Here is a 576716-nt window from a genome sequence, read left to right on the forward strand (position 1 = left end):
CAACAGTAAGCCAACACAGCACCACCCCCAGGAGAAACAGCAAGTGTTTGAGTGGGTTCAAAAGAGAGTTGGGGAACTAGGGGGATTGGGGCTGCATGTGACAGGGAGAAGAGGGTGTGGGATAACATGGGTTGGCCTTGGTTGATAGGCTATATCCAGTCTCTGCTGCCTCTGTCTCTCCTTCCTCCTCCTTACCTCACTCTTGAGCCCCCCACCTTTCTCTGTCTCCCTATCTGAAACACGTACCCTGCTCTTAATTGGGAAACTAGTAAACATTTCTGCTGATTTTAATCCTGAAACATCATTGAGACCATATGAAATGAGTCTCGAGGATCAGAACAATATGAAGGGAAGGCCTATCGGCTAACAGTCGGCGCACCTGTGCTGTCTTCTGGACTTCCACCACCAACAGTCTCCAGGACCTGTTTCAAGTTGCTTCACCTCTTTGAACCGACTTCATCTATTAACTGAGTGGTTGAACTAGATGGCTCTTTCTGGCTTAAAAATTCTATGATTTCATTTCTGGAGGAATTTCAAGCACTGGTAGAGAGAGAAGAAACTGAGAGGCAAGAGGTATGGTTTGGACTCATCAAATTAAATCACAGGTGACTTTCCAGTCCCCCCACCACCCCGATCTGTAAGGCTGCCTTTGGGTGTGTGGCCTTCCTGCAAAATGGCAAACACTTGAAAAAGCTTCCACGCTGAAACCCAAACCAGACCATATTTAGGATGCCCCATAAGGTGGCATTTTTTACTAAGATGATAAAGGATAAACATTGGCAGAGTCAGAGAGGCTGCTCCCAAATACAGTTCTCCCCATCAGCAACACTGCATTAGCCTGCACCTATCGTCCAGAGTATGAAAAAGACTTTTGCCAAAGACGGATTTTGGGGATTTATCATTATTACATGTTAAGAGCCTGTTCTCCATGTCCTCACTTTCCTACCTTGCTAATCTTCCCCATTTCCATCTTTCGGCCCAGTGTGAGATCTCACCATCTCCTTTTCCCAGCTTCTTTCCTCCATACCCTTGGTTTCCTAGCAGGTCAATGTCCCTGCCCCTTCACTGGAATCCATCCACCCTGGTTATTCTTTTCTTTGTGAACCTGCTGGACCACATCTCAAAGTTACCCAAAAGAGGGATACAAAATAAAATCGGAACTAATGCTGACCCTTACCGGCCTGCAGTTAAGAGTGTGTGGAACTAGGGTGGCTGCAGGCAAAGAGATCGGGAGAAGGGCTGCCTCATGCCATGGGCAGGACAGTAAACGGTGCAAATTTTCTGGAAAGCATCTTAGCAATATAGGTGAAGAGCCTTTACAATGTGTTTGTCCTATGACCTACCCTTATTTCTTTTATTCTAAAGGAATAAGAAGATATTTAAGCAAAGCATGAGTGAAAAGGCAATCCAAACACAGGAAAAGGGGCTGTTATGATGTCTGTGGTTCTAAGAAATAGAAAACAACAACTTGGCTTAAATAATAAGCACATAACCAAAGAAATCTAGAAGCAGGATGCCCTTAAGGGTTGAGAGATTTAGCAGCTCAAAAATGTGACCTGACATACGAGTTCTTTCTATGCTTTTGTTCTTTCTCCTCCAACACTGATTTCACACTATTTGTTCTTCCTCCTCCAACACTGGTTTCACACTATTTGTTCTTCCCCCTCCAACACTGGTTTCACACTAAACTTGGCTCCCCAGTGGCCAATAGCACCAAACAGCACGTATGGCATCCTTGTTGGTATCCAAAAGAGATGGAGAAAGCCTGATTTCACATGGCTCTTCCTTAAAAGCAACAAAGGACTTTTCCTGGAAGCCTTCAGCAAACCTCGTCAGATTTGAATCGCGTGCCAATTCCTAAATCAGTCACCGGCAGGGAAGTGGGGAAAAGGGGAGGAGGTGTTTACCCTTAACCAATATACCTACCCCTGCCCACTGAGATCAATTCCATAAAAGTATTGCTTCAGTTCTTTGAAGGGAAGTACAATGTTTGTGAGTCACTCCCCACATTTACCCACCAAGAGCTAAGGGATAACTGAGTAAAATGGTAGAGCTGGTAGGAAAATGGTGAGTAGTCCCATCCTTCTGTGCCATAATTGACTTGTACACAAAGAGATTTGGAAATTTAAACATAAGAACTCTCTCTTCCCAAGCCCAGGGCTTTGGGCACTTCAAATCTCGTCCTTGCCTGGGCACAGTGGCTCACGCCTGTAATCTCAGCAATTTGGGAAGCCAAGGAGGGTGGATCACCTGAGGTGATGAGTTTGAGACCAGCCTGGCCAACATGGCGAAACCCCAACTCTACTAAAAAATACAAAAATTAGCTGGATGTGGTGGCACACGCCTGTAATCCCAGCTACTCAGGAGGCTGAGGCAGGAAAATTGCTTGAATCCAGGAGGCAAAGTTTGCAGTGAGCTGAGATTGTACCACTGCACTCCAGCCTGGGAGACAGAGCAAGACTCCATCCCACCCCCCCCAAAAAAAAAAAAAAATCTGGTCTTCACATGTGAAAAGATAAAAGCTAATTTTTAAAAACTAAATAATAAAGAGCGTTAGGTGATAAGTTATACGATAGAGATAATGTGCGCTTTAAAACTTTACAGAAAGAAGAAACCACACAGCATAAAGCAGACGAAAAACACCTCATGGAGAAGGGAGAGCTTGAATTGGTGTTTGATTGAAGGACAAGAAAAATCTGTTGGTAACTTCCCTCCGGCTCAGACCTCTGATGCAGTTAAAGTAAAGCAACTTAGAATCATGATCTAGGGAAGATATTCAGAGAGAAATGAATTTATGATGTCTTCAATTTGAAGATGCTATGATTTTAGACTATTCTAGAATACAATGATTTTTGGTTGCTTCACACTTGTAACAAATGTTCCACTACTGAAAATTTGCAACACTTAAAAAATTCCTACACAAAATCACAGCCCACCTTCCTGTTCTTTGCTAAATAAACAAAATATTTTTTCTCAATTATGTTGCTCTCCTTAATTACACGCAATTTTAAAACTAGCTATAACTGACAGCCCTTTCCTCACATTTACTGCCAATGTATTTAGGTCAATCCCACCTCCAATTAGAGAAACTTAGAAAAAGGAAATCCTACGGTGAAATGCCATATGCCTTACAATTTTCAGTAACTAATCCTCAAGGATGACAACTTGGCAAAAAAGAGAACTGGACCAGCTCCCTGAAAGGTCCATCACTTCGGCCCAGGTGAATTGATTGCCTTAAAATCACAGTGCTTCCAGGTTGTAGAGACACACTCAAAACGGACTATTGCCCTCACATTAAAGGGGATAGGTTTTCTTTTCCCTTTTCCCATCCCTGCTTCTCTCAAAGCTGCACAGAGGTATATGAGGTTTGAGGAATATTTGCAGCACATGTTGGCTGGCAAGAATGTGGGTGAACTCCTGTCAAGGTGCGCAGACGCTCCCTCTTCTATGACCTTTCCTTTCCACCCAGAACAACTGGAGTATCATGATAAGAGGAAGGGCTTTGTGTTTGAGATAAGCAGCTCCTATACCTGTCAGCTTTCTCTGATAAGAAAGCTCTTTCCTGCCACCATATAGGTCACCTTCTTATTGGTAAAGCATGATGAAGTTTGGAAACTGTTGTCCTTGTTTTGTTGAAAGAAGCCAAGTTCCAGGAAATCTCCAGAGGCATTCCTACAATCCCTCAGCCATGGCAGCATGAATCCTGAAGGGGCAGTGAGTGCTGGTTTCTACTCTCTCTGCACAGCTAAGCCTAGGGGAGATAATCTTTTCATACAAGATGCATTTTGCTTTTGTGGGCCTCTTGCAGCCCTCAAGCCCCCATCTGATCTGTACACAATGATCCAGTGGGCCAGAGGAGCCCAAAGCCATGAGCGGCCTATCCCTCCAAGAACTATTTCTGACTGTCCAGTATCATGGAGCAAGTGGAAAGAAGAAAAAAAAAAAACCCCAATTACTTTTCAAAGAGCAAGATGAATGCTGTAGAAGGAGAAGGAAGGGGAGGGAGATGGATGGGTGCCGATTCCAGAATCTTCAGACCTGCTTGGATGAATCATTACCTATGATTTGCGGGACAAGAATCTGATTTTACTCATCAACCAATAGAAACTTTTCTTACTGCCTCCCAACATCTGAAATCCAACAAACAAACATGTGCCTTAGGAACATACCGGTCATCTTTTAGAGGCATTTGATACACATATTGAGTAACTAGAAAACACTCTTTCCGTAATACACACACACACACACACACACACACACACACACCATCTTGTCATACAACACTCCCACGCAAGAAAAGCGAAACTGCTGTTTGATGAACGTAAACACTTGGCTGTTTGCAGCAGTCGGGAATCCTGCCAGGTTTAAGTGCTAAGATGGGAGGTGAACCCCAGGGGTTTCCCCCTGCCCGTGCTGAGATCCTTATTTGGTCAAGCTTCTACCTATGCCCTGGCCTCGGAGCCAGCCCGATAGCTCTGGACCACAGCAGAGGGAGCGAGGCTGCTGACGTCCCATCCCGAAGAGATGAATGGAATTCCAGGCAGCTGGAGTCATGCTGGCTTGGGACAGTGGCTTGGAGACCAGACTTCAATGACAGAAGCACTAGGCAGCGGCACTCATGGCAATGTATGCACCCACAGAAATGTAACCCACACCTCGGGTTCAGGAGCCGAAAAATGAAAAGAACGTTTAAGGAGGAAAAAGGGAAATACAATAATAGGCAGAGAGTAATTTATTACTCTATGGGTCTGCTCTGTAAATAGTTGAAGACTCTGGAGCCAGATGGTTCTGCAAATTCTCCAAACAGGAGTCACGTTAAGAGGCACGAGTGGGCACAAAAGCTGTTTTTCAAGACACAATTTCAATTTGGCTTGAGGAAACTGGATACGAGTAAGTTTCCTTAAAATTGGAGTAGAAAGCAGCTGTCCTCCCCGGGCTCCTTGATGAGAATACGCACACCGCCCCCAAGCGGCCGGCCGAGGGAGCGCCGCGGCAGCGAGAGAGGCGCCTCTGTGGGCCTCCTGGCAGCGGCGGCAGGAAAGCGCCCGAAGGCAGCGAAGGCGAGCGCGGCGCACCAACCCGCCGGCCCCGCCGACGCCGCGCTCACCTCCCGCCGGGGCGGGCGTGGGGCCAGCTCAGGACAGGCGCTCGGGGGACGCGTGTCCTCACCCCACCGGGACGGTGGAGGAGAGTCAGCGAGGGCCCGAGGGGCAGGTACTTTAACGAATGGCTGTCTTGGTGTCCCCTGCGCCCCGTCGGCCCGTTTTTCTTTTTACTAAACGGGCCCAGTCTCTACTGTCCACCTCTCGCCATCAACCAGGCATTCCGGGAGATCAGCTCGCCCGAAAGCCCCTGCCCCACCCCGCGGGCCCTCCTAGGTGGTCTCCCCAGCCCCGTCCCTGCTCGGGATGCTCGCTGATCACCCCGAGCCCGCGTGGCGCAAGAGCACGAGCGCCGAACCCGTGCGCGCCAAGGCTGCGTGGGCGGGCACCGACTTTTCTGAGAAGTTCTAGTGCTCCCAAGCCCCGACCCCCGCCCCCTTCACTTTGTAGCTGGAAAGTTGCGCGCCAGGCAGCGGGGGGCGGAGAGAGGAGCCCAGACTGGCCCCCCTCCCGCTTCCTGCCCGGCCGCCGCCCATTGGCCGGAGGAATCCCCAGGAATGCGAGCGCCCCTTTAAAAGCGCGCGGCTCCTCCGCCTTGCCAGCCACTGCGCCCGAGCTGGCCTGCGAGTTCAGGGCTCCTGCAGCTCTCCAGGAGCAATCTCTACTCCGGACGCACAGGCGGTCCCCGCGCCCCTCCAGCCCTCGCCGCCCTCGCCACCGCTCCCGGCCGCCGCGCTCCGGTACACACAGGTAAGTCGCCCCCGGCGGCTGCCGACGACCAAAGCTCACCTGGAGCGCTGAGGCTTCAGTCCCCTCTGGTGGACCCCGGAACCTACACTCTCCCCGCTCGCCTACCCCAGCCCGCCCCTCTCAGCCGCTGGAGGACTCTTCAGGGCAAGGCTCCAGAGCCATCCTCTCCAGCCTTGAGGTTCACAAACCAACTCATCAGGACACCTCAAGATTTCCTTACTCTCTGAAGTCCTCCTTAAGCCTTTGTATCAGCACTCCAGGGAAGAGTCTGTACTTCCCCGTGCCCTCCCTGCAACCCCAAACTACAGTTCCTGATCTTGTTCACCTTCGACTTCCCAAAAGCCCCCAAATTGTTGGTCTTGCGCCCCCCACACTTTAAAACCAGCATCTCTTTCCTCCACCTCTCTCTCTCTCTCTCTCATATGCTCTCTGGAAAGTAATCCTGTTGTCCTTCATTTCAGCAAACGCGGGGTCTAAGAGGGATGGTCCCGGCCCTGTCCCCATGCCCAGCCCCGTTTCTGCGCACCCTCCCTCCCTGCCTAGCTGATCTCTGACCCTGGCGCTTGTGCTTCCTGCTACAGGATCCCTGCTGGGCACCAACAGCTCCACCATGGGGCTGGCCTGGGGACTAGGCATCCTGTTCCTGATGCATGTGTGTGGCACCAACCGCATTCCAGGTGAGTTTGTGTGGCACCTTTAGGGGAAAGAGGGACGAGGAAGAGGTGCTGGCTGCCCCAGGTGTGCCCCCTCACGTGCTGTCCTCTCCCAGCTCCTTTGCTCTTGAGCCTGACTGGACATCAGGACGCAGCTTCACTCTGAACCTGGTGTTTATTCACCTCTTTCAGTGGTTGCCAGGAGTTTTCACCCCAGCCCTTTGTCTCCACCCCTAAGGACTCAGCCCCCTACCGCTGGTCCCAGCCTAGAAAGCTCACTATGTGTTCTCTCCTGTCTAACAGAGTCTGGGGGAGACAACAGCGTGTTTGACATCTTTGAACTCACCGGGGCCGCCCGCAAGGGGTCTGGGCGCCGACTGGTGAAGGGCCCTGACCCTTCCAGCCCAGCTTTCCGCATCGAGGATGCCAACCTGATCCCCCCTGTGCCTGATGACAAGTTCCAAGACCTGGTGGATGCTGTGCGGGCAGAAAAGGGTTTCCTCCTTCTGGCCTCCCTGAGGCAGATGAAGAAGACCCGGGGCACGCTGCTGGCCCTGGAGCGGAAAGACCACTCTGGCCAGGTCTTCAGCGTGGTGTCCAATGGCAAGGCAGGCACCCTGGACCTCAGCCTGACCGTCCAAGGAAAGCAGCACGTGGTGTCTGTGGAAGAAGCTCTCCTGGCAACCGGCCAGTGGAAGAGCATCACCCTGTTTGTGCAGGAAGACAGGGCCCAGCTGTACATCGACTGTGAAAAGATGGAGAATGCTGAGTTGGACGTCCCCATCCAAAGCGTCTTCACCAGAGACCTGGCCAGCATCGCCAGACTCCGCATCGCAAAGGGGGGCGTCAATGACAATTTCCAGGTGAGGCTTCTTCTCTGAGCCCTGCTCCGTGGGATCATCTGCTAGACAGGTGACCTGCCAGGAGGGCTACAGGAAATCCTGTCTGTACACTAAAGCAGCAGTTCTCAGATTTTAGGCAGCATGAGCATCACCTGGAGGGCTTGTGAAAGCTCACCCTGCTGCACCCCAGCCCCAGAGTCTGGGATTCTGTAAAACTGCAACTCTAACAAGTACCAGGTGATGCTGATGCTGGTGGTCTGGGAAGCACACTTTGAAAACTACTCAAGGAAACAAGAAATGGTTTTCCTTTAGCAGTCAGCCTGTTCAAGCCTTAGATACTCCTTAGGCTCTTAAGAAAAGAGCTTATTTCAAATGCATTCCCCCAATTTTAGTCTTGTTTGAAATGGATACTTTCTATGGGCAGAATCAGTACCACTTTGCTATTGGATTCCTCATGGGGATGCAGCCGGTCTCACATAAAAGGTTAAAATAGCAGTTAGTTGTTGCTGTTTCAGCTTCATCTGTGCCTTCTAGATCTTTGCAACGGTGGCTTTGAACTCCCACATTTAACTCTTTGACACTGGAAAGTGTCATTATATCCTCTGGGCTTAGGATCAGATTCCATTTCCTGTGTACCCAAGTAGGCTGATAACTGAATTCTTTGTAAAATACTCAAGACTTGGCAGAAGTCACAATTAAGATTTTGAAGTTGTTTGGCGATTTATGTTGCTGTGTTATTTTGACATAGTGATCTTAAGACAGCTCTTTGAAGCTTTTAGAACATCCATTGTATGCTTTTCCTAGCATAGAGACAGTCTCCCCCAACCCCATCCCCACCCCCCTCAGCATTCTACAAGTAATGTGTGTCCTCTGCCCACAGGGGGTGCTGCAGAATGTGAGGTTTGTCTTTGGAACCACACCAGAAGACATCCTCAGGAACAAAGGCTGCTCCAGCTGTGAGTACCCCTCTATTTTTAGGCACATAGGGAATCGGGGAATTCCACCAAAAACAAGCTGAAGAATTTAGCAATAGTGGTTATACATAAATTACCCCCAGTAAGATCAAGAGGCATACAGAAGTGACCCCAAGGGGTATTATACACACACGTATACACACATGTGCGCATACATGCAACCCCTCTACCTGCATCCTTCACACCAAATGAAACGTCTTCTACCACTAAGAACTCAAGAGGCTGGCTGGTAAGAGTATCTATTTGAAGCTTTCATTTTGTTTCTTGCCAGCTACCAGTGTCCTCCTCACCCTTGACAACAACGTGGTGAATGGTTCCAGCCCTGCCATCCGCACTAACTACATTGGCCACAAGACAAAGGACTTGCAAGCCATCTGCGGCATCTCCTGTGATGAGCTGTCCAGCATGGTCCTGGAACTCAGGGGCCTGCGCACCATTGTCACCACGCTGCAGGACAGCATCCGCAAAGTGGTCAGTGGCCTCTGCACCCAGCCCGTTAGCATGAACCCTAGAAGGTTTATCACAGATGGTCCCAAATGACTGAAAATGCGGGGGGACACTAATGATATTCTCTCCCATTTAGACTGAAGAGAACAAAGAGTTGGCCAATGAGCTGAGGCGGCCTCCCCTGTGCTATCACAACGGAGTTCAGTACAGAAACAACGAGGAATGGACTGTTGATAGCTGCACTGAGTGTCACTGTCAGGTAAGGGACCTTCACCAGCCAGAATAAGACTCAACGGCTTTTGTTTGAACCTACATCTTTGGGGAAATACCCTAACTGCCACAGAGATTCTTTTTATGTTTCATGGCCTGATACCAAAGTGTTTTTTTTTTCTTTAAGATGCAATTATGGCATCTATAAGTTCTTCTTTAAACTCTCAGGTGGTTTATCAAAGTATTAATTATACCCCAGGCTAAGTATCTAAGAGAATGAATCTACTAAGACATCTGAATAATTTACCTACCTTAGTTCAAAGACTAAGTGTTGAATGTCAGGTAAATAAAACCTGGTTGGAACATTCATTTTTTTTTTTCCCAACCCTGACTTATATTCAGCTTTGGCATAGGTTCTTTTAGTACAGTAACAATTGTTTTTCAAATTACTTAGTCTGACACTGTTAGGATGTTACTGTCTGCTTTGCTCAGATGGCACTGCCAGCTGTGTGTGATTCACTCTAGCATCCCCCCCCCATGCCAGTGGCCAGTTAGTTTGGAGGTTCACCTGGCTTATCTATTAATAGCAAAGTATTTGAATTTGCTTAAATACAAATCACAGATGACTGCCTTTGGGAACCAACTTCATTAAATTCCCTTTCTTTTCCAATATAAAGACAGATCACAGATCTATAGATGAGAAAAAAATGCTTATAGATCTTCCTTCCTCCTCCCAAACACATAATATAAAAATGTAAAAGTCCTGGCTGAATTTTCTGAGTTTGATTTCAGACATAGATTTGACCCATGATGTTGGTTGGTTCCTCTGCTATAAATTCTTTGTACTGTAACTTCCACCCTTGCCTGAGTAGCAATTAAAAAGAACTTTCCAAGGAATGGAGTAACACGTAAACTAGCACTAGAACTGTCTCTACGATAGTGGTAGCTGCAAATATGACAGAGACAGATCTTCTGTGAAAATCATTCCCCTAGCGCATTAACAGCCCTGACCATGTTTTGGCTTGTAAAGGAAATGTTACAGGATGTAGACTTCTGTATGCAACATGCTCAGCAGCCTGTTCCCCTCTCACTCTCTTGCCCTGCAGAACTCAGTTACCATCTGCAAAAAGGTGTCCTGCCCCATCATGCCCTGCTCCAATGCCACAGTTCCTGATGGAGAATGCTGCCCTCGCTGTTGGCGTAAGTTCCTCAAATGGCATAGCTATTCTTCAGTGACTAGGTCAGTTCTACATACATCCTAGACAGCCGAGCACAACACTGGAACCCCACCCCCATCTCCATCATGCTTTCATTCAGTTTCTTGCTGCAGCAGCTGGTGAACTGACAGCTTATCTGCTGTACAGAGCCAAAACTCCATTATGAGTACATCATAATTACCCATCTGGATTGCAGTAATGGAAGTGAAGATCTTGGTATAGCTCATTAATTCTGATTTTTTGCTTTGAGGAGAAGAGATGAAGACGTGGCAGCAACAGCTCTAAGTTGACTGCTTTTAGAATTTCACCTTAGTGGCACACAATTAAGAAAAATCTGCTCACCAGAGATATTGACAGGCTTATTGTGTGAGCACTGGCCTGATGGGGCCTGGAAGTGTTGCCCCTTTCATCTGTAGGGATAAGAAGGCCTAAGAGAATAACAGCAATCTGAGCTCCAGAGCACCAAAACAAATAAGGCACGATATTGTTCCATGGCACCTTATCCCTGGCTTTTGTTACCAGTAAAATTAATGACTTTGCTGAGACAATATTTAATGTAGCAGGTACAAGTTATAAAAGTGATTCATCACAACTAAGATAAGGAAGAAAACAGGAAAACAGCACTTGCCCTTCACACACACACACCCTTGTCACAGCTCAGAGTAACCAATTCCATCCAGGGATCATATTAGCGATATTGGCACTGTAACGATCGTTTTTACATCTATTTTCTGTTCCGCATTCACTTGACATGTGCGTTAAAAGGAACAAAGCTAGCTGGAGGTAGCAAAGATTTGAACTTGAATCAGGGATTGCTAAGAAAACTTACAACTAGCGACCAAAGAAAATAAGTTCTTTGTCTTCTGTCTGATACAGCTAGATGTGATTGTAGCCGTGGCGCCTGGGCAGATGGTAAACAAACATGCTGTCCTCTTATGACAATATGTGCAGAGAAGGCCCCAAATGCTGGGGTGAGAGGAACAACAAACTGACTAACTCATGGCCGAGTTGGAGCCAGAGCCAACAACAGCTCGGCTGCCTTCAAACTCATCTGTCAAACACATGGTGTATGGCTCCCCTGACAGAAATGACTCCTATAAGCTTCCTCATACTCGTGCATTCTTGGAAGTCTGAGACCGGAAATGCCTACCCAGATATCTTAAGTCAGTAAAGGAAAACTCATTTGCAATGCTGAGAGGAGAAAGGAAAAGCAATGAATAGGAGAGCATACACTGTGGGAAGGCTCAGCTGTACTGAGCCAGGCAAAGCATCTGATTACCCCACTGCTGTACACATCATGACCTGGGATAAACCCCTGGGCCGTTGGCCTAAGAAATATGTTGCTTTTCATCCTGTATAACTGCAACTTTGTGCCGGCTCATATTATGTTCTAGAGAGCTCATGTACACCATGGTGACCACAGTTAATAATACTGGATTGTATGCTTAAAATTTGCTAAGAGAGTAGATCTTAAGTCATCACCAAAAAAAGTAACTGTAAGATGATGGAGATGTGTTAATTAGCTTGACAGTGGTAATCACAATATATGTGTATATCAAAACATCACATTATACACCTTAAATGTATATAATATTTGTCAATTATACCTCAGTAAAGCCAAAAAGAAAGAAATATATTGCTTTTCACCCTCTGGCAAGTGGAGGGCCCTGAACAGAGCCCTCTAAAGAACAGCTTGTCCTAATCATCATGTACCTGATGAACCTCTGTTTCCCCTGCAGCCAGCGACTCTGCGGACGATGGCTGGTCTCCATGGTCTGAGTGGACCTCCTGTTCTACGAGCTGTGGCAATGGAATTCAGCAGCGCGGCCGCTCCTGCGATAGCCTCAACAACCGATGTGAGGGCTCCTCGGTCCAGACACGGACCTGCCACATTCAGGAGTGTGACAAGAGATGTAAGCATCTTAGCCTCTTAGGGACATGGAGAACTGACCTGTCCTTGTTGTCATCACCAAGGGCAGCTCCACAGCATGTATATTAAGAACACGGGTTCTAGGATCTCTGGATCCCAATCCCACTGCTTAGCTGTGCACCCTTGAGCACAACTTACCCTCTCTGAGGCTCTTTCCTCATTTGCAACTTGGAGATAATAATAGTTCTTGATAAGTTTATCTTGAGCATTTCATTTAGATACTGCATGTAAAGCAGTTAGCATTGAGTTTTGATTCATGGTAAGCACCCTGTAAATGTTAGGATATTAACAGCACCCCATAAAAACAGCAAACTTATCCGTTCTCTGGTAGAAAACATTCCATGTTGACATCTGGGCATGCGGCCAGGAGCCAATTTCTACCGTACACTGGGTTTAGTTGCCATTGACCATTTCCTGGAAATACTTCTGCGTGCTCCTGATGAGAGCCTCTATTTGGCTGTCTCTAAGCCAAAACCATTTGTGACCATCAACTTTGTACTTTAGTTAAACAGGATGGTGGCTGGAGCCACTGGTCCCCGTGGTCATCTTGTTCTGTGACATGTGGTGATGGTGTGATCACAAGGATCCGGCTCTGCAACTCTCCCAGCCCCCAGATGAACGGGAAACCCTGTGAAGGCGAAGCGCGGGAGACCAAAGCCTGCAAGAAAGATGCCTGCCCCAGTAAGTGTGAGGTCCACTGCAAGGGTGAGCATGGGCAGCAGCTCTGCCCAGCTGGTTGCCTGGCATCTGCAGCCTGCAGTTCAGCGGGTCATAGAGCAGGAAGGTTACCTACTAGAGAAACAAACAGAAGCAAAGTCCTGCAGGCTCAGCAACTTCTTTTAATGAAAAACAAACTCGCCCTCTTCCCCAGCATTCTTTCCATGTGTCAGAGAAGCAGAGGTTTCTTGAACGGGCTTAGGAGAGTCTATGACAAGGGATTTGAAAGTTGATCTTAATTGTTGCCTGTGGTTCATCTTACAGTCAATGGAGGCTGGGGTCCTTGGTCACCATGGGACATCTGTTCTGTCACCTGTGGAGGAGGGGTACAGAAACGTAGCCGTCTCTGCAACAACCCCACACCCCAGTTTGGAGGCAAGGACTGCGTTGGTGATGTGACAGAAAACCAGATCTGCAACAAGCAGGACTGTCCAATTGGTGAGCCATGCAGCCTAGGAAGAAATGACCTAGGAGCTTTGCTATTTTACTGAATGCTGCAGTCAGCTTTCGAGGAGATTTCAGCTTGCTTAGTCCTGAGTGGTTTGATTGCTCTAAGATGCAGGTGGACAACATAATCCCAACAAGTTATCGGTTCCCTATACTCTATAATATCTTACACCGTGTTAAGTGCCCAGCATGGCAGTATGGCAGCTTAGACCAACCATTTACTGTAACTGTCTCTGTCTCCTTGTCTCAGATGGATGCCTGTCCAATCCCTGCTTTGCCGGCGTGAAATGTACTAGCTACCCGGATGGCAGCTGGAAATGTGGTGCTTGTCCCGCTGGTTACAGTGGAAATGGCATCCAGTGTACAGATGTTGATGAGGTGAGGAACTGATGGGGCTCCGAGTTTCTGGATCTAGAAAAGCAGCTAACCTGTGCAGTCGCTTCCTTGTGGCAGTGACTTCTAAACATGAAGCACGCTCTTATTTCCTCCATAGTGCAAAGAAGTGCCTGATGCCTGCTTCAACCACAATGGAGAGCACAGGTGTAAGAACACGGACCCCGGCTACAACTGCCTGCCCTGCCCCCCACGCTTCACCGGCTCACAGCCCTTCGGCCAGGGTGTCGAACATGCCACGGCCAACAAACAGGTACAGTCAACTAGACGAGTAAACCAGAGGAGAGGAAAGCTGTCCTTGAGCAAAATAACTAGGAGAGGGAGGAATGTAATTTCATACCCTTCACCAAAAAAAAAAGGGCGAGGAGATGAATGTACGGTCTAGTTTTAGAAACGTGATTAGAAAATCCATGGTAAATCCTGCAGGAGAAAAACAGTCTTCCATATTTAAAAATGCTGCTCTGGAATAAGTTGTGAGCAGATGGACTTGTAAACGCCTAGGTGCTGAGCAAATTCAAGAAAAACATAAAGCAAAGTTTGCTTATAGCCTCAGGGAGAATGGGGAGGGACAGAGGTAATCCACACTCTTCCAAATGGAGCCTCTGTCTACCCAGAGATGACAAGGATCTGGATTCTTGTTTCCATGATATCTGAGGATTCTCGAAAGCTCTGTGTAACAGCAGGATGGTGTACCCTCAGGTGTGCAAGCCCCGTAACCCCTGCACGGATGGGACCCACGACTGCAACAAGAATGCCAAGTGCAACTACCTGGGCCACTATAGCGAGCCCATGTACCGCTGCGAGTGCAAGCCTGGCTACGCTGGCAATGGCATCATCTGCGGGGAGGACACAGACCTGGATGGCTGGCCCAATGAGAACCTGGTGTGCGTGGCCAATGCGACTTACCACTGCAAAAAGGTAGAGCCAGGTCTTTTGTGTGCCTCCAGAAAGGGGGCCCATCACCTTATCAAAACACAGGCTAAGGAATTTTAAATACTTAAAGTTTGGACATGAAACTAAAAGATTAAATCTCCCAAAGGGAGAGGGGCACTAATTCCTATTAAAATTAAATCACTTGGTGCCAAAAACATGAACAGGGCTAGCTCTTTGGGCAACTGTTCCATAGTCAACTCTTCTGTCCAAAAAAAGGTTCAGTACTCTATCCAAATACCAGCAGAGCATGACTTGTGTTCACAACATCTATAAAGCCTAGAGCATTTACACAAATTCTGTATGTATATCCCCCAAGAAAAGTTTTATTTTCTTGTCTTCCCATAAAAAAAAACATGCTGTTACTGAGCCAAATTCTGTTCTTTTTCTATTTGGAATTCCAAGTACACTCCCTTGTGCATGTGAGCTCAGCATGAGGAAGGCAACTGAAGCAGTGATATATATCTTCTCTTTCCTAGGATAATTGCCCCAACCTCCCCAACTCAGGACAGGAAGACTATGACAAGGATGGAATTGGTGATGCCTGTGATGATGACGATGACAATGATAAAATTCCAGATGACAGGGTAAAAACAGTTTTCCATCCCTTTTCAATTCAGCAACAGCCTGAAACACTTTAGGATTCAAGGAAATTACATGGCTATAACAAAAAATATACCAAATCAATACACAGGATAATTAGAAATTATTCATTGTGTTCCAGTAGTTTAAGGATGTAGATGTTGCCAAGAGAATTTTTAAATGAGGGTTTTGTTTTTCATCAGAACTGTTTTTCTCTGCACTTGAGAAATTATAATGCATAAACAAATATCACTTTGTTCCCTAGATTCATTTCAAATGTCACATTGAAATTACAGTAAAATTGACTTTGGGCACACTACGAACTGAGATGATGGGATTATATTCTACATCTCACTAACTTCTAACCCACAGGGATCCATTTTTTTAACTATGTCCTTTTAACTTTTGTAGTGATCGTTTTACACTGAGTGATCAATTAGCCTATCCACTAGGTAGAAAGTATTGCCGATTTTCGCAGTTTTAGACATATTATGCACATGGTTTGAGGCTTGAGCTGTTTTCAAGGACAACATTGTTAAGTGCTCCATTTCTTCTCTTTGCAGGACAACTGTCCATTCCATTACAACCCAGCTCAGTATGACTATGACAGAGATGACGTCGGAGACCGCTGTGACAACTGTCCCTACAACCACAACCCAGATCAGGCAGACACAGACAACAATGGGGAAGGAGACGCCTGTGCTGCAGACATTGATGGAGACGGTAAGGTGCCGCCTGATCAGAGGGCCTGCGGGAGACAGGGACATGCACAGCTGTCCAAACTTAACTTCTGTCTAGTCCTGGCTATTAGTATGCACTTTGATGGAAACATCCAAGGCTGGAGAGCCCAGCTCTTATTTGTCCCTTGTTCTCTTCAGGTATCCTCAATGAACGGGACAACTGCCAGTACGTCTACAATGTGGACCAGAGAGACACTGATATGGATGGGGTTGGAGATCAGTGTGACAACTGCCCCTTGGAACACAATCCGGATCAGGTAGGTGGATGGACTCCTTTCAGAGTCTTTCAGTAAACTGTTGGAATATCCCTTTCATGGCCTTTGAAAAATGAGCTTAACAAAGTTCAAATGCTTTCATTACTGTGGCTCCCTGGCTTCTCATAGCCAACTGGAATATGTTCATGTCAATAATTTGCCTGACGTGAGCTCCTTGCACAGAATCTCACAGATCTTTAGCATGAAGATCTCGTAACTTCAGTCTTACCTTCTGTAAGAAGGACTACTGGACTTGCTCAGCACGGTCTACCATTGTTAAGACAAATTATACAAAGCAGAGATCTGTGCCTGACAACTGTACAATAATATTAATCATATGTAATACTAAGAGATGGAAAAATAAATGTGCATAAGCAGAATAACCATTTTCATGGCTAATGATGTAATCTAGCTATAAGAAAATCATCAAACTAAGGATATGTCCAAAACCAAAGTAATTTATCCCTGTCATAAACATTACCCAGACAGTATACAACACAGGGACCAGTGGTCTGTTTCCATCTTTTCAGGACTTAGAGAGGTTGACATGTCAACAGTTTTACAACTGAAACCTTCTAAGGAAATTCTCTGTTAAAGTATCCAGAGAATTTCATTTAACATTAAGATGTAAACAGTTAACATTTCATTTCATCTTTAGCAATTCAATAACTCTATGTGACCTTATTTAGAAAGTTTTATATTTAAAACATTTTTAAATTATCCCTTCTCAGATTTTTATAAGAAAACAAGGATAAAGGAAAAAAACTTTTAAAATGTAATTGCTACTATTGCTATCTTTCTGCAGGAGTATGTAAATAGACATGACACCCCACTGGCTATATCAAACAATGGAGAATTTTCCATGTGGTGGGGGCATAAGTTATCTTTAACATGAATGGTTTATACTGCAATTTACCCTCCATTTCCATCTCTCTTTCAGCTGGACTCTGACTCAGACCGCATTGGAGATACCTGTGACAACAATCAGGATATTGATGAAGATGGCCACCAGAACAATCTGGACAACTGTCCCTATGTGCCCAATGCCAACCAGGCTGACCATGACAAAGATGGCAAGGGAGATGCCTGTGACCACGATGATGACAACGATGGCATTCCTGATGACAGGGACAACTGCAGACTCGTGCCCAATCCTGACCAGAAGGACTCTGACGGTGAGTCGGGGAGCCACTTTCTAAGAGAGGGACTGCTGGCACGGCTGTGTAGATTGAGGAAATGAAACCAAGTCTCAAAGCATTTGAGAGGATGAAGGGACCAAATGCCAACTTAGACAAGATAGTGACATTTCTGACACCAGTAATAATAATAGCACTTCAGAATTTTGCTGAACTCTTGCTTTTTTGACCTCAGGCGATGGTCGAGGTGATGCTTGCAAAGATGATTTTGACCATGACAGTGTTCCAGACATCGATGACATCTGTCCTGAGAATGTGGACATCAGTGAGACCGATTTCCGCCGATTCCAGATGATTCCTCTGGATCCCAAAGGGACATCCCAAAATGACCCTAACTGGGTTGTACGCCATCAGGGTAAAGAACTCGTCCAGACTGTCAACTGTGATCCTGGACTCGCTGTAGGTGAGTAGTGAGTTCTTAGATCCTAAGAGGCTGATGCATACGTGGGGAAAAACAAATATAAAACCTGGCAGTTGTACCTATCCCTGTGGGTGCTGAGGATGTCTGGGAACATGATGGAGAACCTTCTGAAGGCTACAGGTTTTAACCTGGCTCTGGGCTCTTCTTCCAGGTTATGACGAGTTTAATGCTGTGGACTTCAGTGGCACCTTCTTCATCAACACCGAAAGAGACGATGACTATGCTGGATTTGTCTTTGGCTACCAGTCCAGCAGCCGCTTTTATGTTGTGATGTGGAAGCAAGTCACCCAGTCCTACTGGGACACCAACCCCACGAGGGCTCAGGGATACTCGGGCCTTTCTGTGAAAGTTGTAAACTCCACCACAGGGCCTGGCGAGCACCTGCGGAATGCCCTGTGGCACACAGGAAACACCCCTGGCCAGGTAAGAAGCAAAGCCCTGCAACAGAGAGAGAGCTTATGGGTGCCTGACTAGCACTGGGGATGCTGTGCTTTGACCAAGACTCTGACCAGGGAGTCTTAGAAAGTTCCCAGCATCACCAGCTGCAGCATTGAACTCTGGTTTGTGAAAACATAATAGTGTTGAAAAGGGAGCTTGACCAAGAATTGCCCTGCAAATCCTAAGGTGCCTTCAGCCTTTTCAAACAAAAAAACCTCCTTTCCTCCTCTCTGTCTGCTTTATATGTGCACTCAGTGGCACACAACAAATATGAGAGGACTTGGAAAAATTCCCCATTGCAGCCCTCTAACTTAGATCAGCTCGGTACCTTTCAAGCATTGTTTCTGATGTAATGAAATAGAAGTCTTTACCTGAAGGAGCTGTGTTTCAACCTTTCCTTTTCCTTCAGGTGCGCACCCTGTGGCATGACCCTCGTCACATAGGCTGGAAAGATTTCACCGCCTACAGATGGCGTCTCAGCCACAGGCCAAAGACGGGTTTCATTAGGTACGATCATACTGATTCAATTTCACTTACAGTCACACTGATGGACAAAAAGACAAAAAGTATTAAACAGCATTGTCACTAAACAAGATTTTTTTTCCCTGCAGAGTGGTGATGTATGAAGGGAAGAAAATCATGGCTGACTCAGGACCCATCTATGATAAAACCTATGCTGGTGGTAGACTAGGGTTGTTTGTCTTCTCTCAAGAAATGGTGTTCTTCTCCGACCTGAAATACGAATGTAGAGGTAAGAGCAACATCACCATGAATGTACACTGGACATCTCTATTTCAGACTAATATCAAGGATGACAGTTATGGGGGAGTCCAATGTAAAGACTATTTTGGAGACAGGGTTATTTCTATCTTGTTTTTGAGGACACAAGGACAAAAATGGAATAATGCCTAGGCACTGTGGCTTATGAGTTCCTGAGTCCTTAGTTATAATATTAGTTTGCTTAGCAGTCTCTGTGCTCCTCATACACAGTGCAAAGGTAAGCTGCAGAAAAGCTCCTATACAATTTTGACTTCATTAATAATACTGTTCTTTACAATTATATATTTATATATCTTACTGCTTAGTGTTTTATGCATGCCATCACAGCACAAGTTAGCATTCCCAACTTTTCCCTGTATACAAAGACGGGAGAGGAATGTTGCTTTCATATTGGCATGTTAAATTAACGTTCACTATTAAACTTAGCATTTTTTTTTCTCATTCTTTTTTACTCAGTGATTACTTAAGCTCGCTGAGTCCAACACTGGCTCTACCACAAAATAATTACTTAATATATATTTACTGGGCCAAGGCCAGATACCTAAAAGATCAATGAGAGTAGAGAAAGATGGTTGATTTTACTCAAAAAAAATCTAAATTATTAATGTAATTTTTGAGTCCGAATTTTTAAAATAATAAGACTCCCTAAACTTTTAACATTGAAAGCCTTGGAAAGCATAATATATGTTCTGGAAGGTTCACGCTGTGTCGGTCTCCTAGCATCAATGTCAGCTAATAAAATTAAATGTTAATGTGCTCGAACAATCTTAAAATTAGGCTTTTGTCATTAGAAAAGTAGAGCTATTCCTATGTGGTTAACTTATTAACTGATACTAAGATGTCTATGCTTTTATGAATTAGTTTTCATTTGTATATTTATTTATATTTGTTTATTTAACAGATCCCTAATCATCAAATTGTTGATTGAAAGACTGATCATAAACCAATGCTGGTATTGCACCTTCTGGAACTATGGGCTTGAGAAAACCCCCAGGATCACTTCTCCTTGCCTTCCTTCTTTTCTCTGCTTGCATCAGTGTGGACTCCTAGAACATGCGACCTGCCTCAAGAAAATGCAGTTTTCAAAAACAGACTCAGCATTCAGCCTCCAATGAATAAGACATCTTCCAAGCATATAAACAATTGCTTTGGTTTCCTTTTGAAAAAGCATCTACTTGCTTCAGTTGGGAAGGTGCCCATTCCACTCTGCCTTTGTCACAGAGCAGGGTGCTATTGTGAGGCCATCTCTGAGCAGTGGACTCGAAAGCATTTTCAGGCATGTCAGAGAAGGGAGGACTCACTAGAATTAGCAAACAAAACCACCCTGACATCCTCCTTCAGGAACATGGGGAGCAGGGGCCAAAGCACTAAGGGGAGGGCGCATACCCAAGATGATTGTATGAAGAAAATATGGAGGAACTGTTACATGTTCGGTACTAAGTCATTTTCAGGGGATTGAAAGACTATTGCTGGATTTCATGATGCTGACTGGTGTTAGCTGATTAACCCATGTAAATAGGCACTTAAATAGAAACAGGAAAGGGAGAGAAAGACTGGCTTCTGGACTTCCTCCCTGATCCCCACCCCTTCCTTATCACCTGCAGTGGCCAGAATTAGGGAATCAGAATCAAACCAGTGTAAGGCAGTGCTGGCTGCCATTGCCTGGTCACATTGAAATTGGTGGTTTCATTCTAGATGTAGCTTGTGCAGATGTAGCAGGAAAATAGGAAAACCTACCATCTCAGTGAGCACCAGCTGCCTCCCAAAGGAGGGGCAGCCGTGCTTATATTTTTATGGTTACAATGGCACAAAATTATTATCAACCTAACTAAAACATTCCTTTTCTCTTTTTTCCTGAATTATCATGGAGTTTTCTAATTCTCTCTTTTGGAGTGTAGATTTTTTTTTAAATGCTTTACGATGTAAAATATTTATTTTTTACTTATTCTGGAAGATCTGGCTGAAGGATTATTCATGGAACAGGAAGAAGCGTAAAGACTATCCATGTCATCTTTGTTGAGAGTCTTCGTGACTGTAAGATTGTAAATACAGATTATTTATTAACTGTTCTGCCTGGAAATTTAGGCTTCATATGGAAAGTGTTTGAGAGCAAGTAGTTGACATTTATCAGCAAATCTCTTGCAAGAACAGCACAAGGAAAATCAGCCTAATGAGCTGCTCTGCCCCTTGTGCTCAGAGTGGATGTTATGAGATTCTTTTCTTCTCTGTTTTATCTTTTCAAGTGGAATTAGTTGGTTATCCATTTGCAAATGTTTTAAATTGCAAAGAAAGCCATGAGGTCTTCAATACTGTTTTACCCCATCCCTTGTGCCTACTTCCAGGGAGAAGGAAAGCATATACACTTTTTTCTTTCATTTTTCCAAAAGAGAAAAAAATGACAAAGGTGAAACTTACATACAAATATTACCTCATTTGCTGTGTGACTGAGTAAAGAATTTTTGGATCAAGCAGAAAGAGTTAAGTGTCTAACAAACTTAAAGCTACTGTAGTACCTAAAAAGTCAATGTTGTACATAGTATAAAAACTCTGCAGAGAAGTATTCCCAATAAGGAAATAGCATTGAAATGTTAAATACAATTTCTGAAAGTTATGTTTTTTTCTATCATCTTGTATACCATTGCTTTATTTTTATAAATTATTTTCTCATTGCCATTGGAATAGATATCTCAGATTGTGTAGATATGCTATTTAAATAATTTATCAAGAAATACTGCCTGTAGAGTTAGTATTTCTATTTTTATATAATGTTTGCACACTGAATTGAAGAATTGTTGGTTTTTTTCTTTTTTTGTTTTGATTTTTTTTTTTTTTTTTTTTGCTTTTGACCTCCCATTTTTACTATTTGCCAATACCTTTTTCTAGGAATGTGCTTTTTTTTGTACACATTTTTATCCATTTTACATTCTAAAGCAGTGTAAGTTGTATATTACTGTTTCTTATGTACAAGGAACAACAATAAATCATATGGAAATTTATATTTATACTTACTGTATCCATGCTTATTTGTTCTCTACTGGCTTTATGTCATAAGGTATATGCATAAATAGCATTCATAAATCAATATAGCATATACAAAAAGAAATTACAGTAAATCATATCAACATTCACAGTTTGTATGTGATTTAGAAAGACTGAGTTGCTCAGGCCTAGGCTTAGAATTTGCTGGGTTTGTGGAATAAAAGAACAAAATGATACATTAGCCTGCATATCAAAAACATATAAAAGAGAAATTATCCCTAAGTCAAGGGCCCCCATAAGAATAAAATTTCGTATTAATGTCATTAGATGTCATTGAATCCTTTTCAAAGTGCAGTATGAAAGCAAAGGGAAAAACACTGAAGCACACGCAACTCTCACAGCAACATTTTCTGACCCATGAATGATGCATTGGGTGGGCAACACGATTGCATGTTGTGGAGACACTTCGGAAGTAAATGTGGATGAGGGAGGAGCTGTCCTTGCAATGTTGAGCCAAGCATTACAGATACCTCCTCTTGAAGAAGGAATAATAAGTTTAATCAAAAAAGAAGACTAAAAAATATAAAATTTGGAAGGAATCCATAAATGCGTGTGTGTCTAAATACAAATTATCGTGTGAAGAAAAGGCCCAAGTGTACCAATAAGCAGACCTTGATTTTTGGATAGGCTAATCATGAATGTGGAATACTGACCAGTTAATTTCCAGTTTTAATGAAAACAGATCAAAGAAGAAATTTTATGAGTAGGTTAAAGGTCTGGCTTTGAGGTCTATTAAACACTAGAAAGGACTGGCTAGGTGAGATAAAATCTTCCTTGTTGATTTTTCACTCTCATTCTATAAATACTCATCTTTCTGAGTAGCAATGATCACATACAAATGTAAATTGCCAAATCATTTTATAGTACCAAGGTGAAGAAGCAGGAACTAGAAAGTGTTGATAACAGCTGTGGAGTTAGGAAAACTAATCTGAAGGAAATAATTCTTTGAAATGGCAAAGAATTAAATACCATCATTCATTCTCAGAAGAGTTCAACGTTTGAAGTGCTGGGAGATAATTCTAATTCATTCTTGGACAGTGAAGCAAAACTGATAGAAAATACCAAGATAAGACAGAAAAAGCGACTGGAAAGAGGAGCTTTTCTTCCAGGCATGTTCCAGTTTCACCCTAAGACTGACCTTCAAATAATCAGGTTGTACTGAAATAAAGGGCTTGTTAAAAATTAAAATTATGTCATCGAGATGATAGCTTTTTTCCTCCTCCAACAGTTCATTGTCATGTGTTGTGGGACAGCTCAAGTGAAGAGCAATAAACTCTAGGTCTTATAGGAATGTACAATAAAGGTGGTGCCAGTAGTTTTTTTTTTTTCTAAAGAGTCACATGTAGAAAAGCCTCCAGTATTAAGCTCCTGAATTCATTCCTTAAATTAATTAGCTCTCTCTCTCTTCTATAATTTCTTTTTCTTTTTCTTTTTGAGATGAAGCCTTGCTCTGTCACCCAGGCTGGAGTTCAGTGACACAATCTCGGCTCACTGCAACCTCTGCCTCCCAGGTTCAAGCAATTCTCCCTCCTGCCTCAGCCTCCCAAGTAGCTGGGACTACAGGCGCCTGCCACCACGCCCGGCTAATTCTGTATTTTTAGTAGAGACGGGGTTTCACCTCGTTCTGGACAAACACTAAGCCCTAAAGAGAAATCCAAAATAAAAACACTTATTTTTAATAACATTTTCTATCCAAATCAGGGTGACTTTAAAAAAAAAAAATCCAGAAGCTTTGTGTTGAATTATATTACAGACTTACTTACCAGTCCTTGTTAGAGTTATACCTTCAGTTAACACGCAATGAATGGTCTCACCTCTTTTATGGCAGAATTCGTTACTTAAAAATCACTCTATTTTCTTCCCCCTTACCTAAATAACGGAAAGGCTCACTATGTCCCAAATATCATTGGCAGAAGCAAACTATAAAGTCATAAGCCCTTTGCAGTGCAAGTCTAGAAATAATTTTACTCTGTGTTTCTTTCTCTCTCCCCCTTCCCTCCCATTTTTCCTCCCTCCCCTCCCCGCCCCTCCCTCCTCCTTCTCTCTCTCTCTCTCTGTCTCTCTCTCTCTCTTTCATACATACAAACATCAAATACCAGAAAAGCATACATTTAGAAAGCTGAACTCCTCTGAAAGGCTGACGGACAACACTGGCCCCTCTCTGCCCCACAACAAATTCTCACCCATATCACCTTTGCCCTCTGATTTTTCCCACCCAAACCCTAAAACACAGAGTGTGCCTCATGGCATTCCTATGAGAATCCAAAATCACGACTTTTAACTTATGCTTCCATCCCACAGCAAAACTCTTGGCATCAAGATAAATTATATGTAGCACATTGACATCAGCATGAACAATTGCTATTTTAAATGAACAAATAGTAAACCGAAATAGTGTCTGGAAAAAAGAAACTGCCTATCAATACCTGTGAAAATAGTAGCTATAGAATTCCTCATTTTAAAAAGTCACAGAAATTCCATATAAACAATCATTAATGTTATTCACTATCAGTGGATGAACATGTGCCAGCAAAGACAATGTTATGTATACATTACTCCAAATTTTATTAAAGGCAGCACAATAGCCTGCTCATTTTTTGATTCAGAAATAAACTGGACTTCCAATTCTAATGCCAACTCATCTTATGGAATGTCAACATAAAATTTTCTCATGAATCTAAGTTACTGATTTGTAACTAAACCATCTCTCTTAAAATAGTACCGCAGACTTTCTTTTAAAGTAGCTCATCTTTATTTGATGCAATCTAAAAGGCCCAAACTCTGAAAGAAAATAAGAAACTATTGTTAACTATTATTAACAGAGTAATATATCAATTCACTCAAACTCCTACTTAAGAAATGTGTCATCACCAATAAGACAGTAAAGGCTCTTCTAACATTGCTTTGTTGAGGCAATTCATTTCCTTTTATGGCAGGTTGTACCAGTTTCACAAGCGGGAAGAAGGAAAAGCAGGGCCACAGCAAAAATTCCCAGTGACCACCATGATCTGTCTGAATCACAGTAGAGGTGAAACATACAAAATTGAATACAGGACAATCACAGCACTTCAACGAGTTTTACCCTAACACGTATACATTAAAATGCTGGTTTTTATAATGAATCCTAATATTGAAGATTAGCAATAAATTTATAAACAATGGTCCTAGAAATTTTAATGAGCAAAAACCATTGAACAATTACACCCCAAGTCTCAAAAATATCAAGGAAATACAATCCACAAAGAGCGATTCCAAATGTCAAAATCAATAAAGAATAGTCTGCAGTGAATTCACTGAATTCAAATAATTCAATAAAAAATTTAATTTAACTTCATTACCAACTTTCTTAAAAGCACACCCAGCAAGTCCTTGATTAGGATTCTTTACATTCTTCTGCTGCATCTTTAGTCTCCTGCTCATCTGCACATAAAAACAATAACCACAGTTATTAGAGATTCAGAAATGTATGTATAATTAAGAAAAATAACTCAGCCTATAAAATATTAAATCCTTTTACACATGAGGCAATAATCACACTCTCATTTAATACTTATTCAACAGTCACCACGAGCTGCAGACAAAGTTTACAAGAAAAATAGAAAGATCAGGGCACCTACTCTCATTGAGCTTACAGCTCAGGGAGAACACTACAGGTTTTTGGAGCTAAAATGATTATGGATGTGGAGACACACACAGAAGTTAATATTTTGCTTTCTACTAAGTTTCTGGGAAGTAGAGTGAGACCAAAAGTAAATGTTATATGTAGAACAGATAAGAGCTGATTGCCTTTCATTTCTTGAAGTGAGAAAAAAAAATGTGACATTAATAGAAATGGAATGGAAATATTTTTCTACCCTTGGTAAGAAGGTTATCAGAAAATGCAGAATTGACAATAGAACTAAATTTTAAAAAGACAAAGAGAAACAGGAGAAACTGGAACCTTCATGCACGACTGGCAGGAATGGAAAATGGTGCAGTAGCTTTAGAAACAGTCTGGCAGTTCCTGAGAAGGTTACCATAGACCTGGCAATTCCACTTCTAGGTATATGACCAAGAGAAATGAAAGAATACACCCATACAAAAACTTGTACACAAGCCTTCATATCAACATTATATGTAATAGCCAAAAAGTGGAAACAACCCAAATGTCCATCAAATGATGAATGGATAAGCAAATTGTGATATATCCATATAATTGAGACTTATTCAACAATAGAAAAGAGTGGAGTATGGATACATGCTACAACATGGATGAATCTTGAAGACATAATGTAAGAAGCCAGTCACAAAAGGCCATATGCCGTATGATTCCATTTATATGAAATGTTCAGACTAGGCAAATTCACAGAGACAGAAAGACTGGTGATTGCCTAGGGCTGGGGTTGGGGAAAAATGGGAAGTGATTACTAATACCCATAATGTTGCATTGTGGGGGGTGGAAAAAATAAAAAATTGATAGTGGTGATGGAGGTACAACTCTGTAAATATACTGCAAACCATTGAACTGCACACTTTTAATGGGGTAAATTGTAGGAAGCTGGTGAACAGTGGCTCCCCAAAACTCACATCCTCATCCCTGCAACCTGTGAAAGGGGTCTTTCTAGATGCAATTAAATTAAGCATCTTGAGATAAGAAGATCATCCTGGATTCTCTGGGTGGGCCCTATATTCAATAAGACGTGTTGTTATACAAAAAAGACAGAGGGAGATGAACACACACAGATGGAGGGAGGCAATGTGAAGACAGAGGCAGAGACTGGAGTGACGTGGCCACAAAGCCAGCAATGCCCATAGCCAGGAGAAGCTGGAAGAAGCATGGAAGCGTTCTAGCATTCTCTCCTAGGGCCTCCAGGTGGCGTGTGGCCTTGGTGACACCTTGATTTCAAACTTCTGGCCTCCAAAACTGTGAGAGAATAAATTTCTGTCACGGTAATTTGTTATGACAACCATAGGAAACTAATACAAATATATGAATTATATCTCAATAAAGCTCTTATTAAAAAAAAGACTCAACCTTGTAATGAAGGGCAGATGACTTGCAGTTTCAGAGCAAAGTGATAAATGTAGTGGTACTGTCAACACATGGAGAAGAAATATTAAACAGGATGTAGAGGGAGGTGGGATGAATGAAAAGTGGATCACAATACCCCATGCATGAGGTGGGAGATGATGGGACATAATTCCACGCCTTCGTAAGTGCTATTCTCTCACTACGGAGTGTTCTTTTTGCCCACCCAGCGAATAACCATTCATCCTTGAAGGCGCAACTTAAATGCCACCTCCCATCCCTCTGTAGTGTTGTCTATGTACTTTGTCCTGAAGCTCTTACTATGTTTGTCCCACCCTACTGTAATTATCTGTTTTAAGTGTCTGTCTTTAGGCACTTAAAAATTTTCATCAATAGACCTAGATCGAGTAATAAAATTTTTCATCAATAGACCTAGAACAACGGTCCTCAACTGGGGAAATTTTGCCCCCAAAGAACATTTTTTGCAATGTCTGGAGACATGTTTGTCTGTCATAACTGCAGAGGACACTACTGACATCAAGTGAGTAAAAGCCAGGGGATTCCATTAAACACCCTACAATGCACAACACAGCCCTTCAAATGTCCAGCTCAAAATGCTAACAGTGCTGAGGCTGAAAAACTCTTGGAACTTAGAAAAGCATCTAATACACAATAGAATCTCATGAAATGCTTGTGGGGTAAATCGATGAATGAATGGATGGCAGATGGATGATGAATGAATAGCATGGAGCCCTGGGGTTTTAAAGCATGGCTGCACAGCAGAATCACCCAGACCCTGTTCTCAGAAACTGAATTAAATGACTGCTGCCAGAACCCACCCCTAGAAATTGATTTAATTCATCTGGGATGGAACCAAGCTGCTAATCTGTTTTAAATCTCACCAGGTGATTCTAACATGCAGCCAGAGGTAAGAGGCAGCACCGGCTAAGGAACAGACTCAGCATAGCTTAAATGCCAGGCCGGCTCAAGGCAGATGGAAGCAGAGACACTGGGCAATCAAAAGTATGCAAAGCATAGATAGTTCCATACTGGTTATATGTGTCTCCAAATAAAATATTAACAAGGAAAGAGTAGAGAACTCAAGGGAGGGTCCCAGGGCATGCTTGCTCTAAGAGGAAGGTTGCCCAAAAGAATGACAAGATGGATGGCTGGAGACATCACAAGACAATGTGGATGCAGCAGTATCTTCATTAAAAAGAAATTTAAGAAGAAAAAAGCAGAGATTCAGCAGATGGGAAAAAAGATACTTTCTGTACATTATTTTCACTACCACCATCTATTTTTGATACTCCTAAAGTAGAAGTAAGTAGTAAACCATTTAGTCTGGAGCTTCTCACTCTTTAACATGCACACAAATCACCTGGGGGGTATCTTAAACTTCAGGCTCTGATTCAGTAGGTCTGCAGTGGGCCTGGGACTCTACATTTCTTTTTGTTGTTGTTGTTGCCCAGGCTGGAGTGCCATGTCATGATCTCAGTTCACCGCAACCTCCACCTCCCGAGTTCAAGCGATCCTCCTGTCTCAGCCTCCCGAGTAGCTGGGATTACAGGAATGCGCCATCATACCCAGCTAATTTTGTATTTTTAGTACAGACGGGGTTTCTCCATGTTGGTCAGGCTGGTCTCAAACTCCCAACCTCTGGTGATCTGCCCGCCTGGGCCTCCCAAAGTGCTGGGATTACAGGCATGAGCCACAGTGCCCAGCTGAGACTCTACATTTCTAACAAGCTTCCAGCTGATGCTGACACAACTAGTCCATAGACCTAGTTTACAGTCACAATAGCAGATCTTCAGTAACTTTTTACTTTACCCAATTTGAATGAAGCAACAGAATCAGAAGTTTCCAATAATTGATAATGTGATAAGGACATTACAATTAAATATCAAAACTCTCAAGCATGCCTTTGTTCATTTTATACTGCTAAACAAAATGATAGAGAAAATGATCAATAGCAAATATTTATATGAAAAGTCTACCTTAAGAAGAATTAAAGCAAATTAGTTGAAAGTAAATTGAAGATGTAAATTAATCAAATATAAACCTACTATACACTAAGGTTTTATATTAAAAAATGAATTAACATTAGAAATTTCTAATATGGCATCTCTGATATTTTGGCCAAATAAACTCTGGAAGAGGGTTGGTTTGACTAGACAAAGGGAGGTTAAGTCACTAAGGGCATTGAAGAAGCAATGTGTAGCCTTGGAAAAGTAATTTAACAAATAGTAACTATGAGGTCTGAAGGCACACCCTGTTTGAGACAAACAGAAAACTATTAAGGCAATGATGAGTTAAGGACTTCCCTAAGAGCAGCCAAAATATTTTTAATGGAAAAGATCAGCTAATAGGGTCACCGCTCTCCTGCAAACCAGTAAGACTATACTATAACAAAGAAAATTTTCTGAAACAATCTAGTTCCCTTGAAACTGTTCAGGTGGTATGACTAAGGACATATACCAACAAATACCCCCTTCAAAACACTGCAACACCCTTACTAAAAGTCAATCTGCCGGCAACCAGGCCTCATCCAGCAAGTTACAATCAATGGGCAAAATTTCAACCTCAAGTATATTCAGATTATATAGTCATCATTATTAGTAGAACTTTTTTTTTATCTGAGGATCCCAATAAGATAACACAATTAGTTTTCTTTCATCTAAACTGAAATCTATAGTTCTCAAGTGTTCACAGTGAAATCCTGTCCCTAGCATTAATTTAGCAGCCTGGACATTCCATCCCAGGAACTCTGATTTCAGCAAGTCTGGATAGGTCCTTGGACACAGCTAGAAAACAAACAAGCAAAAAACTCCCCGGATCATCTTGATACTCACTGTGGTTAGGAATAATGCTCTGTGGTTTGTAACAGTGCTTCTCAAACTTTATTGCCGGGAAATATCACCAGGGAACTTATTAAAATGAAAATTCTCATGCCTTAGGTTGTGGGTGGGCCCTTAGGGACCCTGCATTTCTAACAAGCTCCCAGTGGTTGGACTGCACTATAAGCAGAGGAGACTTACAACATGGAATGGAAATTCAATGTCTCCAAAGGACCAAGCCCATGAAGTAGAGAGGGCTAGGTGGGGGCTGTGTCCTCCTGGAGAATATACACACCTTCTAAGGGGAGCATCTGCTACTCAGCTCCCGTGGGTGGTAGTAGAACTTGCTGATTTGTCAGAAATGTCAGAAATCTAGCCTTTTACGGAAAAATCTCCTGACAACGTTCAATGTTAAATGCCATGTACGCCAACCAAGTCCAGTCACAGAGGTAATCATTTTATGTGAATGTTCTCATTTGATCCTCATTACAACCGTACAGGGTATTAAGCGATCTTATATGATAGATAAGGAAACCAAGGTGTAGAGGAGAGAGAGAGAAATTAACTAACTGACCTAAGATCTCCATCTAGCAGCAGAGCAAGGATTCAAAACCAGGTCTTCCCTACCCAGAACCCATGTTTCTAACCACTAGGCCACTTCCCACTGGTGGGTGGTTGGCCACCCTCCCTCTGCTAATCTAGGTTCTAGCCTGGGATTCTGCTACTTACTTGGACTCCCTTAATTTGGTCCTTTGAGTAACTAATCTGCTCTTTGGTTTTATGTTCACAGTTTCCATTTAGAGTGACCAACCAATCCAGTTTGCTAGAGACTGAGGATTTCCTGGGACATGGGACATTAAATGGTAAAAACAGGACACTTCTGAGCAATCCAAGACAGTTGGCCACTATAGTTTTCATTTAGAGGTATTATTTTAAAAAGAAAACAAAACTTACATGACTCTTGTTGCATTTACTATAGGCTTTTAAACTGACACATAATTGTACATATCTATGGGATACACAGTGATATTTTAATACATACAATGTCTAGTGGTCAAATCAGGTAAACTGCATACCCATCACCTCATTTATCAATTCTCTGTGTTAAGAACATTCAAAATCCTCTCTTCTAGCTATCTGAAAATATATATTATTGTTGACTATGGTCACCCTACAGTGCTACAGAATATTAGAACTTATTCCTCCTATATAGCTATAATTTTGTATCCTTTAACCAATAACTCCCTATCCTTTCCTCCCTGCTAAATTATACAATTTTTCAAGAATACTGTTCACTCAATAGGTCCAACGAGAAATTCCACTTTGTTTTTCTTAAAGAATTAGTGCAGTTCTGTCCCCGTTTTTTACTGCACAACTGATTTTGTGTCCGTTTTTGCCCTATTTTACTATGTTTGTTATTTGTTAATACCATGTTCATCTTTATTTTATGAATTTCTGTTAATAAGTAGCTCAGACGCTTAGTAGGAAGGGAGAATACTATACAAGCATAGCTGGCTTTTGCTTTGATTACCTAGAAAGCAACTCAGTATTAGATAATTTGATTAAATACTAGACTAACTCACAGACCTGATGCTTTTTGCTTCGGAAGTGCCAGTACATTCAGGATTGTCTCTGAGGTTAAGTGTGACCTGACAACACTTAATCCCCACTCTCCTCATGCTCCCACAAGGAGGAACTTGCAGTGGAAGCATCCTGGCCTCACTTCACACCCTCCACACTGTCCGTGGGAAGCTAAGTTTGGGAGATGAAATGGCATGCTCAGCTCAACCCCTGCCTCCTCAGGAGTCAGCACCCAACTCCCACTTGACCCTGCTCCCCAAGGCTCCATGCTTTGCTCCTCCACCCTATTGGTTTTACATGGACAGGTCTCCACAGATGATGCCTGAGGTTTTCCATCTCTGCCAGTGACTGGGTGGGTATGTTTATTTTAAAGGCATAGCATTAGAAGCCTGTCTGGCTGCCCACCCGGATCATGACAATCCTCTACATTTCATTAGCAATAAAGCGAACCTCCTTGATCTCCATTTGTCAGAATCTATCTCTCTCTCAATTGGTTCTGACCTGGGTGGGGAAGAGAAGAGGAATATTTATTTGTCCCGTAAAATCCCAGTAACTAGTGAGTACAATGCTGAATTTACTGAACCGTGTATTCAAAAATTCAAATAATAATGGTTACCATGAAACTTAAAGCGCAAACATTGATAATGTGTTTCACATTGAAAATTTTTAATACAACTGATAGGCAAATCCTTATCTTTCAATACCACCATTTAAATTGGTCTTCAAGGTCACTGAGTTTGGTTCTTGTTTTGAAGCCTTATCTGACTCTGCCTTTTAGAAGCAGAATTGAAATAGTTGGAACAGACCTCAGCACATCAAGGAAAAGACAACTACGTACCAGTAATACTTGCTATTGAAAGAGAAAACAATAAATGGCTTTTCTTATTTTCTTCCTGTCTGCTTCCAGAAATCTAATCGGAATCACACTCTTGTGTATCTATTTCCTGAGAAAGAGGTAGAGCAGAAATGTAACAGCCAAACACGCAGCAACTCCTCATTAGTTATGTCTTCAAAGGGCTTTTTGTCAAGAAAACTGACACAGCATTCAGTTTTGATGCACACTTTTGTAGAAAGCACATAATGTACAATTTAGTATTTTAGAATAAAATTGATCAGCAAGTTATTTTAATAATTATAAATAATGAGGTTAGTAAAACTCCAACTTCAGATATTCTAACATGCTCAAAGTAATAATGTAGGGCCTATTCCTTAGAGCTTATTATATAATAAACAGAAAGTAAAATATGGTTCACATATTCACACCCATGACATCTTAATCATACTCACAGGGTTAATTGTTATAATTGCATATTAAAATTATCTGGTATAATCATAGCCATGTTCTATGTCTCCATAGCTTCTTTCCATTAAGTCACATTAAGTTCCAGTTCATTCCATTTTGTCATGCTCTACCCAGTGACAGATATGCATCCGTGTGACTCATGTTCACATAAAAATAAAGTCATATCTTAGCAAATTACTTTTCTAAACCCCCATACATATGGACTCCATGGGAATGAGATCCCATACACAAGAAATCATTGCATCCAATTTTGTAAGTTTGATTTCAGAAGTCAGAGGAGATTCAGATACTTTCTCTCTAATAAAAACCCTTTATCCAAAAGGAAGGACAATATACTGCAATTTCAGAGTAGAACAAAGTTTTCACAGTTCATTTATTAAATGAAGATATTTGGTGTGGAGAAAGCAAACCACACCCATCTAACTGAATTGCATTTGTAAGTGAACTCTGCTGCTAAATAAAAACATTATAGCTGGAAGTTCTAGTCAGCAAGATGGCAGAATGGGAGTTGCTCAGCTCCCATACCCCCAACAAAAATCCAACCAACAACTATTTACAGACAAAAATATCTTCATTAATACTCCTGAACTCCTTGAACGTGAAAGGCTGAGACACCCCCTTGGACCACATAACTGAAAAAAAGCCTCATTCAAGGGGTAAGCGGAACAGAGGAATGGTTTCACTTTGACCACATCAGCACTCCCCCAAACCCTGCCACACCTCAAGCCAGCACAGCACCACACACAGAAGATCCCCCTGGGCCCACAGTTTCTACAGTGGGAAAAGAGAGTTAGAGGCAAACATTCAGCTTCCCCAACATTCTGGGACCCTGAGCAGGAAGCCCACTCATTATTATCTCCTGGGAAACACTGGGAGTACAGGCAGGGCTAGACCACCTAGGATCAGCCAGAAACAAAGAACAAAAGTGAGACTCACAGAAACGAGCACATGGATCTTGCAGTGGCTCTGCATTCTAGCCAATGGAGGCCCTCCACCAGAGAAACTGGCCAACAGCATTAGCATTGTCCTGCAGGAAGTACAGTGAACTGATCTGCCAGGCTTCATTCCCTAGCCAGCTTCCCCACCTAGCTCTGGTGCTCTCCTTAAGCCTTCCCCAGGCCAGGCAGCAAGGGCAGGTCAGTGATTACCTAAGGAGGGTAGCAACTGGCCCCACCCAACCCCAGCAGCCAACTAGCCTAACCCTACCAAGCCTTCATGTCCTGCTTAAGGCTTCCCAGGCTGGGAAGCAAGTGCAGGTCAATGAATGAATATCTATGAAGAAAAGTACCTGGCCCCACCCAACCCCAGCAGCTGCCTGGTGACCCCACAAAGCCTCAGTGCTTTCCTTAAGGCTTCCCTGAAGGAAGCCTGCATCCATGCACTTCTCTAGACCATAGCCTGGCCCATCCTGAACAGCTGAGCACAACCGCAGAAACCTTGCCCAGTCTTTGAGCCCAGCACACAGCCCTGCCCAGCTACAGATTAAAAACAGCAGTACTTCCCAGCCAGGGAAAACAACATGCAACCCTGTGCAATCAGAGGCTATTACAGAGCCCAGCCAGTAGCTCCACCTTACCGTGGAGTCCAGCTAGTGATCTGTCTCATCAGACCACAGAGCACAGCCAGCAGTTCCACTTGACCTCAAAGCACAGGCAGCAGGCTGGCCCAACAGCAACCCAACAGCAAGGTGTACCTGTCTGGGGTTGTTACCAGCTGGCCCATCCATAATCAAATGCTAAACTAACTAGTGAAGGTTTACCACTGTGAAAGAAAACCTTCAAGGCCAAAAGAGGTGGCCATTTCCTCAAATGTGTAGACATCAAGGTTTAGAAAGAATCAGGGAAATGTGACACAACAAAAAGAAACTAATAAAGCCCCAATAATGGACCCTGAAAAAAAATGGAGAGCTATGAAAAAAGAATGAAGAAAGCCTACATAAATTATGGGACACCATCAAAAGAACTAACTTTCTTATAATAAAATTCTAAGAAAGATATGATAAAGAAAAAGGCCCAGAAAATATATTTAAGAAAATATGGCTGAAAGTTTCCAAAATTTGTGGAAATATGACAACATCCAGGTACAGAAAGCTCAGAGATCTCCAATTAAATTCAAGCCAAAGATGAGTGCACCAAGACAAATCATAATCAAACTATTAAAAAACAAAGACAGCTGGGCGCGGTGGCTCACGCCTGTAATCCCAGCACTTTGGGAGGTCAAGGCGGGCAGATTACGAGGTCAGGAGTTCAAGACCAGCCTGGCCAATATGGTGAAACTCCGTCTCTACTAAAAATACAAAAATTTGCTGGGCATGGTGGTGCGTGCCTGTAGTCTCAGCTACTCAGGGGGCTGAGGCAGAAGAATCGCTTGAACCCAGGAGGCAGAGGCTGCAGTGAGTCAAGATCATGCCACTGCACTCCAGCCTGGGCAACAGAGCAAGACTCTGCCTTAAAATAAAATAAAAATAAAAATAAAACAAAGACAAAGAATCCTGAAAGCAGTAAGAGATCAGGAACGTATCACATTCAAGGGAGTCCCAAAACAGCAATCAGCAGATTTCTCAGCAGAATCCCTGCAAGCCATAAAACGGTGGGATAATATAATCAAAGTGCAGAGGAAAAACAAAACTATCAACCAAGAATACTTAACTCAGCAAAGCTATTCCTCAGAAATAAGGGATAAATAAAAACTTTCCCAAACAAACAAAAACTAAGTAAGTTTATCACCACTAGGCCTGCCTTACAGGAAATGCTAAAGGGAGCTAAGCTGAAATAAAAGGCTCCTAATTGATACATAAAACTTATAAAAGCAAAAAGCACTAAATGGTGTAAGTAAGACATAGTCATATTCAGAATAATAATGTAAGGATGATGTGTAAAGGAATTTTCTCTGTATTATGAGAGTTAAAAAACAAAACTATTAAAAACAAATGCAGATATAATAAATTGTTAAAGGAATCCAAATTACAAAAAGATGTAAAATTTACATCTAAATCATAAAAGATGTCGGTGGGGAGGGAGTTAAAGTATTGAGATTTTATATGCGATAAAAGTTATCAGCTTAAAATAGCCTGTTATAATAAGATTTTTTGTTGTTTTTTTTTTATTTTTTAAAGAGATGGAGTCTTGCTATATTGCCCAGTCAGGGCCCAAACTCCTGGGCTGAAGTGATCCTCCCACTTCATCCTTCCAAGTAGATAGGACTACAGGTATGCACAACCATGCCCAGCCTGTACAAGATGTTTTATATAAACCTGATGGTAAACACAAACAAAAACCTGTAATAGTTGCACAAAATATAAAAGGAAAAGATTCAAAGCATACCGTCACAGAAAATTATCAAACCACAAAGGAAAGTAGCAAGAGAGGAAGAAAGAAACAACAGATCTACAAAACAACAAGAAACAAATTACAAAATGGCAGTAGCAAGTCCTTACCTATCAGCAATTACCTTGAATGTAAATGGATTAAAGTCACCAGTCAAAACACATAGAGTGGCTGAATGGGTTTAAAAAATAATAATAAAAGGCCAACTCTATGCTATCTATGAGATCACTTTACTAGTAAGAAAATACATAGACAAAGTGAAGGGATAGAAAAGTTACTCCATGCAAATGAAAACCAAAAGAGAGCAGGGGTTAGCTATACTTATATCAGACAAAAAAGACTTTAAGTCAAAAGCTACACAAAGAGACAAAGAAGGTCATTATATAATGATAAAGGGATCATTTCATTAAGAGGGCATAATTGTAAACATATACACACCCAACATTGGAACACCTAAATATATAAAGCAATTATTACATGATCTGAGAGATAGACTGCAATAGTATAAGAGTAGGGGACCTCAATACCCCACTTTCAATGATGAACAGATCATCTAGACAGAAAATCAATAAGAAAACATTGGACTTGAATTACACTTTAAATCAAATGGACCTCACATTCGTATACAAAACATCACATCCTACAGCAAGAAAATACACATTCTTCTCAAGAACACATGGGACATTCTCCAGGATAGGCCACAAAACAAGTCTTAATGAACTTAAGAGGATTTTAATCATATCAAGTATCTTTTCTGATCACAGTGGCAGGAAACTAGAAATCTATAACAAGAAATCTTGGAAAATTCACAAATATGTAGAAATTAAACAACATGCTCCTAAACCAACAATAGGTCAGAGGGGGGAAAAAGGAAATCAAACTATATTTTGAGACAAACAAAAATGGAAACACAACATATCAAAACTAATGGGATGCTGACAAGAGCAGTTCTAAGTGGGAAATATATAACAATAAATGCCTATTATCAAAGAAAAAATCTCAAACAATCTAATGTTAAACCTCAAAAAACTAGAAAAAGAAGCAACTAAGTCCAAAGTTAGCAGAAGAAAGAAAATAACAAACATTAGAGCCAAAATAAATGAAATAGAGACTAGAAACAATAGAAAAAATCAACAAAACTAAGAGTTGGCTTTTTGAAAAGATAAACAAAATTGACAAACCCTTAGCTAGACTAACTAGGAAAAGAAAGAAAGAAAACTCAAATAAATAAAATCCTCTGAACTCATCACATCACCATGTAATGGGAAGATAATGATCATGACCATATTTTTGTCTCATGATAGTTTTAGCTTATACAAAAAGTCTTAATATAAATGACCAAAAATAAAGAAATGCTTAAATTATGATACATCAATAGGATACATTGCAGCCATTATAATGAATGATTTAGAAGAATATTTAATAACAGAATGCTCAAAATATAAAAGAAAAAATAGCAGAATATATTATAAGAAGAATATGAAGACAATTTAAAATATACAACTAGAAAAAAGATGAATGTTAATATTAACAATGAATAGGTCTGGACAACGATTTTATTTTCTACACTTTTCTGTATGTTTCAAATATCCTTCAAGAAATTTACATTTGTTGTGCTATTAGAAAGCAATAACAAATACTTTTTAAAGTCTTAAAGCTAAAAACTTCTGCTTATTTAAAACAAAACAAAAATGAAATGAAAGAGGAGACATTACAACTGATACCAAAGAAATACAAAGGGTAATTGGAAACTACTATGTAAAATTATATGCCATATAATAACCTAGATATTTTATTAGATAACCTAGACGTGAACAGATTCCTAGACACATACATCCTACCAAGACTGAATCATAAAGAAACAGAAAATCTGAACAGACCACTAATGAGCAAGGAGGTTGACTCAGTAATAAAAAGCCTCCTATCAAAAAAGGCCCAGGGCCAGATGGCTTCGCTACTGAATTCTACCAAACATTTAAAGAAGAACTAATACCAGTGCTTCTCAAACTCTTCCAAAAAATTGAAGTGGAAGAAAGGCTTCTGAACTCATTTTACAAGGCCAGCATTACCCAGATACCAAAGCCAGACAAGAACACTACAAGAAAAAAAAAATTACAGGCCAATATCCCTGATAAACACAGATGTGAAAATCCTTAACAAAGTACTAGCAAACCGAATTCAAAAGCAATTAAAAAAATCATTCACATGATGAAGTGGGCTTTATCCCTGGTATGCAAGGATGGTTCAACATATGCAAATTAATAAGTGGGATATACCACATTAATAATATGAAGGATAAAAACCATATGATAATCTCAATAGATGCAGAAAAAGCATTCGACAAAATTCAACACCATTTCATGATAAAAATTCTCAACAGATTAGGTATAGAGGTAAAGTACATAATAAAGACCATATAAGATAAATCTGTAACTAACATCATACTCAACAGTGAAAAGTGGAAAACTTTTCCACAAGGATGCCCACTCTCACTACTTTTTTTCAACATAATACTTAATGTCCTGGCCAGAGTTAGGCAAGAAAAACAAATAAAAGGCATCCTAATAGGAAATGAAGAAATGAAATTATCTCTCTTTGCTGATGACATGATCTTGTATACAGAAAACACTAAAGACTCCACCAAAAAATTGTCAGAAGTGACCAAAAAAAATCAGTAAAGTTACAGGATATCAAATCAACATACAAAAATCAGGAGCATTTCTATACATTAACAACAAACTATCCAAATAGGAAATTAAGAAAACAATCCCATTAACAATTGTCTCTAATAAAAAAATTAACCAAGGAGGTGAAAGAACTATATATTGACAACTATAGAACACTGATGAAAGAAAGTGAAGAAAAAGCAAATCAATTAAAAGATGTCCCATGTTCCCAGCCTGGCCCACATGGTGAAATCTCACCTCCACTAAAGACAGAAAAAAATTAGCCAGGCATGGTGGCACGCACCTGTAATTTTGGCTACTCAGGAGGCTGAGGCAGGAGAATCGCTTGAACCTGTGAGGCAGAGGTTGCAGTGAGCCAAGATCATGCCATTGCACTCCAGCCTGGATGACAGGGCAAGCCTCCATCTCAAAAAAAAGAAAAAGAAGATGTACCATATTCATGGATTGAAAGAATTAATGGTTAAAATGTTCACACTATCCAAAGTCATCTATAGATTTAATGCAATTCCTATCAAAAATCCAATGCCATTTTCACAAAAATATAAAAGAAACAATCCTTAAATCTGTATGGAACCATAATAGACCCTGAATAGCTAAAGCAATCTCGAGCAAAAAGAACAAAGCTGGAGGTATCACACTCCCTGATTTCAAAGTATAACACAATTATAATTGCAACAACATATTACTGGCATAAAAACAGATATTTCAATCAACAGAACAGGACAGAAAGCCCAGAAATAAACTCATGCATTTATGGTCAATTGATTTTTGACAAAGATGCCAAGAATGCACAATGGGGAAACGTGTTGGGAAAACTGAATATCCATATGCAGAATAATAAAATTTGATCCTTATCTCACTCCATGTATAAAAATCAACTCAAAATGGATTAAAGACACAAATATAAGACCCAAAGCTGTAAAACTACTAGAATAAGACATAGCAGAAATGCTCCATGACATTGGTCTGAGCAGTGATTTTTTTTTAATATGACCTTGAAGGCACAGGCAAAAATAGACAAATGGGATTATATCAAACCAAAAAGTGTCTGCACAGCAAAGAAAACAATAAACAAAGTAAAGAGACAATCTGTGAAGTAGGAGAAAACATTTTCAAACTGCACATCTGATAAGGGGTTAATATCCAAAATATATAAGGAAATCAAACAACTCAATATCAAAAAAAAAAATTTAAAAATAGGCAAAAGACCTGAACAGACATTTCCCAAAAGACATAAAAATGGCCAACAGGTTCATGAAAAAATACTTAGCATCACTAATCATTAAGAAAATGTAAATTAAAATCAAAATGAGATGCTACATCACACCTGTTATAACAGCTATTATCAAAAGATGAAAGAGACTGGGTGTGGTAGCTCACGCCTGTAATCCCAGTACTTTGGGAGGCTGAGGAGGGTGTCATTTGAGGTCAGGAGTTCAAGACGAGGTTGACCAACATGGTGAGACCCTGTCTCTAATAAAAATATAAAAATTAGCCAATCATGGTGGCATATGCCAGTAATCCCAGCTACTCAGGAGGGTGAGGCAGGAGAATCACTTGAACCTGGGAGGCGGAGGTTGCAGTGAGCCAGGGTGGCGCCACTGCACACTGCACTACAGCCTGGGCAACAGAGAGAGACTCTGTCCCAAAAAAAAAAAAAAAAAAGATGAAAGATAAGTTTTTTGTTTTTGTTTTTGTTGTTTTTTTTTTTTGAGACAGAGTCTCACTCTGTCGCCCAGGCTAGAGTGCAGTGGGGTGATCTCGGCTCACTGCAAGCTCCACCTCCCGCATTCATGCCATTCTCCTGCCTCAGCCTCCCGAGTAGCTGGGACTACAGGCGCCCACCACTACTCCCAGCTGATTTTTTGTATTTTTAGTAGAGATGAGGTTTCACCATGTTAGCCAGGATGGTCTCGATCTCCTGACCTCGTGATCTGCCCACCTCGGCCTCCCAAAGTGCTGGGATTACAGGTGTGAGCCACCACGCCGGGCCAAAAGATTCGTTTTGGCAAAGCTGTGGACAAAAAGGAACCCCGGACACTGTTGGGAGAAATGTAATTAGTACAGCCATCATGGAAAACTGTTGGAGGCTCCTCAAAAAACTAAAAATAGGACTATCATATGATCTAATAATCCCACTGCTGGGTATATGTCCAAAGGAACTGAAATCAATATGTCAGAGAAATACCTGCACTTTCATATTCATTGCAGCATTACTCACAATAGCCAAGATATGGAATCAACCTAAGTGTCCATGAACGGATGAATGGATAAAGAAAATGTGGTATATAAACACAATGGAATAATATTTAGCCTTACCAAAAAAAAAGATTCTTTCATTTGTGACAACATCAATGAGCCTGGAAGACACTATGCCAAGCACAGAAGGACAAACACTGCATGATCTCACTTATATGCAGAATCTTAAAAAGTCAAACTCATAGGCCGGGTGTGGTGGCTCACGCCTGTAGTCCCAGCACTCTGGGAGGCCGAGGTGGGTGGATCACGAGGTGAGGAAATCAAGACCATCCTGGCTAACACAGTGAAACTCCATCTCTACTAAAAATACAAAAAAAAAAAATGTCAAGCTCACGGAAGTGGAGGGTAGTATGGAAGTTACCAGTGGCTGGGGGATGAAGAGGGAGAAAAAGGGAATGGAGAGTTGTTGGCTAAAGGGTACCAAGTTTCACTTAGGAAGAATAAATTTTGAGGTGAATTGCACAGCAGGGTAACTACAGTCATTAACCACATATTGTATGTTTCAAAATAACTAAGAGTAAATTTCAAGTGTCTTACCACAAAAAAATTGTAAGTGAGGTGATAGATATGTAAATCAGCTTGATTTACTCATCTCACATTGCATACATACATCAAATCATCATACTTTACCCCACAAATGTATATAATTATGATGCCAATTTAAAAAATACTAATTTAAAAATTACAGCTTGCAAAATTTCATGTAAGAAACAAAAAATCCAAATCTTTATATAGAATGTGTGACTTACATAATTCCTATGCAACATTATCTACTTTCATTGGTAATGTAAAGAATAAATGTGAACCATATTTGCAGTGTTTTATTCTAAAGCTGGTTATACATTGAAATTCTTTTATTTATTAAACAGGCACTTGGCTTAAGGCAGCACTTTAGACACCATGGAAAATGGAACAATGAATTGCAAGATAGACTCTCTGATTTAAAAACGTTATGCAGTTTTAAGGAAGAGAAGGTGAGTGTGTATGTGATCCTACAGGAAACCAAAGTGCTTAGACATTCACAGAAGACAGAAAACTTAACAGAAGGGACCAAAGAAGGCTACAATCAGAGAGGATAAGGTTGGAATTCAACTATCATTGAAGGGATACCTGAACATTTCTGGGAAGAAGAGGGCCTGAACAACAGCAGAGGCTAGGAAATCACCGGAAATCATTAGACCAGATTAGCTATACACTGAATAACATTTAGGTGACTACTTAGAGATTGATTAGGAAAAGAACTTCAGGTCAGACCATGGAGACACTGAACAGCAAGTTAAGGAATTCTGATTTTGATCAACAGGCATTGGAGAGCCATAGAAGGAAGTGTGGTTATCAAAGCTGTGCTTTAAGGAAATTCGTTTAGTGGTTGTCAACAATGATAGGAGGAGAAGAGAGACTTGAGGCAGGGAGGTCTCTGGGAGAAGGGTTACGGCACTCATCCATTTGAAGTTGTAGGAAAAGAAAGGAAGGGATGGGCATAAGAGACACCGAAGGAATAGAACAAACAACACCTGAACACTGGAAGTGGGAAGCAAGAAAGCGAAGTAATTCAGTGATGACTCAGATTTTGCACCTGGGTGACTAAGGAAATGGAAGTCAAAACCGAAATCTGACTCAGTTCAGAGTTAATGGATTATAGATTTAACAAGGAATAGATTAATAGATAGAAATGTAATAGCCAATATATTTTAGAGTAATCTACAATAGAGGTAAAAGTTGAATCTATTTAAATAGACTCACCAATTGTTACACAGATTTCTAACATAAATAATCGAATATTTGTTTGTGTCGAAAACTAGTTATAGTTGTATCCTGTACCATGGTACCATTGCAAGATGAAACACTAGATCATGACGAAACACCTGAGAACATAGGAGTGGCTCAGGAGAGGAGGTTTGCATATAGAAACTAATATAACCACAATGAATTATGGCGTTTTACATTTTAAATTCATTCCTTAGAACAAATTTTCATCACTAAAGTTTGAAAATACTAAAGTTTGAAGTTGAAATACTAAGCAAATCTATTCAAAGTATTTCTCTCCATTCAAACTAATTTCTCTTTTCCTGTGAAACCAACATTATTTTCTGGATGACGCAATTAATTACCATCAAGAATAACATATTTCATAGAGTACTAACCTCAACTTTGATTTCATAAGAGCATTGGGAAATAGGTTTTATGTTTGCATGCTCTTATTGACGCTACCTGTGACTTACAAACATACCTTCTTATCCGACTCTAATTTAAACCATAATACCTTCATATTGAGGTGCTTTTAAGAATTATTTACCAAAACACATGTTCACCAAGCCTCACCTGCTATTGTATTCTCTGGAGAACTGAGTTTCAGATGTTGGTCTTCTGATGAAAGGCTCACACTCATACCATACAGTGGATCATCCAAGAAGGAGGGCCTTTTCAGTCTCCCAATGCCAAGAGTCTTCGACATAAAATAGTCTTTTGTGTCACTAATAATATCATCCTTGGAAAATTGAAGGCATTTCACATTCTCTGCTTCAGTGACAAGAGCTTCTGACATGTTATGTCCAGTCGAGGCTTTAGTGAGATAGTAGCCTTTAGAAGCTTCACATTCTGCACTCTCAAGCATATCTGCATCTTCTACCTCAGTTTTCTGGACCTTTGTTTCTGATTCATTTAGCAATTTAGAGATGATGGACCTGGAAAGCTGGGGGAACACAGGTGTTATGTCCTCAATGTCTTCATTTTTTCTTTCTGAAGAAAGTTTAATGATGGATTTTTGTTTAAGTATGCATTCATCCAGAAGACACTTTAACTGTTCTTCAGACAGACGTGATGTGGACTCTAACTGATGAAACAAACCAAAAGTTTACATAGTCAGTTGACTGAATAAACACATTTATTTTTGGTAGGCATCCAGTAATACAATATAAATGCAAGTAACCCCTTACACAACACATAAAAATAGAAAAATAATTCATTGTAAAGTATCCAAAACTGTAGGGGAAATGTCATAATCCTGGCAAAATCTTTGATTGGTGTTTCTCTGACCCCACCCATCCCTCAGCATGAACCCCACCACCATCCAATTCCTTAACTGGGAAAAAAATTGGCATACAAGGCAGACTACCCCTACCCCTGGGGATTCAGCACTCCCATGTCTGTCCACAACTGTCAGTGGACAATACTGCTGAAGACAGAAAAGGAAGGGTGAAAGGTGGTGCATCCTGCGATGTGTCGTTGCTGCAAAGCTACAGGTCTAGGCAGAGGCCAGGGGCATTCCAGAGGCGGTGCATTTGGGGAGAATGATTTGATCATGAATATTTAATCTCTGCTTGTAAAGGTTACCAGGGCTAAGTGTTTCAACCAAGACCTTAAATATTTAAAAACATTTTTTTCTTCCAGCAATATTCTCAGGAAATAAATTTTAAAAAATCAAATGAAAGTAGAGAGCCATGTTCTACAAGACTTCAGCTGAATAGCATGACATTTGAGTTGCAACAATCTCAAAAAGGAATGAGATTAAAATATAGTGAAACACACTGAAAAAAAATGTCTACTTCCCCAAAAAATCAGTGTCTTCCATGGTTTACATGTGGATTATCTAGGAAAAGACTAATCCTCCTTCACAGGGGGATGAATTATCTGAGAACAAGAAGTCCCCGTAAGAAAACTTAATCATGAATTTCAATGACTTTAATTTCTACTTCAGCAAAGTAAAATAATGTTATTGGCCTACTCTGAAAGTACACAGTAAAAAATAACTAAATATTCTGCATATGTAAAGTACTGAAATAAAAAGCTATTACTGATACTAGTATAGTTAATTCTCCACTATTAGGTAAAGCTTCTAATGCAACTAATAAATACTAATATGTAAAACAATTTTGTGCCATGTTTAAAAAATATCGTTTAAAATTATATTTAACTTACCTATATTAAAACTAGTTTTTACAGTGGCAAATGTCACTATGAGTATGAGGATAATAAGAAATTGTCTGGAAATATATTCTTAGTAATTATTTGGAATTCAAAATTCATGTGACTGACCCTAAGGTTAATATACATGTCAAGAAATAGGATTTGAGATTTGGAATTCAAAATTCAGGTGACTGACCCTAAGGTTAATATATATGTCAAGAAATAGGATTAGAATTATGTATTAGCAAATTCTACTTTTAGTCACTAGGCATTTCAGGAATCCAGATACAGTATTTTATCCATCTGTATCCAGAATCAGGAGCATTCTCTTCACCCTACTATGGAAACCTAGTCAAGTAGAAAATGAAGGAAGTCCTTCTACGACATTAGATACCTAAAACACACTTTCAAACTTTGCTTATGTAAAATTACTTATAATGTGTAGACAATTCCCTAGGATTTAGAAAGAGCCCGCTGAGTGTCATCCTTACCAAACATCCTCATCAGAGCCTTATTATGATGAAATTTTTGGACACTAGAAAAAAAATCAGTCATATTAGAGCAGGAGGAGGTCTCTAGGGAAAAAAGGGTAGGAGGGAGGATTGGTAGATTATCCAATATGCTTGACCATTTCCAAAAGTAATATCGATATGATAGATGTTTGGCAGTTCTGATGATGTATTTGGCTAAATACACAGAAAATGAAGCAAAAGGAAAATCAAAGCAATTATGAACTCTGGGGAAAACAAAAAGTTTTACAAAAAAAGGAAAAGCAGTGACATATACATAGAAAATTAGACAAAAGAAACTAAGATAATTATGAAGTCTAGGACAAACAAAAAGTTACATGAGAAAGGATGCCATAGGCTAATAATTGCTTCTGCTGTGAATAATATTTACACAGTCAATGATAATATAAATACTGATGACTAAGGTAAGCAAAAATTGTGACAACTATTTTGGGGAAATGTGAGGAGAAACAAGGGGTGTTTGCACTTTATTAGTTAAATTATTGCCTACCATTACAGCAACCCAATATATAATGTCTAAAACTATAAGAAAGTAAGTTATTAATAAATAATATAGAGGTAAAATTAGGAAAAACATAAAAGATTTAAAAGTAGTTAACTGGAGAAAATATCAAGGGGTAGGGAAGGCTGAGGCAAGGGGCTGCCATTTTTATTTAAAACATTTTAACACAATTTTTTCTTTATTACTATAACAAAAGTTAAAATTAAATATAAAAATAAAAGTAATTTAAATGTATTCTTTTTTTTTTTTTTTGACATGGAGTCTTGCTCTGTCGCCCAGGCTAGAGTACAGTGGCGCAATGGTGGCTCACTGCAGCCTCTGCTTCCCGAGTTCAAGCGAGTCTCGTGTCTCAGCCTCCCCAGTAGCTGGAATTACAGGCACACACCACCACACCTGGCTAATATATATATATATATATTTGTATTTTTAGTGGAGACAGGGTTTTACCATGTTAGTCAGGCTGGTCTTGAACTTCTGACCTCAAGTGATCCACCCACCTTGGCCTCCCAAATTGTTAAGATTACAGGCGTGAGCCACCATGCCCAGCCCAAATTTTTTAATAAAAATGCACTTAGAAATCAAATTCAAAATATTTAAATGAAATTCCCAGGTGATTGTATGTTTGGACATCAGAAGCTGACCCATGTTTCACGGAGCCAGGAATTTATATAATCTTGGAGCAAGAGAAGGGCATTTCTTAAAAAAAAAAAAAACAAAATTACAAATTCAAAATTAGGTACAAAAGCAAGTTTCTTTTATTTTAGAATGTGAAAAAGATTACAACAAATTACTGGGGTCTTGGGGAGGGTTGAGTCCATTTCTTACAGTATCTCTTTAGGTCATTGACCAGACGTGCTTACAGAAATGTTTGCTGATTGCAACCTGGCTTCCTCTTCCCACCCCAAAGCTCCTATAAGTGAGAGGCCCTGAGCTGAATCTTCACTGGCTTCATGGTAAATTGCTTCTGGGTACTATGAGATAAAACATTACACATTTCAGCTTGTGTGTACACAGAAATAAGCTGGACTACAATTACCCTGATCCTCCTGGGGGAAGCAGCTGGATAGGAGAGAAAACACAGAAGACTAGAACCTGGGCTTCCATCCAAGCTTTGCTGCCTTGAGCATGTCACCTGAGTTCTCAGGGGCCCATCTCCTTTATCTGTAAAACGAGGAACTTTAGAAGATAATCTCTACATTAAATTCTAACTCTAAAATTGCTTTTTATGAACAACTACTCTAAAAATAAAAATAAATTTTAAAATAAACTTTTCTACTCACTTTAGAGTGTAGCCTGGGTAGAGTTATGAAAACAAAATAATAGCAAAAAGAGAACTTTTATTTATTTAGCTCCTTCACAATATCAATCCTGAACTCTTATAAAATAACTAAAAATTCTCTGGCCTCAATATATAAGTAAAAGCAAATGAAATACATGAAGCCCTCAAATTAATTTAATGATAGTGCTTCTGGGTGCAATACAGATTGGAAACTTCAACACGACCCATCTTTCTCATCTTTTGATTCCCAGCAGAGTCTTGCCCACAGTCAAAGCTCAGTAAATGACTATCATGAGAATTGAATGATTAGAGTGCTTAAACCGTTTTTTAAGGTACTATATTAATATAATTTATTTACAAATACTGAACTGAACTAAGCTAGGGCTCCATCACAAACATCCCTAACTGTCCTCAATAGTTAAGGAACCATCTAACCCACAGCCTTTTTCCAGATTGCTCTGGAAAATTCTGAGCTAATAAGCACCATAACTGAACCACTTACTGTGCAGGCACTGTCAAGTAACCATCTGTTCAAGTATTCACCTCAAAGTATTCATCTTTCGTGCCAGCTCTAATTTCCCAGTATTCCATAAACAAGTTATTATTCATACTACTCCTATCCTTCATAAAACTCAACATAGTGCATCTCAGTCTTCACTTTTCCAGGCCAGAACCCAATCTCTTTTCACTCTGTATATGAAAGCCCCTCTCTTCCCACCTTCATTTTAGTAGCTCTTTTATGAATCTTCTTTCTTGTTTCAGCCAATACACACACATTTCATAGTAAAAGAGTAAATCTATTAGATTTTTCATCAGGAAAGGAATAGAATACACATGCGGTTTTAGTTCTGCTATCCTGCTGATCTGGTTGGCACACTAGGTTATGTCTTACAGAATAATAATAAATAGGTAGCATTCACTAAGCAGACTAGACTCTGCTCTAGGCATATTACATGTATTGATTCCTTTAATCTTTGCAATAAACCTATGAGGTAGATACTATTGTTATTTCCACGTTGCAGATGAAGAAACTGAAGCACTAAGAAATTAAGTAACCTCTCCAAGGTCATATAGCTTCTAAATGGTGGACTGGAAATTTGAATCCAGGTAGTCTGGGTCCAGAACCTAAGTGTCTAGCCACGTGGCTACACTGCCACTCGCTGTAAATGAGTTCTCCCTCTGCCACCCTGCAAGTGTCCTTTTCCCAACGGCTGCTCATTTTTCTGTCCATTCTATCAGATACAGAAACTCTCCCTGCAGAACAGTTTACTTAACTTGGGACTTTATTACCCAGATTAGCTTTTGTATGCATGTTTTATGCAAATGTACACAGTGTATGTTTTATGCAAACATATATAGTGCCCTCTCTTTAGCTCATTAAAAAAAAAAAACCCCAGCCACAGCTCCATTCCCAGGATGCCCACTGTTTACACATCTCCACCCAGATAAATGCCGGTTGGATGTAGAAGCTAAATTTGATGAGGAATGCAACTTGTAATTGCTGGAGATGGAACACAGACTGTGGATTACCTCATTCTCATCCCTGCCCTACCTCCTATGCTATATATCCGGAGTTTCCCCAGCCATAAAAGTCTCCAGTTAATTGGGCAATGGATTTGTCGACAAGGCAATCAAGATTATGTCCCTGGTGCAGATAATCACAGTCTCCCCATTATAAACCAGCAGAAGCAATCTTGTCCTTTGATGTAAGCTTACTTCGGGTGTTTTTTATTTCCCCCAAACAGCATTCCTAAAGACCCACCCTATGAAACCAATACCATTATCACAAGGGAAAAAAGGGTGGAAAGCTAGAATGTTCTAAATGATTAACAAGGAGAATACGGATGTACACAGATTTTAATGACACCTAGTTCTACTTCCAAATAAGCAACTAAAAAACCTTCCACCGTTTGCTTAATGACGAAGATATAAGTTTATAGCTCTCTGTTGCAACCACTGCTGGCAACACCTCAGTAGTAGTCTATTTTAGTCAAGGTTTTTTGGCTATAAGGAACAGAAACCCTTATGTCAAAAAAAGAGGTGGTAGGGTTGAGGTTTGCTGTGAGATCAAAGAAGTCATTTCATGGACAACAAGCAGGAAATAAGAGTATAGACTGGCCTTTCGGAGTCTAGAGCTGAGAAGCCACCAGGAACCAAAGTCATGTGCCCCATCTGTCTTTCTGGGTCCATGTCATCTCTTAACTCACTGCCTGCCTGATGCATCCTCTTCTCCGCAAACCAGCTTTCTCTGCTTATTGACGGTTTCTGCTTTCTCACAACCTCAGCTTGCCTATGTAGCATGAACTGACTCTGTAAGAGTATCACACCCACCAACAACTATGTCCTTTAGCTCTCTATATTCTTTTGCTTAAATTTTCAAGCAAGATAACCTGGTTGGTCACTGGCCAGGTTGATGGACTGCCTGTGTCAGGTTCAAGTGTCCACCACTGGTCCAAACATCTGAACTGAGGGTCACATGGCAGAAACACAACCATCCAAGCCCAAGGTTTTGGCAGGGCTGTGGGTAAGGTGATTTCCCAAACAAGAAGGTATCAACAGAATAGGGATTCAAAAATATCATATTTTTGAACTATAATCACTATGAAGTAAGTAACCATCAGAAGGAACGTGCCACTTAGTTTAGTTCTATAGTCAACTACAAGATTGACGATCGAAGTGTTTCCAAACTTCACCGATCTCATTAAATCTGGGTACTCACTGAAGAGTTATTTGAGATATAAATGTAGAACTAGTTGTCAGAAAATATCTACCCGTGCATAGCAAAAATAAAGGCACTCCAGTTAGTCTACAGAACAGCACTATCGAGTCTGAATGCTTGCAATAGTCTCACATCACTTGCTATAGCTCTTTTGGATTAAACACACCTAAAAATCAAGGGGGAAAAATAATTGGTGTTCATTTTAATGTCTGTATCAATGGTGCTAAGGATTCATAGGAGAAAGGGCTTGTTCCTCCTTCCTCTGCTAGCTCCTTCCCTCCCTTTTCCATTCTCCCACCTTCCTCTCTTACACTGAGGCTACCCCAATCATATAAAGGCAAGTCTGGCAGGTAGACTGCTCTTAAGAGGCCAAACCAAGGACAAAGGGTCCTGGGGGCCAGGGACAATCTGGCATATTTTTCACCAGAATAGTCAGAAGCTGTCTGGCCAGAAGAGAATCTGAACTCTAGTCAAAAAGGAAGCAAATACCATTGCCAGAGAAACTATGGAAACCACCATCAAGAGTGAGGGCTGAGGCAAGGCTGTAAACAGGAAAGTGAGTCAGCTCCCAGGTCAGCAGCCAGGAGGCTCAGTGGACAGAATAATACTGAGTGTGAAGTAGGTCAAGGCAGACAGCTCTGAAGCGAGGTCGTGAACGTTGCGGTGGTGTGGGAAGCCCTTTTTATGTGGGGCCTGGCATGGCAAAGTCACCGTGCAGAATCAGACCCCACTCATGCCTAGGCTACCCATCTTCCCCAAACAGCTGGGTGAGGCAGGGCTTGCCTCATGGGTTTGCCTGGTGAGAGGCTGCTGCGGCCCTGGGCATTCTGTAACGGCTCTTCTCCCGTGGCCCAGGGGCCCAGGCTGGCTCCGTGGCTTCAAGGATCCAAGCTTTCTGTTTCTATGCATCAGAATGAGAGAGGTGGGCTGCCAGCGGGACCCCAGTGTGTAAGTTAGGGATGAGCATGGATCGAGGGAGCTAGAAGCAGGAGGTAGGATTCTCAAGTCCTACTATTTGAAAAAGGGCTAGAAACGTGGCTTGCTGGGGGACATAAGCAGAAAAGCATGGAGGTGCTTGGTAGGAGAGCCAGACTGTGCTTTCTAACAGGGTGACCGTGCTTTCTAACAGGGTGACTGGTGAAAAGGGACTCTTATGTTTTCATTTTGTGGGACAATTACCATTTGAGGATTGCCAACAGTAGCTGTTTTTGAGCAGTAGAGACAGCAAGTCCACTTGGATCAGATGCCCTTTGTTCTGAGCAAGTCGCCGGAATGGCCCTGTTATCACATGTCTATCACTTCCTTTCCCGAAACAAGTCTGGGGCCCAGCTCTACAGCTGGAGGGGGCCTGGCACTACAGCTGGAGGGGGCCTGCCCCGAACTCCCAGCTAAAAAATCCTGGCCAAGAGATGAGGTGCACAGATTTGCATAAAGAGCCTAAAAAAGGGCCCCTGATTGAGTAGTTCTCATGCTCCGAGGGAACTGGAACCTACTCCACCCCCTACTCCAGGAAGTAGATCCAGTTTGTTACTTTAGAGCAGCTAGCTCCCACTGCTTGGCAAGACTGTTTATTGGCTATTATTAGTTATCATTTGCATGGGTGAAGGCCTTCTGTACTCTCAGTTTGATGATGCCTATTTTTACCGTGTAGAGATAAGTTGGGTCAAGGAAGGCTGTGATGGGGTCAGTAGTCAAGAAGGCCATTAGCTATTTAAATACCTTAACATCCAATGGATCCAGATTAACCCTCACCCTCTTGCAGGAAATCAGCTGATAGATGAGTCACATTGGAGAAATCTGGTATAAATGAAACCTAAAGAACTTATGTATGCCCACAAGGGTCTCTAGAACTTTAAATACTTTGCTTGATATCATCTAAACTTCACACTTGAAGAGAAGGTATCCTCAGAACTCTGTCTCTGGGATCTTCAACATGTGTCTTCTGTGTTGAGCTGGCCTGAAGATGGAGGTGCTGTGTCTGTAAAGGATCTTCCCAAACAGGGGTTCATTTAAGGCCAGGTCAGGGGAGTGTATCCAACACTGTCCACCTTGTACTGGTGCTGAAAGAAGGTGGAGATGTGGTATGGCCTGGAAGGTAGTATCTGGCCTTGCACAGCCTGCCCATAGGTCAGTGATACGGTTTGGCTCTGTGTCCCCACCCAAATCTTATCTCAAATTGTAATCCTCATGTGCTGAGGGAGGGATCTAGTGGGAGGTGATTGGAACACAGGGGTGGTTTCCCCCATGCTGTTCTTGTGATAGTGAGAAAGTTCTCACAAGATCTGATGGTTTTAAAAGTGACAGTTTCCCCCATGTGCTCTCTCTCTTGCTTGCTGCCATGTAAGATGTGCCTCTGCCTTCTGCCATGATCCTAAGTTTCCTAAGGCCTCCCCAGCCATTCGGAACTGGGAGTCAATTAAACCTCTTTTCTTTATAAATTACCCCATCTCAGGTAGTATTTTTCCAGCAGTGTGAAAATGGATGAATACAGTCAGACAAGGCTTCAGGTACCAGGACTTCTGCTTTCCAGAGACATAAGCCCTTAATACTTGATCAGTGCCACGATCACCAGCAGCTCCTCTGCCTCTTATTGTGAGAAGCATCTCACTAGTGTAGCACTATCTGGACCCTGCCCCCTCACCCCAATCAGAGGGAACACTCAGCTAGGCCCCACCCATATAAGAGAGACCCCTCAAAAAGATGCTCAGCCCTGGGAATTGGAAAAGAAAACTGAGTATTTCCTTACATGGCCAAGAAGTTTCCCAGCACCATACACAAGTCAAAAGGCCAAGCTGCACTGACATTACACTGGTCAACATGACTGGATTCAGATTACCCATCATCCAGACCTGTGCACTTGCCTGCCGCTGGGCTGAGCACTTGCCTGCTGCCAGGCTGAGCAGATCTAACATGGCCTGTGCTGCTCTCACAGGTGTAGACCTGGATGTCACTTCTGATGCCACTGCCATGGCCCCTCAAGTCACCCATGGGCACATCAAGCCCCTCTTGGCTCCTTCCCAGGATTTCTTGTCTATTGCTGATGAGGTGTGAGTTGCTAATAAGGTGTGGGATGATCAGCTGGCCACTTCTAGGCTTGTACAAACCAGAAGTGCAAGAGAATTCATGCCCCTTGGGGCAGACTTTGACCAAGGGGAGAGGGGAGGCAGTGAAGGAGTTACTTTCCCCCAGAAGGGCTCCCTGAAATGCAGTCACCCACATGGCATCTCTCTGCATATGTCCCACAAGTCACCCACATGGCATCTCTCTGCATATGTCCCACAAGTCACCCACATGGCATCTCTCTGCATGTGTCCCACAAGTCACCTACATGGCATCTCTCTGCATATGTCCCACAAGTCACCCACATGGCATCTCTCTGCATATGTCCCACAAGATCAAACAATCAGCTGTACTTGCTAGCAAGCAGTAGTCAGGTCAATGATACAGCTCTTATATTTACTCTCTTTCTTTGCTTCACTTCTCTTGTTCCCCACTTCTGTTTCTCTGGTGATGCTTTCAGTAATGAAGCAGCAGCATATATACTTTTGCCTCAGGCCCCGCTGCTCCACACTAAGACACAATAAGCAACAGCTTCCAAGTCAGGGCTGGGCAGGGCTCTGAAGGGCAACTCGAACCGAACCAAACAGAATGGGCCTGGAAGCACAGGGTCAGCAGCTCCAACCAGCCTCTGCAGACTGTCAACAAGGCTCACATGCTGGCACTGGCTGGGTGCAGGTACTGCAGGGTTATGGCCAGCACTGTCAACGGCATAGGAGATAGAAGGCAAAGTGATGCTTCAGGATCCTTGGGGCTCATGGCTTAATAGGTGGTTTCTACTGGCATAGCTGGGACCAGAGCAGCAGAGTACTGTCCAAGAAGGCAGAGTCAAAGGAGAAAATCCTTTGGAGGCCTAGGATTTGCCCAGGGCAGACAGAGGCAGCACCACTAGAGGGAGAATATGGATTGGAGCCAGGGGGAGAAAGCCAAGGTCATGGCTTAGGTTGGAGTGCCGAGATAAACAGAAAGAATGACAAGCATGAGGTATAAAAGAGGTCGCAGCATGTTGTTCAGTGCCAAGGCATGTCCACTGCGAAGACGCAGGAGGCCTGCTTTCATTCTGGATGGGCAGAGTGTAAGAACAGGCCAGGGGGCTAAAAGGAGTGAAGCAGGAGAAGACCCTAAAAGCCACTGAGGAATCAAAATGAGGTGCGAGGTGAGCCATGCACATGTGTGACATCCCTTCACATCTTAGACGCATCTCCAGCACCCTATCTTTAAGTTATTTCCTCGTGGCATTTTATACTCCATTTGGGAAAGCCTCTCAATTAAGTGTTCCTTAAGCTTGCACACTCTCTCTCTGAAAGCAATAGAAAGCCCCAGAGGGAGAGGTAATACCCTTACCAACAGCAGAGCTTAGCAGGGGGAGGCTGACATTTCTAACTTTAGATTCCGGCTCTCTCACTCCCCAGCTGTTTGGTATTGGGCAAATCACTTAACCTTTCAAAGTCTCAGATTTCCGGTCAGTAGAGTAAAAATACTAACAACTAGCTGGCTCCAAACAACTAGTTGGGAGGAATACTAACAAGCAACAATTTGCAATAGCATGAAATACCTGTGTGAAGCTGCAAGGACCATGCCTGATGCAGACGAGGCAGGCGCTCGATCAATGCTGGAACATCAATAGCAAATCTCAGCTTCTGTCTGGAAGCTGGTAGCAGCAGCAGCAGCCAGGTGGCCTCTCTTGGAAGCTGTACACTGAAGCCTGTACTTTCCAAGTTCAACTGGCCCCTACTTTTGAAGATCTCTCTTGGATACCAGGAATGGAGCTTTATGGACGATCTCACAACTAACAATTCACAATGAGTAAGCTGTCATGTGTACTCTTGTAGATTCATGGGGCTGAGGAGGGGGTGCTACAGAGGCCATGAGATGCTGGGAGAGGGCACCCAAGAGGGAAAAGTTGGCATGTGATTCTCTATCATTGCCCTTGGAAGGTTTATACTTCAAGGCTGACAATATTAAGTCTTCAGCATCAGAAAGTACTGTATGTAGTAACCACAAAGTAAACAGAAAGGGGCTGGCTTCTAGATACTTTTACATTTGGTTAAAATAATCCCTGTCAGGGCGCCAGGTGAGTCTTTTCAAGCACAGGGCTGAAGCCAAGCCAGGTTCATCCCATGCTCCATGCACAGGGGAACATGCCCCATTAGTCAGTTTTTCTTTTACTCCTCAGGCTGCCCCTCAGCCCTCTCCGCCTGCGCACACCCTCCTCAGGAGGCAAACTCTATTTCAAATGTTTACTCATTTCCTATTGCCCTCACATCAAATCCTGAGGTGTGCTTCCTCACTACTGTCCCTGAGTCTAAGCAATCTCGGTCAATGTACAACTCTCTCAAGGAACAAATTCACATTTTATAGGAGCCTCGTTGAATCAGAATGACTTAACCTAAAGAGGTGATTCTAAGGATCCAAGCCCCATAGCTGGATGATAGAAAGACATTTGAAAGATATCACTTTGAGCACCCTCAAATCAGGCCACACTGGGCAAAGTTAGGCCTAGTCTGGTTCTACAAATGGTCAGTCCTGACAAATTTCATCAGATCTGATTTTCCTCTTGGGTATAAATCTAGTGCCATACAGTTAACTCCACATTTAACTTGTTAATCACAGAGAGCTTTTTCTGATCACAAATGGGTGACTTGTAGCATTTCCCAGGGTTGAGCAAGTGCTCCTGAAGCTCTGCCCTGTCTAGACACGTATCTGAAATATCTAATTACCCCTGTACATTCTGTAGAGCACACAAAGCCCAACGTCATTACATAAACATGAAGCTCCATATTAATATATTTGCTCAGTGAACTGTCCTTTTACATTTGCCAGTCTGAACGTGAAATCATGCTACTGCTGAGAATAAGGATAATATATTGTGAATAAGAAGTTCCAAGTTGTCCTATGATCCAAATTATGAAAGTTAAATTATCTAGAGAGCAAACCAAAAAAGCTGTGTAGTGAATTGAATCCAAATTCAGAAGAATCTAAATAGCTTGATGCATACCCTCTCTTAAATGACACATTTAAATAGCTTCCCTTTCACACAGAGCAAGAAGCTTTAAGAGAGAGATGAATCCATCCACCTCCCTCCCTGTCAGTGGGTCCCATATTAGGTGGGTGTCCAGACCAGCCCAGGTCATTAGTCAGTTGCACTGGGGGTGGGGCATGGAGTGAACAGGGCTGATAGCCCTGGACTATCTACTATGCACCACATACAGTATTTATTCCATTTACCTCTTCCAGCTACTAGTGGGGAAAATTGGAAAATCATTCTCCACATTGAACAGATAAGGAAACTAAGCCTCAGAGAAATTGAATGGTCCAGGGCCCAGAGCTAATAAAAAAAAAATGAAGCCAGACTATAAAGTTAGGGCCTTTTCATACTAATTGTCTTTAGACAGATGCTTAGAAGAGTTAGTTAAACTCCTTTTTCGAGGGGGAGCACCTGGCAGCAGCATGGTACCATAACATGCCCCCTCCACACTCTATCATGGTACCATAACATGCCCCCTCCACACTCTATCCGGCATCTGAAAATGTGATACCACAGAGCAGCCTAGTAAGGGGAGCCCCTTTCAACTCATAAATCTGAGGCAAATGTATAAACAAGAAGCCCTCACCAGTGGGTGGCGGCTGCCCTCTGTGTCTCTCAAACCTGGGGCATCAGGCTGTGCCATCCCAGTACCCTCTGCATCTACTTTCCCTGCTGGATGTAAGTTCCTCGGGCTGGGACCAGGTCCTCCTCATATCTCTGTGTTTCCATACCTAGCACAGAGCCTTGGTATAAGATGCACACATGGCAAAGCTTTGTTGACTACATGATGCTTTCTTCGGGTGCTCCTCCACCCTCTGCAGTGACATCACACCCCTAAAAACTCAGTGCTCTTAGTCTGTCCCCTTACTGACCAGTGGTCCTAGGCCATGGCCCATCCTAGGCCCAACTCCTCTTCTCTCCCTGATGTCTTGTTCCCTCCAGAGCGTGCACTCCCCACATGACTTTGGATGACAATGCTTTAATCAATTAATGAACCTTTGTTTATGATTTGGGCACAGCAGATAGCAATGCTATAACTCCTGGAGAGCTCCCCAATGTGAGAAACCTCAGATCCCAGCAAGGGCAGACAGACAGACAAACTGGTTGAAAGGAAGGATGCTGAAAGTATTCTCCATATCACCCTGTATAGGCAATGACTCACCCCACCTACGGGCAGAGGCGAAGTAACAAAGACACCTCTTCCCAGACTTCATGTCCACTCACCATGGAAAAAATGCCTACATTCTGGGCCTATTGCTGTGATATTCACTACAAGTCTGACATAGAGGTTTAATTTGGTCTGCTGTGAAAACAGAGCTGAATAATAATCACAGTCTTTGATTGTGGTTAGGTTTAATTATAGAAACCTATTCAAGTACATATATATTAATAGAAAGCCTCACAAACATGGCAGAAAACCATTTCTATTCATAAGTATTTACAGGGAAAGCTCTCCTTATTTACTTTATTTAAATAAATATTTCAAATCAGCAAACCAAAAGAGAGCCCCCACCTTTCATGTGAACGTTTTCTAATCATGTCATGTTAATATTTTCTCCTTTGATTTCCAATGAGCTAGCACAAGCTCTGGCCTCTGCACTAGATGGTGGTGCTGAGTCACTTATTTAGAATGGAATTATGGATTATATAAAGACTGACAAGTACAATAGACGTTCAATGTGGTGGTTGTCGGAAACATCACCTAATTAAATATGCTAAAATATTTTGGCTGAAAATTTGTTTTAAATCTTCAAATTTTTATACCTTCTGATTTTCTTTGTTGTTGTTGTTGTTGAGACAGGGTCTGGCTCTGCCACCCAGGCTGGAGTGCAGTGACTCAATCTTGGCTCACCACAACCTCCACCTGCTGGGTTCACGCTATTTTCCCACCTAGCCTCCCAAGTAGCTGGGACTACAGATACTCACCACCATGCCCAGCTAATTTTTTAATTTTTTTGTAGAGATGGGGTTTTGCCATGTTGCCTAAGCTGGTCTTGAACTCCTGAGCTCAAGCAATCCTCCCACCTCAGCCTCTCCAAAGTGCTGGGATTACAGGCATGAGCCACTGCGCCTGGCAACTTCTGATTTTGTAATATCGAAATAACTGTCTTGGCCGGGCGTGGTGGCTCAAGCCTGTGATCCCAGCACTTTGGGAGGCCAAGGAGGGCAGATCATGAGGTCAGGAGATCAAGACCATCCTGGTCAACATGGTGAAACCCTGTGTCTACTAAAAATACAAAAACTAGCTGGGCGTGATGACATGTGCCTGTAATCCCAGCTACTCAGGAGGCTGAGGCGGGAGAATCGCTTGAACCCGGGAGTCAGAGGCTGCAGTGAGCCGAGATCGGCCACTGCACTCCAACCTGGTGACAGAGTGAGACTCTGTCTCAAAAAATAAATAAATAAATAACTGTCTTTGGAAGTCAGACAAAATAATGAACAGCCTTTATTTCCTTTTAATCTAATTTCAAATTAATGTTTTAACTTCAAGTAGGCAGGGCAAAAACACAATTAATAAGAATTAATTGAAGGGTGATAGGTCGAAATACAAGGAGCATAAAAATGAAAACACACAGATGTGGATTCAGAATTGTGCTTCCCTTTGCTAGATATAAATTTCACTCCTATAATTATCATTTGTAATGTCCAAAATCTTCCCCACATAGGCTATACTTTTTTTTTTTTTTTTTTTTTTTTTTGAGATGTAATCTTGCTATCACCAGGCTGGAGTTGCAGTGGCGTGATCTCGGCTCACTACAACCTCCCCCTCCCGGGTTCAACCATTCTCCTGCCTCAGTCTCCCAAGCAGCTGGGACTATAGGCACGCACCACAGCATCCAGCTAATTTTTGTATTTTTAGTAGAGACAGGGTTTCACCATGTTGGCCAGGATGGTCTCGGTCTCCTGACCTTGCGATCTGCCTGTCTCTGCCTCCCAAAGTGCTGGGATTACAGGCGTGAGCCACTGCGCTCAGCCTGGCTATACTTTTTAAATGTCCAAACAATTAATTAACTTAATCTAGTTTTTTTAATTCATAAAATGCATTACTTAACTGAATTCACCAGTTAATTAAGCCAGGTGACTTCTTCATGACTTACTTGTTAAAATCAATTTTGCACTAATAAATTACCATGAACCTATCAATGCATAGTATAATTACTGTATTATAACTAACTTCTACATTAAAACTTGCAATATGGACTGTGAAGCCAGTGGAGAGGAAAATCTTTAGACATAGTTAATTGAATAAATATATAAATTTGAAGATTCATTAGGGATTTAAACATTCTGTTTCAAAACTGAAGCCATCACATACTATTATTCTAACTTATTTCAACCTACAGTTCATATTTAAGTGCTATATATTAAAATGTTGTAATAGATGCTGATTATATCATCTTCATGTAAACTGAAGCACCAGACTTTGCTGCCATACATACTGGACAATAGGTGAAAAAACTCCAACAGCAGAGTAAACCAACAACATTCCTAAAAGATCTAAAGATTCTCATAGCCTCCAAATTTGCAAATACAGATACTTACATATAGGCCCTCAGTTCTTCCACAAGCTCCACCACCCATCTACCAGCACCTGTACCAAGTGCCCCACCATCCCTCACGTCACTAGACGGACTCCCTGTGCTCCTCTTGATGGCTGGCCCCTCTACCTGCACACTAGAGACCACTTTGTCTTGCCTACTCAAGGTCATTGCTTTGGCAATCTCCCCACTCTCTTTTGCATCACCGCTTTTCCCCTCTCTACTGGATTTTTCTCATGAGCATACAAAAAGCTGCTATTCTCCAATATTAAGGAAAAGCCCTCTTTTGATCCCATTCCTCTCTCTGCCCACCACTGCATTTCTCTTACTTTCTTTATAATAAAATTTCTTAAAATAGTTGGTCTTACTATCACCAAATCCCTCTCCTTCTATTGTCTCTTAAACTCAACCCAAACAGGGTTTAGTCCATCATTCTGTTAAAACTGCTCTTGTCTATGGCACCAGTGCCCTGCACATTTCTACAGCAGCTGTTCATTCTCAGTCTCCATCTTACCGGACCTCTCAGCAGTGTATAACACAGCTGAACACTCTTCACCTGGAAACACCTGGATAGAGCATATTATACATTTCATAACTCAGCCCTATTTGTCAATGTAACTTTCTACTTTGATTTATCCAGCAATTTCATTTTTTGGCCAAGAACTGTAACTTTCTCAAACCATTTTCCCCTTTCTTCATTGTCTTCAACACACTAGCATGTGACCTGTTTAGAGCTACTTCTCAGAACAAAATAAAGTATCTAAAACACAGTGACCATTACTGTGAAAATGGTGAGGCACAGAGAATGAAGCTTCACTGTCATGCAGACGCCATGTCTCCTTTCCACTAGTACATGTGCATCTTACACCAAGACATCAGTGGCACCTACTGTATCTTACTCCCAGGATCCTATGAGCACGATGTCACAATATATCGGACTAACATGGTGCCCTGTGTGACAACCTTGCAGACAAAATGGTAACATAGAGCCAAAAAGAAGATAGAGGCCTAAAAGCAAGGCAATGAAGTTATTCTGCCGCCCTTATGAGGTACAAGCAAACTGTTTATTTTCTGCTTCTGTGCCTTTAGTGAAAAAAGTATGTGGGCTGGGCACCATGGCTCATGCCTGTAATCCCAGCACTTTGGGAAGCTGAGGCAGGCAGATCACAAGGTCAGAAAACCAAGACCATCCTGGCCAACATGGTGAAACCCCCTCTCTACTAAAAATACAAAAATTAGCTGGGGCATGGTGGTGCATGCCTGTAATCCCAGCTACTTGGGAGGCTGAGGCAGGAGAATCACTTGAACCAGGGAGTCAGAGGTTGCAGTGAGCTGAGATCATGCCACTGCACTCCATCCTGGCGACGGAGAGAGAATCTGTCTCAAAAAAAAAAAAAAAAAAAAAAAAAGCATTTGCCAGATAGATAAATGCATACCAAAGATCAAGGCATGTGTTGAGTTGCTAGAGACTCTATCCTGAACTGGATACATGTTCCAGTAATCTCTGTAAGGTCTCCATATTTCCATTTCCCCAGTTACTCTAGTAAGTACACTCAGGTCTCTTTCAAAGGGCCAGATCTAGCAAGTTCTTGACCTTGGTTCCATGTAAGGGATGTTGGGCTTATGAACTGACCTGTCTGGGAACAATAGGATGAGGGGCTATGATTTCCTATTGTAATAGCTTAAATCAAGCCTCCATTTGCCAGAAGACCCAGAGTTTTCTGCTTGTAAAAATCAGGTGGCATAGCTAAGCACCTATCCATTTCAGTCACAGGAATCCCATTATCAGTAGCCATTCCCAAAGATTCCTGGTCATCCTGATTAAATACCCATCCTGCTGCCTATTATGGAAGCCATGCTGCCTACCCACCTTGCCTTCTGATGGTAAGGTGCCGCTGCTTAAGCTCTATTACCCCAGGATCCTAATATCCCTAGTAAGATTAGGGAGTCCCATTTCAATGGTACCATACTTCACAAGCATCAGAGGTCTACAGAAAACAGCCAAATTTTTTTTTTTCCAGTGAAGCCAGTTGGTCCCTCCTCACTGTATCTGTTAGGCTCTTGTTGAAGAGCATCTCATCATGACCCTCTCAAGGAAAACAGTTGGAATACAGATCTCCATACCCATGATATATACCCTCCAACAATCTTATCTCCCTAAGTACTTGGACTTCTTGCTCCTATAGTAGTACATAGCAGCTCATTGGTGCCACAGTCCCAGTTTTGGTCAACCAGTCAAGAAAACATAAATAGATCAATGCCACCTATTTATGCTAGTGCACTGAATTCAGAACCTCTGGTTAGGTGCTCTTATAGCAATAAATTCAAGCCATCTAAAGTGGTATTTTTCTCTATTTGACCTAAAACTTTCAAAATCCATTATCATACGTATTCCCCCAGAATATTTTTCAGTATCAATTGGGAAAGTCTTGCAACTTTTTGGTACCATAAGCTATCACCTCCTACCTTTGACTTTGTCATTGGTGTTTTGAGGTATTCTGGGATCTAAGTTTAGTTACACATCTGGGAGTAGGGCAGAAGGAGAACTGACCTACCTTTGTAATGCAACTCCTTCAGATGGCAGAAAATTCCATCAAGACACGAATGGCCTCATCAGAGAAAGCCAAAGGGCTGCTCCAACTGGCAAGGGTGGGTTGATGGACTTTAGGGATTCAGGGTGCCCTGAATTCACCAAATCCTACCATATCCCCTGTTCTAGTTCTCAGAGTCCCACTCTTGCTCTAAATACCCAAACCAAATACCAAAATAAGGGACCTAGCTGTGAATTCAAATGACATCCTTAGTTGACAACTTGCATTACTGCATTTGGCTTTTGACTTTTTAACCCTGAAAGAGTTACAAAATAAATTTGTAATATTTATATATAGTACAAAAGAGATTCTTTTAGTGTACTTGTAGAAAGTCCCTATTTTTCAATCCATCCTTAGGTAAGAATATTTAGGAATTTGAGCTTATATTCCCTTTCTTTAAGCTGTCTGCCATCGAAACATGCAGCCATCACACCAGCCCAGTTTTTCAAGTCCTCATTCCTAGGCAGTTGTTGCATGGAAGTCCCTACTTGGTTCCCAAAAGGTTTTCTTTCAATTAGCAACTCATTCTAGAAGTTCACAGATGATTTATTTGCTAATTTTCCACCAAATGTTATGGGGTATCAGTCTTATCTCTTACACAGCTGGATTTTTCACTACCTTCAGCTCCAACTAACCCAGACAATCAATCCCAGCTTCCCCCAATTTTTCTGTGGTTCTATTTCCCGGAACCATTCCTGGTTTCAAACTCCCTATCAATCTAGGTTCTTACTTGCAAATAACAGAAATAACAAAACTAAGACTGGCTGCTTTAAGCAGAAATTGAATTAATTGAAACGATGGTGGATATTCCCACATAATCACGGAGAAGACTATGGAAGGTACTGGAAAACAATCAGGAACAACAGTAGGCTACCCAATCACAACCAAAATCATGCCACAGAATTTAAGGCTGCTCCTTCCACTGGACCACTCAGCTAGCTAGCTGAGCTAACTACACCAACATCAGGAGCAGAGACAGGATGCGACTGCTGGAACTGCCACCACTGCCACTTCAGTAAACTGATGTTTCTATCATCACTGCACACATTGAGTAGACCATCACCCATTCTCTGTGGTCTGTCCATTAGTACCGAGTGGGTATGCCTGATAGGCTAGGTCTAGCACATGTCCTGTAGCCAAGGTGGCTGAGATACTGAATAGTGGAACTTCCTAGATTCAATGATGAGAGGCAAGCTCTGAATCCTGCTAAGATTCACAAACTGGGGAACTTCCCAAACAAGGGAAGAGAAATCACATGTAAGGCAACCAGGAAAAAAAAAAAGACAAATGCCCCAGTAGGTATCTTCTTGGTATTTTGGGGAAGCATCATTACAGAAAAAGAAGATGGATTTTTATGTGAGCCAAAGTTGGAAAATTTTCATGCTAAGGGAAAAACAGAATGTTGCAAAAGTCTCATTTATTTGTAGTTGTTTTGCATCTATGGCAGTTAGGAATATTTTATAGTGAATAAAAAGAAAGCAAGTAAAGAGAAAAGACTCCCTTGAGTTTCACCATGCAAATTAGAGAATCTGGAAATAATACTCTTGATCCCTCATTCTTTTTTCTGCCCTCAATAAGGCTGATTCAGAAAAAGTATTTATAATATCTGTTAGGATTTCCCAAGAATATTTTAAAATTCTACAAGGACCTGCAAGAGAACATTTGCTACCAATTAGAATGGATTTGAGCATCAAAGAACAGAAAAATTCTTATAATAACCTGATTTCACACTTCCCGTTAAGCATGTTTAGAGTACATTATAGCAAAGCATGTTAAAGCAATCTTCCCTCCAAAAAGTGCAACTAACAGGAGAACCAATGGAGCAACACTGGAGAACCAGAAATTTATTCTAGGAGAACGACAGGAAATATGTGAGTGGCCAAAGGAATTAGTGAGTATTCAGTGATTTTAGATGCTTTGCCATTGCTGAGGAGCAGGGAAGTTCTTTCTCCTTGTTAAAAAAGAGGATCTGGAAGCTACAGAAACACACGGTGATTTCTCATCTTAAGCAGGTATATAGTCTTCTCTCTTGCTACAATCTTCAGAGTATTATATAAGTATTTTAATTTATCCATTTGTTAACATTTGGATACATGCATCCATTTCACTGTGTGTGTTTTGACAACATCTAGAAGACAAATGACTTAACAAAATGTGCTTAGATGGGCCATAAGGAGGAGTGAAAAAGAAGAAAGGGGAAAAGAAGGTAATAACAAGGAGGCAAAGAGGGAACCAAAGAGACTATACTATTTTCCTATCTCATGCACATGTGGATGCGTGTGTGGGTGTGTGTGTGTGCATGTGTGTGTGTAGTGGGGGGTGGTTTTGCCTAGAAAATTTGCTCCATTTCAATAGAAACTTTAAACTTCAAAATTCCTTTTTTTCTTATTTCTAAGTATAAAAGCTAATACTTATTTAAGACCCAGTGCTTTATATTAAGAAAAATATAAAGGTATACATTTAGATTTGAAATGTAGTCTATGAAATCAGAGGTATATTATGAAAGCAGAAGTAATATTAAAAACAATAAAAGAAAACAAAGAGAAAAAAGAGCAAATGGCTTTTACTTAGAGGTTAAAAATTTACTGAATTCTCTTGGTTCCCAACCAACACCAAAGACCAAAGTTCACCATTTTGCTTTTTTCTGAGGCTACAGATATAGTGGTCATTGCCAAAGCTAGAAGGCCTGTGGGGGGTCCAGAGGAATTTAAGAGAAATGACTCTGAGCACTGGATGGTGCTGAAGCAGAAACAGTATTTTCCTCGTTCCTCTGACTACCTTTTTTTTCAAGTGTTTTTAACATGGCTCTTGTAGGTCTTCTTTGCAAGCCCTCACCAGCAAGTGAAAAGCAATCTAGGAAACCACAAGCTTGGTCTGTAATTGAAACAAACAATTTTAGTTAAAGGCGATAAAAGCAGTAACAACAAAAATGGATTCGAAGTTGGTATACAAAACTCTACAATTATGTTTCTTTAAAAGGCTACAGTCAGGAACTACATACAATATATTTTGTATAGGAACTTTGCAACACAAGTGAATATGCTAGGGTTTCTCATGAGTCCTGTGACTCTCAGAAACCTTCTGTCTTCCAAATAGTTCTTTTGATTTTACCCTAAAGTATACAGCAGTATATGGAGAGCATTTTTACTGTTTAAAATCACAAATGCAAATAAGAACACACCATAAAGGGTTGAGTATCCAGTAGCACACTCTGGATACCCAAAAATGTACAACAGGGAAGAACGGGGACTATTTTTTCATATAAATTCTTAACAATCTGTAAAAAGGAAAAAAATGAAAGCCCACAAATAAGCAGAGTAACTTAGTTATAAAATTTTAGTCATTTCAAATTCATCTCAAAACAACAAATATAGTATTTTATTCCCACTAGACTGTAAGTCTCATTTGTACAAGAGCCAAATTTGTCTTTGCATTATTGTAATCCCAGCACCTAATAGGGTACCCAGCAAAGAGAAGATGCTCAGTAAATATTTGTTGATTAAATAAATAAATACTTAACGTGTAAAACAATAATTAAATGAATACTTGTGTCAACCCCATGTATGTACATAACATACACTAAAACACGCTTAGGACCCAAATAATGTCAGTTAACAAGGAGAGGTTGAAAGGTGAGAAAAGAGGAGAGATGAAAGCATAAAATAGAGAATTATCACTTAATCTCTGGAAATTCCTGTAAGCAGTTATCCATTGTCATGACACCTTGAAAATTCTCATCTTTAACCTATTAGAATTTCTTCAACTGGAATAGCCACAGCAGCCTCCAGAGAGATCATTTTTTCTGGGCATAATTAATGATCTCCTCCTTGCTCCATTATCCTAATAACATTCAATGAGGCCTCATCTGGCTGCATTATGTTTGGGACCTGTGGTAATGTCATAGAATCAGAAAGCCTTACACATGAACCATCTAATTCAACCTCCTTAATTCACTGATGAGGAATTTCCCAGAGGTTCTGAGTGCTTTGCCCCGGGTGGCAGCAGAAAGAAAACTTCTTTTGTTCCACAGAGTTCTGGGGTACGTGATAAAAGAAAAACTTCAGCTGAATTAAATTTAAAGGAGTTTGAGCAATGAATAATTCGCGAATTGGGCAGCCCCCAGAATCACAGCAGATTCACAAAGACTCCAGTGCAGCCACGTGGTAGAAGAAGATTTATAGACAAAAAAAAAAAGGGGGGGGGAAATGAAATACAGAAATTGGAAGGGAAGTATAGAACAGCCAGTTGGTTACAGGTCAGTGTATATGCCTTATTTGAATATCGTTTGAACATTGAGCAGTGTATGAAAGGTTGAAGTCTGGCCTCTGGCCACTGGGATTGGCCAAGACTTGGCTATTGTTACAGGAGCATACTACTAAATTAGGTTTTCAATCTCATCTGCCTTTAAGCTCGGTTACAGTTCACCACAAGCACTCAAATATAAAAGTACAGAGTCCTTCTCAGGCCATATTTAGTTTGCTTTAACATACGGCAAAGAATACTAAATTATACATCCCAAAAGGCTCATGGACAGAAATGATTTGTTACTGAATATAAAGATCTATTAGACACCTGGAAATCTTTGGAGACAAAGATGCTTCAAATAGCCATAGAAGGGAACGCATAAGGAAGGTAACACATTACAAATACAAAATTTTTCTATGCCTAATTCAAACTGAAAAAAAAAATGTTTTTTTAATTCCTATCATTCTCCAGAGAGAGGAAAGCAAGAATTGTTCTCTACATCTGAGCTGTGGTGTCAGCATATTACCCACCACTAGAGCACAAAAGCAAAGTTCAGGCCCTCATTTTAGAATCAACATGGGTGGCTGGTGACTGTCAATTTCACCAATGGGTAAAAACACACGACTTCCCTGGATGCCTGTCATTTGCCTCTCATCGCATAGTAACCAGCTGTATAAGTAAGCAAAAAAAATCCTCGAAACTGTTTATTGACTATAACTAGCAGGGTTTATGATATTTGAAAGCAAATAAGCACTATGACAAATATAATAAAATATGATGCATAAAAATGATGTAAAACCGACTTGATGTTCTATCTGACTTTCCAATGAAAGTCGTTTTCCTGGTTTACCTGATGAAATGTTTCAGAGGTTCATTGCATGAACTATGAGTCATAGCTTCAAGTCTCTGGTTGCCACTTTACCATTTACATGATTTAAGGCCAAAATCTGCTCTCCTTCCTATGTCATAACAAAACCGTGCAGGACTATAACGTAAGCCTCACCACCCATATCCTAGAGCTTTGCAGCAACCAGCAAATGTAAAAACGGAAAACACCAGAGCTCTAAACAGATTACCCAGCTGCTGTGTAAATTTACAGCAGTCTATAAGCCTTCATAATATTAGTAATATTTATAAAATTATTGAGCAGTCCTTGATTATAGTGTATTATAGAAATGCAAATTGCAGTCACAAGAATAGGATGTGGGTTGGGACTCTTGAAATCAACCTTCATTTTTTGACCTGACATTTGATATTTTGCTATAAAGCCTCCAATTTGAATGTTCTACTTGTCAGAGTTAATGAAACTGAAATGAGCCACAGATACTATCTATGACTCATATTATTATAATATCACAATTATATAATACTGCAAGTATTCGTGGTGCAAAAAAGAATGCCATAGGACAAAAGAACTTCCCTGTAGATCCAGTCATCGCAATGAATAAAGCCCTAAGCATGCTTGCTAATTTTAATGGGACAGAAGAGTCTTAATGCAAGTTTCCCCTCTCCCACCCCTGTTTTTTATTTAATTATTTTTAACCTGCTTCTGGTCCAAGAAACCATTTCCTAGCCTGGAGTGCTAGGCATTTACTAATGGCCTTTCCAGCAGGGCTGACATACATGAGTGGCTGTCTCCAGCTCACTCACAGACTTGGGGGCGGCTCTTAGCAGCCTGTTTCTACCTGAGGGTCTTTGTATTTAACTGAATTCTTTAGTGACAGGGATCTGCAGAATAAAGAATGCTGCATGGGGTAGGAATGCACACACGTGTTTTCAGCTGCTTCATATTCAGGCCTGCTGTGACTCAGCTTGCAAGATTAAAGTTATAAACTCATTTTTCATTTCTTAGGGGAAAATGCCTCAGTAAAAGTAAGAAAACCTGAAACCTTTTTTCAAGGAAGATATGAAACAAACTTTCAAAGTTTTTTTGTTTGTTTTGTTTTGTTTGTTTTGCTAAATAGTGATCAGTATCATGAGATGACATCCACGAAGCTCCACCAGTGACTGTAAAATTATATATAAGTTGATTCCTATGGTAAAGTGTATAAACTCACTGGTTATTGTCATCGTGTTCATCCACCTTCATTGAGCATATCTCTAAAACAATGTTGTATTATAATTTTTTCCCAGGAGTTTTAGAGAGAAAATAAAATTCCTCTAACAGAGACAGTTTCTTGACACAATTGTTCAGTCCTCGAAGCACTTCATTATTAGGTGGTAGCCATACATTTGAATCAATAAATTCATATTCAGACTCTGCCTTCGGAGAAAATCCTGTAGCAGTATAATTAATCCTTTGCACCTGAGGTTAAAAATGTGGCAGAATAATAGCACCATTTTTAGGCACTGGCAGAGCAGAATTAAGTCCAATAAAAAGTGGGAAAGTTAAAAGAAAAAAAGGAAGATCCAACATATGAAGTGGCTGCTATTTTATTTCAACATTGCTTATAAGTTTAGGAAAATATTTAAAAGATGAGTAGACAAGAATGAAATGATGTATCACAAGAAGTTTCCTTCTCACAGGTTTCAAAACTGAAATTGTTAGAGAAAATGAAAAATGAGTTTTCAAGTGTTGAGAGTAATTCTAGAAAATGTTTGTGCACACAAAGCCTGACTAGACCTATTCCAGATGATGTTCTTATCTGGAGCTTCCCAGCTAGGTTAATGCGGGCATTACCAAATCCTGAGGTACCTAAAAGGAGTTGTCATAGAAAAGTTAATACAAAAATAAAAGATGGAGAAACAAATAATATAGACTGTTTTCTGATCAGAAATAAGCCTGCCAACTACCCATTAGAGACTGGTTAATACTTGTGAGTCTCAAATTGCCTGAATTTATTCTGGAGCTTCTAGATATATCTGGGGAAATTGAGACAATGTACTTCTTTCTTTTTGTAAAAAAACAGTAGGTGTTACCCAAACAAGTGGGAACATCAAGTCTGGTCTTTATTTCTGAGGCTGCCTGCAAGTTGCTACATCCGTAACAAAAGTGCCTTTGCAGTTTACTCTTCAGCATATATTATTTCATAAGCAAGGTACTCAAATTGAATCTCAGCTTCAAAACTTAGTATCAATCACATTTTTCAACCTCCCAGTTTAGTTTTGGTATGACTGGAAAACGCTGCAATGCTAAGGAAGTGTGCCAACCATAAATTAAAATAACATCTGAATGCACCCTACATAGTTTATAAGCCTACAAAGGACCTAACGTCATGAGGTTTATGAGTAACAAACCTTGGTGACAGTAATTTTCCTTAGCTGAAACTCTCTATCACTTAAAATCGTCTGTCAGACACCCAGTTACACTTTGAGATTTCTCATCAGGCTTTTAGTATTTTAAAAACTCAATTTCTGAAATTTCGCCTATACGCTCGATCCCTCCAAACACACCTCCCTCCTGAAATTTCATGCTCCTCACAGCTGAATGCCTGCGACTGTCCCGAACACTTCCCCTCGCTACAGGAAAATGCATTAACTTCCAGCTGCCCGGCCGAGTGTGCCATGTCCGTATCAATTAGGCTTGAGCATTTAAAAAGGCTGTTCCTGAGGTGATTAATGACTGCAAATGAGAAGACCTTTCGTTTCCCGGGGACAGGTCACCCCAGACCCTGTGTTATCGCCACCAGTCAAGGCGTCCTGCTGAACCAGGCTGCCATGCATCCCCTTTCCAGCCCATTTATCAGTCAAACCTGCCAGGATGATTCTTTTCAGGTGTGCATCTGAGACACGAGGGGAGAGACCTTTGTTTTAATTGCCCATGATTTGCTTTATGGTCTCCAAGAACTCATGAGAACTTTTGCCAAAGTAGTTTCAAATTCAGAAGCTGGGACAAATGAGCATCTCCACCAGGCATGAGGAGCAATATCTAGATACACAATGTTCAAAAGCACTTTTCAGCACTGTGATTTACAGGCAAGTACTGAAAAAAAACTTAGCCAAGGGCATTTTTTGAATTTGTAACTAGAGGTAAACCTGTTTTATAGCTGGCTTCTCATTGTTCAGGAAATTCCAAGGCCAGCTGCCATCAAAGGTTAAGAAAATAAAATGATTTAATTCAAGTTTTCAAATTGCTCATGTAAAATGGTATCATTCCATTTCTCATCCAGGTATAAGTGAGCTGAACAATCATCAGGCAGTTATAGTCAAAAGAAACTTTTCAGAACAAAGCTGTCATTAGAGATATAAAAACATTTATCCAAAAAAGACATAACAATGGCCAACAGCTATGTGAAAAAGTGCTCAAAATCACTAATTATTAGGGAAATGCGAATCAAAACCACAATGAGTTATCACCTCATGCCTGTTAGTATAACTGTTATCAAAAAGACAAGAGATAACAAGTATTGATGGAGAAAAGAGAAACTTTCTACATTCTTGGTGGGAATGTAGATTGGTACAGCCATTGTGGAAAACAGTATGAAGGATCCTAAAGGAATTAAAAATAGAACTACTGATACAGTGGCTGCTGCCATCATGTCAGCTGCCGCAGGGAAACGTGGCTGGGGCTGCACACTCCATGGAGCCAGTGGGAGTCCTGCCTCTTCTGAGTTGGAAAGAGAGCTATGTGCCGCTACAGCCGCCCAAACTGCAGCTACAGACCCACGCCTCCTGCTCTAGAGAGCAAGCAAGAGCCCCGCCCTCCTGGGTGAGGCTACAGGCCACCCAAACTGCAGCTGTGAATCCAAGCCTCCCTTGTGCTCTTGGGGGAGCCAGGAACAGTCAGGATCTGCCCTCCTGGGTGCAGCTGGAGCCACGGCACTGGCGGCTGCAGATCTCGGACTCCCAGTTGGGAAGCAGGCAGGAGCCGGGGACAAGCGGGAGCCCTGCCTCTTCCGAGTTGGCCAGGCGGGAGCTCCTGGGTGCAGCTGCTGCCGCCTTCCCAGGTGCAGGGCGTCTCTGCAGCCTGCACCCTCAGGCACCCCAGGAAGGTTCCCTGCCCCTGTCCCTGAAGGCTCAGGGGTGTCTGCTCCCACTGCCTGGACTCTCTCCGCTCCCAGTCCCCAGCTCCAATCTCGGAGCGGGGTTGGGGCCGAGCCCCAGGGCCATGAATGGCAGCAGGAGGCAGACAGAGTCCGGGACGGAAGGGGGCAGGGTCCCCAGTAAGGCCCCACTTTCAGGCCGTCCCTGGCCTGAAGACTGGGGGCCGGGCTGCCAGTCCTGTGGACCGGAGTGGAGACTCATGGTGCCTCTTTGGCTTGCCCAGGGACCAACTGGCATGCACTCTGTCCTCTCTGAACTCCATAAAAGCTCTGTACTCAGCCAGAGCAGGGCAGAGGATGGCTAAGGACGCAGAGGGCAGAGAGACTGGGACCAGACCACAAGCTGCAGAGTAGAGTACCCTGTCTGCTGACAGCTGGAGACGATGGGAAGACCAGCTGCAGAGAGGAGTACCCTCTCTGCTGAGAGCTGCAGAGATGACCTGCCAGTAGAGAGGAGCTACTCACTCCTTTGAGCTCTTCTAACACTAAATAAAACTCTGCTTCTTCACCCTTCACTTGTCTGTGTACCTCATTTTTCCTGGATGCAGGACAAGAACTCGGGCAAAGGCGCTGTGGCCACAGAGGTTTCCCACCAGAAAAATCGACACCTGAGAGATCTCCTAACACTACTGGGTTGGGCTGTAATCCCAGCACTCTGAGAAGATGAGGCAGGAGGATTGCTTGAGGCCAGGAGTTCGAGACAGACCTGCGTAACATAGCGAGACCTCATCTCTACAAAAAAAAAAAAAAAAAAAAAAACAAGGCTGCATTTGGTGATGTGTGCCTGTAGTCCCAGCTACCCTGGAGACTGAGATGGGAGGATTACTTGAGCCCAGGAGTTTGAGCTTTACAGTGAGCTATGATTGCACAACTGCATTCCAGCATGGGATACAGAGTGACACTGTGACACACTGTCTCTTAAAAAAAAAAAAAAAAAAAAAAAAGACTGATGGAAATGAAATCACCACTTAACTTCATAAAGGTATCCACATTTCCTTGTTCATTGCAGCATTATTCACAATAGTCAAGATATTGAAACAACTGAAATGTCTGTTGATGGATGAATGGATACAGAAACTGTGATACACACACATACAGAGAAATATTATTTAGCCTTAAAAAAGGAGATCCTGCCATTTGCCACATGAATGAACATGGATGACATTATGCTAAGTGAAATAAACCAGACACAGAAAGAAAAATACTGCATTATTTCATTTATATATGGAATCTAAAAAAAGAAAAACAAAGTTGAATACACAAAGATAGAATAAAGTGGTTGTTACCAGGGGTGATACAATAAAGTAGTTGTTACCAGGGATGTGGTGAGACTGGTAGGAAATGGGGAGATATACGTAAAAGGATACAAAGTTGCAGACATGTAAGATGAACAAGTCTAGAAGTCTAACATACAACATGAGGACTATAGTTAGTAATACTGCCTTTTATTGAGATTCTTGCAAAAAGAGTAGATTTTACGTGTTCTTTCTACACATAAAGAGGGTAACTATGTGAAATGAATGTGTTAATTTGCTTGACTATAATAACCATTTCACAATGTATATCAAAACATCATGTTGTATACCTTAAATATATACAATTTAAAAAATGGTTTTTTTGTGGTCAAAAAAAGAGATACAAAAATAAAAGCCCTGTGGATGCATCATCTGGGGTTTATTCCACTTGACATATGAGACTCTGCCTTATGGTAGGGCTCAGGTATCCACCTCTGTCCCTTCTGGCCCTGGGCATGCCAAACCTACACCCAGAAGAGACTTGTGCTACCCCTTTCCGTATCTTTTCTACCCCATGACATCACTGGTACGTTACTCAGATTTTGGTGTTTTCTAACAGTCTCAGGACATAGGAAAATAATTTACACTTAAAACTTCAGAACAGCCATTCAAAAAATTATCACTTATAGAATGAAAACACACATGTGCCATGAATAGGAGAGAGAAGGCATTAAAAACAAAAAAAAAGACTTCTTAAAGTCAATTTTCCAAAAGATCTATGTTTAAATGTTCTAACAAAATCTACTGCATAAGGACATATAGATATTAAACTGGTACATTGGGAAAAATACTGAATGACATAGAATGTCTGAAATCCAAAAATAAATTAATATCACTATGCTTTGCCCTTTAATCAAAAGTAAGAAGTTAGTCACTGGTATTTAATGCACACAAGAATCTAGTATAAAATTGCTACCAAAAAAAAAACAAGAAATAAAAATGAGAGAAACTTGAGATTGTACTGGCAGCTTGAAATTTTCTAGAATCCTAAATTTTAATTTTAGTCTCTACCTTAATATATTTGCCAAATGTCCATAGAATTGAAGGTTTTGTACTACTCTCTAACAATATATAATGTTTGCTTAACTTGGGTTTGATGTAGACCAGTGGTTCCACAAACTAGATCATAACCTTAGAAAGTGAGACATACACATCATAAGTTCTTAAAAGTCCTCCAGGTGATTCTCATCTGCCATGGTTGGGAACCACTGACGCAGACCAATGCTTTCCAAGACCCCACCTTGTTAGGGAAAGAAAAGACAAGTATAGCAGTTAAGAACCCAGGAGTAACTCAGAAGAAGTAAGTTAAACAGATTTTTAAAATTATAGTGATGTAAATAAGATACTAACATTTGTGCCCAAAAGTAAAGGTAGGTTGGAAATGATGAAATGTGTGATGTAATCGGTGGTTTGGGGCCTATCAGGGAGACTTCTTGGGAAAGTCTTAATTATAAACTGAATTTTAAAGGTCAAGAGTCAGTAAATCACAGAATAAAGAGGCAGGCATTTTAAAGATGACCCCTTCAAATAATCTGAGCATTCAAGCCATCAAGTAATAATGGCTATAATTATCATGTGTTTTATCTTTATTTTATATCATTACTTAAAAAGGAAAGCTATTTCAGACTGGGATTTCTTGTGCAAAGTTTTTTTTTTTTAATTTGGGTTTTTTGTAACTTACGGAAAATATTTCACCCAAAAAGGAACGGAAATCTTTGTCCAGCCTAAGAGTGAGCGGAAGAGAACTAAGCAAACAGAAACAACCAATAGCTCAAAAGCTGAGTACCATAAACACCTACACATTTGACTGGACACGATTTCAGCCTTCTTTAAGAGGAGGGACTTAAGAGTCTTAAGAGTTTTCAGCTGGAATAAGATGTATAAGGATAAATTATGTTTATTCACATAAACTGTTTTGCAGTGTGAAAAGACCAAAAACACCTGTAAAGCCAGTGTGTCTCCCACTCCAGGAACTCTAGCTGGTAATGTTTCCTGACAGAGTAATTTATCCTAAATTTCACATCCTGCAAGCATAAGGGTCAAATATATTTTAGTAATAAAGACATTATAAGTTTCCGAGTAGAAATGCTTCAAGTTTTCAATCTCCAAGAACATTTGTCCCACCTGTTCTGATAATACTTTACTATCCCTTTGTTTTTCAAGATACCAGAAATGACTGAGATGGGATTTAATCTAGCTTACTTCTTATATTTAAAAAGATCTCTTGCTTTTGCGTTTATCTAGGCACATATAAAAATCAGTATGTGACCTACTACTACCCAGACAGAGGTTAGCATCATTTTCTAAGGCTCCTTGCTCTTCACTGTACTTTGGTCCTTTCCATCCCTGCCTGACTCCACACCACTCTCAGGCTATTCTTCCCAGACACTTTTTCTACTGTGCCATCCTCTGCCCAGGAACCAACAAAGCGTTCCCTGTCAGATCAAGTCCCGAACACTCAGCTTGACCCTCTCTAATCAGATGAATCTGCCTCTTCAACTTTATTTCCACGTTCCCCAACCTTTTCATTCTAATTAAGCCAATATCCCGATTGCCTTCCACAGAAATCAAGTTTTCACTCACATACTTACTCAGTAAACACTTACTGAGCACCAGCTGAGTGTCAGGTCTCGTGCTCATTTCTGGCCCCACACTTTTTTCCTGCTGGCCTGGCTCAAATGCCAAGTCCTCCACAAAGCTCTCTTCAGCTGTGCTGATCCCCCACTCAGCGTCCTTATCCTCGGGATTCCCCATATCAGCATTCGCAACCTGAACTCACACAGCACTTTTCTAGAATACTTTCAGACATTCTATTTCAAATGAATTTGGAAACTCTGGTTCAAACTCAGTTGGACAGGTTTCTCTACTATGGAATTCTCAGAGGCTTTAATAAGCTACCGTCAGTTGTGAATTCCTAAGAGGGTTATATAATATTCAGAATTTCACAAAATTCCTTGGCCATGAAAATTTTACAGTATAATTGCTGAAATCCCAGGACAATCTTATTTGGGAAATGTTGCCTACTATTATTTAAAATTAGTACCACACAATTTATCACTTAATCACATTGCTGGCTATCTGGTATTATCCTGTTACTTCTCTGCTTTCTATACATCTTTGTCCTTTTCAAATATCCAAAATACTAAGTCCTCCCTTATGACTAAAAGTAAAGAGTAAACCAAAAAATACTGTCTCAACCCTTGGGGAAAGTTTTCTAATATGTATTTGTTTACCTCCCTGCCTTAGTAAGCAGTACAATGAATGGATCTTTGATGGCTGAGACAGGTTGAAATGGCAAAAAGACAACAGCACTTTTGAAAACGACTTTATGTAGACCACCTCCCTGGCCTCAGCGTCCTCATCTGAACAACAAGGGAACTTCCCAGTTCTGACGGTCTATCGTACAGTGTCTCAGCGTTGTGATTCTTAAATAAGTATTCACTGTACAATCCGATAAAGGTAAGAGCTAAACAATCAGATATCACCCCCAGAACATTCTTCGGAAGTCTTTGTGCTCTGCTTTCTTACTAATAAAATAATAGCTTGTTATGATTTTCCTCCTTTGAATAAAAACAATTCCTATTAATTTAGGTTTCTTGTCATTTGGCTTTGAGTTAACACAGGCTTTACTTGACAGGGAAGGGAATGACTCGGCAATCACAGCAACAGCCACAGCTGCAGTGCTCCTTCGTTTTCCAAGTGCAGCCAGTAACTGGTCAGATGGAGTCCCAGAGGGCACAGGCCACAGAGAGAGGAAGTCGTCTGATGGGAGGGCGGGCATGAACCCATGGACATGAACCCATGATAAACAGCTGTCATGTGTCTCCATATCTAGTTATACTTCAGGTTCTAGTGGATGAACAACCAACCAACCAATTTGTTTTATAATGTAGGCTTTCCTAAGTTAACAAATCTGAAATTTCTTAAGCTTCCAGAGCCCACTGGAAAAAGATCATCACATTCTAAGACTCTAGAAATGATGAATGTCAAAACAATCTCTATTCCATTATTCCAACAAATTTTGTGACGTTGATGTGATTTTCACACAATGTTTAATGCAAAATGACAAGCAACTCAAATTTCCATATTATTCTTTTAACCATCTGTAAAAAACAGATAAATATGACATCTGGTCCAAGCTCTAATGAATAAAAAGTGCATTATTTCCTCCTCACAGCAGGTGTGTGACTTTGGCCAAGTTACTTCTCTAAGCCTCAGTTTTCTCATCTGTAAAATGGGGCTTATTTCATAGAGTTGTCCTGGGTGTTCAAAAAAACAATGTATTCAAAACACTTAACACATCATTGTGTGATTGTTATTGCTTTTTTGCTTATGGTTGTTGTTATTACGATTATCCTTTGACTAGTGTTATTGTTATAAAAAGGACAGTTAGAAAGAATTCTATTAAACCTCTGGAGATTACCTCACTTCGATTTGAAAGCCAATTCTTTCTGCACTGTTCTAAGTCAACCTATACAAATTGTTAGATACAAGTTGGAAAAGCCCAGAAAATCGTGCGGTCTGTTTTGCCTTTAATAGATTCCTCCTTTCAACCACTACGTATCTATCTCTCCCAATTCACATCATCAAAGAAAGCTTAATGCAATTAAATGGGGAAAGAAGATGAAATTAGACAAAGCCACATTAAAGCAGTCAGCTCAATTTTTGACACACAGATTGGCGGACAAATAAAGGGGTGAATGGAAGAGATGTTTTTCTTCCCAGGCAGGAGGCATGAGTTGCACTCCCATAAATGTCAATAACCAGCTGTGTGACTCTGAGTCGGTTGAGAAACTATTAGAATAGATGACCTCCATAGTTCCCTTCCAGCTCAGCCTCAGAGCCCACACTGTTGCTTTCTGTAAAGTCTGAAGGGGAGGATCGGGCTAAATATTACTATTTTAAAAAAGAATGCTAGTGCTATTCAAGAATGAAGTTTAATTCTCAGTCCTTTGGAATACAACTTCAACTCATTTACTTAGATAAATGCTTTCCAGTACATTTATTAAGAGAGCAAGAAGTGATGTTTTGATTAAAAGTTAATTCTAAACATTTGCTACATTCAGAGCAGCACTTTGTTAGTTACATATTTTGAACTTGCATCTGTATTTATAGAAGCAAGTTCAACTTATATATCTAGGACTAAGAGCTGTTGAAATAAAAATTTGTTGTGGATTTTGCACATTTCGGGTGATTAATCAAAAGATTTCATCTACCTAAACATTTCTTTCCATTTTTTTCTTAATCTTGGATCCGAGTTATCTAAGCAGGCTTCCTTTCTACTGGATGTAATTTCAATAACTTCAAAAGCAAACACAAAGTAATCTTATCTGTGAAATTTCTCAAACTTTTTTCTGTCTTTGTTATTTCATTTGTTATACACAAACCTAGATAGTGTAGCCTACTATACACCTAGGCTATATGGTATAGCCTATTGCTCCTAGGCTACAAACCCGTACAGCATGTTACTGCATTGATTACTGTAGGCAATTACAACAAAATGGTAAATATTTGTATATCTAAACACAGAAAAGGTACAGTCAAAAATATTTTTTTAATGGTATGCAGGCTGGATGCAGTGGCTCATGCCTGTAATCCCAGCACTTTGGGAGGTTGAGGTGGGTGGACCACTTGATCTCATGAGTTTGAGATCAGCCTAAACAACATGGCAAAACTCTGTCTCTACAAAAAATACAAAAATTACTCAGGCGTCGTGGTGTGTGCTGTAGTCCCAGCTACTTGGGAGGCTGAGGTGGAAGGATGTCTTGAACCTGGGAGGCAGAGGTTACAGTGAGTGGAGACCACGCCAGTGCACTGTAGCCTGTGTGACGGAGCCAGACTTTGTCTCAAAAAAAAAAAAAAACCCAAAAACAAAAAATGGTATGCCTGATTACCGATTAGGGCACTTACCATGAATGGAGCTTGCTCTGGGTGGGTGGTGAGCAGAAGTCAAGGCCCAGGACATTACTATATACTAATGTATATTTTATAAACACTGTACACTTAGGCCACACTAAATTTATTTTTTAAATATTTCTTTTTTCAATAGTGAATTAACCTCAGCTTAACATAACTTTTTTACCTTCTAAACTTTTCAATTTTTTAAAACTTTTTTACTGTCTTGGTAATAACATTTAGTTTAAAACACAAACACATTAGCTGTACAAAAAAACTTTCTTTCTTTATATCCTAATTCAATAAACTTTTTTCCATTTGATATGGTTTGGCTCTGTGTCCCTGCCCAAATTTCATCTTGTAGCTCCCCTCATTCCCACCTGTTGTGGGAGGGATTGGGTGGGAGATAATTGAATCATGGGGTCAGGTCTTTCCCATGATGTTCTCGTAACAGCAAATGAGTCTCAACAGACCTGATAGCTTTGAAAGGGGGAATTTCCTTGCACAAGCCCTTTCTCTTTGCCTGCTGCCGTCCACATAAGATGGGACTTGCTCCTCCTTGCTGTCTGCCACGACTGTGAGGCTTCTCCAGCCATGTGGAACTGTAAGTCCAATTAAACCTCTTTCTTTTGTAAATTGCCCAGTCTCGGGTATGCCTTTATCAGCAGCGTGAAAACAGACTAATACACTATTTTTATTTTTTTTTACTTTTAAATTGTTTTGTTAAAAACTAAATAGAAAAACACACATTAGCCTAGGCCTACACAGGGTCAGGATCACCAACATCACTGTCTTCCACTCTACATCTTGTCCCACTGGAAGGTCTTCAGGGGCAGTAACAGGCCTAGAGCTGTCATCTCCTATGACAACAATGCCTTCTTCTGGAATTCCTCCTGAAGGAACTGCTCGAGGTTGCTTTGCAGTTAATTTATTTTTTTAATAAGTGAAAGACTCTAAAATAATGATTAAAAGTATAGTATAGTAAATACATAAACCAGTAATATAGTCATTTATTATCACTATCAAGTACATACTATGCATAATTGTATGTGCCATACTTTTATATGAATGGCAGCACAGTAGGTTTGTTTACACCAGCTTCACCATAAACATGTGAGTAACCCGTTGTGCTGTGATGTTACAACAGCTACCTAGTCACTAGGTGATTGATAGAAACTTTTCATCTCCATTATAATCTTATGGGACCACCATCGTATATGCAGTGCATCAATGACCAAAACATCCTTATGTGATACATGTGTACTAAATGTTTGAAATATTGCAAGTCAGCAGAAATGTTAAATGGATCATTTATAGAAAAACTGCTAGAGCTCTTTGAGAGACAATAAATCCAATTCAGTCTGCCCAGTCAGAGCAAAGACAACCCCTTCAGAAGTTTTAAGAGGAAGCAAGAGCATATACTTGCTTCCTCTTAATATAATGAATATACTTAAACACGTATATTCATTTTTCAGCAGTCGCAGGGACTACTGGCTGGCTGGAGCTAGTTCACAAGGACAACCACATCAGTCAGGAAGACCTGTGACCCAATGGCTCTCATGTGCTCATGGACTAACCAGGAAACAAAATTCTGCGAACCCAAGTATGGTAAATGATGAATGGCAAGAAAACAACTGGCCTATCTCCTGATCATGTAAATTCCTTTCCTTTAAAGGGAGGTTTGTCTGCCCAGAGGCTTAAAGGCAAATCATGAAATCACTTGTCTTCTGGAAAAAGACACACCAGCTGATAAAAACATGGTTTATCCAATAATCAGTTAAAAACATCAAAATATTTATAATTATGTGCTGTTACTTGAGCTGGCATTCTCTATTTCTCATCACTTTCATCAACCAAAGTTTATTAGGGTATGGAAGTTGATAAAATTTAGAGAAAAATCCCAAGGAAATTCCATGTCTTTTCCCTCAAACTGAAGTTTTCCCAGTATCTGTTTTCTCCTTATTGGCAATGGTGAGAAGGAATACTATATGAAAAGAGATTTAAAATCTATCATAGACTTTGTTATATGAGAACAATCCTTTCTGGAAAAGAAATGTAAACTTACAGGGATTTCTTAAGGGGCTCCATGGATATACACCATCCCCCTCCTCCAGTAGCTGTTAGCTTTTATGTGCAAATGTACTGAACTAGAGACCTATTATATCAAAAGGACATTTTCATCCTAGAATATTTTTCAGAAAAACAAGCCTCAAAATGTAACTCTTCTGTGCAGATGCAATCACCCAATCAATTCTTCTGCTGATCCAACATTCTAATAAGACTGACAATCCATTCATTCATTCATTCATTCATTCAACCAGCAAACATTTATTGAATGCCCACTACAAAGTTCAGTGTTGTAACGACTGAGGCTCTGAAAATCATGGCTCCAAAACTCAAAACCTGTGAAACCTTGGATAAGTTTCTTAAACTCTCAAGTTTTGGTATCCTTATTTAAAATACTAGTTGCTGGTATGCAGCCACTTTTTATGAAACAACCTAGAGAAACCCCATCCTCCTTATTCAGATGCCCTACTGGGAGGAAGGTGTGTGGGTCAACCTAGAGCAAGACTATGATATATTTTGAAATGATCTTAGGATAGGACACAGAATCTCAAGCAGGTTGCTCTGGATCTTTCCACTGTTCTAAGAACAAGGATCACTCACCAAGGCACTAAATGCAACCATTTCTGTTGCATATAGACAGAGAAAATTAATAAATTTAACAAACGATTAAAAGAAGTGTTCAGGAAGAATTCAATATAGAATCACATAACTAGAATGGCAACTATCGATTAGATGAGGCTGAAAGGGCACCTGTGCGTATTTCAAAGGGCTCTGAATGCCAGATGAAAACATCTGTACACAGAGAGGGGAAGACATGAATAGGTTTGAACTCTAAAAAGATGTTTGTCGACACCAAGCACACTGGACTGGGGTAGGGAGTGGTGGAGGCTGTGAAGCCAATTAAGTTTGTGGTCACAGTTCAGATAAGAATGTAAGGAAGAAAAAGCCTTCAATAGCATAATGCTTTAATACCATGCTTCTCAGCCTTGAGTATTGCATGGGCCATTTGTAAACAATTTACAAAGTTAAGTTATTATTATCATAGTGTTACTTAAAGGTGTACAATATTCCTCATACCTAGAGCGCCAATGAAAGTAAAACCAAAACGAAGTTACAAACCTAGGTAATATTGTTCTAAATCTTGTCCTCTTTCTGGTTTTTCGACACCTCTAGGACTTCCAACCTCCTTCCTCTAAAACTAACGATTGTCTGAGAGTGTGGCACTTAAAGCAAAAGACCTGGGTTCAAACTCTGACTCTGCCACTTACTAGCTGGAAACTTAGGGAAATCGCTTGATCAATATGAGCCTCAATTTCTTCATCTATAAAGTCAGCAGAATAACCTACCCCATACAGTTTTTGTAAGAATCAAAACAGTTATGTGGAAAGCACTCTGTTACACTAACACAATCTTGTGGACTTGCATTAATATGCAAAAGATAACAGAAATTTGCTAAAGTAAGTGACATTTTTTGGAAGTGTTCTGAACTATTAATATTTTAAAAGAGAAAAATCAAAAAATGTTTATAAGAACAAGGCAATCATTTATTCTTAACTACTCAAACTCAGAGGATCATGTGCGCCTCCATTTCATGCCATCATTTGCAGAGGAGGAAAAGTAGACAGGTTGAGGGCCCGTGTGTGTTGCTGACAAAGGCAAACTGAGCCCAGGCCTTGTGGCTCCCAGACCTGTTCACCAATTAAAAGCTACAAACTTCATTGATAATGCTTATAGCCAGCTAAAACAGCACCTTCTTTGGAAAGCAGCACCTGGGACCCTTCCACAAACTCTCTGCGATGTGCTAACACAAGTCTCAAAGACTGGGCATTTCCCAGGGAAGATGGAGGACACCACACCTCAGAACCTTTGCTACCCTCTGAGACAAGGCTCACTCTCCATATGAGAGACCTCACTTAAGTGAAGACAGGGAAGCAGTAATCCAGCTCAGGATCAATAGAAAGAATCAACTAAGTCTTCCTGTGTAGATCTATTTCATACCAAGGACCTCATGTCTTCAACTTGGAAAGAAGTTCAAAGAAAAAATCAGCGACAAGATTACACAATTTACAAACTGACTTCACACACATCATATTTGATCCACATGGTCACCATGTTAAATTGATGTTATGACCCAAAAACACTCTCCAACAAAAACAACATGTTTATTTCTATTGTCTTAATCTTAAGCAAAAAATTTTACTTGATTTTTCCATTTCTTCTGTTCTTGGGGAAAAACTTGGCACGCCTTTAAAGCAGTAGTGAACTTCCCATTTTTGAGGAGGCTTAAATATAGTTTATAAAAATAGCAAATAAAATGTTACTCCACCATTCCTCCTTCTTGAAAATAATATGGTACAGTACCAAATTCCATTCATTCTTTCACTTATTCATAAAAAAACATTGGTAGCCCCCAGGATATGCCACCATTGTGTTATCCTGGAGGACATAAAAATGAAAACAACCAAAGCCTCTACACTCTAATCATAAAATCAATATTAATAAAAAATCATAGCCTGCAGATGTGGACTGAAGAATATAAGACCACGCCAAAAATCATGAATTTGGGGTAAAAAGAAAGTTTCTAAAGACTGGGATGACTGTACAAATACACAGGAAAGAAGTCATCAACAAAAAATTCTTAAAATGCCTCAAGGTTTGGGCCATTCATTCGAGAACAGCATATATAGTATGGCCTGTGATGGATGGTCAATACAAAAACGCTGTGACACTAACTTAATTTGCAACTTAACAAGAGTATTAACTGTGTACTTTCAACATAAAATAAAATGGGTGACTACCTTTCCACAATTTTTAATATTTATTCTGTGTTTTTTAGCTTGTCCTTTAAAAAAATGAGGAATCTATTAACATTAGTTTTCAGGTTACCATCTTAGGCAATTAAATATGAATAATCAATGCAAATTAACCAATATTATATGAGGAAATTTGACTTATCTTTCAACCTAAGCAGACTTTTTTTTTTTTTTTTTTTTGAGATGGAGTCTCGCTGTCACCCAGGCTGTAGTGTAGTGGCGCGATCTCAGCTCACTGCAACCGCCTCCTGGGTTCAAGTAATTCTTCTGCCTCAGCCTCCTGAGTAGCTGGGATTACAGGTGCCTGCCACTACACCAAGCTAATTTTTGTATTTTTAGCAGAGACGGGTTTTCACCACGTTGGCCAGGCTGGTCTCAAACTCCTGATCTCAGGTGATCTGCCTGCCTCAGCCTCCCAAAGTGCTGGGATTACAGGCGTAAGCCACTGCAACTGGCCTAAACAGACATGATAATCTATTTCTTTAATAAAGATAACAAGTTTGCCTAAATTCTCTATAATTACAAAATAAGAATGTTGTATTAAGATAAGATTTTTAAGATAGATATAGCAATACGTAGCTCACCCCGAATGATCTAATTCCAAAATCTTGCATATATTTGACACTTCCTATTTAGAAGTTGTATTAAAAGTCAGTGGATTCTTCAAAAAGCAAAACATTGAGTTGCCGTATGACCCAGAAACTCCACCCCTAGGTATACACCCAAGATAACTAAAAACATGTCCACATGAAAATTAGTATACAAATGTTCATAGCAGCATTATTCATAATCGCCAAAAAGTGGAAACAATCCAAATGTCCAAGTGACTAATGAGTAAACAAAATGTGGTATATCCATACAATGAAATATTATTTGGCAATAAAAAGGAATGAAGTACTAATACATGCTACAAAACTGATGAACTTTGAAAACATTATGCAAAGTGAAAGAAACTAAACACCAAAGACCACATATTGTATAATTCTATGTATATGAAATGTCCAGGCTATGAAAATCCATAGAGGCAGAAAAAAATCAGTGGTTATGCCATGAAATGGGGAGTGATTGCTAATGGATATAAGGTTTCTTTTGAGGGTAAAAAAAGTATTCCAGTATTTGATAGTGGTGAAGGATGTACCCTCTGTGAGTACAATAAAAAACACTGGGCGGGATGCGGTGGCTCACGCCTGTAATCCCAGCACTTTGGGAGGCTAAGGGTGGCAGATCAAGAGGTCAGGAGATCGAGACCATCCTGGCTAACATGGTGAAACCCCGTCTCTACTAAAAATATGAAAAATTAGCCGGGCATGGTGGCGGGCGCCTGTAGTCCCAGCTACTGGGGAGGCTGAGGCCGGAGAATGGCGTGAACACGGGAGGCGGAGCTTGCAGTGAGCCAAGATCCCGCCACTGCACTCCAGCCTGGGCAACAGAGCGAGACTCCACCTCAAAAAAAAAAAAAACACTGAATTGCACACTTTTTAAAAGGTGAACTTCACTGTATTTGAATTATATCTCAATAAAGCTGTTATTTTTTTAAAAAAAGCAATGGCTTTTCAAATGCTTCCTGAACTTCCTTGGCCTCTTTCTGCCCATTTTTATTTGTGTCTGGTTAATTTCCTCATATATAATAAATAAAAATAATTACAGGAATAAATATGAGAGCTTTGTCAGTGTGTATATTACTATAACATGTTCATTCTGGAATTTTTACTGCAATTTTGCTTCTAAAATTGGAACGTAATAATGTAGAAAATTCAGTGTCGTTGGGTACTGTTATGATAGCAAGAACTTCTGAAATGTTTTCTAAATATACAGTATCTCTAAGTCCAAGGATCATTTCAAAATATGAAATAAACACAAGACTTAATGTGACTTCTTTTTTACTTCTGTCGCTTCCCCCATCCTCACAAAACTAGTACCCATCTATGGGAAAACAGAAAAATGGCCAAACTCCAACTAACTCCAAGGGCAAGAATGACCAGCATGCCATAGGATTGAGAGAGGAAAGAGAGAAGGAGGGGCCTATATTTCTGCCTTGACAACGTAGTACGTAAAATGTAGCACACTGTTGCCCGTAGTTTCAACCAGTGGATTAGCAGCCCCACCTTCTAGGTGAGGCTAGAGAGGGTGAAGAAAGGGGCAACATGTCCTTGAGTTCTGTCCCCATGGCTAGAGAGAGGAAGAACAATCTCCTCCCAGACAGAAGCACTCAGTAAATGCAGGCAGTTTTTATATATTCTCTAGCCCACATGACATTCAAATAAGGTTCAAGAAAGGTTGGCCGAATTGAATTATCAGAAAAGGGTAGGGGGAGGAGAAATCACTGAGTATTTATGATGTTGTAACAGTTTTAATTGAATATAAGTCAATGGATCAATTCCTTGATTATAAATCTTACAATGAGATTTCTTCAATCAGCAAGTAACTTTTGGCAGATTTCAGTAACATTAATGCACTTTCTAGCCTAAATGAAAAATGGCTGATAAAAGTCCAAAAGATAAAGTACACAAGTAACAACTTACTGGGTTAAAACAAAAGATTATTTAGAGTTACATTTCATTTATTTAGAAAAAGAAAACTGGAAATTAGTATTATCTAAATTTTTAATATCTGCATGCTAAATTTTAGTGAATCTTCTTATGTGAAGTAGACACCTTAATCTTAAAGCAATAATTGGCTAGGCATGGTGGCTCACACCTGTGATTTTCCCAGCAATTTGGGAGGTTGAGGCAGGTGGATTACCTGAGGTCAGGAGTTCGAGATCAGCCTGGTCAAAATGGTGAAACCCCATCTCTACTAAAAATACAAAAATTAGTTGGGCATGGTGGCGCACGCCTGTAATCCAAGCTACTCAGGAGGCTGAGGCAGAAGAATCACTTGAACCCAGGGATGGAGGTTGCAGTGAGCCAAGATCATGCCACTGCACTCCAGCCTGAGCAACAGATAGAGACTGCATCTCCAATAAAATAAATAAATAAATGCAATAATAAGAAAATTAACCATTTGAACAGCTTTTGACTTCTCTAGTGAAAAAACACACTAGATTGTTGGTATGCAAACTAGGGACTTCAAAATATTAAGGAGCTAAATACTCCCCTGGCAATTTTTTCTCCCATTTATTTTCTTAACAAACTCTATTTCAATATATAGAACAGGGTTAACTTCTACTTATGTCACATCCGAATGATGAGATGGCTTTCTGTATAAGATAGATCTGGATAGATAATTAGGAAGCAGAGCATCTGCTACAAATTTTGACTCATCTGAGCCTAGCCTAGCTAATGTAAAAATTTACCGCTTAAATTAATCCCAGATTATTTTGTACAATCTTATTACTTGGATTATTTTTTATATTAGGACCTAATAACATGATTACCTTGAGAAAAAATATGAATTATATGAAAATTAGAAAATAATTCCAAATGGATTTGGTTCATTCACCTTGAATTCAAAGATGATCAGATATTTTTCTGGACAGTACGAGTGGAAATTCATTTTGCCCAAAATGCTGAAAATATGACAATCTAGACCCAAAGCACTATGGGTTTGGTTATAGATTACAGAACTAATTAACTTTATTACCTCATTCTTTCCCTCAAGTCATACACCAGAGTAAAACTGCCTCTATAAGAGATACAGCTTCCTAACCACACATACTAATTTTTGGGTCATATCAAGTAGAGTTCTGCCCAGCTGGAAGTCACCCTTTTTTTCCACTAAGACTGCATGGTTTTAACATTACTTGAGGATATAAAAATATTATTTAATCAGCCATTCAGGAGCCTGCTCTCCTGCATTCCATTAACACCTTCTAATACAGCATAAACATTGTAAAGGTTATATTCTTGGACAGGCCAGAATGTCTTTGAAAAAGTATTAGATCACCCCCGGAAGAGTACTATAACACAAATGAATGAGTCACAGGACTAACCAGAAGCAGGGCAGTATCTAGTTTTCAGAAATACAGTTAACTACAACATTAAAAGACTTCTTTTCTAATGTTCAACTGCTTTCACCTCTCTTTCTGGCTATAGTGGGAATGGGAGAAAGGGCTGTGAGGAGGGGAGGAAGATCATTATTCAAAGGCACTGAAGCAAAAAACTAGGCAAGTTGTATTATTTTAAATTATTAATTAATAAAGTTATACTAGTTAGCAGGAGTCTAGATGTGCCATACCTAAAATAAATGTAATCAAGCCCCCAAAAATTATAAAGTTTTAAAGTTTAGCTACAAGTATAAAGTTTAGAGAAGTTGAAAACTCAGCACCCAAAAGCGTTATTTAGAAGAGTTCTTTTATAATTCCATTATCTACCCAAAAAAGGAGGAGGAAAGACTTAGCAGGTAAGATGTTTTGAAGTAACAGACGTTCTGGAAATTAAGGATATGTAGTCACAGGCCCTGCAACTCTCAATTAATTTGCACAATGTTGCTCAATGAAAAATAATGAGGTGGATACATTAATCAGCAGTGAGGTCTTCTCCAGCCTTCCACACTCAACGGTACTGAGAAATCAAATCGACTTCCTTCTGCCTCAGCTGGTTGGGGATGATTATCTTACTATCCAACACCAGACTGTAAGGTTAAGAAAAACCCACTAAGTCATTGAAAAAAAAAAGTACTACAATTAATGCTTTGTATTAACTTTAAAAGAAAGTCCATTAATTTGGTAACAGAATACGAGTGTGAATCCTATTAAATAGCACTCGGGAAAGGCAAACAATTCACTGCTAATTGCATATCTAAACGAATACAATGTCATAAAATAAGAGACCATAAACCAAAACACAGCTAAAGCATTACTGTCCTGTATATTCTGTGCATTTTCTCACTGGCAAAAAAACTAGCAAAAACCCAAAATGACATATTTAAAGCATAATCTTAGACAGCAACCTTGCTAAACTCAAACAAGCTTTCTTGTTTAAAATTTTCTTCTGAAAAAATTAATTCTGCCCAAAATAAAAAGATTCATAATGTGCAAAATAAAAAATCCCTTACTGGTCTATTGTTGTTTATTATTGTTATCTATTATTGTTGTTTTCAAATCCTCTAAATACCATATAATAGTGACAAAATTTAATTCAACTTTTTCCTACTTGAAAACGAGTAGCGCACATTATTAAACCCACTGACACTTGTGTATATGTTTTCAACAAAACCTACAGATTCGCCAATGTTGAATTTCTAAGTACACCACAAATAATTGATATCACAAGGGAAGAAATGTACTCCCCAGAGAACATAAGATATAAATATAAATCAGTATATAAATCTTAATTGCATCTAAACAGATACAAATAACCTCGATATCTGTCTATGTGTATTCAAATCTACGGTACATATATCCAACTCAATACCCAGTCCAATTTAATTCCAACATGGAGTAAAGGGAAGGTAATAAAAATTCCCTTAGACCTCTATGGTAGCTGCAGTTATATTCAAATCAAAACAATAGGAACTGTACTTGGCACACTCATAATACAGCCTTATAATATAAGGTTAGGAATGAAAATGGACTAAACCATTTTCATTGAAGGTAACTTGGGCAGAAGTAACAATGTGCAACGTATTGAGAAAAATAAGGTGTGAAACAAAAGGGGTTGCAGAATTAATTTCCAGGATAAAATACTGTCCAAGGGGAGATAAAAAAGGAAATAGACAAAAGTCTCAAAGGGACAACTAGGTTTTTAAAATGTTTCTTACAGGCATTATTCAGTGATCCTATGCTCTATTTAAACTCTACTTCATTGGCAAGAAAAGAATTTCATGCAGATAGATATTGTGCAATGGAATGTAACAAAGCATTGTTCCAAGGTATTGTTTATTAATTTCTGTCACTGATTTTGGATCCATTCCTAATGGTAACTAAAAGCTTTTTGAATTGAAAACATTAAAGGGCTGTTAAAAGAAACAAATGCAGAGAGCAATACAGCCCGCAGCATAACCGGCCAGGGTGGGTGGGGGAAGGGTCTTCACATTTAGACAGCACTGGCAAGAAAGCAGGTTTTTTTAATACTACTAAGATTATGTTAGTCTTCAACAACTAAAAATATTCTGTAATAGCTGTTTCACCTAAGGTAATTTATTCCACTTAGAAAAGCAACTAATGAATTGATAAGTCAATTGAAAAGTGAGTGAGTCATATTTTTAATGTCAAATTGCAAAATTATTCATGCTTAAAAAGAATTAGAATTAAGAAATCTGTTAAAACTTTGGCTAAATGAGCATATTTTAAAGGGTTTTTAAAAGAAAAATTTAAGTTCCCTCAGACCTATATAAAATTGGTCTAGAATCCATCAATTCATCATATTTATTTACAGCCAATCAAAAGCTCATTCCTTTAGGACTACAGCAAAATCCAGCAATCAACCTGTAGCCAAGGAGCTGAATATTCATAGAGAAAAATCACATAAGCAAGCGAATGTATTTTATTTTAGATTCATTATCGCCACCCCAAATGGACACATAAGGCTGCTATATTTCTCATAAGCATGTATTCCCGTTTCAGACAGCTATTTCATACCTGCTCTTCTCTCCTTCAACCACCCCAACACACACACCTGACCCCAATCTCAGATGATGACCTTACATTTCACTGAGAAAACAAAACCCTTTAGGTAAGAGCACACCCAATCCCCACCATCAAGTTACAAACCTTGGAGCATCCATTTTCAGTGTCCCTTTGCCCCTCCTATTACCAGGGAGAGATGTCCCTCCCTCCAAACAATACTAAGCCCCCCTACATGGGCTGTTGACCTTCCTCAAAGCACAAAAGACCCATCCTAGGGGAGAAAGTGCAGGGATGCCTGGAAATGATCTCCCTCCTCTCTAACTGTAAAAATACTACCTAATTTTTTAATGTAGCCATTTCCTCCCACTAGAATATAAGCTCCATGAGAGCACAGACATTATCTTGTTCACCTGGCTGTCTAACACATGCAAGGGTGTCCATTTTTGGAGCTGTGCAATAAAAATTCCTTAAATATTTGTTGCAAGTCCTATCTTCTATTAAGCCTTCCCCTTCTCCCATTACTCCCACCGAAAGCTTCATTCATTAGCATGACCCCAACTGCAACCAGGGAAAATTAATTACTACATCTTTTGGGCTCCCATAACATTTGAATCCCTCCTACAACACAGAAGAGACATTTTTATATACATTCTTCCTAACTCTGATTCTCATTCCATGCTATAAAACAAGGTACTTAAGAGGAAAGACTGCCTTATTTATCAGTTATTAGATCCTAAATCAATGCCTGAAAGAGCTCAAGAGAGTTTCTTTAACTGTACTGAGGAGAAAGTCCAAACTACTTTATGAATTGATTTCTAACTCATCCCCTACTTTTTCAAAAGAAATATGTAAGATAAAATGCTTATTTAATAAATAACAAAATATTACTTTTCTTTATTTGCAGAAGTTATTTAGTCATGAAGTAGACAAGCAGGGTACCACTTAACACTAATTTAATGGAAAGACAGTCTAAGTTTGTAATGAGAAAACGGAAAATGGTTTTTCCCCAAGGTCACAGACTAAGGCAGTGGCAAAGTCAATTAACTACTCTTTATCTTACCAACACCAAAAAGAGCTTTCATTTCCCACCAACCCACAACCATAGATTTCAAGATTTTTATTATTATGGAAGTAGTTGATAATTTTGTCTATTAGTAAAAGAAGAGTAAAGTTTTAATTAATTATACTGAATAAAAGTACAGGGGTGGGTGGAGCTATTAAAAGAACAAACAGGTTTTCTTCTGGGCCATACCACAGAGAGCTAAACAAAAGCCACTTTAAGAAAACTCCCTCAGAGTACAAGAGCTGCTTTTCTCTGTAGATTCTTACAAGATAATGATCAAGCAAGAAAAACACCTAATTTCCTTTTTTTCTTGGATTCTTATATTTCCCAGAGAGATTATATTCACAATGTGGAAAATGAAACTGTTAGAAGAATCTCACTTACTTATTAACCCCAGTAAACTTAAAAATTAAATAAAATACGGCATCAGCAATTTGGAGCCTCTGGTTAATAATAAAGGGTATAAACAGTGAAGCAAGAAACTCTGCGTTAATCAACTATGTCGATCTGTCATTCTGTGTTTCCTTAAAGTGAAAATGGTGAACTATGCTGAAAAACAAAATAAGATAAACCTTTGTGTGTGACTAAAAATCTAGCCAGCCGAGTTTCTGGCTAGCAGATATGGCAGAATGGCATGTTCAAGACTTGGAAAGACTAACATTATCTATAAGTCTGCAATTTACAAGAAGTAGTTTTAATAGTGACATGAAAAAGATAAGAAAAGGTTCCAAATAAAGTTATTTTTATTATGATTTCAATATTGTTATTTGCATGAATGATTATGAACTATTTTTTCATCCATTCGTTCAGGCACTTATTTATAGTAAGCACTGCAATATCACAGAGGTAATAATTAAACTACCAATTGTTTAAATTTTTTCATAGTGAAAATAAATATTCATATGGAAAGCTTCATAAAATAAATAGTTTCAAAATACAACAGAATGACAAAATAACCAGTTAAATCACACTATCAAAGTGAAGGAACCCAAATTTTTTAATTTTTCAAACTATATAGAGTCCCTCATTTTCAGCTGCTCCACATCTAAGTGTTCTTGTGTTTTCTTAGAGGCAGCACTGAACTTCAGAGTCAATCATGTCCAATTTTTAGGATGCCTTTGGAATTGAAGTCTTAAGACCACAACTAACAAAAAGCAAGTACTTTGCTCCTTCACAGCAGGATGCAGATTCTTTTTTCTAAGCAGAATTCCAGACATTCCATGAGTTTCCTATAAAAATAGATGTCCATTTTAAAGTAGGCCAACCTGAACTCATACCAGCATAAAATAGCCAAGAAGCACACTTATGACTGGGAGGTTTACATCTGCTCTTGTAAGCAAACTCTAGAGATTTCCATTCTTCAGCTCCACCCTAAATCTGCCTCTCAGCTCTTCCTTACTATAACAAGACAGTGGGTGCTGTGAAAAGATGGCCTAGTGGTTCAAGGAAAAACCATTGATCAGGAGAGCTCTGAGGACAAACATGGACAAGTGCTTGATTTTCCCTTCCCCCTCCAAATAAACTGCTGCTTTAGAAAACTGATATTATATTTAAAGGTTATCACTTCTCATAACTCAATGACTTGATTAAAGAAAATAATTTTTTTAATAAATCAAAAGTACCATGATTTTTTTTAACGTGACACAACAGCATACACTAAAATATCATGAAGACTACAAAGCTTAAACAAAGAATTTAAGTGTAGACATCAGAGTAAAGGCCTGGTTCTTAGTCTCTGGTAGCACATGTAGAGCTTGACTTAAGTGGGATTTACACCGGTCTCTGTCTATCCTTAGATGCCCCCAGGAGTGAGATGGAAAGCATAGGCTGGTCAGAAGAGGATTGTGTGACCCTTTTAAGCCCTTTATTCAAAAAGATTTATCAGATCCCTACTCTGTGTCAGGACTGTGCTTGGCAACTGTAAGCTGAAACAGACCCAGTCACTGCCCTTCTGGAGCTGAAGCTTGCTGAGGGAAACAGACAATCACACAAAAGAACACATTATTCTCTCCCATGAGCAGTTCTAGGAGGCAGTCTTAGGGGAGAGTGAGAGAGAGAGACCCAATCTATTCTAGGGATCAGGGAAAGCTTTCCCAAAGGGAGTAATGTTTACACCAAGTAGAAGTTAACCAGGCATAAAAGGAAAGGGAAAGGACATTCCAAAATTAGAAATCAATTTAGGCAAAGGCCTGAAGCAAGAGGGGCAAAGCCTGTCAGAGGAATTCGTGAGTTTGAAAAGGCAGGTGTTGAGGGTTGGGGTCTAGTAATGTAACTAGTGAAAGTTGAGGCTGGTGGGTGCTAGGCAACAGTTCATGCCTAGTCTTTCAGGCTTTATTAAAGTCCTGAGAAGCAGAGAATAACATGACCAGAATGTCTGTAGAGTGAAGAACGGGGTTGAAAATAAACCTACAGCAGACAGGAGGAAAACAGTGGCTGGCCTATTGCAATAAACCTAGGATGATAATGGTAGCCTAAACCAAGAGTGTGGCAATGGAAAAGACAGAAGTGGGCCATTTTTAATGATCTCAGATACAGTACTTTTGATGATCTTCTAATGAACTATATCATTAAATTTCAAAAAAAAAAAAACCTGGCCCGTAATAAGCATTCCATGAATATTTGTTGATTCAGTTAATCTTTTTCATTCCATGCTTCTTCCTTCTTCCTCGCCTTTTTTGTGAAGTCCCCTCCCCAGGTCTGTCTGGAGTGGACCCACCTTGCAGAAGCAATTTCTCCAGAACAAAAATCTGTCAATTCATATCTTAATATGTCAACACTAAAGGAATAAGAGGATACAAAGGAAAAATACTAGGGAGAAAAATTATCTCTGTCTTCAAGTTCAAATTTTCATGTCTCTAACTAGCATTTTGCAGCTTGACTTCTTTTGGGTATTTAAGAAAATTAGCCTATATTGTGTTTCCTGCTACGAACACCAGGTGCCATACTATGTTTCATCTACACTATTTAAATGACATGCCAACTTCATTCCTTTTATTGCCAGATCAGCTCCCTAGAGGTCAGAGTGACTGTGTCACTTGTCTGGTCTCAGAGCCAGAGAGAACATGAACTGGGAGGTCAGGTCAGTTGGAATCTAAACCCAGCCTTTTCTTGTTTGCTTACCACACTAGTTCTCAAGTAGCTACAATTCCTTCCTCTCGCTTTTTCTTCACATATATTGGTTGGCCACCCATTTAAAAATAATAAATACGTCCACTGCAGCATGATGTTAGTTTGCTGAAAGCTAGGAATAAGACACAGGTTATTCTGTCTAGTGTGGCCCAGAATTAACCATAAGATCTTAAGCAAAGTATTCTGCTTCTATTTTTTCATTGGTCAGATGAAGATAATGATATAAGTATATGAATTATGAGTATTATTGTTAGTAATGAGAGTTCTAAGCAGTAGACACAGAGAGGTGCCACTCCATGCCCTTCAAGAAAGGCCTTTGTGCCCAGCTGTGGGATGGGTGGTCAGCAGACAGCCTTCAGGAGGCAGCAACCTTAGGGCCAGCCTCAGCTGCAGAGTGCTGCTTGCCTGAGCTCTCCCACTGTCCAAGGTGGCCCATATTCAGTCCCTGAACAAGGGTGACAGAAGGGCTGTCCACTTCAGCCTACACAGGCTGCCGCTGACTAGAAACCCTTGCTGCATTCATAAGGTTTGCCAGGCCTGCATGGCAGTTCAGCTCCTCTCTCCACCCAAAACTGCTTCGTCCCCCTTCCTTTTACAAGTAATGATTCCTAATAAACATCTTGTACCCCGAATTCTATCTTGGCAGTACTTCTAAAGAACCAAAACCATGACACTGTACTTTCTTACTTTGGAGATATTCACTAGGTCATCATAAAACTTAATTACATATTTGAAGTGCCAAGAACAGGCCTGTTGAGTAACTTGATTTGAAGTTGTTCTATTAATTAACAGAAAGATATCTTTATTTCATATTTTAAACAAATCAAGTCCTAGTTGATAGTTTTGTTTAATCTCAATTTAATTATATGCCAAGTTTGAACATTCAAGTTTTTATCCCAGATAACTTTGGAAGAAAGTTATGAGGCTAAAAATAAAAGGATAAAACTAAATTGGGACATCTAATATAATTAGAGTGTCACTTCAGGGACAACAAATACATTTCAGTCTAGTTTTTAATGTGTTACACAAAGCTGGTTCTATAAGTGCTTGGCATCAATAAATTAACAACCAGCATTTTTGCCAGCAAAGCCAGCAGCATGCATATAAAACCAACAAGGGATATTAGGCCCACTGCCAAAGCTTTATACAACTAGTGTCACTTAATTTAGTTCTCATATCAGAGTGGAATCATGCTCGTTCTGGAAAAGTATTTCTTCCAACCCTCCCGGAAACTGGAAATTAATATATTTCTCTGCTTGCTTATAGCCAACACTACAATTTTACTTTTATCTAAATCTGGAGGTAATGTTTAAAGACTGTAATTTTAAGCTATCCAAGTGAGGATAAGTTTTAAAACATTACATGGATAGTGGTGATAAGAAGTGAAATGGTCATTCTAAACCCCTAAATAATATGACCACTGAATTAGATATGCATAGAGCCCAAAAGGTCCTTTCATTCAATGTCCAGAATGTATTCATTCAAATATTATCCAGTGAGCACCAACTATGTGCCAGTCAATGTTCGAGTAGGCAGAGCTATTCCGATAGTGGTTATCTTGCTTGGTGAACAGAAACAGGAATGCAGGAAACAAACTCTGCCAAAAGATCCCTACACTTAAGAAATGGCAAAAAATATACTCCTACATATTAAAAATAAATGAAAAGAACCATATATTAGATGCAAACTAAAGATTCATGATTATTTTCTCTCTTTTGTCTTTTTCTTTTTCTTTTTTCAGAGACAGAGTCTCGCTCTGTAGCCCAGGCTGGAGTGCAGTGGTGTGATCATAGCTCACTGAAGCCTCAATATTATTTTCTTAATGGTGTCCAAAAAGAATACTGAAGAAAGGTCAACCTGGAATGTTGAACCCTACTTATTTCATAGGCAGAAACAGCTGTCAGCTTTCAGTCAACTGCTGTCTTACTAAGACTGCCAAATGGAAAGCCCAATAGGGCTGCCATGTTATACTGCATGTCACTCAAATGTTACCAATCACTTACATTCATTGTAAATACTGAGTGTTTAGGAATGCCACAGAAATTCTGGAGAGTCACAAACTTCTAAAGGTGTCATAAGCACTTACGCAACATTTTTATAAGCAAAATCTGAGAAGTATGATACTATTTTTCATTTTAGAATTCAGTCAGATTCTTCACTAAATTCAAAACCAAACCACATATATACCACTCAGGCCAGAGGGAGGCTGAAAAAATAACACTTGACAAACTGACAGAAAAATGTTACCTCCTGCAGAGAAATAGAGGTGTTAAAACAAATCAGGTTGATTCTTGTTTTGATTAATGTTTAATCATTTACAGGACATACTTCATTTGCAAAGAAAATACTTGGTCATCAAGTTGAAAGATAAATGATAATAACTTTTTGAGCATTTTATATTAACTGGATTAAGGTAGGGAACTACCAAAAGGGCAAAAGGCAAAATTTAACAATTCTTCCTAAAATTTATTTGTCAATTTTTTGGTGTTCTAGAGAAGAAAATAATTTTTTTTTCACATTTTCCATCACTCCCAAAGAATTTTAAATAGAAAATTTTATTATTTTATCCTTTAGTTCATTATGATGAATTAAATACTTGATAAAAGGAGAAAAGTAAACTATCTTTTTATGTTGATTTTTTTTTTCAAAAAACCAACTGTGTGGAATGAGGGAATCAGAGACTAATTATATGAAGACTATGTTAATGTTTAATTTGGTTATATTTTAAAGAACCTGACGGCTCCTGCAGACTGTTTTCATTCTATGCTACTACCCCACTCCTGGGCACAACCACCGAATTTTAGTGCCACCCTCATAAATGCCAAGGGAGTAAGTTTATTTTTCCCAAGGTTCAACAGAGATCTCTTGTGCTTAGTCTGAGGGCAGTGGAGTCCTGCATTAATGCATATTTTTATTAAGCTCTCACTTTAGTTCAGCATGCAACAGCTATTTTCCAAAGGTTTTTATAAACCTTCCTAGTTTTCTGACTTAAAAACCCAAAATACAGTCATGAAGCCCACGTATCTAAATATTCCTGCTCCAAAGTGAATAATGCAAAAATATCTCAAAGTTACATTCTCATCATTAAATCATTTTTGATTTAATTTTCAGTGCAAAATGACCAAATAGCCCCCAAAGTTTCCAGAACCTCTTGCCTCAGCAGGGAGCTAGCCTTCCCAAAGAGAACAGAGAATCCAACTAGAGTCACCTACCCACCAGCTCTCACCAGATACAGGTTCCACATACTTTCCTGCATCCAGAAAATATAGGAAGAGATAAAGACCTGGGGGAATAGCATTTGCATAAGCAGCGGTTATGACTGTGGGTTTTGGAGTCAAGGAGTCTAGCGACTACCACCTGATTTTGCCAATTACTAATTGTATGACACTGGGCTAGTTGCTGAATCTGTCCAAGCTCAGCTTCCCTGTGTCAAGATGAAGGTGTCAAGATGAAGATCTACTTTAGGGAATTCGGTGAGAATCCATCAAGATGCTGAGGGTAGGGCATTCAGCACAGCGGCTGCCTTAGCAGTGCTCCATGAAGAGGCGATTGCTGTGATTACTGTTGTCCTCAACATTGTGATCAGCCCAAACACCTCCATCTGTCAGCTGTGCTTAGAAAGGGCTTGGCTGTGAGCAACACGATTGCCTGTCTCTCCCTTCTCTCCAGGAATAGTACAGACAAGATAGAAGAGTCAGTGGTTGAGAACTAAGAGGTAAGAATATTTTGGCACTGCGGTTCTTTATAACACTTAGGAATTAAAGCAATTGGCACCTTGAGTACACTCAAGGGAAAATCAGATCAGTGGCTTGAAAGTGCATCCAGTATACTTGGAGATGCAAAAATTAATTATATTTGATGGCGATAGAATAATAATAGTAATAAAGATACACTTTAACACAACAACCTCAGAGATAATATCATACAGATTTTTCAGATAACTCACGGTAGTTATTAAAATTTCTGAAGACCACATAGCTGGTAAGGAGAAGAGCCAAAATTAGAATCTAAGTCTGTTTCATTCCAAATGTTCATAATCACTGTAATCTGTTCCAAGTGTCCTCCCAACAAGCTAGAAGCCTCATACAAAACCACTATATGATGGAATGAGATGGATGAGATAGGGTAGGATGGAAACTCATGGCATGCTCAATACAGAACTACGTGGCCTAAAAAACCAGAAGAAATGGTCAGGCCTTCTACAGAACATTCCGCACAAAGTGTCAATCTAAAATGAGGGCCATTAATCATCTGGTAATTTTAAGATCAAACAACTGAGACCACAGGATAATCACGGAACTTGTCAGTCCTAGAATGTATGGACTCTAACGCATATGTCAGTCATGACATCAAGTCTCACAACCAAAAACTGCCCAAAAGGTTTCTGAAAAAGAGAATCTTTAAGAATAACAATGAAGAACAAATACGGACATTTTTAAGAGTCTCTTTTTACTAACCTAGGAGTAAACGCAACACAGTCTCATAAAAGCAAATATCAAATTTCCTTTTTTAACTACAGAGTTAGATTAATCATAATCCTTAGTTTGTAACACATATGCTTTTTGTTTAAGAGCCAGGGTCTCACTTGGTCATCCAGGCTGGAATACAGTGACCCAATCATAGCTCACTGCAGCCTCGAATTCCTGGGCTCAAAGAATCCTCCTGCCTCAGCCTCCCAAGTAGCTGGGACCACAGGCACACGCTACCACACCTGGTTAATTTTTTTTATTTCTGGTAGAGACGAGGTCTCGCTTTGTTTGCCTAGCCTTGTCTCAGACTCCCGTCCTCAAGCAATCCTCCTGCCACAGCCTCCCAAAGCACTGGGATTACGAAGATGAGCCATTGAGCCTGGCTCATAACACATACCTTTATCTCTCCTTAATGGTCCATGCATGGCCTGCCTTTATATTTAATCATTTATATTTTATACATGTATTTGTATGTTTTAGATAATATGATACACCCTCATGAACCCACCACCTGACACAAGAACTAAAACATTAAAAATTTACACCTATCAAGTGTTTCTCTTCAACCCATCTGCATTAACTGCTATCATGAATAATACATTTATAATTGGCTTATTTTTCTACATATATATCATATATTTTATATATATCTTAAAAGCATTTTTTTAGTTTTATTTTTAATTTTAACATATTAGAAGTTTAAAGGAGAAAAAGGATGTCATACAAATAGATTCATAAAAGCATTTAATAAAATTTTATATAAATCCCTGATATAAACTTTAGTAAATTAAGTATAGAGAAGGGAACATCCTTAACTCGACCCGATTTAATTTTTTTTTTTTTTTTTTTTTTTGAGACGGAGTCTCGCTCTGTCGCCCAGGCTGGAGTGCAGTGGCACAATCTCAGCTCACTCCAAGCTCCGCCTCCCGGGTTCACACCATTCTCCTGCCTCAGCCTACCGAGTAGCTGGGACTACAGGCACCCGCCACCATGCCCGGATAATTTTTTGTATTTTTAGTAGAGACAGGTTTTCACCTTGTTGGCCAGGATGGTCTCAAACTCCTGACCTCGTGATCTGCCCACCTCGGCCTCCCAAAGTGCTGGGATTACAGGCATGAGCCACGGCACCCAGCCAATTTTTTAAAAATCTATAACAAGCTTCACACTTAATGGGAAAACATTAAAAGCACAGCCTTCAAACTCAAGAATTAAAAAAGAATGCCTATTATCATTACTTCTTAACATAATCATAGAGCTCCAAACAGTACAAGAAAAAAGGCAAAAGGAATGGAAAGGAGGACATAAAAATGTCAACTATGACTGCATACATAGAAAATCCAATAGAATACCAATAAGTTATTAGTTTTAAAAAGGAGAATTCAGCAAGATGGCTAGATACAAGATGAATGTACAAAGACTAATCATAGGCCAAGAGTGGTGGCTCCACCTATAATCCCAGTACTTTGGGAGGCTGAGATGGGTGGATCACCTGAGGTCAGGAGTTTGAAACCAGCCTGGCTAACACGGTGAAACCCCGTCTCTAATAAAAATACTAAAATTAGCTGGGTGTGGTGGCGGGCACCTGTAATCCCAGCTAGTTGGAAGGCTGAGGCAGGAGAATCGCTTGAACCCAGAAGGTAGAGGTTGCAGTGAGTTGAGATCACGCCATTGCACTCCAGCGTGGGTGACAAAGTGAAACTCCATCTCAAACAAACAAACAAACAAACAAACAAATCACATATCTATACTCTAGCAATAAATAGCTAGAATACATAATTTAAAGATATGACTTATAATAGCACCAAAAAGTATCAAGTAATTAGGAATAAATATTTTTTAAAAAGAGATGCAAGAGTCAAACCGGGGAATTTTAAAGACTGTATTAGGAGACATTTTAAAATAACCAAGTAAATTGAGAGATATACCACATTCATAATCAGGAAGACCTAATATCATAAAGATGACATTCTTTCCAAATTTATGCAAAAATTCAGTACAATTCTCTTTTTTTTTTTTTTTTGAGACAGAGTCTTGCTCTGTCACCCAGGATGGAGTACAGTGGCGTGATCTTGCCTCACTGCAAGCTCTGCCTCCTGGATTCAGGCCATTCTCCTGCCTCAGCCTCCCGAGTAGCTGGGACTACAGGCGCCCACCACCATGGCCGGCTAATTTTTTGTATTTTCAGTAGGGACAGGGTTTCACCATGTTAGCCAGGATGGTCTTGATCTCCTGACCTCGTGATCCGCCCGCCTCGGCCTCCCAAAGTGCTGGGATTACAGGCGTGAGCCACCACGCCCGGCCAAAATTAAGTACAATTCTAATCAAAATCGTACATGGGTTGTTCATGGAACTTGAGAAGGTGATTTTAAAATTCGCATGGTAAAACAGCCAAGATACTTCTTCTGAAAAAGAAAAGCAAGGAGGGCACCTGCACCCTATCAGGTGTCAGCATTTCTTACAAGGCTAAGACAATCTAACTCTGGACAGGGAGAGACATATTGACCTATGGAGTAGAAGAGGGCCCAGAAAAAAAAAAATCCCACACATATGCATAACTTTAATATATGACAGAGATGGTGAGTTTATGTGATAAAAATGAAAACTGAACCTCCATTTTACATTATACAAAAATTAACTCCAGATGGATTAAGGACTTAAAATATCAGAAGCATATCTTTAAAATGTTTAGTGGAAAATATGTTTTAAGGACTTCTTTCTGAATCTGATAAAAAAGTACTTTTTAAAGACACAAAAGTACCCATTATAAAACAAGATACAGTATTAGTAAATTTGACTCTTTTAAAAACAAGGACATATGACCATCAAAAGTCACCTTATAAAAGTGAAAAAAAGCTACAAACTGGGAGAGAATAGCTCCCATCTTTGTAACCACCAAAAGATTAGAATCAAGAATACACAAAGAACTTCTATAATAACAAGAAAAACTCAGACAATTCAAAAAAAAACTGGGCAAAAGACATGAATAGGCTTTTTTTTTAAAGGGGGGGTGGAATATATTAGGCATAAGTATTTGAATAAATATTTGACCTCATTAGTGATCAGGGAAATGCACATCAATTATAAACTCACATAATTGGCAAAAATTTTTAAGTCTGATAGTAGCCAGTGTTTCAAGAGAATATAGATGAACAAGACTTCTTAAATATTGCTGGTAGGAATGTAAACTGGTACAACTACTTTGGAAGGCACTATTGCATTATCTTATAACATTCAGATACTCTATAACCCAGCAACGCCATTCCTCTGTGAAGACTAGAGGAAATTTTGTACATGTAGAGCAGATAACACGTACAAGAATGTTTATCACAGTAGCATTCATAACGAAAATCTGAAAATAACCCAAATGTCTATTTGAGAAAATGCAGAAATAAATTTAGGTACATTCTCACTATGGAATGTTACACAGTCCTAAAAAAGGGTGCACCACTGTATACAAAAATATAGATAGATCTTGGCAGCATAATACAGACTGAAAAATTAACTCCTGAAAGATGATCAATACCAAGATACTCTTTTATCAAATATAAAATATAAAATGTAAGGATATATTAAACCAGGGATCAACGTAACAATCAAACTGAAATCCCTACCTCAATAAAAACTTATCTTAAAAGTACAAATCTCCAGAATTTCCATGGTGTCATATGCAGTCTACTTCACTTATTTCATGTGATAAAGTTCTGCATTTCATCAAGATGAAGTGAAATGCAAATAGATAAAACCACAACTGTACAGTAGTAGATATTACACCCTCTCTCATTATTTATTAGGAACAGTTTGCCTGCTCACTTAAGAATGAATATCCTAGCACTTTGGAAGGCTGAGGCAGGTGGACTGCCTGAGCTCAGGAGTTCGAGACCAGCCTGGGCTACACAGTGAAACCCTGTCTCTACTAAAAATACAAAAAAAAAAAAAACACAAAAAACAGCCATGCGTGGCAGTGTGTGCCTGTAGTTCCAGCTACTCGAGAGGCTGAGGCAGAAGAATGGCGTGAACCCAGAAGGCGGAGGTTGCAGTGAGCCAAAATCGCGCCACTGCACTCCAGCCTGGGTGACAGAGTGAGACTCCGTCTCAAAAAAAAAAAAAAATATCATACCTCATACACTCAGTCATAAAGAGTCTTGAGAAACTAGTGGACCAGAAAAATACTAGGTGTATTATCCTGAAAAAGCACACTCTGGAAAACAGTTCAGTCACATCATTCATCTTGCCGCAATACAGTGTCCATCTGTGACCATTTTTGAGTGAATAAGGTCATACATTTGCTTAAAGATAATTTTTGGGCCCAGTAAGGAAATCTCTTTAGCTCCTAAATTAGAAGCCAGAGGAGCCTGGCAGCCTTCACATGTGGGAAACCTATTGAGCAGTGAATAGAATAATTATTCCTGAAGACTGTGTGTTCTGGATATAGGAACGTATGCAGCTCAGTGCTCCGTGAAAGGCACATTTGCCTTCCCAACTCTCAGAATATACTAAAAATGAGTTTTTCCCCCTCCTAAATGTCATTAGCATATTCTGATAATAAACAATTGTCTTTAATAGCCAGATATTTAATATAGTAGTTACACATATATAGAGATGCAGCCACTCAGCCTATTGTCCTGAAAACTGGAAAATCTGCTTTTCCTGTCCTAAATATTAAGGAAGTATATAGCAAATGCTGGAGAATCTGTAAATTAAATAGGATTCCCATGAGTTTTCACTACTATAGGTATTTTGATTCCGTTCTTACATGACTTATCCACATTGATAAAGAATACGCATAAAATTAGGGTCTTTTCTGCCTTTGATAAAGAACAAAATAGTGGTAAGATAGTTTTAAACAATATGAGTTGAGTTCTTAATTAACTGTTGCAAGTGTCAGAGTAGTGTTCTATTTGTGAGTGGCAGAAAGTATCAAGACACTAGGAGAGGGCAGTTGAGAAAGCCCCCATAAAACTATGGAAATGAGAATATGGTACAAAGGTAGACAAATTTCTTGTTACAGAAATAAGGATATCGAAATGAATTAGGTTTTTTAGATCAATAATGTCAAAAACCATTAAGTATGTGATTCATTAAATGCAATAACCAAAATAAAAATATTTTTCTTTTCTGAAAAGTATTCCATGATGTACTGATTTCAAAAGAACAAACATACACATTCCAAAACCACTTGCATGTATTGACAATGTTGGTGACATATGAATTAATATGAGCTCTCTGGAGAGAACAGGCTTGAGCTTCACCATATATGTGTCTGTCCTCCCAACTGGGCTGTGAGTTAAGAACAGGGACTGTCTTATTCCTTGTTGTATCCCAAGGGTGTGATTCAATTTTGGTGCTTAGAAAATATTTTTTCACTGAATGAATGAACTTCGTATTATATACCAAGCGCTTTTAAAATTATTTTCACACCACTTTAAGCCAGTATTTCTACCCCCTAGGAATTTATCTGAAGGAAATAACCAGAGACACGAAGACACATATACAGGATGTTTGTTACAGTATTACATCTAATAGCACAAAATCTAAATGTTCAATCACAGAGAAATGATAAAATGTCATAAATCACACAAGGAACGTAGTACTAGGCAGTTGTTTATTTATTTATTTTTCTTTTATTTATTTATTTATTTATTTTTATTATTATTATACTTTAGGTTTTATGGTACATGTGCGTAACGTGCAGGTTAGTTACATATGTATACATGTGCCATGCTGGTGCGCTGCACCCACTAACTCGTCATCTAGCATTAGGTATATCTCCCAATGCTATCCCTCCCCCCCGCCACCCCACAACAGTCCCCGAAGTGTGATGTTCCCCTTCCTGTGTCCATGTGTTCTCATTGTTCAATTCCCACCTATGAGTGAGAATATGCGGTGTTTGGTTTTTTGTTCTTGCAATAGTTTTCTGACAATGATGACTTCCAGTTTCATCCATGTCCCTACAAAGGACATGAACTCATCATTTTTTATGGCTGCATAGTATTCCATGGTGTATATGTGCCACATTTTCTTAATCCAGTCTATCATTGTTGGACATTTGGGTTGGTTCCCAGTCTTTGCTATTGTGAATAATGCCGCAATAAACATACGTGTGCATGTGTCTTTATAGCAGCATGATTTATAGTCCTTTGGGTATATACCCAGTAATGGGATGGCTGGGTCAAATGGAATTTCTAGTTCTAGATCCCTGACAAATGGGATCTAATTAAACTAAAGAGCTTCTGCACAGCAAAGGAAACTACCATCAGAGTGAACAGGCAACCTACAAAATGGGAGAAAATTTTCACAACCTACTCATCTGACAAAGGGCTAACATCCAGAATCTACAATGAACTCCAACAAATTTACAAGAAAAAAAACAAACAAACCCATCAAAAAGTGGGCGAAGGACATGAACAGACACTTCTCAAAAGAAGACATTTATGCAGCCAAAAAACACATGAAAAAATGCTCACCATCACTGGCCATCAGAGAAATGCAAATCAAAACCACAATGAGATATCATCTCACACCAGTTAGAATGGCAATCATTAAAAAGTCAGGAAACAACAGTTGCTGGAGAGGATGTGGAGAAATAGGAACACTTTTACACTGTTGGTGGGACTGTAAACTTGTTCAACCCTTGTGGAAGTCAGTAGGCAGTTATTTAAAAGTGTGTTTACGACTGGGCATGGTGGCCCAGCACTTTGGGAGGCCGAGGGAGGCAGATCACGAGGTCAAGAGATGGAGACCATCCTGGCCAACATGGTGAAACCCCATCTCTACTAAAAATACAAAAATTGGCTGGGCGTGGTGGTGTACGCCTGTAGTCCCAGCTACTCGGGAGGCTGAGGCAGGAGACTCACTTGAACCAGGGAGTTGGAGGTTGCAATGAGCCAAGATCGCACCACTGCACTCCAGCCTGGTGACAGAGCGAGAATTCATCTCAAAAAAAAAAAAAAGTCTGTTTACGAAGTATAATTATTGACACGGAAAATTTTCATAATGTAACATAATATGTCCAGTATATTTAATACATATATACACCTAGATTCTAATGTATTATATACATATGCATGAGTATATTTATATCTGTAGGAAAAAAACTTGTGAAAATACACCAAATTGTTAACACATTTTGTGAATAAATAGAACTTAGTTGATATACTTTAAAATTTACAAAAGTAACTAAAATTATACTTAAAAATGAAATATAATTTTAGTTAATAAACATACTCCATTTGCGTATGTGCTCTATCTAGAAACTATCCAACAACCACAAAAAAGCATTTGATATTTAGTCTTATAATTCAGAAACGAGATCTTCATAAGGAAAAGGAAAATACACAAATATGGTTTAACCACCACAAGAGCAACTCCACCAAAATGAGCACATACTTTAAAAATAGTCATGCAAGTAAAATATCTCATTGGAAAGGTAAATATTAGTGAATATTTTATTGGAAATATAAAAACATTCATGTTTAGAGTAATATAATCGGGAAACATACCTTACAAAAATATTCTAAAATATTTTAAAATAATATACACTAGAAAACAAATACAGTTGTTTCCAAATTTTACTCTCTAAACATAAAATCCTACCACTAATTCTTAACAAGGGTATGGTATTTTCCTTTTTTAATGCTGTTTTATGTTATCGCTCCCTAAAGTCAATAACTGTATCAGAATTCTGGGCTCATCTGATGAAAACATTCCATCCCTATTGGAAAACAATCTGAAATCACATAGCCTGAGTCTGCTTCCCTGTATAGTCCATACAAACCAAACCACAAAAGCTACTAAAATTAAACAGTGGAGAATTGATTCACTGATAGGCCAACAAAAGGTTTTTAGGTTTTTTAATTCTTCGGGTATTGTTTTGTTACTGTTGTTATCTTTTTTCTTTAATCCAGGGAAAGTCCCTACTATAAAGGTCTCAAAGCAGAATTGAAAAGAATGGATCTTGTCTGGGTTTTCAGCTATCCATATACACAGGTTCATTCTTCAGCAGAGTCTGCTAAGCTGTTTAGTGTCTTTGAATCAGTTTTTCTCTTTGTTAATTAAAACAAGCTAAATTGCCTTTTATGAATTCTTAGGAAGTTCTATTCTCAGATAACCTATATTAAACTTTTAAGAAAGATGGAGAATGGTTCAGAATAATTATTACAGTAGCCAAAAAGTCCAAAAACACTAACAGCTAAGGAATAAGGAACCCTGAATATCTTAAAATCTAGCTTTACAAGCCAAAGAGATCGGGACAAATATTGTAAGGCCTTGTACATTTGTCTGACCTGTTGCCCCGACAAACTGACAGGGGAAGAGAATACCCAAATTCTGGTCACAGGCTCAGCTACTATTCAGCCGAGACAACCTTGGAATCTAACTTAAAAATAAGAGTTCTGGGCCAGGAATGGTGGCTCATGCCTGTCATCCCAGCGTTTTGGGAGGCTGAGGTGGGAAGATCATTTGAGCCAAGGAGCTTGAGGTTACAGTGAGCTATGATCAGGCCACTGCACTCCGGCCTGGGCAACAGAATGAAACCCTGTCTCTGAAAACAAAATAAAACAAAAAACAAAAATCCTCATGTAAAGATAACCTGATCAAACAGGAGAATTTACTACTATATGCAAGAATATTGCAGTTACTGACAGGAATATTTATGCTAAAGCATTTTAATGATTATTCAATGCAAAAAAAGTATTAATTGATTAAGGGGGGAAAAACAACATTATCACAAACAACGTCATCACAGGCATCTCCCTAGCTACATAATTTTCCACTTGTCACAGATGCAAATTTTAACATTACTATTTGAAATAGCCACAAGGTACCAAATACATTATTTATAAATTATAAACCTTCAGCTTTTTCAGGTCTGAAACTTAGCATTCATTTGAACGTTTATCATCACACAATTGAAGTCTATACAACATTAATCTGAAGTAGTGAACTCTTGAGCAAGCTCCCACAGTACTTAACGAATTTCAGTGAAGAAAGTGCACCTCTTAAAACATGCAATGATAGAACTGGGGAAATGCAAAGAATAGGCCTGAAATTCTAGACCGTGGGGAGATCTTAAAGCATAGCGAGACTCTGTCTCAAAAAATAATAATAATAATGAAAGAAAAAAAGATTTTATTAATAAACATCTAGCAATCACTATCTCAAAAACCCATAAAAGATGAGAATATAAACAAGTTTACAAAAGTATCTGATAAATGCATAGATAATAGAGCAGGAACCAGTTCTTAGAGTGTATTTATTCAGAGCATCTGACAGACAATGCTATAGATGGGGTGGCAGGGACTGTGAGTTGCCTCCCAATGTCTGTTTTCTTTTGACATGGTATCATAATTTCTAGTTGCCCATACAGTCACTTAACTCAAGACTCATTTCCCAGCCTCCCTTGCTGCCGTGTATGGTCATATGACTAAGATTTGGCCAATGGGATGTGAGTATACATATTACACACAACTACTCAGTCATGATCTTTGCCCTAGTTAGAATCTGATTGAAATGGCCAAGCCATCTTAGGCCGTGAAATAATAGATATATGAGCATCAAGGTACAAGAAGCCTGGGTCCTTGGTAACTGTAGAACCACAGTCAGGCCTGGACCTTCATTCTAGCCATGTAGATAGTAGGGAAACAAATATCTATCTTGTATGCACCATGATTACTTGGGTTTTCTCTATAAATAACAATTAATAGTCAAAATAATACAATAGCTAACATTTATTTGGCATTTACTACATACCAGACACTGTGCTAAGTGCTTTACATAAACTATCTCACTTGCTCAAGACAGTAACAGTTTCAAGCAATTATTCCTATCCTCAGAAAGCCAGGCCTTATGGAGAAAAGATAACTTTCTCAGAGTCCTTCAGCTACTAGGGCCTGAACATAGGCCTATCTGATGCTGATGCCATGGTCAGGCTGTGAGCCACAACCACATACACAATAAATCCCATTTGCCTGGGATGGAGACCAGCCACGATCCCCTCCTACAAAGCATTCCAAGAATGTTGAGTTTTATGTCCCCCAGATTTAACTGGCATATCTTCAGGATGTGAAGAAGAAAAAAAAAAATCACATCACAGCACAGAAATGAAGAAAGGGTTATATAGCCAAGATTCACAGAGGAAAAAGAAATCATTCCCACTGCCACTCCAATACAATGCAACTTAAAATCATGCCATAAAGCTATATACCAAATGGTTTATAGTTTTTTTGGCTTTGGTTTTTTGCTTTTTTTTTTTTTTTTTCAGCAGGAGGAGATTATGGAGGACCTTTATTTTCTACATTATATTTTTTATAAGGTTTGAAATTTTTATAATCATCCAGTATTACTTTTATCATCTAAAAATACAATAAGGATTTTTTAAAACATGTCACAATGGGTATCAGAAATTTTCCTGCTTGGAATTTTATTATTTATGAGAATGCTATTGTAAGTTATGATTAAAAGTGTCAAAGTGCTAGAGAAATGTAATTATAGAGATAAAATAATAAAAGAAACATACCAATTTTTAAAAATCTATTTCCAACTATATTATTCCAATATGGATTTAAAGCAGCTTATAACAACAACTACAGTATAACACAGGAGGAGAGTTAAGTGAAAAAAATTGAAAGCAAAAAGGAAAGTAAAGGTGAAAGAAATAAGATGAAAATGATTCCAGATGTACAGTCAGTGTGCAAAACACATGGGCTCAAGTTCTGTAGCCTTGTTACAGATATGCTGAATTTTTTTTCTAAGCTTCCTAGCAGACAAGGCAAAAAGGAGCTCAGAGTGTCCATCAGATAATAGGAAGTGAATGGTTCAGAAGGAAGCACAACTGATTTTGGCACCAGGACCTACTGAGATGCTTTCTCTAATGAGTCCACAGAATGAAGGTGCTTTTTCACAAAATGAATTGTGTGTCCAAACACAAACAGGATTTTTTTTAAATGTTGGGGCCCAGTTGCAAGTATAAAAGTTTAATAATTCGGGGGCCAAAATTTAACTGAAAGCTGAAAAGCATGCATATTATATAGAAATGCAAATAAAATGGTCTCAATATAGTTCCTGGACAAGTTTCCAACCACCTTCTCCTTTATATAAATGATACACTGTAATTTACTTTCCATAATTCACTTTCTTTGCAGATACTAATGTCTTAAATATTACTGACCATTTTTAAATATGCAGCACTAAAATCATTATGGTCTGACATTTTTATATGCTTATAAAACACATTTTGTTCTAACTGTTTTTATTAGAAGAAATGTGGCCTGCTGCAAACCAAAACCTACATATTTTACTTTGGAAAAAAAAAAGCAGCTGGAAATATAAAACCCTACACATTTGCTTTTAACACTGCTTGGGAACTAAAACCTATCATGTGCACTTGACCATGTTTTCACAGAAAAGCAGCACTCTCAGTGCAGGCACAGCCCATGGCATTCTCACTGCTCCCCAGGGAGGGGTGAGGGGGTGACTGTGCAAGCTGGGGCTCCCCGGATGAGGGCTCCCTTTTACAGGGATCTCTGGACCATTGTGTCTCTAGACTTAAGAATACAGAAAACAAAATTCCTTGGAATTTAGCCTCTGAGGAGGCAGGCAAATTATGTTAACCACAAGCAAACATCTACATTACTTTCTGGTTTGTTTCCATTACCTTCCAAAATAAATTGCAATTTAAAATCAGATCTTAGAGGACTACATATAACAAGACACCCATATATTTTCTTTTCTTGCCTCATGAAATGACAAAAATTGCAAAAACTTTTAATAGTATTTAAATTTTAATACTCTAATCACATGTGTTTATATTTAAATAAATGTTTGTTTCTTAAAATATGATTTATTCCCAAACTCTCTTGCTATAAATTAAAACACAAATGGAAGACGAAGATGCCCAGAGATGATTCCAGTTGATGGAAGTTCCTGATCCAGTACAGAAAGGGAAAGAGAATAACAATAAATATAAGTTAAAAGAAGCGTGGAAGCAAAATACACTGGCAGTAAAGGCATGTTGGTACCAGGTGGGTTCTTGGGAAACAGGTCAGCAGAAGTTAACAGAGTGGTCACTAACCCAGTGAGCCAACTGTTTCCAAAACATTGGTCCAAACACAAGCCTACTTGTTCTCTGCTGGCTGGTCCCTTATTAGAGATTTCCAGCTGGAACTTCAAAACTTGATACAAACCATGACCAAGTGGGTTTTGTCATGGGAATGCAAGACTGGTTGAGTATTCAAAAAACAACCGATGTAATCCACCAGATTAGCAGATTAAAACGAAAAAAAGTCATCATCAATCAATGCAGAAAAGCATTTGACAAAATTCAACATACATTCATGATTAAAAAAAAAAAAACTCAGCAAATTAGGAATAGAAGAGACCTTCTTCATTCTGATAACACCTATGTCTAACATAATACTTAATGGTGAAAGATTGAATGCTTTCCCCCTAAGACCAGAAACAAGGCAAAAATGTCCACTCCCACCTCACCTAATTGACATTGTACTAGAAGTTCTAGCCAATGCAAGAAAAAAACTCAAGGAAAAGAAATAAAACGCATGCAGATTTGAAATAAATTAAGTTGTTCCTATTCACAGACAACATGACTGGCTATGGAGAAAATCCCAAGGAATCAACGGGAAAATAATTTCTAGAACTAATAAGTCATTTTAGCAAGTTCATAGGATAAAGTTCAACACAAAAATTAACCATTTTTCTATATATACACTTCTTGTATACATAGAAACCAAAAGAAAAAACACACACATTAGAAATCAAGAAAAAATACCACTTACAGTGTTACAATTTATACTTAAGTACAGGTCTCAAAATGCACATACAGGATCTATATGCTGAAGATGACAAAATGCTGCTGAAAGAAATGAAAGAAGACCAAATAAATACAGAGGCATACCATGTTGATGAATTGGATGATTCGACATAGTAAAGCCATCTGTTCTCACCAAACTGTACTATAAATTTATGCAATCCCAATAAAAATCCTAGCATGATTTTCTGTAGGTACAGACAAGCTGATTCTAAAATTTATATGAAAAGACAGAAGAACTAGAATAACCAAAACAATTTTGATAAAGGAAAAATAAGGTTGGAAAAATCATATGAGCTTATTTTAAAATTTAATATAAAGCAACAGCAATAAAGACAGTGTGGTATTGGCAAAGGAACAGACACATGTGTGTCTGAAATTTTTCATCATAAACAGTTTTTAAAAATAAAATTTAAAATAAACCAAACATGAGGAATCTGGAAAGGTCACTGAGGTACATGGGGAACATTATTAAAAGGCTGGAGAACAGACACTACAGCTGTGATTCCTGCCTGTCTCATTCACTCACTCTAACTCAATGCTTGGCATAGAGCACATAGTCCATAAATAGCTGCTCAATGAATAAAAAGTGAATGACGCACCAAGGGAAAGCTTACTCTTTTTCCTTAACCCTATAGAAGGAAATAGCACCAAGAATCCTAATGAGTTGATCTCCTTAATTGAAAACCAAATAGAGAAAGCTGCTTTAAAAATAAATCTTATTTTAGAATGTCAAATCCTAAAATAGAATGTCTTTTCCAAAATACCCCAGCCTACACTGCTTTCTCTTTTATGAACTCCTCTAGTAAGTGGCCTTAACATTTCTTACTCAATCAAATACAGCATTAAACTGTCCTCCTGTGTGTGGTGCCTGGGCTTTACCATGTGGTGAGGATGGAAATAGATAGCTGACATGTATTGATGGAGTTCCCGCCATATATCCTGACACTGTTCTAAGTGCTTTCCACTCAACCCTGCAAAGCAAGTTATTAGTATCCCCTCTCCCAGATGAAGAAACTGGGGCATAGAGGGTCAAGTAACTTCTCCAAGGTCACACTGCTAGTCCGGGGCAGAGCAGGGACTCAAACACAAGCAATCTGGCTCCATACTTGCCTCGGTACTGCCTCTTCTGAGGACCTTAAGAACCCAGACTCCTACAAATCACATTATTTTTGTGTATTTTTCTCAGCAATGTCCACCTAGGACAAGGTATGCTATCTAAATGACTGGTGTGCTATCTGGGCTGTATTTGCAAATTCCAAGAGCATCTTTAGGGAAAGTTTTTAGCTAAAGTCTGTGTTGTTCTGAGGATCCCTCCTGAACTTTCTATAATGTTTAGTTAATTCCACCATGAGGATTTCCATGACAAAAAAAAATTGTTCATGTGTGATAAAGATAAAATGTTAGTACTTACCAGATGTTAAGTTTTTAATGTAAATGTTGCCCAAAATACATACCAAAACAACACTAGCAAAGTAAAAATCCTCCCGGGGAAAATTATTTTATATCTTAGTGAAAGTCCTTTCCTATAAATCCCCCTGCCATCCCCAACAAACACACATAGAAAGACTTTGATGGCAAAGGAAACCTCAAAGATGTCTTGCACTGAGAAGACAAAATATACAACACCCTCCAGGAATTCTGGTCCTTCTTAAGATCTCTATCACTAATTGTTTTGGAAAACCTCAATACAAGTATTTGTTTCAATTCTGGGTTACATGTGGTTTAAGGGTAAAGAAAAGAAATGACTGTAGTCAGCCATCCACGGCCATCTCTCTAATGAGGTATGTGCTTACTGAACATATCTCATCTGAAAAAAAAATTTTTATATAAAAGATGAGTTTTTCCATTGATCTTTTTTCTCTACAGCATTCTACTAAAGAGAGATTAATCCCAAAACAACAAGAAAGGCCTTTATTTAATGAAACCTCACAGCAGCTGGCCATCACCCAGGCTTTAGCTGTGTCCCACGATACACTCCAGACATTCTGCATGTTCTCTGTATACTACATGTCAGACCATTCCAATGGAATAGGAAACTATGACTACACTATAATTTTTACATTTAACCAAGTTTTTGCTGACACAATTAGCTAAAAATATTAGCAAAAAGGGTAACAAGAGCTGTCCAGTTAACAAAACTAATTTCAAATAACAAATTTGGAGGAGGAGAATTTCAGTGATCACAAAGTAAAAGTAAAAACTTTATTCTATCAAGGACAGCAATGTGCTAGCCGAATTCACCACCTATAAGGGGATTCTCTAGGAAATCCACCACGGGTACCCAATTTCTACTGGCAAGAAAGAGAACACAGACGTGATTATGTGACCACTAGGTGGCACCTTCACACTGCTTCATCTCAAGACCACATTTCCGCCTCTACTATGGCTTTCCCAAAGTATTAGCAGTATAAAATTCAAAACACAGGTGCCTCACTTTAACAAAAAATAAATTTAAAAAATCAGAAAATACATTTTTAATTAAAAACGTTTCCCATTAATTTCTACATATAAGCCTTTGGTGTATAATCACAGAAGAATATCTCACCAAACTGTCAATATAAATTGGTATTCTGAGTTTATCGCCCCTTGGCAATGCATTGTTCCAGTATTCCAATGTAGAACTGAGATAAATTTGTTTTCATTCTTTTTATCACAAATATCTTCTAAATGTACATAACAGGAGTCTATTCTGCCCCTCCCCATAGAAGGTGGTTATTTGAGAATGAAATCTTCCATACAAAGTGCCACTCTCTTCAAAATGCTTTGACAAAGGCCATTAACTGAACCAAACTTCTTTACTTATAAATACACACAAAAGGACTCACCAAAATGACTCTACAGACTGCTCATCTTATGGAACTTGATCTGGTATAGTAGCTTCAACTATATGTGCAACTGAATTAAAATAATTTCAAAAGCCCTGTGAGCAAAGGCTGTGACTAACTGAAAAAACAAATGGTGGCCTCTAATACTTCTTGAGTCCTAGCCTATGACGGCAAGTGTCCACTAATCCTGCAGACTGGGTAGAATGGATATCATTTCTTCATCCCTTTCAAATAAATATATTGAGGTTTTAAAAGATTTTTTAAAACAGGTCTAGATTATGACCTTATAGGATCTACAAACAATTAGCAAATTCCCCAAGACTTGGGTGACATTATTAGATTCAAAGGGAAAGTCTGAGTAATGGGCATTTTGCTTATTTGGAATTATGTTTTATGTTTTGTTTGTTGTTGGCAGGGACATGGGGCAGACAGTTCTGCCTACTTGTCTGTATCTATTTGCAAAATATCACCCCAGTTTCAGAGTTTCCGGTAGCTACAAATGGCTGGGTCCCAAGTAAACTTTTTAAATGTGAGGTTTCTCCTTGGCAATCTCTATCTCTCCTTTTCTCTCCAGTCTGTGTCCTTCCCTGCTTTGCAGCCTCTTACTCAATAACACTCCTGCTTTTGATACCCAATGCCCTTTCACCTTTCTTTCTTTTTCTTTTTCTCTTTTCTTTTCTTTTTTTTTTTTTTTTTTTTTTTTTTTTGAGATGGAGTTTTGCTCTTGTTGCCCAGGCTGGAGTGGGAGTGCAATGGCGCGATCTTGGCTCATTGCAAACTCCACCTCCTGGGTTCAAGCAATTCTCCTGCCTCAGCCTCCCAAGTAGCTGGGATTACAGGCATGTGCCACCACAACCAGATAATTTTGTATTTTTAGTAGAAATGGGATTGCACCATGTTGGCCAGGCTGGTCTCAGGTGATCCACCCGTCTCAGCCTCCCAAAGAGCTGGGATTACAGGCGTGAGCCACCGCACCTGGCTTTCACATTTCTAAACTGACTGAGGCAAGGGTCTAGAATCAGCCATTTCTATTCTAAGGTAAACATGTGCCAGTCGCTTGCAGAGTTGGTCCCTACCTCCTATGTGGTTCCCTGGCACTTTGTATCTGCCTCTTTTTCAGGCCTGAATACCTCACATTGTAACTCTCTGTCTATATGAGGGCCTCCTCTACCAAGCTAAAAGTTTGTCAGGAAAGAAGACCAGGTTTTAATCTGTATGCCCAAAACCTACCCATGGTGTTTGTAAACAGTAAGCCCTTCATCAATGCTTGTTTAATGAATGTATCCTCTTGCCTTGCCTGATTTACATTTTAAGCCTCTTCTCTAATTGTGAAAAGGCTTTATCTCTACCTAACACAGGAGTTCTTAATTTTAGAGTTCAAGAACACATTTTTATGTACATCCTATATGAGCATTTTTCCAGGAAAGAGGTTCACAGCCTTAATGAGATTCTTAAAGGAATCTCTAACTCCCAAAATTTGGAACCAAACCAAGCCAAAGAACTTCAAGCACTAGGAATCAGAAGAGAGGCATATTATTAGGCTAAGGGGCCTGCCAAGCACCCATGGAACTATATTGGTAGGAAGCTACCAACTCTGCTTATAGGTAATGTCTCTGAATACAAAGTAGAAGTAGACAGACTAGTCACTGCTGACAAAATCAGACCAGTCGATGCAATCGTATGCATTCACAAAATACATACCTAAAAGAAACCACAACTTCAGGGAGACGATAATGATCAGAATACAGATGCTCCTCAACTTACAATGGGCTTACATCCTGATAAACCCATTGTAAGTTGAAAATACAGTAAGCCAAAAATCCATTTATTTAATACACCTAACCTACTGAACATCATAGTTTAGTCCAGCCTACCTTAAACATGCTCAGAACACTTATATTACCCTACAGTTGGGAAAAATCATCTAACGCAAAGCCAATTTATAATAAAGTGTTGAATATCTCATGTAATTTCTTGAAAGCTGTACCTAAAGTGAAAAAAAGAATGTTGGTATACGTATTCGAGTATGGTTTCTACTGAATGCATATGGCTTTTACACCATAGTAAAGTTGAAAATTCATCAAATTGACCATCATAAGTCAGGGACCATCTGTAGTATGATTTCTAGAAAGCCACAAACTTTTAAAACTGGGTAGCAAAGGTATAGGACTGCAGAGAAAAATATCTATTTTTATTCCAGATTCTAAGTCCTGTGCAGAAGTACAGCTCTGTTCCACGTTGAGTGTTCAAATACATACAGGCCTATGCCCTCTAAAACCCTGCTTCATGTGGCTCTGACCCAGCACCCAATCTCTTTGCCTAACACCTGTGGGTGAGGTGGTGTCCTTCTCCAGTTCTGTGCCTCCTAAGTAGAGCCTACCACTGGAAAAATTTTCATAGGCTAAATTTTAGTGAATTACTAAGAACAATTTAAAAATGGGGAAGTGTATTTTCTAGACATCTGTTTCACGAAGAATTTTCAGCGGTGTTAACTAGTTTGGATGAGTTATTTCACATATGAAGATGTCAGGTAGATACATCCCAGGCCTCTCTGACCTGGACTGTCTGACTGACCAATTATAAATCAGGGGTTCCCATGATCCACTCTTCAGGTTCAACAACTAGAATGACTCCCAGAACTCAGGAAAATAGTTAACTATTACTGCTTTACTCTAAAGGATACTACTGAGGAACAGCCAAACAGAAGAGATGCATAGGGAAATGTACATGGAAGGAGCACAGAATGTCACTGTCCTCTCTGTGTACCCCACCCTCCCAGCACCTCTACATGTATACCAACCCAAAAGCTCTCCAAAACCCATGATTTAGGGGTGTTTATGAAAGCTTCATTATATAGGCATGATTGATTAATTCTTTGGTCATTGGTGATTAGCTTAATCTCCAGACCCTCTCCCCTCCCTGGACATCTAGGGTGGACTGAAAGTTCCAACCTTCTAACCATGCTTTGGTCTTTCCAGTGACCAGCCTTCATCCTGAAATTAAATAGGATCCTCCAGTCACCAGTTATCTCATTAGCAAACAAGACACTCTTTTCACTCCAGAGAGTCCAAGGGTCTTAGAAAGTCTTGTGTCAGGAACCGAAGACCAAGACCAACTATTATAACAAAAGTTGCTCCTATCACCCCTCTCACTCAGGATATTACAAAGGTTTTAGGAGCTCTGTGCCAGGAATTGGGGACAAAGACTAAATATATATTTCTTATTATATTACAATGTCATACATACTTAATCAAATTACTATATTTATAATAATAGTAAGATTAGTTATCTAAATGCCCACACAAACGGCATAAATCACTGAAGTCCTCAAAAAGAAAATGTTAGAAGCAAATGGAGACTCATTTGAGTCCATTATCATTCTATTTCTACCTTTCTTCTTCTGATATGGGTTTTCTTGAGTCATTCATTTCTCATGCTGAAAATCACTCTTTCAAAACCAGCCTTTTAGGGAGAAGGCCAGCACCCATGTATTAGGCTTTCATGTTGGGATTCAGATGATATGGAGTGGAGTTTTTCTACCATAAAGGAGAAGATATTTGAATAAGCCTTTAAGAATGAGAAAGTGAAAAACAGGGAAGAATAACATGGGCAAAGACTCAGTGGCATAAAGAAGGTTTGTATGTTAGGGAACAGCAAATCGTTCACCGTGGTGGGCATGCTGGGTGGACTGGGAGCTATGGCGAGAGATGAGGCTGAAAAGCGTACAGCCAGCCAGGAATATGGATTCATCTTAAAGGATACAGGGCCGTTAGAGGATGTTAATCAGGGGAGTGACATATCATATTTGCATTCTGGAAAGATCATTCTTGCAGCAGTGTGGAAACGGACTGAAGAGACTAGTTGCAGAAGGATCAGTTAATGTGGTAAGACAGAGATAAAGGATTTGAAAGACATTAAGGAGGAAGAATACACTGATATGACTCCCTTCATAACTGTGGGGTAAAATACAGTCCAATCTCTTCTTTTCCCAATTCACTGGTTTTGAGACCCCATTAGTCTATGTTATCAGCAGCAATTCCAGTATCTCCCTCCTGAAGCTGCTCCACAGCCCTACCCCAAATTGTTGAAAAATGCTGAAGTCTGTCCTGATTCCAAATACCAGGTCAAAACAGAATAGAAAGCCTGATCGGTCCAAGATGAGTCCACATTTCTAGCTGCTGCAGCTCCTGGTAAAACCCAGAGTTGTTACTTTTGTCCATTGCTGCCACAAACCCTGGTGTTCCAGATCCCTGCAAAGACGACAGTGAGGCCTCACACTTGGGATCCCAGGGGACTGCTGCTTTACCTTAACTCACATACACTGCCAGAGGATCAATGCTGTGCCAGAAACCCAGGCTCAGCCACGAGCCCTCCCTCATGAGCCTAGAAAGGCCCTAATGTTAGCCAGTTCAACCTTCTCCTTTCTCCATAGTGAGTTTCCCTTTGGGCCCCTTGGAGTCCTTTCTTTCCAAGGGACCTCCGCTGGGGCAACATCAATCCATCAGAGAGGTTTGAGTAAAACTGAGCCAAAAAAGAGAAAGGGGTAGAGTTGGACTCCCTTTCCTCCAGGAAGTTCCTTGGCCCCTACACAGGCAGTCAGCACTGTGAGACTTTGTCTGGCCACCAATTTCCTGTCACTCTTCTCCCAGGATCATGGTCACTCATCTGCACTATATTTGCATAATTAATAGGGTTAAGTCCAGTCTTTGGGGGAGGGTGACTTTCCATGTCCACCTAAAGAGCAAGTGCCTGGACATTTCTCACAATTTAGAAAAGAAAAGAAAAAAAGAAGTGAAGTGTCTGTCTTTAGTGACTAAGTAGATGGGGATGCAACTGTTCCTGCTCTGAGTGCCAGCAACAGGGCAGTGGCCCCGAATGAAAGTCACCCCACTGCAAGGCTTGGCCAGTGACTGGAGCCTCCTCTGTAAGAAGAAGCAGTGTGCCAGCAAGCACCATTCATCAAATGGAACACAGCAGATTTCAGCCCCTTCTTTCCCTTAGCCAGTCACCTCTGGACAGTGCACAGTGACCCAGAGGGGCTGCCTGAAACTGCTTAGGCAGAATGTTCTTCTTCAAGAAGTTAGGTTCCGGGATGAATCTGTGACCTCAGCCAATTAAAGTCCTTTCCAAAGAGTGTCATCTATTAAAGAAGAGAGATCCGGATAAGATAAAGATGGCAGAAGGGGATTGTTTGATGGGTACACTTTTTTTCATGGGGCTGGGGAAGTACTGGACTGAAAGTGATGGTCTCTCAACTAATGTGACTCCTTCCTAGCTCAGAAAAGAGAATTATCTGTGAATTCTCTCACCCTCTCTGAAGTGCCAGTTACCGGGGGGCAGTCATCAGTCTATCTTCTTTATACTTCTTTCAAGAGGCTTAAAGCCCTGTGAGGGGGTAGATAGATAGATAGATAGAGAGCGAGCAATAGACATATAATTTTAAAAACTAGACTAGCAATTACTTGCCAAAAAGAAAAAACAATTTCCTGTTTTGTGCTGTCAGTAAAATGTAAAATTTTACACAATGCCCGCAAGTGATTCTCTTTAAGCGCTGCAAAACGATTACTTTCTACAAAGACGAAAAAAAAAATTTTAAATGCTGATACAAAAAGATCATCTTATTAGGTGCTTTGTAATGTAGGGGGAACTCCAGTCAATACGCAGTGTGAGGTGGAAGGAAAGAGCCCCCAGAGGGAGATGAGACTTGTACTCCACACCAGCTGCACTACCAACTATGTAGCCTTCAGTGACCACCTCACAGGAATCCTTCAGTTACCCACCTGGAGGGCTACTTAAATACCAAACAGAATAGCTTATGTGTGAAATGCTTTGCAACTATAAACAATTATTCACCTGCATTATAATTATGTTTCTACAAATTGTGCTTGTCAGTTCACATCCCAAAAGGACCTAAACATTAGACACCATTTTACAAATTATAAAAGGTCATTATGAAGTTCTGAAATACACTCTGGCTGAAGAAAATACAGAGCGCTTTAGGAAAAAAAATAACACATCATCCACGTCTTCAATTCTACATCCTAAATAAACGGTTTAATCCCATCACATAACACAGCAAAGCCTGTTATCCGATAAAAGGAGAGTACTAAACCCTCAATTTAAGGACTAGTTACAACTGATTAAAGTAAGGATACTTATAATTTAGTGTGTAAGAATGTATGCTGAAATATAATTAGTGCCTGTGAATTAAAGCAGGATGGATTAGGCTAATTCCTGGAATGCTATTAGAGAGAAGACCCTAGGTTTAAAAAAAAAAAAAAAAAGAAAGAAAGAAAGAAAAGAAGAAGAAAAAAGAATGATCTTTGTGTTTGCACAGCAGCTAAGCCGCTTAATGTCCCTCTAATGGATCTGAATGGGAAGAAAGGGGAGAAGGGGAGTGGAGCCCTCTCCATGGCGTCAGCCCACGCTATGCCTGCCTGGCACTGCAGCCCTGGAAACCTGGGTACAAGGCAGAAGGGGCTGAGTTGCATGCCCTCCGCTCACTTCCCAGCTTAATTTATATGGTAATTAGAGCTCTGCTGCCAGAAGGGAGAGCATCTGCCAAAAGTAAAGTCCTCACAATAACAAAACTGACATTAGCTGTGATGCCGCCAAAGTGCTGACTAAGAAATTTCTTTTATCTCCTTTTGAAGCCATAAAGTGCATTCATGTTATTACTAGCCGGGAATTTTTAACAGTCTTGCACTGACAGCAATTATTTAACACATGCACAAAACAACAGAGTTTCACACCACGTAATCAACCTTTGAGCTCCGTGACTTCCAATGCTCTCACTGGCTGGATTTTATGGTCTGGTAGCTCCTGAACAGCCAAGTATATAAGCCACAAAAACAGTATAAAAATGATTTGAAGCAACCACTTTTTGTGCCCTTGCAGATTTATTTAATGACTGAGGCACACTCCATGATCATGGGCCAATTAAAAGATTTGTCTGCCCACCTTATTCGTTGTGTTTAACTGCCACAATAAGTCTCTGCGAAGGAATCAAGCTGAACGCGTGGTTGTTGACCTGTCCCTACATCTAATTTTTCCAAAACATCAGCCAGAATAAGATTTAAGTATTTTAGCAATCTATTTAAGGTGGACTATATTACTACCTTTCTCAGTAAAAGAATTAATTCAAATATTGTATTTGAATATCAACTCTGCTAAGGCCCAAAATAGAATACTATATACAAAGGAGAAGAAAATCAAGAAAACTGCTTTCAGGTATCATCTAACTGAGGAGTTGTAATCAACTAACAGTGATAGAGGCTGTATGTGTTTAAAGAACTCTCCTGGAAGTCAGATGTGGGTTATGGACAGGTCACCAAACCTGTCTGGTGTCCTTATCTGTAACAATAGAGGTAGTGATAGCTATGCCACCTGCCTCCAAGGTTTTCATGAAGATGAAACAAAAACTTCAGGAACATAGAAGAATAGATTTTAAATATTCTCATCACAAAAAAAATGATAAGGAGGTGAAGTGATGGATATATATTAATCAGCTTGATTTAATCTTTCTACAATGTATATACACATCAAAAGACCACATTGTACCCTATAAATATATTCAACCATTATTTGTCAAATAAATTTAAAAACTGCAGTAACAAGCACTTTGCAAACTATGATGCACTATATAAATAAAGGAATAATTATTCTCCGCAAATGATACCAAGTGATTTACTTTTTATTGGTCACTCTAATTCAAGGATTTTAGTGTGTAACCATCATAGCCATGGAGACCTTGAAATCTAATTGCATTTACTAATTTACTATGAGTTATCACTAGGAATTCCCTAACTCAGTATCAAGAATATAGAAATCAGAATATCAAAGTTTTAAGAACTATGAAATTTGTCTAAAGGGAACATACGGTTTAAAATAGACGGCTAAAACCAGCAAGCATTATAAAACAAAGTCAACTTTTAAAAGACTCAAATTATATATGCAAAATCCTCAGTCACTATGTAAGTTCATGACTTTATACATATTGACATGCAAAGTTTGAATTCTATCATGACTCATTTTTGGCAGGTCACGGTGGCTCATACCTGTAATCCCAGCACTTTGGGAGACGAAGGCAGATGGATCACTTGAGGTAAGGAGTTTGAGACCAGCCTGGCCAACATGGGGAACGCTGTCTCTACTAAAAATACAAAAATCAGCCGGGTGTGGTGGTGGGTGCCTCTAATCCCAGCTACTCAGGAGGCCGAGGCAGGAGAATCGCTTAAACCTGGGAGGTGGAGGTTGCAGTGAGCCGAGATCATGCCACTACACTCCAGCCAGTGAGACTCCGTCTCAAAAAAAGTAAAATAAAATAAAATAAAATAAAAAATAAAAAAATGAAAAAGATATATATATATATATAAAGACTCATTTTTAAAGGCATTTTTAGTCAACTAGTTTTAAGTATTAAAAACATACTTAATGTAAGTCAGGTACTATAGAAAGGTCATAATCAATCACATAATCTCTTTCTTAGCCCATTTATCTGCCCATACATCCATAATAGAGATGTGCTGTCAGTGGGGTTTACATTTTCCCAGCATACGGAATCATAGAACAATAGGGTTTTAGAGCTCTGTCTTGTTTTATGTAGGTTGTACTTCCCTAACATTTGCATATGCCAGCATTTCACCTATTTTCTTAAACTGCATGCAATAGCCATGCCATGTCCACCATTTTGAAAGGTACTAGCTGCCTACCTGGGGTTAGTCCTTGACCTCTACATCAAAATACACTTCTGGTCATTGCCTGTGGTGTTTCATTGCCTTTGGTGTTCTCTGTCAGCCTGCCTTCCATGGCTGCCAATCCCCATCTGTACCCTGTGGTACCCAGTACCCAACTGTTCCTCTTCTGCTTGTTTCACTCTGCTCCTTCTCTCTAAATGATAACTCAAGCTCTGCCTATAAAGTTTCCTTGCCAAAGTATCACATTCTACTTTACACACTTTACCCTTCAAAGCCTTTAAATTATTGTTTATATACTCCCATGAGTTATGTTTATTTGTGTCCCCTATATAATTTTAAATTCTTATAGACACAAATTTAATGTTACTATTTTTCACAGTCAAATTTAATATTAACATATTACTTTCAAATGCAGAAGTATGACAATGGGTAGACTTCCCAAACTATGCAAATTCCTGCTTTTTGACAGATTTTTAAATCTTAATACACTGTTAGGAGCCCACTGACTACGGGACATTGAGTTGCTAAGAAAATTTTCTGAAGGATAATCTTAGGCCATTGATGTTGATCATGTGTGTTTGCACATAATGTAGAGATAGAATAAATAAAAATTAAAACAGTGAGCTTACTACTTCTTAGCTAACATTCAATTCAAATATTAAAAGTAGACTCACTGAAGAAAAAAATTACATTCTTCTATTTTTTAATTGTCACTGCTTATCTAAACCTTAGATACTAAGAAATGAAGGTAAGAAGAGATTAGCAGCAAACTTCAAAGGTAATAGCAGGCGCTTTAGCAAGAACATAATTAGATGGTGATTTCATTGACATTACTTACTCAAAACACATTCTAGAGATGATGCAGGGCTTATACATGAAAGTATATAAATGCTTTTGATGGATCACTTCAAGAAACAAAAAGCAGGCTGCAATACCCAGCATATATTTCTCACGAATGACTCCATATGAAAATAAGATAGAAAAATAGCACCTCGCAAAACTTTTCAATATTGTAGAACAGTAAATAAAATTAACACTTTAGCGGTAGTAAAATCTGTAACATACGTGACAAAGAGTATATGTTTTAAATATATAAAGACAGCTTTCCAATACAAAACGAAAAGAATACCTTAATAAAATAAATAAATGACAAAAGATACAAACAGGCAATGCACTGAAGAAGAAACACAAACTGCCAATAAACAACTGAAAACATGTCCAAATTTACTAGTAACCAAAAAATATATAAATTAAAGCAATTATATCATTTTTAAACTCTGAGATTGGCAAAAAAGAATACTAACACTATAGGTATAGCACTCTAGAATATTCTTAGTGCAAGAATAAATTACACATCCTCTCTGGAGGACAATTTGGCAACACACAGCCAAACTCTACACATACACTCTCAGCAATTCCAGTTAAGAATATAACCTAAGACAATAACTAAACAAACGCTCACTCTGTCATGGTTTATAATAACAATATTGGACATTACTAGAAATGAACAAAGAAAGGCCTCATTCAATAGACACACTCATATAGTACCATAATGTATTGTTAAGTGAAAAAGCAGGCTACAAAATGTATGTAGAATATGATCCTGGTTTGTAAAAAGACAAAAACAGGAGGAAGGAAGGGGAGGAGAGGGAAGGAGATTGAAGAAGAGAGGAAAGGAGGAGGAGGAAGGGGTGTGTGTGTGTGTGTGTGTGTGTGTGTGTGTGTCGGGATGGGGGGAGACGAGCATTTGGGGTACATGGGAATAGGGAAAACCTCAGACAGGATAATGACCAAGTGTTAACTATGCTTGTATGCATAACATTTCTTTTCTTCTTTATATTTTTCTAGAATGCCTGAATGCCCCCAAAAGCTATTTTCACTATGAAAATAAATTTAAACTATAATCACATTTGCATAACCACTTTATAATTAAAGAGAAATCTTTCAACAAATTCTCCATCCTTATCTTCAGAGGCAGTCAGCTATTATTTCTAGTTGGGCACAAGAGAACCCTTCACATTCACAAAGTGTGTTTCTAGGTATACCAAACAAAAACAAAAACAAAAAAACCTAAAACTTGCTGTGTGTCCACAGAGACTCTTTAAAAATATTCTCTAGTACTTCCCAGTGGGAAGCACCTCAGTGGAGGCAGGGCCTGAAACCTCATTCCATGTATTAGATACTGGTTGGCCAATAAGAATGTGAAGAGTTAAATACCCTTCCAGAATACTTAATGTATGGAATGAATTGGGATAAATAACAATTACATTAGCAAATAGTGCCCAAAGAAAGATTTCTGAGATATTCTAACTTCAGGAATCAAATACAAACTGAGTTGACATCAAGCTCAGCAGCTATTAAGAATGAAGTAAGACATTCTGCCCTGCGCTTCCCAAATTCATCTTCGCTCATCACTCCCAAACAATGATAGACTGGATTAAGAAAATGTGGCACATATACACCATGGAATACTATGCAGCCATAAAAAATGATGAGTTCACGTCCTTTGTAGGGACATGGATGAAATCGGAAATCATCATTCTCAGTAAACTATCGCAAGAACAAAAAACCAAACACCGCATATTCTCACTCATAGGTGGGAATTGAACAATGAGAACACATGGACACAGGAAGGGGAACATCACACTTCGGGGACTGTTGTGGGGTGGGGGGAGGGGGGAGGGATAGCATTGGGAGATATACCTAATGCTAGATGACGAGTTGGTGGGTGCAGCGCACCAGCATGGCACATGTATACATATGTAACTTACCTGCACGTTGCGCACATGTACCATAGAGCCTAAAGTATAATAATAATAATAATAATAATAATAATAAAAAGAAAAAAAAAAGAAAGAAAAGCCTGTAACAGAAAAATAATAAAAGAAAGCTTCCATCATTTTAGATAGACATTGTGAATAATTCTACAAAGACACACTTCTCCTACTTCTCAGTATGTCCAAGATGTGAAATGGAGCGTATTCTTTCTTTTACAAGATTACACATATGGTTTCAATAAACCTTTTATTTCAATTTTCATTTCTTGGCCATCATTTTTTAGATCAAATCTAACAACCCATGTCAGACTCACTTTAAAAACACACAGCTAGACACTTCTATGGGACCTCTCTCTTCACTATTTTTAGACTCTCCTAGAATCTTACTAATGCCTGTTTCTTCTATACCCCTAGAAAATTAGAATGTTGGGGAAATGTTTACTTTTTAAAAAAAATAAACCAATGTATCTGAGTACTACATAAATCACCTTTTTCTACTCTGAAACTGCCCTGTCAATAGTCACTAGCCACATGGGGCAATGGAGACCTTGAAAGGTGGGCTGAGTCCAAATCAAGATGTGCTGTAAGTGTACAAAACACACTGGATTTCAAATATATATATATATATAAAATACAATTAATAATGTTTATATTAATTACATGTCAAAATGATGTTTGAATATAGTGAGTTAAATATAATTTCATCTGCTTATTTTTACCTTTTTGATGTGACTAGCAGAAGATTTAAAATTACTTATGTGGCTGCATTGTGTTTCTGTTGGATGGTGCTGGTCTGGAACGCTAGTTCATCATGTCAAGATTCTTACTGCCATTTCTGTAACTCTGCAAATACTCAGTATTCTCTTTAAATAATAGGTCTTCATCGGTGGCATTACTCAAGAGGTTTGCTCCCTCTACCACACTCGGTAAAACACCTGCCACTAGTTACTCCTTTTCCCAAAAATTAAAGTCTGTGCTTACTAGAAGCTTTAGCTCTACTTTAATCTGAGCACTCTGCACTCCTCGTGATCAGTGTTTTCCCCAGGGGTGTTCTGCCCCTTTGTGCCACATACACTTAAACAGTGGAGTGGCATTATAGTTTGCCAATGCTGGTGGATGGCATAACTTTTAGTTTGGGGTTCAAACTCACTTCCCACAGGGCAAACACACTAAAGTGCCACCACAATTCCTTTGCAAAACTCATTCATTCCCCGGATTCTCCCAAGGCACCAGGAGGAATGTTAACCATTTGATACCTGCGGGGGCTACTGTATCAGTTAGGATTGCTTTCATAAAAGAAACCCAATGACCTGCCTGGCATAACCAAGGTTGGTTTATTTTTCCAACTTAAGAAATTGGTCAGAGGTAAACAGATAAGAGGTGATAGCAATAGCTTTATGATGGGACAACTGCCCTAGCCTCCTCTGTCTTTCTGACCTGCCCTTGTGGTCTCAAGATGCCTCCTGAATGTTCAGGCAGTGTATCTATGCTCCTACTAAGAAGGGAAAAGATGAAGGGCAAAAGGCACATGTCAGCTGTTTTTCTTTTTATCAGGAGACTTCCGCTTTTATCTGACTGGCTAGAACTAACTTATGTGGTCACCCTAGTTACAAGGGAGTCTGAGACAGTATTTTTAACTAGAATTTTATCAGTAAGGAAGAACGGTAAATGGATTTGGGGTAGGCAGTTGTTAATGTGTACCATAGCTATATTTTCACAAATATTATTGCAATTTTGTTAGAGATAGGAATAAATGCCTAGGGATAAGGGGATTAAAGAAAAATCCAACAAAATTCACAATCTTAATGTTGGACACAAAGTTGGGAGAATGGAAACTTTGAGAATATAATGTCTATTATGTGGATCATTTCATTTTATTGAACGTCCACTTTTTTGAATAGTTCTTATAACAACTTTCAGCATGTATCTTTGTTGATAGTAAAAGTATAATCAACCTGCCAATAATATCTTTTCTAATAGTTTAGTTCATATTAAATCAAATAGCTGCTCAGAAAACTTTATCCACCAGTCACAGCCTGCTATTCAACATGGCCTCACTCTACTTTTATAATTTTACTTGCTTCTATTTCCTTTCATCCAGAGTGGATGAAAGCAGACCTCCAATGTGAAAAGGAGTTTCTTCCTGAGTCATCTGCAAAATTCCACACTCCTGTCACCCATCTGATCTAATACCAAATTCAGCATTCCACTCAAATTTCTGAAGCATTGTTGTTGTTAATAAGAACCACTGTCTGCTTTTCAATCACCACCACTAGAAGGTATTTTTTTAAAAGTCATAGAAACATAGCTTCAGTAGTTCACAAGTATTAAGGCCCACACCATGCCAAGCTGAGAATGGGAGAGCTGCACTGGCTGAGGATGCCAGGCCCTCAGCTGGGAGCACTCACTCACTCACTAAGTGATTCACTCCCAAACAAGAGCCCTGCAGAAAATCAAGTTCTTGGTTCAGCAAAATTCAAGTTTCTAAAATGTTATATATCTTTATGGCATTGGCAAAAAGTCAGAACTTTCTATGATTAATTCATAAATGTTACTGATCAATTCTGTTCCCTATAATGGCCCAAGCTTTCCAAAAGCTGGCCCTTTTCCACAAAGTGTCTTCTTTCTGTAACACCCACCCCCATCTATACCAAGTGAAACCCTCCTCATTCCTCAAGGCTCAATTCCGATTTCACATTTTCCACAAAGCCTTTCCAAATCGCTCTGCTATAACTGTTCTCTATTTTGATCAAATATAGCACTTTATTTCTATTTCTCTCATGTCATTTATTTCTGCCTTATATTTTCGATCAGTCTCAGCCTCTCCCACTAGATCAAAAGCTTGACTCTATACTCTTAGCAGAGCATTGTATTTATTTGTTTGCATTGAGTTAAATCTGGATTTGTTTTGTGTGTGACAGACAAAAAGTAATTGTGCAACATCATTGACCACAATGTTTTTTTAAAGTCTGGTCACAAATTATGACTGTCAAAATAATAATCAGCCCATTGCTTTCCATTTTGAGCTCCAGAGAAAATTATTACAAATACATGAAGGGATGTCCTATGGCCTTGAGCAGAGAGGAAAGATTGCCTACCCAAGTGTCTATAGAAGGCTTTCACTACTCCACTATGCAGCCCATAGGTCCCCATATAAATTCAGCAGAAGAATCCAGTTACACAGATTCTTGAGCATCTGCAAAGGATGAATAGATTTCCTGAACCCAAAAATTGGGACACAGAATTTTTGTGCCATTCCAGGTGAGTTCCCATTTAAAATATAGCTTTGATTGGATGCAGTGGCTCACTCATGTAATCCCAGCACTTGGGGAGGCCGAGGCAGGCAGATTGCTTGAGCCCACGAGTTCGAAACCAACCTGGGCAACATAGTGAGACCTCACCTCTACAAAAAATACAAAAATTAGCTGGGCATGGTGGTGCATGCCTGTAGTCCCAGCCATTTGGGGGGCTGAGGTGGGAGGATCACTTGAGCCCAGGGGGCAGGGGTTGCGGTGAGTCAAGATTGCACCACTGCACTCCAGCCTGGGTGACAGAGTAAGACCCTGTCTTAAAAAAATTTTTTTAATGGATCAGGGAGCACACTTATTTAGTAAATCTGGTATGTGTTCCAATTAATAAACTGTTCAATGTAAAAAGTTGGGGTGATAAGAATTAACATTTTAAGGAACAAACAGCAGAAGCTAAGAAGGGCAATAAGAAAGGCAAAAAAAAGTTGGAAAAAAATCCATCTTATTGGCAAAAAAAATAATATTCTTGCACATGTAGGTTGTGTGTGATTATAATGTATCTCTTTTTCTTCCTTCTGCCCCAGGTCTCAGAGGCTAACGTGCCGTTCTAGAAAAACTATATAACAACTTTTCTCTGACTGGTTTGAAAAACTGATGTTGTTCTCACTAGAGGGATGGTGCAAGGCTTTTAAAAAGCTACAGAATGATGAAGGGAAAATAGATGTAAGTGCCAGGATCCTGTTTAAAGGATCAAGGAAGGTCTAACTCCAAGAATGTCCACTTAACATTATATTTTCATTTCTACAAATTCTATCTGGTTTCATTTCAAATCTTTGTCATATTCTCAAAGCTCATTTTATTTCTTTAAATATATTAAACAGACATATTTTACATTCTGAAATAGACCACTCCAAACTCTGCAGTCTACGTGGAACTGACTATAGTGTGTTTTTTCAATTAACAGTTGCTCATGATAGTTTATTTCTTTATGTGTTGCGGATGGGAGGAGTCCTCTACCGTGGATTCATGGCCCTTCAATTTTATTTGTGGGAATTTATTAAGGTCTAGGTTTAAATTATTGTGTTCTTCCAGAGAGATTTCCCTTTCCTTCTACCAGGAGCTGGGATTACTGCCAATCTAAGACCATTTTCAACTGAACATTCAACTTGGCCCTACAGGTGGTATGAACTCAAACCCAAAGCCTACCTTCATGCAGGCTTATCGTTAGTAACTCTCATGGGGGACTTTTCCATTCCTCCCACAACCAAAGCAGAGACAATTATATACGTCCCCACCATGTCCTCTCCAGAGCAGATTCTTCCTAGTGTTTCCACTTGGGTTAACCATTTGGTGTGCTGACTCTATGTGGGAGCTCTGACTTGACCTCCACCCTGTCTTGGGCTCTGTTTCCTGTGCTCCCTATACATGCCTGGTTAAAACCCACACTTTAGGCCTTTAGAGGTTAACAGATACCACAGGGACCAATGCTTGTTCCAATGGTCACTTACCCCTCCTGACACATAGTGTCTTGTCATTCCTACCCTCCAAGGAATTCCCTTACAATTCTGCCAGCTCAGCCATGCTTTTAAAACTACTTTTTAAAAAATATATTTTATCTAGCATGTTCAGGCTTGCTTTCCCAAGCACGGTCTCCCTTAACATCTGTCTGCCATATAGCTAGAACTAGAACTCTCCCATCCAGAGATTTGCATAGGGGCTGTAAACAGTCCCATGTGGCATGTTGCTACCCTGGGTCAACATCCAAATAATAGGCTTCACTTCAACCTCTAAAATCAGTATAATGTTTATGTATACATTTTTCTTTTACCTCAATGCTATACTGTTTAAATATGGTGTGTGTGTATCACATATTATAATTTTTACAATAATTATTTTATATAATTATACTTAATTATATTCACATTTATTTATTTCTTGAAGCATGTACCTGTACTTGTTCCACGTAATCACACCTACAGCACATGGCCTCTACCAATGAACTTTAAAAACCAATTCAGAAAGCAAAAGGTAAGTTATGTTAAAACCTAACTAGTCTTATTACCTATTTCTAGAGCCTCTGCTCAACAATAAGAATTTAAGGAAAAATAAGTAATATTATAAAACAAAGTTACTATCATAATTGTCTTTTTTTTTTTTTTTTTACATGGAGTTTCATTCTTGTTGCCCAGGCTGGAATGCAATGGTGTGATTTCAGCTCACTGCAACCTCTGCCTCCCAGGTTCAAGCAGTTCTCCTGCCTCATGCTCCCGAGTAACTGGGATTACAGGCATGCACCACCATGCCTGGCTCATTTTGTATTTTTAGTAGCGATGAGGTTTTGCCATAGTGGTCAGACTGGTCTCGAACTCCCGACCTCAGGTGATCCGCCCACCTCAGCCTCCCAAAGTGCTGGGATTACAGGCGTGAGCCACCGTGCCCGGCCCATAATTGTCATTTTTAAGGTGCCTCTCAAGATATGGCACATTATTATTCAAAAACAGCACAATGCCTACACCTTCTATAACATATCATCTGCATTATCATAACACATGTGAAAAACCATAATCCAGAAACAAACATCTTTAATAATTTTTAAAATGTTTACAGTATAGGTAGAATACAAAGTATATTTATAACCTCTCTCGTTCCAAAATGAATTTGAAACTGAAACCTACTAATATATTTATAAATTGATTATAAATGATAGTTGAAACAAAGTAAGTTAATGGAAAAATATCCAACTATCCTTAACATTTCCATCTCAAACACTAGGAGAAATACCTAATCCATGCAGGGCTTAAAAACCTAGATGATGGGTTGATAGGTGCAGCAAACCACCATGGCACATGTATAACTATGTAACAACCTGCACTTCCTGCACATGTATCCCAGAACTTAAAGTAAAATTTTAAAAAATAATAAATAAATAAATAAAAACATTTTCCTCTCAAAGAACTTCAGCTGATTATGTTTCAAATTTCTCATAAATTATATTGATCTATGTAGGCAATAACTTTTAAAAGGTTACTGGGTCATTTATTCATTGCAGGGTAATTCATGATCATCAGCCAAATACCTATAACTGTACTACATTCTCAACTATTAAATGATAATATTCCATTGCAAGGAGTTTTGTTAAGGTTTCTGCATTAAATGATGTAGAAATATATAATTCTGAAAATTTTATGTTCTACTTGCTTGTTTCAAAATGGGCCTATGATTAAGGGAACAAATTTTTTAACATTTCTCTGTTAATGTACAAATCTCACTCTCCAAAGTTTACAGCCAAATGTTTTGCATCATTACACACACCTGCCACCACCTACAGAAAGAACAAAAGTTGTATACTCTAAATACCAATTGTATGTGGCAGTGTTATTATTTTATCCACATTTCTAAAACCTGTTACAAGTGAAAAAAAGATTAAAATAATTTCTGCAGTTCTAAACAAAGACACCAAAGTATAACTATTTTTCCAGTTCGGACCTTCATTAATGTATGAATACCAAAGCACACTAGTTGGTCTTCCTATTTAACCACAAACATGTCAGGTCTGTTTGGAGTAGTGTTGAATGTGGAAAAGATGTATATCCGGTTGGTAACAGCTTAAAGGTTTTAGAATAAAGCCTACATTTGTGGGTGGCCACAAATCTTAGCTAAAAATTGGCTGAACTATACGGATGTGACTTAGAGAGGTTGGATTTATTGAAATGTTCACAGGTTGAGGTGTCAGAAGAGTTGGGCTTCTGATTATTTCTGAAAAATCATTTAGCTGCTCAAGACTTTGGTTTCTAATCCATGGAACTGGCCCACATGACCTCCAAGCCCCTTTAGCTCTCACATTCAAGAATTCTGAATCTATAGTATGTGTAACAATTGAAAGTAGACTTTCCACCCCATTCTCTAAGCAGAAGGAACACTCCAGTCTTCTGACTGGGGTTCATATATGCTTATATCAGGTTAAATGACAAGAGCATGTCGAAATAAGAATCAGAATGAGAGGATTTATCATTCTTTGTGAGCCACATTCTTATCCTCAATGCTCAGCAACAGGGCTTAGAGTACTAAACATTTTGATGCAATAATGACAATGCAGTTCACCAAACAAGGCCAAGCTCAGTGGTTTCCAGGAAACTGAAAAGAGAAAGAATGTGGATAGAAATAGTAGAGACTTCAAATGACGAAGAAAATGAATGAAGTTCAAACTGAGAATCAAAAAGAGACACAAAAAAGACCTAAAAAGTGTGGTCAATGCATTTGGAATGACTAGAACCAGGGAAAGTTTTTCCTAACAATACTAACAAAACATCTTTGAGAGTATTTTATCATTAGTGGGATCAATGGGATAAGGTCAGATTGATGATTTTTTATTTAAAAGGCAAAAACTAAAATGGAATTCTTTTGGTTTGTGAAAGATAGGATCATTATGCAACTTCATCAAAGGTATTTTTACCTAACCCTAGAAGTCAAAAACGTTCTTCATTTTTTAAAAAAACAAAAAATCTTTATTGTCACAGTGGAACACTCATATCTCTGAAAAATGAGACAAATCATGAATTATTGTTACTATTCATTTAAATTACTCAAAAAGTCCACCATTATGTTAATGGATTAAAATATCCTTAAATAAGAGAATGATACAATAAAATTGCCTTAATTATGGCTCCCCTTTCTTTAGGAATAAAGGCAATTTAATAGAAAGTAGAAAATTATCTAATAAAGGTAAGTTACAGCACATATTCTATTTCCCTTCAGATGGTTGTTAGTATATATGCACCAATATATGAATATATATATATATAACATAGTTGATAAAAATCTATCTTAAATGTTTATTTTTATGTTTCCTATCATATATTTTCAATTAAAAGTCATATATTAATCAGGTGTGGTGGCTCACGCCTGTAATCCCAGCACTTTGGGAGGCCAAGGCAAGCAGATCACTTGAGGTCAGGAGTTCGAGACCAGCCTGGGCAACATGGCAAAACCCCATCTCTACTAAAAATACAAAAATTAGCTGGGTATGGTGGTGCATGCCTGTAGTCCCAGCTACTCAGAAGGCTAAGGAAGGAGAATCACTTGAACCTGGGAGGCAGAGGTTGCAGTGAGCTGAGATCACGCCATTGCACTCCAGCCTAGGCAACAGAGCGAGACTCAGTCTCAAAAAAAAAAAAAAAGTCTTCTAAAAGTCTTCTACTGACAAAATCCACGTACTTGTCTTTTTATCATCCTACCATAGTATTAAATGGATTAATATTATATAAGTTGCTTTGACATTCCCTTCTTTGAGAACATTTATTTCCTGGGTTTTTTGTTTGGTTGGTTGTTTGGTTTCCTTAGGCATTATTACTTTGAAAATATTCCTAAAAGTAGAATTATACAGGTCAAAAATATGAATCATATTATAGCTGTTGTTACATTTATTGACCAATTGTTTTCCAGGAGAAAAAATAACCCATTCAAAAAGCTACCAATAATGTCCAAATATCGCTGTCCCAATCTTTACACCACTCTTACTGACACATAATGATATCACCACATTTGTCATTCTTTTGGCTGGCCTAATGGGTGTATATAGTTCCTACAGGTTGTCTGAATATGAATTTTAATTGCTGATAAGGCTGAATATTATTCCTTGTGATGACTCACTCTATTTTTCTAAATATATAAAAACCACTTACTGAGATACAATAAGCAATGATCTCTTGTACACACAGATTCTTTCCGTATTTTTAAATATTAATTTATTTCTGTTTATAGACAAAACATATGTATATTACAGAAAGTCTGAGATATAAACAAAAGCACAAGAATAATATAAAAATCACCCATAATCCCAACACACTTTTCCCTTTAAATACTGTGTGTTACAAAAAGTTAATTTCCTTTCTTCGCCTCCCCATCCATCCCAATCCCTGCTAAAAGTAACTACTGTTAAGCATTTGGTATACGTATATTGTTCCAGGACTTTCCTATGTTTCTTTTTATAAAAATGGAATCACACTGATCATTGTCTTCTGCAACAGGCTCTTTTTCCTTAATACTCTATCATGGACATCTTTTCAAGATACATAGACCTACCTCATTCTTTTGATAGGCAGATGGTATTCTATTCTGTGTCGGTACAATAAGTTATGAAACTGGGTCAAAGCCAGGCAAAAGGTTCCCAGCTGATATCTGAGGTATATACATTACACTTTTTCAGTTACGGTCTCATAGGTAACTGCCACCAGTTCCCCTGCCCCCATAAGTATCTGCCACCAGTTCCTCTGCCCCCTTGATCTTTCATTGCAATCACCCAACCTCTCCTCACCCTTGCCTCAACTCATCACCCCTCATCTCCAGCTTTGGTGGACTGCTGAGGGCTGTCAGAGAAACCTTTCAGCCTTCCTGACTGGCTCCATTTCACAGCAGGGTTTCCAGCCTCCCCTGGGCTACCTGATTGTTTATCACTGCTTTTTTCTCATCTTCACTGGCTCTATTCCAGTCCCTTCCTACCCTTCCTCAATCCCCACTCTACCCTCCCACTCTGACCATACAGAGTGGTCGCTAATTTACAGGGTAAGTAGAGAACATTCAAACATGGCCTCGCCCACCTTCTCTTCATCTCTCAGCCTGCCTTTCTTGGCCCACCCTTCCTTTCTTTCACCCCAAGTCAGGAAAAGGGTACCTTTGTTCTTCTCCAAGGCTTACCCCTCCATCTTCAATGTTGCCCTCCATACGATGTCCTTCCCCCCTTATCCTGGAAACAAGCTTATGTAAATGCTGTATTAATTATGTTAATAATAAAAATGTATATAGCACTTAAAATGTCCAGACCCTGTTCTAAGTACCTTATATATACTAATTTAAACTTCATAACAGCCCTATGAGGTGAGTGTTACAGTAATTATAATTATCTCCATTCTACAGATGAGTGAACTGAAGCACAGAGGGCTCAGGGGACCTGCCAAGGTCACACAGCTACTAAGTGCACAGTTGAGATTCAAACCCCAAGCAGTCTGGCCCTTAACCACCATGCCCCCTATATAAAGCTTATATAACAGGACCAGGGAAATGATTTAGAGCAGAGTGGGGTTAGAAGACTGGATGGGCAGAGAAGCCTGTAGAGCGCCCGAACCAACAGAAAACTACTCTCTTGTTTGTCTGGTTTGAAGTACCAGAGACAAACATCACTTGTATGGCAAATGATGGAGAAACTGTCTGTGGGGGCTGTCTTATGGTGCCTATTCTACGAAAGCAGATACTTCCACTATCTCTTCATTCTAACATCTCAAATTGTCTCCATACAAGTAGTTAACCTGGTGGAAAAACTCTTATCCATGGCTAAAGCCACTACACCTAACACCATGGGAACCAACTAGGCAAGCAGCAGGTGGCTCAGCACAAACTCCCTGACATGTGAAAAGAGCTCAAAGCACAGATCCTCCACCTACTCACCATCTACAGGCTGCCTGCTTGTGCCTGAGACACTCACCTAAACCATCCAGGCACCCCATGATACTTCAACACTCTCTCTACCCAGCCAGTGTCACTCCAGTCTACTTTGAATGCTTAGTCCCAGACAGACCAATTCCAATGAGATAATTCTAACTTTCTTCCTCGATATTTACCAGAAATATGTCTCTTTTTGGCTTCCCAATCACCATGCATTTTCCTCCTCCACTATAAAGAATCAAATTAACATTTAACCATGTTGGCCCTTTAAATCTCTTTGGGAAGTTACCATCTGTGATTTTTCTACCAAACCACTCCCCTTCCCTCCTACCCCAACCAACACACACAAAACACACTAGTCCCTTCTTTGCTGGGCTAAATAAATACATGTAGCCCCATTAACAATCCTTCATATGACCTGGTTTTACATCTCTTCCTCATCTTGGTCACTCTAATATCTAAATATGATCCATTTTGCTTACTTCTCTCTTAATGTGTCCCAGAGCAGCTGTATGATACTGTTGACTCACACTAAGGAAATCCTACAGATGTGCTTCACACATGCTGCTTCCAGCACCCACGGCTCATCCTTCCTCCATTCTCAGAGCTGCTTTTCAAGGCCCTATATGCCTACTGAGTTTCACATTAAATGTGTTAGCTTCAACCTCATTTCATTGTGTCTACTTCCCCTAGCTCCTAATAGCTAAATCCACTGATGCCAACAACACTACCACCTCCTACAGACTAAATCAAATCCCACTTCCCCAACCAGTTTTGACCAAGACAAGTGTGCATCAGCAGCCTCAGCCTAACCCTGAAACACAGAATTAAGCTACTTTTCCAGCCTTTACTGACAAATCAGTCCTGGATGCAGGCGTTTCCAGTACCCCCCAGGGCTCCTATACTGCCCCTTAGCTCGCTCTTTCTTCTCCCATCCCTAAAACAGGATATGGGTTTGATCCCTAGATCACCAATTCAATGGCCACATATTACCTCTTCCACCAGTAATCCTGAAAGGATGTTCCATTGCAGGAGGCAGAATAAGGCAAAACTGCAAAGTTGGCCATTTCCTATCATTCAGAAACCACATTCTCTGGTTGGAGGGCAGTAGACTAATTTTGTATATAGAAAGACAATCTCGCATTCTCCTAAAAAGTGTTACTAAACTTTCAAAAGTAACTTTCAATAGAAGATTTAATCCAATTAATACCAAATATTTAGGAAACACACAAAGTAGTTTTAGATACTATACATTACAAATAACATCACTTCTTATCAAAAATAAGTGTGCCAAGAATCTCTGGCAAAAGAACAGAGGTCATCTTGCACTACTCTCTTGATTTTAAAGCAATGAAATGAAGATCTCAGACAGTGGTCCCCAACCTTTTTGGCAATAGGGGGAGGGGGTGGAGGAGGGGTATGGTTTTTGGATGAAACTGTCCCACCTTAGATCATCAGGCATTAGATTTTCACAAGGAGCGTGCAAACTAGACCTCTGGCATGTGCAGTTCACAATAGGACTCGTGCTCCTATAAGAATCTAATGCCACTGATCTGACAGGAGGCACAGCTCAGGTAAAGCAAGAGATGGGGAGTAGCTGTAAATACAAACGAAGCCACCCTCACCTGCTGCTCACCACCTGCTGAGTGGTCCAGTACCTGGTCCTTGGCCCAGGGGTGGCGGATCCCTGCTCTAAGAAACTATGTAATTTATTCAGGGTCACAGAGCAGGCCATTAACAAAACTGAAACAAGGACTCAGGTCTCCAGATTCCCTGTCGAAATATCTAGCCATCTATGAGGTACAGTGCGTTTTCAGAGTTTGAAACACAGTATCTTCCCCTCAACAGGTCACGTGGTATACAACATGAATCCACAATTATGAAATCAGTTATGAATCTACAGTTATGAAACACTAAGCAATGAAAACATAAAACAGGGCCAGACGTGGTGGCTCACGCCTGTAATCCCAGCACTCCAGGAGGCCAAGGTGGGCAGATTGCTTGAGCCCAGGAGTTAGAGACAAGCCTGGGAAACAAGGCAAACCCCTGTCTCTCCTAAATATAAAAAAATTAGCTGGTCATGGTGGCACACACCTGTAGTCCCAGCTACTCAGGAGGCTGAGGTGGGAGGACTACCTGCACTCCAACTTGCGTGACGGAAGTGATACTCTGTCTCAGAAAAAAAAAACAAACAAACATAAAACAGTACAGATCAACATTCATGGGCCTGTATCATACAGATAACAGCCTCTGAAAGTGTTGACTACAAAACACAAAACTATGAAAATAAAATTTGTATAGGGGAACCCAAACATTTCGCTCATGAATATTACTGATTATAACAAGTTTATCACACTTTAATTCACGAAAAAACACATTGAAAAAAATCTTGAAAGAAAAGCAAGTCTCAGAAAGGCAGTAATAGCATAGTTGTTAAATGCTAACCATTTGAATCCTACCTCCTCCACTTACTAGCTGTATAACCTCAAGGAATTAGTCAACCTCTCTTTCGCTCCATTTCTTCATCTATAAAATGAGGACTGTGGTTATTTATCTCATGGAGCAGTTGTGATGATTAAATACTTTAGTATCTGTAAAATACTTGGGACAGTGCCTGACTCATAGTTGGTATTCAATAATTGCTCTTATCTACTCATGTATTATTCTTTTCCACTTGGATAACAACCAACTCTTGATATTTATCATATCCCTTTAAGTGTAGCCAAATTTCATAAGACACTGGAATGACACACGATTTCTTAAAGGACTCTGGTTTTGAGCCAAAAATTAAATAATGGTAGAGATGTGGTAGAAAATAACGGGTACATGTTCAAGGTATGTGATAAATGGCCAGTGTCTTAGTCTGTTTGGGCAACAAAATAATGGTATTTTGGGTGGTTTATAAACGACATAAATTTATTTCTCACAGTTCTAGAAGCTGGGAAGTCCAAGATCGAAGATCTGGCAGGTTTGGTGCTGAGTAAGGGCCCATTTCCTTGTTGATAGGGGTAACTTCTCACTACGTCCTCACATGGTAAAAGGGGCAAATGAGTCCCCTTGGGTCTCTTTTATAAAGTCACTAATTTCACTCACGAGGGCTTCACTGACATGACCTAATCACTTCCCCAAATTCCCCACTTCCTAATCCCATCACCTTGGGGACTAGGGTTTCAACAGGAATTCTGGGGGAACACAAACATCCAGACCACAGCAGTCAGAAATCAGGAGAATGGATCACGGGGAGTGACAGGCTTAGCCCACCTTGGATTGGCAGATACAGAGTGAGAGGAAGTACCAACAGTTTTCAAAGCCAATCAAACCACAAACATTTCATTTATCACATCGAATTTACAATGTACCATCATTACCACTACAACGACTGGCTAAGAGCCCCCTTACACTTCCCTACCATTCCTACTTCTTTTTTTTTTTTTTTTTTTTTTTTTTTTTTTGAGACGGTGTCTCATTCTCTCACCCAGACTGGAGAGTGCAGTGGCGCAATCTCGGCTCACTGCAACCTCTGCCTCCTGGGTTCAAGCAGTTCTCCTGCCTCAGCCTCCCAAGCAGCTGGGACTACAGGCACACACCGCCACGCCTGGCTAATTTTTTTTGTATTTTAGTAGAGACGGGGTTTCACCTTGTTACCCAGGCTGGTCACGAACTCCTGAGCTCAGGCAATCTGCCCACCTCGGCCTCCCAAAGTGCTGGGATTACAGGCGTGAGCCACCGCACCCAGCCCATTCCTACCTCTTCTACTTCATCCCATCAACAGAATCAGAGAAATCTCTCTGAAAATGGAAATAGAGGACTCTCTGAAATATAACGCCCATGAGATTTCTCATGCAAAGCAAATAAAAATGAGCTATAAAAGAAGCACGATGTATTCATTCCCTTTAGATCTGCTGCCTAACTCTCATTAGGTGGCCCTGATCTCCTTTAGGCTCTGTGTCAGTGCTGCTATCTGTGGGCCTGCAGGCAGTGAGGGCAGTTCAGCTGGGCTTGATTACAAGGTGTGAAAACGCGATTGTGGCACACTCTGAGGGGCTCTGAAGGGAATCACATTTTAAAATCACTCACCTGATATTTACCCCACGCTGCAGCATATTAAGTGCAGCATATAAGAAGGGAGTGACTGGAAACAAGAAATCCTACAAAAACCAGGTTATAAGTGGCTAAGGCATGAGGTGACAACACTGAGAGAAGGGTGATAAAAGTAGGAACAAAAAAAAAAAGATTTTGAGTCATAAGAAACTCAGGAAGAATATGGCAACAAACTAGTCACACTGGTTAAAACTCAAAGAGGCTTGAAGATCACCCAACATGACAGAATTTAGTAGGAGACGAAAAGGGGTTACTGCAGGTAATTACCGCAAGACCACAATCACAAGCTCAGCCTTGACATGTTTAATTTTAGGTAAAATCCAGGTATCCAGCTGAAAACATTCTATGGGCAGCTGGAAAATCATAGTATGATAGAGCATTTCTAAGAGGTTCAGAGCATCAACCAGCTCACAATTGAGTTGCTTTAAGAGTTTTCACTCATCAGGAATGACATGTCTTTATGTTGAGCGAGAAAAACATGAAGTAAGCCAAGAAAGATTTGGAATGCATTAAAATTAATTAGTTACTAATAATATATTAGTAATTACAAACAAAAAGTAAGAGAATTTAAGCTATAAGTTCAAAACATAGGGATGATTTTAGGGAGAACTACCAGATTTTTCCACGAAAAACAAATATTTGTGTCACTGTCAGAATATTAGGATTATGGATTATTATTCTGACTTCAGATAGTATCTTACATACTATCTGAAGTCAGAATATGTTTTATATGTTATTTAATGTTTTACATTATATAAATTGCTTAAATTAGAATAATATCAAAGTCCTATGAATTATATTTTTAGCTTTTATTCACATTGTTACTGACAAATTCACATGGCTGATTTAACACATGAGAACAGTCATAAAACAGTCAAAAGAGACTGAAACCTTTTTTGGTACAAGTGTTGGTTACAATTAAACTTGAAATAACAGAGATGGTCGGGTGTGGTGGCCCACACCTGTAATCCTAGCACTTTGGGAGGCTGAGGTGGGCAGGTCACTTGAGCCCAGAAGTTCGAGACCAGCCTGGGCAACATAGTAAGACCCTGCCTCTATTTTTTTCTTAAAAAAAATTAATTAAAACAAAAAGAAAGACTTACCACATTTTCCTTCATCATTCTCAGCTTTTCATCAATCTCTCTCAGCCGATTATGCAGATCGCGTTGCTCTTTGATGTTCCTAAGTACCTTTTCTCCTGGAGTTGCTTCCATATTTCTTTCACCATCACGGTCAGGTTCCTAATTAAAAAAAAAAAAAAAGAAAAAAAAAAAAACATCATTCGCAGGCTGGAAATGTGCTGTCACATACCACCTCAAAGCAACTGAGCCTTGAGGGTTAGCTTTGCTTCTCAAACAATTATTTCTTCCCTTCAAAACAATATTTATAACGCTTTAAAGTCTTCCCATTTTAGGAGGTAAAGGTCCAACTGTACATATAACAAGTAGGAAAGGAACCCAACTTGTGTAATCATTTGGGAAGCAGAAGGAGACAGTGAAAAGAGCTGGGGCCAGGAAACAGGAATCTGGGTTCTGGTCCCTGCTCTGATACTTACCAGCTTGAGACCTTGGACTTTTCTCTGGACTTCAAGTTTATCATATATAAATAAGAAGGAAAAAACCCTGCCCATCCATATTATTAGAAGCAGCTGTGTAATAATGGGAAGAAAACTGGATTTGGCAAGGTCAGGAGTTTTGAATCTTCGCCCTGCCTGGTTCCTGACTAGACTGACCTGAGGGAAATGGATTAACCTCTCTGAGCTTCAGTTTCATCGTCTGTAAAACAGTAACAGTAATAATAGATCTAGGCTAAAAGTCATCACAGTATGTAGTAGGCAAGCAACAAATCTTAATGCCAAACAAATGCGAGCTGAATATGTCCTCTGAAAAGACTAAGTATTATATAATGAAAGTACTTCATTATTATCTGCAATATTTATATTGACAGAACCATATTTTCCCAAAGTTAATGTTACTTCTGGGTGATAAAAATGGGCATTTCTTGATAGGAATTTGGTCCTGTATCTAAGATTAAACTTCCTTTCTCACACACATCTGCTCTGTGTTGCCATATAAGTGATGGGCAGGAATGACATTTTTGAAATCACTCAAGCCATAATCCTGCTACTCCTTCATTCCTTACATAGAGATGGTCACCAGGAATACTATCTAGCTGCCAATCCCTAATACCTCTCTAATCAAGGCACTTGTTTCTTTCTCACTGTCTTAGTTAAGATATCCTCTTAACTAAGGTGAACCAGCAGTTTTTAAACTCCAGTGAGCTTCAGAATCATCTCCAGAGCCCAGGAAAAAATCCGAAGGACCAGCCTCTACCCAGGAGATTCTGATTCAAAAGGGAAGGACAGGACAGGCATGGTGGCTCACACCTGTAACCCCAACACTCCAGGAGGTCAAGTCAGGAGGATCCCTTGAGCCCAGAAGTTAGAGACCAGCCTAGGCAACACAGTGAGACCCCATATCTACAAAATAAAAAATAAAAAAAATTAGCTAGGCACGGTAACACCTACAGTCCCAGCCACTTGGGAGGCTGAGGTGGGAGGATCACTTGAACCTGGGAGGTCGAGGCTGCAGTGAACTGTGATCGCACCACTGCACTGCAGACTGGGCAACAGAATGAGACTCTGTCTTGAAGAAAAAAAAGGACTAAGGACCAATAAACTGAAGCACACCTACTTGCGAATTCAAGAACTACTGAGTTAGGTTGCTGCCAGAGCCTCCTGGCTGGTCTTGATGCTACTAGTCACCCTGTTGATTCCATTCTTTGCAGGGAAGACACAGAACAAGGTGCAAAGTATTCATGCCTTAGGCCCTGCCAATCTCTTCATCTCATTTCCCACTGCTTGAGACTCACACTCAAATGTGCAGCAATATTCACTACTACTAGTTCCCCCCATTCCAACCCTCCAACTCCGGAGACTCCTACGCATTTTGGGCCCAACTCAAGCATATTTCCATAATGTTCCCTGACATACCCACAAAGGACAAATTATTCTCTCAGCCACGCCACATGCTCCTTTATTGCAATTACCACACTGTCACTGCCTAGACAGTGACATGGCTGACCTTATTCTCTGTATCCCAATGCAAACTATAATCCCAAAGCTCTGTAAGCACTGGCCAATAGACTGTAATTTGGGTTTTCGAAACTTTCATCAAACTAGCAATGAATTTCAGTAAAATTCTTATTGTATACAATTCTACCAAGCAAATTATTAAAAGAGTGCGTCAATTTCAAGAAGTGATTATTTTATATTTGGCTTCATTTCTCACTTCTGGTAGCTTTCAATCTCCAGAAGCATCCTGATATGGTTTGGATCTCTGTCCCTACCAAATCTCATGTCGAATTGTAACCCCCAGTGTTGGAGGTGGTGCCTGGTGGGAGGTGATTGGGTCATGGGGGTGGAGTTCTCATGAATGGGTTAGCACCATACCCTCACTGCTGTTCTCATGATTGTGAGTGAATGAGTTACCATGAGGTCTGGTTGTTTACAAGTGTGTAGCACCTCCCTCTTCTCTCTCTCTTCCTCTTGCTCTGGCCGTGTAAGAAGTGCCTGCTTCCCCTTGACCTTCTGCCATGATTGTAAGTTTCCTGAGGCATCCCCAAAAGCAGAAGCTGCTATGCCTCCTGTACAGCCTGCAGAACCACGAGCCAATTAAACCTCTTTTCTTTATAAATTACCCATTCTCAGGTATTTCTTTATAGCAGTGAGAGAACAGACTAATACACATCTAGAGGCTGAATTATTATCAGAAATATTTTTTAAAGGAAATCTAATGTTAGGGGGAAGTTTGGAAAAAATGGTATCAAGGTCTCTTTGCAATGCTAAGCAGTCAGCGTTTCATAAACTTTCATGAAGATACACCGGCTATGAAGTAGAACACACGGTAATCTGAAAAACACCCTGGGTTTCATTTTTAAATTGAAATTATTTTAATAATATACAACTATGATTTTTTCTAAATCTTGGGGCAAGCAAAGAGAAGGCACAGAAAGAAAAAAACTATAAGTTGCACTTAATAACATTTTTAAATGTTGCTTAATCAAAACCACCATTGTGAAAATGAACAAACCACCGACTGAGAGAAAATGATCATAACACACGAATCTGACAGAGGACTTGTATCCAGAATATATAAGGAACTCCTACAACTCGATAATAAAAATAATCAAATAGACAATAATAATTAATCAAATGACAATCAAATTCTATAAAGACTTGCACAGATACTTCATAAAAGCTATGTGCATGACAAATAAGAACATGAAAACCTCCTCAACATCATTAGTCATTGGGGAAATGCAATTAAGCCACAACGAGACACTACTACAGAGCCACTAGCATGGTCCAGATGAAAAAAACTGTGAACACCAAATGTTGGAAATGTGTGAAACAACGGGGACTCTCTTACATTGTTTGCAGGACTATACAATGGTACAACCACTTTGAAAAACAGGCCATGTCTTTTTTCTTTTTTCTTTTTTCTTTTTTTTTTTTTTTTTTGAGACGGAGTCTCGCTCTGTTGCCAGGCTGGAGTGCAGTGGCGCAATCCTGGCTCACAGCAACCTCTGCCTCCTGGGTTCAAGCAATTCTCCTGCCTCAGCCTCCTGAGTAGCTGAGATTACAGGCATGCACCACCATGCCTGGCTAATTTTTGTATTTTTAGTAGAGACAGGGTTTCACCATGTTGGCCAGGATGGTCTCAATCTCTTGACCTTGTTATCCACCCACCTTGGCCTCCAAAGTGCTGGGGTTACAAGTGTGAGCCACCACACCAAAACAGGCCATTTCTTAAAAAGTTAAATGTTTGTCAATCCTGTGATCCAAAAATTCAACTCCTACGAATTTATCAAAAAGAAATTAAAATATATAACTAAAGCCTTGTACACAAATGTTCATGGCAGCTAAAAGCTGAAAACAGCCCAGGTGTCCATCAATAGAAGTATGATAAACTATGGTGAGCACCTGCCACAGCTGGGACAATCAGAGTGTTTCTCCTTGAGCTCCATCTTCTGGTTAGGTTTAGTAAAAGTGACGGGAGAGTACAGGACAGAAGGAGAGAGAGCTTGGGGTATTTTTTCCCCTTCCCCTCATGCTTTTGCACCACAGTTTGGGCAGTGATGTATCCCTGAGATGTGCAGAGTTTTCTTAGATTCAACTGTATATTCATGCTCAAAGACTAACAGAGGACACACTTAGAGCCACTCTACTCAGAAGGATATAAGACAGGAAACACAGCAGGGCAGTATCAGGTATCCCTTTTCAATGGGAGTGTTTGCTACAGTCCATGCCAAAACAATATAAGTATAAAGAGCAAAACAGCCATAAACTTCCTGTCTTAAAATCCTCATATCCTACAGGAGCCATTATCTCTTGAAATGCCCCCATAGGCACACCGAGTCCAGGGACCCAGCAAGAAACGTTCCCAGCCACAAGAATCACTGCAGTCAGAGATGCCCAAAATATGGCTTCTCCATTAGGTCTTTATAATTCTCCCAATCCAGGGATCATTTTAAGTATAAGCAAAGTCGCCTCCTAACATATTCAGCATTCCAACTTTTCTCAGATTGCCAAGGAAACAGAGTTAGGAAACTAACTACAGCTCAAATGCTCATGCTGAGGGGGCTGGGGTTGGCTAACCCTTTGCCCATGTCCTCTATTATTACAACTTCAGATGGCCAGTTCTTTTCCCCCAACTCCAGCTCTCACTGAGCTCCCACACACTTTTTCTTCCCCCGTCCACTGTGGCTAGTCTCTCGGTGTCCCAACATCCACTGTTAGCTCCTTTAAATCTATATAAATAGTCCCTTCATATAATTATCTTTGAAATCCAAGCTAGGTATTCCTTCTGTTTCTTGTCCAAAACTCTAACATACATATATATATACACACACATATATATAATTATATATACATATATATGTGTGTGTATATATGTGTGTGTGTGTATATATAGTCTGTGTGTGTATAGAGAAATAGACTGGAAGGAAATTTAACAATAATTAACTTCGTAAAAATCCTGGTTATTTAATCTTATTTTTCTTATTGTTTTGTAGTTCCTGAATTTCCTACAATAAACATATTATCAATTTCATAAGCAGACAAACCTTTTTTTTATTTTTTTTTTGAGACACAGTCTTATTCTGCCACCCAGGCTGGAGTGCAGTGGCACAACCACATCTCATTGCAGCCTCGACCTCCCAGGCTCAAGCAATCCTCCCACCTCAGCCTCTCAAGTTCAAGTGGCTGGGACTACAGGTGCACACCACCTCGCCTGGCTGATTTTTTTTGTACGAAGAAGAAATGGGTTTCACTATGTTGCCCAGGCTGATTTTGAACTCCTGGGCTCAACGGATCCTCCCGCCTCAGCCTTTCAAAGTGCTGGGATTACAGATGTGAGCCACTGATTTTTTATTTTTAATAAATTTTTCTGCCAAAGCCATTTTTGTCCTGCTCTGACAATGTGACTCTCCATACCTAAGAGGTATACACTCGAAGGTTGGATTCTAGCTTCAGTTCTGCTGGAACAATCAGCTGTGCACTTTTGAGGAAGTCACCTCCTCTTTCTGGGTCTCAGTTACTTCTGAGAAAGTTATTTCCCCTTCTAATAGCTTATGAGTCTGTCATTCTCTACAATTAGACCCAAAGGATATATAACAGCTTTATTCAGTCATGGCCTCCGATGGCATAACCATATAGTTCAAATATTTGAAAAATACTGTAGGATGAAAGCAGAAGCCAAGAGGCGGCAAGAAAAGGTTGCCACTGATGCTGATGAAAATTGCCCATCTGCAAAAAGCTCTGTGGTGCCAGGAAATTTTCTTTTCTCACAACAAAGTGCCAACCAGTACTATCTGTCCTCGTGATCATCAGGAAATATCTTGATTTCTCATAGTAGAAATATTTAATCAGATTCTCTGACCAAAATATCATTTCTGTGTTTCTGGGTCATACAGGAATGCTTTTATGGAGAATTCAGTAAAAGCTCTCCTCGATATGCCACAAGAAGAGAACTGTCCCTGAGGCCAAGATCAATAGATAATTGTTGATTTGACTAATTGGTTGCCAAGAGATTCTGAGTTTATCCTTAGAAAAATTATCTGTGGTGTTGACTAGGCCAAAAGGGATCTTTGAAGCAAAATAAACTCATTTTCAAAAATCAAAAACAGAGGAAATTACCCACAGCTTTGTAAGTTATCTGATATGCAAATAAGGCATGCATTAAGGATTGGGAAACTACAAACCTGCCTAAATAAAGACAGCTTGTCCTATGTTTTCAAGATAATGCTATACATTTCTGTAGGTTCCTGCTATTTCCTGTCATCAGATGGATTGTGTGCCTGGCAGTACCAAAAGTAGGGCAGAAGATATTTCAGGGAGATTGTTATCACCTTGGAATAATGCCATAAAATGAAGGAAACCATGACTACATCAGAAGCTTAACAGAGGAAAGCAAAGAAATATAAACTTCACAGTAATCTGTAAAATGGAGGTGGCAAGGGCAGTTTCCCAGATTTAACTGGAGATCTAACAGATTGGCACTGGAGGTAAAGAGCTCTGAAGTAACTTCTTGTTTGTTCCTCAAACACAGAAATCCACGCTTCTGTGGCTTCTATGGGTTTTGGAAATGAGCAGATGGTCAATAAGATTTCTGTGCCTGTGACTAGCATACATTTAAAAAATCCTAAATTCCTGCCCTCAACCAACACATTAAGTACATTTGGGGTCAAGTGGGGTCCATGGCCCTTACTGGAACTATACAGATCCCTGGACCCAATAATAAAACATCTTTCAGAATTACCTGAGAATGAATGGTCTGTATTTCCTCAATTTTAGCTAATATTGAGACAGGAAGAGACCAAAAAAAATTAATTGTTGCTGTCAGCAATAATAGCATGATCTTGGCAAGAAAGGAGATCAATATAAACTACAATTTTCCTCAATCAAATGTTTGCTAATTTTTTCTTGAGCTAACCAAATTGTGTACAATTGAATCAATATTTTAAGAATAAGAAAATAAATCAAATTAAGGAGGCTCTTTATATTCAATTAAACTAGTTAGTTTAAGAACACAGCAATGCCTCCTGTCAAGGAGAGCCATTTCTGAGGCCCTCCCCAACCAGAAAAAAAAAATCTAACAGTGAACTGGAATTCTAGATTTAGTAAAACTGATTTCATGAGAGATGAATAAACTATACTTGTATATAAGAGCCAAATGGAATAGAATTTACTACTGAATCTGGTTGCTAAGGATTTAAGAAACTGAATGCTTACATAACTCCTATATCTTAGATATTTCTGGAGAGAACTGGAATCTGATACATCTACAAATAAGAAGTATGGTAACTAAATTATAGAACATCACTCAGTTTTATGGTGGGATTTACAATACGTGGAAAGAACGAACTGATTTGTTGAGGGTTAGGAGATGGACACAGAAAAGTATGCACAGTTAAACCACAGATCTTAAGAAAAAAATGCTTCAATTAGTTCTCTTGCTAAGACAAAATGAAAATAAAAAGCAGATGTAAAAACTGCAACCACATATTATTCACATTACAGAAAGAGCAGTAATATGCCATTCTTTCTTTTGACTGTGACCACAAGCTTTGTTTTATGTTAAGGAAATCAGATACGTAAAAGCCAAATGCTGCTTTTAAAACATTGCCATAAAGTTAAGTGCTGGGCCAGAGCATCTATATGAGAACATCACAATCAGTGAGCCCATAAGGAAAAGAAGACTTCTTATCTGCCCTTTTCACAAAGACCAACACCTCCTTCATCTCTGAGCCACATTCCTAGAGTTCCTCAAACTATTCTGACTCAACCACATCGACTCAACCACAGTTATCATCTTAAATCTATATGCATACCAACTTACTACCTTACAGTTACCATACACAGATAAGTCAGAAAGTCTATGTTTCAACTTGTTCAGAAAACTGTTTTCTTGACCAACAAAGACAAATCTTCAAAGGAATTTCTAAAATATCATGCCTTCATCAAATAACCTTTCCTTTCTCTGTGCTCCCGCAGCATACACTTTCCGTACTTTTCATCCTATCAGTGCCCATCTGGTCGTGTTTCTTGTTTCACTGCACAGTCACTCCACAACTTGTTCTATTGTTTACATCATATCCTCTGGTAACCTACAAGCTACCTTGAGGTCAGAGATCAAGCTTCATACTAGTCTGGACACTACATCAGCCACTACAGTGTCTCCTATGAAGTAAGCAGTCATTAAAAAATGTATTGATGATCTCTGCAAAGGCTGGACAAGTAACATAAATGCATGAAGTGGGCCTTAGGGCCTGCCATACAATATAGAGTGGTGGATACTGCAGCAAACTGGAGAATCTGTGCCCCATAGAAAGAGCAGTTGCTATTCAGCTCAATCCGGTAATTGCCAAGCAAGAAGTTAGGTCTAATGCTGACATATTTTCTAATTTGAATTTTTCAAGAGAGAACTAGAAATTTGGATTTTTATAGGAATTTACCTAATTTTTAAATGTTGGCTAAAAAAAAATCTTTAAACCCTTTGTAAGCAAAAGGAGACCCACCTGGGAGCTTAACTTGTCCTGTAGGTCAGGGGTTCCCGACCCCCAGGCCATGGACGGTTCTGGTAGATGGCTTGTTAAGAACCGGGCCCCAGAGCAGGAGGTGAGCGGCAGGCACAAGTGAAGCTTCAACTGTATTTGCAGCTTCTCCCCAACACTCACGTTACCGCCTGAGCTCTGCCTCCTGTTAGATCAGCAGCATTAGATTCTCACAGTACTGTGAACCCTATCATGAACTGCACACACGAGGGATCTAGGCTGCATATTCCTTATGAGAATCTAATACCTGATGATCTGTCACTGTCTCCCATCACCCCCGGATGGAACCGTCTAGTTGCAGGAAAACAAGCTCAGAGCTGCCACTGAGTCTACATTATGGTGAGCTATATAATTATTTCGTTACAATGTAATAATAATAGAAATAAAGTACACAATAAATGTAACATGTTTGAATCATCCCGAAACCATCCCCCTCCCTGGGCCCGTGGAAGAATTGTCTTCCACGAAACCAGTCCCTGAAGCCAAAATGGTTGGGGACCACTGCTGTAGGCCACCAGTTTTCAGCCTCGTGATACATAATGGTGGTCTTCTTCTGTGTCTCTGATCCCTCTGCCTCCTTCCCTAGTTCCTCTTCCTCCTCCTGCCCCTCACTTATGGAAATAGACTTTCTGGATATTCCTTGGATGTGCGTTCTCTCTCTCCTCTGAACCACCACAGCACTTTACTTAGAGCCTTCTATGAGCCTGGGCACGGTGGCTCACGCCTGTAATCCCAGCACTTTGGGAGGCTGAGGCAGGTGGATCTCTTGAGGCCAGGAGTTCAAGACCAGCTTAGGCAACACAGTGAGACCACACCTCTACAAAAAAATTAAAAAATTAGCTGGTGTGATGGCATGCACCTGTAGTCCCAGCTTCTGGGGAGGGTGAGGTTGGAGGATCACTTGGGCCCAGGAGGTGAAGGCTGCAGCAAGCCATGATTGCACCACTGTACTTCCAGCCTGGGTGACAAGCAAGACATTGTCTCTTGAAGAAAAAAAAAGCTTTCTATGGCACTTGCCTGTGCTGTCTTGTCCACAGTTTTCTACGTATACTCAATACCTCCCATAAGGAAATAAGTTCTTTATATCACTTATAATAATATAATTGGCTGAGTTCTGTGTCACTGTGCTAAACACTTTATGTATATTAATTCAGCTACTCATTACAAGAACCCTAAAGAATATTACTATTATTTTATAAATAAGGAAAACGAGGTTTGGAGAGCTTCTAATTAGTGCCCAAGTCCACAGAACTAGTAAATGCTAGAGCCAAATTTGAAGTGAGACATTTTTTGTTTTTTTTGTTTTTTTTTGAGATGGAGTCCCGCTCTGTCCTCCAGGCTGGAGTGCAGTGGCGCGATCTCAGCTCACTGCAAGCTCTGCCTCCCATGTCACGCCATTCTTCTGCCTCAGCCTCCCGAGTAGCTGGGACTACAGGCGCCCACCACCACACCTGGCTAATTTTTTTGTATTTTTAGTAGAGACGGGATTTCACCATGTTAGCCAGGATGGTCTGGATCTCCTGACCTTGTGATCTGTCTGCCTTGGCCTCCCAAAGTGCTGGGATTACAGGTGTGAGCCACCGTGCCCAGCCTGAAGTGAGACTTTTTTATTCCAAAGTATTTTATTTGCCTGATTCATCTTGAAGTTCAGTACAATTCCTTACATCCAGGAGCACTCAATATGTGTTGAATCAATTGTTCAAAAACAAATTTATATTCCACTTAAAAGAAATTCTTTCTTAAGGAGTATGGAGAAAAATTACTGGTGAGTTAATGGTTTGCAGAAGAGTTAAAGTGAATATGAACTATGAATATTTGTGGATTAGCAACTGGTTGGAACTCATTCATCAACTGCATAGATACACAGGGTTTATTCAAGATACAGTGTATTTATACAAAAAGTAGTCCAATCCAAAAATAATATCCCTAAAATACTTTGCCATGTTAGCATTTCTGCTTTGAAAATTCAATGTGTAATGCTGGTTTTAGTTAGAAATGAAGAAATGCCAAAGGGAAATTGAACAAAAGCTCAAAAGATATTCTTTTTTTTGCATGCAAGAAGCATAAATTATTTCTTTTTAACAACTACATTACATTTTTGTTTCTACATCCAATGTGAGTCCCAAAATGTTGTTTTCCCTTTTCTTTCCAAACATATGTTATTTCACATAAAAACACATAATCTCAGTATGTAACAAAAATATAAGGTACTGGTTTTCCCTTTCATTATTTTTAAAATATCTTATCTGAATCATAAATGTGAACTCTGAAAATGTGATTTTGTTGATGATGAGAAAATGGGACCATATTCATACTTTCTTTTTTTTTTTTTTTTTTTTTTTTTGAGACAGAGTCTCGCTCTGTCACCCAGGCTGGAGTGCAGTGGCGCGATCTTGGCTCACTGCAAGCTCCGCCTCCTGAGTTCACGCCATTCTCCTGCCTCAGCCTCCCATGTAGCAGGGACTACAGGTGCCCGCCACCACGCCCGGCTAATTTTTTGTATTTTTTAGTAGAGACAGGGTTTCACCGTGTTAGCCAGGATGGTCTCAATCTCCTGACCTTGTGATCTGCCCACCTCAGCCTCCCAAAATGCTGGGATTACAGGCGTGAGCCACCACACCTGGCCCATATTCATACTTTTTATTTGAAGTCCTAATGGCCAAACAAATCTCTGAATTCTCTGTCTTTTTAAGAAGAGAAGGAAACAAAGGTCACCAGGTCATTCCCATGCTATATTTTTGCCAAAAATACACCTTTTGGATGGCTATATCAGTGCCTCAGACTTCACAGACTTCACTTCATTTGACAGCCATGAAATATTTTCTATATTTAAGACCACAGTTCAGCTCTGAGATTTCAGCTACCCTTGAAATCTAACAACAACAACAAAAATCAACTGAAACATGAAAAGAACAGAGTATCTGTGACACATTTTATTATCCCATCTAGGGTTCCTCCTTTTTGAAAAACAGAATTCAGTAACATAAATAAACTAGCCTAACTCATGTCAAAGTCCTGGGATACGGCCGGATGCGGTGGCTCATGCCTGTAATCCCAGCACTTTCGGAGGCAAAGGCAGGTGAATCACGAGGTCAGGAGATAGAAACCATCCTGACCAACATGGTGAAACCCCATCTCTACCAAAAATACAAAAATTAGCTGGGTGTGGTGGCACGTGCCTATAGTCCCAGCTACTCAGGAGGCTGAGGCAGGAGAATCACCTGAATCCAGGAGGCAGAGTTTGCAGTGAGCCGAGATCACACCACTGAACTCCAGCCTGGTGACAGAGCGAGACTCCATCTCAAAATAAAATAAAATAAAATACAAAGTCCTGGGACACATTTGAGTGAAGACAAAGATTCCAATTATCTCTGTTTTCCAAGAATTTTAATCCCACTGCAGAATTTCAAATCGATAGTGGGAACAACAGCACCACTACTGCTGTTTAAAGGGTCAGAGCAGCTGTTCCTGTCCGTCAGAAATACAATCAGTCACAAAACTGTTTCCTTGGAACACCTTCATACTGCTCCTTTCCCCTGAGGTTGCTTCAACTGGCATGAAGCTAGATCCCCAACCTTCAACTGACAGCTTAGAGAAAGTGCTTACTATAAATCAGAAGGATTACCTATAGGCTACTGATATTTAAATCTTTGGATGGTCCACGAAGATCATGGCCATCTACAACTGTAGAGAAAATGATTTGGTGAAAAGTTTTACAAAGCTGCTACAGGGTTCTTAATCTCTTATGCAATCAGACATTTTCTCCTCAGCCCACCACCCAAATCAAACCAGATTCCATGAAGTACTAAAATATAGGGATGGGGTGAGGGAGAAATTTACTTTTCTGATACGCCATACCTTCTACCAGATTTTTTTTTTTTTACAGAGAATCTCGTTGTGTTGCCCAGGCTGGAGTGCAGTGGCACTATCTCAGCTCACTGCAACCTCCACCTCCTGGGTTCAAGCGATTGTCCTGTCTCAGCCTCTCGAGTAGCTGGGATTACAAGCATGCACCACCACGCCCAGCTAATTTTTGTATTCTTAGTAGACAGGGTTTCATCATGTTGCATGTTGGCCAGGCTGGTCTTGAACTCCTGACCTCAACTGATCCACCCACCTTGGCCTCCCAAAGTGCTGGGATTATAGGCGTGAGCCACTGCACCTGCTTTGTAAAAGAATATTTAAGGGAACTACTGAGAGAAGAAACACATTCATTTCAAAACTCTCATAGGAGAGAAGTCAACATAATGAGCTTCACTGCTTGATGTTAAATTAAAGGAGTTAAAAGAATGTGGCAGAGGAAGGGACAATGGCTGCCACTGCTAATACCTAGTGCCACAGGAATAAAGAAGAATAAGGCTCTCAAAGGACTCGTGAGTACCATATCCGCTTTCTTCCCTCCCCTCTCTCTTGATCATGATCAAGATTTAGCTTAAATCATAGAGATATAATAATATTAAAATAAATATTTCCTCAGTGACCCCATCCCAGAAAATTACCAAATGAAAGAAAAGTGAGTAGAAAGTGGAAGTAACCAAAGGAATATACACACTGTTATGAAACTACGATCACTGGAAAAAGCAACTGGTTAACAACCAGATTGTAAAATTACATGAACAGCTTTAGCACACATTAACTTGAACAGTCTATGGGTTCTTCAAATACCTGATTATTCCGATTTTCAAGTCTTGGAGAAAAACTGGAAACTGTTGGGGAGGCTGCAGAGAGTTCTTGGAGTTTTATATCAATTTCAGCAAGCTGCTGATGCTGGGTGACTGCGAGTGCATATCCTTTTACTGGTACCACCCAGCCAGACTGATCACCCTAAGAGGAAACAAGGGTCACCAGGTCATTCTCAGGCTATATTTTTGCCAAAATATACCTTTCAAGTGGCTATAACAGTGCCCAGGACTTCACACACACACACACACACACACACACACCACACACAAAAATAGAATTAACACTGGGTTAGTAAAAGAATAATATGAAATAGTTTCTGGTTTTGTTATCTGCCAGCCTGTATAAAGTATCCTATAGTATTTTGAGGGGGGTTTCCCCTGTGGAACAAATCTCTTAGTTTAACAGTCTGGTTCTCATGACATTCTCATTTATCTACATCCAAAAAATGTTTTGTGACATGTTAAGTAGGAAGAAATCAGGTTTACCCTGTCATGGGACATGTATTTCCCAGAGTATTTTCAAACTCTGTCCCTTAAAAGTAACATAGCATCTATAAAATCAGTTGCTTGGGTTTCACAAACTTAATTGATCATCTTTCATTCAACTAATGTTTGTTCCACGTTATCTCATAAAACCCATTCATTACATTCATTCAAAAATAATGCCTACTGAACATATGTATTATGCTAGGCACTGGTAATTCAATATGAATATCACAAGGTTCTGCCCTCGAGGAGTTCTCAATTTCTTGGCAGCAACAATTTTAACAAGGTGTGAAGAGTGCTGGTAAGCCTTGGGCACCATGGGAACCAGAGAGGATCAACTAACCTCTGTGAGCAGGACGGGGCTGGAGAAAACAGGACCTTAATCAAAGAAACACCATGATCAGGTTTGTATTTTAAAACTGGAACTACTGAGAGCAAGAATGGAGGCAGAAAGACCAGTTAAGAAGCAACAGCTATAATCTAGAACAAAAGTGCTGAATGGCTGAACTAAGGAATGTTTTCTGGGAATCCAGAGATACATAGGAAGTAGAATTTACAGAACCTGGAGATAATTCTATGGAAGAGTAAAGGGAGACATAAAGATCAAGGATAAAGAATAAGTTCCTCAAGATAAGGATGCCCACTGTCACCACTCCTATTCAACACAGGACTGGAAGTCCTAATCAGAGTAATCAAGAAGGAGAAAAAAATAAAAGGCATTCAAATAGAAAGAGAAGAAGTTCAACTATCTGTTTGCAGACGACATGATTCTATACCTAAAAACCCCATAGTCTCTGATCAAAAGCTCCTATATTTGACAAGCAACTTCAGCAAAGTTTCAGGATACAAAATCAATGTACAAAAACCAATAACATTTCTATATACCAGCAACACCCAAGCTGAGAGTCAAATCAAGAACGCAATTCCATTCACAATAGCCATAAAAAGAGCAAAATACCTAGGAATACAACTAACCAGGGAGGTGAAAGACCTCTACAATGAGAATTAAAAAGCACTGCTCAAAGAAACCAGAGATGACACAAACAAATGGAAAAACATTCCATGCTCATGGATAGGAAGAATCAATATTGCTAAAATGGCCATACTGCCCAAAGCAATTTACAGATTCAATGCTATTCCTATCAAACTACCAATGACATTTTTAACAAAATTAGAAAAAACTATTTAAAAAATTCATATGAAACCAAAAAAGAGCCTGGATAGCCAAGGCAATCCTAAGCAAAAAGAACAAAGCTGGAGGCATCACGTTACCCGACTTCAAACTATATTACAAGGCTACAGTCACCAAAACATCACGGTACTAGTACAAAAACAGACACACAGACCAATGGAACAGAAGAGAAAGCCCAGAAATAAAGCCACACACCTACAACTATCTAATCTTCAACAAAGTTGACAAAAACAACAATGGAGAAAAGGACTCCTGTTCAATAAACGGTGCTGGCATAACTGGCTAGCCATATACAGAAGACTGAAACCAGAATTCTTCCTTACACCATATACAAAAATCAAGTAAAACCTAACTCTATAAAACCCTTAGAAGATAACCTAGGAAATACCATTGTGGACATAATCCCTGTCAAGGATTTCATAATGAAGATGCCAAAAGCAATCGCAACAAAAACAAAAATTGACAAATGGGACCTAATTAAAGAGCTTCTGCACAGCAAAAGAAACTATCAATAGGGTAAATACAATTACAGAATGGGAGAAAATATTTGTAAACCATGCATTCAACAAAGGTCTAATATCCAGAATCTATAAGGAACTTAAACAAATTAATAAGCTAAGAACAAATAACCCCATTAAAAAGTAGGCAAAAGACACAAACAGACAATTTTCTAAAGAAGACATACACATAGCCAACAAGCATATGAAAAAAATGCTCAACATCACTAATCATTTGAAAAATGCAAACCAAAACCACAATGAGATACCACCTCACACCAGTCAGAAAGGCCATTACTAAAAAGTAAAAAAATCACAGATACTGACAAAGCTGCAGAGAAAAACACCTATACACTGCTGGTAGGAATGTAAATTAGTTCAGCCATTGTGGAAAGCAGTGTGGCAATTTCTCAAGGAACTTAAAACACAAGTACCATTCAACCCAGCAATCTCATTAATGGGTATATACCCAAAGGAATATAAATCATTCTACCATAAAGACACATGCATGCAGGCCAGGTGCAGTGGCTCATGCCTATAATTCTAGCACTTCGGGAGGCCAAGGCAGGTGTATGGCTTGAGCCCAGGAGTTCAATATCAGCCTGAGCAACATGAAAAAACCTCACCTTCACAAAAAAATTTTAAAAATTAGCCAGATGTGGTGATATGCACCTGTAGTCCAAGATACTAAGGAGGCTGAGGTGGGAGGCTCACTTGAGCCTGGGAGGTCAAAGCTGCAGTGAGCCATGACGACATCACTGCACTCCAACCTGGGTGACAGAGTAAGACCCTGTCTCAAGGTAAAAAAAAAAAAAAAAAAAAAAAGACACATGCATGCGTATGTTCATCGCAGCACTATTCACAAAAATCAACCTAAATGCCTTTCAATAGACTGGATAAAGAAAATTTGGGACATACACACCATGGAATACTATGCAGCCATAAAAAAGAATGAGATCACATCCTTTGCAGCAACATCGATGCAACTGAAGGCCATAATCCTGAACAAAATAACACAGGAATGAAAACCCAAATACTGCATGTTCTCACTTATAAGTGAGAGCTAAACATTGAGTACACATGGACACAAAGAAGGGAACAACAGATACTGGGGCCTACTTGAGGGCTGAGGGTGGTAGGAGGGAGAGGATCGAAAAACTACCTATTAGGTACTATTCTTATCACCAGGATGATGAAATAATCTGTACACCAAAGCCCTGTGACATCCAATTTATCTACAGAACAAACCTGCATGTGTACCCCTGAACCCGAAATATTTATTGATTTAAAATAAACAACTTAAAAAATAATAAACTTTGTTGTGGCCTTACCAGAAAAAAAAAAAAAAAAAAAGAACAAGTTCCTGATTTTGTGAAGTAAGTTATGGTGGTCACATTATCTAAACTAGGGATTCTATAGATGAAGTAGGTTTGGAAAGAAAGATAATGAATTGTTTGGAACATTTTGAAACTGGCAGACATCCCCCTAGGATATCCACAGATTATGTTAGGCAGTTAAATATGTTTATGTGAAATTCAAGATAGAGACTTGGGATTAAATAAACACACTTGACTTACCCACATATCTACAGTGGTTCAAACCCTGGGGGCTATGAGAATGGATAAGGTCATAAAGGGAAGCATTAGTGCAAAAAGAAGACAGAAGAATCATGAAGAATATTTGGAATAACGTGTCAAGTAGAGGGTGAAGAAACTTATTTCATACATTTTGATTTCATGATGTTAATACCAGGAATTAAGCCCGAGGTGATAATCAGAGGCATTATAGGTAAAAACTTTATGCACAAAGACTTTTATATTTTTATCCTCTTGACCCTGGCATTCGCAGTCCATTTCAGTGAAACCAAACAGTGTGTGAGTCTTGGCAGGGGAGGTTCATGACATGACAAGACACTCCGCCCCACCCTCTGATATCAGGAAGACAAACAAATGACCTAGATTCGGCTAATCGAAAGCAAACACCCCCAACCTTGAGGGACAGAAGCAAAGGTGCAGGGGAATGATTAACAGGGACAGTGATGGTGGCAACAATGAGCATCTCGTGGAGAGCAAATGTCTGGTGGCTGTGGAGCCGGGGGCAGCCAGCCCCTAACCAGGCTGTTCCTAAAGCCATGTTTATGGCTGCCTGGACATCTGCCCGGTGTACAAACCTGGTTTCCCAAACTTCCCATTGAGTCTATGGACTACTCAAGACTCCCAATAAATTCATTTTCTGTTGCTTTAGCCAAAGTCCATCTTTGTTACTTGCAACCCAGAACAGTGACTGATAAAAAATTTATTGCCACACTATTTATAATAAAACGTCTAAAAATAGGGGAAAAGTGGGTAGATTGTAGTATATCAATATAAGGATTATGATATAGTCATAAATGTTTTTAAATATACTTGTAAGTTGGTATAAAGAAATTGAGCCTCAGTGAGGTTCAGTTAGCTAAAGGCACACAACTCTAATAAACTGACAGAAGTCCAGGTTCTGATTTAAATTCTATTGCTCTCCCTTGAAAATAAACATGGACAGCTTAAAAAAAAAAGAAAGTTAGGCATAATTTTTAAAATATATTACCTAATTACTCACAAACTCTGGTAATTTTTCCTAAATAAAAGTGATGTCAATACCATATAGCCTAAATGATAAATAATAAAGAATCACAAAAAAGTAAAACTACGAAATCGATGATGAAATAGTGGCTAATAAATTTTAGGTTCTGTCTGAATGGGATTATTTTCAAATGACACTGAAGTTAAAAGAGCATGTCAGATGAAATTCACCAGAAATGTAAATGTTTTATGCACTATGCCATTACAGAAATAAGATATATGTAAAAGGTAGTAAATGGCATCATTTTTCCTATCTGTCTAGCGCCTCTATACACCCTTGCTATGTGTGGGGAACTTCTAGCTTTTAGGAATCTTACCTTCCCAAGACAGAACAGAAAATGCTCTTCACCAGCATCCTTTAGAGCTAGGGTTCAGGTAGGTAATTAAGGGTCCACCACCAGACTGCCTGACTCAATACTACTAGATGTGAGTGACCTGAGATCGGATGCAAACCCATTTCACTGGTAAGGGTGGTAGTAGAGACGTCTAGCTTAGCGGGTGCCATTCACTTCAAGTGTGAGTTCCCAACATAGATGAAAATACCTTTTAAATTCTAAATAAGTATCCTAGAGCAGCAGTCCCCAACATTTTTGGCACCAGGGACAGGTTTCTTGGAAGACAATTATTCCATGGACTGGGGGGAATGGGGTTAGAAAGGATGGTTTCAGGATGAAACTGTTCCACCTCAGACCATCAGGCATTAGATTCTCAAAAAGAGCAGACAACCTAGATCCCTCCCATGCACAGTTCACAACAGGGTTCATGCTTCTATGAGAATCTAATGCTGCAGCTAATGTGACAGGAGGCGCAGCTCAGGTGGTAATGCTCGCTAGCCCACCGCTCATCCCCTCCGGCTGTGCAGCCCAGTTCCTAACAGGCCATGGGCCCAACTGGTACCAGTCCCCCGTCCTAGAGAGATTCAAGAGAAGATTACATCCATAAAATTATGCATGACGACTGGGTTTGGTGCCTCACGCCTATAATCCCAGCACTCTGGGAGGCTGAGGTGGGCGGATCACCTGAGGTCAGGAGTTCGAGACCAGCCTGGCCAACATGGTGAAATCCCATCTCTACTAAAAATACAAAATTAGCCAGGCGTGGTGGCAGGCATCTGTAATCCCAGCTTCTTGGAAGGCTGAGGCAGGAGAATCACTTGAACCCGGGAGGCAGAGCTTGCAGTGAGCCAAGATCGTGCCATTGCACTCCAGCCTGGGCGACAAGAGCGAAATTCCATCTCAAAAAAAAAAAAAAAATATGCATGCCACTAAAAAGAACAACTAGAGAACAAGAGTTCAGGGGAATTAAAACATAATTATCATTTTAGTCATCTTCTTTAAGTTGTGCATTTATTTGTCAAAGATGAGGTTGTGGGGCACTTCATAAAGGAAAGGGCACATTCGAAAACACAGAGATTTAAAAGAACACAGAGAATTTGAGGAACAGCAAGAAGTTCGGTATGATTTGAGAATATAGTAAATAGGTTCCTTCTTCAAAGTTTTCCTAAACTTTTCCTGCTGCACTGCTTCTTCCTCTGAATTTCTATTCTAACATTTGTCACCATCCATCTGACTCTAGAATTTCTGTATGTTTACCTCCCACATCAGATAAGAGGACTTGCAGAAAGAACTCTCAGTAAATATTAGTGTAAATATTTTTTTTTTGAGACAGAGTCTCTCTCTGTTGCCCAGGCTGGAGTGCAGTTGGCTCACTGCAACTTCCACCTCCCGGGTTCAAGAGATTCTCCTGCCGCAGCCTGCCAAGTAGCTGGGATTACAGGCGTGCGCCACCACACCTGGCTAATTGTTGTATTTTTAGTAGAGATGGGGTTTTGCCATATTGGCCAGGGTTGTCTCAAACTCCTAGCCCCAAGTGATCCTCCCACCTTGGCCTCCCAAAGTGCTGAGATTACATGTGTGAGCCACCACGCTGGGCCTAAAAACAATTGTCTTTAAAAATCTCAAAAGAGAGCTGCGTGGCTAAGCAGCGGAATAGACATGGTTGAAACCAAACTTAGAAAACTGTAGAATGAGCTCATATGTACAAAATGACAAAAAAGGTTAACATTATAAGAAAGATGTTATAAGACCTGGAAGAGAGATCCAAGAGGTCCTATAGCCACCTGTGGCAGACACTGTCTACTGACTGACATGATCCCCATTTCTACCTCTACTACAAAAAAAGAGAAAGTCATATACCTGAATCCCCCTTCCCACTTGCAGCAACATACTGAACAAATGGCTATGTGACACAGCTTGGCCAGTGAGATGCAGTTAGAAGTCCTAGGGACACCATTCCATCCCCAGTGAAAAAGCAAAGCCTCAGAGGAAAGTCTCTTTGCTCTTTACCCTTCCCTCTTTCTGTCTGCTTGGAAAATTGACACACTGCCTACAGATGCAGCAGCAGTCTTGCAAACCTAAAGACAAAATCCACATAGGAATGTAGAACAGGAGGACAGAAAGACATGAGCTGCTCACTCCTGGATTTCTTGTTACCAGAAAAAAATACACTCTTTACTGTTTAAGCCACTGTTACTGGCAGCCAATCACATTCTCAACTGATACCCAATTTATAGGTATCCCAAAAGGAGAAAAAAGAGATGATGGAAAGAAAGAAATAATAGAAGATAATTTTCTGAGCTGAAGGAAGATTTGAACCTTCAGATAGAAAGAGACTACAAGGTACCAAGCAGGAACTGAAATGTTTTTAAAGACACACACAAATATAATCTGATAAAATTGTGAACTCCAAAATAAGGAGAAAATCCTACATGCTTCAAGAAAAAAAGGATTTTACAAGTAGAATTTAGTTATCTGCTAACCTAACATTCAAATGAGGAAAAAATAAATATTTAAATATACAAACACTCAAAAATTATCCACACTTCACCATTTCTTGGGGCAAAATTTTTCAAAAAAGTTCCAGAAAAATAATTCAAGGAATGATTTATACAAATAAATAATTTGTTCAGTCCAAATACACAGTTAATGATGTGGCTAAAAATTTTGACTAAATATTGTTTAGAGAGATTCCTCACATACAAGCAGCTTACTGTTTTTAAAGGTAAAGACTAAAATGTGTAATATTCCAGAACTAAAATTCCAGATGATTTCAATATATCCTGGAGGAAAGAAAATGAAACACAAGGGAAATGAAAGTACACCAAAGATCCAAACTTGTTAAAATATGAAATCTTAGAAACTAATTATTGAATTTGAAAAGAAAATATGCATTTTAATGTATTTTTAAAACTTGAAGGTTAACAGTACCAGATCAGAAATAGAATATTAAGTTTCCAAACCACAAGAGGATAGGGAGATAAACAAAAACAAATATGATAAATAAAATATAAAGTTTGATGTCAGGAAAAGATTGAAAAAGTATGTGGTTGTAATGAATATGAGTAAATTAAATATCCTCATATTGATAATAACAAAAGATAAAGGATGAAGAAACAATTAAAGATAAAGACACAAAAGCAACAGCAAAAGCCCAGCTACACAGTACTTGTAAAAGATCAAAAACTAAAATGATAGAGATGACCTTAAACTAGAAAGACGAGACATAAATACTAACAAAAATAATATGCAAAAGGCAGTATTATTAACAAAAAGTCATTATGAAAGCATTCCTAGAATGTATCAAGAAAATCTATCGCCATAGTTTGATACGCAGTGAGACCATGGGTAGCAGTTTACCCAATTTCACAATTAATAACAAAACCAGAATGAAACCCAGATCCCTTAATTCTTACTGCTATCTAAGCTTTCGTTAATAAAGTAGACAAATTACAGTTATGTGTCACTTAACGACAGGGATATGTGTTCTAAGAAATGTATCATTAGGCAATTCTGTCATTGTGCAAAAATCATCAGGTGTACTTACACAAACCTAGATGGTAGAGTGTACTACACACCTAGGCCACATTGTAAAGCCTATTGCTCCTAGCCTATAAACCTGTACAGCATGTTTTGTAGTTACTGTGTTGTAGGTGATTGCTAACACAATAGGAAGTATTTGTGAATCTAAACATATTAAAACATAGAAAAGGTACAATAAAAATATGGTATAAAAATCTTTTTAATGGCATACATGTAAAGGGCACTTAACCATGAGTGGAGCTTGCAGGAGTGGAAGCTGCTCTGGTGAGTCAGTGAGTGAGTGGTGAGTGAATGTGAATGCCTAGGACATTACTGGCTGCCACTGTAGACTTTATCAACACTGTAAACTTAGGCTACACTAAATTTATTTTAAAATATTTTTCTTTATTTAATAATAAATGAATTTTAATTTACTGTAACTTTTTTACTTTCAAAACTTTTAAATTGGTTTAACTTTTTCACTCTCTTATAACACTTAGCTTAAAGCACAAACACAGTATACAGCTGTACAAAAATATTTTCTTTCTTTGTAAGCTTTTTCCTATTTTAAAATTTTCTTTTTTTATTTTTAAGGTTTCATGAAAAACGAACACAAATGCACCTATTAGCCTAGGCCTATACAGGGTCACGATCATCAATATCACTGCCTTCCACTCCATACCTTGTCCCACTGGAAGGTCTTCAAGGGCAGTAACACGCATGGAGCTGTCATCTCCTATGATAACAATGCCTGCTTCTGAAATTCTTCCTGAAGGACCTGCCTGAAGCTGTCTTACAATTCACTTTTTTATATATAAGTACAAGGAGCACACTCTTAAAATATAGAGCTACGGTGTCACTAGATGACAGGAATTTTTCAGCTCCATTATTCTTATGGGACCACTGTCATATATGCATGTTGACCAAAACATCATTATGTGGCACATGACTATACCATGAATCAGCAAAGCTAAAATATCTCAGAATTATGTGGGCATTTAGCAGTTTCCCTCACCCACCCCTTTCCCCTACTTCATCAGCCCCAGGCATAGCAACACCTTCACCTGCTCCTAGACACAGCCCCCGCTGGGACCTCACCATCTCAGGAAGGATTACTTAGAGGATTATTATCTGTGATATTCTGTAGATATGTTTTTGCTTTTTGGTGGAAGGGAGGGATATTTTGTTTGCCCACACAGAACTTTTTTAAATAGGAGCAGTTGTGAACATTTTACAAGTTTAATGCTTCTCGCAAAAAATCTGAATTTCTAGCTTCCTTTGAAAAACTGGAGGATCCAGGCAGGCCTGGCCTGGGATTTCCATGCAGCCGCCACCAGCAGACATCGGGTGTTAGCTCCCATTGGACGGGCACACCCTCCCCTGTGGGCCACAGGGATCACTGCACATGAACTGCTTTTGGACTTACAGCAAAAAAACTACGCTCTGAATCTCTGTGTCCCTAGATGTGGAAACTAAGACAAGGATTCTTGTTCAAGTAATTCATTGGGAGAGTGCCTTTGGGACCAGGGACATGAGGAAAACAGCCAAGGGCAAGGGCACAGGGCCAAGCGAGGATGTGGTCTCAACTGAAGCCCAGCTTCAGTCTGATCCCTGGGGAAGCTCTGGGAGGACACACTGCACCACAGAGCTAATCTCACATTTAGGTAAGGGGCCTAGGGTGGGGAGGGAGTGATATCCTGGGCTGTTTGGCTCAGGGAAATTCTCAGGGGAAGGGGACAGCTGTGCACCCTTAGTACAGGGCTGAGGCATGGATGCACAGACCGGTGTCAGGAAAAGGTGATATGGGCAGGGTGCCAGCAGCATTCACTCCATCATGTCCTTATTAAATGCAGGGGAATAAAAGATATACAATAGAGCTAAGTGCTTCAAGGAACATAGGACAGTGTATTTCTTCACGGAAGCAAAGAATATTCCTCAAGTTTAGTATGTAAACAAGTGCAAACATTGGGCCACAGCACTCTTTAGGTGACCTTCCCAGGCCCTATAAATACCTGCATTTGCCCCACCTCACCCCCATTACATGCCGTTCCCCTCTTTCAGTTTAGCCTGTCCCCACCTGGACTTATCACCATAAGCAGGCCCTCCTGTTAACCCCAGGACTCTCCAGGGAACTGGCTGCTCAAAATTAACTGGGCAGGAACAGGATGGAATTCTTTAGGATTACTGAAGAAGACTACACTGAAATACCACAAAACCAGTTTAGGGACAATAAGAAAAGGAGACAGAAAAACACATTCATATGTCATCAGTAATAAGCACATCACATCACAGACAGAAGTTACTGTGATAACCAATGTGTAAACACTTCTTAGAATGACACTAAATAATCCTTTGAAAGTCAATAATGAATTGACCAAGAATAAATTTGAAAACCTCAATAAAAATAATTGTACAAAACTGGATTTTTAAAAAAAATTTTAACTTGTATTTGAAGTTCAGAGGTACCTGTGCAGGTTTGTTATACAGGTAAATTTGTGTCATGGGGGTTTGTTGTACAGATTATTTTTGCACCCAGGTATTAAGCCTAGTACTCATTAGTTATTTTTCCTGATCGTCTCCCTCCTCCCATCCTCTACTCTCCAACAGGCTCCAGCGTGTGTCGCTCCCCTCTATGAGTCCGTGTGTTCTCATCATTTAGTTCCCACTTAAAAGTGAGAACATGTGGTATTTTGTTATCTGTTCCTGTGTTAGTAAAACAGGGTTTTTTTAAAATCAGAGAAATAATGTCTCAGAATCTGAAAAATTACTGTAAATTTGTGCTACTGGGCCAATAATACGATTTTTTTTAATCTAAATTAAGAAGTGTAGAGTTCCCTATCAGAGTTTACATACCTCAGAACTGGAGAGCCCAGAATCTTTCTCATCCAAGTCCTTCAAAAGCTCAACCAGCCTTTTCTTCTCTCTGTCAATCATAAGCACTGGGTTTCTTGATTCCTTGGCCAACTACAGAATTTATTAATGGAAAATATTATATACTCAAAGAAATTCATAGTCCAGGAAAATAAAAATGGAATCTGAGACTTCTACACTACAGATACACAAAGAGAAAAGTTGCGAGATTAGGCATTTTACATTTGCTAGGTAATTTTATTTTATGCCAACATTTTTGTATAGGGCCATTCTCTAATATCCAAAGATATTATCCCTATAAGCAGACCCTCCTGTTAACCATTCCAACAGACATTTTATTAAAAAATAATATGAGCAGTTTTCAAACCTCTCTATTATAGATAAAAAATATAAATGCAAAAACATACTTGCTGAAACATTTGGAAGAAATCTTCTTGCTACTTTCTTTGGGGTACTTGCCCACTAAATGAAAGTGCTTTTAAATTTCAAGACTATCATACGAGGAATTTAAATATTCAGCTACTATTAAAATGGGGAAAGAGAAATATACAGTAGACCTACTATCTGTGTCCGCAAGAACCTGGATAAGGAGAGAACTCTACTAGTCTAGGAAAATTGAACAGTAAATAAACATACAACAGGCCAATGCAAAGACAGCGACAGATCAAGATGGAGAAGGTTTCCTGAAGATCATATGAATGTAGAGCACAAAAATCGAGAGCCCCAGAGGCCAGTCCTGGCAGTGGCAAGCTGCCCCACGAATCCAGTTTGCCTGGAAATGACGTGCCAATTATGGGGAAAACATCAGGCTTGAAGGGTAAAAAATTACTTAACTCTCTCTTGTCAATACTCCACACTCGCCCATGCAGTTTTCCAGTGACGCTGCCCAAGGGGTGTGCACAGCTTCTGTCCTCCTCGCTACATTTCTTGTTGTAAATTAATTAATCCACATTCTGGTCGAATCCAGGAACCCCTGTGCCCTTGTTTAGTGTGAGTCTGCCTTTAAGACAAACCAAGTCAGGCTACAAGGCCTGTAAGACCAAAGATGGGTGCTTGAGGCAGAAGCTAATCAAGGCCAGTGACCAGCTGCCGGGAGGTTCAGCGAAGAGGCAGACAACCAATTGGCTTCTCCAGCCCAGCCCTGCTGCTCTGCCAGGAGCATTTTCCATTCAAAGTTCTAAATGTACTAGCTACAAAATCAGTCTCATTACTTAAAAAAAACAATTTTACTAGCATGCAATTTAAAATCTGAGAAACATCGTCCAAAGCTATTATCTAAATAAATGTTTTTTAAATTGCAGGAAACAGATTATTTCCGGATAGTGAAATAAATGATAGATGCACCTAGCATTTTTAAAAAGAGATAGGATAGGATAGGATAGGATGTAGTGAGTTGAAAATAGAAATAATGAAGTACCAGTTTATAAAAGTTTTCTTTCATTATATCTACTAATTCAATCATTTATACATTTATGATGGTTGAAAAAATATTCAAAGACACTGAACAAAACTATTGCCATTTTTTCAACTCATTTAGCCCCAAATTCTGGCTTCTGAATTTCTAAGTACATACCTCAATGTTTCTCTTAATAAAATCCTGGTTGTGTTTACCCCTGAGCTCAATCTTTTCTGTATTTGAGAAAGGTTTCTTTCCTGATTTGATCAATGACTCATTTCTTTCCACACCACAGGTAAAATCTAATATTAAAAAAGTTCAAAATTTTTTCATAATTAAAAGTGTCAGTTACGCTAAAAGTTCACTTTAAGCATATATTAAAATATATAAGAAATAAAACACACACAGAAGAACTAACTTCTACATTCCAGATCCAGAAACCTAATATATAATGGAGATCTATTCTTAAAAAGATAAATGTGCTACTGTAACTTCAAATGAAGTTCTCGTAAAACTTATTGTATAATTCATTATCATATATCAAACTTCTTCCTGTTGATTCCATAAGAATGATGGGAAATATCAATAGAACTTCAAGACAGACATGATAAGAAGAAATCACTGATGTTAGGGAGACTTTAAAATATATTTTTTATTTCAGTCTTGACACAAAACAAAAATTTCCCTAAAGACTAGGTCATCCCTGCTATTCTATTAATTTGCCATTACCCTTTCTGAACAGTGCATTTTGTTTCGTCTGTCTTTTGAGCAAGGTCTGGGAGTTAGTGTCCCATGTCCTAGCTCCCATCTGCACAAACCCCTAGAGCCCATCTCAGTTGGCCAATTTTCCTCAACCTTTCGGAAGAGGCTTGAGTCAACGTCTCAGATATTCAGACACAGAGTGCTCAAAATAAGAATAAGAAAAATACTTGTGGATTCATATTTCCTTTATAAAATATCTTGTTTTCTATGTGTCACATTAAAATATTTTAAAACAAGATCATGTGAACCCTTCATTAAAGCTCTGAAAATATGCACGAAGAAGGAATGTCTCCTTATATAGCACATGCAGTTCACCCTACAAAACAGGATACATTTCCACATTCAGGTCCATAAAAGAAAAAAACACCCATCACAAGCTCAATCCAGACAAAGTTTATATAAAAGTTAATTTTGTTTTATAAGGGAGGTTACCTGAACAAAAAGGATTAAGGGAGCTAGTCAATTGGTGTGTTTATAGCTAGTTATGAAAGAGTCAGTACAGATATAACCATTTAAAAATTTTTTGATGAAAATAGCTGGCAAGAACGAGGGAAAGAGTAAGATCTCTTGATTAAAATTCTTTTCAAACAAAAGTAGTTGAGTGAAAAAAGAAATTTACTCAAATTTAAGTTATATAAGCTTATAGGCAAATAAACCTATGCTTTATACCTGGGGTTTTATTTTTTAACAATCACATAATTATCTTTTAAATCAACTACCAATAGTTAAAGTATGAGTTACTTTTTTGGTGAGTAGCCTAATAGATACAAAATATAACACTTCTTTCCATAATTCAAGTTGTATACAGTCTTTTTAGTTGAAATATGAGGTTTATTCATTCAGTTGAAGTTTCATATACTCTTAAGCAATATGACATTTTAAAAATACAAATTGAATGCAGCCATGTTTACATTTATCACAGATCTTCTTTAAAACATATTTCTAATGAACAGTAGGGAAAACACATTGGGTTATCTGGCCAGAACTGTCTTCACTGAAAATGTCCTCTTCTCCTCTCCAGTCTGGTATTGACATAGCTGCCATGTTCCTACAGTGACCCCAGACCTTGCTGGGTTGGACAAGTTGTTTGAGCCAGGGGTAGGCCCCTGACCCAGCTGGATCACTCAGGCTCTTCTCTAGGATTGCAGAACTGAGCCAACCTCTGAATGACTAACCACAGCATATGCTCTTGGGAACCAAAGAAAGCTGCCTCCCACCAAAATCATTTTCACAGACTTGTTTTTGCTTAAGCCAGGTTTTCATTACTTGCAGCCAGCTTTTTTTAAAAACTCTTTATTATTATACAAAATTTCAAGCATCCAAAGTAGAATGGTATAACAAACTCTCAACAACTAGCTGCAACAATAACCAATCTTGTGTCATCTTGAACTCTACCTGCTTCCACTCATCTTTGGATTAAATTACATGAACTTATTTCATTTATGAATATTTCTGTATACAGCCAGTATTCCCTTGTGAAAATGTGTATAATCACATAAATTTAAATATACCTTTATTGAGTTTCTGCATCTGCATTTCATATTCTTCTGGAGGGATTTGAGTATGAAACACCGAGGAAAAGGTGTCTTCCTCCTCATGAGAAGGACCTGTTGATTTAAAAAATCACTTGTTCAATGCTCGCAAAATAAATTAAGTAGTTGTCTACAAAATTGTTTTAAAAAGATAACATTTAATATTCTCTCCAGTGTTCCTCAATCCCCTCCACACACATAAATTTCTTAAGACAATGTTAATGTCACCTCCAACTAGAAATGACAATCACCTTTGTATACAGGAGCCAACGAAACAAGCTACAGAAGCTAAGATAGTTAAACAGCATTTCCCTAGAACTTAAGCACAAAAAGGATGTGCAAGAGTGTGCTAAAATATCACATTAACTCTCCAGAGACAATGCACCCAAATCTTGATGTTCATAATACAGAGAATACGCATAATGAGTAACTATAATTATGGTTTTCTTTTTTTATTTTAGTTCCCCAAGGAGGAGACTTCAAATATGTGATCAGTCATTAAGATAAAGGAATGTGAGAGATAACTTGGGAGACTCTTAGCAGTTAACTTTCTTCTTTCCTGATGTATTTTCTTGGCACCTCCATAAAGAAAATAGGACATTGTGTTTTTCAACTTCTTTGTTTCAATGTAGTTTATTTTCATGTTCTCCTATTAGCTAATTCGGACACTGTGTATTTGCAAGACGCTGCTAACATAAACATTTTATTAAAAGTGTGTCTCTATACCCTAATGTGAGGGAATCTGCCAGGTTGTAGCACAGAAATGGTTTTGCCTCAGAAAACATGGGAAGTCTTAAGGATATTAAAGGATCCACCACCTCTGCCAGCAAGCAAACCAAGTTCAGACACCCTCTATGAGCTGATACAAAGGAAGCAGGCAGAAGATACATTCACCCTCAACACACAACCACCAAATTCAAAACACAAAACTTCTTCTACAAACACTAATTCATCAATTCCAATTCCCTAATTTGGAATTCATAATAATGAATTATGAACTGTGGTTGACATTACACTGTTAGTCTTTGTACAATCTTTGATGAGTTAATCAAGCAAATCTGTGGTGTAAGCCTGGGGAGAGAGGGGTAAACTACTTAGAAAACAAAAAGGTTTAAAATTGTTTTTGAACTTTCATTTTTTTGTTGCAACCACTATTATTAGGGGGTCTTCAATATTCATTAAAAGTAAGCTCAGCAAGTCAGCAATGTGGCACCATTTTATTATCAGTTTAAGTTACATTTACATCATAGTACTAAAGTGGTAATATATTTTTCTATCCCATAATTCCTTTATGATAACAGTTCACTCAATTTTATACTAAAACACCATAAAGACATAAAAATATGAAAATGTACAATATGGAAAACCCTCCCAGGTGATCAGCAACCATCTGAGACCAGTGTCATGCAGGTGGCAAGAAGAATTCGAAATTACTCTTGTGACCCTGTGGCTCTTTGCCCCATCCCAGTGGTATTCAGTGCCTCAGAGAGAGGTGGGTACTACCTACAGCAAAGGTGCCATCAATCGGCTTTGAGTTTAAAAGACAACAGTTTTCAAAGTTGGGCATTCAATTGCAAGAGCTTAACCCTTGGAGGAAAAAAAAACATTTTCTGAATTCCAAAAGTCTCCCTTTAGAAAGTTCTTGCTTCTTTTTCAAAAACAATTAATGTAGAAGAAATTATGGAATTAACCATTTAGTAACCATCATAATAACTGACTCAGGTAAGTATCACCAATGAAAGATAAAACTAGTGGGTGACAGTTTGAGGAATAATAGGATAATAGCCTCAAAGTATCTATCTCCCCACAAGATAATTTATTAATTACCAAAGGAAAAATAGTAACTTTACCATGGAGAAACCTGGTAGACACCATTTTCATCTAAAGTGGCCAGAGTTAACATTGTGAGCATTGGGACAATCACCATCGTGCACTTCCTGATCTGATTCATTGAGAAGGACACTATCACTTCTGTGGGATTCCTGCCAAAAACACATAACCTGAACCTAACCGAGCAGAAACAAACCAACCCAAACTAGAGGACATGCTACAAAATAACAGGCCTATTATCTTCAAAAATGACTATGTCATAAAACACCAAGACTAAAAGGTATGACAATAATGTAATGCATAGCCTGAGATTTTCCTTTTGCTATAAAGGGTATTAGTGGGACAATTGGCAAAATCTCAATAAAGCCTATAGATAATTGCAAAATAATCATTTCCTGATTTATATGTATAATCGTGCATGTAATGTGTGTATATGTGTGTCCTTGTGTGGAGAGGGAAAGAGAAAAAAGAATGTGGTAAAATGTTAACATTTGGAGACTCTGGATAAAGAGTATTTGAGAATCCTTTGTACTTTTCCTATGACTTTAAATCTGAAGTTACATCAAAATTCAAAGTTAATAAGAAAATTTTAAAAATTCCTCTCTTCACTATAAACATTCATGTGAGAAGGAAAAAAAATCTCCCTTTAGAGATCATGAGCCAAAATGTTGATGATTGAGCAAGTTTTTAATATGAGTCCTGAAAGAGGAAGATTGCAGGATGTGATTTAAGTTGCTTCCTGCCACCCACAGAAGAAATTAAAGCCCATCCCAAATAAGGACCTAGAGGACCTAGAAGACCAGCAGAGGGGATGAGTTTAGAGTAGACACAAGTGATACAGGTATTAAGCTGCTCCCCGGCACAGCCCCTGGAGGTGAAATCCTGGAGGTGCACAGAGAACCTGAAGAGGCTGGAGAAACCCAGAGCAGAGTGAGCTCTGCCTCACTGTACACCTGCAACTGAGGGGAGACCCCGCACACAGGAACACAGTGCTCTCCATCCACCCATGACAGCTGCAGAGAAGCAAAGGCAGTGTGGCATGCTTACAGGCAGACAGAGGATGAAGTAGTCTGTCTGTCTGTCTGTCTCTCTCTCTCCCCCTCAGACACACACACACACACACACACACACACACACACAGTTCCCCACGTCTGGCTGGCCTGTGGCTTGAAGGAGACCAGAAGCTCTCACATGCCCCTGTGAAGACTGGGGTCGTGATGAGGGGTTGGCATAGAGCCTCCCACCAGAGAGGATGTGGCAGGGACCACATACAACATCAGCATCTGCTGGCAGATGGCAAAGGCTAAATGGGACCAGCTACAAGTCAGCAGATGCCCCAGCTGGCTTCCCATATCCACAGACCAAGCAGGACGAGATATGCCTCTGAGAGAACAGCAAGGACCAGATGCATGCGCCACCCCACCCCCAACCCCGCCATCCCCAGGCCATGATGCTACACAAGCGTCCTCCCGAACCCAGACACCACCCTGAGAAAAGGCAGGAAGAAACAGAAAGGGAAAAAGAGCCTCATTTCTGAATACTGAATTATGCCGTACAATTTTTAGATGCCCTACACAAGTATAGTAAATCCTCTCTTAACGTCATCTATAGATTGTTGGAAACTGCGACTTTAAGCAAAATGACATATAACAAAACCAATTTTACCACAGTCTAATTAATGTAAATAAGAATTAAGTTTCTGTGGCACATTTCTGGTCACAAAAACATTATTAAACTTCTAAATAAAGACCAAAACACTTGTCATATTAAACACTGACATAAATGTGGGTTATAAGTACATTTCAGAAAAATTAATAAAAATAAGTAAGGTAATTATTTATCAGCTTATTCTAATTCAGAGTCTCAGGTGGCCAGAGTCTATCTAGGCAGCTCAGAGTCCCAGGTGGGAACACACCCTGGACAGGATGCCATGGCAGGGTGCACTCAGACACATCCACACTCACTCACAGTGGAACCACGTAGATAACCTAACATGCATATCTTTGAGATGGAGAGGAAACCGGAGTGTCTGGAGAAAACCCATGCAGACAGGGGAAAGACAAACAAAATCCATACGGACAGTGGCCCTAGCTGGGAATCCTTTTTTTTTTTTCATCAATGTTATAATAAAATGACACTGAGCCCGGCATGGTGGCTCACACCTGTAATCCTGGCACTTTGGGAGGCCAAGAGGAATCTCTTGAGCCCAGGAGTTTAAGACCAGACTGGGGGAGGAGCCAAGATGGCCGAATAGGAACAGCTCCGGTCTACAGCTCCCAGCGCGAGCGACGCAGAAGACGGGTGATTTCTGCATTTCCATCTGAGGTACCGTGTTCATCTCACTAGGGAGTGCCAGACAGTGGGCGCAGGTCAGTGGGTGAGCGCACCGTGCGCCAGCCGAAGCAGGGGCGAGGCATTGCCTCACTCGGGAAGCGCAAGGGGTCAGGGAGTTCCCCTTCCAGGGGTGACAGACGGCACCTGGAAAATCGGGCCACTCCCACCCGAATACTGTGCTTTTCCGACGGGCTTAGGAAACGGTGCCCCAGGAGAGTATAGCCCGCACCTGGCTCAGAGGGTCCTATGCCCACGGAGTCTCGCTGATCGCTAGCACAGAAGTCTGAGATCAAACAGCAAGTCGGCAGCGAGGCTGGGGGAGGGGCGCCCGCCATTGCCCAGGCTCGCTTAGGTAAACAAAGCAGCCTGGAAGCTTGAACTGGGTGGAGCCCACCACAGCTCAAGGAGGCCTGCCTGCCTCTGTAGGCTCCACCTCTGAGGGCAGGGCACAGACAAACAAAAAGACAGCAGTAACCTCTGCAGACTTAAATGTCCCTGTCTGACAGCTGTGAGGAGAGCAGTGGTTCTCCCAGCACGCAGCTGGAGATCTGAGAACCTGCTGACTGCCTCCTCAAGTGGGTTCCTGACCCCTGACCCCTGAGCAGCCTAACTGGGAGGCATCCCCCAGCAGGGGCAGACTGACAGCTCACACGGCCGGCCAGGTACTCCAACAGACCTGCAGCTGAGGGTTCTGTCTGTTAGAAGGAAAACTAACAGAAAGGACATCCACACCAAAAACCCATCGTACATCACCATCATCAAAGACCAAAAGTAGATAAAACCACAAAGATGGGGAAAAAACAGAGCAGAAAAACTGGAAACTCTAAAAACCAGAGTACCTCTCCTCCTCCAAAGGAACGCAGTTCCTCACCAGCAACAGAACAAAGCTGGACGGAGAATGACTTTGACGAGCTGAGAGAAGAAGGCTTCAGACGATCAAATTACTCCGAGCTACGGGAGGATATTCAAACCAAAGGCAAAGAAGTTGAAAACTTTGAAAAAAATTTAGAAGAATGTATAACTAGAATAACCAATACAGAGAAGTGCTTAAAGGAGTTGATGGAGCTGAAAACCAAGGCTCGAGAACTACGTGAAGAATGCAGAAGCCTCAGGAGCCGATGCGATCAAATGGAAGAAAGGGTATCAGCCCTGGAAGATGAAATGAATGAAATGAAGCGAGAAGGGAAGTTTAGAGAAAAAAGAATAAAAAGAAACGAGCAAAGCCTCCAAGAAATGTGGGACTATGTGAAAAGACCAAATCTACGTCTGATTGGTGTACCTGAAAGTGACGGGGAGAATGGAAACAAGTTGGAAAACACTCTGCAGGATATTATCCAGGAGAACTTCCCCAATCTAGCAAGGCAGGCCAACATTCAGATTCAGGAAATACAGAGAACGCCACAAAGATACTCCTCGAAAAGAGCAACTCCAAGACACATAATTGTCAGATTCACCAAAGTTGAAATGAAGGAAAAAATGTTAAGGGCAGCCAGAGAGAAAGGTCGGGTTACCATCAAAGGGAAGCCCATCAGACTAACAGCGGATCTCTCGGCAGAAACCCTACAAGCCAGAAGAGAGTGGGGGCCAATATTCAACATTCTTAAAGAAAAGAATTTTCAACCCAGAATTTCATATCCTGCCAAACTAAGCTTCATAAGTGAAGGAGAAATAAAATACTTTACAGACAAGCAAATGCTGAGAGATTTTGTCACCACCAGGCCTGCCCTAAAAGAGCTCCTGAAGGAAGCGCTAAACATGGAAAGGCACAACCGGTACCAGCCACTGCAAAATCATACCGAAATGTAAAGACCATCGAGACTAGGAAGAGACTGCATCAACTAACGAGAAAAATATCCAGCTAACATCATAATGTCAGGATCAGATTCACACATAACAATATTAACTTTAAATGTAAATGGACTAAATGCTCCAATTAAAAGACACAGACTGGCAAATTGGATAAAGACTCAAGACCCATCAGTGTGCTGTATTCAGGAAACCCATCTCACGTGCAGAGACACACATAGGCTCAAAATAAAAGGATGGAGGAAGATCTACCAAGCAAATGGAAAACAAAAAAAGGCAGGGGTTGCAATCCTAGTCTCTGATAAAACAGACTTTAAACCAACAAAGATCAAAAGAGACAAAGAAGGCCATTACATAATGGTAAAGGGATTAATTCAACAAGAAGAGCTAACTATCCTAAATATATATGCACCCAATACAGGAGCACCCAGATTCATAAAGCAAGTCCTGAGTGACCTACAAAGAGACTTAGACTCCCACACATTAATAATGGGAGACTTTAACACCCCACTGTCAACATTAGACAGATCAACGAGACAGAAAGTCAACAAGGATACCCAGGAATTGAACTCAGCTCTGCACCAAGCAGACCTAATAGACATCTACAGAACTCTCCACCCCAAATCAACAGAATATACATTTTTTTCAGCACCACACCACACCTATTCCAAAATTGACCATATACTTGGAAGTAAAGATCTCCTCAATAAATGTAAAAGAACAGAAATTGTAACAAACTGTCTCTCAGATCACAGTGCAATCAAGCTAGAACTCAGGATTAAGAATCTCACTCAAAACCGCTCAACTACGTGGAAACTGAACAACCTGCTCCTGAATGACTACTGGGTACATAACGAAATGAAGGCAGAAATAAAGATGTTCTTTGAAACCAACGAGAACAAAGACACAACATACCAGAATCTCTGGGATGCATTCAAAGCAGTGTGTAGAGGGAAATTTATAGCACTAAATGCCCACAAGAGAAAGCAGGAAAGATCCAAAATTGACACCCTAACATCACAATTAAAAGAACTAGAAAAGCAAGAGCAAACACATTCAAAAGCTAGCAGAAGGCAAGAAATAACTAAAATCAGAGCAGAACTGAAGGAAATAGAGACACAAAAAACCCTTCAAAAAATAAATGAATCCAGGAGCTGGTTTTTTGAAAGGATCAACAAAATTGATAGACCGCTAGCAAGATTAATAAAGAAAAAAAGAGAGAAGAATCAAATAGATGCAATAAAAAATGATAAAGGGGATATCACCACCGATCCCACAGAAATACAAACTACCATCAGAGAATATTACAAACACCTCTATGCAAATAAACTAGAAAATCTAGAAGAAATGGATAAATTCCTCAACACATACACCCTCCCAAGACTAAACCAGGAAGAAGTTGAATCTCTGAATAGACCAATAACAGGGGCTGAAATTGTGGCAATAATCAATAGCTTACCAACCAAAAAAAGTCCAGGACCAGATGGGTTCACAGCTGAATTCTACCAGAGGTACAAGGAGGAGCTGGTACCATTCCTTCTGAAACTATTCCAATCAATAGAAAAAGAGGGAATCCTCCCTAACTCATTTTATGAGGCCAGCATCATCCTGATACCAAAGCCTGGCAGAGACACAACAAAAAAAGAGAATTTTAGACCAATATCCTTGATGAACATTGATGCAAAAATCCTCAATAAGATACTGGCAAACAGAATCCAGCAGCACATCAAAAAGCTTATCCACCATGATCAAGTGGGCTTCATCCCTGGGATGCAAGGCTGGTTCAATATACGCAAATCAATAAATGTAATCCAGCATATAAACAGAACCAAAGACAAAAACCACATGATTATCTCAATAGATGCAGAAAAGGCCTTTGACAAAATTCAACAACGCTTCATGCTAAAAACTCTCAATAAATTAGGAATTGATGGGACGTATCTCAAAATAATAAGAGCTATTTATGACAAACCCACAGCCAATATCGTACTGAATGGGCAAAAACTGGAAGCATTCCCTTTGAAAACTGGCACAAGACAGGGATGCCCTCTCTCGCCACTTCTATTCAACATAGTGTTGGAAGTTCTGGCCAGGGCAATTAGGCAGGAGAAGGAAATCAAGGGTATTCAATTAGGAAAAGAGGAAGTCAAATTGTCCTTGTTTGCAGATGACATGATAGTATATCTAGAAAACCCCATTGTCTCAGCCCAAAATCTCCTTAAGCTGATAAGCAACTTCAGCAAAGTCTCAGGATACAAAATCAATGTGCAAAAATCACAAGCATTCTTATACATCAATAACAGACAAACAGAGAGCCAAATCATGAGTGAACTCCCATTCACAATTGCTTCAAAGAGAATAAAATACCTAGGAATCCAACTTACAAGGGATGTGAAAGACCTCTTCAAGGAGAACTACAAACCACTGCTCAAGGAAATAAAAGAGGATACAAACAAATGGAAGAACATTCCATGCTCATGGGTAGGAAGAATCAATATCATGAAAATGGCCATCCTTCCCAAGGTAATTTACAGATTCAATGCCATCCCTATCAAGCTACCAATGACTTTCTTCACAGAATTGGAAAAAACTACTTTAAAGTTCATATGGAACCAAAAAAGAGCCCGCATCGCCAAGTCAATCCTAAGCCAAAAGAACAAAGCTGGAGGCATCACACTACCTGACTTCAAACTATACTACAAGGCTACAGTAACCAAAACAGCATGGTACTGGTACCAAAACAGAGATATAGATCAATGGAACAGAACAGAGCCGTCAGAAATAATGCCACATATCTACAAGTATCTGATCTTTGACAAATCTGACAAAAACAAGAAATGGGGAAAGGATTCCCTATTTAATAAATGGTGCTGGGAAAACTGGCTAGCCATATGTAGAAAGCTGAAACTGGATCCCTTCCTTACACCTTATACAAAAATCAATTCAAGATGGATTAAAGACTTAAATGTTAGATCTAAAACCATAAAAACCCTAGAAGAAAACCTAGGCATTACCATTCAGGACATAGGCATGGGCAAGGACTTCATGTCTAAAACACCAAAAGCAATGGCAACAAAAGCCAAAATTGACAAATGGGATCTAATTAAACTAAAGAGCTTCTGCACAGCAAAGGAAACCACCATCAGAGTGAACAGGCAACCTACAAAATGGGAGAAAATTTTCGCAACCTACTCATCTGACAAAGGGCTAATATCCAGAATCTACAATGAACTCCAACAAATTTACAAGAAAAAAACAAACAACCCCATCAACAAGTGGGCGAAGGACATGAACAGACACTTCTCAAAAGAAGACATTTATGCAGCCAAAAAACACATGAAAAAATGCTCACCATCACTGGCCATCAGAGAAATGCAAATCAAAACCACAATGAGATACCATCTCACACCAGTTAGAATGGCAATCATTAAAAAGTCAGGAAACAACAGGTGCTGGAGAGGATGTGGAGAAATAGGAACACTTTTACACTGTTGGTGGGACTGTAAACTAGTTCAACCCTTGTGGAAGTCAGTGTGGCGATTCCTCAGGGATCTAGAACTAGAAATTCCATTCGACCCAGCCATCCCATTACTGGGTATATACCCAAAGGACTATAAATCATGCTGCTATAAAGACACATGCACACGTATGTTTATTGCCGCATTATTCACAATAGCAAAGACTTGGAACCAACCCAAATGTCCAACAATGATAGACTGGATTAAGAAAATGTGGCACATATACACCATGGAATACTATGCAGCCATAAAAAATGATGAGTTCACGTCCTTTGTAGGGACATGGATGAAACTGGAAATCATCATTCTCAGTAAACTATCGCAAGAACAGAAAACCAAACACCGCATATTCTCACTCATAGGTGGGAATTGAACAATGAGAACACATGGACACAGGAAGGGGAACATCACACTTTGGGGACTGTTGTGGGGTGGGGGGAGGGGGGAGGGATAGCATTGGGAGATATACCTAATGCTAGATGACAAGTTGGTGGGTGCAGCGCACCAGCATGGCACATGTATACATATGTAACTTACCTGCACATTGCGCACATGTACCATAAAACCTAAAGTATAATAATGATATAATAATAATAATAATAAAAGAAAAAAAAAAGAAAAAAAAAAAAAAAAAAAAAGACCAGACTGGGCAAGATGGCAAGACCCCATCTCTACAGAGATTTAAACATTAGCCGGGCATGGTGGCATGCACCTGTAATCTCAGTTACTCAGGAGGCTGAGGTGGGAGGATCCCTTGAACCCAGGAATTCAAGGTGGCAGTGAGCAGTGATCATGCCACTGCACTACAGCCTGGGCAACAAAATGAGATCCCATCTCTAAAAAAATAAAAATTTAAAAAATTAAAAATAAAAAACACGATGTTGAATGAAATGATTTCATTCAAGGACCTACTGTTATCTATTTCCGGAATCTAGAAGCAATTGCCACCAACACAAATGATAGAAAGGGAAAGAGAAAAGCAATCAGTGGCCCTGCAAGCTTTGCCTGCTGAAACAGCGCAGGGGCAGACTTAGATCTAGATGGAAAGCACCCCCTTGACTCAGAGATAAAAGGAAAAAACCAACCAGAAACCAGAGTCCCCATCTCCTTGAGCAACAACACTGTTTCTTGAGGCAGTTCAAATGCTGTTACTCAACCTCTGTCATACTTCTTTCTATATCTATTCAGAGGCTGCAGCTCTTAGAAAACAACTGGACAGAAAGGAGGCAGAAATCAGCAATGAAGATCACAATTTTAAAAGCATCCAGATGGACAATGAGCAGACTCAAGGCAGATGTGCCTTTTTGCTCTGTTGGTAAATGGCAGGTGTGGATGGATTTTACCTCATTGGAGGATGAGAAGACAAAGAAGGGAAAAAAATGAAAAACAAATGAAACAGCGTCCTGGTAATCAATGGGATAGCAGACATTTTGAAAATAATTATTAAAAAAATCATAAAATTTCTAAAAACTTGTTGGCATCCTCAATATATCAAAATATATGACATTTGTGAAACTAGAGGAGTAAGTCACAGGAAAGAACTGATGAATATAAAAAGACAAGAGGATGGGATTATAAAAATAAAGGGTGAAGAAGGGGGGAACTGAGTGAAATAAGGAGGGATGATAAGAAAACCAACGTGAGAGTGTATCTTTTAACAGGCTAGTTTAAAAGAGTACGTACGCTGATTGCCTCACCTAACATGTACATCGCTAGACATATTAGTGATTTTCCTGTTAGACCCTAATGGTTTTCCTGTTTGGGCTTCCCTCCTTCCCTCCTTCCATCCTTCCATTCTTCCTTTCTTCCTTCCTCTTTCCTCCCTCTCTCCCTTTCTCCCTTTCTTTTAATGCTCATTTTCTTGTCTTTTTTTCCTTTCTCCTTTATAAACCATAATCCTAACTATACAACAATTTGGAAAGTTTGCACTTTAATTTGAAGTCTAAGTTATATAAACATATTTTTTCTATATTAAGAAAGTTAAGAACAAAAAATGGTTTTCTGCCTCTCCTCTAAAGTAATACAAGGAATTTAGAATTGTTTTATTTACCCTCATTTTTCTCCCACTTTTCAGCCTCTGTTAATATAATCTGGACTTTTAGGCCTACCTATGGTTATTCTTATCTTCTAGCGTAGAGTAATTCTTGGATTTGTAAACACACATTTCTTTCTGTTCACCTCTGTATTTGGCTGGTTATAATGCTCACAGATAATTCCTTTATATAGCAACTTTTCTAATCCTGGATTGTACATTGTGACTCATTTGCTGGTTGCCTAGAGTATGGTTTCAAGTACATTTATTCCAAAAACAATATTAGCAGTGAATTATCCACTCTACCATATCTAAGAATGTCTTTCTGTTGTCTTCACAAAACAATAACAGAAGCAATATGTAATCCCTAGTTACTATATTTTTGCTTTATTGCAAGAAAGATATCTGAATTCAGCTTATAGGTAAAATAAGATTATTCTTATTTGGGCCTGGATGCTTGTAAGATTTCTTAGGGCCTTCCCATGTTTCAGAATCTTGCCTGTGTATATATGGGTATTGGCCTTTTATCATTAATAGTGCATATATAATATTTTTTTAATCAGAAAAATTTCCTGTGATCATTGTTTCTATAATAGTTATACTAGTTTACTATCTCAGAAATTTCTGTAATTTTTAGCTGGAATTCCTATTCCCTATCTCCACACTTATCATTTACTTCATCATTTCCTCATCTATTTACCCCTTCATGTTGTGGAGCATCCTTCACTGCCTTGATTCTCCTGCAGTCTTAATTATGCTTGTTACTCCAATAAGTGCATTTTTCTATTTTTCCTTGTAATCCTTTCTCATCTTACTCAGCTTCTTTTTTAAATCATCCTCTTGTCATTTCATGTTAATATACTCTTTCTTCAGGGTCTTCTTTTTTGGTTTCACAAATAATATGCATTTTCTACTATATTGAAGGATTCCAATCAGTTTTCAGAAACTAATAAAAGCACAATTATATTGAAAGACCTTAACAGAACTCTCTAAGATGAATGCAAATCAAGTAGATAAGTAATAAGGACATTTTGCATATTTCAAAGTTTGTTCTCCACAGAAATAGTCCTTCTTTTCAAGTGTCCATGGAATACTTATAAAAGTTAATCATATATTAGGTGAATTTTCCCTGGGGGTATTAATCATATTACAGGCAAAACAATTCTCTGTGTGGAGCTTCCTTATGCAATTCCTGACCTTTAGCAAACTTGGCCCCTGGCATGGCAGCATAAATTCCAGTAGTTCCCGCATTCTCCCGTGCAGCACATCCTTATGACCAAAAATGCACCATCCAAATGTCTCCTACAACTGAGAACCTCTCCACTAAGCTACAAGGAACATTTCAACCAATTCAAAATATCAAAAACAGTTATAAGAGGGAAGTTTATAGCAATAAATGCCTACATTATAAAACAAGAAAGATCTCAAATAAGTAGCCTGACATTATGCTTCAAAGAACTGCAAAAATAACAAACTAAACCCAGTTAGCAGAAGGAAGAAAATAATAAAGATCAGAACAGAAATAAATCAAATAGAGGATAGAAAAGCCACAGGGAAGGAGAAATCAATAAAGCTAAGAGTTGTTTTTTGAAAAAATCAAAATTAACAAAAGTTAGACTAAGAAAAAAACAGAAGACTCAAGTATCTAGAATCAGAAATGAAAACAAAGAAATTACAACAGACACCTAAGAAATAAAAAGTATCAAAAGGGACTATTATGAATAATTACGTGTCAACAAATTTGATAACTTAGAGGAAATGGATAAATTCCTAGAAAAATATAAACTGCCAATATTAAATCAGGAAGAAACAGAAAGCCTGAACAGATCTACAATAAACACAGAGATTGAAGTAGTAATTAAAAACCTCCCCACGAAGAAAACCCCAGGACCAGATGGTTTCATGGCTGAATTCCACCAAACTCTCAAAGAAGAATTAATACCAATACTTCTTAAACTCTTCCAAAAAAAAAAAAAAAAACCAGGGCTAGAAGGGATACTTTCTAACATATTTTATGAGGCCAGTATCACCTTGATACCTGAGCCACACGAAGACTCAACACAAAAAAGAAAATTACACACCAGGAACCTCTGATGAACATTGATGTAAAAATCCTTAATAAAATATTACCAAACCAAATTCAACAATATATCAAAAAGACTATACATCATGATCAAGTGGGATTTATCCCTGGCAGGTAAGGGTGGTTTAACTTATGTAAATCAATCAATGTGATATATAAATAACATTAACAGATTGAAAGACAAAAACCACATGATCATTTCAATTGATGCAGAAAAAGCATTTGACAAAGTTCAACATCCTTTCTTGATAAAAACTCTCAAGAGTTTAGGTATAGAAGAAAATTTCCTCAAGGCCATTTATAAAAAGTTCACAGTTAACATCATAACCAAGGGGGAAAAACGGAAAGCTTTTCCTCTAAGATCTAGTACAAGGTAGGGATGCCCACTCTCACCACTTCTATTCAACACAGTACTGGAAGGACCAGCAAGAGCAATCTGACAAGAAAAAGAAATAATAGGCATCCAAATCAGAAAGGAAGAAGTAAAATTATCTCTACTTGCAGATGACATGATTTTGTATGTAGAAAACCTCAAAGATTCCACCAAAAAATACCTATTAGAAGTAATGAATAAATTCAGAAAAGTTGTAGAGTACAAAATCAACATATAAAAATCTGTGGCATTTCTATACACAAACAACCTAGCCTAAAAAAATCAAGAAAACAATCTTATTTATGATAGCATCAAAAAAATCAAATAAAGTACTTAGGAATAAATTAAACCAAGGAGGTAAAAGACCTGGACACTAAAAACTATAAAACATTGGTGAAAGAGATTCAAGAGGACACAAATAAACAGAAGGATACTCCATGCTCATGGATCAAAAGATTTAATATTGTGATAATGTCCACATTACCCAAAGCAACCCCTATCAAAATCCCAATAATATTTTTCACAGCAATAGAAATCCTAAACTTCATATGGAACCACAAAAGACCCCAAATGGCCAAAGCAATTCTGAAAAAGAAAAACTAAAGTTGAAGGCATCACACAGAAAGGTGATCAAATTAGTATTACTAATGTAATCAAAACAGTATAATACCGGCATAAAAACAGACACACGGACCAGCAGAACAGAATACAAATCCCAGAAATAAATCCAAACATATACAGTCAACTGAGTTTTAACAAGGGCCCAGGAAGACACAACGGGGAAAAGGTACTCTCTTCAATAAATGGTGCTGGGAAAACTGGAATTTCACATCCAAAAGAATGAAATTGGACCCTTATCTTACGTCATACACAAAAATCAACTCAAAATGAATAAAAGACCAAAACATAAAATCTGAAACTACAAAACTCCTAAAAGAAATCAGAGAGGGAAAGTGCCTTAATATCATCCTGGGCAATGATTTCTTGGGTATCACACCAAAAGTTCAGAATACAAAAGCAAAAATAAATAAATGGGACTACATCAAACTAAGAAGGTTCTGCCCAGCAAAGGAAACAATCAATAAAAGAAAAAAACCTACAGATTGGGAAAAACATTTGCAAATCATATATCTGATAAGGTGTTAATATTCAAAATTTATAAAGAACTCATACAACTCAATAGCAAGAAAACACAGCCTGATTAAAAATGGGCAAAGTGAATAGATATTTTTTCAAAGAAAACATAAAAATGACCAACAATACGAAAAGGTGCTCAACATCACTAATCATCAGGGAAATGTATATCAACCCTACTGTGAGATAACACCTTGTTAGGAAAGCTATTATCAAAAAGACAGGAGATAACAAGTATTGGTGAGGGTGTGGAGAAAAGGGAACCCTTGTATACTGTTTGAGGGAATACAGATTGGTGGAGCCATTATGGAAAACAGTATGAAGGTTTTTAAAGAAATTAAAAATAGGAAGAATTACCATATGATTCAGCAATTCCTCTTCTGGGTATAAACGCAAAGAAAATGAAATCACCACCTCATAAAGACATCTGTACTCCCATGTTTATTGCTCCATTATTCATAATAGCCAAGATATGGAAACAAACCAGGTGTCCATTGGCAGATGAATGGATAAAGCTGCTGTAATACATAAACACACACACACACACACACACACACAAAGGAATACTAATCAGCCTTAAAAAAGGAGAACCTGCCTTTTGCCACTATGTGAAATAAGCCAGACACAGACAGAAAAATACTGCATGATCATGATCTCACTTATATGTGGAATCCAAAAAAAAAAAGTCAAATACGCAGAGAAAGGGAATAAAACAATGATTACCTGGGGAGAGAACACTGGGAGGAAATTGGAAAATGTAGGTCAAAGGATAAAAAGTAGCAGATATGTAGGACTAACAAGTCTAAAGATCTAATGTACAACTCAAGGACTATAATTGACAATAGTGTATTATATTCAGGATTTTTGCTAAATGAATAGATTATAGCTGCTCTTCCCATGATGGGGGGTTGGGGAGAGGAAATGGGTAACTATGTGAGGTGACTGATATGTTAATTTGTTTCACTATAGTAACCATTTTACCATATATATTTATAGATATATGTATCTCATATCATGTTGTATACCTTAAATATACACAATAAAATTTATTTTTAAAAATATCAAAACCATGACCACAATATTATGAGACTGTATATTCATTTTTAAAATATAGGACTTATACAAAATTCTGGAGAAGAAAAGAAAGTCATCATCATTTTCTAAATAACTATTAGATCAATGAGGAAATAAAAACATAACATCTTGTGGAAAATGATGAAACCACATACAGGAGTGTGCTACAGAGATAAAGCTATGTTCAGAAACAAATTCATAGCAATGATATTTTCATCATTTTTTTATTTTTATTTTTATTTTAGATTCGGGGGGTACACTACAGGCTTGTTACAAGGGTATACTGCATGATGCTGAGGTTTGGGTTTTTATTGATCCCATCACCCAGATAGTAAACATAGTACTCGATAGAAAGTTTTTCAACCCTTGTCCCTGTCTCTCCCTCCCTCCTCATGGAGTCCCTGGTGTCTGTTGTTCCCATGTTTACGTCCATGTGTACCCAGGGTTTAGCTCCCACTTATAAGTGAGAACACGCAATGTTTAGTTTTGTTTCTGTGTTAATTCACTTAGGATAATGGTCTCCAGCTGCGTCCATGTTGCCACAAAGGAGATGATTTTGTTCTTTTTTATGGCTGCATAGTATTCCATGGTACATATAAACCACATTTTCTTTATCAAATCCACCATTGATGGGCATCTAGGTTGGTTCTGTGTCTTTACTATTATGAATAGTGCTGTGATGAACACACGCGTGCAGGCGTCTTTTTGGTAGAACAATTTATTTCCCTTTGATTGCTGGGTTGAATGGTAGTTATATTTTTAGTTATTTGAGAAATCTCCAAACTGCTTTCCACAATGGCTGAACTAATTTACATTTCCACCAGCAGTGTAGAAACATTTCCTTCACTCTGCAGCCTCACCAATGCCTGTTATTTTTTGACTTTTTAATAATAGTCATTCTGACTTGTGTGAGATGGTATCTCATTGTGGTTTTGCTTTGCAATTCTCTGATGATTAGCGACGTTAAGCATTTTTTCATACATTTGTTCCCCACTTGTATTCTTTTGAGAAGTGTCTGTTCATGTCCTTTGCCCACTTTTTAATGGGATTATTTGTTTTTCGCTTGTTCAATTCCTTATAGATTTTGCATAATAGTCCTTGGCTGGAGGCATAGTTTGCAAATACCTTCTCCCATTTTATAGGTTGTCTGTTTATTGTATCGATATTTTCTTTTGCTGCACAGAAGCTCTTTAGTTTCATGAGGTTCCCATAGTCAATTTTTGTTTTTGTTGCAATTGTTTTTGAGAATTTAGTCATAAAATCTTTGCCTAGGCCAATAACCAGAAGAGTATTTCCTAGGTTTTCTTCTAGAATTTTTCTATATTTAAATCCTTAGTCCATCTTGAGTTGATTTCTGTACATGGTAAGTTAGAGATCCAGTTTTATCCCTCTTCCTATGGTTAGCAAGTTTTCCCAGCACCACTCCTTAAGGAGGGGCTGCAAATAGCAATTTCTTTCCAAACAGTACAGTGTGGAAAAGGATGGGGAAATACGGTAACATACAGTGGAAAAATCTTACAAATATTTCCTTAGCCAGGTGAACAGAGTTAACATTAATAGCAATGTTATGTTAATAATATGATGTAATGTAATGAAAATGACCCTGTAACTCCATGGTTTTCCTCCCAAAAACACATACTCTCAGTCTAATCATGAGAAAAGCATGAGATAAATTCCAACTGTTGGACATTCTACAAAATACCTGACCAGTGCTCCTCAAAACTGTCAAGGTCATTAAAAATAAAAAAAAAGTCTGAGAAAGTGTCATAGCCAAGAGTAGACTGAGGAGGCATGAGGGCTAAATGGAATGTGGCATCCTGGATGGTATTCTGGAACAAAAAAATGGACATTAAGTAAAAGTTAAGGAAATCTGAATATTATCAATATTGGTTCACTAGTTGAAACAAATGAACCATACAAATGCAAGATGTTCATAATAAGGGAAACTGGTAGTGGGTATGGAAATCTCTGTACCATATTCATAATTTTTCTATGAATATAAAACTGTGCCCAAATAAAAAGTTTAGAAAAAACTTCCAGATTAAAAAGATAGAGAAAACATGAACAAAATTAGAGATAAAGAGGACGTACAAACACTATGAAAAAGAATTATTATTTAAAATACTATCTGAGATTGTATGTTAGCAAATTTTTAAATATTCGTGAAGTGGATACTTTAAAATCTTAGTGACATGGATGCATTGCCAAAATTGACTCCAGAATAGCTAGTAACCTGAAATAGAATAGTAAACATGAAGGCAGCTGAGAAAAGAGTCAGAGAATTGCCTCCAAGAAATTATTTGAACCAGATGGTTTTTCCAGTGAAACCTTTCAAATTTTAAGGGAACAGATAATCCCTGTGTTATATAAACTGTTTCAAATCATAGAAATAAGTGAGCAGCCACCCCCATTCATTTTATGAAGTTCACACAGCCTGACAAAGCAAACACACATATATCGACTCTCCACCCCCAACTTCACCCCCTATACCATAACAAACATTTCACACACCTGTGTGTGCACACACAAACACAACTAACCTTGCTTATAAATATAGATGCAAAAAATCTAAATAAATTCATCCATTTAAATCTGGTACTAAATTAAAAGAATAATCTTCCATAACCAAGAAGGGTTGGCCCATGAATAAAAGACTCATTTAGTATTTAAATCTATTAATTTTAAAACATTAAATATGTTGGACATGAAATAAAAATTTATAATGTAAATATATATTGAAATACATTCAATAAATTTCAGCACTAAGTTCTTATAGTTCTCAGCATAGGAATAATTGTTAAAAATGACACAAAAATTAACATTATTTCCTGGTGATATGTTCATAAACTAAAAATAAACAAGGTAAACAAGTAAAAATAATTAAAATTAATAAGATAATTTAGTTAAATGTACAAATAGAAAACAAATTATAAATGTCTAAAAAGTCACTAACTTTTGTCTATGTCATTAATAACCCTTTGTAAATATGATAGGCTAAACACCAATCAGGGTAATAACAATGAAAAGATTTATAAGACCTATGCATAGCTAATAGATGTATGAAACCTGCAGAAATTCCTTGACATATAAACAATAATATAAGAGACACAAACCATGTTCCTGTTGATGTAGTAATGTCTAATAATCCCAGGATTACTAATAATAACTCAATTTGTTGAGCACTTACTATGTGCTCTAGAAGTCAGCTACCATGTTGTGAGGACATACACGCATCCTATGGAGGGGTTCGTGTAGTAAGAAATTAAGGTCTCCAGCCCACAGGCAGCAAGAAACTGAGGTCTGCAAACAACCATGTGAGTGAGCTTGGAAGCTGATTCTCTAACTCCAGTAAAGCTTTCAAATGACTGTAGCCCCGGCAACCATTTGACACGAGGGATCTTGAGTCGGAACCACCCAGCTAAGATACTCCCAGATTCCTGGCCACAGAAACTGTGAGATTATAAATGTTTGTTGGCTTAGGTTGCCATGTTTTGGGGGTAATTTGTTACATGACACTAGATAACCAGTACAATGATCTTGCAGGAAAATAATGACACCATGGAGGCGAGACTGAAAGCTGTTTGAATCGTCTGATAGAGAAATGCTGAGATCAAACCATTTAATAATGGGGGTAAAAAAAAAAAAACAGGTCAGATATAGATAGGGCAGAACAGATACTCATTTGGGGAACTCAGGGAAAAAGTGTAAAAGAACAATAAGGGAGGAACTGAGGCTGGCTCTTGAGTTTCTAGTTTAGGAGACTAGATGGGGATGCGACCATTAACCAAAGCAGAGAAAACATATAAAAGAAGGAATAGGTTTCAACAATAGGGAGGAGGAAGGGAAGAAAAGGAAGAAAACCAGCAGGGAATAATAAATCCAGTAAAAATTGTACTATGCTATGACAGGTCATTGTGTCAGATTCTACAGTGAGGTCAAGTACAATCAAAACTGGAGGTATCCCATTAGATTTCGAATTTAGGAGGACCACTGATGAAGCAGCTTCCATAGCATGACAGTAGAAAATACAGACACTGAAAAAAAGTTAAGAAGTAAATGGAAGTTGACGAAGTAGCGCCAAGAGATGTGGACCATTCTTTCAAGAAGTCTGACCTTTGAGGAGAAAAGGGAAACTGAGTGGTGTCTGTTTTAGAGTAAGATTTTAAAAAAATGAGGAAAAAGGCTTATTTGTATGTTCTGTTGGTTATTCATTGGTTCAATGGCTTTTTGATTCTGTTTTAGGACTAGAAGAGTTAAACATGGTAAGTTAAAGGGAAAGAGCAAGAGAGATTGAAGCTCTAGATGAAAAAATGGAATGACGAACAAACCAACAGCCAGGAACACAGTGAAAGGGATGGGATGTTACTGATTTTGGCCTCAGAGAATAAGAGTACCTTCCCTCCATCTAAAGTTAGAGGCAAGAGGCAGAGGATGAATGAACACAGTCAGGATGAAGCTTAGAAACAGAAGGAATGAATGTAAAAGGAATTCCTACCCTGTAGATTCATTTTCTCTGGAAAGGAAGACCAACCAAGACAGTGAAGGTCTTGCAGAAGACAGGAGATGAAGCACATAGTAATAGTTTGGAATCACCATTCTGGAGAATGCAAGAGATTGCTAAACAATGCTGAGACTCCAACAGAAATTAAAAACCAAAATCCTTGCCTGTGTCAGTTAGCACAGTTATGTGATTTCCTCCCTCTATCCTCTGCATATCAGAGTGGAAAGAGACTACCAGATTTTCTTTGAGTATTTAACCCAAGCATCCAAGAGCAGAAGTATCATATATCTGAGTCTCACAGAAAAGGCACCTAGAAAAAAGTAGTCTCAAATTTGAAAAAGCCGAATTGGTTATGATGTTGATGTTTTGTGTTTATATGTATTTCTATATTTGGAGCTAGAAACACAAGAGAGAAATGTGACAAAGACAAAAAGAATAACCTCTATCAAAAAGCAACCCTGTCACTAGATGTATTTGTCTCAAAGAATATTGAATTCTACCTGTATTCATTAGATAAATGATAGAAACTAAGGGAAAACTCCTGGCGATGTAAAGAGTTTTGATTTTTGCAACATGCCTCTAAAAAAACCCAAAAGTGACCCCTCAGTAATGGGATGGGACAGACTTTTAAAATACTTCAGAGATCTCTAGCAAGTACAATATTGTTTACTTCAAACTCCCGGTAAACTTGAGGTTAATATGTCTGGATTATAAAGTTCAAATGTGATATAAATCAATTTAATGTTGTTTTCAACTTTCTCTTGGAGTCAAGGCCTCTTTTGTGTTTAGCACCTATAAATAAAAGTAAATGCACTATCCAATCACAGTTATTTTCTTCATTTATTTGCTGTTGCTTATTTGTGATGTTATAAGCCAACTGGGATGGGTTCTGTGTTTTGGAAGCTGAAAACAGGTTGGAAATTGCCATTCAGCCATCAGCCCAAAGTCCTTAAAGTTAATTTTTTGTTTGTTTGTTTTTTGGAGATAGGTTTCACACAGTCACAAATGCTGCAGAGCAATGGCATGACTGCAGTCTCAAACTCCTGGACTCACGCAATCCTCCCACCTCAGCCTCCTGATGCTTGGCTAATTTTTAAATATTTTGTACAGACAAGGTCTTGCTAAGTTGCCCAGGCTGGTCTCGAACTCCTGGCTTCAGGCGATCCTCCTGACTCCACTTCCCAAAGCGCTGGGATTACAAGCATGAACCACCCACCCAACCTGAAGCTAACTCTTAAATAAGAGGATAAGAAAAACTGACTAGAAAAGAAAAATATCCATCCTAAGAATTTCTCCCTTTGTTTAAAGACAAAAAATGAAAAGAAAGAAAGCAGGTTTGGGTATATTGCTAAGTATGCCGAAATAAGTCTGGCTTTAATAATGTGATCATGCTTAAAATGATTCTCTCTGAATATAGCTTTCAAGTCCCTTGCAGCTCCAGCTTTCACATCATTAAGTCCACTTAATTTCCATGTTAGAACATCAGGACTAATCTAACATTACAAGAAGTGTCTGCAGGGTGTACAGCAGTCACGTGACTCCAGAAATACAATGTGAGCTCTATAGGTTTAAGCCAAAAATGTACGCCAGGAGCTTTAAAAATTTTTTAATGCTTTAAGGCTTTTTAAAGTACTTATTGTAACTAGATGCTGCCACCTACTGGACAATTTACAAGTGCCTTAAACTGTGGTGGCAACAAAAAATTACCATGCAGGAAAAAAAGGCAAAATTTTCCTGTTTTCCTAATAACACTTATAAAAATATCTTATTTAGAATTGTATGGCTATATATGATTGATTAAAATAATTTTTAAATTTTTATACATTTCTAATTAAAACAGTAGCTGAGATCCAATGAGTAATGGGAAATTCATTTCAGTGTAGAACAGATGTAAGTAGCTTCGTACCACCTTATGATAGTGCTTATGTTGAAATAGCAGGAATATGAGACTTTCAAAAAATCCGTGGCATGAAGTCAAACTGGACTGTTGTGTTTCTAATTATTTCTTTCATACTTGCAGTGAAAATATTCTGCTAATAATACCAAGTTTAAGCTGATTATTCCAAAAGTTTCCTCTTTTAGAATAAGGTAATATAGTCCAAAAAACAAATTAATACAATTAGGTTAACAATGCAGCCTAAAGTAAATGCTAACTACTTTTTTGTTTTTAAGAATTTTTTTTAAAAAAACAGATATGTATGGGAATAAATGACTCCAAAACATATGTCTATGAAGTAAACAGCAAGCAGGAAATTTCATTAAGGAATTTGCCTTTTCTGTAAAAGAATAATCATCAAAAAAAGATTCTAATTAAATCTGAAGAAGCCAGTAATACAATAATGTTACCTTTTCATTTTGGTGAACTGGTCAAGTGTGAGCTAATTAAGACAGTCAGTAGCAAGAGCGAAGGGCAACAGACATCTGGTTCACCTAACAGTATCTTGTATTCCCTTTTCCTTTTACGTTGACCCTACTTTTGCATCTTACCTGCTTTGCACACACTGCCAATACATAATAACTAAGAAGTCTGAATCTAAAAACTGAAGCTTTAATAATGTCATCATGTTTAAAGCAATGATTCTCTCTGCACATAGCTTTCAAGCTCCTTGCAGCTCCAGCTTTCATATCATTAAGTCCAATTAATTCCCACATTAGAATATCAGGACTAATCTAACATTATGGGAAGTGTCTACAGGGTCTACAGCAGTCACATAACTCCAGAAATACAATGTGTACATAGATTTAAGCCAAATATACATGCCAGGAGCTTAAAAATTAAACATATTTGATAGTTTTGATTTGGTTTTGAAAAAAGGGCAACTGAAAACAAATGTCCTGCCTTCCAGGACCAAAAGTTCACTGGGTAGTGAACTCTGTGACCAAAAAGGTTAATGTTGAAAGGCCACCACAGATCCACTTACAGAGTGGCCTGTCTTACACTGCTTGCTCCAGAGTCAACCACAAGCAGGTGTGGTCTTTCAGAAAAGCCCTATCCACTAGAAAAATCAGTATTTGACTCCTCGTTTCCAAACTATAGATGTTGAGATACTATAACATCCAGAATCTCATTCCTGACACTGTCCATGGATTTTTTTTTGGGGGGGGGAATAAGGGGTATAGTCTCATTTCTATGAAGGTGTAGAATTACTGATAAACATTGAATGAAATATATTAGTAAGTTGTACTTTTCCAAGCACACTACGTTCATACACTTGTCTTTAGACATTTAAATAAATAAAAAAGCAGTTCATAAGCTATAGCTTTAGAGGTGCTTTTGCAGTCTCTTCTTTAAAAAATAATGTAGTCATTGCTAAACTCAGAAAAAAAAATAGATTTGAGAAAAACATATTATTCCAAAATACTGCCCCAATATAATATATTACAAAGACACAATAATCAAAATAGAGTGGTATTAACATCAGCACAGACAGAAATTTTAATGGAATAAAATAGAAAATCTGAAAATAAACCCAGTTCCTACATGATAAAGCTAGCATTTCAAATAAGTGGGGAAATGATGGATTATCCAATAAAGGGTCTTGGAATAGCTGGTTAGCAAATTGGGGGAAAAAAACGAAATCAACTCTCTACCTCATATCTAATACCAAAATAAATCTCAAGTGGGTTAATATTTAAATTTTTTCATTAAATTATAACTGATGAAAGGAAAATACATATTTTTATATAATCCTGAGACATAAAAGGCCTTTTAAAGCAGAGTACCAATGAATGATGACATAAAAGAAATGACTAACTAGAGCAAGAAATGTCACAAAATTTTTAAAAAGTTAGAAAAATGCTTTTGGTATTTGTGACAAATAATTAATATCCTTAATATTTAAAAAAGTCTTTTAAATCAATAAAGAATATCTCACTTTATAAAAGAGCCTAAGACATGAATAGGTAACTCACAACTTGGCTAAACAAAAGAATAAATCTATAACCTCCCTGATAATCAGAGAAATACAAATTATTGTGATTCCACTTTAAATAAACAAAGCTTAAAAATAACTACAAAATCCATTGTTGGCATAGAAAAACAATATTCAGACACAATGTGGGTAAGAGTTTAAATTGATTTCAATAAGTCAACGTGAATAAAAATCTTGTGAAAGTCCAACCCTGGACTAAGTATTCCTCTTATAGGAATGTATTCGAAAGTATACCCATTTTCTACAGCTGCCCTAACAAATTACCACAAACTTGGTGGCTTCAAACAACAGAAGCTTATTCTCTCGTGGTTCTGGAGGCCAGAAATCCAGAATCAAGGTGTCAGCAGGGCCACGTTCCCTCCAGAGGTTCTAGAGGAGATTCTGTTCCTCCCTCTTCCAGCTTCTGGTGATTGCCAGCAGGCTTGAGGCTGCATCACTCCAATCTCTGCCTCCATCTTTGCAGCGCCTTTTCCTCTTCCTTATCTACCTCTTCTCCCTCCATCTCTTTCTGATAAGACTACCTATGATGGAATTTAGGGCCCATCTCAATATTCCAGGACTTAATCACATCTGCAAAGACCCTTTTTCCAAATAAGGTAACATTCACAGGCTCTAGGGATTTGACATAGATATCTCTTGGGGGATTGGGGTGGATTTTTTTCAGCCTACCACAGAAGGTAATCATTCCAATAATTGACTAAGGATGTCATTGCAACATTATGTGTAATTTAAAAAATTGAAAAACTAAGGGAATAATCTAAATGTTCAATAGAAGGGTATTAGTAAAACAAATGATGGCACATCCATCTAATGAATTAATATATAATCATTAAAAATAATGCTGATGCACATTGTTCCAGTTATCTATTGTTGCATTAAAAAATCACCCCAAATCTAGTGGCATATGGTAAAAATTATTACAGGCAAGATCTACTGATTGATGCTGAAATTAGTTGGTGAAAGCTGGAGAAGAAACAGGATATTTGCATAGTCTTAAAGCATCTCCCCCAAGATATGTATTAATTGTAAAAGAAAAAAATAGTAATTTTACAGTGGAGAAAACCAGCAGACACCATCTTAACAAAGTGATCAAGGTGAAACATTACCTATAATAATATATAACAGCATTAGGTATACCAAGTGTGATTGACTGAGAAGGGCACATAACTTCCAGAGTATACTTGCCAAAATTCATAACTTTCATCTAATCATGAGAAAACATCACATAAACCAAAACTGAAGGATATTTTACAAAATAGCTGACCAATACTCTCCCAAAGGGTCAACAACACGACAGACAAGGAATGACTGAGGAACTATCACAGAGTGGAGGAGATTAAGGAGACATGACAACGAAATGTAACATGGGATCTTGGATTGGATACTAGTAAATAAAAAGGACATTAGTGGGAAAGCTGGTAAATTTTTAAGAAAGTCTATACTTTAATTAATGGTATTATACCATTGTTGATTTCTGAGTTTTTATCACTATGGTTATGTAAGATTAGGAGAAGCTGGGGGGAAGGGTATATGGAATTCTGTACTACTTATGCAAATTTTCCATAAATTTAAAATTATTTCAAAATAAAAAGTAAAAAATAAAGCTTAATGGCATACAACAAATACGCAGAAAATGCTCAACCTCACTAATCATTCAGCAAATATAAATTAACCACAATGAAATATCATCTCACTCCTGTCAGAATGGCTCTCACCAAAAACACAAAAGATAAAGTGTTGGTGAGGATGTGGATTAAAGGAAACCCTTGTATTCTGTTGGTGGGAATGTAAATTACTACAGCCATTATGGAAAAGTGTATGGAGGATCCTCAAAAAACTAAAAATAGAATTACCATATGATCCAGAAATCCCACCTCTGGGCATTTACCCAAAAGCTTTGGAATTCGTTTGTCAAAGAGATGTCTGCTCTCCCATGCTCACTGCAGCACTACTCACAATAGCCAAGTTACGGAATAACCTAAGTATCCACCAACAGATGAATGGATAAAGAAAATGTGGTGTATATACAACATGGAGTACTTTTCAGTCTTTAAAAAGAAGGAAATTTTATCATTTGCAACAACACGAATAGAATTAGAGGACGTTATGCCAAGCAAAATAAACCAGACACAAAAAGACAAATACTACATGTTCCCATTTGTATGTGGAATCCAAAACAATTGTACTTATAGAAGCAGAGTGGAATGGTGGTTACCAGAAGCTGGAGGATGGGAAAATCAGAAAATAATGGCCAAAGGGTACAAAGTCTCAGTTAGATAGGAAGAATAAGCGTTTTTCTTTGAGATCTATTGCACGGTGTGGTGAATATCATCAATAAGGATGTATTGCACATTTCAAAATTGCTAAGAGGCTGCATTTCAAATGGTCTCACCATAACAGATGTTAAATATTTGAGGTGATGCATAGGCTAATTAGCTTGATTTAATTATTCTATATTGTATTCATAAATCATAATATCACTTTGTACCCCATAAATATAAATTGTCAATTTACAATAAAAATTTTTTAAGTTAATGGCATAAAGCAGTGAACACTTTATTATGCTCATGCTTCTGTGGGCCAGGAATTTGAGGGACACAGCAGGAACAATTTATCTCTGCTCCACTATGAATGGGGCCTCAGATGGCTGGGTAGCTCCCTTTGGCTGGAGATGCCTGGAGCAGGTCAGGGGGCCATATGTCTAGCCTTGGTTAGTCTCTGCATTGTGTTTGGTGGAGCTGAAATGTCCAAGCTTGCTCCTTTATTCAGTGTCCGCATTGAAACTGTTGAACAGTCAGTGTATCGGTTTCCTAGGGCTGCTATAACAATTTACCACAGGCTGGGTGGCTGAAAACAATGGAAATCTTTTCTCTACAGTTCTAGAAGATATCTGAAATCAAGATATATCTGAAATCAAAGTGTCAGCAGAGCATTCCTTCCAAATGATTCCTTGGGTCTTCCCAGCTTCTTCTGGCTTACAGCAATCCTTGCATTCCTTGGAGTGTAGCTACATCCCTCTATCTTCACACAGCCTTCTTCCCTGTGGCTCTGTGTCTCTTTGTGTCCTCTCCTCTTTTTTAAAGGCCCACCCTAATCCAATAAGACTTCATCTTAACTGAGTCTCTGCAAAGACCCTGTTTCCAAATAAAGACACATTCCAATGTTCCAAGTGGACATGAATTTGAGAGAGACATTACCAAAATCACTATAGCCAGGAACTGGCCACCATCATCTTCTCTCTGCATAGCCCCTTCATATGGCTTGCTTGGGTTTCTCACAGCACGGCAGCCTTGGGTAACCTGACCTCTTACACAATGGCTGGCTTTCCTCTGAGTGAGCATTCTAAGGGAAGCAGAAACTGCCTGTTTTCTTAAAGACAAGGCCTGGAAATGGCATAGTATCATTTTTGCTGTAATATATCAATCAAAGTTGTTCCAGGATAGCCAAGACTGAAATGGGAGGGAAACATGGACTCCATCTCTAAATGAGGAGGAGAATGAACACAAATAAAGGGAAGGAACTAATGGCAGCCGTTTGGAAACAAACTACCACACACATCTATTATTGACAGTTAAAGGTGCTCATGAAATACAAATTAGTGGGGAAAAGGTTACAAAATACCATATACATATATAATTTGATCATATTTTTATTCTCAAAATATATACATGGATATTTGCATTAAACACATCTCAAAAGATAAAGAGTAAACTAAAATATTAATAGTGGTTATTTCTACAAGTTGAGAATTCAGCTGATAGTAATTTTTTTTGTTTAACCAATATTTTCTTATATAGATTATACATGTGTTACCTCCGTAACGAAACAGAAGATGCAAAAAGTAAATGATCTATGAATTTAATATAGGCCAGACTAGTATTTTTTGATGTTTCAATGAGGATATACAAAAATACAAAATGTTTCTAATCCCTAAAATTTTCACCATCATATAAATGGGTTACAGGTTACATGACTCCATAATATTTCTGTTTTCAAAAAAGAAGATTCACAAATATACATACAAACAAAGGAGAAAGGTAGAAATAAATGTGCAGAATTGGCTCATCTCAAAAATATAGGACTGTGAGAGACCAGGAAATAGGACAAATCAGTCACAGATTTTAACAAAAGGAGTTCCACAGGCTCGTCAGCAGTTAGGGAATTGTATGCAGAAAGTGGGGTCTAAAGACACCTAAAAGAGACAGGAAGTAAAGGCAATGACATACTTTTGTCTATTTCCCAGTTTGTCCCTGCCCTGTCCCCCTTACCGTCAAGCAGACACAAACACTTCAAGACACCGAAACATACCTAAGCTCGGAGTAGTTTCATATAATCCTACCTAATGTGATCAGTTATTTCCCTAAAGAACAGTCAAACTCACAAAGAACAGGACATAAAAATTGGATTGGGAATTTTACTTTAATCCAAATATTCCATGACTCAGATAAAAACAAAGTTGCATGACATCTCCATCTACTCACCAACAGTTTCTTCAGAAACAGCAGTCAAAGATAAAAATTTTTTTGTATTTTCCATCTCTTCTTTACTTTGCCAAGCCTCACTATATTTTGCAGACTAATGAAAGAAAAATCAAAATTTAAACATGGGAAAAGAAGGCAACTATAATCATTGATTTTTTAAATTCCAACAAGGCTCCCAGTCACATACATACAAACGAGAAGTCTCAGGCTATTTTTTTTTTTTTTTGAGGAAATCTGTAAATGTTCTCTGTTCTCACAAAATTCTGTCAATGGGTATTCCCAGATAGAGTCAGAGTATATGCCTATCACTATATGATAATTACCTTGCTTAAAGTATCATAAGTTTCTGCTTGATATTTTTAAAATCTGTGAGTAACCTAAAGATACATCATCAAATTAAAAAATTTCAGACATTTAAGATTGTTACTATGTTTTCTTATGTTTCCGTTTATAATTCTTGCTTCAAAGGAAATAAAAACTTGCTTTGAGATTCAACAGGAAAAAGTGATAAGCTAACTTTTTCTGCTAAAATTTCCAGAAACGATTTCTCTAGTTTAAAGCATTGCATTTTGGATGTTTCTTTCTTTCCATCCCAATGGACTTCCTCGGAACCTCATTAAAATGTATTTTTAATTACTACATTTTTAATTCATATTATTGCCTAGGAAACTTTCCCAGAAGTCAGTCAACTGTTCAAGGAGGGCTTTATCAAAAACATCCAATCTCTTATGACAAGGTTCCTTACCTTAAAGGCACTTTCCTTTAAGGGTCAAAATTCAAATATGAGCCAATGGCTATATACCAAGTCAATGCCAACATCTAGTCAACTTCAAGCCCTCAATATTATAGAGAATAAGAGGTCCAAGAAGGCCAAGGAAAGTTCATTGAGCACCAGGAGTTTGTTGAGACAGAAGCAAATGAAGTATGGTCCCAGACCTCAAGTACTTTACAGCTTCCCAAAGATCTTGACCAGCACAGGAAACAGTCAACTCCCCAAAACTTGTTTGTCACAAAGGTTTACCCACATAATAAAGCTAACCAGAGGGTTAAACTGTGTCTATTTATCTCCAAACTATAAGGCTGCTGAAGAAAAAGCAGATATACATACTTGATGAAAGCAGCTATTACACCCCTTCCTATTCCAGAGATGGAGGGGCCCAGCACTTTACCAGCCTGCTGCTGGTAAGAGACGTGGTACCCTGGGCCTGTCCCTGGGGAGATGAACACGCCAGCGCAGTGCTTGAAATCTGAATGTTGCAGACCAAGTTTTCTTCTCAGGTTCCAGAAAAATATCACCCCTATGACTCCTTCATATACACACATAGACATACCACTGCCACTACCTCCACAAAATAAAGCAATAAAGGCAGGCCACAGTAACACCATGGTCCATGATTTTCTTACTTATCTTAGAGGAAATTCTTTCTTTTTTTTTTTTTTTTTTGAGTGTCTTGCTCTGTCAGCCAGGCTGGAGTGCAGTGACATGATCATAGCTACTGCATAGCCTTGAACTCCTTGGCTCAAGGGATCCTCCCACCTCAGCCTCCCAAGTAGCTAGGGCAACAAGCACTCACTACCATGCCTGGCTAATTTTTTAGGTTTTTTTTGGTACAGATGGGGTCTCTTTATGTTGTCCAGGCTGGTCTCAAACTCCTGGCCTCAAGCAATCCTCCTGCCTCAGCCTCCCTAAGTGCTGGGATTACAGGTGTGAGCCACCATGCCAAGCCAGGAGAATTTGTTTCTTACATGTCAGCATAAGGTTAGATAATTCTTACCTTAATTTCTTCCCACAGCTTTATTCTCATTTCTAGACCTTGCTTCTTAATTTCTTTTTCTCTGCGTTGTTTCTTTGCCAATATTTTATCAAGTTTTTTCATCTTCTGAATAGCATCTTGAAGTTGAGAATCTAATTCTTTTAATTTGGGTTCATCTATATTGTGTTGAAAGTAAAAATAGGTTTGAAGTATAGTAAAACTATAAAGTTTTGTTTTGTTCTTACAATTTGTTCTTTCATTCAAAAATATTTATACCTGATAGTAATATGTAATATACCTGATAGTAATATGTGGTACCACATATCTCAATTTACAAGGTGCTTTCACATGTGTTTGTCTATATAATTATCTAACAACCCTATGAAATAGACATTTATCTCTATTTTACAGTTGAGATAACAGGGTCCTTTCAAATACGTAACAAATTATAGCACTGGACTCAGAAGTGATTCTCATGATTTTAAATCCCAAATTCTTTCTCCTTCATTTTGTTATACTTTCTATGTTCATGACTAAGAAATAGGAAATAAGGAATAAGACAAGAATCCTGTCCTAAAGCTGCTTCAGACTAACTGAAAGAGAAGGCATGTACACAAATGGCTACAGTAGAAAGCCGTATGTCTTCAGTGACACAAAGTGGTTGCAACATATAGAAAGAAAAAAAACTCAAAACAAGTACTCTATGTAGCTTGTATCTTTTTTCTATGCTGCTTCCTTTGTTCTAATTTCTTAAAGTACAATTGATAATAACTTATTTGAAATTAAGGACTCTTTAGAACTTCTGTCATTAACTTATGATTAATGATAATAATAACTAACATTTGTAGAGTTACCTGATAGGCACAGTTTTAAGTGCTTTATTTTCAAACATTATATCATTTAATGCTCATATTAACCCTCTGAGGTGGTATAATCACTGTTCTCATTTTATAAATTAGTAAACTGAAGCTAATTTTTAACTGAGTTACACGTATGTCCAAGGTCATATAACTGGTAAATGCCAGTCAGGCTCCACCCAAATCTGATTGCAGAGCCAAAGCTCTTAGCCTCTTAGCCACAGATGATATTCTCTCCATTTAAATCTGATTAAAGCTGATAATCCAGCAATGAATAGCATGAATGCTCAAATAGTAAGTCTCAGCCACCCCAGGTTAGATCATTAGAAGTGGCATATTGTGCTAAGTAAGGCCAAATTTATCAACTTTTGAAAACCCAAAGAGTTCAGCGATGTTTCCCTATAATGTACATCACTTCTTCTTCTTCTTTTTTTTTTTTTTAAGAGACAGGATCTCATTCTGTCACTCAGGCTGAAGTGTGGTGGCATGATCATAGCTCACTGCAACCTCAAACTCCTGGGCTCAAGCAATCCTCCCACATCAGCTTCTGAATAGCCAGAACCAGGACTACAGGTGCATGTCACCATACCTGGATGATTTTTTAAAAAAATTTTTATAGAGATGGGGGTCTCACTATGGTGCCCAGGCTGGTTTTAAACTCCTGGGCTTAAGTGATACTCCTGCCTGGGCCTCCCAAATGCTGGGATTACAGGTGTGGGCTACTGCTGTCAATTCCATCATTTCCTCTTAAAGGAAAAAAAGAAAGAGGAAAGCAACTTATCCAAAAAGGGAAAAGGATATGATTAATAAGGAGGGTCCTTGAATCTTATTGCTTATGTACTTCAAAAGCAACACCTTCTAGTTCTCATTCCCAACTGCCAATCCTAGCATTCTCCGGCTCCGTGAACATAGGTAGTCTATATAGCAGGCATTTTGAAGTAACTAATGCAGTACTAAAACAATATAAACAAATCCAATGTAAACTGTGTCAGCAGCTAATCTCAATTATCATATCTTTGAGACAGGAAGGGGACAGGGAAGTGCTGGGTAGAGAAAGGTAGAGTCCCTGGCGAGGGCTCCACCCTCGGGCCTGTACCCATGGACCTAAGTGAGAACAGGCACTCCTATTTTCACGCCCAAATGTTGCATTTTCCAAGGCCACTCTGGCCTGCCGTGCCCCCATCCTGTGCCCATATAAACCCGAGACCTTAAGCATACAAGACACAAGTGGCTGGACGTTGACAGGAGCAGAGGAACACACCAGCAGACACTGGCAAACCAGTGACTACGGAACGATGCAGATGCCAAGGTGAGTTCAGCCAGAGGCAGTCAGAGGAGAGTTCAGTCACTGGGCAGCCCGACTCCAGGGGAAGACCACCTTCCCACTCCATCCCCCTTCCAGCTCCCCATCCTTCTCACTGACAGCTACCTCTACCACTCAATAAAACCTTGCACTCATCCTCCAAGCCAACATGTGATTCAATTCTTCTGGTATACCAGGGCAAGAACCCAGGATACAGAAAGCCCTCTGCCCTTGTGATAAGGCAGAGAGTCTAATTGAGCTGATTAACACAAGCTGCCAGCAGATGGCAAAGCTGAAAGAGCACACTGGAACACTCCCATCTGGGCTTTGGGAGTTGTAAACACTCACTCTTAGACACTGCCATGGGGTCAGAACCCAAAAGCACTCCCCATGGCCTCTGCACCTGCTCATCTGCCTGCCCCCTCTAGGGGTTTGAGCAGGGAGGCACTGAAGAAGTGAGTCGTACCCTTGTCACACGTCCTTCAAGGGGGATAAGGGAACTCTCCCATTTCACTTTGTTTCCTGAAAACCATAATCCTGAGTCACCTGACCTAACAGTGAGAGTTGATCTCATCCCAAACATACTCTAAATCACAGCTCTCAAGCTTTTTCTCAGCTCCCCTTTACAGCCTTAAAAATAGTTTAACTTTTCTTATGTGAGTTATAGCTATTGATAGTGAACATATTAGAAATCAACACTGAAAAGTAAATATTTACTTATTAATTCACTTTCAAAAATAAAAAACATGCATTACTAATTATGTTAACATAAGTATCATATTTTATAGCAAATAATTATATTCTCAAAAAATTAGTGAGAAGAGTGGTATTGTTTAAATTTGTAATATCTGGATGAAGGGAAGACAGCTGGATTCTCATATTCTCATAGGAAGACAGTCATCCTATTGTAATCTGTTGTTCTGGCTAAAGTATACGCAGAAAATTTGGCCTCACACAGATATGTGGTTAAAACAGGAAGAAGAAACTTAATAGCCTATTCAGATAATTGGATAGTCTTCTTTGATACTACACCAAAACTTAACAGGGGTGGTTTCCTACAGGTTAACTTGTTAAGTGAAATCTGTAATCAAATCAGTGAGCTTTATGTATTTGTTCCATTAAAATCCATGGATCTATATTTCACATTGAATGGATCTTTTATCCTACATTGATCATTTGGAAAACAGTGGTTAACTAAATTATGCAGATCTTCAACCTCTTAACACATTTCATTACACAATGGCATCAGTTAATATTGCCACCAATTTTTATAAGAAAAGTCTAAGTATTGGAAAGCTATCAACCTCACAGTGACATATGCAGTTTTCCAAAACTGTAATTTTCACTTGAAAGTTCAAATTTTACCATTGGCAACAAATACTGTCAGTAGTTATCCTCGAAGTAACATGTTTATTTTCTTAAAAAGAAGTCTAGCAAATACCCATCTGAATGAGAACTGTTTGTCAGTCATTCTTTCAAGTAAAAATGGTGTTCCATTACAAAAGCGGCCAGTTCAGCTCTCAACTCCAACCATCACAAAAGTACTTTTCTTCAACACAACCTTCAAACTTCAGTACACAGCGTAATTGCTTTATGTATACTTCCCATTTTGCCCCACAGGATTTTAAGAAGATGCATATTTAAGGGTCAAAATTTCATAAAATTGATAGTTTTTACTGATTCATAGCCAGTGACACTGGCTATTTCTTTTTCCTGCCAGTGCCTGGTTGCAAAGAATACAATGACTACTAGTACATTTTGGTGCCATTGTCCTGATTCATGATAAAGCACCAGCAATTTTGCCCACCATTCCTTTTATACCATCAGTGCAAATGTCAGTATGGTGGACACAAAGGTAAATAGCATCTCAGTATTACTATGAAAACAGCTTTTACCTTGCAGAGCCCCTGCAAGGGTCTCAGGGACACCATCTCCCACCATATCCCCAGGGCTCTGCAGACCACTTTTTGAGAAACACTATTCTAATTCAATCTGACTAGAATTAATTTACCAGCATAAAAAATGTCATCTTTGAAAATCCAAATGTTATTGGGTGGGACTATCCCTATAAATTAGAGCATATATTATATTGTACAATTTTAGTCATCAAAAAATCAATAAATTGCACCATAAAATGCAGAAATACTCCCTACTTGATTAATGCACAATGACCACAATTTTATTAAATGACATATTTTGTTATATTTCTAATATATTTAAGGGCTCTTAATATTATTATAAATAAAAAGTGATTGCTTGCTCACAAATAGTCTATGCCTTTTTTTTGGTCTATTATTTATATTTAGTTGATAAAAACTCAGGTAATACTAACACCTTAAATATAACATTTGTAATTATCATTAACATTTGTAATTATCATTAGCCAATCACCTAGTGATTATCCTACCTGAACACTCAGGGATTATCTGATGTTGAACCAAATCCAGATCTTCATCTGATCCCTCTTCAGCCAATTTTATTTTCTCAGAGCAGCTTTCCTGCTTATCATCATTACTAGTTCTTCTGTTCTCTGTATTACTGCTTTCGGAGTGGTCCTCTTTGCCAGAGTTCAAGTTGCTTGCAGTATCGACCTAAAAATAATTTCCAAAAAAAACAGTTTCCGAAAATACTGTTTTTTTTAAACTTTACATTTCTAGAATATTTTGACACTAATGGAAGCAGATGGAGAATGTACATAAATGCATACACTATCATTAAAGTATTCTAGAAATATAACACTCTAATTAAATGTAATTTAACTACACAATTCCATGTAATAACATTTGCACCATTCTCCAGCAATCCCTAGCAATAACGGAGAAGAGTCTACCTCAGTCCTGAAGGGAACTGCTATCTGCCAGGCTCTGGGATAAGGCAGACAGGCCTGCTCCTTGAGCTTACACCGGGATGGGCAGTCAAAGGTCTAATACGACAGCCACTTGCCACATGTGGCTACAGAATGGTTGAAAAGTGGCTAGTCTGAGTTGAGATGTGCTTTCTAGTGAGAGTCTCCTGATCAGAACCCTGTGCTTTGGTCATTTATTTATTTCTATGTTATTCACAGATTTTCTATTTCATTTTAGTTTCCCTTTACATTTTAGCAAAGTTCATTTTGAAACACCAATTGACACAGCTGTGTTTTCCTAAGAGAGAACAGAAAAGGACCTCCATGGCCGGGTGAGGGAAAAGCAGGGATCATAGGCCCTGGGGTTTGTAAACTGTGATGAAAATCACTTCAGAAGTTAACACAGCCCAAGGGAGAGAGGCAAGACCTCAGAGAGAGAGAGTCAGCCCCTTCTCAAAGGAGTACCTTTCCCCTCCCAACAGAGAGACTGTCTCCTCCAGCCCATCTGCTCTCAGCCCTCCGTAGGTCTTGTGTTCTCTCTGCACCACATGTTCAACTCTCCACCACAATCTGCAGTCCCCTCATGAATCCCCAGGGTGGAAGATGGGCAGTGCTGAGAATGAAACTGCCAGGAATGCAGGCCTGCATGGGTATGTCCCTGCCTGAGCCAGGACATAAACCCAGCGGAACTGAGCTGACTCGGTGGGAATAATCACAGCCATCATTTATTGAAGAATTGCTATCAGTCATGGCCTGCCTCATTCACTTCTCACAATGACCCTATGGTGTAAGTTTCTCTACCATGAATTAACGGAGAAGAAAACAGACCTCGCAGAAAATGAAACTAGTGAAGGCCCAATTTATAAATAAGCAAAATAGTGTCTACTTTATGTAATCCGGGAGGTGGTTAAACAGGGTTCCCTGTTCAAACACATATTTCTGCCAAATGCCAGAAAAAGTCTGTAATTCCACAATAGCCAGTTAATCCTTAAGGCCTTCTGTCCTGTGAAAATGCTAACATTTCTGGGAGAAGTCACACAAGTTCTGTCTGTCATTTATATTGGTATAAATGAACTTAGAAGACCTTCCTCTGTGGCTGGGTTTCACGTGGGGGAATAAAGAATATACAAAACATAACTAGATGGATGGCACACTTCAGGGTACCCAAAGACCTTTCACATCCATCATCTCATATGATCCTAACTCAGAAAGAGCAGAAGGTAATGAGGTACAAAGGTGAAGCTGGAGAACTAGGCAAATTTCACAAATTTTCCCATAGTTTCCCACCCCACTAGCTACCAACTGTCTTCCCCAACCCATTGCCCACTGGCCTCTCTATTCCTAACCCCCTTGCTCTTCTGCTCTGTGGCCTATATGCATGACTTTTCTCTCTTCCTCATTCTTAACATCACATCCCATCTCTACATAAATATATATATACATTTGGACAGGGTCCCACTCTGTCCCCAAGGCTGGAGTACAGTGGCGTGATCACGGCTCACTGCTGCCTCGACCTCCTGGGCTCAAGCAATCCTCCCACCTCAGCCTCCCCGACTAGCTGGAACCACAGGTGCATGCCACCACACCCAGCTTACTTTTATATTTTTTAACAGAAATGGGATTTCACCATATTGCCTAGGCTGGTCTCAAACTCCTGGGCTCAAGCAATCCACCCTCCTTGGCCTCCCAAAGTGCTGAGATTACAGACGTGAGCCACCGTGCCCAGCCTATTTTTATTTTTTGAGGTGGTGTCTCACTCTGTCGCCCAGGCTGGAGTGCAGTGGTGTGATCTCGGCTCACTGCAGACTCCATCTCCCGGGTTCAAGCCATTCTCCTGCCTCAGCCTCCCGAGTAGCTGGGATTACAGGCGCCCACCACCACACCCAGCTAATTTTTGTATTTTTAGTAGAGACGGGGTTTCACCATGTTGGCCAGGCTGGTCTCGAACTCCCGGGCTCAAGTGATCTGCCCACTTCGGCCTCCCACAGTGCTGGGGTGACAGGCGTGAGCCACCGTGCCCAGCCCCACCTCCATTTTTCATGGCTCCACTTCCCCCATTCCATACCTTTATCTTAATTACAGGAAATGCAAATACCTCATGAAACTCCTTACTAGTATTTACATTCCTACTTGAAACCCATGGGATTTTTACACAAAATACAACTATTGGCTCTTTAAAAAAAAATTCATAAGCAATAACAAGCCAAAATTTTTAGAATGAGAAATATATTATCACTAAATACATGTCACTAAAACACTAATATTTTAAGCTCATTTTCTGCTGTGAAAAAAATCTTTGGTAAGAATTTAATAAAAGACAAATCTGAGCAATAAAACTAACTAGCACACCAAGATTTATCAGTCAAACCATATGTAAGGTTTTCTAGACACTGAATGATTTGCAATCAGCAGTCAGCATACAATATATTGGTAGCTTTCTTCCCCAATCTAAGGTGAACCTTACTGACTTTCTATGAACTTGATTAACACAAATCACAACTTTGAAAACTTTGCTTTCAATATAAGTGTCAAAGTCCAGATTGGCTAATAAATATTCTAGAGTTTAACCTGTAGCTTAGTAGGTTCAAATAAAATCTGAGTTTATGTGATCACTGATATTCTCCTTTTAATAAGTCTTGAATGAAGTAATATTAATCTGTGTATTAAAATGTATAAGTATCAATATCATGAAGTTGCTGCTTAAAAAAATTGTCACCCAGAAATAAATAAGCAGCAATACTAATTCTATGCTACTCTAAAATTTGCAGCCTGGACAACACAGTGAGACCTCTGTCTCTACTTAAAATTTTTTAAAAAGGAAATTAGACACATGTATTAACACGGATGAATCTCAAATGTATTATGTATGCTAGGAGATAAAAGCCAGAGTGAAAAGCTACATACTGTATGATTCCATTTATACAACCTTCTGGAAAAGGAAAAAGAAAAGAGACAGTGAATAGATCAGTAATTGTAAGGAATTAAGGGTGACATGGGATTATCTGCAAAGGAATAGAATGAAAAAATGTTTTCAGGGATGATGGAACAAATTGTTCCATATCTTGATCGTAATGGTAGTTATATCACTCAATCTATCTGCCAAAACTCATAGAACTATACACCAAAAAGTGAATTTTATTGTATGTGAATTTTTTTAACTAAAAATTAAAAGTTAATAGATCAATTGAGACACAATATTAATACATGACAAGATTTAATATCACAAAGTTAGAAATTCTCCCCAAATTAATCTGTAAAGTCAAAGCAATTTCAATCAAAACCCCAACCGGATGATTCAGAACTTAAAAAACTGATCTAAAGCACATATAGGCCAGACGCAGTGGCTCATGCCTGTAATCCCAGCACTTTGGGAGGCGGAGGCATGTGGATCGCCTGAAGTCAGGAGTTCAAGACTAGCCTGGCCAATATGGTGAAACCCCATATCTACTAAACATAGAAAAATTAGGTGTGCCTATTGGTGTGTGCCTGTAGCCCCAGCTATTCGGGAGGCTGAGACAGGAGAATCACTTGAACCCAGGAGGCAGAGGTTGTAGTGAGCCAAGATCACACCATTGCATTCCAGCCTGGGCAAAAGAGCAAGACCCAAAAAAAAAAAAAAAAAAAAAAAAAAAAACATACAGAAGAGCAAAAAGCCAAGGATAGTTAAGACAGTCCGGAAAACAAATAATATGGAAGAGCCACTATCAGATATCAGTAATTATTACAAAGCTGTAAGAGTTAACACACCATATAGTAATGATGCAGGACTAGATGAAAACAAAACTGTATTTTGTACAAAGTCACTTACAGCTAGGGTTCTGGACATATGTTAGGATAATCCAATTAGATGAACCTGCACAAGATTTAGAAAGCAGATGTGAGGTAGAAGCATCATCCTAAGTTCCTGATAGGAAGCTGGCAGAAAAATATCAAAGGCAGCCATCTCTGCATGTCTGGTCACCAGCTTTGTGGTTCTGAGGGACTTGTGGCAGTGGTGGAAACAGCAGAAGCAACTTTCTGATCTCTGGATTACAGCTCTGGTGGCGTGACCTGAGAACCCATAATCCAGGGAAAGCCCCTCCCTGAACTCCCTTTCTTGCTGGTCGCCTGTTGATTTTGAGGTCTTCTGTTGATTTTGAGGAACTAAACTCTTTTTTGCAGTGGGGGAGGTAGAGGGGGAACACAGTCTCACTCTGTCACCCAGGCTACAGTGCAGTGGCACAATCATAGCTCACTGCAGCCTTGAACTCCTGAAATCAAGCTATCCTCTTGACTCAGCCTCCCTAGTAGCTGGGACTACAGGCATGTGCCACCATGTCCTGCTAATTTTTTTAATTTTTTGTAGACTTAGGGTCTCACAATGTTGCCCAGGCTTTAACTCTTGTATTCAATCCCTTTCTGCTTGAAATACATAGAATGCTATTCCTGAACCACATCATGACAGTCAGAACTCTAAGAGTTCCATAATGCAGAATCTAGTCTACAAATAAAAAAAAAAGAGTATGAATTCATTAACTTGCCAAAATTTTTCATTATAATGTTCAAATTATTCATTTCCTAAAACCTTAAAAGAAATAAATGAGAAAACTAATGCTTTAAGTAAAAAAATCAAGTCTAGAAGTCTAGATATTTTAAGGAAAAAAAAGGGACTGCTAAAGAAAAAAAAATAAGGTCACAGCCAGATAATATCTGATATGTTTTGGCTCTATGTCCCCACCCAAATCTCATGTCGAATTGTAATTCCCCGTGTTGGAGGAGGGGCCTGGTGGTAGGTGACTGAATCATTGCTGTTCTTGTGATAGCGTTCTCACAAAATTTGGTTGCTTGAAAGTGTGTAGCACCTCCTCCTTCACTCTCTCTCTCTCCTGCTCCAGCCATGTAGGATGTGCCAGCTTCCCCTTCGCCTTCCACTGTGATTGTAAGTTTCCTGAGGCCTCCCCAGCCATGCTTCCTGTACAGCCTGTGGAACCATGCAAACCTCTTTTCTTTATAAATTACCCAGTCTCAGGTAGTTCTTTTATAGCAATGTGAGAAAGGACTAATACAATATACCTACCAAATATACATCACATGGCCTTTACCAAACCATTTTTTCAAAATACTGAATCTTTTTGAGTAAGTGTTTTTAGTAAAAGTCAATGGTGGTATATTAGATGTTGGAATACAAAACTTCCTTATAAAGAAAAAAAGAGTTGATGCACAAGTTTTAACAAAGTACAGTGCAGAGAAATAAACCACACTCCAAAAAAAGAAAGGAAAAAAAGGAAGGCGGGAGGGAGGGAGGGGAGGAGCAGAGGGAGGGGAGGAGCGGAGGGAGGAAAGAGAGGGAGGGAAGGAGGGAAGGAAATGAGTAGAGTTTTTTCATATTAATCTAGATTAAAATCCAAGACATCTGCAAGTGCTCCCCAAACACACCGTCTAAGGAGAAAATTTAAAATGGGATGTTAACAACAACCTTAGTTTCATCAACTGCTGAGAGGTTGGAGAAAGGAGTTTAAATCTTTTCCAAACAATAAACTACCTTGAAGGATTCTGGTTCTGTTGAGAGCACCTCCAAAGAAGCATTTGAACTTCTGCTCCCAGGGCGTATTCTTGAATTTGAAGCTGGTTTTGAAATTCCATCTAGATTTCCCTTTATAATATCCATTGAAATCCTGGAACAACAAATAAAATATTTAATACCAAGCAACTTGGATATTTAAATCTTTCATTAGTTAGTATTAATATCCAATTACTCAGAGGCTTTGTTTTAAAGATTATGTTGCTACTGAAGTCACACTTAAGGGTTCCCCAGCTTCACCAAAAGACATCTTGTATACGTGGATTGTTCAATCTTATGCCACAGTATGTATAAAATATACTGCCCAGGATGTTAGATACTGAATGTGGCTAAAAGAGAACACAGAAGCGAATGCCATCTCTGTTGCTTCCTGGGCCTCCAGGAAAAAACAGTTACGTGGCCCTGGTCTTCCCCGAGGGAACACTCAGGGGCACCCCTGTCTCTCAAGCAAGATCCACTTCATCTTAATGATTTGCTAAGGCCCTCCTACTTTCTTTTTTTTTTTTGAAAATGAGTCTCACTCTGTCACCCAGGCTGGAGTGCAGTGGCGCGATCTTGGCTCCCTGCAACCTCTGCCTCCCAGGTTCAAGCAATTCTCCCTGACTCAGCCTCCCAAGTAGCTGGGATTACAGGAGCCTGCCACCACGCCCAGCTAATTTTAGTATTTTTTTTTTTTAGTAGTGGCGGGGTTTCGCCATGTTGGCCAGGTTGGTGTCAAACTCCTGATCTCAGGTGATCCGCCCGCCTCAGCCTCCCAAAGTCCCCCTGCTACTTTCTTTCGGTTTTGCCTTCTTTTTTCTAGCCTTGCCCACTCTAGTTCAGCCCTCTTCCCTCTCAGCTCTAATTTCTCCTCTCCCCCGTGGGGCTGCATTTTCATGGAGTACCTATCTCCAGGGCACTGCTCTCATTTTATCAACCCTCCCCTTCTAAAACCCGTAATTCTATTTCTGCCCTCTGAAGCAAGAGAACAAAACCTACTTCCTTTATTAGAGGACAGATTTTCATTATCTGGCTACACATTACCAATCTATTTAACTATTCTTCATGTGATATTATCCACAGGCTTCTCACCACCCTGGCTGCTCTATATCTAGTGCTATTTCTGGAAGCAAGAAATACTAGGCAGGGTGGCATAAGCTAAAGAGACGCAGTGAGCGATGCAGGTACATTGATCCTTCCAAACCGTGTGGCTGACCAAGACCATTCCAGATCTGTCCTGTGACATTGGGGCAACACGCATGCTGAGTCAAATGGAAGAAAGAGGGTAATTCCAGCTTTTGCCCTCTCATACTCGGCTTTACATGTGAATGGGTGTCTTCCAACAAATCCTTTCCTAAATTCCTATCAATTATACATTCAACCATAACAGAATGAAAAAGGCAATTGCCTCTACCCAACAATGTCCTTTTCTTACCCTACAAAATGACTCATCTTTCTTTTGCTTTTTGAACAGCAGAGGCAGGGTCCAGAGAAGCTGTGGACACAGGAGAAAGCACAAATATAAACAACCTGAGGCTTCACCTAGGTACACAGAGCGATGTTACGGCTTGGCTTCCAACCATTCAACGTGCCAAAGCTTATGTTTAAGAGACCAGGAGGTCAGCTCTTCCCATCTCAGCAAATGAAAAACGCATTGATCTCAACATTATTCAAACTCTGCAGAAGAGTTTGGGCTCACTCAGGAAAGCACTGACATTATTATTATGGGATGATGGATCACCCTGGCCCCTCACATCACAACCAAAAAGCATAAGTCACCAAAAGGCCAAATGTCTTGTAAACGCCCTAAGCAGCCTGTCAAGGGAGACTTATTACAGCTTGCAGAGGGAGCAATGAGATGGAAGCATGCCCAGAGTCGCATAATACATGTCAATAAAGGCAGAGGCACAGGCAACCAACAATGACCTGGATCAGCTAAAGGGCTCCACAAATCTTTCATTCTGCTTTAGAAATAGGTCTGTTCTATTAGGTTCACTCCTGAAAATAATAAATTAAATAAAATGCAGTTCCTGAGGTAGGTGGGGACGCAATAACAGACTATCTTACGAATTTGGCCATCTAGAAAAAGGTATTGGTAAAGGGTATTAAAATTGGATCTTATAGATGTATTTAAGCATTTGAGAAGAAATTGCAGCTGCCACATAGAAATTCCACAAGAAAAATAAAGCATTGTACAAGAAAAAAGCAATCAAACAATATGTAAATAGTTATAATTACATAAGCATTGAATGTTGATTTAACCAAATATTATGCCTTAATTATACTGAGTGTTCGTGAGGAGTGCACAAAAGGAAGCGAGTAGTATCAGAAATGTAATCTGTTACCATAGGAAATCAAAGAGACTGTCCAGAAATTGATAAAGCCAAACAAAAGTTAAACATAATACTTTAATAAAAGTAAAAACTAATTTTATAAGTAATAAAAAATATGAAATCTCTAACAGACTGGAAGGAACATAAAGATAAATTTATAAACATAAATGTAAAGATAAATTTCATAATTATGGAATTAATGACTTAGTAAGCGTGATACTAAGAATATAAATCAAAAAGGAAAAGACTAACAGATGTGGTTACATAATAGTTAACGCTCTTGAATCTCAAACATGAAAAAGAACTCTAAGTGAAATTAAAAGGAACCTGAGAAACTGGGAAAATAAATGCAACATAGATGATATACAAAAGGTTAATATATTCACATATTTATAGAGCTCATACCAGTCAGTAAGAAAAGAAAATTCTAATAGAAAACTGGGTAAAGATTTTAAACAGAAATGCACATATCAAAAAAAATAGAGAAAGACATACAATTGTCAATAATCCTGCTTTAAAAAGTCCAATTTCTCTAATTAAAGGAATATACACAAAGGGACCTGAAAGATGATGACACATCAAGGAAGTAAGAGTAGTGGGTTCCGGATTGGTGGGTTTCTGGATGTTCTTGTCCCCTTGCTTATCTGTATTTTCTGTTTTTCTATTAACTATATCTTGTATTTATAACTAAAGAATTCATTTATTATAGAAAGATCTCTAGAATGTACTAAAAGGTATTTGAAAATAAATAAAAATCACCCAACATCCCACCACCCTGAGCTAAACGCTATTGGTACATCTTTCCCATTTTTGCTCTATGTCTTTTTCAACAAAATTGGACTAATGTGTTTCTCACCACTACATAATGAGCATTTTCTTAAGATATTAAAACACTTCAAAATAGAATCGTATTTACTTCATGATACTTGATTAAATAGATTAGATATATGACCAGATTCTAAATTGTAACAAGTGCCAACTTTATATAACATTCATTTCAAACGAGATTAAAGTTTTTCATAGAGGCTTCTGAGAAATGCAATCAACATAGATGATTTAAAGCCAAAATGGGGACCTATGGCTGCTATAATTTGGTATTTTGAGATGAATAAAAGAATCAAAAGAAAATGAATCCTCCTCTGTTTAGTCATTATGAGTAGCAAGACTTTAAAAAGTGGGACTGATTTAGTTTCACTATTTTTATGTCTAAAAATTATTTATGTATGGTCAATTTTTTACTTTATATGTTTGTGTATTCTGTAAGGAATACTTGCCCATGCAGAAAAAAAATCAAATAATACAGGTGAATATCAAAATGTTTTAAGTCAAAATTCGGCTTACCCCAAGAATTAGCGTTAATAGAGACTCGCAAGTCTAATTTTTTTAGGCATATGCAAACCTTCTATCCTGTATACCCATCGACTCCTCCCCAGCGCAGACACACACACAAATGGCATGGTGCTTTGCAACTTGCTTTTTCACAATTAACAATCTATTTTGGCCAGGCGCGGTGGCTCACGCCTGCAATCCCAGCACTTTGGGAGACCGAGGCTGGCAGATCACAAGGTCAGGAGGATCAAGACCATCCTGACTAACATGGTGAAACCATGTCTCTACTAAAAATACAAAAAATTAGCTGGGCGTGGTGATGGGCGCCTGTAGCCCCAGCTACTCGGGAGGCTGAGGCAGGAGAATGGCGTGAACCGGGGAGGTGAAGCTTGCAGTGAGCCAAGATCGCGCCACTGCACTCCGGCCTGGGCAACAGAGCGAGACTCTGTCTCAAAAAAAAAAAAATCTATTTTATGTATTTTTCTATATCACCATTTATAGATATACGTCATGCTTTCAAACAACAGCATAATATCCCACAGACGTAGCACTTTTTTCATCAGTTCACTTAGGTGGTATATAGAATATTTGCTATTAAAAGCAATTCTAAAACTTGCTCAAAATGTATCACACACCTAAAGTAAAACTTAACACTATAAAATTTTCTTTTTGTCGTTGTTATTGTTATTGTATTTGTAGTAAAAACGGGTTTCACCATGTTGGCCAGGCTGGTCTCGAACCCCTGACCTCAAGTGATCTGCCTGCCTCAGGCTATCAAAGTGCTGGGATTACAGGAGTGAGCCACCGTGCCCGGCCAAAACTATAAAATTTCTAAAAAATATATGTGACTGTGGGTTAGGCAAAAATTTCTTAGATACAACATCAAGGCATGATTCATAAAAGAAGATATAGATAAATTGGAAGGCATCAAAATTTAAAACTTGTAGTCTTCAAAAGGTGTTAAGACAAGGAAAACAAAACCCAAAGACTAGGAGCAAATATTTGCAAAACACATATCTGACAAAGGACTCGTATCCAGAATATATAAACAAGTATCAAGACTCAATAACAAGAAAACAAAGGATTTGGACACACACACCACCCCAGATGATGTATGGATGGCAAAAGAGCACATGAAAAGATGTTCAACATCATTACCCCTCAAAAAATAAAATAAAAATCACAATGAGATACCACTACACACCTATTCAAATAACAAAAATTAATTTTTTAGAAAACTGACAATACCAAGTGCTGACAAAGTCGGAGAGCAACTGTAACACTCATATTGCCAATGACAATGCAAAATCATCACTTTTCAAAACTGCTTAGCAGTTTCTTATAAAGTTAAACATATATTTACCATATGACTCCACAATCTCATTCATATTTACCCAAGAAATGAAAACATATTCATACACACAAAAAAAACCTGTAAATGAATATTTATACCAGCTTCATCAATAATAGCCAACAACTGGAAAGAACTCATCCAAATGTGCCTCAAGTAGGAAATGGATAAATATACCACCGTACTTCCATACAATGGACTATTACTCAGCAACATAGAGGAGCAAACAACTGATACACAGAACATGAATGAATAGCAACTGCATGATGCTAAGCTGAAAGATGCCTGATTCAAAAGGCCACAGGGTGTTTGCTTCCATCAATATGACATTCTGGAACAGGCAAAATTACAGGAACAAAAAACTAGGAAGTGGTTGCCAGGGATGGCGTTACGGGAGGGGTTAAATACAAAGAGCACTAGGGAATTTGGGGTTCATGATGAAACTTCCGTATGCTGATTGTGGTGGTTGGTAATTACATAACTGTATACATTTGTCAAAACTCACAGAACTATAGATTAAATGCGTGAGGCTTACCATAAGTAAGTTATACCTCAATTTTAAGTTAATATATTTGTGCCAATCTTTCTTTAGTTACGCTCATACATCCATAAAATATATTAGAATTGCTGAGTCAAAGAACACTTATATTTCAAATTTTGGTAGTTCGCCAAATTGTACTCCAAAAAGGCTGCACCAAATTACACTACTTCCCCTACACTGGCCTGGGGCCCATCTGGTTATGTCAAAGCTGTTTCATCTTCTCCAGTCTGATAGGTGTAAAAGGTATCTGTGAATTTGATTTACATTTCTTCACGAGAAAAGTTGAGTCTCTAATCAATTGTTTGCTGTTTGCATCTTTTTATTTTTCCTGTGAAATGCCTATTTGCATCCTTTGCCGTTTACGGTCTAGTTTAAATGGCTGGTGATCAGTTCTAGATCTTGGTGGGAAGATCCAGATCTCGGGAAAGTGGGAGCCTTGGTTACAGGTCCTAATGTTAGGTGATTCCTGGAGAAACAGCCTCCGCGGAGGCAGAAGCCACTGGGGCCCCGCCCCCACTGAGCCCGCCCCCGCCCTCTCATTGGCCCTGTCCGCTCTCCCTGACGGTCCATCTACATGCCAAGCGGCCCAACGCAGCTCCGCCCCGCCCACTCCTCGGCCCACCGCCCCGCGACCGAGCTCCGCCCTCATCTGCGCGGCCCCTCACCTTCCCGCCGGGCCTCCTCGAGGAACTGGCAGCTGTCAGTCAGGGCGCAGATGGCCGCAGAAGCGCGCCGCCGACACTTGCCGCGCCAGCCACTTCCCCCAGAGGAGAGGGGTCTCTCCCGCCACCGCAGCCTCTCTGGTGGTGGAAGAAGCCGCCGGTCCAGATCCCTCTTGCCTCTTGGACCGCTGTTTCCTTGGCAACCAGATGCGCGACGCTTCCGGTCTCGCGATAGCGGAAAGGGCTGTACCATCCGGAAATGGGACTGGGGCGGGTGGCTGCTGGAGCCCTGCGAGCTGGGACTGCCGGCCTGTGTCCTTCCGTCTTCGCTGCCGACGGTGGGGGTTGGGAGCGATTTGTTCGTCTTTAGGATGGATTCGGAACGGGGGACGTCTGGATGCTTGTGTATCTCTGTCCTTCATATTGCTGTGATGCCTTACAGGTCAGTTATCCTCTCCGAGCACAGTTTCCTCTTCCGTAAAATGGGAACAATAATAATTCCCTTCTTACAAGACTTGTGCAGCTCAAAAAGACCATGTATGTGAAGCTCTAGTAAATTTGGGGTGCTATGGAAATTTTAAAAATATGAGTTTTGCACAGATTCGGCTACAGTCCAAAAAGAGTTATAATTGCTTTTTGCACCTTCTTTCATTTCGTAGTTTCTCTAATTCTCAGTGCACGAAAATTATTTCCCTACGTCCACAAACTGATTTTCCTCACCTCCAGTGCCATCATTTCTCCTGCTTTCCAGTCTGAACAACACATTACCGTTTACAGAGCATTTTCACATTCATGGCCCCTTTGTCCTCATTGTTTTAACTACGTACGATGTGGTTTTTTTCAGCGAAGCAAATAGTCATAGGTTGAGTTGCCGAAGGAACACAGCTGCAGTCTAGGCCAGTGCTGGGTATAAAAACCTGCCTATAAATGCCATCCCTATGCTCCTGAATCCTGCATCTTATCACCAGCCCAGACTTCCCTGAACTCCAGACTCCTTTACTTAACTGCCTGTTTGGCATATCCACTTAGATGTGTAAGCATCTCAAACGTAACATGGGAAAAAACGACTTCACCAGAGTCCCCCACCCACTTTCTATCCATCTCAGCAAATGCTAATTTCAGCCTGCCATGCCTAGACCAAAAACCTTGGAGTCATCCTCAATTCTTCTTCCTCTCTCACTCCACAATCAATTTGTCCCATCAGCTCAGCATTCAAAATATATTCAGAATCCAAACATTCGTCACAACTTCAGTGCTTCCATTCAGGTCCATACTGACATCATCTCTAAATGATAAGGCTTACTGTTGGCTCTCTGACCTCCACTCCTACCTACTGCTTTCCCCTGGTAAACTTGGTTCCAGCCTCACTGTCCTCACTGTTAGTGTTTCTGTGCAGAGATTTCTTCCCAGCATTTCTCAGGGAATTTATGTGGCTTTCCAAATCTCAAAAGAAAAAAAGTTGCAAAATGAAGAAAATGGGAGAAAGTATCCTAATTCTCCTATGAGAATTAAAACTTAGCAGCCAACCTAGAGATGTTACCGAAGAAATTCACCAATGTCAAGTTGAAAACCAGCGCAGGAAATGCTGAGTTCGAGGTTAAGGTCAACATTTTCAGGAACCAGGACAGGAGCACTTGCGAGAGACATGGCCACTATCTCATCAGTCAGTCTTGTTTGTAGTTGGTGCCATGTAAGCGTATGTTCCTGGCCCTGTGTGCTGCTGGCAGTGAGTCATTCTTGCAAATAAAATATAAATAGGTTGATACTCATTGTATACTTTATACAAATTCTATGAGCAGTGCTCAAAAAAGTCACGAGTTTTGGATTCAAAGTAAATCCTTAAATTGGCAGTTTCCAACCCATGATTCTGGGTAGTACAGTTAACCCTGCTAGGAGATCTATTATTTGAATACTACTCTATAATGTTCTCTGTGTTTTCCAGTATTTGAATATTTGCTATAAACTCCAGTTCTTGTAAACACTTCTAAATTTAATAGTTCTCATTTTTTAAACAAAGGCTTCAGATGCTTGTAATAATGAGTAAAGAATATGAAGAAGGTAGGGAATATTTTAAGAATGAGATTTTGAGAACAGCTGGTATTTCTGATTTCCTGTTTCTGCATCCCAAAGATCAGTATCTGTCAGGAATTTGGAAACACTTGTTGTTCCTCCAATCACACACACACACACACACACACCAGCACACACACACACACACACCAGCCTGAAATACAGTTTCCTAGCTATCCACCTGGTTTGCTCCTCTCTTTCCTCAGGCGTCCGCTTCCTCAGGAGGGCCTTTCCCAACCACCCTGTATAAAATAATTATCCCCATCTCCACACTCCCTACCCTCTGTCCCCTCAACTCTGCTTTATTTTTTTATGAAGAAGAGAGACGACATTATTTGGATTTTGATACTAAACAGCTAGGTTATCTTAGGTAAATACATAAGCTTTTGTGGGCCACAGTTTCTTCATTTGAAAAATGAAGTTGGACTAGTTTTGCAGTGCTTAACTGCACAGCACATTAGAATCACCTGGGGAAATTTCATAAACTACTCAACGAGGGGTGTACCTGAGATCAAATGAATCTAGGGCTTCTCAACTTTAATGTGCAGACAAATCACCGAGGAATCTTGTTAAACATGCTGATTCAAAAAAAAAAAATGTTGATTCAGTATCAGGTGAGACCCGAGACTAACAGGCTCCTAGATGATGCCAGTGCTGCCCGTCCACCGACCTCTGTTTACCTAGCAGCAAGACGAGATCATTGCCAAGTGCCTACACGGTTCTCATACACCATAAACGAAGGCCATTCTTTCCTGTTTTTAATTTGGTGGCTAATAGTGTCCACTAAGAAAACAATACCTTCCCAATTTCTTGGGGAGGAAGGGGCTGAACTAAGAAAAAGTGGACCTATGATTACTGCTGTTTTCATTTTTTTAACTGTTGCTTTTAAAATGCAAAATAAGATGCATATAAAGCAAGTGAAAATAAAATTCGGGTTCCACGTAAACTTTGTGTCTCTTCACTGTTTGTAACCTTTCCAGACTAAGTCCCTATTGACTATATTTTGCATAAAACTATTTATCTCATTTTGAATTGTTTTGTCTCTGTGTCACTCTCACATTGTTTATTTACCTCCTGATGCTTCCATTTTGTAAACTGCCGAGAGGCTGTGTGTGCCTTAAGGGCCAGCTTTAATAAATTGCATTTGTTGTGTATTTGTTTTTAATTTCCCCAAATACTTCTGTGTCAGCTATTGCAGGTGACACCCTCAAAACAACACTCGGATATAAGTCCAAGAGCACCAAATGTCTATACTGTGTTTTCTGCAGTTCCATTTTCAAAAATCGCAAACACATCCTGGAAAGTGTTGTGCCCTTCAAAGTCATTCATAAAAATTTCTTCTAGAGTCAAGATATTTGAAGCTAAAATTTCCCTGGTCTCATTCCAGGTTGGTGACATATGGCAGTGGCAGTGTTAGTTTCAGAGTTAGCTTTTGTTTTTGTTTGCAGTCTCTCCCTACTCTTGACATCCTCCTTCTGAGTGGAGTCAGATTTGAATGAATGAAAGCAAGCAAGAGCATTGTTTGCCATCTGGGCACCAACTACCATTTCAGCCTCGTTGCCCCAGTTTCCCTTTTCTCACCATAAACTTCAACCAAATGTAACAATATGGTAGGAGAGGGATCTCATTAAGCCTCATATCGTAGATTCTACACACTGGATTTTGTGTTGAATAGCCATTTCTACTGGAGAGCAGATAATAGTGTTTACCACTGGATAGTTCCCATGTCCTGTGAATCTATGCTTAGTGTTATTGAAAAATTACATTTACAAAGTGTTTCAGACTTGCCTTCGAAGCATCACTTCACTTCATTCCTAACATTCTATGAGTCGGCACTAGTATTACCTGGATTTAGAGTTGAGAAGCAGAGCACCTAAAGGGTAAGTAATTGTCCCAAGGTCATTGGGGAACTAACTGGCACTGGGACTCCAACCTAGGTTCCAAAGCCTGCCCTCCATCTCCTCGGGTCCGAATTCTAGAAGAGGAGATATTTGTGTCCACTAGATGGTGCTGATTGTCCTCTTAAAAGAAAAATTGGCAGCCACTTTCAGAAACACGTTCCTTTGGATTTTAGGTGTAATTCAAGAAACCACTGAACTGAAGTATCTTGTATGTTTGAATTGTGCTTGGATAAATCTTTAAATAGCCACCCAAATAGGAAAAGTGAAAATTTGATCTCAAAAAAACTGCATTTTTTAAAATGTTAGTACATATAAATAATATCAAAAAACCATGGTGACTTTGAGACACTGAAAGTTCTCACACATCTGTATTTACATTAAATCAGTAGACTTAAAAAGAAATACACGTTTTATTCCATGTACCCCTTTTATACCAACTGTACTCCCTCCAGCATCTCCCAATCCTGCTTGGCCACAGTGCCATCCATGCCGGCAACGGTCGTGAACAGGGAAGTAAATAAAGCCTGAAAAAAACAACAATCAGGTTCTGGAACACTTAACACTTTTTTTTTTTTTTTGAGATAAGGTCACGCTCTGTTGCCCAGGCTGGAGTGCAGTAGCACAATGATCATGGCTCACTGCAGCCTCAACTTCCCAAGTTCAAGCAACCTCCCACCTCAGCCCTATGAGTAGCTGGACTACAGGCATGCAACACCATGTCCAGTTGAATTTTTTTTTTTTTTTTTTTTTTTGTAAAGGTGAGGTCTCCTTATGTTGCCCAGGCTTAATGCTATTTTTATTGAAAGTAAAATACATGTTAAGTATATGTTTAATATGTGCTTAGTACCTTATTTTAGTACATTTTTTAGAACTCAAAAGCTGTGAAATAAACCCGATTCAAATGGGTTCTCAGATTTTATTGTTCAGAAGGATCAGTTCAGGTGTTATTTAAAATGTTGATTCTAGTCCCTATGACATGATTCAGTGGGTCTGGAATGCAGACCAGGAATCTGCATTTTTAACAAGTCCCTTGGTGCTTGTGGTACAGATGAACCACTGACTTCAAGTTAATGTGTCAGAGGGTAAATAGTGGCGAGGACATTGCTCCTGGAGGCACCATGGAGCCCCCTGCAGCTGTTGTACACGGAGGCTGTGAACAGTGACATCCAGCACTTCCTTTGTAAACAGCAGGCTAGCAACTGAAAAATGCTCTCCCTACAGAACTCTTTCCCTCCTCTCCCTGTCTGCTGTGGAGTGCTCCACAGAATTAGCTGCTGGTCAGTGGATGTCTCCATATTTTGAAAGATCAAGCTTACAACTTCTCAATGCCTATTGGTCCAAAAACATAATGATGACTTTAGGTTTGTTTTCAGTGAAAGAAGTTAGATCATGTATTGTCATATAACTCTATTTATCTGGCTCAAGCGATCCGAATGTCAACATAGGGGGCCAAAAACTTCCAGGACGTTGTGAAATTGTGTAAAAATCAGTGCACATACACACACACACACACACACACGCACACGGCAGTGCAGCTACATGTTTCTGGCCTAGAGGGTTGTTTTTAAAGATAGGAAAGTAAATCGGTGAAAATGAAGGTATGTTATAATATCCGGAGTCATTTGCAGGGGGAAGGTGTCATGTCAAGTTGGCCCTAAAGCAATCGGCTCTAGCAAGTGAGTCATTCTCACCAGAAAGGAGAAAAAAATCAGTTTCTCTTCTTTTCTGAGGAAATTCCTTCAAAGTAACAGACTGCTTAACTTTCTCGTGATCTTACTGGCTGCACAGTTTGTTCACCTGCAGCAACTCTGTACCTGTAAAGATTTAAAGAGCTGGCAGAAACTTCCCAAGGCCAGCTGCAGTTTCAGTTGCTGGATGCCCACTGAGATTAGTGTTCTACAGTGTTCAGTTGCTGGATGCCCACTGAGATTAGTGTCTCGCCCCTGTCAGCTGAATGGATGTGACACTTCTTGCACATAATGGCTGAAATTTCACTGCAACTATCAATCCTGGGCTGAAACCAACAGATTCTGAACATTGCCCATGCATTGGGTTTCATGCTTCATGCTTTCAACCTACAGGTAAGCTTGTCTCTGAGTCCAAAACCTAACTTCAGTATTGAGCTTGGTCTCTCTGATCCCATAGGGGTTTGTTAGTTTGTTGTTTTAAATTGGATCTCCTGATCTATGTACTTGGTTGAGGTGAGCAGGTCTATGCAAACCTACCCCCAAAGGCCGAGGAAGCTGAGAGGCCAATGAAAGAAGCTGACAAGTCCAGTTTCTCAGAAAGAAACATTCGATAGGGGCTTACAAACAGAAGCCATGTCTCTGGCGTCCAGAGAGACAGTGGATCCCCGCACCTGCCATCTAGAAAGCATCTTTTATGTAGCAAGATTTTAGGGAAAGATGTGCAGCCAGTCATGCCTCAGGCCTTCTTGCAAAACTCATGACCCCCGGGGTGGTTAGATAAGCATCTCTGGGGGGGTTTATCTATGCTACAGGAACACATTCATCATCTTGCTATGCAACAGGCTGTTTTCCTACAATACTAAAATGAAGTTTTAGTATATAAGTTATATAATCCTTCATTATTATGTAAACCTTTGTACGTATTTGAACAAAAAATAAAGGAAGCTAAAACAATTAAGATGCCATATTAGAAACATATTCAACCCAAATATTTACAGTGTTAAGGAGCAAGGTATGGAAATGATTTTTCTCAGAGTTAACATCTCAGAGATAAATAAGAAGTAAACCACCCCAGGGGTTTGTTCATCAGTCATGGGTCAGGCCACAATGTTTAAGCCTCATCCTGGCATTCTTAGCTTCTCACTTTATTTCTTACACAATCTTTTTCTTAGCTCGAATCCAAAGTAATGTTTCTATCTGAACATACAGTGTTTATTACACTAGGAACTAGTCATCATTTTGAAGACTGTTGGTTTTCTTGTTTACATTTTTAAAATTTGATCATCCAAACTCCTTTCTTAATAGAAGCTGGCTTATTTTCCCCTCATTTTGCCGTAATAGGCAAACTAAAATTAGTGTTTTAATTTTGTTCAAAATTTGTGATGTTTTATGTTTTTGTAATTCATCACTGACACACATTTTAAAATACACATCTCTGGATTTTCTGTCCTGTCTTTGCCAAGAACAGTGTGGCCTGGGCCAGTCTCTTAACCTCTTTCCACCTCAGTTTCTTCGTCTAGTAAATAAGAGGTAGATAAAGGTTTCTACCACTACCTCCAGCTCTGAGACCCTGTGATTTTCTGATTTAAGCAGTCTCTGCTCTCTTTGGAAATGACCTGCTCATGTATCTCAACCCAACATTCATACCAATGTAAAAGGCATCTGCTCAACGTGCATGGCAGCAAGAATTGCTTGTTTAGAAACAGCTGGGTAATGGTAACAGCCATCTGTCTTGTCCCTGCAATTGTCGAACAAAGAATTAAGCGAGCAAAACCACAAGAGAAGTGCCCTATTTTTATAGAATGATGCAATAGAACAGATTAAGAATTGGTTTAGGTTTTATGAGAGTTGTATATGTGTCCCACCTCTGTTATGGAAGGGCAAGCCTCTTCACCTCTCCAGACTTCAGTTTACCAGCCTATCTGTCAAACAATGGGAGGATAACTCTCTAGCACTGTTCCTTATTTTGTTGAAATAGAGAAATTAATATGTTCTTGAGACACTATACTGAATTTTTCATTGCACTTGTTAACAAAATGCGTATTTTATGTCAAATAACAGCAACCATCCAATCCATGCTGGAGAATGAAAGAAAAGCAGATGAATTATCAGGTTCAATTCATATCTGGTGTGCATTAAATGCTCATCTAGCTTGTTTAGCTTGCTACAGATGATGGTATTTTTGTGAAAATTGCCAACAATTTTTTAAATGAATCTAGAGATCATTACCTGGACCCAAATTTGTGAGAATTTTGTATTCAGGTGGATACTTGCATCCATGCATTCAATTTTCTATCATTTATTGGTCACTTTTTCTGAGTTAAATCCTCTAGCGAGGGCGGGGCGCAGTGGCTTACGCCTGTAATCCCAGCACTTTGGGAGGCAGAGGCGGGCAGATCACGAGGTCAGGAGATCGAGACCATCCTGGCTAACACGGTGAAACCCCGTCTCTACTAAAAATGCAAAAAATTAGCCGGGCATGGTGGCGGGCGCCTGTAGTTCCAGCTACTCGAGAGGCTGAGGCAGGAGAATGGCATGAACCCGGGAGGCGGAGGTTGCAGTGAGCCGAGATCACGCCACTGCACTCCAGCCTGGGCGACACAGCAAGACTCCGTCTCAAAAAAAAAAAAAACAAACCTCTAGCGAACTATTTCTGGGCAAGTGAACTTTTCAGCATTTCTCTAATCATGCCTAATTGCTCAGAGATTTCTGACAGGGATAGGAACAAGATGGTCACGTGAATCTTCTCCAACTCCTCACCTCCATTCCTTTGAGATAAAAAGTGTTGGAAGTCAGGGGGATTTCTAGGTACTAACTATGCAATAGTTACCCCTTCACGATAGTTAGCAGGGGAAGAAATGGAAGGCCTTAATTAAGGAAATAGTTCTTTATTTCTCAACCTACTATCTACTGAATTACTTAAATTTCATTATGAAAAAGACATTTAAAAGCAATGGTTTCTGTCCCCCATAATTTGCTTATGGAGTAGGCATTTTTAAAAATTATGAGTTCAGGCCAAGCGCAGTGGCTCATGCCTGTAATCCCAGCACTTTGGGAGGCCGAGGCGGGCGGATCACGAGGTCAGGAGATCGAGACCATCCTGGCTAACACGGTGAAACCCGGTCTCTACTAAAATACCAAAAATTAGCCGGGCGTGGTGGGCGCCTGTAGTCCCAGCTACTCGGGAGGCTGAGGCAGGAGAATGGCGTGAACCCGGGAGGCGGAGCTTGCAGTGAGCCGAGATCGCACCACTGCACTGCAGCCTGGGCAACAGAGCGAGACTCCGTCTCAAAAAAAAAATAAAATAAAATCATGAGTTCTGCAGAAAACCAAATACCACATGTTCTCACTTGTAAGTGGGAGCTAAATGATGAGAACATACGGACACATAGAGGGGAACAACACACACTGGGGCCTATCAGAGGGTGGAGGGTAGGAGGAGGGAGAAAAGCAGGAAATATAACCAATGTTACGAGGCTTAATACCTGGGTAATGAAATACTCCGTGCAACCAACCCCTGTGACACACATTTACCTACGTAACAAACTGCGCATCCTGCACATGTACCTCTGAACTTAAAATAAAAGTTAAAAAAATAAAAAATTTAAAAAGAATCATAAGTTCTGATCCATAGTCTTGGACAAAGCACTTAATTTCCTGGACCTCAATTTCTTTATATTAAATTACAGGGGTGGTATATGACTAGGCTAAAATTTTCCAAATTCAAAATGTTATCACTATATAAAGTAAATGAGAATTTTACGGAGAAAGAAATCTTGAATTTAAGAAAGACTTGTCATTCATCAAAAGAAATCATTGAGAGAGCAGGGACCATATCTTGAACACTTTATATTCCATTACAATAGCATGTATTAAATGCAGTAATATTTAGTGTTATGAATAAACGAATCTTGTTAATGTTTCATATCCTTACAGGGAAGAGTATCAAGTGATTCTCAGGAATGTGGGCAATGGGTGAAAGTGATTTGATGGCAGAAACTTTTAAAGTTAAGTAAACTCAGTGCAGAATTCACAAGGAGGGCCAGGCACAGTGGCTCACTCCTATAATCCAGCACTTTGGGAGGGGGAGGTGGGAGGATCGCTTGAGCCCAGCAGTTCAAGACCAGCCTGAGCAACACAGCAAGACCCTGTCTCTACAAAAAAAATTCTTTAAAATTATCCCTTGAGCCTAGGAGTTTGAGGTTGCAGTGAGCTATGATGGTGCCACTGCACTCCAGCCTTGGTGACAGAGTGAGGCCCTCTGAAGGACCCTTTGAATGTCCTTTTAAGGCCATATAGCATCTTCTTATAGCTCCCCAAGGAGATTAAGAATGGGTTGTTGGTTTTTTTAAGTTTTCTTCTTTTTGTATATCCTGTTTTTCCCCCAAATTTTTTTTTTCTTGTGTGTTTGTTTTGGCATCTGCCTATATGTTAGATACTTTCCACAGAGGACTGGTCATCCTTGGCTGTCTGCTCATGTTTAAAAGTCTCAAAAAAAGAAAAGCGAAGATATTAACATGGAGGACACAAGACATAAGAAGATGCCTCTGAGTGCTCTCCGCAGAGCGACCTCAGTCTTGGCATTCCTTCAAGAGTATCTTAACATTTATTTTAAACTGAATGCCTCTGCAACAAAACAGGGGAAATCATGAGGGAGAAGAAGTAAATTTGGAAAATAACACTAAGCAAAACAGCTGCCAAGCATCAAGGATTTTCATCTAGTCCCCAGTACAGTTTAATGATATGTGCCAAGTGGGTATTCAAAAAATAGTTATGATAATGATAGATGATAATGATCATCAGTACTTTAGAGGGTGCCGTGGAAGAATTGGGCTTTAATGCCTTCTGTACTGTTTTTAGATCTGTCTCTAACTTGCTTCATCTCTTAGGGCTAATGACGTGGCCATCTGTGTCTCTAGTTTCCCCATCTGCAAAAAAGAGATTGTATCATTTCCTACAGAAAGCCTGTGGACTGTGCTTTAATATCCTCCAGTGAAACATCATATCTAAATATAAAGCAGGCAATAAGAAGCCAAATATTACCAAGGGAATAAACTTTAAGACAGAGTATTATAAATTAAAATGAATTAAGAACTTCTAAGTAATATTCTACTGACCTTTGGTTGATGCAAAGGTACTTGTATTGCATACACTTCAGATTTTTTAAAAGCAGATGAGAACATAAATTATAAATAAATAAACAAATCCTAGGATGCTTTGACTCATTAAACTCAATCTTAGACATATTAATCCAAAATATTTTGTGAGTTCTAAATTAATTTCTAAAGCAAACCAGCATTACTTAAATTAAATCTATATAACAAAGTAGCAATAATTATTAAAAGCACTGTAAAAATACACAAAAGAAGAAAGAAGAAATCTTTCTTCTTTGCTATAGAGAAGATATGGGGAGAAAAGTAGAATTCATTGTAGCCCATTATTGCCTAGTTCATAGAGCCAAGCCAAAGGTATTATCTGAGTACATCTGACATGATTTGAGCATATCAGCAAAAGCCATCGGTTTCTCTGACCCTGACAGCCTAAATTGCCTCATTTTCTAAATTTCCTCTAATGATGTATATAGTTTCTTCTTTTTTCTTTTGTTTAGTCTGATGGTGCCTTGCAAAATTCAGAAGCCTTTTAACGTTAATGCGTATTCTTATCAAAATAATACATGTAGACTGTTTTAAAATATAACCAAAAGGCTTAAAACAAAACAAACAATAACAGTCCCAGAGACAAGGACCTGCAATAATTTTAGCCGCCTCTTCTGGCAGTCATCACACATCCCCATATTTCTGAATAACTCACATTCTACTCTGTTTCGCATCACACATTTTGAGCATAATTTGATTTTGCCTTCTGTCATGGTAGATGAGGATATCGCTCTCTTGTGCAATACTTCTAATCCTTAGGAAGGTAAAGTCCCAACTGGAAGGGTGTTGGGAATGGAATGTGGGGAGAAGATCTGGAAGTGCGGGGTAGTGGGGAAGCTGGACTAAGGAGAGGCAGCTGGCCCAGCAGTGTGGCACCAACAGCAGATCTAGCTGAGGCTCTAATTACTTCTCAAACAGCTGTCAACCGCCCCAACCTGAGCTTTCATTTCAAAGGTACCTAGAGAAGCCAATACCTTAGCTAAGAATTATTATTGTCAGGCAAAAAAATAAAATAAACCTCTAGCAAAAAAACTGGAAACTAAGACAAACCCATAGAGAAGAATTATCCTTAATATCCTCAGCAAGATAGTAGAAAATGTTTCCTGCCCTTAAAAATGAAGATACAAAGGACACAAAAGAAGAAAAGAAAAAAAGAGAGGAAAAAAAAGCTCTTAGGAAGTTCTTAAGTCTGCTGCCCTGTCAGTTACCACCTTCCATCTGCTTCCCAGCTTCTAAAATTTGTTGCTGTTGTAGACTCACCTGGAACCAGAGAGCGCTTTGTCTTCTCTCCTATTCCTTGCATCCTTCTGGATTTATGACATTTCTTTTTAACCCCTTAAATGGGGTTTTAGTGGCATTTCAGAAAGAAATAGAATTAGACATGTATAATCAATCAGCCATTTCTTATCAGGAACCACACATGGTTCTTTTGTGGGGTTTTCTTCATTAAGGTAATATGAAACTTCAGGTACAGCATAAAAAGGTAGATCCCAGGCAGGAAAACAATGAATTTATCTGAGAAGATTATTTTATTTTATTGAGATTGTACCCCCAAACAGGAGCAATTTCTGATGCGTTCTTTGCAAATAATAAATTAGCTCACATATCAAGTATGATGAGGGTGCTTTCTGCAGAAAATTGCAAAACTTTGACTCAAACTTGTGTGTACAACATAAAATTTATTGTCTTACATTAACTGGAAGTTCAAAGGTAGAGACATGTGACTTAGCAGCTCAGTGACATCATCAAGTACATGTTGCCCTGTCTGTACTGTGCTGTCCTCTTTGTCATCTTCATTCCAAGGCTGGCTCCCCTGTCATCATGATTTACTGTAGAGTCTGAACTTAGAATTGGTCACTAAGCTTCCTTTCTTGGAAGCTTCCTTTCTTGTTCCTTAACTGTAGCCCAGGGAGATCCTAGCACTCTACAGTCACTTTGAGATATTAAAGAGTCTGGTCCAGTTTTAAAGTTCACGATGATGCCTAATGTAATGCTCTTCCTCTCCCCCAACTCAGGCTTGATCTGTAGCCCAAGGAACTCACCATGAGTGGATGAGAAACCTCTCCTCCTACAGCTTGATGTTTCCTCTTGTGGGTCTCCCTTCTGCCTCCATGGAGTTAGGAGAAAGGATGGGCAAAAGGAGGAAACACCTTCTCCTTGACTGGTGCAGCCATTGTTCTCTCATTGGTACTTGGCGGGAAATCTCCAGAGGTGTGGCATGTGGCCCTCATTGTACACGTCTCTGGTGCCAGACACAGCGCTAGCCTGACCACTTTCAACCCCTCTCAGCATCCACCCGCAGCCTCCTCCAAGTCTGGCCAGGGGCCAACTTTCAAGTTGAGTTTCTGTGGTGTCACCTTGACCTTGAGAAAATCACCCATTCTCACCATGCCACATGGTGGGTGTGCAGGATGCCCTCTCTGTTTACTCTGTCATCTCTCTCCAATTCCTTTCTCACACCTCCAAATTCAGAGGGCAGATCAGCAAGTCCATCCCTGAAGCAGATGTCCAGCTGAGGAAAAGCAGCCAGGCTTGCATTTTTCCACCGAGCAGATGTCTCATAACCTAGACAACTCTCTTTAAATTTCTTCTGTTTTCTCCATAGATAACCTGGGTTTGCATGGAGGACAGAGGTAAGGGTTGGGGAGACGGTCCCACCCTCCTCAAACCACCTCAAAGTTTTGGCTAACCCAGAGTGTCTCAACCTTAGCACTACTGATATGGACCAGATAATTCTTTGTTGTGAGGGCTGTCCTGTGCATTAGAGGGTATTTAACAGCATTCCTGGCCTTTACCCAGTAGATGCCTGGAGCATGCCCCACTTCTTGACAATTATGACCAAAACTTCACTGGCCTAACCCCAAGAGTCCCCTCTGTTCTCCTAAAACCTAGGTTTTGAGACACAAAAACTAGGAAGAGATTCAAAGGATATCTGCTTTCCCTTGAGGCAATGAAAGCCTCGTCCCCTCCCCTGAGGCAATGCATGTGAATGAGAGGGGCCAGGCAAAGGGAGAAGAGAAGTTAGATGCACAGGGAATATGGTTAATATAGCAAGAGCATCATGCCATGTGTTCTACTTTCTCACCTATTGCCATAGAATGTCTACCACGTGTTTATTCTCGTAACTCCTTTGTGTGTATATTACATTTTGTATATGGACTGCAATGAATACACATATAAAAAGAAATTTGAGGGAGGCAGAAAGATTTCATCACTAAGTTCTGATTGATATAGCTGATAAAAGAATTATTCTTCAAGCCCAACACACATGCCTGGAACTGTGTTTCTCAGTATTGAACTTCCCCTCCAACTTTGGAACTTACACTCCTAGTGCATTAAAAGGAGGCTTGGGTGTTTGAAGAAGGAAATGGATCAAAGGCCTTGCATTTGATGCCTTTTAACTCTGCAGGAGTCATTCCAAGGAAATCAATAAGAGCCAGCAATAACTCCACTGAAAGCAAATCTTTCATCACTCATACACGACAGAGACCGCGCCCCTGCTCCAGGTGCTGTATCTCTTATGTATTCATTCACCATTCACTCATTTCAATCTGGCAATAAGAAGCCCCTGAATCCCCAGGACATGAAGTGCTATAGAGGTTCGCATAAACAATGCTGGAGATCACACTTTCATTTCTATACAGGTTTCCAACCTTTATTCTACTGATCAACTAACTGATACCTTTGGCACAAATGGGGGAAAACATGGGTTGAAACTGAGGCTAAGAAAAAGGGAGCTGTTTTATCTTCTGAAACCTCATGTATGGAGAATCTAAGCTCATTTCCATTTATTTTATACGTCTTGCACAAAAAGGCTTTTGATGCTGCCCTGGGCATTGATACTTATTTCAATTCCTATTTTATTCACAGATTCCCAGGTTATGTACCATGACTCATTTCTCTTTTGGTTACAGAGCTCTAATGTGGCACATTGGTTGGGATACAAATCTGGTAAATATTTACAACTATTTGGGGAAAGTGCATCACTATGTTATGGTATTATTGACATTGTATGTTGAGACATTGGTAGACTACACTATGAAAGCATTAACCCTTTCCCTCCATCACAGTTCCGCCCGTAATAAGCTCTTTTCCTTGTGCATCTCTGATCCGACCGGTAGCAGCAGCTGCATGTGCACAGAGCCACCTCACCTCGGGCAGGTCTGCCAAGAGCTCAGCAGTACCCAGCTGGGATGCAGCAGTGGCTTTCCTCCTCAGATGAATCAGACCGGTGCTTGAGCTCCAGATGTTCATTTAGCCCACCAACTAACTTGCAGTTTCTTTGCTACAGATGGGGCCACTTTGGATTTGCATATCTGTCCTTAGATACTCTATGTACTCTGCTCTGCTCTTATTTCGATACGGTCACTGAGTGCATTCATGTTCAGATAACGTTAGTGGCCAAGGTGAACCTTCTTTTAACATCCTATTTTTTTCAACTGAGAATTGTCTAGTTAAGAAATACTCTGGCTTACACAGTTATTTTTTCTTCAGGGAATCTAATAGTCCCTTGGCATTTTGTATTACCCCAAAGTATCATCATTATGAAAATTACTTACTGTTAGAATAACTGGGGAAAAGACCTATAGTTTTCTTTTTTTTTTTTCCTTTTGAGACAGTCTCACTCTGTTGCCCAGGCTGGAGTGCAGTCGCGCGATCTCGGCTGACTGCAAGCTCTGCCTCCCGGGTTCACACCATTCTCCTGCCTCATCCTCCCGAATAGCTGGGACTACAGGCACCCACCACCACGCCCGGCTAATTTTTTTTTTTTTTTTTTTTTTGTATTTTTAGTAGAGATGGGGTTTCACCATGTTAGCCAGAGTGATCTCCATCTCCTGACCTCATGATCCACCCACCTTGGCCTCCCAAAGTGCTGGGATTACAGGCATGAGCCACCGCGCCCGGCCAAGACCTATAGTTTTCTAAGAATATTCCACATAAGCTGCCTAGTCACTTTTTTTTAATGTAATGTGTAAGTGCTAACACTGATATAGCTGTACTCTGTGCCAGGCATTGTGTTAAACAGATTATCTCATTTAATCCTAACAGTGCTCTATGCCTCACTTGGACTCCCTGAAAACAGAGCTTGAGACGGGGGCTTTGTGCAGGTAGTGTTTGGGAGGTGATCCTTGAGGCATGAATGAGGGCTGCAGAAAGTGAGTCGGAGAAGGAGAAAGTAGAGTCAATATAAGGCTGCATTATTGAAGTGCCACGGTGGGCCACAGGGACTTAACTCCGTGTCAGTGACCTCCTGAGAACTGGACAGACGCCTCCCACAATTGTCCAGCAGGACAGGAAGCAGGGGTATTTATCCAGTGGTTCCCATGCCCCACAGGCCAAGGATTATTCCCAGACACAGGGAGCTCTGCTTGCAGGGAAGTGAGTAGATGCCGCCAGCAACAGCCCACTGCGGACACAGCTAAAGTCATAGGTGAAATATGTGAGAAGGGGCAACAGAAGCTTCTGACACAATTATTATCCTCCCATTTTACAGAGAGGGAACTGAGGTACATGGAGGTTACTTCATCCTCCCAAGGTCACAAGGCTAGTCAGTGTGGGGCCAGGATTTAAACATAGGCAATCTGACCTCAAAGCTCATGGCCCTAACTGCTGTGCTCCTGACCTCCCGCAGGAGGGATGATGACGGCTGCACTCCAGGCTTCCCTTGTGTAGCTCCGCCTAGAGATTTGGGTGTCCATCGCCAATTCAATCTGGAACCCATCTTGGTGATATTTTTTCAAATGTTGCAATTCCTCCTTAGGGAATTTATTTTCTTTTAGTTGCAACAACACAAGAAAATGCTACTGAAATGCCACATCTGCATTCATGAGAAAAAAAAAATGAATATCTTTCATCAGAGACCATGTAGGAAGAGACAGGTTCCAACAGTGTATCACTTGAGGGAGAGAAAAGGGGGAGAAAATATAGCTCATACAACTTTTCTTGAGTTCAGAAACTGCTTTTCAATTTTTTATTAAAATGTTATTCTTCAAAGAGTATAGAAATACACCTGGCAATGACCTGTTAGAAGTCAGCCATCTGCTTCAAACATACATAAGAAACATACCCAACCAGATTCTGCCTCATCAAAATTTATTAAGTTGTACATATACAGTATATTATCAGAACAACACCAAAGTGGCTACACTTGACAGATTCTCCTAAAGTGGACACAATTTTCCTAGAGATTATTATTCCCCTTGATAAAATTTGTAATGATTGTGAAAGTTTTGAAAGATAAGCTTGAAGGGCCATAGCATTGACCATCAGGGCAAGGAGCTATAGATGCCATGCACGCAGGGCTCAGGAGGCAGCGGAGCCGCAGGAGGCTGTGGCAGCCCCCTGTTTCTGCTGAGAGTAAACAGTGCTATGAGGAGACCAACACAAAGAGGAAGGTGCTTCCTCTCCAGGAGTAGGGTCTTTGGGTTCACATTCAGGAAACACAAGACACCACACCCAAGAAAAGAAAGGAAAACAAAACGCCCCACAGGGTCTGGGCTCCCTCCGAGAGACAGGGCCAGTGTGGTCAAAAGGGACAAGTTGAGATGTGGAAGTTTGCTGGTGAGGACACCCACTTCCCTTCAAGCTTGCTCAAGGCACCAGACTAGCTCCCCTAAGTACCAAGAGCAAGAACACAACACTCTAGAGAAAAGGGCAGAGCTGGCACTTGGTTTGTCCTCACTAACACGGAAGTATTACCTACGGTTCTAATTCAACCTGGTGAAATCCACCCCAGAGGGGTCCCAAATTGCTTGTTTGGCTGATGAGTTGAGGACACTGCCCTCCCTCTTCTACCCACTCTGGCTCCTACAAAGACAGGGAAGGAGGAAGTGAAGAGCTCATCTGGGCCAGATGTTGCCTTGGCACTCTACAATGATTATTTCTCCCTGTTCTGTTCCTCCTCTGTGTCCAAAATTAAAAGAGAACCACAGCTGTACAAACAGACTGAAAAGGAGACTGGCCACATCTGAGTTCTGGAGTCTTCCTCGGAAGGAAACCATCTTTGTCAGATTCTTGCCAACCTTTTGGGCAGAGTCACCTTTCCAAATCAGGCCTTTTCAGTTTGATGTTTCCAAAGGACCCAGCTTACACTAACACTCCATTTAAAAAATACCTTTTAATTCCAAAAGTTTGCATAAGATGATTTTTTCAATATACTTGACTCATACTGGTTGTTACATAGCACCTTTCATGTGAGATCATAGGGAAGAGAAAAAAACTACAGCGCCATAGGCATCTCTCAGGCATCTCCCCCTGTAAGCTTCTCTCTCATTTGTTGAGAAAACACAATTTAAGGTGAAAGACAGAGCGAAGACTTTTCAGTGTTTTCCAACCAACACTGACCCTGACTGGAGGGTGCAGGTGTATCTCTCTGAGGCGTTGGTGATGCCAAGAGAAAATGAGAATTATCAAGGACAAAATATCTCCCTTACTCCTGGGCACATCTATTGCCATGTGTACCATAGGTAAGGAATCGTCATCCCTTACCTACATCCCCAATGAAAGGGACGAAGGGTATCAGGAGAAACAGTGAGTCATATGACTGGGGCTTCCAGAGAAACAGTGTAAGATGCGAAATCCCTATCTTCTCAATAGAAAATGTTTGACATGTTTAAGTTCATCAAACAGGCATTTTCTCTGGGGCCACCATGCTCCATCATGATCTTAGAATTCCCTTAGAGCGCCCCTGCTCCCTGCTCATGTGAGCTCTGAAAGTCTTCTCTCTCTGTGTGTTCTCTGTGGAGCCCAGGGAAGTGAGGCATCCCCAGAAAGTGCACATGCAGTATCCACCTCAAGACCCATTCAAAACTGCCCAGCTTTTGTCCCCACAGAGAATAATGTGGACTTCACTAAGGACATGTTTCACTGAGATGGATATATATACTCCCTCAATAAAGAGGACACTGGATTTTATGTAGATTTCCCTATCATTCAAAAGCATCTGGCCCATATTGGAGAAATCAACTCACACTGAGTTGCAAGGAGATCATAAAATCACATGGCCACAGCATTCCCACACTCTGGTGGGAATATGGAAGCTCCCCGTTGCTTCCAAGAATTTACAATCCTTGCTAGGAATCCACCTTTGGAAAAATGCTCACTTTATTGTTCCTGCTCATCTTCCGCTCCACCCTGCCTACCTTGGGCACCTTTGTCTGGATCAGCTCTTCTGGGGTGTTGCCCAAGGGGGGAAGCAGCCGCTTCTTGCTGTTTCGGGTCTCTGAGAGCCACTGAGGAGGCAATTCAAAAGGCCCAAAGCCAAACTGCAGGGAATACTTATCAGGGAATGTTTCAGGTTCCACAGGGGCTACCGGTGCCACCTGGGATATAGAGTCCACTGTGCTCAGGGGTGGGGCAGAGGGCGCAAACTGTGGCCCCTGCTCTCCCTCCAGGCAGGTGCTAAATATCTCCTTGGCCTGGAAGTCAGCTGAGCCAATGTACTTGGCCTCACTCTCTTCCTCATCCTCTGTGGGCTTAAAGATCTGCTGCTGCCCAATATGGAACATCTCCAGGAGCTGGCTACCTGAGCGTATGCTGGGTTCCAGGCTGGCCTCAGCCATGTCGCTCCCTGTACTGACCACATTACGGCGACTGTACCGGTGGTGTAGTTGCACCAGGGTCCCTATCAAGCACTTGCGGACAGATTTGTTCACAGTAAGAAAGAGAACAGGGTTTGCCAGTAGGGAGACTTTGGGCAGCCAAACGGCAGTGAGCAGCAAGAAGACGGAAGTGTCGGGGACATTGAGCACGGTCTGGTAGACGACCAGGGTGGCATAGGGCACGCTACACAAGATGAAGACCATCACCATGGAGAGCAGGGTGGCGTGCAGCTCGGCCTCCCGCTGGGAGGCATAGGGAATAGAGATGGTGTTCTGTGGGGTCCGGAGCGCTGCTATGATGACCTTCTTCTTCTGGCTGGCACTCAGGGCCCGTCGGATCAGTATCAAGAAGAGGAACACCACCACCACAGGCACAATGACCGTGGTGATGTTATACACCAGAACGTACACCAGGTGGCCCAAGGAGTTGCTCCAGACTTCTGTGCAGGTGGACGTGGCATAGATGTCGGCCACATTGGTTACTGCAAACACAGGGACACTGGCCACCACTGCATGGGCCCAGATGTACATCACCAGTTCACGGGACTTGGCATCAGATATTTTCCTCTCCAGTGGATAGAGGACTGAGTAGTACCTGCAAGATACACAAACAAAATTAATTCCACAGAAGATACTTTTTAAATTAGGGGAATCTATATCACCAAAAGTAGATGAGAGGGAAGAAAGGTCAAGTTCTTTTATTCAGCCTAAGACAGAGAAGCACTGGGGGAATCCAGGAAGCCAGACCTTAAGTTTTGAGGACTTTGCAAGTACAATGAGAAGTGTCACTAGACCAAAAAATAAAAACCTTTCCAGAGGAGCAGAGGAAAGCCCTATCCTCATGAGGCTTTACAGGAAAACAAGTAAATAATTTCAATTCATAGCTAGCTTTATAATTATTGCTACCAGGATGAAATCTCAAAGAGTGCCCTCCATATAAAAGATTTCTCCATCTGCTATAAAGATATCTACTTTTCAATTTGAGGGTAAAGGGTAATTGGTAAACAATTTTATATGGGCTAAAGAAGCTTTAGGGCAATTTTCAAAGCTACCAACAGAAATAAGTTTGTCTACACACATATCTAAAGCAGATTTATGCCACAGTCCAGATATCATTAGCAATTAAAGCTGTTCGGGGCAGAAGAACCAGTATGAAGAATGGACTCCAACAAGGTCCTCCCACAAAAATCAATTCAGCTGACAAAAGTTATGCCTGCTAAACAGTCTTTGCTCCTATGATAATCACTCAGTAACCCTAAGGGCAATTAATAGGTCTAAAATGCCGGCACAATTAGACTTTTGTTAAAATCAGATGAGACACTGTTTTTCCTTCCAATATTTAACTTGATCATTCTGTAAACACCTAAACAGAATTCCAAAAGCACGCCGTTTCAATATCACCAGTGATTTGAGTGAACTGAATAACTCTTTGCACCCTAGAACCACATCTGTAGTAAAAGGGCTGCCACTAGCTCTCAGAGATATGGTCAGTTTCTTCACATTTGCTTGGCCATATCTGTGCAGTCAGTTAATGCTGGGGCTGACCTTACAACCTTAGTGACACCCATTCACTCATAGGGCAACTAAGCACACAAGCTTTCAGATAACAAGTACTTCTTTTTTTTTTTTTTTTTTTGAGATAGAGTCTCACTCTGTCGCCCAGGCTGGAGTGTAGTGGCGTGATCTAGGCTCACTGCAACGTTCGCCTTCTGGGTTCAAGCCATTCTCCTGCCTCAGTCTCTCAAGCAGCTGGGATTACAGGCATGCACTACCACACCTGGCTAATTTTTGTATTTTTAGTAGAGACGGAGTTTTGCGCCATGTTGGCCCAGGCTGGTCTCGAACTCCTAACCTCAGCTGATCCACCCGCCTCGGCCTCTCAAAGTGGTTGGATTACAGACGTGAGCCACCGTGCCCAGCCTCCTGTAACAGGTACTTCTGAGCACCACCTATGCACCAGGTCCTGTGCCTGGCACTGGGTTATAAGAATGAAAAGACACAGGAATGTCTCTAAACCCAACGGGGACAAAGATATACACACTAACAATTACGAACAAGGAGATGACAGCTCTACTAGAGGCAGGCACAAAGGAGGTACAGGTAGCGCCTAAAGCCACCTGGGAAAATAGCAAGAGAGGCAGACACTGCAGTGGAGTCTGGCAGGGGGACCAGCTGAAGGGGAACATTCCAGGCTGAAAGAGATGGGATGCAAACACAATAGCGACCATGGACAATCAGGGAAGGAGGGAGCATGGTAAGGTGTATTCTAGATTTCTTTCTGGGAGGAGGGAAAAAGAGAAAGAAGTGCATAAGTGATGCATGCTTTCACATTTTTTTTCTCTGAATATAGATAGTTTTCTAATGACAACTCAGTAAATATGTGATGGCCCCACCCGTAACACATGAATAGATGCTTAGGAGTTCACTGGCTCTGACTGACATTTGCTCACTGACATGTAACAAACCCAGGCTTCCATTAATTTCCAATCCCATTACATGTTGGGAAACAGATTGCAACATAAGCACACAGGCTCACTATAAATAATGTTCTTAGTGTGTACACCTCTAAACAGTGATGCAAGAAGTGTAGATGACCTCCCGATGAACTTGCTGACTTAGTGCCATGAAACGAATAGCTATGAAGGAAGTGAGAGAAAAGACTGTCTTCTCTTCTTCAGGTGTACATGTGGATGCTTGCAAGTAATTTGCATCTGTGAACAACAAAATAGGAATTCACCAGCCCTGTTTTCCTACTAAAAGGACTTGTTTTACTTTTTAAAAATTATGATAAAATTACAATAGCTTTTCTGCTGGAAAGAAAATGAGAATTTCTTACTGTTTTAGTATTTCTTTGTTTAAGACCAAGGCCCTAGAAGTAACCCACAGGGATTATTGCATTGCTTCCAGGTATAACAGCAAACTGTTCAGAATAATGTATTCTCCTTCTTGTTGAGTCTTATTTAAAAAAAAAAAACTTTCAGGATTCATAGCAGCATTACTCACAATATCCAAAAAGTAGAAACAACCTAAATATCCACCAACTAGTAAATGGAGAAACAAATTTAGTATACTCCTAAAATTAAATGAATATATTATTTGGCCATGAATAATGAATGAAGTACTGATACATTCTACCACATGGACTTTGAAAACATGCTGAGTGAAAGAAGCCAGACACGAAAGAACACACACTGTATGATTCCACCTACATGTAATGTCCAATAAAGCAAACATATAGAAAAAGAAAGTAGATTCATAGTTATTTATGGTCTGGGGATGGGCACAAGGAGTGACTGTAAGTAAATGGGCACAAGTTTCTTTGTGAGGTAATAGAAATGTTTTAAAATTATATTGTGATGACGGCTGTACAACTCTATAAATATATTAAAATTCATTGACATGTATACTTTCAATAGGCGAATTTTATAATATGTAAATTATATCTCAGTCCAGAATATCAAACTGAAGACTTAAGACTTTACCAGAGTAGGTACTACCAGGGGCATTCAGAAGGACACTGAACACAAAATGGTTCGACATAAAATGCATTAGTGTACCCACCGGAAGTACTCTTGAGAAAGGACTCTGACTTCACTTTTATATTCCAGTTCTGTGCAATGGCACTTTCCAGATACTCAAAAGCAATGGAAGAGACATGCAATGTCACCATAAAGCAGGCGTGGCAAATTGGCATCTCAGGGCACACATTCATCTTGCTGAAGGGATTCGCATGACACACATAATACTTTTTGAAAAAAAAATTAATTGCCAACATTTTTAAATTATGGAATTCTAGATTTTTTTTATTCCTCTTCTGAAAGAATAAAAAAAAAAAAACCGAGTCTAGATTCCTACAAAGCAGTTATTAGCTGCAACTGCTGAGCAGCTGATCCCCATGAACGGGAATGTGGACACACTCTCCACGTGCCACAATTGCAACCTGGTTGTTGCTTGACTTGTCACCTGCCTTGTTTGGCTCCATGGATGGTGAGATTCCAGTCCCTTCTAAAGAGCTGGAGCTGCTCCCAGCAAGATCTGATGGTAACATGATTGCAGAAATATATCTAAGGAAGAATGTGCCATTAGAAGAGAAGCCTGAGAAAGAAAGGCAAATATTGGTGCCGCCCATTCTAACACAGGCCATAAATAATTCACTTAATTATTTCTACTGCTCTGGAATCTGAGGCTCAGAAAGTTTAAGCAGCTTTACCCAAAGCCACTCAGCTAGAAAGCTATGTAGGCAGGACTCAAAGCCAGGCTTCTATTCCAACATCCATTCTCTTAACCACAATGGCAATGACTTCTCCCAGTATGCTGGGGGCTTTGTGTGACTCTCTGTCCCTCCATGCAGACAGCACCAGGCGGCTGAAGAAATCAGGGTCCCTGGCCTGAGAGGCTGAAATGCCTCTATAGATGGGTTCTACAATCAATACCCTCACAGGTCATTAAGGTATTATGTTTTGAATGGACAAAGAGTTCTAAATTTTCAAATTAATCTAAAATGTAGTTAAATTTTAACATAGGGCATAAAATCAGAATAGCCTGCACTTTCCCTTCAGCAACGTTTCCTCTATGTTAATCTTGAAATCAAAAGTACTCATGGACATAAAATACTTTTCAATTCTTGTTTGCTTACTTAATTCAATTCTCTAGAATATATTATCTAAACTGTATTCATGAAGCACTAGCTAGAAAGGAGAAAGGCAGGAATTTGCTGATTACGCGATCTTTATGCAACTTTGATAAAATTGATCAAATTATGTAGAATGGCAGTAACTAAGATGTAAGGTTCACTTCCAAATGAACATCTTTTTAAAGAGGATAGGAAGAGAAAGCAATCACCACTGCAATATGAAGCCTTGGAAATAAATCCTCCAGAGGAATTCTGGTGTTACCTAGCCAGATCCAAGTGGACCATCTAATCGTTTGTTAAATAACCACTGAATCATTCCCTCGTTCTTTCAGAGATGTTCCATACTGCATCAAAAAACCCTAATTGCAGAGTTATCAATCAGATGAAAAATCTACTGCAAATTGCAACACAAATACCACCAACTGCAACCAAGCTGAAGTGACACCATGATCTAGCAGCTCTGCCCCAGCATCCTCACCATGGAACTCCCATCCCCAGGTCTTCTCTCAATGGTTCTATTTTCCATGCCTGTTGCTAAATCAACCTGTCCTTTGTGAGGCATCTGTTTTGGACATTTATTCCCTTTCTGTTGATCACAAGCTGACTAAAAAGCAGTATACGGAACATTGACTACTCATCATTTGCTTCATGATGCTAATTTTTTAATACAACTTAAAAAAAAAGTTAGCTCCTGGCTACCTGATCTTACCTGTCCAAAGCAATAGCAGGGAAGCTGAGGATGGTCACAGAGCAGAATACTTTGTGCAAAAATTTGACGACCTTGCAGAAGAGCATGGTGTAGATCCACCAGCAACAGTGAGGACTGGTGCTGAGGATGATGTCGAAGGGCACACAGACCAGGCTGGCACAAATCCCCGAGCAGGCCAGGTTTTTAATGAACCTGTTGGTGACAGATTTGAACACGGTTGTGCGGCAAGTTGACCATAACACCATGAAGTTTCCTGGTCAGATATGAAAGAAAATAAAATAATTTAAATAAAAATTTAAAAACTAAAAAAAGGAAAAAAGTACAGGTTAAAAAATGTAAAAAACACATTTGAGAGTTGATTTCAAAAGATTTAATGTAAATCCTAATATTAAAATTTAACATATATGATACATTACAGTCAATTTATGTGAAATTATTAAATCACATATCAATAAGTCTAGAAAAAATTTTAGTGGTGAGTTTCTCTATTTAATTTTGGGCAAAATGGTATTATAACAATGGCTTAGTCTCATCAGCATATAAACAATTTGCTAGTTATTACTTAATCCCAGGCAGTCTGCTCTTATCAAGTTTTCTAGTGACCTCCATGTTGCCAAACTCAGCAATAGAAATACAGTGCAAACAACACATGTCATCTTAAATTTATGGTAGCCATGTTTTAAAAAAGTAAGGAGAAGCAGGTGAGATTTTAATAATATTTTTTATTCAACCCAACAGATCCCAAATATTTCAACATGTAATGATTACTTTAAAATTATTAATATTTTTCATTCTTGTTTTTGTACTAAGTCTTCAAAATGCAATGTGCATTTTATTTTACACTTACAGCACATCTCAGTTTGCACTAGTCACCTTTCAATAGCCACATGCAGCTAGTGGCCACCATACTGAACAGCACTGTTCTAGACTTCAGCAGCAGTGATGCAACCAATCATCTCTCTTTGAGCATTGTCATCTGTGGCTTCCACAGGCCTACAATCTCCTGGTTTTCCTTCCACCCTCCCACTTCCGCCAGTCCTTGGCTGCTGCGAGTCTACTCTTACCAGGTTTTCCAGAAGAGCATGGTACAGCTCCGCCCCCTCTATCCTCTCTCAATAGCCTCTCCCTATGTTAGACTACCCATTCTGGTAATTTTCCATCAAAATGCTGATGACTCCCAAATTCATGTCCTAAAGTAGGATTTTCCCCTCAACTCCAGAATCCTTTTTCCAGATAAACTTCTGATACCCCTCTCAATCCCCATCATGTTCCTCAAGGGTTTACCTACTCTGATGCCTACTGCCTAATCTCAAACCTTCCTTCCCCTGGCTTGCTGAGCTCCAGCCACTCCAATCTTTGTGCCATTCCTGAAACACATCAGGGCTAATCCTGCCTCAGTGCCTTTGTACACATTTTCTTATACTGCTTGAGATGTTGTTCATATGTCTGATTACTTTAAATCCCAGTCTTAGTTTAAATGCTGCGTTGTCAAAAAAGCCTTCTCTAACCATCATTTTATTTTAAACACTAACTGCTCCTGCCTCCATTATGCTCCATTATCATATCCCATTGCATCCTTCACAGTTCTCATCACAATTATTCATTTGTTAACTTGTTATCTCTCCATTTCATGAAGAAAAACTGTATCAATCTTGTTCACTGTTATAACTCCATGCCTAGCTCAGTATCTGGCACAGAGTAGGCATTCGATAAATATTTGCTGAAGAAATGAATTTGTAAAATAAGCAGACACATGGTAATCGAAAGTCCCTGTGGTAAGAGAACCCCTTTTGTAAGTATGTATGTCATGTAAAGATATTCTAAGTCAGCAAGCAGTTCCCAAATCTCACCATACGTCAGAATGACTGTACCAGATATACTGAATCACAGTGCATAAGAACTGGGAACCTGCAACTGTAACAGGCACATTGGTACGGTTGGCCCCCAGACTAGTTTCTTTTAAACCACTTTTAGACAGAGTCCACAGCCCCACGCCCAGACTCTCACAGGGAATCAGTCCTCAGGTGTGCAGGGCAGCCTGCTGAGGGGTTTTATTAGCATTTACATGCTCATGATTGAGGAAAGTTGTTTTCATGCTGTTATTTCTTTAAAACCCAAGACTGCTATAATCACATTTTATTTCCATCTATTTATATGCCTCTAGACAGCATGCAGAGCCTAATCTCTTCTGCTATTAAGAACCTGAGGCTAAATAGTCCTATGTTCTTTCCATTCTCTAAACCTCTGCTCTCGCTCTCTCTCCTCATTTAAAACTGACTCATTTGGTTCTGAGAACCTGAATTGGATATGTCAGGATACAAGCACCCATACCCAATACCCAATTGGCTACACATTTAAAAATAAATGTGTGTGTGTGTGTGTGTGCGTGTGTGTGTGTGCATGTGCGTGCCCACACAGCAACAAAGCAAGATAACTATATGATTATTTAACCTCATTAGCACTTCAGATTCTCCTTCATTTTACAAGGCACACCAAGTAAGGATAACTCATTATATATTTAAGTAACAAAATTTTCAACCTCTATATACTTTTTATTTTAGAGGTCACATTCTAAGTCATCTAATCTCCCCTAGAAATGATCTAAGCTCTGGAACCATTCCAATTCCCTATGTATTCCCATTATACTTTCTAATGTTTAATTCCATGATAATACCCAATGCCATAGCTGTGGACACAGCAACACAATTAGGACATACAGCCCATACAACCAAAAAGGAAATGAGAGGTAGAGAGTGGTGACATTGGTACAAGTCTGCCCTTCCTGGGACTGCTGTAACTATGTCATTCCTCAAGAAAAATAACCAATGGATACTAGGCTTAAGACCTGAGTGATGGCCGGGCGCAGTGGCTCACGCCTGTAATCCCAGCACTTTGGGAGGCTGAGGCGGGCGGATCACGAGGTCAGGAGATCGAGACCATCCTGGCTAACACGGTGAAACCCCGTCTCTACTAAATATACAAAAAATTAGCCCAGCATGGTGGCGGGCGCCTGTAGTACCAACTACTTGGGAGGCTGAGGCAGGAGAATGGCATGAGCTCACGAGGCGGAGCTTGCAGTGAGCCGAGATCACACCACTGCACTCCAGCCTGGGCGACAGAGTGAGACTCTATCTCAAAAAAAAAAAAAAAAAAAAAAAAGACCTGAGTGATGAAATAATCTGTACAACAAACCCCCATGGCACATGCTACCTATGGAACAGACCTGCACATCCTGCACATGTAGCCCTGAACTTAAATAAAAGCTAAAAAAGAATACAAATTAAGACTTCTTGTTCTGTAATATACTTAATAGTCAAAGATAGTGGATGTGGAAGACAAAGACATGTGAATTAACCACAACTCTGACAGACAGTGCTTGATTGATAATGAAGAACCTTTTTCCAACTAAATTTTGCCTCTGCAAAATTTTAGCTTTGGTTGTCCTTCTAAACCGGTTTATTGGCTTTGCATCTTTGAGAGCAACAATTCTGGCCTGTTAAAGAGACTAGTAACTAAAATGAAAAAGATATTCCAAAAGAGCATTGGGAAATCGTGTGCATCTGAGAATCCTTCTGGGAAAACACACATTACCCCTTTGAAAACTACCAGCTTCCCCAGAGACTTAAAGCAGTAAAAGATCCATGGCCATGCTTTTACAGAAAGATAACATGCCACCCAGAACATTCTAAAAACTAGAACTTGAAAAAAGCAATGCAAAGTGGAGGTGATATAAAATTACAAGGAAAAGCGTATGACACACTGTGCCAAGAGGGAGGCCAAAGTGGATCGACAAGGGTCAGAAAGCCTACAAAGGAACTTTTACACTCAGTATACACCTTGTGATGCAAGAGGAAAGTTTAAACAAGTAACAGTAACCCCATAATAGAAGAAACAACCAGCCAACCACCACTTTGTGTTACTGGATTTTTAAATGCCTTCTTTGCTTCAGTTTGCAGTCCAAAATGTAACCAAGAAGAGTCTCTTGGGTTAAAAGAATTGTGTGAAGGGCATATTAGGAAAGGCTTTTAATTAATATGCCAGGTAACAACAGGAATGACTTTTAACCTAACTATGCATTTATATATAAAGTAGCTTTCTTATAGACAGCATATAGTTGGCTCTTGCTTTTTTAAACTGATCTGACAATCTCCATCTTTTAATTGGTATATTTAGAATATTTGTGTTTTTAATTTTAATTTTAATTTTTTTTTTAGAGACAGGATCTCACTATATTGCCCAGGCTGGTCTCAAGCTCCTGGGCACAAGTAATCTTCCTAGCTCAGTCTTCCAAGTGGCCGAGACTACAGATGCACGCCACTCTACCCAGCTAGAACATTTACATTTAATATAATTATTGATATGGTTGGATTAAAATCTGCCATCCTGCCAGTTGTTTCCTATTTATCCCATCTGTTCTTTTTTCCTTTTTCTCTTTCTGATTTAGGATTATAGGTTGAGTATCCGTTATCCAAAATGCATGGAATCAGAAGTGTTTCAAATTTCAAACTTTTTCAGATTTTGGAATATTTGCATCATATTTACCAGCTGAGCATTTCAAATCCAAAAATCCAAAATCCAAAATGCTTCAATGAGCATTTCATTTGAGCATCATGTTGGTGCTCAAAAAGTTTCAGATTCTGGGCTGGGTGTGGTGGCTCACACCTGTAATCCCAGCACTTTGGGAGGCCAAGGCAGGCAGATCACCAGGTCAGGAGATCAAGACCATCCTGGAGAACATGGTGAAATCCCATCTCTACTAAAAATACAAAAAATTAGCCGGGCATAGTAGCGGGTGCCTGTAGTCCCAGCTGCTCGGGAGGCTGAGGCAGGAGAATGGCGTGAACCTGGGAGGCGGAGCTTGCAGTGAGCCGAGATTGCACTACTGCACTCCAGCCTGGGCGACACAGCGAGACTCCGTCTCAAAAATAAATAAATAAATAAAAATAATTCAGATTTTGGAGCATTTCGGTTTTGTATTTTCGGATTTAGGATGCTCACAGTGTGACTGAATATTTTTTATAATTCCATCGTATCTCCACTGTTGGCTTATTTATATTTCTTTTAAATTTTTTTAGTGGTTGCCTATATTTACAACATACATCATGAATTATAGTCTACATTCAAATACTATTATACTGCTTCATATGTAATATAAGAATCTTATAACAGTATTGTAATGGTTAATACTGAATGTCAACTTGACTGGATTGAAGGATGCAAAGTGTTGGTTTTGGGTGTGTCTGTGAGGGTGTTGCCAACAGAGATTAACATTTGAGTCAGTGGACTGGGAAAGGCAGACCCACCCTCAATCTGGGTGGGCACAATCTAATCAGCTGCCAGCACGGCAAGAATAAAAGCAGCAGAAAAATGTGGAAAGACTAGACTGGCTAAGTCTTCTGGCCTCCATCTTTCCCCTGTGCTGGATGCTTCCTGCCCTCAAATATCAGAATCCACGTTCTTCAGCTTTTAGACTCTTGGACTTACACCAGTGATCTGCCAGGGGCTCTTGGACCTTTGGCTACACACTGAAGGCTGCACTATTGGCTTCCCTACTTTTGAGGTTTTGGGACTTGAACTGGCTTCCTGGCTCCTCAGCTTGCAGACGGCCTACTGTGGGACTTCACTTTGCGATCATGTAAGTCAATTCTTCTAATAAACTCCCCTTCATATATACATCTATCCTATTAGTTCTGTCCCACTAGAGAACTCTGACTAATACAAGTATATTCCTAATTCCTCTCTTCTAAGCTTTATTTATTTATTTATTTTTTTGAGACAGGGTATTGCTCTGTTGCCCAGTCTGGAGTGCAGTGGCATGATCCCAGCTGACTGCAACCTCTGTTCCCCACAGGCTCAAGTGATCCTCCTGCCTCAGCCTCCCAAGTAGCTGGGACTACTGGTGCATACCACCATGCTTGGCTAATTTTTGTAGAGACAGGGCCTCACTATGTTGTCCAGGCTTGTCTCGAATGCCTGGGCTTAAGTGATCTGCCTGCCTCAGCCTCCCAAAATGCTTGAATTACAGGCATGAGCCACCATGCCTGGGCCTCTTCTCAGCTTTTTAAACTGATCTGACAATCTCTGTCTTTTGATTGGTATATTTAGAATATTTACATTTTTGTTGTCTTATATTTTACTTTTATATAAACTGTAATTCAATATACATTGCTACAATTTCTTCTTTCAGCAGTCATTTAACGTTTAGAGTAATTAAAAATAAGAAAAAGTCTTTTATAGTTACCTCCATTTCAATCATTTCTGGAGATCTTTATTTCTTTGTGTAGACACAAGTTTCCGTCTGGTATCATATTCCTTCCACCTAAGGAATGTCCCTGAGCATTTCTTGCAGTACAGGTCTGCTAGTAATGAATTCCCTCTCTTTTTGGTTGTCTGAAAAATGTCTTTCTTTTTTCTTCATTTTTGAAAGAGTATTTTTGCTGAGGATAATATTCTGAGTTAAGAGGGTTTCTTCCCCCAGCAGTTGAAAGATATCACTCCATTGTCTTCTGGATTACACAATTTCTGATAGTAAGTTTCCCGACTCTTACCTTTGCTTCTCTGTGTATAATGTGTCTTTTTTTTTTCTCTACCTTCCTTCAAGATTTTCTCTCTTTGGTTTATAGCAGTTAAAATATGATGTGTCTAGGTAGTTAAATATGATGTGTCTAGGGGTGTGTGTGTGTACGCACACACCTTGGTTAGAACTATGGTTTGATGTCTTTTATCATCATTTTAATAGCTACATAAAGGCAACAGTGCCTTCATGGTCATGCCCTAATTCATTTTATCTATTTTATATTGATGGGTTTTGTAAACTGTTTCCAATATTTCATTATTATACAATGCTGACATCAACATCCTTATATATATATAATCTTTGGGAATTGAACTGAATATTTCCTGGGGATAAATTACTAGAAGCAGAATTTCTGGGTTAAACAGCTTGCACATTTTTAATATATATTACCAAAGGACTCTCCACAAATGGCATGTGAGAAAGTTGGTGTCCCCAAATGCTCACTAAAAGTTCTGCAGCCTCACTAAAATGTTTACAACCATGGCATGTGAGAAAGTTGGTTTCCCCAAGTGCTAAAAGTTCTGCAGCCTCACTAAAATGTTTGCAACTGTGCATGTTTCCTCTATCCTAGGATTTATGTCTTTCTATTTCTAGAAAATTTTCACCCATTGCCTCTTTGAATTTTATCCTGCCTCTTTCTCTTTATTCTCTTTTTCTGGATTTCTTATTACACTTATGTCAGACTTCATTCTATTGATTATATCTCTTAACCACTCATTCTTATTTTCCATCAATTCATCCTCTTCTGAAAACTAGGTGATATTTCTCAGGTTTACCTTCAATTTTTAATCCATTCTCAATTCATCTGGAAGTAATCATATCATCCCCTCTTTTGTTTAAAATTTGTACTTGTGTCTACTTCAAATAGCCTATTCTTTATTCCTAGTATTCAGTTAGTTTACTACGGCTTCCGTTCCTTCGTTAATCTGTAATCATTTTTTAAATGCTTATGGTTTCTTTCAGATTATGCTGTTGTATCTACTTCTAGAAGAATTAATTTTGCCACCTGTTGGGTCGGCTTGCTCTCTTTTCTAGTTTTTCTCAGACGGTTCCTAATATTCAATTATGAGCTCATAGTCTGTGAAGGTTGTTTTTCTGTGGTAGGTTATATTGCCTGGCTATAGTAGTGTTCCAAGTGGCTGGCCAAGCACACATTAGTACTTTGTTGCACTTTTGTGAGCCAATAAAAGACAATATGGTTGACAGATCATTCTGAGAAAGATTAAGTTTGTAGCAAAATTTTTATCCTAGGGAGATGCAGAATATTTTAACAACTAAGGACATAGATCCTGAAACCCAACTCCCAGACTCAATACCCAGCTCTGTCACTTATCAGCTATGTGGTTATGGGTAAATTACCTTCTCTGTGCTTCAGTGTCATCATCTATAATGTGAACATAATAACAAAGTCTATGTGCAAGAGGCATTGTGAGGGCTAAATTAGTCAATACAGCAATATACATACAGTGCTTAGAACTGCTTCTTGTGCATAGTATGTGCTGTTTAAGTGTTATATGTCACTGTTACTATTATTTACATGAAGGTTTCAGAGGGAACCAAGAAAAGGTCTGAAAGAGAGAAAAAGAGAGAGGTTTGGCCGGAGGAAAAGAAACATGGAGCTGTGTGTAGAGGAGACAGAAGGGGACAGCTCAGAAGGGAGACAGAGGGCCTTGGGAAGCAGCCAGGAATGTGACATGGTAGGACTGACTGGCCCCAGTTTCCAAACGGAACACCAAGGTCTCCCAAGGGAGAATCACCCATGTTTGCCCTGTGAAGGCCCCTTGAGTGGTGCTCCTCTGGCAGAATCACATCAGATTGTCTCATGTGGTCAGAATGGGTGCCCCAGGACCATGGAGTTTAGGCAACTGTGGCAAACACAGTGCTCTTCTTCAGGCCTGTAGAGACACAACTTGCCTCTCTCCTCCTTGCTGCCATCTGGATTCAGTGACTTCACAAAAGCCTTTCTTTCTCTCTAGCAGAGAGGGCAGGAACCACTGTGAGGCCTGCTTTTCCAAGAATGCTCAACCTTGACTCAAAGCAAACATGAAACATCTCAGATTAAGGATATCCCTTCTCCAGATAGGTCCTGCTTCTAGAATATATCAAGTCTACTATAAAACATTCAATATACCCACAGAAAATGTAAATTAATACAGCCATTATGACAAACACCAGGGAGGTTCCTCAAAAAAGTAATAAGAGAACTATCCCATGATTCAGCAATCCCACTACTGGGTATATATCCAAAGGAAATGAAATCAGTATCTAAAAGAGATATCTGCACTCCCATGTCCATTGCAGCATTATTCCCGATCACCAAGATGTGGAATCAACCTAAGTGTCTGTCAAAGGATGAATGGATAAATGGACGAATGGTATACATACACAACAGAATACTGCAGCCTTAAGAAAAGGAGGAAATCCTGTCATTTGCAATAACACAGATGAACCTGGAGGAGATTATATTACATGAAATAAGCTAGGCACAGAAAGACAAAGACCACATGATCACATTTACAGGTGGAATCTAAAACAGCCAGAATCATAGAAGCAGAGTATAGAATGGGCTGCCAGTAGGACGAAGCATTGGGGAGATACTGGTCAAAGGACACAAACTTTCTGTTAGGAGAAATAAGTTCAAGAGGTCTACTGTACAACACGGTGACTACAGTAAGCAATATATTATATACTTAAAATTGCTTTAAAATGTAAATTTTAAGTGTTCCCAGCACAAATAAAAATACGAGATAATGTACATGTCAATTAGCTTGATTTAGCCACTCCACATTGTATACCTATTTCAAAATACATGTTGTACAACATAGATATATACCATTTTTGTCAATGAAAAATATTTTTAAAAAGCAATAACAAAATAAAATGTCTCACGGAATTCCTGCAGTAGCACACAAACATGACATGCCTTAATAGAATGCCAATATGAATTAAAAACCACACAAGGTTATGAAAATCAAAAAAGATATCAATGACCTTGGCATTGTTTCATTAAGAAAAAGTAAAAATCTCAAAGTAATGATAACTGGCTGATAGTGTTTTAAATCCAATTAGCTAGACACCTTGAAACAACCATGAGATTATTTCATCATTATGAAAAGAGTTTTCTAAAATGTTATCTGACCAAGGATATGTTACAAATAATAAAACAATGATTCTAACTATACTTGGTTACTTGTTTAATAAAAAACAACAACCAGCCAGGTGTGGTGGCTCACACCTGTAATCCCAGCATTTTGGGAAGCCAAGGCAGGAGGATTGCTTGAGGCCAGGAGTTCAAGACCCACCTGGTCAACACAGCAAGACCTCATTTCTACCAAAAATAAAAATTAAAAATAAGAAAGCTTAGCATGGTGTGGTGGCATGCACCTGTAGTCCCAGCCTCTCAGGAGGCAGAGGCAGTAGGATCACCTGAGTCTAGGAGTTGGAGGCTACAGTGAGCTATGATCACAACACTGGACTTCAGCCTTGGTAACAGAGCAGGATCCTGTCTCAAAAAAAAAAAAAAAAAAAAAAAAAAAAAGCTTTGAAAAACATTAATCAATCCAAGACATGTTCCCAGTAGGTAGGCAGCAAGCACCCTTGTGCATTTAGGCTCACAGGATTAGCAACTAAAAATTTTAATCAAGATGGAAAAAAACTATTCCATTTTTTGCCACCATCACTAGAAAGCAGTGAAAGCGTTCCTGAATATCTGAGGGCACTGCTCTATTTGTTTAGGTATAATTCAAATGTAGTTTCACTATGACACTTATTTTTGAAAAGAGTTGGTTACGTATTCATTATTTGTAAATAAATAAATAAATATTGCCAGAGAATATTCATTATTTGTGAGATTGACAACTTAAATCCATATTGAAGAATAGCAGAGGTACAAAAGTAACTTGATTGATTTCACTAAAGGCATTCAATGGTTCCCTACTGCCATTAAAAAAAAACAAGTTTAAACTTCTCAACATCATATGACACCCTTTAAGATATAACCCCTGGCTACCTGCACACCTACTAACTAACGTTGCAGCATCGTGATGGAATGGGATAATCCTGGAAATCTAAAGGTCAAATTCATGTTTTTCTCTGAGTCCTTACAGCTGCTGCCCAAGCAAAACCTCCAAAGAGAATTAGAAAAAGAGAGCAAGAGAGAGAGCGAGGGAAACACAAGATAGGAACGCAGAACTCCTCAGTGTAGGGAAGTCAAATGATACCTGGAGAGTTCAAAAAAAGGCACTGTTAAGCTCTGTGGACCAGGGAGTATGAGGGGGGGTGGGGAATCAACACTAAACAACTGATTTTCATAGTTCACGCTTCCAAAGCAAATATTTCTAGAAAGTTCTAAATAGCTCTAAAAAGGATTCTATCTTACTTTGATTTTTTAACAATATTGTTCTTTAATCTATGCAGATACATTTTCCAAGTGACCAGAGAGTCAGTGCTGACTGAGTGATAAGTTTTTTGATTTGAGGATTTTTGCTACTGGTATCAGAAGAATTATGGCCAAAGAATGTAAGGGAAAACCAGCTTGCAGCCATAGGGCTATGCCTGGCAGTGTTCAGTACAATATGCTCTTCCTGCCAGTCTATAAAAGTTTGAGCCTCTTCCTCACTAAAGAAGTGTCAGTTTGCTATAACTTATGATTAAACTAATACCTGCCTAACTCAGTTTAAGCTGATTGCTATTGGCATGAGAAAATCCTGTTATTTTAGCTACAATTAATTTGATTCCAGAGGATTTTTTCTGAAATGATGCAGAAAGTTCAAACTAAGCAGGAGTTGAATTAACAGGAAGAAGCTATGTAGTAAGTTCATTAAAATTCATGGTGAATATTAAATAATTACTTTGAATGAAAAGCATCTTAAGAAATATATATCCCCTATGGATGTTTCTTCTCAGAATACTTGTTCCCAAAGAATAATGCAGATAAAATATTAGCAAGATTCACTTTTGTAATATATAAGAATATATAAATAGACTCCAACAATAGCTTCATCCAGTCAGCTCCTGTGAGGCCACACAATGGATTTTAGGTGAGTCTACAACAAATGTGCGTATCTTTTAGCAATAATGGTATCCCAAAGGGTAAAGGCAAACTGTATAGCACGATCAAAACAAAACTATTTCAGCGACCACAGTCAAGTCTGCCCCATCCTTGGGGCTCTCTCATGGAATTCACAAAGCCCCTGAAATTAGTCATTCACGTCTCTCAACACATAGCAAGATAGATACAGAGGCATAAAGTAAGAAGAAAAACACAGTCAGAATCTGAATTGATAACTCTTCTCCTTATATTTTCAGTGACTTGAATTTTTTCCATATAAATCAACTGGAAAACTTTCATGGCTTCACAAGATGCTTTCTCTCTGGTTGCTCATATTAGGTCTATTAACCTCCTTGAGAAGCACATTATTCTCTGAAAAGCTATAGCAAGAGCCTTGAAATCATCGGCCCCACTTAGCTGTGACAGTGTTGAAACCCTTTAATAGCAACAGGTTCCACTTCCCTACTTCCCTTTCTATAGGTAGATGGAGAAAACTTCCAGAGAAAAAAAGGAAAAGTTTTACCTAACTCTACCCATTGTTAGCATGCTCCCTTTGGACCAGCATCCAAACAAGCCACGCTTGATGGAGTGGACGTGAAACAGCTCACTATCTTAAATATCTACTACACAGGCCATCTTACTAAGAGGCCCTTGCCTATATTAAATTACTCATGCAAAAGGCAGGGTCCATATCTTCTGCACCATTCACATTGCACTTAGGCTTCATGGGTTATTTCTCCCCTTGCATATTGTAAGATTACGGAGCCTGAAAAGAACATCTGAAAACTCTGTCAACCTTCATTAGCACCAGACGTGGTTTTGTATCTAGGGTTTGCTTCATAAAGACCTAAATAGATGAATAAATTAAACCTTGAAGTTTAATATAACTTAACAGAATCATCATTTTTTCCTATGTACTCACTTTTATAAGTATACCTACTGATGAGAACTACCTTCAACCAACAAGCTGAATGTTTACTATCTTCCCATTGCCAACACACAGTGTCAGAGCTGCTTAGAGAGATGTATTCAACAATGATATATCATGCTACACTGTAATTAGTCTAGTGAACGTACAGGGAATACTCATGCACTCTATTCTATTCCCTCTGTCCCAGTAACTATAATTATGCAGTCTGAAAGGAAAAAATATGTTGGAAATATTTCCAAAGACCCCAAGGGTAAGATAATTAGAGGACTAAGAAAGGAAAGTGAGCCTGATCCTGCTTCAGTCCACTGGGACCTAGCATAGCTGATGTGAACTGGAGAAATAAGATTTTGGAAATGAGAGCTTCTCACTCCTTATGATCTGACACAATCTGACAATGACATTAATTAAAAGCTGAAAATGTCATTCATTTTTCTATAGCTGAATTTAGTAGGCAAGGCAGGATAAAAAGGAGAGGCCTAAGGGTAAGGAGCTAGAAATGGCATTCCAATTCTTCTAACAGATTTGGGATACTCTCCCACTACTAAGGAGCTTAAATTGCTCTAGAGCAGACCTCCTGTGTGTCCTTCACCACTTTCTCCTGTCTCTGCAAGGAAGGAGAAGGCCGGCAGGAGAGGAGTGTTTGCGCAGTGAGGAGCTGGGAGAGCCAGAATAGCAGATGGGGCAAGAGCTGGGGGTAGCCAGATCCAGGACGAGGCAGGAGATAGCTGGCCAAGACAGGGAAGACTCTGGAGGAAGTGATGGATCTGAAGGTCACAGCAAGGTCAAGAATAGAACACTTAACCTTGCTCTGACCTGAAAGGATGAGTTATAGCACACAGGCCATGAGAGCCAGCCAGCTCAATAAGAGAATGGAATAAATGCTCAAACAGAATGCTGGGAGCCAAGAGCTCTGTAGGAAGGAGGGAGAGAGGCAAAGTAAACAAAATAACAGACTGGCACATTGGTAGCATGGAAGGAACTGGATAACTGAGAACTCTGACCTAGACCCAGAATATCTATGATTCTAGGCCCAGAATAATATCTATAATAATATATATAATTCTAGCAGAATATCTATGATTCCTTTTGAGGTAAGAACTAAACTGGCAAAGTGTATGTAAGGGCTTTGCAGATGTAACATGATTTTGGAAGTACTTGTCTGTAATGAAGTGCATGTGGGTGGGCAGAAACAACACCTTTTGGAAAGCAAATCCTAATACTTGCTTTTCTCTCTTTTCTTCTTCAGCCCTCCCTCAAGTAAACATGGAGAGAGTGGAAGAGAAGAGGGCAGAAATAGAGAGCAAAACAATAGGGAGACTTATTTCAGTTCCATTTCTCTACCCATGCTAAGCGCTATTTTGTATGAGCAGTTCCAGTGACTTTAAGCAAGGGAGACTTTCTGTGCCTGAATCTTCATTAGTCACGTTGCTGAAAACTGGACAAAAGGTTTCTTTGCTTTGTAACATTTTCTAAGCATCCAAGATTCATGATGGTGATGGCCACAGTGACACAGATATGCAGAGGAGAATTCGCCTAACATTTTAGCATTTCATGAATAATCAGTTTCCAATTCCTGCATTTTTACTCTAATATTAGTTGATTTGAATAACATTGAGTTATTTACCATGTAATTTTCCTGCTAGTTCAAAATAATGCGATTTTGAAAATGCGATTAGCCTGTTTAAAGCAGTAAGATCAATGAGGAGATGTGACCTCTTATTTTCTCATTATAAAACAAAATGCAAGGGAAAGAATTTTCTATCCTGGGAGAGATTGATTTTCTGCTTTCTGAGTTTGTAAAATATTGGCTTTCACAGTGCAATCAATGTCACTGACTCAATGTGGATGAAGCAAATAAGATAAAATATAAAATCTGTTCATTTTCATTAAGCCATAGTTTCCATTAGTTTTGCCCTTGGCGTTATTCTTATAAAGGCTTAAGTATACAAATACCACGACTAAAGACTGATCACTGGATGATAAATATTAGCCAATGAATTTTAATATTACCCTAAGTAAGGAAACAAAAGTGAGCATATATGCAAAGATCAGTGACATGCTGCAACTCTTTAAATTATTTTTCCAGTAAAGAACTCTGAAATTTTTTAATAGGGGTAAGAAGGTAATCTACAACACCAAATAGATTGTATATACTCATATAGACGGAAGGAACCTGGAAAAGTTATCTACACCTTCCTTGTTTCCAGATAAGATTATGTAAGTCTTATATAACAGAAAGAAAAGCTATTTTTGCTAACTGTTAAGAGTTCTGGCAAAAGCAAATATTGTAAGCCCCTCTTCATCAGCCTCTAAAATGGTCAATGATCTTCACATCCCTGTGTGGGCCTCTCCCATAGTCAATGAAGTCGATTTGTGTAAACAATAGGACATGACAGAAATGTCTGTGAGATTTCCAAGGCTAGGTCACAAAAGACATTGCTACTTCTGTCCTCATCTCTTTTGAATCACTTGCTCTGGGGAAAGCCAACTGACACGTCTTGAGGAAACCCAAGCAGTCCTATGAAGAGGCTCATGTGGTAAGGAACTGGGGCCTCCTGCCAACAGCCATGTGAATGCACCAACTTGGAAGTGGATCCTCCAGCCCCACTCATGCCTTCAGGTGGCCACAGCTCTGGCCACCATCTTGATGCAACCTTATGAGAGAGCTTGACCCAGAAATACGCAGCTAAGCTGTTCCTAAATTCCTGATCTACAGAAATTATAATAACTGTTGCTTTAAGCTGCTATGTGTTGAGGTCTACTACTTAGACACTTTGCATAGACTCTTACTTCTTTCATCTTCAGAATGAAAATGATAAAATTTACCTTTTAGAGCTGTTGTATTAAATGAGATATATAAAAAGTGCCAAACACTTCCTCACCCATTACAGGTGTTAAATAACTATAATATCACAAAGCATTATTATTTGTGAGCTTTATTTTGCTGATCATCATGAAACTATAAATTAGTGAGACTTATTTCTAAGTCATAAAAGGCATCACAGTAGTTACTGAGCAACCACAAAATAATGTTTTTTCAGAGTGTCAGATTTTACTTACCCTTCCTTTAAGAAAATAAATTTTAAAAAATCATGTAAACTTTAAGCTCTTTTAACTCTTGAAAGTAAATCTCCTTTTTATTCTCTGACTTTCTAAGAAATATAAAGAACACCAAAACCCAAACAATTAATACTCCTTAAAATAATTTTATCAGCTTAACTTCTTTCCATCAGTAATATTAATGAAATCAGAAAATGTAGCTCCTTGACTGTCCAACCGTGATTTTTCCCTGATAAGTAGCTGCTGGAAAGACCACAAAAGCCATAGTCAAGGCACATCAGTCACTATCACTGAGGGCTAGACCTATGGGATGGCAATGAGGACTCAAGGATGGTAGCATTTACCTTTACCCTATGGGATGACCTTAACCAGATCATTCAAAGGCCTTGGTCTGTTCCCAGTTGGACATTAGAATCTTCCAACAACACTTATGTCCAGAGTATGCTCTTCTGGTTTCCTCACTACTACTTTGGCCATTTCTCAGTATTTTTTGCTGGCTTCTCCTCCTTCATCAGGCCCCAGTCTTGACCCTTCTCATGCTATCCTCTTCTCTAGATTATTTTAGGTGAAATTTTAATAACTTCCATGTGTATTGTTCCACTTTACGTCTTATCTGAGCTATAGACCCAAATATCCATAAGCCAACCAGATATCCATATGCCCAACTGACTTCTTTACTTTGGACTCTCACAAGCATCTTGGACTTAACATGTCCAACCTAAGTGTTTGACCTTTCCCAAAACTCCTCCTCCTCCAATATTATCCATCTCAGAAAATGACACCTCCATCCCCCTGGTTGCTCATGTTAGAAACATGGGAATCCTTGCCACCTTCTTATCACTCAGCCCCACATCCAATGCAATATTTAGTCCTGTCAACTGTACCTACAGAATAAATGCATAATGCAGCTGCTTCTCTCCATCCCCACCAGCACTACTCTGGCCTGTCACCCTCACCTCCACTGCTACAGCTCCTCGCTGGTCTCCCCACACTGCTCCTCCAGCCCACCTAACGCACTCTCCACACCACAACCAGACCAACCATTTTAACAGCAATTAGGAACATCACTCCCCTTCTTGAAACTTCCATTGCCTTCCCATTGTTTGTAAAGGCAAAACCCAAAAGTCTAGCCTGCCCACTACTAGACTGTGAGAATTAGGAAAGCTGTCCCTTCCTGTTCCTTGTAATAGATGACAAGTCTATGACTCTGAATGTGAATGGTGCCCCCTAGAGTACTGCTATCCTATGGACAACAGAGAATAGCAGTCCCATGGGCCTTCACTTGAATCCCTAAAACTTCAAAGCTCTCCTCTGCCTGGGGGGCTGATATGGTTTGGATGCATGTCCTCTCCAAATCTCATGTTGAAATGTGACCTCCATTGTTAGAAGTTGTGGCCTAGTAGGAGATGTTTGAGTCATGGAGGTGGATCCCTTATGAATGGCCCAGTGCCATCCCTATGGTAATGAATGAGTTCTCACTCTGGTGGTTCACACAAGAATTGGTTGTTTAAAAGAGCCTGGCACTTCCTTCTCTCTCTCTTGCTCTATGTCTTGCCATGTGACATGCTGGCTGGCTCCCCTTTGCCTTCCGCCATGACTGCAAGCTTCCTGAGGCCCTTGCCAGAAGCAGATGCTGGCACAATTACTGTAGGCTTTGCGTACAGCCTGCAGAACTGTGAGCCAAACAAACCTCTTTTCTTTCTAAATTACCTAGCCTGAGGTATTATTTTATAGTAATGCAAACTGAGTAACAAAGGAGGCTTCCCAGACCCCCAAACAACTGTTCCTTCTGCCCTCTACCTCATTCTCACTAAGTTTACCTCACTTTTTATGTCTTCTTCCAAGAAACCCTCCCTCACCACCAGAACCACCAATCCAAATCAGGCCTGCCTGGCATCAGTTCTCATCATACTGATTACTTGTTGTTTGTAGCAATTATTATACTGAGGATTAGCCAACTATCTGTGCCAATCTCCACTAAACTGTAAGTTTGATGAAGGTAGGGATCTCATCAGATATTTTTACCACTATAGCCCCAATGCCTAGAACAGTATCTGGTAATCATGAACACTAAATATGTATTTGTTAACTGGAAAAAAATGAAAAAGCAAATGAACATTGGGAAGCATATTTCCACTAGCTCCATGCTTACTAGTTATGTAGGATCCTACTTGGATTCCAAGTTTGAGGGGAACCCAGAAATAAGATGCTGAGCTACATATCCACAAGCTCAATATTTCATACCTCTACCCCTCTGCTTTTTCACAATGAAAACAGTTTCAGTTTCTTCCTGAATTTTTTTTGAACTAACACACGTTTACTGTTATAATGGTTCAGGCTGGATGTAGTGGCTCATGCCTGTAATCCCAGCATTTTGGGAGGCCAAGGTGGGAGGATCACTTGAGTCCAGGAATTTGAGACCAGCCTAGGCAACATAGGGATACCCTGTCTCTATAAAAAATAAAGAAAAATTATCCAGGCATGGTGGCACATGCCTACAGTCCCAGCTACTTGGGAGGCTGAGATAGGAGGATCACTTGAGCCCAGGAGGCCAGGGCTGCAGTGAGCCACGATCACTGCACTCCAGCCTGGGCAACAGAGTTAAGAGTCTCTTTCAAAAAAAGAAAAAAGGTTTAGAAAAGTATAGGAAGAAAGAAAAATTACCTGAAATCCCACCATCTTAAAAAAAGCATGGTAAATATTCTGGTCATCACTTTTTCTTATATATCTTTGTGAATATATACACTTATATACTTAATTTTATGTAAGTGGCCTATCATTTACACATGCTGTTCTTTGTGGACACCATCTTCTTATATATATATCTATATATATAATGTGAATATACCTTTCTCCATTCTCATTATTTTATCATACAGAAACATTTACATTGTATTTACAGGCACATGGTATTATTATTTATTTTGTAAAAATATAATTTTATTATTATTATTATTATTATTATACTTTAAGTTTTAGGGTACATGTGTACAATGTGCAGGTTAGTTACATATGTATACATGTGCCATGCTGGTGTGCTGCACCCATTAACTCGCCATTTAGCATTAGGTATATCTCCTAATGCTATCCCTCCCCCCTCCCCCCACACAATTTTATTTTATATATATGCATTACATAATGGGAAAAATCTCCCTGTTCCATAGTGTGAATATATCATAATTTATTCAGCCTTTGTCCTACAAATGGGCACTCACTTTGTTCATGGGTTTTTGCCATTATAAGCAAGAAAAATTATTGTATATACATATGCTTATTTTCTGGTGTTTTTATATCTGTGATATTGATTTCTCATTTCCACCAGCAATATTTATAGAGCCTTTTCCCCAAAAATTCCTGCCTGCAGCAGGTGCTATCACATCTCACTGATTTTTGCCAATCAGTGGGTGAGAAGCTTGATGGAGACCCAGAAGGAGTAGTCCTGTGCCCAGTACCCAGTGCTTCATGGATGAGGCATCATTTTCAGGGCATATGCTTTTCCAAATGCATTACTATAACATTTCTGAAAAGTAATCCAGCCAGTTCAGGGTTGGATGGTTCTCTAAGTCCACCATAAGTGCAGCAACAGGTCTAAGTGAGTCAAGCAGATTCTCTTACCTCAGAGCCCTGTCTCTCAGATCACATTCACTGCCATTATGCAGGAAGAACCCCTAAGAGGGTGTGAGCACGCATTGCTCTGGGATGCCTATTTCATAGCATGCAGGATGAGAAGGACAGTGTGGCAGGAGAGGGAAACAAAAGGAAGCTTATGCCTCAGAGGAAAGCTTCAATCCACAACAAACAACTCCCCAGGATTGCGCTGAAATTCTTATCCGAGCGACATGCCATCTGGGCAAGCTGGAGCAGGGCAGCAGATGAGGGAATTGACAGTGAAGGCTAGAAGTAGAAATGGAAAGTCACTTCTAGAAAAACCCATTCACAACTCAGCAAAGCACACTGAAAATGGGTCCACTTCTGGAACAAGGTTGAGAGATTTCCAACTGGAGTAAAGACAGGACCCCAGGGGTGCTTAAAAGTCACAGAAAACCTCAGGAAAGGGGGACCACAAAGAAATATGGATAGCTGAGTAGAAGGTCCTCCCCACCTACAGGGGGCTCCTGCAGGTTCTGCAGTGTGCAGGGCACAGCAGGTGACCATTGCAGAGCTGGGCAAAGCCACAATGCCCCTAGGAACTGTGAACACACATTAGCTATTCCTCTACATTCCTGTAACCTTTTCAAATGCCATTTGCTTGAAACCCATCTTTTTGATTATTTTAAGTTCATACAGCACACATCAGCTCCTATGATTAAAATCCATCCTGCTCATTGAAGCTGCTTCTTCAGTTCTTGCCTGGAGAAAACAGAAGCCAGAGGGGGCCTGAAAACAGTACCAAAGATGCCATCAGGGTCAGCCTCCAAGGAAGAACCCTGACCACTGACACAGTGTATCCTAACGGAATGGGGAAAAATGCAAACAAAACAAAAAGGAGAACCTACTTTCCACCATTGCTTGGCAGAATAACAATAATAATAATATGATCAAGTATTAAAAGTTGTGAAGATATAAGCATCCTTATATGTTTTGGGTGGTGTCAACTGAAGAATGATGAGGTTCATAAATTTGGAAAGGGGAGCTTTATTTCTCACAAAGGGTTGAAGCCTTCAAGGTGCCATTTTGACAGGCTGCAGGCTATGCTAAAAACAGATACTTCAAGGGAGGGGAAAAAAGGAAAAGGAATTTATGCTAAACAATGTGCTCAAATATACATATTCAACAAGCTATAGGAGGAGCATGAATATATATGAAAGGAGAAATGTACACACATGCAGTTGAGCTTCATGCCCCTTCATGGGTCTCATGTGCCAAAAATAGCAGCATTAGCATGATCTAAGGGTGGAGTTTTCAGCCCTCTGCTGTCAAAAGGTGAAGCAGAGTACACGTAGGCCTTTACTGTGCCCTCTCCAGACTGGCCAGAGCCACTCCATGGTCAGTGGTCTCTTATCAGGCAAAAAAGGAGAGGCAGCATGAAGTTAGTTGATTTCAGTGTGGAGTCTTTTGAAAGGGTTAGTTTCTGTTTAGCCCTTAAAGGAGAAAGTCTAATAGAAGTTAACAAAGGAGGGGGCATAATGAAGCATGCCCCATCTTCTTCTATCCCACTGTGGCCAAAAGCTCAGTTTTCAAGGTTATTCTGGGGTCCTCTTGGCCAAAGAAGGTCCATTCAGTCAGTTGGGGGGCTTACAATTTTATTTGTATTTTACAGTGGACAGGTAGATTGCTACAGATATCTGAAAAGTAGGTTGGCAGTATCTATTAGATTGGTGCAATTGTGGTTTTTGCCATTACTTTTATTGGAAAAAAACACAATCACTTTTGCACCAATCTAATATTAAATGCATGTACCTTGCACAATCCTACTTTTGTAAAACTATCCTACAAATAAAAGAATCAATGTTTAAAGTTGTGTGTTCAAATGTGTTTGTTGAAGGATTGTTGACAGTGATTCTCAAATGAAAACAATCTGAATGTCCATCACTAGGATAAATTGTGCCATGTCCCTATGGGGACACAGAGAAATATGTGGAAGGCTACATCCCAGGCTGTCAATATGGATTATCTCAACTGAAGTGGTATTAGGAGATGGTATAATAAATGTGTGACTTAATTTGTTTATGAAATAAACAACTTTCCACCCCTAGCTAGCCTGGTATGATGCCGAAAATGTCATCTTTAGGGATTAATTTTTCTATTTCTAAAAGTCTGTTGTTAAAATACAATATTCCTAAAGTTGTTTTTCAGCCCTTAATACCCAGAGGTGGGAGAGAAAATGTTGTGGTTGCTTTCTAGCCCAGACAGCAAGCTGACAGAACCATCCTTAACTAGGACAGGTGGTGTCTGTGTGGGAAAGGCGGGAGGAAAGGCCTCCGGCTCATGGCCTGACTGACAGGCATCTCGTTGACACTAACATGTTGTCTAGGAAGGAGAACCAAAAGAGAGGAAAAGACACTGCGTGGAGGGGCTGATGGGGCACATACATTGCCTGCTGCCTGAGGCCAGTGCTACTTAGGATGCTGCTCAGGTTTCCTTCCTGGTTATTTGGGGATTAGCACAAGCACCGAGTTCGCCCTCTGCCAGCTGGAGGTGCAGCCAAAAGGGATTGCCAAGGGGTCAAAGAATCAGCATCACTGGCGGAGAGAGCAGCTTTACCAGACAGGGATCAAAGGTGCCAGACATGGTTTCTTGCGATTCACTCAGGGAGCAGGACAAGTAATCAGAAAAGTGTGATTTTCCTCTGCTCCAATAAAATTAAAAAGCCTGCCCGTGTTATAAAGTACCAAGAGAATCAATAAGAGTTTCAGGAGACATTGGCACACCTCACAGGCAAAGCCCTGGAAACGAACTACTGCTTTCACCACAATGTGAACTTCAGGGCAGAGGCTCTTTGGCTTGGATGAGTTTACAGAACAGCAAAACTGCCCTCCCCGTCACAGTGTATGTGGACCTACCTGTCCAGGCTGGAGTAGCTGGAATGTAAGCAGATTTAGTGTGCTAACATTAGAAAGAATGACACTACTAGCCAGAATTTAGTGAATACTTATTGTCTAACTATACGTATTGTGTGATATTTGCAAGAACCCAATGAGTTAGGTACTATTCAATCCCATTTTACAAATAAGGTAATTGAGGCACTGAAAGGTTAAGTAATTACCCAAGGTTCTAGAAATAAGAAGCAGTGGAGCCGGCATTCAGACAGAAGCAGCTGAACTCCAGAGCCTGGGATGTGATCACTACGTCACACTGCCTTCTCATGAAGAGACAACACCTGACAACGCAACCCCCAACACTGAGAACAAAGACCAGAGATGTGTCACTGGAAAAGCCACTTGGACTCGGGCATCAGAATGGATCAGGGAAAAAACTTGGTGAGAGTAAGAAAGCCATGAGGTCACAAAGAATGCCAAAGTTCCATGGGGGCAATGTGTACGCAGGATACAAGGAGCTCACAATGCTCTGGGGTCAAATCTAGGAAAGCCCTGTAGAGTGAGGTTGCAGGATCTACAGGGAAAAGTGAGTCATCTCAGGAACAAAGGGTGGGCTTAGGGACACATCCAGAAAGGCCTTGAGGCCATTAGTTGCTTAACAGACTATGGTTTAAAATTAAAGTAGAAATAGCTAAACCACATCTATATGATCTAATTTGTTTTTGACTACTTTCTCTGTTATAAAACACTTAACGTTTATTGATTTCACTTTTTTGGTACTGTTCCCACCCACCTGAAAGCCTGATTGTCTGGCTTTACAGCTCCAATGTGAAGATTTTAAATCACACCCTCAAGGCCAACATTCACCTATTCCTCAGTCCCTGTCTCTCCTTTCCCAGCTGGGAAATGGGAGGAAGTCTGTCCCAAATAGGACAGCCTCTGCCTCTGAGTTGGCATGAGTACAACAGTTTTTTTCTCTAAGTTGTTCTACTACCTAAAGCTGCAAGGTTCATACAAGGATAGGTGATATGTGTTAATTGGAGAGTATATTTTATCTTCTCTGTCTAGAACAACTCAAATAACTTTGTATATTCTTAATACTGGTACTGTTGTAATTATATAATTTAATTTATACAAATATATATATACACATTCCCAACCAGTTAGATAAATAAATCTGTGAATAATTCATAGAATTCAAATCACCATGTGTATTCTGCATCATAAGAAAACTAGTATGAAGAAAATCCTAAGGTAGTGCTGAGAACATATTATCAGTATTTGCTCATTTTTCTGACTTAATTAAGAGTTACAAACTACCACTCTTTCATACTGAACAATCAATGAGCTGTGTATAAGATAATAGCAAAAATAGTTTACTTATTCAACATTTATTAATTTATTAGAATGCAAGGCTCTGAGCTAACTACCAGGTTTACAAAAATAAACAAGACAAAATCTCAAGGAGTTGACAAATGAGTTTGACATATAGATAGATAAGTAGTTACTAAACAAATGATGGAGGAATATATGGGAAGAGGAAGGAGGACCAAATCGGCTGGAGTGGGAGGTGTAACACCACAAGAGGATACACTTGATCTGAGTCTTGGATGGAAGCCCAGGCAGACAAGAGGGAGAGACAGCACTGGAAGAGGGAGCACCCTGGGCATGCAGGCAGGTTGCACAGCATGGATATGGCAGTAGCAAGGAGTTTAGTGAGGCCAGAGGCTAGAATCACTTTGAAGAAAAAAGTGAGAGTCAGCAGATGAGTTGCCAATTAAAGTGACTGCACTCTGTGTGCTAAATGTTAATAGCTGCAGCTCTGCAAAACAGAAAAAGCAAAAACGTCCACAAATGACATGAGATTTAAACTTTAATGCTCTATTTTCTTAATTCTAAAATACCTCATTGATTTAAATAACACTTGATTGTAAAACATAACCCAATTTAAGATATGTTAGAACATGAAAGGATGAAGGAAATAAGTCAATAACAACTGCTAGAAGGCCTCATCCAGGAGAATATAAACAGAGACTCTTACATAAAAGTGGACTTCTGCTTTGCCCCAGAGTCAATGTCAGTATAATCAAAAGCCTCCACTACATTCCATGTTTAGTTTTCAAGCACTTCAAGATCAAAGAGCATTATCTTTGAACGTTTTAAATTGATTAAGCTAATTTAGAGTCATTAAAAATTGAAACAGTTCTTTTCAGCTTAAGGTTGGAACGGGGGAACCTCTTGGAGACCACTGAAGCATGTGTTAACTTGATTCTTAGGTACTTGAGCATACAATGGAAATCTGGAGTTGCCTTGGTTTCTACGGCTGCCAAACCTCAGCAGATAAAGAATCTTCTGCCAACCTCTCCGCATCTCCTACGTTGGTTCCTCTTTCATGTCTGTTTCCTCAAAATATGTTCCTATCCCTAACTTTCTTTTCTTCTCACACTACACAGTCTCCTCAGGTAATCTCAGCCACACCACAGCTTCAGCTAAATTGACCTGGTATTGATGCCTACATGTGTCTGTCCAGCCAGACCTCTCTCCTTAATTTCAAACTCATGTCAAACAACCCATTTCCCCATGGATGCCTCACAGACACCTCAAAGTCAACATGGTTAAAACTAAATCCATTGTTGGTTTCCTACCTGCCCCCAAATGTTACTGCTCCAGGGCTCTCTATGTCCACAAAATGTACCTCCTTCCACTCAATGGCCCAAACCAGATATCTAGGATTTTCTCAAGCTACTTTTGCTCTTAAACCCCCACATCCAACAAAATACTGTAGATTTGATTATCTCTCCTAAAATCCTTCAATCTGTAAACTCTTCTCTGCCCTACCACCACGGCCCTGGTTTCAATCCTGGTCATTTCTTGATTGCATCACTCCAGTGGCCCAATATCTCTCAGCCACTAGTCCTCTATCTCCTCCTTCCATCAGCCCTCAGAATCCTCCATTGGCTCCTCAGAATGTTTCCTAAAATACAGAATTGATCAGGACGCCACCTGGCTTTATATCCGTCATTGACTTCCCTTATCACTCTCAGTATTTTATCCCAAATCCCTGGTGCATGGTATACAAGGCTCTTCATGAACTGTCCCAGAATTGGTCCTGCTCCCTCTAACATCACACACATGTGCATGCACACACACACACACACACCCCATGTTCCAGTGCAATGAAGGGGGCAAAGGATCTGAACAGACATTTCTCCAAAGAAGACATACAAATGGCCAATAAGCACATGAAAAGAAGCTCAGCATCATTAGCCATTAGATAAATGCAAATCAAAACCACAATGATAAACCACTTCACACCTACTAGGATAGCTATAATCAAAAAGACAGATAATAACAAGTGCTGGTGAGCATGTAGAGAAACTGGAACCCTCATAGACTGCTGGTGGGAATGCAAAATGGGGCAGCCGCTTTAGGAAACGTTCTGACAGTTCCTCATAAGGTTAAACACAGAGTTCCCATATGATTCAGTATATTTGTTTCCTATTGCTGCTGTAACAAATTACTGCAAACTTGCTGATTAAAACAACACAAAATTATATTACAGTTCTGGTGGTCAAAAGTCCAAAGTAATTCTCCAAAGGCTGTAATCAAGGTCTCAGCAGGTCTATGTTCCTTCTGGGGGTTCTAAGGGAAAATCCATTTCCTTGCTTCTTCCAGCTTCCAGAGCAAGGGTGTCCAATATTTTCACTTCCCTGGGCCAGACTGGAAGAAAAATTGTCTTGGGCCACACATAACAATGATAACTGATGATAACGCTAATGATAGCTGATGAGCTAAACACACACACACATACACACACACACACAAATCTTATAATGTCTTAAGAAAGTTTACAAATTTGTGTTGGGCCACATTCAAAGCCATCCTTGGCTACATGCAGCTCACGGGCCACAGGTTGGGCAAGCTTGTTTTAGAGGGTGTCCCCGTTCCTTGGCTTGTGGTTCCTTCCATCTTCAAAGCCAAAATGGCTGGTCAAGTATTAATCACAGTGCATAACTATGGCACTTTCTGCCTCCATCTTCTATCTTTTAAGGACCCTTTGGATTACACTGAGGGCACACTCAGATGATCTAGAATAATCTCTGTATTTTAAGGTGAGTTGATTAGCAGCTTAATTTCATCTGCACACTTAACTTCATGTCCATTTACCATGAGACTTAACATATTCATGGGTTCCAAGGATTAGGGAATGAACATCTTTGGGAGAGAGAGGGGTTGGGAGCATTATTCTGCTGCCTCCCACACATACAGCAATTCCACTCCTAAGTATATATATCCAAGAGAAAGGAAAACATGTCCACATAGAAACTTGTACAAAAATGTTCATAGCAGCCCTATTCGTAACAGCCAAAGAGTACAAACAACTCAAATGCTCATCAAGAGATGAATGGACAAAGAAAATATGGTATAATCATACAATGAAATATCAAAAGGAATAAAAAAGAATGATGTGCTGATACATACTACAACATGGATGAACCTCAAAAACATCATGCTAAATAAAGAAGTCAGTAACAAAAGGCCACATATTGTACAATTCCATTTGTATATGTCCAGGATAGGCAAATCCTTAGAAACAGAGAGTAGATTCATGATTGCTTAAGGCTGAGGGCGAAGGGAACTGGGGGGACATGTAGATACTAATGAGAAGACAGTATCTTTCTGGAGTTATGAAAACATCTGAAAATGATTTTAGTAATGGTTACACAACTTTGTAAATATGCTAAAAACCACTGAATCATACAACAAACAGCAGTGATTTGTATGGTAAGTGGATTACATGTCAACAAAGCTGTTATTCCTAAAAAATGAGTCAGTACATTACTGAAGATATGAGCACAAAACTGAGGAAAGTCCTAATATTTATTTAATTACATTTCCCTTAAAGGTTGCTTTTAGTGACTGTTTTGCTGGGATTGCAGTCTCCCAAATAAGTCAAAGAATAAAGACAGCTGGCGCAGAAACGAGTCTGGCACCTCAGACAGTGGCCCCAATTTCATGCACTAGAGGAAGCCAACATTGCTCCCCTATTGAGATGCGCCTCCTGCTCCCCAGGAAGCCATGAAACAGGGCAGCAATTAAACACATGAAGTGTTTTGCTTTGATGACGTTCTTTTTCTTTCTCACACACATGTACACACAGAGAGAAAGTCCATTTTCTATTAATTCTCCCCAGATGTTATAAATGCATTCTATGTTTCCTCCTTTCACAGTTCGGCAGTTTATTCATTTTGCTAAGAGCAAGCTTCGTGTAGTCCCTAATAACAAATCACAGGCATAATTAGAACCCAAACCTAGCATAGACAAATCTCTTATGAAGAAAAAGAATCCAGCTCTGAATATTTCCAATTTAAAAAGTTTTAAACCCACTGATTGACAAAAGCTATAAAATTAATGTGAATTAAAAATATTATATTCCATGAAGATTTATTATGAGAAAGAAGCCAATCAATTATTCTCCATTTTCAGAGAGTTGGAAAAGAGAAAACAGAAACAGATTACATCAGAGATACTTTTTTAAAACTAAAAAGGAATATTTTAAGGATGAGCAAGCCCTATAATAAGCTTCCAAGAAGGGTTATGAAATCTCCCTAGAGTCATTATACCACTTAAGATTAGGTTTGGGTAAAGATTTGGAAGCAACCTAAGTGTCCATTAACAGATGAATGATAAAGAAAATGTGATACATATACACAATGGAATACTATTTAGCCATTAAAAAAGAATGAGATCCTATCATTTGCAACAACATGTATGGGACTGTAAGTCATTATGTTAAATGAAATAAACCAAGCACAGAAAAACAAACTTCACATGTTCTCACTTACTTGTGGGAGCTAAAAACTAAAACAATTGAACTCATGGAGATAGAGAGTAGAATGATGGTTAGCAGAGGCTGGTTAGGGCAGTGGGGGGCTGAGGAAAAGTGGGGATAATTAATGGGTTCAAAAATAGAATGAATAAGATCTAGTAACTGATAGACAATGGGTGATTATAGTCAATAATTTATTGTACATTTTAAAAAACAAAAACAGTAATATTGGAATGTTTGTAAGACAAAGGATACCTGCTTGAGGTAATGTATACCTCATACTCTAATGTGATTATTACACATTGTATGCCTATATCAAAATATCTTTTTTTTTTTGAGACAGAGTTTCGCTCTTGTTGCCCAGGCTAGAGTGCAATGGTGCAATCTCGGCTCACCACAACCTCTGCCTCCTGAGTTCAAGCAATTCTCCTGCTTCAGCCTCCCAAGTAGCTAGGATTACAGGCATGCGCCACCATGCCCGGCTAATTTTTGTATTTTTTTAGTAGAGATGGGGTTTCTCCATGTTGGTCAGGCTGGTCTCGAACTCCTGACCTCAGGTGATCTGCCGGCTCGGCCTCCCAAAGTGCTGGGATTTCAGGAATGAGCCACTGTGCCCGGCCTTATCAAAATATCTTGTACCCCATAAATATATATACCTACTATGTACTCACAAAAAATAAAAATTAAAAATTTTATTAAAAAACAAAAAGCAAAAGATTCGATTTTGCTAAATATAAAATAACAGCTTAAGGAAGACAAAGAAGTTTTTCTGTCTCATATAAAAATCCAAGAGATAGTCCAGGACTGGTTATAGGACCTCTGCCCCACAAAATCCTCAGCATTTTTATAGCTCATTATTCCACCAGCCCAAATACTGGGCCCCCATTCTCAGAGTCTAAGGTGGAAACTAGAGCTCCAGCAAAATATCTGTATTTCAGGAATTAGGGTGGAAAAGGGATGAAGAAGCTGGAGAAAGGGCAGTGAGTATCACCTGTCTTTAAGGAAAACTGCAGGAAACTCTTATGTGACACTTTGCATCAGTCATGTGACCATACTGGTTGCCATGGAGCCTGTCTTTATTCTGGAAAACAATGTGTCCATCTAAAAACAGAGTTTCAGGCCTGACATGGTGGCTCATGCCTGTAATCCCCAGCACTTTGGGAGGCCCAGGAGGTCAGATCACTTGAGGCCAGGAGTTCAAGAACAGCCTGGTCAACATGGCAAAACCCAGTCTCTAATAAAAATACAAAAATTATCCAGGCATGGTGGCACATGCCTGTCATCCCAGCTACTCAGGAGGCTGAGGCACAAGAATTGCTTAAACCTGAGAGGCAGAGGTTGCAGTGAGCCAAGATCGTGCCACTGCACTCTAGCCTGGGCAACAGAGTGAGACCTGTCTCAAAACAAACAAACAAACAAATAAATAAATAAATATAAAAACAGTGGTTTCTATTGTTCTGGAAAGAGTGGAAAGGATACTGGAAAACATACCAGAGTCTTGGCCACTCATCAACACTGATACTGTTTGGAAGTCTGTCTCCTCCAAATCTCATGCTGAAATGTGATTCCCATTGTTGGAAGTGGGACCTTGTAGGAAATGTTTGGGTCATGGGGGCAGATCTCTCATAAACGGCTTGGTACCTTCCCCTGTGGTAATGAGTTCATGTGATATCTGGTTGCTTAAAAGAGCCTGGCACCTCTGCCTCTCTCTCTCCTGCTTCCTCTCTCACCATGTGACATGCCTGCTCCTTCTTTGCCTTCCTGCATGAGTGGAAGCTTCCTGCCGCCCTCCCCAGAAGCAGATGCTGGCATCATGCTTCTTGTACAGCCTGCAGAACCATGAGCCAAATAATCTCTTTTCTTTATAAATTACCCAGTCTCAGGTATTCCTTTATAGCAACATAAATGGACCAACACAAACACCCACCTCCTTAATTTAGGCAGACTCTTCAGAAGGCACTTCTTTTTTATAAAATTTATAAGGAGACTGAGAGAGACTTCTAGGGGGACAGGGCTATAAAGTTGACATAAATTTGTTCTAAGAGAAGGAGAAAGGGAAAACCCTTTACTCAGGGTCCCCTTTAGTTTGTTAACCAACAAAATTAATTCTGGAAGTGTCCTTGTTCTTTGAGTCAAAAACAGTACTTGGCACATGGAGATGCTTACTAAATGTTTGTCAGTGAGCAACTGGATTCATGGCAAATAATAATAAAGTGTTACATTCAACTACATCAATGTGTTCTAGATATTTTTCTGATCCTATATCTGGGGACATCTGACTAATCCCAGAAGTCATCATACACAGAGGGTAATTAACTGAAGCTGCCAAAGAGGTAAAGTCAATTCTTTAAAAAATGTTGAAGTCTATTCAAACTGATAACAAGAAAAAGCTGAGTTATCAGTCTAGGGAAGGACTTTCACAATATCCACTGCCTATTGGGGGTCTGGTCTCGAATCTCTCCTGAGCTTTTCCATTTTCGCCAGTCATCTTTTAAAGACCAGAACTCATCTTTTTTAGTCCTCTAATAAAAATCCTCCAATGCCTGTCCTCTACTCACAGGATAAAATCTCAACTCCTTTGCACAGTACTGTAAGTGCCTGACCAGCAGTCCTAAGATTCTCTCTGTCCACTGCCTACCATGATTGCAGGTTGGGTTCTAGCTTCCTAGATCACTTCTCACTCTCTGAGTGTGCCATTTACTCCCACTCCTTTATGTCTTTACCTGATAGCTTTCTTTTGTGTAGGAATTCCCTTGCCTCTTGTATATACGTGGAAAATCCTATTTAAGCTTTAAGGATCCATTTCCAATGTCACCTTCTCCATGAAGACCTCTTTGATTCCACAGATCCCATGCAAATTTAATCTTCTGTTTGTCCATTATACTTTGTTTACATTAATTAACACAGCACTTAGCACAGTAGTAGTGATACTAGTAGTGGTAACAGTAGTAGCAGTAGCAGCTAACATTTATTGCGCAATAATTACAAGCCAGGCATCTTACATACATTAACTCACTTAATCTCAGCTATAACCTTATGAGGTAAGGCCCTCATAAGATGATAAGACTAACTTCTCCAAAAGCTCATTAACTCTTCAAGGATAAGAACAGTATTTATCTTTGTCTTTTCATCACCAGAGTACAACATAGTGCTTGGCTCATGGTAGCTGATTAATATGTGCCTGTTCTGGCCAATCATGGTGGCTCATGCCTGTAATCCCAGCACTTGGGTGGCTGAGGCAGGAGGATAGTTTGATGCCAGTAGTTCGAGACCAGCCTGGCAACATACCAACACCCCAACTCCATTAATTAAAAAAAAAAAAGTCAAAAGGTACCAGCTGCTGTAATAATTTTAAAAAGGTGCTTGCTCAGTGAGTGACTAATGACTTATAACAAAATTAGGTTGTCATAGATGCATTAAGTTTCTGCATTCTGAATATTTTTATTTATGGACAAATATGCCGGGTTTTTCAATAAAGCAACAATTTAAATGTAGGATACTCTAAAGAATTAAATCTACACAGCCAAAAAATGAATCTCTAACGAATTTGACCTTTTCCACTTCATCTTCTGATGCTCCCTCAAAATAAATGCCCCATTTGCTTAAATCAAATGTAGATAAAACTTAAAACATTCCATTGTATTTTGCTGCTCAGCCTTCATCTTATTATTGTAGACTAAAAGAAGAAAAAATAACATTTTCAAAGTTTTAAATTCTAAGATGACTTACTGATTCTTAATTAGTCTAAAGAAAGAAAACACTTTTTCTTCAGCTAAAGAAGCAATTATTGTTAATAAAATGTGAAGTTTTACATTAATAGCCCATGAGGGTTCAACATATTCAAATCAATAAACGTAATCCATCATATAAACAGAACCAAAGACAAAAACCACATGATTATCTCAATAGATGCAGAAAAGGCCTTTGACAAAATTCAACAACCCTTCATGCTAAAAACTCTCAATTAACTAGGTATTGATGGAACATATCTCAAAATAATAAGAGCCATTTATGACAAACCCACAGCCAGTATCATACTGAATGGGCAAAAACTGGAAGCATTCCCTTTGAAAACTGGCACAAGACAGGGATGCCCTCTCTCACCACTCCTATTCAACATAGTGTTGGAAGTTCTGGCCAGGGCAATAAGGCAGGAGAAAGAAATAAAGGGTATTCTATCAGGAAAAGAGGAAGTCAAATTGTCCCTGTTTGCAGATGACATGATTGTATATTTAGAAAACCCCATCGTCTCAGCCCAAAATCTCCTTAAGCTGATAAGCAACTTCAGCAAAATCTCAGGATACAAAATCAATGTGCAAAAATCACAAGCATCGTGAAGAATCAATATCGTGAAAATGGCCATACCGCCCAAGGTAATTTATAGATTCAGCGCCATCCTCATCAAGCTACCAATGACTTTCTTCACAGAATTGGAAAAAACTACTTTAAAGTTCATATGGAATCAAAAAAGAGCCCACATTGCCAAGACAATCCTAAGCCAAAAGAACAAAGCTGGAGGCATCATGCTACCTGACTTCAAACTATACTACTAGGCTACAGCAACCAAAACAGCATGGTACTGATACCAAAACAGAGATATAGACCAATGGAACAGAACAGAGCCCTCAGAAATAATACCACACATCTACAACCATCTGATCTTCGACAAACCTGTCAAAAACAAGAAATGGGGAAAGGATTCCCTATTTAATAGATGGTGCTGGGAAAATTGGCTAGCCATATGTAGAAAGCTGAAACTGAATCCCTTCCTTACACCTTATACAAAAATTAATTCAAGATGGATTAAAGACTTAAATGTTAGACCCAAAACCATAAAAACTCTAGAAGAAAACCTAGGCAATACCATTCAGGACATAGGTATGGGCAAGGACTTCATGACTAAAACACCAAAAGCAATGGCAACAGAAGCCAAAATTGACAAATGGGATCTAATTAAACTAAAGAGCTTCTGCACAGCAAAAGAAACCACCATCAGAGTGAACAGGCAACCTACAGAATGGGAGAAAATTTTTACAATCTACCCATCTGACAAAGGGTAATATCCAGAATCTACAAAGAACTCAAACAAATTTACAAGAAAAAATCAAACAACCCCATCATAAAAGTGGGCGAAGGATATGAACAGACACTTTTCAAAAGAAGACATTTATGTGGCCAACAAACATGAAAAAACGCTCATCATCACTGGTCGTCATTACAGAAATGCAAATCAAAACCACAATGAGATACTATCTCGCTCCAGTTAGAATGGTGATCATTAAAAAGTCAGGAAACAACAGATGCTGGAGAGGATGTGGAGAAATAGGAATGCTTTCACACTACTGGTGGGAGAGTAAATTAGTTCAACCACTGTGGAAGACAGTGTGGCGATTCCTCAAGGATCTAGAACTAGAAATACCATTTGAACCAGTAATCCCATTACTGGGTATACACCCAAAGATTATAAATCATTCTACTATAAAGACACATGCACACGTATGTTTATTGTGGCACTATTCACAATGCCAAAGACCTGGAACCAACCCAAATGTCCATCAATGATAGACTAGATTAAGAAAATGTGATACATATACACCATGGAATACTATGCAGCCATAAAAAAGGATGAGTTCATGTCCTTTGTAGGGACATGGATGAAGCTGGAAACCATCATTCTGAGCAAACTAGTGCAAGCACAGAAAACCAAACACCACATGTTCTCACTCATAGGCGGGAATTGAACAATGAGAACACTTGGACACAGGGTGGGGAACATCACACACCGGGGCCTGTCATGGGGTGGGGGTAGGGGGGAGGGATAGCATTAGGAGATATACCTAATGTAAATGACGAGTTAATGGGTGCAGCACACCAATATGGCACATGTATACATATGTAACAAACCTGCACGTTGTGCACATGTACCCTAGAACTTAAAGTATAATAATAATAAAAAAAAGAAGGGTAGTAAGATAGACATATTTGACATTTTCAATGTAAGAACCAAGTCGATTGTAACTTTAAATACAGATCTAACCATTTCAGATTTTAAATAAGGAATCTGACTTAAAATATTACAGAAATAAAACCACAGAAAAAAATTTTTAAAAAATAGCCCATGAGGAAGTTGGAAGGGCAACCCATTTTAATATTTACCAAGTATTTTACATGTATCCTATCATTTAATGTGTGGTAATACATTTAATGTGTGGTAATACATTTTTGTTGATCTGAATTTGAGACAGGTATTATTAGTTGCCCCCTGAGGAAACAGAAAAAGAAAGCCATATGATTTGCACATGATCACACAGTAATTAATGGAACCTGAACTTGACTCCAGATCCTCTGGCTTAAAATTACCTGTTGTTTCCCCAGCTCTCTGCTGCCCTGGGTCCTCATACAGCTGTCCTTAAAACCTCATTTTTACCCAACTACCACTTAGCCCTGAAAGGAACTGCAGTTGATCATTTAACACTTATAACTAGATTGTGAATATGGCTGCAATTATTAAGGATGAATCCTGCTAGTTAGCTGTCCCTTGCCCATTAAGGCTTGACAATGGTCATAACAACGACCAATACATATTGATGATGTCTAGGTGTGAGGCTCTATGCTGAGCATTTCACATACACTTCTGTTATAAGTTGAATTGTGTCCCCACCCCACCCCACCTCAAAAAATACATTGAAGTCCTCAGTATCTCAGAATGTGGCTTGGAAATACGGTCTTTGCAGAGCAAATCAAGTAATAATGAGAGGATTATGGTGGGCCCTAATCCAATATGACTGGTGTCCTTATAAAAAAGGGGAAATTTGTCCACAGAGACAGACACACACACAAGGAAGATGATAGGAAGACCCACAGGAAGAGGGTCTTGTAAAGACAGGACTAGAGTGATGCATCTATAAGCTGAGGAATGCCAGAGATTGCCAGCAAACCACCAGAAGTGAGGAATGGGCAGGGAAGGGTTCCCCCACAGGTTTCAGGGACAGCGTGGTCCTGCCAACATTGATTTCAGACTTCTCGCCTACAGAACTGTGAGATAATAAATTTCTGTTGTGTTAAGCCACCCAGTTTATGGTACTTTGATACAGCAGCCCAGGAAACTAATATAACTTCTGATCATTTTGACAAAATGATAGGTTTACGAGGCTACATGACCAAATGTGGCTTACTTATAAACTTTGGCAGACATATTCCAATGGCTTTTTTGTCTCCAACGTACAGTCAGTAGTTATAATCCTACGCACATGGTAGCTTTGTAACTTAATACATTAAGATTAAATCTCTCAGTAGGGATCCCAGTTGGAGACTACACTGAACCCACTGAGGGGACCGGGCCCCTTTTGAGCTCATCTCACTAATGATGAGTGCTATAGTCTGAATGTCTGTGTCCCCCTCTCCCAAAAATTCATATGTTGAAACCTAATCCCCAGTTTATTAGTCCATTCTCACACTGCTATCAAGAACTACCTGAGACTGGGTAATTTATAAAGAAAAGAGGTTTAATTGGCACACAGTTCCGCAGGCTGTATAGGAGGCATGGCTAGGGAGGCCTCAGGAAACTTACAATCATGGCAGAAGGCAAAGGGGAAGCCAGCACATTTTACAGGGTAGGAGCAAGAGGAAGAGAGAGTGAAGTGGGGAGTGCTGCACACTCGTTCAGACAACCAGATCTTGGGAGAACTCTGTCACAAGACAGCATTAGGGGGATGGTGCTAAACCATTAGAAACCACCCCATGATCCAATCACCTCCCAAGAGGCCCCTCCTCCAACACTGGGATTATAATTCAACATGAGATTTGGGTGGGGACACAGAGCCAAAACACAGAACCCAGTGTGAAGGTATTTGGAGGTGGGGCCTTTGAGAGGTGATGAGGTCATCTGGGCAGAGTCCTCATGAATGGGATTAGTACCCCTATAAAAAGAAGTCCAAAAGGGGTCCCTTACCCTTTCCACCATAAAGAGACACAGTGAAAAGACATTCTGGCCATCTATGAAGCAGGACATGGGCTCTCATCAGACACTGAATCTGCCAATGCCTTGATCTTAGACTTCCGTGCCTCTAGAACTATGAGAAATAAATTTCTGTTGTTTACAAGCCACCTAGTTTATGGTATTTTGTTATAGCAGCCTGAATGGACTAATACAGTGAGGTAGGCCCACCTAAAGTCTGTACAAGGGGCTGAGGGAGGACTTGCTCTGGAAGAAGGAAAGCCAGGCATGACAGGACTTGCCTAGGACAGGCTTCAGATTCTGAATACAGAAAGCCATCACCCTGTGGGTTTCATCCCCAGCTCAGCAACTTCTTGGAATCATACTCAAAGAGAAGAGGCTGTCACCAACAACACTAAAAGCAGCACTGGATTCACACTACTAAAAAAAAAAAAGTGGTGGGGGGAGCTTTCTTTTGCGCTTTGTGCGTGAGTACTGGGCAGGAGGGAAGAGTCATGGTGGCCAGTAGACATGGAATGATAGCCTGCTGGTTGAAGCAGAAGAGGAAATAAGAGTGGCTGTCACGTGCGCATCTAGACTTTTGAGAGCATGTGTGTAATGTCCCATGCAAGTCCTAGAAATACTTGTAGTGGGGAGAAGAATGTGAAGAGGCTGATGTCCTCCAAGTAGGGCACAAAAGATAGTACAAAATGGCCTCAATCATATGTATTTCAAAGGTAACTTATAATCAAGAAAAGATCATTATTATTACTATCCTGCAGACCTATTATCCAGCCACTCACACCCCATACACTACGACAATGAAAATTGCTATCGACTGAAGCATACCCTTCAAAAGAGGCACAGATCAGTCCCAATTACAATAACTCAAACAGCTACTCCCAGAATTGCATTTTGCAAGTGAGCCCACATCTGGAGGTTGAACATGCCAGTTGACTGACAGATCAATAGTACTCTCTGCCAGTGTAGGAGATTATTACACAGGCATAGCTACGCCTGAGGTAGGAAAGAAAGCCACATTCCCAGCTAAGATGTCATCTGGGTTTATAATACAATAAATCTCTCTCTAGAATAGATATTATTTTAGAATACTAGACATTTGATGGCAGCAGGTGCACTTAACAGGGAAAAATGCTGACTTCAACAAAATATAGCCTAAAGATCTCGTGGAAATTTATCCCACTTTCAGAATGCAGGCAACAAGTGCTATCTTCTTTTCTATGTGATTTTGACTCACTTTCCTCATTTAATTTCCTCTTCAGTCCTAGGGGAGGCCTATAAAGCTTAGAGAAAAATCTGTTAAACTGCTACGACAATATTATTTGTCACTTTCCACCCAAGTTCTCTCTCTACTACTAAAGGTAGAAAGAACAGCCTTTATAAAGTGTCAAGAGGATTGCTACTAGCGTTCTAAATCTCACCCAAACCTTAAAGCCACACAATTAGCAGAATAATATAAATTAAACTCTTCAAAGTCCCAAATATTTTTCTCCATGCCCCTTTCAACAAAAACTAAAATCAGATACAAAAGTCCCCTGATATCCTCTGGACATCACCACAAGAACAGTGGTCCTCAAATGTCCGGATTCATGAATATTACACGGGGTGCTTGTAAAAATATAGTTTCCTGGTCCCCACCTAAAACATGCTGATTCATAATCTAAGGGGGTTTGGCCTAGGAATCTGTATTTAATATGCTCCCAGATGATCTTCAAAAGGTAGTTTCCAACCACACATCTGGAAATACTGCTGTAAAATATGTATTTATCTTCAATCTACATTATATAGCTGTCAGTTTAGCTATTCATCTACCCCAGAATCCAAACCACGGTTAGACAGTATTCCATGGTTCTCACCACAGTCACAGGATCAGCCAAGGGGACCCCTGAAAAGAAATCAAGAAATCTTCTTTCAATCTGTTCCGAGGACCTAATGGGAGCCCCCAACCCCATCTTCCCCCACTGCCTATTGAAAAAAAAAATAGATCAGGTGAGAATTTGGGGCAAGAACCTATAGGCTACAAAGATCCAGGCCCTATAAGTGCCCATACTTTTCCTGGGTTTGCTGCCTTACAGAGGACACGTTCTAACAAGGCCTCAACAGTACAAGCCTTTGAAGACTCAAACCTGGGCAGCCCAACACTGATCATGACCCACTTAAATGTCCCCTCAACCTCTTCCCTCCTGACATCCAACCAGAAAAGGTACTGAGGTGACTCTCAGACTCTCCTAGGGTGACCAACCATCCTGGTTTGTCCAGGACTGGGAAAGTTACTAGGATGTAGGACTTTTAAGGATGAAACTAAGAAAATCCAGGGCAAACCAAGATAAAATGGTCCCCTACTCCCAATTCTAACCGTATGCTCCTCAGAGCATAGGTGTTACCAGCACCAGGGAGGCAACACCGTGGGGACTTCAGACAGAGGTGTCAGGGCTTGGCCAGGCAAAAGGCTCTCAGAGGAGGAAGAATTCTGGCCAGGACACCACTCACTGAGAGGCTATTCCTACCTAGGCCAGGCCCAGGTTCAGACCCTTAAGGTTGAATTCGAAAACAGAAAACTCAGAGCCCTTGAGGGGTACCTTTAAACCAAGAGCTCACAGAGATCAATTCACATGAAGTCCTTGCTCTCATGTAAATCTCAGTCTCCAGAATCTAAAGCAGAAACACAATTATTGCAAATAAGCAACTAAGTGTTCCATTTAAGGAGTTTAAACTCACTTTATCTACTAGATAAGGTCTAGAAAACAGAGGAAAACTAAGGAGTTAACAAATGAAGAAAAGAATTTCAGGTAGTGATAAGAAGAGATAAAGAAAAGGAGGGGCAGTACTACTAGATAACCTTAAGTGGCTCTTAAGTACCATGGCTGTCCATTGGAACCCCCTCTTTAAAGCTTTAAAAACACTGATGCCTGAGCCACATTCAGACGCTTGGATTTAATTTAGTCTGGGGTGAAACTGGGCTTTGGGATCTGTTAACGCTCCCCTGGTGATTCCAACATATAAGCCAAGGGTGAAAACCCTGCTGCAGTGGGAAGGGCAGGTCTGTCTGAGGAGACATTTGAATTGAGACCTTAGTAAGTGGGAGAGAGCTGGGCAAACAGTATATCAGAAAGTGCAAGCCCTGAAGCAGAAACGAGCTTGGTGTTCTAGAAACAGAAACTACACAAGCTCTAGAGAGCAGGAAATTTGTGCCTACAACCTGAGGCCTAGACCAGTACCTGAAACATAATAGAGTCTTAATGTATTTTTGTTGAGAACGTTAATTTTAAAAAGGCCAATGTACCTGAAGCAAAGTGAGAAAACAGGAGAAAAGCATGAGGCAAAGGACAGAAAAGAAGTTATGACAAGGTTGTGCCCTGTGGGCCACAGATGAGCCTTCACTCTCAGTGTAATCAAAGCCACTGAAGGGTTTCAAATAGGAGAGCAACATTTTACTTTTTGAAAAGATCGTTCTGGATTTCTACATCTGTGAAAATGGAGTAGATATACTTTTCCCTATTTGTCCCACTAAGGTACCACTTAAAACTCTGGGCATTATATACAACAAACATGAGAAGACTCCGAAAGTAGAGATGAAACCACCTTTGCAAAGATTATGACAGCAAGAGAAGACTAGTATGACTGACTCGATCTTGCTTCTAGCCTCACAGGCTAGCTATCCTCACTCATTCCTGGGCATAGGCCAAGCTAACCATGAGAGGAATTTAGTTTATAGTTTAACTTTGAAGAAAGGATGATAATAGGCATCAGTAGAGGCCTAGCAGAGAGCTAGAACTGCCACCACTACCCAGCTCCTCTTCCATATCAACAGAGGCCAGATGGGGAACCTGAACATCTATCCTCAATTGACACTAACAAAGCATCCCCTATCTTAGTGGTATCACAAAACACCAACTAAAACTCAATACAATAAAAACTAATACAAAGAAAAAAACTTTTGAAAATAGTAAGCACGAGAGAAATGACATCTTACCGATAAGGCATAAGAAACTAGAATGAGAGTAGATTTCTCACCAGAAATCATGCAGGTCAGGAAGAAGTGACACAATATTTTTCACGTGCTGAAAGAAAGTTTTCAAGCCAGAATTGAATATCCAGTGAAAATATTCTTCAGGAATGAAGGAGAAGCAGACCTACTCTAAAAGAAAGGATTTTTCAAAAAGTCTCTTAGAAAGAAAATTATAAAAGGAGGAATACTGGGATATCAGAAAGAAAAAGAAAGATAATAGAAATAGTAAAATTATCAGAAAATATAATTTTTTCTCCTCGAGTTTTCTAAATTACGTTTAATAACTGAAGCAAAAAATTATAACACTGTCTAATGTGGTTCTAAATGCAGATAGAGGAAATAGTTACAACAACTAAAAAACTGGAAAGGGTAAAGGGACATAAAGGGAGAAAAAGTTTCTATACCAAGAACTGGTAAAGCAATGGCACAGCAGACTGTGATAAGTTACATGTGTTTAATAGATTGCCTAAAGCAACCACTAAGAAAGCAATATAGGGGGTGCATTAAAAAACAACAATGGAATTCTTAGGAAAATGTTCAAGTAACCCACAGGAAATCAGGAAAAAGAAATAAAAAACTGAGAGAATAAACAGAAAACAAAAAATAAAATAGCAGACTTAAGCCCTAACATATCAATAATCACATTAAATGCAAATGGCCCAAATACAGCAATTAAAAGAAAGAGATTGACAGAGGGGATCAAGAAATGTGATCCAACTACACACTATCTCCAAGAGACTCACTTCAAATATAATGTTATATACAGGTTGAAAGTAAAAGGATGGAAAAAGCTGTATCATGCAAACGTAAAGAAGTCATGAGGCCAGGCGCAATGGCTCACACCTATAATCCCAGCACCTTGGGAGGCCAAGGAGGGCCTCACTTAAGGTCAGGAGTTCAAGACCAGTCTGGCTAACATGGTGGAACCCCATCTCTACAAAAATACAAAAATTAGCCAGGCATGGTAGCATGTGCCTGTAATCCCAGCTACTCGGGAGGCTAAGGCATGAGAATTGCTTGAACCTGGGATGTGGAGGTTGGAGTGAACCGAGATCACCCCACTGCACTGCAGCCTGGGCAACAAAGCGAGACTCTGTCTCAAAAAAAAAAAAAAAAAAAAAGAAGACATGGTTATCTTAATATCAGATAAAATAGATGTATTAGCCCATTCTCACACTGCTATAAAGAACTACCCAAGACTGGATAATTTATAAAGAAAGAGGTTCAATCGGTTCACAGTTCTGCAGGCTGTACAGGCTTCTGCTTCTGAGGAGGTCTCAGAAAACTTACAGCCATGGCGGAAGGTGAAGGGGAGGCAGGCACATCTTTATATAGTCAGTGGGAGAAAGAGTAAAGGGGGAGGTGCTACACACTTTCAAACAACCAGATCTCATGAGAACTCTATCATAAGACAGCACATGGGGGATGGTGCTAAACCATTAGAAACCATCTTCATGATTCAATCACCTCCCACTAGGCCCCTCTTCCAACACTGGGGATTACAATTCGACATGAGATTTGGGTAAGGACACAGAGTCAAGCCATATCAATAGACTTCAGAACAAAGAAAATTACCAGATACACACAGAGGCATATATAGTGATAAAAGGGTCAATCAAATAAGAAGATATAGTAATCCTAAATGTATATGCATCAAACAACAAAATGTGTGATGCGAAAACTTAGAATTGAAAGCAGAATTAGATAAATCCACAGTTACAGTTGGAGATGTCAACCATCCCTCTTTCAGCAACTGATAAAACTAGACAGAAAATCTACAAGGAAATAGAAGAATTCCATAACACCATCAACCAACAATATCTAATTGACATTTATAGAACATACCGCCCAGCAACAGAATATACATTATTTTCAAATGCCCACAAGATATATATCAAGATAAACTATATCTGTGGCCATAAAATAATCCTAATACATTTTTAAAAATTGAAATCATACAAAGTGTGTTCTCCAACCACAATGGAATCAAACTAGAAATTAGCAAAAGAAAGACAACAGAAGAATCTTCAAATATTTGAAAGCTAAACAACATATTTCTATATTATTCATGGGCTGAAAAGGTGTTTCAACATAAGTCAAAGAATATGTTGAACTTAACAAAAATGAAAATATGTACAACATATCAAAATTTGTGGGACATAGCTAAAGCAGTACTGAGAGAGAAATTTACACTACTAAAAGCTTATAATTAGGAATGAGAAAATGTCTCAGATAAGCTCCCAACTCAAAAACCTAAAAAAAAGCAAAGCAAAAAAAAGAAAACCTAAAAAAAGAAAAAAAAAAAAAAGCAGAAGAGAGGAAATAATGAAGAGTAGAAATCAATGAAATTTAAATCAGAAAAACAATAGAAAAAATCAATGAAATAAAGAACTGGTCCTTTGAAAAGATCAATGAAATTGATAGATCCCCTAGCAAGATTGACAAAGACAAAGAGAGAGAAGACACAGGCTACTAGTGTCAGGAACAAAATGGGATAGCTATATGGATCCCGCAGCCATCAAGAGCATAATAAGGAAATAACCATACACACATAAATTTGACTATTCCTTAAAAACATAAGCTACCACAGCTCACTCAATATGAAACAGATCATTTGAACAATCCTATCACTATTAAGAAAATTTAATATGTTAAACATTTCCCCCAAAAAGAAATCTCCAGGTCCAGATAGTGTTACTGGAGAATTCTACTAAATGTTTAAAGAATTAACACCAATTCCACATGCTGTCTTCCAAAAAACAGAAGAGAAAGGAACACATCATTTTATTAAGCTAGTATAACACTGATAACAAAATCAAAGGAAGTACAAAAAAGAGTATAGACCAATATCCCTCATGAATAGTTACACAAAAAGTCTTAACAAAAGATTAGCTAATAGAATTCAACAATATTTTAAAATAATTATACACCATTCCCAAGCCTGCTTTCAACATTTGAAAATCAATCAACATAATCTACTCTATTAACACACTAAAGAAGAAAACCACAATTAGGTCAATCAATGAAGAAAAAGCACATGACAAATTGTAACACCTATTCATACAAAAACTCAGAAAAATGGGAATAGAGGGAAACTTCCTAAATGTGATAAACATTTACAGAACACCGATAGCTAACATTATACGGTCAGCCATCACTTAATGACAGAGATTCGTTCTGAGAAAGGTGTCAATAGGTAACTTCATCACTGTGTAACATTACAGAGTATACTTGCACAAACTTAGATGGCACAGTCTACTACACAACTAGGCTATATGATATAGCCTATTGCCCCTAGGCTACAAACCTGTACAGGATGTCACTGTACTGAATACTGAAGGCAATGGTAAATATTTGCATGTCTAAACATGGAAAAGTTAAGGTAAAAATATGGTATAAAAGATTTTTAAAATGGTACACTTGTATAGGGCACTTACCATGAATGGAGTTTGCAGGACTAGAAGTTTCTCTGAGTGAGTCAGTAGGCAAGTGGTGAGTGAATGTGAAGGCCTAAGACATGATGCTTATTGTAGACTTTACAAACATTATATACTTAGGCTACACTAAATTTATTTTAAAAACAAAGTGAGTGATTGCACTATGGCATTACAACGACTACAATGTCACTAGGGGTTAAGAATTTTTCAGCTATAATCTAAAGGGGCCACCATCATATATGTGGTCCATCGCTGACTGAAACTTTGCTAAGCACATGACTATACTTGATGGTGAAAGACTGAATGCTTTCTCCTCAGGACTGGGAACAATTCAAGGATATCCATTACCAATACTCTTTTTCAAAATAATGCTAGAAGTTCTACATACATATGGTATGATTCTGTCCATATAACATTCTTGAAAAGACAAAAATCATAGAAATGGAGAACAGATTGGTGGTTGCTAGGGGTTAAGGAGAGGGTTAAAGAGAGGGTAGTGTGGAAGGGAAGTAGGTGTGGTTATAAAAGGGCAACAGAGGGCTCCTTGTGGTGATGGAAACATCTGTGTTTTGACCTATCAATGTCAATATCCTGGCTGTGATATTGTACTACAATAATGCAAAATGTTACCATCGGGGGACATTGGGTTAAGAGTACATGGGATCTGTACTATTTCTTACATCTATGTGTCAATCTACAGTTAGCTCAAAATAAAATGTTTAATTTAAAAATTAAAAAAAATCATCCTGTCAGCTGTGGGGAGAATGAATGATTAAACAAACAAACAAACAAAAAACAATAGTGGGAAAGAAAGACCTATTAGGAAAACATGAAGTTATCCAGGCAAGAGATGACCATGCTAGAACTAACATGCTGGAAGTTGAAAAAAGGAGAAGTAGATACAGGACATATAGTGAGGCAGAATCAACAATGTTTGTTGATAAATTAGCTGTGAAGAACGAAAGACAAAGTTGAAAATGACTTCTACGTTTCTTACTTGAACAACTGTCAGACAGATAACGCCATCATTTACTGAGATAAGGACAATTCTGTTCTACAGAAACATTTGAGATTTAAGATTTAAAGCATTTGAGATTGTTCAATTAGTTTATCCTCTTCTTTAAAAACATTCAAAATTTGGATGTAACTAATTGCCCCTACACATGAAGAGCTTTCAAGGTTTAACACAGGCTACAGTACTTTGAATAAAATCTATGAAGAAAACATAAGCCTAAAAAGTCCAAAAACAAAAAGTACTGCTGAGTCACAAACTCTCAATTCCACCATTTTTTCAAGAATTTTAATACCAGAGCAAGATGGGGTTGCTTACCCTGAAGCTGTAAATAAACTGTCTACTTGAAATATTTTTTTTCCACTCAAACTGATGTTCTCATGTAGGTGTTTTCTTCCTGAGGTCAGACAAGGATGCTTCACCTAGTGAGACATCATTGAATGACCTTAGAAAACTTATTTGCCCTGAGACACATGATGAGGGTCTGGTGCTTAAATGAACACATCCAGAACTCAGTCTTTTCTGTTAAGGCAATGCTTGGTTCTCATCCATTAACATCAACTCTTGTTTTCCTCACAAATGCGAGTCAGTGGGCTGCAGCCCCTGGTTGTCATAGCAACTGCAATTTCACGCACCAAAATGGTTTTCTCAGAACACAGACTTCGAGTAGCACTTTTTTTCCCAACATATATTTTAGCACATGAAGAATTTGGTGCCATTTCCAGTCATCTCTTTTGTCTGAGATATGTTTTGTTTATATAACGTCATAGTGACTAAAGACCAAGACCAAAAAAAGATTTCCAGTTTTGTCCCTTAATTAGACCTTTGATTGTAAGTGCTTCCTTGGCTGCTATCGGCTCCTGAACAGTCTGCTTTTGGTATTGTGCCCCAGGAGTATCATAAAGACAAGTAATCAGATTCAGCCCACAAGGCAACAATAATCTACTGAAATATCCTGAAGGAAAGGTCCTACATATCCCTTTCTTTCATGCTCTTATTCTTCTGGTCTAGTGTTTCCTGCTGGCCCAGAAAAGAAAAAAAGAATGATGAATTTTCTCAATTGTAATATCATGAGAAACACGGAAAAAATCATGAAGGCAGTGGTTTGTTGTTTGAGGGGTTTCCAAATGGCCTTAGAGTGCATCTAATACTACCACTCTCTCTGTCTCACCCATGACAAACACTGAAAATCTACAACAGCCCTCTTTCCCTCTGAGCCCAGTATAAGACCTCAGAATCTTTCTCAACACAACATTCCAGACATGGGCAATTTGCCATCTGGGGACTAGAATCTTAGCTAGTGTTTCAAAATGTCAAGTTCAGCACTCTGTTTAACTGTAGGAGTCAAAAACTAACCCTTACACAAGAGCTAAGATTTTGCAAAACAATCTGAAAACGAGTCTGAATAACTCACTTGCAAAGTGAACTAGTCCACACCCATCAACTCATGCAGTTAAAATGTGATGTGAATGCAAAGTCATAGAGGAATCCCAGATGGGTCTCTTAGCCTTTCTCTCTTGCCCAAACACTGCTGTATTCTTAGCCTAACCAGCTATGCCACAAGTATATACTATATCAGACATTTTTAAGTGTCAGATTTTAAAAGTATGTATGAATATCAGCTCAAAACTATCATTACTAACGGAAAAGCAACTTAGGGCACATATTTAAATATAAACCTATTAGGAATACAGTTTGTGTGTCTTACTTACCATTATATCCACAATGTCTAGAGTAATATTTGGCACATAATAGGCACTCAAAAAGTACTTGTTACCTTCACACCCATTAGGATAACTACTATTAAAAAATATACAAACAGAAAATAACAAGGTGAGGATGTGAAGAAATTGGAACTCTGGTACACTCTTGATAACAATGTAAAATAGTATCGCTGCTATGGAAAACAGTATGGAGGTTCCTCAAAAAATTAAAAAATAGAACCATTATATGATCCAGCAATCTAATTTTTCAGTACATATACAAAAGAACTGAAATCTGAATCTTGAAGAGATATTTGCATACTCATGGTCATTGCAGCATTATTCATAATAGCCGAGAGGTGGAAGCAACCTAAATGTCCATCAACAGATGAATGGATAAAGAAAACATGATATATACATACAGTGGAAAGTTATTCAACCTTAAGAAAAGAAATTCTGACATATACTAAAACATAGATGAACCTTGAGGACATTATACCAAGTGAAATCAGCCAGTCACAAAGACAAATAAGATTCCACTTATATGAGATACCTAAAGTAGTCAAATTCATAGAGACAGAAAGTAGATTGGTGGTTTCCAGGAGCTGGGGAAGCAGGAAAAGGGGAGTTGTTGTTTAATGGATGTAGAGTTGCAGTTTCGCAAGATGAAAAGTTCTGGAGATTAGCTGTACAACAATGCGCATGTAGTTAACACTACTGAGCTATACACTTGAAACGGTTAAGATGTTAACTTTTATGTTATATTTTAACACAATTTTTTAAAATACCTATTAAATCAATGAACAGAAAGATTTCTTTCTCCTCTAGAATAGTGGCTCTCAATCAGAAGTGATTTTGTCCCCCAGGGAACATTTGGCAATGTAAGGAGACATTTTTGGTTGTCATAGCTGGGAGCAGGAGTGCTACTTGCATCTAGAAGACAGAGGCCAGGAATGCTATTAAACATCCTCACAAAGCACAAGACATCCCCCAACAACAAAAAATTAACTGGTTCCACAATGCCAATAGTGTCAGGTTGATAAATCCTGCTCAAGAGTTTTCTGTTCAATAAGACAATCTATATAAAATGCATAGCTCAGAGCCTTAAAAATGTTAGCCTTATAATTATCATCATCATAATTATTATTATTTAACTCTATGTTAAGACTGAGAAGTTTTTATTTCCTTAACTTGTATTTGACACAGTAAACTGAGGTCAAGTTGCCTACAAAATGAGTCTACTATACATCCTTCCATATTTGCCATCAGGAAACTATTGAGGGAAAGGGAGGGAGAATCTGTAATACATTCAAAAGTCTGATGCTTCTGACTAACCCAATATCAGAGCACTGCCCAGAGCAAGACTTTCCTGAGTCGCTCAGGAAAGCAGACAATAAGGTTCCCCAGACAATAAGGTTCTCCCAAAGCAATCAGGACCTGTGATGTAAACTCTAGCCCAAAAGAAAATCTCAGATGTCTTCTCATTCCAGCGTCTCTTTCCAAAGATTAGCCAATTTGTTTGAGGTTTGAATCAGCTCCTTTAGATGATTATATAACCAAAATGGTGTCCAGGACCTCTCTAATACTATATCATAAGGAGTGGAAATTTCCTTTAACCCCTTATTTTTATGGTGTAGAAAACTCCAAAGTATTACCTAAGACTTCTATGAATCATGTCCTATGAATTTAGAATCTCAGGGTCTGTAGCCATGTGTGCTCACTCTATCTTCTTCCCTGACATAGTCTTAGTTTCTCTTTACTGATCTCCATTAAAACAAAATAAAATAATACCAAAAATCTAGCCCATACCAAGAGTTCTGTGATTCGGGGTTACTTCTCTGAAATCTTGGTAGGGAGCATAGAAATCAGTCACATAGAGGAAGACTCAACAGTGTCTCCTGTTGTGGTCATTCTCCCCTATCCTCCCTTGGTTCCCCTCCCACTCAGAAGTAAATCAAGCCAGGCACAGTGGCTCATACCTGTAATCCAAACACCTTGGGAGCCTGTGGTGGGAGGATCACTTGATGCCAATAGTTCAAGACCAGCCTGGGAAACATAGTAAGACATCTCCCCACCACACCCCTAGTCTCTAAAAAAATAATAATTAGCTGGGTGTGGTGGTGCACACCTGTGATCCCAGCTACTTGGGAGGCTGAGGTGAGAGAATCACCTGAGCCAAGGAGATCAAGGCTGCAGTCAGCTATGATCATGCCCCTGCACTCCAGCCTGGGTAACAGAGTGAGACCCTGTCTCAAAAAAAAAAAAAAGTAATTCATTCTCCTCCTTGGAAACCTTGAAACTTGTCCCAAAGGGTCTTATTATGCCAACTCATCAAAGAACTGTCTTAACAAAGATGGGTCTTTCCCAGAAGGGATTTTCATAGTACCTGCTAAAAGAATACTATTTTCTCCATGTATTACAATGACAAAGTACATCGCCAATTCTATTTTAAAACCCTTCCTCCAAAACTATGCACGAAGAACCTTCCAATAAAGAAGCCACATTCCCCATTTTACCCTTCCTCCAATTTCGTCTCTTGTGTCCCAACTATAGTGAAGGCATGAGGAATTCAAATAAGCCCCTGGTCCTATTTCTTGTCAATTCACAGCCCACCTAAAATGCTACACTATGTTTAGGAATAATTGCAGAGCTTAGAGATCATGTATTTCCCAAGCATCCCCTGCCACTAGTGTACAGAGGCGTGATTTCAGTTCCAGCAAGAAGACACCTGTGTGACCTGTGTGAAGGGCTTGAGTGGCAAGAAAGGGTAGCACCTGTGGGAAGAGTGGAGCCTCTGGTGAGCACAGCAGCAGGAGCTTTGGTTCTAGTAAGCAGCTGTGGCAGAATTTCTGGCATCCAAGCCCCAGCATTATAAAGGCCACTAGAATAGTGTGGCTGGGGATTTTCTGGGCTGCACTTTTGGCTGCATTGTTTCCGTTTAGTAACTCAGTTGAGTTCTGTGGCCATCTCTAAGATTCTGTGAGTTGCCAAATATCCTCTAATAAAATACCCGCCAGCTGAGCAAAGTGGATTCTGCTGTTTGCAACCAAAAAGTCTGATCAAATAAAGACAGTTAAGTTTGGGGAGGAAGTACCTGGATTATCCAGGAAATTAACAGCAATAACACAGTAACACTTATTAAACTTACTAAGATTCCAGTGCTATGTTCTAACCACCTTACATATGTAAATTCATTTAACCTCAAAACAACCATAAGAGTAGATATCATTATTCACTGCATTTTAAGATGCCGAAACAAATCCAGAAAAATATATCACTTGACCAATATCACCTAGCTAGTAACTGAAGGAGACAAGATTCAAACCCAGGTAATTGATTCCAGAACCATGCTCAAAACTACAGCAGTATGCCACCTCTCTGGTCAACATCTGGACATGGAGGCATGCCCAGTCTAAAGGGTCTGGAATTAAAGTTCCTCAAAACATACTGTGCAGGCCAAACAAAGCGCATTCTGACAATCCTATCTAAAATAGCCACACACCTTTACCCTACGCTGCTTTGTTTTCTTCACAGCACTCACTACTTTCCTCAATTATGTCATTTATTTGCTTACTGTCTATCCCTCATACAAATATAATCTTTACACGGTATATTAGTTATCTATTGCTGCATAACAAATTACATCAAAACTTGGCAGCTTCAATCAACAAATATGTATGATGGGGGAGTCAGGAATACAAGAGTAGTTGGGCTGATGGTCTGGCTCAGCGTCTCTCAGGAGGCTATGGTGAAGCTATGGGGCAGGGCTGCAGTCATCTGAAGTTTAACAGGGGCTGGAGGATGCTCTGTTCACCCACATGGCTGTTGGCAAGATGCCTCAGTTCCTGCCAGGTGAACCTTTTCACAGGGCTGTCTGAACACATGGCAGCTGACTTCTCCCAGAGAGACTGATCCAAGAAAAAGCAAGATAATAATGCCACACTGTCTTTTAAGACCTAGTCTCCAAGTCACATACTGCCTTATTCTATTGATTAGAAGTGGGTCACTAAGTCTAATCACACTCAATGGGATGAATACATTGGGGATGGGTGGATTGGAAGCCATCTTGGAGACTGGCTACCAAACATGGACTATGACTTGTTCATTGTTATATCTGCAATACCTAGTACACAGTAGGTGTTCCATATGCATTTATTGAGTTTGTGGAAGATTCCACTACACAGTAGGCATTCCATATATATTTATTGGTTGAGTTTGGGGAAGATTCCGGTGCACAGTAGGCATTCCATGTGTCTTTACTGGTTGAGTTTGGGGAAGATTCCAGTGCACAGTAGGCATTCCATATATATTTATTGGTTGAGTTTGGGGGAAGCTGTCTAACTGTATATAGCTCACATAGATGTGAAATAAGCAGCATATGCAAGTAAGCAAAGCCATGGGTGTGTATGAGATAATCCAGAAAAAGGTAGGATAAAAAGGAGCAGTGGGCAAAATCTTGATGAATGTCAAAGTCCATGAATGTTCAGAGAGGGAATTTAGGTTGGCTTCTTGTTCTGGCAGCAGGGCAAACTCAGTAACCCAACCCTTACTTCCCCCTGCCCCAAATACAAACATACACAAATGACACATTAAAAAATAATAATACTGAATCACTGAGCCCGAAAGAAAAAAAAAGTGAAAGCCTTAAAAAGGAAATACGGCTGGGCACAGTGGCTCATGCCTGCAATCATAGCACTTTGGGAGGCTGAGGACTGCTTGAGCCCAGAAGTTAGAGACCAGCCTGGGCAATACAGCAAAACCCCATCTCTATAAAAAATACATAAATTAGTGGGGTGTGGTGGTGTTATGTCTGTAGTCCCAGCTACTCGGAAAGATGAGGTGGGAGGATCACTTGAGCCAGGGAGGTCCAGGCTGCAGTGAGCCGTGATTGCACCACTGCACACCAGCCTGAGTGACAAGGCAAGACACTGTCTCAAAAAAGAAAAAAAACAACAGGGCGCGGTGGCTCGCGCCTGTAATCCCAGCACTTTGGAAGGCCAAGGCGGGCGGATCACAAAGTCAGGAGATCAAGACTATCCTGGCTAACACGGTGAAACCCCATCTCTACTAAAAATACAAAAAAAAATTAGCCAGGCGTGGTGGCGGGCGCCTGTAGTCCCAGCTACTTGGGAGGCTGAGGCAGGAGAATGGCGTGAACCCGGGAGGTGGAGCTTGCAGTGAGCTCAGATGGCGCCACTGCACTCCAGCCTGGGCAAGAGTATGAGACTCCGTCTCAAAAAAAAAAAAAAAGGAAACTCTAAGCCAGTACTGAAATCTCCAGCTCTACACAGGCCATAAGACCTGGGGGCCAGGGTTTTCATGCTTATGTGGAGGAAGAGCAAATCTGGGAGATGGAAATGAGACACGTGGACGAAGCTATGACCCAAGCAAGGTTGACCAATCTGAAAAGGGAACTAGAAAAACGGTGCTTACTGGCAGAAAAAAAGAAGCAAGCAAGAAGACAGAAGGTCTGGGTAGGAAGAGAAATTCTGTTAGAAATAAAACCCAATATTGCACCAAGCATAATATGGGAATCCCAAATCAAGAAATTAAATATAAAATTTAGTCCTGAATTTGTGGAATCCCTGAGACTTTGGCAGAAATGAATACAAAACTGCTCTATGAAACACTGCAACTCAGAATGCACTAAATTTCTACAGAAAAAAAAAAAAAATACCATTGAAGGGCTGGGCACAGCAGCTCATGCCTGTAATTTCAGCACTTTGGGAGGCCAAGGAGGGAGAATCACTTGAGGCCAGGAATTTGAGACCAGCCTGGGCTACATGATGAGACTTTGTTTTTACAAATCAAAAAATCAGCTGGGTGTGGTGGTGCACACATGAAGTCCCAGCTACCTGGGAAGCTGAAGAGGGAGGATCACTGGGGCCCAGGAAGTCAAGGCTGCAGTGAGCAGCAATCACACCACTGTACTCCAGCTCAGGTGACAGAGTGAGACCTTGTCTCAAAACAAACAAACAAACAAACAAACAAAAATAACTCACGATTAAAAACAAAATACAAATTCTTTTTTTTTTGAGATGGAGTGTCACCCTGTTGCCCAGGCTGGAGTGCAGTGGTGTGACCTCGGCTCACTGCAGCCTCCACCTCTCAGGTTCAAGAGATTCTCCTGCCTCAGAGAATCCTGAGTAGCTGGGATTACAGGTGCATGCCACCATGCCCAGCTCATTTTTATATTTTTAGTAGAGACAGGGTTTCACCATGTTGGCCAGGCTGATCTTGAATTCCTGACCTCAGGTGGTCCAGCCACCTGGGCCTCCCAAAACACTGGGATTACAGGTGTGAGCCACCACACCTGGCCACAGAATACAAATTTTGTGAGAAAACACATCATCATGAGAATCAGCAGACACAAGAAATGTGAAAACTGGCACCCAAAAACTAGGATAGACAAATCTTTAAAAGATTATAAAATGAGTATATTTAAAAAGATCAAAAATGTTTAAGAAAGAATAGAATCGTAGTATAGGAATGAACACTGAAAAAAGGTATATCTGAGGAAGAAGTAACATATATGTATATATGTTATATGTATAGCCAGAATATATAAAGAATTCCTAACAACACAACCACAAAAATAACCTGATTAAAAAAAAGGAAAAGGACTTGCGTAGACATTTCTCCAAAGAGGATATACAAACATAAAAAGATGTCCAACACCACTAATCATCAGAGAACTGCAAATTAAAACCATAATGAGCTATCACCTCATGTCCATTAGGATGGCCACTGTGAAAAAAAATAAAAAATAAAAAAAAAATAAAGTATTGGCAAGGATGCAGAGAAATTGGAATCTTTGTGCACTGTTGGTGGGAATGTAAAATGGTGCAAGCTGCTATGGAAAACAGTATGAAGATTTCTCAAAAAATTAAAAGTAGAGTTACCATATGATCTAGCAATCTCACAACATGGATCAACCTTGAAGATATTACACCAAGTAAAATCGTCCAGTCACACAAAGGCAAATACTGTATGATCCCACTTATATGAGGTATCTAAAATAGTCAAATTCGTAGAGACAGAAAGTAGATGGGTGGTTAATGGAGGCTGGGGTGAGGGAGAAAAGGGGAGTTGTTTAATGGGTGTAGAGTTTCAGTTTTGCAAGATGAAGAGTTCTGGAGACTGGCTGTACAACAATGTGCACATAATTAACACTACTGAACTACACACTTAAAAATGGCTAAGATGGTAAATATGTGGCATGTGTTTTTTTGCCACAATAAAAAAGGCTTAAATTTAAAAACAAAAAGCCATTGTTACTTCTTCAAATTACAGAAATTATTCAAACTCAACATATAGGCCACTTGTATTAATTCCTTGGCCCTCAGATTTCAAGGTGATAATCTACTGAAAACAATACTAGAGTAATAAAAAAGTCTATCCATATGAATGAATTAACAATGGTGTGAATACATGCTTTTCATTAGTGGATGAGAGGATGGGCAACGCAAAGAATGTAGACAGAGGATTTTTAAATAAATGTTTCAAGTCCTGGTAAAGGCAGGGGTTCAGGCTGATGAGCTTCAGGCTATCCTTAGCCAAGAAACAGCTTCTCCAGCATCATCGATGCTGGGGAAAAAGCACATTCCTCCCCTGCCCAGGGCACTGGAAGTGCATACCCTTTGTGCATTCTCCATGTCTCCTGCAAAGGAGAACAGAAGCAAGGCTGACTGCTTTCAGTTTCTAGGGGAGTTCAATGGCCTTGCATCATACACAGTGTCAATGGCAAATATTCCCAATCACGTATTTTTTCCTCCAGCTTCTACTCCCTCTGTTAGCTGTAATTTTAAAGTGTCTGTTGAGAAAATGCCTTAGTTTATAATCATTTTTAAGTCACTGACTATACATCCCATGATTGGCCAAATCAGGGAAATAAAAGAGACCTGAAGGCTCATAACACAGGCTTACCCTAGTATGGATAGGATAAGCTAACTTAGACCTGCTTGCCAATGAGGATTTTAGGCTGACACTACTCCAAGTCATGAAGAGCCTGATTGACTTTGCTATTGTGTGAGTACTTACATTCTGGTTTTTACAACTTTCCCAATAGTGATACCTACCTGAAAATGAAACATAAGTTCCATTCTCAATTAATATGGTGCTGGGCGCCTTGGAATGCCCACACACTGGCTCCATTTGGGAAGGTGGTACCAGGTGGAAAGGCTAAAAGAATTAGCATCAATTACTCTGAAGAAGAGAAACACTACTAATGGAGGTTCTGAGATAGTACTGACTGCAAGCCCTCTGTTCATACCACCAATAAATCCCTGAAATGTCCTAAGAGTCCAATGTCTCACCAAACTGATGACTAAACAATGTAGAGTCAACAAACTCTAGATGGAAAACCTCCAAACACCCTACTTATTTAAGATAAAAAAGCCACACAATATGACAGCTAGCAAAGTTTATCAACCATGACATAACGTAACCATGGCAGATCTTTTTAGGAACTACTTTACTTATAATATGTATAGTGTCTGAAATAATTTAATTATAAAACTATAGTTTAGCCTGGGCATGGTGGCTCACACCTGTAATCCCAGCACTTTGGGAGGCCAAGGCTGGCAGACCACAAAGTCAAGAGATGGAGACCACCCTGACCAATATGGTGAAACCCCGTCTCCACTAAAAATACAAAAATTAGTTGAGCGTGGTGGCACGCACCTGTAGTCCCAGCTACTCAGGAGGCTGAAGCAGGAGAATCACTTGAACCCGGGAGGCGGAGGTTGCAGTGCACCGAGATCACGCCACTGCACTCCAGCCTGGTGACAGAGCGAGACTCCATCTCAAAAAAAAAAAAAACCCCTATATTTTAGCGTCAACGTGTCTAAGAAATTGTATCTTTAACCTGGCTTTGCAAGATAAATCTTTCTTTTTTGTTCAGGATTTCTGACAATCTCCATTTAATATTCTGTACTCTTTAAGAGTGACATAAACAGTGTGCCCAGCAGGAAATCTGACATCAGTTCACATCAAAGAGACATCAGCTGGCTGCTAGCTGAAGAGTTTCTAGTATTTCAATTCAGAAATTTCTCATTAAAATGTTAAAGGTCTGTTTTACAAAGGAAGCAGTAGCTGCATAGCAAATCTTAAGATGACTGTTGCGGGTCTTTAGAATCAATGTTGAATTATCAGCCCAAATGAATCCTGTGCCTTTTAACAAGATGACATACCCAAGTACCACGGGTGAGTCCCTCTCTGTTCTAGGTTTTTGTGTAAGACCCTTTTCTCCTCCGGAGGCCTTTAGAAACTGCCACTCTAGTAGTTGCCTGACTAGAACTGCTGACCTTCTTGGCTTAGTCCCCATTTCTGGTCCTACCTTTGCCCTTGGAGTGAGAATTCACTTCTCCTGGTTCCACTCTCAGTGTTTGGTTGTTTAAACTTAAATTTTTACTGGTACAATCTAAAAACAGAATTATCAAAATTTTATGTTTTATTCTGAGCAGTAAGATATAGGGAATAGAAAAAGAAAAGAAAAATGTGTATTACGAGTAATTTTGCTAAAAATGTAAAAAGCTTAAGCTTCCCTATAAGAATATAAGGTAAGAACTTTTAAACATGATATCCTACATGATGAAATAAGTGATGATATTCTCCCCATCAGGAAAAGCAGGCTCTTTGATGCATTTGTTGGCATGTGAGCTGGTTCATGTAAATAAAAACTACAGAGGTGAAAATCATACAGATTCTAAGAATCCTTTCCAAAAGTCAGTGGACCACTACAGTTAATTTCAGGTCACACACTTGCAACAATTCTATAAATACAGTCATGTGCCAAATAAACATGTTTTGGTCAATGACAGACTGAATATACAATGGTGGTCCCACAAGGTTATAATAGAGCTAAAAAAATGTCTATCACCTAGTGGTCTAGGGACATCACAGCCATCTTAAAGTCACAGCACAATGCATTATTCATGTGTTTGTGGTGATGCTGGTGTGAACAAACCTGCACTGCCATTCATATAGAAGTATAGCACATACAATTATGCACAGTACATAATACTTGATGAAGTGAAAATAAACTACTATGGTACTTTCTGCTTATGTATTTACCACATTACACTTTTAATCTTTATTTTAGAGTGTATCTCTTCTATATATACATATATGTTAACTCTAAAATAACTGCAGGCAGGTTCTATAGGAAGTATTCCAGAAGAAGGCACTATTATCTTGGAGATGACAGCTCCACGCCTGTTATTGCCCCTGAAGACCTTCCTATGGGACAAGATGTGGTGGTAGAAGAGAGTGATATTGATGATCTTGATTCTGTGTAGGCCTAACTAATGTGAGTGTTTATGTCTTAGTTTTTCTTTCTTTTCTTTTTTTTTTTTTTTTTTGTGAGACAGAGTCTCGCTCTGTCGCCCGGGAGTGCAGTGGCGCTATCTCGGCTCACTGCAACCTCCGCCTCCTGAGTTCACGCCATTCTCCTGCCTCATCAGGCGCACACCACCACGCCTGGCTAATTTTTTTTTTTGTATTTTTAGTAGAGATGGAGTTTCACTGTGTTAGCCAGGATGGTCTTGATATCCTGTATGTCTTAGTTTTTAACAAAAAGTTTAAAAGTTTAAAAAAATAAAAATTTTTCAAATAGAAAAAAGCTTATAGAATAATGATATAAAGAAAAAATTTGTACAGCTATACACTGTGTTTTAAGCTAAGTGTTATTACAAAAGAATCCAAAAGCTTTAAAGCATTTAAAGGTCTGTAAGGTTAAAAAGCCACAGTAAGCTAAGGTTAATTTATTAATTTATTATTAAAAGAAAGAACATTTCAAAAATAAATTTAGCATAGCCTAAGTGTACAGTGTTTATAAAGTCTATAGTAGTGTAGAGTAATGTCCTGGGCCTTCACACTCACCAACTCACCCAGAGAAATTTCCAGTCCTGCAAGCTCCATTCATGTTAAGTACCCTATACAAGTGTACCATTTTTTATCTTTTAAACTATAATTTTACTCTACCTTTTTATATTTAGATACACAAATACTTAACCACTGTGTAATAATCTAGCCTAGGTATGCAGCAGGCTATACCATCTAGGTTTTGTAAGTACACTCTATGGTGTTAACACAGTGATGAAATCGCCTAATGACACATTTATCAAAATGTATCCCCATTGTTAAGCAAAGCATGACTATGTATTGAATATAAGGCTTGTATATTACTGAGTGTAAGATTGCCACTGCAGTCTGGTGTTGAGAATATGGGCTCATATCATAATTCAAATATTCTTTCCCTTGAATAATTTTTGAACTCTCAGAAAATAAGCAGGTATACAAAACAACCCCTACTAAGCTGAAAAGTGTGGTAAATATGTGACTCTATGTCACGTAGAGTGGTTTCCTACCAGATGCTGCCTGATTTGACCCCCTTTCTTACCACTTGGTACTCAGATCCCCTACTCCTGATCAGCAATGATCAGAAGACCAGCAATGGAATAAGGCTCAGATGAACTAACAAATGTTTGTTTCACCTATTCTTTTTTTAAGGTTGAAAGTTTAACAGATCATTAAACTGTCACCACATCAAAAGGGCTGTATCAGAACAGAGAACCCAGAAATAAAGTCATACATTTACAGTCAACTGATCTTTGACAAAATTGACAAGAATATACACTGGGGAAAGGAAATCCTTTTCAACAAATGGCGCTGGGAAAATTGGATTGGCATATGCAGAAGAATGAAACTGGACACCTGTCTCTCACCATATACAAAAATCAACTCAAGATGGATTAAAGACTTAAACTTAAGACTTAAGAACTATAAAAATACTAGAAGAAAACCTAGGAAATGGGAACAGATTGTGAAGACAGAAAACTTAAAAAAGGAAACCTAGGAAAAACTCTTCTGGACATTGGTCTAGACAAAGAATTCATGACTAAGACCTCAAAAGTACAGACAACAAAAACAAAAATAGACAAATGGGACTTAATCCAACTAAAAAAGCTTCCATACAGCAAAATAAATAGTCAACAGAGTGAACAGACAACCTGCAGAATGGGAAAAAATATTTGCAAACTATGCATCTGACAGGGGACTAATACCCAGAATTTACAAGGAACTCAAACAACCCAACAAAAAAATCCCAATAATCCCATTAAAAAGTGACCAAAAAGCATGAATAGACATTTTTCAAAAGAAGACATATAAATGGCCAGCAGGCATGTGAAAAAAAAAAAAAAAAAAAAACGCTCAACATCGTTAATCATCAGAGAAATGCAAATAAACAACAATAAGATATCACCTTACACCAGTCAAGAATGGCTTTATTAAAAAGAAAAAAATAACAACAAATGTTGGCAAGGATGTAGAGAAAAGGAAACTCTTATACACTATTGATGGGAATTTAAATAAGTATAACCTCTACGGAAAAAATTTGAAAATTTCTCAAAGAATTAAAAATAGAAATATCATTTGATCCAGCAATCCCCCTACTAGGTATCTACCCAAAGGAAAACAGATCCTTATATCAAAAAGATACCTGTACCCATAAGTTTATCACAGCACTATCCACAATAGCAAAGATATGGAATCAACCTAAGTATCCATTAACAGATAACTGAATAAAGAAAATGTTACATATATACACAATGGAATATTATTCAACCATAAAATACAGTGAAATCATGTCTTTTTCAGCAACATGGATAGAACTGGAGATCACTATCTTAAGTGAAACAAATCAGACACAAAATGACAAATACTGTATGTTCTTCCTTATAAGTGAGAGTTTAATAATGTGTACACATGGAGGTAGAGCATGGAATGACAGACAATGGAGACCCAGAAGGGTGAGGAGGTGGAAGGAGGATGGATGATGAAAAATTATTTAATGGCTACAATGTACATTATTTGGATTACGGATACCCTAAAAGCCCTGACTTCACCACTATGTGATCTATGCGTGTAACAAAATTACAATTGTACCCCATAAATTTATACCAAAAAAGGACTATATCAAAGTGCCATCTGCCACCAATTTCTTTAAACCCTATGGAAAAAATATCTAACAAATTTACATATGCATTGGCAACATCTAACAAAATTACATATGCATTTTCCCTTTGACCCAGCAATCCCACTTCTATGAACCCATCTAGAAAACACACTTTGACAAATATAAAACAATATATGAAATAGATGTTCATTGTAGCATTAGTTGTAATAGTGAAAGACTGGAAACAAAACAGATATCCACCAAGAAGGAACCAGTTAAATACATTATGTACACACAGTGGAGTTCTGTGAATCATAAAAAGCGATGAGCAAGATCTCTGTGAGTAGATATGAAAGGATTTCTTCCAAGACATATTGTTAAGTGAAAAGAATATATGGTATGCTATTTTTTGTATAAGAAAAAGTGGAAAATAAGAATATATATACTGCATATTTGCTTATTTTTGCAAAAGAAATACCAGAAAGATAAATTTAAAAATGTATGGAAAATGGATATCTATAAGGGGTGGGGTGGATGCTGTGGAAAGGACAGGCTGGACTTTTCTAATTATCCCTCTTGATATACTTCTCCATTTTGAACAAAGTAAATGTTTAACATATTTAATAAATTACATTAAACTAAAATGGGGAAAAACAAACCCTATGATTGAACAAAACAGAAACAAGTAAATGTAATTGTGTCTCACATTAGTAACATAACCACACAAAGGAAGAATAATTTCAAGAAACTTTTGAACACCGTACATCCTTGTCAATATACAGTCTAAGGACAAAATGAATAGTAAGAAATAGCAAACTTCACTAGTAGGATTACTGTCAGTAGCAATTTTGAAACTAATTTAAGTATATTATAGGATTTTTTAAGTGAGTATATTAATGTTTTAAGAACCAAGATACTCTAAGAGAAAAATATATGTATAATATAAAACTACCAACTCAGAAATGTGATAATTCTTACCTTAAAAAATATTTTCAAAAATGTAAGCATCACGCAAAACACCTGTGTAACAAACCTGCATGTGTATCCCCAAATCTAAAATAAAAGTTGAACTTTTTAAATGTACTATTTTAAATGATACCATAAATGTGTGAAGAAATAAATCATTGAAACATATGAGGAAGGTGGACTGTCCAGAAGTCAGATTGGAAAGCATACAAAGGGGGAGCAAGGTGGAGTGAGTAGTGGTGCCCATGTTCTAAAACTGAGGGAACAAGACGGTGCAGCAGGATCAAGGAAGGGACAGAGAGAAGGAAAGAATGGAAACCTGAGGTGTGGGCACGCATCCAGAGAGGAGAAAGAGAATTCATATGAGGTATAGTCAATATGTGGCACAGAGTCATGAGGAGTCCAGAATCCAAGTGAAAGACTAATTTTAGGAAGATGGTTCTTACTCTGAGAGTAGACAGGAAGGTGGCAGGTGATGTCCTGAGATGAAGCTATAAAGTACAGAATTAATTTGCAGGTGTTCATGCCGGCCGATGCCAATCAGTCCCATAATACATGGGCTACATGTCTAGTGGGGCCAAGGCCAACTGACTCTACCACCATCATGCTGTGTCCAGTTTAAGGACTCTGCTAGAAGGTGCAATGGGACCATAGAAAAGGGGCACTGGACTCAAACTGGGGGTTCAGATTCCAAATGTGGAGGATAAGAATGAGTTAGGCAGAGAAGGATGGGAGAGGAGACAGCAGACACACAGAGAAGGACATCGGGAAATGCACAGCTGGCCAGGAAACGCCAAAGTCATGGCTGGCAGGAGGGGAGGGGAGGGGCAAGCCAGCTGGGAAATGCCTCAGAGGCCCCAGGGTTTGAACCTCACGCTGGAGGCTACTCAGGGCCAAAGGAGGATTTTAGGTGGCTGAATGAAATCAGCAGATGCGGGGTGGGGAGGATTTTAGAATTGGAGGAGCAAGAGACAGGAGGGACAGAAATCTACTTAGCACCTCTCCACAAGATGTGAGTAAACAGCGGAGAAAGAGCAGATCCTGGAGGCATATTTATGAGGTCAAACTGACAGGAGAGAAAGGACGAAAAGAGTGAAGTGAGGAGTGGACACAAGGTTAAGGCAGAGTGGTGCCCGGAGTATCCCGACCACCATCTAGACTGCTCGGGACCGTCTATGATGAGTGACGTGAACTACAGTAACTCTGCTCAAGTATTTTGGAATAGGAGACACTTTGAGTGGCTGGAGGGCAAGATTTTACATGAGTTTTGAAGTCTCTTCCAATGTTTATATTATTACCTGGATTCCAGCTATTTTCTCAGGCTGACCCAACCAAAGCCTAAGCCATGATGCCACCTGTTAAGACAATAAATGACATCTTACTAGAGAAGTGGGATGGGGGGCTGGAAGGACCTTCTACCATCATTATGAGATAGCTAAGTGCAAAGGGCACCAGGAATGAATGAACTGAGTTTTACACTGGTGCAAGGAGAAAGCAGGAGCAGGAAGCTAGCAGCAGAACAAAAGTCTGGGATCACGAACAGCCACCCACCAATGGGTTTCTCCAGGCTCTTGGAGTCCTTGTCACTTTTTTGACAAATGTGACTGATGGTCAGGAGCAATGTGATTGGTGATGTGATCAGAATACAGGCTGCAGAGTGGTTTTTCTCAACAAAGGCAGTCCATAAACCAGCCTAAAAACAAGCAGGGCCCCCATGCTGACTGTAAGTATCAGGCAGCTTCTAAATGAAAGCAGGGCAGAAGGGGGATCTTCTGATTTTAGTAAGACATACAAATGAGATACAAAGTAGGAATTAGCAACTCAGGCACGTCTTCCCTGGAACTGGCACATGGCTAACCATGGTATCTAGGTCAGTCAAAGAGGTCACTCAAAGACAAAGCAATGCTTTATGCATAGAGTCATTTTTAAAACTACTTTGCCAAAACGCTTGCTGTGGGTTTTTTTTATTGGACTTTTAGGAATGCTCAGGATAAAGGCTTTAAGAGAGACATCTTTAATTAGTGCTAACATTAGCCCATTAACCCAGCAGTTACAATGAAATGTGGGGGATAGACCAAAATCTCAGTAACCATCAGCTTCCAGTCCTTGCGCAGGGGCTACCTGGACAGTGTTGTGCCCATATGAAGGGGCAGGAGCCAGGCCAGTGTCTGTCCTCTGCAGACACCCGAAATTCACCTGAATGACCTGTCTGATGAGGTAACAGGTCTAGCTTCATAAAAGAGTCTGAGGTCCCAGAAATGGGAAATGGGCTTGCTAGTGAAGTAAGAAATCCCCCAAATACAGCCTAGGCGACAAGAGCAAAACTCTGTCTCAAAAAAAAAAAAAAAATCCCCCAAGTAAGTGCTTAGTCCTACAGAACATTTTCTGAGACATCTAAGTTTCCAAAAGCACTGTGTATACACTCCCCTCTGCATTCTGTTCAAGTGGCAGCACTGTCCTTCATTGCCACAACTGCTTATTTTTTAAAAAAAAAAGAACCCTGTGGTGAGCTTTTTATTTTGCTATTTTAGGGTCCATCATTTTACTTTAAAAAGGACTCTATCATGGGTATTTTGGAAAATACTTAGGTTTGGTGAAATAAAAAATACCCTATATCTTTTCCTCCATCAACTATTTTAAAAGAAGGCAGAGATTCTTGGATCTGGAGTCCCAGACACAGCAGTTGAAGCCACAAGAGGCAGTGGCAAGGTGCTCATGACATCACTGCCGAGCTGTGGAGAAGAAATAGCTTTGTCACGATGCCAACCTCGGGCAGGTGTCTCAGCTCCCAGAGGTGCAGCCCTGAGCCATCAATCCTCCCAGACAAGAGCCACTTGTCACAAGCTGTTTACAGAGCACATCTGTGGCCAAATTGTACTTCTCCAATCCTTATTTTTTTCTTCTCTCTTCTCATCTTCATTTCCTCACCTTTTGTTCCCTTTTTAATCCCTTCATTCTTTTGTTTCTCTCAATTATTTATTATTATTATTTATTTTGAACTCTTGTTCAAAGGCCTACTGTCTCTTTGCAATAGCACAATATTAATCCTTTACCCCAATCACATTTGATCCTTAGAAATATTCCCCATCTTGTTTGACCTCTTCCAACTTTATCCCCAAATAGTCTCAGTGCATTTTTTTTTTTTTAAACGTAGACATCATAGATGTGGGGTGGTGGTGTCCCATTAGTATATCTAGAAGTAAACACAGTTATTAAAGGGTAGTTTCCTAGGACTGCTAAAAAACAAGTTAACCACAAATTTCATGGCTTAAAACACCACACATTTATTCTCTTACAGTTCTGGAGGGCAGAAGTCCAAAATCAGTTTCATTGAGCTAAAGTCAAGGCGTCAGCAGAGCCAGTTCCTTTGGCAGCACTAGGGGAGAATCTGTTTCCTTGCTGTTCTGCTTCTGAAGGCTGCTCATGATCCCTTCCTCGTGTCATTCCAACCTCCTGCCCCCATTGTCACATCTCCTCCTTCTGTAGTCAAATCTCCCTCCCTGTGCCTCACTCTCACAAGAACATTTGTGATGACATTTAAGGCCCACCCAGATAATCCAGGAAAATCTCCCATCTCAAGATCCTTTATTTGATCACATCTGCAAAATCCCTTTTGCCATATAAGGTAATAGCCACAGGTTCCAGGAATTAGGACATGGATATCTTGAGGGACTAATACAGGGGGGCTATAGCAACTCCATCCATTTCTATTCCCTTCAAGAGAGCAGCAAAAGGGAATGACATCATTTAAGGGATAACCGCGAATCTCTTCCTATTAGAAGAAAATGATAAATTCCAGTACTTTATTGATAACAGATGATTTGTGATATCTTACAACTTATCTCTACTTATCAGTGCGTCATAACACCAAAACCAGAAAACTAACAAAATGGAGAATTGGTGTGGGAGGCATAATTCTAAATTGAGCCCCCCAGATTCCCAATCCCTGGTCTACATACCCTGTATAATCCTCTCCCCTTGAGTGTGGGTGGGACCTGCGAGTATGATGGGATGCCACTCCCTTGATTACACTGCATAATATATGAGACTCTGTAAGAGCCCACTGACTGAGATTCTCCTGCTGACTTTGAAGTGAGGTGCCATGCTGTGAGAGGGCCCTCTCACTACGAACTGAGGATGGGTTTCTAGAAGCTTAGAGTCCCAGGTAATAGCCAGCAAGAAAATGAGGGCCCCATCCTAGAATTGCAAGAAATTGAATTCTGCCAAAAACTTGAATGGGCTTGGAAGAGGATCTCAGCTAAGATAATCTCAGATAAGATCGCAGCCCCCACTGACACCTTCATTTCAGCCTAGTAAGACCCTGAGCAGAGGACTCACCTTACCCATGACAGAATCCTGGCCCACAGAAACTGACATAATACATTTGTGTTGTTTTAAGTCACTAACTGTCAAGCATAATAGAAAACTAATACAGTTGGCAAGCACAGAATTTAAAAAGGGAATTAAAAGGACAGACTTTGGGAGGGTCAATAAACTATCTGAAATTATATGAAAATTTTAGAATATGTGTGCATTTAACTAAGGAATGGGTTCATAACTTGCATCATATCCTCAACAGGCCAGTGGCCCAAAACAGATGAAGAAACACCAAATTGAGGTCTAATGGAGCAGTCAAAAAATAATATTTTGAGGTTCCAATCTGACATGATATCAAAGAGTAAGAGAGTTCCATAAAGAAAAAGTGGGGACTAATAAACCATTCTTTGTTAATATCCTTCCATCTCTTATCACACAGGGCAAGGTAGAGAGTGGAGATGTAGGAGTATGTTTCATTGCAAAGTATTTCTGTAGAGAGAAATACAGTACTTCCTCCATCCCTCAGGGCAGGATTCACTGCCGTTAACAGAACTAGTACACAACAGACAGTGCTCATCACATGCTCAAGTTGCCTTCTTCGATTGTCACCTTGACCTCATCCTCATGGCCCCTTTCCTAACACTGTACTGTAGTACAGTACCTTTCCCAAGCTTCCCTAAATAAACTCAAGAGTATCTGCACGAACTTTTCCACCCCTGCAGGTGACCAATGACTGATGGAGTGATACCTTTCTATTACCTGATTTTCTAGCAACCAAAAAAGTCAACCTGCCTGGGAATCTAACTAATTAGGACTTGAATTCAAAGCACATACATTCATCTAATGTCAATACCATGCTATGTACTGATCCCTACTGAGTGACCTAAAAGCTAAAATGGAAAGACATTCATAAATAAACCCTGAATTAGCAAATTAGATTGCTTTTTAATGGGAAAGGGATAATGAGGCCGATTTTATCCAATTCAGCATTTATTTCCTGAGCACTTACAAATATGCAACCCACTGAGTTAGGCTCTATAGAGAATACAAAGATTCCTAAAACAGGTTCCTTACATTCCCAAGGTTGGAATATGCTGGTGGCAGTGGCATGAAAATAACTCAGTAAAACTCTTTTAAGGCAAGAAGAAATAAGTTGTATAACAGAGATATAAACAACATTGTAGGAGAAAAGAGGAGGTATGAAGTCTGACATGGTGGGCCTTGAAGAATGAATAGGTGAGGGCATTTGGGATGTTCATTCCAAACTGAAGCAGGATGAAGTCAATGGTGGAGAGAAAGCTAAACATACACGATGTGTGCAGAGAAGACGGGGAGTATGAGAAGGAGGAGTACAGGCTGACAACTGGATATAGCAGGACATGAGGCTGGACACAACAGGACATCCCTTGCAGGATGAGACCCAATTGTAAGGGATCAAAATAGACCAACTTTATCCTCTAGGTAATGAGATACCAGGAAAGGACTTCATTGTGTGGTTGTTGCTGCTGCTAGTGTGTGTGTATTAGAGCATTCTTGCAGTGCTGTAAAGAAATATCTGAGGCTGGGTAATTTACAAGAAAAGTGGTTTAATTGGCTCACAGTTCTGCAGGCTGTACAGGAAATATAATGTCAGCATCTGCTTCTGGGGATGCAGGCACATCGTATGATAAAAGCAAGAGCAAGAGAGAGAGTTGGTGGGGAGGTGCCACACATACCTTTAAAAGACTATATCTCACAAGAACTCACTCACTTTTCGCAAAGATAGCACTAACCCATGAGGGATCTTCTCCCATGACCCAAACACCTCCCACCAAGCCTCACCAGCACTGAGGATTACAATTCAACATGAGATTTCGGTGGGGACAAATATCCAAAATACATCTCTGTGTGTGTGTGTGTGTGTGTGTGTGTGTGTGTGTGTGTGTGTGTGTGTGTGTGTGTGTGTGTGTGTGTGTGTGTGTGTAATCATGAGAGTAATAGAATCCAAACAGTGCTTTAAGAAAATAACTTTAGTAGCAGTAGGAGAAACGGCTTGAAGAAGCTAAAGATCAGAGAAATGAAAAACAGTGAAGAGTCCATTCGAAAAATACAGGTGCTGATAGCTAACATGTATTAAACATTAAGCACTACACTTGTATTGTCTTATCAGATCTTCAAGACAATCTCACGAAGTAGGTACTATAACTAACCATATTTTCTGCCTGAGAAAACAGGCTTAGAGAAGTTAAGCAGCTCTCCCAAAGTCATAAAGCTAGTAGGTGGAAGGAACAGGTTCTTAAGTCAAGTTTGACTCCAAAGCCCAAATTTTTACTACACTGTTTCTCAGGTAATAAGGTCTGGACTAGAGCAGTGGCAGGTGATAATGGGAAACATTTCAGGGGCAGAATCAATTTGGGAATGAGAAAGAGGAAGAGAGAGAAATCAAATATAACTGAAAATACCAGCTGTGTGCAGGTAGGGATATCACAGGCCAAGATGACAGCATAGAACCGAAAACTCCAACACTGGCTGCAGCAAATGAAGAGCTAATAAATCTGGGAATTTCATGGGTAACCTAGGCTCATACATTAGCACCTCATTCTATGAGAAATTAACCAGCCATAGGCTAGTTTTTCTTTTTTCTTTTTTTTTTTTTGAGACTAGTTTTTCTTACTAACATATATTCAATAGAAGGTGAAGTAGCTTCCTAGCAGACCAACCAAGTGGGAGACATTGACACCTATCTATGGGCACCCTGCACCTTCACCATCAACACAAGCCAACCCCCACAACTGCCAACCAGTCATTTGTCTTTCATCTTATTCTACTCTTGCCCCCTTTTGGCCATTCTATTCATTAACTACATCTTTATCACCAAGCAGAAAAGTACAAAGTCAGATGGTGAAATTCAAGCTGATAAAAATTTGCCCCTGTTAAGTGTTTCTGATTAAAGATTTTCAAGGGGAAGTTTTAAAATTACTGTGCAAAAAGGAAATCTATGAAATCAACTAGCCATGCTTTCCCCAAAACCTAATGACATGAAGAACTCAAAATGTACTGCACAAAGGTTAGGTATCCAGAAGATGTCTGTAAGTCTCAAGTGACTTATGTAAGTCTGCAGTCTCTATATGAGTTTCCACCAAACAGGTGGGTGACACTTCAGAGTTTCAACACCAGTCACCTTCCTCTTCTTTTCATTATTCTTCCTTAGATTTGGGCATCTTTTTCCAAAACTGACCTGTAGTGTGGTAAGTAACAACTCCCCTCAATAGTAACTCCCCAGGAGTTGACAACCCCTCAGGGGTTATGTCAGATGCTTACCAATGACATCTCACATGGATGATTTGCTGATGGGAACAGTCATAAAGCCTGTGATACCATCCATTTTCACCAGACCAAACCTTCTCATCTTCTCCTAGTATCAGCCGCCTAATTGGCATCCTTTTTTTATATTGACAGAGCTTTATGCAGTAACAAATTCCAAAGTTCTTCCTTCTCCTCAATCACATTTCTTTCATCTTGCTATGTATTGTTAGCTGCATTGGGACAGTAGGTTACATGTGTTACATGGTGTACAGTTTGTCATTCAGAAACATTCTGGTGTCAAGTGATTCTTCTCTTGCATACTTAGGGAATTCATCATTGTTGCTTCACCTTTTATCATCTTTACTTTCTTAAAAGTCAGTTAGACTTGGAGTAACAGAATGTTTCTTATTATCATTGCTTTCCATACACCTTACATGAGGTTAATAATGTCATAAAAACCCTTAAAAATTAACTGCAATTCCAGCTGGGTGCGGTGGCTCATGTGTGTAATCCCAGCACTTTGGGGGGCCAAGGCAGGTGAATCACCTGAGGTCGGGAGTTCGAGACCAGCCTGACCAACATGAAGAAACCCTGTCTCTACAAAAATACAAAATTAGCTGGGCATGATGGCGCACGCCTGTAATCCTAGCTACTCAGGAGGCTGAGGCATGAGATCACTTGAACCTGGGAGGCGGGGTTTGTGGTGAGCCAAGATCGCGCCATTGCACTCCAGCCTGGGCAACAAGAGCGAAACCCCATCTCAAAAACAAAAACAAACAAACAAAAAATTAACTGCGATTCCAGCAAACATGAGTCTACCATAGACTAACAACAGAAAATGGAGCCCAGTACACAACCAATACTGCCATCTGTTGATGCCAGGCAGAGTTCACTCACTTTTCTTTGGAATAATGGCTTTGTTTCTACCTGTCAAAATTAATAGTTTCAAAATTCCTAAATATGGGAGCCACTATCTCACTTTTTGAGCCTGATAAAAGCAAAAACCAACTGTTTCTAAAAATGTCTTAGATTATCATGACAATACAAATTTGAATTTCTATTGTTTCTTTGACTACAAAGAAATAATTTGTTTGGTAAGGTGTTTTCAGATAAATATTTGTCTTTGCAGAATCCATGCTAGATGGACAAATACTTTCATATCACTCTTGGAGCTGACACTTTAAAGCATTCCTGGAGAACTGCATATGTTCTCACATACAAACAAAGTTGACTCATTTGTAAATATTGAGCTTTTCAATGCTATCTATTTATAGACAATCGGCAGTATTAGGAAGCCCACTGGATCAAGAGTCAGCAAACAGATTCTTATTCAATCTGCCACTCAGTTCCATGAGCTTGGTCAAATCCTGACTCACAATTTCTTCATGTAGGAAATGGGGTTTTAATGCCGAGCCTCCTTACCTAATGGGTATGTTGAGAAAAGTGAATAACATATGTGAAAATGTTTTTAAAACCATTAAGTATGACAAAAATTTAAAATACTCCCTTTATCATCTTGCTTAACTCAAAGACGTTTCTTCCACATACACAAACCACCACCTGTCATCATCTGACTTATTTGGTGTGTACTTTTTTGTAGATATTTTAACTCATATATATATATATATATATATATATATGAGTTAAAATATCTACATATATATATATGAGTTTAAATATATGTATATATTTAATTTAAATATATACATATATTTAACCTGGGTGCGGTGGTACACACCTGTAGTCCCGGCTATACAGGAGGCTGAGGTGGGAGGATCACTACAGTCCAGGAGTTTGAGACTGCAGTGAGCCACGATCCTGCCACTGCACTCCAGCCTGGGTGATCCAGCCTGGGTGACAGAGTGAGACCCTGACTCAAGAAATACATATTTTTAAAAAAAGAAGAAGAAGAAGAAGAGAATTGAGCAGAAGAACAAAAATAAGTGCTTCAGCTTCATAAACATATAACTTCTTTCATGGTCCTACTAACATATATTTAAAATTGATAGTAAACATGTGACATAAATAACAGATGCTACACTTAAGGGGGAATTTCAGGAACCTCTTTTTCCTTTGAACTTAAATCCATTGCTACTACCCTCTTGTGCACAGCGAATTAAGGCCTAATAAAATTGGATTTAAACACACCTTCTCTCTCATCTTCTTGCATACAAGATCAGTATGAGCTGCAATTCTCAAAGCGGTGTTCTACCAGTTGTTCCAGTGAGGGATATAATGTTAATGATGTTGATGTTTATGTTGATGTTTATAATTTAATTTCTATTATTATTATTATGGAATGGCCTATCCCGTATCTCATGAAAGCTATCATTTTTCTTAGCTTATTTTCCGGTAATAAATTTTTGGAGTGGGAACGTGGCGAAAACCCCTCTCTATCAAAAAAAAATACAAAAATTAGCTGGGCATTTAGTCCCAGCCACTTGGGAGGTGGGAGGATGGTTTGAGTCCAGGAGGTTGAGGCTGCAGTGAGCTGAGATCCCACCACTGTACTCCAGAGCCGGATCCTGTTACAAAAAGAGAGAGAGAGAATGAAAGAGAATAGGTGATCTACAGTATCTTCTGTTCCTTCAAAGTGGTCTTAGAATCAGGGGAAAAAATAAAGTTACTTCTTCAACTCACAAATAGAGCCTTCTTTACTAGTTCCAGAGCTTGGCTGCCTAATTTGTTCGATTTTATTTTATCCTATTTTTCTTAATAAAGCAATTAAAAGTCTCATAAGAAAACCCAATTATTGAGTCTAGCAGCTCTGAAAACGCCTAAAAAATCCATGTTGGTCCTCGGTGCTATTTATATCCTCCCTTCTTTCATTCTCTAGTTTGCTGTCTCATCAGGCTTGGGAAGATCTCTTTTATCAAAGTTACTGTTGCCAGAAAACATAAAAACAAGATGGAGGACAAAGCTAAGAGGAGAATAAGTTTCTCCTCTCCCCCAACCCCAGCCACACTGATACATTCAAGTGAACATCCCTGAACACACTCATTTACAGTCATATTCACCCCAAATTCCCCCAAATCCAAATGTAGGCAAACACAAAAGATGTTCCATCAAATGTGAGCAAATATTTTTCTAAACATTTTATTGCCCTGTATTAAATTAGCATTCACCTATGAACTAGGTCGCAGACGCATCAAGCCCAGGCCTCCTGGCTCCTAACTACATGCTCTTCTTCCTCTTCTTCTTCTTCTTTTTTTTGGTTTGTTTGTTTGTTTTGAGGTGGAGCCTTGCTCTGTTGCCTAGGCTGGAGTGCAATGACGGACGTCGATTCACTGCAACCTCCACCTCCCGGGTTCAGGCAATTCTCCTGCTTCACCCTCCCAAGTAGCTAGGACTACAGGCACACGCCACCACACCTGGCTAATTTTTGTATTTTTTGGCAGAGATGGGGTTTCACAATATTAGCCAGGCTGGTCTCAAACTCCTGACCTCAAGTGATCTGCCCGCCTCGGCTTCCCACAATGCTGAGATTACAGGAGTGAGCCACTGCACCTGGCCCCAACTCCATGCTCTTTCCACTACTCATGCAGTATTTCCCGACAGAGATGTTCAAAACAATGACACAGCCACATTTTCCTTCACTATAAGCACTTCTTTCTTCCCAGCTTTACTGAAGTATAACTGAAAATAAAAACTGTATATATTCAAGGTATACAACATGTTTTGATATACATGCACATTATGATTACCACAATCAAGCTAATTAACATATCCATCACCTCCTATAGTTACCTGTGTGTGTGTGTATTTGTGCATGTGTGTGTGTGTGTTGAGAACATTTAAGATCTCTCCTGGCAAATTTCAAGTGTACAATACAGTATTACTAACAATAGTCACCACACTGTACCTCAGATCTCCAGAACATATTAATCCTCTACAACTGAACCTTTTTACCCTTTGACCAACATCTCCCCATTTCTCCCACCCCCTGACAGCCATGATTCTACCCTCTGCTTCCATGAGTTCAATGTTTTTAGATTCCACATATAAGTGAGATCATACAGTACTGTCTTTTTGTGGCTGGCTTATTATACTTAGCACAATGTCCTCCAGGATCACCCATGCTGTTGCAAATGACAAGACTTCTTCCTTGTGACCAAATAATATTTGTGTGTGTGTGTGTGTGTGTGTGTATCACATTTTTTTTATCCATTCATCTGTCTACAGACACAGGTTGACTCTATATCTTGACTATTGTGAATAATGCTGCAATGAACATAGGAATGCAGTTATCTCTTAAGAGATACCAATTTTATTTCCTTTGGATACATGCCCATAAGTGGGACTGTGGGATCATATGGTAGTTCTTTTTTTCGTTTTTTTAAGAACCTCTATATATCCTTTTCCATATGGTTGTTCCAATTAATTTACATTCATACCAGTGTACAAGGGTTCCTGCCTTTAGTTGTAAAACCACTTTAAAGCTCTTTGGATAATAAAGCTCACTGTTATTCTAAAGAAGAGAATAAAACAAAAAGTAAATGACCAGAGTGACAGTCAGGGAGGGTTGGCTGGCCAAAAGGCCAACACTGAAGAAACCCCTATGTATTTAGGCACTGAGGACACAGTCCTTCCTGAACATCATAGATGAGGTAAGATGAGAGTAGGCGTTGCTGGATGTATGTGTATGTGGCTGGGCCTAAAGGGTGGTACACCTTGGTGAAGATTACTGAGAGGTTACTGAGTGCTATAATGATACTACAACAGTACCATAAGTGCCACATTTAATGGAAGAAAACTAGAGAACAAATGGGTCAACTATCATTTTACAGATTATTGGGCCTACCCCACACTTAAAAGTAAGGAAAGTGAAACCTTAAAAGTTTAAGTGATTTGCCCAAGTTCATAAAGTAGGTTAGAGGCAAAGCTAGACTAAAACTCTGTTTCTTAACTCCCTGTCTAGTACTAAAACCTTGACCAATGAGGGTGTTGCTGCTTGGGAGCCCACTTAACCTCCTTCTGTAATGTTGGAAGAATATGGTCCCAGGAGCCACACAGCCTTGACTGGAACAGGTCAGTGGTCATCAGCTGATATTTACATGCCTGTGGGAAACCTAAAGCAACTTCATCCCAAAGGTCTATTGAAATGTTCAGGCCAATTAATGCCACCACACTTCACATCCTTGTCATATGTCCAAAACTGTACTCTCAAACCCTCATGCCCATGCTGCTCAGCACTTCCCCTCCTTGACCTTACTCGCCTTTCCTCTCTAACCTCTTACCGGACCCTCTGCAACTTGTTGCATGATAGGACTAACACTTGACAACATCCTGCCTACCTCACAGACCTTGGCCTTAACCAAAACCCAAGGGCCCGCTTCCCCACTGGATGCTGTGCAGTCTCCTGGGCACCCCACCTCGAGGTTGGGAATGAGGTCATCCTATTCCTCACTCACTCCCTATTTGTACGTCTAACACACTGCCCTTGTATATTTATATAAAACCCACACTCCTTTAACTCCTGTCATCTGGTTACATCTCTTTCTACTCCCTCTTTGTTTTTGTAACCTATCAGCCTCCAGGTAACTCCTTCTCATTTGCTAAAGCTTTTAGTATCTGACTCATAGCCTCTGTCCCACCCAGGCCTTGCCATTATTTAGGATAATTTCAAAGTCCTATGTGGGTGACAAGACCCACAATTCCTATACTTATCAACTAATGAACTTAACCTTCTCTTTATTCACGCACACAGTGAACACCTTCAACCTTCTCAAGACTCAGAACTTCTCTGGCTAGAAAATCTTAAACTCCTGGCACAATGGCTTCAAAGGGAGAAATTCACTCTCTCACCTTCCACTCACTTCCAAAAGTATAGCAATGGACCCCCACCACTCTTTCGAAACAATTCTCTCCCAAAGTCATCATGCATTCCTCTGCATCCAGTGGACACTGTCTGGTCTCTCCCTGCTGGGTCTGATGCTATTATCACTTCCTCCTAGAAATCCTCTGCTCCCTTTGCTTCTGAGGCACTTCACTACCACAGCTCTCCTGCCACCTCTTTGACCATTTATTTACTGTCTGCTGTCTCCTATATGGCACTCCTCTTCTTCAACCTGCTTGTTAAAATGTCCACTCAACATTAGGTGAACTCATCCACTCTCATGGTTTGAGCTACCACCCATTTTGATGACTTCCATACTTACACCCTCCAGCTTTAGATTCTTAGATCAAATTGGGTATTTCACAGGCGCCTCAAATTCAATTTGTACCAAACTTAATACTTAATGCTTTGTCTCTTATATACCTTATTTTACCCCACCTGCTTCTCCTAAACTCAATCTCTCTCTCTCTCTCTCTCTCTCTCTCTTTCCCCTCCACCCCCTCAGAAGCCCAATATAGAGAACTAAGCATCATCCTTGGCTCTGTCTTAACCCAACCTTCACCCCGATCAATCACCAAGTCCTGAAAATTTTATCTTCTTTACTTCTTGAATGTGTCACAAACTCTTTAACCCTGTTGCCATGCCCTTGCCTAAGTCCTCGTTATATCTTAGCTAGAAATCACGACAGCCTCATAATTAGTCTCCCTACTTCTAGGTTTACCTCCATCATCTCCAGCCTTCACCCAGCCCACAGAATTATCTTGCTAAAACATAAACCTGTCCTTATCACTGCCCTGTTTAAAACCACTCCGTGGCTCCTTGAGGCCTAGAAGACAAACTCAAAGCTTCCTAACCAGCCAGTTCCGTCTTGTGGGATCTAGTTTCTGCCCACCCCTCCAGCCCCACTTTTCACCCTATAATTTATGCTCCCACCACCCTGTCTATGATCTCCAAGTACCACACTTTGCTCTCACTGGCCTGTCTCCAGCACTGTACTTAGCATAATGAATTATAACTTAGTTCATATTTCTGTCTTCCCCAACAGACCATAAACTGGCTCCCTGGGGAAGCAACTGAATCTTAGTCATCTTTATATCTCCAGCATTTAATAAAGTGGTTGGCATATATTTAGCATTCAATTAATGCCGATGAATGAATGGATACATTTAGAAACTTCCTATTAAAAGGCATGACTGTCTACCTACTACCTACTATGTCACTAAAGGACCTAACAGTATAGAGTTCTCAGGCAATCAATCAGTCAAGTGTCCAGTGGGGGGATTTGGCTGTTTGAGAGAAATTGTTTTATTCCCATACATCTTACACTTGAATGCAAAACTGATTAGGATTTTTCACAGCAATGCAGTTATGTTCTTAATAATCATCACACTCACCACAATCTTAAAAGCAGTACTGAGTGCAGCTGGCCCCTTTTAACATAGTTTAACATCTTTGTGTGTTACTGTCTGTTAATGAAATTTACATTTCTCACTGTTACTAATGTGTTGTGTTTTATCCCTAACTCACACAAATGAATGGATGGTTCAAAAGTGCTCATTACAGTATAAACATAGTAATGAATATAGCAACAAAAATCCTGGACCTCACAATAATGTTTTAAATACGAACAGTGAATCTCACTCTAGTACAAGTAGAGAATGTGAATATGCAACTGGGATGGTTTCTCACAAGTGAAGTTGGTCCCAGCAACTGCCAAAGAATATATTGGACAATTATTCCATTTGCCAGTGTGTTTCTGTCACAAACTCTTATCAAAGAGCAGCTTGAAGTGTCAAAGATTTCATAACATTTTCAAACTACATTTCAAAATGTGCACAGCAACCTCCCTATTAAACTTCCTGAATTGTTCCAAAACAAGTACAAAATAATGCTTTCTGGTATGAAATTGACTCATTTTGTCATTAACGGCAGAAAGAGACCAAAACTACAGAAGCATTACTCAAAGTTACATTCCTGAGACAAAACAAATAAAGATTATTCTATTTCTAAGAAACTGATAGAGCCAGCCACAAGGTTAATGACAAATCACATGCTCAGAGGAAAATTGAACTATGAAAGTATTGGCAAAATTATTAATGGCTCTATCAAACATCACATATCAATGGCATGCAATGTGGAAGAATTACAATCACATATGTACACTAGTATGTATTTTGCCTTATAGTTAAGTGAAATCAATGATATGCAGAGTATGCATATCAACTAGCATATTAGTGGAACATATTTGAGGGAGAAGTACTTAAAAACTCTTGGCTCTATGTGTTACCAAGAACCCAATCTACAGAAGAGACTTTTCATTAGTTAGCATTTCTTTTGTAAGCAATAATATAAATTGGAAAAGGTGTACTAGGATCAGTGCTGATGGAGTAACCAGCTATGTTTGTAGCAAGGAAGAAGGTGTGACACAAATAAAAGTGTTACCTTTATGCCAAAACACTCACTTCTTTATTCACCGAAACAGATGACACACAACAATATGGTTTCTAATCTTAATGTGGTGTTGTAGAAAATAGTTTCAAGTGTGAATATAATCAGATCTGAGTATATGTTTTCTCAGCATGTTCTGCAAAGAAATGGGCAGAGGGCATTAGACTGATTGTTCCCCCAGAAGCACTGTGGTTGTCATCACTGGCGCTCATGCAGACTTTTGAAATGATGAATGAGACTGGAAAACTCGTGTTCCACACAGATAATGTCAGGAAAGAGCAGTTCCATAGCTTCAAGTGGCAAATGTCGGCAATGCAGTTAGTATCTGGATATTCCTGATCCTCTCATCCAGAACCCAAACATGTTTATGTTGAACACTGACAGTAAGTATAGAGCTTCTTTGAGAAGACTGAACAGCGAGTTTGAAGATGTGCTTTTAGACTTGTAGACTTCGTACCTGATGAAACCCTGACTCTGATTTTCAGGTGGAAATCTTGCCACCATTTCTAGACAGTTTCAATCTGAATTATCCAAACTTCCCAAACTGATGGAGTCATCACACATTTACTGCCATTCTTGACAGACTCTAATTATAATGAAGTATTTTCTATTTTGGTAAAATAATGAAGAGGAAAAAACACTAGATAAGGAACCCATCATATAGCTAAATATTAGATATTTTACTTCAGAATTATACTATCTTTCACTGATATGAGAAACATTTACTATTAATTTCCAAGCATGCTTTTTAAAAAAAAACACTTCGTTGAGGTATGAGTGACATGAAAAAAAGCTTTACATATTTAATGTACACAATTCAAACAGTTTGGGGTATACACTCATGAAACCATTACCACCATGAAGGAAAGACAAATATATCCATCACCTCCCAAAGTTTCCCCCTATCTCATTTATCAAAAAAGTTTTTCATTATTAAAATTTTTTTACTTCTTAAAAATTTACCTCAAATTATGGTCTACTTGTACATAAAGCACTGTCTAAGTGGTCTGCAGTTGCTAAAAATCTGAGAAACATCATGATGGCACATAAACAAACACTCTCTACAATATTCTGTGTGGTCCTTGGACAATTTTCTTCTTCATAGGCCTGAAGGTCCTGAACGTTCACCATGTAATTATTTTCCTTTCTTGCCATAAGCAAATGGAATGAGCAATCTATTATTTTCTATTTTTCTTACATATAACAAGATCCAGAAGATATATGCATAGCAACAAAAAAAGGACATTGTGTGATAACAAAATTCCTATGATAAATATTTATTCACAAATATGATTATTTGCTGATTAATGAATGTATTCAAGAAAGCCTGCTCAATGGAACTGCCTCAAAAAAGGTAACAGATTTATGGATGGATGTAATCCTGGACCAACATCTCTGCCCCAGAAGAGGAAAAATAAAAGAACTCCAAACATCTCTCAGAAGCAGTTACCAGGTCGTGCTCACAGAGCTTACCTGTGGGTTGTAGGCAAAGCCCTCTGGGCCCGCTCCCTTCAAACAACGGGTCACACTAACTTGTTGGCTCCTAATCCCTCTGACTTTTGACATAATACTCCTTCAGCAAAGAGCTGCAAACAGTGCAGCTAATACCCAATTGCTGTTAGGCACTGCCTTACGTGGACCAATATTTGGCAAGTTTCTGCATATTGTAATTTCCAACAAAATAAGCCTAGCAGACATGGGAATCTCTCTATATCCAAAATTTCCAACTCTATGTAATAAGTTAAACTGTCCATTGGATTATACTATGATTAAACACACCTTGTATAAGGACCACCTAACTAGCAGTTTTCCAAGTTTGTATTTGACTTTATGTATCAGAAATCCAACTACAATGGCTTAATTGATAAAGGTTGTTTTTCTCATGTAACCCACATTCCAGAAGAGGGCTGAGGCAGCTGCTCAAAGAAGTCATTATGGCAAGGACCTAGACTTCTAATTTCCTCCCTGCCATTCTTCCCACATGGTTTGTGTTCTCATAGTTGCAAGATAGTTATTCTAACCCTAGGTGTTGTATCCAGGCAGAATGTATCATTAGGTGTTGTATACCAGGCAGAAGGGGGAAAGGGTCAAGGGCAAGGGCAAAAGACATGCCCCAGCTTTTCATTTTTACCAGGAAAAATAGCATTTCAGAGCTCCACCCAGTAAACTTCCACTCACAACCCGCTGATCAGACCTGGTGACACAGCCAACCCCACTCTGCACAAGAGTCTGGAAGGTATTTTTATCTGGGCACATTGTTGCCCTGAACAAAACCAGGGTCCTTTAAATAAGGAATAATAAAAGCATGGATACTGAGTAAGCAAGGAGCAGAGGCTGCCACAGGATAAAGGATATTTAAAGTTTTTGCTAAGTTCTACAAGTCAAAAACCATCAACTTAAACCTCAAACTGTCTACTAACTTCAGTTTTTTTCCCTTCAAGAAATAGTTCTAAGTTCCCGATCGTTTGTCATCAAACTTACTCTTCACAATTGACTTATGTTACCCATATTTCCCCAAAAGGATTGATCACACACTCTATTATAAAAAACTACTTTAGCAACAACCTCAAAGAGCATTTGAAAAGACATAAAGATACACCAGCTCCTCAGCAACCTCTGAGGGAGTCAAGCTAACCCTCTAGCACTGCTCTGTTCAACAGAATGTGTTTCCTGCCAGTTCCACGTAAGAAATATATTTGTGCCCTTTTTAAAAGCTAGGATGGCCTCCAAAGCAAATCAGGGAGTAAGAAGGAAAAATGGAAATGCAAAATAAAAACAAATCCATCCCCCACCTCCTTGCTCTACCCCATTTACTGAATCACCTGGAGGTCTCCAAAGTAAATTAGAGACAAGTCTTCCAATTAATTAAGTGTAGCACAATTATCACAGGACTTGATAATTACAACACACCTGCTCTCACAGGCACTGAGGGCAGTCCCCTGGTCTAGATTGCTTCAGCCATGCACTGTACCTATCTCAAAAAGTGATGTAGAACAAGACGCTGATGTAGAAGACAAGAGAAAGACAGTTTCTCCAAGTCTCATACTGAATAGATAATTCAATGCAATTTCCCTGCTTTCACAAGGGAACACTAAACAATGCGTCTTTAGAAATGGAAATACTAGGCCAGGCACGGTGGCTCATGCCTGTAATCCCAACATTTTGGGAGGCCAAGGTGGGTGGATCACCTGAGGTCGGGAGTTCGAGACAAGCCTGACCAACATGGAGAAACCTCGTCTCTAATAAAAATACAAAATTAGCCAGGCATGGTGGCGGGCACCTGTAATCCCAGCTACTCGGGAGGCTGGGGCAGGAGAATCACTTGAACCCGGGAGGAGGAGGTTGCGGTGAGCCGAGATCGTGCCATTGCACTCCAGCCTGAGCAACAAGAGCGAAACTCTGTCTCAAAAAAAAAAAAAGAAAGAAAGAAATGGGAATATTAGACTTTGCCTTCCAGGAACTGTGAGACTCAGCAGAGAATTTTACCGGTATACTTCCCTCCTGCTGAGTGTCAGCCCTAAGAAGGAAAGAACGCCCACCTAGAAGTAGCACGACCTGGGGACTTGTTCCAGCCCTGACATGCTTGCACAAGTCACTTCATCCCCTACCCCCATCTTGATTTTCACATCTATAAAATTACAGTATTGGACCAAGTTAAGATATCTGTGTTGTTTTTCCCTCAACAGTGGGCCAAATGGTCTGAAACATCTAAGTGTGAAGCCTGAATGATCTCAAAAATTTTAATGAGTTGAGAGAATCTACACTTGGCACACAAATACTAATTAGAATGACAAAGCTTGAGTCAAAGGCACAAAAAGTGCTTACTCATACTGATCTCCTTTGTCAATTATTATGCAAATGTTCCGGTTCCGTAATATAACATTAGGAGAATTAAACTGTAACAGCTGAAAATGAATAGCCTGTAATTAATTATGTTCACCTTCAACTGTAATGACAGACCTGGGCCTGCTAATAGCAAGGTGTCACATAATAGTGATCTTAAGAGGGGGCTTTGTCCTTACTGACCTACCAGATTGTGTGGGTATCCTAATTCCTAATTTAAATGGAAAAAGTATGCTACCAACCTTTCCCAAGCTTAACTCCAGCATCAAGCAGTCTGCATTTGTTCCAATGGGCCATAGTTTGGGACCCTAAGGGAACACGAGGTTATTTCCTCCCTAATATTCTATGAGTCTAAACCAGTGATTCTCAAACTTTGATGTACCTATGAATTACCTGAGAAACATATTAAAAATGCAAATTCCTAAGCCTCACTCCAGAGGCTGTGGTTCAGTAGATTGGGAGTGCATCCCAGGAATGGATATTTTTAACAAGCACAGGAAGGTGGTTCTGATGCAGGTAATCCAAAACCCATATTTGGAAACACACTGGCAACTCGAAAGTGGCTGGGTCCTAGAAGCAGAAAAAGGCCAGGGTTTTCTTTATTTGGTTAAAAACAACGCAGTCAAGAATTAAATTCCAAGCCAGCATAGTGCATATGTAAGTCCTTGCTAATGAGGAAGACTGAGGTGGCTTAGGCATAAATGGAACAATGCATATTTCCAGATAAACACAAAGAGGTGAATGGCCCACCACCCACATTTGCTGGAATGCCGCTGTGTAAAACAGCAGCATCATTCATCCAACAGGTGAGAAACAGCAGGGGCAAATGAATCATTCATCCAACAGGTGAAAAACAGCAAGGGCAGAGGCTCTGCAGAGTCATGCAAACCTGACCAGGATTTATGCAGCATCCAACGGTTAATTTAAGTTTTAAAAAAAAAACTTGTCTCCTTTCTGCTTTTAATTATCTAAAGCTTCTGGAATTTCCTGAGGACCTATTTTCCTAGAAGAAAATCTCACCCGCTCAAATCATACCACCTATTAGTAAGCCTGGCACAATGATTTTCAAGCGGAAAGATTCAAAGTTCTTCACTGAGAATCCTAAATCCTCTTCCAGAGGAGTACGTTGAAGGGTAGCTGAATATGCCATCCCAAAATATGCCACTTTGGCATAAGGATTATTTGGAGTTGAAGGCAACTGGGAAGATGCAGATATAAAAGAAGCTCTCTGCCATCCTCCTATCTGCAAAGGAGTCTAGGAAGGACAAAGGCTGATCACCAGCCTGGAGAGGTCACCAGAGGAATGAATCTACACAACAAACTTTCTAACTTAGCTTTATCTACCAGGAGTTTCCCATGTATTTTATTTGTCTTCCCACAGTTTGCCACCCCTAGAGACTCAAGGTCCTTTCCCTTTCTGCAGTCATTTCTCTAAATATTTATTGTTCTTTGTTGAAGATGCTGTAAAGCCAGAGCACTAAGCCACCCCTTTGAGATGTATTCACTTCTCTGGTATCTCCCATATACATATAACACATATGTGTTAACTTCTTGCTTTTCTCTTGTTGGTTTTTTTGGGGGATGAAGAGAATCTGTTTTTTATTTGTTTTTTTTTTTTTTTTTTTTGCTTGTTTGTTTGTTTGTTTTGAGACAAGGTCTCACCCTGTTGCTCAGACTGGAGTGTAGCGACATGATCATAGCTCTCTGTATCCTTGAACTCCTGGTCTCAAGGAATCCTCTCACCTCAGCCCCCCAAGCAGCTAGGACTACAGGCACAGGCCACCACACTTGGCTAAGGCTCTTGCTCTGTCGCCCAAGCTGTAGTGCCATGCTGTGATCATAACTCACCATAACCTCAAACTCCTGGCCTCAACTGACCCTCCTGCCTTGGACTCCCAAAGTGCTGGGATTACATGTTTGAGCCACCTTGCCCAGCTTATTCTTCTCTTCTTAATCTACCTTTTGTTACAAGGGTCCCAGCCCAGAATTCAGAAAGGTAAAGAGAACATTTTTTTTCTTCCCCTACAATGTGTAAATCATCTTTCTCTCCAGAGTTCTACCATCAGAGCAGCCTCATCAACCCCTTTCCTACCCATCTTGAGGATATGAACCTTCCCGATTCTTAGACACAATTTCCGTTTCCAGAAGCTTATTCACTCCATAAGCTTCTAGCTGTCATAACTTTTAATGAGACAGGTACTTGTTTGCAATAAACAGTCACCTCCTCTGGGTTAGTTAGGGGACTGGAACTCCCAGCAAGACTCTTATCATCCCTGCTCTCCAATTTTCCCCCTTGAGGCACCAGCTATTTGCAAAGGAGTCCAGGAAGGACAAAGGCTGATCACCAGAGCTTACGCTAGAACCTTATCAGCCTGGAGAGGGCATCAGAGGAATCTACACAACAAACTTTCTAACTAAGCTTTATCTACCATGAGTTTCCCATGTAAGATAAGCCAATGCTCCTGACATTGCAAGGTTTAGGTCTCTGTGACTCCAAGATGGAGACAATTCAGAGAGCAATTCTACCTCCTCCTCCATAATCCCTGCTTTACATCTAGGAAAACTAAAATGGGCCCATGCTATTTTCTTCATTTAATAAATTAAAGTATTGGCCAGCCACAGTGGCTCACGCCTGTAATCCCAACACTTTGGGAGGCTAAGGTGGGTGGATCACCTGAGGTTGGGAATTCGAGACCAACCTGACTAACATGGAGAAACCTCATCTCTACTAAAAATATAAAAATAGCCAGGCGTGGTGGCGCACACCTGTAATCCCAGCTACTTGGGGGAATGAGGCAGGAGAATCACTTGAACCCAGGAGGCAGAGGTTGCAGTGAGCTGAGATTGTGCCATTGCACTCCAGCCTGGGCAATAAGAGCAAAATTCCATCTCAAAAATAAAACAAAATAAAATAAAACAAAACAAAACATTAAAGTGTTATGGGACCTTGACTCTAACTATCCCAAATATGAGAACGCTAGGGTCCCAAGGAGGTGAAATTGGAAGTTTGTGAATACCTTCACTGGGACACAAACTCCTTGGAGGTAAGGGCTTTCTTTGGTTCCCTACTATATCCCTAGTACCTAGAGCAATGCTTGGCACATAGCAGGTGCTTAGTAAATATTTGTAGAATGAATGTATGGACAAATGAAAACACAGAGAAAAGCTAGTCTCAGCATCTCCATAGCCTCTCTAAGGGCCAGACCTAAGGCACATCCCCTCAATCCTCCATCTACCCAAGGCCTATTGCAGAGGTGTTCTAGAGCCTATGTCCATATCTCCGCCCAACTCCACTTCAATAAGGTCACACTGGGAGTTTGAATGATGATATTTTCATTATGGCCAATTTCAAAATGATTAAAATTTCAATCATCATTTTCAATATGATGATATGAAAATATCACCACACCTGGCTTTTTTGAGCCTATGAAAATCACAATCCACTACAAATTTGGGTTTTCTTAGAGACAGCCTGATGTTAAAGATTTACCAGCACACCACTGCCCTTAAGACTTACAATGTCTCTTTTCTGTGAAAATAAAGGCAGGAAAAAAATTAAGCTCAGCAAGTGTCAACTTATTTTGTAAAAATACCTATTCACACTAATTTTCTAATTGGGGTTTTTTGCAGGTCACTATAGAAGAAATTGCACTGAAAACTGAAGGGACTCCTTTGTGAGGACATTTCCCATTTGCCAAAAGTTACAGTTTATGAAACTTAACAGACCAAGGACAAAGATCTCAAAACAGAGGTGAATGGAAGGCTGAGGAGATACGCCTTAGGCCCAGACCACTGGGAGACTATGGAGATTCTGAGAGTGGCCCTTTGAAATTGAGTAGTATAGAATCATATACTTTGATTTTGACTGTAAATTATACTTTTTATTTTTAAACAGGTTTGTGGCATTTATTATGTGCCAAGCTCTAGTCTATTTGCTTAGCAAATATTCATTCATTCTAGCTACAAACACCACACACACACAAGTGTTCAATATCATCCAGACAAAGGAACCCTTACTTTGTAAGTAAAGGTTGACTTTACTTACAAAGTCAAAAGGATAGATGACTCCTATCCTTTTGCCCATGACAAAACAGAAACAAATTTTCTCACCATCAGAGCCCAGTTAATGGCTCTGGGCCTGGTAACGGTAAGAAACCTGAGCTGGAGCTGAGGTCCACCAGACCGTGGATGAGTTGGGCTTGACTAGGCTTCCATAAGGCCATATACTAAATTTGGCACCCCGGTATATATCCCTTCAAATTTATAATTGTAGAGTTTAATGGAGTAAGACAGAACCCAAGGGGGAGGTTGCAGTGTTGCCTTGGGCCTCTTTTTGAAGAGGTAGAGAAGACCAGATGAGCAAAACCTCTTAAATCTTTTTAGCTATGTAACAATGATGATAATAAAGATAAAACAAACTACACAGCTAGTTTCATTTATGCTTTTAGATATTATACCACTGATAAGAAATTATCTTTCAGACACTGAACTCAGTATTGACAATAAATAACAAAAACTTCTATTTGCTTAGCAAATAGACTAGAGCCTGGCACATAATAAATGCCACAAACCTGTTTAAAAATAAAACAAAAAGTATAATTTACAGTCAAAATCAAAGTATATGATTCTATACTACTCAATTCCAAAGGGCCACTGTCAAGAGATGCTCTTGACAGGAGCATCTGCTCATGATATTTTTGTTTTTGTTTTTGTTAAAGATGAGTTCTTGCTGGGTGGCCCAGGCTGGAGTGCAGTGGTGCAGTAGCTCACTGCAGCCTCCAATTCTAGGCTCAAGCAATCCTCTCATTTCAGCCTTCCAAGTAGCTAAGACTACAGGTACACACCATGCCTGACTTTTTTCAGAGACATGGTCTCACTATGTTTCCCAGTCTAAGTCTCAAACTCCTGGCCTCAAGTGATCCTGCTTCAGCCTCCCAAAGCACTCAGATTACAAGCATGTGCCACCATGCCTGGCATGTTCATGCTATCTTAGAGCCAAAACAGACGGGCACCAGAATGAAACTAAAATACAGTACTGAGTGGTGGCATATACCTGTACTACCAGCTACTTGGGAGGCTGAGGTTGGAGGACCACTTAAGCCCAGGAGTTGGAGACTGTAGTGAGTTATGATTGCACCACTGCACTCCAGCCTGGATGACAGAGAGAGACTTTGTCTCTAAAAAAATAAAATTAAAATTAAAAAATGATACTAGTGCTCCAGGTAGAAATGTTAAAACAAAGAGAAAACAATATTCTACTTGATTAATTGAAACTATCAAGACAGACCAACTTGAATTTTGTTCTGAAGCAACTTGAATTTTGGGACTCAAGCATGTAAAGCCATTATTTACTTTTCTTTCCAATCTATAATCTATATCTTTCTACTTTATCTGAAAATCAATTAAAATAATTACTGAGCACATATGTGTTAGCACTGTGCCAGGTGCTATAGGGAAAAAGAAAGTATGAAGCACCCCACCCTTAGGAATAAGACTTACTTAGATGAAGAAAGGAGGCCTTCCCTGCAGGGGTGACAGCACAAAGAGAGAAAAAAAGTAAGATTCAAGCTTAGGGAGAGCTATTTCTTACTATCAGAAATCATCTTGTCTATCAAAGGTAAAGCCAAGCAGAAAAACTTAAACCAAATACAGTAGGCATGGGAAGCCAGTGATTAAGTAATATGACCCAATAAACTGAAGTTAGAGACGACAGCAGTGGATGTGGAGGAAGGAGGATTATGAGTTTCTATTTGAACTTAGTGTTTGCCACTGTAAAGAGTTGAACTGTGTCCTCACAAAAAGATATGTTCATGTAATAACCTCTCCTCTACCTCACCCTCTCCCCTGGCCAGCTGCGAATATGAACTTTTTTAGAAACAATCTTTGCAGATGTAGATGAGGTCGCATTGCTTTAGGGTGAGCCCTTCCTTATAAGAAGAGAGAACACACAGAGACAGAAGAGACATATGGAAGAAGCCCATGTGACCACAGAGGCAGGGACTGGAGTGATGCAGCTACAAGCCAAGGAAGGCCAAGGATGCAGGCAGCCGCCAAAAGCTAGGACTGAGGCATGAACAGACTCTTCCTCAGAGCCTTCAGAAGGAACCAGCCCTGCCGGCAGCTTGATTTCAGACTTCTGGTCTCTGGAATTGTGAGAAAATACATTTCTGTTGTTTTAAGCCATTTGGTTTGTAGGAGTTTGTTACAGCAGTCTTAGGAAACTAATGCAGCCAAGCTCTATGCTGTAGAATAGGTAGAAATGAGAAAAATAAGATATAAAGTTTCATTATTTCTTGATTTAGTTATTAAAATTACCATACCATTTTATGCCTTCTTTTAAGGTGGCTCACAGCCCTCAAATCATTTTAATTAACACTGACAATTTGGGATATCGAGAATATTGATCTCTAACTCCCTTGCTTCTCCCATCAGCCAATACACATGCAACTGAAACACACGTTGAATTCAAGCAGTTGTGCAACATAAGATTTGACACTATATTAAAACCAGTATAAATACAATGAACAGTTGGGCCAAGCTTTCAAAGAACTGCAATAATTTCCTGGGTTTTTTTTAATTAATTCAGAAGAAATACTTTTAATAAATACCACACTGTCTTTCCCCTCTACTTTTCACCTTAATAAACACATTTACTTTAAAAGGCAGTTTCCAAAAAGAGAACATTAGGCTAGATACTCACACATAATTCTATATCACAACAAATACAACTCTGTAAAAGTTTATTTTCCCTTTTTTTAATGGATGATGAGGGTGGTAGAGCATTTAATGATATGGTATGGACACTTAATATATTAAAGCAGACACTAAAAACATTAATAATATTTGCCAGTCGCTGAGCTAGGTACTTTATGTTAGGCCATATCCTCCCAACGTTATGATGCAAATAGATTTAAAAACTGAAGCTAAGTTAAATTACTTACCCTTTACTCTTCCACAATTATTGGTAAAACTATAAACTATTAAAGCCTTTCTGAAAAATTTTCCAGTATTAAAAGCTTCGATAGCAAATATTTAAAATATTCAAGCAAAACTCTCTTCCTAGAAAACTACTCCATTAAAAAAGATACTTAAATTTTTGTAATTAAAGGAGATTCATCACAACAATATTTTCAGAATTTTTTATATTATTATTTTTTTTTAGAGACAAGATCTTGCTTTGTTGTCCAGGCTAGAGTGCAGTGGCATGATCATAGCTCACTGTAGCCTCGAACCTCTGGGTTCAAGCAATCCTCCCACCTCAGCCTCCTGAGTAGCTAGGACTATAGACATGCATATGCCACCACACCCAGCTAGTGTTTTCATTTTTTGTGGGGACAGGGTCTCACAAAGTTGCCTAGACTGGTCTCAAATTCCTGGCCTCAAGACATCATCCTGCCTCAGCCTGTGCTGGGATTAAAGGCATGAGCTAACCCAAGTGGCCTTCATGACAACACTGTTTATAATGGTCCAACCAAGAAACAACTTCAATGTCAAAAAATATAAGAATGGTTACATGGTTACATAACTGAATCTCATATAAATATATAAATTGATACTTTCAAAGAATGTTAATTCATGAGCATTTTATCTTATTATTACGTGAATATTCTTTTCTTCTTTATAACTTTCAATGTTCTCTAAATTCTCTACTATTTTATAATTAGTAAAAAGTTATTTTTAAAATAATCAAAGCTGGCTCAAGGACAAAACACTAGCAAAGGGCAGAACTAGGACTTAAACTCAGAGCTGGCTGATTCCAAATCCCTTTGATTCACTACCCCACACAGGTCTTAGGTAAAGTCCCAGGAACATCATCCTCAAAAGAGGAATAAGCCAGGCATGGCGGCACCTGCCTATAATCTCAGCTACTCCACAGGCTGAGGCCAGAGGATCCAAGTTTGAATTTAGCCTGGGCAACATGGCAAGATCCTGTCTCTATAAAGAGAGAGAGAGAGGAATAGATTTGTGTGACCAAGTACTTTCTCACAAAATAAACTACTATGACTATGGGATTTCACAATTTAAAACATTGCCTCTGTCTCGGTTGTGGTTTCTTCGTTTGCTGGTACAACCTATATAAAAGACAGAGTTCAGTCTGGAAAAATGCATTATGCTGAAATGCAACACAAACCAAGAGAGTCATTACTCAGAGACAGATTGCCCAGGAAATCAGTAATGAGAAAAGAGGCCAGAGCTCCCACTCCAAGCATGTCAGCTAGAAAATAACTCATCAACAGTTCCATGACCCTGAGGAAAAGGAAATTATATCCGTGCTATATCCTTAATGAAGCTGGCAATTCTGATTCTCTTTTGCATGCCTTTCTCCATAATAGTGACAGGAATCTAGGACACAACATGATACAGCAGACACAAAACCACACTATAAAAAACTGTTCCTGAAAGCAAGGGCATTCCTTTCATTTAATTTAAATATTTCACACAACTTATACTCAGTCTATATACATTTACACAACACTTATTGTGTGCAAGAGATTAAGACTTATCTCTCAAACACACACATTAAGGCCACTTTGCAAATGAAGTTTTAAGTCTATGAGTGCCTCACCCTCCACCTTTCACCATCCCTTCTGCTATCTGCAAGTGCCATTGCAACAATGCAGCTGATAGCAAATTGCACTCATTGCCTGAGAGATCACGAGAAATATCCAAATTTTATTTTTAAAAAATTATTTGGCCATAGCCTAGTTTCTTTTGGACTTAATTCAATTTATCTCAGGTCCTGAGCCTGAGATATAGCTTGAATAATCAGCTAATAATCCATCAAGGCCTCAGTGTCTGCCTCTTTTCTGGCAGCTCTCCATCTCTATTCCCTATTATTGTTGAGAAAACCCAATTAGCTTAGTGATTTGCATGAGGCCACTCTCTTAACCAGCAAGTGACCCTATCTGTCACTGCTCCCAAGGGTGACCAATGCAAGAAGTTGTCAAAATTCTAAGTTATCGTCTGAAAACCTTACCATTCATCACTGTCTCTGGGGCCCACATTAGTGAAAATATTCTCATCTGATAAAACTTATTATCTTTATTTTATTGCTTCATTTTCATGAAACCATAATGTCAGTGAATATTGTGTAGATCAACTAGAGTAACACACAGTGATAAACTAATTAAAAATGTTCTTCTTCATGTACAGAGTGGTGATTAAGTCTTCCCCTTTTTTTTTCAAACAAGATTTACGGTGACTTTGCCAAGTTACTTGGTATCCTTAAAATCCTTCAGTAAGATTGACCACTACCATGTCAAGATAATACCTCCTTAAAATAATTCTACAGTTACAGATGCACCCCAGAGAGGGAAAACACAGGTGTCCTTCCTTTCAATTGTTCCTGAATTATACAAATAATACATATAAGCAAAGAAAGGAACTTAGGTTCCTAAGCAAAGACAGAGTGAAAGGAACAGCTGAAGAATGACAGGAGATAGCCAGGTGAACAAAGCAGAGAAGAGCTTTTATGGACAGAGGAAGAGCAAAAGCTAATGCAAGAAGACTGGAAAGAGAATAATGTACCCTGGGAGCCAAGCATAATTTGGAACTCCTGGAGTGTAAAGAGACGAGCTAGAGAGGGAAACAGGAGCCACGTAGGGGATGTCATTATAAGAAGCTAGATGGAATGAGGAGCCAGGGCAGGGTTTCAAAGAGGAAAGAGACATGATCAGAGTTGTTGATTGCAGAGTAATTGGGGAGGGCTAAAATGGAAGTATAAAATTTAAGGCTGCTCTTTCAAGAAGTATGACAGTGAATGGAAGAAGAAAGAAAGCACTGTGTGGGCGGGGGAGAAGGGGTCAAGGAGCAAGAGACCTTGAAGGTGAAAGAATAAAGGACATAACTGTTGGGGGATAAGGATACTGGTGAGTTTGTAAGTGTGGGAATAAGAACTTGAGAGCACGACCCACTACAGACCTCCTTCCTGTTCTAGAGGAGCACTCAAAGCTATCTCCTACCTAAAACACCAAGTCTTCTAGTCCCTAGCTACCCAAAGTATAGCCTGTGGAGCAGCAGCATCAACATCAGCTAGACATTTGCAGGAAATGCAGAATCTTGGACTCCATCATAGACCTCCTGGGCATGCTCTACCTTATCTCCATTGTGTAGTAGTAGCTTACCCTTGGTAATCAGGACCAATCACACCAGCCAATCCAGCAACCCCCTGCTTTGCCTGTTGACTGAGAGGCATGAACCCAAAGGGGCTGGATGACAGTTTCAGCTTCCAGTTCAAGGGAATCACTATCCCTTCCTTTGGAACTAAGTCTCTAAGGATGGAAAACAACAATTTTCCTAGTGGATCACTAGGAGTGACAGTAAAGGGAGCCACTCCTGTTTCTACCCCTTGATTCTTGGACCTGTATTGTGTAGCAAGATTCCTAGCAGATTCTTTTACACATTGAAGTATGAGAAGTGCCAGATCAACTCTGAAGAACTTTAAGGAATTACAGATAATAAGAAAGGAACCAGAAGCCTGGAGACAAGGAAAAGGGGAACAAGAAAAATATAGCAAAATTCATATTGGTCAGCCTAATGCTAGAATGAATGATAAACAGGAAGGCAAGAAGTAGTCACTAGGAGCCAGCACGGATACACTAGAATAAATCATGTAGATGTAGATTCTCCTTATTTTCTTACATCAATAAGCCTAAACGATGCAGTAGACATAGTATATCTGGCTTTTGGTAATGTATGTGACAAAATGTATTAAAGTCTTGACAAGGTGTTATCAAGATAAGGAAATATGGGCTGGGTGATAGTTCTATTGAATGCATTCATAACTGGCTTAATGATCATTCCAAAATGGTTTTGACTAGAAAATTAAAATCATCCTAGATTCTAGCAGGTCTCCAATGGCAAGATTTCCAACCTTCTCTTCCTGACCATTAAACTCTTTTTTAAAAATTATAATTTAGATGAAATACAAAAGATACAAAGGTAGTATCGCTTAGAGCAATAATGTTACGTAGTATAATCATGTTCCCCCACCAAAAAAATTAACAAGTTGATACAAAAAATTAAAACATTTTGGTTAAATTTAGATAAATTAAAATAAAATCTAGATAAATTTAAATGATAAAATCTAGGTAAATTTAAATGATGAAGATAAAGTGCTAATCTTGGCTCTTAAATTGAATGAAAACAAGGATGTTTGAAAAAAAAAAAGAAGCCTAACAGCAGTAAGCCAAATAAAGGCTTGAGAATAGTAGTAGAGGTTAATTTCAATTAGTCAACATATGGAAGTTAACATGAAGGATAATATGTGAATTCAGTTAAACCTACATTCTTCATCTGCAACAACATAAGACTCATGTTAAGATTACAAGCTGGCCATGGAGATTTCATGTAGCCTTTGCATTCATGCCTTGAAACAGTACACAAATTAAAGATGTCTGATATTAACAATAAGAATGCCTAATATGCAGACCAAATGGAAGTACAGTTACTTTTAAAGCTGCCCATGTACTCCCCTGTTGTCCATATTCTAACAAGAGATTTGCATGCTAAATCAGTAACAATTATCCCAAAGCCAAACAGCCCTCAATTGGTCCTTCTGATCACCCACTTGCCCGCTCTGTTCTCTTTTGTGCCCAGCTGAAAACAACCTTTGACCCACCATTCCAGAAGAAGGCAGAACACAGCATGACTGAAATGGCCGAAGGGGAGAGGAGCCTGCAACATGAGGAGTGGCAGATGATGAGTTCCCTGACACGGTACACATGGTCTGAAGTTTCCAATTCTATCTCAGTGAAAGTTTTGTGAATTTTTTAAAAACTGCCAAGAACAGAATTAGAACAGAAGTAGAAAAAAAGAAAGCTTCAGACAGTTCTATCATGTTTCTGACAGCCAAGTATTCCAGCTGCTCCTCCACAGTGAGCTATCAGGTTGTGAGGCAGAGAACAAGTGCCTGAAGAGAATGGGAAGTGGTCACCTAACTCCAACACTACCTTTATATTAATAACAACATGTACCCGAAAGGCAAATAGAACTCCCCTCCTGCCTTTTTGAATAAATAATTTAGTTATTACTTATAGAATATGGAATGATATGAAAATGGTTGGCAGAAGGAGAACTAGGAAATTCAATGATCTTTATATTAATACCCAACACTACCTTTATATTAATAACAAGATGTACCCAAAAGGCAAATAGAACTCCCCTCCTGCCTTTTTGAATAAATAATTTAGTTATTACTTATAGGATATGGAATGATATGGAAATGGTTGGCAGAAGCAGAACTAGGAAATTCAATGATCTTAGGTATAAAATTTTGAGGAAAGTTTCTGTAAGTCAGATTAGGGAAGGGGCCCTGCCTATTCATATTAAAGTCTCTATGTTTTTCCATTTTACCTTCAGCCCTTAAGCAACTCTAGTTATTAAAAGATGGGTAGGACTGGTACCAATAACCCCAAAATTAAATTTCTACTTCTTCTCTGTCCCAACCATTCTCTTTGCAAGAATAAGCTGGCTTTGGGCAATGCTATTACTCCCCTAGGAACAACAAAAAAGTCTTCTAATGACCTCAGCACTTATCTTAAACAGCTTTTTCCCTTCCCAACTCTCCTGGCACTATAACCTGGGAGTATCCCTGATGTTCACCTGTCATCTCCACGGACACTAAGAAGTTGTTCAGGCATCCCTTAGATCAATGTTAAAGTGTGAAGCACCTGCATCAAGGTCACCTAGCATGTTCATTAAAAATATAGACTCCAGGCCTGGCACGGTGGCTCACACCTATAATCCCAGTACTTTGCGAAGCCAAGGAAGGAGGATCATTTGAGGTCAGGAGTTCGAGACCAGCCTGGCCAATATATTGAAGGCCTGTTTCTACTAAAAATACAAAAAAAAAAAAAAAAAATTAGCCAGACGTGGTGGTGCATGTCTGTAATCCTAGCTACTTGGGAAACTGAGGTGGGGGGATCGCTTGAACCCAGGAGGCAGAGGTTGCAGTGAGCCGAGATTGTGCCACTGCACTCCAGCCTGGGCAACAGAGTGAGACTCTGTCTCAAAGAAAAAAAAAATAGACTCCAAGACCCTATGTCAAACCCACTAAAACAGAATTTCTCTTGGTGAAACTCAATAATTTGCATTTCAACAAGTGATTTTTATGCATACTAGGTTTAAGAATCTCTGCCTTGCAAGTACAATCACAAAAGAGGCTAGGTGATTTACCAGTACTCAACCCACCATTCAGCAGCAAGGCCAGGCTAGAATTTACCCTTCCCAAGCACCCGGTGTGATCCTTACCTGCTAGAGCCCATTGATTTGTTATTAACAAGAAAAATGATTTGGCACTCTTCAGGGAAGAGTTCCATCCAATCTTAAGAATAATAGTATCCTGGAGAGAAATAGGCAGTTAGCCCTCTAGTCCCTAATCCTGCCTTTCACGTGGCAGAGGCAGAAAGCTTCATCTTAAGGCTTCTGGTCATTTGTAGATTCACTGCTGCTAAAGACTTGCAACCTTGGGAGCAGGCCACAGAAACAACAGGACAAATACAAAAGGTGCTATTCTCATCAATCAATGAAAGGGTCTGAAAACTGAGATTTGATTATTTTGTCTCTGCTGGAGTCTCGCTTGAACTCTGTGTTCCTGGAAATTGAATTAACACTCAGGTTGACTTCAGAGAGTTATTCTTTCCTTTCCATTTAGCAGCCTCAGAAAGTGTTTCTTGCCCTAAGAAACTGCACAGGAAGCGCCAACAAAAAGTAGTTGTAATTAAAGGTGCAAATGAGTTGCAATTAAAGGTGCAAATGTAATTAAAGGTGCAAGGGGATGCCCAGGGAACCAGGGAGTAAATATCACATATTCTATACAAGGCAGAGATGTCCTCAAAAATTCTTGCTCAGAAAATACAAAGTTACTCCTAATACAAGGCACTCTCCCAATTAGAGATGGTCCCAACCTATGAGAGTTCCACTTTGAATTTTTCAACTTTACCATGGTGCAAAAGCAATATATTTTCAGTACAGTATTTAATAAACTACATGAGGTATTCAACACTTCATTATAAAATGGGCCTTGTGTTAGATGATTTTGTCCAACTGTTGGCTAATGTAAGTGTTCTGAGATCATTTAAAGTAGTCTAGGCTAAGCTATGATGTTTGGCAGTTCAGGTGTATCAAATGCATTTTCAGCTTATGATACTTTCAACTTACAATGGATTTACTGGGACACCTCATCATAAGTCAAGGAGCATCTGTACTTCATTTGAAACAAATAACAAATTACTTTATTTGGAACTTCGTTTGGAGAAGGCACGATGACCTGAAATTATCTCTGTCCATGCTGCTTTGGGCTTCCTGTAGAAGTCATCTGATGCAGTAAGTTTTAAAAAGAAGCAAATTATTCATCATTCCTGGGTGTGTGAGTTCACAACTGCAAGTTTTATAAGCTCTCTTTAAAAAGCCGTACATTATTATGTCATGGCGTTTGTGAATGGCAAGCAGACAAACAGGGAGAAGAAAGAAAAACAGCCCTAAAAAAATCAGAATGATTACTTGTGGCTTAGCATAATATTTTCAGTGGCTACATCATATGTGAGGTTTTTTTTTTAAGTGTGGCATCTTACTCACACATGTTGAAGTAATGATGATGGGCCTCCAAAAAACTGTATGAGATGGCTCCAAACTGCTTCTGGCCAAAGCAGATGCTGATGTTGAAGAGGTATATGGAGACTTTGAACAAAACTGCATCATGAATTTTAAGTAGGGGGGAAAAAAAACGCTTCTAAATTTATAACATAGTGTCCGGTCATTGTGTTACAGGAAAGGGGTCCCAATCCAGACCCCAAGAGAGGATTCTTGGGTCTCGTGCAAGGAAGAATTCAGGACGAATCCCATAGAGTAAAGTGAAAGCAAGTTTATCAGGAAAATAAAGGAATAAAAGGATGGCTACTCCATAGACAGAGCAGCCCCAAGGGCTGCTGGTTGCCCATTTTTATGGTTATTTCTTGATGATATGCTAAACAAGGGGTGGGTTATTCATGCATTCCCTTTTTAGACCACATGTGGTAACTTCCTGATGCTGCCATGGCATTTGTAAACTGTCATGGCACTGGTGGGAGTGTAGCAGTGAATACGGCCAGAGGTCACTCTCGTTGTCATCTTGGTTTTGGTGGGTTTTGGCTGGCTTTTTTACTGCAACCTGTTTTATCAGCAAGGTCTTTATGACCTGTATCTTGTGCTGACCTCCCATCTCATCCTATAAGTTAGAATTCCTTAACTGTCCGGGAATGCAGCCCGGCAGATTTCTCCCTTATTTTACCCAGCTTCTGTTCAAGATGGAGTTGCTCTGGTTCACACGCTTTTGATAATCAGAAGCAGAAAATTCTACCAAGGTGTCAAGATATAATAGATATAAAGTAAGATATCAGATCAAGATGTAAATGTTTCACAGGTGTAGTCAAGAGGTATAAGACTCAAACCTTCACCAACCTGGAGGATATAATGGATTAGATAGAGAGCTGTGGGTGCACTGTGAGTCCTACTTACCCAGGAAGGAAGGGTGGGGGTGCTCATCAAAGCCCTCAGGGCTGGTTAGGGGTTTTCAACAAACCCATGCAGACATTTGATTTGTGTCCCCTGCAACTGGGGTTCACCGTGAATTTGTGATTGTTTTCTGTTTGAGAAACCTGAAGAGCAAGAGATGGGCTGATAAGCTGCTCAAAGAAGAGGCTACAGTGGGCAGCCTGCACTCCCCGAACTTAAGGGGGCAAAGAATGCATGTGTCCTGTATAATGGGTATAGGCCAAGGTGTGAGAGCAATAGCATGGGGACATGTCAGGGCTTGTCCAAGAAAGTCATCTGCACAGGCAAACAGGCTTCAACAGAGAGGAGCTGGAAGTCCAGCAGCATTTGCAGGGAGCAAGGACAGAATATGAGAGAGCATCATCACCATCAAGGAAACAGGCAACAGCCCAGAGTATGAAGCCACTCACAACACCATCAGCATCGTGTAAGCCTATTCCTGCCCTTCCTACAACTCCCTCCTCCAGCCCCTACAACCACCAACCCCAGCCCAGCTGCAATCTTGGAGAGCCAAGCAAACTTGGCCAGAAGCTCAGAATGGAGGAGGAAGCAGACTAGACTCCTGTGTTCAACTTCAGGCTTCTCCCAGGCACCAGGCCTGCACTAGGGATTTTGTGGAGGAGAGAATTCTTTATTTTAAATCAAGGTTGGTGGTTTGCCTCTTTTATCAACGGACAGCAAATATTATGCACTAAATTGAGAGTGTTTTATGACTTAAGAATAACCAGAAAAGTTACAGGGTTGTCATGCTTTCATTCAAAAAGGTCATACAGACTGGGTGCAGTGGCTCACGCCTGTAATCCCAGCACTTTGGGAGACTAAGGCAGGAGGAGCACTTGAACCTTGGAGTTTGAGACTAGCTTAGGCAATATAGTGAGACCTCGTCTCTACAAAAAAAAAAAAAAAAACTTTAAAAATTAGCTGATGTGGTGGCACACAACAGTGGGAGGATTGCTTGAGCACAAGAAGTTGAGGCTACAGTGAGCCAAGATCATGCCACTGCACTCCAGCCCGGGTGACAGTAAGACCCTGTCTCAAAAAAAATAAAGTCATATAAATGGAATTGAAATAAAAAGGAAAGAACCGTTGATAAACACAACAATTTGGATTAATCTCCCAAGAATTATATTGCATGAAAAACAACCAATCCCAAAAGGTTACATACCACAGTATTCCATTTCTATAACGTTCTTGAATTGGCAAAATTATGGAAATGTAGAACATGTTACTGGTTGCCAAGGGTGAAGGAGGGGATTGGGTGGGAGGGAAATGGGTGTGGCCATAACAATGCAACAGTTGGAATCCTTGTGGTGATGGAAATTTCAAGGGCAATATCCTGGTTGTTTTATTGTACCCACCTTACACACAAACTACACACACACAGGCACTGTTTGTTGCAAGATGCTACCACTGGGGGAAACTGGGTAAAGGATACAGGCATCTCTCTGTATTTGTTATTCCTTATAACTGTATGTGAATCTACAATTATCTCAAAGTAAAAAGTTCAATTTTAAAAAAGATGCTGCAGGTTTTGTGTGCACGAATGCAAGCAACAGTGATGACCAGCCTTTATTAAACTGATACACATTCTATCAGCAGAAGACGCTTTGTCTGACTTATTTGTAAAACCTACTGCATTTAGATGTGCAAAAAGCACGGTTTTCAACCTAATTTTTGCAGGCTTCTTTGGTTGCAGTCAAAATATTCTATTGTTTTCAGCCCTTTTTCCACAACCCCACTCCTACTACTGAGCCTTCCAGATAGATGGGTAGAAGGGGTGGTCCCCTAACAGTTGACAGAAATTCAAGGATGCCATTCTGATCCTACACACCTAGTAGCCACGTGTGTCAGCACAGGCAGCCAAATGTCATGTATAGCTCCCTGATGACAACACTGCCTCTCGGCCACTCTTCCATAGGAAGGGTCATGTCCCCAGGCTGCTTTTGGCCATACTTTTGACCTGTCTAAGACCCAAAGGCTCCAAAAGCTATAAGGACATCCCACACACGTTATGCTGCCTCGTTTAAAATACTGCCTGTCTTATGTCATAGGCTCATTCTTATCTAAATCAGGCGAAACCTTCTGCCCCTGTGGATTTCCTATCAAGAGACCTGTTGTCCCTCCAGATATCTGGCTTTTGTAAACACCACTTTCGTTCACTGGTCATGGCCATGTGTGTTTGAATCCTGGCTATGGATGAAATTCATGTTTATTTTCACAAGGCCCCTAAGTCTCATGCAAATCAAAATTAATCATCCTATTTAACTGTCCCCAAGCATTTAATTCAATCAATCACTATGTATTGAGCACCAACTATGCACCAGGCACTGTTCTAAATGTTGGGGACACAGCAGTGCATGAAATAAAGTCCCAGTTCTCAAGGTGCTGCATTCTAATGGAGCAGGGGAGAACACTACATGAACAAGATAATTTCTGGAGTTATAACTGCTACAGAGGGAATAAACAGACTGATGTGATAGAAGTGATTGGGGAAGACCCATTAGAGGTGACATTTGAGCTGCAATTTAAAGGATGGGTACAAGCCAGCCATGAGAAGCATCTAGGCATTCTAAGGCATCTAAGTTCATTCTAAGGCAGAGAGAACAGCAAAGTCAATGGTCTTTTCAAGTATTAAGCTTGATGAGTTAAAGAAACGTAAAAATAGTTTAGAGGCTATTCAGGATCTCTCTGCTTTGCTCCTCTCCACCTTTCACCTCTTGCTCGGTGCCTTCTGCCTTTGCATTGTCTATTTAACTTGACAATGCCCACGTGATCTAGCCCAGACTCTTATCTGCATTTGGATGCCTGGGCTTTGTGCTAACAAAGCTCCCGCTCTCCCCTCCAAGCCCTGAGCTTGGATCAGCTGAGGACACTCATTTCACCCTCATAGGAGAGTCCTGTTTTGACAATCCTGAGAGCTAGCCACTAGCCATCTAAACCAGAAAACATGGAGCAGCTCATTTTCCCAACCATATACCTGCCATATCTCCAGTATTTCATCCACACCCCATAATTGACTGTAGCAAGGGCTGTGTTTCCAGAACTCACCCTTGGCCCTCCCTGCCTGCTGACTTCCCCAGAAGTTCTTATAAACATTCAGGAAAACTGAAACCGGTTTATGACCTAGAGGCTATTGAGTTCATCATCTTCTGGGAGGCTACATCGAAGAACAGTGCCAATATTTCCCTTTTCTAACACAGCTAGATTTTTTTTTTGCCACTAGGTTTTTATGTTAATTAACTATCAGAAACTATTTATATATAAAAAGCTGTTGATTAAAAATAGATGTTTAGGCCGGGCATGGTGGCGTATGCCTGTAATCCCAGCTACTCAGGAGGCTGAGGCAGCAGAATCGCTCAAACCCGGGAGGCGGAGGTTGCAGTAAGCCGAGATCACGCCACTGCACTCCAGCCTAGGTGAAAGAGTGAGACCCTGTCTCAAAAACAAAAACAAAACAAAATTTAAAAAAATAGATGTTTAAATAAGAGAGAAAAAGAATCAGAGACTGTGTGCTGATTTGGAACAGTTGCCCCAGTATTTCCTGGTCCAGTAAAATCTCCCCTGGACCTCTGCCTCTGCACATCCATGAATCTTTGCCAATCCCACAGCTTCCAGCCTTCTTTACATCCCTGGGCTCTTGGAGCCTAAGCAAGACTTTCTCCTCCCAACTTCTTCCACTGGCAGGCTTTATGATCCTCCTCAGTGTCTGTGAGCATCTCTTCAGCTGCCAGGCCATCCCTAGCTCCTGCTCAATTCTCCAGGCTCTGGATTGCAGCTGCTGTTCTTCTGGGCATCTGATTTCCATTGCATCACGCCCTGCAGGGCTGTGAGAATGTGCTATTAAATGAGTCACTAACCCCCTGAACTTGTTCATGCAAATGTAGGATATGAATCGTACATCTGACTTATCTGCCAACAGTACAAAAATACTACATGTTATCAGTCAGGATATTTGTGTGACAGAAACCCAACTCAAACAAGTTTAAGCAATAAAGGAGATTTTCTTTTTTTTTTTCTTTTTTTTTGTTCATGTAATTAGAAAACACAAGTGGTAGAATTAGGCTCAGGCCCTCCAGGGATACAAACAATATCATCAGGATTCATTCCCTCCCCCTACTCCCTGTGTCTATATCTCACCCTCACCTCTGCTTCTCTCTCTATCCTCATTCTCTCCTAAGCAGATACTCCTGGCTTCTATAATCCCTGCTTAGCAGTCCCTGTGGAAAAAGATGGCGCCTTTAGCAACATCTCTATATCAAGGACGTTGATTGATTTGATTGATCAAGCTTGGATCCTATGACCATTCCTGGTCTAATCCTCATGGACAAGGAAATAGGATACTGGGATCAGTAAAGCCTGAATCATGTGTTCACCCTTGTATCCCAGGGTGGGAGTAGGGCTATACAGAGTACTGTGAGGGGAAGTCATATTTTAAAAAACCACACAAATTATAAAGTGGCAGATACTGTAGTCTGGTTCACTCAATATTCCCTCTGTAATCTTTCAACCACCTGCTACCTTCTGCTACAAAGGCTGGAAAGTTTAAAACACCACTTTCCAGACAGGCTTGCAGTGAGGGTGCAGGCTTATGATTCAGGTTCTGCCCAACAGATGTTCCCAAGGAAAGTGGACGTGATTAATGTGGGGTTGGGGCTGGATGCAGAGCCATCAGATTCTTTCTGTAAGGTCAGGGAGATGATGGATACCTCTGGTTCTTCTGGACCAGCTGTGTCCTAGGGTTATGTGCCTACTTCCTCACATAATAGTTGGCACATGGCAACAGCTTCATGGTTTCTGCTAGAACAGTGAAATGACTGTACATATTTCTTAACTGCGTCCCTGCCTCTGTGGCATTAAGCTTGGTTCCCAGACCCTCTCATAAATTCTAAAGGCAACATAATACTTTGTAACAAATTTCTTTCTTCATACACTGGCTAGTTTGATACAGAAGTAAAACTAATGCCTTGTCCTGCTGCATTATGCAAGTGGGTGCACATTACACCCTACAGCCAGAAGAAAAACAAAACAAAACACTTGCAGCTGGAACCCCTTCCCTCTCCCAAAACAAAGACATATGTTTAAAAAGACTAAGGCCATTCTATCTATTTCTGGTTCTCAAAATAAATGAAATCTTGAGCCTCTTCTGTAAGCTACTGTTTTCCAATACAAACAACTTTGTTGTTTCACAAAGTTATTTCTCTTTTAATGCTGATATCTGAAGGGATGATACAATCTTTGAGGTTATAACACTCATGAAATAACTAGCTTTTTTTCACAACCAACATAATAACTGTAAATTTGGTAATCTTGAGGTTTTCTTTTAATTACCTGTTGTATATTTCATTTGGCAAGCTAGTCCTTTTAAAGCCTGAACTCCCTTGCAATCCATCTTCACAAGGAAACATTTTTCTTTAAATGCTTTTATAGCTGTGTCTTCTTTTGACAGGAGGATCTGTTGTCTGCAACTAAAAACGCTGATGAATACAGGAAGGGAATGTCACCAGTGGAAGTGCATGTGTTGTGGGAGAGCAATATTGTTAGGAGGAAGGGATGTGCTGAGAAAATAAGAACAGAAATGCCCCCTACATTGTTTCACAAGGTTATTATGATGACTGAATGAAATAATGTGTATTATGTTGTAAACTATAAATGTGTAAATGTAAGGCTAATGCAATACTCTTGGTTGGGAGTTACCACATTGGAGATAAGTTAAAGGTACCTAATTACACAGGAAGCATCGGTTTCAATTGGTAAAAACTTCAGCCGGGCATGGTGGCTCATCTCAGCACTTTGGGAGGCCGAGGCTGGTGATCACCTGAGGTCAGTAGTTTAAGACCAGCCTGACCAACGTGGTAAAACCCCATCTCTACTAAAAATACAAAATTAGCTGGGCCTGGTGGGGCTGAGGCAGGAGAATCACTTGAACCTGGGAGGGAGAGGTTGCAGTGAGCCGAGATCACGCCACTGTACTCCAGCCTGGGCAACAAGAGCAAACTGCATCTCAAAAAGAAAAAAAAGAAAAAAAAAAACCAACTTCATGATCACAGGCAAGCAACAGGCAGAAACAACAGGACAAAGACAGGAAGAAGTTTATACTGTACACCAAATTCAGCACAGTGACTAGTTCTGGAATAGACAAGATAGAAAAGGTTGAGGAGAGGAATAGGGGAGATTCAACTGTACCTGCAACATTTTATTTTTATAAAACAGCCGGGCTCAGTGGCTCACACATGTAATCCCAGCACTTTGGGAGGCCAAGGCAGATGGATCACCTAAGGTCAGTAGTTCGGGACCAGCCTGGCCAACATGGTGAAACCCCATCTCTACTAAAAATACAAAAATTAGCCAGGCGTGGTGGCATGCACCTGTAATACCAGCTACTCAGGAGACTGAGGCAGGAGAATCATTTGAATCCAGGAGGTGGAGGTTGCAGTTAGTCAAGGTCGTATCACTGCACTCCAGTCTGAGCAAGAGTGAGACTCTGTATCAAAAAAATAAAATAAATAAAATAAAATAATATAATATATGAAAGAAACATGACAAAATTTTAACATTTGTTATTTCTGAGTCGTAGATTTATAATAATTTGTTAATTTTTTTCTGTATTTTTTAAACTCTGCGAAAGAAAAAAAGTGAGTGAACCAGAAAGACTGGACAGGTTTCATGCTTTGCCCCTAACTCTGTAATTTTGTCCCTAAGGAGGAACTTTAATCAGAAAAAAATATAAAAAACAAAAAATAAATAAACAATTCCAAAACTGATAATAAACCATTGTTACAAACTTATTTAGTGCCAACATACCTAAACACTTGTGGCTTAATCTGAAAGTTTTTCAGTATCTAATTTATGGTGAAGCAAGTTTTCAGTACAGGCCAGAAATAACTGTTTCGTATATGATTCTTCCGAACGAAATGTGGCCACTGATCAAAATATCGCTCAGGTCAGTTTGAAGGCATTTCTCTGGAAATTGCTTGCAAATGCAAAAACAAAAGAAAACAATAGTAACAACAAATTTCCTCCTTGAGCAGGGGCATTCAAAAGTTTTCAGTAAGCGCCATGAAGAAATGTCTCCATATGTACTGCAGGGGGAGGATGCTTTCTAAAAAAACTGATACAATGATAAGTGAGAGGGTTCAGGGCTACATGCTTAGCTTATTGAGTTTTGGTCATGCCTTACAGTATGTTAAGGGAGGTTTTCTTTATACTTAGTTTCCTTTTGTCAATAATCCCTAGCTTCATGATACAATTTTAGTAGAATCAAAAGATCCATCCAACCCATTTCTCTCTCTTACCTCTCAAATATATGAAATGTTCAAATCATCCTTTATGCTTAAGATACCTTCTTTAAAAAAAAAGTACCTTCAAAGATCACTATTTTAAAATACTTTAATACACTAACATCTGTTAACATCTGCATTTAACATGATTTATTTAGCCACCAGGAAGGAACAGCATACAGATACTGCTAACTTTGGAAGACAGAGGACAAGTCAGCAACTCAGAAGAAGGTCATTGGGCATCCAAAATGAACAAGAAAACCAGGTTTATGAGAAGAGATGCAATAAAAACTGAAAATGAGAGTTTATTTTTTAAGATAAAGTTTTCTTATTTTTTAGTTTTGCCTAGGGTAAATCCTTACAAAATTTTGCCTACAGCCACTCCTACCTTCCAGGCTAGGCAAAAATGCCTCTATGTTTTTGTGCTATATGACTAACAACAATCTTCCACCCAGCTAATGTGGAAACTCTCTGACAATAAAACTTTTCATGGCTAGGTGAAGTGGCTCACACCTGTAATCCCCACACTTTGGGAGGCTGAGGTGGGTGGATCACTTGAGCCCAGGAATTCCAGACCAGCCTGAGGACCATGGTGAAACCCCATCTCTACCAAGAAAAAAAAAAAAAAACTAGCCAGGTGTGGTGGCGTGTGCCTGTAGTCCCAGCTACTTGGAGGCCGAGGTAGAAGGATCACCTGAGCCTGAGAGGTTGAGGCTGCAATGAGCTGTGATCGCACCACTTCACTCCAGCCTGGGTGACAGAGTGAGACCCTGTCTCAAAAAAAAAAAAAAAACGAAAAGAAAAGGAAAAAACCTTTCACAACAGTTCCCAGTCACTACAGAATCTAAATGGCTTGTTTAGATTTAGATTAAGTGACATATGCAGAAATTGTTTGGCAAACTCTAGGGACAAGAGACTTTGAGACTTGGACACCCCAGAGGAAAACATAGCTATGTTTCTTTGTTCCCATTTTGAGACAAATTTCCTCCTAGTCTACAAAATGTCACCAAATCAAACAAAAGTATATTCATTACAGAACCAGGGATATTTGGAGCTGTCTGGCAGTTCCTAAAAAGAATAGAGTTACCCTATGATATAGCAATTTCACTCCTAGGTATATACTCAAGAGAACTGAAAACATATGTCCACATAAAAACTTGTACATAAATATTCAGAGCAGCATTATTCATAATTGCCAAAAAGTAGAAACAACCCAAATGTCTATCAAACGAATGGATAAACAAAATGTAATATATCCATACAATGGAATATTATTCAGCAATAAAAAATAAAGTGCTAATATATGCTAAAACATGGATGAATCCTGAAAATATCATGCTAAGTGAAAAAAGCCAGTCACAAAAGACCACATATTGTGTGACAGATCTATGGAACAGGTAAATTTATAGAAACAGAAAGTAGGGCCAGGCCTGGTGGCTAACACCTATAATCCCAGCACTTCGGGAAACTGAGGTTGACGGATTGCTTGAGTCCAGGAGTTTGAGACCAACCTGGGCAACGTGGCAAAACTCCATCTCTACAAAAAATACAAAAATTAGCTGGGCATGGGGGCACATGCTTGTAGTCCCATATATTCAGAGGGCTGAGGCTGCAGAATCACTTGAGCCCAGGAAGTGGAGGTTGCAGTGAACTGAGATCATACCACTGTACTCCAGCCTGGGAGACAGAATAAGACCCTGTCTCAAAAAAAAAAGAAAGGAACTAAATGAGTGGTGATTGCCTACGGCTCAAGGTATTGAGGGGAAAAAGGCAGTGCTACTACCGAAGGATACATGGTTTCTTTATGGGATGATAAAAATCTTCTGGAATTCAATAGTAGTAGTGGTTGCACTACTTTTTGAATATGCTAAAAAACCATTGAGTTGGCCAGGCGTGGTGGCTCACGCCTGTAATCCCAGCACTTTGGGAGGCCAAGGCAGGCAGATCACAAGGTCAGGAGATCAAGACCATCCTGGCTAACACGGTGAAACCCTGTCTCTACTAAAAATACAAAACATTAGCCAGGCATGGTGGCAGGCACCTGTAGTCCCAGCTGCTCAGGAGGCTGAGGCAGGAGAATGGCGTGAACCTGGGAGGCGGAGCTCGCAGTGAGCTGAGATAGCGCCACTGCACTCCAGCCTGGGCAACAGAGTGAGATTCGGTCTCAAAAAACAAACAAACAAACAAAAACCACTGAGTTGTACTCTTTAATTGGATGGATTCTATATTGTATGAATTTTATCTCAATAAAGCTTTTTTTTAAATTTTCACCAGAGAATTTAATTTCCAGGAAGAATTCTATAATATAGACATCATATAGAAATAAAAGACAATGTGAGGCAATTTGATTCAATACATTAAGCTAGTAACTATTGACCCCACCACCTCCTGCCTCCTTAGGCATCAATTCAGGATATCTTATTCTTTTTTTTTTTTGAGAAGGAGTCTCACTCTGTCACCCAGGCTGGAGTACAGTGGCACGATCTCTGCTCACTGCAACCTCTGCCTCCTGGGTTCAAGCCATTCTCCTGCTTCAGCCTCCTGAATAGCTGAGATTATAGGCACCTACCACCATGCCCGGCTAATTTTTGTATTTTTTACTAGAGACAAAGTTTCACCATGTTGGCCAAGCTGGTCTCGAACACCTCAAGTGATCTGCCCACCTTGGCCTCCCAAAGTGCTGGGATTACAGGCATAAGCCACCACACCTGGCCCAGGATACCTTATTCTTAATGTAGTCTGCTAGGTTTTTAGGCATACAAAAGATAGAAACTCCATGTAGAAGTAAGGCTGTTGATATTATATTATTATTGGCAGTAAGTATTGTTAACTAAAAATGATCCTGAGTAATTATAAATTATAAGTGCAAACTAGTATTAAAGTATTAACACATCTTCTATCAAACATTTAACTAAGGAACTCCAAGAATTATCCAGCTATTATCTGGTTAATTTCAAACAATATCAAAAGCACAAGTATACTTCTCTATCAAACAAGTACCATGAACCTTGCTGGTACCCCATATGATTTTGCTCAAAGACTATAAGCAAGCATGAGCAAAACTAGTGTCTATCCAACAGATGTGCTGAACAGATTTAACAAGTCAATTTCCCACCTTTCCCTTCAAATGAATACTTCAATAACCATCTCATGGAATCAAGCCACAGGCAAGTTGGATCTTTACTTGGGGTCATCAATTTCACATGCTCACTACAGACCATTCATAAGTGTATTAGTCTGCTCCAGCTGCTATAACAAAATACCAAAAGCTGGGTGGCTTTAAAAATAGACATTTCTTTCAGTTCTAGAGGTTAGGAAGTCTGAGATCAGAGTGCCAACGTGGTCAGGTTCTGGGGAGGGCCCTCTTCCTGGTTTGCAAACAGCTGCCTTCTGCCATATCCTGACATGGTGCAAAGAAAGAGAGGGCAAGCTCTCTAGTTCCTTCTTATAATGTTACTAATCCCATCTTGAGAACTCTATCCTCATACCTCATCTAAACCTAATTATTTCCCAAAGGTACTACCTCCTAATAACATGACATTGGGGGTTAGGGCTTCAACATATGAATTTGAGGGGGAATATAAACATTCAGTCTATAAAGGAAAGGGAATGTAGCTTAAGAATAAGAACCATACATTTTGCGGTCTAGCCAGACAAAGGAAAGCTGATTTCTCTATTTAAAAAATGTTAAAAATCAGCCGAGCACAGTGGCTCACTCCTGTAATCCCAGAACTTTGGCAGGATGAGGCGGACGGATCATCTGAGGTCAGGAGTTCAAGACCATCCTGGCCAACTTGGTGAAACCCCATCTCTACTAAAAATACAAAAAAAATTAGCTGGGTGTGGTGGCAGGCACCTGTAATCCCAGCTACTTGGGAGGCTGAGGCAGGGGGAATTGCTTGAACCCAGGAGGCAGAGGTTGCAGTGAGCCGAGATTGTGCCACTGCACGCCAGCCTGAGCGACAGAGCGAGATGCCATCTCAAAAAAATAATAATTAAAAAATAAATTGCAATGTAGGATACATACTTGTGGGTTATCGCCCACCATGTTAATTTTCTTTAAATAAAAGCAAACTCATTTATAAAAATCTCGTATACCTCTGATGATGATTGCCACAGATGACAGGCAACCTGTGTAGGAGGAGCTCAGAGGTAATAGGCTAGATCATAGCCACCAACCTTTTTCAAGTCAAAGCACCAGAGAGGAGCCCAGTTCTCTTGGTACTTAGATTGTGAATCTAAGGAGAAGGGGAAAAAGAGAAAGATCAGCTCTGAGGAGTTCAATCCACCGTTTCCAGTTCAATTGGAAACAGTGATTCCAGATCTTTTGGAGTCTTTGATTTCACACTCTCAACTACTAAAAGTGATTGGTGCCATTGAAGAAGAATCTAAATTATTTTACTCTATTTCAGCATCTACAACATACCTAAAGATATGCCAAGATGTTGTATAAAGAAGGCTGAGAAACACTAGTTTACACAAATCCCCAAAATACATATTATTTGAATAATATTATGTACAAGCCTTGTGTTCATTTTCAACACAGCAAATAATGTTTCTTCTGGTTGGAATATTACAGTTATTCCAAGTTCTTAGGGATTTTTCCTAATACAAGACACTAAAATAGTTTTCAAAAAGAGGTACGAGACACCAGTAGTACAAATGAATTATTTTCACATAATAAGGGGCCTCTGGAAATCCCAATAAAAAGAAGTCTATTTAGAGAATATAAAAAGTATATTTAAATTTGTTTCAAGAGAAAAAAATAAAGAAAAACTAATTTGTCTATGTTTGGGGGCAGAAGAAATAAGTAAACTAAAGTAAGTTACTTAATCAGTTATTTTTTCCAGGTACTATTCCATCCTCCCACAATTTACTTTTCAATCATACAGATTCCTTTTCTTTTATTCCTAATCTATTATTTTTCTCTATTTGGAGGCTTTATGAAATGTGCTTCCCAAGTTTTCTTGCCTTGCCTCTGACTGCACATGGCTTTGAAACTTAAGCTCTGAGCCTCAACAGACATCAGAATTCTAATGTACACAGATGTGTTTGAATGGGACAAGTCCTTAGAAAACAATGAATCAAGAATACCAGTAAGTAGGCAGGGCACCGTGGCTCACGCCTGTAATCCCAGCACTTTGGGAGGCTGCTGTGGGTTGAGCACCTGAGGTCAGGAGTTGGAGACCAGCCTGACCAACATGGTGAAACCCCATCTCTACTAAAAATACAAAAACTTAGCCAGGCGTGGTGGTGGGCACCTGTAATCCCAGCTACTCAGGAGGCTGAGGCAGGAGAATTACTTGAAGCCGGGAGGCGGAGGTTGCAGTGAGCCGAGCTGAGATCCTGCCATTGCACTCCAGCCTGGGCAACAAGAGCGAAACTCCGTCTCAAAAAAAAAACAAAAACAAAAACAAAAACAAAAAACAATAAGTAACAAGTATACAGGGCAATGTTGTGATTGAACTTTTTTTTTTTTTTTTGGAGACTCCACTCTGTTGCCCAGGCTGGAGTGCAGTGGTGAAATCTCAGCTCACTGCAACCTCCGTCTCCCGGGTTCTAGCTATTCTCCCGCCTCAGCCACCCAAGTGGCTGGGATTACAGGTGCATGCCACCACATGTGGCTAATTTCTGTATTTTTAGTACAGTCGGGATTTCATCATGTTGGCCAGGCTGGTCTCAAACTCCTGATCTCAAGCGATCTGCCCACCTTGGCCTCCCAAAGTGTTGGGATTACAGGTGTGAGCCACCACGCCAGGCCCAGCTGAACTTTTAAGGAAACCAGACATACTGTCCATATTTATGGGGTTTTTTCTGCATATAAAAAGGAGCAAATTGAATTCTCTTTTAAGAGGGTCCATGTAACGTGGAAGGGGTAATAGAAGACTCCCAGCTAGGCACGGTGGCTCAGCCTGTAATCCCAGCACTTTGGGAGGCCAAGGCAGGTGGATCATGAGGTCAGGAGTTCAAGACCAGCCTGGCCAACATGGTGAACCCCGTCTCTACTAAAAATACAAAAATTAGCCAGGCGTGGTGGTGGGCGCCTGTAATCCCAGCTACTCAGGGGGCTGAGGCAGGAGAATCGCTTGAACCCAGGAGGCAGAGGTTGCAGTGAGCGGAGATCATGCCATTGCACTCCAGCCTAGGCAACAAGAGTGAAACTATGTCTTAAAAAAAAAAAAAAGACTCCTTAGCTCGTCAGGCACCATAGATCAAGAGGAAATCAGTTTGTCCTTTGGAGACATCTACTAAAGAAGGTTTTGCATGTCACTCACAAGTGCTATGTGGAGAAAAGCTGAAATAAGGACAGATTTATCTAGAAATTCCTGAATTCAATGCAAGCTACAAAAATGGAAAGGACATGGACAACAGAAGTAACATTCATTAAATGTTTACGATTTGCTATGTCTTTTACATACATGTCCTGTCTTCTATTTCAATAGTACTCAAATTTTTAGACTCAAACCATGAGAAAATTTCTCAGGAGAATTTCTTCTCCCAACACCACCTTTCTTCAGAGTTAAAGTTATCCATGGGGGAGGGAAAAAATATATATATATGTATGTATGAATGTATGTATGTATATGTATATTGGGGGAAAACCTGCAGAAATAAAAATACAGTCACTTCTACTACTTCTCCAATAACCCACACTTTAAGTGTGACAATACTCAGAATTTAACTCCCAATAACCTACAATGCATCATGAATATCTAAAGCATTTTGAACATAGGCTTTTGCTTTGCTAATGTGCATTTAACATCCCAGTCATAAAAACACATCTTAAAACACACACACACACACACACCTAGATATAGCAATACTAATATCTACTTCTGAAAATATCCTCGTGACAAAAAAATGGAAGAGACATACTATGATAGAGTAGAATGGAATGATGACAATTAGAGAAAGTATGAAGGGAAATTCCAAACATTTGAAATTCTTCTAAAAATAGTCTATTAAATGTCAGTTATCTTGGTTTCCATAGAAATTCACAAGTGTCTACAAAAAGTAACCTATTCCTACTTTGAAACTTTACGACTGTTCTTGCCAATAACATCACATCCTTATAAACGCCACATCGGGGACACAGGAAAGGAAGCCACATATATCCAAGTGGTATGCAATATGTTCAATAGACCTTAATAGAAATGAATATTGCTTGTATCGTTTAACGTTTGAAGACGAGCGATAAAGACTATTATCATTTAAGAGTAGTGAGAAGTACAGGTAATTCTCACACTAGTAGGCTAATATTTTACTAGCCACTCATTTCAATTCGTTGATCTTTTCTTCCCTGAATAAGTATACCTAAATCTGGGATGTGTGTGTGTGTGTGTTTTATCCTACCTTTATTCTGTACCTTAAACAACACATAGATGGGGAAGTAGAGTGGGTTTTGTTTTGTTTTTTTAAAATCATCTACAGGCGACATATAGTTTAACTTCACAGTGTTGTTTACCAGCAGGTCGGTGTTCCGAAGAAGCACGCAGTAAAACATGCACAAAATAAGGGTCTATCAAAATAATTGTATATATTATTATTTCGAGATATATATGGAAAGATGGGATAGCAAAACATCTTTAACAGAATGGGTAACATTCCGTTCAATCATCAGTAACAAATTCCCACAGAATCTTTATTCCTCGCTATTTGTAAACGAGAGCTGAAGCCAGCCGGGCACCCAGGAGCATTCCGCCAGGGCCATCTGAGGAGGGGGACCGCCGCCTGGATCCCGCTCCATCCTCGGGCCACGAGAAAGCCCTATTTGAACTCTTCTGCTCCCGCGTGGGGGCTGGAGTCCACCATCCCTGCTTAACTACACTGCAGCTACCCGGGATCCTTAAGCTTCCTTCAACTCTCTACACTTTGCCAGGCACCCGAAACCCACGGCGGCTGGGCGGCCCTGCTCCCGGCTCTCCGAGCCTGTACCCTCGGGGAGGCCCGGGCCGGAGGCGCCCTGCGGGAGGCTTACCAAGCAGCGAGCCTATGAAGATGACGACTTGCACGGTGGTGGTGAACTGGCGGTACAGCTGCGCCTCGCCGAACTCCCCGAGCGCGCTGCGGTTCACACCCGCAGCCTCCGCGCCGGACGCGTTGTGCGGCTCGCTGGCATTTGGAGAGATCCAGCTCCCGTTATGTCCCATGGCGAGGCTGGGACTCCGGCTCCGCGCGCCGCCCGCCTCGGAGCCCCGCGCGGAGCCGCTCCTCCTCCGGGTGAGGAGGGACGCGCGGGCGCCTGACGGAGTCCTGGAGAAGCCGGGGCTTCTCCCCTCAAGTCTCCACATCGCCAACCCCGGCGCCCGGGAGGCGGGGAGGGAGGGAGGCGCGGCTGCGCCCCATACCCACTCCCTCCTGGATCCCAGTCAGCAGCCACAAGAAGACGGCACGGTCAGAGCCCGCCGAGCGTCGTCCGTCCCTCCTCCAGGGTGGTCAGCGTGGCCCAGCCCACTCGACAGGAATGGAAACACAGAAGGAGGCGTTCGATGGGCGCTCTGCGCTCCCGCTGCCTCCTTCAACCGCGAGTCCTCCGCCCCCCGAGGGCTAGGGCATCCCTCTCCAGTCCCCTCGGGCTGACGCACTCGACCCCTCTCCTTAGCGGGAGGAGAACGTTTGGCCGAAGCTATTTTTCAGTCCTGTTGGCTTCGAGGCTGGATGGCGATGTGAAGCCAACGAAATGCCCACGCCGAGTGGCCGGAGCCACGAGGGGACCCCCGAGTGCCCGACAGCGCCCATGGCTTGGGTGGAAAGCCCTGAGTGTCCCCAGCAGCCTGGCCCTGCGCCCGGCCGCCTGCCAAGACGCCCGTGCTGGGTCCTGCTTCCCAGCCCCTCATTGGGGGCTCCGACCTCCTGCCTCAGCACCGGCGGCGGGGACCCCGTTCCGCAGCGCCTTTTTGCCTCTGCATGGGTGGGAGCCCCCTTTCCTAGCCCCCTTCGGTCCCTCGGCCGCTAGAACAGAGCTTGACAGCCGGGCGGGGACGAGGGAGGACGCCCCCAGTGGGGCAGTGGCACCGTCTGCGCGGCCGCCGGACTCGGTGCGCGCCTGGGACAGCCGGGGGCGCGCGGCTGGCGAGGATGGTCACGTGGCACGCGCGGCCCCGCCCCTCGCGCCCGGGCCGCCGCGGGGAGGGCGCCATCTTGGTCCCGTGGAGCGTGACTGTCTCGGCTGGAAGCGTGGGAGGCCGGAGGATCCGTGACTGGCTGTCGTGGACATGCTCGCTACACCTCCCGGGGCTTCGCTTCGTTTACTATTAACTGTCGTTACTCCTCTGTATCTCGTCAGCAGGGGCTGCCTGCGGTGTTAGAATTACACGTCCCTGCCACCTGGGCAGGGAGCCCAGTCTCCCGGCCCCTCAGTCAGGCCTTGGGTGTAGCTGGAGCATTTAAGAAAAATGAAATATAGGAACTCAGTGCATGGTTTCCTGGGCCTTTTTATTGAGTATCATTTCTAACATGTATACAATATAACCCAGGCCTAGTGGATTCCGGGACAGAAAATGCTGGGAGCTGGGATAGTCAAGTAAACAAGAAGAAATGGTAAAGAGATGCCAAGTGGGAGAGGAAACTACGGATGCAGAGAGAGGATCTGGGGTAAAGAGAAAAAAGATGCGTGGTCGACTTTATGGAAACTCGTTTCTTTTTAATAAGTGAGGTACATGGTAGAAGACTTTGACATGTTGATTATGGGACGGGGACCAAGGACAATAACTCAAGAATTGATTAAAACTACAGTTATTCCTTGGTTGCCCCAAGGATGATCCTGGTACAATATGGCTATTTCCTTTTCACTGGTAATCCTTATTTACTCTTGAAAGGGTAAAAATCCGTGTCTTATACATATTTGGAGTTTCACAATACTTCACATAGTAATCTATGTGAGAATTATTTTAAACATTTTGGAGACCAAAAAGGGGAGAGAGAAAGAGACGGAAAATTACTAATTACACTAATTGTATTTTACCCCCGAGAACGCCATTACCAGCGATTAACATTAGTTCCAGGAGTCCAAACATAGTTTTCAAGATAAAACCCCTTACGCTATAATCATTAGAAACCAAAAATTATAATAATTCACCAACATCCAGCATACTCATTTAGGAAGGGTTGAAGAATGTGTAAATAGAGTTGTTTGGTAACAGTTATAAAAATATCCCTTTACCCACCTTCACCCTCCATCCCGAATTCAAAACTAGTAACAGTTGGGATAAAGGTATAGAAAAGAATCAGTTTTGCAGGTGTAAAGAATGGAGAAAGCAAGAAACCACTCTCATGTTTTCATTCTGAAAAGATATCACTAAATTCTCTACAACCCCTCAATTGGTGTTAGGGTATGTGGTCAGTAGAATCAAGAAATAACCCAATCAGCTGAGATCACCATGATTCTCAGACTTGAGGAAGGATTGCCTCTCAAAAATGAAGGGCTAAGGACAGGAATAGAGTGGCACAATTCTTACTAGTTGTGTGCTGTATGAGTTTTTTTTAAGGATGAGTCAAAAGATCTTAAGATTTGTGATGTAAACGATTGGACACGATTTAAATATGTATTAAATGTCTATAGTAGTGTTTTTTATAACTGTCTGGTCATCTACCAGTGCACAACAAACCATAACAAATTTAGTGGCTTACAGCATAACTCCAGAAGTGTAGCTCAGCGTTGCTGCCTGGGTCTGGGATCTGAAGGCTTGTTCACTCGTATGTCTGGCAGTTGATGTTGGCTGTTGACTGGAAACTCAGCTGGAACATCTATATGTGGCCTCTCCGTGTGGCTGTTTGGCTTCCTCACAGCCTGGCAGCTATGCTCCCAATGTGAGCATCCCAAGAGACAAGAGTCCCAAGAGGACAAAGCAGAAGCTGCACTGATGTTTTTTTCTCTCTCTTTCTTTTTAGGTTAGCCAAGTGAAGCAGTGGGAGTGGAGAAGGAACAAAGAATCTGTAAAGTAGTTGTGATCAATTAGTTGTAAACACCACTGCACTCAGACTCAGACCAGCTTGCGTTGACTTTTATGACCTAATCTCAGAGGTTCCACTGTACTCTACTTGTTGAAGCAGCTACAAAAACACCACATTTAAGTAAAGGGGACACTAATTGGGAGGAGTGTTAGTCACATTATAAGCATGTGGAATGAGAGATAGTAGAGATATTATTGCAGTCATTTAAGGAAAATATAATCTCCCATAATATTAATATCTATTTTCCTTTTGTAAAAAAAGAAAAATGTACCATTTCAGGCTGAGCATGTTGGCTCACGCCTGTAATCATAGCATTTTGGGAGGCTGAGGCTGGTGGATCACCTGAGGTCAGGAATTCGAGACCAGGCTGGCCAACATGGCGAAACCTCGTCTCTGCTAAAAATACAAAAATTAGCCGGGTGTGGTGGCGGTCACCTATAATCCCAGCTACTCATAAGGCTGAGGCAGGAGAATCGCTTGAACCCAGGGGCGGAGGTTGCAGTGAGCTGATACCACCACTGCACTCCAGCCTGGGTGACAGAGTGAAACTCCATCTCAAAAAAACAAAACAAAAACTGAAATGTACCATTTCAGATATTTTTTCTGAAATTAAACCTGAAAAGGTCAAAAAACACATAAATTAAGTCCATTTCAGTTACTTACCATGTACAGGTATTGTCTAAGTCTATAGAAGTTCAGACTATAGTAGTTCAAAATACCTTATACGGGGCAGCTTATAAAAAAGTTTATTTCTCATAGTTCTGAAGGCTGGGAAGTCCGGGTTCAAGTTTCTGGCAGATTCAGTGCCTGTCGAGGGACTGCTTTTTGATTCACAGATAGTGTCTTCTAGCTGTCTCCTCATGTGGTAGAAGGGGGCCTTTTTTATTAGTACTCCTAGTTTTATTTATTTTATTTTATTTTTTAGAGACAGGGGTTTTACTATGTTGCCCAGGCTAGCCTCAAACTCCTGCGCTTGAGCGATCCTCCCACCTCAGCCTCCCAAGTAGTTGGGACTACAGGCACACGTTAAAACACCTGGTTCCTAGTAGTGCTTCTTTTATAAAGGCACTAATCTCATCTATGGCACCAGATCCCTCGTGACCTAATTACCTCTCAAAGATCCCATCCCTTAATACCATCATATTGGTGATGAGGTTTCAATACATGAATTTGGGGGGCTGGGGACACAAACATTGAGACCACAGTAGGTGTTAACGTTGATATGAGCTGGTAAGTGATAACACCTGGCAGCAATCAGATACACAGCCATAGGTGAAGGCAGGTGATTAGAATTACCAGCCAACACGTTTATGTGCTAGCTAATTTTTATTCAAAACTTTCTGAAGCTACATTCAAAGCAGTTAATGGGAAATGGAGTAAAAAAATAGGCAACCTCTCACTCTAGGTAATGCTGTTAAAAGTAATTTTTCCTCCCAGTCCTCTCCTGTAATGAATAGTATAAGAAGGTATCCTCCCAACGTAGAGGCACCTTGTGTTTCCAAAGTTTTAATTAGTTGTCATGATAGTTTTATGTGTCTATTTGACTGGGTTAAGGGATGCCCAAATAGGTAGTAAAACATTATTTCTGGGTGTATCTGTGAAGGTGTTTCTGGATAAGATTAACATTTGAATGGGTAGACTGAGTAGAGCAGACTGTCCTCCCCCATGTGGGTGGGCCTTATCCAAATGGTTGAAGGCCAAAATAGAACAAAAAAGCTGAGTGGAGAGGATTTCCTCTGCCTGACTACCTTCGAACTGGGACGGTGGCTGTTTCCTGCCTTTGGACTTGAACTGAAACATCAGCTCTTCCAGAGTCTTGAGCCTCCTGGCTTTTGAACTGAAACAACAGTAATGGCTTTCCTGGTTCTAAGGCATTTGGACTTGGACTAGAACTACACCATCAGTTCCCCTGGGTCTCCAGCTTGCCAGTCTCCAGTTTGCCAACTGCAGATGTTGGGACTTGTCAGCCTCCATAACTCCATGAACCAATTTTTTGTAATAAATCTCTTTCTATATGTCTATTTATTCTGTTGGTTCTGTTTCTCTGGAGAACCCTAAAGCCATAGGTAATTTTTTAAAAAAAAAAACTCTTTCCTTCTCTGTTTTTCTCTTATACTTTTGTGGTGTAGTGATAGGCCAAATCACATAGGTGCTAATAAATACTTTTCCAACAAGTACTTAACCTTGTTTAGGTGGTAATCACTTGTCTTACCTTTGGGTTCAGAAGAATTCCCAATTCCAACTTTCTTAGATATTTATTGAAGAGCAGCAGGAGGGTTGGGTGGGGGGAAGAAGAGATGGAATAGGATTTAGGATCATTGCAAAGACCGAGGTAGTTGGGGAACATAAAGGTTTTATGTTGCCTTTCTTCTTCCTCCTTATCATTGAAGGTCTCCTCCTCCCTCCTGCTCCCCATCACACACCCTCATATGCCCCCATGTGGCCTCTTACTAAACAGGGAGAGAAGAGAAGAACTGGAGAAATGGAAGTATTTTGTATTGGAAAGCCCAAGCAGCAGCATGCTGAGGAATGAGGAGTTTTTATGGCCCCTGGCTACCCATCTGGAATAAGCAGTTCTATTTCCAAATGGCTATTTCTATGCCAATGTAAAAAGACATAGATAATGCAGATTATTGTGTAGACATTACTAATAGTCAACAATATCTCGTTTTCCTCTTCTTCCAGGCATACTGAAGACTATATTTCTCAGCTGCCTTTGCAGGTAGGCAGGGTCATGTGACTAATAAAATGTGAGCAAAAGTGATGAGTCACTTGTGGGCTGAGGCAGTGAAAAGTTGTTTGTGATTCTCAAATCTTTCTTCTGTTCTGCCATTGCAGTTGTGGAAGGAGCTTTATGTTGAAATGGAAGAGCCAAAAGATTGAAGTAGTCTATGTCTCAGTCACCATATGGGAGGGCAAATGCCCTGGAGAACCACCCAGACACACAACAAGTTTGTATGAATAAGAAATAAAACTTTGTTGTATAAGTAATCATGATTTTTGGAGTTGCTTATTATCACAGCATAACCCAGCCTATTCTGGCAGACATTGTTATGAAAATTGGGGCCTGCATATTTAGGAGAGCACAGATTGTATTTCTGGGGAATGGAAGGTTTTAAGTCAGGACTTTAAAAATATTCTGTGTTTATTAGTATTGGCAAAAAGGATATCCTAGGTCCTTGTAAAATGAAAGTGGTAGCTGATAATAGAGCCTCTGGGCATCTTTGAATTAAACTATTGGGCTTTTCACGTCAAAAAAAGCATATTGGTCTCTGATAAACTTACATTGTTGAAACAGGTTTTTGGAGAGTACTTAAGCTTGGGGTAGGCAATAACCCATTTCTCTTTTCCTGGAGACCTAGATTGTCTCTTTACACAGATTTCTACTAACGCTCTCAAGATAAAGAACCTAATATGGAGAGATAAGGGAGTATGAATGTTGATGTCAGTTGTACCTCTTGAATATTTTGTTGTTGTTGTTGTTGTTGTTATTGGTTTTAATGGTTAAAATATCTTTTCTCACGATGAGGAAGAAAATAGAGAAGACAAAACAATGTAGCAGCATTCACGGTAAGAGGCTAAGGATGACAACCAGAAAGAGAAAAGAGAGAAAGAGGAAGAGAGATGGAGAGAGAGAGAAGCTGATGTTGAAGTTAAACAAAATTCTGAAAGGGGCATTTTTTTAAAATGAGAGACATGTGGGCTGAACAATAGAGAAGCCCTTTCCTGCTGAGGGGCCGGAGCCAGGGGCTCCTAGGTGTAGTGTGGGGGCGCCAGGCCCTGACATGGCCACTGGGTAGAGGACAGCACCTGAAATGGGGGCAGGCGGTGGGGCCGGGGCCCTGGGCCTTGGGCTCCATGCTCCAGAGCCCCAGGCTGCGGCTGACATCCTTTGAGTCTGGCACCAGGGCCTAGTTGAGGGTCCCCAGCAGTTCTTGGAGCTACAGAGGCAGGGGATCTTGATGTCTTCGATGGGGTAACTTACAGTCATTGGTAGTCTCCTCGTTGGTGCTGATGGGCTGCTTCAAGTAGATGACTATCTTCTCGAAGATAGAACCATTTAAGATAGAACCATTCCAATCATGTTCAAGTAACACTGGGCAGTTACTTGTAAGATAGAACCATTCCAATCATGTTCAAGTAACACTGGGCAGTTACTTGACCTCTCTAAACTCAGTTTTCTCCTCTACCAGAGATAAAGATGCCTATTTTGCACGGCTGTTTTGAGGACGACAAAATATTGAATCAATAACAATCTCTGACAGTGATACATTATAGGCCATCAATAATGGGTAACTATATAAGATCAATTCCTGTTTGTTGATGTTTAAAGAAATCAAATATCAAAAAGGGGAAAAGTCACCATCTAAGATTTTAAAAAATTCTCTCTATAGATTTAAATAAAATACAAGCTTTATATTTCAAAAATGAAAAAAAATCACTTTTTTGCAATTAACAAAGGACAGAGTGGCTTTGGGGGAATTTTGACTTGAAGATTTAGAAGTCTAGAATTTAACCTTTACATCATTGGGCTAAATATGTTTACTTTTTATGGTTCTTAGTTTTGGGCATGTTAAATTACCATCCAAAGCAATTATCTGTTTAAAAGATAATAAGACAGCCCTTCATGTATTCCAAATTATCCCAGTATGTGGATTGGGAAACGGTTTTCTACTTGTATGAATCTATGAATATATCTCCTAATGCAGTTTCCCAGGAAAATGGCATTAGAAGGTATATCAGGAGTTTCTAGTAGTCCTTATACCTACAGACTTCCTGTTAAATTCATCAAGAATATCTGGGAAGGGGGAACTTGAATATTCCTTCCCTCCCTCTCCAGGAAGCCTCAATAGTCACATACACACAGACACACACACATAGTGATCATAAAGCAAACAGACTAACTTTTAATTTTATTTTATTTCATTTTATCTGAGACAGAGTCTTGCTCTGTCACTCAGGCTGGAGTGCAGTGGTGTAATCACAGCTCACTGCAGCCTCGACCTCCTGGGCTTAAGTGATCCTCCCACTTCAACCTCCCAAGTAGCTGGGACTACAGGTGCATGCCACCATGCCTGGCTAATTTTTATCTTTTTTGTAGAGACAAGTTTTTGCCATGCTGCCCAGGCTGGTCTGGAACTCCTGGGCTCAAGCAACCCACTTACCTTGGCCTCCCAGAGTGCTGGGACTATAGGTGTGAGAAACTGTGCCTGGCCCAGACTAATTTTTTTGAGACAGAGTCTTGGTCTGTTGCCCAGGCTGGAGTGCAGTGGTGCAATCTCGACTCACTGCAAGTTCCGCCTCCCAGGTTCACGCCATTCTCCCACCTCAGCCTCCCAAGTAGCTGGGACTACAGGGGCCCGCCACCATGCCTGGCTAAGTTTTTGTTTTTGTATTTTTAGTAGAGACGGGGTTTCTATTAGCCATGATGGTCTCGATCTCCTGACCTCGTGATAAGCCCGCCTCAGCCTCCCAAAGTGCTGGGATTATAGGCGTGAGCCACCACACCCAGCCGGCCCAGACTAATTTTTAATAGCAAATATGTCAAACTAAAATATCCATGAGTATTATCACCTTCAAAGGAGTCACCTTGGGAAGGTATTTAGCTGCTGAAGATTATCATGATTTCTCAGCACCTTTTTAGGACTTCTCTTTTATAATTAATTTTGGAAGCTGATACATTTTTTCCTGTATCACTTATCATAATAAATATGTCCTTTAAGAATAAATTGGATTTATTTTAGAAAGCCAAAAGTTATCTAAGACCAATTCTGGTGAATTAAGTGACTAAGGTAGTAATATTCTTTAGTAAAAGATGGAATACGGATATAAAATACTATGACTCATAGTCTGACTTGGAAGTAATGACATGGCTGTGGAATAAAGGTATATACTTATTCCAAAATTTAAAGGGCAAGACTCATTCGGGTACATAAATATGTAAATGCACACAAACACCCACAAAGTAATGCAGAAGTCACTAACAATTTTTATTTCAGACTTTCTCGAGCAGGAGGAACAGTGTTGCCGCTCTGCTCCTGGCTGCCAAGTCACAGCATACTGCAAGAACAAGTGCCTTCACCTCCCGGAAGGGGAAACAGGTTGGCTGGAAAAGTATTCAAAGAAGTAATGGCTGGAAACTTCCTATATTTGGCAAAAATCATAAGCCTAGAGATTCAAGAAGTTAAGCAAATTCTAAACAGAATAAGCCCAATGAAATTTATGACAAGATACGTCATAGTCAAACTTCCGAAAACTCAGACATAGAAAACTATCTTGAGGGCTGGGTGCGGTGGCTCACGCCTGTAATCCCAGCACTTTGGGAGGCCAAGGTGGGGGGATTGCCTGAGCTCTGAAGTTTGAGACCAGCCTGGGCAACACGGTGAAACCCTGTCTCTACTAAAATACAAAAAAAAAATTAGCCAGGTGGGGCAGCGTGCGCCTGTTGTCCCAGGTACTCAGGAGACTGAGGCAGGAGAATTGCTTGAACCCGGGAGGCAGAGGTTGCAGTAAGCCGAGATCACACCACTGCACTCCAGCCTGCACCACTGCACTGCAGCCTGGGCAACAGAGCGAGACTCCGTCTCAAAAAAACAAAAACAAAAACAAAACAAAACAACAACAAAAAAAACTACCTTGAAAGTAGCCAAAGAGGAGTGCCACATTACCTTTTGTGGGAAAACAATGTGAATGATAACAGATTTCTCACTGAAACCATGTAGGTCAGAGAGAAATGGCACACTTTTCAAGTACTGAAAGAAAATAACTGTTGGCCCAGAATTCTATATTCAATGAAAATATCCTTCAAGAATGAAGGGGAAAGGGATTGTAGTTTTAAAATTTGGGAAACAGTGACCAAAATCCGAGAGCTTCTCTTTGGAACGTCAAGGGCAAGCAGCAAGACCGGGAGATGTAGTTTGGGGGAGCAAGGAGGACATATCGGATTAGAGACTCTTCTTTGGAAGACTGATCTAAAGGTTTAGGAAGTACTTGGAGAATAAGGAAATGTTGGGGTGTCCTGATGAGTTGGTTTGTGAACCCCAAGTATACAAAGACATTCTTATGAGGCAGAATGTCTCAAGGACTTAGAGATTATCTCCCAGGAGCCAGTCAAGGGCCAATCTTTTCTTTGAAATATATGGAGTTTATACATCCCAAGCCTGCTTAGTTAACCCTGTATTGCACATACAGCAACCAAATGCAATGCGTGGACCTTGTTTGAATTTTGATTCAAACAAACCACTGTAAACAAAACAAAACAAAACAAAAAACCTTTTCCTTTTTTCATTTAACAGTTTATTAAGGTACAATAGACATATAACACATTGCATATATTTAAATTGTACAGTTTGATAAGTTTTGATATATGCATATACTTGTGACATGATCACCACAATCAAAATAATGAATGTATACAGACATCACTCCCAAGGTTTCTTCTTGTTCTTCTTTATTCCCTCCACCTGGCTCTTCTATGTCCTCCCTATCCCCACGCAACCACGTATCTTCTTTCTGTTACCAAATTTGTATTTTTCAGAATTTTATATAAATGGAATTATGTAGTGTGTACTCTATGTCTGCCTTCTTTCATTCAGCATAATTATTTTGAGTTTGTCTATGTTGTTGCTGTATCTATAATGTATTTCTTTTTATTGCTGAATAGTATTTCATTGTATTGATATACCTCAATTTGTTTATACCTCAATATGTCCATCTTGTGTTGATGGGCATTTGGTTTGTTTCCAGTTTGGGGATATTACAAATTAAGGTGCTATTACAAATTAAAGTGCTATGAATATTTACATACAAGTCATTGTATGGACATACACTTTTGTTTCTCTTGGGTAAATGCCTGGGATGAAATTGCTGTTTCATATAATAGGTATATGCTAAAGTTTTTAACTAAAATGTATGATAGGCCAAAACGTAAAATCTAACACTATCTAGATGAAGACATAGAAGAAAACCTTTTTGGCCTTGGGATAGGCAAATATTTCTTAGATATAACTACAAAACATAATTCACGTAAGAAAAAAATGACAAATTAAATGTCCTCTAAAGTAAGAAACATGCTCTTTGAAATACAGTTAAGAGAATGAAAAAGCAAGCCACAGACTGGGTGAATATTTTTGCCTGTCACATATCTGATAAAAGACATGTCCGGCCTGGCGCAGTGGCCCACACCTGTAATTCCAGCACTTTGGGAGGCTGAAGCGAGTGGATCACGAGGTCAGGAGTTCAAGACCAGCCTGGCCAACATGGTGAAACCCCGTCACTACTAAAAATACAAAAATTAGCTGGGCGTGGTGGCATATGCCTGTAATCCCAGCTACTTGGGAGGCTGAGGCAGGAGAACTGCTTGAACCCAGGAGGCAGAGGTTGCAGTGAGCTGCGATCGCACCACTGCACTCCAGCCTGGGTGACAGAGCAAGATTCCATCTCAAAAAAAAAAAAGGCATGTCCAGAATATATAAATATTCCTCAAAAGTTAATAGGAAAACAAAAACAAAATTTTTAAAATGCACCAAAGATGTGAACAAAAACAGAAGACAGAAGATATATGAATAGAAAATAATCACATAAAAAGATGCCCAACATCATTAATTATTAGGAAAATGCAAGTTAAGACACACTGAGATACTACTAAGCACCAATTACTATGTTTAAGATTAAAAACATTACAATACCAATTACTGGCAAAGAGGTAGAAACTGGAACTCCCATAAACTGATGGGAATATAAAATGGTGCAACCAGTTTGGAAAACACTTTGACAGTTTCTTATTTTTTTTGCTTTGAACTTTGAATTTAAAATAATTTCCAACTTACATAAAATTTTCGAGAGTCATTCAAAGAGCTCATATATCCTTCACCTAAATTCTCCAATGTTCAACATTCTCCATTTGATTTAGCATCATCTCTCTTCTTTTTCCTGAATCATTTGGGAGCTAACTACATATTTAATACGTCACTGCCCCCTTAATGCTGCATTGGAAATTTCCTAATAAGGAAGACACTTTTCTACATGACAACAGTACAACAAAGTCGGGGAATCAACAGTGGTATAATACTGCCATCTAATCCACAGACTCCTTTCAAATTTTGCTGTTTGTTTTAATTATATATTTTATAGGTCCAGCATCCAGTATAGATTCTAATTTTATACAATGGAAATATTTGAACATAGATTAGGTATTAAATGATGCTAAGAAATTGTTAATTTTTTTTTTAAGAGACAAGGTCTTACTCTGTTGCCCAGATTGGAGTGCAATGGTGCAATCATAGCTCACTGCAGCCTTGGACTCCTCGGCTCAAGCAATCCTCCCACTCAGCCTCCTGAGGGTGGGACTACATGTCACCTTGTCCAGCTAATTTTTTATTTTATTTTTTGTAGAGATGTAGCCTCGCTATGTTGCCCAGGCTGGTCTCAAACTCCTGGCCTCAAGTGATCCTCCAGCTTGTGCTGGGATTACAGGTGTGAGCCACTGTACCTGGCCAAATGGTTACATTTTTAGGGTATAAGGTTAGTAATATGTTATGTTGGTTCCTTTTCTAGTTAGAGATATATACTTAGGTATTTATTTTTTAAAATGATATGATTGAGATTTAAAAAAAAAAAAACACTCCTGAGGGATGGAGAGAAGAGATGAAATAAAATTGACAAAATATCTATAGTTGTTGAAGCTGGATGATGAGTACAGAGGAGTTTATTTCTAAGTATGTTTGACATTTTCATAAATATAGGTTTAAAAAAATTTTTTTAAAGACCAATAGAGAAATGGAATAATTTTAAGGATTAGAGTGCAATGGCCATATTTGCAATTTGGAAACATTACTCTGGCTGCAATAGGAAGAATAGCTTAATGTGGGGCAAGAATGAAGACAGTGACTAATTAAGAGAGCTATTGAAGTAACCCAGGGAATTGGTGACTGTAGCCTGAACTAAGTTAGTGGCAATGGGTTAGAGTGTAGTGGATGGACAGAAGTGGCGACTATTTGGATGTGAGTTGAGAGAAAGGGAATTCAGAATCACACTCAGTTGGATGGTGCCATTTGCCTAGTCAGAGATCACTGGAGAAGGAACAGGTCTCCAGCAGAGGGAAGATGATGATTTAAATTGGCCTTGGGTCAAGCTAGTGCATTTGTGTTATCTGGCCAGAACTGAGTGGATAGATGGAAGCAAGGAATTTACACAATCATTATTTAGTGAACAGTGGAGGAGTAAGCAAGGCACACAGAAGAAACGTCACTTAAACCTAACTTGGATTAGTACAATAGGATTATTCTAAATGGACATGCAGCATTAGTAAGTTACTGAAGATGAAGTGCAATAACTATGTCTGGGTAGACAGGTTATTTTTTAAACTTGAAAAACGACGACTTGAGGCAGGATATAACACAAAGACTCCCTAAACTCACACTGAGTGAACTGGGAAGGGAACATAATTCTCTTCATGGGAAGGTAGCTCATAAAGATGCCTGAGTGGAAAGACAGTTTTCAGTTGAATTTGCAAGGTGGCAGTGGAGGTCCCCAAAGCTGGGGAATGTAGGGACAGAGAACATAATGAGGGTGTTGAATCTGTGGCTCAGAGAATAAGTTTGGGGGTACTAAAGTGGGAGGAAGGAGGGTGGGGGGGGTCACAATTTTTACTCCCAGTAGTCTTGTTCTGGGAAGGTACAAGGTGAAACTAGAAGTGACTTCAGAACCCATCCACATCTGCCCTTTAAGAGTTTCCCGGCCGGGCGTGGTGGCTCATGCCTGTAATCCCAGCACTTTGGGAGACTGAGGCGGGCGGATCACAAGGTCAGGAGCTCGAGAACATCTTGGCCAATATGGTGAAACACCATCTCTACTAAAAATAGAAAAATTAGCCGGGCGTGGTGGTGCGTGCCTGTAGTCCCAGCTACTCTGGAGGCTGAGGTAGGAGAATCGCGTGAACCCGGGAGGCGGAGGTTGCAGTGAGCCGAGATCGCGCCACTGCACTCCAGCCTGGGGAACAAGAGCCGAAACTCTGCCAAAAAAAAAAAAAAAGAGTTTCCCTCACTAGCCATGCCAGGGTGCAGAAGTTCCAGCAAGCACTTCTGTTAAAGATACTTGTTTCGTGAAAACTATACAGTGTGGCGTTTTCATTCCTATCTGTGTGATTCATTTCTTAGGTTCGTGGAGTTCCTTTGCTCCCCTTCCCCCAGCAGGATGTGGGCAAAGCTGTCCCCCTGCCTTCTTCCTTCGCCAGGGCTTCTGGAGCCTCCCGAGCTAGCTCCAGGCGCGGAGCTCCGCCCACGAGTCCGTCTCCCGCGCGGAGTCCCGCCCACAGCCCGTCCCCGGCGCGGAACCCCGCCCACGAGCCCGTTTCCAGCGCGGAGCCCCGCCCATAGCCCGTCCCCACCGCGGAGCCCCGCCCCGCAGGCTGCCGGGGGCCCACCGCCGCCCAGGCAAGGCCGCCCTGCTTTGGGCGCAGCGCTGCCATGGCTGGGGGCCGTGGGGCCCCCGGACGCGGCCGGGACGAGCCTCCGGAGAGCTACCCGCAACGACAGGACCACGAGCTACAGGCCCTGGAGGCCATCTACGGCGCGGACTTCCAAGACCTGCGGCCGGACGCTTGCGGACCGGTAGGAACGTGGCTTGTCAGGCCCGGGCTGGCGTGCCCTGGCCTCCCCGGGCCCTGGGCCAAAGCCCGGACACCTCCAGATTGGGCCGCCCCTTTAGGATCCTGCAGTCTTTTCATCCCTCAGGTTCCACCCGTGCTCACTTTAGTCCTTGCACCTCTGCAGCTGGTCTCCAGAACCCCACCTAGGCCGAATTCTTCTACAGCCCTTTCCCCATGACTTCCCCAGAGGAATCCCCCTGGATTCCTCTCTCTTACCTGGCACTGCTTCTTATTCCTGCCTACATCCCATAGCATAACTGCCTCCTTCCAACCTTGTCCTTTTTCCCCTCTGAAAGCCCTCGCGGATGATACAACAGCACATTCATAAGCGCCAGTTGCTACTTTGTTCTGAGAACGCTTTTTGGGCGCTCGCACAGGCCTTACGTCCTCAATCAGAATTCTCAAGTCTCATCCATGCATTCAAATCTGCACGCCACATAATTCCCGCTGTACTCCCCCAGCATCCTCACTGTGTTTTCCGGTACGGAGGAACTTTCCATACCTCTGCACCTTCCTCTAAGACATTTAGCTCAGAATATAGCACACATTCATCTTAGCTGTAGTGGAGAGAGGGTTCTAGACTGAGTCTAGAGAAGGAGTGTCCAATCTTTTGGCTTCCCTGGGCCACACACAAAATACACTAACACTAAGGATAGCTGATGACGTAAAAAAAAAAAAAAATTCGCAAAAAAACCTCAATGTTTTAAGAAAGTTTACGAATGTGTGTTGGGCCACATTCAAAGCGGCCCATGGGCCTCGGGTTGGACCAGCTCGCTCTAGCTCTAGATCTTTTAAAATGGCATTTTGTTTAAAATATTATTTTGCCTTTTTATCTGGAAATTAAGGCACGTTATAAAGTATTTATACTGACAGTTTTTTCACCATCCTTGAAGAGTTTATCTACCAAACTATTTCTGAATATTATCATATTATCATTTAAAACATACTTCTAACTTCATCTGCTTTTTTTTTTCTTTCTTTCTTTTTGAGACAGGATCTTGCTCTGTCGCCCAGGCTGGAGTGCAGGGGCATGATCACGAGGCTCACCGCAGCCTATTCTCAAACAATCCTTCTGCCTCAGCCTGTCAAGTAGCTGGGACTACAGGCACATGCCGCTACACCTGGTTAATTTTTTAAATTTTTTGTAGAGACAGAGTCTTGCTCTGTTGCCCGGGCTGGTATCAAGTTCCTGAGCTCATGCAATCCTCTCACCTTGGCCTCTGAAAGTGCTGGGATTACAGGTGTGGGCCACCACGCCTGGCCTCTTCATCTACTTTTAGCTCTGGCATTTCATAACATCTGCTTTATCTACACATCCAGGATTTCCTCAAGAAATACCATCTTCTGGAGCTATCAGGGCAAAATGTTCTCTCTCAAACTCAGGGTGCTTCTTCCTTCATTAAATATTTGTTTTAGGTGTTAGGAATACGGTTGTGGGCAAAACAGACAAAAATCCTTGCCCTCAGGGAGCTTACTTTTCTAATGCTTAATAACATGAAGTTATTTTTAACCTGAAATAGTAAAAGTATAAATTATTCCCCTTAACATGACAGAGAAGTTGGTGACTGGGTAACTTCTATGTTCCCAAACCTTGAGAATCAGGAAGTAGGCCCAAGAAGCAGCCGAAATAGGTGTCTCAAAGTGTACACGGGACTCAACACAAAGCCCCTAAGGCTTCATTCTGAACTAGTTTGTTTACTTTATACAAGCTTAGTTGTCTGCTCCTAGGGCTGCAGAAAAATGGAAGAGAAAAAGCAACTTCTTTTAGGTAGGGATATTGATAACCCCAAGAATTTATAGCTGGTGGCTTTCATAACAAGATGGAATACTAGACAAAGCAAAGCAAAAACTATAGAAGGCAGGCAGAAGAATTTAAATAGCTGTCTGTGGCCTATTGTACGCAGGGCAAATGGCCTCAACACATTCATAGGCCTTGCAGGCAAATAATTGATGGTCTCAAGGATGAATCAGAGTTTAGTCATTCAACAAGCACTTATTATCACCTATTATTTGCCAGGGAAAAGTGATGCAGGTCCAGAATCCTTTATCCAAAACTCTTCACTGAGAGGGAGTTTCTCTCTGTCACCCAGGCTGGAGTGCGGTGGTGCAATCTCGGCTCACTGCAACCTCCACTTCCCAGGTTCAAGCGATTCTTGTGCCTCAGCCTCCCGAGCAGCTGGGATTACGGGTGCCTGCCTCCACACCTGGCTAATTTTTGTATTTTTAGTAGAGATGGAGTTTCATTATGTTGGCCAGGCTGGTCTCGAACTCCTGACCTCAAGTGATCCTCCCGCCTCACCTCCCAAAGTGCTGGGATTACAGGTGTGAGCCACCATGCCCAGCCTTTTATCCAAAACTCTTGAGACTTGATGGGTTTCAGAATTCAGAAGTGCTTCTGTTCACGTTTATGTGTGCACATTCCACACATTACCTAATATCTTCCTCAGTGTCTGGGGCAGCATCGAAAATCAAACACAATGAAACATAGAAATACTCAAATTTCACACTGAACAGATAAACACTATTACTAACCTCACATCAGTTCAGGCTAAATTTGCTGCCAATAAATTCAGGTTATATTTTTTTTCAACTTCTTTTAGTGGGGATGTGTTGTAGTATAAATTTCAGTTTAGTAGCATATGTATATCATTTATAAATAACATTTTGAGGTGCATGCTAAAAACTTTTGCATTTGTAAAAAGTTTAGACACTGCTAGTTTAAAGTATCTATAATTTATAGATAGTTACAAATTACTAACTTATTTTGGCTAGCTTTCCACAACAGCAAAAGGTCTGCTCATTTATAATTTGATAGCTTTTGGAAACATCCCTCCAAAAAACTTGCTTCAATCCGTGGATCCCCCAGTAGTGTATGGTGGTGTTTGTTTTCCTTTATCTTCAACAATACTATATATGGTAGACTTTTTCATCTTTGCCACATAAATGAAACATATCTCATTTTAATTTTTATTTATTTAGAAATTATCTAGAACACCTTTGTTTACAAACCATTGATTTTTCTTTTTCTGTGAACTGCTCATACTCTTTGGTTTATTTTTCCACTCTGTGGTCCATTTTCTTATTTATTTATAAGAGTTAAATATCTTAAGAAAATTAGCATTTTGGGTCATATAATGCATATATTTTTCTCCTAATCATATGCATTTATTTAGGTAATTTATGTGATTTAAAAAATGTTAATAGAGTCAAAATGACCTATTTTTTTGTTTTATGGTCCCTGTGGGGTGTTTTTTTCCCTTCTGTTCCAATGTTACTAAAAACCGAATTCTTCAAAATTTACTTTTAACTTGTTCGTGATTTCGTTTTTAAATTTTCATCAAATAAAGATGTAAGTAGGTTTTTTTTTAAGTTCTTCATTCCATCGAAGTATGGGCCTAGGCCACCTCCCCGTGTGCATCCCTTCTCCTCCAGCTAGGCAGCTAGACAAATATGGGCAATTGAATTTTTCAGTGTCTTCCACTCATTTGAAATGCCATTCCTACAAGCCCAGTGCCTGGTAAAACAAACAAAAAACTTTCAAAAATTGTTATTGAATGAAATAATTCTCAAAAGTATTTTGAGTCTCTTTTTTTCCTTGTCTGGAATGCTTAGTCTCTGGCTTGTCTCAGCTTCAATGCTACATCCTCAGATAGTTCTTCTTTGATAACCACATTTAGGTATATACCCTCATACCCCAAGTCATTTGCTAAGGAGAGCATCACGTCATCTCTTCATCAGCACTCTCTAAACTTGTACTTACATGTTTATTATGTTTGTTTTCCCCCACCAGACTGAAGTTCCATGAGAGCTGGAACCATATCTGTGTTCTCACCTCTGTGGACTAAGCACAGTACCTGACACGAGTCAGTGCTTAACAAATGTGGGTGATGGATGTGTGATGGGTGAATGAGTGAATGAAAGGCCTGTGGACCAAAGAGTGCTTAACCCTCCCCGGGACCACATTCGCAGAATTTTGCTTTATGGAAGGACCCACACATTTATCAAGGATTATTATAAAGCCATATAAGAACTGATCTTACAAATTTTGTACACATAGTAGAAGAGAACAGTGTTTATTATATGGTACTCCATGTAAGGTTCACATTATAAATTTCTGTTAGAATTTAGTGTTGCTAAGTACTTTGCTTCCCTAAAATAATTTTTAGGCTTTCTCTTTTCTGATTATACCATGTTTCTCTTTTTGCTCTGCCTGCCAGGACATTCAGAGAAAAAAATCAAGGCTCAATCCCAGAAACTTAGGATGGCATAATAAAAGAGTGGCTTATGGGAGGAGACAGGGTTTGGAGTCAAGGCTGGGTTTGAATCCCACAGTCCCTGTGTATCTGTGGGCAAGAATGTAAAACTCCCTGAGCCTGAGCTTCTGTATCTGTAAAATGGAGGTGGCACCTGCCTTGTAAAGTTGGTAAGGTGCCTGGACCATGGGAGCGCTCAGCCGTTGTTTTTTCTCTCAGACTCCTCTTTTTCATTATATACATATAATATGAACTACTTCAAATCCACTTTGGAAAAAGTGTATCTAAATTGAAGAACAAGGGTATTTGGTGATTTTTGGAAAGCAGTTGATTGAAAACATATGCAATTCTTTCCTTGTCAAGGGTTTTCATTTGTTAATATCTCAGTATTCAGATCTCAATTCAAATCTCCCCTGCTCGAAGAGTCGTTCCCTGACCTACCTGTCTAGATATCTTCTCCTCGCCCACCACTCTGTCCCTCTACTCTGCTTTGTTTTCTTAACAGCACTCATCACTGTTTGAAATCACTCGTCTTCTAGTTTGTATCAGCTGGTTGGGACTGTGTCTATTTACCCCTGAACTCCCAGGTTCCAGGAGAGCACCCAGGCATAATAACTCAGTAACATCTGAATGAATGGAAGCTGAGTGGAACATTTTGGTTCATTCCTTAGACAACTTAAAAAAGGAAAATGCATTTTCTCTGGCTCAGGTTTTGTTTTTAAATCATGCTTTTGGAAAGTATGCCAGATTATCTATGTAAAATATAATTACAAATATTTTTAAAGTAGAACTTATGATCTAAAATGATCATTATCTTAATCATTAATGATTGGCTCTACAGCTATGAAAAAATTTTTTTTTGTTTTTCCTCTTTTAGGTCAAAAAGCCCCCTGAAATCAATTTAGTTTTGTACCCTCAAGGCCTAACCGGTGAAGAAGTATATGTAAAAGTGGATTTGAGGGTTAAATGCCCACCTACCTATCCAGATGTGTGAGTACATTTATAAATAGCTTTGATGTAGTTTCAGTTTTCTGTTCTGACAACATAGAAACAGATTGAAATTAGTAGTATTTTCTCCTTCCTGCTCCCATTCCACATAAAATTTCATTTCCTCTATTTCAACAAAACTACATCAGCAGTAGATGTTTTCATGAAACCTGTCTCATTTTAAGCCTGTTCATAGTTATAGAATTGTCACTACAGATACTAATATTTGCCCAGTGACTATTTTGCTTCCTCTGATGTGTTAACTTTTGTTTATTTATTTCTTCATAAGTTAGGAAGAGGAAAAATTTGAAAGAAAACAATAAAGGCATGGTGACTGTTGAAAGCACTTGCATAGTTAGAGTGTGGCTGGTATTAGAAATTCAGCAAGTCTGTGCCTCAGATGACCTTTCGCTGCCTAGAGTGAGGGAGAGTATTTGGACTGTCCTGCCTCTCAGTGGGGCACTGCTGGCAAGTGTCCATCGTGCGGGGCTGTGCTATGCACTGCAGGACACTTAGCATCCCTGGCCTCCACCCACCAATGCCACGAGTGTCCTCCAGGCATTGAAACAACCAAATAACCTACATATTTCCAAACTGCCCCTGAAGGTGATGTCACCTCTGGTTGAGAATCACTAGTTACAGCCAAAGTGTTACCCATCAGCACTTAAGCATGTCTATTTGGTGTAATCTTTCCTCACACATCCCACATGGAGAGGTGGGTTGGCCTGGATGGTGTTAAGTAGTTTGAACTTATTGTATAGGGAACCAGTGAAGGTTTTTGAGACGGAAAGGGACAAGTAAAAGGAAACTCTGCTTTACACAGTGGGTGGTAAATTTATGGAATTTATTATCCTAAGAAGTGATGGGAAGGATATGAAAAGACAGATAGGTCAAAATTGAGCTCCTTGAAGTCAGTAACCATTCTTGGCCCCCAAAACTGTACTGAGAGTATTATAGTAGGTATACTGTACATACTATAAAATATTAATTAATGAAACATTAATTATAAAACATTAATGAAAAAGATAATTAAAAATTTATGAAAGGAAATTAAGACAGTGCCTCTCTAGGTTTGTTTTTTTTTCCTGACACCAAATACATGATGCCTTTTCTGATACCATGTGGGTGTCCAATAGTTCAGTTCAATTCTGACACTATCTGTAGTTAGCATAGACCCCATAGATTAAGGACTAGTTCCACAAGATTGCCTCCATTTCTGTTGCTAGTTGCAAGTCCCAGTACTTCTGACCATTTATAGCCAGTATTTTTAACTGGCTATAAATTTAGGGGTTTCCACCACCCCCTCCTAAGTTGCGATAATTGCTAGAATGCGTCACAGAACTGTTTCTGTGAGTTACATTTACCAGTTTGTTGTAAAGGATACAGCTCTGGAATAGCCACATGGAAGAATTATGAAGGGTAACCTTGTTACCCTCTGTGTGTGGGAAGAGGCACAGAGCTCCCATACCCTCTCCAGGCATGGCACCCTCCCAGCACCTCCCTGTGTTCTTCAACCAAGAATCTCCCTGAACCCTGTCGTTTAGGGGTTTTTATGGAGGTTTCATTATGTAGAGATGATTGATTAATTAAATCTTTGGCCACTAGTGATTGAACTTGATCTTCAGCCCCCTAGTCCTACCCAAAGGTCTAGGATGGGGCTGAGATTTCTCACCCTGTAATCAAGGCTTGGTTTTTCTGGTGACCAGTCCTGATCCTGAAGCTATGCAGGTACTGACCAGAGCACTAACTCCAGTATGGTTGGAAGGGGTTTGTTATGAAAAACATAAGATGCTCCTCTCACCCCTGTTGCTCAGGAAATTCCAAGGGTGATAGGATCTCTGTGCCAGGAACAGGGGTCAAAGATCAAATATATATATTTTTATTATACCATAGCCTCAAGAATTCAAAGTGTTTATTCTTGAAAAATCAAAATAAATAAAAAGTTATAAGTGCTATAATGTTATACATATATAAGTGCTAAAATATTAATTATAGCATTATTTGTGAAAGTAAAGAAATTGGAAGCAATCTAAATGTCAAACACTAGAGCGAGGTTTCTCCACCTCGGCACTACTGACATGTTAGCCGATAACTCTTTGTTGTGGGGGCCTTCCTGGGCATCGTGGGATATTTAGTAGCATCCCTGACCTCTGTCTGCTAGATATCGGGAGTACATTTCTCCCCAGGTAGTGGCAACCAAAAAAAGTCTCCAGATGTTAACAGATATCCCCTGGGCCAAAATCACCCCTGGTCAAGAATCATGGCACTAGATAACTATTCAGGTAAATCTTAATGTGTCCACTTGATAAAAATATTATGCTATGATTGTTTTTAACATGGAAATGCTTATAAAAAGTTAAAAAGCAAACATAATATCAGCTACATAAACTATGAATTATATGGCAAGGAAATAAAGAGAACATTAGAATTGTTTTTGAAGTTTAATTAACATCATTGATGAATTTTTCACCATGCTGTTAATATTGCTATATTATGATTATTTATTTTTTAAATTATGACAAAAAGCTTAATTTGGGGTAATATTCTTATCCTTTTGAATATGGTACAGGAAAACATTGCTTTTCTGCAGAATAGTCCTGGATGCCACTGTGAGAGAGAGACTCTCAGGTTAGATTCTGGAATTCTGGAAATTTCAGCCCCATCCCAGACCTTTGGGGAGGAATTCTAGAAATTTCAGCCCCATCTCAGCTCTTCGGGGAGGAATCTAACCCAGGATTCCATACATAGACTTAGGACTGTATGGTTTGTTTTTGTATTCTTTCCCTCTCATATAGACTACTTTCTCTCAGATTTCTATCTATAGAAATAGATAATGATCCTAGCACCCTATCATACTGAAGCACTGAGAGAACACATAGATAAGTGCATACTCAAGACTTCATGGGGTTAAATGCCGTGAATTACTCAGAAATGCTTGGTAAAAAGTGATGAGTCATCATCTCTTCAGTAAAATTAAATAACTCCTATTTAATCTCAGAGAGTTGTTATTGGATATTTATTGGTTGGGAATAAAATGAAACCCGAGGGGTGGTTGTGTAATGTCCTTGAGTTGAAAATGTTGACTTAGATGAGGTCTAGGCAGAGTTGCAGAGAGTGTGCATGACTAGATGTATTTATACACAAGAAGTGAGCATTTCCACCTTGTTTCGATCAGAATGAGTGATTGGGATGCAGCAGTGTGTTGTGGAAATGCTAGAGGGATCACCAGGGCTCCATCTCACCTAGTTATTCTTGTCCTGCTTTATGCTAGAGCACACCTGAGTGCAGAGCACTTGGCCTTGCCAGTGAGTTGTCAGAGCTAGGTTAATTCTCATTGGCTGCAAGCTAGGGTAGAGAATTACCATACAAAGGAGCACATGGTTAACTTACTAGGCTAGAGTCAGCCGCAGAACTGGAATGATTTTTTTTTTTTTTTTAAGGTGAAGAACTCAGAGTTAGGGATCCAGGGCAAATCACAGGAAATAAATAGTAATTGATGTTGGGAAATTTTAATCAGATTTTAAAGCTGAAATTAGATACAGGGGTCAAGCCCAGTAAGTCTGACAGCCCACACAGAGGGCTTTGGCCACCCACTTCTTCCCTGTAGGATGCAGGTGACTCCACTGTGTCAACTGGAGTTGCAGGGATATGGTTGAAGTCCCTTTGAGATTTAGGGCCTCGGGCCGAGAGTGCTTTCAATTTAGCAAATATTAATGCAAACAGTCTATACTTTCTGGAGTAACTCTTTTTTTTTTTTTTTTTTTTTTTTTTTTGCCTTTTCCAGAGTTCCTGAAATAGAGTTAAAAAATGCCAAAGGTCTATCAAATGAAAGTGTTAATTTGTTAAAATCTCGCCTTGAAGAACTGGCCAAGAAACACTGTGGGGAGGTAAGATTTGTTAAACTGGCATTAAAAGAAGACAGTAAACTTCCCCACTGCACCTCAAATCCAATTTTGAGTAGCATGTTTTGTGTTTTATTGGTTCTACAAAAGGGAACATTGTGATTTTTATTTATTTAATAGGATTAATGAAATTTGTAGTCTATAGATGGTATTATTGATGCTGAAGAATGTTTCTGAAAACTGCTGGGCATGGTGGCTCACACTTATAATTCCAGCACTTTAGGAGGCTGAGGTGGGAGGATCACTTGAGCCCAGAAGTTTGAGACCAGCCTGAGCAAAATGGTGAGCTCCTGTCTCTAAAAAAATTCACCGGGTGTGGTGGTGTATGCCTATAGTGCAAGCTACTCAGGAGGCTGAGGTGGGAGAATTGCGTGAGCCCAGGAGTTTGAGGTTACAGTGAGCCATGATCACACTCCTTCACTCCAGCCTGGGCCATAGAGCAAGACCCTCTCTCTTAAAAAAAAAAAAAAAAAAAAAGAATTTTTCTGAAAACAGTTGATGTGAACCCAGCCATACTTTTTGTACACTTTGGATCTGGCATCATGACTTGATCTTGACTTGAACCTTTTTGTTGGAAAATGTGGCAGACAAGCAATTTCTGACCACCTCTCCCCTTTGCATATCAGAGGAATTTGTTGTTTTCTTTCTCAATAATTAGAGACACACTCTACTCCTTTAATGTCTGTCATATACCTAAGCATTTACACTGAGTGCAGTACTCATTCTTTTTTAATCTTCTGAACATTAGGATCTACATATGAGTTCTCTCTTGGGTGGCACAACTCTCTGTGGAAGGCAAGACTAAGTGTCTTCTGGAGGCAGAGTATGACTGTGCTTTCCTTAGGCCAGACCAATTCCCTTGAAGTGTAACGCTTCTTTGCCTCACTTTTGTGTAAAATTACTCAGTGTTTTTGCCTGGCAGCTTATGCTTAACAATCCCTTTATGTGAACACTGAGAAGAGATGCCCTGGGCTTCCGTGTCTATTTAAGACTTTTATTAGAGATAACCAAAGATAACCATTCACCTCACAGAAAGTAACTGGACAGATTTTTACTTGCTTTTCATAACACAATGAGTCATAGTACAGTCCATGGAATGCCTTTTAGCTGTAAAAATTGTGTCCATTTAAGTTGCTGCTTCCAAGAACTTCAGTGATTGATGAGATTTAGAAAGCGAATGTAGAAAGGCCTGGATAAAAAACTAGGCCTTGGGAATGATTCCAAAGTTCTTTCTAGTATAAGGGGACTCCAGTGTCTAACTGAAAAGTAATGCGAAGTTATATGGAAAATTCAGCTATGGAGAAACCTCTGGTTTCTTGGATTTTTGATTTTTGATTTAATTTTTTTTTTTTTTTTTGTGACAGACAAAGTCTCACCATCTTGCCCAGGCTGGTCCCAAACTCCTGGCTCAAGCAGTCGTCCTACCTCGGCCTCCCAAAGTGCTAAGATTACAGGCCTGAGCCACCACACCCAGCCTGATTTAAATTTTTATTTTGAGATAATTATATATTTATATATACCTCTTACCCAGTTTGCCCCAACAGTAACAGTTTGCTGCACTGTAGTACAATGTCATAACCAGGATATTGACATTGATGCAATCAAGATACAGAATAGTGTTCTCACCACAAGGATCTCTCATGTTCCCCTTCTGCAGCCACCCCCTAAACTCCACCCTCTCCACATCTGCATTGCTCCTTGGGTCATAAGGCCCTAGCCAGTTTGCCTTCTACTCTTTACCTTTCAGGGTCATCTTACGCTAGTTTTATATGTAATGTCTGGGGTTTTTTAGTTGTATTTGGTAGGAGGAATAGGAAAAAGTAGGTATACTCCATCTTCCCAGAAGTGGAAGTCCTGATTTGTGATTTTTAATATTTACTATGTTCGCAGTAACTAGTAAGAGTCCCATGCCTTTCCTGTCAGTTCCACTACAGCTGCCTTTTGTGAAGGGAACATGTCCTGATTATTAAAAGAGGCAGAAACTATTAAAGACATACTAGTTTTGTATACCGATGTTTATAGCAGCATTATTCACAAAAACCAAAAGGTGGAAACAACCCGGTGTCCATTGACAGGTGAATGGATAAACAAAATGTGGTATATACATATAAGGGAATATTATTCAACCTTAATAAGGAAGGAGATTCTGACACACGCTACAAAATGAATGAACCTTGAGGACGTTATGCTAAGTGAAAGAAGCTGGTAACAAAAAGACAAATACTATATGCTTCCACTTACGTGAGGTACCTTGAGTAGTCAAGTTCACAGAGGCGGAAAGTAGAACAGTGGTTGCTAGGAGCTGTGGGGAGGGGAGAATGGAAAGTTATTTAATGAGTACAGTTTGAGAAGAAGAAAAAGTTCTGGAAATGGATGATGGAGATGGTTGTACAACAATGTGAATGTACTTAATGCTACTGAACATACATTTAATGGTTAAAATAGTAAATATGCTGTGTACATTTTGCCACAATTTAAAAAACACAGGCATACCTCTAATTGTGCTTTACTTTATTACATTTCACAAATTATTGTGTTTTTTTACAAATGGAAGATTTGTGGCAACCCTGCATTAAGCAAGTCTATCAGTGTCATTTTTCCAAACAGCGTGTGCTCACTTCATGTCTCTGTGTCACATCTTGGTAGTTTTCACAATGTTTCAACTTCTCATTATTATTATATCTGTTTTGATGATCTGTTATCCATGATCTTTGATGTTACTATTGTAATTTGGGGCACCACAGACTGTGCCCATGTAAGACAGCAAAGTTAATTGATCAATGTTGTGTGTGTTCTAACTACTGACCATCCATTCCCCTCTCTCCCTCCCTCTCTTCTTGGGCCTCCCTATTCCCTGGGACACAGCAATATTGATGTTAGGCCAATTAATAACCATACAATAGCCTTAAATGTTCAAATAAAAGGAAGAGTTGCATGTCTAGCTTTAAATCAAAAGCTAGAAATGATGAAGTTTAGTGAGGAAGGCTGTTGAAAGCCAAGATAGGCCAAAAGGCCTCTTACACTAAACAGTTAGCCAAGTTGTGAATGCAAAGGGAAAGTTCTTGAAGGAAAATAAAAGTGCTACTCCAGTGAACACATGAATGATAAGAAAGCAAAACAGCCTTATTGCTAATATGGAGAAAGTTTTAGTGGTCTGGAAAGAAGATCAAATTAGCCACCACATTCCCTTACGCCAAAGCATAATCCGGATCAAGGCCCTAACTCTCTTCAATTCTGTGAATGCTGAGAAGAGATGAGGGAGTTGAAGAAGAAAAGTTAAAAGGTAGCAGAGATTGGTTCATGAGGTTTAAGGAAAGAAGCCATCTTCATAACATAAAAGTGCAAGGTGAAGCAGCATGTGCTCATGAGGAAGCTTCGGCAAGTTATCCAGAAAACCTAAGATAATTGATGAAGGTAGCTACAGATTTTCAATGTAGGTGAAACAGTCTTATATGGAAGAAGGTGCCATATAGGATTTTCACAGCTAGAGAGGAGAAGTCAATGTGTGGCTTCAAAGCCTTATGAAAGGACAGACTGACTCGCTTGTTAGGAGCTAATACAGCTGCTGACTTTTCAAAAGTTGAGGCCAGTGCTCACTTACCATGCCCAAAGTTCTAGGACCCTTAAGAATTATGCTAAATCTCCTTTGCCTGTGCTCTATAAATGGAAAGGCAAATCCTGTATGATGGCATATCTGTTACAGCAGGGTTTATTGAGTATTTTAAGACCATTGTTGAGACCTGCTGCCCTGAAAAAAAGATTCCCTTTAAAATATTATGGCTCATTGACAGCACACCTAGTCACCCAAGAACTCTGATGGAGATGTACAAGGAGATTAATGTTGTTTTCATGCCTCTTAACGCAACATCCATTCTGCAGCCCACAGATAAAGGAGTAATTTTGACTTTCAAGTGTTATTATTTAAGAAATACATTTTACAAGCTTATAGCTGCCGTAGATAGTGATTCATTTGATCTGATGTATCTTAGCAAAGTAAATGGAAAACCTTCTAGAAAGGATTCACCATTCCAGATGCCATTAAATACATGATTCATGGAAGGGGGTCAAAATATCAACATGAACAGGAGTTTGGAATATGATTCTGACCCTCATGGATGACTTTGAGGGGTTCAAGACTTCACTGGAAGAAGTAATTGCAGAAGTGATGGAAATATCAAGAGGTCTATTACTAGAATTAGAAGTGGAGCCTGAAGATGTGACTGAATTGCTGCAACCTCATGATAAAACTTTAGCAGATTGTTAGTTGCCTCTTATAGATGAGGAGAGAAAGTGGTTTCTTGAGTGGTTCCTGAAGATGCTGTGAACATTGTTGAAATGACAATCGAGCATTTAGAATATTTCATAAACTTTGTTTTGAAGCAGCAGCAGGGTTGGAGAGGATTGACCCCAACTTTGAAAGAAGTTCAACTGTGACTCAAAGGCTATCAAACAGCATTGAATGCTACAGAGAAATCTTCCATGAAAGGAAGAGTCAATCGATGCAGCAACTTCATTGTTGTCTTCTTTTAAGAAATTGCTGCAACCACCCCAGCCTTCACCAGCCACCACCCTGATCAGTCAGCAGCCATCATCAAGACAAAACCCTCTGTCTGCAAAAAGATTATGACATCCTGAAGGTTCAGATGATCATTAGCATTTTTTAGCAATAAAGTATTTTAAAATTAAGGTATATACATTGATTTCTACAGACATAATGCTATTTCACACTTAATAGACTACCATATAGTGTAAACATAACTTTTATATGCACTGGGAAGTCAAAAACTTTGTGTGACTCGCTTTATTGTGACATTTGCTTTACTGAAGTGGTCTGGAACTGAACCTGCCATGTCTCAGAGGGCCGCCTGTGCTAGCGTTCATCTGAGTCGTCGTCATATAATGAGATTTGAATGGGCGTTAAACATGGGAAAGCACTGTGCAAATCACTCTTCTTGTTTATCTAAAATTTGTTTCCGTTAAGTCTGGAGTACTGGAAAGTCTAAAATAGACATAATCCTAAGACATTTTTTTATTTTCAAGTAAAATAGAGTATAATTAGGTACTAAAGGATGGCATAGGGATTCATTGTGGTATGGCATTCACTGATACTTGCCTTTTAAAACTAGGAGTCATTATTTGAATGGAAATAAGTACTCAATACTCAAAAACAGCTTGTTCTTAAGCACTTCCAATCGCTTATGAATGATTTTTAATCTATACACAGCTCTTTGTCATGTAGAAGTAAACTTAAGTATAGTCTATTTCTTTGAATTTGTAAAGCCAAAGTTTATTTTTTTATTAATTTATTCAACAAATATTTATTGTCTGTGTACCATGTGTCAAGTGCTATTCCAGCACTGGGAAAACCACGGTGAGCAAACCACACCATGGGCTACACTGGGAAGGGAACAGACAGAAGGCAGTCAAATAACTGCACAACCAACCAGGCATTTATAAGTGCCGTGAAGAAAATCAGGGTGAGGGGTCTAGAGAGTGCGACAGTGGAGTGGCTGTTCTTTACAAGGCGTTCAGGAGAGGCCTCCAAGACTTGAGCAGAGGTCTGAGGGAGGCCAGTGAGCCCTGTAGCACCAGGGGAGTAGGAGGGAAGAGCCAGTTTGGAAAGTAGTTCTTTTCATCCAGTCTTAGAAGGTTTATCAGATTGATTTGTACAGAAAACTCTAGTAAAGTCAATAGAACAGCAAAAGAAAAACCCTCCACAGCTTGGCTCCTGCCTCCTTTTTGGTTTAGAAGTGGTTTCTCTTTGACATGATAGAAATTGCCTACTTTCCCCAGCTTTCCTTAGAAGAGCTTTTCTTAGAATAACCTGTCTCTTAGACTGTAGACTAGTGTTTTTGACTCTAAAGTGAAATATATCCAGTAAATGCCACAGCTTCTGGTGTAAGAAAAAATGCATTAACATCACCCAACAAGAGCTGGGCTTTCTTTGCATTTGCTCCCTGAGAGAAAGGCAGGATACCAAATGAACTAACTTTATATTTTTGTGTACAATGACTTCTATTATTATTTACCACCCGGTTAAGGCCCTTTAGAAACCTTTTCAAACGTATAATGAAAATAAGAATTTTAAAATTGCTTCATTGTAACTGAGAAAAAAAATCTCAATGTTATGTTCCTCATCTGCCAAAGGATTGGCACTCTACCTCTTTGGGGTTGGGTAACCAGTCAGGGAGGGTCTCAGAAACCTTCGTTTTATTGATTTATCAACCCAAGTATGACTTATGTCTCCTGCGGGTGAGGGAAAGGGGCTTCCTGTGTTCACATAAAGAATGTGTGAAAGGGAGACCTTTTTCTTCCACATTCTATCTGTGACTGCTTCCCTAAGTGGAAATAAAATACTTTCTAAGCATTTATCAGCTTCTTATTGACCAGTTACTAACAAGGAGATAATGAGGCCTTTAAATATTTGCCTCTGTACTCCCAATATTTTCAGTATGTTGGGTAGACAGATAAAGCTCTAATGTTAGCAATGAGTATTCTCTGCCCAACTCTCATTATGTAGACAGGTTTTCTAGTTGGGAAGGTGGCTTTTACTTTCATGCAGTCTTAAATGTTTTATCAGATTTATTTCTAAAGAAAAATATTTTATTGGATTTATTATAGAGAAAATGCCAATAAGTTGAATAGGTCTATAAAAGAAAAGTGAAGCTTTTTATTTACCTAGGTAATGATCTGTCTTGATAATAACACAATGCAATGGGCCCTTTAAAAGCTTTTTCCTGCTGTGATTCTATCATATACTGAATTCAGAATATGTCATATCAAAATGAATAATGGCATTCTAAGTGGGCCTCTGACTGCCGGGTTTGCTTTCCTGTTCTGTAGCCTGTCCTGTTTGGGCCTTCCCGTTATTTGATCATTTGTGGTTGATTTTTGTTTACATGTTTAGGTGATGATCTTTGAACTGGCTTACCATGTGCAGTCATTTCTCAGCGAGCATAACAAGCCCCCTCCCAAGTCTTTTCACGAAGAAATGCTGGAAAGGCGGGCTCAAGAGGAGCAGCAGAGGCTGTTGGAGGCCAAGCGGAAAGAAGAGCAGGAGGTGAGATGCCCTTGTCGATGTCTGTGTGCATGGCCAGCCTGGAGGATTGCAAACTACTGTAGGTTTTATCTGTCTCTGCCTACAAACTTATCTTTAAGTTTTGCTCAGCCTTTGATTCAAGAAAGGTAGACATATGTGAGAGTATGAAAAATATGAGTGATTCCCTCCTGACACATATCAGTACTGCCCCTTAGAGCCCTCAGTCCAGGTCTTAAAGAAATAAAAGAGAAGAGAAAAGAAGCTGTTTAACCAAACCACCTGTGGTCTTTTGGAGCTTGTGAGGGTGTACAGGAATTCACTGCCTTTTAGAAGCTATTTTCTTCTTCCCTGTGTAAGACTAGTATCTCATGCCCAAATGAGTAGCAAAAGCCAGAGAATAAGTTTTTTATTCAAACATTTAGATGTATATATTATCTTTGATTTAAAGGATTTTAAAAATAAGACAGTTTATATCTTTATGCAAACAGATTAAAGGAAGAATACAAAGATAAAATACCATTTGTATCTAAATGGTTACCATTTGTATTTTATAAACTCCTGTTTATATCCTATGCTGAGAGTCTAAAGATTTGTTTAAATTCAAGTTTGTTTAAATACAAATAGTTACCATTTGTATTTAAATCAAAGATAATATATATATCAAATGGTTACCATTTGTATTTTTCTTTAATGTTTGCATAAAGATATAAACTCTTATTTTAAAATCTTTTAAATTAAGGATAATATATGCATCTAAATTCCCCTTTTTGATTTTAATTTATTTTTCTAAATTTTTAAATTTTTTATTTGTTTTTTCTATTTAATCAACTTATCTAGAACTTACCTTGATTCAGGTTATAAAAAAAGCCTAAGTATATTTTTCTTAGACATTTTCCTAACACATTTATTAAATAATAATTCTTGAAGTGATTCATAATACTTTCTTTAAACTATATGTTTAAAAATAGTTTAATGTATTTTAATATTAATAGCAAACTTGCAAGAACTGCACAGAAGACAGATAACATTAAAAACATGTACTTGCATGTAGGACAACTCAGTTAGAAAAGTATACTGAGGCCAGTTGTGGTGTCTCATGCCTGTAATCCCAGGACTTTGGGAGGATGAGGCAGGTGGATCACTTGAGGCCAGGAGTTCGAGACCAGCCTAGCCAACATGGCGAAACTCTGCCTCTACTAAAAATACAAAAATTAGCCGGGTGTGGTGGCAGGCACCTGTAATCCCAGCCATTCAGGAGGCTGAGGCACGAGAATTGCTCGAACCCGGGAGGAGGAGGTTGCAGTGAGCCAATGCACTCCAGCCTGGGTGACAACTAGACTCTGTCTTCAAAAAAAAAAAAAAAAAAAGAAAAGAAAAATATAGTGAATGGGTGTAATCTACTGTATGATAAGAATGCTACAAACTGTTTAGTTGCCAGCAATAAAAAATGTACTTATTTTGATCCTTCTATAGTTCATAAGCTTGATGATTGGGTGTTCACACACATGTGAGATACGCCACCCGTGAACCTTGTTAGGACATCAGCACATTACCCGTCTGACATGAAAGCAAAAGAAAGAAAGAGAAGAATTTACTTTTTTTAAAAAAAATCCAAATACTGATATTATCCAGAAAAATGTAACAGGTTTATCTATAATTGTTAGAAAGTTGAACTGCCGAAACTTGTTCACTGAAACATTTTGATTTGCATTAATGCTTTACATCCCCCCATTTATATTAAAAATTCACACATGAATGAAAATAGAAAAACAGCCAATATGTGATTTCTGTCCCCTCTTTTTCAACTCATGGTCATATATGTAGGTACCTTTTGACCCCATGGGAAAAAAATATTTAACATTCAGAAGTATCAGGAATAATAAGAAGAGAATTTTTTTTTTTTTTGGGAATGAAATTTCCCATCATAGTGGATTCTTTTTGTTTGTTTGTATGTTTGTTTGTTTTTGAGACAGACTTTCGCTCTTGTTGCCCCAGGCTGGAGTGCAATGGTGTGACCTCAGCTCACTGCAACCTCTGCCTCCTGGGTTCAATTGATTCTCCTGTCTCAGCCTCCCAAGTAGCTGGGATTACAGGCTTGAGCCACCACGCCTGACCCATAGTGGATTCTTAAGCACGCTCTCCATGTATGTGTCATGCTAGCTGGATATCTTTCAGCACAATTGTTACATGTTTGGCATGGGTAGATAGCATACAGGTTGGTGTTTTCAAAAAGGCCAACCAGATAGGCCTCACTTGCCTCCTGCAAAGCACCAATAGCTGCACTCTGGAAGCACAGATCTGTTTTAGAATCCTGAGCAATTTCTCTCACCAGATGCTGGAAGGGGAGTTTGCAAATCAGTTCAGTGGACTTGTGGTAACGTCTAATTTCACGGAATGCCACAGTACCAGGCCTGAAATGATCGGTTTCTTCAATCCTCCAGTAGAAGGTGCAGTCTTGCAAGCGGCTGTTTGTAGCCAGTGGCTTCAACCTGGGAGGCGGAGGTTGCAGTGAGCCAAGAGCTTTACCACCTGTGGATTTGTGGGCAGTCTCCTTTGTATTATAAAAGCCATGGTACAGAGACCTCCTTACTTACCCCCTTCTCCTTCTGCTGGAGTTATAGGTGGTGCAGCGGCGGCTGCAAACGCAATTCTCAAGTGCATCTTAACTGCTTACCTATACTAGGTTCTATTTGTCAATGATCTGTTCAACTCATCTGTTTTTTCTTGAATCTCTACCACACTCTTTGAATTATTATATCTTTATAATATTTTAATATCTGACAAGTCAATCCTACCCCTCCCCATTCCTTCATCTTCCATTGTTTTTGTTTCTCAGCCGTTCTCACCCATTTATTCTTACAGAAGATGTACAGAATTACTTTCCCATAGTCAAAAACAAAACAAACATCCTGGGATTTTTATTGATTTAAAAAAAACTTACATATTTATTTAGGAAGAATTGATATCTTCACAGTATTTAGACTTCCCATTCAGGATTGTTTCTTTTTGCATCCAGGACTGTTTGTTTTTGTTTTCTGTTTTTTGGATTTTTTTTTTCTTTTTTTTTGAGATAGCATCGTGCTCTGTCGCCCAGGCTGGAGTGCAGTGGCGCAATCTTAGCTTACTGAAGCTCAAGGGATCCTCCCGCCTAAGCTGCCTGAGTAGCTGGAACTGTAGCCGTACACCACTGCACCTGCCTAATTTTAAAATATTTTTGTAGAGACAAGATCTCCCTATGTTGCCAGGCTGGTCTTGAACTCTTGGGCTCAACCAATCCTCTGGCCTCGACCTCTCAAAGTGTTAGGATTACAGGCATGAGCCACCGTGCCCAGCACCATTTGTATATCTATTTTTATCTTTTGTTGAGGCTTTCTAATTTTCTTCCTACAGATATTACTATTTCTTAAAGTTACTTTTAGTGTTTTGTTCTTAGGTTCTTATGCTTGTCTCTTTTTTCATTTTATTTTGTTTCTGCTTCATTTTGTTTATCCTGTGCTTACATTAACACTGTCTTTTTGTAGGTGCCATTGATTTTGTTACTTATTTTCTATTTACGTGTGTAGCCTAGTTATTGTTGGGAGTTGTAGTTCTTTTTTATTATTTTTATTTTATTTTAATTTCTTGAGACAGAGTCTTGCTGTGTTGCCCAGACTGGAGTGCAGTGGTGTGATACTGACTCACTACAACCTCCATTTCCCAGGTTCAAGTGATTCTCCTGCCTCAGCTTCCCAAGTAGCTGGGATTACAGGCACCCACCACCATGCCTGGCTAATTTTTGTACTTTTAGTAGAGATGGGCTTTTGCCACGTTGGCCAGGCTGGTCTCAAACTCCTGACCTTGTGATCCATCCACCTTGGCCTCCCAAAGTGCTGGGATTACAGGCATGAGCTACCGCACCCTGCCGGGAGTTTGTAGTTTTTTTTAATTATTGTCCTTGTTGTTAGGAAGGCTAATTTTTATTAGACGATAGTGACTATTTAGCTAACAATTTTGTTTTGACATACTGCTATAGCTACCTATAAGTTTGGGGTGTGTTTTTACATGTTGTATTATTGCTGTTATGGTTTTTGGTGAATCTCTTAATAGTTTTGATAATTATAATCTGGAATTTTAGAGGAATAATACAAAATAGAGATCAAAATACCACTTTTAACATTGAGAAAGCTGATTGGAAAATGCAGGTGATTGAAGAATGGCAGGTAGGTGTGGTACTTAGGCCATGGCCACCCCAGGTCCAGGCACTGAGGCTTGCTCAGCCCACCTTCACCAAGCTGACCGGGACCCCCATGGCAGAGAGCAGGCACGAGTGCTTGTTCTCTGCAGATAGGCAGGTATCAAACAGGAGGGGCTAAGACAAGTGTGGGAAGAAGTGAGAAGCCAACAGTGTTGCTGTAGTGGAAATCTCCTCACATGGAAACATGAAGAATGGGGAGTAAATGCCCCTTCCCACACACTCTCGAACCTGTTTAAATGCGAATGCCTATTGCATAAGAACTCTGATAAAACTGATAGAACTGCAGTTTGTACTAAGATGCTGTGTTTTCAGATCTCTTAGGAAAAGAGGGTTTGAATTATTGAAAGTTAAAAGATTTTTCTATAGTTCTATAATTTATATGTTGTATGGGTTTCAGAGATTGGCATTTGATGATGGTTTGATTTATTTCAGCAACGTGAAATCCTACATGAGATTCAGAGAAGGAAAGAAGAGATAAAAGAAGAGAAAAAAAGGAAAGAAATGGCTAAGCAGGTACCTTATCAACTCTACCATAATAAAATAATTTACATTTTGCAAAACAAAGTGTTTTTATTTCCACTGATGACATCTGTGTTACTATCAGTAATACAACTTAAAATGAAGCACTAAAAATAAATAAATATTCACCGTGTGTTTCAGACTCCCCAAATAGGTGGCAAAATTTAGAGTTTTATGTTGTCGGTAGATGATTTAGACTTACATAATTACTGTAATTTATCAAATGAGGGAGGGAAGAGATTGCAGCTTTAATAATTAACCTGGACTAAAATTGGTTTTTTTTTGAGACAGAATCTTGTTCTGTCGCCCAGGCTGGAGTGCAATGGCATGATCTCAGCCCACCATAACCTCCACCTCCCAGGTTCAAGCAATTCTCGTGCCTCAGCCTCCCGAGTATCTGGGATTACAGGTGTATGCCACTATGCCTGGCTAATTTTTGTATTTTTTAGTAGAGATGGGGTTTTGCCATGTTGGCCAGGCTGGTCCTCAACTTCTGGCCTCAAGTGATGCACCCATCTTGGCCTCCCAAAGTGTTGGGATTACAGGCGTGAGCCACCGCACCCGGCCTAGAATTCTTAATACGTGGAAAATAAAATGATTTGTTGATACTGAAGAGGGAATAGAAACCATATGGATCTGCCTGAAATTTCATTCAGTGATGAAAAAGAGTAATTCAACAGAGCAGATTTAAAAGGCAGTGGTGAAAAAGGATAGAGTGCTTTTTTCTTTACTTTTCCTGAGTCTAGCTCAAGCAAAAAACCAGTCAGACATGTTTGGAGAAATTCAGAGAAAATTTTACTCATTCTCTTTTACATAATTAGAGCATTAAACTTAAGGGACACGATGTGGTAGCAGGAAGAGGCACTGAAGCACAAGCAAGCTTCTCCTGGTTTAAAGCTTCGGCTTTCCTGCTGCCTCGCTCTGTGACCTTGGCAAGGTGACATTCTCTGTGACTCACTTTACTTGTCCCTTAAAATGGGACTGGTAATGCCTTTCTTTCTGTCTTGTATAATTACTTCCACAGACAAGTGTACTGCCCTATGTGAAACTAAACTTGCGTAAAAACGTAAGATGAGATCCCCGTTTCCACCAGTGCTCCTGTCTTGCGCCTGACCTGCCTTCCTGTCAGCCACTCTCTGCCCTCTCTTTGATTCTCCCTTCTTCTGTTCATCTCCTGTTACTCTTCTCTCCCTAACTTTTTACACTATTGCAAGATTCTAAGCATTTTCATTTATAAAATTTACATTTTCTTGAAACCATAACCTGGACTTCAGTTCTTGAGCCAGTACATATTTAGGCATTAACATTTTTTTAATTTTATTTTTTAATTGACAAATAATAGTTGTATATATTCATGGGGTATATAGTGAAGTTTTGATACATATAATGTATAGTGATCAGATCAGGGTAATTAGCACATCCGTCACTGCAAATATTTATCATTTCTTTGTGTTGGAAACATTCAATATCCTCCTAGCTATTTTAAACGATTAAAAGTTGAGTTCAATTTTATTTCACTTGTAAACATTCAGCTTAAAATTTGCATTCTATACTGAATTAATAATTATGTACCATGATTGTCTTCCATTTATGACTTACATCTAAAGTAGGTTTTACTTTTCTTGTTCTAGGAACGTTTGGAAATTGCTAATTTGTCAAACCAAGATCATACCTCTAAGAAGGACCCAGGAGGACACAGAACGACTGCCATTCTACATGGAGGCTCTCCTGACTTTGTAGGAAATGGTAAACATCGGGCAAACTCCTCAGGAAGGTCTAGGTAAGTCCCTGGGATTTCTGATCTGGGAGAATGAAAGATGTAGAAGGATTTCACTACGTTAAAGATGTAGTGAAATTTGATGGAAATTTCAGGCGATAGTCTTAATAACTTTTTTCAAACCTTATATATCTTAATAATTATTAGCAATATATTAAGTATATTTTTAGCAATATGAAACTATGAAACTAAATTGCGTTTAACACTTTCCAAGTATCTATCATGAATCTAGTTTTGTTGCTCATTCCCTTTTTTTTTTTTTTTTTTGAGACAGTGTCTCGCTCTGTCACCCAGACTGCAGTGCAATGGCACGGGCTCAGCTCACTGCAACCTCTGCCTTCTGGGTTCAAGCGATTCTCCTGCCTCAGCCTCCCAAGTAGCTGGGACTACAGGTGTGTGCCACCACACCTGGCTAATTTTTGTATTTTTAGTAGAGTTGGGGTTTCACTATGTTGGCCAGGCTGCTCTCGAACTCCTGACCTCGTGATCCACCCACATCGGCCTCCCAAAATGCTGGGATTACAGGCATGAGCCACCACACCCAGCCTCATTCCCCTTTATAACAGCCTATAACACATCACAAACTTGCCTTAGTACGATTTGATTTAGCATTTAATAACTTAAATTCAGTAAGTGTTTTTAAAAATTTTCTTCCATTTGAATCATCATCATCCAGTGTTTCAGTCTACAATGCCTTAGGTCCCACCACAGATGTAGGGAGTTCCTGAAAATGAGCACAGGTGGGACATCTGTTACATGAGAGCAGGAACCCCAGTTGGCTGCCAGGGGTCCCCTCCCTACTACTGAGGTGGGCTCCTGGGCTGTTCCCTGTCACCACTGGTCACTTAAAAGATACTACTTGTTCTTCTATATCTTTTTCACTGAAGAATTGCGACTTTGCTCTCTATTTGCTGTGGCCCCCTGTACACCAGAAAGGAATTTTAGTGCAGAAACCATTTATGAGTGGGGTGGGTTATTAAATAGTGTGGGGACTTCAACCTTCAATATATGTTTAAATTATCTCCTGTGAGACTCTAAGCAGAACTTAAAACCACCACTTTGCTTCTATGAAAAGAAACATTTTAGGCACCAAACTGAAGATTTATATAAACTTCTGTATAGTTTGTTTATTAGAAGGAACCATTTTAGTTCTTTCCCTAATTATCTACTACTAAAAAAACAGTTCAGAAATCATTATGACACTAACGTTTACCTACTATTAGGGTTAACTAAATTTTTTAAAAAATACTGTTTCTGGTAACCATTCCTTTTTAAGATTATAACTCCTTCCCAATTTAAATTATTTTTGAATCTGGGTTTCCAATAAGCAACAGAGTTTGAAGTTGTCAGAGAATTTCAGTAGGAAATATCTAACAAATTTTTGTTGTATTAGAACCCTTGAATTAAATCAATGATATAAATAAGTCTTTTCAGATATATGGAAAACGATTGTTTTAAGTTTAAACATTTCTATTTTTGTGGCTAACTATAAACAGTGAATCCAAAGTTAGGCTTGTTTTTGAAATCAGAGATAGCACGTTGGGCATGGTGGCTCGTGTGTGTGATCTCAACACTTTGGGAGGCCAGGGCTGGAGGATCACTTGAGCCCAGGAGTTCAAGACCAGCCTGGGCAACAAAGCTCCTTCCCATCTCAGAGCCTCTGCCGACCCATCTGCCTGGACTACTCTCCCTCTGGCATTTTGCTTGCTGAGCTCCTCCTTCTCATTCAGTTCTCCCCTCAAATGCGACCTTCTCAGGGATGCCTTCCTGAGCTCCCCTCTACCCTATTTCTCTGCTTTGTCCCTTGCTCTCCAATTCTCTGTTTTATTTTTACATAACACTTAGCACTAGCTGAAATTGTTATTCACTTGTTTGCTTTGGAATGTGAGGTCTGTGAGAGCAAAGCCCTCATCTGTGTTTTCCTCAAAGCCTGAAATAGTGCCTGGAAGACACGTGGTAGGTGCCTGGTAAACATCTGATGCAGGGAGGGAGCAAGGGAGGGAAGATAACACAGGGAAAGTGGGACACTGTGTTTCTGGTGTTTGTAGGGTCTACAGCCTCTTTAACCAGGGCAGTTTTGCTTCTCTTGATCTGTAGGGTATGTAAAAAACCAGCGAGGTTTTATTTAACAAAAGATTTTCACGCTGAAAAGAAGAGAAAGAAAAGAGAACCACTCACTATTCTAGTGGAAAGAACGTAAAGGCCTGATACTCAAAGGCTTTTCATTGATGAGTCTTTGTTTTTGTTGAAGAACTTTATTTTCTGTCCTTCAAGTCTTCTTTTCCCACCTTGAGGGATTCACTTTTTGGAATATTAAGGTAAAAATCAAAAACCATAAAATTAGCTATTTTAATGTGTACAGTTCAGTGTGAGGCTGTATTTGTGAAGTGCAGACATAGTCCCCCCAGCCCCCTGCCTTGTTTCTGGGATGTTGCTCCTCTTAAGTGGGCAATATGAATTTTGTAGAAGAAGCAAAACTAAAAACCAAAAAACCTCTATAAAATAGCTCATGGTAGAAAATTACCTTCACATATTCAGACTTGCTGTCTTTGCAGATTACCGTAGTATAGCCCAGAATCTAGAATATATCACCTATTTATATCTACCATCAACAAGATTAGGTTATCTAGTTTGTTTTCCGTATTCTAAAGCCAGGTATGGTAACTGCTGGCTCCTCACCCTTACAGAGAAGAGATCATTAAGGGTATAAGACATGGGATTCTCTCTGCTCTCCGCAAAAAACTTGGGGAACCATTAAAGTATAAAGGTGTAGGGGAGAGAGGATCCTTGATACATCTCTCCAGACACGGTCCTCTGTTGTTCAGTTTCTCTAGTTGGTTCCATGGAGGCATAGACTGGTTTACCTCAAATTAAACAATATCAGGAATTCTTACTAATGTTGTCTCTACAAAGTGGCTCTGTGTTTCAAATTAAGGGACCTAGAACTAGCATTTTCTGTGGCATCTTGGTGAATTAGAAAGGTGAGACTACCCCTGCCCCTGTGTCTCAGATGAGATCCTCTTTCTCCCTCCTGCCCCAACATCTACACATTGATCATATTGGTAGAGCAATCTTTTGGACAGTAGCCCAATTCTCAAGTCCCCACTTGAAAAATTGTCATCTCTCTTCTTGCCACTTGGCTTTTTAAAAAAAAAAGATTATCCTTTTTTGTTTTTTCAGGTATCAAGCTCCTAGCTGCTTAAAAGACCTAGATTTCTTTTTAAAGACCTAGATTAATACTATTTGGTAATTTTATTTGAAACACACTTCATCCATATAGGTTGGGAACTGCCACAGTTACTTGGCAAAACTGATAACATGGGTGATATTTTTAATATTATAATAATATTGCAAACTTCATGAACATCCATACTCTAGAATAGATCATGATGATGAGACCAGAGTCATAGCTTCTGAACACCATTTGTTCGCACTGGGATGGCTGTTTCTGCCAGAGTACAGAAGTCGTTTTACTTATGAATGGATTCAAATCCAAAAGGTTGTTCCAAGCCCAGTTCTTGATGGGTCCCAGGTAGACAGTATAAGCATCCAATATATATGAATCTTTTTGGCGAAAACAATAGACATGGATGACATTGCATTTGTCTCTTTATTCCTTGTTTTCAAACTCTGTGATTTACTTTTTATCCTTCAGAATTGTTTCTGCTACAACCTGTGCAATGCAGCATGTACCACATTTGTCGTTTTCTTACTTTCACTTTTAAGATTATCTCTACTTTTCTTTCAATCCTAGTTATTCCTTAATCTTATAGCCGTCAACACTCATTGTGTTTGTACTTATCAGTCATAATAGGGTGATTCACATTCTAAAACTCCTTAAAACCAAGCATTTACACATTGTAAACTTAAGAACAGAAAGATGGCCTAGACTGAAATGACCATTAGCACCATCTGCTGAGGAGGCCAGAGCTGATGTAGAGATGCTTCTGCATAATTTATATTACTAAGTCTAGCATGTAATTTTAAATCTTTGCTTTTATCCTTTTCTCCATAAATCTCAGTGTGTCCCTAGTTGCACACATAACTTTAGAAGTAGAAATTTGAACAGAACTACAATGTATTTGTTATTTTCTGATGCTTAGAATATGTGGACATGGGCCAGGTGCGGTGGCTCAGGCCTGTAATCCCAGCACTTCGGGAGGCCAAGGCTGGCAGATCACGAGGTCAGGAGATCGAGACCATCCTGGCTAACATGGTGAAACCCCGTCTCTCCTAAAAATACAAAAAAATTAGCTGGGCATTGTGGTGGGTGCCTATAGTCCCAGCTACTCAGGAGGCTGAGGCAGGAGAATGGTGTGAACCGAGAGGCGGAGCTTGCAGTGAGCCGAGATCACGCCACTGCACTCCAGCCTGGGCGACAGAGCAAGACTCCATCTCAAAAAAAAAAAAAAAAAAGAATATGTGGACATATGTGTGGTGTAAGATATGTGTATCGTAATACATAATCTTGTCACCAGTGTGGGAGGGGTTTGAGGAAAGAGAGGATGTGTAGGATTGGAAGCAGAAAGACCAGATAATAACAGAGTATTGCATATGTCCAGGAGAAAGTTGGAGATGGACTAAACAGGGCAGGGGAAATAGAGAGGAGAGGGTGGTACTTGAAGACCAATTAGATGCAGATCTAGGAGCCCAGGGAGACTCACAGGTTTCTCACCTGTGAGACAGAATAGATGACTATACCTCTAACCAAAATTGAAGAGTCAAGGGGAAAAATCAGGTTTAGAGTGAGTGGAGGGAGGTGGCAGTTTTACTGACGTTGCAATGGTGTGAGGGGTAAATAGTGCAAAAGTGGAGACAGCAAGTGCAGGAATGTGACTATGAGGAACAGGACGGGGCGGGTGGTGCAGGGTTGAGGGAGGGGAATGTATGGATCAGAGAGATTTATAGGCTGGTCAGAGGGAGCCCAGAGAGAGGGGCTGACTGAACGTATAGGAGAAGAGGACTAACTAATAGACTAAGATCCCAGAGGAGACCTCTGTAGGGGATGGGACTGAGGACAGGGGTAGCCATCCTTCCTCAAAGTCACCTGCAAAGAAAGAATAGTGCCAATGCCAAGTAACTTTACAGGTGCAACAATAGAAATTGTGGACTGTATTCCTTATTGCCTCATGTTCTCAGTGAAAGTAAAAGTCAAAATCATGCTGAGAGTGAGAGGGTGATCTCTCTACAGATCTGTCCATGCGCGTCATCAAAGTGTTTCTGATAAGTGTTCAATCCTGACCATCAAGAGCTCTCTCCCTTACCTCTTCCCTGCAGCCCTCTCCCCTAATTTGTTGTTTTTGCATTATGATCTAGTTTCTTAGCTATTGCTCCCCACCAGAAAAAAAGTAGAAAAAAAGAAAAGAGAGGAGAGGTTGGGTTTTAAGTGTTTCAGAGAAGTCATGGAAGGGAATGATGGGAATATCTACCAAAGACAAGCAAGAAAAGGAATGTACACTCAATGGCTGGAGGCCCAGTTGGAAACCAGGAATTTGTGGCAGCTCCAGCCCCCTCTGTTTTGCAGCTTTTTCCAGATGTGCATGTGCATGGGAATGAAGCAATATGGGATACATGTGGAACTGATCTAAATCACTGCTGACCAGTAGAACTTTTTATGATAATGGAAATGATTGTATCTGTGCTGTCCAATATAGTAGCCACTAGCCATGTATGGCTATTGAGTACTTAAATGTGGCTACTGCGCATGAACTGAATTTTCAGTTTTATTTTAATAGCCACAGCATTGGGCAGCACAGACCTCGACTTAGGGGTTTGTGGTTTTCATGTGGAGAAGATGACAATGGGAAGTGGGGGAAGTGAATGGCTTTCCCTTTAGCACCACCTACTCAATTCCCAGTAGAAACAGATGTTAGACTGTGAGTGGGCTAATAAACAGTAATAAACAGGAGAAAATAGAGGGGCATTCTTGCCTATGTTAATCTATAACATTCCTATGTTAATCTTAAAGAAAAAAATGATTGTTCAAATGTATTGTTCAAATTTATTTTTAAGGCGAGAACGTCAGTATTCTGTATGTAATAGTGAAGATTCTCCTGGCTCTTGTGAAATTCTGTATTTCAATATGGGGAGTCCTGATCAGCTCATGGTACACAAAGGGAAATGTATTGGTGAGTAAACTAGCAAAATCTATTTATATTATTGTAATGGCAAAAGTTAATCATGAAGGAATGGATCGATTAGACACTGTGTCATTCAGTTCAGTGCAGTCCAAGGAAGACCATCAAGTTGGCAGTCATTCTGGCTCCCATCCTTAATGACTGGAATGAGAAGTCACTCAGGTTTCCCCTAATGTAAGATGGAAATAAAAACCTGTGTTTTTGGCTGGGCATTGTGGCTTATGCCTATAATCCCAATACTTTGGGGGGCCAACGTGGGAGGATTGCTTGAGTCCAGGAGTTCAAAGCTGCAGTGAGCCATGATCATGCCACTGCACTCCAGTGTGAGTGACAGAATGAGACCCTGTCTCAATAAAATAAAATTTAAAAACCTGTGCTCTTGGAATATTATTAACATAAAGATAATTTTAAATCTGTCATCATTATAATTATCCAAGCTTATTGAAACAAAAAATGATTAAAATATTATCAGTCAGTAGAATTTTACATCATATACATCTAATGCTGATCAAATATGTGTAACAAAATGAATTCTAATGCCTATGATCTTTCTTGTTGTTGAGACAGGGTGTTGCTCCATCACCTAGGCTAGAGTGGTACAGTGGCACAGTCATAGCTCACTGTAACCTCAAACTCCTGGGCTCACTCAATACTCCCCCCTCAGCCTCGTGAGTAGCTAGGACTACAGTAATGTCTGTGGTCTTTGTTGACCAGATCTCATTTTCTTAAGTGGATATCCATCCATTTGGCATTTTCCTGCTTGACATGTTATACCTGACCAAGAAGACCACCTTATTTTCTATATGCCTTATTTAGAAGTTTTGTCTACTCATGGCTATTTGGTGTGAAGCTGGTTCAGCAAATCAGAATTTGAATTGCTCATACTAAAGTCAAGTTTTTGCTATCTCTTCCTTTACCCTAAATGTATGTCATCTTTAGCCAGCCTTACAGATAAAACCAGTAATTGGTATAAAAACCATTTGTACATAGTGAATTTGGCAATTAACTTTCATTTTCAATCCCATGAATATTTTTGCCGAGGTAACAGGTAGCCAAATTATGTGAAATGAGTTTGCTTTCTTTTGGCATCTTTTCCCCTTCCTCTTTAAGGAGATACAAATAGCAAAAGAGTTGCCAGGAAGCAGGCAGCAGGTGGAGGGAGAAGAAACCAAACTTCTCAATAATCTATGAGCTAGATACTTAACCTTGGCAGACAAACAGCAGCCTGGACAGTAAAGGATCCTGCACATAGACAGAGCTGCCATATTTAGACAAAGCAATCATTGGGCAGGTTCAAGACCTTGGTAGTGGTGGTTGGCTTTGGACCTGAGACTGTCCTTGACTCAGACATTTCAGATTCATGAAGTGACAACATAAAACTCACTATTTCTAATAACCTGGGGAAATCAAGAAGGCAAATTAATTCGATTCTTATTACCTTAACTTAGTCTCTTATTCTCACTGGTACTCATTAGATAGATTCACCATAGTTAATACCCTTATTAGGAGGCACATTTTCAGTTGGAGAATTTTTAATAAAATCACCAAGTAAATTATTCATTTTGTTTTCTCACAGTGGGTCTGATTTTTTAAAATATGCCGTAATTGTCTATGAAATGTTTTTATAAAAGATTAACTACTAATTTTTTATTTTTGGTGAAGTATTTTTATAAAAAACAATATTTGTTTTTCATTTTAAAGTTGTTAGAACTAGAGAGAGGAGAGAACTTACTTATAGATATGGCTATAGCACTATAGAGACTGTCTGCATAAATGATCATTGTGGGCATATAGAGTTTCAGTTAGAGTTCTTTTGATAATGTATTTTCTCTTAGCCTCGTCTCAGTACATTCTTTTGTCCCTTTTATTATCCCCATCATGAAAAACTGACAAGAAGAGGCTGGCAATACTAAAATTATAATTTTTTAAACCCCAGCAACTATGAAATGCCTGCCTAGTCCCAATTAGGGAAACAAATATTGCAAAACACTGTACTGCATAACACACAAATTTAATTAGGCTTTATGTAAATAACATCTTACTCCATCCCATAAACATTTAATGCCATGTGTTTCTAGTAGACTGCTTAGATCCCACATTTCTCAGGTTGCTTCCTTTGGTTGACAAATTTTTAAACAGCAGGATTTTTTCCCCTTAGGCAAAGACTGTCAGGAGTTATTTATGACTAACAGATCATTTTAATTAAAATCTCTAAATTATCAGCATTCCCATGAAATAAAAACTGCTTGTCAGATAAAAAGTCAAAGTGAGCTAGTTCAGCCATATTTCTCCAAAGTATTTTTGCTGAGACATCTTTATCATGTATATACAGGTTACTTCACCTTTGATTATTCAAATAGAAAAGATAATTATCAATGTCTCTTTAAAAATTTGTTTTCATTATGAAGATAGTATAGCATCATGGAAAACTATTATTTATATAAGAGAAAAAGGCAGATTACTATATATCGGGGTTATCAGCTGGGGGCAATTTTGTAGCCTGCAGGACATTTGATGATGTCTGCACACATTTTTGATGGCTAACATTGGGGCCGGGGTGCTATTGGCATCTAGTGGGTAGATACCAGGATTGCTGCTAAAATCCTACAGTGCACAAAACAGCTGCCTACAACAAAGATTACCTGGTCCAAAATGTCATAGTGTCAAGGTGCTATATGTATGCTATGATATGGTAAATTATGGGGTAAAGGAGAATAGAGGGAACTAAAAGAAAAATAAAACGAATGGTGATTTTTTTCTCCTTTTCCAATTTTTTAGAATTTTCTATTATTGTTTTAATGAAAATAGAGATTTTTATAAGAAAATTTTTGGTGTTACAGAAATTTAGCTCTCCCTGTGTAAATTGAGAACCATATGACTATCACTAAATAAATGTGTCTCATTTTCTAGCTTCAAATCTAAACTGTCATCTCTTGTTCTTTCCTTCCAAAGCATTGACCAGTTTGTATTTACTGAGCATATTCAAATTTTGCATTTAGAAAGTCATTGAAGTATTCAGATTTTCAAATTACTGTTTTACTGTGCATATTAATCTATATTGACTTGATGGCGTGTTCTCTATTTTCGTATTCTTTCTGTCATTTTAGTTGGTATTTAGCTGTATGAGGGTACCCCAGTAGACACAGTCAGCAAAGGTAAACTCGTTATGAAAATAACATTATGCATGATGGCCAGTAGCATAAAACACTGGCCTCTTTTGTTTTTTGAGACAGAGTTTTGCTCTTGTCGCCCAGGCTGGAGTGCAATGGTGCGCTCTAGGCTCACTGCAACCTCCGCCTCCCAGGTTCAAGCGATTCTCCTGCCTCAGCCTCCCAAGTAGCTGAGACTCCAGGTGCCCGCCACCAAACCTGGCTAATTTTTTTGTATTTTTAGTAGCGACGGGATTTCACCATGTTGTCCAGGCTGGTCTCCAGCTCCTGACCTCAGGTGATCCATCTGCCTCGGCCTTCCAAAATGCTGGGATTACAGGCGTGAGCCACCATGCCTGGCCAAACATTGGTCTCTTTATTTGCTTGATACTAAGATCTCATTGTCGATTCTTGCCCCTTATAAAAAATTATTTTAGGACTCAGGTTATATTGCTAAATATCAAAAATTGTTTACAAAAGGACATTATTACATAAAGTCCTATTTTCCATAGTTAGCACATGGTATCCATTGTTGAACTAAAGAATGTGTATTACCCCCTCCCTTCCTTCCCCCAACAGAAAACATACCAGTGGGATTTAATTACACTTTCTGTTTAATGTGCAGGCAGTGATGAACAACTTGGAAAATTAGTCTACAATGCTTTGGAAACAGCCACTGGTGGCTTTGTCTTGTTGTATGAGTGGGTCCTTCAGTGGCAGAAAAAAATGGGTCCATTCCTTACCAGTCAAGAAAAAGAGAAGATTGATAAGTGCAAAAAGCAGGTAAGCATCCAAGGTGGCTGACTGAGCAAAAGGCCTAATCTCAGCCTTTAGGAGATAACAGAACAAAATAGCCCTGCGTTTGTTTGCCCTGCAGAGATGGTCCAGAGCAGTATGAGAACTGTTTGACCAGAGAGGACAGTGAAGGACCAGTACCTCTTTGCCCCTTGCTTCTGGTTTCAGAACGTTCACAACATGATCAAAGCACTTCCAGCTGCCTTCTTAACCTCCTTTCTCAGTCCTTAGTATGGCATTAACAGTCATCTTTCCAACTGGGACTAAATACTAGTTCATAATTGGGTTTTTTTGCAATTCTTCTTTTCCCTACTCTTGAAATACTGCTTCAGGGCTGGGTGTGGTGACTCATACCTGTAATCCCAGCACTTTGGGAGGCCGAGGTGCGAGGACTACTTGAGCCCAGGAGTTTGAGACCAGCCTGGGCAACATGGTGAAACCCTGTCTCTACAAAAAATTTAAAAATTAGTGGGCATGGTGGCACACACTTGTGGACCCAGCTGCTTGGGAGGCTGAGGTAGGATAATTGCTTGAGCCCAGGAGGTTGAGGCTGCAGTGAGCTGTGTTATGCCACTGCACTGCAACCTGGGTGACAGAGCAAGACCCTGTCTCCAAAAAAAGAAAAATACTGCTTCAAAACTGAATTTTGGGGGACTGAAGGATTTTTAAGTTAATTTATACATTATGATTTATAACCAAGCATAAGGAGAACATTCAGTATTGCATATTGCAGTGTTACATAATAACAAGGTTTACAAAAATCATAGATAAAGCATGGTGTTCAGAAATGTGTGTGTATTTAAGTATAGAAAGAAAACTGAAAGTAAATGTGCCAAAATCTTGAGTTATCATTGGGTGGTGACCACATAGATAACAGGTGGGTATTTTCTATCAAACTAATTTTTTATTTTTTGACCATTCTAACCAGTTTTATTTATACAATTCACTGGCATTAAGTACATTTACAGTACTGTACAACCATCACCACTATTTATGTCCAGAGCTTTTTCATTATCCCAAACTGAAACCCTGTACCCATTAAACAATAACTTCCCATTTTCCCCTCTTCCCAACTCCTTTTTTTTTTTTTTTTTTTGGCAGGTCAAAATCCTCTTATCTTTTAGTTGAAAGATACTTTACAGTTTGCGTAGCTTGGTCAAGAGTACATCTGCATTTTATTTTATTTTTTTTTTTTTAGAGTGGTTATCTTTTTTTTTATTATTATTATTATACTTTAAGTTTTAGGGTACATGTGCACAATGTGCAGGTTAGTTACATATGTATACATGTGCCATGCTGGTGTGCTGCACCCATTAACTCGCCATTTAGCATTAGGTATATCTCCTAATGCTATCCCTCCCCCCTCCCCCCACCCCACAGCAGTCCCCAGAGTGTGATGTTCCCCTTCCTGTGTCCATGTTTTCTCATTGTTCAATTCCCATCTATGAGTGAGAACATGCGGTGTCAAACTAATTTTTTAAATGTTGACAGTGATCTTTATTAAATCAGAAAAGTTTTTTTTTTCTATCTTCAACCTTAACTCCTCTTTGCCATGTGAGGTTCTGAGGATTAGGATGTGGACATCTTTGAGGAGCCATTATTCTGCTGCTCAAATCATATACTGTATTTTTAAAAACCCAAATACAAAGCTAATCAGAAAAGGTTATTTTTAAATTAAAGTTTGTTTTTTTCTGGTGGCCATACCTCAAAAGAATTTTATTTTAAAAACTGTTCACTAATTTTGTAGTATATGCATAGTAGGTTTTGAGATTAGAGAAGTTGAGAATTAACTAAATTTTTTCCATCTTTATGAACTATTAGATTGACCATATGGTTTGGGGAGGATTCAGTTTAGGGCATATTTGTTCTCCTCTCATTTGAAAGTATATTTTCTATCAAATACTTCGCTTTTGGTTTTGTTTTTGTTTTTTTATGCCCCCATCTTGTATGATCAAATACTTCACTTTTGAAATGAAACCCAAGTTAATGTTGATTGGCCCAATATTATTCTTTTTTTTTTTAACTTATCAGATTCAAGGAACAGAAACAGAATTCAACTCACTGATAAAATTGAGCCATCCAAATGTAGTACGCTACCTTGCAATGAATCTCAAAGAGCAAGACGACTCCATCGTGGTGGACATTTTAGTGGAGCACATTAGTGGGGTCTCTCTTGCTGCACACCTGAGCCACTCAGGCCCCATCCCTGTGCATCAACTTCGCAGGTACACAGCTCAGCTCCTGTCGGGCCTTGATTATCTGCACAGCAATTCTGTGGTGCATAAGGTCCTGAGTGCATCTAATGTCTTGGTGGATGCAGAAGGCACCGTCAAGATTACGGACTATAGCATTTCTAAGCGCCTCGCAGACATTTGCAAGGAGGATGTGTTTGAGCAAACCCGAGTTCGTTTTAGTGACAATGCTCTGCCTTATAAAACGGGGAAGAAAGGAGATGTTTGGCGTCTTGGCCTTCTGCTGCTGTCCCTCAGCCAAGGGCAGGAATGTGGAGAGTACCCTGTGACCATCCCTAGTGACTTACCAGCTGACTTTCAAGATTTTCTAAAGAAGTGAGTATCACCGAGATTCTCTCTAATAGCACTTTACTCCTGTACTTTTGATTGTGCTGGAGTGCGCCAGACATCTAAGTGATGTGGAAGTTGAAAAGTGAGGAACAGGACTTCATTCTTTGCTCTCCCAATCCTGTCCTAGTCTCATATGTTCTGTTTTCTCATGTAGGTTGGTGATTCTCTTAACTACCACATTCTCTGAAATTCACTTGGAATTCACACTTGATTTTCAAACTCCTTTTGGGGGACTGATGGGATACTCTTGGAAGTCAATAGAGATTGTTATGGTGAGAAATGCCCTAGGTATTCCAAATACTGACCTTTGCTCTGGTTCCTAAAGGGTCAAAGACGAGGCTCCTTATTTCAAAAACAGCTTTGGGAGTGAGATTCTGCCCCTTGTGCTTCTTAACCATTCTTCATTGGCTGTCTCATTCATTTAAGTTGTAGAATGCAAATAACTTCCTTAGTCTAGCCAGAGGAGTTTCAATGCCTGTAAATCACAAGTGCGTGTTTAATTACAAAGCCAAGTTTTATCCAATTTGGGAGAACCTTTCTTGAGATGTTTCCTCAGGCCTAACATGTTTGTCCAGGTCCTTCACTTAAGTGTTTTCTAATTTAGTTCTGCCTCTGTTTTCAGTCCAAGCCAGAGCTAAGTTCTCTCAGTTTCTGTTAAATGGGAGATAAGATCCCTTCAGTCTGGATTTTTCCAGATGCTCCTCTGGTCCAGCTGTCCTGCAGGAGTTGACCTGGGCTGGTTTCTTCCCTTTCTGACACTCTTTGTTTTTTACCTTCTTTTTCCCAATCATTTGCTTTTATTCACTTCTTCCATTTGCAACATTTCTTTTACCCTTCACATTTCTTTCCCTATTCCATCTATCCCAGTAGCCAGTTGGCCTGGTTTACATTGTTATGCCCTGTCACTGATGGTCTTACCATTACAGATGTGAAAGTAGCTGCACTTGTGTTTGAATGAGATTGTTTTTGTGTAAAGTGAATATTATATATATAATATTATATATATTATATACATATATACACATACACACACATACAGTTGTGGAAAGGGGCCAACTTTGATTCTTTATGTTGGTTTCTCTTCTTAAAGTATATGAAAATATTAAGATTTCTAAAGAAATCTTTTATGGTATCTGTTTAATGCAATGGAACTTTAAAAATATTTATTTAAATGCACCCTAACAATGAGGTTGGCTAAAATGACAAATATGATGATAGAGTCACAGATGGAAAGTTTCATTTCCATCTTCAAAATGTCACCTTTAGTGTTCTGCCTTCTTCATTGATGAAGAGTAATTTAGTCAAGGTTAGCAATAGCATCATGTGTTGTTAAAAACAGTACTGGGAGGTTTAAGTAGAAGTACCTTTCCTTTCACGTTTAGTAGCAAAATGAATGGGCTTAGTAGCTAAAACTTTCCTAGTTCTCTTCTTAAATAGCTGTATGCTCTGTCAGTTTTAAACTTGAGGTCAGCACAATTTCTTTTTTTTTTTTTTTGAGATGGAGTCTGGCTGCGTTGCCCAGGCTGGAGTGCAGTGGTACGATCTCAGCTTCCTGCAAGCTCTGCCTCCCAGGTTCACGCCATTCTCCTGCCTCAGCCTCCTGAGTAGCTGGGTCTATAGGCGCCCACCACTACACCCGGCTAATGTTTTGTATTTTTAGTAGAGACAGGGTTTCACCGTGTTAGCCAGGATGGTCTCAATCTCCTGACCTCGTGATCTGCCCACCTTGGCCTCCCAAAGTGCTGGGATTACAGGCGTGAGCCACAGTACATGGCCTTCTTGTTCTTTTAACAAGATTTTTCTTTAGAATATTTTGTATACTCCTCTCCCTGGAGTGGTTTGATAGACTGTCCTTGGTTAAGGAGCTGCCAAGAACTGTTTTTATGAACTTTGCTGTCCAGCCCTGGTTAACAAAAGAAAAATGCCATTCACAAAGAATGAAAACAGCAACCTTCCATTTGTAGTTATATTTTTACATATTGGTGAACACCCTTTGGAGCAAGGTTTTGTTTCAGATCAGCCTCTGTGATGGGTAAGACTCTGGAGTCAAAACATCTGGGTTCAGGTCTCACCTCTATGTCCTACTGGCTGAGTGACTTAACCCCCTACCCTGCGTTTCCTCCTCTGTGAAGCTGGGATAATAGCACTGCCTACCTCATGAGGTGGTTGTGAGGATTAAATTAGTTAACACCCATAAAGTGCCTGGCACTTGGCCCAGACTGAGTCAGTGCTGGTTTTCATCACCATCCTCAGTAGTGAGAACTATGAAGAAATGTGGGTGTTGCCAGGCATTTTATCCCTTTTTGTTCAAAGCTGAACCTTTTCTATATATGGCTACCCTGTTGCCAAAATTATTGGTTCAGAGAAGTTCATTTTTAAAGTGAGATCTTGGTGGCTATAAATCTCTTAAAAATACTGTGCATTCTAGGTAGGCTTTAACATTTTTCTGATCCGGATTTACTTTCAAGTCAATAGCGTTTATGTCACAGTTGAGTTACAGTTGACAACACACTTCAGAAACCCAACAGGGCATATATAGGGATGCTCATTGCAGCATTTTGTGAAAATGTGAAAAATTGGAAATAATCTCAACAGTAGGAGAATGTGTAAATAAATTCTGGTAGGTCCACGCCTTTACAGAAGTTTAAAAAAAATCTTTAAGTACTGGCTTAGAAAGAGCTCCAAGACACATGGTGGAATGAAAAAAGCAAGCTGAAGAATAATATATACAAGATGATATTGCTTAAAAAATCAAAAAACAATACTATTTTGTTCGGATGGTTGTATGTTTATGTGTGTAAATGCATAGAAAAATCTCTACAATGAGACACCCTAAGTGGAAGAAAGAATTGGAAGGGGAGGTGGGTCAAAGGCTTTATCATTATCAGTAATGTTTTAATATTTGCAAGGAGAAGGTATATATGTTTTAATGATATAATTAAAAATTAATTTTAAATTTTAAGGAAAACACAGTATCTTATACAAATGGTTTTATTAGAATTTTTTTTGCCTGTTCAAGCTATGAAATTAGGAGTACCTTGCTTTTTACTGCTGCAACATAAAAAAAAGTTACCATTTATGATAATTGCTGTCACCACTTTATATGTATAGATTTTTAAGTCCAGAACTCACAACGACAGTTGATTCTTTTAAGTATATTGTTTTAATTATAGGTCAAGTGCTACCAAGTCGTACTACTTGGGCCATTGTAATGAAAGTAGCTTGGCATGGTGGTTCATGCCTATAATCCCAGCATTGTAGGAGGCCTAGGTGAGAGGATCTCTTGAGCCCGGAAGTTCGAGACCTGCCTGGGCAACATAGTAAGACCTCATCTCTACTTTTTTAAGTATTCCAGCACAGCAGGGCACGATACCTCACACCTGTAATCCCAGTACTTTGGGAGGCTGAGGCAGGCAGATCACTTGAAGTCAGGAGTTCAAGACCAGCCTGGCCAACATGGCAAAACCCCATATCTACTAAAAAGACAAAAATTAGCCAGGCATGGTGGCACTCACCTGTAATCCCAGCTACTTGAGAGGCTGAAGCAGGAGAATCGCTTGAACCTGGGAGATAGAGGTTGCAGTTTGCAGTGAGCCAAGATAGTCCCACTACACTCCAGCCTGGGCAAGAGAGCAAGACTCCGTCTCATAATAAAATAAAACAAAATGAAAATAAATAAATAAAACATTCCAGCATGGTGGTACACGCCTGTAGTCCCAGTTACTCAGGAGGCTGAGGCAAGAGGATGCTTTGAGTCTAGGAGTTTGAGGCTGCCGTGAGTGATGATCGCAACACTGCTCTCCAGCTTGGGTGACAGAGCAAAACCTTATCTCAAAAAAAAAATTAAAATTAAAAAAAAAAAAGGCCAGCTTAAATCGGTTACAATTTAACTACTTAGACTTTAACTTAGACTTTAGCTTGCATTGAAATCATTTGGAGCTCTTGTTAAAGCACAGATCACTGTCCAAACCCCCAGAGATGCTGATTTACTAGGTCAGGGGTGTAGTAGAATTTGTATTTCTAACATTTTTTAGGGGATACTGATGCTACTGGCCAGGGACCCCACTTTGAGAAGCCCTGGGTTAAAGGTATGGCTTGTTTTTCTTCATTAAAAAACAAAACAAGAATTGTCTATTACACCATTAAACAGTAAGTTAATGGGTTCAAGAAATGAAGATTAAAAGAAAGTATATGAGGCCGGGCACGGTGGCTCACGCCTGTAATCCCAGCACTTTGGGAGGCCAAGGCCGGCAGATTGTTTGAGCTCAGGAGTTGGAGACCAGCCTGGGCAGCGTGGTGAAACCTTATCTCTACAAAAAATATAAAAATTAGCCAGGACTGGTGGTGCCTGCCTGTAGTCCCAGCTACTGAGATGGGAGGATTGCTTGAGCCCGGGAGGCAGAAGTTGGAGTGAGCTGAGATCACACCACTGCACTGCAGCCTGGGCGATACAGCAAGACCCTGTTTCAAAAAAAAAAAAAGCATAAACCAATTTTTTTAAAAAGTATGTAATAGAATATGGGACTTTAAAAAAGCCTTCCCTAAATGTTTCCAACTTACTTCATCCTGTAATGAGCAGGCTTCATCTAAAGCTCGTCATACTGAGCCACTCTGCTGCACCAACTCTTTGATTTGCTTTGTCTTTAGAAAGCTTTATTTATAACCGGTTCCCGGAAAGGCTTAGTTTGGCATGACAAGGCATTGAACTGTTAATCGAGGTGAAAATTTATAGCCTACTTGTGCTATCTTAGACTTTTAAGAAATTGTTCCATGAGGGTAAGTCTTCTGCATCTGGAGATGCCTTTTTTTGATTCGCCTCTTGTACCCAGCCTGTTGCATAGCATGTAAATCCTGCAGGAATGTTTATTAATTTAAATTCACCTATGAGAGTACATTCTGGTCTTTGAGTAACATGAATTCTCTAATGTGTATCTTTAAAAAATAAACCCATAGTTAATGCCTTGGATTAACTAGTTTAGCACTGATTGTTTATGATGCTAAGATTCTTCCTTCCCTCTCACCGAGATGTGTGTGCTTGGATGACAAGGAAAGATGGAGTCCCCAGCAGTTGTTGAAACACAGCTTTATAAATCCCCAGCCAAAAATGCCTCTAGTGGAACAAAGTCCTGAAGGTGAGTCTGTTACCATTCTTTATTTGATATCTTGTTTGACATTAAATTATTTTGAAAGTATACATAAACCAAAAACTGGAAGGGGCTGCATGTATTATTTTATGTCTTTTATTCTGAACTACACATAAATCCATTAGTTTGATGTGTGCCGTGTGCATGGGACTGTTTTGCCACCCTGATTTTTCTAGTCTCCACTGATGGAATGCCCATTGCTGTAGTCTCTTGTAGTGTTTAGTCACCTGTAGTTCCATGTAACTAGATTTTTCCTGCTGCACCTGAGATTAAGGAACCTAAGTAGAGATTGGGATGGATCGTGAGACCTGGGTTTTCGTTCTAGCTCTATAGTTAAGTCACTTATTCTGTATAATCCGCCACCTGCAAACTTGGGCTAATTATGTATTTCTGCCTACTTTAAGGAGGGCAAGGTGAGGAAAAGTTTTAAAAGGCCACTCAGGTAAGAGATAATTTTTCAGACTACTGGTTGGAGATCTTCTTCCAGGGCTTCCATCATTGTGGGCTATGTAGCTCTTCCTAAATTTCCAATGCCTCATGTGCCTCTTACTCCCTGTTTTATCTCAGATTCTGGAGGACAAGATTATGTTGAGACTGTTATTCCTAGCAACCGGCTACCCAGTGCTGCCTTCTTTAGTGAGACACAGAGACAGTTTTCCAGATACTTCATTGAGTTTGAAGAATTACAGCTTCTTGGTAAAGGAGCTTTTGGAGCTGTCATCAAGGTGTGGTACAGAGTCATCCCCAGTCCCCTTTAGAGCTCCTTCTCTGTTCCATTTCCACAAAGACTCGTGGACTTCTATTTTGGGAGTGGGGAGGGAAGTGAATATGGCTGTTCGATACTGTGCTCATCCTCACCTTCCTGGAGTTAAAGGTTTTATTTAAGTTACGCTGGACACAGTTGAGAATTGTCCCATTCCTCTTTCCTTGCTTCATGTGGAACATTAACATGAAACACACATGATTATAACAGCACTTCAAGTGGAATCAAGACCTCCACAGAAAGAACATTTTTGTGTGCTTTGATTCAGAAAGAACATTGTTCTTTTTTTCTCCTGTTTGCTGTTAGAGTTGCAGTAGATAAAAAGGTTCTAAGGTTAGAAGAGAGATGGACTTCAAACTGGGAGATGGCCCCAGCAGGTCTCGATGGCTATTTTCCAGCTATTATTGGGACAGGAAAGTAGCGATGTACTATTAAGGTACGCTGTTGTTAGGTCTTCCTTTCTTCGTTCTAGTCTATTTGGGTGACTTTTATTGTTATCTGCCCCTTGTAGAAAGAGGTTTCAGCTGTTTTTATATAATTGAAGTACTTCTTTGTAAATTAGGAGACCCAGATTATTGTATTAAGTCCATATACGGTACATGTCATCTTTCACATATGAAGGTAACCCACCATCAACGGAGTATATTGTCTGTTTAGGATTCTGAGAGTATCATTAGGAAGCATTACTGTTACTGTAGAAAAACTTTTACACTAAAAAAGGAATTAAATTAGTTTTCCTGTGGTAAAAGAAAGACAAGCAAGATAGATGTCCTGATCAGAAAGATCATAATTATGTCTAAGAGGAGGGGATGATTGAAGCATTTACTGTCCCTTTAACACAATATCATTTTGATCAAATCCTTTAACTTCATTGTATTTTAGATTCTCGAACTTAGAACAGTAACAAATTTCATCTCCTTACAAGTACTTAATAATCATAGACAAGCTCATATAACAAAAACATCTGAGTAACTTAAGCCCCTATGGTTTCCAGTAGTTTCTCCCTATGAGAATCCACAGCCCTCACCCCCCATCTCTGTGCTTCTGGGTCAGAGTAGGGCAGCCTGCCCAGCGATCTGGCATTCATTAGCAGTTGGACCCATTACTGTTTCTGCACCTTTTCACTTCAGTAAATGAATTCCTAGGGGTTTCCAGTATAGCAAGCTTTACCCCCAACCCAGTTCGTATATGACGTGTACTGAGACAGGAGATTGAAAGACAATGCCAAGATCCCCACCTCCCACCCTACACTGTCCTCTTCCCTATTAATGTGGCAGTGAAAGAACACAGGGCTGTCATTTTTTGAAGCACCTGCCATATTTCAGATTGTGTGCCAGGTGGTTTACAAACCTTGTCTTTAAATCTCAGGACATTCTTAGGAGATGGGTATGATCCTCATTCTCTAGATGAGGGAACTGAAGCTCAGAGAAGGTTATGTCCTTTGCCTGAGATGACACACCTCTACTAAGAGATAAAACCAGCATTCAGGCCCACTTCTGTTGTACTACAAAGTGTGTGTTCTTGTCACTATTTCCATACAAAAAAAAGATAATCCGAAACTCAGTTTTGTAGTACTGCCTTCTTATTCCCAGGACTTCACTTAGACTTTTATTAGTTTAATTGAAACTTGTGAGCCAAACAAGAGAATGATACTCTGTTTGTGTTTTCTAATCAACTAATTTCTCCTGCCACCCATGGCCACGTGGCATCTGCTTTTTTAGAGTATATCATCACCTCAGTTGACCTGCACGGATGGGACTACAAGGTTTCAGTGAATAAGACTCTGTAAAAGTTACTTCAGTCACCCCAATTACACAGTGAAACTGCCTGGCATAAGGATGCCTCTATGTAGGATGCGGGGACTTGCCTTTGCAACGCTTTCTTGCTTTCTTATTATTTTACTGTGTTGTTAATTGTATTGTTCTGGTTTCAGTACACATCGTCTTAGTTATATAACAAAATCAATGGGCAGTGATTGTGTTAATAGTAATTGCTGTTATTGACTAAGCTAAGCACCTTTCTCTGTGAGGCCTTGATACAAGTGCTTTACAGTCACTATTTGGGGTAGTGGAAATGGTATAAATGCCATTTTAAAGATAAGAAAATTGAGTCTCAAGGAAATTAAGTAATTTTCCCAAGTTCACACGGCTTTAAAAATCAAGGAATTAACCTTTGTGTTCAGGTCTGTTAATATTTTTGGTGTTTAATTTGTTTTTAGTGACTTTAAGTGTAAAAAAAAATCAGAGAGAAACTAAAATCATCTGAAACCTTACACTGACTTTAGAAAATAATTTTTATCTTAAAATCAAGACACTTAGAAATTTAGATAGCAGATACATTGGAAAAGCAGGGAGGTAACTGTCAGTAAAATTAATTATTAAAATGGAGATTATGTTTTCCCCAGGGTCTCCCAGCAAGCTAAATACATCTAGAGTCGGGTGGGCTGTCTTCTGAATTTTGTGGCAGGCAAAGCTTTCTTCAGTTTAAGAATTTCAGGCATGTGGTTCTTGACTGTAGCTGTGGGACTCATTTAGAACTTCACGCTTTCCTTGGGAGGGGATGGGGTGACGCGGGGCAAATGCCTGTTTGTGCAAGGCTCCGAGCGGCTGACCTTCCGCTGGCTGTGCCGCAGGTGCAGAACAAGTTGGACGGCTGCTGCTACGCAGTGAAGCGCATCCCCATCAACCCGGCCAGCCGGCAGTTCCGCAGGATCAAGGGCGAGGTGACACTGCTGTCACGGCTGCACCATGAGAACATTGTGCGCTACTACAACGCCTGGATCGAGCGGCACGAGCGGCCGGCGGGACCGGGGACGCCGCCCCCGGACTCCGGGCCCCTGGCCAAGGATGACCGAGCTGCACGCGGGCAGCCGGCGAGCGACACAGACGGCCTGGACAGCGTAGAGGCCGCCGCGCCGCCACCCATCCTCAGCAGCTCGGTGGAGTGGAGCACTTCGGGCGAGCGCTCGGCCAGTGCCCGTTTCCCTGCCACCGGCCCGGGCTCCAGCGATGACGAGGACGACGACGAGGACGAGCACGGTGGCGTCTTCTCCCAGTCCTTCCTGTAAGCGCACGGCGCGGACCAGCTGCCTCTGACGCGCCCCCTAGTTTCCTTTCTTTCTTTATTTTTTCTTTCCTTTTTCCTTTCATTTCCTTCCTTCTCTCCTTCTTTTCTTTCTTTCCTTTTTTGAGATAGGGTCTTGCTCTGTCACCCAGGCTGGAGGTCAGTGGCGCTTCCTTGGCTCACTGCAACATCCGCCTCCCGGGCCAGCGAATGCCCCCCAACATTAGTCCCCACCAAGTCCAAGCCAGGGAAAAGGGGATTCATTTAGAAATCCAGACGTGTTGACCATGTTTAAAAAAAACCAACCAAACAAAAAAAACCCACCACTTTTAGAGAGTCACCAAATGCAATCTAAAGGAGCGGTCCCCAACCTTTTTAGGCACCAGGGACTGGTTTCATAGAAGACAATTTTTCCGCAGACGGGTGTTAGGGGAATAGTTTCGGGATGAAACTGTTCCACCTTACATCATCAGGCATTAGAGTTTCATAATGCCTGATGAAAAAGCACACGACCTGGATCCCTCGTGTGCACAGTTCACAATAGTGTTTGCGCTCCTGTGAGAATCTAATGCCGCTGCTGATCTGACAGGACGTGGAGCTCAGGCCTTAATGCTCGCTCACCTCCGGCTGATGCGGCCCTAACAGGCAGTGGACCTGTACCTGTCCATGGCCTGGGGGTTTGGGACCCCTAATCTAAAGGATTTTTTTCCCCCTATTTTCAAAAGATCTCCAAAATCCAAGCCCTGGAAAAAGGAAAATCCAGTACCTCATCTTATACATTGAATAGAATTTCTCATAGGACATTCCTTTGGATAAGGGCTTGCAACCCTGTGAAACATTTAAGAACTAATTTGGAGTCTTGATACAGTGCCAACTGCAGCCCCCAAAGGTACCAAACCAATAATTATGATCCTAAATTTTATGCTTCTCAGAATCCACCCTGGATGTTTACTTTCATGATTTTGTTTTATTTTATCCAAGTGGATACAGTTTGTGATTACTCTTTGCTATTAAATTTTTGAAGGAAACTTAATCTGGCTAATTTTTATTAAATCAAGGATTCTGTGTTTTGCATAATAGCAAGTACAAATCAGCACAGTGTAGAGTATACATTGATGCCTGTGGGCTCATGGTGTGATGTCTGTAGCCTCTTGTGCTTTCTAGTATTTAAAAGTGTTCATGTTTATAATGATAACAGGGATTTCTGTTCCTTTAGTATTTCTCTGTTTCTCTTTTTCAGGCCTGCTTCAGATTCTGAAAGTGACATTATCTTTGACAATGAAGATGAGAACAGTAAAAGTCAGAATCAGGTATATATATAAATAGAAATTATATCATTTTATTCACGATATAATTGACGTCTGATGTCATAAACCTTAGGTAAAGTATTAAGGCTTTAATCTGATATTCAAATATAGCAACCATAAATTTTAAAAGATGATTATTTAAAATATATTCTACGTGTGTTTATTTATAGACCTTTATTTATCCACATAGTAAAACATACCTCCTTTTAGAAGAGAGGAGTCAGTTGAGATACTGCATTTTTTAATGTGATGAAAACAGTTTTCTAAGGGTTTGGGAAACTTTATATGGTTGGGGATAAGAATTGAATGCAAATTAATGAACTAAACAGCCTCATAATGGAGTTACCTTAGTCTGTCCCACATCAATTAATCTTGATTCCTTATTTTCATAGACCATCCTCTAGAACAGTGTTTTCACACTGTGTATCATGATCCTATAATGCAGGGGTGTCCAAGCTTTTGTCTTCCCTTGGCTACACTGGTAGAAGAAGAATTGTCTTGGGCCACACATAAAATATACTAACACTAATGATAGCTGATAAGCTAAACAAACAAAAAAATCACAAAAAATCTCATAATTTTTTTTGAGATTGTACTGTTTTTTTAATTGTGTTTTCAATGGGGAAATACATCATCTGTTTACAAAATAGCTCTTGAAAAATACGAGTACAGATACTATAAAACAAAGCAAACTTCAGTCATGAGACACTACATACATCATGCGAAAGCAACAGTCTGATCTCTAGGTTATGAAAACTATAATTAAAAAGTCACTAAACAGAAAAGGTCCAAGTTTCCAGCTTGGCAAAATTTGGGTGCAGTTACATGAAACGTTTAATAAACTGATTTGTTTTCCCCAATTTGTAAACAAAATGACAAGACTAAATCTGTGCCTGGTAATTTCAATCTTAACTCTGAAGCTACACGAAACACACAGACACCTTGTACACTTCACCTGTTAGTATGACCATCTTTTTTCTTAGGTGGTGGGAGGAAGGGCAAGATGACTGTGTAAAGCAAAGATGTGGGAAGTAGAAATATTGTGTACTAGACATTATAAAGTCGTGGTGAAAAGAAAGCTTTGATTAATCCATAGCCTAAGGAGGAAAAGACTACGCTCCAACTTCAGAAAATTAAGTTAGAAGGATAGGGGAAGAGATTAAGTAATTGCAGTTTAACATGAAAAATGCACGTGTGACAGAATGGAGCACAATGGAAGATTCATAAAACATGCTCATCAGAAAAATCTGTTAAGTTTACTTTGTCCAGATTAAGAAAGAGCAAGTTTATCAACATCTGGCATCCCTCATACTTTGTAAAGATAGATCTTCTGCTGCTTAGTTATGAGAAATTATTTTATTCAAAGAGGAGAACTCTTAATCTTTTTATGAAACAAAATAAAGAAGGAGTAGAGAGCTGACTAGATGTCAAGTGCTTGCTAGAAATTATTTTTAAAATGCTTCTACGTGTCAAATGTACTGACAAATTTTGGTAAACCATTTAAAAATAAGAATTAGTTTTAAGTCTTGGAGAAAATGTCTTTTTGCCCACATTTAAAACTGAAAATCAATTTTACTGTAGATAGGAGTTCTGTGGAGTATACAAAATTCCTCTTAGAGATCAAATGGCCATCCCAGATAGATATCAAGTTTCACAGGCATTACTTTTAGTCAGTCTCAAGTTTCAGCCATGGGACCAAAATTTAGTGTTCTGTGCCATGTTGGTTTCACATCATGGCTTAAGAAAATACTGGCATTTTGTTTCTTACAAAATAAGTCCTACCTTGTGCATACAAGCAAAAAGAAAAAGGAAGAAAAGAGGGGAGGGGAAGGCGCAAGAAGCTCTTTTTTGTTTGTTTTGAAGACAACAGATTGAAGGCAAAAGAATACAGAGCTTTCATAAGCTCAAAGAAAAATATTTGCTGGCTAATTGCTGATTTGTATGCACTATAAAACAATTCCATAAATAAAACCAATATATCATTTCTTAATCATGACCCCATCAAAACGAAGTTATTTCCTAACTATTCTTTCAATGTCAAATGTACCCTAGAGTTGACATTTCATTTTTAAGGGTTACAGCTACCTCATAGGAACTGAAATAGACGTATGCTTACCCTTTCTCTGAAGTATAACAGTGCACAATGGTATCCAATTTGAAGACTAATGGTAAAGAAAATTCTTCAGAAAAAACTGAAAATCCATCAAGCTGAAAATCTAAAATTAGTTCTACTTTCTAATAAAAAATACATAAAAGTGCATCATCAGAATAAGTAATTCTTATGCCAGTTTGTATTGCAAACTTTCCAAACAATGCATCAAACATAAACCCAATCCAGATGTCAATTGTGAATACAAATATAGCTTGAGGTTGTTTTTTCTAAACGCAGTAATTTTTTTTTTTTTTTTTTTTTTTTTCAGAAAAATACATATTTTTATTTATTTATTTTTTTGGTTGGCAACTTTTCTAGCTGATTAATTCTCACCACGTCATTTAGGTTTTCTGGTGGGTCCTCTATTCCTGTAATGGCTTGTCAGGTATATGGTATAATCTCTGACTATGAACCAAAGAGAAAAAGTAAGAAGGAAGTAAATTGACGTTGAATGGTTCCAGCTCTGTGGGAGGCAATGAGATGGGAACTTTGACTACCCACCACCAACACCACCAAGATGATTGAGCACTGACTATGTGCATCACACTCAGTTCTTTAGATGCATTACTTCATTTAATTCTTAAAACTACTCTTTGAAACAGGAATGAAAATTACCATTTTGGAGGTGAGAAACTTAAAGAGTGGACAGATTATTAAGGAGCAGAACTGCAATTTGAACAGAATCTGTATTTCCCCCAATGTTTTTGCAGAATAGAGTCAAATGAGATTAATACTAAAACAGTAATAAATGTACACACAAAACATTTGTTGAATGAATGAATGAAATTATGAGAACCCACTTTTATTAAACTAATAATTTTGCACTATTATTTTTTAAGACTATACTGATCATTGTAATATATGATAACTCATTTAAAACTCACAGTACCTTGTGATATTGGTTAAATTATTCTCATTTCACCTATAAATTGTCTAAGACACAGGAAAAGTCAAGCTAATTTATTCTCACTGTATCTTGAAATATTGGTTAAAAAATTGTTCTCATTTCACCTGTAAAATCTCTGAGACACAGAAAAAGTCTGTGTCTTTTTTATCAAGATCAAATAGTAGGTAAATTAAGAAACAGACATCTTCAGTCAATTTCTCTCATCCTATTGTCACCCCTCCTTTCAATCTACCACAGCTAATCATCCCCAGCACACAAATATACATACTTTTCCTGAGAAATTTGGGTCTTTGCACTTCTTAAAAAATGAATTAATTTTGTTGTACAACTTGGAAGTAGTTTTTTAGTGTATCTGATACGACTTCTCATATATTAATTCATTTTGAGATCTGGATTTTGAAGGAATTTAGTCCCACAGATATTCACCAATGCTTCCCTCATTTTAAAAATCCAATAGAAAATAATGTATCACTTAATAATCAATTAAAACAGACTTTTTCAAAAATTGTAAATAGGAAACAAGCTATGTTGTCCTCTCCTTAGATTTCTTTCCCTGAGTTACTCTATTTTCTGATATATTTAAGCTCTCTAAGTTATTATATAGTAAAAGATGTTTTTTTTGTCTTGTACTTGGCTTGTGCAAAATATTTAATTTAAAAGATTGTTAATACCCAATGCTGATGACGGTGTGAGAAAACGAGCACTGTTTATACTGTATATGGAGATGTAAATTGGTGCTGTCCTTTTGCAAGGCGATTTGAAAAATAAGTGTCAAAATTTAATATAGTCATGCTATCCTACTTACCAACCTGGGCCTAAAATGAACCCTACTGAAATAATGGCGTGTATGTATAAGGATATTTATCACAGTGTTGTTTATAGTGGTGACTTTAAAACAACCTAAATATCTTTAAAAAACAGAGATTTGTTTACATACGTTATAGTACACATACACAATATTTTATTTTAATGACAATCTATATTTACAGTGAAAGAAGTTCATGATACAGTATTAAATGCAGTAAAAATAAATGACAAAAAAGTGCATGCTTATTCATCCTTTAGGCATATGTAACTATAGGAAAAACCAGTAAAAAATGTTCACCAAAATTGTTCATATTTGTCAGCTCTGAGTAGTGGCATAAAATTATCTTCATTTTAATTCTTATAGTTTTTTGTATAATGTTTTCGTGGTGAGAATATACAGGTCTACATTCCCTTTTTCAAAACCAATCTAACCAAATATGTTTTGGAATTGAGAAATTGTTAAATTTTAGGATGGTTTTCTGATATGTACATTTTATGTTAGGTTACACCTTCAGTGGGGTCTGAGACAATCTTCTGTAAACAAGCATATTGATATTTTGCAGCAAAATGTGTTAATATACACAATAAGTGATGTTAATACAGCTTTATGGTAACTCAGTTCAGGTCAGCTTTTTTCACAATGAGTTGTGGCAAAATCTTTATTTTCAAAGGTCGATTGATCACTTTTTGGGATTTGAGATAAGAAATTGTATGCCTGGCATTGTATGCCTGGGCAGGCGCAGTGGCTCACGCCTGTAATCCCAGCACTTTGGGAGGCAGAGACGGGCAGATCACGAGGTCAGGAGATCGAGACCATCCTGGCTAACATGGTCAAACCCCGTCTCTACTAAAAATACAAAAAAAAATTAGCCGGGCGCTGTGGCATGTGCCTGTAGTCCCAGCTACTCGGGAGGCTGAGGCAGGAGAATGGCGTGAACCTGGGAGGCGGAGCTTGCAGTGAGCCGAGATCACGCCACTGCACTCCAGCCTGGGCGACAGAGCAAGACTCCATCTCAAAATAAAATAAAATAAAATAAATTGTATGCCTGTATCGATTTTATAATCAGAAAATAATGTACTGCAAAAAATTTATTTAGAAAAAGAAGTGGGGCCGGGTGTGGTGGCTCACACCTGTAATCCCAGTACTTTGGGAGGCCTAGGCCGGCAGATCACCTGAGGTCAGGAGTTCAACACCAGCCTGGCCAAACGCAGTAATTTTTGAAATAGTTAATGCAACTGTTGCTAACACAATAATAGTACTCCTGGCCTCACATAACCTGAACTTCTGATCAAGTGCTGATTAGCCCAGTAATGGAGGTCGCCAAAAACTACTAGGGCAGTCAGTTGTGGCTGTGGGGAATTATTCTGCTATTGGGGACTGAATGCAACAACTTTATTACTATTATTATTTTAAGAGGCAGGGTCTCCATCTGTCACCCACGCTGGAGTGCAGTGGTGCAATCCTAGCTCACTGCAGCCTAGAACTCCTGGGCTCAAATGATCCTCCTGCCTCAGCCTCCCAAAGTGCTGCCATTACAGGTGTGAGCCACCATGCCTAGCCTGCAATGACTTTATTACCAGGAATAAAAATATAATTACCAGCAGTTATAAGGGTTCATTCATAGTAGATAAAGAAAAGTCTAAGTGTAGACTCTTAAATAAGCAGTTCAATTGATTTGAAGGAGATCTGAGTATTAGCCAGTGTGTTTTTTTATAAGTACTTTCCTTGTCAATTAAATCACTACTAATAAAAATTTATTAGTTATAAATTTAAACCAGGAATAATAGCATAAATAAACTACATTGGCTGCAGTGGCTCACACCTATAATCTCAGCACTTTGGGAGGCCAAGGCAGGTGGATCACCTGAGGTCAAGTGTTTGAGACCAGCCTGGCCAACATGGTGAAACCATGTCTCTACTAAAAACACAAAAATTAGCCAGGCATGGTGGCGGGCCCCTGTAATCCCAGCTACTCAGGAGGCTGAGGCAAGAGAATTGCTTGAACTCAGGAGGCAGAGGTTATAGTGAGCCCAGATCACGTCATTGCACTCCAGCCTGGGTGACAAGAGCGAAACTCTGTCTCAGAAAAAAAAAGTCTGAACTACTGCTAAAGCCAAAGTTAATGTTTGGTTTTAGCATTTGTTATGCACGTAATTATTATTATTACAGGGGCACCAAATCCTGGTTTTGCTCAGTTAAGGGCAGCATCCATGGGCATCCTAATTGATGGGTAGAAGCCTCCAAGAGATTAACAGTGTAATATAGATAATCCCCAGCATCCATAAATGATTCAGGAGTAGAGCCTGATTGTTACCAGAGCGGAGCTTTTTTTTTTTTTTCTTTGACAAAGGAAAAAGTTCAAAAAAATTCTTCCTCAGAAAAATAATTATAAATCAGAAATGGTCGAATACTAACTAATACTTTTTCTGCACTTGGGGTTATAAGTATTCAAATACATCTATTGAGGGAAAAAGACTTTTTTAAGAAAAGTATCATGTATGAGAAAGAAAATTAGCTGTTGGGGACAAACAGAGTAATGGTATGGGAACTGTTCTAGAGGGTCATTTACTGTAAGCGGCAGCTAAGGGCATGTTCTTCAAGCATGTACCTCTGAGGGCAGTGTGCCCTTTGATAATGTGGTCACTTTTTTTTTTTTTTTTTTTTTTGAGATGGAGTCTCACTCATCGCCCAGGCTGGAGTGCAGTGGCGCGATCTCAGCTCACAGCAAGCTCCGCCTCCCGGGTTCACGCCATTCTCCTGCCTTAGCCTCCCGAGTAGCTGGGACTACAGGTGCCCACCACCACGCCTGGCTAATTTTTTGTATTTTTAGTAGACACGGGGTTTCACTGTGTTAGCCAGGATGGTCTCGATCTCCTGACCTCGTGATCCACCTGCCTCGGCCTCCCAAAGTGCTGGGATTATAGGCGTGAGCCACCACGCCTAGCCATCACTTTTAAATTGTTTTAGCTAAAGGTGGATTTCTAGTCTCCTGTTTCTGAAATAAGCCTACCACCAAAAAATATGGAATTCCAGTAAAACTGAACCCTTCAAATATTAGCCTGTATGCATTCTGACCTTCTTAGCCATAGATGGTTATCAGTGGTAAGAAAGAATTGACTTGACAAGGAGTCTTTCTGTAGATTGCATATCTTTAATACCTACCTATTTTCTGCTTACCCCATCATTGTTCTGCGTATCAACAGACCTGTAAACCACACAGAGGATTCTGGAAATAGCAAATTTGCAATAATGCTGTGAGAGCTTCTTTTTTTTTCTCTTTTTCTTTTTCTTTTCTTTTTTAAATTATACTTAAGTTCTGAGATACATGTGCAGAATATGCAGGTTTGTTACATAGGTATACATGTGCCATGGTGGTTTGCTGCACCCATTAACTTGTCATCTATATTAGGTATTTCTCCTAATGCTATCCCTCCGCTAGCCCCCCACCCCCCAACAGGCCCCAGTGTGTGATGTTCCCCTCCTTATGCCCATATGTTCTCATTGTTTAACTCCCACTTATGAGTGAGAACGTGCAGTGTTTGGTTTTCTGTTCCTGTGTTAGTGAGAATGATGGTTTCCAGCTTCATCCATTTCCCTGCAAAGGACATGAACTCGGTCTTTTTTTATGGCTGCATAGTATTCCATGGTGTATTTGTGCCACATTTTCTTTACCCAGTCTATCATTGATGGACATTTGGGTTGATTCCAAGTCTTTGCTATTGTGAATAGTGCCACAATAAACATACGTGTGCATGTGTCTTTATAGTAGAATGATCTGTAATCCTTTGGGTATATACCCAGTAATGGGATTACTGGTTCAAATGGTATTTCTAGTTCTAGATCCTTGAGGAATCGCCACACTGTCTTCCACAATGGTTGAACTAATTTACTATCCCACCAGTAGTGTGAAAGCATTCCTATTTCTCCACATCCTCTCCAGCATCTGTTGTTTCCTGACTTTTTAATGATCACCATTCTAACTGGAGTGAGATAGCATCTCATTGTGGTTTTGATTTGCATTTCTCTAATGACAACCAGCGATGATGAGCTTTTTTCCATTTGTTTGTTGGCCACATAAATGTCTTCTTTTCAAAAGTGTCTGTTCATATCCTTTGCCCACTTTTTGTTGGAGTTGTTTTTTTCTTGTAAATTTGTTTAAGTTCCTGGTAGATTCTGGATATTAGCCTTATTATTATTTTTTTTTTTTTGAGATGGAGTTTTGCTCTTGTTGCCCAGGGTGGAGTACAATGGCACGATCTCAGCTCACCACAACCTTCACCTCCTGGGTTCAAGCGATTCTCCTGCCTCAGCCTCCCGAGTAGCTGGGATTACAGGCATGCGCCACCACGCCCAGCTAATTTTGTATTTTTGGTAGAGACGGGGTTTCTCCTCGTTGGTCAGGCTGGTCTCATACTCCCGACCTCAGGTGAACCGCCTGCCTCGGCCTTCCAAAGTGCTGGAATTACAGGCATGAGCCACCACACCCGGCCTGGATATTAGCCCTTTGTCAGATGGATAGATTGCAAAAATTTTCTCCCATTCTGTAGGTTGCCTGTTCACTCTAATGATAGTTTCTTTTGCTGTGCAAAAGCTCTTTAGTTTAATTAGATCCCATTTGTCAATTTTGGCTTTTGTTGCCATTGCTTTTGGTGTTTTAGTCATGAAGTCTTTGCCCGTGCCTATGTCCTGAATGGTATTGCCTAGGTTTTCTTCTAGGATTTTCATGGTTTTAGGTCTTACACTTAAGTCTTTAATCCATCTTGAGTTAATTTTTGTATAAGGTGTAAGGAAGGGATCCAGTGTTAGCATTCAGCATATGGCTAGCCAGTTTTCCCAACACCATTATTAAATAGGGAATCCTTTCCCCATTGCTTGTTTTTGTCAGGTTTGTCAAAGATCAGATGGTTGTAGATGTGTGGTGTTATTTCTGAGGCCTCTATTCTGTTCCATTGGTCTATATATCTGTTTTGGTACCAGTACCAAGCTGTTTTGGTTACTGTAGCCTTGTAGTATAGTTTGAAGTCAGGTAGCATGATGCCTCCAGCTTTATTCTTTTTGCTTAGGATTGTCGTGGCTATATGGGCTCTTTTTGGATTGCATGTAAAATTTAAAGTAGCTTTTTCTAATTCTGTGAAGAAAGTCAATGGTAGTTTGGTGGGAGTAGCATTGAATCTATAAATTACTTTGGGCAGTGTGGCCACTTTCATTATATTGATTCTTCCTATCCGTGAGCATGGAATGTTTTTCCATTTGTGTCCTCTTTTATTTCCTTGAGCAGTGGTTTGTAGCTCTCCTTGAAGAGGTCCTTCACATCCCTTGTAAGTTGTATTCCTAGATATTGTATTCGCTTCATAGCAATTGTGAATGGGAATTCACTCATGATTTGGCTCTCTGTTTGTCTATTATTGGTGTAGAGGAATGCTTGTGATTTTTGCACATTGATTTTGTATCCTGAGACTTTGATGAAGTTGCTTATCAGCTTAAGGAGTTTTGGGGCTGAGACAATGGGGTTTTCTAAATATACAATTAAGTCATCTGCAAACAGAGATAATTTGACTTCCTCTCTTTCTATTTTAATACCCTTTATTTCTTTCTCTTTTATTTCTTTCTCTGATTGCCCTGGCCTGAACTTCCAATGCTATGTTCAATAGGAGTGGTGAGAGAGGGCATCCTTGTCTTGTGCCGATTTTCAAAGGGAATGCTTCCAGCTTTTGCCCATTCGGTATGATACTGGCTGTGGGTTTGTCACAAATAGTTCTTATTATTTTGAGATACATTCCATCAATACCTAGTTTATTGAGTGTTTTCAGCATGAAGCGGTGTTGAATTTTATCGAAGGCCTTTTCTTCATCTTTTGAGATAATCATGTGGTTTTTGTCATTGGTTCTGTTTATGTGATGGATTATATTTATTCATTTCTGTATATTGAACCAGCCTTGCATCCCAGGGATGAAGCCTACTTGATCGTGATAAATAAGCTTTTTAGTGTGCTGCTGGATTCAGTTTGCCAGTATTTTGTTGAAGATTTTTGCATCGATGTTCATCAGGGATATTGGCCTGAAATTTTCTTTTTTTGTTGTGTCTCTGACAGGTTTTGGTATCAGGATGATGCTGGCCTCATAAAAAGAGTTAGGGAGGATTCCCTCTTTTTCTATTGCTGGGAATGGTTTTAGAAGGAATGATACCAGCTTTTCTAACTACCATCAGAGAATACCATAAACACCTCTACACAAATAAACTAGAAAATCTAGAAGAAATGTGTACATTCCTGGACATATATACCCTCCCAAGACTAAACCAGGAAGAAGTTGGTTCCCTGAATAGACCAATAACAAGTTCTGAAATTGAGGCAGTAATTAATAGCCTACCAACCCAAAAAAGACCAGGATTCACAGCCAAATGCTGTGAGCTTCTAAGGACAGTGGTTATGTTCTGCTCACTGACTTCTCCCTAAGGCAACCAGGTGGCCCTGTGTTGGGTGTGGGCACAAATACTTAATGATGGTGATGACTTTGCTTAATTTTGGCCTCCATTTTGAGTTACTGTGTGTTCCTCTTGGGTTAGGATGAAGACTGCAATGAAAAGAATGGCTGCCATGAAAGTGAGCCATCAGTGACGACCGAGGCTGTGCACTACCTATACATCCAGGTGAGGTCGTGGTGTGTACTTAGGTGACACAGCAACACCCAGTAGTGGTGGGTGGGCCTATTTCAGGGTATTGGAACAAGATAATGGACAGAGGAGGGCATACTGCCACTACCAAAGATTAATTGGCCAAGAGGATTACCATATGGAGGCCCTTTTCCCCAGCCTTGAACTCATGCTTTCCTGCCGCATATCAGGAGCAGCCACAGGGCAGCTCTGAGCTCAGGCTGTGTAAGTTCACATCCTGGATCCACCTGTTAGGACTGCATGAACTCGGGCAAGGTTCTTCAGCATCTTGTGCCTCAGTTTCCCCATCTATAAATTACATAATAGTAGCTCTTATAGACTTGTAAAGAATAAATAACATGTGAAGTACTTAGAACCATATCTGAGTTCCATAAATGCTAGACTGCATGAGCACAGAAACTCCACTCCTAACCAGCTGAATCTGGACAAGTAAGGTATGATGCACGCACATGCCTGTACATGCAAAAGTAACACCAGTGTGACTTCAGGCAAAGAGGCTTGACCAGGAACCTCTGGAGACCAGTGCACAGGCAAGCCAGTTCCAATGGGGCATGACTGAGAAGTCTGGGCTTTGGCCTGCCTACCTGCCATAGCAACAACATCCTAAACGGAGTTGAGTGGGCTCTGCCAGTAGAGGAGTGGCCATAAAACAAAGAAGTCGGCCGGGTACGGTGGCTTACGCCTGCAATCCCAGCACTTTGGGAGGCCGAGGCAGGCGGATCACCTGAGGTCAGGAGTTTGAGACCAGCCTAGCTAACATGGTGAAACCCCGTTTCTACTAAAAATACAAAAAATTAGCCAGGCATGGTGGTGCGTGCCTGTAATCCCAGCTACTCAGGAGGCTGAGGCAGGAGAATCACTTGAACCCGGGAAGTGGAGGTTGCAGCAAGCCAAGATTGCATCATTGCACTCCAGCTTGGGCAACAAGAGTGAAACTCTATCTAAAAAACAAACAAACAACAACAACAACAACAAAAAACAAGTCTTTCCTCTGCCCCAAGTGAACAAGACTGTGGGTCACTGTTAGTATTTCAGTCTTAACTGCAAGCAGGCAGATCTTTAAATGTGAGATACAGAACTGGGCAGAAAAAGGAACCCTCAGACAAGTTACAGCATTTCGAATGAGATGAATTAGGTATTTGCTTTCCTGGAGTTGGATCTGGTTTTAGGTATTCCGTAACATAAATATCTTTGAGGTACCACTTACACAGATAATAAAGCATTGGTCCCCCAAACCACTATTTATCCTCTGTTATATTCCATTACCTTCTACACAATTAGAATGAAATAGAAGTACACAAAGGAGGTGCATCCGACATGCATCAGGATCATGGTGTGGGCATCAGAGGAGGCCTTGTGAGGCCCGGAGGGTGAGCCAGAGTTTACTGACAGTTATTCCGAAGATGATAGAACAAAGGCTGATCTTCCTCTTTAAAAACAATAAAACCTTTCTTCATGAGAAATCTCAACTGTGGCACTAGTTGAAGCATATAGGCTAGTTTTGTAAATCAAATGGTGCATGTTGATTTAAGATTTAAATCATGTTGCACTGTTTTCTGATACGTGAATACGCTCAAGAAGGGGTGAGAGCCCCTGTCTCACTGTCCCAAGAAGACTTGAATGTTTTAATATTTACAATATTTTGCTCTAAACTTGAAGGTCATTTGTCTTTAATGTAAGAAAAGCTAATGATATCATTAGATTAACTAACCCTCCTTGTAAATTTGGGTTTGGAAGCGATCTTGTAAAACAATAGATAAAATTTTACTACATTCTCAGTTTTTTATATTAATTGTGATAAGTATTTTAAACAAGTCATATTTTTAAATGAGCAGTAATATAAAAAATTAAAAATGGTTATGTTGGAGTGCTAAGAGTGTGCACTCTTAGCAACAGTATTATTTTTTAATACTGTTGGTTTCTTTTTCAGTGTAGAAAACCAAGTCTTTCCCGTAACTGTTTAAAACCCATGGTACAGGTTTTAAAATAGAGGATTGTGTAAATTGCAGTTATACTCCTTCACTTAAAACTGTTGTGTAATCAGATTCTCCTGGTTTGTCTATATAGATGGAGTACTGTGAGAAGAGCACTTTACGAGACACCATTGACCAGGGACTGTATCGAGACACCGTCAGACTCTGGAGGCTTTTTCGAGAGATTCTGGATGGATTAGCTTATATCCATGAGAAAGTAAACTTTGCAACATTTGATATCTGAAGACTTATGTTTACATAAATTTATGACTGCATAAAAATATCAAATGTAAGATTGGAGAAAAACTGAAATAGAGGGAAAGCTATGGGTATATGACATAATCTGTTTTTGTAGGAAATAGAACAAAGTGTCAAAGACAATAAAATATTACAAAGTATCAGAGTATAACATTAAAAAATGTTAAGAAAACTTTAAAGGTTAGGACAGGGATCAGCAAACTGTGGCCCACAGGTCAAATCTAACCCACTGCCTGTTCTTGTATGGCCTGTGAGCTAATAATGACTCCTACATTTTTAAATGGTTGTAAAAGATTAGAAGAACATTTCATGACACATAACAATTACATGAAATTCAGATTTCAATGCTCCCAAGGTTATTGGAACATAGCTATGCTCATTTGTTTACATATTGCCTATGGCTGCTTTTTTTCCATAACAGCAGATTTGAGTAGTTGCAACAGGGGCTGTAAAGCCTAAAGTATTTACTCTCTGGCCCTTTATAGAAAAAATTTGTTAACCTCTGGGAGAGGAGAAAATATATGAACATGTAGGGAATGTGAGGATGATTCCTTGAGTGCTTTAGAATTAGGGCCAGGTGCGGTGGCTCATGCCTGTAATCCCAGAACTTTGGGAGGTCGAGATGGGCGGATCACTTGAGGTCAGGAGTTCAAGACCAGACTGGTCAACATGGTGAAACCCCATCTCTACTAAAAATACAAACATTAGCTGAGTGTGGTGGTGCACACTTGTAATCCCAGCTACTTGGGAGGCTGAGGCGGGAGAATCACTTGAACCTGGGAGGTGGAGGTTGCAGTGAGCTGATATTGTACCACTGCGCTCCAGCCTAGGTGACAGTAAGAGACTTCATCTGAAAAAAGAGAAAAAAAGAATTAAGCAAGGATGTGGTTAATACCTGCCAAGTTACTTGATTCTAACTGAATTAGTGCCACCCTTCCTAGGAACACGGAGAAACCAGAAGGTCATCTAGCAAGAAGAGAAATCAGACTTTCTGAGTAACTTAGCTTGTCGTATGTCTAAAATGTCATTTTAAAGCTAGAAATTGCCATTATAATGTAAATGCTAATGGGCCTAGCTTCAGGATGAAACACTGCTTACATTTTTAAAATGAGATTGTCTAATGCATTAACCAATATAAATTCATTATTTTTTTCCTTTGCCTCAAATTTATTTAACCTTAAAATGTTTGTACTGTACCATATTTATACTGAGAAGCAAGGGCTGTAATTTACACATATGTAGTTTATAGATGATTTGGTAGAAGCAGAATTTGCAAGGTTAGAAATGAAAATGAATTCTAATGAGGGCCATTTAAGCTGTATTACTGTGATTTTATCCTGGGATGCTAGAACAATGCCCTGTGTGCTCTCTTCCACTCCATCCAATTTGCTCAGTATTGGCTAACCATTTGCTGACATCTAACACTGTGCCATACCTGGAAATACAAGGAGACACAAGTGTGTGTCCCATGCTTGAGAGGGACTTCTTGCTCTTAGAGGGAGCCAGAATTTACCTTCATGTAATGGTAAAAGAGATCATTATTTTCTATATTATAATGCATGAAACAATACACATTACGAGCCATTAGGAAAATGAGAAAGCAGTCTCATGTAACAAGTAATTGTTGCACACCTACTATGTGTGCTGGGGATGCCAAGTTGAACTGTTAGAATTACTGTGGAAGGCTCATGAATGAGTTGGCACTTGCAAATGTTGGTACAGTGCAAATGCATGGAAAAAAGCGAGTATCCTATGAAGGGGAGATGGTACAAAGAAAGGAATAGAAGAAGGAATAAAAATGGTGTGTCTCCCTGACCAGAGGAGAGGTTTTGTAATGTAGCAGAGGTAAGGGTAACTTGGTGAACCCAGTGGAAGGGGCCTTGGATGCCACAGGGAACTATTTAGAATTCACCTGGTCAGGATACCACCAGGTAGAACTAGGAGATAGTAAAGAGGTCATAGGACAGTCAGGACACATTGCAGAGGCCGGACAACCTGGACCAGGGTGGTCTGTGGGAGAAGACTTCATACAATTTTCATCACTAGGTTGGCCTTTTAAATTAGGAAGTAGGTATAACTTTATGCATGGAAAACCATTGTTTGTTTCTTCCCTCTCTTTCAACAGGGAATGATTCACCGGGATTTGAAGCCTGTCAACATTTTTTTGGATTCTGATGACCATGTGAAAATAGGTGATTTTGGTTTGGCGACAGACCATCTAGCCTTTTCTGTAAGTATTTTAAAAATTAGACTGTACCTAAAAACAGACTCAGATGCCTTGATAATCCTGAAAGTATTAGCAGATAGAATAGTGCGTTCACAGAACTATGCTGTCTAATCCTCAGGAGATTATACAAACCTGAAGGGGTATGCTGCAAACGTTGTAGGCTTTGCAATTGTGAGTATATTTTTTTGAGTGCATTCCACTTGAGGGACACAAAATTATTGGCTTGGGAACAATATTGTGGTCAAAGGCGTACAGTACTTTATGAAATCATTTGGTATTTTGGTCTACCATGCCTGGCACTGGGCTAGATGCTTTATACCTCAGAGGCTTTTGTTGGTTTGGGGAAATGAGGCTCAAAAACATAAAACACCAGGAGACCATACAGTTGTGAGGACCAAGAAAGGCTGGATAACGACAGTGGCATTTCAGATGTCCTTAAATGGTGGTTGGGAGTCCAACAGGTGAAGGTTGAGGGCAGGGCCTGGTGGCCCCAGGATGGGGATTCCAGAGAGAAAGCACAGCATAAGCAGAGGCCCCGGGGTAAGCAGACTTGGCTGTCGGAAGACCAGCATACTGTCTGACTGGTCAAAACTGTGAGGTGCAGGGGAGAGTAAGAGGATGCGGGGCAGTTGAGGAGTCATTGGAAGGTTGGGCAGTCTTGTAAGTGGTAGGCCTTGAATGCCAGAGGAGGAATTTTACTTCACATTATAAACCCAAGTTATTAGGCACCAAGATCTGTAGGAAATGCAGTTAATTCCAAGGGTGATCAGGAAAGGAAAATAGGATTTGAGTTAATGGTGAGAATAACCATTGGGGCCAAGTTAGAAGGTGAGACTAGGAGTGGAAAGGGAGGAGAGGGAAGGCAGACAGTAAGGACACGGTCCCATTCATGCTCCCCATGGAGCATATGGGAGAGTGCTGAGACTAAGGATGGGCCAGATGGTGGGGATCTTGATCCCCAAACTAAAGAATTTAACTTGATGTCTGGAAGGCTGTTGCATAGTGAGATAGATAAGAGCTCAAGCTCTGGAATCTCACTGACCTGGACTAGAATCCTATCTCTGCCACTGCTTTGTAGCATGATATTGGACAATTAATTAACTTCTCAATACCTCATTTGTAAAGTGTGCCTAATACTAGCGCCTAGCTCAAAAAGTTATCAGGAAGATAAATAAGAATGCAGGTAAAGCACCTACAACAGTGCCCAGCACTAAGAATGTTGAAGCCGTTATTACTGATGGTGATGCTTGTAATGGGAAGCACCTATTACAAGTGCAGACATAACAATAGTGACTTAGGGTATTGACAGCACTGTTGCACATAGTGGAGCAAGGTGAGGCTACCTGGGGGGCATTAGCCATGAGCAAGGGTGGAACATATTTGCTGAGCAGCCTCTAGGAAAGAAGAATAAAAATTGACGCAGAGAAAGTAACAGCAATGGGTAAGTTGAAAGATGAGTTTGTTGTTTTTAATACAATCTTACTCTTCTTAGAAAACAGATTCTGTTTTTGGCATTTGCAACATGAAAATAAATTGGTTTCTCTAAGTGTTTGCATATTTCTGTCCTAAAGAAAGAGTTGTACAGTGATTGCCCCTCTCCCTCTTGATTTCATTGGGTTTTCTGAGAGCCTTGCATTAGTGGGTTAACTAAACTAGAAAAAAATTAAAACTTAAAGCATTATTATATTATTTTGATTTCCATGTAATATTTCCTCAGTCTTCATTTAGAAACAGACAAGCCATTCTCATGGAATAATATCATGTTTTAATTGGATATTTGCCTTACTTATATTTTTAGGCTGACAGCAAACAAGACGATCAGACAGGAGACTTGATTAAGTCAGACCCTTCAGGTAAACCCAGAAGACTATATATTTCATCCATGTGTTAAAGATCCCAGAATTTCTTAACCTGAAACCTGCTTTTTACTTGTAAAGGTTTTATTCTACAGCAGATTTTAATTGCTCCTTAAGTTAACAAAATTATGGAAACGTTTTCATTTTTTTTTTCCTTTTCAATTTATGAATTGTTCTTTGAACTTTAAGAAATTAGAGCTTCAGTGAGTAGAATAATTGGCTCCCGGGGGTAGACAGTTTTATTTTGTCTAACCTCCGTTGGTAATGTGAGGTTACCTCATGACCTGATCTGTCTGGGGTCTTATCTGGCACTGTCCCTCCTCTTCAATAGCAAAGACATCCTTGTGTAGAACAGAGTGTGTGGCCATACGTGACTTATGGTTATTCATTTGGTACAATGCATGCTGCTGCTTCCTGTGAGTGGCATAGACAGTTAACAGATCATGCCTCACTTTTAAGAAACCGTTTTTTGTTTTTAGTTTGTGTCTTCTGTAAGTGCTATTATTGGGACATTTTCCCTCTGTTTTCCTCCACACAGGTCACTTAACTGGGATGGTTGGCACTGCTCTCTATGTAAGCCCAGAGGTCCAAGGAAGCACCAAATCTGCATACAACCAGGTAAGGGGTTTTGTGGGGAAAAGGAATCTCAAAATTAAGGTAATAGGACATCTAGATCACAGCATTTGGGGTTTAGTCCCGGCTAAAATAGTCAGGACATCCACTCGTTCACACTCCAGGAAGGACTCATGGTCCTAAGGATAGTGACTGAAACTGGCAGTGCTGCTGCCAGGAGCGTACAGTCCATCCATCCATCCATCCATCCATCCATTCATCCATTCATTCATCCATTCATTCATCCATCCATCCATCCATCCACCCACCCATCCATCCATCCACCCACCCATCCACCCATCTACCCATCCACCCACCTGTCCATCCACCCGTCCATCCACCCATCCATCCACCCGTCCATCCACCCATCCATCCGTCCATCCATCCATTCATCCATCCATCCATCCATCCATCCATCCATCCATCCATCCATCCAAAGAATGTGCAAACCAACCCCTATCTTGGGCAAGGTGCCAGGAACAGATGTGGCTCCAGCCCTCAGGGAGCTTGTCCACTGGTGGATGAAACAGACAACAAACAAATAAGTAAAAAATAAAAGATATAGTCACAAATTGTGGTGAGGGCTAGGAAGAAAAAAAATGGAACTGAGTGACAAAGAGAACAGATTGACCAGGGAAGATCTCTTGAGAGGATGGCATTTAGGATAAAGGATGAGAAAGGACAAGCCACACAGATTTGGGGGCTGACACATGCCAGGGAGGGAGATGGTGAGAAGCAGAGGAAACTGCACACATAAAGAGAAAGCCCTGAGTGAGAGAGAGCTTGGCACATTTAAGACAGCCAAAAGGAAGGCTAGTGTGGCCACAGTGTGGCAAGCAACAGAGTACAGAGGCATGAAGTGAAGCTGGAAAAGAAGGCAGGGAAAGATCACACAGAGCCAGGTTGGCCTGGATAAGGAGTGTGCATTTAATTTGAAGTACACAGGGAGCCAATGAAGAATCTTGAGCAAGAGACTTCACTCTGGCTGCTGCGAGGAGGCTCTGCAGGAAGTCCTGGTAGGGCGGTTGGCAGCTGGAACTGGACTGCAAGCAGTAGAAATGGAGAGAAGTGTGCTGAGTTAGGAAGGGAATTGAGAGATTTTCCTAACGGAATGGATGTTGGATGAGAACGAGGAAGGGAAAAAGTCAAGGGCTCAGGTTTCTTTCTGGAGCACCTGGGTGAAGAGTATTTGACTGAAGTGAGGAAAGCTAAGGAAAGACATAAGAGGAAGGAGGAGAAGATGACAGAAAAATTCAGTTTGAGGCATGTTAGTTTGAAATATCTGATGAGAAATCCAATTAGAGATGTCGAGTAGATTGTTAGAGACCCAACACTTGAGTGCAGAGGAAAGGTGAGAATCAGAAGGATAAATTTGAAATCAGCACACAGATAGGATTTAAAGCTGTGAGACTGGATGAGATCACTTAGGGCAAGAGTGTAAAGCTAAACTTTAAAAACACATTAGGTGCCAGGCATGGTAGTTCATGCCTATAATCCCAGGACTTTGGGAGGCTGAGGCGGGAGGATTGCCAGAGCTCAGTAGTTCAAAACTAGCCTGAGTAACATAGCGAGACCTCATCCCTACTAAACATCAAAAAAATTAGCCAGGCCTGGTGGCACACATCTATAGTCCCGGCTCCTCAGGAGGCTGAGGTGGGAGGACTGCTTGAGGCCAGGAGATTGGGGCTGCAGTGAGCTATGATCATGCCAGTGCACTCCAGCCTGGGCAACGGAGCAAGACCCTGTCTGAATCAATTATATATGTATAAAATAAAATACATTAGGAAAGCAATTTGCATCAAAGCAAATGCTCAGGCTTGCAGTGGAGATTCAAGCCTGGGTTTTGGTTCTGACAGGGAGCATTGGACAACAACATAAAGTTGAAACAGACCTCTAAGTACCTGGTAAGGGTGAGGGTTAGGGTATCAGGAGATGGACTGCACACACTGTGAGTGTGGGCAGACACCTTTAGTGTCATTATTATTATTATTTTTTTTTTGAGATGGAGTCTTGCTCTTTTCGCCCAGGCTGGAGCACAGCGGTGGGCTATCAGCTGACTGCAACCTCCGCCTCCCAGGTTCAAGCGATTCTCCTGCCTCAGACTCCCGAACAGCTGGGATTACAGACGCCTGCCACCACGCCTGGCTAATTTTTGTATTTTTAGTAGAGACAGGATTTCGCCATGTTGGCCAGGCTGGTCTCGAACTCCTGACCTCAGGTGATCCACTTACCTCGGCCTCCCAAAGTGCTGGGATTACAGGCATGAGCCACTGCACCTGGCCATATATACATATTTTTTTAAAAAACCAAAATGGGGGCATCTTAGACATCAGTAATAAATATCCCTGAGTGGTGGGATCATGAGATTGCTATTTTATTCTTGGTGCTTTTATTCTATGTTTTCTATAGCCAACATGTGCAGGAAATGCCACAGTGAATGTTTTTAAGATGTCGGAGGTCACCAGTGACAATTCAAGAGTCTTGCCGCCCCCTCTTTGAGTCCAAATGTATTCAAGAGTATTTCTTGAAAATGTTTTCCATTGTCCTGAAAGTGGCTCTGCACCTCTGTGCCCCTGACCATGTGCAGTCTTTTCCTCGGCAGCCGTGTCATGCTCTGTTTCCTCAGACGCACTCCCTTCCCAACGCCATCTTCTCCTTCATGGCACCCTACTTAGATTTTCTCTGCACTGACTTGCCTTTTTGCTTCTTTCTTCTTTTTATTATAGATACTTTTTTTGTTTTTGTCAATTACTTAATAGTTATCTTGATTATTTATATCCTTCTAGTTTTTTGACTTTAGTGTTTTTTTCTGTAGCTGTTTATTTTTATTTTTTATTTTTTTCCTAGCTTATGGAGGTATGATTGATGAAACTTGTCTATATTTAGGGTGTACAATGTGATGTTTTGATATATGTGTACATTGTGAAATGATTACCACAACGAAGCTGACCAACATACCCATCACCTCACCTAGTTTCCATTTTTTGTGTGTGGTAAGAACACTTGAGAGCTACTTTCTTAGCAAACCTCAAGAATACAATGCATTATTATTAATTATAGTCACCATGCTGTGCTTTAGATCTCCAGAATGTATTCATTTTATAACTGAAAATGTGTGCCCTTTGACCAGCACCTCCCCTTGACCTCCAGTCCCCAGCCCCTGGTAGCCACCATTCTATTCTCTGTTACTGTGGGTTTGACTTTTATTTAGATTCCACATACCAGTGAGATCATGTAGTATTTGCCTTTCTGTGTCTAGCTTATTTCACCTAACATAATGTCCTCCAGGTTCATCTATGTTGTCACTAATGGCAAGATTCTCTTCTTTTTGAAGGCCATATGACCCTGTAGTCAGGAGCTGGCCTTTTCTATCAGCTGCAGATTTTGGTCTGTGTTTCACTTTTAAGATAATTAGCTAAGATGTGAAACAAAGCAAATTCTTATGATCAATCTCAGTTGTCCTTGCTCTTCAGCCATTATTTCCAGTTTTCAGCCAGTGGTTTTCTATGTCTGTGGATACAACTAAACCAGTTACCATTAATTTTCCAGGAAGGCCAGGCGTGTTGGCTCATGCCTGTAATCCCAGCACTTTAGGAGGCCAAGGTGGGTGAATCACTTGAGTCCAGGAGTTGGAGACCAGCCTGGGCAACATGGCAAAACCCAGTCTGTACAAAAAATACACACAAAAAAATTAGCTGGGCATGGCGGTGCACACCTGTAGTCCCAGCTACTTGGGAGGCTGAGGTGGAAGGATTGCTTGAGCCCAGGAGGCAGAGGTTGCAGTGAGCCGAGATTGCACCACTGCACTTCAGCCTGGGTGACAGAGTGAGACCCTGCCTCAAAAAAGAAAAAAAATTTCTAGGAAAATGTTTAAAGACATCATGCCAAATATTTTATCATCATCTATATACAAAATATATCATTTAGCCTTTATAACCATAATTTTTAAGAACAAATCTTCACATTTTTCCAGTGTGACCTGTTTTGTACTCATACAAACTTTATTTCAGCTAACAATGCTTATCCTATAATTCCCTGGTAAATTATACTTTCATATCAAGGCTCTCTAAATGCAATTATTCTTCCCCCTCAGAAAGTGGATCTCTTCAGCCTGGGAATTATCTTCTTTGAGATGTCCTATCACCCCATGGTCACAGCTTCAGAAAGGATCTTTGTTCTCAACCAACTCAGAGATGTATGTATCAGGTGTTTTAGTGCCTACATTTTCAGTAACCCGAATCTTAGCACAGAGATCAGAATTCAAAGCAGGATATTTTTTCTGGTATTTATAATATAGAAGAGGCTGCCCTACTGTAATTTTAATGACTCATTTATTCAGATATGCCAGACTAACCAGTTTTCCCATTTTTAGTGAAACATTTTTCTGAGGAAAGGAAGTCACCTCAGTTAAGTTCTTAAAATAGCAGTTTTGGGAGCCAAAGATCATCAGCATGTAGGAGGGATCTTACTGGTCTCTCTACTATGTTTCCACAGCGAGGTAAATGGAACCCTACCTCCGATGATGGGAAACTTGCCCCAGTTTTGTTTGTTTTTGGAAATCTTATCTGGAGAAATTGCTAGGTTATAGTTGCTTTTTAAAAAATTATTCTGAGATTCACTCTTGATTTTAAAGCAAAAGAAGAAGCCACAAAATTGGGCTTGATATGAATATGGTTATAACGAGGAAGTAGATTGTAAAGAAATGGGTATTTAGTTCTAGAAGTTAAAGATGCCTGTTGAATGGACCAGGTGTAGTAATGTCTAAAGAAAACTACCGAGACCAGAAGTTAAAATGGGTCTGAAAAAAATATATGTCCCTTGAAATGTTTTTCCCAATGAAATTTCCATTTGTGTTCTTGGGATTAATCCTTGCCTCATTTACTACCTGAGCTAAAAAGGGACCAAAGTTACATGTGCGAGGTCAGAGATGCCCATGAGCAAACAGCATTAAGATGAAAGTGAAGAGTGAGGTTTGGGTGAGGGTGATTTAAATTCACATATTTATGAGCAAGACATCTGGAGAGCCACCTTCTTTCTTACTGAGCAGAGTGAAGCAGGAATATTTATTAAGTTAATTCATAAACACGGTAACTAGAATGCAGTAAGAATACTCCTGTATTCCACTATAAGAACACGTCTCTGGCTAATTTTGAAAACAAATTATTTTACTGTCAGTACAGTGTGGACAGCTGTGTTCGTAAAGCATAGGACTAAGTGAAGTGATTACTGTTGCCTCGCCTTGACTGCAATGCTCTTAGATGATTGTGTCCTTAATGAAGTGCCTTTCTTTAGTCTGAAATTCATGTTTATTTACCAGAAAGGTGAGAACTTTTGGAGAAGTAGAGATTTTTTTTCTCTTACTCTATCTGTGCTGGTATATGGGTGTGTGTGTGTGTGTGTTTTTTTTTTTTTTTTTTGCCTTTTTTCATCTGCATGTTTAATTAAACTACTTTGTTGTTCTCTGAAGCCATTAGGTTTTTACTTTGTAACCAGATGTGCTTTCTGCCCCTTGAAATTTTTTTCTCAGTGAAATTTCCATTTATGTTTTTGGGGTTAGTCCGTGCCTCTGTTACTGCCTGAGCTAAAAGGGACCAATGTTATAGTATGTGAGGTCAAAGGTGCAGACAGCATTAGGACGAAAGTGAAGAGTGAGGTTTGGGTGAGGCTATCATTTGGGTAAAGTTTATATTAAAATAATATGTATGTAATTGGAAGAATAAGCGTCAGGTTTCAGGAAGGTATCACCTATCTTTCCTTGCTAGCAAGTTTTTATTTCTGTATTTGATTTTCTTACTTATGGTGAATAAATGCTTTCACTGTGGCAGTCTGCCAAAACCTTGCTGATTTGAATATATTTTTTTAGCCTACTTCGCCTAAGTTTCCAGAAGACTTTGATGATGGAGAGCATGCAAAGCAGGTAATTTTCTGATGCGTCAATTACTATGTCTTCAGTCTTGCATTTTAATTATTATTTTTCTTCTTTTTCAATTAGTAATCTTCTGCCACTCATTCTCTTGTGTCCTGGGAACATCGTGGGGAAAAAATATGAAAAGATGAAGCACTTAAAATGTTATTAGACTTGAACTACACCATAAAAATGCCAAGGGCTGGCACAGAAAATTAACAAACTACAGGGTTCTTTTGTGCAATTCATTGTGCTTTTGAAGTGCTATTTGGACCCTTGGCTTAGCTGTTGAAAAAAAAAAAAGAATCCTTTTACAGCTCATTGTTTTTGATAAAGCTTGGGGCTTTAAGAAAAGAATATAATTTAAAACTGTAATTTTGTTCTGTTTTGTGGTTGCAGTAGCTCAGATTATGGGGGAAGGGTTGCATTTTCTGGACAGTCTATTGTTACGGTATTTTAAAGCAAAATAATTTCTCCTTTATACCATAAATATCTGAGTATATGTGTGTGTGACTCACGACATAGGCTAATATTGGCATCCAGCAAATATTAAAAAAAATATTATTGGTGAATTTGTGTATTGGGCTTCTGGTATGCCTTTCTTCTGAGTGCCAGTTGTTTGTCTTGGTACAGTGGTTAATACTCTTGTCATATGGAAGTTTATTTCTTAAACTGACTTACTGACGATTATAATCAAGGCAAATCCCTTATTTAAATCATTAATGTTGAGAACAAAAGCATAGATGGAATATTGTGTTAATTTGGTGCTTCTTGCTTGCTGGTTATGTATCTGAATGGACATGCCACTTTTCTAGACTTTAATTTTCCTCACCTATAAAATAAAAAGATTAAGTACTCCTTATTTATATTAGCACTAACATTGTGTCATTTGGTAATGTTTAACATGATGGTTATTTATGGCTGTAGGGACCTATTCTGCCTCATCTGTTTAATTAGTGAAGGCCATTAGAAATACATTGAGTCATGTTTCTGCTTCTTTTGGTAGCTATTATGGTTTCTGGGTGTCATAAGTAAATGTTCATTTCATAGCCTTTCCTTATGACAAGGTCAGTCTTATTTGGTGTTTCCCCTTGTTGACAGCTATGATGGCCCAGGAACTATACAAACTATTTTTCATCATGAGGACTGCACTCCTACCATCAGATATATATTAGATACCCTTGAGCATTTGAGTCTGGGCTGTACAAATTGGCACCAAAACAAAAACAACAAAACCACAACCACCTCCCATGTCATAGTCATTGCTTTTTAGCTGAAAGGAGGAAACTTAGAAGATGCTTATAGAATGAGCATAACATAATTTTTTGCCATGCATATTTACCAGTACAGCAGGGTCTATTATGCTCAATAGGGTATTCTTGTTTTTGACCGTTTAATATAACTTTCATAAAAGTTGTATCATGTCATTTTCTTTCTATATAATACCCTGTATCCCATACAAAGTAATTGTCTGTGTTTTTATTTTACCATAAGACTGGAAGGAGAGTGGTGGGGGGGATATATTTTAAAGATTTATAATTAGAAAATGCTTAATGAAGTCCATCTGATAATTGAGGTTTTCTTATCTCAAATATTTCTCTAACTCCTTATAAATCTTTATTATAAACAAGAGGATTAAGCATCATTAAGGAACCTCTCAAAGGTTTAGATTGCCTTCATATGGTTCACTGCTTTAATGAGGTGGCTATGAAGATATAACAAATGAGTAACATAAATCACGAGAATTCAAGGGAATGGTATCAATGCAAATAACATAAATGGAGAAGAAACCGTTAAAACAATATGTTTTACATTGCTTTTAGGATTCTAGCAGCTATTATGCATTACAATTTCTACTAAAATTAGGCACGTAAAGCTATTTGTTTTATCTTTTTACATCTTTTTATACAATATTTTGTGTGTTTATAAGGCCTAATTTCTGCTTCTATGTAGTTGTCGAGTTGATTTTTTTTGGTTGTGACAATAATGTAAAAAAAGGAGGGGCCTCCTTTTAAGAAATGTTCATATTACATTGTTGCACAACTCTGTGGTCATAATAAAGTAGAAAAAATAATGACCTATTCAGAAATTTCAGAATGCCAGTTAAGTGCAAGGATAGTGGTACCTTTTCTTTGACCTGAACTGACTACTGACTTGTCCGGAGAATAGCTGAGCGTTATCCATTGCGTCCCATCAGCCGTGTACCTGGGTTTTATTGTAGAAATCAGTCATCTCCTGGCTGTTGAACCACGATCCAGCAAAACGGCCCACAGCCACAGAACTGCTCAAGAGTGAGCTGCTGCCCCCACCCCAGATGGAGGAGTCAGAGCTGCATGAAGTACTGCACCACACACTGACCAACGTGGATGGGAAGGCCTACCGCACCATGATGGCCCAGATCTTCTCCCAGCGCATCTCCCCTGCCATCGATTACACCTATGACAGTGACATACTGAAGGTGGGCTTAAGCCACGCTGCACAAAGGGAGCTTCACCTGGTCCACAAAAGGATCAAGCCAGTTTCTCACAGATTCTTTTAATGCCTCCAGCATAAGTTCTTATGTGAGGTATTGGAAGCCCCTAAAAGTACATGCAAAACATGTGTATATGCATTCAGGGAAGAGGACCCATACTTTCAATCACCTACTTGAAGGAGTCCTTGACCTTTCCTCCTCCCTACCCACCCAAGAGATTAAGAAGCAGTGCCTACAAAAATTAGCCATGCCTTGGTGGCATGCACCTGTAATCCCAGCTACTCAGGAGGCTGAGGCAGGAGAATCACTTGAACCCAGGAGGCAGGTGGAGGTTGCAGTGAGCCGAGATCACGCCACTGCACTCCAGCCTGGGAGACAGAGCAAGACCCCATCTCAAAAAAAAAAAGAAAAAAGAAACAGTGCATTTAGAGACTGATCCCTAGCCCAAATGCCCAGAGCCAAAAGCATCAACCAGCTCATATCTAGATGAAGTAGAAAGTAGTTCCCAGTGCTGGTTGCACATCTACTTCATCCCAGAAACTCTCTGACAGTGCAGATGCTCAGGTCCCATAGCCCATCTAGTGGCTCAGAATCTCCAGGTGTGAGGCATTTCAGAATCTCGTTAAAAGCTCCCAAGCAGTTTCTGAAGTATAGCCAGGTTGCCAGTTTGGGGAGACTTTAACATTTAATTTATTTTAAAAAGAAAAAAAATCTGAAGCATATTAGTGAAATGTTAAAATTTGATAAAGTTGGGTGAGTAGATAACAGGTATTTGTTATATTATCTATATGTTTCTGTATGCTTAATATATATGATATAATTTTAAAAGATAAAGTAGTAGAGGAAGTCATGGTAAAATTTATGCAAGATCAGTATAGATTTTAGAGACCAAACACAATTTTTACTGGCTGGCAATATTATTATAGAAAGATATTTGCAGGATTATAGGTGACTTTTTTATAGATGTCTTTTTTCTTGTCTGTTGTTTCTAAATTTTCTATAGTGAAATGGAACTACTTTTATAATACAAAAACAAATAAAAAAGAAAGCTATTGGTAAAATATGTAAATGCCATGTAGCTTTCAACAGGCCTGCCATGAATCACCTTGGTATGTGGGAGGGGCCTGATGCTGTTAGGTGGTCATCGCACCACAGTATCCCTGAGAGTTAGGGAGAATGTGTTTATTTGATTAGCTCCCCCTGAAAGGCAAATATCAATGTGGCCAAGAATTTGGACTTTGAACCCAGGCAACCTTCCCATTGCTTGAAAGGTTAGCTCTTGCTTTCCAAAGCAGGCCATGAAAAGATATGTGTCCTCTTCCCTGATGTGTTCAAAGAGGGATGGACTTGTCAAGACTTCTCTTTTGAACCTGGAAATAATCGATGTAGTGCCTACTGCAAGCCACAGATTAATATTTTAAAGGATCCCTTTCATAAGGCTTCAATGATGACGTTTTAATCGGTCCTGTTTTAGGGCAACTTCTCAATCCGTACAGCCAAGATGCAGCAGCACGTGTGTGAAACCATCATCCGCATCTTTAAGAGACACGGTATGTACGCCCTTTTTAAAAATGATATTTCTTCTCATAAGACTTTTTTCGTCATTAGAAAGTACTGTTAGTGTTCGGGCATATCACATTTTACTTTCAAATTCAGTTATAAATAATTGACATCATATGGAATTTAAGCTTATTTTTGAAACTGATTTGAATATTGCAGCCTTACTATTAATACTAAAATGCAATTGGTTTGTGGAGTCAGAAATATGACCAAACTGTCAAACTTAACTCTAGATGAGCTCTCTATTTATAAATGTAGAGAACTAAAGAAAAACTGATATGACTTCAATGGCCCCAGTAGCGATTACTTAACTGTCAGGTTTGTGTTAATTTTAGGTTGCCTCCTAAGGAGAATGTGAACCTGATGAGCTATTTTTTCTCATTTGGTGTAGGAGCTGTTCAGTTGTGTACCCCACTACTACTTCCCCGAAACAGACAAATATATGAGCACAACGAAGCTGCCCTATTCATGGACCACAGCGGGATGCTGGTGATGCTTCCTTTTGACCTGCGGGTGAGGCTGGGAACACACTGCTGACAATCAGGATGCTGTATCTAGTCACAGGGATGGCATCTCTGTTAAAGGGTTTTTTCCCTAGGCTTATATTATAAATGTCACCTTTAGGAACTGCATTCTTGAGGAAGTTGTCAGAGTGAGAGCGTTATTGGAGTGGAGGAAATGTTTGGTCCTGAATGCCTCCACCTTACTAATAGCACAGGTATTTATAGCTCTAGGAACTGGAGGAACCCTGCATTGCAGGTGCCACATGTGCACCCCCCAGTGTTGAGTGACCACAGCAGGTTAACCCCACCCACTTAGACAAATAAATGTAGTTTGTTTGTTTTTTTAACTTCCTGGCTAGATCTTCAGTAAACATCCTAACATGTTAATGTCTGGAACAGTTAAATTCTTCTAACAGCAAGTGTCTCTCCTAATTGGGTATGCTGAGTTTTGCCTGTGCCTGCTTTCTTCCGACCCCCAGGGATCCCGTCGACAGCAGCAGTCTTACTAGTCTTTCACTCACACAGCGTTGGCTGCTAACAAGCTATCTGTGGTGCTGTATGATAGAGCAAGGAAAACATGCAATGTGTGTGACAGACAAGGTTTAATACCTCTCACGTACAGAAAGCACTGACAAGTGGAGACATGAGCAAAGGATATAACCAGGCAGCTCTCAGAAGAGAAAATGTGCATGGCTGATAAACTTCTGAAAAGCTGTTCCGCCTCACCAATAATAAAGAAGTGCAAAGCTGTCTCAACTTCACCCGTCAGACAGGAAACATTTTTAAATTAATGTTATCCAGAGATGACAGGAGTGTAGGAAGATGGGTATTTTCATATGTTGCTGATGGGAATGCGGACTGCTAAACCTTTAGAAAAGTAATCTAAAAGTTTATAATAAAACTTAAAATTTTGATGCACATTCTTTATCCTTAGAACCCAGCAATCCCACTTTGAGCAATTTACTCAAAGAAAGAAAAACACATCAGTGTATGAATGTTAAAAGGATGTTAATTGCCATATTATTGTGGTAGTCAAAAACTGTCTGCCTGTTTATCAATAGGAAAATGGTTGAATAATTTGTCACCAATATTATGGAATATTAAGGAGCTATTGAAAAGAACATTGAGCTAGGCACAGTGGCTCGTGCCTGTAATTCCAGAACTTTAGGAGGCCTAGGTAGGAGGAGTGCTTGAGCCCAGTAGTTCAAGACCAGCCTGGGCAACATAGGAAGACCCCATCTTTACAAAAAATTTAAAAATTAGCCCAGTGTGGTGGCTTGTGCCTGTGGTCTCAGCTACTTGGGAGGTTAAGGCGGGAGGATTGGCTGAGCCCAGGAAGTCAAGGCTTCAGTGAGCCATGATTCTGCCACTGCACTCCAGCCTGGGAAACAGGGCAAGACTCTGTCTCAAAAAGAAAATTAAAAAAAATTTTTTTGTAGAAACGGGCTCTCACTGTGTTGCCCAGGCTGGTCGCAAACTCCTGGACTCAAGCAGATCCTTCTGCCTCAGCCTCCCAAAATACTGGACTTACAGGCGTGAGCCACCATGCCCAGCCAATCTATATTTTTATATAGATTAAATATGTATTTTTTATATATGTATAAGATGAAAATACAGTCAGCCCTTCGTACATATCCTTGGATTCCACTTTCACATATCCAGCCAACTGTGGATGGAAAATACTCAGAAAAAAAAATTCCAACAAGCAAAACTTGAATTTACCATGTGCTAAACACCGCATTGAATCCATACAAAAGAAGGGATGTATAGGCATAGTAGTAGATATTATAAGTAATCTAAAGATGATTTAAAATGTACAGGAGGATGCGCATAGGCTATAGGCAAATGCTCTGTCATTTTATATCAGGAGCTTAACCATCCACTGATTTTGGTATCCTTGGGGGAGTCCTGGAACCAATTTCTGAGGGACAACTGTACATATTTAGATATAGCCATATTTATACTTGATTTGTAGGAATGTGCATGGCACATTGTTAGCTTTTTTAAAAAAGTAAATTTCAAAGGAACTCTATTATCCCATTTTTATTATAGAGAAAGGAAAGTTTTTTTTAAAAAAAAAATATGTGTACAGGAGGCTGAGGCAGGAGAATCACTTGAACCTGGGAAGCGGAGGTTGCAGTGAGCTGAGATTGCATCACTGCACTCCAGCGTGGATGACAGAGCAAGACCCTGTCTGAAAAACAACAACAACAAAACAAAAAACAAAAAACTGTACATAAGGTATACTGTGTGTGTTTCCATGTACTTTTTTGTTTTATTATTATTATTATTATTTTTGAGACGGAGTCTCACTCTGTCTCCCAGGCTGGAGGACAGTGGCGTGATTTCGGCTCACTGCAAGCTCCGCCTCCCGGGTTCACGCCATTCCCCTGCCTCACCCTCCCAAGTAGCTGGGACTATAGGTGCCCGCCACCATGCCCGGCTAATTTTTTGTATTTTTAGTAGAGACAGGGTTTCACCGTATTAGCCAGGATGGTCTCAGTCTCCTGACCTCGTGATATGCCCACCTCGGCCTCCCAGAGTGCTGGGATTACAGGCGTGAGCCACCGCACCCGGCCTGCATACACTTGATATATGTGTAGATATATATATTTGGCCCTCTACATCCTTGGGTGGGTTCTGCATCCATGGATCCAACCGAGGATGGAAGATACCCAGAAAAAAAAAAAAAAATTCACAAAGTTTCAAAAAGCAAAACTTGAACTTGTCACATTGACGTGTCTGAATGACCGTGCACATCAGGTTGTTTGTATCACCAAAGAGTAAGGTGTCAAAGAATACACTCATTTGACCATACTTTTTGGAGGGGGGAGCGGAATCTTTTTTTAAATGTATGTCATATGGCTTATTGTGAAACAGGTTTTGTGTTCATAGTCTAAGAAGAAATTCCTTCCACATTCCTCGCTTCTATTTTTCTTTTATAGTGAGTAAAGTGATGTGGGATTATTCTGAGGCAGAGGTAAATAAACAGCAAATCAGATCAGACATTTGCGCTTTGTTAAAAAAAAAAGAATAGAAGTACAAATATTTACATAGCTATACTTAAAGCTGGCTTCTTATTCTCTAAATATTAGGAGACTAAAGTGCAGATTTTTAAATATCAGCTCCCGTTTTATAAGCTGATATTCAAATGCAAAAAATTAAAAAGTGAATGTATGTTGAGAATTTGGCCCATCAGTATTAATGATACTATGTTGGATCTGTTGGGGCAATCTAACAATGGTTTTACTAGTTGTGGTTACTATTTGAAGGTGGTTATTAAGAATTTATTCTAAGAGATTGATAGGAAAATCAGGAAATTCACCGTAAGAGATAATACCCATTTTGACTGCATTACTGTAAAAGCGACATTTTTTAAAAATTCATAAATAAATAACTTGCACTAATTTTAATTGGACATAATAAAAGCTCCACAGAGAATATTTAACTAAAAGTGAATTTAAAAAAAAACCTAAGAAATGCCACAGTGAATAAGGTTGATGGTATGTCTAGCAGCAGAGTCCACCACTGACCAAAACACTGAAGAACATTTCAGGGAGTGTGAGTGGTGAGCAGTGCATAACTTAGTGAATATACTAAAAGCCACTGAAGTACATACTTTAAAGGGGTGAACTTTATGGGACGGGAGTTATGTTTCAATAAAGCCACTATTAACAAAAGGAGTGTGGTAGCTGGCACATTTTGACATTGACCTATCATATTTTGTTTATTTTTCAGATCCCTTTTGCAAGATATGTGGCAAGAAATAATATATTGAATTTAAAACGGTAAGAAACAATAGGGGATTCCATTTGGTAGACATAGGAAAATAGTTGAATAATTTGACAACCAAGAAAGAATATTTTATTTCCTGTGATCCTTACACAGTTAAGAATTCTGGGTTAAGAATATTGAGCTTAGAATATGAGCCAGAAGCCCAGCCACAGTACCCCTTCCTGTAAGGTAACTAGGACTGTTAGAAGGAATGTAGCAGGTAGGTACCATCATGTTCCCACAGTCTATTCTGTGCCTTCTAAATGTCCCCAAGCAACATAACTAATTATTTTCACAAACGGTTGCTTGATAAAAACATCTGGCTGTTCATGATCACAGATGGCCCCTTTTAAAACTTAATTGGTGGGACAAATGGCCGTTGGTCTCTATGTGAAAACTGCCTACACAGGTAACCGAACAAAAGCTGCTTGTAGAGAAGTGGAGTAAACCCAGCAGGAACGCTGAGCGCTGAGGACCTCTAGGCACTTAGCCCTGGAAAAAGGCTTTCTGTACATTCAAATACACAGGGGTCCAACACTGAGATCTTCATAATTTGGAGCAGTATTGTTGTCAATGAGGCACCCTACTTTAAGTCTCCTTTCTTCAACTGAAAGCAAAGCTCTTTACATGCTTTTATTCTAGCTACAAGTGAACAATTAATAATCGTAGTCCTATGGTGTGGGTATCCCTGTGTAGAAAGCAATCACCAAGGTAAAATTTTTTGGTGTAATTTCATCTCTATTTCAGACATTTAAAAAACCTTAAGCCCCATAGCTTAAAAGTGGCAAAACTGGGAATTGGAACCTAGATCACAAGGCAAGGCTGTTCCAGGGCAAATCTTTCTGTCAGTCCTCTTGATCATACCACTGATTAATTTTTTTTCATATTTGTTTCTTATATCTTGTTCAACAATTTCTCATACATATTTCTTTCTAGTAAGCAATGACCTTAGAAATCTGGGTTTCTCTCTCCAGATACTGCATAGAACGTGTGTTCAGGCCGCGCAAGTTAGATCGATTTCATCCCAAAGAACTTCTGGAGTGTGCATTTGATATTGTCACTTCTACCACCAACAGCTTTCTGCCAACTGCTGAAATTATCTACACTATCTATGAAATCATCCAAGAGTTTCCAGCACTTCAGGTTCCTTTCCATATTTTAACATTCCAAGATTCCCCACTATAGTTCTTCACCAAGTGTGGTGGGGAAAACCACAGCTACAGATCTGCTTCTCAGTCTGTCCTGGAGATGAATCACATCTTTACTAAAGTAACTGAGAAGAGCTTGGTGGTGTTGCTTTTGAGGTTCAGCTCAGGCTCTTACCTTCACAGGAACTGGTTTTGTTTTGGGGGATGGGTATTCTCTGCCCATTCTTCTAAAATGCAAAATATCAGGCTAAGATTCCTAAGATGCTCTTAGCCTGTTCATACCCTGTTTGGAACCCTCAGTGGCTCTATCCTATACCCGATCTCTTCACTCCCCAACTTCCCTTTTCACCAAGTCTGCATGCTGCCTAGCTGGTGGGGATTGCTTCCAACCCTTCTCAGGCTCCCCTCCCCACCCCACACACACACCCTGTCATTCCTGCCACCATCAGTCAAATGTTCCCATGTCTAGAAACTCTTTGCCCAGTCATGGTTTGGGCCCTTTCTCCCCAGGAAGACTGACTGCACCCTCATTAATTAGTTGGCCACCTTTTCTTCTCAACTCTCACAGGTCTTGATCTGAGACACCCATGTACTACCTTGAGTTATGTTCATTGTTTTCGCCAAGCAGAACATGTGTTTTTAGGGCAGAGCCTACGAGTCCGCTTTGCCATATACCCCATTGCAGCCAGCTCGGCACATGGCTCACCACTCGGTGAATACTCATTAATCGATTTGTGTGGACAAAAGTTAACGATAACTATTCCACTAGCCTGCGCTTATGAGTCAATTACTATTGGACCAGATCCTTCTGTCTTTGAAGTCAACTCTCTCGGGCTTTTTAACATAGCTGAAGACCAGTGAGAGTTGTTTTTGTTTTGTTTTGTTTTGTTTTGGAGACAGTGTCTCGCTGTGTCTCCCAGGATGGTGTGCAGTGATACTATCACGGCTCACTAGCCCCTACCTTCCAGGCTCAGGCAGTCCTCCTGCCTTGCTGCTTGAATAGCTGGGTCTACAGGCATGTGCCACTGACCCCAGCTAATTTTTTATTTTTTTGTAGAGATGGGGTTTCCCTATGTTCCCCAGGCTGGTCTTGAACTCTTGAGCTCAAGGGATCCTCCAACCTTGGCCTCCCAAAATGCTTGAATTACACAGGCATGAGCCACCACCCCAGCCAGTCTGAGTACTTTGGATGTATATAATATAGTATTAAATTAGAGTATACTCTGACTATAACAATGCAAAAAGAATGTATGAAAAAAATAAACTAGGAAGCCATATGCTAAATTCAATGCTTCCATTGTGTTAGGATGACAAATTGGTAGTAAGTTTCCAGATTTGGTCATGTACCAATAATTGCTTTTATAATGAAAATAGTAATTTTTCTCCATATCCCAGGAAAGAAATTACAGTATTTATTTGAACCATACCATGTTATTGAAAGCAATACTCTTACACTGTGGGATCCCAGAAGATAAACTCAGTCAAGTCTACATTATTCTGTATGATGCTGTGGTAAGCATTTAATTACTTATGATTTTGAAAGATAATAATAATAGTTCCTGATGATTTTCTTACCAGTGCAGCCATGAAACTGAATTGGGAGTCTTATGTCCTTCCTTCATTGCTCTAAATTGAAAGAACCAATTGATTTTAATTATATCAACAGTTAACAAGTATTGGTTGAGCTTTTGTTCCATCCTCAGCCCTGTGCTACTAATAACCTCCGGGGTGTTTTTTAAAAGGCTACCTTCTAATTTTAAAAGATCAAATTATTTAATTTGTAAGATAGTAAAGCTATTCACTAACCTACTTATTAAGGCAAGAAATACCAAGTAATTGGTCCTGATACTTGCCAATAATAATTTCAAAGATAGTTAACATTGACTGAGCCCCGCTCTGTGAGCTAGGCATTGTTCTGAGCTCCTCTGGTGGGTGAACTCACTTCATTCTCACACCAGTGCTGCTATTACCTTTCCTTTACAGAGACCAAGAGAGCGACTGTTCATGTTGAGAATATATAGTGTGCCTTGCCCTTGATTCTTCCAGTCTGCCTGTGCTTATCATTAAAGTCATGTATAGATTTGCATTGATTGAATTAGGGCAGAATGACTTCGACCTCTGATGGGGCCTCATTTACCACCTCCTCCCTGTGGGACTGAGGCTATGGCACCTCCAGTTACTCTTCGCTAATTTAGTCACATCATGGTATTCATTACTTTATAGTATATGTGCAGGTACAGAGCCTGGAAGGGGATGCATTGAAAAAATGAATTAGTGTTATATTATGATGCTAGGATGGAAGTGAATGCTTATGTTTTCTAATATCTTTTCATGTTAAGTTTTGTTTTCATAATGAATAAGAGGCATCTAGGAGATGTAAGAACTAACAGCACCAGAAAGTCTATGGTTAAGACAGAGTAGTGGAAGTCCTCACATAATGGCTTATTGTTTTTATACACCAAAAGGATTAACTAGCTTTTCTTTCATCTGGCAGGTACACATCAATGGCCCAAACTTTACTGCTTGTTTCTTAGTGGTTCTTTACTCCCCCTAAAGCTCTACTGCTGTTTGTCAGTGACAGATACAATATGATGTCAGTCAGACACTGGCAGAAACCCCAGGGATTGTGCAAGGGGCTTCAGCTCTTACTGATTCATGTCCCGCGGCTATGGCACGTCTGCCAGCGTGGGATGAAATGCCCAGAGCCTGGCCTTTGTTAGGGGAGCCCAGAGCAAAATGACTCCCTCCCTGCCCAAACAAATGCCCTCATTAAGCCTGTCCAGATCTGGGTCACCTCACCATTCAGCAAGTACAACTTTCCCCTTTTAATTCTTTTGTCAGGGTTTTTCAGATTTTAAAATAAGTTAATTATGGTTTTGTGTGAATTGGGGGGAGAAAATTTTCTAATCACAGAATTCAATCTATCCTGTACCATTAGGAGCAGTTTGTTCAAAATGAAGGCTATAATTGTCAGAATTAGCCTGGAAATTGTGTCTTGTTCAGGGCCAGATTTGGCGACTCTCATTGTTACCTTTTTCTTCCACGTTAGACAGAGAAGCTGACGAGGAGAGAAGTGGAAGCTAAATTTTGTAATCTGTCTTTGTCTTCTAATAGTGTAAGTACCTTCTAATGGTATTATTACAGCTTTCTCTGTAATTTTGTGATACCAGAAAATGTCACCAAATTCTCGTTGCAGTAGGGTAGCAGCACTTCCTACCACCTCACAGATGCAGTTTTTCTCTTGAGTGTTAGGTACCATGGCAACCTCTGGGATTAGGAGAAGGGAGAGACTAATGCTGTGATCAAAGAATGTCTCTCCATGCTTCTTCTTGATATGCTGTAATCATCCTGCTCTTTCTTGATCAGCAGATACTTTTCTTTGTCACCCCTTATAGAGCTATGCCTGGTAGAGCCTCCTGCTGAACATACCTAATACCAGTTGTCCTCTTTTGAATTAGATTATACGGGACTAGAAGGAGGCACAGAATTCTGCAAATTCATCTGGGGAGCTACCCTTCCCCTACCTCCATGTCTTCTAACTCCTCAGAGTTGAATTAAAGCTCTAGCTTTTCTGGTATGTCTCTTAATCTTAAAATCTTCCATTTGATCCCATCATCAATAAGGGAAATCTTATGGAGTAAACAGTTTGGTCATATTCTCTCTGTAGGCATCAGATTGATCCCAGATCTTTGGTACAGTAACCCACACTTAATTGAGTAGCTGAACAACAGAAGACAACAGGGATTTTGTACATTTTCCTGAATATTTAAATAAGAAAAGTTTTTTAATTTCCCGGAACCTGTCTAGCCCCTTGTCTGACACTCAATTATATGATTTTGCGTTGATCAGCAAAATTCACATATGGGATAGATTAAAATATGATTGTACACAGGGCAGGAAGAGTCACTCAATCTTTCGGACACCTACAGTGTGGCAGGCACAGTGGCAGGGATATAAAGAGGAGTCCATAGCCTGCATTCAGCTTCTTGGTTCATATTGGCCTTTAAAAAGCCACAAGGGGATATGCGCAGCATGTATCTGCCCTCAACTCTGTAAAACAACTTTCAGAGGGCACACGGAAACCAGAGTTCAAAGGAATCACCCCTTTGCAAGTAGGGAAAGTAAACCAGATGCATAGCACTAGGAGTTCTAAAAATTGAGTGAGGTTAAATCTTAAATATTTAATATTGGGGGAGATAGTAATGATATGCAAAGTAACACAACAGCTAAATATCCAAATATGAAGAACAATATACAGTATTTATGTATAATCTAAACATGTACACAGCACACACCTATGTGCAGAAATAGTCCCATGTGTAAATAGCACAGAGAATCTGCACAAGACTGCTCAGTTCAATGATTCTATACCCAAAGTTTCCAACCCAAAAGGTTATTTGAACTAAAGTCACATTTCAGAACGTCTTTTTTTTTTTTTTTAAGAAAGTCTTATAAATATACATTTGGACGTAATAGCCACATTGGTTGTTCACATGTCAACTTATTTTCCTTCTGTTAGATCTCTAACCACTGGTTATTCGATGATGTTAAGCGTTAATTAGACGTGTTTGATTCACTTAAAAACAGAAAAATAGTATCTAATAAAGGTATTTGGTACTTTGATTATTTTAAAATGGACTCTAAGGGTATTAGGAAGGGGAGTAGAAATATTGCCAAAGAGTTTCACATATCTGACCCAGTCCTCTTATTTCACAAATGAGACACCTGAGGCCCAAAGAGATGTTGTGATTTGTCCTGAGTCACATGGAGTTAGTTGATGATAGGGTGAGGACCAAAATCTGGAGATATTGACTCCAGTGCTTCTGGTAGTTTATTATTGGGGTAATTTAATGTTCAAATTTATAGAGAAGAAATCATTTTTATTTTCTTAAAAAAATATTTTAAATCAAATACATGATTTTAAATTTAATTTTTTTTCTTTTTATTTTTTTTGAGACAAGGTCTTGCACTGTCACGCAGGCTAGATTACAGTGGCACAATCATAGTTCACTGTAACCTCAAGCTCTTGGGCTCAAGAGATCCTTCTGCCTCAGCCTCCCAGTTAATTTTTTTTTTCCTTTTTATAGAGGGATAGCAGGTGTGAGCCATTGCACCCAGCCAAAATTTTTATCTTTAATCCCTCTATTAGTCTGCTCTCACACTGCTAATAAAGATATATCCGAGAGTGGGTAATTTATAAAGGAAAGAGGTTTAATGGACTCACAGTTCCACATGGCTGGGGAGGCCTCACAATCATGGCAGAAGGCAAGGAGGAGAAAGTCACATCTTATGTGGATGGCAGAAGGCAAAGAGAGAGAACTTGTGCAGAGGAACTCCTCTTTATAAAATCATCAGATCTCATGAGACTTATTCACTATCACAAGACCAGCATGGGAAGGACCCGCCCCCATGATTCAATTACCTCCCACTGGGTCCCTCCCATGACACAGGGGAATTGTGGGAGCTACAATTCAAGATAAAATTTGCGTGGGGACACAGCCAAACCATATCATTCCACCCATGGCCCTTCCCAAATTTCATGTCCTCACATTTCAAAACCAATCATGCCTTCCTGACAGTCCCCCACAGTCTTAACTCATTTCAGCATTAACTCAAAAGTCCACAGTCCAAAGTCTCATCTGAAATAAGGCAAGTCTCTTCTGCCTATGAGCCTGTAAAATCAAAAACAAGTGAGTTACTTCCTGGATACAATGAGAGTACAGGCATTGGATAAATACAGTTTCTCCCAAATGGGAGAAGTTGGCCAAAACAAAGGGGCTAAAGGCCGCATGCAAGTCTAGAATCCAGCAGGGCAGTCAAATCTTAAAGCTCCAAAATGATCTCCTTTGACTCCATGTCTCACACCCAGGTGATGCTGATGCCAGGGGTAGGCTCCCATGGCCTTGAGCAGCTCCCCACCTGTGGCTTTGCAGGGTACAGCCTCCCTCCTGGATGCTTCCATGGGCTAGCGTTTAGTAGGGACTCTGTATGGGGGCTGCAAACCCACATTTCCCTTCTGCACTGCCCTAGCAGAGGTTCTCCATAAGAGCCCCACCCCTGTAGCAGACTTCTGCCTGGGCATCCAGGCGTTTCCATACATCCTCTGAAATCTAGGCGGAGGTTCCCAAACCTCAATTCTTGTTTTCCGTGCATCTGCAGGCTCAACACCACATGGAAGCTGCCAAAGCTTGGGGCTTGCACCCTCTGAAGCAACAGCCTGAGCTGTACATACCTTGGCCCCCTTCAGCCATGGATGGAGCAGCTTAGACACAGGGCACCAAGTCCCTAAGCTACATAGAGGAGGGGTCCCTGGGGCCAGCCCATGAAGCCATTTTTTCCTCTTAGGCCTCCAGGCCTGTGATGGGAGGGCCTGCCATGAAGACCTCTGACATGCCCTGGAGACATTTTCCCCATCGTTTTGGTGATTAACATTTGGCTCCTTGTTACTTATGCAAAGTTCTGCAGCTGGCTTGAATTTCTCCTCAGAAAATAGGGTTTTATTTCCTGTCTCATTGTCAGGCTGCAAATTTTCTGAATTTTTATGCTCTGTTTTCCTTTTAAAACTGAATGCTCTTAACAGCACACCAGTCACCTCTTGGTACTTTGTTGCTTAGAAATTTCTTCTGCCAGATACCCAAAATCATCTCCCTGAAGTTCAAAGTTTCACAAATCTCTAGGGCAGGGGCAAAATTCTGCCAGTCTCTTTGCTAAAACATAGCAAGAATCACCTTTACTTCAGTTCCCAACAAGTTCCTCATCTCCATCTGAGACCACCTCAGCCTGGATTTCATTGACCACATCATTATCAGCATTTTGGTCAAAGCCATTCAACAAGTCTCTAGGAAGTTCCAAACTTTCCCACATTTTCCTGTCTTCTTCTGAGCCCTCCAAACTGTTCCAACCTCTGCCTGTTACCCAGTTCCAAAGTCACTTCCACATTTTGGGGTATCTTTACAGCCCAACTCTACCGGTACCAATTTACTGTATTAGTTTGTTCTCGTGCTGCTAATAAAGACATACACAAAACTGGGTAATTTATAAAGGAAAGAGGTTTAATGGACTCACAGTTCTCTGTGGCTGAGGAGGCTTCACAATCATGGTGGAAAGCAAAGAGGAACAAGTCATGTCTTACATGGTTGGCAGCAAGCAAAGAGAGAGAACTTGTGCAGGGAAACTCCTCTTTATAAAACCATCAGATCTTGTGAGACTTATTCACTATCATGAGACTATCATGGGAAAGACCCGCCCACATGATTCAATTACCTCCCACTAGATCCCTCCCATGACACATGGGAATTGTGGGAGCTACAATTCAAGATGAGATTTGAGTAGGGACACAGCCAAACCATATCAAGATTATAGGAGGTTTTAACATTTTTTGGATTTTTTAAAAATGTAAGTGATTTATGATTAACTCTAAGATTAAGCTATGTCAAGCTGAGCTTTCATTTAGCCCTTAGGTTTCATGTGCCAATTTATGGATGAACTAGGTTCTACTTGCCTACAGTCTTAAAATGACTATAATTTTGTTTCTTAAGAATTTCTACTTTAGCTCCTGGGAGTTTTCTTTCTGGCTTTATGACTATGGTTGTTTCCTCTTCCTCCAGCTGAGTACCAGGGACTGTGAGATCAATCATCTCTAGCCACTGACCTCTTCTGGGGCAGTCAATGAGTACAGCTGGTGAGAGCCAGGATCTGGCATCCAGGTGGGAGGAGAGGGAAGGGAGGATCAGGAGGCTGCCCACGGGAGAAGACATCTCAAGGTTGCAAATAGGAATGATTCAAGCCAAGGAAGGGAACTTCTAGCTAATTCTGTATTAAAACAAGTCAGACTCTGCCTTCTTGTCCCCCCATGTGTATGCCTGCAGTAACAGGAATTCATGAGAATGAGAAAGGTAAAGAGGAAAAATACTGGCCTGAAAATAGATAATGGAAGCTCTGCTAGTGCCAGGGTCTGCTTTGCTGGGGTCAGTATTAAGTGTGAGTAAATGTGTCTGAATAAAAGTGAACCATGAGTGTGTCTAAAGCACTCCCGCAAGGTGCTTTCAAGTTGTTGGAAAAGGATAATCCTTAGTCAGGATTTTGGCAAAGGCTAAAATAATCTTTGACCACAAAGATAATCGTCTCATCCCATGTGCTCCCGCTCCTGCAGGTGCACACAGTCGGTGCAAAGGGAGTCTTCCCCTGCTGTGGATGGGCAGCTAACTGTGCCCCTTTGCTTTCCAGCTGTGTCGACTCTACAAGTTTATTGAACAGAAGGGAGATTTGCAAGATCTAATGCCAACAATAAATTCATTAATAAAACAGAAAACAGGTATTGCGCAGTTGGTGAAGTATGGCTTAAAAGACCTAGAGGATGTTGTCGGACTGTTGAAGAAACTCGGCATCAAGTTACAGGTTTGGCAACGGTTTGATACTGGCAGTACAAATGTGTAGCATTACTAATAGCACAGGGAGGAAATGTGTTTCACTTCACTAATGCTAGTTAGTGTTTTATTTTTCCAGAACAACTGCTTTCTGTGTTTTGGAGCATTTGATATTTAGTAATAATTTTGGCTTAAATTAGGATTTCTTTGCAAGTGCCACTGTTCCTATCACGAAGCAGTTCTTACTATGATATGATAGCCTCAGAGAGGTGGTTATTCTTAAAGAGAAGAGAATTTATTTTGCTTGTCAGGCTATGGTTAAACAGACTTTGAGCTAGATCTTACTCAATATTTTGTTTATACTAAATAGATTGTTTTGATGCTATTGATGGGAAACACCATTTTCAGCATTATATTCCACATTCTAAATTTCAAACCCTTGACACATTTGTGTGGCATCTTTCTTTATAGGTCTTGATCAATTTGGGCTTGGTTTACAAGGTGCAGCAGCACAATGGAATCATCTTCCAGTTTGTAGCGTTCATCAAACGAAGGCAAAGGGCTGTACCTGAAATCCTTGCAGCTGGAGGCAGATATGACCTGCTGGTGAGGGCTTGCCCTTTGTTTATTTGCTCTGACTTAATTTTATTTCTTCTAAACTTGTTATTTTGAAATTTTCAAACTAACACCAAAAATTTGAACCAGTAATATCATTGGATACTTCTATTAATATATGTTTCATCTAGGAATAGAAATATAATGTGAACCACATTTGTAGTTGTTTAAACTTAAAAAAATTATATTATTTTGCAAGATAGTTGCAAAGATAGTACAGAGAGGGCTCGTGTACCCTTTACTCTGTGTGTGTGTGTGTGTGTGTATATATATATATATATTTTGGAGACAGGGCCTTGCTCTGTCACCCAGGCTGGAGTGCAGTGGCACAATCTTGGCTCACTGCAGCCTCGACCTCCCTGGGCTCAAATGATTCTCTCACCTTAGCCTCCCGAGTAGCTGAGACTACAGGCATGCACCACCACACCCAGCTAATTTTTTGTATTTTCAGTAGAGACAGGGTTTTGCCATGTTGCCCAGGCTGGTCTCAAACTCCTGAGCTCAAGCAATCCACCCGCCTCAGCCTCTCAGAGTGCTGGGATTATAGGTGTGAGCCACAACACCCCTTGCATAAGTACAGTAAAATATCAAAACCAGAAAATTGACATTTGTACAATGTATGTGCATCATTCTTTTCCATTTTATCACGTGTACATTCCCATCACAACCACCATAATCAAGGTAGAGAACTATTCCATCACCACAAAGATTTATGGGTATCAACATCTTATCAATTCAAATGAAATGTAGAAACTTTACCTCCCTGTATGTCTCTTTACCTCATGCCCCATTTATAATATAATTGTCTTAAATATTTCTTCTAATACATTGAGATCCACATCAAACAGTGTTAAATTTTTTACTTTACTGTTAAATATAATTCTAAAACTCAAGGGGAGAAGAAGGTCTATTGTATTTACCCCAAATTTCTGGTTTGTGATGAGAAATTTGCAGTTATTTGAATTACTTTTCCCCTATAGGAAAGGTATTTCTGACTTGATGCTTTAAAGATTATTTTCTTTGTCTTTAGTTTCAAGTTAAAGTATGATGTGTCTTGGCATGAGTTTCTTTGGATTTATCCTGTTTAGGGTTTGCTTAGCTTCTTAAATCTATAGGTTTATGTCTTTTGCGAATTTGGGGGATTTTTTCAGGCGTTCTTTGAATTTTTTTTTCAGTCTCACACTCTTTTTTCTCTCCTTCTGTGACCCCAGTGACACGAATGTCCTTGAGGTTATGGGACATTTTTGTCCAGGCTGATCTCACACTCCTGGCTGCAAGCAATCCTCCTGCCTTGGCCTTTCAAAGCACTGGGATTGCAGGTGTGAGCCACCACACCTGACCTGTAATTTTAAATTATTTAGTAACATCAAGTAAAAAGCGACAAGTGGTATTAATTTTATAATATATCTTATTTAACTTAGTATATCCAAAATATTATTTCAACATGTACTCAAACTTCTAAAAATTATTAACGAGGATTTTACTTTTTTTTCAAAGTCTTTGCAGCCAGTATGTGTTTTACATGTACAGCACGTGTCAATTTGGATTAGCCATATTTCAAATACTCAGTAGTCACTTGTGACTAGTGGCTGCCATACTGAACAGTGCAGAGTTAGATGTAACATTTGTTAATATTTTTTCTAAATTTGCATGTGTGCTTGCTTCTCTCTTTTACTACACACACACATTTCTTTTTGTTGAACTCTTTGATGATGAGCTGCTGACAGAGTGCTCACTCTTTAATCATTGTTTTCCCTGTAATCACAGTTTCTTTGCTATTTCATAACCATAACTGTTTGTGTCTCTCCACAGATTCCCCAGTTTAGAGGGCCACAAGCTCTGGGGCCAGTTCCCACTGCCATTGGGGTCAGTATAGCTATAGACAAGATATCTGCTGCTGTCCTCAACATGGAGGAACCTGTAAGTTCTTGCTTGGCTTCCCAGCATGCTTCGAGGTGTCTTTCATTTCTAAAAGTATGATTTGCCTTTTGCAGTCATTTACATGGGGCTTCAGATGTGAAAGCTGTAGACCTAGGGTTTTGTAACTTACCTTTAATATGTTAGACAAGCCTAAGACTTGATGTCAATCCCTGCATTTCAGTCCTTATCATCTGTTCTCTAGCTGGGTGACCTTAGATCAGGGGTCCCTAACCCCCAGGCAGTGGACTGGTACCCATCCAGGGCCTGTTACGAACCGGGCCGCACAGGAGGAGGTGAGCAGCGGGCAAGCAAGCATTACCACCTGAGCTCTACCTCCTGTCAGATCATTGGTGGCATTAGATTTTGTAGGAGCATGAACCTTGTTGTGGACTGCACATGGAAGGGATCTAGACTGCACGCTCCTTATGAGAATCTAACTAATGCCTGATGATCCAAGGTGGAACAGTTTCATTCCAAAAGCATCCCCTCCCAACCCCCGCACCATCCATGAAAAATTTTCTTCCATGAAACCAGTCCCTGGTGCCAAAAAGGTTGAAGACTTCTGCCTTAGACAATTAATTCATCCTTCCCTAGACTCACTTTCCTTATCTGTAATGTACCACATAAATGTGAGATGTTATAGTTATTAACAGGCTCTTAACAAAACTTCTTGTTCAGGCCAGGCATGGTGGCTCATGCCTATAATCCCAGCACTTTGGAAAGTCGAGGCAGGCAGATCGTTGAGCCCAGGAGTTCAAGACTAGCCTGGGCAACATGGCAAAACCCCATCTCTACCAAAAAATACAAAAATTAGCCAGGTGTGGTTAATTAGCCATGCACCTGTAGTTCCAGCTACTCAGGAGGCTGAGGTGGGAGAATCGCTTGAACCCAGGAGGGAGAGGTTGCAGTGAGCTGAAATCATGCCACTTCCACTCCAGCTTGGGTAACAGAGCCAGACCCTGTCAAAAAAAAAAAAAAAGAAAAAAGAAAAGAAATCCTGCTGTGGTCTACAAAGCTAGAAATAGCTTTTTTTCCCCCTTGTATTTCAGGCAAGATTAGTTTTCCTAGAGAAAAATAGTATTTTCCTGATGGCACAGGGTAGTTGAAATAATTTCTGTCTTGAAAGACTAATATAACATTTTTTTTTTACTGTGGCCGAGCATGGTGGCTCATGCCTGTAATCCCAGCTATATCCCAATAAGGCCAAGGCAAGTGGATCACTTGAGGCCAGAAGTTCGAGACCAGCCTGGCCAACAAGGCAGAACACCATCCCTACTAAAAAGACCAAATATATATATATATATATTTTAGCCAGGCATGGTGGTACACACCTATAATCCCAGCTACTCTGGAGGCTGAGGCAGGAGAATAGCTTAAACCCAGGAGGCGGAGGTTACAGTGAGCGGAGATTGTGCCACTGTATTCCAGCCTGGGTGACAGAGTGAGACTCTGTCTCAGAAAAAAAAAGAAAAAGTTTTTTGACTGTGTCTTTTTTTTTTTTTTTTTTACAATGTTGTTTTGAAGCAAAGTCTTTGGCATGCTGTGTTTCTATGCAGGATTTCAAGAATGCCCATCTTCCAAAGAGCGCTGCCTCCCCTCCTGATGCTGGTTTCACTTCCGTGCCTGCAGTCTTGCTCCTCTAACTGTAACCGTTCTGTTTCTGATCCAGGTTACAATAAGCTCTTGTGACCTCCTGGTTGTAAGTGTTGGCCAGATGTCTATGTCCAGGGCCATCAACCTAACGCAGAAACTCTGGACAGCAGGCATCACAGCAGAAATCATGTACGACTGGTCACAGGTAATGGGACAAAAAGCACCTGTGAGTGAAGTGCAAATTGCTATGGCTTTTATGGCAAATATCCTCTGCACCTATAGACTGTCAAACGCTGTTTATCTGTGTAATTCAAGTTGCCTCCTGTGTTAGTTTCTGATTGCTGCAATAACCAATTACCACAAACTTACTGGCTTAAACACATATTTATTATCTTGCATTTCTGGAAGTCAGAAATCCAAAAGCACTTTCACTGGGTTCAATTCAACAGGGCTGGCTCCTCTGAGAAGCTCTAGGGGAGAATCTGTGTCCTTCCCTTTTCCGGCTCCTAGAGGCCTCCTGCATTCCTTGGCTCATGGCCTCTTCCTCCATCATCACACTCAGCAACGAAGCGCCTCCTTCCTCACTGACCTGTGCTTCTGTTCTTACATCTGTCTCTAACTCTTGTCTGTCCAGCTCCCTCATACATGCACCCTGTGATTACACTGGGCCCACCCAGATAATCCTGGTTGATCACTCACAGGTTCTAGGAATGAGGATATGGACATCTTTGCAGGGCTGTACTCCAGCCTGCCACACTTCTGAAGGCACTCGGTGCTTAGTGTGTTTTGGGCTCTGTATCCTGAGACCTCCCACAGCATGCAGGCCTGACACTTGCCATGGGTGTGGAGGTGTGGAAAGTGGCACCCAGGACACGTGCCTGCCCTTTGGAATGGGGGGTGTAAGCAGATCATAGAAGGGGTGTACTCCCAGGAGATCATCCAGGTTGTACCCACATTCGCCCACACTAAAGGTGCCCCAGAGCATGGCGATGACCAGGGACACAGACCCACCACCCTCCCACCTACTCTGTTTACATCACCTGCCAGGAGGCTTCTGAAGCTGCTGCTATTTACTCATGTGTGTGTGTTGTATCAAAATTCACATCAGAAGTACTGAACAACAATTTTTAATCATTTGACAGAACAGTGTCCTCTTCTACTTGTTCACTTGTTTCATAAATCATTAGAGAAGTGTTCTGTCTTGCAGTAAAATCCAAGCCTTGTGGCCAGTGACCTCAGTCCTGCACAGTGGCATCCCCGCAGGCTTCTCTGCTCCATCCTGGTTTGCTTCTTCAGTTCTGCTTTTCACCTTCCCTTATTTCGTTTGTTTCCTTCATTTTCCTCAGAGGCTTTTTCAGCGTGTGTGTGTGTGTGTGTGTGTGTGTGTGTGTGTGTGTTGTGTTGTATAATTTGGGGCATCTTTTATTAAGTCTTGAAGCTTTTGAAAACCTCTTACTATTGATTGAGTATTCATGGCCCCTTTAAACAATCATGAAGGTAAGGAAGGCAAGAGAGGCCTTGTTCCTCCCTTGAATTCTATGCGGCTTCTTGCTTAATATTTATATCCCCCTGAACTCAGCATTTTAGTAAACATTGAGAATATAATTGGAAACAGTATTTTCATTCTCCTTAATTACTTGAAGCTGTTCCAGGTGCTCTGTGTTTATTTTCTTTACTATGTTTGTTTGTTTCAGTCCCAAGAGGAATTACAAGAGTACTGCAGACATCACGAAATCACCTATGTGGCCCTTGTCTCGGATAAAGAAGGAAGCCATGTCAAGGTAAAGACGTCAGAGATTTTTTACAATTCAACAGTCAGGTGTTACCTGTGGAGCACCCGCCTTCACACTGAGGCCCGGGCCGTGTAGGTGGCTGGAAATCTGTTCACTCTACTCTCCCTTTCCCTTGTTGGGTTTCTTTTTTTTTTTTTTTTTTTTTTGAGACGGGGTCTCGCTGTCTCCCAGGCTGGTGCAGTGGCGTAATCTCGGTTCACTGCAAGCTCCGCCTCCCAGGTTCTCGCCATTCTCCTGCCTCAGCCTCCCCAGTAGCTGGGACTACAGGCACCCGCCACCACGCCCGCCTAATTTTTTGTATTTTTAGTGGAGACGGGGTTTCACCACGTTAGCCAGGATGGTCTCCTGACCTCATGATCTGCCCGCCTCGGCCTCCCAAAGTGCTGGGATTACAGGCGTGAGCCACCGCGCCCGGCCATTGTTGGGTTTCTTACTGAAGAAAATGTGTATAAAATAAGGAAGAGAGTCCACCTTCATTAAAGCTTTAAAAAGCAAAACAAACAAAAAAACTGGCTGTGGTTTTTTCCTACTTTTCTCCTCTTGTTCTCTTTTTCCAGCTAAGAAAATAAGAATAAGTAAAGTTGATATCTGCTGATAGGCATATCCTCTCATTGCTTTGTAACCAATTTTACTTTTTTGTATTCAACTAAAAGTGTTCATAAATATACCACCTCATAACCTTTATTTCTAATTATTTTTAAAGGGAAAAAAACTTTCTTAAAAATATTTTTCTCTTCTAATGTTTTTGTTTGGTTTCGATATCAGGGTAATGTTGGCCTGATAAAATGAGTTGGAGAGTGTTCTCTCCTCTTCTGTTTTCTGTAAGATATTGTATATAATTGGTATTAGAAGTCCAATCTCAAATATTTCTATATATAGAGCTATTCTGGTTACCTCTTTCTTCTAGAGGCAGCTTTGGTAGTTTATATCTTTCCCAGAACTTTTCCATTTTGTCTGAGTTTTCAAATATTCCCCTGTTATTGTTTCACTGTCTCTAGGATCTGCAGTGATGCTCCCTCCTTCAGACTTGATATGAGTAATTTGTGTTCTCCCTCTTTTTTGTCTAATCAGCCTGGCTAGAGATTGATCAATTTTGTCTTTCCGAGGACCAGCTTTTGGTGTCATTGATTTTTCTCAGTTTTTATTTGTTTATGTGTTTTCTATTTTATTCATCTCCACTCTTATCCATTACTGTTTTCTTCCTTCTGCTTATTTTGGATTTAGTTTATTCTTTTTTAGTTTTTTCAGGTAGAACTTTAGATGAGGTATTGACAAACTACACCTTGGACCAAATTCAGCCCATAGCCTGCTTTTATATGTCTGTGAACTAGAAATTTTTACATTCTTTGTTAAAAAACAACAACAAACAAAGGAGAGTGTGTGACTCAAACTATGTATGGCCCTCAAAGCTGAAAACATTTCCTATCTGGCCCTTACAGAAAAAAATTTGAAGCTTTGTTATTATACATGTTTAGGATTTTATATCTTCTTGATAAATTGTCTTCATCATTATAAAATATTCCTTATCCCTGGTAATATTTCTTGTTCTGAAATCTTTTGGTAGTGTTTACATCACTACCTTTCTCCATCCTTTTATTTTTAACCTGTCTTTTTTTTTTTAAGATATGGGGTCTCATCGTGTTGCCCGGGCTGGCCTTGAACTCCTGGGCTCAAGCGATCTTCTCACCTCAGCCTCCAGCTGGGATACAGGCGTGTGCCACTGCACCTGGCTAACTTATCTATCTTTATATTTAAAGTGAGTTTCTTATACACAGTCACTAGGTTGAGTTTTCCTTTTTTTTTTGAGACGGATTCTTGCTCTTTTGCCCCGGCTGGAGTGGAGTGGTACAATCTCCGCTCACTGCAACCTCCACCTCCCATGTTCAAGCGATTCTCCTACCTCAGCCTCCTGAGTAGCTGGGTTTATAGGCACACACCACCACACCCAGCTATTTTTTGTATTTTTAGTAGAGACAGGGTTTCACCATCTTGGTCAGGCTGGTCTCGAGCTCCTGACCTCATGATCCACCTGCCTTGGCCCCCCAAAGTGCTGGGATTACAGGCCTAAGCCACCGCACCCAGCCCCCTTTTTTTTTTCATTTTTTACTCTGAGAATCCTGGCCTTTTTTTTTTTTTTGAGACAGGGTCTCACTCTGTCACCCATGTTGGAGTGCAGTGGCGCGATCTCGGCTCACTGGAACCTGTCTCCCAGGATCAAGTGATCCTCCCACCTCAGCCTCCCGAGTAGCTGGGACTACAGGCACACACCACCATGACTGGCTAATTTTTGTATTTTTAGTACAGACGAGGTCTTCCCATGTTTCCTAGGCTGGTCTTGAATTCCTGGGCTCAAGTGACCCGTCCACCTCAGCCTCCCATAGTGCTGGGATTACAGGTGTGAGCCACTGGGCCCAGCCAGTAGCAACATTTTCGCATTTCAAAAGTAAGACATCACTTCATTTATCCATTCAGCCAACATATTTTAAGCATTCACAATGTAGAAGGGATTGAACTTGGGGCCATCAAAGATACAGAAACATTTAAGCCATAGCTCCTGCTGTCAAGGATTCTGTAATCTGGTAAGGAACATGAGACATTTGTGCATGATTATGAGCTCAAAAATGCTAAATGCCATGAGAGTCCTACAGATAAAGTTCTTCAAGGGTCCCTCAGGCTGGGAGATTACATAAGAGGCAACAGTGACGTCTTCAGGAAGGTGCTGGGATTTATCCTACCCTCAAGAATTCATAGGATGTAGATAGGTCCTGGAAGGGCCTTTTAAGAAGAGGGAACTGCAAAGGTGATGGTAGTTCTTTTAGTAGTTGTCCCAAAGATAGAGGCAGGCCAGCAGAGAACCATTCTGGTACAACCCTGAATAGTCTATTTTGGGTGAGACAGATGGATCAGAAGCAGAAAATGGTTATAGCTACATCATGGAGAGCCCAAATGCCAACCAAGGAATCTGGTTTTTTTATTTAGCAGTTATTGGGGAGGCCCCAAATGTTTTGAACAGAAGGAGACATCAAAGTTGTGTTTGAGAAAAATTAATCTGCAGGGATGTGTAGCATGGAATAGAGTGAGGGAGAAACTGAAGACAGTGATAGCAGTATAAAGAATATCAAACTAGCCTAGGCCAAGGTCGGGGGCTGGCCAGGGGAGTGAAGATGAAGGGACAGATGCCATAAAAGTGGGATGACAGGACTTGGGTTTAGAAAAGAGAAGGAGGAGTGGTAGATAAAGCTGAGATCTGAGAAACCTTGGTGGCTGACCAGATTTAAAGGGGAAGATGTTAAAGAATCACATGAAATGAGAGCCCATTCATCTTGGCCTTTAAAAAAAAAAAAAATTCTATCATCTGTGATAAACTAGTCCAGACCAGGGTTTCTCAACAGCAGCGCTGTTCACATTTTGGGCCAAATAATTCTCTGTTGTAGGGGGCTGTCCTGTGCATTAACAGCATCTCTGACCGCTACCTACTACATGCCAGTTGCACCATCCAAAAATGTCACCAGACATTGCCAAATGTCCCCTGGGGAGCAAAATTGACCCTGGTTAAGAACCACTGACCCAAACTATTGATTTAGTAGTCTTACTGTGGTGCTCTGAGCTACTCTTCTGGGTTCAGAAACCTCCAAATGATAGATCTGTTTCATTCTTTTTAAGGTTAAGTCTTTCGAGAAGGAAAGGCAGACAGAGAAGCGTGTGCTGGAGACTGAACTTGTGGACCACGTACTGCAGAAACTGAGGACTAAAGTCGGTGATGAAAGGAATGGCAGGTAACTTAGGAAACAAAAGCCGAGAAAACTGACTTCAGTTACCTATATGGAAACTACATAAATTTATTTTAAAAGTCAATTTGAGCCAGGTGCTATGGCTCACACCTGTAATCCCAGCACTTTGGGAGGCCAAGTTTGGGGAATCACTTGAGGCCAGGAATGCAAGACCAGCCTGGGCAACATACCAAGACCCCATTTCTAAAAAAAAATTTTTTTTGATTAGCTGGGCATGGTGGTGCATGCCTGTGGTCCCAGCTACTCAGGAGCTGAGGTGGGAGGTTTGCTTGAGCCCAGGAGGTCAAGGCTGCAGTGAGCCATGTTCATACCACTGCACTCCAGCCTGGGTGAAGAGAAAGACCCTGTCTCAAAAAAACAAAAAGAAAGAAATCAATTTGATCCTTTTGAGAGACAAAGAAAGGTCAGGATTACTTTTAATGAACCATTGTTGTTTCTGAATAACTCAATCAGCAGTTTAATTGTATGACCATCTTGTATGAGACTAATCATAGCTTACATTCAACATTTGTTCTTCATACCATTTCCAAGAATACTTTATCATTTTGAAAAGCCTCAGGAGCCAAAATCTATCAGTCATTATCTTATTCAGTCTGCTCATCAGTGAATTTCAATAATATTTTGTCCGTGTACTTTGAAAGATGTAACGTTCTGGGAAAAGATCTCACTTCCTCATGATGGGAGTATCAACCATATGGGTAGGAATTTGGCAAAGTAAATTAAAAGCCTTAAAACTAAACATTTTTTAAAAATTGACCCAGCAATTACACTTTCAGGAATTTATAATAAAAATTATTTTAAAGATGTCTATCAAGGCTCATTTATAACAGCAGTTCTCAAACTTTTTGGTCTTGGAACCCCTTTACACCCTTAAAAATTATTTGAGGATCCCAAAGAACTTTTGTTTATGTGAGTTATATCTATAAATATTAAAACATAAACATTTTAAATATATTTATTCATTTAAAAATGACAATAACCCCATTACATGCTAACCTAACATATTTCTATTGAAAAACAACTGTTTTCCAAAAGAAAATTAATTTAGTAAGGAAAATGGCATTGTTTAAAATATTTGCAAATCTTTTAGTACACTGTTTTACATTTTTGTATCTATGTTAACACTTTAGTAGAAGAAACGATTCTATCTGTTTATGTATTCAATCTGTTGTGATACCACAAATCATATAGTCTCTGGAAAATTCGGTTGCACATTTATGAGAGGATGAGAGTAAAAAGGCAATTAATATTTTAGGATTATTATGAAAATAGTTGTGACCTTGCAAGACCTCTTGAAAGGATATGAGGGACCTTCAAGAGTCTCTAGACCACACTTGGAGAACCTCATTTCAAAATATACATTGGTAGAAGATTGTTTGAATTATGGTAATTAGGTGAAATATTGTGCAGCCTTTAAAAATGAGGATTCTACTAAAGCTGAGTTCACTGACATGGAAAGATGTCCATAAATAGGATGTTTAATATAATCCCATTTTGTGGCCGGGCATGGTGGCTCACGCCTGTAATCCCAGCACTTTGGGAGGTCGAGAAGGGCGGATCATGAGGTCAGGAGATCAAGACCATCCTGGCTAACACGGTGAAACCCCGTCTCTACTAAAGATACAAAAAAATTAGCGGGGCATGGTGGCGGGCGCCTGTAGTCCCAGCTACTCGGGAGGCTGAGGCAGGAGAATGGCGTGAACCTGGGAGGTGGAGCTTGCAGTGAGCGGAGATCGAGAACTGCACTCCAGCCTGGGTGACAGAGCGAGACTCCGTCTCAAAAAAACAAAACAAAAACAACAACAACAACAACAAATATATAATCCCATTTTGTTTTAAACAAAATATACAACCTATACATAAAAAAAAGTCTAGAAGAATGTACCAAATTTTTAATTGTAGTTTTGGTTAGTGGGATTACAAGGGATCTTAAATTACTTTGTTAAGCTTTTCTATATATTTGCAACTCTTTTTTTTTTTTTTTTTTTTTTTTGAGATAGGGTCTCACGTTTGCCCAGGCTGAAGTGCAGTGGTGTAAACACGACTCACTATAGCCTTAATCTCCCAGGCTCAGGTGATCCTCCCTTCTTGGCCTCCTGAGTAACTGGGACCGTAGTCATGTACCACCTTGTCCAGCTAATTTTTTAAAATTATTTTTAGAGACAGGATCTCCCTATGTTGCCCAGGCTGGTCTCCACCTCCTGGACTCAAGCAACTCTCCCGCCTCAAGCAATTCTTATATGTATGCTCATTATCAGAAAATACAACACTGTAATTTTTCTGACTTACATCAGCAATTCTCAACCAACAATGATTTTGCTTCCCAGGGCACATCTGGCAATGTATGGAGACATTTTTGGTTGTCACAACTGGGGAGTTTTACTGGTGTCTAGGAGAGGCCAGGGATACTGTGAAAACATCCTAAAGGGTACAGGACTAATACCCCCCAACAGAGAATTTCCTGGCCTAAAATTTCAGTAGTACCAAGATTGGGAAATCCTGGCTTATGGAAAACAAACCTTGCTCTGTTCTTCTCATGCCCCCACCCCTTCTTATTTGCACCTAGCCTTAACAAATTCACCACTAGGTGTTTCTGAGGGAACATAATGTTCTGGAAATCACCAGTATTGGAATTATAGATCTAAATCAAAGACAGAGGTTTAGAAGAGAAATCAAGAAATAGCCAAGTAGTGAGTATGGGGGAACATTACCAAGACACTTAAAAGGCTACATGGGATTTAGTTTTAGCAGGGAAAGGTTCAAAGTTTTTCCTCCATGCAAATGATTATTTCCCTGTTTTCCCAAGATAGAGTGCTGTTGTCTCTCTCAAAGGCTATAAATTAATTCACAGCATTTGAAAGAACATCCATTCACGGCTTTTTAAAGAATATCCTTATTTACCAAATGTTCGCCTGTGGGTGGTTGCCAAGGCTGCTGCCATAATGAAGGTGGGGCTGCTGTTATTCATGTTTCCTTGTATTATGAGGGGGGCGGAAAGAACACCCATTATATTTCATTGAAATCAGCTTCTTGTGTGGATCCAGGATTTCAAGCCCAGCTGAATAAATCAGAATGTTTTCTTTAGGCATTTGTTAACTTAAAAAGACATCCTTTATAATTTTTACTTGCTCTTGACCAAAGCATAACTAAATGCAAATTTTTTGTTTTTGTTTTTCCACCCACTAATAACCAAGAAGATGTTCTTATATTTAATGGAAAAGTGGCTCACTATACATGTAGTTCACTGTAAGTTATGTGTTGCTTGTGCCTTATTGACTGTTCTTTAATTGTTTTTGTTTGCTTGTTTTTAGAGACGCTTCCGATAATCTTGCAGTGCAAAATCTGAAGGGGTCATTTTCTAATGCTTCAGGTATAATTACTAATTATAATCTGAACATAATGATGCTTATATGTTTGCTCTAAGCACTTATTACTGTGGCTAACTGCTTGTGACATTGGAAATCTATTTTTAAGATAACATATACACAATAAATTGTACCACATGGGATTCATCCGTATGCTTTGAAGTCCACATCCTAGAAAATGTTAAAACAACTGGAATTTAGCTGACTCTTCTACTCTATCTCTTATTTTTACAAGTGATTTAATCTTCCTTTTACTTAATTTATTGTACAAGTGAGATGTGGATAATTTTCCTGGAGATTTTCCTCATACAGAGGATTGAAGGAAGTATTTTGAAATCCCTTGAAGAAGGACACTGTACACATTTTGTTTTCATGAAAGCCAAGAGGGCACAGTGGTGATAGTTATGCCTTTACTTTCATCACCTCTAGCAACCTTACTTCTTTTTCAAAGAAGTGTTCCAATTAAGGCCATGAGAAGACATATTTGGCTTTTAACAGAATTGAGTCTTTCCCATTCACTTCTGTTAGCACTAACTTTGTGTTGCCATCAGATTTCCAATTCTCGAAGGAATTTAAAGAAGTATGCAAGTTTGGTGATATTCAGCTTGATTTTCTTAGGCCCCTGAGGTTTTGATGACTCATGTTGCCTCCCTGCCCCTTCCACCACCCCCCAACCCCTGCCTGAGGAGAGAAGCATCAAAACTGCTGGGTGTTGGGGTTCTGGGCTCCTCACCTACCCAGTGCAGATGGCTGTAGCGATAGAAAACACAGCCCAGTCGTGATCTAGCCCTTAGAATCACGACAGGATGTCTACTAATAAACTCTGCCATCTCTCTGTAGTATGTTGTAGAAAGTGGGACCAGATAAGGCCATAAATTCTGAAACTCTCTTTGTCTCAGGTTTGTTTGAAATCCATGGAGCAACAGTGGTTCCCATTGTGAGTGTGCTAGCCCCGGAGAAGCTGTCAGCCAGCACTAGGAGGCGCTATGAAACTCAGGTACACTGGGTCAGGGTTTCTTTGGCTTTCTAATATGAGTTACAGAAGAGAAAAACAACAACAGGAAAGGAAAATAAGATAAACATGGAATTTCTTGGAAATATTTTTTCCAAGAAAAAAATTTTTCTTCCAACTTCCCTAACTGGGTGGCTTCTGAAAGCGTTATCAATACAAAGCATCTCTCTGGCTCCAGGATTCCCATCTGTCCTCCAGAGAGGGGCCATTGTGCACTGTGGGCACCTCGAGGCAGCTGTTGTCAGAGTGACTGCATCTAAATGAAAACTATCTAATCTGGCTCTAAAGGTAGTTGAGGTTTGTTTGTGCTCTAAATAGCAAAGTAGAAGAGGCTGATGACAAGACTTAAGGCAGGTTTCTCATTCCATACATGGTTTCGGCATTTGCTATATGCCTAATGGTGTGCTAAGGGCTGTGTAAAATGTAGAAGACATTAACATGGCCCCAGTCCTCAAAAGAGTTTATAACTTAGAAGCATATGCATTATATAGAGAATAATAAAAGAAAATAAATATAGGCCAGGTGCAGTGGCCTATGCCTGTAATCCCAGCACTTTGGGAGGCCAAGGAGGGTGGATCACTTGAGGGCAGGAGTTCGAGACCAGCCTGGCCAACATGGTGAAACCCTGTCTCTACTAAAAATACAAAAATTAGCCAAGCGTGGTGGCAAATGCCTGTATTCCCAGCCACTCGGGAGGCTGAGACAGGAGAATCGCTTGAACTGGGGAGGCAGAGATTGCAGTGAGCCAAGATCATGCCACTACACTCCAGCCTGGGCAACAGAGCAAGACTTTGTCTCAAAATAAAATAAAATAACTACAGTAGAACACTGAGTTAAATTTATAGAATATGAATGTTAGAGTATGCTGTGGACATATGCGAAAGAGTGAGTGTTAAAAGAGAGCAGTCAATTTTAGAAATGTAATCAGACTGAAATACAAAGATCAGGTACTTTATTTTTGTAAGCTCTTCTAGCTATTTCTCAGGATTTGGGTGGAAACCTATTTTTCCCATCTTCCTACTGCCTTCATCACCTACCAAGTTTCAGTTCTCACGCCATGTCCTCATTGCTGCCACCTCTCCCTTTTTCCCAATTTAGCTTCATACTATCATCTCTCTGTCTCTTTGTGCACTGTTTCACTGCACTGAGCCTTTATAAGGAATCATTTCAAAATTATGAAGAGATAATTGACAAGGATTATTAAACAAATGGTCAAGATAAGTTATAAAAACCTCATTTCCCCTGAGATCATATTGCTAGACACCCCTTTCTGAGTGGATTAAGAGCAAATCTTTTTTTTTTTTTTTTTTTTTTTTTTTTGAGACAGAGTCTTACTCTGTCACCCAGGCTGGAGTGCAGTGGTGCAATATCAGCTCACCACAACCTCTGCCTCCCATGTTCAAACAATTCTCCTGCCTCAGCCTCCCGAATAGCTAGTATTATAAGCGCCCGCCACCATGCCCTGCTAATTTTTCTATTTTCAGTAGAGACAGGGTTTCACCATGTTGGCCACGCTGGTCTCGAACTCCTGACCTCAAGTGATCCCCCAGCCTTGGCCTCCCAAAGTGCTGGGATTACAGGCATGAGCCATTGCACCCAGCCAAGGGCAAACCTTTAGACACCATTTGGAATCCTTTCTAGGCTTTGGTGTGTTACCCTGTGATTGTATCCTGGGATAGGAAATAAGATGGCAAGAAAGATGGCTTGGTTTAACATGTTCTGAATTCCATTTTCTTATTATTTAGGTACAAACTCGACTTCAGACCTCCCTTGCCAACTTACATCAGAAAAGCAGTGAAATTGAAATTCTGGCTGTAAGTGGCTTTCTTTAGTATTTTGAAGGTGGCTTCTGTCAAAGTACCATACTGTCAAAGTAGTTGCCTCAGCGTTCAGAGTTTTTTTGCTCAGTGTCAGCAGAATTTGGATACAGGCCTTATTGTCACTGATGTGAACTACACGCAATTTAAAACTATTAAGAACTAGGGGGAGAATTTAAGGTTTTTTGTTTCTCCTCTTTGTTTCTCTGAAGGATAGAGGGAGGAAAATGAAAACAAAAATCATTTTCCTACATATTTCAGGCCTTTGCCTTGCTAAGCTTACACCGAATACATGTAGCAGTGTCAGACCTTTTGGGTGTGGTGTAGAGGGACGGAGTACAGTTTCCACTGCTTATTAATTCTCCAGGGCTAAGATCTTATCACTGCACAGTTCATTAAGCCCTTTTATAGCACAACAGCATCTCAGACTCTGCAAACCCTATTCATACTGCTGCATTTCATGTGACACTATGGCCACAAGGCAGTATTGTGCTGCTGAGAGTTCCCTGAGAGATGATGTACATTTCTGTGTATTCACAGGTGGATCTACCCAAAGAAACAATATTACAGTTTTTATCATTAGAGGTAAGCAATATGAACTCTTCTGCACTGTGGCCTTTAAGATCCCAAATCTTTGCTGTTAGTTTGCCAAAATACTGAAGACAGCATTCATTAGTGATAGTATTTTTCTGGCAGCCCCAGGAATTTAGTAACATTTTTCCTTTTATGTGACACATATGTTCCTAAATCCTATGTTGAAGGACTCATACTTTTCTAGTGACTTTTTAATTTTTCAGATACTTATTTTATTTAAAAAAAAAAACAAAAACAAACACACATACTGCTTTTACTACGTGTCAGGGTCTGGCAGGCCTTGTTGTAAGCATTTTACAAGTAGTAACTCATTTAATCATAACCACCCCAAAATGTAGATACTGTTATTATCCCTTTACAGAGTATGGAAGTAGAGAGGTTAAATATCTTACCCGCAGTCACCCAGCTAGTAAGTAGTAGAACCAGGATTTGAACCTAAGCAGACTAGCAGAATCGGTGTTCTTAACCACTATACTATACTATCTCTCAAACCTCCATTCCAGCTAGGGAAGCTCATTTGCAGATTAGTACTATACAAAAAAAAAATCCTTTTCTAAAAATTAATTAGGTCCTTTATAAATATATATATATATTTTTACAGGTACATCCCTTTATCATCAAATAGCCTAAATAAGAACTTCAAAAATTTGAATAGTTATCTTTGCTATTAAGAACACTCAACTATAGTCATAGCTACAGGTGACTTTTGCAACATGTCATATCAAAGAATACTTTTTTGTCTATCCAGAGTGTTTAGTCACAAATTAAATTAGATTAATAGTGAACTTAGCCCTAGAACTAGTATTTTATATATCATTTGTTGTTCTCTTACAAATAAACATATACCACTATACTGGCAGTGTACTGATTTATGACCCAGTCAAATGGATATACTTAAGAGCTGCTATCACCGTTGTACAAAAAGTAAACGGAGGCTGGGTGCAGTGGCTCACGCCTGTAATCCCAGCACTTTGGGAGGCCGACGTGGGTGGATCACCTGAGGTCTGGGGTTCGAGACCAGCCTGGCCAACATGGTGAAACCCCATCTCTACTAAAAATACAAAAAATTAGCCGGGCATAGTGGCAGGTGCCTGTAATCCCAGCTACTTGAGAGGCTGAGGCAGGAGAATCACTTGAACCCAGGAGGCGGAGGTTGCAGTGAGCCGAGATTGTGCCACTGCACTCCAGCCTGGGCAACAAGACTGAAACTCCATCTCAAAAAAAAAAAAAAAAAGTAAACGGTAGGCAGAACTAACTGGTCTAAAGTCACATCAGCACACTAGGGCTGCAGCACTGTTAATCAGGCTCTAATTAGGGAGTCTTGTTTTAAGGAAAATTGGTGCTTCAAAGGAACCCCAGCAGTCTCCTAACTGGTTCTGCTATCTCCCTATTAATTACTGATTCTCCTGGTATACTTGAAGAGGGAAATGACATTGGAATTTCATTAGTGACCCAGAAAAAGCCAGCTAGTAAACCCTAGAGACCTGTTGTTAAGTCTTATCTATTTTTTTCCTAGTGGGATGCTGATGAACAGGCATTTAACACAACTGTAAAGCAGCTGCTGTCACGCCTGCCAAAGCAAAGATACCTCAAATTAGTCTGTGATGAAATTTATAACATCAAAGTAGAAAAAAAGTAAGTTATCACTTGGGCATAGCAGGTTTCACATGGTTAAAATTCAGGGAGGGGTTTCAGAGTGACATTATTTTGTTGTCTTGTTGAGGTTTGACGCCTGTTAAGCTGTTCTTAGAACTGCAGCTGACAACCAATAAATCTTGCCTGGACTGTGAATCACAGTCATGATCTCGTCAATAACAAAACACAAGGGTCCTAGGAGTAGCTGTCCCAATTACAATTTTGTTCACCCAGGTTATTCACTTTCTAAGTATGTTTAAATGAAAGAAAATAACCATGACTACCTTGCTGTATGTCCTTATGTCAAAATGCCAATCAATCATTCATGTTATCATACACTTAAAAGACAACAAGGAAGCCTATGAGGTGAATGGTTATCTCCTTATTAGGACCTTATACTACAGACCCCTGTCAGTCACACCTTGTATAAAACCTATATAATTTTTTAATGAGCAGCCTTCCATCTTGTTTTTGCTTAAATAAAGCTCCTACAGGTGTTATAAAAATTTATTAGCTCTGTTCTTCACTCTTTAAACTGATTCTGTCCTTATAACCTTTTCTTTTGCAGGGTGTCTGTGCTATTTCTGTACAGCTATAGAGATGACTACTACAGAATCTTATTTTAACCCTAAAGAACTGTCGTTAACCTCATTCAAACAGACAGAGGCTTATACTGGAATAATGGAATGTTGCACATTCATCGTAATTTAAAATTAAATTCTAAGAAGAGGCTGGGTGCAGTGGCTCACACCTGTAATCCCAGCACTTTGGGAAGCCAAGGCAGGAAGACTGCTTGAAACCAGGAGTTCGAGACCAGCCTGAGCAACAAAGCAAGACCCCATCTCTATAAAAACTAAAAAAATTAGTTGGGCATGGTGGCACATGCCTGTAGTCCCAGCTACTCCAGAGGCTGAGATGGATCATCTGAGCCTCAGGAGGTTGAGGCTGCAGTGAGCTGTGATTGCGCCACTGCACTCAGCTGTGATTGCACCACTGCACTCCAGTCTGGGACAACAGAGCAAGACCCTGTCTTAAAAAAAAAAAAAAAAAAAAAAATTTTTCTAAGAAGCTGTCCTACAAAGTTGAGCTTTGTTAGTTTTTCATGTGTAATATATTATAAATTTATCTTTTGGGATATAATAAATGCTTTCATATACCTGCTGCTTTTTAATTGTAAATCTATTAACACTAAAGGTTTTAGGGAGCTGGAACATAAGGTAATAGCCTTTTCTTCCCTTGGCTGTAATAACTAAGCACATGAAAATAACCAAACTAAAGGGCATAAAGAAACCAAAAATCATTATTACTTTGGAACCTTTATTCTTGATGACTTTGTAGTATGTTTCCCCTAAAGGGGTTAAACAAACTCTCATTTGACTATGAGAACTGATCGAAACTTGGGGAACCATGATGATAAAATTATACAGCCAGGTGGGAAGCAGCTCATGAGATAACATGACTTTTTATAAAACTGTCAGGTTTCAATTCTAATAACCTAGAAGATATTATAGAGCTAAATCCTATTCATTAATCACATCATTCTAGATTTAGTAGTTATTGCCAGAACTATTAAAATGGGTTGGGAAAGGAATAAATAAAGAGACAGTGCTGATAAACAGACATGTTTAATGATAGCTTGCTCTTCACAGAGATGTCTACAGAGACTTGTAATCTATAATCCAGGAGTATATAACCATGCAGCACAGACCAATTAGCCAAATGCAAAATAAACTAGATTCTTACCACAACTATCCTATAAACACTGCAACTATTCTTTCCAAAAGGACCCTAATCTTATGTGAAAACACCTACTGTGGGGGAACCAGAAACCTAGCTATCTGGCCAAAAGGAAAAAATAGCAATTCAGTGGTTAATTGGTGAAAGCAGGAAATGTATGCCCTTTACTGTGCTGCTGTTGCTGCTGTTGCTGCTGTTGCTGCTGTTGCTGCTGCGGCAGGTGCTGCTGCTGCTGCTGCTGCTTTGGTCTTCTTAGTTTTGTTCTTTTTGTCTCTCTTCTTCAGCCCATCCATGTTAGCTCTCAGGAGGTTTGAATAAGCCTGAAAGATACAACAGAGCATACCTTAGTGGGAAGATGTGCAAATTGGCAGAACAGCAGCCCTATTTGCATAATGGATTTAGGGTAGCCAAAAATCAGGAAAGAATATAGCACCATTGGACACTTGTACCAGAAAATGGTATAAGCATAAAACACTCTTTCACATTATAGCAGCTTCTGCAACACCCACAGACAGTTGCACACATTTTTTACGTTTTTTTTCCAAGGGAAAATTGCAGGCAACTTCTTGTTCAACTATACTATAGGTAGCATATATCTACAGCCTAAGACAAAATCTAACTTAAAAAAACTAGAAAGGCAGACGGTATTAGCGTTGAAATTCACACCCTGGCAGCTTTTACTTGAAACATACTGGTAAAACTTATCTCCGGAGAGCAGTGAACCCAAGTATCAATCTTACCCAGTGTTCACTATCATGCTGACTCTTGCCCTGAGAAGGGAAACATAAGGAACACCCAAAACTCACCATCTGAAACTTATTCACTTCCTTGGAGCTCACCTGAAAAAGAAGGAAAAAAGAGGTCATACCTATTATCCATATAAGCGTCCTTTTCTCCACCCCAGATAGTATCTCAAAAGCCTCCGGAAGACAGTATCCTTATCTTTAAAATACTTCTTCCCAACTTCAGGGTTCATAATACATGAATGGTTATTTTTCTACTCTACTTTCCTCTGCCTAGAGAACAAGAAAAGGAGCTCTGCATCTTTTTCCACATGAGAATTGCACCTAGAGGTGAAAGGCAGTAGGCTCCTTTAAAAAAAAAAAAAAAAAGCTTTGTTTCTCACCTCTTGAAATCCCTTAGAAAGGTGGCATTGGGTTTTCTCCCTGGGTTCCGAGAAAAGTCAGAGGACTTCTCAGTATTAATTTTTTATACATTAATACAGGATATATTTAAACTACTCCCTCCCCATCTTATTTTTAAACCTGCCTTCCATGAATTCAAGCATATTTAAGCACAATGCAAGCTACCACAAAATAAATTCTACCTCTGAAGAACACTCCTTAGGTTTTTGTTATTTCATGATATCTAACTTTATCTGTAAAACCACATAAGCTTGTTTTACTGTAAAAGTCCTCTCAAGATAACTTGTCACGGGAGACTTACCAACTAAGTATAGTCTACATTTTCATGCAGTCAGTATCCTACACTAATGTGATTTCTGTCACAGCAGAATAAAGTAGTATTCACTCAATTCAAGCAGTCTCTTCCTTTGCCTTATTCAACCTCCACTGAAAGACTAGGGCTCTTGACTAAATGTATATTTTCTCAAGTGTCAAACCTAACATTTAGCTGCATATTCGCCATGTGAACCACAAAGATAAGGAAATAATAGCATCACCCGGTACCAAGAAACTGCTTATTGAAGGCCCAGCACAGTAAGGGGCTAAGGAATCAAACATTTATGCCAGCTGCTCCTTACAGTACTACGAATAAAGACCAATATGCTACTTTCATTTCCACAAAAGTTTTAGCAGAACTAACGACTGTTTGACCTCTACCTTCTTATTTTATTCTTGAGGTTTCCACTACTAAAGTATAGGAAGGTCCTGGTCTCAAAAATAGCCACACAGGGCAAAAGGGAAAAATAAATAAAAGCCTGGTTCAGAAACGCCCCATCCTCTGTTAAGTCTTTACATTTCAAAAGATAGCCTTAGAAATTAAGCTCACCACAGTGCTGATCTTCTTCTTCCCATCGGTAGCTCTTAACAGACACTTGTTGTCTGCGGGCTCAAAGCCCTCCACAGTACCTTTCTTTGGAATGGGTTTGGTTCGACCGTCATCTGAAGGAAAAAATGCATCCTGGTGAACACGGCCGCGTACGTGGCTGAGCGGCAGACAAACAGTTAAAACAGAGGGGTGGGGGGTAAGTGATGATCTAATCCAGCCCCGCTGCTCTAGTTCTGTTAAACACCTCGTCTGCAATCACAGTCTGGCGAAACCCTGGAGAAACTATTATTTCCACGACGGAAACATGTAATATCGAAGCACGTTAAATTCCACTCAAAGTGGCGGCGTTTGGGATCCCTGACAAAGAGCCCTGGACTGCTTGGGGCCCATTGTTACCACAAGCAACCTAGGCGGCTCAGTGCTGGGGACTGCGCCAGCTACAATCCCTACTATTTTCCGGGCCCGAAGCACCGAATGTGCCCAGTACAGGGTGGCGGAAGGTAGAGGAAGGCGGCGGTCCGCGGCAGCCAGACTCCGGTGGCTCCCAGACACCGGGCACCCAGGGAGCATCGCCCGGCTCCCCTCCCGCTGCTTACACTTCTTCAAGGTGATATAGACGCTGCCCGACGTCCGGCACTTCTGGAAAAGTCTGGTCAGCTCCGTCAGGAACTGGAAAACAACAGGCCCAGCCCCGTTAGCCAGCCCCAAATCCTCGTCCCGCCGCGTCAAGGCCCTGGTCCTCCCGCAGGAGGCAGAGGTCTCGAGTAACGCCTGAGCCGCCCCCTTCCCTCGGCCGGCCAGGCCTAGCCATACCTGCTCGCTCTCCAACAACACCATCGCGGCGACGCTGGCTCGACTCCCTCCACTTAAGCCCCTAGCAGTGAGAGCCGGAAGATCGGCCTAGGCTGGGCGGGACTTCCGCTACTAGACTTCCATTGTCTTCCACCAATCTCTTCCCTTCCACCAATCCCGGCCTGCGCCCTCCCCGCGCCCTGCCCGCCTCGCGCCCGCGCCTTTGGGCGTCCGGGGGCCTGTGACCCGGAGGCTCTGTGGCTGTCCTGGGCAGTCACATGCGAGAAATCGTCTCACCCCAGCCAGTGTGAGGGAGTGAGAGCAAAAGAAAGTTTTGATAGCAGCGTACGATTTATATTCAGCTGTATGCTGGGCAGGTTACCTAACAACTCAGTGACTCAGTTTCCTTATCCATAAAGTAAGGGTAATGATAGTATCTACCGCGCAGTGTGGTCGTGAAGCGTAAATGAAACTCAGATTGAATACGTAGAACAGTGCCTGGCACATAGAGGGTGTTCAGTAGGTATCAGCTATTGTTCTTTTCATTATTGTCATTATAAGTTCCTGTAGAGATCCTTTTATAGAGATTATAAATTCCTGTAGAGATTCCTTTAGAGAGTGCTGCAGCTCTAGCCAGAAGGGCTGGGCCGGGCGTGGTGGCTCACGCCTGTAATCCCAGCACTTTGGGAGGCCGAGGCGGGTGGATCACGAGGTCAGGAGATCGAGACCATCCTGGCTAACACGGTGAAACCCTGTCTCTACTAAAAATACAAAAAAGTTAGCTGGGCGTGGTGGCGGGCGCCTGTAGTCCCAGCTACTCGGGAGGTTGAGGCAGGAGAATGGCGTGAACCCAGGAGGCAGAGCTTGCAGTGAGCCGAGATCGCGCCACTGCCCTCCAGCCTGGGCGACAGAGCGAGACTCCGTCTCAAAAAAAAGAGGGGCTGGAGTCTTTAGTTCTACCTCTGATTAGTCTTTAGTTCTACCTCTGATTAGTCAGGAGAACTGAGTTGTAAGCCCTCTCTGCCAGTAGCCAACTTGAACCCTGGGCCCTCTATAAAGTCAAGCATTCCACCACACAAGAGGTTTTCGCTGAGTGCCTCTCAGTCTGTGCCAGGCACGGTGGTAGAGGTTGGGGATGCGGCAGGATAAGAAAAGCTAAGTTCCTGGTTTCCTGGAACTTGGGTTAAAGGGGCAGGGAGGAAATAAACAATGAAGCAAACAAGTAAGTAGTACAGCTTCAAATAATGAGTTCTGTGAAGACAGCTAAGCAGGGCTGTATAATGAGAGTGGGAAGGGGACTGCTTGGGTTGGGGTCAGGTGAGTTCTCGTCGAAGAGGAGAACTTTGAGTTGAAAGCTGAAAGGACCAGCCATCCAAAGATCTAGGGACACAGTGTTTCAGACACAGGGAATGGCTAGAGCAAAACCTTCAAAGGGGAAACAAGTTGCCCTGTGTCTGTAAGACTGGCAGGTGCGGGTGGGGGTGAGGAGGGCTTGTGGAGCAAGGAGTGAAGGAGTATGGAGAGGTAGCTGGGGACCAGATTATGTAGGGCCCGTGACCATGGTAAGCTTGGATTTTGTTCTAGATACAAAAAGAAGACTCGTTAAGGTAAGTTTTCAACAGAACACTGAAAATCTGATTTATATTTTTTAAAGATCCCCCTGTCTGTGTTGTGGAGAATGCACTGTAGAGAGACAGGGCAGGAAATGAGGAGCCCAGTTAGGAGATTCAAACTTAATGGCTTAAATATGTTCACTCTCTTGATTTCACATTTTCTTCCAAATGGCCAGCGCCCTTTGCCCACTTCCTGCCCTAGGCTGATGACCTTGTGTAGCCAACCTGTATTGGCTTTTGGTTCTCCAGGATTTGAACCTGTTTGCAATCCCCTGTTGTGTGGGTTTTGGTGAGAGGCAATAAATAAATAAATAAATAAAAGGATCAGAGGGTCACTCTCTCACCTGCCCTCAGCACCTGGGCTCAAGCATATGACCTAACGTGGGTCAATCTGGTGCTCTCAACCAGGACTTCGACTTGTGAGCTAGTAATACCAAGGCCCAGGGCTCTTGCATGGGTGTCCAGTCATTTGAATGTGAGGATGTTTTTGCTCATCTGTATTGGCAGATATCATGAAAATTATGCATGGGCCCTTTTTTAAAAATTTTTGTTATCTCATCAGCTATCATTAGTGTTAGTGTATTTTACATATGGCCCAGGACAATTCTTTCAATGTGGCCCAGGGAAGCCAAAATGTTGGACACGCATGCTAGAGGTTATTCATATGGTGCCATCACGAAGTGGTCTTGTGTTGGCGGCCCTATAGGAGGGGTTTTCACCAGACTGTTCTAATCTTTGCTAGTCTTGAGGTGTACGAAGATGACTCCCCAATTTTTAATTATAGCTTTTACCTTTGTATTGAGCTCCAAACTTGCATATTCAGCTGTCCACTTGGTAGTTCCACTTGGATGTGTAATGAGCATCTCAGCTATTACTTGATCAAATCAAAACTTTTTACTTCCCACATCTTTGCTATTTATTAAATGGCACCATCATCTGCCCAGTTACTCAAATAAAAACACCCATGAATCATCCCGGATTCCTTTTTCTTTTTGAGGCAGGGTGTCACTCTGTCACCCAGGCTAGAGTGCAGTGGTGCAATCTCGGCTCACTGCAACCTCCACCTCTCAGGCTCAAGCTATCCTCCAGCCTCAGCCTCCTAAGTAGTTGGGTCTACAGGCGTGAGCCGCTGCCCCCAGCTGTTCTTTTTCTTTTAATTTTCACATCTACACCTTCATGAGTCCTGTTGGCTATCTTCAAAGTTTAATCTGATTGCAATCACACTAGCATCTGGACTTCTGCAAAAATCTCGGTGGCAGGCTGGATGATCCCCCAGAGACGTCAATGTCCTAGTACATGGAATGTGTGCATCGCACTGGAGCCAGTACAATTCAACTACTTACAGAATATTCTTTGGGCTTTGTTTTTCTGTGGGAAATGACCAAGAGCACCTATTCAGAAGTCAAAGTGATCGGGGTTCAGATCCTACGTCTGCAACTTATTAATTATGTGGCCTCAGGCAACCTCTCAAGGCCTAAGTCTCTTCACTAGCAAAATAACAATAATAATGCTTACTTCATTGAGGTTATGAAGATTTTATAAAATACTATAGGTAAGAGCCTTAGGCTTGCTCTAATATGGTAAATATAGATGTTTAAATTAATTTTAAAATTTTAATTCCTCAGTCACACTAGCCACATTTCAAGGATTCGGTAGCAACATGTGGCTTGGATAGTACAGATGTAGAGCATTTCCATCATCACAAATTCTACTGGACAGTGCTATCATTGATAACACTGGGCCTAGCACATAGTAAATGCCCAATAAACAATATAGTATCAAGTAGTGTTGTTATTTATAGACCACACCCCTTCCATCATTTCAACATCACCATCCTGATTTCTGCCATTATCTTAATACCACCTGTACTGTTAGTTAATATTTTTCTTTACATTGACTCATTTTATACTTGTGTATTTAATATCATGATCGTAAGTGGAAAACCAGTGTCATTTGCCATAAATAAAAGGGATCATAAAAGGAAGTACTATGAAGTAAAATAATATTGCTAAATTTAAATTTTTGAGATTAAAACAATGAGTAAAAGCAATGATAAAGTTCATTGAATTATAAGACTATATCTGAAAATAAATTCATCAGTGAGAAAAATGGTATTGTATGTGATCAATCAGGAATAAAGGTAGCTCAGGGTACAATGAAATTGAGAGTTTATGTCAATATAACATGGTTAAATTTTGATGTTTTCCAGCACCCCAAATCCTAACTTGCAATTATGTGTGATTAGGGTAATATATCATTAATCAAATTGTAATTTAAATGCGTAATAGAGGTTAATGTCTTTTGGCCTTGGAGCAGAGCAGTATGTATGTGAGGCATGGAGCTGGGTCACTGTCTCTAAGTCATGCAGGCCACACACCTTCCTGCTCCCTCTCCCTCAGTTTTTCCTCTCCCTTTCACAGTTCTAGAAGAACCATGACGTGAAAATGGTTCCCAAATCCCTTCCCACATCATGGGGGCTTCATCAAAGGCCTAGGCAGCACCAAGAGCAAAACGAAGGCCCTGGGCACAAAACACTGTACCAGCTTTGGCCACTTCCCCATGGGAAGACAGGCAGAGAAAAATACTCCTGCTCCTCAGGGCCTAGCAGACCTAAGGGACCTGAATAAGTATGCTTGTTTGTACAACCTGAGATTGTCTCTCCCAAAATGCAGGGGTAATGTGTTTTTTCCTCAGACAGAGCACACTTTAATTTATTAGGTTTTAATTAGAGTTGGTTTTGAATTAGGGTCAGGAATTCAGTTAGGGTTTGAATTAGGGTCAAGGCTCTTGTTCAGGTTAGCGTTGATTAATTTGCAGCCGCAGTTACTCTAATGCAATTACACTTTGCAGTGCCTGGAAAGTATAATGGTTAAAAACACAGTCGCTAGTTCCTGGATGGGGTTCCTAGCTGGGATAGTCAAGGCTGCAATAAGCCATGATTGTGCCACTGCACTCCAGCCAGGGAAACAGCGAGATGCTGTCTCAAAAAAAATTTTTATTTTGTTTAACCTGTTATTAATAAGGAAACCAGATGTATGTTACAATCCATTCAAAGGAGAATCCAGTAAACATCAGGAATTCTGGAATGAATTTGTAAATGGAAGCAAAATTGGATTTTGCACAGGAGGGACCCAGGGTTGTCCCTTCACTGAACAGAAGCATTTGTACATCCATAGACAAGAATCCTCTCCATTGCCATTGAGTCTCTACAACCTACAGAGTTGTAAAATAGCGCAAAGGAAACGAAAGGCTAGAAATCAGCTAATCCAGAAGGCTGTGTTCTAAACAATGTATAATTTTTCATTGGAAACATCCACTATTTTTTGTTTTGTTTTGTTTTTTGTTATTGTTGTTTTTGAGTTTATCTTTTTCTTTAATGTATTTGTTTCCACTAATCTTTTTTGCATATTCCAAAATTGCTTAAGTCTCTCTGTGCCTCAGTGTCCTCATCTGTAAAATGGGGAAGTCATAAAAGTGCCTACCTCATGTCAAGGGGAGGAGTAAATGAGCTAAGGTATGCATTATTACACCGCAGTCCCTTAGTTGGGAGTGGGCTGTTCCATGTCCTCCTTGTCAAGGTGGATTCATTCTACAGGAGCAGATTGCAACAAGACACTGTGCACCTTACAGAGGACTGGCCTCTGGGCTAGTTTAACTTTTCAGTTTCAGTCTGAGGGGAACTACACCTTGGACTCTGAGCTGCCTCACCGTAGCTCCAGTGTGCTGATTTAAGGGTCAGTTCTGGATGAAGGAAGGAGGGTGTCATCTAAACACATCGAGGAATGGCACTGGGCAGATCTGGCTTTGGGATGACAAGTTTTAGAACCTAAGGCTGGGAGACCTCCTACGTCAGCTGGAGGTGGTTAGCTCTGGTGCAGCCATCCTAGAGAAGGCCAGAGGAGTGGCCAGAGGGAGATGAGAGGTGTGTCCTGGAAGCCTGGGTGCCCGGAGAGAGTAACCACCCTGAAGCCACGTCAACACACTCCCTGGACTGAATCCACTCCAACACTGGCAGTTCCCAATTCCTTTATTCTTTTCTGCAGTCAGTTGGTCAACAAGTGTTCATTGTATCTGCTCAGCCAACTCAGGGCTCCAGGAACTCTCTCCATCCCCACCCCAGGATGAAGTCCTGGATTTAAATCCCAAGCCCCAGTGTCCTAGAGAGACAGCACAGGTGCCCTGGACTGTGAGTCAGAGGCCCCAGGCTCACCCTGCTCCCCAACTTGCTGTGAGGCCATGCACGAGGTACTTGCTTGCGCCTTATCCTCCACAGGGAACCTGCCTCAGAGGGTTGTTGTCGGCTTTCAAGGATGTAATCCAAGTAAAGGGCTCATAGTAAACACCCAGTTGATGTATTTTTTAAACTTTTTTCACTTACGTTCAGGACTTAGGCTAGATTGCTAATGTCACTTCTACTTCCAAAATTCTTAGAACTGCTGCTTTTCTCCCCCTAGCCCCTTCTGGGGGCCCTAGGGAAGTTTCCGGAGCCCACAAGTGTCAGTGATTAACACTGGCCTTCCCCTCGCTCACGGCAACGCCACCACGCCCTCCCTCCAGGCGCCACCGCAGAGGTGAGGAGTGACCTCGACCTGCCTGCGACACGTCTTGGGCCAGTAGGGGACGCCCTGGCCTCACTAGACGAGCGCAGCCATGGGCGGCAGCCTCAGCTGCTCCCAGATCTTGCCCTGTCGTTTACCTTAGATCAGCCCTAAGAATATCCAAGATCGTGGTCGTTATTTTTCAAAATTACTTCTGTGGACGCTAGAACTTTCCGTGTTACAGAAAGATTATCATTCATCCATTCACTGAACAAGGCTAAACAAGCAGTGTTTGGCACTGTTCTAGGTGCAAGAAGCTGACTGACTTCTCCACTAGAGAAGAGACTATTTTTTTCTCAGATAACAGCTTGCTTATATTTATTGGAAGTTACTAAGTGCCAGGTTCATTTCTAGGTGCTTACATGTATCCTCTTTTGAGACCCCAATAGTCCTGTGAGGTGAGCGTTGTTCTAGCTGAGGAGCCTGCCACCTCTGTGCAGAGAAGAACTTGCAAATGAGTGTAGCCTGCGGGCAGCTCGGGAGTGCTGAGCTTTCAGCTGTCTTTCAGCTGTCCAAAGAGGTGACAAGAAGGGAGGGAAGGCAGAAAAGAGGCCAGCTCTAGGCAGAGTGGAGCAAACTGGGACTCTCTCTCCACTCCTCATCTTTCCCTCCCTCTGGGTGGGGGTTCCTATCCCAAGCCCCTGTCCCCCTCCCACTCGCATGCAGAATCCTGTCTCCTTAGTCCTGTCTTTGGGTTCAAAGTCCAACGTGGCATTTTTGGCTGTATCTCTGAAGGAAAGTCATGTTAATCTCCATGAGCCTCCATTTCCTCAGCTGTAAAATGGGAAGATCTTCCTCACACTGCGGTGGCGAGTTCAGTGTGACGAGGTGAATATAAATAGCTTGTAAGTGAGAAAGCGTGGCAGAAAAGCTAGGTTTCATTGTTCTTTTCCTCTCCTTCTCAAGCAGTACCCTGAATAGAAATATTCGGTCGTGCAAAACACCCCTCCCTCCATCCCCACCAAAATCCCAGTCTCTCACTAAGCTCAGCTAGCTGTGTGGAGGCAACCCATCTGGTAGCTAAATCACACGAACATGTTCAGGACAAATGGTTAGTATGTCACACACTCTCCATTTGTGGAGGAAACTTAGGTGATGTTAAACAAAGAACAGACTCTAATGGTGGGATTTCTGGTATAGGGGCTTTGGGGAGATACAAAGGAATTGCCAGTACCCTCTAGGCTACACCCCATGGGCAGCCCCTGGCCCCACATGCCTGGAAGGCCATCCTTGTACAGAATCAGGTGGTGGCACTCAAGAAACATGTGTGAACTTTAACAGGTTCTCCCCTTCTCATCTAGGATTTCCTTCCTTGCTGAACCTCAAGAAGGGGGCCAGCATACCCCATATTGTAAGAGGGGAAACTGAGGCCAGGAAAGGCAAGCATAGTTATTGCAAGCACAGTTATTCCCAGCCAGGCTGGAAGTCTGGGGTATGAGCACCCATTCCTGCCTTTCTCCTCCCCACACTTTCATGGGTTTAGTGGGTGGGGGAGGGGCTCCCTTATTCAGGATGATTAGGGGTCCCAAATTTAAAGTTTCCTGTCTGAAAGTCAAGGACAGGAAATTATATAGCCAGAGTTCTGCACAAATTACCCAACAGGTGTCTTGACTCCCCAAAGCAACAGATGCTGTTCATCTCTTGGCCTCTGTGTCATCATTCATCCTTGATTGTTCGGGGAAGCCCACTCCACCTCTGTGACAGACCCACAGATGCAGATTTACACAGGGAATCCTAGACAGACACAATGAAGAAACTACCATCTGACCAGAGCCAAGTCCCAGTAATAACATCAATGAATCATTGACTTCAGTGAGTCACAATATTGAGCTGGAAGAGGCCTCCAAGACCTTTTTAGTCCAACCCTTTACCTGCTAGTTATTCACAAGTGAATAGAAACTGAGTGAGGTCCAAAGAGGGAAAATGACTTGACCAAGATCACAAAGCTTGGTAATGCCAAAGGTGAGACTGGAAGTCCTGGGCCCTGAGCCCCAGGCCCATGCAATTTCCACACACCCCTCTGCCTGCCACCACCTGGCCGGCACAGAGAACAGGAGGGAGGGCAGAGGCCCCTCATGACTTAGCCAAGGGCAGCTCAGTGTCTCCGTGCAGGTGGACTCCGTGTGTCAGCTTCAGCCCTCCCTTGGGAAGGGAAGGGCCTGGGGCCGTCCTCACACCCCAGGCGCCAGGCCGCGGAGCTATAGGAGGCAGCTTCCTGCTTGGCCCTTATCCAAGGCCATTTCACAATGGGGGGAAGAGCGCCGAGCTGAGAGTCCCGGGTTGCTGCTCACTCCACCCCCACTCCAGCCCCTTTCAGACCCCCCAGGGAGAATGAGCCAGGCTCCGCCTGAGGCTTGGGGTGAAGAGAGCTGCAAGAATGGAGACAGGCTGAACAGCCCCTATTGGGAGTGTTCTATGAGCCGTGTCCCTGGAGCTGGACGAGGGCACCACCTTGCACGTTACCAGCACTATCCCCCTTCCCTTGCCATCCACCTGCAAGCACTCAGGCTGGGGAAGTCCCTTCCAGGACAGGAGTGGTTGCTTCCAGTCAGCCCCATAGCACTCTCATGATTAGTCAGAGGGGAACCTGGAGGCAAGGAGGCCCACAAGCTGGGAGACGGGCAAGGCCTGGGTCACTTCCTGCAGTGAGGCAACGTGACTACCAGGCAGAGGAGCCCACATTTCACCTCCCAACATGCTGCAGGGTCTGGGGTGAACTGTGGCTCAGCTGACTGAAATTCAGGCAGGAACCAAGACAGAGACACTGAGACGGGACATTCAGCCAGGATTTATTATGCCCTTACACACAGGGTCGGCTCTGAGCTCAGCTCTGTAAGGGATCTCGTTTGAAGTAGGAGGCAGTGGTTAAGGACCCAAATCATCCTGTCTTCAAGTCTTGAAGAGGAGACAAAACAAACCTAGGTGAAATGTCAAACCACAAGACAAGGCAGTGTGAAGTGAGGGCCCACACTCTCATGCTGGACAGTCCAGTACGGCCAGTGAAGCGGGGGTGGGGAGGGAGTCACTGCAGACAAAGCTTCGGGGAAGAGATGGAACCGAGAATGATGGGGAGAACTTGACTTTGCAGACAGGATGGGAAAGATCTTTCAGACAGGGAAAGGAAGACAAGGCAGAAATCAACCTGCATACGTGAGGACAGGACCCTGTTTGCACCAGGGGTGGTCAGCCACGAGGCTGGAAATGTGCCTGGCCACAGGGCACTTCCTCACTCTGAGCTCTTGCTACTTGAACACAGCCTTCCTTGGTATCCGTGGGAAGTTGCTGGCCTACTGAGGCAGGATACCACACGGAGAACTAGGCAGGGGCGTGGAGGTGTCAGGGAGCTCAGCCCCTTGGTGGAGGAGCCCTCTGACAACAGGAAGCAGCTGCAACAGGCTCCAGGGCTGTACTGGTATCTGCAACTCTCCCCCTACGCTGGCTTTACCCTGCAGAACAAACTGTTCTTCAAGAAGTTCTGGGGACAGAGGGCCCACACCTGCTCCCAGGTCGGGGTGGATAAACCCCCATCAGCCAGGCTGGCAGCCCAGCAGAGACATCACACAGCTCAGCAGCCCTCCTTACCCCCTGGCCCCCTGCCTCCTGCTACCCCAGACCAGGTTGCAGTTGACGATGGCAATATAACACAAAACAAGGGCTTTATATTATTATTATTATTATTATTATTTTATAGAGATTGGGGTCTTACCATGTTGCCCAGGCTGGTCTCAAACTCCTGGCCTCAAGTGACCCTCCTGTCTCAGCCTCCCAAAGTGCTGAGATTACAGACATGAGCCACGTTACCCAGCCAAGAGCTTTGGAGAGAGAAATGAGAACTGAATCTTCATAAATACCTCATCCTAGAACTTCCAACAATGTCTCCAAAAATAGTACCTAAACTCCAGGCCTCAAACTCTAAATTGAATGGGGATGTGAAGTGGTTGTGGTCTTACAGAAACAGCCCTGGAGTGGCAGCCGAAGTGCTGAGTTCTAATCTGAATTCTGCCACTCATTGGCATGGGACCTTGGACAAGTCACTTTTTTGCCGGACTTGAGTTTCTTCCTCTGTAACTTGGGGAGTTGGGATTGAGCTGTAAAGTCCCTTCCAGTTTTCAATGTGAGACTCCGATGCTCTCAGGTAACTTTGGGATTGCTGTAGTGACTGTTTGGGGGCTAGTATAGCTGGGAGAGAAATTAGGATGAGAATCCAATTGACGGCAAGATAAAATGGAATTGTATTCTATTCAGAACTTGTAATAGGATGGGATTTTGTTTTCCCCAGATCCTCACCATAAAGAGATTTGGGAGAAAATCTTGGGAGATTTGGACTCAGGATATCTTGAGAGGTAGTGTTCTAGAAGATTGCCCAGCACTTGGTGGGGAAGAGCAAGAATTCTTCCAGATTGCTTGACAAGCAGAGCGTGGGGAGTGGGGCTCAGTAATACCAGGAAAGACACATGCCATCCTCCCAACCCTCTTTTCCACTGAAGCTGCTCCTTACAATTCCTGTAACTGGTGACCAGGCCTTTCATTCCAGTTACAGCTAAAACTTAACATGGCCACTTAAATTTCCCTGAGGGTATAAATGGCTAATATTCTCTCCTTCTAAGACCCAGCATATGCTGAGAGAGGCCTTCAGAGGAGGTGGGGGCTGAAAGAAGGAGTGAAGGTGGAGGCCCAAAGATCACGCAGGAGCCATGCTTTTTCTGAAGCCAGATCTAGGCCTAACAACTCAGAGCAGTTCCCCGTAGGCAGTGATGTGGAAGAAGGCCCTGGGCTTCCTAAGTGCCTCTAGGTCACTTTGTGAAACCTCTCACATGGGCCTCCCTGGGAGGAGGAGCCCAGTGTAGCCCCCACCTGTCTCCTGCCTGCTCATCTTACAGGGTGTTGAGGGGATGGGTAGCATGGCTGTCTGCCCCCACCAATTATCCACATGGCTGGGGTCAACTAGACTCTGTCAGAGCTGTTTAAGGAGCCACAAACCTAGGCTTTAGGAGGCAGCTCCAGGGAAAGGTGGAGTGTGTGAGGCGGAAGGTGGGTGAGAAAGTGTGCAAGAGGGAACGCACTATTCTCTACTGGCCCTTTGCCAAACAGCAAGGGAGAGAGGAGTAACAAGGCCAGACTACAGCCATGTTCAGTGGTTTTCAACTGCGGCCCAAAATGAGGCAGACATAGGCTAAGCATGGTCTGGCCCGTGTGTGTGTGTGTGTGTGTGTGTGTGTGTGTGTGTGTGGAGTGTGAGGGGGTTGTGAGGGTGTGTGTGGTGTGTGTGGGGGTGGTGTGTGTGTGGGGGTGGTGTGTGTGTGATGTGTGTGTGTGGGGTTGTGGTGTATGTGTTGTGTGTGGGGGGGTGTGGTGTGTGTGGTGTGTGTGTGGTGTGTGGAGGGTTGGCGTATGGGGGGGTGCAGTGTGGGGAGGGGTGTGGCGTGGGGGGGTGTGTGGTGCGGTGTGCGTGTGCTGTGTGGGTGTGTGTGTAAGGGGGTGGTGTGTGTGGATGTGTGTAGGGGGTGTGGGGTGACGGTGTGTGTGTGGTATGGGGGCGTGTGGTTTGTGTGTGGGGAGGGGGGAGTGTGTGGTGTGTGGGGGTGTGTGGTGTGTGTGTGGAGTGTGGGGGTGTGTGGTGTGTGTGGAGTGTGGGGGTGTGTGGTGTGTGTGTAGGGGGCGGGTGTTGGCCTGGGTGAGCCCTGGCAATCGCAGTAGAGAAGATGCCAAAATTTTGTATTTACTGTCAGGGCAATGATGCTGGAAACTGCAGAGCCGGTGCCCCAAAAACCCGGCCCATCCCAAGACACTGCTTCTCACAGCCAACAGAGGAAGGAGGGAGGGGGAGAGGCCTGAAGCGGAGGCTTCTTCTTGAGGAGTGCTTGCCAGGCCAGCAGTCTTCCTCACTTCAATGCAGCCTTCCCCTTCTATCCACCGATGAGCATTTAGTGAGCAACTCCTTTGTCCAGGGCAAGCCTTCCCCAGGTCTCTCTCTTCAAAAGCAGATGCTACCTAGTGGGAGGTGCGGAGTTATACATGCAAGAAAGGGCTACAGGACAGCATCACTAGTACCAAGCTGTGAAGGAGGTGGACTTTGAAGGGAAGAAAGAATTTAGAAAAACAGACTAGTGGACTAGTTAATGCGGGAGCAGAGAGACATTTCAGGAAGGAGAAGGAGTGTGATGTGAATCTTAGGGAAGAGAGGCCTCTTTGTATGTTCTGACAACTATTCTCTGACACCAATGGGGCATCCTGCAATTGGATTCAGTGTCAGTTCTGACACTGACTGCAGTTAGTGCCTGTGATATTGTGAAACAGGTATTATTAGGTCTTCATTCCTGACATACAACTCCTAAAATCCTTGGAATCTCCCAAGTTTTAAGCGTCTTTTTGCACGCTAAGCCCCTAAGTAGCTTCAGGATGGGAGCTGGCCGCCAGAAAGAGCAAGACAGGGTTAGAGGATTGGGACTTTCAGCCCCACCCTTCAACCTCCAGGGAGGGAAAAGGGGCTGAAGTTTAAGTTGATCACCAGGGGCCAATGGTTTAGTCAATCAGGCTTATGTAATGAAGCGTCAATAAAAACCCAAAAGGGCAGGGTTCAGAGGATTTCTTGATAGCTGAACACGTGGGGATTCCTGGAGGGTGGAGCACCCATGGAGGTTAAAGAAGCTCCACCCCTCCTCCATAGCTCACCCTATGCATCTTTTCATGTATATCTTGTGGAATATCCTTATAATAAGCTAACACATGTAAGTAAGTTGTCCCTGAGTTCTGTGAGCTGCTTTAGTGAACCCCAATTAGCTGGTCAGACAGAGCAGTGGCGAAACAACCCAGAGCTTGCACTTGGCATCAGAAGTGAGGAGAGGGGACTGAGTTCTCAACCTATGTGATCTGACACTGTCGGCAGTTAGAGTGAGAGTTGAACTGGAGGGTGCCCCACTAGTGTCTGCTGCGGAAATGACAGCTTGCTTGGTGGGGGGGACAGACCCCTGCCCCCCCATCTGCTGTCAGGAACATGTTGAGAGAGTATCGTAGGAAAAACCGAGTTTGTTTTTTTTACAGTATCAGACTCCACAAGTTAAATGTCAAAGTCCCCAAGACTACCGTTACTTCAGAACTCAGGCGCACGCAGGGTCCACAGGCTACTGGCACTTCTGTCTGACTTGACTACACATTTGAGTTCTCACCACCCAAACTTAGGGTTCAGTAGTTGGCTAGAATGGCTCACAGAACTCACCGAGCATGCTATACCTACAATTAGTTTTGTTATCATATAGACTCAGAACAGCCAAAGGGAAGAGCTATGTAGGGCAAGGTGTTGGGTGGGGGCAGTGTGTGCAGAGCTTCCATGCCCTCTCCTCGTGGAATGTGGCGTGTCCCTCTCCCAGCACATCAGTGTGTTCACCAACCGGGAAGCTCCTCTGTTTCAGTGTCGAGTTTTATATGGGGCTTTACTCCACAGGCACCACTGATTAAATCATTAACCACATGACGAGCTCAATCTCTAGTCCTTCCTTCTCACCCCAGAGGTTGGCGGCGCAGTGGGGATGGGAGTAGAGACGAAATTTCCACACTCTGATCACATGCTTCGTCTTTCTGGCATGGCCAGTCTCTCCCTTAAAATTAAGGGCCCACCTTGAGTTGCCTTCTTATCATAACCTGAGGTATGACGGAAACGCTCATTACAAATGACAAAAGGCGTTCTTGTCACTCAGGAGATCCCAAAGGTTTTTAAAGCTCTGTGCCAGGAAAGGGGGACAAAGACCGAATGGGCTTTTTAAAAAGTCATAGCAGAGATTGTAATGGGCAGTTCCTAGGGAAAGGAAGTGGGAGCTGAGGATGGAAAGGCAGGGTGGGGCAGATGTATAAGATCAGAAGTTGATGGGTACGGAGAGGAGAAATCAGCCCTGCCCTCCTGAGGAAATGCAGGCAGAGGAGAAGCAGTAGACACCACTCCCTCACTTGAGTGTCTTGGGGGAATCGTTCACTCTTCCAGTAAGTTTAATTTTCCCCGGGGTAGTTCGTCCAGGAGGAGGCAGCCTTCAGTTTCTGCTTTGGCACCAAAGTCCCCACAACTCAGGTCCAGGTTCCCTCATGCAGCCTCCTGACATTCCCCACAGTTCAAATACCACCTCCTTCTAGAAGGCTTCCCTGATTACCCAAGTGGGAAAAGACCCTGCCCTGAATTCTGAAAGCCCTTTGAAATAGTCCCCTACTGCCCTGCAGGGACGTCAAGACAACTTACTGTGACTCATTCCTATCTCCTCAGTTTGATCCTGAGCACTTTGCCTTACCCCTTTCTGCTTCGTTCCAAACAGCCAAAACTGTGTGCTTCATAGAACATTTGTGAGCTCTGCAGACATTCTCTGTCATCATCAGCCCCTCCTCTGCCCCTGACAAACTTGCTGCCTTCCCTTGCAGAGCCCTGCCTCTGAATAGAGTGTGAATGTCTGCCCTGCCAGCCTGCGAGCTCCTCCAGGGAAAGCATGTGTGTCTACCTTCCAAGCCTGACAAGCAGTGGGTGCCCACGTGTGCAGAGTGAACTCAGTCACTTTTCTCCCAGACAGCGTCACCTTTCTCACATTTAGGGAAAATCAAGAGTAAGGGAATGAGTTACTTATTCTCGTAGAAGAATGGGAAGAGTGAGAAGAAAGTTGGGGGTGAAGCAAGACTCACACAAAGGCAAGGCTGGCCTCTTCCTGCACGGGCTGGGTTCCCCTGGGCCTCTTGCCAGGACACTATTCTCGGTGGGTGCTCCACCAAGACGCAGGAAACTGGCAAGATGAGAGGTCAGACCAACTTGGACCTGTGACAGGCAGGCACATGGGCAGCATGAACATCCCACTAGCCTCTGGGGACAGCATGGCAGAAAGGAGCCATTCTGGGAACCTGTAAAACTTTCCCCTTGAATGGCTTCCAGCCCCTTTAACAACCCCAGAGCAGCGTCCCAGCCTTGATGAGCTGGGGTTTACTCACTCACACTCACTGTTACCACCCAGAGGCCCAGGCTGAGGGGGAAGGAACCGCCTGCTCAGCCCCCACTGAGGCCGGCCCGGTGCTCCTCTTGGCATCACTCTGAGGGTCCTCAGTGGGTAGACCCCAGGTTGGGTGAGTGACACAGCCCAAGAATGAAGCTCCCTTCTGCCTCCCCTGGACAGGTCCCATGACTTGGAGGAAATTGCTCCAGAGAGTGGCAACTAGACATGAAGTGGGACACGGTGCCCAGGGTTTCTCAGTGGCCTCTGAACCCACCCAGAGTCAGTGAGAGTATCTTGGCCTCTCTCTGTGGGCTTCAGGGCCTCTCAGGCAGGGGTTTATTTCTGGGATCCCTGGATCACAAGCCCTGTGACTCTTCCATGGCCAGCTTCCCACCCCACACCCCTGCTGAGCATGCTACCCCGCATCCTGGGGGAGCCACCATTTGGGAATAGATGGGATGGAGAAGGCCTGCTCCCAAGAAACAGTTAATCCTCTCCCCTTCCCCCAGGCCCCTTGCACCTGCAGGCTGTGGTGTGTGGTTTCCCACAGCTGCAGCTGGCTCTGCAGAGCCCCTCCCTTCGAGGGAACCTGAGAGGCTCAGGGCCTGAGGCGCCAGGAGGGGCTCCTCGCCCTCTGTCCAGCTGCTGGGGATGGCATGGGAGGGCCTTGCTGCCCTCTGACCTGGACATACCACAAGAGTGCTCTGGTTGAGTGACCTGTATGTGATTCCTGGCTTGCAAGCCAAAGGCAGAGATTCCAGTTTGGGAGGCCAGAGAGGTTTCTGAGAAGGGAAATCAGCCATAAGGCCCCTCGGCCCCGGGCTTGCTCCAGCTCTGCTGCCTTCTGGAAGAAGCTGACTGGCCTGGGTGTGGGCTGGGCATTCCCCTGGGGTAGGATGCAGTGCTCCAGAAAGAGAGGGTGAGTGGAGGGTAAGAGGTGAGTGGGAAGGACCAGGAGGAACAGGAGGAAGTGAGATGTGGCGGGGCCAGGCCTCTGCTGGTCAAGACAGCCTTGAAGCCATGGTGCTACAACTCTGGCAGGGTCAGCCCTCTGGCTATCCCAGAAGAGGGCAGGTTGCCACAGAGCCTGGACAAATACCCAGCTGCCCTCTGAGCCAGGTGTTCCAGGGCCACCTCTGAATACTGCTTATGCTGAGACAATGAGACAAAAAATGCCAGGAACTTCCTGGCTGGGACACACCTTCAGGAGCATTAGCCTGGAGGAGAGGCTGAACCCATCCTAACAGCTTGCCCACGTCCCCAGCCCCGGGCTACCGGGCAAGTGCTCACATCCCCTGGGGACAGGTGGATGGCACACAGGGTCATGGCGGAGGGCTGTTCACTGGGTCCAGAGCCAGGGCCTGGGAAAAGGGAGGGAGATGCAGGAATCTGACAGGCTCGAGCCTCACGGGGCCCAGGGCTCTGGCTTCTCTCAGATCCAGCTCTGGGCAATGCTTCAGTTCAACACTCTCCCTGGGAGGCCCTGTAGCCTGGGGCTCAGGGCTTTGGTGGCGTCCTGTCTGCAGAAAAGCCCCACTCCCCACTCAGAGACAACTCCCCATCCCAGAGCAGGAAGAGAGAGGGCGATTGAGCAAAGGAGGCCTGAGGGGAAACAGAGACACCCATTTACAGGAGCCCCTGAGTCAGGTGTGGGAGGAGGGAGAGGCAGGGCCCAGCAGAAGCCACTGTTTGCGCCACACTCCTCTACCTCAGGCGGAGACCAGCTGCAGGGTGGCAGCCAGGGCTTGGAGGAGGTGAGGGAGCGTGCCGGCCCGGCACCCAACAGGCTTCAGTCTTGGCTCCCACACAGCTTGATGCTCCTTTCGGGGTATAACTGATGCCAACCACCCAGGGCCACTGCCAGGAGTCCACTGTGTACTCAGACTGTGTTTGGCCCGTTCGCAGCAGTGCCACAGGGCCACAGGCGCAGAGCTCTGGCTGGGAGTCACTGCCAATTTACAGTTTGCCCTCAGGTGTGTGGAGGCAAAGCCCTATGAAAGATTAGCTTTGCGCTCCGGGGGAGAGGGCGCGTGGCAGGTGATCTGCCCACAGTGGCTTATTTGTGGCTTCATCACTGTGATGATGCTGTTTGGCATTTACTCATTATTGTTATCCAGACCCCATGTATCAAGAAAAGTACAGGAAATCTGCTGTTGGGAGAGTGGCAGCACCCATGTGGAGTGCCACCTTCTGATCTGGGACTTAAACAACATTGCTATTTTCCTCCTTGCTCCAAGTCATCCATTTTGACAATTTTATATCAGCATGGACCCTTCACCAAAACTGAAATAACTCTGTTATCGAGTTAAGAATCTTTCTATTAATGCATTTATTTAGTATTTCATTCCACAGACATTTAGTGAGTGCCTGCTGTGTGTCATCCATTGTGACAGTGTTGGGAACATGGAGATGAATAAAACAAGGCCCCTGGCCTGGGTGAGCCGAGAGGCCACATGGCAGCTGACATCTTAGGGAGGACACCATCTACATCCAACCCTGACTACTGAACACTTTCAGTTTCTTGGAAGAAAGATTTAAAAATCTTCAGAAAATGAGAACTCCTCCAAATTGGATTTTAATTTGTTTCATGTATTTTAAAATTTTATATTTTAATCTGTAACAGTCATATGGTTCAAATATAAAAATGACATCAATGGCTCAGTGAGAAGTTTTCCTCCTAATTTTTCCCTAACAGTTCCCAATTTCTGATATAAAAAATGTTATATCCTTGCAGGATTTACTTAGGTAAATACATGTTCTTAGTTTTGCTCTTCATTATTCCAAAGGTTGTTTACTGCAAGCATGGTTTTTCTTGCTCATACATCCTGGAGATTGTCCCATATCCACACAGAGAAGGTTCCCCATTTTTTTCTTACAGCCGCAAAGTGTTCCTTGTTCTAAACCAGGTTTCTATTGATAGTATTGGGTGGCTGGTCCTCCCAGTGGCACAATCTTTTGCTCTCAGACTGTGCCATGTATGTCCTTTCGGGGGGGGCAGGTACATCTGTACCTGGGTAGGATGGGTTCAAATGTTTGTAATTGAGAGAGAGAGAGCAAATTGTCCTCCACAAAGGTTGCACTGCTTTCATCCCCACCAGCAATGTATGAAAAGGCCTGTTTCCTGTTTTCCCTATCAGGCTGATATTTATTTATTTATTTGTTTGTTTGTTTATTTGTTTATTGACTTATTTATTAGAGCCAAGTTCTCACTCTGTCACCCATGCTGGAGTGCAATGGCGTGATCATAGCTCACTGCAGCCTCAAACTCCTGGGCTCAAGTGATCCTCCTGATTAGCTGAGACTACAGATATGTGCTGCCACACCCAACTAATTTTTCACTTTTTATGAAGACAGTGTCTTGCTATGTCGCCCTGGGATGTGTGGGAGGGTCTCTAACTCCCGGCCTCAAGCAATCCTCCTGCCTCCACCTCCCAAAGTATTGGGATAAGCTAATATTTTTAAAGAGAAGGGAAGGAGGCAATATGAGGCCTCTAAAGAAGAGAGGTAGGAAGAAGGTGAAGCCCAGATGCCTGAAGCGTACAGAGCTTCAGCCACTGCCTGCAGCTTTGCTTATGAGGGGGACTGAGTATCTTCAGGCCATGATGTTTGATTTGTGTTTGGAGCAGTAAGCCTTACAGCTGATAAATGGGTTTTTTTCTCCTGGGGGAGCACGAGACTCTAGGAAGATAATCTATGAGGAGAACCTGAGGGAAGAGAATTTAGTTGGTGCATGTGGGTGTGAGGCTGTGTCTTGGTCCCTTCAGGCTGCTATTGCAGAATACCATAGACTGTGTGGCTTAGAAACAACAGAACTTTATTTCTCACAGTTCTGGAGGGTGGGAAATCCAAGATTGAGGTGCCATCAGATTCGGTGTCTGGTGACAGCCTGTTTCCTGGCTTATAGACGGCGCCTCTCACTGTCCTCACCTGGTGGAAGGGTGTCACTGGGGACTGAGTGTCTTCATTTTTATTAGTGCTTCTTTTGTAAGGGCACTAATGCCCTTGTGCGGGCTCTGCCCCCATGACCTAATCACCTCGCAAACAGCATCACCTCAGTGATGAAGATTTCAACATGTGAATTGTGGGGGACACAAGCATTGCATTCAGGACATAGCAGGTGGCATATAAAAGTGCAGACCACAATATCCAGCAAATATATACGCATTTCCAATAGTCAGGGGAAGAGACAGAGGGAGAGGTGGAGGAGGGTGGAGAAGAGGACAGTCGTCTCTGAGGAGGTAACGTTTGGGCAGAATCCAATTCATAGATCTGGGAAGAAAAGTTCCAGCAAAGGGACAAGCAAGGGTCAAGGTCCTGAGGGGAAGGAGAAGAGAGGGGTCTGCTCAAGACAGTGAGTGACCTTGGAGGAACTGGGACAGGGAAGGCAATCAGCAAAGCTGGGAATCCCGGGGGTGCTGGACCATGGAGATCCTGGAAGGCCATGGCAGGGAGTTTGGGGTTTATCTTAAGAATAATGAGAAAAAGAAACTGGTCAGAAAAACCACATATTGCATTTTTCCATTTCTACAAAATATCCAAAATAGACAAACCCAGAGAGACAGAAAGCAGATTCGTGGTTGGCTGGGGCTGGGGAGATTGGGAGGAAATGGGGAGTGACTAATAATGGGTGCTGGGTTTCTTTTGAAGGATGATTAAAATGTTCTAAAATTGATTGTGGTGATGGTTGCACAACCCTGCAAATATACACAAAAAAAGCCAAACCATTGAATTGTATACTTTCAGTGGGTGAATTATACGATACGTGAATTACATCTTAATAAAGCTGATTTATTTATTTATTCATTTGTTTATTTTGAGACAGGATCTTGCTCTGTTGCCTAGGCTGGAGTGCAGTGACGTGACACAATCACAGCTCACTGCAGCCTCGATCTCCCAGGCTCAAGTGATCCTCCTACCTCAGCCTCCTAAGTAACTGGGACTATAGGTGCATGCACGACCATACCCAGCTAATTTTTAAGGTGTTTTTTTTTTTTTTTTTTTTTTTGTAGAGACAGGGGTCTCACTATGTTGCCCAAGCTAGCCTCAAACTCCTAGGCTTGAGTGATCCTCCTGCCTTGGCCTCTCAAAGTGCTAGGATTATAAGCCTGAGCCACTATGCCCAGCCTTGTTATTTTTTAAAAAAGGATTAAAAAAATAAAAATATGAAAATGATAATAGGAAGCTGTTAGAGGGTGATTTAATCAGCAGTAACATTCTCACTCAGGCTGTTGTGAGAGAACAAACTGTAGGGAGGGGAGAGCGGGGGCAGGAGATGGTCGGGAAGCTAGTGCAGTGGGCCAGGCAAGGAGCAATAGTGACTTGGCCTGGGTCGGTCGCTTTGTGATGAGGATTAATGAGAAGGCCAGACTGGGGTATTTTTTGAAGCTAGAGTTTGATAATTAATTGGATGTGAGGGGTGAGAGAGAGAGATGAATCCTGGCCATTTAACTGCAGTGAAAAGACTGAAGGAATAATTGGACAAGGGGAGGGATGGGGCATACGAGTTCTGTTTTGGACGTGACAGGCCTCCGAGGTGTCCACTAGGCAGAGGGGATGTCAGGGCAGGGTCACCACCCTGTAGATGGTCACTGCTAAGAGCCGGGCACTCCTCCAAATACATACATTAAATCATTTAGTCTTCTCAGTAACCTATGAGGCGAGAGCTGTAGCTATCCCTGTCCATACGGGGCATATCCTGTGGGCCACTTCAAATGCCCGCGGCCTCACCTTTTGTTCCAGCCATTGCCCCAGTGACCAGTTTTGCACAGGTCTTGACCAGTGCCGTGTAAATGCGGCCTGACAGGGCCTCTCCACATGCCTCTCACCCGACACCATGATGGGGGGACATCCATGGAACCTGCTTGTCATTAACACATGAGCCGCCCAGAAGTGAAGGGGAGCTAACATTCCACGGGATGACTCGAGAGGAGCCAATGGATAACTGTGCCCCTTCTTCCAGTGAGTTCTGAAGTACATTTCATAAAGCTTCACAGAAAGACTGAGTGGTGTTCACTCAGAGATGTTAACACGCTCCCATATTGACTCCCCTCTTTCTCTGTTTCATTCCTCCTCCCCATCACCCCTGCTCCCTGGGATCATGTTCCCAAATAAACTACTCATGCTTAAGCCTTTGTCTCAGGCCCCATGTAAGATCCGATCTTACATGGAGAATTTAACAGCAACAACATCATATCAGGGGCATGCTCACCAGGGGCAGGGCAGGGGTTCACACCCCGGCAAGCTTCTCTACTCGCTTCCACGTTGCCTCCCAAAGATCCCAACCTCTAGAGGACATTTAAAGGCACAGGCCTAGATGGAATCTAACCATCTAACCGGGAGAGACTGTAAATAAGAAAAAAAGGCCCCACACCATGCTCACATTTAGAGATCAAGAACAGGAGGAGCCAGCGAAGGAGCCAGAGAAAGAGCTGCCATCCGGGTAGGAGGAAGCCAGACCAGTGTGGAGTCCTGGACTCCAAAGAAAGACAGCGTTGCAAGGAGGAGCAAGTGCCCTACTGTGCAAATGCTGCTGAGAAATTGAGGAGGTGAGACCAGGAGACAGACCTTTTGGATGCGCCATTAGGAGGTCACTGGTGACTTGGACAAGGGTAGTTTCAATGGAGTGACAGAAACAAAAACTTGGCTGCGTGCAGGCTAAGAGGGAATGGAGGTGAGGATTCGGAGAGGTAACCAGCAGGGACAACCAGTTCAAGGAGGAGTGCGTTAAAGGGAGGAGGAAGTGGAGCAGAAGCTGAAGATGGTGTAGGGTCAAGGAAGAGTTTGTTTTGAAAATGAGAGAGATCATAGCGCATTTATGTGCTGAAGGGAATGGTCTGGTAGAGAGAAGGAGCTGGATAGTGCAGGAGGGAGAAAGATGATTTCAGGCAAAGTCTTGAGTAAGTGAAGGGATGTGGTGCACAAAATGAAGGGATTGGCCAGGGATGCAAGAGGAGGCCATCCCTCCATCCGTCCATCCATCTATCCATCTGTCCACCTGTCTGTCCATCTATCCGTCTGTCTGTCTGTCTGTCCACCTGTCCATCCATCTATCCTTCTGTCCATCCATCCATCCACCCATCCATCCATCCATCTATCTATCCATGCATGCATCCATTGTGAGAAAGAAAGGCAGCAGCGGACATAGATGCAGGCACCTTGGGAGATCTGATGGTGAGAGGCAGGTACGTTCCAGCTGATGACATTTAGTTTCTCAGCAAAATAAGAAGCAAGATCTTTAACTAACAGCGAGAAACTAAGGGAAGGTGTTGAGGGCTGGAGAAGATGTGAAACACTCATCTGGAGAGTGGCGCAGTGAATTTAGTAGAGAAATATAGTAAGATTACTGGGCAAGCTGAGCGCCCACTTGAAGTTTGTGGCCAGAAGCGTCAAGTGCGGCTACTCAGCATGACTGTGAGTTTCCCCAGCAACGCTCAGCTACTCAGTGCAGGTGCAGGGTGTTGGGTTTAAGCAGGGTGGAGGCTGTGTCAGGAGATTCCAAATGAAGGGAAAAGGGCAAGAAAGGAGAGGGCTTCCACAAATGGGTGATTCTTGTCAAGGCCTACAGAATCGAGCTGCAGAAGGGGGTTGAAGGCAGTGATAAAGGACGAGTTCAAAGGCAGGGAGCTCCCAAAGGGGACACATCATTGAATGGAGGTAATAGAGTAGATAAGCTGAGGGCCCAGGAAGGGGTGGTGAGGGAGCAGGGGGTTCAGAAGTGCTGAGGCAAAACCCTGACCATGGGAGTGGAAGGCCCAGGCAGCAGAACGAGAGGTGGAGAGTGAGGAGGCCAAAGACCAAGAGTGGGAGGTGCTGGGTAGACATCTACATGGATGACCTTCCTTGTCCACCATCTCTTAAACAGCTCCCCCGTCCTGCCACTACCCCTTCATCTGCCTTTTCCTTTCGTAGCCCCTCTGTCTAACATTATTTTACGTAGGACTGGTTCGTTGGTTAATTATCCTTGCTGCCATCAGAATGTAAGCATCTGAGGGCAGGGACATTTTCTCTCTGGTCTACACCTATAAACTCTATTCTAAGAACAGTACCTGGCACACATTAGGTGCTCAGAAACATGCGCTGGACAAAAGAATGAATTAATGTTAAGGTCTAGGAAAAGCATGGACGAGTGGTGGTGGAGAGGAAGACCGTGGGCCAGGTACTAAAATCTGTGAATGAGCAGGAGTGGCCTAGAGTATGGTAAATACTAGGAGGGATGGTGGATGGTCTGGTCTGATGGCATAGCTGCAAAGGAGATGCAGACTTAGGCTGAGGAGGAAGGGGGAGAAACCTACAGGTGGCCATGAAAGCAAGGAGGACAACTCGCTGCCTCCAGGCATACTGATGTGGAAGAAGAAAACAGAGCCAAGACAGGCGGTGGCTGCAAGGAAGCTGTGTGTGGGGGTCAGGCAGGTTTGCAGTAGAAGAGGACGGTGAAAGGAGTGTTCAAAGGGAAAGTCGAGTGGATGGGGAGATTTTGCTGATGACAAACCATAAGTTCCCGAGAGCAGAGTGAAAGGATCTGGGGGATTGTGTCAGATTAGGGGAATAGAGCCATATGGGGGTGAAAGTCTTGGGGGTGAAGGATGACCAAGAGTGTCAGGCTTCTGGAGGTGTCTAGGGACACAAGGCCACAGGGCATGATGGGTTCTCCTGAAGGCCTCTCTTGGGCAAGTGGGTAACCCTGCCCGCGCCAGCTCCTCCTCCAGCCAGGGCCCATGGGCCACGGACCACAGTGAGGCAGTGATATTGGCGTTGGAGGGGCCTTGCCAGACACTGAGTATTCGGGGTGGGAAGAGAGGGCAGCTTTGGGTACTGGAAGGAAAGTCGAGCAGGCACTCCAGAGACTAGATTGTCATCCCAATCTTTCCTACAAACCATGATGTAACATTGGGCAAAATGGGCAGATTTTCCTTATCTATAAAATAGAGAGGAGAGGAGGTCTCTCTTAGCTCTGCAAATCCTGGCCTCTGTCTCCTTCTTTCCTTGACTTCTTCTAGCTCCTGTCTCCTCAGCCCTCCCGACTTGTAGCTAAGCCCTGGCTTTGTATTAACCACCCTCCTGCTGTCAGCATCGCCGAGAGGCATAGCCAAGGCCTGCCCTCTTCCTCTTCCCTGGCTCCAAAATGCTCCATGCGCTGTCCCATGCCACTCTGATCCTGAGCTGCCAAGTGGGCAGAATGACACTCCTTTGGGCGTGGAAGTGAACATCAGCCATGAGTAGGGAGAGGAAACTGCCCACAGAGAGGGCAGACTCCATCAGGGGCAAGTGACAAAGCCACAGACTGACATGAAGAGGCTTCCCAGGCCCTCTGGAAGGCAGCAAAGCCAGCAGCCTGGCTCCTGGGATGGGCTGTCCCCTATTCAGCAGCTCCATGGGCCTGGAAGTGGGCCCAGGGAGCCGGCCAGAAGGGGGCTGTGGCCAGAGGCTTGATTTGCAGCCCGGGACTAGGACGCAGGGTTCTCATCCAGACTTCACCCACAGCAAATGTGTGACTCTCCCTGGCCCTCCGGGTGGGGATTATAATAACTACCTTGCTTACCCTAGTCGCTGGAGGCCAATATTCACTGAACATTCATCATGAGTCAGGCATTCAGTAATCCTCACAATGGCCCTAGAAATTGGCCTGTACTATTTTCACCCCTTAGGGAGGAGGTGACAGACACATAGAACATCTAAGTAACTTGCCTGACACTCCACAGCTTATAAGTGGCAGGGCCAGGCTCTTAGCCCTAAACCATACATTAGACATTTATTATCATTTAGGTCCCTCAACAATCTTGTGATGCAGGTATTACCATCCATTTTACAAACATGGCAATGGCTCAGAAGTCTTCAGTTATTTGCCCAGGGTCACTTGGCTGACTGTAGCAGAATCAGGATTTGAATCCAGGCCCGACTTCAAAGCCAGCCCTCTTCTCGTTGGGTTGCACCCCCAGCATTAGCACAGGGACAATTCCTCAGGCTGACTGCCCAAGGCCCCATCTGTGAAAACAGGAGAGGAAATGGCAGCGTAACTCCAGGCAGGGCCCGGGCTCAGAAGGGGGTCTACAGGGCTGAAGAGGCAGCTGGCCAGAGATTCCACAGGAAGCATTTTGTTGACACATCTTCATCACTTTGGAATTTGAGCAACAACATTTACCCCTTCTGAAACTCACCCAGAGGAAGTGGATTTTCTGACGCATATGAAGAGTGAGAACTGTCTACATCTAAGTTTTCTTTGAGAACAATACCAGCTGAGTGGCTATTTACATTCCAGCTTCTTTTGAGAATCTCTGAAGATGATTAAGTCATTGTCAGCTGGTAAGGGTTGGTCTCACCACTTCTCATGTTGGATCATTGAGGCAAGAATCCTTCAAAGAATCCTTTTTGGGTATCTTTTAGTGAGGAAAAAGTGGGGACAAAGATATGGAAGGCAGTACTTGCCAGAGGTCGCGGGGTGGGAAGGGGAAGTGTGCAGAGTTCTAGAGCCTGTCTTCACCTGGGGGATGTGCACTGACGATGCATATATTTGGCTGTGAAGGCCCAAATTTAGGACAGGGAGTTAGAACCATCCATATTGAAAGTCTAAGGGCCTGTTTCATCTTGCAGCCTCACCATGCTCCCACCAATAGCACAAATACTATAGTACAAATGCTACCCTCAGTAAATGTTAATCAGCCTCATAAACGGTTCAGGGAAGGCTTTGAGGAGGAAAAGGGTGGAATTTCACCTGGGCCTTGAAGGGACTTTGGGAGGCGCAGAGATGGGAAAAGGAACAAGGCTGAGAGAACAGCATGAGCAGGGCACGTGGTGCACTATGGGAGTGTGTCGTGGGAGATGAGATCAGACAACTCCAGAGTCTGGAGTCCTTTACTCCAGGGACTTGGTGACCACGTGGTGATCTGCATCTCCTGTTCTCTACACCTTGACTTCTCCTAGGCCCAGAACCATATCCTGCTCCACAAGCCTCGTCCTTGGCAAGAAGTTGCACCTGCCCAGAGAGAAAACCTTTTGAAACTGGCACAAAGGCACGGGAGAGACTGGCAGGGCCCCCTACTTGACGATCTGGCTCATCCATCTGCACACTGACCACGCTAAGAGCTGTCTGCAGTGATGGAAACCTTCTCTAGCTGTGCTGTCCTCTATAGTGGCACTAGCCGCCTGTGGCTACTGAGCACTTCAACTGTGGCTGCAGAGACTATGTTAAATTGTATTTAATCATAATTAATTTAATTGTAAACAACCACATGTGGCTAGTGGTTTCTGTACTGGGCACTGCAGGTGCACATTTCCTACCTGGCCGTGCACAGTAGGCTCCATAAGAGACTGATTGTGCCTGGTTTGCTTATAGGCTTATCCTCAGCACCTGCACCAGCCTAGAATATGATTGGCACTCTGTTAATTAAAAGTTCCCAAGTAAATGTATTAGTGGATTCTCTGTTTCCTCCACTATGCCACAACCTCCTTAAGGGCAGAGATGGTGTCTTCAAAAAAAAAAAAATTCTGGTCAAAAACACATAAGATCTACCATCTTCACCATTGTTGTGTCCAGTTCAGTAGTATTAACTATACTCACATTGTGATACAACAAAAGATTGCGTCTTTTTACATTCCTAGGACCCCGCACAGTGTCTGGCACATAATCTTAGTAAACACTGGCAAAGCACATGCCTTTGCCAAGGCCAGAACAGAGGTTCAGTGCCATCCATTACCACCCTTTCACACATCCACTGGGGCTTTAAAAACAACCTGGAATGAAAGCTGTTGAGTCTAGAGAAATGGGCTACAAAGAAGGTTTACAAGAAATCTATTAAGAGCAGGGAATACAGGCCGGGCATGGTGGCTCACACCTGTAATCCCAGCACTTTGGGAGGCTGAGGTGGGTGGATCATTTGAGGTCAGGAGTTCGAGACCAGCCTGGCCAATGTGGTGAAACCCTGTCTCTACCAAAAATTATCCAGGCATGGTGGTGCGTGCCTGTAGTCCCAGCTACTTGGGAGGCTGAGGCATGAGCATCGCTTGAACCCAGGAGGCAGAGGTTGCAGTGAGCCGAGATCGCGCCACTACACCCCGGCCTGGGCAACAGAGCAAGACTCCATCTCAAAAAAATAAAAAAATCTAAAATAAAGCTTAATACACACGACATATGGATTGGCAGTCACACATAAATATGATTGATAAGGATACAAATATTTGGAGGTGCTGCCTGACCATCTGTTGCTGATTATGTGGTGATCACTTGTCTAGGACCCTGAGATAGACTGATGTTTCTAACTCTGCCAAACACGGTCTCTCCCAGCCTCCAGACACTTTCTTCCTTCAGTTCAGGGAACCCTCAATACACAGTAAGAATGAAGAGGTTGCAGGTCTGAGCTTCAGGAGGCCTGGACTAAAGGGAGTTTAGCCCTGCCAGGGCATTCCGAGGACTGTGAAGAACTGGAATACTGGCCACAGGCATCTATGTGTTTGAATCATATCCATTTTTGAGCTCACTCCTAGCAGAGGAGTCAAAACTTATGTTCTAGCCCCCAGGTACATTTCCAGTCTCTTACTCATAAAATTGTGGCATACCACCAGGAGTGCCCAAAGGGGTTTGTGAATCAAGATAGTTTGAAGAGAATTGATTTTCTGATCCTCAGTTTTTCTATGCTCTTTTTCCTAAAAGCGATATTCCTAAAAAGGCATCTAAGACAAGGCATCCCCTTTCCCATTTGCTGGGGAAGACAGCTTTACAAGAGAAAGCTGCCCCTCTCAACCATGTGACCCCCCCACTCTGGGGCACTGCCCTAGGGGTAGAAATCTCCAAGGTATCAAACAAAGTGACTCCTGGGGGTCAAGTGACACAGGAGCAAGTCTTTCTGCAAGTCAAGTGGTTTCCACCTCTGCTTTCAGCAAAATTGAAAGAGGCACTAATCAAATTGTCAGCGGATCATAAAAAAAATTTTGATAATAATGTTATTAGGCATATAACTTGGAAGAAGTTCAAAGAATTGAATGACATCCTCATAACAAACTCATTGGCTTCCATTTATTTATTTATGTGGACGGTGTTTCTCAATGTTTAAACCTACAAAAGACTAAACATGGGAGTAAAATTCATGTTGAACCTTGTGTGAGTCTAGCAATAAGTCATCCACATATACATACACAAATTGGGAAGAAAACCTGTCCCAACCCCCAACTATTTTATTAAGAGATGCATTTCCAATAAAAATTTACCTTTTATGTTTAATAGTTTTTTATCAAATTTCATAATTATTTACATTGCTCTGATCAATTGGGTATAAACTATTCTAACACTAAAATCATAACCAAAAAATTAATGCTCAGCTTTGGGAACAGAGGAATTTTTTTTTTTTTTTTTTTTTTTTTTGAGAAAGGAGTCTTGCTCTGTCACCCAGGCTGGAGTGCAGTGGCGCAATTTTAGCTCACTGCAACCTCCACCTCCTGGGTTCAAGCGATTCTCCTGCCTCAGCCTCCCGAGTAGCTGGGACTACAGGCGTGTGCTATCACACCTAGCTAATTTTTGTATTTTTAGTAGAGACAGGGTTTCCCATGTTGGCCAGGATGGTCTTGATCTCTTGACCTCGTGATCTGCCCGCCTCGGCTTCCCAAAGTGTTGGGATTACAGGCGTGAGCCACCAGGCCTGGCCAGAAGTTTTAATCTTTAAATTTTATTTAATACAATAATCGATCAAAGATTTTTCTCTCTTTCTTTTTTTTTTTTTGTTTTTGGAAACAAGTTCTCCCTTTGTTACTCAGGCTAGAGTGCAGTGGTGCAATCACGGCTCACTGCAGCCTTGACCTCCTGGGCTCAAGCCATCCTCCTGCCTCAGCCTCCCCAAAGTACTGGGATTACAGTCATGAACCACCATGCCTAGCCAATAAAAGATTTTCAAGCATAAAAAATAAATACAGGCTGGGTGCTGTGGCTCACACCTGTAATCTCAACACTTTGGGAGGCCGAGGTGGGTGGATCATTTGAGCCTAGGAATTGGAGACCAGCCTGGGCAATATGGTGAAACTGTGTCTCTACAAAAAATACAAAAATTAGCAGAGCATGGTGGTGCACGCCTGTAGTTCCAGCTACTCAGAAGGCCAAGGTGGGGGAATCACCTGAGCCCAGGAGATTGAGGCTGCAGTGAATCAGGATCACACCACTGCACTCCAGCCTGGGCAACAGAGCAAAACCCTGTCTCAAAAAAAACCAAAAAACAAAAAAAAACCCTTACATTAGCATAAAATCTGTAACGGGAGTGGAATGGAAATACAAGTTATTGGAGAGAACGAAATAATGTAAACTTCTAAGCTGTTTAATTAGCGTTTGTTCCCCTATTTTTTTTAATGGATAATGTTGGACACAGAACTGCTCTGGGATTTAGATTCCAATGGACATTTAAAAGAAAGATACAATTTTTATTTGAAAATGTCAATATTCATTTTTCTTTGAATTTTTGTGACTATAAAATATAATAAAGGCATATAGAAAGTGAAAAAATATTCATAAAATGCTAAAAAGGATATCCTTTGGAACTATTTAAATTTCTGATGGAAAATTTCAAATGCCAACTTAAATAAAGAGGGTAGATCATGTAAAAAAAATTATTTAAGGGGCTTTGAAGGCGGCTGTCTGGGGAGTTAAGGTCTTGTGTCTCCAGTGCCCTCTCTCACCCCTAAGGTACTGGGTGGGCCTCTGGAGGTACATCTGCCTATACAAGGAATCTTTGATGTAGCAAAAAAAAAAAAACACAAAACACAAAAAACCCTCACAGCATGCCCTGCCCTTGGGCTCTGGAAACCACCGTCCTGCCTGCCCCACTCCTGCTCTCAGCCCCCTCCTCAGGCCTAAGCCTCCCCAACCCTCCCCACCCCCCACCCCACTGCCCCGCCCGCAGTCCACCCCGCTGTCGCCTCCCAGCCCTGGCCCGGCCAGCCCTGGAATAAATAAACCACCGGGCAGGGACCCAGACAATGGGCCTTGGCAAGGAGTTAATGGGCTGGGCCTCTCGTGTTAGCCGAGTGTGACCGGAGCTGGCAGGGGGCCTGGCCTGGCGCCAGCATCGATTACGACCAGACGGAGCCAGGGCAGACTTGGCACAAATGGGCCCCACAGCTGGCAGATTCAGTCACCCTGGCCACAAGGGCACGAGGCCTGCCCTGGGCGCCGGCTGCCACCGCGGCTGCGCTCCCTGCCACCGCCTTCGTTGCCAGTGTGGCAGGGCCGCTTGTCAGGCACTCAGTCCCTAGGCCCTTTTGGTCCTCCCCAGGAGACTGTCCCTGGTCAGGCCTCTTCCTGTCCCAGGCTGCCTCTGAGGCTGCTCTGTGGCCCCACAGACTGGGTGCAGAGCAGGGGTGGGGTAAGGGGAGGCTGAGGGTTGGGCTGGGGGATGCAGCTGTGACGGCCGCTCCCCATCCCCGCCGCCCCCACCACTCCAGGACAGAGGGAGGCTGCTGAGCAAGGCTGGTGTTGGTCAGCAGGAAGAACAGGTGAAGCAAGCCTCATTTCTGGTGTCCAGATGGAGGACAGGGTCTTTCTTCCCCTGTTTCTCAGAAACCTTCGTGGGCCTGGGCTCTGCTCTGGCTCAGCAGCTCCACCCAGCAGGGGGATTGGCAGGGTGGCAGGACCACCTGAGGGCTCACTGCGTCCCTGCTAAGAAGCTGTTCGAGTCAGGGTTTGCAAGTGGGGCTTGCCTGGAGGAAAGGGCATTTCTTGCTTTTTGGGTTTACTGCTACTCCCAGGCTCTCTGGGTCCCTCTCCCCTGGGCGATGGGCTGTGGCATAACGTCCTCAGGGCAGGGCAACGGCTCCATCTGCAACTGATGGCTCCTCCAACGCTGAGGAGCTCCGTGGACCCAGTCTTGCTGAGCAAAGGTTTCTTTGGCTTGACTGCTGGGAGACAGATCATTCCACTGGGCAGAGTCTCCAAATTTTAGGGATGGTCAGTATCTCTCTGAGAGAGATACTGAGAGGTCCAAAAAACCCCACAGAGGAGAGAAAACACCAGGCCACATACCCAGAGTGACAGCCCCTGCTCTCTGAGGTCACAGGTGGAGAGCAGGGGAGGTCAGGCCCTGAGGGCTGTGGCTGCTGGAGCCAGCTCCACCAGGCCCTGATAATCCCTGCAGATGAAGCCAGCGCCCATCCCAGCAGGCAGTGGTAATCCCCACCCAACCCCGCTTCCCCAGGGAGGAAGCTGACACAGGGGTGAGGAGGCACTGGAAACACGGGAGAGCAGAGGAACGGCAGCTGGGGCCCTCACCCCGGCACCAGCTTCTGCACCTGCGCTCAGTTTCCCTTGTCCCCCTCCAGAAGCTCTCGGATCTTTACTTTTTTGTGAGCTCTGTTCTCAGAGAAAGTTCTAATACATGTATACCAACTGGCTAACTGAGTGGGGTGGGTTGGGGCTTGGGGGGCCGGGGAAATGTGTGGCCCACCAAAGGACACTAACCCAACAACCCTTCAGAGTTGTGGTCTCCAAACTGAAAGAGGACACAGTGTTAGGTGACAGACAAAACTGGCCTGGAGCCAGGCATGGTGGCTCACTCCTGTAATCCCAACATTTTGGGAGGCCGAGGCTGGAGGATCACTTGAGCTCAGGAGTTCAAGACCAGCCTGGACAATATAAGGAGACCCCTGTATTTACAAGAATTTAAAAAATTAGCTGGGCTAATGGTGGTGCATACCTGTAGACCCAGCTACTCGAGAGTCTGAGGTGGGATGGTTGCTTGAGCCTGGGAGGCAGAGGTTGCAATGAGCCGAGATTGCGCCGCTGCACTCCAGCCTGGGCAACAGAGCCAGACCCTGTCTCAAAAATTAAAAAAATTAAAATTAAAAACTGGCCTAGACTAGGGATGTGAAATGTCCAAACATTTGGAACAGATAAGAGGGATGGTAGGAGGGATGAATTTTTATAAAAGAAATATTGACATTTGGCGGTGAAATATAAATATATACAAATCTTTTCCTCTACAATACTTACTTTTTTATTGTCCTTGAAGGACCTACAAAAATCACTTAGGTCGTTTAGGCACATAAAATGTGCTATACATAACTTGGCTCATAAAATTGTCACCTTTGTTATATGGTTCCAGAGATGTGAGGGTCTGTTTAAAAGTTAAAAACATGCTGTTAATGGAGACTCTTTATTTTTCCCCAATGTTTTTTAAAACCAAAAGACTCCTCAAGGAGTCTGATTTTCTTTTTTCCCTGGCCTTCATCTGGATCATCCTTTTGGTGGCCTTTTATGAAGTAGGTTGGAGACCCTTCATACTGGATAACCTCACACCTTGACCTGGGTAGTCAGTAGCATAGGGCCTAGTGCTTAGAAGGGCCTTGCATTTGGTTTAAAACTCTGTTGCCACCATAAATATATATCTGTCTTTTTTGAGACAGGGTCTTGCTCTGTCACCCAGGCTGGAGAGCTGTGGCATGTTCTTGGCTCACTGCAGCCTCCACCTCCTGGGTTCAGGCCATCCTCCCACCTCAGCCTCCCTAGCAGCTGGAACTCACAGGCATGCACCACCACGCCCGCTAATTTTGTATTTATTTTATTTATTTTTTTTTTTTTGAGACAGGGTCTTGCTCTGTCACCCAGGCTGGAGTGCAATGATGCAATCTTGGCTCACTGCAACCTCTGCTTCCTGGGATCAAGTGATCCTCCCACCTCGGCCTCCTGAGTAGCTGGGACTACAGGCACGTGCCACTGTGCCTGGCCTAATTCTTTATTTTTTGTAGAGACAGGCTCTCACTATGTTGCCCAGGCTGGTCTTGAACTCCTGGGCTCAAATGCTCCTCCTACCTCGGCCTCCCAAAATGCTGGGATTACAGGCATGTGCCACCACACCCAGCAAACGCTTCATAATTTTTAAATAAGGGGCCCGTATTTTCACTTTGCACTGAGCCCCACAAGATAAGTAGCCAGTTCTGGTCATACTCCTGCCTAAAGCCAACACTGACCTTCCCCAGCCATCGGAGCTGTCCCCAGGCCTCACTAGTGTCATCTCTCCAGTAGAAGGAGGCCTTTGCCCTTACGTAACTCCTGCTTGCTCTCGTCAGGAGTGCCTGACTGCGTGCCTCGCTTCGAGCCTCCCCTGTCCCCTCTGGCCAGCTCAACAGCATCTCCTTACATTCCCCTTCGGCCCTGGGGACCACTGGGAACACAACAAAACGCAGCCTGTTCCCGTGTGGCTGTCGGTCGGGCGGGCGTCGAGCCCTGTTCCTCACTCCAGCTGGTGTACCCCTCCGGGAGCCATGCCTCGCGCGGAGCGGGAAGCCTTCAAAGAGGCCGCGCCTTCCTGGCTGCTCCCTTCGCATCCTGAACCAGTCCAATGATGTTTTTGCAATTTTCCTGTCAGCTTGGTGGGAAAAGTTCAAAGAGACTCTGTCTTCCTTTCTGGCTTCCTTTCCAGACGGCGCAGCTTTCTCTCAGCTGCTCCCCCGCCCCACCTCTCTCGAGGAAATCAGTCTCTTTCCTCTCCCCCTCATCCAAAAGGTCCATTCCTGAGCGTTATCCTGAAATCAAGCCGTAGCGGGGCGGTGGGGGATCTGAGGTACAAGGTGAGTCGGAAGTCGGCCAACCACCTGGCTTGGGGTCTCCCTGCCAGTGCCACCTGTGGAGGCAGACTGCTCGGAGGATCCGGGAGGGAGACAGGGAAAAAGAGAGCTCCTGGGGCTAGAAGAACATTAGCATCTCTCATTAGGGCTCCCACGGTACCCCATCTGAAAGAAGGTGATGGATTGTTCATAACCTGCTTCTCCTGGAAACACTTTCTAGTGGCCGGGGACAAACGGGAATGTGTCCCCTCTGTGGCCTTTCTGTTAAAGAAGCTTAGCTGTCAACGCTACTCCCTGGGAAGAGCCTGGCATCCCAGGGGTCTCGGAAGGGGCATCAGAGTTCAGAATGTATGATAGTCACTCCTAGCCAATGCCATCACTCTCCCAAATCAGGTGTTTCCAGTTCTCCCAAGGCATCAACTGTACCCTGAAGCCCTAGTGCAGTGCTCGGGGAGTGCGCATGCTCCATTAACGTCACTCTTCCGTCCGCTCCTCCGCCCCTCTTTCCTCCTCTATTAAAAGGGATCGGCCGGGCGCGGTGGCTCACGCCTGTAATCCCAGTACTTTGGGGGGCCGAGGCGCGCGGATCAGGAGGTCAGGAGATCGAGACCATCTTGGCTAACACGGTGAAACCCGGTCTCTACTAAAAATACAAAAAATTAGCCGGGCGCGGTGGCGGGTGCCTGTAATCCCAGCTACACGGGAGGCTGAGGCAGGGGAATGGCATGAACCCGGGAGGCGGAGCTTGCAGTGAGCTGAGATCGCGCCACTGCACTCCAGCCTGGGCAGCAGAGCCAGACTCCGTCTCAGGAAAAAAAAAAAAGAAAAAGAAAAAGGAATCTACAGGACTTGAGAGTAAAGGAGGCTTGCCTGCTGTCTCCACTCACTAGAGGAGAGCCTGCCAGGCCCAGGGGCAAGCCCAGGGCTCCAAGCCTTCCTTTTTTTTTTTGCAGCCACGGGGTCTCATTATGTTGCCTACGCTGTTCTCAAGCCCCTGGATTCAAGCAGTCCTCCCACCTTGGCCTCTCAGTGTTTTGGGATTACAGGTGTGAGCCACCACGCCTGGTCTCAAGCCTTCGCTTTCGAGATCAGCACTGAAAGCAGCCAGAAATCAACCGTGCACCACCCCAGACCTGAGAAATAAGTCTAAATAGGTAGGACCGTAAGCAAGCCAGAAGCCCAGGTGAACAGTGGGCCCGGAGCCAACAAGAACTCGCTCTGAAACTCCAAATCCCAGAAGAGTAGAGGGGCTGGTTTCCAGAAAGGCCGCAGAGTAAACCTTGTGGAGAAGACTCCAGCGGCTCTGGAGAAAGGGGGAAGCAACTTGGGGCAGCAAAAGGGCACAGGACAAATGAGTCAGCAAAAATGACTTCCTACCTCCCAAAGGGGAGGGGAGTGAGGACGGGAATTTCCAGTGAGAAAGACTGGCAAGATGCTGGGTAAAAGCTGAAGGGGAAAGAGGTACGCGGGGCAGGAAAATAACACCATTGGAATGAAAATGGTTCCCCTGCAGTCTAGTGATAAGAGAAGGAGGGAATTGAGTGAGTTGGGGGATCTTAGCCATCTCGGCCAATCGCGTGGCACTACAGCACTGAGACTTTCTTGGCAGAATGAATACACAGGGGCTTAGAGACATATGCTGCTACTGAGGGGAGCACCAAGTGAGAAATGAAAAAGACCAGGAGAGTGGTGAACGGCCTCACGCTCACTTGACTTCACTCATGAAGAAGGGCTGCGGGAGCAAGTCCTGACTGACGATCCACACTCTGGGTCTTCAGGGAAGTGTCAGCCTCAGAGCTGCGGTCAGTGCGTGGAGCCGGCTACCTGTTAGGGAAGAAAAACTTAAGGTAGCTCCTTACCTCACACGTGCCAGTAAGGCTAAATGATTATTATTTTTGAAAGGAAGCAATTTAAAAAGAAAAAAAAAAAACGAGAAGAATGTATAGGTAAAGACTTGAAAAAAAATACATACATATAGTCAAGACAGGGTCTTGTTCTGCTGCCCAGGCCAGAATGCAGTGGCTATTCACAGGCACGATCATGGTGTGCTACAGCCTTGAACTCCTGGGCTCAGGTGATCCTCCTGACTAAGCCTCTCAAGTAGCTGGGACCACAGGTGCATTCCACAGCCTACAGCCTTCTTGAACATTTTTATATGAAAAGTTATATAAGCATAAAAGCAACAGAAGTCACAAAGGAAAGCTTGATTTGGCTGCATTGAAAAAAATTTGTGACACGAAGTGAAATTGTAAGACAAATAGCAGTTTATAAAGAATTATCATAGATAATAAAATACTAATTCCAAAAGTTAAAAACAGCCAAATATTAAGGAAGAGACAACTCACAGAAGAAACAATGGCAATTAAGTATTTAAATATTTCTTACTAATTTAGAAAATAAGAAAGTGAAAGTTAAACAATGAAATGTCTCATTTTGGGTGGACATTGTAGCTCATGGCTGTAATCCCAGCGACTGGGGAGGTAGAGGTGGGAGGATCGCTTGAACCCAGGAGTTCTAGACCAGCTGGAGCAACATAGGGAGACCCCGTCTCTACAAAGTAAAAAATAAAAAATTAGCGCCGGGCGCGGTGGCTCACGCCTGTAATCCCAGCACTTTGGGAGGCCGAGGTGGGCAGAGCATGAGGTCAGGAGACAGAGACCATTCTGGCTAACACACGGTGAAAGCCCGTCTCTACTAAAAATACAACAACAACAACAAAAAATTAGTCAGACATAGTGGCCGGCGCCTCTAGTCCCAGCTACTGTGCTCGGGAGGCTGAGGCAAGAGAATAGCGTGAACCAGGGAGGCGGAGCGTGCAGTGAGCCGAGATCACGCCACTGCACTCCAGCCTGGGGGACAGTGCAAGACTCCATCTCAAAAAAAAAAAAAAAAATTAGCGAGCGTGTTGGTGCACGCCTGTAGTCCCAGATACTTGGCGGTGGAGGCGGGGCAGGGAGGGGGGCGGGCCGTTTGAGCCCAGGAGCTCAGGAGGTCAAGGCTGCAGTGAGCCATGATCATGCCACTATGCTCCAGCCTGGGCGACACAGTGAGATCTTGTGTCAAAAAAAAAGAGAAAGAGGGAGGGAGGGAAGGAGGGAAGGAGGGAACGAAGAAGGAAGGAAGGAAGGAAGGAAGGAAGGAAGGAAGGAAGGAAGGAAGAAAAGAAGGAAAGAAGGAAGGAAGGAGAAAGAAGGAAAAGGAAAGTCCCTTTTCACTCACAAAATTAGCAAAATAAAAATGTTTCAGACTGGCCATGTTGGCTCACAGCTATATTCCCAGCACTAGAAGGAAATGTGGTGATTTAAGATCCAGGTTCTGTTTAGCTTAACAAGCTAGACGTCCTCCCCTGAGGAGGGAAGACAGCTTGAACCCAAGAGGTCGAGGCTGCCGTGAGCTATGATTGTGCCATTGCAGCCTGGGCAACAGAGTGAGACCTGTCTCAAAAAAAAAAAAAAAAAAAAAGTTTCAAATGATAATACAGTTGACCCTTGAACAAGGGTTTAAACTGCGTGAGTCCACTTATGTGCATGGTTTTGTGTTTTGTTTTTTTTTTTTGAGACAGGGTCTCACTCTGTCACCCAGGCTGGAGTTCAGTGGCACGATCATGGCTCACTGCAGCCTCAACCTCCCTGGGCTCAGGTGATTTTCCCACCTCAGCCCCCCGAGTAGCTGGGACTACAGGCATGTGCCACCACGCCCAGCTAATTTTTATATATTTTTTGTAGACACAAGGTTTCACCATGTTGCCCAGGCTAGTCTCAAACTCCTGGGCTCAAGGGATCCTCCTGCCTTGGCCTCCCAAAGTGCTGGGATTACAGTCATGAGCCATGGTGCTCAGCCCAGATTTTTTTCAATAAAAGTTACACCAGGTGTGCCTGCCTCTCCTGCCTCCCGTGCCTCCCCTTCTACCTCCTTCATCTCTTCTGCCTCTGCCACTCCTAGGACAGCAAGACCTACCCCTCCTCTTCCTCCTCCTCAGCCTATTCAATGTGAAGATGATGAGAATGAAGATTTTGATGACGATCCACTTCCACATAATGAATAGTAAATATATGTTTTCTTCCTTATGATTTTCTTAATAACATCTTCTTTTCTCTAGTTTATTGTAAGAACACAGAATATAATACAGATAACACACAGAATACGTGTGAATCGACTATGTTATCAGTAAGGCTTTTGTCAACAGTAAGCTATTAGTAGTTAAGTTTTGGAGGAGTCAAAAGTTATATATGTGAATTTTCAACTACTGGGGGTGGGGGTGGTCAGTGCCCCTAACCCCAACATTGTTCAAGGGTCGACTGTACTGTATTCAATTTTGGTGACCTTGTGTTAGGTAGGACTCTCATATACTGTAAACAAAAGTGTAAAATGATAAAAACTTTCTGGAAGACAATTTAGGGACAGGTATCAAAGGCATTTGAGAAATTCATACCCTCTGTATCCAGAGATGGTTAGCAGTCCTCTGATCAGGCTTCCTTCCATAGTGTACAGGTGATGCAGGGAAGTGGATGCCCAGACAGGGACTACATTCCTCAGTTCTCCTTGAGGTAGGTCTGGCACCATGCGACCAGCCCTTGCTAATGAAAAATGAATGGAGACAGTGTGTGTCGCTTCCAAGCTGACATGGTAAAGATGTTCCTCCTCCACCCTCTCTTTCTCTGTGTATAGTGGCTTTTCAAGGTACATGCTGAAGACAGCAGAGTGACAAGCTAGATGGAACCTGGATCCTAAATCACCATGTTAAAGGCCACCCACCAAATACTCAACATTGAACAGCTCTGTGAGTGAGAAATAAACTTTTATTGTGTGAAGTCTTTGAGGTTTGGGGCCTTATGTATTATAGCAATTCGTGTTGCTTACTATGACCCAGAAATTGCACTTCTAGGAATGTTTCCTAAAGAAATAATCCGAGATGCAAAGACTGATAGAATCTGAGAACAATGGACAAAACCCGAAATGGCTATAATCACAATGAATGCTGCAAAGGGCTCTGAAACATGGGAATGGAAAGTGAACAGCGGAGGACAGAAAATAAATTACACAATTGCTCAGTAGTACAAATACAGTATTTGTGATGGGAATTAAGAAGAACAACAGTTGAAAAGAAAATAAAAAACTGATCAGCAAGCCTGGTGTTTAATAAGTGTATACACTGACCCATTTGCACAAACATTTTGGAATAGATTGGTGAATGGATCCTGGCACGGAAATACTTTGTTAATTGTGATCACAGGGTTATCAGCTCTTTTTCTCTAAGAAATTTTTTGACATATGATTAAATTGCCAAGGTCTCTTCTACCTTTTATATATAGATTTTTCCAGCCCAAGTCCCCTAACATTATTGTTTTCATAACTCTGAAGGCTTTTCTTCTCCTCTTCATAGCTGATCCTTCTCACCATTCTCCCTGGCCTCAGGCAATGATGGTAATATGGGTAAGGTAAGTGCTACTACCAGAAATTATGTTAAAAATGTATTATGGGCTGGACATGGTGGCTCACACCTGTAATTCCAGCACTTTGGGAGGCTGAGGCGGGCAGATCACTTGAGGTCAGGAGTTCGAGACCAGCATGGCCAACATGGTAAAACCCCGCATCTTCTAAAAATACAGAAATTAGCCGGGCATGATAGTAGGTGCCTGTAATCCCAGCTACTTGGGAGGCTGAGGCAGGAGAATCACTTGAACCCAGGAGGCGGAAGTTGCAGTCAGCCAAGAATGCGCCACTGCACTCCAGCCTGGGTGACAGAGCAAGACCCCATCTCAAAAAAAATACATATATGTGTATATATATATATATATATATTTTAATATGTTTATACTTTCAAATTACTATTTTGGATAATTGTAATCTCTATGTGAAATAGCATCTTTCAGACTGGTGAGTCATATATATACCAGAGTTGATTTTCAAGGTTTTATCTTTCAATTTTTGAAATAGTAATCTCTAATATGGACACAAAATGAAAAGAGAAAAAAAATTGTTCCTCTTTGACTACTATATTATTCAGGATAGGCCAGGGTATGCTGCAGTAATAAAGCAACCCCCAAATTTCAGTGGACACAAAAAAAGATTGACTTCTCTCTCTGCTGCATGTTCATTCCAGGTTAGCAGGGACATGGCTCCACATAGTCACTTAAGGACACAGGATGAAAAAGGCTGTTTCATTTTGTAGTTGGGCTATTGGAACAAGGGGCCTCTTCAATCACTGGAACAAGGAAAGAGGAAAGTAAAGAAGGGCACGTGGGTATTTTCTGTCTTAGCCCAGAGGTGATCTGCATCATTTCTGCTTATATTTCATTGCCTGGAACTTGTCAAATGGCTCACCTAATATACAGGACTAAATACAATGTTTAGCAAGCATCACTGTCTCTAGTTACTTCTCTCATTCTGTCTACCATTTCTTTTCTGGGGCTGACTGTTTTCTACTTATCTTTGCATATATATGACAGTCTAACTTTCTGAAATTGTGCTAGATAAGGGACATCAAATATGTGAGGTTGTTTCCTCCTCCCATGCCCAGTAGACATTGCTCTTTGGTCATGGTACAAAAGCCTGGGTGTAGCATCAGAAACCTTCCCAATACAGCTGGCTGCCAGTTTCTCATTATCGCTAGAGATGAAACTTATTTGTTATCCCCTGCCTAAGGAATTCCACTAGCCGTGAGGACGTGGAACTGACTTGCTTAGTTCTAATCTACACTACTCCATTACTTTCTTCAGGGATGGACATGAGACTAGCAGGCACCTGACCAATTCTGTTATCTGTACTGTTCACAAATACCTAATCTCGGGACTCCAGAGTTACCATCATTTTGGGGCTCTGGTATTTTCCCTTCCACTGTCTGCCACTTTGATCAGGGTAAGAACAATCAAAGGAAACTTGACTTCCTTTACGGCTAACATGGGCTACTACCCATAAACTGGGAGAGAGAAAAAAAAAAGAAGAAGAAGAAGAAAAGAAAAAGGAAACTTTAGGGTAAAAACAAAAACGCAAGTCTTCCCCAACCAGAACTTTGAAATGGATTGGCCCAGCCCTCCTCTCCAGAAGCCTCCACAGTTTCACAGGTCATTCCCCAAACCCAGGAAAGGGAATATTTCTTTCCTATCCTCAGTGACATGGAACAAAGAGAATAGCCCTTGTAAAAATAATTTTTTAAAAAACTTAAAAAAGAAAATGTCACTTTCCTTAAGGGTTAAACAAAGTAGGATATCAGGAAAATCTAGAATGTTCTTCCCCTCAGCCATGAAAACTGCTCACCATTTTCTGTTTCTTGCAAGCTTTATCCCGAGCCCCCCCGGGGGTCTCTGGTAAGAGATACTTTAGAAAATAGAGAAGTTGGGCAGGCTGCTGGCTTCCTTGTGTTTTTTTCCTCTCAGCCATTTCCCAAAACTTCTTAAAGTCCTCGCGTTATACAAAGTGAAGATTTGTTCTCTCTACACCAGTAGTTGAGAAGTCTCTCCCGACAGAAGTTTTCACTACTGTTGCTGTTTGGAATTGGCTCAGCAGACGTAAACAGGGTCATCTGGGGCCAAAGAGGGTGGGTGTTTAGTTTTAAAGCTCCGGGGTTAAGAGTGAAAGCATGTGACTCCAGCCCGGCCAGAAACAGAGGAGCCTTTGTGTGCAGAGAGGGAGCCAGAGGCAGTCCACAGGGGGAGCGGGAAGGAGAACGCTGACACAGGTTCCGAGGGGTTGACAGGATGCCACTGCAGGGAGATTAACTCTTTGTTCCACAAGGGGAGCTTCTGTTCGTGGCTCACAGTAGAGCAGAATACTTTTAAAAATAAAACAGCGAGCTTGCGAAGGGACACACATATTTCTGTAGCCAGAGTTGAGATGAGAGGCAGACCAAAGCAACTGGAAGCAAGAGCAATGTACCAGCAGGAGTTTTTGGTCGATTAGCCTGGGTACTTCCTTGGGGTCCTCCCATCTAAACACTACAGGCTATTCCTGTGCTGCTGCTCCCCTCACACCCACCCCTTCTCCTCCTGGATGGCTGGGATGAACCGCAGGAGATAGCAGGGCAGCCTGGACCACACCTCCCCTGGTTCTGCTTCCTCAGGAGCAGGGAGGCTGGTAGTTGGCAGGACCCTGCCAGAGGGAAGCTGCCAGGCTGCTGATTCAGCCCACCCTGGCCACACCCTCAGGCACCAGAGCCCACTGGTGTCATCCTTCACCAAGGTGCTTCGGAACCACGGACATTTGGTGAGCGTGGGCTCTGCTGGCACTGAGCAAGGAGGTGATCCTCAGCCTGGCTCACCAGCCTGCACTGCTCGGAGCCCACCTGCCCCAGTGCCAGTGTGCCCTTCCCCCAACTCCACTTCCATCCAGAAATTGCTGCATTGAACCCTACTGAAGTGAGCAAGTCAAATTTCCTGAAAGTCTGCAGAATGTGACTTTCGGACTTTGGCAAGAGGAGGAAAGGAAACAAGGTTCATTTTGCCCTCGCCCCGTGGGACTGCTCAGGAGTTCAGAAGTGAGGGTGGCAGTGAGTGGCACACCTTGCTGAACATCACACCACGAGCACTCACACTTCCTCCCACTAGTATTCTTCACTCTATGCTTACATGAAGATTGCCGAGCTCCTCACAAGCGTCAGGTTCTTTGCTGGATAGCGGGGCTACCATGGTAAATGAGACAGATCAGTGCCTGCCCACCAGGGGCCTTCGGTCCATCCAGACATGTAAAAAAGCCACTCACACAATAATGTCCATTGGTGGTCAAGAAAATGGTGACAGTTGTACTGAGTAAATAAATGGTGACCATTGGTGGTAAGAGGTAAAAGGGAAATTTGCTGGTCCTTAATGGTATGAAATCCAGTCTTACAGGTGTATTTTGGTTTCCCCAGTCTGTGAAGTGTCATCAGTTCTTCTCTACATTTCACAGAGGAATCATGGAAATTATGGGTCTAGAATGGCCATAAACTGCAGAATATTGAGGCAGTACCAAGCCCTGGTGCTCGGGCAAGAGGCTCCTGACCCCAGCCTTTGATCTACCAGACTCGGGGGCCAATGAATTTTTTTGTGGTTGCTTTTTAGAATAGTAGCCAGACCTCTCAAGTGTGTGAGTGTGTGAGTGTGTGTGTGTGTGTGTGTGTGTTCAGCACCTATGAAATTGGTACTCAATGGCTCAGTACCTATGAAATTGGGCTCAAGGGCACTGGGCAAACGTAATGCTGTGTTAGAAATAAGGTTGCCACCAGGCACCAAACCCTCTCCACTTCACAGACAGAATCATGGGGCAAAACCCTGGGCTCACTCAGGTACAAAACAAGCAGCTTTTATCAGGGTTGCCCAGAACTCCCAGGCCTTTGCCCCTGTCCACTCCCGGGTCTTCCACAGCCCCCAACCATGTTTTCCTGCCTCTCCAATGGCTTACCACTCCCCACCAGTTCATTTCGCATGAACCTCCGAAGCCCCTTTCTATGCTCATGGAAAAGCACCCCAGCTTCATCGCCCGTCTTCCAGCTGGATAAGATAGAAGGCTGCAAAGACCATTGTGGCTACAAATACTCTCTCTGGGCTGAAGTTGTGACCTCCAAAAGGACAGGACCATTTTCACAGCCTCAGTCTCTGAATGTGCTGACAGGAAGTGTACATCTCCAAAATCAAGAATGCAGTACAGTAAACACACGTGCTCCCAGAGATTGCACCATCCTCCATCACCGTGTACACAGGGGGAAATGTACAGGCGACAGCAGTAACTGCCTGGAGTATGAGGAAAGTCAGGAGCGCAATGAAGAAAAAGCTTGCTTTCGTTTCTAAGTTTTTGCAGTACTTGTTCTTTTGCTTTTTCCTTTACAAAGAAAACCATAATCCTGAAGCCTGGGGACCAAGTGACAGGTTCAGAGACTCAATAATTTTCCTGAAATCTTATGCAAAAATTCTTGAGTCTGAGAATGTCATATGCCTTTTCCCTAGGAGAGGATTCCTATCTTAATTCAGCAGAATCTCAAAAGAGATCGAGACCTGACCAAAAAAAAAAAAAAAAAAAAAAAAAACCACAAAATACTGTGAGGCCGGGGGTGGTGGCTCACGCCTGTAATCCCAGCATTTTGGGAGGCCAAGGCAGGTGGATCACTTGAGTCCAGGCGTCCGAGACCAGCCTGGCCAACATGGTGAAACCGCATCTCTACTAAAAATACAAAAAATTAGCCGGGAGTGGTGGTGGGCGCCTGTAATCCCAGCTACTCGGGAGGCTGAGGCAGGAGAATTGCTTGAACCCGGGAGGCGGAGGCTGCAGTGAGCCAAGATCATGCCATTGCACTCCAGCCTGGGCAACAGAGCGAGACTCCATCTCAAAAACAAAGAACAAAAAACAAAAAACCTGCTGAATAAAATGCTGGGGCAGGTCACAGAGATGCAGTCTGGTCCTGCCCCATTGATAGATAAGGACCCTAAGGACCAGTGAGGTGAAGTCACATCCTTGCCCAAAGTCATTCAGTCAGCTGATGATACAGTCAGCCAGAAAACCCAGTCTCCTTAATCCACACCGGGTGTTTTATCCACTTTTCCACACCACCTGGATTTCTTGTAGGGCATAATTTTGAGGGTGGGGACCATGTAGCTTATTTCTTTCCAATCTTTGCACTGGGCTTAGGGTGGCGCCTCGCTTCAGTGCCAGTGACTCATTCAGTGTACCTCACCTTCTTAGGAGCAGGGTTGGCGCTCGAATGAGCATTCGAATGCTGGTGACAGATCCCCCTGCAGAGTAGCGTGGAGCCAGGGGACACGTGAATGGTAGCAAAAGCAGTGGCCAGACAGGACATCACTAACATCACTTACTTTCACCCTCCCTTTAGGACAATTCCAATTCCAATTCCACACCGAGCCTTCCCAGTTACCGGGGCAGAAGCGTCTCCTAGGAAGCAGTGCGTTAAGGGCAGCATGGTTTGGGGTTTAGGGGTCCAAAGGAGTCTCATTGTACATTGTACACAGGGACTAGTTCCAAGACCTCCTGTAAAGCCAAATCACATAAAGTGAAAATTTCCCTTGAAAATCCTTTAAAATGAAGTACAACAAGCAGACATGATCCCTCCACAGGACATCCCAGCCAGTCAGCTCTGCCTTCGGGCTGGAAGAGAGTACTGTTACCTCAGCTGAGCAGCAGAGGAAAACGTGGGTGGCATTTAGGGCTGTGCTGGGCCAAAGAAACTTATCTTCAGTGAGGTGAGATGCTGCCGTGAGATGAGGCCAGGGAAGGGCGGCTGCGTGTGCTCCCGTCTCACACACCCTCCGGGCCCTGCAACCTTGCCCAGCTGCTGCACTGTATCACCACACATCAACATATCACTGTATGTGTCCCTCCCGCTCTCCCCACCTCTCAGCTGAGCTCCTACAGTTGACTTCATGAAAATTAAATGGGTGCTTCAGGAGTCTCCACCTTAATACCAGCACCTCATCACGCAGCCACCTTGGGCTGCCACTCCCAAATTCCTGGCCCACAGAAACTATGAGATAATAAATTTTTGTTTGTTTGGTTTTTGGTTTTTTTTTTGAGATGGAGTCTTGCACTGTTGCCTGGACTGGAGTGCAGTGGCGGGATCTTGGCTAACTGCAACCTCCACCTCCTGGGTTCAAGCGATTCTCCTGTCTCAGCCTCCCAAGTAGTTGGGATTACAGGTGCCCGCCACCACTCTCGGCTAATTTTTTGTATTTTTAGTAGAGACGGGGTTTCACTATGTTGGCCAGGCTGGTCTTGAACTCCTGACCTCGTGATCCACCTGCCTCAGCCTCCGAAAGTGCTGGGATTAGAGGCGTGAGCCACTGCGCCCGGCCATGTTTGTTTTAAACTGCTAAATGTAGGGGTAATTTGTTTTGCAGAATACAAGTACAGAATACTAATACAAAGGAGATATCTGGAGAGGCAGGCTAAGGATCCGGTAGGGCAAGTTTTCCAGTGGGGGCGATGGGATTGAGTCTGCCATTTAGGAAGCTTCCCTGGCAGCGCAGAAGACCATGCTGTGGAAGGGGCAAGGCTGATGAGAGAACAGTTAAGATGCTCCACAGTTGTTCAGGCAAAAGGACTTACATTAAGACGGTGTAGCACAGACAGAAGGAAGATAGGCTGCAAGAGACATTTCCAAGTAAGAATGGCCAGAGCTTATTGACCAACTGCCCACAAATAATAATATCATTAATATTAATAGCTAACATAAATTGAAAACTTAATATGTACCAAGCACTCTTCTAAGCACCTTACACATATTTACACATTTAATTCTCACAATAACCTTATGGGTAGGTACTACTATCTCATTTTATAGGTGAGGAAACTGAGGCACAGAAAGATTATGTGGCCTCCCAATGCCACATAGCTGGTGAGCGGCACAGTCTGGGTTCAAACTTGGACAGCTGTGCCTTTAATGTCTCTGTTCTTCCTCTGGAGGGATGAGAGAGACAGAAAGGAGGGAACAAGGGGAACGAAGGTGAGCTCTCAGATTTCTAGCCTGGGCAACGGAGTGCAGCCTTACCTAAGGTAGGCCTCGATGACGTGAAAGACATCACTATCACCAGTCACCTACTAATCCCCTGTGAACCTCATAGGAACTGCTTAATGGACTCAACTACAACCCAGCAAGTGAAATGTAGAATAACATCCGGACATGGCACCAGGCCCCACTTATACCACGCTCCAGTAAAAATAAACCTCCCTGTCCAAATATAGAGTGGTTGGAAGTGCCATACTTTACAGAAGAAGAGGCAGTTATTTGGCATTAAAAATAGATAAGTTTTGGCTTACTTGAAGATCTGGGCATGAGCAGTGCGATTCCCAAATGGAAACAGATGGATGGGGTGAGCCCCCCCTCAAGACTGACTCAGCTATTTAAAGAGACCAAATAGAAAATTATATCCCCTTTCTGGGCCTCAGTTTACTCACCCGTAAGACAGAGAGGTTGGACAAAAGATCCAATGTCACGCCAAGCTCCAACCCTCTATGACGGTCGGAACTGGAGGCCAAGGCTAGATCTGAGAGCTGACAACCTCCTAAATCAAGGACAGCCCAACAGATGCAGGGCGGGTTGGCCCCTCAGTTCATAACTTATACTGCTGATAGGATCAGGAGTAGTTTTTCCCAAGGATTTTCAGAACTCTGTCAAGAGCTTTAAATCACCGCTTTGAATCAGACACATTGTTAATCCACAAAGAAATGCAAGCCAGGAAGTCCCCCTACAACTAGCTTGCCTCCTGAGGGGCTACCCTGATAGAACGGAGGGGTGGGGGAGTGTGTGTGGGAGGAGCTGCTGGGGTCCTTTCCATCACTGGGTTCCAGCGGCAGACAGGCCCTTTTGACACATTCCCTTTAATCCTGCAAGGCAGGCACAGTCGTATTTCACACGTGGAAGAACTGAAGGCTCAGAGAGGTGACATAACTTGCCCAAGATCATTCAGCTGGAGGAGGAGGGAACCGGGTCCAAGGCCTGCATCTTTCCCTCTCACAGGGCTTCTGCTGCGCTGCCTATTGTGTGGTCGGAATCACTCTTCTCAACTCCAAGAGGGGAAAGGAAGTCACGGCGAAAGCTGAGCACCTCCGGGTCACTCAGGCTGGCAGCTGAGGAAGCTAGAAGCCTTTAATTTCCTAACTGATCTACTTGCATTTTTACCACACCTTGAAAAATAAGACCAGATTTGCTTTAAATGATTTTATTAAAAATTGTACCAATTGATGGGGGGAAAGATATACACACATACACACATATGCATGTGAAGAACATAAACACATAAAGCCAAAGGCTCTGTACAGTTTTTTTAAAAATGGGGCCCCCTTTCTTCTTCCTCTCTCCCAGAGGCAGAGTGCCCAGACCCCAGGGCAGCTACCCTGGGGATGAACAAAATGCTACATTCTCACTGGGTCTCCCCCTGATAGCCCCTGTGGATCCAGGGATGGGGTAGAAGGCTAGCAATGCTCCCAGAGCAGGGAGGGGCACTGGCCACCTGCAGAGAGAGGGGGCAGTGGGGCTCTGAGCACCTTTAGCTGGGAGGCTGGCTGGGCACCTATGAGCTCAGCTTTTTCCGCTATCCCCTCAAGACTCAAAAGTCCCCATCAGCCCTCAGGCTGCCTAAGGGTGACAGGTGAGCCCCTTCCTGCTAGGGTGTCTGGCCAGGATGGCCTGCTTCCAAGAGTCCTCACCTTCACACACACAGCTGTTTCCAGCCCAGGCCAGCACTGATTTGCAGAAGGCCTGCAGAGCCATGGTGACCAAAGTCTTCCCGCTTCTGCCACTTCCCTTCTCCCTACTCCACCTCCCCATCAAGTCCCTCAAAAAGAATGGCTCACTGGGGTAGCATGCTCCTTGCTGTCCAGGACAGTCACCGTGGCTCCACAGTACTCTTCCTGGGAGGCCCTGGCTTAACTGTCCCGAACAACCCCCAGGCAGGGGCCACCTGCCGATGGGGCTGGGCTGCCAGGAGCAGTGAGACAGGTCAGCTGGGCCCCTCTGGGCCCTTGAAACAAGCCTGCCACATAGCTTTGGACACAGACCTACTCCTCTGGGGGCTGAGGGAGGTCACTGGGAGGTGATCTTTTTCCACCTCGGATTGAGCAAGAGAAGGCTGCCAGGGAGCAGCTCTCCAGTGGCCCAGACTTTGAAACACGCCAGGCAGAGGCCAGGCTGAGTCCTCCACCCTCACTGCAGGAGTCCAGCGTCTGGCCTGGGGAGTTCCCTCACCAGATCTGTTGACTAACTTCTAGAAACCCCTGCTTTGGGGTTGTGAATTAGAAGGGCTGTTTTGACCCTGAATATCAGGCTTCCCTTCCTCCCAGGCATTTCTTTCCCGAGGAGGAAGGTTTCCAGTCCCTCTCCCAACCCCCACTCTCAGCAAGCCACAAAGCCTCCACCATCTTCAGCTGGTTACAGGTCAGGATCCAGGTCAGACTCTCCCTCCCTCTAAATCTGATTCTCCATCCCTCGCTAGAGACAGCCAGGCTCCTGGGGGTGGGGGATGGAGTCTGAGGGGGTGGAGGTGGGGGGGAGGGGCAGGTCTCCTGAGGCTAGACTTGAGGAATGTTTAGGCCAACTCACCAGGCAGAGGAGGAAGGGGCCAGTTTAGATCACTAAGCCAATTAAAAACAACCAGCCAGAAAGAAACTTTCTCCTTCCTGACAGCTACTCTGCCAGCTACCTCCTGGGTTTTGTTGGTGGGGAAGAAGGGAGAGGGAAATGTGAGGGGTGTAAATTTTGCCCTGGCTCACTTAAGACAGTGAGTGAGTTCCTGGCTTTGCATAAGATGGAGACAGTGCAGTCAGACCACCTTCCACCTGCCCCAGGCTTGATGTTGAGGTGGTTTTGTCAAAGTCTGGGCTCAGTTCTCAGGCCACAGGGCACCCAGCCTGGGCCTGGCAAGGTCTCTGAAGCTGATGGCCTTGCCTCAGCACCAAGATCTAAATCATCTTCTCTCTCACTGAGCTCAGGTGGAGAGTCTGCCAAAAGGGGTGAATAGTGGCTGCTGTAAATAATCCCGGTTTTTTGGTGTGTGCCACTGAAGCATACGGCAGCAGCCTGCCATTCACCACCTTGATCCAGAGAGGGGAGAACAACATATGTCCCATACACATCACAAAATGTAAACCTCCCTGTCCAAATATAGAGTGGTTGGAAGTGCCATACTTTACAGAAGAAGAGGCAGTTATTTGGCATTAAAAATAGATAAGTTTTGGCTTACTTGAAGATCTGGGCATGAGCAGTGCGATTCCCAAATGGAAACAGATGGATGGGGTGAGCCCCCCCTCAAGACTGACTCAGCTATTTAAAGAGACCAAATAGAAAATTATATCCCCTTTCTGGGCCTCAGTTTACTCACCCGTAAGACAGAGAGGTTGGACAAAAGATCCAATGTCACGCCAAGCTCCAACCCTCTATGACGGTCGGAACTGGAGGCCAAGGCTAGATCTGAGAGCTGACAACCTCCTAAATCAAGGACAGCCCAACAGATGCAGGGCGGGTTGGCCCCTCAGTTCATAACTTATACTGCTGATAGGATCAGTAGTTTTTCCCAAGGATTTTCAGAACTCTGTCAAGAGCTTTAAATCACCGCTTTGAATCAGACACATTGTTAATCCACAAAGAAATGCAAGCCAGGAAGTCCCCCTACAACTAGCTTGCCTCCTGAGGGGCTACCCTGATAGAACGGAGGGGTGGGGGAGTGTGTGTGGGAGGAGCTGCTGGGGTCCTTTCCATCACTGGGTCCCAGCGGCAGACAGGCCCTTTTGACACATTCCCTTTAATCCTGCAAGGCAGGCACAGTCGTATTTCACACGTGGAAGAACTGAAGGCTCAGAGAGGTGACATAACTTGCCCAAGATCATTCAGCTGGAGGAGGAGGGAACCGGGTCCAAGGCCTGCATCTTTCCCTCTCACAGGGCTTCTGCTGCGCTGCCTACCGTGTGGTCGGAATCACTCTTCTCAACTCCAAGAGGGGAAAGGAAGTCACGGCGAAAGCTGAGCACCTCCGGGTCACTCAGGCTGGCAGCTGAGGAAGCTAGAAGCCTTTAATTTCCTAACTGATCTACTTGCATTTTTACCACACCTTGAAAAATAAGACCAGATTTGCTTTAAATGATTTTATTAAAAATTGTACCAATTGATGGGGGGAAAGATATACACACATACACACATATGCATGTGAAGAACATAAACACATAAAGCCAAAGGCTCTGTACAGTTTTTTTAAAAATGGGGCCCCCTTTCTTCTTCCTCTCTCCCAGAGGCAGAGTGCCCAGACCCCAGGGCAGCTACCCTGGGGATGAACAAAATGCTACATTCTCACTGGGTCTCCCCCTGATAGCCCCTGTGGATCCAGGGATGGGGTAGAAGGCTAGCAATGCTCCCAGAGCAGGGAGGGGCACTGGCCACCTGCAGAGAGAGGGGGCAGTGGGGCTCTGAGCACCTTTAGCTGGGAGGCTGGCTGGGCACCTATGAGCTCAGCTTTTTCCGCTATCCCCTCAAGACTCAAAAGTCCCCATCAGCCCTCAGGCTGCCTAAGGGTGACAGGTGAGCCCCTTCCTGCTAGGGTGTCTGGCCAGGATGGCCTGCTTCCAAGAGTCCTCACCTTCACACACACAGCCGTTTCCAGCCCAGGCCAGCACTGATTTGCAGAAGGCCTGCAGAGCCATGGTGACCAAAGTCTTCCCGCTTCTGCCACTTCCCTTCTCCCTACTCCACCTCCCCATCAAGTCCCTCAAAAAGAATGGCTCACTGGGGTAGCATGCTCCTTGCTGTCCAGGACAGTCACCGTGGCTCCACAGTACTCTTCCTGGGAGGCCCTGGCTTAACTGTCCCGAACAACCCCCAGGCAGGGGCCACCTGCCGATGGGGCTGGGCTGCCAGGAGCAGTGAGACAGGTCAGCTGGGCCCCTCTGGGCCCTTGAAACAAGCCTGCCACATAGCTTTGGACACAGACCTACTCCTCTGGGGGCTGAGGGAGGTCACTGGGAGGTGATCTTTTTCCACCTCGGATTGAGCAAGAGAAGGCTGCCAGGGAGCAGCTCTCCAGTGGCCCAGACTTTGAAACACGCCAGGCAGAGGCCAGGCTGAGTCCTCCACCCTCACTGCAGGAGTCCAGCGTCTGGCCTGGGGAGTTCCCTCACCAGATCTGTTGACTAACTTCTAGAAACCCCTGCTTTGGGGTTGTGAATTAGAAGGGCTGTTTTGACCCTGAATATCAGGCTTCCCTTCCTCCCAGGCATTTCTTTCCCGAGGAGGAAGGTTTCCAGTCCCTCTCCCAACCCCCACTCTCAGCAAGCCACAAAGCCTCCACCATCTTCAGCTGGTTACAGGTCAGGATCCAGGTCAGACTCTCCCTCCCTCTAAATCTGATTCTCCATCCCTCGCTAGAGACAGCCAGGCTCCTGGGGGTGGGGGATGGAGTCTGAGGGGGTGGAGGTGGGGGGGAGGGGCAGGTCTCCTGAGGCTAGACTTGAGGAATGTTTAGGCCAACTCACCAGGCAGAGGAGGAAGGGGCCAGTTTAGATCACTAAGCCAATTAAAAACAACCAGCCAGAAAGAAACTTTCTCCTTCCTGACAGCTACTCTGCCAGCTACCTCCTGGGTTTTGTTGGTGGGGAAGAAGGGAGAGGGAAATGTGAGGGGTGTAAATTTTGCCCTGGCTCACTTAAGACAGTGAGTGAGTTCCTGGCTTTGCATAAGATGGAGACAGTGCAGTCAGACCACCTTCCACCTGCCCCAGGCTTGATGTTGAGGTGGTTTTGTCAAAGTCTGGGCTCAGTTCTCAGGCCACAGGGCACCCAGCCTGGGCCTGGCAAGGTCTCTGAAGCTGATGGCCTTGCCTCAGCACCAAGATCTAAATCATCTTCTCTCTCACTGAGCTCAGGTGGAGAGTCTGCCAAAAGGGGTGAATAGTGGCTGCTGTAAATAATCCCGGTTTTTTGGTGTGTGCCACTGAAGCATACGGCAGCAGCCTGCCATTCACCACCTTGATCCAGAGAGGGGAGAACAACATATGTCCCATACACATCACAAAATGGTATGGAGACCCACAGGGAAGGCTGAATTTCACAATGGTCAGTGTGTCCCAGAGCCAGTCTTCACGCTGGTCCCCGGCTCCTTCTCTGCATAGCAGGAACCCGTCTTCTTAGCAGACAAATCATGGTACACACCCTGAGAATAGAATTCTGACCAAGAGGAGGTAATATCCAGAATATCTGAGCAGAACAAACAAAGGCTTACATGCACAGTTTGAGGCCCTTCTCCTCCAGGGTGCTGTGAGCCCATATGGCACCTTTGCAAATTAGAAAAGGCACCCCTTCTTCTTGGGAGAAGTACCCCACACCAGGGCACACAGCTTAGTGAGCAGAACACAAGCTGAATTCCAGCCTCCATTAGCTCTCTCTGCAGGTGCCTTTGTGCAGTGAACAACCTGAACAACTGTACATCCAGAAGATCAATGTCTCCTTCAATAGTACTGAAGACCTCTTCTCTTCAGAACTGGAAGACTTGGGCTTGTTCAGATTTGTGAGTCTACTCTGGATTCCTCCTATTTCCTTGGGTAGCCCTGAGGTCTTCTAGGTCCAGGGAAGCCATCTTTTCTTTGGGCCTTACTTCACTGTTAGCACCAATGTTGTCTTTTCTCACATATGCAAAAGTTATAATTTAGTTTCTAGTGTCTGGTTAACAGATTCCCTGTGCCTGCTATCGGAGCTGCCACACCGGCTGCTTTAGATCCTCTCCATAAGTGCCGCAGCAGGGAGAGAAGGGAAGACGTGCAGAGGCAGCTGTGATCCTGCTGGGTTCCAGAGCATGCCCTTCTGGCTTAGCTGGAAGCTGGAGGAAGATAGGAAATGTGTACCCAGCTTTGACGGTTCCCCACTCTAATCATTATCTGTTACTCTAAAAGTCACTTAGCTGGCAAAGCCACCGTCCTGGCTTCTTCTGTATCCCACTAGGTATGAAAAAGGATTGGGGATAAGGGGGAAGAGGTATGTTGTTTCCAAGGAAACCAAGGGGTCTGGGGTCCTCTAGGGCTGACTCTTATGGTGGGGTGGCCACCACATTTTCCAGCCCCACTGCAAACCTGCCCCTGATGTCCCTCAGTGCTGATTTTGGGGGTGGAATGCGGTCTGTCGGTGGGGTCTTTTGAAAGAAGAGCTGTCAAAGGCACAGGCTGCCAGCAGCAACACACTGACTGGCTATTCGGCTCGTCCGTGGCTGACACCCAGCTGGTCCCAGGCCGCCAGTGGTGGCAGTGGCTCTGTACCTCAGGACCAATCCTGGGGCCTCCAAGTGGGACCAAGTCAGTTTTGAGGCCTAGCCAGAAGTTTGGTTCATTTTGCGACATGTTTGAGGGGTCCTTAGAGAAACCCAACCCTCCCTGAGGTCTGCTGGAGGTGACAGGAGCTGGCCAGGAATCCTTGAGCCCGTGGGGCAGGTACTGGCTGGGAAGTAAGAACCCAGTCAGATGTGGAGCTGGCCGGCCAGCCTAGTGAAGCTGCTATCCTCAAGTGGAAAGCCCCTGGCCAAGGCCCTGCTGGGTTAAAGCAATGTGACCGTCAGGATCATGGCCCCCATCCACAGTGGAAGGCTCATAGGTTGGTGGAACTGGGAGTCTAATCCACTCTTGATTTCTTAACTGAGTTCCTCTGGAAAAACCACAGTCCACTTCCCAGAGAACATCACTAACGGATCCTCTTCAACAACTGGGAGATTCCTCAGTCGAAGAATCTATTTGTCAGAGCCCTTGGGAATTCTCACCATCACAGACACATCAGCCTCTCCTTCAACAGTGTTTGACAAAGGCCCCCATTCCAGGTCAAGGGCCTGACAGAGAAAGAAGGTCCCGCTTGAGTATGTTGTATGTACACTCAGAGAGAAATTTTAAAAAATTAAAACACAAAATAACAACAAAAAAACAACTTCACAAGACACAGTGTCAGTCCTGCCCGATGTCCTTCCTGTTCCAGACGGTGTTCCTGGTGCCCCATGTGAAGAGGGCAGCCCAGCCTCACCTAGGGCCTGCCCCGTTCCTGTTCTCTTCTCCATTCAAAGCAAGGTTGTGCAGGAAGAGGAGGATCTGCCACCACACGCGATTTCGGTTCTGCTGGTGCTGAAGGGAGAAAAAAAAAAAGACCAACATAACTCCCAAACACAACCTTAGACGACTCCCTCTCATTTCCAATAAAAGTTCAGATCTCCAAGTATCACGGCTGGCACTTTAATCCTATCAGTACAGCTCACAGCGGGGAGGAGGGGGAGGCGAAAGAGACACTGCCATGTGGAGGAGAGAGTTGAGTTCTCCAAAAACAATTGCAGTTTTAACATTAAAAAGAAAAGACTAGGCTCTATATGCACTATGCACAAGAGGATTAAGCTTTTTCCCCTGCTTGCAGGATTTTCCAGAGTTTAGCCAAGTGCTGCTTTTAATCAGATTGGCTCCCGAGCCCCTCAAACCTCAGCTGCATGAACAACAAACTGGCTTCAGCAAGAGAAGAAGTGCCCCCCTCTCTCCCCCAACTCCAAAGTAACATAGAGAACAAGAGGAAAGGGGGGGCCTCCATCTGCAAGTGATTTGACACTGTGAAGGTCAAAGGGTTAATCTTCAATTTAAACCACACTGCTGAGGCAGCAAAAATCTGATTTCATCCAGTGCAAACACGCACACACACAGACTCTCTCTCACACACACACACACACACACACACACTCTTGTGCGCCCGCCCGCTCTCCCTCCCCAGCATCTCCAGCTCGGTGCTGCCCTTTTTATAGATGCTCTTGACAGTAAGCCATAAATAATCCCTCTTGGAGCGCTCTCCTACTGACTGGAGCCAATTAAACATTAAGCAAGAACATACTTGAAAACAAAACAAAAACAAAGAATATATACTATGCTCTGGAGGTTATCCCAGGTCCTACTGTCAGGCTGGGAAGCTAGGGGCAAAGTTCAGGGGTCAGTGGCTCACCAGATTGGGGCTGGTGCCCTGCCCACACAGGTACCATTTCCCAGGAGAGGCCTTGGGGGTGGAAACTGGGGGGTGCTGGAAGAGGCGGTCTTTGTTCTCTCTTTGTCTGCCAGGGCAGGAGGACTGGGCGGGGGCCTCTCCACAGGGTTCTCAGTGGACAGGGGAATAAAAACCTAGTGTGCAGAAAGGAGCCAGCACGGGCTGGACTTGGATTACTTCAGTGGCCCCATCAGCAAGCAAGTTTACATGAGGTGTCCGGGGGAGCTGAAGCCCTCTCTTAAACTGTCTTTAACCACAGCACCAACCCCCACCAGGCAACTACTCCGGGTCAGATGGGAAGAGGAGAGAGGAAGCCAGTGGCACAGCTGGAAAGGGGGCCCAGGTTGCCTGGACTCCCAGAGCTTCCAGGTTCTGTCCAGCCCTGGCCTCCCTGACCTTTCCCAGGGCCGCCATGCAAGTTGCTGGCTTCCCCTTCACGCTGCCCTAGGCCACAAAAAGAGAGGCATCCAGGCAGCTGGCCTCAGGGCCCGACAACCCAGGTGAACACGGAATGCCCCCGTCCATCATGGCAACAACATTCCTCCTTCCCCCGTGGAAGAGCCTGGAAAACAACCCGGCAAGCTGGAGGCGCAGCTCCTGCTTGGAGGGGAAGGGAAATCGGGCGTGCCACAGAAGAGGCCTGGCAGACAGAGGGTGGGGAGATGGATGGCTTCCTTGTGTTTTGTAAACAAAGATGAGTAAAAAGAGGAAACACACCCGGCTTAACAAAATCTGGTTAGAGTAAAACAGCGTGAAAATGGACTCAGCTGCAAACCCGAAGCCTCCGGCCTGCAGCAGCTGGGCCAAAGACCCCCTCTCGTCCCCTCCCCAGCTGCTGCCCGAGACAGGTGCAGAGGTCATGTGGCCGAACAAGAGGAGAATCCAGGAGCAGACTCATCCCTGGAGAGGCCAGTCTGCTGGAATTCCAGATCTCCTGAGGTGCTTGTCGGAGAAGACCAGTGGCAAGAACAATCATCACCATAATAGTAACATGGGGTAGGGTGGCAGTCAGGGGTGGGGAGGTACCAGACTCTGTTCTGTGTGTTCTGCATCCTTGCTTCTCAAAGGGTGGTCCATGGACTAGCAGCCTCAGCATCATCAGAGAGCTGCCTGGAAATGCAGACCCAGCATCAGAAGATTCCCCAAGTGATTTTGAGGTACATTACCATGCCCATTACTTAGCGACCACATAGCTAGTTTAAGTGGCAGGGACTGGACTGAACCTAGACCATCTGGCCCTAGAGCGATGTCCCTTCCCATTATTTTTGTGCTCAGAGTGCCACTACCTTTCTTTATACCAAAGCAGACCCTCTAGCCTCCCCTTCACTCAATCATCTCAAAACAGCTCAATGGCCACGGAAGGCAGACGAGAATTCTATGATTTGGGGCTGAGGCGATTCCCATCTCTGTATGCCTCAGTTTCTCCCAAATTCCACTAATGGAGGCCACTTACTCCCTGGGCAACTTGAGATCTCTGAAGATGAGGCACAGACTCCCATCATCTGAGAGCACTGGGGTACTCAGAAGCAGCTGTGGGCCAGAGAGTGCTTTCAGACAGGAAGGCTGAGGTCTTGCAGGCGACCCAGGCAGGCCTAGGTGCAGGAGGCAGGGTACATGGGCCGGCCCTTGGGAAGGATCTAGTTTCCATGCCTCTGCGTGTGACAGTCCTTAAGGCTCATGAATTGGCAAGGAAGGCTCTATGGTGCATGGATCCCCAGGGACCAGGAATCAGAGGCCCTGGCTTTAGGGTTGGATCTCCCATCAACCTGCTCATGAGTTCTCTCTTGGCTTAGAAGGAAAATGCAGGTATTGTACTAGATCAACGGTTTCTAAACCCAACTGTGTCATTAAGCCAGCTGAGGTGCTGTTGTAAGTACAGAGTCTCCAGGCCTCTCCCAGACCCACTCGGTCAGAATTTCAAGGAAGGGTCCCAGGAATCTGTATACTGAACAAGCTCCCTGGGTGACATTTTAGAGATCAGAAATCATTTATTGTATATTTTAATCATAAAAGCAATACATGTTAATTGTAGAAATATTGGAAAATACAAGACGTTACAGAGGAGGAAATAAAGTCACTCATGATCCTCCAGCCTAGAAGAAAACACTTCATGTGTTGGTGTTTTCTTCAGTCCCTTTCGATCTCTTTCCACCAAAGTAATGTCTTACCCCACTGGCCAAGCCAGAGGTCAATCCTGCTCAGGTGGTTCTGTGGCAGCCAGGCCACAGCCTTTTGGAAACCACAAAGGTGCTCTCCAACCCTAAGGAGTTTGTCATCCACAGCTACCTTCAAGATTACAACTCAGAGCTCCAACAACTGAATTCTGTCAGCTGGGTGTAGGGCCTGGGAACCACCCATGGGCCTATGAGCCCTCTCTGGCTACAAGCAGATACCACACAGGCTCCCTTTGGCCTTCTCCTGCCTCAGGGCAGCCCTCACAAAACCCTTTTCCATGAGGAAACCAAGAGAATCAAAGAATGCCCTGATTACAAAATACAACAATAAATAAAATCTTTCCTAAAAGTTTAACAAAAGGGCCTGACTAGAAAGGAAAGAAAAAAGACTTGAAGGGAGGCCAGTGGGAGAAACAGTGAGGAGGAAGGAAGTTGGCCTTCACTGAACAGGATGAAGAACACAAAGACACCAAAACACCAGAGAACGTGGGTCCTTCCACAAGAGGGTGTGGAGGACAAGGGGAAGAGAGGGGAACCAGGAATGAGTGTACTTGGCCTCTGACCCTCAGGTACCTGGCACAGCACCCAGCGCACAATCTGAGATCAACGAGGGCAGATCCCCAGAACCAGGCCTGCTCTCCTAGACTCAGCTAGGGAACCCCTCACAGAATGAGAGTTCCCAGAATACACAGTCAGGGTGACCCAAGGGTGGGGGCTGGGATACAGTGGAGGGGAAGCTCATCCTAGAGCCCTCGGACTCACATGGTTTAGAAGGCAGGGCCAAGGCATGGAGGGAATGAACGGAGGTGAATGCCCCCAGGGAAGGCGCCCTAACATGGTAGATTACAGTGTTCTTTTCAATGACGAGAGCACAGGCAGGCGTCAGAGCCCCGTGCGGCTTCTTTGGCCCAGCCTCATTTTCCTGCCACGGTCAGCGAATGAAGGCAGTCGGCTGACAAATGTTTCAATCCCTACTGTGTGCAACACCCTGAATGCACAGTTGCTCATCCTGTGTAATGGGGAACATGGAAGGCATACAGTAGGCACTCAACAAGGGCATGCTGGACCTACTACAGAGGAGTCAGCCCTGAAAGATAACCCACTTGTCTGAGGCCAGGAACAACTGATGTCTGGCCAGGTCTAAAGATGTACTTTATGTGATAGTATCAGCCTCTCACCTGGGGAGAGGCCCAACTAGTAAAAGGCCTTTTTTTTTTTTTTTTTTTTTTCTCTAAAGAGCTGGCTGTGGTGTCTGACAAGGTTGGATTACATAAATCAAACTCTGTTTCATCCCACACAGCCTCTGCCCTAAGCACAAAGCGTGTTCCCTAGCTCCCTGGATAAGAATCTCCCTCTGCCTCTCCCACTTTCAGATCCAATTCATACCCTCTGAGGGCTTTGTGTGTCACCAGTGTTCCAGATGCTCCAGCTAGAGCTAATTCACCCCAAAGTACCAGAGGAAGAAGCAAAGCGAAGCCATATGCAGCTCTAAAAGAACCTAACTCACAAAATGCAAATTTACCAAACAGAGAGCAACTTATAATATCTCAGATATAGAACAGAGCACTTTCCTTTCTTCTCATGTGATCCTCACAATAGGAAGAGCAGGTATTATCAACCCATTTTAGAGCGACGGAAACAATGGCTCAGAAAAGTCATCCCAAGTTAGTTGGGAGGGGTGTTATTTGAGGCCCTGACTTCTGACTCCAAAGCTATGTTCCTTCACTAAAATTTTACAGTGTGTTTATTCACATTATGAAAATAGTATTACCTTTTCAAAGCAAATCACCACTGATCTGCTCCCCTAGTATGTTTAAAGACATTGTTTCCAGATCATTAACTATTTAGTAAGGATGTTGTGGACCAGAAAAAAATAACCCTTTCAGAGGCAGAGCTAACTGAAGATCAAACAGAAATAAAGCTAAAACTGGTCTGAAATTATAACTTCAGACTGTGATCTGAAACCACACTCAATCTCTTCAAAATGCAGAATTGTCTATACTCTAGCGGAAGGTACACAGTCCACGATGTGAAGTTTTCCTCCCTCTTCCCTTTTCCCTGTCATTCTCTAAACCTACTCAGGCCAAGGCTGAAAGAAAGAGCCTTGCAGTTGAGAAAAGGAACATTGAGATAAGAGAGACTTTTGGAAAATTCCACTTGAAGGAAGCTAGGAAGATGTTTTCTGTTGAAATAAGGACATTTTAATGAAGCACCTGACTGAGCTACCAAGCACCCCACTGAGCTACCAAGCACCTAACTGAGCTACCAAGCACCCAACTGAGCTACCAAGCACCTAACTGAGCTACCAAGCACCCAACTGAGCTACCAAGCACCCAACTGAGCTAAGAGTTATGTGGATACAAAGATGATTAAAATATTATAAACTTGCTTCTCAGTCGTTTTACAATATAGTGGGGAGAAGAGCAAGAACACCAAGCTAAGTATCACATCAGGCAGAGCGGGTTGGGGCAGCAAATGTTTGCTCCCTTGTACCCTTGTTTTCTGGAATGTGATTGCTGGGCAGCAGGTATGGGGCGATTGGACCATGGTTCCAGAATCCATCAAATATGTATGACGCCTAGCTCAGCAGATTACAGTGTGACTTGGGCATGTTACCTCACTTCTCTGAGCCTCAGTTTCCTATAACACAGTGACAATGGAGTCTAAAAGTACAAGGTTGCTGTGGTGATTACATAAGAAAAATATACAAAAAACACTGGGCCTGGGGGCAGCAATGAGCAGGCTCCTCCTTCCCTGGGGAGCACAAGGAAAACCTGGGACTCACTGGCTTTGCAGAGCACTTCTCTCAATATGCTCTGCAACAGGGCCTGCCTGGGGAGCACCATCTTCCCAGCAGACTCATGAAGTCCCTGGGAGATCCCTGACTTTCTGCTTTGAGAGTGCCCACAGCAGCCACAGGCCATGGGGCTCAGGATTCTAGGCTGCCAGGCTAAGCCAAGGATTCTGAAACCCAGAGGGCAACTGCTTGGACCCAGTGGGCCCACTGCCTCAGACTGCTTCTGACCCAGAGGTCCGAGGAACGAGCAACGTGGCAAAACGGAAAAAGAAAAAAAGACTCCTTGCCGAGAGCTTCCTCAGCCCAGCCAGCAGTGTTAACAGGACATTGAAGCCACCATGGCCACGCCCATTGCTTCTCTAAGGAAAAAAGAGCAGTCGGAAGCCAGCCAGCTCTCAGTGGAAGATGGCAAGGCTTCCTCTAACACAACTGGAAGACACTGGCTCCAGCCACTGGGGGTTGAGGGGTACGGGTGGGGGACAGAGCTGTGCTGCACCATCCATGTCCCCAGACCCTTGTTTTGCACCTCCACAGCCTGGAGGGACGAACTACTGAGACCCTTACTCAGTTTCCTTCAAGCTGAGAACAGCTCCATCAAACTACTGGGCAACTTCTTCAGAGCTCAGAAGGGCACGACGGTGTGTGCCCCGGTTAAAGAAGGGAGAGGGAGGGGGTCGGGGGGGACAAGCCTGTTGTGTGTATTATGCTATGCAAAATAACCCCAGGTTCTGACACTCAACTTGGGGTCTTTTCAGCTGACTGTTCATGTCCTGTCCAGGACCAGGTCAAGGCAAACCAGGCAAGAAGGAAAGTTGGAACCCTCCCCTTCACACACGGACTGATTGTGTGCTCTGGTCATGGAACATGACCTCTTGGCTGCCAGACATGGATCAAAAGGCAAACCAGACATTTTTCTTTAACCTTCTTTCTTTGTGTCTCCCTTAGTCCCCTCCTCCCATCACCCACTTTCCAAAAAAAAAGCCAATTTCCATCCCATGGCCTGCCTTGGTGGGGAGGGAATGAACTCTCCGGAACTACAAGGCCCTTCTCCTGGAAGAGAGAGCAGTCAGGTGCAGAGTGTGTGGGGAACTCAGCCTTTAGTCTGCCACGCTGATGACTCAGAAGCTAAATATAGCGAGCGATATAAACAGAGCCAGCCACAGAGCAAACAGGGCCCCCAGCCCCGGCGCTGGCTCTCACGCACTCTGGCTCTCCGCAGTCCCTCCCCCAGCCTCATTCTTCCCCTGGCACTGTCCTAGGTGGGCCTCCCACTCCTGGGACAGAGGCTGGCTTCCTAGGGACCCTTCCCACTCTATAGCAAACCTCTAGGGCCCCTGCCCAGGGCTGTCTCATCTAGACCCTGAGCAACCTAGTTAGCCAGCTTAAGTTCCAGAAAACCACTCACTAATAACTAGAGAATCCCAAAGTGTCAGGAAGCAATCAGGGGCTCCCTGAACAAAGGATCCAGTCTGCTAGGCAGAGAAGCTGCTAGTTAATAAACCATGCAAACACCAACTCGGGTACAACTTCCAAAAGAGCTCCCCAAATTACAAAGTCAGGTCCAAGTGAAATCCTAAAGTCATCTTTTGACATATTTCTAAAAGTACTCAACTGTCCCTGACTTAATAGTTATTTGTATCTCAACTCCTAAAGGCCTTTCACATCAACTAGGCAAGGTAAGTATTAGAAACCAAGGCTAAGCCGGGTGCAGTGGCTCACGCCTGTAATCCCAGCACTTTGGGAGGCCGAGATGGGCGGATCACGAGGTCGCGAGTTCAAGACAAGCCTGACCAACATGGAGAAACCCCATCTCTACTAAAAATACAAATACTAAAAATACTAAAAATACAAAAATTAGCCAGGCATGGTGCCGCATGCCTGTAATTCCAGCTACTTGGGAGGCTGAGGCAGGAGAATCACTTGAACCCGGAGGCGGAGGTTGCAGTGAGCCGAGATCGCGCCACTGTACTCCAGCTTGGGCAAGAAGAGCGAAACTCTGTCTCGCCAAAAAAAAAAAAAAAAAAAAAAAAAAAAGGCTTGGAAAGATTAAATGATTTGCCCACGAACACACAACTTACAAGTGGCAGAGCTGGGATTTTAACAGATCTGCCTACAAGTCTAGGATCCTTTTCGTGATATTACAGCTAAAGATGGTTTCAACTGAGTGGCTGAAAGTTTTCTCAGATTTCATTTGCCAAAAAGTCTAATTACTATTCAGGGATTTCCAAACCCGGCTTTTCTGAATGGAGCCACTCCTGGTCCAAGTGAAAAAGCCATTTCCAACATGAAGAATTCCAACCCTCCTGTAGCTTTACTCACTCGACTGTCTACAGTAACTACTGTTTTTGAGGATTCTTGGTTTCTTAACATTGCCCAGAAATACCCCCAAATGTCATGATGGGCCACTGGGACAGAAGACTCTCCCAAGGGGAAGGGATACCACTTCCTGCCCCTCGTTAGGCTCATGCTGAAGGAGGCCATGGCACAAGGACAGGAAAGCTGGGGCTCAGACCTTCCGGCCAGGGCAGCCCAGGGGCTCAGGGAGGAAGTACATCTGCACCAAGTTCTTCCATGCAGAAGCTGGACACAGAAGCACCACAGCACCACCCTCAAGATAAGTCATTATCAGCAGACCATCGGGGGTCCCTGCCACAGTTTGTCAGCTCACAGAGGAGCAAACAGGGGAACCTTAACTCCTGCCCCGGCCAAAGGAAGGTGGGATGTGTGGTGAGGTTCGGAAAGGTTTTTACCTCCACTCACTCTGCCTCCAACTCTCTTGCTGCTTTGGAGACACACAGAGCTGAGGCAGAGCACCCTGCTGACTCTGATCTTCTGCCTTCGGTTTTTTGCCTGTGGATCTGGAAGAGTCACCCTGAACTGGTAACTCAGGTAACCAGGCTAGTCCTCCACCTAGCAAGGCTCTAGGGAAATGTGCTGAAAGTGCAGATGGCCCACGTAAAATGACACCCAGGGAAACTTGGAACCTGTTGCATCTGGAGCCAGGTCGATACACTCAATTGGGATTTCATGGCATCATCACACCCCCTCCCTCTGCTCCATACCTCCAAGGGAGAAGGTTGTTCTGGTGCAAAAAAACGAATAACTCAGGTCTGTAACCAGGGACAAAAAGGGGGAGTTCACACTCTCCACAGGACTATGGACCAGTGGCCACTGTCTAGCCCCAGGACACTATCCCAGATGTAGGGGAAAGGTGATGGTCAGACCTCCTCAAGTCCCATCTGCCTCTAGGGTTGCTTTTCTTGGCTCTCTAAATCCAGCCCGCAATGATGGGGAATGACTATCATTCCCTGAAGAGAAATCGATAAGGCCAAGGTCCACAAATGATCAGTCTGGACACCAATTCCTCTGGACCAGGCAGGTGGAGGGAAGTTCAGGGGAGGCAGCTCTGCTCAGGGAGTCCCCTGCCAGGTGGAGTGGGAAATGAATTGTGAACCAACAAGAACAAACATGGAGGGTGATCAGGATCATAAACACAAAGAAGGAAACAGGCATTAAAGAACATCTACTGGGTGTCCCAAACTCTCATAGGTATTTTCTCACTTAATTATCACAGTAAAATTCTGTGGTATTAGCACTAATTCATAGAAGAGGAAATAGGCTCAGTGAAGTCAAGTGACTTCCCGAAAACTAGTAGGTGGCAGAGCTGGTATTCAACCCTGGGCTTTCTGACTCTGAACCCAAAGCCTAGAAACTAAATCCTAAATAACCTCCTTCCCACTGCCTCAGTTTCTCTGCCTGCAAAAATGAGGGAAGGGAATAGGGAAAGAAGATGAAGGATAAGAATGGAGGAGTGACAACAGTACTTTCTAGATATGAAATCTTAGACTGTAGTTTATATAAGAATCAAGCTTAGAAAATGACTCACTTCTCAAAACCAGCTGCTGAAACGTTCCAGGAATACCAGTGTTCCACCTGCCTGAAGCCATCACCTTAGCCCTTCCTGCAGGATGAGTTCCTGGTGAAGGTCTATAAGTAGGGTCAGTGGGGAGGAGGGGGTTAAAAGCAAGAAGACTCTGGGGAGAACTGTTTAAGGAGAAGACAAAAAGCCTGGCTCTTTGTACTGGAAAATTTGGGAAAACCAGCTCTTTGAGCTAGAGAGGGCTCACTGGTCAGCCTCCTACCCTTGTAAGTAAGAAGAAGTAGGTAGCTGGCAGGAGGGTAGGGGTACAGGGAACCTGGGAGCCAGTGTGGAGTAAGGTGCAAGGCAGAGGAGACTCTCATGCCTTGCACCTCCACTTTCCTTCTCCCCAGCTTGGGTGGCTCTGGCTAAAAGCACAACACCTTGTCTAAAACTAACCTGTGCACGCAAAGAGGCAGCTCTGAACTGGGAGAAGTGATGCCAACCAGCAAAAAGCAGGGCAAGGCCAGCGCAGTGGCTCATGCCTGTAGTCCCAGCACTTTGGGAGGCCGAGGTAGGTGGATCATCTGAGGTCAAGAGTTCGAGACCAGCCTGGCTGACATGGCGAAACCCCGTCTCCACTAAAAGCACAAAAATTAGCCGGGTGTGGTGGTGCGTGCCTATAATCCCAGCTACTCGGGAGGCTGAGGCAGGAGAATCGCTTGAACCAGTGGGGGTGGAGGTTGCAGTGAGCCAAGATCATGCCACTTCACTCCAGCCTGGGTGAAAGAGCCAAAAAAACAAAACAAAACAAAAAAAAAGCAGGGCCAGACCTTGGGATAAGGGCCTCCTCCTCCTCCTGTTCAGGACCAAGTTAGGAGGGCCCCCAGGACTGTATCCTAGTCCTGTGCCAGGGAGGGCTCCCAGCCTATTCCCAAGCCTATAGAGGCTCACCAGTGGATGGGGAAATATTCTGGGGAATAACTGGTGAGAGAGATCAGATTATTGCAAATGAAGCAAGGTGCCTTCCACGTAGCCCTCTAGATGAGTCTAAGAGAGCCACAGCCACCGTGTCCTCCCATCCTCTCCAGTACCAGGACTGGAAGCTGTAAGCTGGGCTCAGCCATAGGCCTATACAACCACGGTGGAGTGAATGGACAGGAAGGAGGCCAAGAAACTGAAAACAAGAATCAGAGTGAGTCCACACATGGACTAAAGGGGAAACTCGAAGCCAAGTTTCCACCAAATAATCAAAGGAGAGAATAAGAACTGGAGCTTAAGTCTATTATCTAAGCATAGGGCCACCCTCCCTTCCTGATCACTAAAGGGACTGGGAGGACTTACCGGGCCCAGGCCTAGTCCCAAACTGTCCTTAGAACTCCTTAGCAGAGGGCACTAACCATATCTAACCCGCAATGTCCTGTTCTTAGGAAACCCAAGGTCAATTCCTCTTCCCCTGGCACTGGTAATGGTTTGACCCTTAAGCCAACCTACTATTACCAATAGCTCTCCTCCGGCCACCTGAAGCTACCCATCTAACCTCGGAGTCTGCCCAGTCATGGTCAAGCTATTTATTCCCTTGATTTCCTCACAGTCAGACACACAAACACACATTCAGAGCCAGCTGGGCTGGGGACACAGTCCCAGAAGTACAGAATGTGTTCACTTCCAGGTGGCATGCCTGTGCTTCAGCTGTGGCTGTACCAGCACGGATGCAGCCTCAGGCTCCTCTCCCACCCTTGGCAGCCATCCAGAAAGCCAGCCCGAAGAGGAAGGGTTAAGCGCCTGGGGGCCCAGCCCAGACAGCGGCTGCGGGAACAGGGAGGGCAGCCTCCAGTCCATGGCACAGAGGGCTCCTCCAGCACGAGCCTGCCAGCCGCCGCCTTTGTTGATGGACTCTGCCACATGCTCGGCTGACACGCGATGCTCCGCCCTGGCGGGGCTGGTGCCAGGCTGCCGGCCAAGCGCCCGGCTGAGCGCCCGGCTGGCCGCCGGTCTGGGGAGCCTCTCCGAGGTACACTCTCTGGAGTCCCAGACCCTGGTTCCCAGACAGAGACAGTGAGGAGCGGCCTCCCCAGCTGGAAAGTGTCAGGTTTCAACCGGTTCCACCACTTTCCCCAACTCAGGCCCCATCCCTTGGCCTGGTTACCCGTTTCCCACTGTACCTTAGCCAGGCACCCCCCAACTGCCCAGTTTCATTGCAGCACCCTGAAAATCTTCCTCTTAGGTCTTTGAGGGGCAACCCCTCAGCCATGGCCATAAGAAGAGACAGGTTGTCAAGCAGAGCTGCAGAAAGCCATCCTATTCCCAGACTGTAGCCTCTCCCGAGAGGGCTCTTATGGAACATGAGTTGAGAGTGGGCAGTTAACCAATGTGGAGCTCAGAGATGAGGGCAAGATGCTCAGCCAGTTAGGCCCCTCCTGCCCATGGGAACCGCCATAACCAAAACTCTGGGACAATATCCTTGAGGTCTGGCAGAGACAGAGTTGCTGACAAGAGGAGAGAGGCAGGCCCTGGCCCCCAAGCCCCAGCAGACTCAACCCTCCTCCCCTAAACCCCCGTGCCTACTTGCTGCACATGAAGCCGGTGGAACTGGTCTGCAATGCACTGAAGCTTTCGGGCAATCTGTACCTCTGCTCGATGTTGCCACTGCCCTTCAGGGGGCTGCTCCCCAGTAGGCAAGACTGCCGGGAAACTGGCAGGGAGAGGAAGCCGGTAGCCAGCATTGCCTGCAAAGATAGAGGACCCACATCTCAGCATTCTCCACAACTGCTCCAGCCTCCCTACGCCTGCCTGACCTGGCCAAGATTGGAGGCTGAGGGTAAATCCTCATATGAGAAAGGATAGGAGCCAGCCTGCCTCTATCGGAGCACTCTGCCAAGCTTGGACAGCCTGCTGCCCAAGTGCATAAAAGTTGCAGAACAGAAAGAGTGGCCCCAGCCTTCTCTTCGCTTCTCCATTCACTGACAGGGCCATGACAAAGGGCAGGTGGTAACGTGTGCAGGCGAACATGCCAGCCTTCCGTCCTTATTTATCAAACTACCCTTAACCACAGTTGGTTATTCAGGTTGAAGCTCTTCTCTGGAAAGCACTGCAGGTAGCTCTCCAGTTTCTGGGTTGAGCAACGTAAGAGGCAGAGAAAGAAAAAATCAAAAAGTGTCTTCACTTTTTTAGTGCAGTAGAGTAAGGCTGGTCTCCCGAAGCTCCTGGGCAGCAGCACAAAAAGAGGGAGAGAAAACTCCTGAGACGCACAGAGCTGCCAAGTTGCTCTCTGGAGACAGCCCCAGGCAAGACCTCTAGACCAGCGCTCCACACTTACCCAGTGCACGCGTTAGAACCACCGCTAGGGGCGCCAGTCCGCCGGGCTCCTCGCTCCTTTCCCTCTTCCCTGCCTGCCCACCTTATCCAACTTCTCAGACTCCCGCCAGAACTGCTTTGCCAGAACTGCGCTTCCTTCTGGGAGTAACTGCAGTGTCTCCTCATCTGCTCGTCAGACACAGTAAGCCAGCCTCCTAGCCTTTACCCTCCCTCCATAAGCTGTGGTGTTAATGGAAGAAAACAGACTGTCTAACCCTGCCCTTTTGCCAGAGGAGGGCATATTTCTCATAAAACAAACTGTTTAAGCCCACAAATGAAGGGGTCTTGTCTTAGCCTTGGAAGCATCCCCTCTGCTGGCATTGGGCCCAGGCAGGCCCAACCTCTTTCTCCAGTTCCCCTTTCATGCACAGAAAGTCCCAAGTGGCAACTGGGGGCCACCTTCTGCCTTTGGGAACCCTCCCTCCCAGAACCGACTGGGTTTTTCCCTTCATTGTCAACAGCCAGTCACAGATCCCCCAGACTTCTCCAGGGCAACAGGAGCCACTTTATAGTAGGCAAGTCACTGCTAGGACACTAAAGGCCAGGCCACTCAAGGGACACAAAATGTAAAAGGAGATACCACGGACCCAAGGATCCCTCCAGGAGGGGACAATTTGCCCTTTGGGGGGGCTCTGAGGCACAGGTGAGGAGCAATAACAAGCCGAGAGGCAGCAGGTGGAAGTCAAGGAATCAACAGCCCTGCTGATCACTTTGGGGAAGGAAACAGCAAAGGGCAGGTTTGGGGAGGGAAAGTCCCCTCTTTTCCCCCAGTCTCTATGGGAGGAGTCTTGAGGCTGAGAGCACTCACCATAAAAGAGTCGCTGGGGTTCCTCAGTCACCCCACAAGGCAGCATGACACCTTGGCTGGGGGAGGCTGGGCTGAGGGTCTGGGTAGCTTTGTCTTCCTGGCTGGTGGGTCGAAGGCCAGGGCCACAGCAGTGGGTGAGAGGGAAGAGCTGAAGTCGGCTGAGGGGGCAGTCCAGTAGGCTCTGGGCAAACAGGTCAGCAGAGAGCAAGCTTCCGGATTGGGTCCCCGGCTCCCCATCCTCTGGTTGGAACACATCATCCTCCAGCTCCTCCACACACTGAGATGGCTCCATCTCTCCTGTGAGGGGGCAATGCAGGCATCTGGGCTGCTGCCCCACGAGGGCCATACCTGGAAGGACTCCCCTTCCCTTCTTCCTTCCATACTCCCCCTTCTTATTTGAGCTGGCCGGGCCACATACTGATGACATACAACCCTGGTAATAAAGCACTGCTAAGGGTGACATTCACTCCCCAAATGTGGACTGCCTGAATGTTCAGGGGCTCTCCACACCTCTTCCCTGGGCCCACCTGGAACCACCCTTTTTCTTGATCACGTTTTCTGACCTAGGCCGGTCACAAAGTTTGACTCTGAGGGTTGTGAGCAATAGCAGGAGTAGAATCAGCAGCTATATACATGCATGGTACCTGGGAAAATATAAACAAGACTAGCCTCTGTAAGTTGCTGTCAAGGGTGCTGTGACTGGCTATACATACAGTGCTCACAACACACACACACACACACACACACACACACACACACAGAGTCATTGTTTCAAGGAAACTCTTATCTCAGTCTGAGCTGAGCTCCAGGCTCAGCAGCAAAAACAAAAGCCAGCAATCCTAGGGCAGCCAGGTTCCCTCCAAACCTCTAAGCCCCGCCCTGCTGCCCATCTACTCTAATCTCCACCCCTTGCTTGCACAACACAACAAACAGGCTCTGCAGTGTGGTAAGAATGTGTCCTGGGAGAGGGGATAAAGACCCAAGCTAGTCATTGCAGCTGCCGTCTCGGCTCTCTTTGAGCAGTTGAGCTGTCTGCCCACCAAAGTTTGGCCTAGAGGGTAGGTCCAGCCTCTCCCAACTAAGTCTCCTCACTAGTCTCCACGACTTCAAATCCCTGATTCCACAGCCTCCCGCTCCTGCCAACTCTGAACCTGAGACTGGTACAACTGGTCTTACAGAAGGAAGTGAAATTCAGCCCTCTCCCTGTGACCTCACTCACTGCCTATACTGCTCAGGTTATTGATATGAGTTTCTTGGTGATAAAGAAGTTCCTCTTGCTCCACCTGATGGCTCTTGAAAGTCTGAGCTTGGAGCCACTCAGCATCTTAAACTTCCAACCCAGCTCCCTACACATACCAGGAACTGCTTAGGGCCCCTGCAGCAGCCAGAAGCAGCAACCACCTGAACAGCTAAGGATAAAAAGAGATGAATTTCATTCTTGTCAGACTCAAGTAGAGATTCCTGGGGGTTCTGTCCCCCAGTCTCTTGCCTTTGAAGAACAAGCCAAATGGTCTATGGATTGGTGAAGTAGCTAAAAGAATCTCAGTTCAATTCAGAATCCTGCCTTTGCCAAACGCAAGCTCTCTGTGAGGTGCTTGCTTGGGCCCTGCCTACGTCCCATCCCATCCCTGTCCCTGAGCTGTCTATGGTCCTGTCTGTGCCCTCTTCCCTGGAGAATGAGGAGATGCCTGCTAGGATGGCAAGCAGCCACGTGGTGTTCTTTGGACAGTGTTTCCCAAGTGTGTGTGTTTGTGTGTGTATGGGGAGGGGGGTGAGGGAGTGCACTCCAGCTTATTAACAACAGGAAACAAAATTTCCTGATGAAAGGACCAAGTGCTGTCTTGCCAGTCACCTGGCAGGGGCTCCCCCCCAGCTCTCCAACCTCCTCTTCTCAGGCTGGCAATCTCGACCTAAGAAGGGGCCCTCAAAGCCAATCACCAGCACGAGTCATTGTCTTGGTTTTTCCTTTGAAGCCTATCACCTTCCCCTCCCCCTCCCAGCAAAGCCCCAAAGTTCAACCTTTGCCTGGACTGGACAGTGGGGGAGGTGCAGCCAGAAGGTGTGGCTCTGCAAGCCCCAGGGACCCCTCTCACACTCCACAAACTGTAGGTGGCTTGCCTGTAGGTGGGCGCCTCTGGAGGGGGGCTGGCCAAGGTCAAGGGTAAACTAAGAGAGGGTGAAGTTTTTCTCCTGAGCTTAAGAGGTGATGTCCAGAGTGGTGGGAGGAGGGCACTTCCTGAGAACAGGGCCAGGGAATGCTTTATTCCTAGCAAAGGAACTCAAGCCCCGCTGCAGCCATCCCAACCCCTAAGGGCTGGAAGAGGGATGCTGAACTTAGACTCCTCCTCCTTTTAGGAGAAGGCAGTAGTCAGACACCCAGATCCTCGACAGTGACTAGGAACACACACACACACACACACACACACACACACACCCCAGACCTGGGTGACTCCAGGAGAGAGTCTCGGCCTCCGAGTCGCGATGCCAGCGCTCCGCGCCAGGGTCCAGCGTGACGAGCACTCGGGGGCTTGACGCCCAGACTCGATTGAGAAGGAGGGGAAAAGCCCAGCTGTTAAGGAGAGGAGCCTTCAGACTCCGCAGGGAGGCAGGATGCCCCACAACTCCTGTCCTCTGCAGGGAGGCAGGATGCCCACAACTCCAAAGTCAGACCCAGAGGCTGGGCCGTTCTCGGGCGCCCAGGTCTGCTCAACAGTGCACCCCAGGTTCCCCTGCCTACCTGGACCCAACTCCTCCGAGTCCCAAATGCTACCCCCAAGTTCCCTCTTGGAGCAGCGCACCCAACTGTGGGTTCCGCACCCCGTTCCCTCACCCCAGCACCCCAGTTCTTCATGGTCACCCCAGAAGTCCGCAGCCCAAACCCTTCCCGGGCCCCGGTGCGCAGCGCGACTCCGCTCCCCACTTCCCCAAGGAGCTGCGATCCAACTCCGCCCGGCCCCCGGCCGCCACCCGGGCGCTCACCGGGCTGCGGCAGGAGGCAGGAGGCGCAGGCAGGGGCGGCGGCGGCGGCGGGCACAGGCCGGGGCGGGAGGAGGCCACTCCGCACGGTGCGGTATTGTTTCCAAAATACGCCCGCTCGGGGCATCCCGCAAACAGCTGATGAGGCCCCGCCCCCCCTTCGCGTCACGCCGAGGACTGGCCAATGGCGAGTGAAGCGCCAAGTCCCGGGCTGGGCCGCTGCCAGGGACGGTCACGAATGTACGAACCTTCCCATGGAAACATTGCAAGGGGCCGAGCAAAATTCCGACCGTCGCCAGAAGCGCAGTTGGAGCGCCGTCGCCAGCGCGGATTCTGTCCCTAACACAGGCTCTGGAAGCGCCAGAGAGTCCCTGAATCTTCTGTATTAGGTGTGGGAGAGGGGGCGCCAAAGTAACTTTTGTCTTCTTTTTCACGGCAATGGGCAGAATAATTGCTGCGCGTCCAGAAAGGGAGGGGGGAAGGAGGCGGGGAGTTTTTTGATGAGGCTGGTGCGTCCAGTGGGTGCAGGGTGCAGGGTGCGCGTCCCTATGGGATCCCAGCCTCAGGGGAAGCTCCCTCCCGCCTGCCGAGCAGGTCAGAAGAAAACTGCAGCCCAAAGCTGAAGGTGTGTTTGAAACAAACACATCCAGAGGAGCCCTTAGGTCCTCTTCTTGACTGGGCGTGGGCACTGGCAAAATAAGCACCTGGCTGAGAAGAGGAGCGCTCAAGAAGGCCGGGGCTGCTTGAGCGGTTGACACATATCTCGCATATGGCAGTATTTAGAGACTGTGCTGGTGCTGCCAGGAGAGCAGCATGTCCTGCAGACCGCGTAAGGGAGTCTATGGGCTATTTCACAGGCATTTACCGAGCACCTACTCTGTGCCAGATATTGGGCTGAGTGCCAGAAACCTGGCGTCTGCTCTCAAGGAGCTTACAGTCTACTAGGAGAGGTAGCCCTGAAAACAGTGAAAAGTCATTGGAATTGTATTCATTCCAAGGATAATGACTATTGAGGAATGCAGAAAAATTCAGAATACAAAGGCTGGAAGAGGCCTCAGGGAGACAGCTTTTAAATTGAATGGGAAATATTTTTCAATAAGGAAAACCAGATGCATGTGGCTCACGCCTGTAATCCCAACACTTTGGGAGGCCGAGGCGGGTGGTTCACTTGAGCTCAGTAGTTAGAGACCAACCTGGCCAACACAGCGAAACCCTGTCTCTACTAAAAATACAAAAATCAGCCAGGCGTGGTGGCGCATGCCTGTAATCCCAGCTACTTGGGAGGCTGAGGTAGGAGAATTGCTTGAACCCAGGAGGCGAAGGTTGCAGTGGGCCGAAATAGCGCCACCGCACTCCAGCCTGGGCGACAATGAGACTCCGTCTCAAAAAAATAAAAATAAAAATAAAATAAAATAAAAAGAATAGCCCAGGCCTAAGGGTAGCAGACTGAAGTGCTGAGCTGGAGAGCTTACCTGTGCAGGGAGCAGAGGGAGGCTTGGTGACTGGATCATTGGGTGCACACTGAGATTTAGGAACGGTAGGCATGGGCAGGTGGGTTCAGGTCAGACTACAGAGGTGTCTCTGGAATGCCAGACTGAAGAATCTGTATTTTATAAAGGGGAGGCGGCAAAGATGTTATTGGAGATGAGTGACTTGACCAAGCCTGAGTTTTAGGAAAGATAAAATGATGAGTCCAGAGAGCAGTGAGAGGGAGCCAGTCCTGCAACAACCCTGACCCACCACGGGCAGTAGGGCTCAGCAGTGCTCTGACCACCGAGCTGCTCTCTGGGTTGTACACTTAGATTTAAGTTCAGTGGAGCTGGGACCTTCTGCCCAATAGAGCCTGAAGTCTCCTTGTACCTTTTTCCCATCCATTCTTTCCTTAGCTCCCTCAGAAGGCACCTGAAACAGAATGAACCAGCCATATTGAGGGCTGTGGTTGCTAGAATAGAAAAATACTGTCTCCAAAGGACAAAGAGGGAAAAGGGAAAGAGTGGGGAGTCAAGGTTGGCCAGTAGCACAGTCCCCCCGAAATTGATAGATTTCCAGCAAGAGGCACTAAGCCAAAAGAAGGTATATTATTTTACCCAGAGGCTTGGCTAAAAGTGCATGTCTGAGCTGGTCAGAGTGACCTTGCACTCCTGCTACATGTAGGGAGATACAGAAACCAAACCTAGCCTCTGTGAAGGGCACTGGCAGCCCTCCGTGATTTCCAATGCACCGACTTCCTTCCGCTCCTTCCTTCCATCCTTCTCTTCTCTTTTGCTTTCCTATCAGACCAGTGTCTCAGGCTGGCCAGTGGTGCCCCTGAGCATTCCTTCGGTTCAAGAGTGAAACTCAAGGCCACAGCAGCTCTGAATGTGTCCTCTGGGACAGCACAGGCCCTGAGGGCTGGGGCCATCGTAGCTCTCCTGACCCACCTGAGATGCTAAAGCTCTGTCTGCTTCATCACAGCCCTGCATGGTAAAATTGGGTCCACAAGGCAAAGAAGCTGAGAGAATGGGTTCTTTTTGTTTGTTTTGAGACAGGGTCTTGCTCTGTTTCCCAGGCTGCAGTGCAGTGGTGCAATCACAGCTTATTGCAGCCTCAATCTCCCAGGCTCAAGTGATCCTCCCACTTCGGCCTCCCAAGTAGCTGGGACTGCAGGTGTGCACCACCACAGCCAGCTACTTTTTAAAATTTTTATTTTTATAGAGACAGGGTCTCACTATGTTGCCCAGGCTGGTCTTGAACTCCTGGCCTCAAACACTCCTCCCACCTCGGCCTCCTAAAGTGCTGTGATTATAGGCATGAGCCACTGCACCCAGCCAAGAATGGGATATTGACATGGGATCTATGTACTCATCAGGCTCATCAGGGTCCTGAGCTTTAGGGTTTATGAACCCCTGAAACTGGCTAAACTGTGTTTGTGGGTACACACAAACATTTTTGTGAGTGGGGTGGATCCATAGCTTACAACAGTTTCATAAAGTGGTCTGTGGCCCTATGAAGGTTTCAGAAAATAGTCATTGTGACAGAATGGGGCTGAGGAACAGGAGGGAGTATCTCAGGGGGTCTGGCAGTTTGCAAGATATGGGGAGGGTCACATCACTATTGATATTTATTTTAAGACCTCTCTCCCAGGTCTTCACAGCCTGCTCCCTCAGGCTGGTTCTGAAAGACACCTGTGGCTTTGCCTCCTGCGCTCTCAGTCTCTAAGGTCAAGCAGCAAGGGGCCCAGCCTTCTGAGCTAGAGGGACCAGAGAAGGACTGTCAGGGATAAAGGGGTCAGGAAGGTCAGGAGCCTCACCCCCACCTCTCATCACTGTCAAAGCAGACTCCTCCCTCTATGCCCTTTTCCCCCTTTGAGCACAGCATGGACTCAGCAGTATCAGGACCTGCTGTGCTGCAGATCTGGGCTCTGAGCCCCCTGACCAATAGCAGCACCCTGGGAACAGATGAACCCTGAGCTTTTGACTGGGCTCGGAGCAAATACAGAGTGCAGTCACAGCAACCTCTATTTTGGAGAATTTCCTTTCTCTCATTCTCTTCCTGCCCCTTGCCTCAATTTGTTTTCTCCTCTGCTAACTGATGCTGGCTCTGGGAGAAGGGTCCCCAGAGAAAGGCATCAGCATGGAGGCTGATAGGGAGGAGGGCCTACCCTGACAATCTTGGAGGAATACAAAGAGTTAAGGGGAGGCTGCTCTCAACCAGAGAGAAAACCCAGCTCCTTTAGAAAGCGGGCAGGAGCCCTCTCCATTGTCTCACCTGGCTATAGGATTTCTCTCTGAGACAAGAAATGGCTCTGAAACTCCAGTAACTGGATCACTGGAAAGGGCGGTTTTTAAAAAACCAGCTGACAGCTGAATAATAGGAATTACCAGGCAGGCTGCCCTGGGGTTACTGAGGTTTGTAACTCAACCCCCAGGGAGGGGTTAGATTGGAAACTGATTTATGGGTAAGGTTGGGGTCTTGCTGGGGGAGCACATGGTGCCTGACCCCCTTAACTACTTCCAGAAGAGCTCGTATATGTAAGAAAGACCGGGGATCTGCAAGACGTGGGTGTCCTTCCCTTGCCGGACTTGCCCTATCAAAGGGAATTTATCTCTTGTTATCCGTCTGTCGGCAAAGGATAGTTCCTCTCTTCTGAGTTGTAGAGAGTGTGTGTGTGTGTGCGCGCGCGCGCGCGTGTGTGTGCGTGTGTGTACACGCACGAATGTGTGTGTGCGTGTGTGCATGTGTGTGCACGTGTGTGTGCCCGTGGGTAGGTGTGTGTGCGTGTGTGTGCACGTGTGTGTGCGCTGGTAGGTGTGTGCGCGCGCATGCGTGTGTGCGTGTGTGCGTGTGCATGTGTGTGGGGATGTGTGCGCACGTGTGTGCGTGTGTGCATGGGGGTGTGTGTGCGTGTGTGTGTGTGTGCGCGCGCGCCAGAACAGACAGATTGGCTTCTACTAACTGGGCAAGTTAAGAAATTTGATTGCCTAGTCAATGAGCTCACTTCTTGCCAGTCACTGATTCAGAGGGATTCAGATAGAAAAAGCAGGTACTCTACTAAAGCGAAAGCATCTGGGAATTCAGAGACCTGGATGTAAAGGGAAATACAGAAACTAAGGACTAAAGCTGGCATCCTACAGTCTGGGAAAGCTTGGAAGATAAGATGTGAAGTCCAAGATCCCATGAAGTATGACAACAGCATATGTTCAGTTTCATTTGGGGGGACTACTCGGTAAATATTTATTGAATGAGTAAATGAATGTACATTCACACGTTTAAAAAGTACAAGTAGTTCTGTATTAGGAAGTGGGAAGAAAGCTACAGTGGGGGATTCCCGATAACTGTCCTGTCTACATTGGGTTTGCCATTTAGGATGCCTGGTCTTAGTTTCTTTTTTTTTTCTTTTTAAAAAATTATTTAATAGAGATGGGGGTCCCCCTATGTTGCCCAGGCTAATTTCAAACTCCTGACCTCAAGCGATCCTCCAACCTCAGCCTCTTGAGTAGCTGGGATTACAGGTGCAAGCCACTGCACCCAGCTTATCTGACTGAGTTTCTTCTCACCAGCGAGACGATCCTCCTAGAAGACAAGGGTGATGCCATCTACTCCTTGATACCCTCCGACCGCTCTGCTCCAGGCTTGTCACATGAGTCGCTCACTAAGTCTTTGGAGCCAAATTTATGGAAAAACTATGAGCCAAGCCCTCAGGGCAGTTATCCTCAGCTCCCCTCTCCTCAACCCAGTGTGCAGCCCGTGGAAAAGAAGTTGGCTTTATCCTGCCAAGGAATGAAGAAATCCAACAGAAATACACTTTCTTTCACTCTACTTCTCCCAGGATGGCAGCCTTTTTCCTGGTCAAATGTACATCACTACAACAGTACATACTTCTTTTTGGGATTGGCAGGGAAATCTCAGAAATTTCTAGCTGAGGCCGGATTTATTGCTGTCAAGGAAACCTGCCACCCGGAAGAGCTGGGGACCAGTCCCTTCCCGGCTTCAAGTGTCCCAGGTTTTGAACTTGGTGTTCAAGATGATCTGGGCTGAGAAGTGAGTTAGATCAGCTGTTTTTCAGCCAACTCCTTAGTCCCCACTGTCCTGGAGGGGAACAGGGTCTCTCGCTGGAAGGGGCTTCATGACAGAGGGGTTCAATCCCTCAGGTGTGAGTTTATCAGACATTTACTGAGCACTTGCCATATGTTAGGCTCCATGCCAGTGGCTGGAGATACAGACACAATCCCCGTGGGGATCATTGAACACATCAGAACCCTTTTTTGTCAAACATGAACTTGCATGTACACACCTATACACATGCTCAAAGAGACACTGAGGATAGGAGGAGGGTATAGCAAGAAGAGCTGGAACTAAACAAGCTAAGGAAAAACAGCCTTCTCCCAAATGGTCTTGCCTTTCCTCGCATAGAAGCATCTGGAAATGCCTGAAGCCCCACTTCCCTGCTCTCAAAGCACACCTGTCATCAGGTGGAGTAGAAAGAGCTGTGAGCTAGTGTGGCCAGGTGCAATAGCTCATACCTATTTATCCCAGCACTTTGGGAAGCCAAGCCAGGAAGATTATTTGATGCCGGGAGAATCACTTAAGACCAGCCTAGGCAACATAGTGAGACCCTTTCTCTACAAAACATTTAAAAATTAGCTGGACATGGTGGTGCACACCTATGGTTCTAGCTACTCGGGAGGCTGAGACAGGAGAATCACTTGAGCCTAGGAATTGGGGGATACGATTGCACCACTGCACTCCAGGATGAGTGACAGAGTGAGACCTTGTCTCTTAAAAAACAAAAATCAAAAAACAAAAACAAACAAACAAAACAGAAAGAGCTCTAGGCTAGATGTCAGGAGATCTGGATTCAGCTCCCAGCTCTGCTACCACAGGTGACCTTTTCCAACATGCATTTATGTGCCCTTATGGATTCAGAGGTGGCATAACTCGGGTAAATAGTCTGGCTTAGCAGGGGTTAGAATTTAGGGCTGACAGGCCGGGCATGGTGGCTCAGGCCTATAATCCCAGCACTTTGGGAGGCCGAGGCGGACGGATTACTTGAGGTCGGGAGTTCGAGACCAGCCTGACCAACATGCAGAAACCCCGTCTTCTACTAAAAATACAAAATTAGCTGGGCGTGGTGGCACATGCCTGTAATCCCAGCTACTCGGGAGGCTGAGGCAGGAGAATCGCTTGAACCTGAGAGGCGGCGGTTGCAGTGAGCTGAGATCGTGCCATTGCACTCCAGCCTGGGCAACAAGAGCAAAACTCCGTCTCAAAAAAAAAAAAAAAGAGAATTTGGGGCTGACACCCAACTCTTAATGCAATCCTGCCCAGGTCCCTGGGCTGTAATGAAAACAACTCCCACCTGTTGAGCATTTACTATGTGCCAGACATGTTGTGTCAAACGGTGTCTCATTCAGGCTTTAACAACCTCAAGATAGACCTATTACCATCAGCCGCGTTTTACACTTAAGAAAACTAAGGTTACTTCTCCAAGTATGGGCCCACAGCAACAGAAGCACAGTCTGAAGCCACCCTGGCATGAAAGCCAGTGCTAACATCCCCTACCTCTACTGCCTTCAGGCACACTCAGTCCCTCCCCACAGACAGGATTCACTCCCCTTCCCCCATCAATAACACACTGTCCGCGGCTGCCCCCTGAACAGAAAGGCCAAGCCTGAGGCAGCCTAGCGAGGTACATTCCAGCTCTCTCAGTTGCAAACACTCCCACTGCCACCACCACCTGTGGCAGAAGCGATTGCATCACCCGCAGGAAGCGGTCCAGCGGCCCAGCATCAGCTCTAAGGCACATTTTCGGTTCCTACTTCTATCCTTGTCTACATTCAACAGGCTGCCCTGTCTTCCAGCCCCTGCCCTGGCTCTGTAGCTTTAGGCTAATGTGATGACTGGACATGGGACTGCAGTCTGCTACTTAGATGAGATTTGTACAGGTCCATTTTCTCATCACTGCCGGGTGGGTGAGGGGGGTCCGGCTAAAGGGGGCTTCTCAGCTAAGGACCATTCGGAGATCCTGTGGGCTCAGAGAAAAGTCCTCTCAGATGCAGGAGACAAGCAAGGGAGGGGAGTCCCAGGCAGGTACCATAACCTTATTGCTACCTTTCAAGGACGTGGGCCAGCGAGAAGAAGGCCCTCAAGAGCCTGCCAACACAGCCAGGATGTCTCTGATGTGGGGTCTCAGCTCATCCGACTGGCAGACATGCTACACTGGGCTTTGCTTTCCTCCCTCTATTATTATTTTTTTTCTTGAAACAGGGTCTCACTTTGTTACCCAGGCTGGAGTGCAGTGGTGGGATCTTGGCTCACTGCAACCTCGGCCTCCTGGGTTCAAGTGATCCTCCCATCTCAGCCTCCCCAGTAGCTGGGATTACAGGTGTGAGCCACCACGCCCGGCTAATTTTTGCATTTTTAGCAGAGACGGAGTTTCGCCATATTACCCAGGCTGGTCTTGAACTCCTGACCTCAGGTGATCCACCCCTTCTGCCTCCCAAAGTGCTGGGATTACAGGCGTAAGCCACCACGCCTGGCCGCTTTCCTCCCTCTATTGCCATGGAACCTTTTGGAACTGAGGAGAGATCCTTGTCCCTGTAGTTTCTCTTCTGCCTGTCCTGGATGTTCTTTCCCTCTCTGCCAGCTTCTGTCTCCCTCCTCCTCACGTAGCACTCTTTCTTTATCTTTTCATCTCTCTTCCTACCGTGGTTTCTTCCTGCATGCACCACCTCTCTCTGGCCTCACCCTGGATCACAGCAATAGCAGTCAGCCTTTTAGGCTCATAAAATACTCAACATTTTAGTGGAAGTCATCTTGTGTGGAGAGGCTGCTTCTTTTAATGTTATCGTCCCCATTTGAAAATGGTTCACTTGAGTCTGAGCGACATTTTAAATGCCTCTACAGGTGGGGTTATCACTGTCTCTTCACACAGAGATCAACCCTAAGCCAGAGACCAATATGGGTTTCTCCCAGCTCTCGGATAGCTCTTCAAATGCTGAACCTGACCGACTCCTTGGTAGGGGTTAAGGCACCTGGATCAGTGATTTGAATAAATATCAAGTTGTTCTTTTAGGACCAGCCCAGCCTTAAATTACCAACACTGGTTTACTCTGTTTAAAGAAATGTCAAACTGCAGTGTGAACCTGGATAATGATAGGACCATTTCAGAATCACTCCAAAGGTTTTCAGGTCACAAAGTTGCACTAGATGTAATAAACCCTAAAGAAACAAACGGGGACCCCCAGGACTCTGAATTCTTCCCCAGAATTAGGCTAGGTTATGAGATCTATTCCAGGTTTCAGGAATCTTTAGTATCAACTGAGGCTATGCAAATTTGTGATAAAAAATAAAAATAAAAAATATAAAACTGACTGGGCGCGGTGGCTCACACCTGTAATTCCAGCACTTTGGGAGGCCAAGGCAAGTGGATCACTTGAGGCCAGGAGTTCGAGACCAGCCTGGCCAACATGGTGAAACCCCCTCTCTACCAAAAATACAAAAATTAGCCAGGTGTGGTGGCACGTGCCTGTAATCCCAGCTACTCGAGAGGCTGAGGTAGGAGAATCACTTGAACCCCGGAGTCGGAGGTTGCAGTGAGCCAAGATCTCACCACTCCAGCCTGGGCAACAGAGCGAGACTCCGTCTCTAAATAAATAAATAACAACTATCAAGATCAATCTTGAAAGTTAGGAAAATACAAAAAAGGAGGAAAATTTTAAAAATTCCCAGATGCTTCAGAGTACAGTAATTTTTGTTTGCCAATCTTGACCCCTCTCACAGTGAAGGTGTAAAATATACAAAAGTGACCCCTGTATAAGCTTCTCGCATAGATTCTTATTGACCTGAGGGAGAAAATACTTCTCCAGTTTATATCACCACTGAGACAAAATCATAGACTATGTATGACCTTTACTGTGGTTTGGAGAAGTTCTCAGAGGTGAGGAGAAAAGAACCTTCATGTTGCTTTGGGTATGGAACGTAGTTCCTCAGCAAAGCATTTTTGGAGTTTACTAGTTTCCTTGTCTGCAGGAAGTTTTTGCTTAAATATTTATTGCTCAAATATTCCCTGTCGGTAGAGAGCTTCTGTATTCCATTTCTTTGGTACTTACAACAAAGTTTGTGTCATTTTCTTTGAAATGCGATTTTTAAAAAATAATTTAGTCTTATATTTTGGGGACCTTGTTTCATTCGATCACGTTTTCCCCTTGGCAATGGGGTCCTTTCCTCTTTCTACATATTCCCCACAGGTTTAACTGAAATAATTATTACTTCCTCTCTGAAAAAAACTATTTCCTTTACATTAAGTATTTATAGGGCACATACTATGTGCTATCCTCATCAAACCACATTAGGAATTTTAGGAAGGCCATGAGGTATAAGACACGTCTCCTACCTGCCTTCCCACTGGCCTGCCCCACCCCTCCTCCACTTTCATCATGCCCAGGGGCCACTGAAGGAGCCAAGATTCCCCGGGGATTTAATTGGGTGGTCACAGATAACACAGTGAAATAATACTATGACCACAGTGAGATAACACTGTGACTCAGTTAAGAAGCCAGTGTTGGCCAGGCTCAGTGGCTCATGCCTGTAATCCCAACACTTTGGGAGGCCAAGGCAGGAAGATCACTTGAGGTCAGGAGTTTGAGACCATCCTGGCCAACATGGTGAAACCCTGTCTCTACTGAAAATACAAAAATTAGCCAGGCATGGTGGTGCATGCCTGTAATCCCAGCTACTCGGGAGGCTGAGGCAGGAGAATCTCTGGAACCTGGGAGGCGGAGGTTGCGGTGAGTCGAGGTCATGCCACTGCACTCCAGCCTGGGTGACAGAAGGAGGTTTCGTCTCAAAGCAAAAAAAAAAAGAAGAAGCCAGTGTAACAGGGTAAGAACAAGGCTTTGGAGTCAGAAAAATGGGGTTTCAAATCTCAGCCTTGGCACCTGCTGGTGATTTGGGAGTAGTAAATTAACCTCTCTGAACTTAGTTACATCACTTGTCAGACGGAGATAATTATAACATCCTCATGTGGTTGTTGGGGAGTAGAAATTCTATATAAAGCACCTATTAGAGTGCTTTTGTGTAGAATAGATGCTCAACAAATGGTAGATACTACCATGTGTTCAGCACTGTGTGACAACTGTGAGATAGAGAAAGAGTTGAGCCAAGCGTGGAGGGGTGTTCCTATAGTCCAAGCTACTCTGGAGGCTAAGACAGGAGGATCACCTGAGCTCAGAAGGTCGAGGCTGCAGTGAGTCAAGATTTTGCCACTGCACTCCAACCTGGGTATCAGAGCAAGACTCTGTCTCAAAAAAAAAATAAAATAAAATAAAATATAAAGTTGGAAGAAAAATGAAAAAACCATTGGCCCTGTTTATAGAAGCTGTTCTAGTTAAGGGATCAAACCTAGCACATACAAAATAATTGTAGCATGTTAAAAATAGCATATAAAGCTGGGCTTGGTGGCTCACACCTGTAATCCCTGCACTTTGGGAGGCCGAGGTGGGCAGATCACAAGGTCAGGGGTTCGAGACCAGCCTGGCCAATATGGTGAAACCCCATCTCTACTAAAAATACAAACCTTAGATAGGCCTGGTGGCAGGCGCCTGTAGTCCCAGCTACTCAGTAGGCTAAGGCAGGAGAATTGCTTAAACCCGGGAGGCGGAGGTTGCAGTGAGCCGGGATCACGCCACTGTACTTTAGCCTGGGCGACAGAGCGAGACTGTCTGAAAAAAAAAAATAGCATATAAATTACCTTAAAAATCATATTCCAGTCGGCTCTCTGTATCCATAGGCTCTGCATCTGTAGATTCAACCAACCTCAGTTCAAAAATATTCAGGAACAAAACAACTGCATCTGTACTGAACATGAATAGACTTTTTTTCCTGTCATTATTTTCTAAACAATCCAATATAACAACTATTTACATGGCATTTACATTGTGTTAGGTACTATAAGTAATCTAGAGATGACTTGAAGTATATGGGAGGATGTGCATAAGTTAAATGCAAATATTATATCATTTTATATAAGGGACTTGAGCACCTGTGGATATTGGTATCCAGTGGAGGCCCTGGAACCAATTCTACACAGATATTGAGAGATGACTATAATTGAATATAATGACTATAGAAATAAAATGAGACTATGCATGTAAAATGCTTGACATCAAAGTGCCTTACATATAGTAAATACTCAGTAAATGGTAGTACAGTAGTTATTATTGTTAACAATAACATTCTCCTAGATTCTTTCTAGAATAGTGGTTTTCAAAGTGTGATCCCTGGTTCAGCAGCATCAGCATCACCTGGAACTTGTTAGAAATGCATATTATTGATCTCCCTCCCAGACCTACTGACTCAGAAACTCAGACTGGGACCCAAAAATCTGTGTTTTTATTTATTTATTTATTTATTTATTTATTTATCTATCTATCTATCTATCTAGAGACAAAGTCTTGCTCTGTTGCCCAGGCTGCAGTGCAGTGGCATCATCACAGCTCACTGCAGCCTCTACCTCTTGGGCTCAAGTGATCCTTCTGCCTCAGCCTCTCTAGTAACTGGGACCACAGGTGCACACCACCATACCCAGCTAATTTTTAAATTTTGTTTAGAGACAGGGTCTTGCCATGTTGCTCAGGCTGGTCTCAAACTCCTGGCCTCAAGCGTTCCTCTTGCCTTGGCCTCCCAGAGTGCTGGGATTACAAGCATAAGCCAGCATGCCCAGCTCAATCTGTGTTTTAATAAGCTCTCTGGGTGATTTGGAGGCAATAGTTCTCCATATTGACTGCACATTAGAGTTACTGGGGAGTTTCTTTAAATCCTGATGCTGGCTGGGCACAGTGGCTCATGCCTGTAATCCTAGCACTTTGGAAGGCTGAGGTGGGCAGATCAATTGAGGCCAGCATTTTGATATCAGCCTGGCCAACATGGTGAAACCCCGTCTCTACTGAAAATACAAAAATTAGCCAAGTGTGGTGGTGCACACCTGTAATCCCAGCTACTAGGGAGGCTGAGGCACAAGAATCACTTGAACCCAGGAGGCAACAGTTGCAGTGAGCCTAAATCACACCACTACACTCCTGCCCAGGCAATAGAGCGAGACTCTGTCTCAAAAAAAAAAAAAAAATCCTGATGGCCATGCTTCACCTAGACCAATCAGGATTTCTAGGGATGAGATCCAGGCATTAGGATTTGTTAAAGCTCCCCCATGATATTCAAATGTACATCTGGGATTTTGGAATATATCTGTACATAGAGCTTTGAGTTTGCAAGAAGAGAAGACTATTCAATCTTTACAATGAGTAAGTTTTCTAAAGTAAATTATGGAAAGGACCCTAAAATACTCTTTTCTATCATTTCACCCCTCCTCCCAAATCGGCCCTATAAAAAAGACCCAGGAAGAAGACAGAGCCCCTTCTGTAACCTGAGGTTGAGCAGAGGGTCATGGAACAATTCATCCTGCTTCCTCCCTTTAGAAAAACAGCCATCCCAGGGAAAAGACATGGAGAGCTTGAGCCTGATACTAATTTTTAATCATTCCGTGCTATAAATTCCCTCTGGAGGACAAACAGGCATCTGTCTTGACGTTAAGAGGCTCTTGTGTCACCCAAATCCTTTAATTATTCATGGAACAAGGAAGATCCTTTATGAGCCCCAACCAAGCACTCCAAGAGCCTGATCCAGTTGTCTCTAGACGCAACCTGTCTGCCTGGCCACACTTGCCCAACCTGGCTTAACTTTGGTGTCTCCAAAGTCCAGGATGATATCTCAGAAAGAGAACTTGGTGTGGAGTTTAGCAGAATGTGGAGTGAAATGGAAGGCAGGATAACCTAGAGCTCATGTGCCATCCTCTGTAAGTGATTGTACAAGATGAGGTGTTTGGAAACAGTGGGTTTTCACCCCAGCCATGCCTGTGATTAGAGGGAATAGCCACTGGCCCCTCAGTTGCGCTTGCTGGTAAAGTTGCTTTCCTACAGGCTGTTTTAGGAAAGTAGCTAGGAGTAAAAGAAAGGTGAGATTTGGAATCCTCAGGCAGACAGAAATCCTACTGTGTGTACCTTATAAGTTACTTAAACTTATAAGTCCCAATTTCTTCATCTATTTATAAAAATTGGGGCTTCAATGAGATGACAAATGTATAAGTCCTAAGCATAGTGCCAACTACGTAGATGCTTAGGAAATGTTAGTTTCCCTTCCCTTTCCCAGAAAAGGGAAGGAGTGGCAGGAGTATGATCAGTCAGCTGCCTGAGCCTCCTCTCTGACCCCCCAGAACCTCTAGTGAACCTGCCATTCAGTGTCACTGTCTTTTGGAGATATTGCTAGATAAAAACAGGGAAGATTTACATGTTAACTACTTCTCTGATAATTCCCCCACCAGGGCTGCAGCAAATTTGTGGTTGAATCCACTTTTAGTTACTACCTACTTTTCCAGTGCGTAGCTTAGAAACTCAAGGAGCAGAAAATACAGTTGATTTTAATTCTGAAATTACTATTGTAGAAATGAATATGACAATCCTGTGACCTCTGCTCCTTCACAGGGAAGACAGCGTCTCACGGGCTGGACCCATTCCTGTGACAGCTCGGGACTTTCTTCTAGGCTTCCTTTGTGGGTTTGGGTTCACATTTCTCCAACCCCTCACAGGATCTAGGGCTGAATTTCTAAAGAAGAAGGAGAAGTAGAGGGAAAATGGGCTGTTGTCCTTACAAAAGAAATGGTCCCATCTTTCCAATGCCCCAGGCCCTCTGGAAAGCCCACAGAGACCCCACATTGCCAGCCTGGGAATCTGAATAAAAATAACCTCAGGCCTCTTGGAATAGGCCCAGATGTGCTTATTTTCATACATTTAGAAGCAAACGTAAACAATGAATTAATTCTGGCACCCACTAGTGACTGCAATCAACCCCAGTGTTACAAGCTGTCCTGTGGGAAGCAGATGGCAGGAACGCAGCACAGGGCAGGGCAGAGCCCCAGGACAGGACAGTAGCTGCAGATCACAGGGCAGGGCAGGGCAGGGCCCCAGGACAGGACAGTAGCTGCAGACCACAGGGCAGGGCAGGGCAGGGCAGGGCCCCAGGACAGGTCAGCACTGCAGACCACAGGGCAGGGCAGGGCAGGGCCCCAGGACAGGTCATTAGCTGCAGACCACAGGGCAGGGCAGGGCCCCAGGACTGGTCAGCACTGCAGACCACACGGCAGGGAAGGGCAGGGCAGGGCCCCAGGACAGGTCAGCACTGCAGACAATAGGGCAGGGCAGGGCAGGGCAGGGCCCCAGGACAGGTCAGTAGCTGCAGACCATACGGTAGAACAGGGCAGGGCCCAAGGACAGGACAGTAGCTGCAGTCCCGATGCAGTCACTGTTCTGGGACCTTCCTGAAGTAAGGGGCAGAGGCCCAGTGCCTCAGAGACCTAATACCTCTGAACTCTCTCCCCTCTCAACTGCCACTCCTTCCTCCCCGATATCCAGGGGAGGCCATGGCTCATTCACTCCCTGCCTGAGCCCCAGAGGATCTTCAGAGAGCTGCCCAGCCTGGGAAAAAGAGGCTGGACACGTACATCTTCGGTGATAGCCCCCCTCCCCCACCACACACACACCAAGAGAATCCTCACAGCAGTGGGGCAGACCTGCAGGAGCATGCCAATAGCATGGAGTCCTGTAAGGAAATCTCCAAGAGGACAGGAAGAGGGACAGATCTGGGAGTGTGGGGACACTTGGCCCCGATTCATTATACCTGCCTTTAAAGTGCACCATCAAAGTTGCATGCTGTTTTCTTCCCATGTCTGCAGAGCCCTTTGTCCTAGGGCCATTGCTGAGCAGGCTGGCTCCCAGACAAAGCCAGACAGATTGTTCTAAAGTGTGGATTTCCACTGGCTCTCTGCATCTAATGAGCTGTCGCTCAGAACTCTGCCTCAGAAGCCAGGCAATGCCTGGAAGAAGTGGGAGGGGACAGTAGGTGTGGCAGGATCCACAGCTGGGCCTGAGCCTTGCTGGGCAAGTGGGGAGTCTGGGCCGCCCTATACTCTGGCCCCAAATTCCACTCTCAAGGACCAATTTAGCCTTTGAGTCACCTGGTCTCCCTAGAGCAGAGCCCAACTGTGGGCAAGGTCTCTGGATCCTGCATGACCCTCAGGCCAGAGACGCTACTTGGCATTGCTCACCTTCTCTCTTCACAGCACTGTCCACTGGAACAGCTTGAGATGGAGCCCCAAACCCCTGGGCTCCCACGGCCTGTGCTGGGTCCTGTAGATCTCACAACTGGAATCCTTTCTTTGGACTATCCAGAAGGCCTTCTTAAGATGTGGCTGTGGGCTGGGCATCGTGGGACACGCCTGTAATCCTAGCACTTTGAGAGGCAGGAGGATCATTTGAGCCCAAGAGTTTGAGACCAACCTGGGCAACACAGTGAGACCTCGTCTCTATCCAAAAAGGTTAAAAAAAAAAAAAAAAAAAAAAAAGATGACGCTGTTGCTAGAAAACCGCTTTGGAGAAAGAGGCCGTGGCCTCCCCTAGGAGGAGCTCCAGCTTCTCTGGTGTACCATGTAGCCGCAAGGGATTTCTTCCTGTGACCAAAGACATGGACCAAAACCTGCCCCTGTTACTTCCCTCCATTTTCCTCTCTCATAGGAGGGGCTTCACACAGTACATGTTTGGTGGCCATCATGGGACAAACCGCAGTGTATCTCATCAATGATTAAGTAAAATCATTCATGGGACATGCACAGGGGAAAGGCCACATGAGGACACAGTGAGAAGGCGGCCATCCGCAAGCCACAGAGCGAGGCCTCAGGAGAAACCAAACTTGCTGACCCCCTGACCTTGTTTCAGCCTCCAGAACTGGGAGAAAATTAATTTCCGCTGTTTAAGCCACCTACTCTGTGGTATTTTGTAATGGCAGCCCTAGCAAACTAATAACACCTTTGTTATGTGGATGATAGTAAGAGAATTTAACTGTTGGATTTGTTGTGAGGTTTGAATGGGTTAACCTATGTATGAACATAGTGCAGTTCCTGGCACAGAGGAAGCACTCAGTGAAAGCTAGCTATTACGATGTAAAACCAGACTAATGGGATTTATCATATCCATTCACTTTCTCATACAAGAAAAAGTAATGAATAAGCCTAGCTGAGTTCTCTTCCTGAACTGCAGACTCATATATACAACTTACTCAACATCTCTACTCGGATGAGTAAAGAGTAGTTCCCTTTGCCCACTTTTTGGTGGGGTTGTTTGGTTTTTTCTTGTAAATTTGTTGGAGTTCATTGTAGATTCTGGATATTAGCCCTTTGTCAGATGAGTAGGTTGCAAAAATTTTCTCCCATTCTGTAGGTTGCCTGTTCACTCTGATGGTAGTTTCTTTTGCTGTGCAGAAGCTCTTTAGTTTAATTAGGTCCCATTTGTCAATTTTGGTTTTTGTTGCCATTGCTTTTGGTGTTTTAGACATGAAGTCCTTGCCCATGCCTATGTCCTGAATGGTATTGCCTAGGTTTTCTTCTAGGGTTTTTATGGTTTGAGGTCTAACATTTAAGTCTTTAATCCATCTTGAATTAATTTTTGTATAAGGTGTAAGGAAGGGATCCAGTTTCAGCTTTCTACATATGGCTAGCCAGTTTTCCCAGCACCATTTATTAAATAGAGAATCCTTTCCCCATTGCTTGTTTTTGTCAGGTTTCTCAAAGATCAGATAGTTGTAGATATGTGGCATTATTTCTGAGGGCTCTGTTCTGTTCCATTGGTCTATATCTCTGTTTTGGTACCAGTATCATGCTGTTTTGGTTACTGTAGCCTTGTAGTATAGTTTGAAGTCAGGTAGCGTGATGCCTCCAGCTTTGTTCTTTTGGCTTAGGATTGACTTGGCAATGTGGGCTCTTTTTTGGTTCCATATGAATTTTAAAGTAGTTTTTTCCAATTCTGTGAAGAAAGTCATTGGTAGCTTGATGGGGATGGTATTGAATCTATAAATTACCTCGGGCAGTATGACCATTTTCACAATATTGATTCTTCCTACCCATGAGCATGGAATGTTCTGCCATTTGTTTTTGTCCTCTTTTATTTCATTGTGCAGTGGTTTGTAGTTCTCCTTAAAGAAGTCCTTCACATCCCTTGTAAGTTGGATTCCTAGGTATTTTATTCTCTTTGAAGCAATTGTGAATGGGAGTTCACTCATGATTTGGCTCTCTGTTTGTCTCTTATTGGTGTATAAGAATGCTTGTGATTTTTGCACATTGATTTTGTATCCTGAGACTTTGCTGAGGTTGCTTATCAGCTTAAGGAGATTTTGGGCTGAGATGATGGGGTTTTCTAGATATACAATCATGTCATCTGCAAACAGGGACAATTTGACTTCCTCTTTTCCTAACTGAATGCCCTTTATTTTCTTCTCCTGCCTGATTGCCCTGGCCAGAACTTCCAACACTATGTTGAATAGGAGTGGTGAGAGAGGGCATCCCTGTCTTGTGCCAGTTTTCAAAGGGAATGCTTCCAGTTTTTGTCCATGCAGTATGATATTGGCTGTGGGTTTGTCATAGATAGCTCTTATTATTTTGAGATACGTCCCATCAATACCTAGTTTATTGAGAGTTTTTAGCATGAAGCGTTGTTGAATTTTCTCAAAGGCCTTTTCTGCATCTATTGAGATAATCATGTGGTTTTTGTCTTTGGTTCTGTTTATATGCTGGATTACGTTTATTGATTTGCATATGTTGAACTAGCCTTGCACCCCAGGGATGAAGCCCACTTGATCATGGTGGATAAGCTTTTTGATGTGCTGCTGGATTCGGTTTGCCAGTATTTTATTGAGGATTTTTGCATCAATGTTCATCAAGGATACTGGCCTAAAATTCTCTTTTTCTGTTGTGTCTCTGCCAGGCTTTGGTATCAGGATGATGCTGGCCTCATAAAATGAGTTAGGGAGGATTCCCTCTGTTTCTATTGATTGGAATAGTTTCAGGAGACATGCAGCCAAAAAACACATGAAAAAATGCTCATCATCACTGGCCATCAGAGAAATGCAAATCAAAACCACAATGAGATACCATCTCACACCAGTTAGAATGGCGATCATTAAAAAGTCAGGAAACAACAGATGCTGGAGAGGATGTGGAGAAATAGGAACACTTTTACACTGTCGGTGGGACTGTAAACTAGTTCCACCATTGTGGAAGTCAGTGTGGCGATTCCTCAGGGATCTAGAACTAGAAATTCCATTTGACCCAGCCATCCCATGACTGGGTATATACCCAAAGGATTATAAATCATGCTGCTGTAAAGACACATGCACACGTATGTTTATTGCGGCACTATTCACAATAGCAAAGACTTAGAACCAACCCAAATGTCCAACAATGATAGACTGGATTAAGAAAATGTGGCACATATACACCATGGAATACTATGCAGCCATAAAAAAGGATGAGTTCATGTCCTTTGTAGGGACATGGATGAAGCTGGAAACCATCATTCTCAGCAAACTATCGCAAGGACAAAAAAACCAAACACCGCATGTTCTCACTCATAGGTGGGAATTGAACAATGAGAACACGTGGACACAGGAAGGGGAACATCACACACCGGGGACAGTTGTGGGGTGGGGGGAGGGGGGAGAGATAGCATTAGAAAATATACCTAATGCTAAATGACGACTTAATGGGTGCAGCACACCGACATGGCACATGTATACATATGTAACAAACCTGCACATTGTGCATATGTAACCTAAAACTTAAAATATAATAATAATAATAAATAAATAAATAAATAAAAGTTAAAAAATTAAAAATAAAATTAAATTAAATTAAAGAAAAAAAAAGAGTACTTCCCACAGGCCGGGCGCGGTGGCTCACGCCTGTAATCCCAGCACTTTGGGAGGCCGAGGCGGGCGGATCACGAGGTCAGGAGATCGAGACCATCCTGGCTAATACCGAGAAACCCCGTCTCTACTAAAAATACAAAAAATTAGCCAGGCGTGGTGGCAGGCGCCTGTAGTCCCAGCTACTCGGGAGGCTGAGGCAGGAGAATGGCGTGAACCCAGGAGGCAGAGCTTGCAGTGAGCCGAGATCACACCACTACACTCCAGCCTGGGCAACAGAGCGAGACTCCGTCTCAAGAAAAAAAAAAGAGTACTTCCTACAAACCTGCTTGCTGTGGTTTGAATGTTTCCTCCAAAGCTCATGAAATTCAGTTGCCATTGTAACAGTCTTACGAGGTAGGACCTTTAAGAGGTGATTAGGCCATGGGGGTTCCAACCTCATGGGTAGAACTGGTGCCATTATAAAAGGGCAAGTTTGACCCACTCTTGCTTTCTCTTGCCTCTCCGCCTTCCTCCATATAATGATGCAGCACGAAGGCCCTTGCCAAGTGCCAGCGCCTTCATCTTAGACTTCCCAGCCTCCAGAATTGTCAGAAAGTTAACTTTGGTTCTTCGTCAATGACCCAGTCTGTGGTATTTTATTATAGCAGCACAAATGGACTAAGATATTGACTCTCCTCAATCTGTCCATCTCAGTGAGAAAACTCTATCCTTCTGCTTGTTCAGACCACAACTTTAGAGTCATCGTCTTCTTTCCCTATACTTCACATATCATCTGTCAATAAACCCTGCTGTCTCTGCCTTCAAAATGTACTCAGACTCACCACTCCACTATGGCCACACCAGACTAAGCTACCACCATCCCTTCCCTGGATTGTTGTAATAACTGATCCCTCTGTTGCTTCCCTTGCCTCTTACAGACGATTTTCATCACGGCAGCCACAGTGATCCTGTTAAAACCCATACAAGACCCTGTCATTCTTCTGCTCCAAAGCCATCACTTCCCAACTCACGCAAAGTAAAAGCCGATCTTTCCAGTGGCCTGTGAGATTGAACATGAACTGACTCCTGGTTACCTCTCCAGCTTCGTCTCTTCTTCCTGTTTTCACTCATTCTGCTCCAGACACATTGACCTCCTTACTGCTCCTCTAACATCTGGGAGAGCTCTGCTTCTGGTTAGGATGTAGAAACATAGGAAAAGCCTTTGCTACAATGCTATCAACAAGAAAAACCTAGACGAAAATAAAAATCGTACTTTTCTACTGAGCAGTGCACGCATGGCCTTGATGAGTTGAATTCCAGGAAAAAACAAGCCCTTTACAGATGAGCAGAAGGTCAGCACAGCTTCCATACCTGAGGATGTGCCTGGTCTGGCTACAGGTGAATGGAGGAACATGCCATAGGCAGGGGCTTTGTAAGGATAAGAAGAAATCAGCTGAGCTGCGGTATGGGCTGGCCAGACAGACGACAATCTGGAAGAGGCCCAATATAAAAGCAGGTCATTTAGGCCGATAATTCTCTGTTCTCCACCCACCCCCATTCCTGAACTTTGCCACAAATGTGGCACTGGAGAAGGGGCTGGAAAGCAGAGAGTAATGACACAGTCCTGCTTAGATTCTGGGGCCCTGCTGGAGTCAAGTCCAAAGTTGAATCAAAATGATCTGAATCTGTATGCTACCCCCACCCAGCTCAATTACTGACAACTTGAAAAGGAGGCAGAAGCTTGGGCTTGGGCTACTTACAGGTCGACACAATCTAATTAAAGCTGCGTTCCAGCCTTAACTCAATTCCACTGTCCGAGGAGTCCCAATGATCAGCTTCAACCTAACCACCAGACAGGGGAAAGGAACTGCAATTTCTGGGAAATAAACAAAAAGATATATTTTTGTTTCTACTGTTCTTTTATACAAAATTTCTGGAATACAGTTTCGAGAAACAGGAGAATAAGAAAAAGAAACGTGATCCATAATCAAGAGAAAATAGAGAAGCAGATCCACACATGATCCAGTTATTGGAGTTAGCAGACAAAAGCTTTAAAACGATTAACAGGAATATGTTAAAGTTCACAGGAAAAGATAGCTATGATGGTTGAAGAGAGGGTTATTTTAGTAAAGAAATGTAAACTCTAAAAAAGAACCAAATGGAAATTCTAGAACTGAATATATATATATATATATATATATAAAATTCATTGGATTAGCTTAATAGTAAATTGGACACCACGGAAAAAGGATCAATGAACTTGAAGACAAGGCAATCAAAAGTATCCAAATGGATACAAAGAGAGAAAAAAAATTCATGACCAGAGTACACTGACCTGTGGTATAACAGTAGGTGTCCTAAGATTTGTGTAATTGCAGTCTCAGAAAGAGAACAAATAGCACCAATTGTTTTTCTATAGGAAGAAATAATAGTAAAAAATTTAAAATGTAACGAGAAGGATCAACCTACAGATTTAAACTACTTTTTTTTTTGAGACAGAGTCTCACTCTGTCGGCCATGCTAGAGTGCAGTGGTGCAATCTCAGTTCACTGCAACCTCCGCCTCCTGGGTTCAAGCGATTCTCCTGTCTGAGCCTCCCAAGTAGCTGGGACTACAGGTGTGCGCCACCATGTCCAGCTAAGTTTTGTATCTCTAGTAGAGACGAGGTTTCACCACATTGGCAAGGCTGGTCTCGAACTCCTGACCTCAAGTGATCTGTCCACCTTGGCCTCCCAAAGTGCTGGGATTACAGACTTGAGCCACCGCACCTGGCTGACCTACAGATTTTAAAATGTCGTCAAACCCCAAGTGGGGTAAATACAAAGAAAAACACATCTAGACACATCACAGTCAAGTTGTTGAACCAAAGATAAAATGAAAATCTTAAAAGTAGCCAGAGAAAAAAGGAACATTACAATGATAAAAATGATGCCTAACTTCTCTTTAAAAACAATGCAAATCAGAAGACAATAAAATGACATATATGAAAAGAAAACCCAGAAAATATAGAATTCTCTGTCCAAGAAAAATAGCTTTCACAAATGAAACAGAAATAAAGATATGTTTAGATAAACAACAGCTAAGATTAGATAAACAACAGACATGTACTTCAAGAAATACTAAAAAAGCTGGGTGCAATTGTAGTCCCAGCTACTGGGAAGGCTGTGGCAGGTGGATCACTTGAGCCTAGAAGTTCAAGATCAACTTGGGCAACGTAGGGAGACTCCATCCCAAGAAACAAGCAAGCAAAAAAATGAAAAAGAAAGAAAGAGAGAGAGAAAGAAGAAAGAAAGAAAGAAAGAAAGAAAGAAAGAGGGAAAGAAAAGAAAGAAATACTAAAGGGAGTTCTTCAGGCTAATCAGAAATGATTGCATGATAGTAGTTGGAAGCTCAGATCTACCAGAAGGAATGAAGAGCATTGCAAATGGTAAGTATGTGGGTAAATATAAAAGACTATTTTAATTTATTTTGAATGACAATTGGCTTTTAAAAACACAAATAACAACCATATATTATGGGACTTATTACATGTACAGAAGTAGAATAGATAATAGTAATAGTCAAAGGATGGAAGGGGCAAATGGAAGTAAAATGTAAGTTTCTTAAATTATTTGTGAAGTGGTATAATGTAGATCCAAAATAAACTGTAACAAGTTAAAGATGCATACTATGATCCCTAGAGCAATTACTAAAAATAAAACAAAGAGGTATAGCTAAAAAGCAAATAGAGGCTGCATGTTGTGGCTCACGCTTATAATCCCAGCACTTTGGGAGGCTGAGGTGGGAGGGCTGCTTGAGGCCAGGAGTACGAGACCAGCCTGGATAACACAGCAAGACCCAGTCTCTACAGAAAATAAAAAATAAACTAGTAAGGCATGGTGGTGCATTCCTGTAGTCCCAGCTACTTGGGAGGCTGAGGCAAGAGGATTGCTTGAGCCCAGGAGGTTGAGGCTGCCGTGACCCATGATTGTGCCACTGCACTCCAGCCTGGGTAAGAGATCAAGATCCTGTCTCTCTCTCTCTCTCTCACACACACACACACACACATAAAAGGCCAACAGAGGCAACAAAATTGGATATTAAAAAACAATTGATCCAGCTGAGCATAGAGGCTCACGCCTATAATCCCAGCACTTTGGGAGATCAAGGTAGGAGAATCACTTGAACTCAGGCGTTCAAGACCAGCCTGGGTGACATAGTGAGACCCTGTCTCTACAAAAAATAAAAAATAAATTAGCTGGGCGTGGTGGCATGTGCCTGTAGTCCCAGCTACTTAGGAGGCCAAGACAGGAGGATCTCTCGATCCCAGGAAGTCGAGGCTGCAGTGAGCCATGTGTGCACCACTGCACTCCAACCTGGGCAACAGAGCAAGGCTCTGTCTCAAAAAAGAAACAAGTGCATTGCCACTAACCATCTGCATTGCCTTTAACCATACCCACTTCCCTGGCTTGGCCAAACACTTGAAGAGCACTGTGCTGAGTGCCTAGTACAGTGTTGCTCAAACCCTAATGAATTGCCTGGAGATCTTGTTACAAAGCAAACTACATTTTGATTATCAAGGCTATTTGACTATCAAGGTAGGGGATTCAGAGATGACCAAGACAAGGTCCCTGTCTTCCTTTGGCTTAAAATCCATACAAAACAGCATGGGGGAGAAGGTGAGCAGTGCCCAAAGGGTGGTGGAAAGACAACAGAGGAAAAATTTCACTGGTTTCAATAAAAAATGCACGATTTTGGTAGACACTTGACAGATTTAATGAGTAAGGCCATTTGGTAAGAGAGAGAGTTGGGCTACACCAAAACTCAGAGAAGTGTAGATGAAGCCAGTGTCCGTGCAACCCAGAAGAATACACTACTGGGATCCTTACTTTTTTTCTCTTTATTCTGATGGCAATTGCTGAAGGGGAAGAGACATGGCCCAGTCTTGGCATGGGCAACGTGGGTGTTTTACTGTAGGCAAAGAAGGCCCAGGATTGGCTGTGGGGCACCTCGGAGAAACAGGCCCTGAGGACCGGTTCAGGTGTGGACTCTTCTTACAAAGGGCAATGCAAGCAGAGAGGGCCAAGCAGCAAGCAAGAGCATGACTCATTATGAGTTGTCTTGAATTCTTGTCATGTCTAAGTAGAGGGCTCTGCCTGCTTCTTTTCAATCAGGTCTGCTTTGATGGGTACAGATTTGGGTATAATCTTAAATCTAAAACCCTCCCTGATGCAGGGCTAAGTCAGGCCCCTCACTCAGTATCTGCACAGAGCAGTGTATTCATCAGGGTTCTTTTAGAGGGACAGAACTAATAAGGAGAGAGATATATATGTGTGTGTTATATATGTATGCACATATAGAGAGAGGGGAGTTTATTAAGTATTAACTTCCATAATCACAAGGTCCCACAATGGGTTGTCTACCAGCTGAGGAGAAAGGAGAGCCAGTCCGAGTCCCAAAACTGAAGAACTTGGAGTCTGATGTTCGAGGGCCAGAAACATCCAGCACAGGCCAAAGATGGAGGCTGGGAGGCTGGGCCCATCTCGCTGCTTCACTTTTTTCTGCCTGCTTTATATTCGCCAGCAGCTGATTAGATGGTGCCCACCCGATTAAGGGTGGCTCTGCCTTCTCCAGCCCACTGACTCAAATGTTAATCTCCTTTGGCAACACCCCCACAGACACATCCAGGATCAATATTGCATCCTTCAGTCCAACCAAGTTGACACTCAGTGTTAACCATCACGGGCCAGATCAGAGAATCGTGGGATTTTAGAGCTCGTAGGCCCTTCTTGTGGCCCAACACTTTCTGTTTATGGTAAGGAAACACCCCAAACTCAAAGTCTGGCATCGTGCTCCCCTTACTCTGGAGCTTAGACCCCTAATGAAGACTGCTCCCCAGTCCCTGTAGAAACCCGCCTCGAAGCCCTCAGTAAGGCAGCAGGGATAAAGCGAAGAGGGGTACAGCTTCTGCCTGGGGTGGAGGGTCAGGGGTGAGGAAGGCTGGTTGATCAGCTTTCAGGCCGTTCTCAGAGGCCAGTAGGCAGGGCTGTGTGTCTGGAGATCCAGGCCCCAAGGAGCAGAACCAGAAGGAAGGCCGGGGCACTTGGCTGCCGAGAATGGTGGAAATTAACCTGGAGTGTGACCCCACCCCTAGAGTGATGGAAGGCCAGCAAGAGTGGGGTCCGATGGATACCGCCCCCCAAAACTTAGACAGGCCATGGGTCTAGATTTGCTTAGGATGGTCCCATTACATAATATATAACTTTTATCTGAGCATAACTATTACAGGTTCCCCCTTTTGCTACCCAAACTATCCTGTTTTAGACAATATTTCTATGGGCACCCCAGTGTAACTCCAAGACTTTGACCACCAAGGCTAAGAGGTGGGGTTGCTGAGCCCCTGTCCTGGCCCTGTGGGGCCTTCCTTCTTTGCCGCTCCTCTGCTCCGAATCATTCTAGGTATACCTCCAGGATCAAGTACAGGTAGGAATAGGATTCCTGTGGGGAGATCACTCTTCTCAGAAGCCCTAGAAGCTCAGCCTGGCCCCAGGGCAGCTCCAGAAGGGTAGAGAAGGGGCCTGGAGGCACTCTGGGGCTGACTCAACATCTGAGATGGCTGCAGATGCCCCTTGACTACACCCAAGCTCCAGCCAGCCCTGTTCTAAAGCTGACTCAAAGCCCCTTGCTGGGAAGGAGCAGGGCTTGGGACAGGGCACACACTTCCAGGATATTTGCACCATGAAGTTCCACTTTCCCCTCATGGGATGCGGCTGAGGAGACAGCAAGGACTGTATAGTGCTGAATCTGAACCCAGGAAGGCCAGGACACTACCCCAAGGCAAGGTAAATTAACTAATTTTAATTAAAACTACAATAAGAGTGTTCATTGACTACTTCTATCGTTGCACACTACTTTCTTTACCTGTGGGCTAGCTCTAGCATACTTCAGCAACAGGTATCTGAGGAGGTTATATCCCAGGGAATTACATACCAGACTTGCCTTTCCATGGGATCTCAATCTGGGCCTTTGCCTCTTGCCATGGTTTGAATGTCCCCTCCAAAACTCATGTTGAGATTTAATTGCCCTTGTGATGGTGTTAAAATGTTGGACCTTTAAGTAGTGATTAGATCATGAGGGCTTTGGTCTCATTCATCGATTAATACCTTCGGAAGTGGGTTAGTCATCATGGGAGTGGTTTCCTGATGAAAGGATAAGTTTGGCCCCATCTCCTCTGTCTCAGGTGCTCATTTCCACCTTCTACCGTGGGATGATACAGCATGAAAGACCTAACCAGATGCCAAGACCCAACCAAGAACCCTATGCTCCTGGATTTCCTAGGCTCTAGAACCATGAACCAGATAAACTTCTTTATAAGTTACCCAGTTTGTGGTTTTCTGTTATAGTAGCAGCTAACAGACTAAGACACCTCTGAATGAGCCACATTTTCCTCCTTTCATGTAGGCTAACTGGGGCCTCAACTACCCTGTCTCTCTTCACCATCACACACTGCTCTCCAAGGTGGGAGGCTAACTTTATTCCACACCTGAAATGTTCCTATGTTCCAAGTTTCCAGAGGGTCCCTAGGCCTCAGGGAGGGCTCTTACTGCAGCAGGTATGACAATGCCCAAGTCAAGATGCTGGGTGAGGACCGGGGCTGGTGCCTCTGCTTAGCTGAAGAGTCCTCCACTGAGCTTTTGGCTGGTCGTGGCAGATAATTGAGAAGAAGGCCAAATTGCAACTGACAGTTAAGCATCTTGAGAACTGCGCTCCTAAGGACTTTGTAGAGCAGAACCACCATGCCAGGCAAGGCCTGCCTACCTGCAGACATTCACTTAAGAGAGAGTTGGCCTTTGTTTTATTGAAGCCATGGTTATTTTGTCTGTCTGTCTACCACAGCCAAACCTAATCCTAACTGATATCAGTATGTTAAGATTTACTGTTTACACTCCAATTATTTCCAAAAAGAATGAGACAATTTACAGTAAATGAAAAAGAAATGACAGAATCATTCAAACAAGCATAAATGAATAAGAGGCACATAATAAAAATGGGGTGACAGTTGTTCCAGAAAATGTGAATTGGGGGTCATTATTATAACCGTGTGCAATATTTCACGTCGAACTTCCTAGCAGTCAAGTGAAATAAGGAACACCTGATGACTTACAGACTCCTTATTATCCGCGTGGGTGGTGAAGGAACAAGATTCTAGTCCTGGGGCCAGCACTGGCATCTTACAAAGCAAACCCATTGTTATCAATAGCATCACCCCACAGCAAGGATGTGAGTTAGAAACATGCACTGGATGGTGTGCTGTGTGTTCCCCACTTGCCCCACCTGACTCAACCACTCTTCTCTCAACAGTGTCCTGGAAGCACTGGGCCCATCATTTCTTTCCCCCTCTGACTTCCAGTTGGTTTGGCCAGTGGGGGTCCCTGGCAGGACATAAGAAGGCGGGAGGGGGAGACTGGTGGTTAACGCTCCTGTGGTGCCATGCTTGCCAGTGGCTGCATTCCTGACACAGCTTTTGTCAGGCTCTCTCATTGCTGTAGTGTCTCAATGGGCTCCAGGAGCAACTCTTAACTCTCTTCCCGTCAGAACTAGGGGTAGCAGCTTCCCCTTGTTGCCAGTTTCTAAGTTCTTCACTATCCATGTTTGTTTCCTTTAATCCCATCCCTTCCATAGTAAATTATCCCTTCATTTATTTATTTCACAGACAGTGAGTCATTGGTTTCCTGCTAGGACCCTGAAGATACAGATGGTGTCTCTGTTAGAAATGAATCTGGCTTCCATAACAGCAAGCCTTACAAACAGTGGCTTAAGCAAATAGGTCTTTTTATCCACAATATGAGAAGTCTGAGGGTGGCAGTTCCAGGATGGTGCAAAAGCTCCATGATGCTGTCATAAAGCCAGGCTCTCCCTTTCCACTCTCCTTTCCCTCAACCTCTTGGCTTTTGTCTTTCTGCCTTCACCTCGTGGCCACAAGATGCTGCCCAGCTCTAGACACTCCACCTATCTCCAAAGTATGAACAAGGGCAAAAGGGCCATGCCAACCATGTCTCTTCTGCCCCAGTCTTCTCCAGACTTCCATTTGGGTCATACCTGGATCACAGGGCTACTCCTGGATGCAAGGGAGGCCGAGAAATCGGGGAACAGATTTGTCATGACTGAGTTGGACAAATCATGACTCTTTGCTCGGGGCACTCATGGCACATTGCCATCCCAACCACTCACCCTGTTAACAAAGGAGAGCAGGGAGAATTGGTTTTGG

At 41.4% G+C, this 576716-nt stretch overlaps 6 protein-coding genes, 3 long non-coding RNA genes and 1 other non-coding gene across 25 annotated transcripts; 5 read left to right on the forward strand and 5 right to left on the reverse strand.

The window, feature by feature from the left end:
* Positions 1-5680: 5680 nt before the first annotated feature.
* THBS1 (thrombospondin 1) lies at positions 5681-22027 on the forward strand. 2 transcript variants are annotated; one of them, XM_002825281.6, is made up of 22 exons: positions 5681-5852; positions 6434-6529; positions 6809-7368; positions 8228-8303; positions 8593-8792; positions 8905-9027; positions 10085-10178; positions 11935-12108; positions 12630-12806; positions 13107-13280; positions 13540-13667; positions 13783-13935; positions 14382-14600; positions 15092-15199; positions 15758-15917; positions 16073-16191; positions 17129-17363; positions 17560-17787; positions 17957-18228; positions 18653-18750; positions 18855-18994; positions 19925-22027. In XM_002825281.6, exons 2-22 carry the CDS (start codon positions 6463-6465, stop codon positions 19930-19932), a joined length of 3513 nt encoding a protein of 1170 aa, XP_002825327.1. In that variant the 5' UTR covers positions 5681-5852; positions 6434-6462; the 3' UTR covers positions 19933-22027. The 2 variants fall into 2 exon arrangements, with proteins under 2 accessions (XP_002825327.1, XP_063572644.1); XM_063716574.1 differs by having other exon boundaries at positions 18855-22027.
* FSIP1 (fibrous sheath interacting protein 1) lies at positions 21044-217898 on the reverse strand. Of its 4 annotated transcripts, none has more exons than XM_024232685.3 (13): positions 217711-217827; positions 212927-212986; positions 211474-211606; positions 205515-205698; positions 200969-201123; positions 199194-199287; positions 170075-170170; positions 167979-168103; positions 166388-166498; positions 154868-155026; positions 141691-141828; positions 43386-43896; positions 21044-25482 (listed from the first exon to the last, which is right to left on the reverse strand). In XM_024232685.3, exons 2-13 carry the CDS (start codon positions 212941-212943, stop codon positions 25436-25438), a joined length of 1770 nt encoding a protein of 589 aa, XP_024088453.2. In that variant the 5' UTR covers positions 212944-212986; positions 217711-217827; the 3' UTR covers positions 21044-25435. The 4 variants fall into 4 exon arrangements, with proteins under 4 accessions (XP_024088453.2, XP_063572645.1, XP_063572646.1 ...); XM_063716575.1 differs by lacking the exon at positions 21044-25482 and adding an exon at positions 41057-41363; XM_063716576.1 differs by lacking the exons at positions 21044-25482; positions 212927-212986 and adding an exon at positions 41058-41363 and having other exon boundaries at positions 217711-217898.
* A 16562-nt stretch (positions 217899-234460) lies between these two features.
* Positions 234461-354017, reverse strand: GPR176 (G protein-coupled receptor 176). 3 transcript variants are annotated; one of them, XM_063716578.1, is made up of 5 exons: positions 344495-344658; positions 344059-344174; positions 343022-343158; positions 242465-242717; positions 234461-237717 (listed from the first exon to the last, which is right to left on the reverse strand). In XM_063716578.1, the coding sequence occupies exons 3-5, from the start codon at positions 343080-343082 to the stop codon at positions 236595-236597; spliced, it is 1437 nt and encodes a 478-aa protein (XP_063572648.1). In that variant the 5' UTR covers positions 343083-343158; positions 344059-344174; positions 344495-344658; the 3' UTR covers positions 234461-236594. The 3 variants fall into 3 exon arrangements, with proteins under 3 accessions (XP_063572648.1, XP_063572647.1, XP_002825329.2); XM_063716577.1 differs by having other exon boundaries at positions 343877-344174; XM_002825283.4 differs by lacking the exons at positions 343022-343158; positions 344059-344174; positions 344495-344658 and adding an exon at positions 352949-354017.
* Positions 354018-354107: 90 nt separating this feature from the next.
* On the forward strand, positions 354108-359634 carry LOC100939277 (uncharacterized). Its single transcript, XR_008513531.1, has 3 exons — positions 354108-354564; positions 355861-358645; positions 358762-359634. It is a non-coding gene; the product is annotated as an uncharacterized LOC100939277 (long non-coding RNA).
* Positions 359635-367307: 7673 nt separating this feature from the next.
* EIF2AK4 (eukaryotic translation initiation factor 2 alpha kinase 4) lies at positions 367308-473706 on the forward strand. 3 transcript variants are annotated; one of them, XM_024232276.3, is made up of 39 exons: positions 367308-367532; positions 372701-372813; positions 376595-376697; positions 383620-383772; positions 388418-388498; positions 390136-390284; positions 396294-396409; positions 400193-400350; positions 402394-402929; positions 407970-408076; positions 408656-408813; positions 411484-411914; positions 413155-413224; positions 423653-423736; positions 425828-425950; positions 428117-428221; positions 430017-430071; positions 430613-430692; positions 434780-434881; positions 436550-436603; positions 438813-439049; positions 440539-440614; positions 441016-441137; positions 444866-444915; positions 445876-446044; positions 447445-447561; positions 449099-449164; positions 454276-454446; positions 454887-455021; positions 456843-456950; positions 458620-458748; positions 460238-460324; positions 464000-464112; positions 467439-467497; positions 468392-468489; positions 470250-470318; positions 470862-470906; positions 472432-472550; positions 473119-473706. In XM_024232276.3, exons 1-39 carry the CDS (start codon positions 367389-367391, stop codon positions 473174-473176), a joined length of 4950 nt encoding a protein of 1649 aa, XP_024088044.1. In that variant the 5' UTR covers positions 367308-367388; the 3' UTR covers positions 473177-473706. The 3 variants fall into 3 exon arrangements, with proteins under 3 accessions (XP_024088044.1, XP_024088045.1, XP_024088046.1); XM_024232277.3 differs by lacking the exon at positions 449099-449164; XM_024232278.3 differs by lacking the exons at positions 470250-470318; positions 470862-470906 and having other exon boundaries at positions 367322-367532.
* On the forward strand, positions 385213-385314 carry LOC112129287 (small nucleolar RNA U13). The gene has a single exon (XR_002911694.1). It is a non-coding gene; the product is annotated as a small nucleolar RNA U13 (small nucleolar RNA).
* Positions 473707-474159: 453 nt separating the features above from the next.
* On the reverse strand, positions 474160-477191 carry SRP14 (signal recognition particle 14). The gene is given in 5 exon segments (NM_001131937.1): positions 474160-474607; positions 475094-475126; positions 476298-476410; positions 476894-476966; positions 477111-477191. Coding segments are annotated over 5 exon segments (399 nt in total). The 5' UTR covers positions 477135-477191; the 3' UTR covers positions 474160-474451.
* Positions 477192-511743: 34552 nt separating this feature from the next.
* On the forward strand, positions 511744-515926 carry LOC129050085 (uncharacterized). 3 transcript variants are annotated; one of them, XR_008513534.1, is made up of 5 exons: positions 511744-511942; positions 514731-514832; positions 515273-515335; positions 515457-515568; positions 515674-515926. It is a non-coding gene; the product is annotated as an uncharacterized LOC129050085 (long non-coding RNA). The 3 variants fall into 3 exon arrangements; XR_008513532.1 differs by having other exon boundaries at positions 515457-515874; XR_008513533.1 differs by lacking the exon at positions 515273-515335 and having other exon boundaries at positions 515457-515874.
* Positions 511918-518864, reverse strand: LOC129050086 (uncharacterized). Its single transcript, XR_008513536.1, has 3 exons — positions 518046-518864; positions 515221-515365; positions 511918-512612 (listed from the first exon to the last, which is right to left on the reverse strand). It is a non-coding gene; the product is annotated as an uncharacterized LOC129050086 (long non-coding RNA).
* An 8466-nt stretch (positions 518865-527330) lies between these two features.
* BMF (Bcl2 modifying factor) lies at positions 527331-548345 on the reverse strand. Of its 6 annotated transcripts, none has more exons than XM_009249690.3 (6): positions 548210-548330; positions 547672-547799; positions 545794-545874; positions 545231-545527; positions 543634-543794; positions 527331-531343 (listed from the first exon to the last, which is right to left on the reverse strand). In XM_009249690.3, the coding sequence occupies exons 4-6, from the start codon at positions 545520-545522 to the stop codon at positions 531242-531244; spliced, it is 555 nt and encodes a 184-aa protein (XP_009247965.1). In that variant the 5' UTR covers positions 545523-545527; positions 545794-545874; positions 547672-547799; positions 548210-548330; the 3' UTR covers positions 527331-531241. The 6 variants fall into 6 exon arrangements, with proteins under 6 accessions (XP_009247965.1, XP_009247966.1, XP_002825331.1 ...); XM_009249691.3 differs by having other exon boundaries at positions 545758-545874; XM_002825285.6 differs by lacking the exon at positions 545794-545874 and having other exon boundaries at positions 548210-548345.
* Positions 548346-576716: the final 28371 nt, after the last annotated feature.

The sequence above is a fragment of the Pongo abelii genome, chromosome 16 (genome assembly GCF_028885655.2).
Source record: "Pongo abelii isolate AG06213 chromosome 16, NHGRI_mPonAbe1-v2.0_pri, whole genome shotgun sequence".
NCBI classification, from domain to species: domain Eukaryota; kingdom Metazoa; phylum Chordata; class Mammalia; order Primates; family Hominidae; genus Pongo; species Pongo abelii.

Coding starts and splice junctions, on each gene's coding strand:
- FSIP1 (XM_063716575.1), bottom strand. Junction 170,171..199,193: donor TGTTTCTGAAGAAACTGTTG/GTGAGTAGATGG, acceptor TTAAATCAACAG/GTCCTTCTCATGAGGAGGAA. Junction 41,364..43,385: donor TCCAGAGAATACAATAGCAG/GTGAGGCTTGGT, acceptor TTGTATTTTTAG/TAGAGATGGAGTTTCACTGT.
- BMF (XM_002825285.6), bottom strand. CDS start 545,522: ATGGAGCCATCTCAGTGTGTGGAGGAGCTGGAGGATGATGTGTTCCAA. Junction 543,795..545,230: donor ACCCCAGCGACTCTTTTATG/GTGAGTGCTCTC, acceptor CTATCTTTGCAG/GCAATGCTGGCTACCGGCTT. Junction 531,344..543,633: donor ACCGGCTTCATGTGCAGCAA/GTAGGCACGGGG, acceptor TTCTCCCTTCAG/CACCAGCAGAACCGAAATCG.
- GPR176 (XM_002825283.4), bottom strand. CDS start 353,261: ATGTGGAGACTTGAGGGGAGAAGCCCCGGCTTCTCCAGGACTCCGTCA. Junction 242,718..352,948: donor CTTCATAGGCTCGCTGCTTG/GTAAGCCTCCCG, acceptor ATATCTGACCAG/GAAACTTCATGGTGTTATGG. Junction 237,718..242,464: donor CCTGCTATTGCTTTGGACAG/GTAAGATCAGGT, acceptor TGTATCTTGCAG/GTACTACTCAGTCCTCTATC.
- EIF2AK4 (XM_024232276.3), top strand. CDS start 367,389: ATGGCTGGGGGCCGTGGGGCCCCCGGACGCGGCCGGGACGAGCCTCCG. Junction 396,410..400,192: donor ACACAAAGGGAAATGTATTG/GTGAGTAAACTA, acceptor TTTAATGTGCAG/GCAGTGATGAACAACTTGGA. Junction 411,915..413,154: donor GTCTTCTCCCAGTCCTTCCT/GTAAGCGCACGG, acceptor TCTCTTTTTCAG/GCCTGCTTCAGATTCTGAAA.
- THBS1 (XM_063716574.1), top strand. CDS start 6,463: ATGGGGCTGGCCTGGGGACTAGGCATCCTGTTCCTGATGCATGTGTGT. Junction 8,304..8,592: donor GAACAAAGGCTGCTCCAGCT/GTGAGTACCCCT, acceptor GTTTCTTGCCAG/CTACCAGTGTCCTCCTCACC. Junction 16,192..17,128: donor TGGAACACAATCCGGATCAG/GTAGGTGGATGG, acceptor TCTCTCTTTCAG/CTGGACTCTGACTCAGACCG.